Genomic DNA, 546,465 nt, shown 5'->3' on the forward strand with positions numbered 1-546,465 from the left:
GAGGAATGCAGAGAAAGCTGACCAGCGGCATGGAAAAAGAAAAATAATCTAGGGCAAAAGCCAAATAAATTGATAGCCGAAAAGATGAGACAGCCCCCAAGAGATCAAGGAATAGCATTAATGGGTGGAGTGGCCTGGAACTATTCCAAGGACAGAGGCTGGAGTTCTTTCATGGGCCTTTTATAGGATTGCTTCTAGGGCTAAAAGTGCAGGCTGGGTTCATTTAGAGAGCAGACTCTGTGTCCAGACCCGAGGGAACAATTGAGTGTTCTTCCTGGCAACCTGGAACTTAGGCCTTCGGCTTTATGTTTGCAAGCATTCTCAACCCTGACCTCTCTCTCTCTCTCTCTCTCTCTCTCTCTCTCTCTCTCTCTCTCTCTCTCTCTCTCTTTCTCTCTCTCTCCCCTCTCTCTCCTTCCTTTCTTCTCTATCTCTGTCTCTTCAATATCTCTCTTGCCTCTGTCTTCATCTCTTTTCTTCTCTTTCTTTGTGTCTGTCTCTTTGTTTCCATCCCCCGTGTGTGTGTGTGTGTGTGTGTGTGTGTGTGTGTGTGTGTGTGTGTGTGTAAAAAGGGCATACCCAGTAGTTACAGGTTGGAAAAGCTGTGTATTTGTTTTTAACATCTATGCTTACTTTGTATAAGGAACAGTAAAGAGCATCATATGCTTGCCATGTGCCCAATGCTATTCTGAATGTCTTACATGGTTTTTTATTAGATATTTTCTTTATTTACATTTCAAACATTATCCCTTTTCACGGTATCCCTGTAAGAATCTCCTATCTCACCCCCTCCCTCTGCTTCTATGAGGGTGCTCCCCCAACCACTCCCGCCACCCCGCCCTTGAATTTCCCTACACTGGGGCATTGAGCCTTCACAGGACCAAGGGCCTCTCCACCCATTGATGCCCGACAAGGCCATCCTCTACCACATATGAGGCTGGAGACATAGGTCCCTTCATGTGTACTCTGTGGTTGGTAGTTTAGGCCCTGGGAGCTCGGGGGGGGGGGGGGTCTGATTGGTTAATATTATTGTTCTTCCTATGGGATTGCAAACCCTTTCAGCTCCTTCAGTCCTTCCTCTAACTCCTCCATTGGGGACCACATGCTCAGTCCAATGGTTGGCTGTGAGCCATCTGCCTCTGTATTTGTCAGGCTCTAGCAGAGCCTCTTGGGAGACAGCTTTGTCAGGCTCCTATCAGCATGCACTTCTTGACATCCACAGTAGGTGACTGAATATGGGATCTATTACCAGGAAGGGCAGTCTCTGGATGGCCCTTCCTTCAGTCCCTGCTTCACATTTTCTCTCCATTTTTTTCCCATGAGAATTTTGTTATCTCTTCTAAGGACTAGAGCATTCACATTTAGGTCTTAGGTCTTCCTTCTTCTTGAGATTCATGTAGTCTGTGAATTGTTTCTTTGGTATGCCAAGATTTTGGGCTAATATCCACTTATCAGTGAGTACATACCATGTGTGTTCTTTTGTGATTGGATTACCTCACTCAGGATGATATTTTCTAGTTCTATCCATTTGCCTAAGAATTTCTTGAATTCATTGTTTTTAATAGCTGAGTAGAACTCCATTGCATAAATGTACCACATTTTCTGTATCCATTCCTCTGTTGAAGGACATCTGGGTTGTTTCTAGCTTCTGGCTATTATAAATAAAGCTGCTATGAACATAGTGGAGCATGTGTCCTTGTTATATATTGGAGCATCGTCTGGGTATATGCCCAGGAATGGTATAGCTGGGTCCTCAGGTAATGCTATGTTCAATTTTCTGAGAAACTGCCAGACTGATTTCCAGAGTAGTTGTATCAGCTTACAATCCCACCAACAATGAAGGAGTGTTCCTCTTTCTCCACATCCTCACCAGCATCTGCTGTTACCTGAGATTTTGATCTTAGCCATTCTGACTGGTGTGAGGTGGAATCTCAGGGTTGTTTTGATTTGCATTTCCCTGATGACTAAGGATGTTGAACATTTCTTTAAGTGCTTCTCGGATGTTGCGCGCACCTCCCGAGTCCCTTTTCGCCCGCGAATAAGGACACGTGAGGCAATAATCGGGTATCACTACAGACGAGGCTTTACTTCTTGTAACAGCAAAAGTGGAAAGACGCAGAAGGGGTGAAGACAGGAAGAGGCCTAGCTTAAATACACCCTAGAGTGACGTATTCACTTCTGATTGGCTGTTCGCTCACCACCCAATATTACGCCTCGGGATTGGCCAGTGACTTTGGCGGGCTTTCTGCCTTTGCAGATGCGCAGTTACTTGTTTACTAGTGGGAAGACACGAGGCCAGCGCCATCTTGGAATGGCGAACGTATAACCACTGACCATGGCTTCCTACACTCGGCCATTCGAGTTTCCTCAGAATTTTTTGTTTAGCTCTGTATCCTATTTTTTAATAAGGTTATTTGATTCTCTGGAGTCTAACTTCTTGAATTCTTTGTATATACTGGATATTAGCCCTCTATCAGATGTAGAATTGGGAAAGATCTTTTCCCAATCAGTTGGTTGCCATTTTGTCCTCTTGACAGTGTCCTTTGCCTTAAAGAAGCTTTGCAATTTTATGAGGTCCCATTTTTCTACGGTTGATCTTACAGCATAAGTCATTGGTGCTCTGTTCAGGAAAATTTCCCCTGTGCCCATGTGTTCAAGGCTTTTCCCAACTTTCTCCTCTATTAGTTTCAGTGTATCTGGTTTTATGTGGAGGTCCTTGCTCTACTTGGACTTCAGCTTTGTACAAGGAGATAAGTATGGATATATTTGCATTTTTCTACGTGCTGACCAACACAATTTGTTGGAAATGCTGTCTTCTTTCCACTGGATAGTTTTTAGCTCCTTTGTCAAAGATCAAGTGACGTTAGGTATGTGGGTTCATTTCTGGGTCTTTAATTCTATTCCATTGATTTTCTTGTCTATCTCAGTACCAATACCATGCAGGTTTTATCATTATTGCTCTGTAGTACAGCTTGAGGTCAGGAATGGTGATTCTTCCAGAAGTTCTTTTATTGTTGAGAATGGTTCTTGCTATCCTGGGATTTTTGTTATTCTGAATGAATTTGAGAATTTCTCTTTCTAACTCTATGAAAAATTGAGTTGGAATTTTGATGGGGATTGCATTGAATCTGTAGATTGCTTTTGGTAAGATGGTCATTTTTACTATATTAACCCTGCCAATCCATGAGCATAGGAAATCTTTTCATCTTCTGAGATCTTCAATTTCTTTCTTCAGAGACTTGAAGTTCTTGTCATACAGATCTTTCACTTGCTTGGTTAGAGTCACACCAAGGTATTTTATATTATTTGTGACTATTGTAAAGGGTGTCATTTCCCTAATTTCTTTCTCAGCCTGTTTATCCTTTGAGTAGAGGAAGGCTACTTATTTGTTTGAGTTATTTTTATATCCAGTCACTTTTCTGAAGTTTTTAAAATCAGGTTTAGGAGTTCTCCAGTGAAACTTCTGGTGTCACCTAAGTATACTATCATATCATCTGCAAATAGTGATATTTTGGCTTCTTCTTTTCCAGTTTGTATCCCTCTGACTTCTTTTTGTTGTCTACTTGCTCTGGCTAGGACTTCCAGTACTATATTGAATAGGTAGAAAGAGAGTGGGTAGCTTTGTCTACTCCCTGATTTTAGTGGGATTGCTTGAAGTTTCTTTCCATTTAGTTTGATGTTGGCTACTGGCTTGCTGTATATTGCTTTTACTATGTTCAGGTACAGGCCTTGAGTTCCTGATCTTTTCAAGACTTTTACCATGAAGGGATGTTGAGTTTTGTCAAATGCTTTCTCAACACCTAAAGAAATGATCATGTGTTTTTTTTTTTTCTTTGAGTTTGTTTATATAGTGAATTACATTAATGGATTTCCATATAGTGAACCATTCCTGCATCCCTGGGATGAAGCTTCCTTGATCATGATAAATGATTGTTTTGATGTGTTCTTGCATTTGGTTTGCAACAATTTTATTGAGTGTTTTTGCATCAATATTCATAAGGGAAATTGGTCTGAAGTTCTCTTTCTTTGTTGGGTCTTTCTGTGATTTAGGTATAAGTATTATTGTGACTTCATAGAAGGAATTGGGCAGGGTTCCTTCTATTTCTAATTTGTGGAATAGTTTGAAGAGTATTGGTATTAGATCTTCTTTGAGGGTCTGATAGAATTCTGCACTAAAACCATCTGGTCATCTGGTCCTGGGCTTTTGTTTGTTTGTTTATTTTTGTTTTTCTTTTTGTTTTGTTTTGTTTTTTTTGTTAGGAGACTTTCAGTAACTGCATTTATTTCTTTAGGGGTTATAGGACTGTTTAGATGATTTATCTGATTCGGATTTAATTTGGTATTTGGTATCTGTCAAGAAAATTGTTCATTTCATCCAGATTTTCCAGTTTTGTTGAGTATAGGCTTTTGTAATAGGATCTGATTATTTTTTTAATTTCCTCAGTTTCTGTTGTTATATCTCCCTTTTCATTTCTGATTTTGTTAATTTGGATACTCTCTCTATATCCTCTGGTTAGTCCAGCTAAGGGTTTATCTATCTTGTTGATTTTCTCAAAGAACCAGCTCCTGGTCTTGTCGATTCTTTGAATAGTTCTCTTTGTTTTTACTTGGTTGCTTTCAGCCCTGTGTTTGATTATTTCCCGCTGTCTACTCCTCTTGGGCATATTTGTTTCTTTTTTTTCTAGAGCTTTCAGGTTTGCTGTTATGCTGCTAGTATACCCTCTCTCCAGTTTCTTTTTGGAGGCACTCAGAGCTATGAGTTTTTCTCTTGGCACTGCTTTCATTGTGTCCCATAGGTTTGGGTATGTTGTGCCTTCATTTTCATTAAATTCTAAAAAGTTTTTAATTTCTTTCTTTATTTCTTCCTTGACCAAGTTATCATTGAGTAGGGCGTTGTTCAGCTTCCAAGTGCATATGGGCTTTCTGTTGTTTTTGTTATTATTGAAGATCAGCCTTAGTCTGTGGTGACCTGATAGGATGCATGGGATTATATCAATCTTCTTGTATCAGTGGATGTCTGTTTTGTAACTAATTATATGGTTAATTTCGGAGAAGGTACCATAAGGTGCTGAGAAGAAGGTATATTATTTTGTTTTAGGATGAAATATTCTATAGATATCTGTTGAATCCATTTGGTTCATAACTTCTGTTAGTTTCACTGTGTCTGTTTAATTTCTGTCTCCATGATCTGTCCATTGATGAGAGTGGGGTGTTGAAGTCTCCCACTATTATTGTGTAAGGTGCGATGTGTACTATGAGCTTTCATAAAGTTTCTTTAATGAATGTGGGTGTCCTTGCATTTGGAGTGAAGATGTTCACAATTGAGAGTTCATCTTGGTAGACTATTCCTTTGAGAATTTGAAGTGTCCTTCCTTACCTTTTCTTTGATAACTTTTGGTTGAAAGTCGATTTTATTACATATTAGGATGACTACTTCAGTTTGTTTCCTGGGACCATTTTGCTTGGAAAATCCTTTTTCAGACTTTTATTCCAAGGTAATATCTGTCTTTGTCACTGAATTGCATCTTCTATATGCAGCAAAATGCTGGGTCCTGATTATGTATCCAGTCTGTTAGTCTATGTCTTTTTATTGGGGGAATTGAGTTCATTGGTGTTAAGATATATTAAGGAATGGTGATTGATGTTTCCTGTAATTTTTGATGTTCGAGTGGCTATCTTCTTTTGGGTTTGTTGAAAAATGATGTCTTGCTTTTTCTAGGGTGTAGTTTCCCTCCTTGTATTGGAATTTTTCATCTATTATCCTTTGTAGAGCTGGATTTGTGGAACGATATTGTACAAATTTGGTTTTGTCATGGAATATCTTGGTTTCTCCATCTATTGTAATTGAGAGTTTTGCTGGGTATAGTAGCCTGTGCTGGCATTTATGTTCTCTTAGGGTCTGTATAACATCTGTTCAGGATCTTCTAGCTTTCATAGTCTCTGGTGAGAAGTCTGGTGTAATTCTGATAGGTCTGCCTTTATATGTTACTTGACCTTTTTCCCTTACTCCTTTTAATATTCTTTCTTTGTTTTGTGCATTTGGTGTTTTGACTATTATGTGACTGGAGGACTTTCTTTTCTGGTCCAATTTATTTAGAGTTCTGTAGGCCTCTTGTATGTTCTTGGGTATCTCATTTTTTAGGTTAGGGAAGTTTTCTTCTATAATTTTTGTTGAAGATATTTACATGCCCTTTAAGTTGGGAATCTTCACTGTTTTCTATACCTATTATCCTTAGGTTTGGTCTTCTCATTGTGTCTTGGATTTCCTGGATGTTTTGCATTTTGCATTTTCTTTGACAGTTGTGTCAATGTTTTCCATGATATCTTCTGCACCTGAGATTCTCTCTTCTATCTCTTGTTTTCTGTTGGTGATGCTTGACTAGGCATCTCCATCTCCTGATCTCTTTCCTAGGTTTTTCTACCTTCAGGTTTGTCTTCCTTTGTGATTTCTTCATTGTTTCAATTTCCATTTTTAGATCCTGGAAGGTTTTGTTCAATTCCTTTACCTGTTTGGTTGTGTTTTTCTGTAATTCTTTAAGGGCTTCTACCTGTTTATCTATGTTCTCATGTATTTGTTTAAGGGATTTACTCGTGTCCTTCTTTGTTGCAGCAAGAGCTGCCCCACATTTGGGGGCCAGAAATGTTGAGAACTGCACTACCCCATGTTTGGGGGCCAAAAGGGCTTCTACCTGTTTACCTATGTTCTCATGTATTTGTTTAAGGGATTTACTCATGTCCTTCTTTGTTGCAGCAAGAGCTGCCCCATATTTGGGGGCCAGAAATGTTGAGAACTGCACTACTCCATGTTTGGGGGCCAAAATGTCTCGGACCGTTCTGTCAGTGTTGAGACCCATACTGACAAAAGCCTTGGGGGCTAAGTTGTTAGAGCCTGCACTGCCCCAAGCGGCTCCAGTCTGTGGGTCGGGGTTCAGCAAGAGAGAGAGTGAGGACAGACGCAAGGAATGGAGACCAGACAGAGTGTGATTCAATCTCGTTTATTCTTCAGTCTCTCTTCTCTCCAAGTCCCAAGTCTTGAGTTCCTAGTACCTAGTTTTTAGTTCCTAGTGCCTAGTGCCTCCAAGTTCCAAGCTTCTTTCCAAGCTCCCTTCCAAGTGCCTAATTCTCTGTTGCAAGTGTCTAACCTAATTCCTACTTCCAAGTTGTACTCTCTAACCTAATTTCTACTCACTAACTCCAAGTGGTACTCTCTGAACTGTCTGATTCTCTGTTACTCCAAATTGTTCTGAACTCTCCTGTCTGCCTCTTGCCTTTTATATGTCTCACTTCTAAGCCACACCTCTAAGTCACACCTTTAATCATGCCCTTAGGTCTTGTCTCTAAATCTGATCTCTAAGTCACACCCTTAAGTCACACACCTTTAAGTCTCACACACCCAAGGGAAAATCCTGGGTATCTAAAGCAAGATGTTATCAGAATGTGCTCAGCTGTACAATCAAATCTCTGGTCAGGGTATATGGCTCAAGATGGCTGCAAGGATGATAGCTGCCTTCTTTTGGCTCCCCACACTTCTTAAAGTCCTCTATCATCATCATGAGAAGTGATTTTAAATCTGAATCTTGCTTTTCTGGTGTTATGGGGTGTCCAGGACTTGCTATGGTGGGAGAACTGGGTTCTGATGATCCCAAGCAACCTTGGTTTCTGTTGCTTATTTTCTTGCACTTGCCCCTCATCACCTGGTTATATATCCATATCTGTCTTTGTTTTTTTTTAATACAGCAACTTAGGAATTTCTTGGTTGGGGATTCTGCTTGGCCTTGTGAGACTGAGGACTAGCTCTTTCACCTCTGAGTCGTCTGCAGGTTTATGCTCCTATTGCCAAAAGCTGGGAATACATCTTGTCTCTGTTTGCTTGGGATAGTTATTTTTCCTGATGTTGATCACTCAGTCCTCATTGGCCTCAATTTCCCACCCTCAGACTTCCCTGAATCAAATGGAACACAATTCAGTTCCATTTTCTTTGTCAAAATTTACCAGATAGCATCATTTCCTCTCTTGGGTACAGCGCCGAGCTGAAGCCTTAACTATTTGGTTCCTGAATTGCTGAAGAATCTAGAAGATGCTAATTTCCTTTACATGCCTTTTGGAGATGGATAACGGAAGGGGGAAAGTGTAACTAACAGTTGGGTTGGAACCAGGGCATCTAGTACTGGACTCTTGGGCAAGGGTTGAGCTAGAGCATGCAATCATGAAGACAGGCAGAGCAATGCTGTGGGAGACAGGGAGTGCTTGAGACCCAAGCAAGGTCAAAAGATAAATGGCCATAACCTACATCATTTACCGTTCCAAGGCAGGCACCCATGCTGTGATCAGAGAGGATCAATGACAACTTAGTGGTCATTATCCAGGCTTCCCTTTTCACAGCTGAGAGCATGAAGGCACCATTGAAAGAGCCTGCTCCCTCCACTTGCAAGTGGGATTAGTCAGCATGGGCAATGGTGGGTAGTGGATGCAGTAAAGAGTGTTGATGTGTTCCTGAGAGCTAGACTTCAAACCGACTGAAACCCTACATACAATGAGAAAGTTTTGAATGAGGAAGGCTCGCTTATTGATGCCCCATGCTTAGGGAAGGAAGACACCTTTCACACTAACTCAAAGTCAACTGATTAGGGAACTAATGTTTCAAAACCTCTTCCTTTTTGCTATATAATTTAACCGAAGGAGTGATATCTCAAAATATTCCAAATCTTCCATTGTTTGGGTGGAGGTGATGACAAAAAAATATTTCTATGGGAGACAGGAGTAGGAAATGTGGAGCTAGCCTTAAATGCTGCCTATTTTACCATCTAAATGAGAGACAGCAGACATAGACAATTATTACCCAGGCCTGTGAAATGCTTTATGCACCCAGCTGCCAACTCATAGCCTTTTGAGGATGAGGATGCAAATCTCTACCCACATGTGATGGTAAAAGGGTACTGTGTCTATAGACTTGTGACCAGATAGCTAGATGTATAAAAGGTTTCCTTTTCTACTTACCCATTAGCATCTCTCTGACACCCTAGCTGCCAAATGAGTTTCTTTTCTTTCCAATATGTCAAGATAGGAAACCTGTGTTTTGATGCCTAGAATGGACATGGGTGGGCATGGTAGTTCATCTGTAACCTAAGACATCAACTTATGAGTGACACTGAGTTACTCGATACTGCTTTTGGGGAGGGAACTGAAAGAGAGAATTGAGAGAGAATTAAGTGAGAGAGAGAGAGAGAGAGAGAGAGAGAGAGAGAGAGAGAGAAGGAACCAGGGAAGCACCAGGCTGTCTCTTGCTAAGGAAAAGCTGCTTTTTGGTTCTGAATCCCCTCTACTCCCTCCATTATCCCACCGCTGAGTGTAACAATCCTGGCTCCATCTCTACCCATATATTTCCCATTGCTGTGACAGAAATAGCTTGCCATTTATTCTCAATTATCATGCAGCCCAGTAACAATTATGCACATCATTAAGTCTCTGTCACATTAACTCTGTTATATATTTTAGTTAAACGCTGATCTTTGTATGCTTATCATCTTCATATTTATAGATCACAAAGCAGGGATATTAGATAGCAGCCAAAAAATAAGTCAGAGAAAGCATTTGTATGCAAAAGGGACAGTGTCACTGGGGAGTCAGTAAGAGTTTCTATGCATGAGTGATTGCCCAAGACTAATCCAAGAAGCAAAATAAAAAACAGAGTATTTTCACAGAGGTCAGAGCAAGACTATCTAATAAATACATGTTTTAAAAATGTTCCAATTGCAGAATACATTTATTAATTATGTACAGATGAAAAATCTTGAAATTGTTCAGGTCAATTTCTTCACCTAATCACAATTATATTTTCTTTCTTTCCTATGAAAGGTTAATGTGCTGAGTAACTTGGTAGCATTGCATAATGAAATATGAACAATTACCAAGGATGTCTGTCTACTTATTTTCTCTTTACTGCTGATGGGAAATGAGAATCTTATCATCCTGCAGGGACACTTGGCAACTTCCAGTCCCACAGGTAAGAAGCTAATGACAGATTACGGGATCCAAGTTGATGAATGGGACTAAAAAGCTGTGAGGGAGAGCGACTTCCCTAGTGGAGGCTGATAGCTCTGGATGGAGTCATGGTGAGTTTCTAGCATTGGATGTGTGTGTAGATGGACATTGGGTCTCCTAACACAGGAAAGTATCTCTGGGTTGACTGTGGGCTCCTTGCACAGGATGGCATCTCTATCGACTGTGGATCCCAACATAGGATACTATCCCCTGGAATATATAGATTTTAATGCAAGTATGCTGGGGAACCTCTCCCCCCAACACCTCCACCTCCACCTCCACCTCCACCTCCACCTCCACCTCCACCTCCACCTCCACCTCCACCTCTGTCTCCATCTCTCAATCTCTTGTAATCCCAGCTACTGAGGAGGTTATGTTACCATACAGGTGATTTCCCTGCCCTGCCCTCAGGAACTTAACAATTGCTTATGTCATGATCTGCCACTGCCACCAAGTGCCACACGTGTGTCCTGCAGATAAAAAGGACCAGTTTGCCACTCCACTCTGTTTGTTCCCAGAAACCCCTCTATGTGTTCTTTGTGGGTGCCCCAACCCCTCTGCCCTCATGGCTCTGCTCATGTCTGTCTGTCTGTCTGCATGTCCACTTGTCTGCCTCTGTCCCTTCCTCAATCTCTGTCCTTTCCCTCCCTCTCTACTAGGTCTCTTTTACACGGGGTTTTTGCACAGTGTACTCAGGGGCACACCTTGGCATGGGCCCACCAAAGTCCCTCCCTCGCTTTATTATATTTTATAACAGGTTGAGGCAAGAAGACTGCACACTTAAGGCTATCCCAGGGTAGAGAATGATTTCAAGAACAGCCTGAGCAATTCAGTAGGATCCTATCTCAAAGTGAAAAGTGGGCAGAGGGTTGAGGCAATAGCTCAATGGTAGATAGCTTGCCTCATATGCACCAGATCCTAAATACAATCCTCATACCACAAAAAGAAAATCCACCAGAATAGTTCCCTTGAATGTCATGAATCATCAAATACTGAATCTGACTTAATTTATACAAGTTTCTAGTCTCAGGAGCTATGGCAGGACAAGCACATGTCAGAAAGTTGAAGGCCAGCCTGGGCTACACAGCGAGACTCTCAAAACAACCGCTTAGTAGTGGGCTAGCTGTACATATCCAGGAGCAAACCACCATACTGTGGGGGCTGCAGAGAGAAGCATTTGCAAAAAAAAAAAAAAAAAAAAAAAAAAAAAAAAAAAAAAAAAAAAAAAAGATGTAATATGACAAAAACATTCATTCCGTTCTTTTCTAGAAAAATTCAGATGTAATGGTGTGGTGTCGGAGAAGATGAGGCACTCAAGGGTGAGCAGACTGTCACCAGGAAGTCAGTCCATAAGAGGCTGCCAGGTGCCCAGTGGACCAGTCAAACCCCTGAACAGCAGTTCTCAACTTTCTGCCATCTACAAACAAAAGAATGGGACACTTTGCTTCAGAAGGGGTGGCTCTGGAATCCACTTCTGGCCAATGAAGTATATGTGGCATTGATAGAAGTTACACACCTTTTCCCTTGTGATTATTGAAGATTATTCAGCATTTTTCTCATTAATGAATTTATTTACATCCTGATCACAGACCCTTGCCCTCCTCTCCTCCCAATCCCACCCTCTCAACCCCTCCCCATCCCCTCTTCCTCAGAGAAGGGGAGTTCCCCCAACCACCAACCAAAGAGCATGCAGGAGCTGGACCTAGGTCCCCTACATAAATGTAGCAGATGTGCAAGCTTGGTCTTCATATGGGCCTCCTAACAATTAGAGCGGGGCTGTCCCTGACTTTTTTGCCTGCCTGTGGATTTCTTTCCCATAGCTGGGCTGCCTTGTCTGGTCTCATTGGGAGAGAATACACTTAGTCCTGCTGCAACTTGATGTACCAGAAGCTAGATTCTTATGAAGAGCTCTCTTACTTCATCAAGGATAAGAGTGAAGGAGAATCTGCTGCTTGTTTGCCATGCTCCCTGCCCTTCAACACGATGTCTGAGCACAGACTTCTGGGAAGGAATTCGGGCATCACAGACATAGCCACACAAGCACCTGACCCGGTGAGGGCTTGAATACGCAGAGGTAAACAACAGTTTCCAGATTTCTTGCTTTTTATCTCATGCTTACGTTTTAAGCAATAATCAGCCAGGCACTCAGGCAGAATGTCTTCTAACTGGATATCCAATTATCTGAGATGCTTTGCATCGAAGGACAGGAAAACTAATTAGATGGTAATCAGTGGTGACAACAGAGGAAAGACAGACTCTATGGTTTGTTTACGTGGCTTCATTTGTTTCCCAGGAAAGAAAATGTCAGCATATGTGGGTCTGGGTGGTGGAGCCCTGTCTTTCTAACTAGTTGACGATCTGTGTATGATATTTTATTGTATCTTGGAATGCTAAGAGGCCATCTCCTGACTCAGGGGTAATTAGCACTAATTAAGTTGCCTCTCTTTCCCCTGGTGCTTCGTATTAAATAAAGACTGTGCAGCTGCACTGGGGCTGATAGCTGTTGTGCATCTGGAGGTTAAGGGACAGCATTACTGCCTGTGGCCAGCCAGAAGCAAAGGGAAAACAAATCCCCCCAAATCCCATGGAGCAGTGTCGTGGGGATTGTGGGAGGTGATAGCTTCCTTTGCTGGAACTGGAGTGTGCTTAAGGGGTTGGAGGAAGCCTGCGTACAGGGAATATTTATGATCAAGTACATTTAGGTTTTCAATAGTATATATGCAATTCAGTGACTTCTTTACAAAACAAATAACCATTGAGTCCTTTTAAATGTTAAATCCCATTGGCCATAAAAGGAAAACTTACAGTGGTAGATCATTGTGCCAACAGAAGGTTGGTTATAAAACATAGGCAATTCTTTGAAGGAAAGGAACAGAGAAAAATTTTAAAGGATCCTAATTTAGATTTAGGGGGTCAGGTAACTTTTCCTGGAGGAAGAAACATTGAGCTTGGGCATGAAGAATGATTAGATATTAATAAATGGAAAAGCTAGCAGTTCTGGTAGGAAGAACAGAGTCTAGTCATAGTCAACTTTGTAGAAATACTTCTACTGGTATAAAAACTCATAACTGCACATTAAACATATTAAACAACACTAGATAGCACTTACATGCTACTCAGCTTTCCAACACAGTGACAATACACTTGGGATGAGTGAACTTATTATAAGGAAGAAAGGTTTACTCTGGCTCATGTTTTCAGGGATGTGTTAGCATATTACAACATGGTGGAAGAGCATGGTAAAAGCAAGCTGCTCACCTCATGGCAGTCAGGAAGCCCTGAGAGAGAGTGAAAGCAAGAGACCTGGAGTAGGGGCCGAGCAAGAGTGGGAGGGAGAAGAGAGGGAAAGAGGGAGAGAGGAAAAGAGGGGGAGAGAGGGGGAGAAGAAAAGAGAAAGAAAAAGAGAGCAGGAGGAGGAAAAGAAGGACTGATGGAGAGAGGGAGACGACGGAGGAGGGAGAGAGAGGAGAAGAGAAACAGGGAGGGAGAGAGAAGATAAGGAGAGATGGGGAGGGAGAGGAAGAGTGGAAGGGAGGGTGGGAGAGATAGCATGCATAGTGTAAGCAGGAGGAGGAGAGGAGAGGGAGAGAGGGGGAGGGGAGGGAGAAGGGAGAAGGGAGAAGAGAGGGAAGAAAAGAAAGAGGGAGAACAGAAAGAGTAGATGTTCCAAAATACCCTTCAAAGGCACTTCTTAGTTGAGGGAACTTCAGTCAACTAGATCTCACCCTCTATGAGCTCCACCACAGCTTGGGGAGCATGTAATCTTTGGAAGATGACCAACATCCAAACTTAGCATATTGAAAACATAAACCAGCACCTGCATGAATCAGAACTGTATGTGTCCCTGTCAGTTTCTTTAACTCCTTTTACATTGTATCCCTCCACTGCCAACTCCAAAGACTGAGTATTCATTGATGGAAACCCCGCGTGTGAATAGCAAGATGGCTTTCAGGTCATGCTTAGTACTGAGGCACAGCCCCACTCTTTATCCCTGAAGTCCCTTCAGAACTTCTCCTTTCTGATACATCCCACATAAAGAAAAAGGAAAGAAAATGTAAGAGAAAGATGACTTCTATGGATCTTATACAGCTTATCTACAACACTGCCACTTTTAACCTTAGTACTGCTTTGATCCTCCAGCTGGACAGAAAAGTTCTGTTATTCATGCTTAGAGAAGACTGTGTGCATGCATATGTGAGCATGTGCACACACACACACACACACACACACACAGAGAGAGAGAGAGAGAGAGAGAGAGAGAGAGAGAGAGAGAGAGAGAGAGAGACTAACATACACACACACATACACACACAAAGAGTCACAGCACACATTGAGAAAATACTTGGAATTCAGCCCTAGTCATTAAACGTTCTGTTTGAGACACCACTAGAGAGACATTATTTTACAGCCTTCCTAGAGTTTTCCTTTCATTGTGCTGTACATATTCTACAATATGCATCGTACTGGAATTTAATGCAGCTCCCACACCCACCCAGTTTGTTTCCTGCTAGTGAAATTGATTGGATTTGTCAGTTGACTTGATGTTTGAGGACAAACTATTGCCATTTTAATTTGAAAAATATAAAGCCACCATGTCCCCCTTCAAACTTTGATTAGCATATTTGTTATTATATGTACTATTTATATGAAACCATAAGAGTATGAGGTTTCTTATGGTCAATGGGGCATGAAAATAAACAAAAACAAATAAGCAAAAAGCCCTGTGCGCTGAAGGACTTATCAGCAGGCACCTTCTGATCTCCCCAAGGTATCCATTTAATGAGCCAAGTGGTTAAGATGATGAAGTACCAGAGCTCTTAATTTATTCAGTTCCATTAATATTCTTCTATAGAAGAAAATAAGAATTGAGTATGAAAAATAGCACAGCCAAGAAAGAGAATGCCAGTGCACGCATAGGGGCCGGGAAAACTCTCCATAGGAAAATTATCTTTCTAGGAGAGTTTGACATTGCAGAATAATAAAGTGCCCTGGAGTGTGCTTTCTGCTCTGGTATCAATGTGTTTTCCAGACTAGAGGAGATGGGTGAGGTGGGGGGAGGGGGGAAGCAAGCTTCTAGAGCTAGAAGATCTTACCAGCCATTTCACACCTGGTCATCTCAGTCAAGTTTCTAGATCCGGGCCCCTCAGTTTCCTCTTCCAACTCATAGTATCTGTCTTCAGGATGCCTTAGGGAAGATTGGAGATATGATTGTCATGCACTCAATGTTCATTCCTCCTTGATTTATCTGTATGTTCACGGAGATCTTTATTCTAAACACACAGAGGACAAAAGACTCTAAGAAAGAGAGTGGGTGGGATAATAGGACATGTGATGTTGATGTGGGAACGGGGAGACGAGAGCAGAGGATGAGGATGAGAGGGGGTGCTGGAACAGGTGAAAAGGATGGGTTAAAATGCCTTAAGGAAACCTGTTATTTTGTGAGCTAATTTAAAAGAAAAGGAAAAAAGGTTGATACTATCAATAATAATGCCATGTCCATAACAAATATAGAGCTCAAAAATTACGTTGTCCACAAAACAGTATTGCTGACTGCAGAACCCTTGCTATACAGTGTTTTATGTGTTTATTGACCATTTTTGTCTATTTTATGAATTATATAGAAGAGAGCACTAAGACATATACTTGCAATTATTCAAACATAACACACAGCCTATGATTTCTAGAAGACTCACATTCTCCAGTAACCACATAAACCATCCTTCTGAAGCTGTCAGGTGATAAACTGATTAAGGCACACTATTAGCTGCCTTTCCTGTTGCTATGATTAAAAAAAAAAAAAAAAAAAAAAAAAAAAAAAAATTAAAAAAGAAAAACAGGGAGAAAGGGCTTAATTGGCTCACAAGTCCAGATTGTAGTCCGTCACTTCAGGCTAGTCAAGGTAGCAGGGCATTAAATCACCCCGTCACATTCCATCGAAGATCAACAGCAATGAATTATTGTGTGCTTGCTAGCGCTCAGCCTACTTTCTCTACTAAAAAGACACACATTTTATTTAGCGCTTGCGTGTGTATGTGTGTGTGTGTGTGTGTGATGTGTGCTAGTGTTTATGTTTATGTCATAGCATTATGTGGAGTTCAAACAAAAGCTTGAGGGAATTGTTTCTTTCTTTCCACTATGTGGGTCCTGGAGATTGATCTCAGAGCATCAGGATTAGTAGCAAGTGCACTTACCTGCTGAGTCATCTAGCCAGCTCAGTATTCTTCATTTGAATATAAATATTCTTATTCTTGTATATAAATATTCAATATTCTTCATTTGTATATAAATAGGGTATCTCTGTCAAGGAATGACATTACTCATCTCAATTAACATAATAAAAAGAATCCCTAAAAACATGGCCATACTCCAACCTAATCTAGACAATCCTTCCCCAGATGATTCTAGATTATGTTGAGTTAAAATTTAAAATTAGCCAGCAAAGATACCCATGGGTTTAACTGATCATAAACAAAAGCTTTATAAGGGTGGGTCATCACATACTCCCCTTCCTCATAGACAAAGAACCCTAATAAGTAATAAAAATCAGGAGTGCTGGAGCAAACACAGGAAATGTTCCTTTAAGAAGATCTTTTGATGAAAGCATGATCGCCAACCCTTAGAGCTCTTAGGAAGATATCGGAATATGAAGGTGTCAACTTAATCACTCATGCATGGTCCAGTCTCTTTCATTCCTTTCTCTCTGCTCACCTGCCACCATGAGGGAAACAGCCTCCTTCATCATGTGTTCTCTTCTAGGATGTTCTTTCTCATTTTAGTCTCTAGGCAACAGAGCAAAAGGGTCATGAGCTAGTTCCATGAGCAAAACAAATTCTTGTTTTATGTGTGCCTCCTGGGTGTTGGTACAGTAACAAAAAACCCAAGTCACACTGTAGTCATAGGAGTATCCCAAGGCAATGAAGTGAAAACAGTCCCTTTGTCCGCCTCCCCACCCACTCCCCATCCTTCCTTCTCCTCTTCCTTTCCTCCTCCTCCTCCTCTCTCGCTTGCACATCATGTTCCTTATATCCCTTTATTATAAACCAATATAAATCTCCTGATTTTCATAACCTGATTGTTTATTCTAGTACAGTTAAAACTCAAATTAATACTCTTATTTTAAGACTAGAGGAAGGCAGCTCCAATCCTGGAAGCTCACCTGGGCACATGGCTCTCCAACTGGCTTAGGTGTAGGTGTAGGTGTAGGTGTAGGTGTAGGTCTAGGTGTAGGTGTAGGTCTAGGTGTAGGTCTAGGTGTAGGTATAGGTGTAAATCTAGGTGTAGGTGTAAGTCTAGGTGTAGGTGTAGGTGTAGGTGTAAATCTAGGTGTAGGTGTAGGTGTAGGTGTAGGTGTAGGTCTAGGTGTAGGTCTAGGTGTAGGTGTAAGTCTAGGTGTAGGTGTAGGTGTAGGTGTAAATCTAGGTGTAGGTGTAGGTCTAGGTGTAGGTCTAGGTGTAGGTGTAGGTGTAGGTCTAGGTGTAGGTGTAGGTGTAGGTCTAGGTGTAGGTGTAGGTCTAGGTGTAGGTCTAGGTGTAGGTGTAAGTCTAGGTGTAGATGTAGGTTTAGGTGTAGGTCTAGGTCTAGGTGTAGGTGTAAGTCTAGGTGTAGGTGTAGGTGTAGGTGTAAATCTAGGTGTAGGTCTAGGTGTAGGTGTAGGTCTAGGTGTAGGTGTAGGTGTAGGTCTAGGTGTAGGTCTAGGTGTAGGTGTAGGTGTAGGTCTAGGTGTAGGTGTAGGTCTAGGTGTAGGTCTAGGTGTAGGTGTAAGTCTAGGTGTAGGTGTAGGTGTAAGTCTAGGTGTAGGTGTAGGTATATTGAAGCCTATCTCCTCCAATGCTTAGTGCCCACCATTAAATGCATTAGCTTAACCATCCTTTTTATCACCCAAAGAACAAAACAAGCTACTGCATATGGACGAATGGGGAAGAAGACTTGAGAAATTTTCCCTCTTTCCACATTGTCATCAGAGGTGCGATGAGGACAGCTTGCTTCCCTGCTCCCTGGCACGGGGTTTTGTTGTGTGACTAGCTTTAGCTCATAAAATGCAGCCAACTTCGTCTAGGCCTTTTCCATTGATCCCATGAGTTTCCGCTGGACCCTTTCAACTCTGCCATTGCTACACAAAGCAAATGACCCATCTCATTTGTTGTCCCAAGAGAAAGCCAAGAAACAAACTGAACAGAGCCACTCTGCTGACCACATTCTGAAGCCAAAAAGCATCTACTGACCAGCAAGCCCATGAGGATACAACACAATTTCTATTGCATGCCGCCATTGTGGTTTTTTCTAGAGAGTACTATTGTAACAATAGCTAATTAAAACATTAATCTTGCATATAGATATTAATGTACAGTGGAAATGCATTCTATTGTATGTATTAAAGGACATATAACGAAAGTAAAGTATTTTTACCTTATTCTTAACAGAGCTAGATGTTCACATTAAAAGAGGCACTGGGATATGATGTCACAATATCCTCTGGTGATGAGCTTCCCAAGATTCATTGAAATATGTCTAATATCTACAGAAATTTGTTGGTTCCAAAATAGGAGGACTGTAGGAATTGAACACAGCTGAATTAAATATCTCTAAAACTTTATGCCAAGTAATCAGATGCCTTTGATATGGTCTGTGGGTCTACTGTGTCACATCCAACTGACAGTGTGGAGACTCAGGCACTAGCATCGATCCTTGAACTCAGAGCTTTTAAAACATCCCTGAGAGAAAAATTGAGACTAACTAAAGAGGTAGACCCAAGTCCTCTGTTTTGTGGTCATTCACTAGCAAGTAATGACAGAGGTTATTCTCTCTCTCTCTCTCTCTCTCTCTCTCTCTCTCTCTCCACACACACACACACACACACACACACACACACACACACACACACATACACACACAATTTATTAAATTTATAAGAACAGAGAATCCACTGTACATTTCAAACTGCATGTGAGTCACTGTGAGGAAGGATAATCTCTCCCAAGATTTATCATGGGAAAGTAGAGAGAGCTGGCGAAAACACAAGATGCTTTGGAGGACAGGAGACATCACCTTTTCTAAGCTACCTTCCCACGAGCCTTCTGTTGGAAACAATTTCTTTCATTTTCCTAAACAGCTTGTGTCCACCCTCATCATAAGAATTATTAAAATTATTCTTTTATATTTGTCTTCTATGAAAGATTATGGCCTCTCTGAAAGGCACAATACTTGGTATATCTTTTTTTCTTTTTTGGTTTTCTGAGGCAGGGTTTCCCTGTGTATCCCTGGCTATCCTAGAACTCACTTTGTAGACCAGACTAGCCTCTAACTCAGAGATCCTTCTACCTCAGCCTCCTGAATTCTGGGATTAAAGATGTGCACCCTTCCAGGCTCCCTTGGCATAGTTTATGTATGAATAAGTACTGTAGACTATGGACATGACTCCTCATGTCTCAAATAGGAATGTATTCAACCAAATGGAGGTAGTCAAAATGAAGATGCTGTTGTTCTGTTGAAAATCTTCTTGTAACTACGAAGTCCATTAAGGATCAAAGGTTTGGTTCATTCCTAGAACACTGTGGTACCAGGTGACACATAAATATTTGCTCTCTGAGGCCACTCCAAATATCAAATTGTTTCCTGAATGTTTTAGTATTCTTAAATGGAAGCTGACTAACACTTCTACTGTAATGAGTGTACTGTTTTGGAAATCAAAACGAAGGCTATCCACGTTTGTATGAACAATACCCACTGTCATTTTGACAACTTTAATACTAGACTTTTCTCTGTGCAGTTAAGAAACAAATCTAATTTCACTTTTCTAAGCAGAGAGAAGATATCTTACAGTAAGTATATATTGGTAATCTGTTTTATCGTTTATTCAGTCAAGTTGTGTGAGGATGGAGTTTGAAGGGCTTGAGAGATGACTCAGTAGCTAAGGGCTCATACTGCTCTTGCTGGGACCTAGGTTGGGTTCCCAGCACCAACATGGCAGCTCACAACTGCCTATAACTACAGCTCTGGGGAAACCCAGTGCCTCTTCTGGCTTCCAGGGGCTTCTGCATGTATGTGGTACATGTAAACTTATTCCGCATGTATATGGTACATGTAAACTTATGTAGGAAAACACACATCTGCCTAAGTAAAAATGAATAAATAATCTTTAATAAATTTGTACTTTTGAGAGAATAATATATCATTTCTCCCTTGCCTTTCCTCCCCCAAACCATACCTCTTCTTTGCTCTCTTTATAATAGATTTTGACAGTTCTGGAAATCTAGAATCAAGTTTCAAGTATTATATGGTGACTCATGAAAATTATCTTTCATAGGGGCACAAGGCATTAAGTAAATGTCATGTGACATTCCTCTAAATCACAGAAATTACAGATGACTTGCTCCAAACAATACTTATCAATCAATATGTTGTATATCATCTAAGGTACAACTGTTACAGATATTTATAATAATGGAATATATTGTTTAACACAATGAAGTCTGAAAAGGCTCATTGCCTCTAGATTTGGTTCGGTATCTCATTTCTTTTCATCTGTAGACTCTCGGCTTCAGAGCTCAGTGCCATCAGCTTTATTACAGGAGCAATGAACCATCTCTAAGTCTAAGTGTATGCGTGCAGTGCGCAAGACAAATATTGGTGCTAGGATTCTTGCTTCTGAAATGATGCCTTTCCTGGACAAATTCATCCGCCTCCCTTACTTTTCTTCTTAATAGCACAAGTTAGAATTGTAGAGCAGTTATTAAGGAGGCATTCAAAGTCACAGAAATTGTCTTAAGTGAATTATGGCCCCATAATTCTAATGATCTTTTTAAGGTATCAGAACTTCAACTACCTTTGTAAATGTCAAGATAAAGTGCCAAACACTCAAACAAAACAAAAGGCAGACCTAAAAAGTAAGAGTGAGCAGGAGAAAAATTAGAGTTTAAGTTAACAGCTAAGCCTCAGACCTCAGTAGATGGCTTCTAGGAAACAAATTGTCTGTCACACACGTTCCCCTCACACCAACCTTTGTGTGTCATTCCTGGGGCTGTTTCTGTTGTTAAATATATAAGCATTTATTTCTTCTTCGTGAATGAAGCATTCTGATGCTTTAACAATGGCAGATGTTAAGTATTATCTCAAATAATAGCTACTTAGTGATGAATCCATTAATTCTCATGTTTCCACGAGTGGGCTCACCTTTGCGCTGGTAAAGCTGTACAGCTATTCTTCGTAAAGACATCTCCTGCAAATGCACAAGCCAGGACTGCTAACACAGATGGTTTGGCAGACACTGACTGACCTTCCTCCTTTCCTGCAGGGGGTTCTAACTCCCCAGGTGTTGCCCTTCAACCCAAAGGAATTTCTCCTTTCCATTCTTTTTTTTAAATTTAATTCTTCTCTCATATTCACTCCGCTCTTATTTCCCTTCTCAAAACAGAAACGGGCTTGCCTCCCAAGGATACCCACCCGACAAGGCTTAACAAGATAATACTAGGTACAAACCCTTATATCAAGGCTGGATGAGGCAGTACAGTAAGAAGAAAAGGAACCCAAGCACAACCCCATTCCCACTGTGAGGAGTTATACAAGAATATCAAGCTACACAACTAGAAGGTTTATGCATAAGACCTAGCTCAGACCAATACAGGGTCTCTGCTTGCCGACTCAGTTTCTGTGAGCCCCTATGAGCCCTGTTAGTTGGTTTTGTGAGTGTTCTAGATCTCTCTGGCTGCTACAATTCTTCCTCCCCTTCTTCTGCAGGGTTCCTATGGCTATGCCTAGTATTTGGTGGTGGGTCTGTGCATCTGCTCTCATCCTGGGTAACATCCCATCCCTCTGATAGCAATTGGGCTAGGCATCTATGAGTATAGAAGATTATCATTAGGAATCATTTCGTTGATTTTATTTTTCTTTTTTAGCTAGTCATGTTTGGTTCTATTCTGAGTCTCTGGCTCTGCCTCTGGTTCCTGGTCATCCAGGTAGTGTCAGGCATTAGTTCCATCTCTTGGCAGAAACCTCAAGTAGGGCCAGTCATTGGTTGACCACTCCCACAAGTTCTGTGCCACTATTACCGCAGCACATCTCACAAACAGGATAGATTGCAGGTCAAAGGTTTTGTGGTTGGGTTGATGTCCTGTTCCCACTGCTAGAGCCTTACCAGATTATAAAAGATGGCCAGTTCCTGCTCTGTGTCCCCATTACTAGGGTTGCATTTGCTAGGTCACTATCTTAGCAGATTCCAGAGAGTTTCTACTGCACTAGGTTCTACATTGTCCTCCCAAGTGTCCCTTAATTTCATAACCTGTATGCTTTTTGTTCCCTTGTCTCAGATTTCAGTATGTCCAATTAATAACCAAGAACCAAAGAACAGTTTTTTTTTTTTTTCAGATTTCAACATAAATCAGAATACAAGGGAGGCCTTGTGAAAATAGACTACACCAAGCCCAGTGCTGGGGTGAGACCTGGCAATCCACGTGTCAAACAAAGCACCAAGCCACTCTAACACTGGTGCTCTTAGACAGGTCCTCTCCACCACAGCACAGGACACTTGTAAACAGAGCTGCTATATCATTAAGGATTGCTAGAGAATCGCCTATCTCAGTCAGGGCTTGTTAATTGTGAAGGATGCATAAAGCACTTGTGGAGCTAAAAACTATAAACACAAGGTTGCAGATATGTTAAAAGCACTTGCCATGCAAGCTGAAGAACCAGGAATTCAGAAATCCCATTCCCAGGATAAATGCCGGAAGAGCCGTTGCCTACCTATAATCAGAGCACCTGGAAGACGGGATCCCTGAAGCAAGCAGTCTAGCTGGACTAGTAGAATCAGGGATCTTCAGTGAGAGATTGAGAGATTTTGCCTCAGTAAATAGTGTGGAGAGTGAAGGAAGAAGTTGCCTGATACTAGCTGACCTCTGGCCTCCACATGCATATATACACGTACAAACATGCCACATGTGGGTCTACACACACACACAGAGAGAGAGAGAGAGAGAGAGAGAGAGAGAGAGAGAGAGAGAGAGAGAGAGACAGAGACAGAGACAGAGAGACAGAGAGACAGAGACAGAGACAGAGAGACAGAGACAGAGAGACAGATATAGAGACAGAGACAGAGAGAGGCTCAAACCCCCACAATGGCTGTTTGGCTATAACTGAAATGTCAAGTGAGCAAGTCATAACTAAGAAAGGTAAGTTGCAGAAAAAATCTGAAGACTCTATAAATCGACTCTCTAAAGCCACATCAAAGCTCTCCCGCTCCTACCGTGTGCACCAAGTTTTCAAGCCTGCATGTAGATTCTTTACTTACCTTCCAATGTCATTTTGATGTGTGCTGACCTGACATTTTTAGAGTGTCATTCTGGAATGTCACACTCTGTTAGTAGGCTTGCTTGTTTTTCTTTTTTATTCCCAATGGCTTGGGAATCGAATCCAAACAAACAAAACCCTCTGTTCCTCTGATGTTGTTGGCCCTGGGGGGTAAAGCCTTGCCGGGATAATTTGTGATCAAAACCTTCTGAGTCATTCTGCCCTCACATGAAGCCTTGCCCCTGCTTGAAGACCCTGAAATAGATTCTTTCAAAATATCAGGGTCAAGTGTAAGCGATTCCCTCTTTTCTATTCCTTCAGTGCCAATAGCACCAAACACTATTAATTACTATCTTAGCAAACAGAGAGGAGAATGCCATTCCTCCAGAAACAGAGCAGACCACAGTTTCACTGGAAGGAATAAGCTTGGTGACTTGCTGCATGGTTTTCAGTACTAAGACTGAAACAGGCGAGATATCCACCACATCCTCATGTGTGGTATCCATGATCAGATCTAAACAGGACAATAAAGACAAAGCAAACACCAGCTTTGGTCCAGGAGCTACACACATCACAACAAGTCCGACTGGCAGTGGTTGTCACATGATTCAGCTGAACTAGAAAAAGATAGGAATTGAAGCAGAGAACAGAGACAGTGAGTGAACTCTGTCTGCTGCAGTCAACAAATTACCTCAGAATCAGTATTTCTTAGGTAGGGGAAGAAAAGGCTACAGTAAGATGAGTAAAGTAGGGCTGCACACACTCATGCATGTACACACACTCACACATGCATACACATGCATGCACACACATATGGATGAACATACAAGCACACAATGCATTCACAAGCACACATGCACATGAGTGCACATGCATATACTCACAGACACACATGTACAAACATGCACATGCATGCACACTCACATGCACACACGTACATGCACACATATGCATGCACATGCATACACATGTATGCACTCACACAGGTATGCACTCATATGCACGTACACATAGTTTATGCACTTCTCATTTCGTTTCTGCATTGTGACAGATATCTTGATCTAAGCCAACTAAGGAGAGACAATGGTTCATCTCATTTCACAATTCCAGATCACAGTCCATCACTGAGAAAAGTCAAGGTAGACCTGCAGGGCGGGACCACTTGCTATTTCACAGAGCATTACCTCTGACCAAGGAGCTCACTCACAGCCAAGGACGGTCAGCAGTGACCTTGGAGGGTGCCTGGGAGGATGCTTATCTAGCTTTCTTTTCTTTTTTAAAATCTTTCTAATGGATTGTATTCTTAAGTTTTCAATAACATAGTGTTTATTAATTCCTTGAGAATGCCTCATTACCTGCTTTGATATTTTTACATCGTTTCTGTTGGGTTGTCTAAACTCTAAGGATTCAATGTGGAAAACCAGGAGCACCTAGATTTTCAAACTCAGCTTCCACCTGACTGCCTTCCTGTTAACAGAGGGCAAGAGAAACAAGAGTCATCAGGTCTCTTTGAATGTGGAGTCTAAAGGGTAAAGCCCCCTATCCCCAGCCTCCCCTCAGAAAAGAGCAGGCCTCCTGGGGACATCGACCAAACACAGAATAACAAGCTAGAGTAAGACCAGACACAGACCATCACATCAAGGCTGGACAAGGCAATCAGGTAGGAGGAAAAGGGTTCCACACGTAGGCAAGAGTCAGGGACAACCCCCTGCACCCACTGTTAGGATTTCCACAAGAACACCAAGCTACATTATCTAGCTTTCATATATAGTTTAGAACCATTTGCTGAGGGCAAGGTATTGCCCACAGAGGGCTGGGCCTTCCTGCTTCGACTGTCAATCAAAACAACCCCCTACAGGCAATTTCTCAGCCATAGCTTTCCTAGCAGAGGGCTCTAGGCAGTGTCCCGTTGACAGCTAAGGTAACTAGAATATACATGGATGGTACCTATACATATATACAATTTGACTTAATAAATAAAACATTTATATTTGTAATTAACTTCTCCCCAAGCATCAAAATATAGATGAATGAAGAAAAATAGATCAGAAACTCATAGCCAAAGAATGTGTGTCTTTCAATTCATTTTATTTTGTCTTGATATCCTATAATATATGTATATACATGTATATGTGTATATGTGTAGTTTGGGGCATAATAATTTGAGAATAATTTTATAGAAAATAAGTCATGGATGTGTTTAAAGGAAGTAAACTTTAATATGTAAAGGGTATCAGTGTGCCAGGGTCTGCATTCATTGCATGGATGCACTCTTTTATTTTGCAAAGACATCCTGTTGGGAAGGCTTACTGTCATGCAGCTACGCATTGACAAGGTACAGTAACGACATTGTGCAGAATCCCAGGGTCACATGGTTGAAAATGGCACAGCACATGAAAGACACACTTTTATTCTCCCTTAGACTGCCCCAGCCCGATGCAATGCTCAGGTCCAGAGGTTGGAGGGTGACCTACCCACAAGTGGCACGTGGGAAAGTGCAGTCTGTATGGAAAGACACTCTGAAGAGCGGTTTGTCAAAGCCTTTTTAAGTAAAGACTTAAATAACTTTCCCATCATACCATTGCATCAGAACTGACACCGAATCAATCAGCAGGCAGAGGTGTAGAGTTCCAAAGAAGTGCTGTCTGGAGCCTGTATCCTTTGGACTCCATGTCTAAAGAGACCGGATGGCTCTTGTTTCTCTTGCCATCTGTTAACAAGAAGGCAATCAGGTCAAGGCCCAGTTTGAAAACCTTGGTGCTCACTGTGTTCCACATTGGATCCTTAGAGTCCAGTCAACCCAACATCCTTAGAGTCCAGTCAACCCAACAGAAACTATGTAAAAAAAAAAAAAAAAAATCAAAGCAGGTAATGACAGAGAGCCAAGAGGCCTGCCACTATAGCCTGTTCTGACCATTTGCTGGCAGCCACGAGAGCTATACAAGACTCATGAGGCGACCAATCTTTAGACATTTTAATGGGTAAAGTTCATGTGATGGCTATTTGAAATTCTCATTTTGGAGTCTACACACAAAACTGTGTTGGGCTATACCCTCACAGCTAGCTGAGTAGCCCAAAGCTGCTGAGGCGACCCAATAGACCCAATAGGAGATTTGACTAGTTCTGACAGGAACCCAAACAGCTTAAAATATCTCCTTATCTGCCCCCTACTGTGACCACTGGCCTCTGGCCAAAGGACTCAGAAAGACTCTCTTGCTGCACTTTGCAGAATGTTTTAAACTGATTTTGCTGAGGGATTTCTTCTTCGTGGAACATCTCTTGTTATACCTGTTTTCAGGCATATCAAATTGGCAAATGTTAACAGAAAGGAAGGAAGAGCTAACTAACTGTGAGCTTTCAGTTTTCTGTGTGTGAAGGTTCAGGTAAAAAGGATGAATTCTAAACATCCTCCAAAATTCCTTCCCGAGGACGAGAGTGATGAGGCAGGCAATTCCTCGAAAAGAGCATTCATTACCTATTACTAAAATATAACCCCACCATCTCTACACTCTTTTTTGTTTTGTTTTGTTTTGTTTTTTAGAGGGGTGGGGAATAAATAAACAAAACATCAGCTAAAAGTTAGGAATTGTTTGTGTTAATGTTTTATCCACTATGGATAAGCAGTGTAAAGTTATAATTCCTAAATCTGTAAGGAATCAACACCTGTGACCCGACATCTACTGACGTCATTTCTCTTGGAATTTTAAACTGGATCAAGCATGGCTTGTTGAAAAGGCACATTCCCTTCATGTGAACAAATAGTGGCCTCCAGTGGCTCAAAAAGGGAAGTACAGCCATAATTTGATTCCCCCCTTTTAAGATTTTTTGAATTTGTTTTTCAATTATTTTATTTATTTACATCCCAAATGTTGCCCCACTTCTGGTGCCCCCCTTACAGAGTTCATCCCCATCCCTCATCCCCTTCACCTCTGAGAAGGTGCTCCCCCGGTATGTTCTTTGTTCTTTGGTTGGTGGTTAAGTCTTTGGGGTTCAGGTTAATTGACACTGTTGATCTTCTTGTGGGGTTGCCATCCCCTTCAGTTTCTTCAATCAGTCCCCAGTTCTTCCATGAAAGTCGCCAACCTCTATCCAGTGCTTGGCTGTGGGTGTTTGCATCTGTCTCAGTCAGCTGCTGAGTGGAACCTCTCAAAGGACGACCATGCCTGGCTCCTGTCTGCAAGCACAACATAGCATCAGTGATAGTGTCAGGGATTGGTGCATAGCATCAGTGATAGTGTCAGGGATTGGTGCATAGCATCAGTGATAGTGTCAGGGATTGGTGCCTACCCATGGAATAGATTTCAAGTTGGGCTAGTCACTGGTAGGCCATTCCTTCAGTCTGTTCCATTTTTGTCCCTACATTTTTTTAAAGACAGGATTCATTTTGTGTTGAAAGTTTTGTAGGTGGGTTGGTGTCCCTGTCTCTCCACTAGGGGTCCTGTCTGGCTACCAGAGATGGTCTCTGCGGGTGCCATATCCCTATTGTTAAGTATTTCGACTAAGATCACCTGCATTGAGTCCTGGAAACTGTTGCCAGCCTGGGGTAAGGGGGAGAATCACTAGGAAGTCCCTTTTCTAGATTTTAGCTGCTATTTTTATTATTTAACAAGAAACTACAGAGTGACATTGGATGGTTGGCACAGGTCTACACAGAGGTGGATCTTGGAGGTAGCATATTGTGATGAGCCAGAACCCCATACCAGATACTTTATCTCTGACTTGAGCCCCTAGCATCTCAGAGCCCTCTTGAGTAACCATGTGTAAGAGTGTACATTTGTAAACAAGAGGTGGTAACATGGTGCTATTGTGTATAGCTTCTTTCTCCATGTTAAGACATACAGATTCAGTATAGAGATGGACAATAGAACAGCTGGGCACAAAAGGGAGCGGGGAGATCGCTTCCTGAAATCTAAGCATTAAGTGGAGGTCAAGGGCACAGGGAAGCAAAATCAATGTCTTCCTAATTCTGGTGAAATCAAACCCTGTGGGCTACCACTGCTTGCCGGTTCCCCATTACTGTGGCTTACCAGTCGCCAAGTCACCAGTACTTCTTCCTCAGCAACTGAATTTGGCTGTAGTTAAAAGCTCAAACCCAGGCTGGGGGATCAGAATTTTTCTCAGTTTAAATGGCTACCCCGGGATTTCCTTTTATTGTCACTATTTATCTATCTATTTATTTATTTTTGAAGTTAAAATGATATATTATTTCTCATGCCTTTTTCCTCCCTCCAACACTTCCCATGATCCTCCTTGCTCTTTTTCAAATCCATGGCCTCTATTTCTTTGCTCTCTCTCTCTCTCTCTCTCTCTCTCTCTCTCTCTCACACACACACACACACACACACACACCACTTGTATTTCTAAATGTATAAATACACTTTGCTCAGTCCATGTAATGTTACTTGTATGTATGTGATTCCAGGTCTGGCAACTTTGCATTTGTATTGGGTAACAGATTAGGCGTCTCTCCCCCAGAGACTAATTCTGTTCCCAGAATTTCTTATAGCAGCACTGTGTGCTCTCTCTTTGAATGTGCTGTTGCCTTTGTATGTAACAAAGCTTCACTGCTGTCTATAACTACAAGAGGACACACTGACAACATACTGAGGGGGACAGAGAGAAAAATAGAAAGCACATGAATTTTTTTTTATTTTTGAGAATTTTGTACATGACACAATAAAACATTCTATCTACCCACTCCAGTATCCCCACACCTCCAAACATAACTGTTCTCAACACCATGTCTTTTTCATTGGTTTATAACCCAAAAGTTCAGTTAATGCTGTTCATATGCACATGAGTATGGAGCCATCCATTGGTGCATAGAGATCCAACCAGGGGTCACATCCTCCATAAAGAATGATCCTTCCTTCCCCAACCAAGCATCCGTTGTCATAGCTCCCCAGCAAGTGGTGTCATTGGCTAGTCTGAACTCTATGCTGCAACTCTCCTCTGGCTGTCTTCACCTTCTGTAGATCTTGCACTGGTAATAACAGCTGTGGGGAGCTCATGACTGTGACAGCCACATCCTGTGCAGAAGGCAGCATCTCACAGCACTCTTCCCAGACTCTGGCTCTTACATGCTCACCTCCTCTTCTGCAATGTTCCCTGAGCCTTGGTTGTGGGGTGTGTGGTGGGGACAGGGACCGCAGATGCCCCACTGAGAGCTGAGTACTCTGCCTCTTATCCTCTGCATTTTGATCAGTTCTGCATCTCTCCAGTGACTGGATTCACAGATCAAGGTTGAGAGCATCCCAAGTCTTTTGGTACCAAGAGGTGGACAGTCACTAAAAGGACCTAAACATTGACTTTTTGACAGTAGCATTGTGCTGTGGATTCAGCCAACCTTAGGACTGGCTCTGAACTTCTTCTTGTCTGAGAGGTTAAGTCCATTGCTTTTGAATCTAGTCTTACCAAGAATCCTGCCACTTGCTGCTGTATCTTTATCATCAGTTCAAGTCTTTCTTCTTGTTTAACTTCTTTGAGTCTGTGGACTGTAACATGGTACCTGTATTTTATGGCTAATATCTACTTGTAAGTGAGTACATACCATGCATGTCCTTTTGGACTGGGTTACCTCACTTAGGATGATATTCTCAAGTTCCATCCCTTTGCTCACAAAATTCACAATGTCTTGGTTTTTAATCATATTCCATTGTGTAAATGTACCATGTTTTCTTTATCCATTCTCCAATGGACGGACACCTAAGTGGTTTCCATTTTCTGGCTACTACGAATAAAGCTGCTATGAACATAGTTGAGCAAATGTCTTTGTGAGATGTTGGAGCATCTTTTGAGTACATATATGCCTAGGAATGACATAGCTGGGTCTTGAGGTCCCAGTTTTCTGAGAAAACACCAAATTGATTTCCAGAGTGGTTGTACAAGTGTGCACTCCCACCAGCAATGGAGGCGTGTTTCCCTTGCTCCACATCCTCACCAGCATGTGCTGTCACTTACTTGAGTTTTTGATCTTAGCCATTCCGATGGGAGTAAGATGGAACCTCAGAGTTGTTTTTATTTGCATTTCCCAGTCTTTCTTTTAGTCGTCTACAGAAAAAAAAATATAATTCACACTGTTCTAGACTAGCAGAAACTTTGAGAGCAGATAGATCTTACAAAAGGGAAGTCTTTGGTTAAATGTCTGAGTCTAGAGGCCGATATGACTCAGCAGTGGCTTCAGTGACAGGCCCACACTCTCAGCCTGACCTTAGTCTTTATTGGCTGAAGTAAATGAGCAGCCGCACTTGGAGCCTACAATGTTGACGAATGCTGGCTGCATCTATCACTCCTTTGATCACCTTTGCCTCTGTCCATGCCGCCACATTTATAACTTACTGAAAACTCACCTGGTCATGACACTCTCTCTATGTGAATCCATCTGTTGGTTTGTGTTCCCTTTGTGCTCAAGTCTGTGGCCTGAATTTTAAAGCAGATCTGCTTAATTTTAAGACGTGGTGTATGAGGGCCCGCTCTGTCTCTAAATACATACCAGGGTAGAGGCTGGGGGCTTGTGCTCCCCACCTCTGTAAGTACCAAGTTCCCTGACTCTTCTCAGCAACGTTAGCCTGAATGCCATCAATAGTCAGTGAACAATGGGAATTGTTTATCTTAACATCTGTGCTAATACATAACGTGATGCTACACAGGCAAGGTACAGAACAGAATGATCTCTCTTTTTATTTCAACCATCTTGGGAGTTCCTCTCCAGATTTATAAAAGCCACATCTTCTGCCCAGAGAAGGAGTATCTGGCCACTTATGTGGAAATAACGTAAGTTGGAATTTGGCCAAAGAACCACTAGCATTATCAGCCGGACACAGTCTTCTGCTTTCTGTCAACCGTTAAGCAGAGATGAACCGGTCACATATGCCTTCCACATTGTTAAAATGACTCATTTAGCAGCACAGACTCATGGTGTGGGGATGGGGGTGGGGCTACAGCCTTTCAGACTCGTAGCAAACAACATGGCAGGTATAACGATGATCTGTCCCATAAGAGAAATCGAGGCACAGAGAGACTAAAGCCGAGATGAGCAGCAGGTCTGAAGCTTGTGGCTCCCTGACAACAGACTCCCCTCTTTCCCCCACACATCACACAGACAGTGTGACCCTGGAGCACACTTTCCCCACTAATCACCACTGCATTAATTAACTGTGCCTGATCATTTACCACATACAAATTAGAAGTAAAAGGCAAATCACACATTGCCTCTACGGCATCTCACAAATGGGGAAATAGACGCTGAAGAGCCTTCCTTCCCCAGAACCAATCTAGAGCCGCCTGCCCCCCTGCCCTCTTCCTTGTTAGCTATTATTGCTTGATTTTAGCCAACAAGGGCTATGTCCAGTACAGCAGGCTGGTCTGCTTTAAACAACAGAGCTTCTGCTTTCTCACAAGTTCACAAATCAAGACAGCGGCTGGCTTTGCTTCTTCTGAGGCCGCTCATCTGAGCGTATGGATCGCAGCTGCCCAGGGTCTTCACACGACTATGCCCAAGCTTCTTTTTTAATGAAGCTGTTGGTCCTACTTAAGGGCATATATGATGCCCTCATTTGAATTTAAATTACTTCTTTAGTGATGATTTCTGTTATACTAACATCCTGAGGTACCAGTGAGAGCTTCGGTATATAAATGGTGGGTGGAGGGGTTACAACACAGCTCAGAATACTGCATTAATATCCCTCCACCAATATCTCCATAAAGTACTAGACTTCTGCAATGACTACGTGTCTGTCTGACCCCCTTCCCCCAACACACAGACACACAGGAAGACTTAAAAACCTTTCCCAGACTGAGACAGAGAAAGAACATAATTATCCATGGTTCAAACGAGGCATACAACTAAGATGTTGCGAAGGTTTCTTGGGGATAGACAGCCTTTTGGCTACCCAGAATCACTATCTATAGCTGTTTGCATAGGCTAATGTAGCATTTGTCTTATCAAAAATGTTACATAAGTTTAAAGGATAAGGGAAATTTACCTACCAAAACATAGAATGAACTTCCCCAGATTTACACCACCACCCACAAATAATAAGGATATGTCAAATAACTTCCAGAACAGGATAAGAATAAGTTCTAAAAATGGTGAGAAAGATGAAGGGAAGTATAGGGAGGACTTCATTATATAATTATCCAGGGCTGTGAGAGATATTTTGACTTGTTTTCATGCAAAGAAACAATACAATTAAACAAGAAAACATGTAACAAAGTGAATGCTACTTTATTGGCTGTTATGCGTCAAAATAATTAAGTATTCCAAGTTTGCCTTTTCAAGACAGTAGAATCACTTTCCTCAACACTATGTAGCTATATAAGGCTAAAAATATTAATGCTTTTGAAAAGCAAGGCTGGTGTTTCTTTTCTTTCTCTTTCTTCTTTTCTTTCTTTCCTCTTCTTTCTTTCTTTCTTTTTTTTTTTTTTTGTATACAATTAGACAGTATTCTCCACCCTCTGGCTATTAAATCTACCCTAGAGCAATAAATGTGAGTCTTTAAATAAGCATCAGTGTGTACTGCTCCTCCCACTGAAGGATCCCTGTAGAGCAGTGTATTTCCACAATAACATTAACCAGAGCAAACTTGCATGTAGTTGTAATGATTCAACATTTAACATAGGTGTTAAAGTCCACAGTTTTTGTATTTCCAAAAGACAACAGCGAGGTAATGGGGACAAAAGAGGAGGACAGACCCTGTAGCTGTCTAAAAACACCTGTTTTATCAGTTAGACTAGTTTTCCCATCAAAATGAAATGTGAAGCTAGCATATTAAAGACTATCTCTGTGGAATCTTATTTTTATTGTGAGAGCACATTTGTGTTCCCTGGAGAACTTCAAGTTTTTATAAATAGCAAATGTTAAAAATATTATAGTATTTCCTCTCTCCTGATATTAAGTAGCAAAAAATGCCTAATCAATGTGGAGTCGCCAAATGAAAACAATCATTCCCACGATATCAGAAACTACTCTACTCCTCAAGGTGAAGCGTTACACTGTAACTCACTATGTAGACCAGGCAAGCCCCAAACCACAGAGCTTTGCCTGCCCGTACCCCCTAAAGGCTGGCACCAGAAGTGTACACAGCCACCACACCCAAATTTACTTTTACTGTTATTACAATTACCTGATTCATCCAAATTACCAATAACACCTAAAATACTATGTCTCAAAAAACAACCCTGATCATTATATACTTTTTAAAAAGTACTTGTATCTGTGCAAGAGAGCAGCTCAGTACTGGGCACCTTAGCAGGGGGCAGCAAAAACCCATCAAACCACTACAGAAGTGAACACCATGCTGCAGCATCAGGTACCAAAGTGGAGCACCAGCAGCTGGTGTCCTCAGTGGCCACATTGGAATACAGCCATTGTCCTTTTATTCCCAGGGGAGCTTCTTCTGGAGAAAGAGGTAGACCAGGAAGCAGGCAGCAATAGGAGACTGAGATAGAAGGAAAAAACTCTGTGGCTTGAAATTCCCTGGAGAAAAGAAGGAACATACTGCCATCTGTGAGCTAAAACTATTTGTCCAGAAGCAGTTGCTGAGAAAAATAAAAGCACATTCTCAAGTCTCCCTGAGGCCCCCAGCACATCCCATAAACTGCTTATACCAGGAAAGCACTTCATGTCCTAAGCTCTGGCTGACAGACCATCCATCATCTGTCATGCTTCACTCTCTTCAGTCTACAAGCAACCTGTTCACTACTTATCATGTTTTGTTCCTTGAAGAACTTCAATTTCAATATAAATATGTATTTATGTGTGTGCATGTATACTATATATGTAAACATATGGCAAAGTTGCTGAAATACTAAAGTTGGCATGAGCTGACCCCTGTAACCCAGCACTTAGAAGGTAGAAGCAGAAGAACCAGAATGTTAGGGTTATCCTGGGCTACAAAAGACCCTGTCTCAAAACAAATAATGACAACAACAAAAAAGACAAACACACAAAAAATAGTATTCTTAAAACTCTATTCAAAATGCCAAAGATGGGGGCTGGAGATATGGCTTATGGTTTAAGATGACTTGCTGCTTTTGTGGAGAGAGAAGGAATTCAGTTATCAGCACCCACATGGCTGCTCAAAACTACTTGTAACTCCAGTTCTAGACGATATAAGCCTATCTTCTGGCCTCCTCTGATATCATGGTTGACATATTCGCATGCAGGCAAACATTCACGCACACAAAGTAAAAACACATAAATCATTTTTAAATCCGAACAACACTGGACACGTGGCACACACGTTTACTCCCAGCACTTGGATGGAAAAGGTGAGTGGATCTCTGTGAGTTAGAGTCTAACCTCATCTACATCACAGGTTCCAGGGGCTACATAAGATTCTGTCTTAAAAGAATACTCAAAGATGTATTAGGGCTAATTTTATTAGTAAGTTAGATAAGCTGTCTATACACCATGATCTATTACAACGTACCGCTGTCTATACACCATGATCTATTACAACGTATCCCAAAAGTAGGGGTACTCAGGAGATGGTTTTGAAGGGAAGAATACATCAAAAGATGATATGCTGTTGGCTTGAGGCAATTGCTTAGTTACTGGTCTGAGGATGAGGCACTTGCTTTGTGCTCCTCATATTTCTAAGGAGACAAAGTTCCTATAACAGCACCTCCAGAGTCTCTTTTCTTCATTCTGCTGAAGAATGAGATTGAATTAAAAAAAAAAAAAAAAAAAACAAAAAAACCATCATGTTAAACCAAGCCTTTCCTCCCCCCTCTGGAATCTGCCTTGCTAAGCACTGGGAATATCTCCTTCAGCTATGCTCTGCGCTCTGTGAGGCAGAACCTACCCTTGAAATACTCACCTGTTATTTTTCAGAGGTTAGCCAAAGTCAAAGAAGAAATCATAGTAAATTCACGTCTGTGACATCTAGTTACTTCAGTCGAAATGTCTATTTTTCCACCAAAATCTATTTTCTTTGCCTTGTGTGTATATAGACTAAATTTCTCACCTTACCTTTCATTAGGTTGGATCATAGATCAGGCTCTAAGCCAAAGAGTGTGAGTTGCATTTGCATTTATGCATGTGACCTCTACAAATTGATCTGTAGAAATCCCCCAGTGCCACCTTCCAGCCTGTGCTTTTCCCAGTTTTCAGCAGTAGACTCTGAAGCCATAGAAGATGGGGGAGGATCATTGAAGGACCACTTCAAAGGCTATTGGCTAAGTAGGGACATCATTTAAAATCCATACTAGGAGTAGAAAGAAAGAAAAAAAGAAAGGAAGGAAGGAAGAAAGGAAGGAAGGAAGGAAGGAAGGAAGGAGAGAAGAAAGAAAGAAAGATAGATAAATAGATAGATAGATTAATAGGTAAATAGGTACATAGATAGGATAGATGGATAGACAGATAACATAAGATAGATTAATAGCACAAGATGGATAGATAGTATTTGTGTGTGTGTGTGTGTGTGTGTGTGTGTGTGTGTGTGTGTGTAACAACTATTAAATAATCTATGAATTTAAAAGAGTAATGGGGGATAGGAGGGGTTGGAGGGTGGAGAGGGAAGAGGAAATGGTGTAACTATATTCAAATTAAGAAGAAATATCAAGAACAACACAAAATAAGATTTTGTTAAGTCACTAAAAATTTAAATGAAAGAAGAGTAAAGACCAGAGATGTGAAAACACTGTAGCTAGACATTTTAATTCCCCGGAGAAGAGATGTGGAACACGCTGCCATCTGCCAGCTAAAACTATTTGTCTGGGAGCAGTTACTGAGAAAAATAAAAGCACATTCTAAAATCTCCCTGATGTGGCCATCACGTCTCATAAACTTTTTATACCAGGAAAGCTTTTTATGTTCTGAGTCCCAGATGACAGGCCATCTATCTATCTCTGACATCAGACATGGAGATGCAGAGTTTGGAGTTTGCCCAGCTCGTTTTCTGTCTTGCTTTGGTCCAGTATTTCTTCACCCTGTTCCCTTTCCTCCCATTTAGAACAGTATTATATATGCTGTACCATTATACCTTGGAAATATGTGATCTGCTTTTTTCATTTTGATTTTATAGGGGATAAAAGTTAAGAGATTGCCATGAGTCTCAGAAGAGACTTTGGACTTTTAAACAGGGTTGAGACTGTGATAGATTATAGGGACTTTTGAGGTTAGATTAAATGCAGTTTTGTGTTATGATATGGGCATAAGACTATGGAGTCCAGAGAATGAAATGTGGTGTTTGAATAAAAATTATCTGTTGTGGATAGCCCTGGTGCTGTCTGTGTTTTGATGCTAATTCAGCTTCCCCAAGAGGAGCTGCCTGGGACAAGTAGTGAATCAGTACTCAGGACTTCATGTGACCCTTCTAATGAATAAAGAAACCAATCACTAGGTGAGTAGGCGGGACTTCCGGTTTGGACAAAGGGAAGGGGGAAGAGGAGAGGAGAGGAGCATGGAGGCAAAAATGTAGCCAGCCGAGACTAGCGGATCTGTTTGGACCCGCTACCGGAGAATTTAACTTAGAATGGCTTATAATTAGGATGTTAGTTTTTGCTCCCAGTGATTGAGTTACCATTGATTCTGAACTAAGTTTGTGTGGTGTTTTCCTTCACAAAGCAACTCAACTGGGTTCCAGAGAGAAAGGTATGACGGCAAAGCGTGGGTTTACGAAAAGTGCACCCCAAAAGGCCGTGGGAATTTGAAAGTGTGGGGCTGGCATTGTAGTGACACCAGTGGAAACTTAGCGAACTGGGTAGAGAAATTTCAGAGCTCTGAGTCAGAGTCTCCACAAGATGAGAACAAGGCTCGCGGGTGCCTTGCCAGTGATCGTGTGGATTGCATTTTTAAATATTTCCTAAAATTATCCCCATAGGTTGATAAGGAGTAGTACTATTAGGAGGTGTGGTCTTGTTGTAGTAGGTATGACGTGTTGCAGGAAATATGTCTTAGTCACTTCCTGCTGCCTGAGGATCCAGATGTATAACTCTCAGTTATAATGGAGAACTCTCCATTTCTGTCTGCGCGCTGCCATCCTTTCTGCCATGACAATAATGGACTGAATCTCAGAACTGTAAGCCAACCCCAATTAGATGTTTTCCTTTATAAGACCTGCCATGATCATGATGTCTATTCATAGCAACAAAACCCTTATAAAGACAGCCGTTGCCTTATGTGGTAGTTTAACTATTCTTGGCTCTTGGAGAATGGCGCTTTAGGAGGTGTGGCCTTGTTGGAAGAAATGTGTCACTAGGTAGGCTTTGAGTGCTCCTAATGCTCAAGCTCCACTCAGTATAGAAAAGAGACAGTTTCTTTCGGCTGTAGTTGGATCAAGATGCAGAATGTTCAGCTCCTTCTCCAGTACAGTGTCTGCCTGGATGCTACCGTGCTTCCTGCTATGGTGATAAGGGCTGAACCTCTGAAGCTGAAAGCCAGCCCCAATTAAATATTGACCTTATAAGAGTTGCCTTGGTCATGGTGTCTGTTCACAGCAATAAAACCCTAACTAAGACACCTTATCAGAGTTGCAAGCTTCTACTAAACTATATTCTCTATAAGTTTTTATGTGAGCCATATTGATAACTATGGAAGATAATGTATGCTTAAATATTTCCAGTGTCATATATAAGAGTTGGCCTGGTCTGGGCTGACAGAAGCCATCTAGGAAAGGTTATAGGCAAGCAACTTAGTTTCCAGGAGATGGCCCCACCGTTTTGCATAGCTACAATGGGTGCACTCTGGAGAGGCACAGCCCCAGAGACTCAGGATTGCTTCTTGCAGCTGAGATGCCTTTCCTGCCACTATTACATAGCCTAATGATTCCTGGTCATCAGCCCACCCTACTGAGAAAATTTCCTACAGATCAACACGAAGATGAACTTTCATGAATTACCGGTAGTTGGATGTATTAATAGTTTTATAAAATTCCTGATTTGATTCAAATAATTTTAGGAAGAAAGTTTAAAAGAGATGGCTTTAGTTGTTTTGTCTGATACATGTAATAAAGTTAGAATTAAGAATAGAATGTACCCTCTCCTCGTAAAATAATAAGTAAAACCCGAATAATTAGGAATATAATGGGCTTTCATAAATTGCAGGAAGAAGAGAAATAGGCTTGGAATAAATTTGTGATCAAGGAAAAACATTCATTCTAGGTCAGGGCCAAGGATGTAACCACAGGTGTGCACTATGATAAATCAAGGTCATGTGAAATTGTTACTTTGAACTTAAAATGAGCTTATAGAATGAAGCACTGCTTTGAACTTACTATAGAAATTATTCTGTAACTCCCCTTTTGTATAACATTTTATCTATGAGGTAATTTTATGAAGAACTTTTGTCTAAGAAAATATAAATTGCCAGAGAGAGGAAATAAGGTGTGACTTTTGGGGCTCTGTTCCATCTAACAAATGTGTATCGTGCTCTCTCTCTCTCTCTCTTCTCTCTCTCTCTCTCTCTCTCTCTCTCTCTCTCTCTCTCTCTTTCTCTTTTTCTCTCTCTCTTTCTCTCTGTGTGTATACATATATATGTAGATATATGTGTATGCATATAAGTATGCATGTGTACTTGTGAAGTTAGTGAAAAAGATGGTCAGGCCTGGCCAGTGTGTGTGTGTGTGTGTGTGTGTGTGTGTATACCTGACTTTCTTTCTGAAATTTCCAAAAGTCATCAGCTTCTGGCCCTCAGAACAGTGAGAGTTCTAAACTGGCAGAAGCTATCAGTTCCTGGCCCTCAGGACAGTGAGAGAGAGTTACAAGGCCAGAGGTTGCTGGCCTTTACACTGTGTCCCACCTCAGTACCTGACTGCTGGGACTGGGCTTTGAGAATAGTTCAGTGACTCCTTGAACATGTGTGCGTCATTTAGTCACACAAAGCAGTAAATCACATCTTCTATTCGTGAGTCCTATAAAGATTTCACAAGTACAATCAAGTCTCTGAATTAGTCAGCGTTCTACTGCTGTGAAGAGACACCATGACCATGGCAACTCTTATACATTAGAACATTTAACTGAGGCTTACTTATAGGTTTAGTGCTTTAATCCACCATCCTCATGGTGGGGAAGGGTGCATGGCAGCACAGAGGCAGACATGGTAGCTGGGAGTTCTACATCCATTTCCACAGGCAGCAGCAAGACAGAACCACTGGGCCTGGTTTGTCTTTTGAAAACTGAAAGCCCATTCCCCAGTCACACACTTCCTCCAACAAGGCCACACCTACTCCAACAAGCCCATCTCCTACTCTTCTCAAATAGCACCACTTCCTATGAGTATATACGGGCCACTGTCACCCAAACTTCCACAAGTTCCTCATAATGAAATGGTAAAGGTAGCCAATGGAAATGCAGGTGTCCCACAGAACATCAGGTAGAAAGAAGCAGGTGGCCACTGACTAAGTGAGAACCCCAGGTACAAATGGAGGCAGTTGCCTTTGAAACTATATATCCCTGACATGTGGATACTCAGACAAAATTTGACTCCTGGAAATCTCCCCCAAGATATAAAACTTAGGAACCTGAACCCCAGTAGAATGTGAGCACTGGATGTTCCATAAGATAGCTTATCCAAGCTGGCCTGACTTACAAGAGACTTCTAGCCTTCTAAGTGAACAGAGGAGCTGTGCAATTGATACCATGCCTGCCTTGGCGTTCTTGTCTACACACCCCAAACTGAAGTTCAAAAGAAAATAAAAACATATGCAATACCTGGACCTTAGGGTTACTCACTTTAGCATAATTATTCCAAGTAAAACAAGAGTTAGCATGAGTTAAGCCATTGTTTACACAACAAATGTTGTGTTATTATAAATGGCCAAATATGCTACTCATGTGTGTTCTCTCTCCTTTCCTTCCCCTCCTGTTCCCTCTCACCATCCTCTCACAATAGGGTATGACTTATTTTAGGTACAAAGCTTGCTGAGTTTCTTATTTTTAAAAAGCCTTATATTTCTCTATTCTTTGCTTAATATCTAGTCAAATTTTGCAAATTGTCTGTGTTTTTAGTTTTAATCATATTAAACTTAGTTGAAACTACTTCTAAAAATCATTTTTTATTTATTTGTCATAGACCAGTGAGTGCTTTCTCATCTAAATAATATTCTGAAGCTAAATAATGCCTATACTTTCACTTTCCAGTAAAACTTATATAACATCTGATTTTGGTAAAGTTAGGAAGTTATTTACCTAATTATGAGAACTGGTTAGTTTAGGCATTGCAATCTCTATCTATTGTTTCTCTTTCTCTATTTTCATGTGCATGTATATGTGTGTAAGTTTACATGTGTGTAGGTGTCAGGGGAGGTGTGTACATGCACACTGTGGATGCCCAAGGTTGGTGTTGTTCCCTCCCCATCTTATTTACCAGAGCAGGGTCTTTTAATCAAGCTCAGACTACAGCCATTGATAGTCTGAGTAGTCATCTTGATATGGGAAAGCTGTCTCAACCTTCTGAGGCTTAATTAAAGGTGGCCTACCATATTCATTAAGCATCTTATTGTGTTTTGGTCATACAAACTTACAGGGCACATGTTTTACCATCTCCCAAGAACACTTCATTAAGGTAAGACCCTATTGCTGAAGACACTACTCACTTCAGACAAAGCAGTTGGAGGAATCAATCTGGAACTGACCTGGAAGCCTCCTCCCTGAGAATTAACCATCATAGTATCTGAAAGTGTATCAGAAGATATCAAAGGAGAAAAGCAATCAAGCCCAACACAGCTGTAAAGCCAATGAAACAAAACAATGACCACACAAGCAAGATGTCCCCAACAGTACAATAGTGGTATTTATAGTTTGGGAATAACCAACAATTATCTAATTGGACTTAAGGTGCACTCAATGGGGAGGAATTCATGCATGGAACTACAAACCTAGCCAACTACCTATGTCTGAAGAGGTCACAGAACCTAGAGGAAAATCTACCAATATCATTTTTCTTAATGAATGTAACTCTTAATTATATCCTAAATACTTATTCTTATACTCATAGATCAGTGTAGTTCTCACTACTAATCAATAAAGCTTTTTTTTGCAGTAGATGGGGCTATTCCAGAGACATACAACTTATCAAAATGCAGGGAGTAAGTGATTATAGATGTCCAGTCCCTATTTTATATCCATAACACAACTCTTACATCAAAGACTCAAAGAGCTTTGCAGACGAGGAGATAGAATGGTAGTGAGCTCAGAGGACAAGGACACTTGCTATGAGATAGTGTCTTTTAGATATGAGGGATGCTGTATCCGTAAAGTCTCAATAAGTTTAGTTACCTAAACAACATCTTTACAATGACAGCACCAGTTGATATTCCAAGATATATGTGAGTAATTGTACAAGGCCTCACCCCTAGATGATGAGCTATGGGTAATCAATAACTGCTGTGAGAGGGAGAATCAGTTTTCTACAGGGATGAGACCCTGATGGGTTATCCAACTTGAAACCAAGTGATCAGCCATAAAGACATGTACATGACCATTTATTAGAAATCCTGAGTTGTTTATAGGATTGTCACTTTGAGGTTTAATAGCACATACATACATTTTACCCCATCACTTGAGAAGCAGAGGCAGGTAGATCTCTGTGAGATCAAGCCCAGTCTGGTCCAGGTTAGCCAGGGCTACATCATAAGACATTGTCATCACGTCAGGTCTCAGTCCAGCTGAATCCAAGTCTCTGCAGGTATTAAACAAGAAATCAAGACCTCCCAGAGGAATCTAGCAAGTAGCTAGGTTTGTATTGTTTGTTTTGTTCTAATCTAAAGCTTAAGATCATTATCTAATTGAAATACCTCAACTTCCTACAACCTCCAACTCCTGTAAATCTGAGGTTATAAGGTAAGAATTGACTACTAAAGAGAAATAACTAGAAAACTGCAACCTACTCAGCTGTTCATTCTAAGTCAGTCATATACCTGTATTTGGATTTATATTTTTAAATGTTCTCACAATCACTTCTATATTTAGGAAGATACACAGAAACTCACACATATGCATGTATATACATTGTTACATGTTCCTATTACCTTATTAGGAAGTCCTATAGTGTGGGTCCTTGTGAACTGTTGGCTTTGACAGCATAGGTGGAGTACCCATCAAACATCACTTCAACCTTTTAGGCCGTCATTTCACGGTGAGAAATAGACATGGCACTAACAGTAGATATGATGCTAACAGGAGACATGACACAGTAGACATGGCACTAATGGGAGATGTGACACTAATGGCAGATGTGACATTAACAGTAGATGTGGCGCTAATGGGAGATGCAGCACAAACCTGTAGCAGCCACAGCTACTATTTACTGAGTGCTTGCTGCACAGAGGCCACCATCTACTCAGCCTTGCCCACAGGCCAATCTGATGAAGGCATTTTCTCAATTGAGGTTCTCCATTCCCAGATGATTCCAGCTTACGCCAAAACGTTCTGAAGATGTGATTGCACATTTTGTAAAAGTATAGTTAGAGAAATTGTTATTTTAAGATAATAGTCACAATGAATATTGTAAAGACTTTTATGACTGTTTCTTTAATCCATTATAAGAAACTTTTCTACTTCATTATATTTCAATCCACTATAAGAAAAACCAGATATGTAGCAATAATGCAAAATAGCTTCATTTTTTTCATGACACAAAGAAAAAACTGTTTAATTCAATATATATCACTTTAAGTCTAATTAGGAAATTCAAACAAACTCAGCTCTCAAGAAGAATAAATAATTAATAAATAAATATGATGACCACATTTTCTTTCTATTTTTTAAACTAATTTCATTTTCTTTTTTATTTTTCTATTGGCCTACTTTCTATTATAACAGGGCCCTAAACCTTAGTAGGCCTAAGACCTCCTAAGACCTTAGCACAACTGACTTTGTGATGAAAGTACAACTCAGGCTGTCTTCTCTGGTTGGTACCCCACAACAGTATTGTGTTCTCTTTTAGACTCCCATCAATTGTTTCTGGCATAGGTCACACACAATATGAAGGCATTCTCTTAAATGACCAAAGCTGTATTTCAATCTAGACTGGAAATCAGACTTTGTGATTGGTCTGCTTGGTTTGTTACTGGAATACATTAATACCCTTAGGGGACACAAGCTCTCAGCAGGCAGAAAACTTAAGCCATAGACAGACTCATTAAGTGTGGCTAGGAACTGAGATTTTAAGAATCTTGTTTTAATTACTGAGTGAATACTCATGAAAGAAAAGCCCATAGTCCAGTCAGGAAAACTACTGAGGACACACATGGAATTTATTATGGAGGCTGAATGACCAATTGTTCGATTAGCTATTTGAAAGGGGGATAAGGGTCCTTGAGTATAAATGAAAATAAAATAAAATAAAATAAAAGGACCCCAAGCTTGAGAACATGAATGGCCATGGTGTCATTTACTACATGATGAAGACTGGTATGCGGGCAATTTACATATTCTTTGTAAGGAAGATGTGACAAGAGATATGAAATGGGTAAAAATATGTGGGAAGTTGAACCCACTAGAAAACCACCTTAGGGTGCTAATATGAAACCTACTTCCATTATGCCTAAAGTAAAACTCAGCCATCTATCTTTGATACTGCCACTGCTGCTACTATTAGATAAGAGAAAACTATCTGTTTCTTTTACTCTCCCAGTGTTCCCTAGGGGGACTGACTGGATGACCTTCCATCCTTGCTGGGTGTCTTAGGGTTTTCATTGCTGCGAAGAAACACCATGACCAAAGCAATTCTTATAAAGAAAACATTTAATTGGCTCTGGCTTATAGTTCAGAAGTTTAGTCCATTATCAAGCATGGCAGCGTGCAGGCAGACATGGTGCTGGAGGAGCCAAGGGTTCTACATCTTAATCCACAGGCAGAAGGAGACTGTCCCACTGGGTGTGGCATGAGTATGAGTATATATAAGAACTCAAAGCCCCACCTCCACAGTGACACACTTCCTCCAAGGCCACACCTACTCCAACAAGGCTACACCTACTCCAATAAGGTCACACCAACTCCAGTAAAGCCACCCCTACTCCAACAAGGCCACACCTACTCCAATAAGGTCACACCAACTCCAGTAAAGCCACCCCTACTCCAACAAGGCCACACCTACTCCAATAAGGTCACACCAACTCCAGTAAAGCCATCCCTACTCCAACAAGCCCACACCTACTCCAATAAGGTCACACCAACTCCAGTAAAGCCACCCCTACTCCAACAAGACAACACCTACTCCAATAAGGTCACACAACTCCAGTAAAGCCACGCCTACTCCAAGGTCACACCCACTCCAATAAGGCCACGCCTACTCTAACAAGGCCACACCTCCTAATGGTGCCTCTCCTCATGGGCCTATGGAGGCCAATTACATTCAAACTACCACACTGGGACTTTCTTTCTCATACTTTATTTCAGTCCTTGCACACCTAGTCAACAAGGAAAGCTTCTTCAGAGAGAGGAAATCTGTTCTCATATCAATGGGCTGGGTGGATGTTTTTCTCCACCACAAATTGCAAGTACCCTCTGCAGATCCATTTTGACTTGCTAGTGAGTCATCCTGAATGAAAACAGTAATGGATGGAAGGAATCTCCCCTTAACATCTGTCATCCAGACACTGGCAACAGGAGCAGAACACAGATACAGATGCTGTGACCCGATATTGGAAAGGGTTACGAACATCAATTCCTAGGATTGCAACTGCTCCATGTTTTAAAGAAACTGACCCTGTGTTGAAAGTGTGGTGGGGGATCTTCATAGCATGTGTGAGGTCTTGGGTTCAACCCCCAAGACTACAGGCAGATACAAACAAACAAACAAGCTGAATTAAGAAGAAACTGTTCTTGGTAGGGAGTAGGGGGAGTGGTGTCTAGGTTACTCTGTGAAAGCTTGAAAGGCTTCTGGGAAATAATAAACAAATGTTATTTTCTTTCTCTCAGTGGCCTTATCATGCAGAGATCAAATCAGGCGATGGCAATATATTAAGGCTGTTGACGTGAGACCAACTGAAGGCGATTACAGCTCAGCAGACATTTAGGAATTAGTACGGATAGCAAAGTGTGCCAAAAGGAGTGATTAGTCTGGCTGCAGTCTTGACCTAAATAACAAATCAGGCATAGAGCTGGGATTAAAGCTCTGACGCCCACGTTTTCAGTGGAAGGATATCTCTCCCTTGACTGTGTTCCATGCCTCTTTATCAGCCCTGTGGGATGAGAATTTACTGTAAAATGAGAATTAATTCTAAGTAACATTGTTCTAAACAGCTAAATAGAAAGGACAGGGAGAGGACCTGGAGTCTTTCCTCTCTGGCAATTCCGACAAAGAGTTTGAAGATGCTTCAACAGCTACTCTCAGCTGTCATGCTCAGTCAGTGTGTGAAGTGCTGAGTGTCTTGACTGACTGGCACGCCCTCCCCCATCCCAGCTTTCTGGTGTGAAAGGACAAGCTAGTCCTTAAAAGAATATGGGAGAAGCAGCCAGTTTTTAAATACATCCAATGAAAAGCAGTGACTTAGAACAGAGAAAAATAACAATAAACATACCCATGTGAAAAAATTTTAAAGAAAAAGAAAAAGAAAAAAAGTTGTATTGTAGTAAAGACATTTCTGTTGGTTTTGGCTCAAGTCTCAAATGAATTATCCTAGGTTTACTTTCTGTATCTAGTCTCTCAAAACATATCTGTGATGTGAAGTTGTTTGGAACAGTTTATCAAGGACTATAACAAACAGAGGTCATTTGATAAGTCAGAGCACTGAAACAGAAAAATAGCTATTTTAGCAGGTCTACTCTTCTGAAATTTGAGAAGTTAATAAAAGAACAAAGGAGGAATGTATACATAGTATTAGTATCATGTTATGCTCCGAAAGAACTCTTCTGGAGCTTTCCATTTGTATCCAGGGTGTTTATATCAGAAGTCCAAGAAATTGCTGGACTGTGAGTGTTCGTACACTCTTGTCTGTAGAATGCATGATCTCAGAGCAGCAAAGCAGCCCACCCTTGGTGGCAAGAAACCACCTAAGAAAAACATCATTTTTTAAAAATAGAAAATGAGGTAGGCATGACAGCCTAAAAACAGGAACAGAGAATTAGCCAGGGGCAAAGGAAGTGAAGTTATAAATCAGAGTAAAATTAAGAAACTGGGAAACATCATAGACAAGAACCTACAGAACAGCTGCATTGTCCTTAAAACCATAGGTCCAAGCCAGGTTTCTGGAGAGAGAGCCCCACTCCCAGATATACCAGGTTTTGACCTCAGGGAAGCTATACTCTACTTCTTTTAGTTAATGTTACCATATTTTATGTGTAACAGGGGTGATGAAAACTTTCTTAGCACTAAGCAAGACAGTCTATGTAGGTGCTTAGACCAACAGCGCCTGTCTACAGTCCAGTCCTCAGAAACCGCAGCTCCTTGTTACTATGTAACATTCAATACTTACCAAAGCCTACTCTAAGCCAGGCACTGTGGAAGATGCTTGGACCCTAAGCACTAGCTGGAAATTCAGCCTTGCTGAGTTCTATGAGCCAGTTCCACTGAGATTCTCATCACTAAATGTGTGAAGTGCAATCAACCTAACTTGAACACTCCTGTTTTTTCTATCTACACATCGAATTATTATTCTCACCATATTATTCTGATATGCATGTTTTTAGATCTGACAAACTGACATTCAACATTCATTTGGATTATTACATCTGATGGTAAGTCCTTGATAGACAGGATCATATAAAAATCCTCTGGGTGACCAGAAGAGCAGGCTGCCTGAAAGAGAGAGGTGACTGTCCCCTGAGAGGCCAACTTAGGATGGTCTGATTTTCAAAGGTTTTGCTTTATGGTTATGAACTACCAGTATTGTGTGTTATTGTACATGGTATTTAGATCCTGGTCTTTTGTAGGCTAGGGTGTGCTCCCGAAGTAAGATCACAGTAAGCTTCAGCTTAGGGTCAGCCATAAAGTCACGAGTTGAAGCACCCATATTCTGTACTGTACTCTGTTATTAAACTATGGGAGCTAGGTAATTTTTTGTTTTAACAGTGTTTTTCCTTTATAGTAAAAGTTATCAGGTAACAACCTCATTATAAGTAGGTCACATAAATGAGTAAATTGGCATTCTCTAGTTTGGGGGTGTTGATTTGTTTTAGATCTTCCCCATCCCCCACTTCTACTTCTCTCCCTGACCTCATCTTAATGCCTCCCTCTCACTTCCATGGGTCCCACTTATATTGTCGTTTAGAAATGCTCAAGTCTTAGTAGAAAGTGTTAATCCTTCCAGCTTCAATAGGGAATTTGTGGTTCAGCAGAGGTAAAACTGGCTGCATGGCACCTGAGATTCTAATTGTGATCCATCTGCATCCCTGAATCGTCCCTTTGTGGAAATATGGATGCCAGAACAAAGGGGACTATCTGTAGCTCAGGACACAACAAGTCAAAATAGCATAGTGTACTCATGCCTTGGAAGCTGGTTTATAAAACAGTCATGGCAGCCTTAATCCTTTAGGTATTCCAACACCAACAATGCTCTGTGGTATTTGGTGGATTCTTTCCCCCTTTCAGAGTCTTGTTGACTATGTTTTGAAGATTTCTTTTGTTTTCAGCCAGGGGTTATCAAGTTATCTAAGAGTTTATTATAATGAAAAGATATATGCTAATGAATGGTCAGTTTTGCTAAGTGGGACTGATCAATCAATATAAAATTTTAAAAAATGTAACGCAAAAGAAACCTGGATATTCAAACTTCTACACATAAGATGTCTATTAAACTATTAATGTATGTATGTGAAGCCATAATAAATTGTATTTCTAAAGACATGTCACTTTGTAAAATGTCTAAGGTCAGAGTCTCTTTGAGCATGTTGAGTACAGTGGTGGTGAGATCCAATATGGATGTCAAGATGGAGAGTGGCTACAGAAAGTCCATTTGGCTGCTACTCAGAGAACTAAGGCTCTTCCATTCCTCCTTGTGGCTGCTCTTTGCTTCTGATTTAGACCCAAACATCCTGCAAATCTGCTCCCTCCACCACGGAATCCTACTGGAGCTTGGACTGGTAGAGGATCCTCCCGTCTGGAGTGGACTCATCACTGGTGCTATTTTAAAGACTTAAGAGCCCTGTTTACTTTGGTGCTTTGTGAAGCCAACCTTTAAAATGCAATTAGACAATCTTACTAGTGTGACAATAACAAAAATTCTTCTCATGCTCTGACCTAACAGTCACTCTTCTGTAACCTAATACTGTGGCAAATTGCATCAAATTGCCATCTTGGTAACTCTAGGCACCTAAAACTGAATATATCTAAATCTGGTGATTCTTAACCCCAAAGCTCCTCCTGAAATCTTGCTCATCTTAGAAAATGACAACTACAGTTTGTAAATAAATAAATCTATTTTGTTTTTCCTTTCCTGGCCCGTGCTACTTGAATGACGATTCTGAGACTAATTGTTTACTAATAAATGCCTAGGTCATAAGCTGTGGCTCATTCCACAACTAGCTTATCACGTATTTAACCCATTTCCACTATCCCGTGTCTTCCATGTTGCCGTGCTATCTGTAGTTACCACTCCTTCAGTCCCAGACTGCTTCTTCCTCAGCGTCTCCCTCAAGTCTCTATTCTCTCTGCTTCCCAGAATCCTCTTCCTGCCAGTGTCCCACTTCTTATTTCCTGCCTCAGCTCATTGGCCATAAGCTTTTTTATTGACAGGTGATGCTTCTAAGAGATTCTCTCTACACTAGTTCCTTCCTGACTTCTGTATTTCCCTTCCCACCCTCATCGGATGTGTTGGAGAACAGTGCCTGGTCCACCTCCAGATCCCTCCACAGAGCAAATCACTCCTCAGCATGTTCTGTCATGTTCCCAGCATGAGTCTCTCTTGGCTTTTCCCCCAGATTATTTTTGTAGCTCCTTAAGTGTCTTCCTTGCTTCTACACATCCTCCGGTACTGTCAGAATAAAGCTTTGATGTTCTCATATAATACCATACTTTTCTGTCCAGAGATCTTCCAGGAATCCTCCTCTCACCCAGATTAAACTGCAAGATGGTGTAGAATCTTCCCGCCATTGCTCTGAACCCATTGGCTCACTGTCTTCATCCCTCATCCCTCTCCATGAACTCACTGTGACTCCTGAGCACATCAAACACCATCCTACCCGAGCTATTGTACCTACGTCTCCTCCTTCCTGTTACCAACAACTGGTCCTCAAATACCATTCAAATCCTTCAACCTTTTGGGACTATATTTAGACACGGTCTTGTAGCAGTTGACTCTGGCATAAACTGTCACCTTGTGAGAAGTAAATCACCCTCTCCTAATCTACTGCTTCTTCTCTTTGGAACATGTGTGGTTAACTCAACATGATCTGACACTTTCGAATTCTCTTTTCTCCCATTCCACTAGACATGCAAGAATCTTGCTTTGCTCCCAGCTGTCTAGCCTGAGTCTGGAAAACTGTGTGATAATAGATGAACAAACAGATTCAGGATACTGTGCGCAGGGAGAAGGATGCAGCAGAGTTGTCTTTGCTCTTTCAAAGAGTCACTGGCTCATCAGTCCAAGTCATCCCACAGGAAAAGTGAGGCATCAGGTTAAGAGAAGCCTATGGTTAACACAACTGGAAGCTCTTCAGTGCACATCAGTATCATGAACTGAAGCCCAAATACCCTACATGCCTGCCCAGAAGATATCAAAATTTTCTAGTTAATTGTTTTCTCTGAGCTATAAAATAGCAAGTTGCAGAAAGACGGCCTAGTTACTACTAAATACTTCAGACACGCAGAGACCCCTTACAAAGATATTTTTCCACAAAACTGCAATGTAAACTTCCAAGTCAGGAAACCACCTCATGAACTTATCGTACAGTCTACAGACCTCATTCAAATGTCTTCCAATTATTTATTTTCCCAGGACCCACCCCATCCAGACTCAACTGCTGGATTTAGCCATGACAACTGAGTCTCTTTAAGTTGTATCTGTTACTTCTGTCTTTGATTAGCTTAAGAGTGTTAGCATAGACCTTTAATTCCACAGGATACATCCGGAGTCTGTCCTGTGTTTCCTGGTGTGCAGGCCTGGGATGTGTATATTGTGACAATAGCTGCTGGGGCTTCTCAGTGCTTCTCTCATTGGGAGGCACAGGAAGAAAACCATGTGGAAAATAAAATGTAAATAATTAACTATCATATATGTATATAAATGTATATAAATAAACAAGTAGACATTTTATATTACTGGTTTCTGAAACTATGGAAACCATTAGTGAAGAAGTGTAACAACCAACCAGATATCTCATTGTTAAAGAATTCTGCTACTCTACACTACTCTGGGAAACTGTTCTCCACTGGCTTCTTTTAATCTCTGTCTCAACTGAAGAATGCACCTTAAAATGGTAACCAAAACAGCCGCCGCTCCCCTACTCCCTTCTCTCCCCCCCCCCCCCCACCCCCCCCCCCCCCCCCGCCTACTGATGCTGTGAGTCCTCTCTATGGCAGGTCATAGCTGTTAGAGTGAAGACGGTGGCAAAATGTCTCAGAGTCTTAAAAAGTATGAGGCAAGATCCATTTTCTAAGAAAACTAACGCCACGTGTTGACTTCCAGGAGAGAGGAAAGAACTCACTCCTACCCACACCACAGACTGGTCCTTAGACCAGCAAAGTGCGCATCACCAAGGACCCCACCCCTGACTTAGTAAATGTGAAATTCTCCTTAATTCAAGCTGGCTTAAAACTGGGATTCCGAAAGCCATTGTTCTAAATATTCAGGTCTGGGGGGAAAGGAGCCTCGTGACCAACCAGCCCTGGGATGGGTATCAGAGAACACTCTGCACATCTTCCAGCAAGTGGAGATACTGTTCCAGAGAGGTACCTACACTTTGCTGTATTTAAGATTCCCTCAATTGTTCCCAAAAGGCCTGAAGGTCTTTTTTACCTTTTCCCCCAAACTTGTCGAAGCCTGAACTTGAGGCCCAGCAGAGGTCGCTGACGCCCAGGAAGAGAGACAGAGTGAGCGTGGCAAGGGGAGCCTAGGAGCTTTGACATCATACTAAGCTCCTCCTTGCACACACACACACACACACACACACACACACACACACACACACACACAACGCTGTACCCTCTGCTCACGCTCTCCCCCATCCCATCTGCCCCGTACCTCCCCCTCCCTCTGCAAGTGAGTGTCCCGGGCGTAGCCATCTAGTCTGTCCAGAAGCGCAGCGCCCACTGCCCAAGGGAACCCACGCGAAACAGGAGCGACCGCCGTGACTGCAGCGGGACCCATAGTCCCAGCACTAGGGATCTCCAACACCCCATCTCCGCCCCGCTCGGCCGCGACAAGCAGAGCCGCCACCCCTTCCAAACCCGAAGACCCCCGCCACCTCTATGAGAGAAGGCGACGCAGGGCAAAGGAGCAGGACGCCTGGCAGCCGGACTCCCCCGCAAGTGCGCGACGCCCGCTCTGTGTCCGCGCCGCGATCACCCGGGAAGCCCGATGCCAGCGCCGCGCGTCGGCTGAGAGGGGACAGGGCGGGTTTCTCCCGCTCGCCCCGGATCCGGTCTCCGCAGCGGCTGCGCGTCCCAGCCCGGGCTTCGCTGGCCCGGGAGTGAGTCGCAGCGACAGGAGGACCAGAGCGGCGGCCCGGGGTTGGCCCGGGCTGGGAAAGGAGGGACGGAGCCGTGGGGAGGGCTCAGGGGGCGGGGAGGGGACCCCGGAGGAGAGAGATGACAATGTCTCTCATCCAAGCGTGCCGCAGCCTGGCTCTCTCAACATGGCTGCTTTCCTTTTGTTTCGTGCATCTGCTCTGCCTGGACTTCACCGTGGCGGAGAAGGAGGAATGGTACACCGCCTTCGTGAACATCACCTATACCGATCCCGAGCCCGGGGCCGCCGTGGCGGGAGGCGGTGGCGGCGCCGAGCTGCACACGGAGAAGAGCGAGTGCGGCCGATACGGCGAGCACTCGCCCAAGCAGGACGCGCGCGGCGAGGTGGTCATGGCCAGCTCGGCCCACGACCGCCTAGCTTGCGACCCCAACACCAAGTTCGCCGCGCCGGCCAACGGCAAGCACTGGATAGCCCTCATCCCCAAGGGCAACTGCACCTACAGGGATAAGATCCGGAACGCGTTCCTGCAGAACGCCTCTGCTGTGGTCATCTTCAACGTGGGCTCCAACACCAACGAGACCATCACCATGCCCCACGCAGGTGAGCAACCCCGGGGGTGCCTGGTGGACGTGGGGGAGGGGAGCCCGAGAAGCGTCTAGGGAGATCTAGCACCGCCTCCCGGGCACCTCTGCCTGGGAAGTCCGTGAAGCACCAGAGACCGGTCTCTTATGAACCTATTAAGTTTTGTTGTGCGTCGTTTGGGGACAGGGAAAGGAGGTTACAAGCAGGAGAGGTTTCAGTCTGTTGGGAGAGTATCAGAGAGTCTGGTTCAGGAGAGGATTCACATTGGTGGGGTGTCTTCTCCCAGGAGAATTTGGGAAGTGAGGTTTGGGAGACAGGGCTGGGATATTGCTCTTGTTAGTGACTGCCTCAGCACCTGTTTGGAACCGGAAGTTCTGATAACTCTTCTCTGCGCTTCGTTGTGTGTATCAGATATACATACCTGGTGCGAGTGTTTGTTGTATCAAGAGGCAGGTCAAGTTACCCGCCTGCAGCTGACTACCAGCAAACTGCTCCCAGGAAGAAGTCAGGTTTCAGCCCTTCTCAGGAGCCCTTCCCCTTGCAGAGACCCTAAGTAAATAATGTTCAATGTACCAGCTCTGCCTGGATTGTCATCTAGAGAAACGACCTGGCCAGGAGCAGTGGTGAAGCATTGCAATGCCCAACAAGCCAAGAATAGCCACGAAGTTAGAATGACTTTCTACAAAGGCGTCGGCCTTTGCCTGCCTGGTTTCAAGATGCTCTAAAGAAAGACCTTTGTCAGTGATCACAGGGGTCAGGACTAAAAATAGGCATTCTTGCCCCAATTCAACACAGCCTATGAGCAGTGTTTTGGTGAGAGAAGGTACAGAAGCAACAAGGCTATGTTATTTATATTTGTTAGCATGAGCCACTGGTTGTAGGAAACTGCCGTCTTTGAGTGCAAGCTACTACAGAGGTATTTGAGATGTGTTTTGTGTGTGTGTGTGTGTGTGTGTGTGTGTGTGTGTGTGTGTGTGTTTTTCCTTAGAGCATTTCCTGAGATGAGGCTCCTGCAGGCAGGAGGTGGGAGAAATAACTGGAGTGTTGATCTGAGCAGAGTCGTCCAATCAAAACCATTGTTGCAATTAAAGGCCAGGCTTTTAATACGCTAAGAACTGGGATGGAACACCCAGATTGGCTGTACATGCAGACTTTTTTTTTTTTTTCTGAGACAGGTCTCCCTTTCAAGAGTTCATATCTCTAATTAGTGAGATATACAATTAATTCACCCACAGTAATCAACACCAGCTGTTGTGGTCAAGGTTATTTGTTAACTTTCTGGAAAACAGGTTAGGAGGCAAAATGTCAGAGGCTTATGAAAAACAAGCCAGAAAACAGGATCATTTTCATGAAGAGAGGCCATTCATTACCTTAGAAAACTTCCGACCCTGCATGCTAGAGCCATTTGCTATATTTCCTTGAACTCAGTCACTCTTCCAGGGAGAGGCCTGTACTCTGACCTTGAGTCATAGGACCCCTGTCAATTCGATCTCCAAGGATATTTGCACTATGGAAGAGTATCAGAATCATGTAAGGTGTCTTTCAATTAACATTTAATATGGAAAATATAGATTCAGTGAGTGGGAAGTAGGGCATGCAGGAGTTATCCTGGGTTCTGTAAACATCAAGGTTGTTAGTGGAATTTACGGGTTCCATAAATGCTTTTCTGTGTGTGAGCATGGAATCTTAAACTGAGCTTCTCTGTGCACAGCATAATAGTTATCATTTGTTCCTGTCTAAGAAACTGGTTTCAGAACAGCAGACACACAGGACCAATTAATGGCTCACCAGTCTTGAAGAAAGCTATAATTTGATTTTCTACACAAAGGATGCTTAAGGCATACTGAGAAGGAAAGGCTTGGTGGCAGTCTAAAAGTTAATGTAATCTTTCTCCAAGTTGTGTCTGCTGTTAGCTTTCAACTCCCTGTTATGCCTTGGACACATTACCACATCAGTCAGAGGAGGAGACTTTTACAGGACTGTGTTATGTGTGAGCAAGGTGAGCATATGAGTTCGACTGTTAGTCAATGTCCTACACTTTCTTCTAGGACCTGAAGGCTCAACTCTCTCCTCATTAAATATGAGTCAGACTTGGGAATTCACTTAGGAAACCATATACAGGTTAGATGTTGATGGACTATGGCTATTTCGTGAGCTTGGAATGCAGGACACCAGGGGACACGATTGTGGCCTTTTTAAAATCCAGTCCTTGAGTTTAGAGGAAAATGAAAAGCTAATGTTGCCTTATGTCTCCATCAGTGCCCTGATTTGAGGATCCAATAGCTTGGGGGAGAGAAGGCTTGGGTTTGGAATTCTGGATCCTATAGTGTTCATTGTCTGCTGTTATAGAACCCTAACCTACCCGACAGACACAAATTCAACTAATAAGAACTCTCTCTCTCTCTCTCTCTCTCTCTCTCTCTCTCTCTCTCTCTCTCTCTCTCTCTCCATGGTTTTGAGTTTCTGTCATGTCTGCTTCCTCCCTCCCTCCCTTCCTTCCATTTCTATATATTTGTTTCTTGTTCATAGAGTCTGGATGAGTCTTTTAATATGTAGATTTAGTCCGGTTCCTCGCACATCACACTCTTCCCAGCGCTCACCATGGCTGTAATACAGGTCACTGATTACTATCCCATTTATTTTTACTGCCAAAAAGCATCCCATATTTTATTTATTGTAAGTTGACGGGAACTGGGTCATTCTACTTTGGAGTTTTTATGAATGGTGCTGTTACGTACATTCTTGTGCTGCCGTGTGGTGTGTGTGTGTGTGTGTGTGTGTGTGTGTGTGTGTGTGTTTCTCGTAGGTTTATATTGAGAAGCAGAATTTCTGGGTTACATGGTCACTCTATGACTTTTAAGGAATTGCCAGATCCCTTCCCTGTGCTGGTTAGTTTTTTGTTAACTTGGCACAGGCTAGGGTCATCTAGGAAGATGGGACCTCAGTTGAGAGAATGCCCCATAAGATTGGCCTGTAGGCAAGTCTGTCAGGTATATTTGTGATTAATGATTGATATGAGAAGGCCCATCCCAATGTGCCCAGTGCCATGCCTGAGCAGATGATCCTGGGACGTATATGAAACACGGCCCTGCCAAGCAAGCCACTAAACAGTCCTCTTCTATGGTCTCTGCCTCCATGTCTAAATTACCTTATCTCCCCCAGTGATGGATTGTGATCTGACAGTCATAAGATGAACATGTTACCCTCCACAGGTTGTTTTTGACTGTGGTCTTTATCACAAGAATAGAAAGCAGACGAGGGCATTTCTTAAGTGTCTAAGTCATTTCTGATCCCTTCCAGTAGTCACGAGGTGTCAGTTCCGGAACCTCCTTGTTGGTGCTTATGATTAAATCAAGGTCAGTGTGAGGTGCTGTCTTCATTACAGCTCCATTTTGATGACAGTTACTCTTTTATAGACATGGTCTTGCTATACAGCCTAGGTTGGCTGCAAACTCACAATTAGCTAGCACCAGCTGCCGAGCCCTGGGGTTATAAGCTTGTGCAGCTGGACCTGACTTCATGGTGACTTCTTTAAAACATGCTCTCAAGTTATCTTTCCCCTCTCATTTTATTCTCCTCCCCCTTAGGTCAGTCATTCATTGTTCTGCTCTAGACTTTTAATTCATGTGGTTTTTGTCCAGGAGAGGTGGGTACAATTGCATTTACAGTCTCTCAATAGAGTGGTAGGAAACACAGCATCTCTAGAGAGTATACCCATGAACCAGAGCAAAAGGCTGTCCAGGAACGCTCCCGCTCCTGTGCAAGCCTTGACATGAATATCTAGATGCATATAAAGGCAGTGAGACATCTTGGAGGTGGCCTGATGCCTGTTCAACAGCCTTCCTCCAGGGTCCTTTAAGGGAGGACATCAACGCTTTCTATAGGCCTTTGTAGAGAGCCTGTTAACTGGAGCATAGGTTTAGAGGAGATCACTTGCCTTGTAAGCCTCTGCAGTTTAAATGCTGTGTAACTTTGAGCAATGTACTCAACCTCTCAGGGCCCGAGCATCCTACATTGTGTCAGAGGATATCAGTGTCCACCTGAACTGCTTGTTGTGTGAATTTCATGGGTTCGTATGTAGATAGCTGCATCTTAGCTGCATCTGAGCTGGCACTTGGCAAGGACCTCTCACTGGACATGAAGCTTGCCATTTTGGATAGGATGGCTGGTTAGCAGTCCCAACAATCCTCCTGCCTCGACCCTCTAGTGTAACTTTTGTATGTGGCTGCAGGAAATATGAACTCAGGTTGCTATGCTTGCAAACACTTGATCCACTGGATCATCTCCCCATCCCCCGTGTTAACTCATAACTCGGTGACACAGCAACAAACAGAAGCTGTGGGATAAACCACCAAATCCCTCTAGTGACCTTAAAAAAGAACTCTTAATTCATTCTTTCATGCCTTAGAGATAGAGCAGTCACCCCATTTCCACTGGCCACCTCCACTGCTGGAAAGAGAACACTGGGCTCTCCTGATATTTGGGAAGCTTTTTATTAATCTCTGATTACACCGGTGCCTTCTCTAGGCTGAAACGTCATTGTCACCAGAATGAGGACATGCATGTTGCCTGGGATGAATCCCCACATGTGCAGTAACTCTGTATCTGAATTATTGTCTGGAAGAACTTATATTTTCCCCCTGTTTCAAAGGCTTTAGTTGTTAGCTCTCTGTTTATCAATCAGTAGTGCGTAGTTAAGAGGTAGATAAATTTCCAGTTGCCTAGGAAGGAGTTTGATGGCACCTGGGAGATGGGGGAGGGGAGGAAGGCTGCAGAAGCTGATCATCTTCAGTTCCTGGATAGAAGGCAGACAGAGAATACACACATACTCTTGACTTCTCGAAGTTTAGAAGGAGCAAGGAGCTAACGGAAGCCCTGCTTGTGCTGGCGGATGTGTTCTAAAGTCCACTGCATGGGTTCCTGCTACCTTGATGGCTCTTGCTTTAATGGCTAGTCCCCTTCTGCCCCAACCTCCATATAGGACCTAGCTGCTTTGCTGAAATCAATTTTTCTAGAGTATCCACCATGCAGTTTTATTTTTCTATTTCCCATTAAGGTCCATGCTTGTCTCTCAGCATACCATAGCTCTTTCCTAGGGTGATGCGAATGCGGTCCAAATCATCCGTACTCTGTGTCAGGGATAACCCAAGAACTCTTGTGTTTAACTTAACTTTGACAGGCTGAAACAGCTCCCCTAACTAGTCTCATTTCTACAGATGGCCTGGTCACACAGACAGTAAGCTGTAGATCTAAGCCACAGAACTAAGCCACAGACACAGGGTTGCCTGCCTGTGGAGTCTATGCTCATAGCCTAGACGTATGCTTACAGCCATTCCCTCTTGCTCCCTCTCAACTCAAAAGCAAGTGCAGAAACTGGCTGTGGAGAGTGGTCACCAACACTAAGCACAGGACAATGCTGTAGGGTTCATTCTTGTTTGCAATATGTTATTGAGTCTGTAGGCAAACCCATCACCAACTGTAGAACAGCATTCTGCAGTAGAGACAGGACCTTACATTCAGGCTCTCCTCCTCCACATCTACCTCCAGCTCATCTTTTGGCCTGGCTTGGCCACTTTCTGTCCTGGGTTGTAGTTTTCTTCTTTATGGGATGTAAATTTTGGATGAGTTAATCTCTAAGAACTATTAGAATGTATTCTTTATGTTTTAAAGCATCAGGGTTTATTTACTAAAATTCAATTTTTAAAGTTTTGTTGCCTGTCTCCCTCCATGGCAAGAAGTAGGGCTGCCTCTAGCATGTGCTCTGTACTCTCTAGCTACCTTAAATCCTCAGCACCTTTCATGGCACCCAGCCAGATCCATCCGCTCGTGCTCTCAGCCTTGGCACAAGTTGAGCGCGTTCCCGACCTCAGCTTTATCACGATCCCACTAGGGGTAAGGAGATGAAATTGCAAAAATCAGACATGGTTCAGAAAAGGCAAAACGTTTGCACTGTAAAAGTGTTTGGAAAGGAAGGGGTTTCTTTGAGATGCCGAGCTTTCTCTGGCACTGGATTGGGCCTCTAACTAGGGACCCTGGTCATTGTGGAACCACCAGTCCCTGTGTTCCGGGACCAGTAACTTCTTAAGGGCTTTCCCAGGCCTGAGATCACATGGCCTGCTGTTTAGCCATCTGCCTTCACTTCAGCTTTCTGCTAAGATTCATACATAAGCTCTGACCTTTATGCTTGGCCTTAAGTTCACACATCCGATCACCCTCCCGGCTGGTTTCTGCGTCCTTGTTTATTTTACACTAAACCCATAATTCTTCCCCATCTTTCCTGGCAGACAGCAGTCCAATAGTCAGGAATTGCAACTCTGTTATTAAAGGCCATAATTCATCAGCGGTGTTAAATAACATTCTTGGCAGTGTAACTTTATGTGGCCTTGGCATTTCCAGAAACTGAATGACTCGTTTACACATTTTCGGTCATAGAAGTCCATGTGTGGGGGATTTGGAAGGAGTCTACCCTATTCCAAATTATTAGTAAGAATTTGATCATCATTCTAGGTTTCTATCTCCTTAGAAATCCCCTGAATTCTCTAGAAACAAAATTTTATTGGCTGTGAAATCTAGAAAGATCATGAAAGAGCTTGGAGCTTTCTCTGCAGAGCTCATGCTTGTAGGTTTTGGAAAGAGGTGGTTACACCTCTGGTGTGGAGCGAATAGCTTAGAAGCCAGTTTCCTCATTTAAAAGGAAGAAGCTCAACCATTGCAGTCACAGTTTTGGTAAAGAGCTGGTATTTTGACAACACCTGAAAGTCTTTATTTTATCTCCGAAAGAGGTATTTCATTTTTTATATACTCTAAAGAGGATCTGATTGTTGCTGAGTGACTAAGAGATGCTGGGGCCCCGTGTCTTTCCTAAGTTGAGAGAAGCTAAACTTTAGTTAAGATGAAATTCAAATCTTTAGAGTATCTCAAGCCTTGAGAATTTATTATAACACAAAACTCCAAGAAACAAGTCAAAGTACAAGGAGGGATTGTCCCAAGCTCTAGTTATGAGTGTTGTGCTGAGTGGAGGTCTTTTCATGGGTTTGGGATACATGGACTGTTAATTTAAACTTGAATGGACTAGTCATTTAGTGGGTTAGTTTGTGGTAAGATAAATGTGCTACCCATAATGCAATAAAAATATTGACAATATCGTGATTAGATCTAATCTTACACATTCCTTCCTCCATTTATTTATTTATTTATTTAGTGTGTGTAGGTATGTACACATGTATGGGAGTGCACATGCCATGTCTTGTGTGTGGAGGTCAGAGGGCAACTTTCCAGGAGATGTTTCTCTTCCTGCATGTGGGCGCCTGACTGAACTCAGGCCCCAGGCTTTGCAACAAGCACTGAGCCATCTCGAAGCTCTAATTCCTAGTTTTCCTACAATAAAAGAAAATTATTTTTTCCTCGTTGTCTCAAATGATGAATTAATTTCTGTACATAAGGTTTTCTTCTCTGGTTGGCTGGTCCCATGATGCACAGTGCACAGTGCTGTGCAGAAAGCCAGTTTGTCCAGAAGCAGGAACTCGCCTTCTGGTATGCTTGGCACTTTTATATACAAGGTGTGAACATATATTTAATAACAATGATGATTTTTAAATTTCATTAGGATTTCATTAGAGACTCCTACCACAGATGTGTATTCATTCTGAAAAAAAAGTAGGTTCCTGGTTCCGTTTTCATCTAAGAGGAAAAGGGCTTGCTGGTGATAGACTGAGGGACATAAGACATCAAAAGTGTCTGTGGTTAGATGTGTGCGCTATTTATTGTCATATATATATATATGTATATATGTACATATATATATACATATATATGTATATATGTATAAATAGTACAACATATATACTAGTCTTTAAAATTATTTTAAATGAATTATATGTGCCAAATACATAGAACAATATTTTTCAAAGAACCAGAGTTTTATCATACTGTTTGTTAGAACCATCAAGCATGTTTCTAGGTGGAAGATTTAAAATTTCTCTGGCTTCTTTTGAAAAACTGAAAAGCGAGAAATTAAAAATAAGGTGAGACCAGAAGAGGTGGCCTAGTGAGACCCAATGTCCTCTTCTGGCTCCATAGTACTACGTATGGTATATACACATACACGCAGATGGAACACCAGTATTCAATTAATAAAAAGAAAGGTTAAACATTTTAAAAATCAAATTCTGGGTGGGGGTGTTATCCATCACTTGAGAGGCAGAGGCAGACAGATCTCTGATTTTAAGGCCAGCCTGATCTACAGAGAGAGTTCCAGGACAGCCAGGGATACACAGAGAAACCTTGTCTTGAAGAACCAAAAGAAAACAAAAGTTAAAAATGAAAAGTAAAATTATTCCTTTATACAGTGTGGTGATTTGAAGGTGATCTCTCTTATATTTGGGGCATCTGAATACTTGATACCCAGTTGGTGACACTGCCTGGGTATGTTAAGGAGGTGTGGCCTTACTGGAGGAAGTGTGTCACTGAGAGTGGGTTTTGAGGTTTCACAAGCCATGCACCCCTTCCAGTGTGCTGTGTTTGTTTGCTGCTTGTGGCTGGAGATGCTGTGGTCAGCGGTTCTTGCTGCAGTGCCTGCTAGCTTCGTGCATGGCTCATGGCCTAGTCCCCACTGCCTCGCTATTGTGACATTGGCTCACTCTTGTCCCTCCAGAGTGATAAACCCCAAATAAACCCTTCTTTCTATAAGTTGCCTTGGTCATGGTGTTTTGTCACAACTACACAAAAGGAAGTGATACATACATATACACATGCACTCATATGAATATAATATGTACATATAAACATGTACATGTATTATTTGCTATCTGGAGCTAAGGAATAAGATGTAGACATTATTTAACAAATTCAACAGACATATCAGTCATTTCCTTTGCTTCAGACAAAACTTAGTGTAAATCTTCCCTTCAATGTGATTTCAGTGCCAAATAGAAACATTTGAAAATGTTGAATATTTTAAAAGGCAGAGAAAGACAAAAATGATCCAGAATCCAACTATTCACTTGCTTTTGTGTGTGTGAGGGTTTTGCCTGCCCCATTGTGTGTGCCTGGTACCTGCTGAGGGCAAACGAAGGCCCTGGAATCCCTGGAACTAGAGTTAAGGACGGTTGTAAGCAACTGTGTGGGTCCAGAAAGTTAACCTTAGGTCCTCTAGAAGAGTAACACATGCTCTAACTGCTGAATTATTCCTCCAGCTCGGCTCCAGCTCTGTTTATCTACTCACTTCATTATATTGATTTTTTTAACCAAATAATCAATATGCGTGTGTGTATTATGCAGATATATATTTGCATCATTTAAAATGTTAATGGTATGTTTTGAAATTTCTCTGATAGCCCATATTTTTTTTTGTGATATTTTTGCCTCCCTCTAAAATCAAAGGAACCTCCTGATGTAGCTCAGCTCAAGTTCCAGAACAGCTCCATGAGTCAAAGGCTTTCCAATTTGGCTGCAGAGCAGGTCTCTGGGTGTTTGTTTTGTACTATAGTCTGTTAGTGAGCTCTTTGGGTGCTCTCGTCAGAGGAAAACCATGTTTCAGGCATTGGTGGTGGTGTTGATGCTGAGCAGTCTCACCCCAGCTAATGGGCATCGCATGGCTGCAAGCTGGATTAGTTTGGCAGCTGATACAAGTCACAGGAAGTGGAAAATCCAAAGCAGTAAATGATAGAACCGTCCAGCTATGACTGTCCTGTGCATTCCCTTATGTCTGGGGTTATTACATGCAAAAGAGCAGCAGGGGTCAGAAAAACCCGTTTTCACTTGTGGTTCTACCTCAAATTGGCTGTACCCTGGAAGGCCACTGCTCCCCTCCTCTGGGTTTCACTTTCTGCCATTAGATCCTCCTGAAAAGGATCTTGTTTCCATCAGTTTCCTCCCCCTGATTGCAAACTGGAATCAACTGCAAAGATGAAATTGTTGCTCCCCAGACCGGTCTACAGAGAGCCTGATAGGATGAGTGTGGCATGAGGCAAGCCCGGGGATGATGCTAAGCTTGACAGATAAGATTGACAGCCAAGACTGACAGCCACTGCTCCAGAAGAAAGTCCCCTCAAGATTGTTTGGTTGCTGCTGCTATCACTCAGTGCTATTGTTTAATTGATACAAAAATATTACAAGAAATAAGACCATGTAGTTCAAGTCTCCTCTTCCAAGGACTGTAAGATGCACAGTAAAGACTTTCCAGTCCCCACCCCACGGCATCCCTATTTTATGCTAACTTATTTTTCCTCATTTATATAACATGGATATGTTAATTAATTTTATATTTTCTAGCTGATACATAAAATATACATATATCAATGTGGTATAATGTGGTATTTCACTATATGCATATATTGTGTTGTTTGAACCAGGGTAAGTGTATCTTCAAACATCTATCATTTCCTTAGAGGAATAACATTCAGAGTTCATTCTCCTTGCTTTTTAAGATATGCAATATATTATTGTTATTTATCTGTCATCATCCTACTGTGAGTGTCCCCCAAGCTTTTTACTCTTACCCAACTGCAACATCTCTGCACCCTGCCTGACCTCTGCTCTCCCTAAGTTCTTCTATCACGTGGCTCATTATTAATGGTGTAAAGAAATTATGTGATTGTTTCGAGAGTTTCAAAGTCCCACTTGAAAACATGCAGTAGTTTTAATTTATTAATTTCTCAAAGGCTAAAGCAATAGAATTATGGGGGCCACATGTTCGGTAAGTATTTTTAAATTGTGAATTAGTGGCTCCACAGTAATCATGGGAGTTTGGCAACCAGCAATGGGCTCAGGAGATGGTGTGCACAGGGAATGCTTACGAGCATGCAGTGAGTTTGGAACAGCAGCGAGTCATGAATGGTGAAGTGAAATGACGTTTGATTTAAATTTTTGTTATGCTAAATATTTATTGTTTTTCTTGTAGTCTTTCACTCTGAAGAGGGTGAAATACCACATTGTTTTTACCACTAGGACAGAGCCTTATCTCTCTCATATGGTTGTCAGTACCTAGGATAGGGCACAAAATAGACAATGGTGATGGAAATGGTTCATGATACCAATGCCATAGGAGACTGGAGATAGAAATCTGAAGTCAGCCAGCTGGTGAGCATGCTTGCCCCGCCCACCATCTTTCCAGGAGGAGGAGAAAGGCAAAAGGAGAGCACTAAGAACCAAATGGCAGGACCAAGATGCTTGAGAACTCAAGAAGCCAAACTTTAACCTCGGCTTTGGAGTCCTTGTTTGTTAAATGAACACAGCAGATTCTCTATAAGAGCTGTTGTCTCTCATAGGATGTAATGTAGCCACAGACCAACTCTGAGAACTGAATACATGTGAATGTGAACTAGGATGATCATTTAAAAAAATGTATTCTGAAGACAATTCACCTGATCACCAACATTACTACCATATGAGTTCAAGTGATCATAGTTTTCTGGATTTCTGTCCTCCTGCATCATAGTGGACAGCTACTATTCCAGTCTACTCTCCAGAGAGCACACAACACACTTTTGAAAATACAGACGTAAGCCAAGCACTCTCCTAGTTAGATCTTACAAGGACTTTCCATTAGGCCAGTAACCAAGCAAGAGGACTCACCTCGACCTCACTGCCTCCTGACCCTCCACCAGTGCAGCCTCCTCTTCCCATGAATCCCTTTCCTTCCTAAGTGTTCTTTGCTTCTTGCCTTAGATGATTTAGGTTAGTTCCATTCCCCCCAAATTTTAAAGTAGAATTATTTAAACAACTTTTATACATCTGGAATAACTGATAATGATACCAAAACAACAACAACAGCAACAACACACACACACACACGTTAGTTTTCTGTGAAGAGTTCTGTGTACAAAGCCCTTATACACTAGTAACTAGTATAGATTTTGTGATGGGTCTCAATATTTAAGAGTATCAATCAATGTCCTGTTTAACTCTCACCCCTCTAGGTGGTTTTTATGTTGCAGGAGACACTCGGCTTTAAGAGCAAGTATTTAAAGGAAGGAATAAAAATCTACCAGGCTCACCTTGCAATGCAAGCCCTACCCCACCTCCTAAGACTCTACCCAAGGTCTGGATGAAAGGATGCTTGATCCTAAGTTGTGTTTTGCAGATTAAGAAGTCATTGCTCCTTTTCCACCCTCTTGAACTTTGTGACTTTTTTGAAATCCTCTCCACCCAATTACAACTCAATTCAATTAGATTAGAAAGTCTCACTAATGAAATAATTAAATAATTCTTGTAATTTTGCTTCCTGCTGATATCTCTACTTTCTTGTACTGAGCTAGCATATTAAGTAGTAACTTATTATTTACAAAAAGACTTTTGTATTTAAGTTTTCTAATTTAGTCATAGTGTGGAAATATTTACTATAAGCAAGAGGAAGAACGGCCATTTTCCTTAGTGATACCAATTAGAATTCATTTTGAATCTTAGTGGAGCCCTGCGCCTGCTCAATGTTTTTACACTTACGTGTTGAAAAGCTGGTGCATAATTGCTACAATGGATTTTGAGAATTTGAGAATGAGTGGGAATTTGGTGTTAAAGAAGATTCTGAGTAGGTTAACATATTCGAACATACTCCAATGCTATGTCAAAGCAATTACAACTCACTGGGTTGTAAAGACATCTTCTGTTGTCTCCTATTAGCAGGTCATTCCATTTACCACTTAAACAATTTAAATAAGAAACTATAAACACACACACAGCTTAGATTTCAGTTCTTGATTTGTTCACTTGGTGATTGCCATATACCAAAATAAATAAACAAATGGCAACAGATTGTATTGTGATGCAGGAAAACCAATTGACGACCCAGTTCTTCCAAACCCCCATGTGTTTGGATGAGTCTCAGTCTCAAACTCTATTCATCTTTTTTTTTTTTTTTAATTTAAGAATAAGAATTTCTGGTACTGCAAACAAGTCACCCTTCTAGAGATAGTGGGGGAATGAAAATAGGATATAGTCAGGTAGTCAGGGTACCTACCATGTCATCTACAAGTGTGGAAGTCCGGTTTTTTAAAGTGCTCCAAACTCAGAAGGAAAAATGCACACACACACACACACATACACACACACACACAAAACCTTAGATCATCCACAAATGAGTCTCATTAGTCAGGGTCACTGACAGTAGGGATGAAACATGGATGAGTATGACGTAATCCTCTCCACCTCCCAGTGACTTTTCTTTAAGCCAGTCCCCTGAAACCCCAATTCAGCCCTGCCTCAGTATTCACGAACTCAGCCTTACAGCAGTACACACATGAACTCCCCAGAGTGGAGTCTGCATAGCTCTCACAAAGGTTTTGAAGGGAGATAACTTAGGAGAAACCAGTCAGCAACCACCCTCTGAGGGACAGACTGGCTATTCTAATACCCAGAGCTCCGCCTCCATATATTCTGCCTGTCTTTATTCAGAAAACCACGTTGTAGAGGAAAAAGAAGTCCAGACATTCTTTCTATAAAAAATATTTCTTCGGTTCCAGGCTTATATATTTAATTAACACCTCACATGTGCAGCAAAAGCCCTGCAGTTTATAACACACAGTAGACTTCAATCCATGAGTTTTGGGCATTGTGATTGTGCAAAGTACATATGTTGTGTGTTCAGAACAGAGGCTGCAGTGACGTCTCCAGATGCGGCACAGGTGAGTGCAGCCAAATGCACTTTGGATTCATTATGCATTTCATTTTGAATTAATTTGTGATTATTATAAACTTATAATTTTTGGCATTACTATTTCTGTGTGATCCCCCACATTTAATTACGCAGCCATGCGTGTGGCCCGCAGTTGCCACAGCCAAGCTGCCTCCCCGCCTTTCACAGGAAAACTTGTCCAAAATCACAGTAAACCCGTGATCTTAATCTAGAGCATGCAGTTTCAGATATGTCACACGATGTATGTTTTCATTCACCATGGAGTTTATGTTTCCAGCGTGTTATAGGGGCAGATTTTCTTAAAGCTAGTAAGCTGTCTGGACATACTGTTTCCAGCAAATACCAGGTAACAACAATTTTCCATTGTTGTTCTACTTACGGCATATCTGCAGAATTCCACATCTTTTTGTTGAACACGATGCACTACTTGTTATAGATTTAATTATTCTACAAGTAATGCTTTGCCCCTAGGGTATGTAGTAATGCCTTTGATAGATTATACTCCTTGTCTGTATATATTGTCTGAATTAATAGTTACAGTTCTCGCTGAATGATGTACTCTCGCTAGCCAAGCCTGATGGAGTACTTGAAGAAGTGAGTTCCACTCCTACCCATAGTGCTATTAATATAAAAGAAGCCTATGCAAATTCTTAGTACTGAACGCTAATTTTACTTTTACAAAAAAATCATTCCATTTATATTCTCTTCCTGTGATTTTCAAAAATGTATACATTAGCATTACGTGTGCAAACCCATATCATCCCCATATTTGAAAACGTCATTTCTAAGTCAAGATGAGTGACAGGATTGCCATCGTGTGAATTAAAGGTGTCTGCACGGGTAAAGCACACAGCAGCTTCGGTTGTGACTGTGCTTGGCTACGCCTGATCTGTGCAGTCCCAGAACAGCTTCACTTGCTCACTAAATTGCTACCATCTTGACTTTAAATACGACCTTCTGTGACTGCGTTTGTGCTTCTTCGGGCTCAGTAACTCGCTGCTTGTCCACTTTTAGTGTCTCTTCCGTTGCTTATTTCGGCATCAGTCCTGGTACACTGTATTTGTAAACTTCTTACAAAAAACATTAATGACCCTTCCTCTCCTCCTTTAAGTATACAAACGTGGCTTTGCTCTTGCACAGAGCTCTGCTGTGATAGGCCAAGAAAGGTCTAATTGTGCAAACTTATACTCTGCCTAAAGGAATTTTGATCTATATTTTTTTCTGACTATAACATCAAAATTGCCCATGTTTTAAAATAATCACAAAATAAAGTCAGATTTTCACTGATGTGAGATTTTAGTGGTCAGGTTCAGCTCTTATCTGAGTGATTAAAAGTCGTGATCTCTAATTTTATTTTGCCAGTGAGATAGACCGAGTGCCCAAGTCTTATTGCCTTCCTCAAAACCACAAGCATGAGATTTGCACAGCTGGGAGGAAGGCTTTCTTCTGTGTTTAGAGAGCATTTCCTCCAGCCTTTGTCCCTCAGCCCCTGTGTGACTGTGCTGTCAGCCTGGTGATCTGTGGCACCATCATGAAGGTTTGATGATGGCTACTCTGACTCCTAGAGCATCGTTCTCCAGTGACTTACCAAGCATACTTCTCCTCGGTGAATCCCAAGCAGCAATGTTTGCCCTCTAGTCAAATCTTAGCCTTCCCAAATCACGGAACAGCTTTTCACTTCAATGGCTTTATTGGACTCATGACACTTCACCTGATAACGAGCGAGCCATGATGTCCCCAGAGCCGATGTGGAAACTGCACACAGAGGATTCTTCTTTTTAAATTTATTTATTTATTCATTTTATATCCTAATTGCTGGTCCCTCTTGGTCCCCCCTCACAAGTCCCTCCCCTCCTCCTCTGAGAGGGTGGGGGTTCCCTGGGTATCCCCCCACCCTGGCACATCAAGTCTCTGTGGGGTTGATTCTCTCCCACAGAGCATTCTTAACCACCCTATGGTTCTTTTTGACACTAATCCTTCATCTCTCATGCTGCAACTTTGGGATCCCTTACAGTAACTCCATTTTTCTCCCTGTCTGTCCTAGTAAGACTGCACCCTAGGCTTGCTACTGTTTGGTTCGTGTGTTTGGAGACCCAGCTTAACAAAGTCCATGAGATGGAAAACAGCCCCAAATGTAGGGCTGAAAGTACATCCCAGTGCACCTGGTTCTTTCTAGGATCTTGGCTCTGCTTGTCCTTTGTATCTTCATTGTGGCCATAATCTTAATAGCCTAGCCAACTGTTATATTTTTCCTGTCTTTTAAATCTTGTGTGTACATGGATGTGCACATGTATCGTACGCATGGAGGGGCCCACAGAAGCCAGGAGAGGATGTTGGACCATTCTGGAATTGGAGTTACAGGGAATTCTAAGGCCCCTGACACAGGAGTGGGAACCAGATTTGGATGCTCTACAGGAACAGCAAATGTTCTTAATCACTGAGTTGTTTCCCGAGTCTTATCTTACTGTTGTTATGGGAAGGTTACTGGGAGATGAGCTTTTCTAACATGGATGGAAGAAAAAAAAATCAGCTTTTGCTTAGGCCACTGTCAATCAGAGGACTCCCTCTATCCCAGGACTCCCTCTGTTCTTAGGATCTACCATATAATCTTGCCTTCAAGAGACATCTGAAGTACTACCTCTATTTTAAAGATTTCCCATGTGACTTCTGGGAAAGCTTTTTAAAAACAACGTTCTCTGTTGTGCTTAGTTCACATGTATTTTAAAGCATTTATGTCGTTGTACATGAATCTCACTGCTGTGTGTGTTTATCTTTACGAATTATATTTCAGAGGTCTCAGAAGAATGTCTTCCTTACCCTTGATTGCCTTCTACCAAGTGCTACAGGGGTAGAACTTCAGACTCTCAGAACACATTTTATAGCACTGAATTGATCATAGAATTCTAGCTACTGTATATAACAGACTTCTTAACAAGTTTAGAATTATAATTTCTACCATATAAAAACACCAGTAATGAAATATAGAGGAAGAGAGATGACAATTATGATAATGTTTTATCCGGAACAAAATTGGGTCATGGCTAAGCTGATTTCTCCTTGAGTATACGTTATAAAATTGTCATCGTCACTGCCGTAGTTCACTAATATACCTTGTTCATGATACTGAGGGGTTTTGAGCAGAGAACTTCACTGTCTCAGGAATTTAGGATTACAGTTATTTCTGGGTTTTAGAGATAAGGTTGATAAGTTTAGCCAACATGCCCCAAGTGGCTTGCTAATACAGTAACATATCTGGGGTTCTGAAGACTGGGCAATAATGGTGAAGGGTAGGTATTATAGGATGAACCCCTGTCTCCCTGCTGCAGTTGAGAGTCAAGGAAATAAGTGAGTCCCCTCCAATGACACATGGGACCACTTAGTAACTCATGCAAACTCAAGCAAATTTTTCAATGCACAGAGGTTTCATTTGTGTAACATTCAAATGGAAGGAAATGTGGTGCTTAAAATTCCATCAAATCTAAAATGTCACCAACTTAAAGAACTAACAGTGTTGTATGTATGTAGAAAAAAGCCCACTCTCACAATTTAGCTGTAGCTGGTGTTGGCAGTACAATAATCCATCATTATTTCAGAGATGTTAGGGGGTTTTCCAAATCTCCTTAGGACTGATGAAATATATTAGATGCTTAGTGGGGAAATGTTACAGAATGCTGACTGTAGTAATTCAGTATAGAACCTGGCACATGGGAAGTACTAAAGAAATGATTCTTAAATATAAACTAACAATAAATGGTAGATGATCTAAGAAGGCTTCAGTAGCTACCTGACAGTTCAATCAAATAGAATGCCATGCTCTAGAATACAATTTTTGGATATTTTTTTTAAATTTACATTTCAGATGTCATCCCCTTTCTTCATTCCCCCAGAAATCCCCTATCTGATTCCCCTCCTCCTGCTTCTATGAGGGTGTGCTCCCAACCACCCACCCACTCCCACCTCCCCACCCTCACATTCCCCCACACTGGGGCATCCAGCCTTCACAGGACCAAGGGCCTCCTCTCCCACCAATGTCCATCAAGGCCATCCTCTGCTACATATACAGCTAGAGCCATGGGTCTCTCCATGTGTGTTCCCAGGCTGGCTGTTTAGACCCTGGGAGCTCTGGTTGGTTGGTACTGTCACTCTTCCTATGGGGCCACAAACCCCTTCAGCTCCTTCAGTCCTCTCTCTAACTTCTCCATTGGGGACCCCATGATCAGTTCAATGGTTGGCTACAAGCATCCAACTCTGTATATGTCAGGCTTTGGCAGACCTCTAAGGAGACAGCTATATCAGGCTTCTGTCAGCATGCACTTCCTAGCATCCACAACAGCGTCTGTGTTTGGTGACTGCATATGGGATGGATCCCCAGGTGGGGCAATCTCTGGACAGCCCCTCCTTCAGTCTCTGCTCTACACTTTGTCTCCATATTTCCTCCCATGAGTATTTTGTTACTCCTAAGAAGGACTGAAGCACCCACACTTTGATCTTCCTTCTTCTTGAGCTTCATGTGTTCTGAGAGTTGTATCTTGGGTATTGCGAGCTTTTGGGCTAATATCCACTTATCAGTGGGTGTATACCATGTGTGTTCTTTTGTGATTGGGTTACCTAACTCAAGATGATATTTTCTAGTTCCATCCATTTACCTAAGAATTTCTTGAATTCATTGTTTTTAATAGCTGAGTAGAACTCCATTGTGTAAATGTACCATGTTTTCTGTATCCATTCTTCTGTTGAAGGATACCTGGGTTGTTTCTAGCTTCTGGCTATTATAAATAAGGCTGCTATGAACATAATGGAACATGTGTCCTTGTTATATATTGGAGCATCTTCTGGGTATATGCCCAGGAGTGGTATAGCTGGATCCTCAGGTAATATTATGTCCAGTTTTCTGAGGAACTTCAAGACTGATTTCCAGAGTGGTTGTACCAGCTTACAATCTCACTAACAATGAAGGAGTGTTCCTCTTTCTCCACATCCTTGCCAGAATCTGTTATCACCTGAGTTTTTGATTCTAGCCATTCTGACTGGTGTGAGGTGGCATCTCAGGGTTGTTTTGATTTGCATTTCCCTGATGACTGAGGATGTTGAACATTTCTTTAGGTGCTTCTCGGCCATTCAAGTTTCCTCAGCTGAGAATTTGTTTAACTCTGTACCCCATTTTTAATAGGATTATTTGGTTGTCTGGAGTCTAATTTCTTCAGTTCTTTTTATAGATTGGTTATTAGCCCTCTATCAGATGTAGGATTGGTAAAGCTCTTTTCCCAATCTGTTGATTGCCATTTTGTCCTATTGACAGTGTCCTTTGCCTTACAGAACTTTGCAATTTTATGAGGTCCCTCAAGAATGCATTTTAAGAAAACAGATAAGAGCATGCTGGATGCAAGGGGATTGGGTGAAAATGAGCCCTTCTGATTGGAAGAGCTGTGAAGGCCAGTGTGGGACTTAAGCTACAAGCACATGTGCCCCTGGGTTAGAAGCAGTGGGGTCTGCAGAGGTGGGGACAGTGTGCTTTGGGGAAAGAGAGCACTTTCACTGCATCGCTTCCTGAATGCTGTGCCACACAGTGAAGTAACATCTCACTTTGGAATCATCAGCAGGGACGGGGAACAGGGCAGGCTAAGGCAGTGATCCTGGTTGGGTTGTAATAGAAGTGTAATTGGTGTCCTGGTACTTCTCAGAAGACAAAGGGAAAATCTATTAGAGAAGAATTGGAAAATCCTCTACCTTTGCCCCAGGACAGTGTGATGGAATTCTAATGAGCTACAAAAAGAATTAAGTGGTTTTTCTCATTTGAACAGCTGCATTTTAGCTTGTTAAAGCAGTTTGATCTTTTCTGAGCTTGCTAGAAGCTATTCATATGTAAAAGATGTAGTGTACTTTATAGATAAAATACCCTTTTTCACAGCCTTCAAATGGCACGTGGGTTTTGTCATCAAAGGATTAGCAGACCTCATAACCACTGCATGGGGAGTCATCATCACCCAAGCTCCATTTTGAATAAAAGCAAAAGAAACTGTCATTCGTCATTTTACAGTGGGCCATGCCATTTAGACGGAGTGCCTGCTTGAGTGAATACAACCTGACTGAGTCACAGACTGCAGCTCTGTTTCACAATGGCTTGGTGCCTGCCTCGGTTTTCTTGTATATCACATTTGAGGAGTGTAAGAGTATATGTTTCCCAGGTTCTTCTGAATGTAAATAAGCTTAATGAGTTTCTTCGTTATGTTTCTTATTGCCATGGAGCATCCCTGAAAGAGATCATATAAGAGAAGAAGGGCTGCTTGGGGCTCATAATCTCAGGGAATGTCAATTCATCACGGCACAGAAAGCATGGTAGTCCCAGAGACTGGACAGGGAGCTTTTGCCAGATAACACTTAAACAAGAGGCAGAGAGCCATACTGGAAGAAAGATGGCAGGCCCACTCCTCAACTCATGTCCTATAGACTTCAGAATCTCCCATAAACAGTGCCACAAGCTGGGGACCAATTGTTGGAGTGCATGAGGGTGTCATTTCACATTCAAACCGTATGTGCAATTCGACTGTGCAAGCACATAGTAATGCATGCATACTCTGCTTTCTCCTGGTGACACACAGATGCTTCACCTTTGTATGTATGTGCTGTAAAGCCATTTGATGGCAAAGGCTAGGAATCCCTGGTGAGGAGGGTCGTACTCCTTCTGGTGCATCCATTTCTCTGTATTACGCTTCCGCTTATTACCAAACATTTAGTGCCATGATGTTATGCACAGATCACACTAAGTCGATGGCACAATTGAGGAGTGGGAACATGCAGGGTAGTGGTTATACCAGTTTTTCTGATGCTTCTGTGTCTCTTCAGTTTGGGTATCACCATTATCCATCTTCAATAGATTTCAGGTTAAATTAATAGACATGGGAAGAACCTGTTTATATTTCCCTTACCCTATTCTGAGTCTTGTCATACTTCACAGATGGGAAAGAAAATTAGTTCATCTTACAGATAAAGAGACTCTAAGAGTCCTGGCTTTGTCTATTGGTGAGGACTCAGACATCCCCGCACTCCCAATGCAGAATTGGTCACTGAGTACATATTTACCCATAGTCCCTGAGTAAGCACCTACTGAGCTAAGAGTATGCAATCCTAGCTCAGCAGAGAGATCAAGTCAGCATCTTTCTAAGGGATAATATCATCTTGGAGGGAAGAGAGCAGCCACTGACAAGGTACTGTGGACCCATGACATTAGTATGAATAAAGTACTACTGAAAGCCCCAGACTCGATGAGATGGACCAGAGCCCAGAGAGAGGCTTCAGAGATGTGGGGGTATTTTCAAACAAAACAGCTGGGGAAACATATCGAAGCATTTGGGTAAAGGCAACCATTGGATTGTGGGAGCAAGCAAAGAGAGTGGGTAGGGGTAACGAGCCTGAAGACACAGATGGCGAGGTGAGACTGCAAAGCAGGCGGAGACGGGGAGGTACTGAAGAACTCAAACACTTGGAGGTGAAATGAAAGCAGAAAAAGCTTTTAAAACAAGTACTGTCAGAATTCTGGCTATTTTCAGAAAGCTGTTGTGCAAGGTGTATCGAAGACCATGCCTGGGCATCGGTGGGCTTATGAGAGATGCTCACTAAACTGTCTGCTAGCACTGGTGTAAAGATACCAGGGATACTTTATAGGAATCCGTATTTGAAAATTAGAGTAGAATGTAAAATATTTGGGTGAGCGATAGGTGACAACAGGGAAACGAGGAAAGAAACGAGGTTTGGGAGGAGGCTGTGGGTTCTGTGCTAGGTAGGCATCTGAAGTTGAGACGGAGGGAGGGCGCACATATTATTGCTTGCTTCTGGGTGGTTGAACCTGTTATGGTAAGTGGGAGGTGAGGCAAGCTGAGGAAAAAGACTTGGGAGGAAATGACATTTAGAGACTGGTAACAAATGAAATGTTTAACTAGAGCAGTAGTAAAATTGTGAAAACCAACGAATGAAAGACTCTCAAGACACTGTTTTATAATGCCTGGTCCTGCAGAGAGGTCAAGGGGTTATGGCTGTCATATTTGGTACGTGCCAAAGCACGCCGAGTTGCTGCTTTATTGTGAGGATAAATTTGAGAAGTAGATAACTAGGAGATTTGATCACTGAAAGCACCATGGATGGGTCACATGTGTGGACGATAGAGTCTCCGCGCCAAGGCTGGTACTGTAGGTGATGCTGAGCACGGCACTGGACTACAAGCGTGTTGTAGCACACTGCTATGTATTTGAATGTCTAATATACCTAGATAAAGAAAAGGCACAGTAAATATACAGGAGAAAGGGGGGGAATATGATGCATGTGTAAAGGGTCCCTCACAACCGAAGTTGTTGAGTGAACTGAAGCAGAAGGCCTGAAACATACCCTGCTTTCTGTCAGCCTTATGACACTCATTCACTCAGGCAATACTAAATTCATACTAATTTGATTTTCCTCTAAGATAAATTAATCTTAGCATAATGCACCATTTCTGCTTTTAATTTTAAATTTTTAGGTTTCTAAACCCTTTGTTGCTTTTGTGATGAGTATAACTTGAAGCACAATAAACACATTGCACAGCTACAGAATATTTTCTTCCCATATATTCTTATTATATATGCTTTTTCTTTGCAATTATTTTAAGTTAGTGAACATTTTTGTTAAAAACAGCCTGGAGAATCCTTTATTCACAAATACACAAATTAGATGAGCCCAAAGTCAGGATGATCAATATTACTGTCTTCTACCTCCATATTTTGTCCCCACTGGAAGATCTTGGAAAGTCTTTAGGGCAGTGACATGCATGGAGCCTCCTGTGAAGAAATCACTTTCTAGAACACTTCCTGAGGGACTTTCTCATGTGTGTGTGTGTGTGTGTGTGTGTGTGTGTGTGTCTGTGTGTGTATCTGTGTGTGTCTGTGTATGTACATATACATACATTCCTATGTATATATTTAAGCATGTATGTGTAATGAGTATACCCTAAAATAATAATAAAAGGAGACAAAGAGATGGCTTAGCAGTCACATGGTGACTAACAACTATCTGTAATTCCAAGAGGATCCAATGCCTTCTTCTGGCCTCTGCAGGCACCAGGAATGCACATAGTGATCAGAAATACATGTAGGAGAAACATCCATACACATAAAATAAAAATTTAAATAACTAAATATGAACTATATATATTAAGTATATAAAGCATAACAGTCATTTTATCATCAAATATTATGCTGCACACACTGTATCTACTATACTTCTGTATGTCCAGACATATGCCTTGTCACAGCATATTTGTTTACATCATTTTGGCTAGGTTTGTCTACACCAGCCTCCTTCTAATATGAGATGAATGTGTTGTGTTTTGAAGGCTACAGTGTCACTAGGCAATAAAAATATTTTTAGCTCTATCATAATCTTATGGGATTCCTGTTGTATGTGCAGCTTGTTGTCAACCAAAATGTTGCCATTCAGTGCATGGCTCTGTCAGACAAGTTAATCATAAGTGCTGTCCACCACCATTCTGGACCTTAGTCTGAAGGTTGTCATAACTTTCTCTTAGGGCAAATAGCAAGTGAATAGGACAGCCTGGAGAATTCTTTATTTGCAAAACTACTCCCAAAGGCTTATTTCTCCTTGCATAAAGGGATGAGGTTGGTACAGTCACTGCTAATTCTGCCAATGAATTCTTCACAAAGAATTTTCAGAATATTTTCACATGTAATATAAAGAATTTAAACGATCTAACTTTAACTTAACTTCCCTAAACAACAGCATACAGGGTTGTTATAAGAATGTGGACAGGGCTCAGTCATCAGCTGGGTGTGGTCATGCAGGTCTGTAACCCTATCACCTGACGCAGGGTTGTTGCTAGTTGGAAACCAACCTGGGCTACACAGTGACTTGAAGCACACAGTAAAGGTATTAGAAATATCTAAATCCCAATGTAAACCTTAAGAGGATGTTCTCAAAATAGTCTTTCTAAACACAGAAACTCTGCACTGGCACACTAGAATATTCACATTTTGAATGGTCCCCATTGGTAAAGCCATTGCATATACTGGGCTAATGGTATTTATTTATTTATTTATTTATTTATTTATTTATTTATTTATTTATTTTTTAAGTTTTTCGAGACAGGGTTTCTCTGTGTAGTCCTGGCTGTCCTGGAACTCACTCTGTAGACCAGGCTGGCCTCGAACTCAGAAATCCGCCTGCCTCTGCCTCCCAAGTGCTGGGATTAAAGGCGTGCGCCACCACTGCCCGGCGGTATTATTTTTTGACAAGGCAAAATTGATGCTTCTAGCTTCTTTTATGAGTGCAAGCAGTGTAGGTGTGGAACCTTGGATAGACTCCTCAGTTACGGTTGCTAGTATTTTAAATCCAATGGTTTCCAAGAGGGGAAATGTAGTGACAATTTTGGAATGTTGGTTTCTTTAAAAAAAAAAAAAACTGAAATATTATAAGAATATGTTTTTGTTTTAACCCCAGGTATGGGATATGGGGCTGCTTCATATTGTCCACAGGAGCTGACTATGATTTGCCTCATGCTCTAGCAGTTGGGTGATTTTGCCAGTTGCAGAGGGTTTCTGAAAATCTGTGATATTTGGAATTCTGGGAACTTTTCAGAGGATATATAAAAGCTAGGACCTCAGAGACATGGTGGGTTGTTGTTTGGTCATTGATCGTTGTTAGTTGTTGTTGGTATTGATTCGTTGAGTAGTTGTGTGCAAAAAGAAACAACAAGAAGAAATTAGATATCCTGGTAATGAAGAACAAACTTGACCCCAAGGAACTTGACATCCGTAATCAGCAGTAAGTACCCTTTCTGACATCTGACTTTATTCAGAGATCTCTATCCTTTTTTCTATCACTTTTTCTCTCTTATCTAGAGTTAGGGAGTTAAAAAGGTGGAATAAGGGTAGAGAAGGGCGGAAGAAAGAAGAATCCACAAAGTAGCAAAAGACCACTATAGGGTAAGCAGTTTTTTTTTTTTCATGCCCTTGAACATAGCATTCTCAACACATGAAGCTACTTGAATGGGACACCTTGTCTCTGGAATCTGGTAGTCTACTTACTAAATCCCTTCTCCCTACAGAACGCATGCCTTCCATTCCCTTTCTGATGCTGGTTGCTCAGCTCCAAACCCCACTAGTGCCATTGGTCAGTATTCAGAAGTGATATGTGCTGAGAATGCTGGGAACATGCTGGGAAGATGGCTCTCACTGTTATGCTCAGTGCCATGCAATAAGCAGAAGCCTTCCCTGGTGATGTTGTGAACCTCTCGCTCACAGTGCAAGCATTACCCACCCCTTCTTTGCTCTGAGCATCTCTTGCCCAATATTCTCACTGGGATTAGAAGTGAGCCAATTAGGTGACAGGCACAAACCAAGAGCACACAACCTCTATCAAGTCCCTTGAGGCGGCCAAGCCTCCTCACCCTCTGCTTTCCTTTATAGCCACTGATGGAAACACACCACCTTCATTAAGTGCATCCCTCCTGCAGCGTGACCTTGTTAAATGAGTGTGGCTTGACTCTGAGCTGAAGTAAAACTAACTGCTTTCCCCCCACGGCTTTATTGCTTTTCCCTTTAATAAAAAATTAAATGGTGTTTCCAGACCTGTGCATCTGGAATTGTGTATAAACAGAAGAATTCTCAGACCCCAGGAACAGACTATTACATCTCAAACATACATACTAATGAGTCTGAAATTACTTGCAAATAAGCCATTTAACTGTATCCCGCCTGTCTCACTGTGTCACGGGGACTGTTTTCTACCTGAAGGTCAGAAACTGAATAATGAGGAAGCTTACACAATACATTTGAAATGGACCAGAAAAATTATTCCAGTTAATCACATGTAAGACAGGTAGTCACTGCTTTGTGAGACCTATTTCATTGCATACCCACAATGGGTGTGTATGATATCACTATGAATTTAAAACCTGTGATCTCGGGTGACGATGTTAGTTAACTCTGGAGCACTATGGCCACAATACAATCCTGAAACAATGTAAAGGCAGAGAGGTTTATTTTGATTTAAGGTTTCTAAGCCTACAGTCCATTTTGTCAAGGAAGGTTGCCATGGTGTCATAGTGATGAAGGGCTCTGGTAAATGCTGTTCCCATCACAGCAGACAATAAACAGAGCAGGCCTGGGGCCTGGGACCCAGCTATAAGCTTCCAACTTTCATCTCTGGTGACCTAGCTCTGCCAAGTAAGCCTCTTCTCCTAAAGGTTACATAGTCTCCTCAGATAGTGCCACACACAGGAGCCTATGGAGGACATTTCAGACTAAACACTAAAACTGAGTTGACTCCAGTGATTCGGTTGTTGGTTCCTCTGTGTTGTTAAAATGCCCCCAGGGGCCACGGGTCCTCTCTCCTGTCACCCAGAAGGTAGGTAGCTGTGTGTTGTTTACTGCCATCCAAATGTCAGCTATGACCAGCTACTTGCAGCTGTTATTTTTTTATATCACTTTTTTATTGTTTATATTTTAGCCCGTAGTTGGTACTTACTGACTAAAGAAGAGAGTCCTCATATGTTGGAGGCCATTCTTTGCCAACTTAAGGACAGGAGGACCTGCAACACTTTCCTTCAATTTTACAGGAAGAGTGCCCACATACATTTTTGTCAGCAGCAGAGGGCCATGGGTTTACCAGAGAGAAAGGTCTCCAGTGATTCCCTTTTTCATATGGGCCAATAGAGTCATGTAAGTGCGATCAGTGGAGAGAACACAGTGTGGCAGCTGGGTGATGCTCATATCTCCATCCCATTATGGATGGTCATGTGAAAAAATACTGTAATCAATGCCTTAGATTCTAATGCATATGAGACCCAGAGATGGTGAGCACACAGCAGGGCAACGGGATGCAGGGTAAGACACGGTTGCCCCAGCAACTCCAGCACCATTTCAGTAAGGTCTGTGAGAGCCACAGACATAACATAGGAGCAGACTTCAATAATCCTAAGATCCTTTCCTTTTACTTTTATTTAGTTAGTTGTTTGTGTTGTTCGAGGCAACCATTTGGTAAGCTGTGTGCAGTTCATTCCAGGATGTGAGCTAAATCTGTCCGATGCTGTATCAGTGGACGTTCAGAGGTTCTTCTTGAGTTCTCTGCAGACCTCTAATCTGTACCATTTGTCTCCCATTGAAGTCACTGCCTAATGCCTGAGTGTGCCAGAAAAGCAGAAAAGGTTCAGGTAGAGCTATTCTTGTCTGAACACTCCCACTTAGGTAGAGATTTTGCAGTGACAGGGAGAAGGTGACACTATCTACCTGTCTTTCAGTGTGTGAACAGCACGTTTCCATCTGGCTGAGTGTTGTGCTAGAAGGCCAACATGTTAACTGCCTTTAAGAAAGGCAGAGGTTGGAACAGAGGCAGGCATTCATTTTAGATCATTGTGTTCTCTCCATCACCACCACCCTGGTTTCTAACATTCCATGTCTTTCAGTCGTTCTAAACTTTTAGCACAGGGAACTCTACAGAGAAGTTTTAATCAATATTTTTTTCTTGCTAATGGTGCTGGTGAGAGGAGTGGAAAAATGGCTTGAAAAGAAGCCTGCAGTGTGGTTTTATTTATTTGCTGATTGTGGACACACTGGAAAGCTGATGGTAATAAATATGCCCACTTTGCTAGCGGGCATCTTTGCATAGCGGGCTCAGAAGATGAATCCCAAGTTAGATACTGCTGAGCTGAGTAAACGTCAGGATGAGAAAGGATGCACTAAAGTCACGCTCCTCTGTTGACTCTGCGTCGTCGTGGACCAGTCCAGAGAGTGGAGGCAGGAGCGCTCCTGGTACCGCTATTTGTTTAATAGTAGTTGTACAACATTTGTGATCAGACCCATGGTTTTATTGTCACTTTGGATGTGGTAGAAGAAAGGATATTTCTAGGTTCCATTAGACCATTAGGCAAGTTTCCAGGATCCAATCCAAAATTACATCTTCAGAGAGAGAGAGAGAGAGAGAGAGAGAGAGAGAGAGAGAACCTCACCTCATTCTCCCATGAAAGAACAATTTCTTTGCTCCTCTCTGGAAATTACTGTTTTGAAAATAAAACGTTGAAGATGCTGAAAGTATTTCAAGACAAGACTGAAATATAATTGGCATGCTTCAGAGTTATGTAAACAAAACTTATATAAAGGAATGAAATCTAGTTACTGGTTGGGCCTTCTTACCCCTATGAAGTCTCCATCCTGCTGATTTTAATCTCTATGGTCTTTAGAACTGTAAACACTTCTCTAAGGTTATTTTGGCTTTCCAGGGAGCTTCTATGTTTATGGTTACCAAAGTTACTTGATATCCTCTCTCAGATGCATTACATGAAACTGAATTAGATTTCAAATACACTTTTTTTTTTTTGCCTGCACCCAGCTTTATTTTGGTTCTAGGGATCTGAACTCAGGTCCTCCTGATTGTCCTCACTTAACCAATGGACCATCTCTACAGACAGTTTTGTTTCAGTGTTTAGAATATCAATGAAAACTGAAGGAACCCATTGCACACTATCTGGCTCAATATCACATTACAAAACACTGTTCTCAAGGGTGGCAATGTGAATGACACATTCTGGCTTTTGTCATGCTGTCAGTGACAAACTCCTTGTTATAAACCCTGCATTCAAAATGAGACATCTGGCCTCTGGTTTCCCCTTCTGCTTCCACAAAGCAGACAACACCGTGTCCAAAGTTAAAATGATCTTGATCTTTCCCAGCCCTCCTGCTTCCTCAGGAGGCTTCTTAGGATATTTGTTAGGAAGCTCGTGTCCTTCATTCCACACAGGAGACACATATTTGGACTGAATTTTTCAAGACAGCTGAGCATGACTGACTACTGGTCACTGGAAGTTGTTCTCTCTCTGTACCTCATGCAGAATCTTCCTTCCTCCTTGGCCTTTCTCTCCTCCCTAGTTTTCTCTCTGCAATCAGACATTTCTCTTTTGCTTTGTCACAAAGAGGTTTCACCCTCTCCGTGAAGTTCAGATGCTGGCAGTGTCCTGCTCTTGAGTTCTCCTGCCTGTTCCATTACAAGCCATTTCCTGCTTCCCATGGCCCATTCGTTCAAAAGTAATGTGTTTCTATCCCTTTATACAAGTATGGTAGAGTCACACAAACCATATTAAAGCTATAACTAATCTTGACATCAACTTCACTGTAATTGGGTAAGAGAGGCAAAATGATAACAGTTCAACACATGGGGAATTAATCCTAAACAGACACATATGGGGGGAAATCCCATTTGAGTTAGATAACTATAGAATAGATCCCATAGGTAATGGGAAAAACCCCAGGTTTGTGATTGTTAAAGCCAACTGGAAAGATACTTAGCCATGTTTTTAACATCACATGGTCCTGGTTAAGATGAGTGAATCAAAAGGCCAATAAAGCTTTGTGATGTTTCTAACCTTGAATTTCAAGTCAGTACTCTTTGTGTAATGGCAAACAGAAACCAAACTGCTCCTGATAATCTAGGAGGAGCTGTCACAAAGTTAGGGACAGCAGCTGTGGAGAAAGACATACCTGACAGACTCTGATGCTAATTTTATTTAAGTTGTGTTTACTTTTTACGTGTGTGTGGGTGTGTGTGCACACATGCATATTAAATACAGGTGTCCACAGAGTCCAGAAGAGAGCATTGGATCTTCACGTGAGTGCAGGGAACCAAACTCTGGTTCTCTACAAGAACAGTCAGCATTACTATGCAGTGAACAATCTCTCCTCCTCCTGCTTTATTTGTGTGTGTGCACATATGTATGTACATATTTATGTGTGTAGGCTATGTGAGTATGCATGTGCAGATCTAAAGGTAGCCTGGAGTAGGGCTCCTCAAGTGCCTTACATCTCAGCCTTTGAGACAGGATTTCCCACTTAGTGCTGGTCAAGTAGACAAGCAGGCTACATCTCCAGCTCTCAGTGCTGATACCACAAACACAAGCTGCCATTCCCTGGACTTTAAAAAAATATGGGTCTTCGAAAACAGAGGAGGAATGGACCTGGGGGAGAGGGGAAGTTGGGAGCAGGGACTGGGAACAGAAGAGTGAGGGGAAGATGAAATTGGGATGTGATATAGAAGAGAAGACAGAGATAGATAGATAGATAGATAGATAGATAGATAGATAGATAGATGGATGGATGGATGGATGGATGGATGGATGGATGGATGGATGGATAGATAGATAGATAGATAGATAGATAGATAGATAGATAGATAGATAGATAGATATCCATCCTAGGGATTGAACCCAGATCCTCATGCCTGTACAGCAAGGTGCTGTTCCAGCCTGACATGGTATTGGGCATCAAAAGAGGAGAGTTGAAATGAACAGAAAGAACAGATCCAGAGACAACACTGACAGAGATGTTAGTAACACGACTGCGTCCATCTGAGAGATAAGATCAGAAAACAAACTCAGAACCTCAAATCATGTTTTTTCTCTAGACCTGCTGCCTGTTTCATGGCCAAGCCAAGGCTGACCCTGAAGTGCAGCAACACCAACTACACCAGTGGTCACTGTTCACTCTTGGTGTCACAGAGTTTTGATGGCACTGAATGCTACCCCAGCCCAGTGATGTCTGATTAACTCAGTTGGAACACTTCGAGGGCCAACTCTGGCCTGGGTACAGGCCAAATGCTGGGGACCTCAGTGCACAGGAATAACCAGAAAGGGCTGTTTCTCATTAGATCAGTTCTGTGATAGTCACCGCTGGCAAATACAAGATGACTTCTGTGCAACCTCTGAAGCAATGTGGAGTAGCTGGTCTGAAGCAACCTAGAACATTCTTCCTTCAGGTGACAATGTCTTAGAATTTTGTATATATGCTGATGGTAGATGAAGTTACATATGTATGTGTGTCCTTCTCCCTCAGTCTAGAAGAAGCCACAGGAAAGCATTTGGCAGCTATCAGGAATGAAATTGCCCAGCAACCCTTAGTAGCTGAATTTGTCTCTAAAGTGCAACTCTACCATTAGCAAATCTCAAAAGATGGATAAAACTGAGAAAAATGTTTCTGTGCATAGAGTTAACATTTGTTATTCCTTTAATTTAATGTAAAAAATTACTACAATGCAAATATTAGCAAGAAATGATAAGGACATCAGTAGAAAAAAATGCCCAAATACATAAAAACAGGTCGTGCACATAAAGAGCTGTAGTTGGTGATCCTATAGTTAAAAAGACTATTTACATATAAAATCTGGGTTGGAGAGATGGCTCCGCTCTCAAAAGCACTTGCTGTTTTTCCTGACAACCATAGTCCAGTTAAGAGCACTTGGGTTTGACAGCTCACAACTGCCTTGTTACTCCAATTCCAGGAATCTAATGTCCTCTTCTGATCCCTGCAGGAACATCAGTGGCAGGTACACACACACACACACACACACACACACACACACACACACATTCACACACACACACATGAATTTCACCAATTAAATTGAACAATGGTATTCTTTCTATTATATACAGCGCACTTGACAAGGCTTCTTGCTGTGTCTTCTCATAAGACTTTCAGAATTAAGTGATTCCTGGCCAAGAAACAAAGCAAAAACATCCTGTTCCACAATGGACTTGGATGAATGCTGGTGACAAAAGCAGGACCAACTCCAGGAGAAAATGCTGGAGGAGAATGAAGCTGGTCTCTATGAATTCACACACAATGGCATGGCTGACAGTTTCATGCTGAATCGTGGTCATCCATCAGTCTTACTAGATGGAACTGAACCTTTTTTTTAAAGGATTTATTTATTTAATGTATATGAGTACACCATTGCTCTCTTCAGACACACACTAGAAGAGTACATTGGATCCCATTACAGATGGTTGTAAGCCATCATGTGGTTGCTGGGAATTGAACTCAGAACCTCTGGACAGAAGTGCAGTTGGTGTTCTTAACCGCTGAGCCATCTCTCCAGCCCAGGAACTGAACATTGTTAACCTCTGAAGATTTGGTCATGTTTGAAGTGGGTATTTGGTATGTAGAACCTTTAAAAAAACAAGATAAACAAAGGTATTTTACTACTTAAATTTATCTAAGCTATTCTTTATGTATTACTTAAGGACTTTAATTATTGATCATAAATACAGATAAGAAATTATAAGCAAATTTAAGTGAATGAAATAATATTTTAAGAAATTTTTTATAGACCCCACCATTTCTGAATCACTTTGGTGATCATGTTTGTCCACCCTTAGGATGCCACATGTTCCCTTGAAATCCCTTAAGATGCAATGTCACTAGAGTATTGCTGAGAGTTTTCCCCAAGCCAATGATACCCATCCTGTAAGACTCAGGGGTGACACTCTCTCTATCTTGAAGATGTCTGCACAGCCTACAGCCATAGTCCTTTTGAAGTGATTGTTAGGTGTTTTTCTGACTGTGTGCTACAAGGTTCTACAGGAAGGGACAACATTGCAGCTGTCACCTGGCTGGTAGTGATTGGAAGTTGCTATAGAGCATTCGGTGTCTCATGATTTCAGGGGCATTAACACGCTAAAAAGAACATATCAGTGGGTTGTGGGATTTGATACCATAGAAACACATCCTTGAAGTTTTCTTCATATTTGACAATGGGTATCCTAAAAATTTATCCATCATGTGGACAGTTTTGGCACAGAAATAAACCCCTAGGAACTAAGCAAAGCATGGTTACTGTTAATAAGAATGTAATGAAGGATTGTGTTAACTTTTTAAAAAGTAAAGACAAAAATACCCCAGAGATGTCCGTAGACAGAGAGTTGGTTAAGCATTCTTTTAGCATGTAGCCATCATGCCAAATACAGTCATCCATCTCTGTTCCAGAATGTGGCTAACTTTAGTAAGAACCACTGGTTCTTGTCCAGATACAATTGTGATGTGGTACTGAAGAGTGAAGGACGGGCTATAAAACAAAGTGTGCAGTCATCATGAGTACTTTTCCTTCATGTGTGGGAAACTATATTTCCTTAGTGAGATAAATAAAAGAGCAATCCTGCTATCTTTTTACTGCATCCACACTAGCAAAAGAAAGGGTGCGTTGCTTCTGCACTTGGAGTAGACTCTCACCGCTGATGCATGGCATGTTATACAGAACAAAAGAATGCATTGAAGAGCCCTCAATAGCCCCAGAAGAGGCCATGTGGAGCACAGTTCAAGGGATAGAATGTTAAGTGTGAATTTGCTCAACTGTGTTTGAGTACCTCCTATAATAAGAACACTAATAGGTGGTGAGAATCACTCGGCTTGAAGAAGTGGAGATGCCTAACAAAACACTTGGAGTTCTCGGGGGAAGGAGGGTCTCACTCAACTTTGGGGCTCTGCAGATACTTTCCAGAAAAATGCTAAGAACGCTGTTGAACTACAAGAACAATAAGAAATAGCCTCGTATGTGAACTGTGTGCTTTTTAAAAACTCTGAATTGAACTTTTTATGAAGTTTACTATGCACATGTATGAAACTGCTTTATTTTCAAAGATGAGTGATCACTATAAATTAAGAAACTGAACACAATCATCACTCATTCCCTTCCTGCTACTCTCTAGTCACTGACATCTCAGGGGTTGTCACAATCCACTTCAATTCCACAGGTACGAATTGCCCACTCATGAGCCTTATAGAAACAAAACTGTACAAGAAACCCTTCTGTCAATCTGATGCACTTCACTTAGCATTTCTTTTTGTGTTCTAATTTGTACTATGTAGTTCCAAATTTCCCTTTAATACAAACTTAGCCTCATCAAGGGCATAATTGAATATCAATCATGTTTGTAATCCTGATGTTTGCCCCAAATCGGCTCAGTGGTGACGTAAATGAGTGTTTTCAAATACATTTTAAGATGGACACTTGAAAGAGATTAATTTTCTGAGTTTCAAAACAAGCAAACACACTCAACAGCAAGGTCATCTGTCACTAGAGCTCCTGGCACTGAGCTAGGCCCTGACATACTCAAAGAGTTGTTTCATGGAACTCTGATTTTACTTAAGGAGAAGTCCAAGATTAGTGTGGACTCCAGCTACTGTCCCTGGTAGGCATGTCAGGTAGGCATGACAAGTCCAGCTGCTCCATTCCAGTAGCTGACGGCATGGTTGTGTTTAGATGAAGCTCAGAAGACTTTTTAGATACACAGGAGTATCAGCGACATTAGCTACCAGAAGGACTCACACTTGTTAGCATCCATTTTTTACCAAACAAAGGGATTTTGAAGTCATTTAGGAACAGAAGAAACAACACCCATCAATCTTGAAATTTCTTGGGATTTCAATCAAGTATTCCGAGGACTTTCCTCACTTGTAGGGCTTTTACATGCACAATGAGATATCACTGTTGTGTTATCTAGAATAAAGACATGAGGAATCATTTAATCCTAATAAAGTTAAATGCCATTTTTTTTTGTAAAGTCAAACATAGGAAAGCTGTCATGGTGTCATTAACAGCAGTTTTTGTTTCTATATTTATTCACTGACTGGTAGCTTAACAACGTGGATGCCATGTGAATAGTATGCTCACATTTTAAGTCTTTTTAATAGGTGGCGGAGAAATGTCATCGTAGGATGGGCACAGTTCATTGTTATGGAAGATAAAATTATCCTAAGTGCCACTACTCTTAGTGTTACTACCATCAGAGGGGAGATGGAGACACATCTCCATGATGCCACCTTCACCAGACTGAGAAATTCCCTTAAGCTTTAATGGAAGTTAATTCAGGCTAACCTGGGGTTTGTGACTTTGGTGCAGAAAAGCATTTCAGACTTTAACTGTGTGATGATACAAAGTTGGATTTTATTAAGAATTATTTGTTACAGGTTAAGCACAAGGAATAAAAGAAAAGAAGGCTCTCAGAAGAAAGCAAGACTTAAGAATATGTGTATGGATTTCTCAAAGAAGAGAAAGTGAAGACATGCTAGTTTCAGGGTACAAGTCCCTCAGGGGAGAATCCCAATTGTCTAGCATTAGCCAATTGTACCATTTTTGGTGGCTCTTAAGTTATATCTTAAAACTACTGTGGTGGTCTGAATAGGAATGGCCCCCATAGACTTATTAAAGGATGTTATTTGAATGTTTGGCCCATAGGGAGTGGCACTATTAGGAGGTATGTTCTTGTTGGAGGAAGTGTGTCACTGTGAAAGTGGGCTTTGAGGTCTCCTATTCTCAAGCTATGCCCTGTGTGGCTCACAGTCTCCTGCTGCTGCCTGTAGATCAAGATGTAGAATTCTCAGCTACTTCTTCAGCGCCATGTCTGTCTGCGCACTGTCATGCTTCCTACCATGATGAAAATGGACTGAACCTCTGAACCTGTAACCTGACCCCAATTAAATGTTTTCCTTCATAAGAATTGTCATGGTCATGGTGTCTCTTCATGGCAATGGAAACCCTAACTAAGATAACTACTAAGATGCCTTGTTCATGGTGTCTCTTCTGATAAATCAGATGAGGCAGGTCCAGAGATGCCTTAGGCAGAATTATATTTTGATAAGATGAAACCAAGAACCACTAAGTCTACACATGGAGTTTGGTGTGCATCCTTTCTCTGTAAATGGGGTTTCTGGTGATTTCAAAAAGAAAAAAAAAATGCAGGTTTTCTGAGCTGGGCATGACAAGTGGCTATGGAGGCTGGGGCATGTTCACTCGACTATCCAGCAGATAATACTGATTCTGTGTGATACTACCTCTAGGGTATTCCTTATACCAACCTTTTGTGCAGTCTGCTCACTCAGCCTGGCACAGAATTGCTTATAACCAAGAAGGTATACACCAAGCAAGAGGAAGGTATTTTAAAGATCTAGGCCGGTAAGCTACAGATTACTTGTTTTCACTGTTATTCTTTTGAAACAAGGTTTAATGTATCCCAGACTGGTCTCCAATTTACCTTGTAGCCAACTTACCTTGAACAGAATCCTGATGCTCCTGCCTCCACATTCCAAGTACTGAGATTATGAGTCAGTGCTTCCAGGCCTGGTTTATACAGTATTGGGGATGAAAAACAGGGCTTCAAGCATGCTAAGCAAGCACTCTACCAAGTGGTTTACATGCTCACCTATAAGACACCCCTTCTACCATAATCGTTTGGCAAATGAAGCCATAAAGGTTTCCCAGCCATAGTCAAGGAGAAGGACCTGTACTGACCCCTCTGCTGGCGGAGGATCGGGGTCACACTGCAAGCGCAGATGAGATGGGTGGTACTGCAGCAAGCACATCCATGGTTATGTGCTCTCCCGTGCTCATACTCTTTATTCACATTTGTTTCACTTCTCAGCTCTCCTGAGTGTACACTCAGCTTCATGCTGCCCTTACTCTAAGATTTTTTTTGTTTGTTTATTTGTTTGGGTTTTTTTGCGTTTTTTGGTTTTTTGTTTGTTTGTTTTTTCCTTACTCTAGGATTGATTACTTGTGAGCCTCATATTTGCTGATCAGAAACTCACTCCTGCTTTAACTCCAATTTTCCCCCTCAGGCTATCAATAGTACCCTAAGTAGAAAGACCAAAATATTTTCTTGTTGGCATGAATATCTTCTTTTTTTTTTTAAATATTTTTTTCTGTTATTGCATATTTTCTTTATTTACATTTCAAATGTTATCTCCTTTCCAGGTCTCCCCCCCCCAGAAACCTGCTATCCCATCCCCCTTCCTCCTGCCTCTATGAGGGTGCTCCCTGACCCATCCACCCACTCTGGACTTCTTATCCTGGTATTTCCCTACACTGGGGCATCGAATCCCCACAGGACCAGGGGCTGCTTGTCCTACTGATGTCCAAAAAGGCCATCTTCTGCTACATATGCGGCCAGAGCCATGGGTCCTCCATGTGTACTCTTTGGTTGGTGGTCCATTCCCCAGGAGCTCCGGGGTTCTATCTGGTTGACACTGTTGCTCCCCCCATGGGGCTACAAACCCCCTCAGCTCCTTCAGCCCTCCAACTCCTCCATCTGGGACCCTGCACTCAGTCCAAAGGCTGGCTGTGAGCATCTGCCTCTGAGTTAGTCAGGCTCTGGCAAAGTCTCTCAGGACATAGCCATATCAGGTTCCTGTCAGCAAGTACTTTCCAGCATCCACAATAGAGTCCAGGTTTGGTGACTGTATATGGGATGGATCCCCAGATAGGGAAATCTCTGGATGAACTTTTGTTCAGTCACTGCTCCATACTTTGTCTCCATATTTCCTCCTGTGAGTATTTTGTTTCCCCTTCTAAGAGGCACTGAAGCATCTACACTTTGGTCTTCCTTCTTCTTGGGCATCATATGGTCTGTGAATTGAATCTTGGTTATTCCGAGCTTATGAGCTAATATCCACTTATCAGTGAGTGCATACCATGTGTGCTCTTTTGTGACTGAGTTATCTCATTCAGGATGATATTTTCAAGTTCCACACTTTTGCCTGCGAATTTCATGAAGTCATTGTTTTTAATAGCTGAATAATATTCCATTGTGTAAATGTACCACATTTTCTGTATCCACTTCATTGTTGAAGAACATCTGGGTTGTTTCCAGCTTCTGGCTATTAAAAATAAGGCTTCTATGAACACATTGGAACATGTGCCCTTATTATATGTTGGAGCATCTTCTGATTTTTTTTTCCTAATCCAATTTTCTGAGAAACTGCAAGACTAATTTCCAGAGTGGTTGTACCAGCTTGCAATCCCACCAACAATGGAAGAGTGTTCCTCTTTCTCCACATCCTCGCCAGCATCTGCTATCACCTGAGTTTTTGATCTCAGCCATTCTGACTGGTGTGAGGTGGAATCTCAGGGTTGTTTTGATTTGCATTTCCCTGATAACTAAAGATTTGAACATTTCTTTAAGTACTTCTCAGATATTTGAGTTTTCTCAGTTGGGAATTCTTTCTTTAGCTCTGTTCCCCATTTTTAATAGGGTTATTTGGTTCTCTAAAGTCTAACTTCTTGAGTTCCTTATATATACTAGATATTAGCCCTCTACTAGATGTAGGATTGGTAAAGATCTTTTCCCAATCTGTTGGTTGCCATTTTGTCCTATTGACAGTGTCCTTTGCCTTGCAGAAGCTTGGCAATTTTATAAGGCCCCATTTGTCTCTTGTTGGTCTTAGAGCATTCTATTCAGGAACTTTCCCCCTGTGCTCATGTGTTCAAGGCTCTTCCCCACTTTCTCTTCTATTAGTTTCAGTGTATCTGGTTTTATGTGGAGGTCTTTGATCCACTTGGACTTGAGCTTTGTACAGGGGATAGAACAGATCAATTTGCATTCTTTTGCATGTTGACAGCCAGTTGAACCAGCACCATTTGTTGAAGATGCTGTCTTTTTTCCACTGGTTGGTTTTAGCTTCTTTGTCAAAGGTCAAGTGACTATAACTGTGTGGGTTTATTTCTGGGTCTTCAATTCTATTCCATTGATCTACCTGCCTGTCACTGTGCCAGTACCATGCAGTTTTAATCACTATTGCTCTGTAGTATAGCTTGAGTTAAGGGATGGTGATTCCTGCAGAAGTTTATTGTTGAGAATAGTTTTCGCTATCTTGGGTTTTTTGTTATTCCAAAATTTGAGAATTGCTCTTTCTAACTCTATGAAGAATTGAGTTGGAATTTTGATGGGTATTGTATTGAAACTATAAATTGCTTTTGGCAAGATGGTCATTTTTACTATATTGATCCTGCCAATCCATGAGCATGGGAAATCTTTCCATCTTCTTCAGTTTCTTTCGTCAGAGACATGAAGTTCTTCTTGTACAGATCTTTCACTTGTTTGGTTAGAGTCACACCAAAATATTTTATATTGTTTGTGACTATTGTCATTTCTCTAATTTCTTTCTCAGCTTGTTTATCCTTTGAGTATAGGAAGGCTACTGATTTGTTTGAGTTAATTTTATATCCAGCCACTTTACTGGAGTTGTTTATCAGGTTTAGGAGTTCTCTGGTGTAATAATGTTTTGGGTCACTTAAGTATACTATCATATCATCTGAAAATAGTGATATTTTGACTTCTTTTCCAATTTGTATCCCTTTGACTTCCTTTTGTTGTGTAATTGCTCTAGCTAGAACTTCAAGTACTATATTGAATAGACAGGGAGAAAGTGCATAGTACCCTTGTCTAGTCTCTGATTTTAGTGGTATTGCTTCAAGTTTCTCTCTATTTAGTTTGATGTTGGCTATTGGTTTGCTGTATATTGCTTTTACAACATTTAGGTATGGGCTTTGAATTCCTGATCTTTCGAAGACTTTTAACGTGAAGGGATGTTGAATTTGTCAAATGCTATTTCAGCATCTAATGAAATGATCATGTGGTCTTTTTCTTTAGGTTTGTTTATGTAGTTGATTACATTGATGGATTTCCATATATTGAACCATCCCTGCATCCCTGGGATGAAGCCTACTTGATCATGATGAATGATCGTTTTGATGTGTTCTTGAATTAGGTTTGCAAGAATTTTATTATTTTTGCATCGATATTCATAAGAGAAATTGGTCTGAAGTTCTCTTTCTTTGTTGAGTCTTTTTGTGGTTTAGGTATAAGCGTAATTGTGGCTTCATAAAACAAATTGGTTAGTGTACCCACTGTTTCTATTTTGTGGAATAGTTTGAAGAGAATTGGTATTAGGTTAGGTCTTTTTTGAAGGTCTGATAGAATTCTGCACTTTTTTTTTTTTTTTTTTGGTTGGGAGACTTTTAATGACTGCTTTTATTTCTTTAGGGGTTATGGGACTGTTTAGATGGTTTATTTGCTCCTGATTTAACTTTGGTACCTGGTATCTGTCTAGAAAATTGTCCATTTCATTCAGATTTTCCAGTTCTGTTAAGTATAGGCTTTTGTAGTAGGATCTGATGATTTTTGGAATTTCCTCAGTTTCTCTTGTTATATCTCCCTTTTCATTTCTGATTTTGTTAATTTGAATTCTGTCTCTGTGCCCTCTGGTTAGTCTGGCTAAGGGCTTATCTCTCTTCTTGACTTTCTCAAAGAATCAGCCCCTGGTTTTGTTGATACTTTTTATAGTTCTTTTTGTTTCTACTTGGTTGATTTCAGCCCCGAGTTTGATTATTTCCTGCTGTCTACTCCTCTTGGGTGTGTTTGATTCTTTTTGTTCTAGAGCTTTCAGGTGTGCTGTCAAGTTGCTAGTGTATGGTCTCTCCAGTTTCTTTTTGTAGGCACTTAGAGCTATAAGTTTTCCTCTTAGCACTGCTTTCATTGTGTCCCATAAGTTTTGGTATGAAGAGCCTTCATTTTCATTAAATTCTAGAAAGTCTTTAATTTCTTTCTTTATTTCTTCCTTAACCAAGTTATCATTGAGTAGAGAGGCATTGTTCAGTTTCCACGTGTATGTGGGCTTTCCAATGTTTTTGTTATTATTGAAGACCAGCCTTAGTCCATGGTGATTTGATAGAATGCAAGGGATTTTTTCAATCTTTTTGTATCTGTTGAAACCTGCTTTGTGACCAATTATATGGTCAGTTTTGGAGAAGGTTCCATAAGGTGCTGAGATAAAGGTACATTCTTTTGTTTTAGGATGAAATGTTCTATAGATATGTTAAATACATTTGGTCCATCACTACTTTTAACTTCACTGTGTCTCTGTTTACTTTCTGTTTCCATGATCTGTCCATTGATGAGAGTGGGGTGTTGAATTCTCCCACTATTATTGTGTGAGGTGCAATGTTTGCTTTGAGCTTTAGTAAAGTTTCTTTTATGAATGTGGGTGCACTTGCATTTGGAGCATAGATCTTTAGAATTGAGGTTTTATCTTGGTAGATTTTTCCTTTGACAAGTATGAAGTGTCCTTCATTATCTTTTTTGATAACTTTTGGTTGAAAGTCGAGTTTGTTCAATATTAGAATAGCTACTCCAGCTTGTTTCTTGGGACCATTTGCTTGGAAAATTGTTTTCCAGCCCTTTACTCTGAGGTAGTGTCTGTCTTTGACACTGAGGACCTGCGTTTCCTGCATGCAGCAAAATGCTGGGTCCTGTTTATGTATGCAGTCTATTAGTTTATGTCTTTTCATTGGGAAATCGAGTCCATTGTTGTTAAGAGATAATAAGGAATCATGATTGTTGTTTCCTGTTATTTTTGTTGTTAGAGGTGAAATTGTGTTTATGTGGCTATCTTCTATTGGGGTTGTTCAAAAAAAGTTGAAAAACTCCAACTTTTGTTGGAGTTTTGCATCTATTATCCTTTGTAAGTCTAGATTTGTGGAAAGATGTTATGTAAATTTGGTTTTGTCATGGAATGTTTTGGTTTCTCCATCTATGGAAATTGAGAGTTTTGCTGGGTATCGTAGCCTGGGCTGGCATTTGTGTTCTCGTAGTGTCTCTATGACATCAGCCCAGGATCTTCTGGCTTTTATAGTCTCTGGTGAGACATCTGATGTAATTTGATAGGTCTGCCTTTATATGTTACTTGACATTTTTCCCTTACTGCTTTTAATATTCATTCTTTGTTTTGTGCATTTGCTGTTTTGATTATTATGTGACAGGAGGAATTTCTTTTCTGTTCCAATCTATTTGGAGTTCTGTAGGCTCCTTGTATGTTTATGGACATCTCTCTTTTTTTTTAGGTTAGGGAAATTTTCTTTTATAATTTTGTTGAAGATATTTACTGGCCCTTTAAGTTGGGAGTCTTCACCCTCATCTATACCTATCATTCTTAGGTTTGGTCTTCTCATTGTGTCCTACATTTCCTGGATGTTTTGGGTTAGGAGTTCTTTGCATTTTGCAATTTCTTTGACTGTTGTGTTAATGTTGTCTATGGTATCTTCTGTGCCCAAGATTCTCTCTTCTATCTCTGGTATTCTGTTGGTGATGCTTGTGGCTATGACTTCTGATTTCCTTTCTAGGTTTTTCTATCCCAGGGTTGTCTCCCTTTGTGATTTTTTTTTTATTGTTTCTATTTTCATTTTTAGATCGTAGATGAATTTCCTGTTTGGTTCCTTCACCAGTTTGGTTGTATTTTCCCACAATTCTTTAAGGGTTTTTTGTGTTTTTTCTTTAAGGGTTTCTACCTATTTACCTGTGTGCTCCTGTATTTCTTTAAGGAAATTATTTTTGTGCTTCTTACAGTCCTCTATCATCATCATGAGATGTAATTTTAAATCAGAGTCGTGCTTTTCTGGTGTGTTGGGGAATCCAGGGCTTGCTGTGGTGAGAGAACTGGGTTCTGTTGTTGCCAAGTAGCCTTGGTTTCTGTTGCTTATGTTCTTGCCTCTTGTCATCTGGTTATCTCTAGTGTTAGCTGGTCTTGCTGTCTCTGACTGTGGCTTGTATCCCCTGGAAGCCTGTGTGTCAGCACTCCTGGGAGTCCAGTTCTCTCTGGGAGGAGTTTGGGTATGAAGAGCTGTGGCACAGGGTCAGCTCCGGGACACAGATGGAAACTGGCAGGATCCTGTTCCTTGATTCCTGAGTCCCGAGGGCTCTGGGCAGGACCCTCTTGAGTCAGAAATTTGAGCAGAAGTGGTGGTTTTACCTGTGATCTCAGGTGTGTCACCACTCCTGGGAGACCAGCTCTCTCCCAGTGGTATTTGGGTATGGAGAGCTGTGGCACAGGGTCAGCTCTGAGCTCAGACAGAAACCAGAAGGCATCATCTTTTGTTTTTTTTTTTTCTTAAGGTTGAAATAATTTAATAAATAATTAGAGTGATAATCTACAATGGCATTATTTTCAAAATGCCATGACCTAATTTGGTCTGCAAACCTCCTCCTATAAAAGGTAAAGCTCTCATTCTCATTTACAGCCTGGGAATAGTTATAGCTTGCACATTCTTTTGTCTTTAAGAATAGCTAGTTGAGCAAACATTTCAGAATATATGGAACTGCTTCAAACTCCAGAAGAGCACTAATGTTTTCCCTCTTGTTGAAGAGAAAGTGATAGTACATTAGTCGTTGGAAAGAGTTGGTGCTAACCTGAAATGGTCATTAAAACTCTAAGCCCTCAGGAGTAAAGGGCTGTCATATGTCATTTCATTTGTCATTCATGCATTCAGACTGAAATGAATGTATAACCTTTGGATATATACCATCCACTTGAGTTTCAATATAATGATTTAAATAATGGGTAGTCTTGCAACCACCACACTAGTAACCTTATTAAGAAATGGAAATTAGGAACGTATATGAAGAGATAGGAATAAGGAGGGATTCCAAAATCTATTAATTAGATTTTTTTTTTAGTTTTCCAAGTGCATGATTTTAATCTGTATTCAGTGTATTAGTTACGGATCTCATTTTTTTGTTTACTATTTTTGTTAGCCATGGGACCTGGGAATATTGAGCCTAAAAACTGAGACAGACTAAAGTGTCATGCAGTAGGCAACTTTATTCAGAGTATCAGACAAATTATACTCTGGGGGTTAAGAAGAATCACATAAATAAAATGTTCAGTCCTAAGGACAAGCAGCAAGTGGAAGGCAAGTGACTAGTGACGAATAACAATAGCCATTGTAATGAATGATCTGAAGTAAATTCACCCTAATCTGCTACACATGGGAGAGGCATGAAAACACTTCCCAAGAACAATTGTGTTTTGAAGAAACTTGGGTCACACAACTCTCGTTTTCTGGTAATTTTCTCACAAGCACTCAGAATTCCCCTTGTAGGACTTCATTCTTAAACTGTGTTCCAACAATTTCTCTGACAAAATACCTGATAAATATAACTTCAAGAAAGGTTTGTTTGGGCTCAAAGGCCCAGGGTGCAGGCCATCATGGCAGGGGCAGCTGGGGACTGGAATGTGCTGTTGGCTGTCCACATCGTATCCACAGTCAGGAAGCGTCTCAGCTACCTGTGCCCTTTATAGTCAGTCTAGAACCCTAACCAATTGAGTGGCACCTCTCATACTTAGGGTGGGTCTTCCCGACTCAGTTAATCTAATCTAGATAATCCCTCACAGGCAGACAGGGCCTGCTTCTGGGACTTGAGGTCCTGTCTAGTTGATAGTATTAATCATCACACTCAGTGTTCAGTTATACATATTTTGGTGATGTCTTATTCTATCATCATTAGAGTGTCACATGATGTGAGAGACTTAAACTCTACAACTTTGTGCATGTAAATGAGAGGCGTGCGTACATATTTATGACAGTAACAGAAAAGACCCACAACCAGCCTTGTGCCTTTTCTCAGGGTCCCTCTGTCTTTGAGCAAAAAGAAGAGACAAACTGAAAGTTATATAACTTTCCTCTTGTCACATTGGTTCCTCACTGACCAAGCTCCCGACTTTGCCCTTTATGCCCTGAACATCTTTTGAAGACTTTGCCTCTTAGTTTGGTTTTACTCCTATAGCTGAGCAGCGGTTTAACCTCCAAACAATGCAGAGGTGGAATTTCTCTTTAAAGCCAACACCATCAATGAATAAATCAACCCTGTTTATAACCCAGGGTTATAAGACAAAAGGAGGATAACGGGAAAAGGGAAGGAGAACTTTGAGATAAAAATTGTAGCGGCGGGCACAAGTACTTTCATCTCAAGTCATTTGATTTCGTGTATGTCCTGTGAAACTTTCCTTGCAAGTAGAAAAAGAGTATCATTTTCTAAGGACATTAACTCAGCTTCTACTTGGACAAAACCAGATTCAATTAGCCACGCACAGGTGTTTTAAAGATCTGTCCTGTAAGTGTATGGTTTGGGAGCAATTTGTGTCCTATTATTATTTGATTCAGCATCTTCAGGCACCATTGGGACAGCTTGTTCAGAGTATGCCTTTTGTTGCAGGCATCTAAAAACAAGCAGAAAACATAGTGCAAACTTACTTGTAGACTACAGAGTGTCTATAGAGGTTAAAAAAGTTGGGAAACACAAAAAGTGTCAGGTTGCCACATATATATTGTACCCATTGCTTTAAGTAGTAGGCCCTCCACTGATTAAAGACAGCTACTCTTGTGTCGTGTCTCTGAATGTGGGTAACAGACGTAAGCACACGTTGCTTCTTGACATGGAGGACATGTTACTCCTCTCTGCCAGCTTTGCTGACTGCTGAGTCAGAAGAATGAGATAGACTGTCAGGATCCAGGGCACACCAAGGCTTCCCAGAATTTCTTGTTCCCAGGAAATGTATACAATCCATATACATTAGGGGAAGCCACAGTGGTGTGGAGGGTTATTGGTCAGGAACTGAGTCAAACACCCGAGTTACCCTTCAGTCATGAAGCTATGGTGTTCCCAGCATGCAGTTGTGGCTGATGATGCATATGTCATGTACATAAGATACCACTTAATCTGTCAGCCCTCTTCTACGTTGCCCACGGGCTTGGTTTTTAAGCCTTCAGGGAATTGGAGCTATAATATGTACGATGACATTGGGTAATTTTAGTCCCTTTTCTCTGAAGAATTTAGAACAGTGGAGGAACTCTGAGCTCAAATTATCCCATCTCAGTTGTGCCTCTCATCTCGGTTGTGCCTCTCACCCGCATGTTGTGACTAGGAATTAACACAAATGACAAAGCTGAAACCACTTTCGGGAAGCAACTGCACACACTTGCTCTGGTACGAACACATAATTATAGCTTGGAAGCAAAAACGGTATTGAATGCAGAGTGACCATAAAGTTCAGGGAACCACAGGGGGCAAATGGAATTGCTTACAGCTTTGAAATTAAACAGAATTCTCCACAGGGAGTAGCAATACGGAAGAAAACTAAAAGCCTTTCTGTTCCATTAATAGTGAATGGTATTGGGGATGTGGCTCAGTTGGTAGAGTGTTTGCTTAACATGCAAGAAGCCCTGGGTTTGATCCCCAGGACTGCACAAACTAGATATCGTCACATACACATCTGTATCCCCAGTTGTCCGGAGGTAAATTCAGGAGGTATTCAAAGTCATCTGCTCCTATATAGCAAGCTTATGGCCAGGCTGTAGTATGTGTGACCTTCTCTCAAAAACAAAAGTAAACGGTGGTGTATGCAAAATCTATTGATGGGATTGATTTAACTGGGTCTTTGAACCCGTGTGCACACAAATTTTGTATTTTTAATGTTTACTTTTGTTGCCTGTGTTTCTATGTGTGTCCTTGAATTTATGTATGTTCACCATATATGTGCAGGAACCCTTTGAAGGTCAGAAGAGGTATCAGATCCCATAAAACAGGAGTTACAGACAGTTGTGAGCCACCATGTAGGTTCTGGAAATTAAATCCTGCAAGAGCAGTGTGTGCTCTTAACCACTGAGCCATCTCTCCAGCCCCTAAAGAAATATTTTTTTAAAAATCTGCTAGTATATTCTAAATATAGGTAGATCCATGCATTAAAGAATTGTTTAATTATTATCTTCTAAAAGATCCTGGGCTAGGATTATAACTCAATGGTATAGTGTTCAATCTTGAGAGTCTAAACTACAGAAAGTAAAAATTAAACATCTTGTTACCCCTGTTTTTGTCTTTGCTTATAAATTTACATTCTTTAAAGTTGTAGTCAGGGGTTTGTTGCTGTTCAGTAGACTTTAGAAGATAAAACTGTAATTCTTTCAACATTTAAATTTATGAATCTAAAGTTTCCAACACGAATCTGTCTTGTGTTAAGATTTGCTAGGCAGTACAGTTTCTCAAGTCTGTTGGGTTCAAGCAGAATTCTGTAAGTACTTCCACTGTGGACAAAGTGTGCTTCCCCCAGCCTCCCCTCCTTTTCTCTCTGCCCTGCAACTCTTATGGCTCAGAGTGAGTTGTTTTGTGGATAAAGTTAAGATGGAGTGCTGAGGAGACCTGAGAGAAAGGTGGAACAGTATCTCAATCAAAATAACAGTTCAAGTAACATCTAAAGGTCACTCTCTGTAGTGACTGAAAGGCTGTGTACAAAATATAATTCCCCAGTGTTGACATGTCCTTAGTTAGTCCCTGCCTTTTCAAGATTGTGAACACCAAAGGAGGAGCTTAGAGGCTGCTTGCATCTCCCATTGCCTGCTTTAAGCTATTGGTACTGACTGTGCAGATGGCCTGGGAGAGCTGCACAGACCCAATTGAGGTTAGAAGGACCACAGAAATGCTCCCTTGTTAAAGTCTGGATTTCTAGCTAGTGGTTCTTCTGAGAGGTGATTGGATCACGAGAATACTAGCTGTGTCTGTGGTTTAACCCAAAGATAACTGTCATGAATGATGCATTAGGAGTTGGAGTTGGTTTGGGGGAAATAGGTTACTGGAGATGTATTTTGAAGGCATATCTTCCCCACCTCTTGTGTCTCCACCTCCTTGCTCCTCTCCTTTCTCCTTTTCCCTTCCCCCTTTCTTCACATCTTTCCTTCTCCTTTCCCCTCTTTACTCTGTCCTCTCCTCTCTCTTTGTTCTCCGTTACATGCCATGACTCTACTTCACCACAGGCCCCCAAACAATGAAGCCAACTATGAATAGAAACCTTTGAAAGCATGAGCCCAAATCCACCTTTCCTTAAGTTAGTTTCCTCTAGCATTTTGTCAAGCCATGCAACAGGAACACAGGCCCATATGTTAAGCAGTGTTGCAAGGACAGACATTTATCTAAGGACTACTCTTCAGAGCCACCCACTGCACCTCAGTGGTGACAGCTATATCAGATGATCCCCGTTAAGACCTGGACTTGTAAACCTGGTCTGACACTCAGACTTCTCACATTTGGTCCAAAGACCATTCTTTTTCGCAGGCTGCTCACTGCTTTCCCCCAGAGGGATGCTGATTCCAGATCTTCTCTGCCTCTTTGCCTTCAGCTTAGCGTCTCCTAGAAGACCCGTGCAGCTCCTTTGTATCTCCAATGACTGTCAGTCTGTCTTGAGCACTGAATCGCAAACTCTTCCCCAAGTAGATTCTAACGGTAGCTGCCAACATGGCTTTTCCTTGCTGTCCATGGGTCTAATATTCTTGGAGGCTCATTTAGAGGCAGAAAAGAAGAACAAGATGAACACAGTTCAAGCAAGCAGTTGGTCCGTAATGAACAGGCCTTCCCTAGGAGACACCCTTGAAATGATTAAGGAATATATGAAGCTGAGAAATCAGAAGACACAGCCAGAGAGAGAGAGAGAGAGAGAGAGAGAGAGAGAGAGAGAGACAGAGACAGAGACAGAGACAGAGACAGAGACAGAGAGAGAACATAAATGCCGGATAGCACCCAATACTGGATTGCCTAAGACCAAGTTGCAGACAGGTTACTTCAAATTTGATAGAGAACCAGAACCAGGGTCTTTGTTTTTTATATTTCCCTTTCCTAGCAGAAATAAACAAATAAACCAGCAATCAGTTAACCTAGAGGCAAGTGAGACAGGAAGGGTAAAAGACAGATTGGGGGGGGGAGCTTGGTAGAACAGATCATAGGAGGTTCGTTCACACTCCCTGGTCAATCTTTGTGTCACAGGTGACTGCTCTGGCTTCCCTGGGAAGAGCCTTTTGTTGTGGTGGTTTCTTTCTGTCTTCTGCTTTTAGATGACAAGGTACTTTTCATGGTGGTGGTTGTTTAAAATGTTATCTAACTCCATTTTTAAATAAGGAAAAGTTTTCCCAGTTCCAAGAATGATTTAAACTCTTTGAAGGTCTTTTACTGTCTTACAAGGTAAGCAGCATTTACAGAGTTCTGTCAGGTCTTCGCGTGCCTTACGCCTTAGAATCCTGTAGCAACACTGTTGGCCACTGTCACAGTCATTGTCAGCTACTTCTGACATAATGGAGGTGTTGGGGGGGGGGCTGGGAATCCACCTAATATCTCAGATGTGGTCCAGCTCTGAGGCCTGGAGTTTCAACCGCTCCCATAATGTGTCAGGACACCAGCTAAGAGCCTGGCAATAAGCCTGAATTTAACAAGCCTACCCCAAGTCAGTGTTGCACCTGGTTTACAGCTAAGGAGGCTGAGGCTCTGACAAGAGGATCTGCAGTCAACCGGTGGTGGAATTAAGAGACAGAGCCGTCTAACCACATACCTCATTCTCTTCTCACTACCCACAATGCTCTGCAGCTGGAGATTACCACAAGGAGGACAGCAATAGCTCACTCACGAAGAGCAAGGTGCCATGCTGAGTGCTACATGGGAATTAGACACATTTTCCCTCTGTTAGGAGGACTTTGTAGGGTAAGTTATGCAAATGAGATTCATGAATTCCACCAATCACAAATGCACACTATTTGAAAAAAGGAAACATTTTTACTGAAAGTATACATATTTTTGTTCATGATTCTCCACATAATACAGTCCATGTAACATTGAGGAATATACTTTAGAGACAATTTAAAAGTATATAGATGTTATAAAAGTTCTATGTAAATAGTAATACATCTTATAAAATAGATTATCTTCAAATCTAAGGATTCTTAAAGAAATCCCCCAAAGAGTCCTGACTGAGGAGCCTGGGGGATAGCTGCTTGTTGCTCCTGCTAATGTTTCTAAATGAGGAGACGGAGGACAAGAGCTTCAAGTGTCTGGTTCAAGGTCACAGACTGTAGACTTAGAATCTGGGCCCACGGAGTCTTAGTGTACCACATCATCAATCTATGTTTTCATCAAAGGATACATGTGAAAACTGAAAGGAGAACTTAACATCAAAACTGCTTGCTGTTTTCTTCGGAGTTTTTATTGGTTGATACTGTTGGAACTACAGCACTCCTGATTTGTTCACTGAGCCAGAGGTCACTCTCTACAAGCACGCATCACACCATGAATGCATTCCAGTAGTCAAATGCTCCCTATCGTTTTCACAGAAAATTACACACATCCGTTAACCAACTGTCCACATTTGAACCTGACAGCTGAGAAATACGAGACAAAGAGCTTTTCTATGTGGAGGCATTACTGCAGCCTTGCCACCTCTGTGAGCGTGGCTCAGCTGTCTTGTGTTTGAAATGGAAAAAGTCTTTTGAAGAACATATCTTTAATCTTAGTACTCTTTGGAAATTGTGTCTCCTCAGATTCTGAAAGCAAGCTTGAGAGTAAACTAACATGGGATTCAGGAAAAACTTCAGTACCCCAAACAGAGGAGCTCCTAAGATGTAGCTCTCCTCTGCCAGCCTCAGCCCCAGTACACCTCAAGATCCAGTGAAGCCTTCTGGTATTTTAACCAGAAGGAGGTGAGAGAAAGCTGCTTTAACTTACTGAGACCCCTTGCTAGCCAGGAGAAAATTCCTATCATATTTTGTGATTTTCTACTCATAGACCCAGAGAGGATGGTCACATACAACACATCCACTGTTTACACAAGGTCTTACTTTGGAAAAGGATAAATTCCATCTGTACCTTTTATACAGCCTTCTCACCTTCCCACCATGATAGAATTTTATAAAACACTGAGCTCAGACCATTGTGTATACCTTGGAATTCAGATTTCGGTAAAAAACATGACTCTTTTCTTCATTAAACCTAAGACTGCTGCCGGCAACAAGTGATTGGGATTTGTTTCTTTTGTTGCAAACCTGTTGCAAGAAAGCATCAAGGACTTCATAATTTTGAGAAACAACTTAACCTTGGAGGTCAGAGGAATAGAACAAGGCCTTAAGCAGAGACAGAGACACAGACCAAGGCTGCAAGCAAGTCCATCCCTGGCCTAGGTTCCCATGGCCATGGAGTGTTAATCGCTTTATTTATGGTATACGTTTAGGTGACCAAAGTCTCTGTGGAAGTCACATGCTCTTATGTGTGGTAGGGACAGTGTGTCTGGGCGTTCTGCCAAGAAGTAGACACATAGGGAAACCAAAGTCTTCCTCAAGTTAGACTAAACAGTGGAGGAGTTCTGTTTGCTTTGTTTTGGTTTCTATGGCCACAAGAACTTCCTCTAGAGACCCTACTCCTTTATAATCTGTATATCTAATCACTCAACTTTGTCTTTTTAAATTCCCATCTGAAGTTTCATTTCTTTTGGGTGTCCTCTCAGTTTAAATGGATGTCACTCCTTGGAATTCATCACTGGGCTCTGCTTCTTCTCCTCCATGTAAACAGAAGGAAGCTTAGTGAATACATCAGATTGGCCCAGTTCCAGACTGGACAACTTTTTCATGACCTGTGGCTTCTCTAGTTACCTAGAGAACCTCCTTAGGCTTCCGTCTTAGGGATGTGGAGGCAACATAGCAATTACGATAGCATTTGGTACCTGGAATATGATGAGGTCATAGCTTCCTGTATCCTAGGATCATCCTGACCACTGCTACTCACTATTTAAAAATCAGTATTTTTTAATTGATAGGTAATTTCACACCCAGTATATAAAATATTTTGTGGATATTTCTGTTTTGTGGACAGTGAGTTTTTCATTCTATCCAGAAACAACGGGTAAAATTTGTGCCTCCTTTTCTTGAGAGGCCTTAGTCTAGAATCTTCAGCCAGGATCATGACCTTAAGAGACTGAGTCACCCTAACAAAACACAGAGGACACTATATTTAAGACAAGGGAATTCTACTTTGTTATTTGACAGCCAGAAATTAGCAGCTAAGAGAAACAGAATACAGAATATGCAGGCTCATGGTTACCGCCCACTAAGCAAATGGCTAGGCGGTTGTTTGGAATGCGTAAGGTCTACAGCAAAGATTTTGTTTATAGCAGCACCAGCCAGTCTTGGATTACTACCATGTGCCAGGTCACTCTCAGATGTGCCCCTCCTTCCCTGAATCACAGGAGATTTTAGATTCCCTTTGCCTGCTGGTGTCAAGGGCAGTGGTGTAACACTGGGCAATAAGAGAGTGGGGTATTTTTCTTATGTCTTGAGCAGTATTTCTAGAGTGGTATGCATTTCCACTTTGCCCTAGATCTAATCCATCAATCTCTGGCTTCCAAACTCATCCTGGGAAGAAGAAAAACTTCCTGGGGAATGGGGACATCCAGCCTCTGTTTGACTCTTCAGCTTTTCCTTGTGAACCCATTACCTTTGTTTGACACAGTAAGAGTTTTGTTTGTTTGTTTGTTTGTTTAATGTTCAGATACGAGCCAGACCAACTCAAGCTTTAAGCTGTCAAAAAGATCCCAGGAGTCACCTTCTTATTGTCCAAATTCCCCTCATCTCATGTCTGGACTCATCTGTCCTTACATTAACAGTCTGAAGCAATGCTACCCTGTAGCAAGGCTTACTTGGGTGAGAGCCATTGTGATTGTGAGTCTGGTGGTGTGCAAACTGGATTCTCTGTTCACAGGCTATCCCCCAATGTCATCCACTTCTGAGGTAAACATATTTCATTCCCTATGTATTATTTTTAGGAATATCTCTGAACATCCGAGATTAGTCATTACGTTAAAATACATCGTGCTCCATATATTTGACTGTTTCTTCCGTCGTTGCTTGCAAACTAGCAGACTCTTCTGTTTGCCCCAGAAGTCTAGAAACAGCAGTGTCTCAGGAAGACTCCTCCACTTCAGGAGTCTTTCTTCTTCTTGATTGGTTTCCTTGCCCAGTGCCCCAGGTGAATGCATTATCAGACCCAACCAACTCTCACCAGCCCATTCCCCAGAATCCTTTTCTATTAGCCAACATAACCCTGCTCATCCTTCGTGTCTTGGCTAAGACTTTGACTTCCATCATCTCCACTCTTCTACAACCAGAGATTATTAAGATGGCCACCAAGCTTGACTAGTCAGATGTAGAAGCAAACATTATGTGGTGTTTCTGTTCAGGGATTACACTCATCTGTCACTTCCTGCCTAGTTTTCTCACAGAGCACAAGAATTTAGTTGATCTTCTGGCTGATGTACTTGGAAAACAGCAGTAAGAAGTGTTATGATGTCATTCCAGAGTCTCTCCACACATAAACTCACATTCACGTTCAATCCTTGCATTGGGGCATTCTCACAGTGGTAAAGATGTAGGAGCTGATGGATAGGGACCTACACTGACAGATCAGATCATGAATGGTTGATCTCCTGACTTTAGACAGAGACCTACATTGACAGGTAATGAATGGTTGAACTTCTAACATTTTGCCCCTAGAATACGGACTTCAAACTGGTGGCAGACACTTAGGAAGACTGCAGAGGCTGTGCTTCCTGCCAGGTCTCCAGTCTTCCTGGAGTCTTATCTCTGAGGTGGCCAATGTAGATTTCCTTGGCTAGTCTCTGGAGGCCAAGGAGGATGCTATGGCCATGAAACCTTGTCCCTTTACCTAAGCCCAGTTCTGTTTTCTTCAGGGGCTGTCCCTTCCTTTTGTCTTCTATTGTGTGTTCAGAACCAAGGCTGCTGTAGCATCATGGGGTGTAACACTAGCAGGCACTAACAGGAATACCTTGGATTCATTATATATTTGATTTTTAATTAATTTTTAATCACCGTGGTTTCAGAAACCTTTCATTTCCACTGAATTACTCATGATCTCCATGTTTAGTTGTGTACTCTCATAGAGGGCTCTAAACCACAATTTGAGACGTTTGGATGTAGGTAACTGACTTAACAGTAAGACATTCCAATACGCATAGAAAGATTAAGAAGTGTAGACTAACTGAAAAGCTACATGGGGCAGCACGATTATCATTTTCTGAGTTAAGTTTTCATGTCTGAGTTGCAGTTGGCTCATTTGTGCTCAGCTCTGTCACTTTCATTCCACTGTCTATAGGAAGAAAACATGCCGCCACTGCAAAAAGTAAGACGATCTTACAAGTGTTGGTGACTATGCCTCTGCAGTGCACGGTTGAAGAGTCAAAATTCCAGAGGCAGCCAGTAGTGGTGATCATCTGTAATCCAAGTGCTTGGAGGAGGAGGATTAGAAGTTTGAGGACCTCCTAAAATGGTAGTGACCTCAAGACCAGTGTAGGTTGCTTAAAACCTTGTCTCAAAAAATGGAAAAGCATTCCTGAGGAACAGGTTAAATATTTTTGTACATCAACTAGATAAATTGTAGCATCTAGCAATCATCATCCCACATCTAGAGGCAAAGAAGGAACTTCACAACGAGAGGGAGAAGTGTGTGTTGATTCATCCCACTTCAAATGGGATACCCTTGGACCACACAAAGGCCTCACACTGAGAGAGAAGAGTTAGAAGACACTTCGAATGGAAGGGTCAGGGAGACGAAGCTGCCTTGCACAGGGACTGCAGCAGCGTGTTGCCTCCATGTAATCAGACTCTGGAAAGATGCTTTTTTGGGGTTCCTCTGTAGAGATTTAAGAGCCCACACGTCCATCTCAGCATCAGAATACAGGTCTGTTTTGTAACTCAACATCGCCTGTACTAGGGATGGTATGCAAGATGTACAACTTTGTGTAGTGAGACAGAGATCACTCCAGTTGAAGGAGGTGCCACTTGATAGACCCAACAAGGGCAAATGTCAGTGTTCACAGTCCAGGGGTCTTGAGGACTTTCAGGTAAATTTACATAATGCTCACCTGCATAGGTAGAGATACTTACCATTGTCAAATTCCAATGTCCTTTTATCTTCTAAGAGAAAATTGGAATTATTTCTTATCTTATTCTTAAGTAAGCAATCTTACTGCCTTTTTATTTTGACTTTTCATTTAGAAAACTAGAACTATACAAACAAGGGGGGGTTCATTTTGTATTTTATTCTGGAAACTTTTTGTTCCTAAGAGTTTCATATAGTCCCCCCACCAAAAAAAAAAAAAAAACCCTCACAGATTAGAAATCTTGAGAAATGCTTCACCACCACTGACTTCCCCTCCCTGCCTCCACGCCTCACATACTGACAGGGTCTGATACCTTAGATGGCTAGTCGAGAGTGGAAAAGCTCATTGCTGATATTACAGAACCAAGCAGGTCCACACAGGAAGTTTGATGATACACACGGAACCTAAAACTTGTTAAGCTAATGAACTAACAGCATATAAAGCAATATTATGAGTCAAACCTTCTGTCTTGTTTTTTTTTAATATTTTATATTTTATTATTTTATGTGTGAGAGTTTTGCCTTTCTGTGTATCTGTGCACTACATGTGCTGGTTCTTGAGGAGGTGGTGAGCCTCCATGTGGGCACTGGGAATTGACCTCGGGTCCTTCAAAACGAGAACAAACGGTCATAACCACTGAGCCAACTCTCCAGCTCCTTTCTGCCTTGTTTTTAATTCAACAAATAATGCTTGCAGGACACCACTCTTCACCCTGCTGATATTAACCTCCACCTACTTTCCACCCATCATTACTGTTAGTGGTTTTTTTTTTTTTTAATGTTACTAGGCTTTAAACGAATATGATATAATTACTAGTAGATACTTTTATAATGAAGGAAAGCCAATCCATGTGCAAGGCATTCTGAGCCATGACAAGCTGGCATCATAATGCTCACAGCACCAAGTCAAACAGAAACAGACAGCCAATGAAGGCTAAGACTCCCTAGTTTTTTCAGCTACGGGAGGCAGAACAAAACACGTCCTGTAATTTAATATACAAAGGTACAGGTTCTGCCTCTGCTTCTGTCTGGCTATGTGGCTGTGGATTCGAAAACAATAGAATTAATAGCACTTAGCTCCCAGAGCTTGTGGTGCTTTGAATAGAAGTGTCCCCATAGACTCATATGTCTGAGCCCTGTTCCAGCTGATGGTGTGGCTTCCGAAGGTAGGGACCTTTAAATGGTACAGCCTGTCTACAGGAAGTGAGTCATGTGGGAGCTGTTTTATTGCCTGATCCCACTTCCTGTTAACTCTCTGCTCAGTGACTATGGTTGCAATGTCACCTGCCAGACTCCAATTGATTGTTACAGCCATGGCTGAAATGATGCTTTCCCGCTGTAACTCAGAATAAACTCTCCCTCCCTTACATTCCTTCATGCTAGGTAATTAGTTGATGAAATGATGAAAGTAGCTAATACAGAGCTATTGTGGCAATGACTTGGCTATAAGGAGGTGAATGCTTAGACTTAGGGTGACATGTGGCAGATGCTTAATACGTGTTTCTTAAATAGCATTTTAAAAGTAGGGAAGAATGAGCAGACATGCTCAGTCATCTCGGTCTCTCTCATGTGATGGCCAAAGATGTCTACAAGGTAAAGGGCATGACAACTGACCATTTCACTCGGTATTTAAAGCCTACACTCACCACAGATATGCACACGTATGCACACATGGAATCAAAGCAAACACACATGCACACAAAACAGCTAGAGTCTACAAATCCCTGCAAAGGGCTGTGTGAGTCCAAAGCATAGCACAACAATTCGCAGAGCGCAAGCTCTAAAAACTCAGCTGGCTCCCTAAACTGGAGACCCCATTTTTCCCTCCTTAATGAACTAAAGTAATATCTGTTTCACACCAGAATGTTCTTGTGTTCCCAAAGTGGAGCAGTTGAGTTATTTTTATCAAGAACCTTGAGAAAACTGAGCGTGACAGAATGGGGGTATAACCCAGCTACTTGGGGGCTGAGGCAGGAGGCTGGCGCATTCAAGACCTGACTAAACTAGAGTGAGTTATAACCAATTGGGCACTCAGTGAGACACTTGTCTCAGAACTTGAAAAACACAAACAACCTCCTAAAGAAAACGGTCTTGGAAAGAATTTATACAATCTTTGTACAAATTTGACTTTTTAAGAGTTTTGCATAATGGAATAACAGCTTAAGCACAAAGATGTTTATGTCTAAGTTTATTAACTTTTAAGTCAACTTTCATAAATCTAGACTGAGGAAGATGAGTGAATCAACTATGGATGCCTCAGTAGAATTTGAAATACCTATTTTCTCGAAAAGAATTCTTTGGATTTTGAAATACAGTTTATTCATGTCAATGAAGATAAAGGGCATCTGCTTAATTCAGCTTTCGTTTTTTAAGTAGGTAGAATATGCCATAAATAAATAAATTGCCTAATGACTCATGTAGCGAAATACTTACTTGTATAAGTGTGTGAATATTTGAGTCATTAAAATGTTTTAAAAAACATACTTCCAACACCAAATAGAAAGTTATCAGAAAACCTTTGTGCTATATTAGAATCTCTCCTCTATAAAGTCACCACCTCTCGTCTGTTGGTGAAGGTGAAGTGTATGTAACCTATGCTGTGTAAGCAACACACAGAAACAAGATCAGTTGTGTGAGTGTTAACTTGTTCAAAGGGTCTGCCATTAAGAATAATAAGCATGAGTGATTTTCCCACACACTACTTCATACATATAGATGCCTTGCATGTTTCACTATGATGCATGTATAGCATAATGTTTTGCCCATATGTATTTCACACATATGTGTTGATATATAAACAAATATATTTTATACATACATATATGTATATATATTTTCATTTATACAAATATATACAAATATATATATACATATATATGTAACTTTTATAATACGAAAGAACTTGTGTGTGTTAGTTTTTTCAACAAGACACAAATTAGAGACACCATGCAGGGAAGAGGGAACCTCAGCTGAGGAACTGCCTCCATCAGACTGACCAGTGGGCATTTTCTTGACTGCTAATTGAGGACAGTCCAGCCCACTGTGGACAGTGCCACTCTTGGGCAAGTGGTCCTGGGTTGTATAAGAAAGGCAGCTGAACTTGAGCCTGGAAGCAAGCCACGAAGCTGGTCACTGAGCTTCTGGACTCTCCTGTATCTCTATCCATCTTTCCATAGGTGGGGTGTCTGACAAGCTGCTGCTTACAGTGCTGCAGAGTTCTGAGTATTCAGCCTCAGGTCCACACACACCATGGCAGCTTCACAGGAAGCCATCTCTCCAGGAATGGTTTTGCATTTCAAAAGGATTGGTTTTCTGCCCTACTAGAAAAAAATAAGCCTCACAATTCTTTTAACTTTAAGAAATTAAAAATTCACTGGGCTACAGATTGTTTGGTGGGAAGCTCTTTATTCTGCCTTTCACAGTCCATCTAGTTTATTTCAAAATCTGGGTTTCTTCAGTTTTGAAATTTGGCTTCTGTACACCCTCTGAGGTAGCGCTTGCTTAATTCAGATCTTTTTGAGTGTAGGTAGCATGTGTTCTAATTTGTCACTTTGCTAATGGTCACTTAAAATATAATAAAATATTTTAAACATTGGGTTTTGTGAGAATATTATTTCTTAGATGTTTTCATGAGTAATCGCCATTAGTCTCTATGTACAGAGTTCCCAGACTGCCAGGCTTCCTTAGGAACAACTTAAGAATTAATCACACTTTTCTTTGATATACTATAATTAATTTTCTCTAATGAAAGTCAGATTTCCTCCTCCCCTCCCTCCTCCTCTTCTTCTTCTTATGAATTTGATGGAATATTTTACATTTTTGTATTGTGTGCACTTTCACTAGCTTTTGAAGGATCAGTGCATCTTGTTGATTTCGAGTCACATTGGACTTAAATAACAAATATCACTTAGAATGCTTTCAATCGTTCCTGCTGGCACTGCCTAGGGACATTGTCAAACAAGTTGCCACCATTTGTCTATGCTTACAGGTAAAGCTCATGTTTTAACCAGAGTTCTTCATGTGCAGTTGATAGTAAATAGAATTTTTTTTAAAGATGTATTTTTATTTTTAACTATGGAATGTTAGTTCCTAGATCTAAGGCTACAGTTTACTGTGAGCTGACCAGTGTAGGCGTTTGGATTGGAGCCAAATCCGGGCACCATGCAACAGTAGCAATTTCTCTTGACCACTCAGCCATCTCTCTGGTCACCTAAAATGGAAAATTTAAGTTATCGGGACTGTTTTTAAGTTGCTGTAAAAATAGTAGGCAACTGTAAATAGAAAGAATCATGAAAAGATATAGGAGAATTGGGCCCTCAATTCTAAATAAAATTCTAAGTAAAATCAATAAGCTTCTAATTAATACATACAATCTGTTACAAAAGAAGTGTGTGTGTGTGTGTGTGTGTGTGTGTGTGTGTGTGTGTGTGTGTTTGTGTGTGTCTTTATGGTTGAAAAACAAACCCAAACTATCAGGAAAAGAACCAGTTTGATGACTCATTGTCTCCAGCAACAGTTTCTTTGGGCATAGCATATTTAGACTTTGCCAAAGCCCAAGCCACTGAACTGTGTGTCTGAAATAGACGAGTGGGTGAGACTTCGAGGCCGGTGATTAGACAATGAGTGACTTGGTGATGCAGATAGCTCATTGGTGACCCGCAAACCTGAGCTGAGAAGGGGACTGCAGGGAAGGAAGGGACCTGGAGAACTTTGAAACAAGGCTTTGGGGGAAAGTTAATTTAAACTGAACAATTGAAAGAACAAGAGGATGCAGGGGAGAGCAAGATGCACTTTCCTGTCACTCTGGAAACACTGCAAAGAAGCTCAAGGTGAGCCTAGTGTCCTCTGCAGATATTGTATGCATTCCTGTTTCCTGAAACTAATAGTTCCTGGCAGGAAGGAAGGAGTTAACACAGCCAACCAGCCAGCTACCCATTCAGTCCATTATGCTTGGATTCTGACACGCACTAGAAATTCAGATTCCATAAAGACAAGCTTAAAGCTTTGAAGACACCATTTAGCAGTGTGGTGATAAACTACAGCAGCTGAGAAACCTATTAGTAACCCATGCTAAGTACAGTATGCTACAGATGACACTTAGCTAAAGATTTCATTGACAAGATCTTCTTGATCCTCATAACCATCTAGGGAAGTGGTCATCACCATTTCTTTAAGACAAAGAAAACTGAGTCATGGAGCAGTTTAGTTGCTCAGCAAGGTGACATCGTGGCTAGATTGAGACAGTGACAGTCTACAGTCTGGCTTCAGACCCATGCCCTTCATTGTATTGTTCCAGATATATTGTATTGTGCATGGAACAAAGGAGATGGTTGAGCTGGTGAAATGTTTAACAGGCAAGTCCAAGGACTGCTCTACCCACATTCCAGGCTGGGCCCTTTGGCACATTCTTACAATCCCAGTGCTGAGCAGCTAGGCACAGCATGGTCCCTGAGGCTCACTGGACAGTCAGCCAAGCCTCCAATGGGAGCTCGAGGCCAGTGTATGCCCTATCTGAAAGTTATAAGCGAACAGTGTTCCTGGGGAATGAGTGGGACTTGTCATCTGGCCTCCTTATGTGCACACATGCTCCTGCAGTTGTCACACATGAAAGAGAATGCCATACAGTCGTGTGTCATGATGTCAGAGATGATGTACTTACTAAAGTGTGCTTTCAGAATACTTGGTGGGGAAAAAGGAAGAGTCCAAGTCCAGGGTGCATTTCCGTCTTAAACGCTGCTGAGAGTTCCTATTATTGTCCCTGAAGAGTAGGCTTGCTGTTGAGATTTCCTTTCTCTTTTCCCCTCCTCCTGCTTCTCCTTACAGATTGTCTTCTCTTAATCCCTTTCCTCCCTTTGTGTGTTTTCCAAATATTTATAATAAGTATGTATTAATTTAAGGACAAGATGTGTATCGTTCCAGGTTTCCTTTAAGGATGTATTTCCTATAAATGGCTAAATAAGACTGACATTTAGTTATCTTAATCAAAATGTTTTACATTAGTAAATCAGGATTTTTTTAAAAGTGGTGTTTTCCAAACAGTAAATTTGTTTGTTTGTTTGTTTTTAAGACAGGGTTTCTCTATGTAACACTAGCTGTTCTGGAACTCACTCTGTAGACCAGGCTGGCCTCGAACTCAGAGATCTGTCTGCCTCTGCCTCCCAAGTGCTGGGATTAAAGGCGTGCGCCACCACTGCCCAGCTAAACCGTTAGGTTTTAATGACCATTTCCGAAAGCTAAGTAGCTCAGTCATATAAGGAATATGGTTTCAACATCTTTGTATTTGTGGAAGCCAGACTTAAATGGTGGTTATTGCAATCACTATGGTTTTTAATGATATTTTCTTTGATTGAGTATACTAATGATATATACCTAATTGCCAATAATCAAATAGACTCAACCGATATTAGGGTGAGGGAGAATCAGTACCATTTTCAGTATTCAGAAATAACCACAGTGAACCTTTATGGAGATAACCAATTTCTTATCTTATTTTTAAAAATAGTATATTATGTATAATTACACACATAATTTAATCATGTGAATATACTTTGTGTATAATTTTAAATCAAATAAGTATGTGTTTTGAAAATAAGAATTAATATTTGTGGAGTGCCTGCTCTGTTCTAAGTGTCAATCATTACAGAATGTGTCCCCCAAACTAAGATTGGATACAATGAGACATAACTTACATCTCACAAAAGTTTAGTGAGATAGGAGCTTCATCTTTCACCATTGCACAGGTGAGGAAACTAAAACATGAAACTGTTCATTAACTTTGTAAAAGCACATTGCTGGTACTTGGACAGGCCCAGTGTGCTCAGATCTTCATTTTCATGGAATTACAATATTATGAATCATAGATATTTTTAAAGTATAAAATTTTAGGTACACTTTTAAGTATACAGTTTATACAGATGAATTTCCTGTTTTAAAACCTGCACTGTATCGATTGCAATTGCCAAATAGGAAGGATGCAGGAGGGGGAAACCAGGCTAGGAGGTGGACAGGCCGTGAGTCCCCAATACCTTCAGGTTGGATGCTTCGAAGGGAGGGAGGTGATAACAAGGTGAAGCTTTGTTTCTTTGTTTTTGTTTTTCTCTTTCTTAAAGAATTGAAGATTCTGTATGGGAGAAGAAAAGAATTCAAAGAATGCACTTTCTCCCTTCTTTTGCACATTTAAATGTCTGAGAAAGTCTTGGGCAGAGAAGTAAAAGTGGAAAGACATAATGTGACTCCTCAGGACCCTGATGATCCAGCAGGACCCAAAGCACTGCATGACTAGTCCTCAGGGCCAGCAGCCCGCCCCATCCTCAAACACAGCCTGTTTTAAGGGTTTATCCTCATACACACCTATTTTAAGGGTCTATCCTCATAAAGCCTGTTTTAAGGGTCCTGGGCATATATTAGGAATTTTCAAATTTATGGTGATTATAAATAACTTCTTTCACAGTTTTATATTTAAACCTTGTTTTCAGAAACAAAGCACATGAAAAATATCCCACAATCTTGGTGTTTACCAAGGGCTACCTAACATAATATTTAAAGATAGAAATGTACTTCTCTGCCTCTAAAACAATTCAAAATAAAAAATAGTTCACACAGGAGGCTGGAGAGCTGGCTCAGCACTTATCAGCACTTGTTGAGCTTCCAGAGGACCCAAATTTAGTTCCTAGATCACAACTACTTGTATCCCCAAATAATAGAGAACCAACGTGCCAACACCTTCCTATGTCCTTCCTTAGCTCCTATACATTACATATGCACTTGTGTGTGTGCATGTACACACACACACACACACACACACCCCCCAAATGCACACATGTGCACACACATAATCTTGCCTTTAAAAAATAGTTCATGAAGGGTAACCCTTGGTGTGAAGAATGCACCTGTTCCATGGGCTACTCTGGCCTGCTGGTGTCATTTACACATTGACCTAGAATGGAATGTGATGCTTTCTAGACACACATCTGTGCCTTGGATATATGAAAATCCTTTCTTCAGTATAAATTTTCCAATTATTTTAGCATAAGCATGTTTTCTGTGCATCTGGGCTTTTTGAATCAGTGGAAAATCCTCAAATGCTTGTGTTTCAAATATGGCCTCTCCTCCGTTCTACCTCATCTCTCTTGTTAAGGTTTCCATTGTATATTTAGTGAACCTTCTTTTTCTCTCACCTCTATATTATTCTTTTTTTTTAATTGAAAACATTTTTCATACAATCTGATCATGATTTTGCCTCCCCTTTACCCCCAGATGAGTGGTTCTCAATTTGTGGCCCATGACCACCACAGGGTCACATATCATATTCTGTATATAAGATACATTATGATTTATAACAGTAGCAAGATTATGAAGTAGCAACAAAACAATTTTATGGTTGGAGTCATCACACCATGAGGAACTGTATTAAAGGGCTGCAGCATTAGGAAGGCTGAGAACCACTGCCCTACATGCTTCCTACCTCTCTATCCATCCACCTCCACGCCTTCTTTCTCTCTCTTTTTAGAAATCAAACGGGCAAGTGAACCCACAAACCAGCATAGAACAAAATAAACACATAAAGGGACAAAGCAAAATTATTAGAAACACTTATGGGATTCCTACTCCAAACTTCCCTATGGACCCACCTTCTAGGTTGACAGGATGCCCTTAGCTCTTTCCTGATGCCCCTCTCAGCCTTTCTCCTAGCCCACCTCTACCCTCGCTGCCACCCACTGACCTGCAGAAGCACTCTTTACCAGGCAATTCACAGTCACCTCACCTTCCTAAGATCCAGGGAGGACAAAGGAACCCAAGAAACAAACACACACCAACTAAGACAAGGTCAGATAGCAACACCTAGAATCACCTCAGTCATCCAGACCCCGGATGCCTAGACACCAGCCCAGAACCACAACCTTTAACAGCCAAGATAAAGTGCTTCCACCAGAACCCAACAACCACTACAGCAGGCCCTGAGACATGCAATATAGCCGAAGCACAAGACAAGGACTTCATAGGAGCTGTTATGAATATGTTCAAGGACCTTAAAGAGGATATGAATAAATCCATTAATAAAATCTGGAAAACACAAACAGTGGAATGAAATAACAAAAAAAAATAAAATAAAAAACAGTTCAAGACATGAAAGTAGAAACATAATGGCTAAAGAAAACCCCAACTGAGACAACATGGTTTTTATCTTTTCTTGAATATTTTCTATCTCCAGAACTGTGCTGTTGGGGATACTATTTAAAACAGCATAACCCAATCTGGCTTGTTCTTATGGGGCTTCCATGTTTCCGACTAGACAAGGCCTGAGGCCAAGAGTGGTAGTGTGCTCTCACTGCTACCCTGCTCAGACTGGCCACAAGCACCAACCGTGGCACCCACGAGACGCCAGTGTGGGAGATAGCTCTGCCAATCTACCATGCTGTCTCCACAAAGCTTGACTGAACCCCAGACAATACCCACCATCCACATGGTATCCAGTAGAAAGGAGACTCTAACGCTTAATTATTATCCAAAGGCTTTATATAATTGAAAATGCTCAATAAACACGATACCCACGCAATTAGAGTTGTAATCCAACTCTAATTAACATTTTGATAAGTTGCTACCTTAGACTGCTAGAGACACTCAGACATTCGCCGCCATCTTCCCCTCTCTCCTGCTAGCTCCTCCTCCTCCTCTTCCTCTCCTTTGCTCCTCCCACATTACTAAGTTCATTGTAAAATGTAGTAGGGGGATATTCCACTCCACTGTGCTGCATTCTGGGTCATTTCTTCTGGTCCATCATTCTATTTGCTAATTCTGTGTAAGTCTGTGGGGTCTTTAGGGCTTCTTGTACTCAGTTTGTGCATTTGAGTTTCTTTAATGTTTGGTTCTAACTACTTTCAATAACTGACAGTCTCTCACCTTTAATTTTTTTTTTTTTTGAGGACTCACTTGAAAACTTGATAAAAGATTTACCAATTTTTAATATAAGAAAATCTGTTTTCTCTTAGAGTTCTCATGATTCTATTGAATCCTTTTTCCACCCTATTTACCATTTATAAAATGACTTTCAAATGTAAGCAATGAAAGAATGTGGTGGGTCCAGATGGCAGGCTGTGTGTGTTTCCTGATTCTCACTGAATAAAATTATTGAGTGTTTCTATGTCAGTAGCCATGGCTTTTCTAAAGCTCTCATTTCCCATTCTCTTCTTTCATTGTCTCTTGCTGCTTGCTTATTTTCATGTCTCATTCTGGTTTTAAGTACTCCATAGGTATTTTTATTTCATATATGAACGCCTTGTCTAAATCTGTTTCTAATGTTTCTGCTCTTGCTCATAATTTATTTCAGATGCAGCCGACACAAAATCATAAACAAAGAGGGCTGGGATGATGGCCTAAGTTCTTTCCACATGAATGTGAGGTCCACAATTCAGATCAGCTCACCCCCAAAGCTAACAGAGACCTGCTGGCTTACCTGCAACCCCAGTACTCAGGAGGCAGAGACGGGGCATTCTGGGGCAGAGTGGTTATTTAGACCAGCTGAATCTGCTGGACTCCAAATTCAAAGAGAACTTGCCTCAATAATGGAAGGAAAGTGACAGAGGAAAATACTGGAGGCCAAACACTGACCACCATATGCATGTACACACATATGTGCATAGATATGCATATCCTACACACACACACACACACACACACACACACACACACACACACACGAATGTGGGACAGTGGAAGGGCTAAGCGAAGGATACTTTTACCTTGATTTTTATTGGATATTTTATTTATTTACATTTCAAGTATTGTCCTTCTCAGTCTCCCCTCGGCAGACCCTCCATCCTATATCCCCTTCCCTTTGCCTCTATGAGGGTATTCCTCCACCCACTCACTCCAGCCTCACCTCTCTAGCATCTCCCTCTGCTGGGGCATCAAGCCTCCACAGGATCAAGGGCTTCCCCTCCCATGGATGCCAGATAAGGCCATCCTCTGCTGCATATGTAGGTGGAACCATGGATCCCTCTATGTATACTCTTTGGTTGTAGTTTAGTCCCTGGGAGCTCTGGGGGGGGGGGGTTCTGGTTGGTTGATATTGTTGTTCTTCCTATGGGCTTGCAAACCCCTTCAACTCCTTTCATTCTGTTCCCTAACTCTTCCACTGGGCAACCTGGGCTCAGTCCGATGGTTGACTGCAAGCATCTGCATCTGTATTGGCCAGGCTCTGGCAGAGCCTCTCAGGAGACAGCTGTGTCAGGCTCCTGTCAGCAAGCATTTGGCATCAGCAATAGTGTCTGGTTTGGTGCCTGCATGTGGGATGGATCCCGAGGTGGGGCGGTCTCTGAATGGCCTTTCCTTCAGTCTCTGTTCCACTTTGTCCCTGTACTTCCTTTAGACAGGGACAATCCTGGGTTAAAACTGTTGAGATGGGTAGGTGGCCCCATCCCTCAATCGAGGACTGTGCCTATACTGGAGGTGGTCTCTACTGATTCCTTCTCTCTTTTGTTGAGTATTTCAGCTAATGTCATCCCCACTGAGTCCTGGGATCCTCTCACTTCCCTGGCGCCTGGGACGTTTTAGTGGCTACCCTGAGTTCCTCACCCTCCACTGCTACACATTTCTATTCATTTTCCTGACCCGCTGTACTTCTCTCCTGTCTCTTCCCATACCTCATCCCGTTCCCCTCTTTTCTTCACTCCTCTCCCTTCCTCCCTCCCTCTACCTCCCATGATTATTTTGTTCCCCTTCTAAGTAGGATTGAAGCATCCGCACTTTGGTCTTCCTTCTTTTTTAAGCTCTATATGGTCTGTGAGTTGTATAGTGGGTATTCTGAGCTTTTAGGCTGATATCCACTTATCAGTGTGTGGTTTTTTTGTGTCTGGGTTACCTTATTCGGTGATATTTTCTAGATCCATCCATTTGCCTGCAATTTTTATAAAGTCATTGTTTTTAATAGCTGAGTAGTACCCCACTGTGTAAATGTACCGCATTTTCTGTATCCATTCTTCTGTTGTGGGACATCTGGGTTGTTTCTCGGTTCTGGTTATTATAAATAAGGCTGCCAAGACCATAGTAGAGCATGTGTCCTTGTTATATGTTGAAGCACCTTTTGAGTATAGGTGGGCCTTCAGGTAGAAATATTTCCAACTTTCTGAGGGCAGCCAGAGTGTTTTCCAAAGTGGTTTTACCAGCTTGCACTCCAGCAATGGAGGAGTGTTCCTCTTTCTCCACACCCCCACCAGCATCTGCTTTGGGAAAAGATCTTTATCTTGATTTTTTTTAATTGTATTTACTTACTTACTATATGTGATACTCAGAGGACAATCTACAGGGCTTGGTTCTCTCCATCCACTCTGAGTCCCAAGGATTGAATTCAAGTGATCACATTTGACTGCATTTGCATCATCAAGTTTGGCTGCACTTACCCCCAACCCCTACTCCTAGGCACCCACCACCCCCATCCCCCACACAAGCCCTGGGCACCCCCCACCCCCTACCCCCACACAAGCCCCAGCCACCCTGCTGCCCCCTGTGAGGACACTCCTTTGCTCTCCAGTGGGACTTACTGGTTTGATCCATTCAGGCCATTTGCCATCGCAAGCTGAATCCAGAAATCTGAGGCTGGACCTTGCAACCTTGGCTCTGCCCCTGTCTCCATCTCCCACTACAGTGTTGCTTCCAGGGAAATGGCTCTTGTCAAGCTCGTGGCTCTGAAAACATCCATGTCCTGTTAGCTCCAGATGTTTCCCACTTCAGAAGCCCCTTCATAGCATAAATCACCACTGTGATGGATGTATGCATGTATTTATAAATGTATTATGTATCACATAAAACATGTGTAATTATGTACATAAAGTAAATTTTATGTACACAATTTAATATGCAATTACATAATTCATATGTATGTCAGAACTGTATGTTGTAACAGAACGTTAGTAGTACACTCTCCCTTAGACAAGTTTAATATAAAATCTTAAGAAACCAGATTCCTGAGCTATGGATAGTTGTGATACAGAAGCCAGATGGAGTCTGTGATTGTCACACAGCATCGGAAGAGATTGCTGTATGTCTAAGGAAGCTGCTGACCACCCAGGCCTGTGGAGGGCCAAGGTCAGGGCACATCTTGTGTTCATTCTGCCTGTGCTCACGTCCATTCTAGGAGCATCCCAGAATGCATATGGAAGCCTGGTGGCAAATTAGTACTTCCGTACCCCAGTGGTTACGTGAAATTGCCACACTCTCAAAATATAATCTGTAGTCTCAGTGAGTTGAGGTAAAAACTAACCATTCTTCATTTTACATTGCCTGCATGAAGCAAAACTTTGTAATTATCTCTGAAAGGTTTTGCCTTTATCTTAACCTAAGTATCTTAACTCAGCAAGTCTTTACCGTGTGCTGAGCGCAGCCCCCAGCCCATGGTCTCTGCTCCTCAATAGCGCTGTGAGTTTTAACTTGTTCTTGACTACCACCTTTTATTTAGCAGTTTCTTGGCAGAGAGTGTGATATATGGCTTTAATTTGATGTGTAACTCACCTCAGCCATTATTATATTACTGCCTAACAGCTCAGGGCTGTGCCTCGCTCACATTTCTCAATGCTGCATGATTCTTGTTTATTCGATTTACAGGCCTGCAGATCTTTCGCCACCTCCCTCCTGGGCCATGTATCCACTGAGCACATTAACTTTATGAGAAGAGTTGGGGGGGAAATCCATCTTGATATTCAGAGAAAGACCCAGTTTCTAGTGGGCCTAAATATTTCTGAAGTCATAGGTTATCTTAAGAACTGAAGTGTGACTTAGTAAAAATCACCCTCCAGGGCAAGTGTCTGTGGTTGCACATTTGAAGTCCTCCCCCCCCCCAGGTCTCATATATGTGATGTCTGCATTGCTCCCCTTCATAGATGGATAGGGAAGGAAGTTTACATTTCTTACAGTTTATGTGTCACTGGTTTGGACGGATCCTGAGGAAATAGTCCAATACCATCTAAAAGACAAACAAAAGTTGTGAACAAAATGATGCCCACTGAGACACTTTCTGTAATGGATAAAACATGGACACCATGACTATTGTGTCAGTAAATAGAGAGGTAGCATTGACAGACTGTTCAGACATGACAGTTAATGGTGACAGGAACCTGGGGAAAGTTCTGATCCACGCTAAAGCAAACAAAGCAGGGAAGAGACCTGAGTGTGCTCAGTCATCTTAACGTGACAGCTCTGTGGATGGATGGCCAGAGAAAAGACAGAAAATAGTCGGAAGAAAAGAAATTATGTTGGCCTTGGGGATTCAAGGTGGTTTTATCCATGTGAAGTATTTCTCTTCAGTGTTGGTTTGTAGTTTTCACAGAAAATGTGCAGTTTGGGGGTTGGTTTTTTTGTTTTTTGGTTTTTTGAGTGAGGAAAGAATGTTAGAAACAGACATGCTCCATCCCAGGAGCCTCATGGGGCTCTCAGCGTGATGTGGGAGCTTCATCCCATCTTTCACTGGAGAGGGAGCAGGGCGTTTTAAAGGACAACTCTGCAGAGGAACTGGAATGAGATCGGTCCTCTGGCTTTCTTCTGTGTTACTGTTCACAGTCTTCATCTCTGCTACCCTCAGGACTCAGGGCCAATCTTCTCTCATCCTCAAACCCTTTCCATAGGTCTGCAGCAGCTAGGGAACCTGATGCACACACTTCACTCTCTTGACTCACTAAATATTTCTTTGCCATTGTCCCCACCAATTTATACTAACTTTTTGTGTCCCCCAGGGAAGCCACTTGGTATGGCCCCAAGGTCATGCCCTGCCTTACGATCCACCATGTCATTTGATTCCCTTGTTTGAAAGATCCTAGGTTTTTTTTGTTTTTTTTTTAATATTACTACTACTACTACTTACATTTATTTAAACTTATTTGAATTTGGCATACCTGCTCAAGTTGATTCTCCAGTGTCATCTGTTGGCAGAGTGGTCGCATGTTAAATTCTGCTGTGTACAGCATGCTGATTCCTTAGTTGTTTATTGACAGGGACATTGTTATAGCTGGATGTCAGCTTTCCCCCATAGGGTGACAGTTTTACAAAGAGCTGGTTCTCAAAATGATGATGTTCAATGCCGTTGGACACTTAGGAGCTGGGCTCTACGGGAGATACTTAGGTGTCAGCAGGCTGTCGAAGGGAATTGTGGGGGCCTGGCCCTTTCTTCTCTTTCTTTTGGCTTCCTAGTCCTACGCTGAGTACTTTACCCTGCCACATGCTGTTCACTGCTGTCAACCTGCAACCCCGCCAAGATCCCTGGGTGACAAGTTCAAAGACAAACACCCTATCATAAAGCAGAAGACCCAGCCTATCTTGGACTAGAACCCCAAAACTGTGAGCTAAAGAAATTATCCTTTTTTAAAGTTTAGTATCTGAGTGTTTTGTTCGAGGAATGAAAAGATGACTAACACAGGCAGGCATCTTGTTTTCAGTTCTCCTCAGAGGACGTATCCACATTACTGTGTAGAAGGAAACATGTTAAGTGACTCCAAAACCTCAGTAGCTTTAACTGCATAGGGGACAAGTACCTACCATCTTATGGACATAGTACCATTTTGAGTATTCACAGAGTTTGATAAGTAATAGGTAAAACATTTCACTTATTCAGTTATGGTGTGTGCACGCAGTATGTATGTCTGTGTGTTCATGTGTGAATGTACATCTCTGTGTGACACTCACTCACTAAGCCAGCCTGGCTAGCCAGAGAGCTCAGGACATCCACATCTCTGCCCCACCCTCAGTATTGGGATTGCAGGTGCACAATCACTAGGTCTGGCTTTTGTGTGGATGCTAAGGATCTGAACCCAGGTCCTCATAGTGCAGAGCAAGTGTTGTATAGGCTGGACTGTCTCCTCTGACTGTCATGAAGCTCACTTTGTAGACCAGGCTGATCTTGAACTCAGAGATTCCCCCTGCCTCTGTCTCCTAAGTGCTCAGATTAAAGGTATGAACCACCACCGCCTGGCAAATTTCTTATTCTTCTCTACAACCTTGCTAGATAGCTGTGGCTATTGGCACTCTTTTCCAGTTAAGAGACCAGGGAATCTTTAAGCTATGGAAAGAAATGTTTGAGAGTTTATTCCAGGAAGCACAATGAGCTGCTAGATGTTAGAAATGGCCACAGATAGAGGATGAGGGATGGTGCAAAGATTCAGGGCACTTTAAACATCTCATAACTGGAGAGTTTGCTTAAGCAAGTGAAATGGGGCTTTCCTGAAAATATAAAAAAGTGTGTGTGTGTGTGTGTGTGTGTGTGTGTGTGTGTGTGTGTGTGTGTGGTTGTAGCTCAGCTGGTAAAGTGCGAGTCTAAGGACCTGAGTTTGAATCCCAATACCCACATAGAAAAGGCAGGCACTGTAGGATGTGCCTGTGATTACAGCGATGGAGAAGCAGATTGGAGGATCCTTGGAACTCGCTGGCCAGTCTAGCAGATTCGCTGAGCCACAGGATTAGTGAGAGGTCCTGTCTTTAAAATAAGCTCGGGGGCATTTGAGAAAAACACTAGCGTGAATCTCTGGTTTCTGCATGCTCATACAAATCCATTCATACCTGTGCATAAGCACACACACACACACACAATTGCTAGTATTTTGCCCTGTGTTAATTGTATTTTTGTGTGAATGCTTGAGCATAGATAATAGATATCTAAATTATTTGTGTATCCCTTAGTTTTCTGTTCCTCGAGGTAAGTGATTTATAATAAATATCTTCTGATGGATTATTTGATGATGAACGTTTATCCTGTGACTCACCATGTGTTTGCACATCAGGCTTTGATCAGTTCCAGGAATGTGTGCTTATAAAAGACCAGATTCTTCATCTGGACCAGCCTCTGGCTTTCTGTGCTGCATATGAAACGTATTAATGGAGGCTGGTGCAAGACAGGGCCAGAATCCGTGCAGTGAGAAAGACTGGAGGCACTTTTAACACATTCATTCAGAATACTGTCACAACATTTTAACGTACAGAAAAGCTGGCATGAAAGACAGACTGTCTTCCATGTGTTTCTAATTATTTAGATATAAGCAACCCGCAGCATATTAAATCTGAGGAGATCACATATGCACATACATGTACACACACACACACACACACACACACACACAGCGAGAGAGACGGGGAAGGGAGCTTCACATAAGCCCCAGAAAGTCTACACAGATCTTTGAAACCAAGTTTAAACACATACTTTCTTACTTTGCTTTTGATGTTAGTGGGTGTTCTTCTTTATTGGAGTCTAAGGTAGTGTTTCAGAAACATAATTTAGATACAGTGAAGCTCTTCATATCCTCTTATGTGTTTCTAATGAGTGATGACCATCAATCCTCTCTCCAAGGCCCAGGGTGGATGAAGCATTACTATCTAGCAATAACTGTGCAGCCCATGGGATAAAGATAGTGGAAACTAAATACAACAATGTAGAAGTTAGGTTCAGTTCTTTACTAGCCCCATCTCCCAGAAATAAGACTCAGGCTCAAAATATATTTACAAATACCTTGGCCATATAGTTAGGCTCTACTTTGACTATACTAACCCACATTAACCTCCATTCTGCCACACGACTGGTTACCTGTGCTCAGGGATCATGCATCTGTCTCATCACATCTTCCTGGATGCATCTCCCATCTGGCTCTATCCCAGAATTCTTTCTCCTCTTGGATGTCCCACCTCCTATTTCATGCCTAAGCCATAGGCCATAGACATTTTAAGTGGCAGGTGATGCATTCATACAGCACACAAACAGTCTCTCTACACAATGATTTGCCTTTTGGTCTGACTCACTCTTCATCTGGCAAAGGTAAAATGAAGCAAAGAGATGGTCATGGGATTCAAGCAGCACAGATGTTTGGAAGCCACGGAAGCCATCAGCAGTTTGGAACTTCTCCGTGAGTGTTGCTTCCAACGACATGGAGTCAGTGACTCATGAACCTGAGCATCCGTTTTGGCCCTGGTGGTTGTCAGTAAACAGCAGTTGTATGGAAGCAGAGCCTACCACACAGCTTCCGCCCAGACTGTGGTTGTGTGTTTCCTAGAATGCTCTAATAACAAGTTTGCATAACAGCCACGAGATTTGGCAACTGCAGAGTGGACTGTGGTCCAGTCATAGATGTGAATAAAAGAAAAGATGTTCATTTTAAACAGAAGCCTTCACGTCTATTTAGATAGGAGACAGAAATGTCACCATTTGTATAGAAACACAATTGCCTCTAGCCTTCTCCTAGGATCTGAGAGGGACAGGCTTTACCACCTGCCAATCATAAGGCTAAGCTTATGTTTCATAACTGCTGACCTGTTGCACTGATCTCATCTTTGAACCGTAATTTCAACATTTCTGTACATTTAAAAGTGTTTCCAATTTTCTATTTGTCACCTGCAATTTCCCTTTTGTAAGGAAACCCTTCTCTGTGGGTTCACAGACACAGTTTTTCTTTACTGTATTCTTTGTTTCAGCTTGAGTTCACATGGAGACTTTTTATATTTTTAATTTCACACACACACACACACACACACACACACTCCAGCTGACTCCATTTAGTGTTGCTGGTATGTGTGTGAATTTAGGGCTGACCTCTGGGGATTAGATAACCTATTAGAAAACTCACCATCTCTGCAGGCAATTGATTCTCCCTCATGCTGCACCCATTGATCGCCTATAGCTCTTCATCCGGGGCGAGGAGCCTGTGAAATTTCTCCCATCTACATTGGCATGTCACCTGCTGTTATCATTATGTCTCTCTCTCTCTCTCTCTCTCTCTCTCTTTTTTGGAGGGGGGACTTTATATTAAGATTTCATTGGTCAACTTCTATATCAAGTCTGAAGATATCTCCCAGCAGGTATCTAGGTCCTCAGGTTCTTGAAACCTTTCTACTCCATTTTTGTGTTCTCCCCCCACCCCCGAACCTTGAGTGTAGGCGTTACATAGCAGATGTATCAGTTAGAGTTGGGATCTCAGGCTCCTTTATCCTCTGCATTTTGACAAGTGTGGGTCTCTGTGATAGTCTTCGTTGATGAGAAGTGAGAGCTACAGCCATCTAAGGGTATAAGGAACAAGTATTTGAAATGATAGTAGAAGTTAAAGTGATACAAGAAAATAGACGCTATGCCTCTCAGCCATGAGTACTTGGTTAGGGTCGTAGCGCTGGACATTCATTCGCTCCTACCGAGCTGGCTTTAAGTCCAATTGCACAGCTGTTGGTTACCCCAAAAATAAAAGTGTCACTAAGGCGCCATATCTTGCCAGGCTGCTCGTTTTGTTTTACAGGTTTTACAGCCACAACTAAAGCAAAGCAATTTCCCAGGATGACTGATGGCTAAGTGGGCCACTGGCCACATTTTTTAATCTAGAAAATCCAGTGGTTTCATTGGTACTCATATCTCTTGTGTTATGGAAGAGAGACAAAGAGGTTATCTTCCAAGCGAATGTAGGTGCAAACGTCAAAAAGAATACTGGGGACTCACGGGCTACAACTCCCTTCTCAGATCCTGAAATGAATCATGTCTGCCTCCCCATGGCACACTGATAGTGATATGGGTATCTGCAAGGAACAGGAAGATCCAACACAACTAACATTTATTAAGTACTTAGGTTCTTTAGATATTGTGTCTCACTTAATATTTACAGTATCTTCCTCAGACTGTTTCATCTACTATAACACAATATCCTAGACTAAGTAATTGGTGAAGAAAATAATTTTTTTCTTAAGGAACTGGAAGTAGAGAAATCCAGAGTCAGAGAGCCTTGCAAGGTAAGGGTCTTCTTGCAGTGTCAAACTCATGATAGATGATGGGAAAGCAACAGAACACGTTCATGAAAAGGAGCAGGTGCTGAACTCCTCCTGCAGGGATGTAGTGAAGCCACCAGCTAGGGAAGACGGGTTGGTCCCACCGCTCAATATTGGGCAGAGACTAAATTTTTAACACAGAAGCTGCTGGACACATTCAAACTGTGGCAAAGAATAAAAACCTCAAGCTAAATTCAAAGCCAACAATGTATTTGTTAGAAGACTGTATCTATGTATATTTAGTCTCCATCCACATGACTTCTCTAGACCAGATGCTAGCACTCAGGCATCATGTGACTGGCAGGTCATACAGAGATCTGGGCATTCTCTTTCAATTACTTCTGAGCCTTTTAAAACAAGAGTTCTGGCTCAGCCATTTATAGCAGTCAATGTATGATTTCTTCTGTGCCATTGTCTGTAGATAGCCTAGATCTCACTTTTGTCAGGAAGATCCAAATGACAGGTCCATGTAGCCCATCCCTCTTCTCCTCCACACACACACTTATTTCTAGACTTATAAACTGTACTCTCTTCTTTGTCAGATACCTACCCATGGAAACATTTGCAGCTTTCCTTACCAAATAGGCCTATATTGGTTATTTATTGGATTACTGCCCATAAATAAATCATTCTCATTTTTTTCTTTCCATGCTGATACTCAGATTGTATTGTCCAAAGTAACATAAAGAATCTCCCACAAATGACTGGATCACTGGATATGTGAGAGAAATTGTCAAATATCTCTTTCAATTTTCCGTGAGACATGTATTCTCTCTGCCAGGTTACCTAGAAGATACGCTGAAGATGAGGGCGGGGCTTTAGAACACGTCCCTGGAGGTGACTTGTGTCTGTGTGTTTAGTGATGGCGAGAGTGGAGAAAAGAAAGCTACTACCACCATCCCCAGAACACACAGGCGGAAGGGTATAGGGAAGGGAAATGAACACACTAATATCAGAAAGGGAAATGTGGGATGCCAGGGACAGAGACTGTGGCCAATAGACTGTTTTTTTACGATGCTGTTTACGTGGTCTATTTGATTTTCCATTGGGCACAGTCGGTGCCTGCCGGTAACTTTGGTACTTGCTGGTAACTTTTGTTTTCAAAGTGCTTTTATGATTTGGTCTCTTCAGAGTATAGAGAAAACTCAGGAGTTACAGTGACAGAGTCAACTTGTGTTCTTCCAGCTGATTGCAGCTGGTTGGTTGCTTGGCTTGCAGACAACAAGCCTCAAAGGAAGAAGAAGCAACTTGAAGTGGTTGAACTTTTTAATAAAGCCAGTTTTTGAGAGAATATTGGATTTCCTCTATGACTAGGCTAAGAGAGCAGAAGGCGACAAAATAAAGAAGCATGGAAACTAGTGAGGTGACCTGGTTCACAAGCATGGGGCTTTAAGTTTAGGTCCTGTGTAAAAAGCCAGGCTCATCTGCAAGTGTCTGTAATCCCAGTCCTGGGGGAAGCAAACACAGGCTAATCCCTGGGGCTACACCCAGCCTGGGTGAAACCTGAGCTCCTGGTCTGGAGGCTCTAAAAGATGCTGCAGAAGTGACAGAGGAAAACAGCAGGTGTCCATAGTTAGCTTCCACATAAGTACATGCTCGCACGCTAGCACACTCGCACGCGCACTCGTGCACACATACACACATGTCTGGGAGTATTGATTTGCCTTTATTAAGTGTGTTGAAGGGAATTCTATTTGTCTGAAGCAATTTCATTCTTTAAGTAAACACATCTCACATTTTATGCAAGACTTAAATCAAAAGTGACCTTTTGATCAGCATACACCTAACCAAAGCAAACACAACTCACAGTGAGTGTTATTGACTGTCACTCTCACAGTAACAGTGTGAGGTGCTAATGACAACATCCAGAAAAAGGCCAATCAATGCGTCTTAACAATATTCCATTATGCAAACATGAATATGGTCTATGTCTCCATGCAACTGAGTCATCTTTAAAAATCTCTAAAATATTTTCAGTGTAGTCATGTTGGTAGATCTTCTAGTATTTTATGTTTGGAAGCACTGCTGTGAATTGAACTTAAAATGTTTACTTGTGGCTGTCATCTACAATCCATTCATTATATTGCATGTAATATGTTACTTATATAATATGTATATATAAACAATTTATAATCCGTTAATTATATTGCATGCATGTGTGTGTGTATTAGATATGTGTTACAGTTTTTCTGTTGGGCTTTGTTGCTGCTGATGGATGGATTTTATTGACCTCTGAGTGTTGAAGAAGCCAGGCATGCCTGCCATGAGTCTCACTGGAGTTAGGCCCACTTATTGGAAAGCATGTGTTTACTATTTATTGATGATGCCACAGTTTCAAATTATTACAATTTCATCTAGAAAAATATTTGTCTGTGTTGCTGGGATGCTCTGGGCTCTGTGAGCTCATCATTTTTATCTATTCCGGTAAGGCATCATGACTTAGCTGATTCTTGTGCCTCTTCCTTCTCTCTGTGCTCTCTACTTCCCCCACCTCCGCCTCTCACCTTTCTCTCCTACTCTTGGACTCCTCACTCACTGCTGTTGTCTTCAGAGTTCAAAATCTGAATTCCATTTCCATCTTCGCCCTGTTACATTATCTAACAAAAGTATTCCTGGGACGTGTACTTACAACAGTCAACATTGCAAGTTAATGCTTGGTTTAAATGACTCCCTAACTAAGCTCCAGTCTTGACCCACAAGCAACTGCATTCATATTTTTCAATGTAAGCTTTGGATAGCATAGATTAATTTTTTAAGTAAATGAATGTTTCTAATATTAACACAATTACTAACCAGGCTAATATGGTAAATATCTTGGATAACAATGCCAAAAAGTAACATTAAAATGTAAAAACCTCAACCAGATGCATGCTGTTGGTGGTATTATTAAGGGAGCACTGAGGGGCACTGAAAAAATAACTAAATGTTTGTGAATATTTATTTACTTATACTAAGGCACCTGCCATGAATGTTGTCCTATCAGTCTACTTGACTCTTTCTACAAACTATAAGTATTTCAACTTCATGAAAAAATATTGCTATCATCATATGTCAGTATACATGATTATCTGTTCACCTTTAAAGTGTAATTTCTCTTAAACTAGGCACACTATATGGAAATGGAAACATTTTTCCAACCATGTTTAAGTCTCCACATGCACATGGTGCTAATTACCCACCATCTCTTCTTAATGTCATACAAGTGACACAGATCAGCTTCTCCCAGCATTCTCAGGCAAAGATGAAATCTACTTTCACAGCTGGGAATAATTCAGTCCTTGGCATACAGTATCTTAGCTTTCTATCTTGGGAAAAATTCTTTTTTGGTCCAACAGTTTATTACAAAAATGATTCAGGCTTCTGTTTACATGATGAAAAATGCAAAATAAATGATATTATTTTATTGGGAAGCTGGGACTAGTGCCTTCAAAGCAATTTGAAAATTCCAAATTGGTTTGAACTGTTGTGTTTCCTTCAGAAGAAAGCGGACCTTTTAAAGTTCTTACCCAACTCTGTGTTTCTTGATCTCAACCATTAAATGGATTCTTCTTGTTGTCGCTAGATAATCTGCACATTGAAATAAGGGTTTTCTCAGCAGGTGCCAGGCAGTGGTTTTGTAAAAGTATAACAATGCATCAACTTAAAAAAAAAAAACCAAGATTATTTATTTTACAGTGGCCTTTGGGATCAGCGTGAAGTAAGTTTGTAGGTGCTGGATTTCAAGCTTTCGAAAAGGCTAAGGGAGACAGGGAGATGCTGAGAATAAGTGATCTTACTTAAAAAGAAAAAAGAAGGCTGGCATGTAAATGGAATGTCACATTTAAAAAAGAAATAGAAGGGGCTGCAGCATTGTCTCAGCAGTCAAGAATGCTTGCTGCTCTTGCAGAGGACACATGTCGGGATCCTAGCACCTGCATTGGGCAGCTCACAATCACCTGTAACCTCATGCCCATGGCAGCTAGCAACCACGTCTGGTAGTGCACTGCACTCACATGCATGCACATATATTGCACACACACACACACACACACACACATGTACACACATGTATACACACATACACACGGGCACACACATACATATGTACACATATACATACATGCACTCACACACATACACACACATGGGCACACACATATTCACACAGATATACATACAGACACACTCATATACACACATATGCACACATAAATACACATACATTCTCATATACATACACACACATAAAAAATTTAAATGTTTTTTGAGGGCAAATAAAATTCAGTGTTTCTTCCACAAGTCTATATCCTACCATATAGTCAACCACTGTAATATCACTTCTTATGCTCAAAGAAAGAATAGAATGAAAAATAAAGAGAAATGACAAGTGTCTAGTAAGCACTGAGTCAAAGCCAAGGAACCTGGATGTCAGATAAAGATTAAAAATAGCGGGGGTGGGAGGGGGCTGGAGATGGCTTGCTTAGCTGTTAAGAGCACTAACTGCACTTCCAGAAAACCCTGGTTCAATCCCCAACACCCACAAGACAGCTCATACCTGTCTGTAACTCTTGTTCCAGAGGATCTAACATCCTCACACAAATATATGTCTAGACAAAACACCAATGCACATGAAATAAAAATAAATAAATTTTTATGTAAAAACTATTGGAAAAACCTCAAATGAGCATTCTGTGACTTGCTGCAATTTTGAGCTAAATGTTTCTTCGGGTATGATAAGTTGATTACAGTTAAGAAATTCATTTTTTTTGTTTGTGCTGTGCTGTTGGGTTTTGGTTATTATATTGTGAATACTTTCTTTTCTTTTTGTTGACTGTTATCTGAGATAGTATTATCAAGGTTTCTCTGGTCAATTTATAAGTTAGCAGTGCCCATGAGTATGTTGCAATTAAGACTTTCCTTATCAAAAAAGGAATATACTGTTGTGACCACTTCGCAGTAGAGATTCACTAACCAACCAGTGATGTTCCCTGCATACAACCCATCATTCTCAATGAGGGGCGCATTGTCCAAAGCCTCTAAAGGGCTATATGTTGAACATATAGCCAACACCACTTCCGAAAGGGGCTTAGTGTGCAAACGTATGTTTTGTTTACCATATGAAAGAAAGATACAATCCAAATGTTGAGTCTGGTATTTTCAGATTGCTGTGACCTGTCCCTTGGCTGTCATGGTACCCTCATCCCTGGCTTAGTCATGTAACAAATTTTTCAAGCACATGGAGTATGCCAGAGACAGCGTCGAGGGCAGCAGTGGGTTAGGTCAGGCGCAGCCCTGCGTGCAAACTTTAAACTGAATCTCCCTAGGGTGGAAAGGGCAGCTATGTTTTCCTTGTTCCCCATGCCTGTACAATGGTTATTTTTAGAAGCCTCCACATGCACCTCCTGTATGTACTAGTACAGGTTTACGACTCTGTCAGCCCCAAACGCCCTGTTGCTCTGCCTCTCAGTTCCTCCTTCCTTCTGTTCCTCCTTCCACAACTGCCCCTAATCATTCTGGATGTTATTCAAACACATCTTCAAGGCTACAGGTCTTCCCTGGGACTGCCAACGGTGCCGTCTTTAACTTTCCTTGTCCTCCAGGACTGGCCCCAGTGGCTGACTTAAGGGCTTGCAGTCTAGCAGGTACTAAAGGATATTTATTAAATTGGAAAATGAAGCCATGAAAACATCTTGGAAAATTGTTTGCTGGTTTACATCAAACACATCAGTTTAATCCTAATGGTTTACAGTCTCAATTTCCTGACACTACACTTGTGTAAACATCACCAAATGTCACCATGCTACATGATGAGTGAGTGTCCAGCAGACCTGCAACCCCCGGGTGCGTAAAGGAGCTGACTGGGCAAAGGGTATCACTGTAGATAAGCAGAGTACTTCCTGAGGGTCTCTGCCTCGTGGTGCTATGTTCCTATAACTAACATGTCTCCGGAAACATTAGTAATATTTGATCACTATAATTAACACATATTAATTTACCACTTCAGTACTTTGGAACACATACATTTTTTTTCTCCACTGCTGTTAAGAGCATTGATCGCTTGCATCCTTTCCCATGTGGCTCCACTAAGTATTCCTCAGCCTTTTCTCGGGCTGCCTGAGCATGCATCTGCTCATGACACTGAAGTTTGTGAAGGTGAGCTAGTTAGCAACAGAAAGGAACTTTGACCTGGAGCCTTTCACATATCAGCTTACACCAAGAGGACCTGTAACTTCATGAATGTCACTTTCGAGACTCCTTGGAGGCAAAGAATCCTGAGTTATTTGAACTAAACCTCTCTGTCTGAGCCTTCATTCTTCACTTGGCAAAGCTGAAACACTATCCTGGTTGAACAGCTCCCCAACCTTCCTCTACCCCTAGTCCCCAATACTACCCTACTATTCTCAATTTTGTCCTTGTCACTTAATGAATTTATATACTGTGTTTATCTTGTGACTACATGACCTCACTCAGTATAATATCAAGTTTCATCTATTCTGCAATGATGTGACAGCATTTTCTTCCTTTGGAAGGCTGGGCCACTTTCACGTAACATTTCTTCCTATGTATATGACACGTTTGGCTCCCCATCACTCACAGATGAATACCTCAGTTAATTTTACATCTTGGATATTGTGAATAATAGTTCAATGAACCTTTGCTACTGCAGAGATCTCTTTGAGAATTTGCTTCAATTCTTCTGGACATTTGATGCCATAGTGTATAAAGAAATTGTGTTCATTGGGCATAACCAATGATTTCCTCTATCTGGGCGAAGTATTGTCAGGGTAAATTGTTTCATAAAGATATCCAACTTCTCTTAAATCAATAATGATAATGGTAAGGTGGGTCATTGTCAACTTTCTTTTTACACTAACACTCTAGCAAGACACAGCATAATCCTTATTACTTAGTATACCCATGCAGTAAGTGCTAACAGCTACTCTGATCTGATGATCCTAGCAGTTTATCCAGGGTTGAAGGTGGTATGCAAAGAATTTCTTTGTCCCAGTAGGCTTGAACATAAGTGTTATACAGAATGTCTAATTTACAGTATGTAGCTCTTCTTATGGTACATAACAGAAATATCAACCACCTCAGTAGAGGGGGGTCAGGAAGTTGCATGAATATCATGTAACAGAGTCTTTTTTTCTGTGAAAAAAAAAAAAAAAAAGCAAGGAACAGGCATAGTCAGTAACTAGTATACAATCCAGGGGAAATGTTGCTTTTCTTTAAAAAGTGATATGCTCTTTCTGTGGTTTCTACATAATTTTATGTCACAGAGAATATCAATGCGTTCACACGTTATATATAGTCAGCCTCTCCATTAAAATGCAGGTAGGTCATGGGTCCTTGCAAGAATAGCTGTGAAAAACATTTAGGTCATCCATTCTTAGAATCACCTGCTTCCTAAGGCCAAGTAAAGAAATGATCATGAACGAGCAGTGCACATTTGTGTGTGGAGGGTGTGCATGCGTGCACACTCACATGGCACATTTGTGTGTGGAGGGTATGCATGCATACACACTCACACGAATGCGGATGTATACGCACATGCATGTACAGACTAGAGGTTTGATAACACATGCCTTCCTCTATAATGGATTACCTTATTTTCTGAGACAGGATCTCTCCCTGAGTCTGGAACTCTGATGGGAAAGACTAGCTAAGCTGCCAGCCCTGGAATCCCCTATCTGTAGCAGGAGTGGAATTCCATGCTGCCACATCCAGCTTTGCCCATGGATGCCGAAGATCAAGTCATCTCCTTGATCAGCAAGCATTTATTGAGTCATCTTCCATCCCTGACGTAGTACATTCTAATAAATAATGCTGGTTTGGGTAAATATTACTGATATTTGTGATTGCTTATTTCTAGGTATTTCTGAAATTAAGATCACCTTAGCAAAGACAGCCCATAAGTCATCAATTGCCTCTTAGAACATGGAGTTTGCTGACAGGTTCGGGTTTTAATTGGAAATACTGATTTTACTATTGGAAAGCAAGAATGTAAACAAAACGTCACAATTAGCCTTGAGAACCGTATAAATGTGTTAAAGTTAAGAAATACTTCATTTCCACTGTACTCCTCATACTGACACTAGCATTTAAACCCCAGACAAGCAACAGTCGGTGCCTGGAAATGAACTAAACCTTACAGTCCTTATACAACCAAAGAAGCTGACAGCATAGGCCTGCACTGCCCACTTCATTTTTCTTTTTTCTCCAACATTCCCCACTGACAGTAAAATTCATTCTCCATTTGCCTAATGAACCATAAAGCTGAAATTTCCTAAGAGCAATGTCTATAACAGTTATGGCAAACTTCCAGAATTTTCCAGCAGGAAACTGGCTTTATTTTTTTTTCTCTTTCTTTTAAACTCTCAAGCTGTTGGGAAAATACAGGCCCCTATTAAATGACTAAGACTAGACCAATGGTTTGGAAACATGCCCCGTCCTTCAGCAGAAGCTTAGGAAAGAGCTGGCTGAGTGACTGGGCGGGCGTCTCTTGTGGTCACACATAATGGAGATTAATCACCAGGGATTCTAACTAATTTCAGCCATTGCCTCTTAATGAATGTCAAATGTTAAAAGCCCACCAGCCTTTGTTCCCTCCTGACATTAGTACATCTGAATGGAACTGTTGTCTAGTCTAGTGCTGCACCCAGAAATATGATTAATTCTACACGGGGCAGGAGGAAGGTTCCAGCTTGTCCTAACACCATGCATGCAACTTGCAAAGTAAGATTTTGATAGTGAGTTCAACAGTAGCAGGATTGGCTCAGCATATATAATCTTCAAGTTAGATCCAAATCACTACTTAAGGTCGTTAAGTATTTGTTTATATTTGGGATCTTTCCTCCCTTACATGAATGACTATATTCAATACTTCAAGTACTATTTGCTTGCTAGTTTTTCAGTCTCTGATTTTGTTAGTTTGTTTTGTTTTGTTTTGTTTTGCTTTGCTTTGCTTTGCTTTGCTTCTTTGTGTCCTTTGTTCTTTACAAGGGTTTGTTTATTTTTCCAACTCCTTTAATGATTTTATTTCAGGACTATATATTTTGAAGGCTCTCCTTTTCTTACCAGAGTTTCCTGAGGCAGTCTGGCCTGTTAATGTAGTCTGTCAGCTAGTTCCAACCCAGTATGCAGATTTGTCATGTGCCTTATAATTAAGGACCACAAGCATGGGGTGGGGGATGTTTTTATTGTTCTGTGTGTATACAAACACAGTCTCTATCCACGGACCCATTAGCTCTCTGAAGATGTCAAGGACTTGAAATGCAGAATACAGACTGAACTATTAAAGACAGCATAAAGTATCTCAGTAATGTCTACAGTTAATAATGTAGCAATATATTATTTTATATGTGCTAGAGTTAAGTAAGACATATGGAAGTTAATTTACCAAATTCTTGTTTTATATGTCTGCTAGAAGAATTTTTAATTCTCTCTGTGCTTCCTCTATCTCTTGGTCATCACTATCGTACACAGTAAGTGCACAATAAATGCTGGTTGAATAAATAAGTAAAGGCAGAATAATGACTAATGGTCATTATTCTAAAGCTTGGTAGATGGTGGGGGTTCTGCAGTATCTTCAAGGACTTCCCATTTGTGATCTCACACCTGTGGGAAGGTGAGGTGAGAGATGAGAATTTAGTTCACTGCACTGTAACAAAAATAGATGAGAAGGAGCTGAGGGAAAGGCTGAGCACATTCAACAGTAGAACGACAGGCGTCTTCAGCACTGGTCTTTAGGAAAGTGTTGCCCGTTATGAACAATGGAGATAGGTTTGGAGGACGATACACTTTTCTGTAGCATTTCTACCAGACTCCTTCTCTAAGACTAGGAATGAGCTACAACTGGCAAAGACAGCTCCAAACACTATGTGCTCCCAGCTCTTTGTAGCCAGGGAGCCAGTTATGTGACATTTCTAGGGAACTCAGTTTTCCCTTGTCACTCTCTACATTCCCCAGCAACCCACTAACAAAGTACATATGTTCTTTCTATAGAAATATAGAAATATAGAGGGATGTTGGGGGAGGGAGGCAAACATCAAGAAAAAAATGAACACAGGCTGGAAGAGCTGCTTCCCCAGAACTGGTACCCAACCCCCTGGCTGAGCAAAAGTCCTACTAAGGGATTGCACACCTTGGTCTGAATCTTGTGCCAGCTGAAGGTTCCCCATGGCCATTTTTGCTTGGATAAAGAAGTCCTTTCCCATCATTCTTTATTGCTGAAAGTTGTAATCAATGTCTTCTTCACACACTTTCTGGATTTTAGTAGCTGTCTTTGTGACCGTCATGGAGATGTTGCTGGCACAGCCTTCTGCTCAGCTAGGAATGGATGGAGATCACAGCTCTGAGTCTCCTGTTCAGTGGTTGCTGGGAGCAGTTAGTGAGTGAGCTGCACAGCTCAACTTCGTCCTCAGAACTTCCCCTGTGAGTCTTGCCAATTGCACAAAACTATTAGTATCACACATACCTTTCCCATGTTCAGAGTATTAATTCCAGGGACTTGGAGCAAAGAGGCACAAGGGGACAAAGGAACACCAGGAACAGGGCATGAGGAAGAGAGGGGCACTAAGAGGTTTTGGCCTTGGGCATTATGGACAACTTGATTTCCTTCTCGCTAGAGCAAGAGGACATGTCTGTGCCCCAGGGCGTGTAATGAGGAGACAGACACATATGGACCCAATAGCAGAAGCATATGGAAAGGGAAGCTGCCTCTGAAGTGAATTGTAACATTTATCAGATGTTCTTATTCAATCCTTATGCTTAGTTCCAGTTTGCAGCAGGCAAAGAATTCTCCATACTCCAACTTCATTAGTCATAGAAACAAAAGGTTCCGGCAGCCATGTGCAGATTTAATGACTGTGCCTCTTTTCCTCTGTGACCTCTGACCCATAGGTTCTGATGCTATTCAGTGGCATGTGACAGTAGACATGCTCTTTCTTTGGAGTGTACAACCATGCTGGAGAGGTCCAGGAATGATTTTTACTGTTTAATGCCCTGACCTGGTCAGGAATCTTTCCTTGACCGAAGTCTACTCAGCCTACCCTGAGCTCTGACAACCAGGTGGAGATTCTTGTATTCCATTTTATTTATTTGTTTGTTTTGTCTTTTTTACTTGTCTCTGTACTGTGAGTGTCCCAGAATATCTGCTAACTTGGTTCAACCAGATTCCACCTTTATCTTGGTACCTCCACCGGTCCTGCCTACTCCTTGACTAAACCCTGCTGCAGTTAATGGGCTTTGTTTTTTTTTTTTTGTTTTTTTTTTGTTTTGTTTTTTTGTTTTTTTTTTTTTTTAACTAAGCTGTGTTCTAGACCAAGGCTTTCTGGATTATGACAGCCCTAAGGAAAGCATGCTCCCAGCACTTTAGAGACTAGTCAGCCCCTGGAGTCTTTGACATCCTGAACCACCATGTCTGCTTCTCCTTCGGTGTAAAGGGCCTGTCTAACCCAGTTCTTATTCTCAACTTTGGTTTCTCTTCAGTGTAACCACCAAATGAAAGTGCCTCCATTTTGAGGATCTTATGAGAGGAAAAAATCATGAAAGGACATGTGTACTCGTTAGTCCAAGAGTCACTGAGTGAGCTGAGGACGTAGGAAGAGTGTGGTTATCCATAGGACCTAGATGACTGGTTTACTTTTGCCCTATGTTGCTGCTTTGTAAGATTGGGATAAAGAGTATTCATCACCTTTAGGCATTATTGACAATAGGAAGAGGCACTACAAACATGTCATACATAGGAAGTGTTCTCTAATGCTGTTCATATACTCTAAACTGTGCTTCTGAGAAGATATGACAACCTAGAGCCCTGGGTCCTAGTCTTGCCTGGCAGAGAGTCAGCTCTCCTCTCAAGCTGATGCCCTCCCTGATCATGTAACATAGATGGTGCTCTGCTTCAGGATGTAGAGTGGCATCCCACCTATCTGCAGATTATACAAATGAGGCCACATCCACTGGGGAAGGGGAAAGAGATAAAATATCTTTAAATAGTCTCAGTGACCATAGATCCATGCAACTATGCTATAGATAATAGAACAGGAAAGCCTAATACAATTTTTAAAAACTATAAAAGTTATGCATGAAGGATTTTTTTATCATGGACCAGTAAAATGAAATAAAACTATAAAAAATAAATACAGTGACCAAATGAGAGAAGAATGCTTTGTGGATTAATGAGCTAAATAATTGACACTCTGATGCAACATGACTATTAAAAAAATGGACCGAAGAAATGATCACAAGTCAGATATGATCATTTAAGGACTAGAGTTTTAGATATCTAGAATCCATATAAAAAGGATTCTGATCCAATGGGGTGGAGAGTTTGTGGGGTTCACTGGCCAGCCAGGTTAGCCAAATTCAGGCTTAACGAGAAAATTTACAACATACAGTAAAGAGTGATTGAGGAAGACACCCCACATGGACCTCTGGCATCCACATATACACACATGCACATCCATGTTACTGTTAATATTTAGTAAATGCTGCTGTGCAGGCTGACCATCTAAGTGGCAGCAACTTTGCTTAGCTCAGGCTGCCATGCTCCGTGGCCAGAGGCCACAGGCCCGCCACAGCTAGAAACAGCCAGCCAGAAACACCGGCCCAGGCACCCATGAGATGTCAGTATGGGAGATGGCTCTGCCAATCTTCTATGCTGTCTCCACAAGGTTGGGCTGAGCCCAGACCATCCCGCCATCCATGTGGAACCTGGTAGAAATGAGACTCTAATGCTTAAAGATTAATCAAAGGCTTTATATATTTGGTAATGCTCAATAACAGGATGACCACACAATCAGAGGTGTAACCCAATACCCAACCTAGATATATCAACTACCTTTGACTCCCAGAGACACATGTACATCCTCTTCCATGTTCCCTTCTCTCTGGTCTTCTCTCTCCTAGCTCCTCTTCTTCCTTCTCTTCCTCTCCTTCCTTCTTCTCTTCCTCTCCTTACTCCTCCCACCTTAGCTCCTCCCAACTTGCAGGGAAAATATGCCGCTACACATCCACTCCTACATGTGTGCATACATACAAACATGTACATGAATGCAAAAGAAGAGAAGTAAAGTGATGTTTGTGGAGCAGGTGAACTTGGAAGTGACCTGAAGGATTGGTGGGCTAATGCTGACCTACAGGCCAAACTTAGAAAGCAACCTTAAAAGGCCAAACTATCATCTCCATATTTAAACAGGCCTTCCCTATAAGCTTGCTAGGCTCTGTCAGAGACACAAAGAAACAACCCGGCTTCTGGAACCCTTGATCACTGAAATAGCTGTTATTCAGGAGCCCTCTTGAAGTGCTTAGCATTAAAGATGCATGAATGTTGTTTGCTCAAAGCAGACTTGGAAATGTGAGGAGGTTTCCATAAGCACTTCCAGACTTCAGCTATTTAAATCTCAGTGTAGTCCTTAAACATATGCCACAGGCTGGCAGTGGAGGGCAGAAGGCTCATCAGGAATGATAATGAAAGTTCGGCATACATTTCTAATCCTTTAAACAGCACTCTCAGAACATCAATCTGAACTAAAATGTGTTCTACAAATATATCAGTTGATAAAATGTCTCCCAAGCTTGTAGCAAGTCCTGGGTTTGATCCCCAACACTGCATAAACTGGACATGGCAATACACACCTGTAATCCCAGCACTCAGCAGTTCAGGGTCATCCTTGGCTACATATACAGCTCAAGGCTAGCCTGAGCTACACAAGTTCAGGAAAAAGTAGAAGAAAATGAGCAAGAGTATGTAGTTTTTCTAGAAACTTTGATTTTTTTATGTTTATCATTTCAGTCATTAAAAATAAAATCTCTGAGGAGAAAATCATTTTAAACACTACATTTTGTTTTGGAATTCTCCCATAAAAATTCTCTTAAAATAAAGATCTGATTCTTGGTATTCTCCTAAATCTAGTCTCTGAGTCAAAGACTGTTAAGCCTGATGATGATATTCAAGGAAGGAGAGGAAGGAATGTTCAAAATAAAATAACTGAGAAAAGTAATTAAGTCAAAGCCTGTAATCTAGGGTAGCTTGTTCACAGAAGAGAATTTTTGCCCTAATTCAGCTAGAAGCAAACAAAAAAATTGTCATCCCAGTCCCTAAGGTTGGAGTGGATGGTTCTGGCTATTTTATGAATTATAAATATGTTAGTATTTTAAAGGGCAACTTGCAAATGTTGTTAACTTTGGACAGAGAGGAAACAGAGGGCTTAGAATTTTTACCTTTCTTTTTCTCTTCTCTGTCACCTGTCTTAACCTATAAAATCCTGTACCTTTAGTTCCTCTAATCCCTTTTCTAAGGCTCGTACATTTTTTATTTAGGGCCCTGTCTTTGAGAAGACATGATAAACCAAGATAGTAACCAATGTAATAATGATAACTGACAACATGCCAATTTCCTTTAAATCAATCCCTGTCAAACCATTCAAAATATCATTCCATAAAACCCAGAAGTTATTTATTTTCATTTTTAAAGTAATATATATATATATTCTCAGATTTCAGGTGGTAGAGCAGTATCCTGTTTAGATATGGGGAAGGGAGCATAGGAAGGCTACCTGGGCAGAGATGCCTGGATCAGCCTGCTGTGCCTTTGAGAAGGCTATTTCACAGGTGGTTGTACCCCAGAATCCTTGATCCTTCTTTGGGCTCAGGGAACCCCAACTGTGTTTTGATGCTGCCTAAATGCCAGCATAGGTTGGAGTGCTGCCTCTCCTTGCTGTAGTTTGCCTGGGAATTGGGGAGGGAGCTTCTCAGAAGCTCTCTGTAGACTACTTAGACCCATTCGATGCTTAATTTAGGCACTTCTGCAGCTTTAGAGTACAGTCCTAGCTGTTTATATGGGGAGGTGGTGGGAGATATCATAGGTCAGTTAGGTTCTGAGCCCCATGTTGTGTGCCAAATGTTGCAGTATTTTTTTACTTCAATAATCCCATATAAAAAACATACAATCCAGATATTATATTATATTATATTATATGCCTAGATTGGGTAGATCTATCACTATACTAACTTATTCCCAGCTATGAGACCCCTTGCTATTTGCAATTTTTCCCAGCCATCTGGTTCTGCTCCTTGTTGGCTTCCGTCTCCTTTTCCTCCTTCCTCTCCACGCCTGCCCCCACTTTCCAAGACCTCCATTTCCACTGTTAGCTTTCATTGCCCAATCACAGGCTCTAGCCTTTATTTGAATAGTTAGAATGGGGAGAAGGTTCACATGAGGTCACCTGAGTACATGATCTACCCCTCCTGGGCAGCCCCTCTTAAGGAAGTGGAATTAAAATCAGAATAGGAATAGCACCAGGGCGACCCATAACAGTAGCTTTATATGGAACCTTGGAAGGACAGACTTGGGAAGAAGCCAGGTAAACATATTTTGGAATCACAGTGATGTATTCAGCTTGATCATCTATCATTTACAATCACTGTGCCATTAAATTTTCTTGATATTTTTCAAAAGAAATATTTTTTACCTACCAAGATAAGATAGTTTAAGTTTGAATCCATAGAACAGAAATGAATCAGCCACAAATGGCTGAAATTATTTCTTTATGAGTATAAAGTATTATGAATCCCAGCGTCTGACCATTCTGGAAAGAGTAACCTATGGAGACATAAAGATGTCAGAGGAGTGAGTAGAAGAATAGAGAGGGAAAAGACAGAGGCACAAGGTCTTAGAAGCTTGAAAGTACAGTGACCCCCCATTGACAGTCACATGCCATCACCCATGCATCAGAAAGATTAGGATGCACAGGACCAACAACAAATTCAAAGAAGAATGGCGGACTTTGGTTGGTGATGGCATGCCAGGATAGGTTTGTCATCTAGAAATACACTCACTGATGTTTCATGTTGATGAGGAGACAGTCGGGAAAGAACTCCGGAAGAGTTTTTTGAACGGGAGAGTGTGTGGCGACACTCTGTATTTCCCATTCACTTTTGATGTAAAGTAAAACTGTTCTAAAAATGAATTCTAGTAATTAAGAATAAATAGACCCTTGAGGACACTAAGATCTTAAGCCTGTACATAAAATGACAGTGATCAATGCCCTTGAAGAAATAGGAATGTGAGGAAAGAAACTGGCTTCAGAGAAAGAAGGTGAGTTCCATTTGAGAGCTGTAACAGGTAGAGATGTCCAGCAAGACGTCAAAGAGAATGCACTAGATCTTAGTACACAGCTGTGCTATGGTTCCTTGCAAAGCAAGTTGGTATGTGATAATATTGACTTCATAGACAGGACTCACACACAGGCAGAGATCATCTAAATGGTTCTTATTATTTCTTTAGTTGGTGAGATGCTCTGACCTCCGGGGATGCTCTGGCTTGTAGGACAGGGATGTGCAGTTCACCTCTGGGGCCACTGAGGCTCTGGTGAAGCAGATTTTCAAAAGAAAAGGAAGGACTACAGTGAAATGAATGTGTGAATAAGGCAATTTGAAGAGGAAATGGAGGTTAGTGGAAGAATCAAGAAACCCCATGGACAAGACCAATAACAACAAGGAAAGTTCCAGCAAAAGTCAATTATCTCCCAACTGCACAGCTATTGAACAGAATAGAAGCTCAAAAATGTACCAGAGGTTCAGAAGTTAGGTTGTGTTTTCACACCTGAGAGGAACCTTGAGTGATGGGGTCCGAGTCAAGCCAACAGCAGATGTTGACCTGTTATCACAGAAGCAGAAAATAGGGCCCACAGGGACACGATGGTCATAAGGTCACTTTACAGTGGGCAGACACTGAGGAGGAGGAGGAGGAAGTCAGTGAAAAGATCACATGGATGGTGTTGGAAGCAAGGAAGATGAGGTGAAGATTCAGAGTGTTTCTCTTGTGCTGGAGAATGGGGGGATTGCTCTGTCAGGCAGTACAGTTCCTCGGAAACTGGAGTAGAGGAAGGGCGGACGCTGAAAGAAATAAAGAAATATTCACAGGGAGGGAAGGGGACACTGGCAGTCAAACATGAGTCTAGCACACACAGGCCCATTTTCAGCACCTCTGTGAGCTGAGGCAAGCCACACCACACAGGACCCTCAGCCTCCTCATTAGTAAGTGAAAAACTTCTCAGCAACTTCTTATATTTTTCCAAACTAAAACAAACAAAATACCAAAGGACAAAAAACCGAAGATAGAGTAATTATCTCATTTCCAGCATTCACAGCATCAGTCCAACCTTAGCATTGGTCGCCACCCTCAGGACTCACCATAAGTTAGATACCCAGAAACTCTTGCACTTTCCACGGTTGTAGGAACCTTCCGATGGAAACATGACCTCGGGGTGCTCAAGATTTCTGCTTAGTTTTAACTCCGAGATTCCGAAACGGTGCTCAGCCAGGAGTATTCCCAGGAGTATTAGAAGATCCCGTGAGTTATTGAAAACACAGCAGGAATTTACATGTCCCTGAACAGTCTCCTTTAAATATAACACCGGCAGGTCTTGCAATGAGCAGACCTAAGTGGATTTCCTTCCTTTAGTCAAGAAGTAATAGAATCTAAGATATATAAAGGTTGTTGAAGTGCTTTGCACACGTGTGTGTGTGTGTGTGTGTGTGTGTGTGTGTATCTCTGTGTATACATGCGCACATGCACCTGTATATACCCAAATGCAAACCCCTATGGAAGTCAGAGAATGACTATTGGGTATCTGTTATCTCCTTAGATATCATGTTGATTCTAGGAATCAAACTCAGGTCATCAAGACTGGGGATAAGTGCCCTCTGAGCCTTCTAGCTGGCTCCCACCTAGATTTAATTTTTGAGACAGGGTCTCTCACTGGCCTAGAACTCACCAAGTAGGTTAACCTAGGTTGCTCAGTGAACCCAGGGAGCCCATTTGTCCCCATCCCTCTCCCACGGCACTAGATCTACAAGTTTACCACAGTGCCTAGCATTAAAAAACAGAAAACAAAAAAGTTGAGCTCGGTTTACCATTCTTAAAGTACAGAACTGTTAGTTGAATGAGCTGTGTCCTCAGCCCTCACACATGGACACACAGACACACAGACATACACATGGAAGGGAGACAGAGATCAATGAGCTGGAGATACAGACACTCAAAATGCTACAATAGTACAAAGTGTAAGAGACTGTTTATTTTCCTTTCTTAACCAGCAGACAGACTTAAGGACAGAAGTGACATCCTGCAGCAGCTCAAGCAAGCAGCTTGAGACAGTGGAGCAGTTTGTTAGCTGCCTCCAGGCACCTGCCCAGAACCTTGGAGGATCAGGGCTGGACTTAGCCTGAGGCTGCTGCAGCCCGTCTGAAAAGGAACAGCTGCCTGCCGGAGCTCTCAGAAGCCCTTTGCAGGTTCTGTGTTGGGATTTGAACTGTGATTGGCTAAAAGAAAAGATTCCTTATTTCGCAATAATGTCGATATTATTGGAAGTGATTAGTGAGGGAAATGATTTCTAAAGAGAAGCTGTACTCATCAAGAATGAGGCTAACCAGAAGTGCAGCTAAAATCTAAGAATACGATGAAGTCTTGAAGTTCAGTTTCGTATCAAAAGAGCTCTTTGTTCTTCAGAGCCACCCGGTACATCCCATGATAAGCTTCCAAAATTCCTTTCACTCTAAGGAGATGTTTGTGCACGTGAATCTGGAGCTTGGTGATCTCTGTCCTAACACAGAGTTGTGTACTCATTGGGTGAAACAAAGCCACTTTCAATCCCATTTACAAGGCTTCTATCTATGTAGTGATTGAAAAAGCTGAGGTCCATGCAGCAGGGAGACCCAGAAGAGAAAGCACATAGGTGGTTGTTGGACATCTTGGCACTGTACCCGGACCTTTTACATAAATGACTGTTTCTGTTTAATACACGTAGGACTTGATAGTCTGCCCCATGTCCGTGTCAGTCTTCGATAGCCTGGATGAGCTTAGAGTTTCAGGTTTAGACACGTGGCTGTGTTTCCTTCCCTAGAGACTATCTATGCTTTTATACCCCACAATAAGTTCTAGAAGCTATATTTATGAAGTAACAATAGAACCCTTGAGAGTAAGGCTCTAAAGAGAGGCCACCCTCGGATCTCAACAGCCATGAAAGGGACCTTCTGGGGAATCCTCATAGATGGCCCTGCCACTGTGAGCCAGTACAGCATGACTGTTTATGAAGTCCACATTTGTCTCCTTTTCTTTTGAATTAGCATGACAGATGGATGATACTAAGTCCACAGCTTTCAGAATTACAACAGGGACAAAAACCAAAGAAGGACACATGCAACCAGTCTGTCTGCCCAGACAGTAGCCTATTTTCTTACAAGAGAAAATTCTCTAAAGTATGTTTCCATTTGGTGGGCAAGAGTGGTTTTTAGACTTTAATTTAATATTATAAAACTGATAATCAGGAATGCAAATGGCACATACAAATACGAACTTTTAAATGCCCTAAATCATCTCCTGGTTGTACAAAAGAACCTCTTAGAAACATCAATGACACTCGGAGCCAAGCAAGGCTTGAGGCTCTAGAGAACCCTGCTTGGGTCTGAAAGGCATGCTGCTCTCTACAAGGTAAGACAAGAGTCTGAACAGAATCCATAATATCTCTTCCCTTTTAGTTCAAGTTAACATGTCCAGGGCCCAGGCAGTCCTCTTGGTCATGGGCTTATCTAGAAGCTGGCCTGGGCTGTCTCCGTGACTACCTCTAGATCCCAAAGGCAGCTTTTGGTGGCAGGTGCTTGATCTGACCACACAGGTTCATGAAGGTCCCTCAAAGTCTGGGTTGGGAAAAGTAGAGAAGCTCTAGGCCACCAGAAACTAGTGTTGAACACAAAGAGGCTAAGAATTTAAATTCAAGCCTCTCTTTTCTGACATTTCCATCTCAAGAGAGGTAGGAAGATGAAATCTACCTTGTTATCTTAATGTCCCACGGATAACTCTCCCTGTGTATCATACTTGTGCTTTTCCCTGGGAACATGAAACCATAACCTGAGGGATGTAAGAGTCAATAAGTAAAAACATTGGGCAGAAGAAGGTGGTCCCTGCCTGGCATCGAGGCCCCAGACTTCCTAGCCACAAACTCAAAACTCAGCCCAACATATAAAACTCCATGTCTCTGGTTAAAACAGTTAGATGTGTTAGTAGCTCGAGGCAGTTCCTGCTTTTTAAATTGAATTTGGAAAAATCATATTAGACTCAAGCTTTCATTAAAAAGGTATATGGAACCCTAATTAGTTGCTCCAGTGTGGCCCTGAATTTAGTGTTTGAGCCATGTTCCTGAATTTAGCTCAGTTGTTAGTTGCCTGGATATTGGCTTACTAAGAAAGTCTACAGTGGTTCTCTTATCCATGGTTGGCTCCAAGAACCAGAACCAGTGATCATAGCTAGTCCTTAACTCTGTGTATATTATTTTGCCCTCTAGGCAGAAATCTTTTTGGTTAAGCTTAATTGCTAAATTATGTACATTAAGAAATAAATACTAATACTAAAACAAAAGTAATTATGAGAATAAACTGGAATAAAATATTAATATTTCAAACCCATGAGCTGTTTCTAGAATTTTCCATTTCATATGTTTGGGGACTATAGTTAACTATAGGTAGCTGAAACCACAGAAAATAGTCTGGAGAAGGGAGGGCTCCTCTATTGACTGCTGGCATCTAGGGGTGATTCGGACATTATGCTTCTTACTCAGAAAGGAAACCCATCAAGCAGAATTATCCATGTACGCCTCACAGTTTCCCAGCATGCTTTGCTGCCACCTACAGAACCAACGTCATTGAATGAGTGAGAGAAGAGCATCCAGAGGGACGTGCAACAAGGAGAGATGTCCATGCAGGCGATGTCTGCAGTCTGAGTAACATGGCAAACACCTGCAGCACAGTCCACAATAGCAGCACAATATAATAGAAGATTAAAGTCGGAAATCAAGAGGGATGAAGATTCAGTATGTTCTTCTTCTCCTGGATAAAATTTTATGAAGGTGGCACAATATTTTTTTCAGATAGAAAAACAGTAATAATTAACACTTCTAAAACCCTAACTACATTTTCAGGGACCATTCTCAACTGGTCCACCTCATCAACCTTGGAAAAACATCATCTTTATAGATGAGTGTCATCTACTCTTTTCTCCCAGTCTACAGATGGAAGTGATAAATACCAAGGAGGCCCACTAAACATCTTGTCCACATGAATCACAGTAGGCTTGGGTGGATTGCTCAGTCTCTGGAGAGCAGCAGATCAGCTCCAGAACATGAATTCAGGCAGTGCAACTCTAAGGCTTGAGTTAAACCACAACAATGTGGAAGAAAAGGTCTTGCAAACCCAAGAGAAAGAGGCTATCCTGGACATAGCACAGCAGACTATTCATTTGAAGTCAGTGGTTGACGTGTGAGTTGGGCTGAGCTTTTCCGGATCTCATCACATGGCTTCCTGTAGTGTTGCAGCATATAAGAACCAAGGCAGCATTGTTGTCGAATTGACAGTGATGGTGCAGGAACAGACAGATAAGACTGCTACAGTGACGAGAGTCCAAAATAAGACCAGAATATATGGGGTCACTCTGAACTACAGTGCAGGGAGAGGGAGAGGTTAATTCTAAAGGAATGGAGTTAAGCACACTAGACAGCCGTATGAAAGAAAAGACCCTGAACCTTGACTTGTGTCCTGTAAAAACATTACCTTCAGAGATGACAAATCTGAAAATAAAAGCTATCTGAGTGAATTTTTTTTTCTAGGAAACAAAAACCTAGATAACTATCTTTGTGACCCTAGATAAAGATTTACTCAGTAGAAGGCAAACATCAACCGAGAAGTGTAATCATGTGGAGTTGATCTGACACTATTGAGAGTGAAAAGCTGCCTATGACAAGATACACTCAGTATAAAAGCTTGTGTGTTATAAAGAACTACAAGTCAATGAAGAACAAGACAGCCAATCTATCGCAAATGACCTGGGCACTATGGGTGAGGATATGTAAATACAGAAACTCTGAAATGCTGCTGGTAGGACTTTGCAATGACTTGCCGAAATGTACTTCTTATTGAGTAATGTGAGGCCTGAAGCTCCAGAGCAGACAGCCTCAGAGTATGTGTAGCTAATGACAGGGTGGCTGCCTGCCTGATGGATAAAGGAACTTCCAGTTCATTATATCTGGGATCCAGCCATGATGGCTGAGCCCCACTGCAATCTGTTCAGCTTGAACTGGGTGCGTTTCATGACTTGTGGTTGCAACTTGCCTCACTTGCAGTCTTCACTGAGACCCTTCAGTGGCTTCACTTGAGCAAATGGAAACTCAGGCTCACAAAAATTTAAAGAGCCCTTTATACAGGGATACCTACTGTTTGCAGATAAGAATGAAGGTGATGGTTCTTTATCTCTCAGTGGGACCACATGACACTAGAGAGATGTCACTCCCTGGGAAGGGAGGAAGGCATGTTAAAATGGGCAGGTTACGATGAGCAGCCACATACTTAAACCTACATGAGCACACACACACCCTGCATTCTCAGCTCTCAAGCAGTAGGAAACGAAATATCAAATAGCCTTAGTGCCAAGATGAAGATGTTATTGTGTTAGTTCACATACACAAAGACCTTTAAGAGATAAGAGCTGTCGTTCACCCAGTATGCAAGCACACCAATTGTTAGCATGGGGATCCTTTTATCAACCTATCTTCTGAAATTTAAGGAGCTTCTCAAACTACTTATTAAGAATTTCTGTTCAATAATTCAAGAAATTCTTAGCTTTGCAACTTGATCTCTTGGAGGCAGACTAGGATAGTAGAAAAAGGACCGTATCTACCATCAGCCAGAATGAATAGTGACTGTCCTAAAACGTAGGCTGTCGGCCCTCTGGCACCTTAGTGGAAAAGGCATTCTCAAGTTCCAAGCTGAGTTCTATCTTGAATTACACTTTCTCAACCCTCGAAGGAAAGAGGTGCATATGAAGCAAGTTAATTTTGAAGCTCACACAGAACACATGTATAACATCTGCCCACAGGAAGGTGGGGAGCTGTGAGGCAGACAAGTTGCTGTTAGCAACCACTTCTTTCTGTTACTCCTGCCACACCAGTGAGCAGGAAACAAACTGCCTTTCACCAAATGAAGTGTTTAAAACTTTAATTTGTTGAATTGGGAAATTTGCCTTCACTATCTCAATTTGGTTTAAGATAAGAGAAGCTGAACCTATGAAGACTACATCTGGCTGCCTTGCAAGTGCCCAACCTTATGGAGATTATTACTAAAATTGCCAAGAATCACCTACTGAGTGAGACAATATCATGCTATATCAGGAGTAAATTATCAAGAATGATTGCCATTTTAAGCATTAAAAAGCAGTTATGCAATAGTAAAAATGTTTTAACTGAAGTTCTCCTAAAAGGTGTGTGTATGTATGTGTATATGTGTATATATATACACATATGTATGTGTGTATATATACATATATGTGTATATATGTAGATATACATATGTATATGTATGTATACACATGTATGTATATGTATGTATACATATGTATATATATACATATGTATACATACATATACATACATATACACATGCACATACACATATACATCATATACATATACACATACACATATACTGTATTAGTAACAGTGTTGTTCTAAAATAGGGACATCAAAAAAACCCACAGATGTCTCAGAAAGTTAATCCCTACCAGGGAAAAGCAATCCTAGCTCCCAGAGGCACAGCAACATTCCCAGCCTTGGCTCATTTGCATTTATAACTTTTTGGTTTTTAATGTAATACACTGAGTTCCTAAGGTTATAAAGGAATTAAAACAGTAATAAATTTTCATTACTTCTTTTTATAGTCTAGCTCCAGTGATTCATACCCATACACTGGAAACATAGAAGGAGCCACAGAGCAGCCCGGTGTTGCCTTGATTTCAGCACAAGGCAGAATTATCAGATATCATCTCTGTCCTTGGACAGTTGCGCTGGACTCAGTGGCTGAAGCACTAAGGACCAGAACATGAAGTATACTACATAGGGCTAGGCACAGTGGTGCACATCTATAGTCCCAGTACCAAGGAGGCAGAGGCAGGCAGATCTCTATAAGTTCGAGGCCAGCCTGGTCTACAGAGTGAGTTCCAGGATAGTCAGGGCTATACAGAGAAACCCTGTCTCAAAAAAAAATTACATTGGAGAGCGATTAAGGAAGACATTGGTGTTGACCTGTAGCTTCTACATACAAATATACATGAACATATGCATGCATGTATGCATCCCATAAGTTCACACCAACATCTACACGCCACACACACACACACACACACACACACACGCACAAAACTAACATACAAAAAATTCTGTCTACTCAGAACATTTAAGGTTTCACTGAAGTAAGACGGAAGGAAACTTGGTTGCAGCCCTGTGGGATAACCACATTTCTAGAGGTTTTCCTGCCCTTCAGTAAACAGATTCCAAATATTTGCATGCAAATAGACATTAGGCCTGGATAAAAGTAAGCAGAGTGCAGTTTTCTGAGGCTCTCTGGAAATAAGCAGGTTAAAAATATTTTTTAAACAAATAGGAATAATGCTTGCATTACAAATGTAGTATCTCTTGAAGCCCACAAGTCTCAAGACAGCTTTTTAGAACCATATTCTATCAAGAGCGATTCTGTAGCTACAAAACACATAATGAGGTGTGATGAGATATAGCACTCGTGACCCAAGGATCCCTGATCAGAATCATGCTTCTGCCATGATGGTGCCCGCCTGTAATACCAACACACAGCAGTCTGGAGAAGAAAGATCATCAATACAAGGTCAGCCTGGGCTGCCCCATAAGAACCCATCTCAAAGAGAGAAGGGGAAAGAAAAGAGAACAGAATTCTGTCTCCATGTTCTCCTGGATCTTCAGGCTCTGACCTTACCACACTGTTCTCAGCAACAATGGTAGCTTTAGAAATTTTTCAGACGTAATTCTATTAGTGACATTTGGATAAGAGAAAGTAGAAAATTATAGACCTGACTTAAAAGTTAAAGGTGTTACAGTTGCTGCCTCTTCATTCTCCTTCTGCCTCCCACTCTTCCTCTGCTGAGACATTTCCTACTCAGTCTTCAAGCTCAGTGTTAGAAACCCTCCAGAAAGCCTTTCTTGATTTCAGGCCCTTCAAAAGGCTTGTTTCTAGAACATTCTTATGGAATATTGTTTTTTTTTTATATAATTAGTTGTCACAGTTCTCAATTATATATTTTCTAGTAGAGGCTTTTTAAATCAATATCTGTCACTTGCATTAAACGTTAAGCACCATGGAAGTTGGGACCACACACATATTTTGCTCACCGTTGTCATCCACACCAGACAGAGCACAGCACATTGTAAACGCCCAGTAGATACTTGCTGAGTAAAGGAACTGAGGAGAGCCCAGAACCTCTGTCCTGGGTGTATTTCTTGAAAAAGCTAAACTCAGAATCCAAATTAACTTATGGTCACAACTCCTTGATTTCTCCCCCCACCCCCACCCTTTCACTCATGTGAGAGCCAGCCTTTCTCTCTGGATGGTATCTGCAGGCTATTCTGAAATCTAAACAGTCAGTAGTATTCCAATGGGCCAGTTCAAGGGGCCTTCTCTTTTTTTTTTTTATTAGATCTTTCATTTACACTTCAGATACCATCCCGTTTCCCCATTCCCCCCCCCCCGCTTAGAAAACCCCTATCCCATGCCCCCTTTTCCTTTTTGCATTTATACATTTTTTTAAATAATGTTAATCATAGGCTTTATAAGTTTGGTATTGTTCAATCAGAGGTGTAACCCACTACCACTACCCAACCTAGATATATCAGCTATCTTTGACTGGTGGAGATACATGAACATCTGCTTCTCTGTCTCCCCCCTCTATCTCTCTTTCATCACCTAGCTTCTCCTCTCCTTCTTCTTCTCCTTTTCTTATTCCTTTTCTTCCTCTCAGTACTCCTCCCACCTTAGCTCCTCCTACACATCACCCTTCCTGTTAAAAGGAAACTTTTCTCTCAAAATACAATTAGAGCATAATTATGCCTATTTGTACCAGTGAGGTACAAGATAGTCCTAATACCCAGTCCATCCTTTTGTTGACTAACCAGCACCTCTGTCACTATCCTAACTAAAACACTTAGTTCTGATCCTGGCTTTTTCCTTGGCTTTAGGATGAATGTCAGCTGATGACCATACACTCAGATCTTTTCTCTCAAAGTAAATAGCTATAAGTTTTCAACCCCATCAGAAATCCAGAATGACTGAGTTGACTATAATTGTGGGAAGCACAAAGCATAGCTTCTAAAACTTAGCCAATTTATAGAGACCTCTGAACACCTGGACACTCGCTCTACTTCAAAACGTTGGAGCATCTGTTCTTCTGCCTTCTGGCCCAGGATCCTTTGACAGACCTTAGTGCTGCAGAATTATTAAGGGCTGATTACTCTGTCTAGGCAGATATAATTCAAGGGGCCTTCTCAAACCAAACAGAAGTAAGGAAGGACTGGAAAGAAGAGCATTATGGGAGTGGAGTGTTGGATTAGGAAGCAGTAAATCTTTGCCATCACCTGGGCTTCCTTAGGACCCACCTCTCTTATAAAGTAGATTAGGCAGATCTAGGACTACACTAACTTACTCCCCAGCTATAATTACCCTTGTTTAACTTGCTGGAAGTCATGGCCAAGTGGTTATTGTCCACAGCAGCTTTCTCCTTTTCTCTTTTTTCTCTCTCCAGCCTCCAGTCCTACCTTTCTCCCTCTACTGATCCAGCTTTTTATTGACCAGTTAAATTGGGAAGAAGGTTTACATGGCATCACTTGAGTATGTGAGGATCTGCTCTTCAGGGGCAACCACATCTTGAGGAACCAGTATTTAGCATTAGAATACAAGAAGCATCAGACCAACCCACTACAGGATGGATTAAATGTGACCATGGGTGGGCTCTGCTCTCCCCTCTTTCTCCTCTCCTAAGAAATTTGCACCATGTACCCATGCCTTCCTGAAGGGTGACACCATGTAAGATGATAATATTCTGTGTGTTCGCCTCTTGTAAATACTCCCATAGCTTGTCCTTGCCTTCCTTTTTAAAATCCAGTCCTTAATAGCTCTCAGAATTGGCACATTATGTGGTAAGTAATTCTGTGTAGAAACATGTTCTGCCGTCTCCCCAGTGGCTTTTAGTGTGATAATAAGAGACATAACTCTCGATTCATCCTTTCAACTCATTGATCTTTCTGGCAGTGCTCACCACTGAACTTCATCCCAGCCCTTGCATTTTGGAGAGAGACTCTCACTGTTTAGGTCAGGCTACCCAGTGCAGCAGGACACCAAATATGCTGTGACCACTGTAAGTAATGTTTCCTCTTGGTGTGGAAGCTCTCTTACTGAGCCTAACGGATACATAACACCTAAGAAGAGTCCATTGAGATCACTAAAGCTGACTTTTGCTATTGAGAAGACGGTGGATTCGTGAGGGTGGGGAACTCGTCTGGGTGACAGGGCTGAAACAGGATCCCAGCCTCCTCCTAGCCTTCCCTCAGTTTATCCCCACCACATTACAGCTGCCTCTACCTTGCTTAATAGTTGCACACTTGTTGAAATCCAGTTCCTACTCCCTGGGGCTTTGCAGCAGTCTTGCATGAAAAGTTTAGCAATTTGTCATGGTGGGGGGTAGATTAGATAGAAACATCTTCAGTGCAATCCCAGGAAGGACATACATCCTCTGATGTGAGAAGCATATTGAATAACTCACGGGAAAGTGTTTTCATAAGACAGAAATAGTGAGTGTTTATATAACCACATGGTTTTCACCCAGGCTCTTAATGGTTTAGTGTGGCACAGCTCGAGACTGAGAAGAAGAAGGAGGTAAGGGCGGCAGATGGATAAGGGTTGACATCATAGTTCTGTTCTTAGAATGAGAGAGTGTTGACGGAGCTAAGATAGGCGTCAAGTAACATGATCTGCTGAGTGCTTCTTCATGAACAAGCCGTGCACACGCTCCTCTGTTGACAGAGGCACGGGGGGTGGGGGGTGGGGGAGGGGGCACAAGGAAAATCCTGGGTGAAAACCATTTCTAAAGCTCAAAATTTTGTCTCAGTAAGTATTCTGTTTTGACTCTGGACCAAGATATTGTATTCCCCAACCTAAAATGGGAATTCAAGCCATGAACAAATTTTAGTCGCTCTGCTGATCATTATAATAAATTTAAGACAGACAGAAACATGCACACACACACACACACACACACACACACAATGTTGTATGGAATGAGTAAATTTAACAACAGAAAGGTTCACAAGGCTGCATTCTACACTACTTAAAACCCTCTTTGGCAATAGCATGCATAAATATTATTTTATAAAATCAACAGAGATTTAAGTTATTAATGTCATTCTTAGAATCTAATTCTATGCCCTTAAAAACTCCTGATTTTTTTTAACAACAACAAAATCAGTACCAAAGCCCTCTCCCCCTCCTTATACATCCATGATTTATTTCGTGTGCACTGATGAATTCCATAGGATTTATTTTCACTCCTTGACTGTTGTTTGGCTTGTTTGAAGAATTCCAGAAGCACACACTGTATGGAGATGATCCACAAAGTCCCTAGGAACTTATCTGGAGAGACAATGGCTCCTTCTGCCAGTTTATCAGAACCCTCGGCCCTTCTTTGGTTGCTGCAAGATTTGCCTTGAGAAGAGCAGAAGAGGTCAGTGGGAGCTTGACCCTCATCAAGTCGCCCCTTGTCATAAAGAAGACACACTTTAGATTTTGAACAGCTCAGGGGTAAAATGTTTTATTTTTAGGGAGCCCATCCTGATTGCGACATAGCAAACTGGGGTGCTTTGCCTCCTCTACTTCTCTATTTCCTTCACTAAACAAACCAACTCCCGTACTTAGTGCTAACACAAATAACACGTCTGTACATTCGGATTTTGTTATAAAACCAGATGGCGAAAGGCAGAAAAACAATCAATGAATAGGAAACTCTAAAAAGCCAACTAAGAAGCAAACAAACCTGTCTTAAATTAGGTTTTGTCTTTATCTTCTTGTGCAACTAAAAAGTGGGAAATGCAAATCTCAACCAATGACTGAACAGGAGATGTAGGAACTGCGAGAACCAAGGAGAGCATACCATAATCATGAGGCAGAATTCGTGACACACGAGAAGTCTGAAGTGACCTAACAAAAAGCCAGGAAGGGAGGTCTGAACTAAACAACACGCAAGGGAGCGACAAGGGCAGATGCTTGGAGAGTCAGCTCTGATGCTACAACACAGAATTCAGTTTGTTCTGCATTTCTTCCAAATAGACTTTCAAGGGTGTGCTGGCTTTGCACAAGTATTGGCATAAGCAGGAGAGACAGTTCAGCATAAACTTAATGGACACAGATATGGGAAACATATGGCTTGTATCTTAATGGGTGAGTCTGCATCTCACATATTTATTTAGCATCATTATTGCAATATAAATAAAATCAGGGTGATCTTTAGATCTTTGCCCTGGGAGCAACATTAAAGGCTAAAGAGAGACTGCCTCTGTGCAAGTCATTCCTTGGTATTTATTACACTCTGCATCCCGAGAAGCTCAACTGAAGGCCCTCTCTATCGTCATTCTAAATATGTTTTATATTATTTACAACTGATGCCATTTGTGGTTCTAGCAAATTAAAAAGAAGAAAACTTTCCAAATGAGGATGTCCACTCCGAAGGATAAACATTTATTCAAATAAAACAATGTTTACATTGAAAGATAAGATTTTAGCAGGGTGGTGGTGATGCATGCCTTTAATCCCAGCACTCAGGAGGCATAGGCAGGTGGATTTCTGTGAGTTTGGGGCCAGCCTGGTCTACAGAGGGGGCTCTAACATAGTAGGGCTGTTACACAAAGAAATCTTTTCTGGGGTGGGTAAAAAAAACAATAAGATATTAGGCAAGAACATATCTGACTTGTAAAGAGGCAGTTAAAACTAAAATCCTATTTTCGTCACCGTAAGATTAGAGTAAGGCCAGAACCAAGTCATAATTTTGGAATCAAAAGAGGCAGTGGGCACATCTGGACATTGGTGTCTATTTCGTTGTCTGTTGATTTATACATGAAAACTTTATTGCTTTTTTTTTTTTCTTTACATCTTCTGAGGGAGTCGTTAGTCCATTGCTAACATGTTAGCATCTTGTGGGTAAATCACGTCTTTCTCTTCTTTGAGAATATAATAATAATTCAAAAGGGAAAACACTTCCATTCAGAGTTCTACACATTTTTCGAGATTAAAAATAATAATTGAAACTATCGTGGCTCAACAGGTAAAGACACTTACTGCTGCCAAGCCTGACAACCTGAGTTCAGTACCCTGGACCTGTGTGCTTGACACACGGAGCCGACTCCCATAAGTTGTCCTCTGACTTCCAAATGTTTACCATGCCATGTGCACCAGCACACACACAGATGAGCAAATATCATTTAAAAACACTGTAGCCAGTGAAGGAATCCTACACACAAAAGATAAGAAAAGACGGTCGGGATCACAAGTGTTCAGGAATGAACAGGTTTCCCAAGGGAAGACTTAGGAACAAATCCACCATGTTCACTTCAGCAAAGCAGGAGGGAAAGGAAACAGATGATCAAGCTAACAGTAAACAAGGAACAAGGAAGCCTTAAGTGAAAGGACTAAGACACAAACACGAGCTGAGTAGATCCATCGACGCAGTTTTCAACACAGGTTATCAATTTGGAAGCCAAGGATGTATAAGACCTACAGTAGCTACATGTTCAGGGCGACTATAAAGCTTGATCTTTCTCACGAGTAAACTGGGTTGTGTGTTCATATTTCTCCATTCCCTTATGTTCTCATAAAGGATGTATTTTTCTCAAATGTGAAGTGATAGAAATAAAACATCCTAAGGCAAGATTCATAAAAGCACAAGGTAAACAGAACCAGAATGAGGTGGAATGCAAGCACGGTGGTTTATTCAGATGGGCTTTCTGCCTCCTCACTGCACAGCTTCATTATAACAGTGTTTAGTGCCAGAGACCCCAGCAGGTTTGGGTGGGTCTGTACCATCTGGAGTCCTGGATCTGCTCATCAGAATGGTCACATTCTTCTTTGGCAGCCGGGGTGGTGGTGGTGGCGGTGGCGGTGGCGGTGGCGGTGGCGGTGGCGGTGGCGGTGGCGGTGGCGGTGGCGGTGGCGGTGGCGGTGGCGGCGGCGGCGGCGGCGGCGGCGGCGGTGGTGGTGGTGGTGGTGGTGGTGAATGTTTGCCTAGCCCCACCTCTTTCCTGGGCCAGCTGCAAGGATCGCTATGCCCTGGTCTGTCGGTGAGACAGAATGTGTTTTTCACGGTTTTTTCCCTGAAGGGCTGAGATTTCTGAATACTCCATGGACACATGCCTTGCCTACCTTGAGGACAGTAAGTGGACTCTGTGGCAGTGGCAGCTACTGGTTTGCAAGCTGAAGTGGCTCTCTCATGGAGTGGGAACTCCTACTTACAAGTTGCTGTTTATAGCTCACAAGTATGAAGCTGTACTATTTTTGGAAGAGGCCTTGGCAGTTCTATCTGCGTGTCATGGATTCCACATCCCCTGAGCTGGGAGAAGCAGAGAGATAGTCCTGAGACAAGTCTGGTCGGAGAGGCTGATAGCAGAGCATCATGTTTGAGAGCTGCCAGATCAGCAAGTAGGACCCTGATCTCCCCTTCTACAGCCCGTCAGTCTGACTTAACAGTGTGCCCTCTGCAGGTCAGGGCAGTTAGCCCTCTCCCAGAGCTCAGCTGACCCCTGGCTAGGGGACTACCCTTCTCCATAGTCATGTCTGCTCAGGCTGCATGGCCACACACCACCAGAGATGGCTGGCTTGTTTTCTGTAACAGAACTCAACAACCTAGTAAAGCTCATAGGGACCTAGATAGGATCTTGAGCTGGGCAGTTTGCTTTTGCATTGATAACTTCCCGAATCCGTTCAACTGGGAGCTTCACAGAGAGCTTTATATGTGGGTAGTTCCTACATGGACGTCAGAGACTTTAATTTTTCTGAAGTCTCTGAAGCTACCTGGTCAGCAGAAAACATATTTAAAGTATTTTTTTAAACCTCAGTGGGAGGGGGTTGGGGGATGTTGCATAAAAGTACGGGTGCCCACTGAGGCCAGAAGAGGCCAGATCCCTGGAGCTGGAGTTACAGGCTGTTGTAGTAAATATTCAGTCTCAGTTGGGGGTTTCTACCCTACCTTAGATCATTCAGTTCCCAGATTAAAGACACACAACCTTGACATTTATAATAAGCTTTAAGAGCATTAGAGCTGAGCAGACATCTATCCTGGATGGCTATTTTGTCTACTTCCCTGCCAATAGCCCCAAAATATGACTTGTCATGTTTTACCTGGACAGTGCTTAATTCCAACTGGCCAGCCCTCATGGCCATGTTTTCATGACTCACCTACCTCGTGGCTCCTTCTCCTCTCTCCACCTTCTTTCTCTCTTCACTTATGATCTTGCCTCAGACCCCAAGCCTGGGAACCAAAACCCCACCTACTTCTCTTCTGCCCAGCTATTGGCTGTAGGCACCTTTACTCACCAATCAGAGATAACGTGGGGAGGGGGGACAAGATTACATAGCATCACTTGGGTCTTAGTGCGAATCTCCACGTCCTTGGGGCCAACCAGGGCCGGTATCAGCAATGCATGGCAACAGACTAAACCTTAACACCAGCCAGTTGTAAGCCCCAACTTGTGAGTGCTGGAAACAAAAACCTCAGTCCTCTATAAGATCAGTGTGTGCTTTTATCTGCTGAGCCCTCTCTCTGGCACCGTAAGGTAGTTTTTAATTGAGTAACATGCATATGTGATGCGGAATTCAAGGGGGCAGATGGTGAGAACAGGGACAACTGTAGTCAATATCCAGTCACACTGAGCTGGTCACGGTGTTGCCTGTTTTACAGTTTGTGAAATCCTTCCCTGTGGATGTGCTATAACTATTTGAACAATCTGCCTCCCTGGCCTCTCAAGTACAGTTCTAGAGTTCTGATTATACTCCTAACAAAAGCATGAAGCCTTGCATGAATGTTACTTCACACACATGTGTGGGTATGTGAGTCTTTGTGGTTGTCAGTTGCTAAGAGTCAGGTTGCTCTGTAGAAAGTCACATGCTCCTGTACAGGACTAGACGTTTCTGTGTTCCCAGTGTGTCTGGAAAGGGGGATTCCAAGTGGACGCCTATTGCGAGGAGATGAGATTTCCTGCAAGGGGAGACGCATGCAGCTTTCCTGCTTCTCTGTCTCACTCACATTCTCACATTCTGGAACATTCTCAATGCCTTGTTACCCCCGGTTCAAATTCTTCTCCCCAAGGTATTTCCCCTGCTGATGCCTTTATTGATGTCCCTTTTGTTCCTGGTTTGTGGCCACAGTGGACATTTGCTACCTGGCATCAAGCAGTCTGACTCTGGGATTCCCCCGTCACTTCTTAATATGGTTTTGCTCTTCAGGTATTTATGGGGTAACTTTGACATCTATGGACTCTTCCCTCATCCGACCTTCTGAAGTAGCAGAAGCAGCGACTGTCACTCTGTGGATGTCCAGGTGCAGCTGTGATGTAGAAAGATTAGGGTGTTTTAAGCATTCCTAATCATCAAGATTGCTTTCCACTGTGGTATATAATACTGCAGTTCCTCTTAACTGGGAGAAATTAAGTATTGGTAAAGAGATCGAGACTGACTGAGAAAGGGTCCCATTCTGTCGGGTCCCTGCAAAACCAGGGAGTGGCTCTGAATAATAAATGCACCTGTTTGCCACTCTGTTGAGCTTCACGAAGTGATCACCGGCCCTTTGCCAGAGAAGAGAGGTGTGTGGAGCCTTTCCTTACTTTCATTGGCCTTGATCTCTTTTAAGTGTGGTCTTGTCCTGTGTCCAGCTACCACAAAAAGGTCACCCTTTGATGTTGCCCTCTGGCTTCAGATTGTTAGGACTGGTTCAATAAGCAATGGTGTGTGTGTGTGTGTGTGTGTGTGTGACTATCAATAGGTTTTCATAAATAAGCCTCCTGATCATTGTTACCCTTGCCATGGTCCTGTGCCCTTTGCTCTCTGTCGTGCACACAGTGGCTCGGGGCTCCAGCATCCACTCCTGTCACAGCCTTGACCTTTGTCTATCGGACAACCTCATCACTCTTAGTGTGGGGAGATGTGGCCACAGATTTCAGTCTGGATCCCTTATGAATCCTGTAGGGAGCTCAGCAGAGAGCATGGCAGCCAGTGCAGGGAGTGGGTGTGGCTCAGGATTTGCATGGACTTTTGAGTTCCCTCTTGGCTTTGGCCTTTCCAGGTGTTTCTTTTAGAGGGATAGAAAGCGTGTGTGTGTGTGTGTGTGTGTGTGTGTGTGTGTGTGTGTGCCTTACTGTGGTTATGTAGGCCTTGGGGAAGCTGAGATGGAGTAGGTAATTATTTGAAAGCTCTCACTCCATCAGATGCTGGTAGCAGCTATTTTTAGGTCTAACAAGGCAGCTTGTAACTGTTAAGCCAGTAGTACCCACACCTATAACCTTGGTTTAATGGCAAAGTGGACCAGGCCCATGGTCCTTCATAGGCAGGGTTTATGAGATGTGTCTCTGCCTTTGTTAGGATTCTCTACCCCAGAGCATGCTCGTAGCTGAATGCTGGTTGGTGCACTGGAATTATCTTCTTTTAAAGGGGAAGGAAATTGTTCTCCATCTCAGCACTGAGGAATAAGGATTGCGTGTTTCTGAAATCAGTTCTTGGCTGTGGCCAGTCGAGGCCAATGCAAGTAGACCTTAGGGAAATCACAATCTTCATTTCCCATCCACACAGACAGTCCAGCTCTCGGGCTGTGGAGACACGAGGACTTCAGTGTGGTTGGGAAAATCCAGAAGGCTGTACACACTCCTGTGAGATTTTTTTCTCCAGAAATATACCCCACTCTCACACCCTTGTCTGTGGCCAGAGGTAATGACAGCTTAAATGCAGTACTTGTCATGGGCAAAGGTGTTTCGTGGATATGTTGAAGTTAGAACCTTGAAATGATCTTGTAATCATAAGGATTCCTATAAAAAGGAGACAAGAAAGTCAGAAAGAGAGAATGAAATAGGAAAAGGCGGACAGGAGTCACAGTGACGTGGCTCCAAGCTGAGGCCCGTAGGCCACGTCAGGGAGCTGGAAAGCCAGGAAAACAACCTCCGGCAGAGCTTCACAGAGAAGCATTGCCCTGCCTGCCCCTTGGTTAGCACTGCTGCTTCACACTCTGTAATTCTAATGCAGTAAAGAAAATAGCTTGTGGGTTTGCTTGATACATTCATGTATGGCCCCCCTTGGCTGTATTTTTTGTCTGTGGGCCTCTTCTCCTCACAGGAGCAAGAACAATAAAGCCCAGTAAGACCACCCTGGGTGGGGGTGGTAAGGCTGGAGAGATGGTGTCATATTCTCACAGAGGATCAGAGTCCGGTTCTCAGCACCAGGTGACTCACTATTCCCCACACCAACTCCTAGTACCCGACACTTTCACACGATGCCAGAGGGATCACGCTCATACTGGGTACACACATAATAAGTAATAAGTAATTTAGTCATTTTTATAAACCACACTTCGGCTCAACATGGTGGCACACACTTTTAGTCCCAGCACTCAGGAGGCAGAGGTGGGTGGATCTCTGTGAATTCAAGCCAACCTGGTCACATAGTGAATTCCAGGACCACCAGGGCTACATAAAGAGACCCTGTCTCAAACAAACAAACAAACATCCCCCTACAATTCTTGCGGCTCCTGGACACACCCACCCCAAAGGAAGTCTAAGCTTAATGGGGTCTCTTCATATGCCTTTCCCTAGCCAGCTTGTGAAGCATTCTGCTTCTCTGAAACAGATGCTTTAGGTTGAAAGACAGCACAGGAAAACACGCTGGAGGATTAAGTGAGGAAATTCAAGAGGGCCCATGAGTCCACATCAGTGAGAGAGAATCAGAGAACCTACAGAGATTCCCGGACAGTATCAGTCACGTGCCTTCCTTCCAGCAGGGGGTCACATGACTGCAGACTTTCCAAAGGGATTTGTATGACTTTAAGAATTTCAGTTCATGAAAGACTGAATTGGAATTTAAACTAAAGACTAGATTATTAATTTGATTCAAGTCTTTCTGAATTTTGAATAATTATTCTGTAATTATACCAGGGAAGAAAGCAAACATGTGTTTTACTGTCCTCTGTATTTATAGTTGGTATTATTTCTACATAAGTTATTCGTCTTCTAAAATTTCAGTCAGGATATATTTGTTCGGATTTGGAAAAAAAATTATCTGTTATTCAACAACCAAATAGTTAGCTATCTTTTGCTTTAGTCAGAATCATGCTAAAGATTGAGGTCCTGATAAACCACAGTGTATATTTCTAGAAAAGAAATGGACTTATATGGTTTTAATTTGTTAGCCTGGTTTTGAGGTTTTTAGAAATTAATACTTGTGAAATATTTTCTCAAAGGAAAGTTGTCAGTGAGGTAAAGAAAAAATAGAATTTTGCTGTATTTCAGGGCTTTACAAAAGGGTAAATTCTTGTAATGACAAGAACAAGCAGACAGAAACAATTATTACCAGACAATAAACACTCTGCCTCGTCCTGGAGGTTGACTTGCAGAAAGCCTTCAGTTGAAGAGAGAAAGAGTTTAGTTCCCAGGTTTGTCCAGTGCAGACGAGTGAGTGGATAGATAGGACTGCAAGCTCTAAGACCACAAGGCAGCGGATGGTTTTTCTAAGGCTGGGGTTGTAGCTCAGTGGTAGAGCCTGGGACCCCAGGTTTGCACACCATTGCAAGAAAGGAAAAGAACCACTGCTGCACTGAATCCCTAATCTAGAACATTCCGAGAAGTGAAAAAACAGATCCAGAGGAAGGAAGCAGCAGCCCCTCCCTCTGGTAACCAGCCACCATCGATTTCCATACAGATAGACAGCATATGGCTTCAGCAGAACTTCTCTCTGTTCCCTGTGGCTGGCTGAGACTTTCTAGAGTCTGCATAACTGTCAGCACCCACCCCTAGCTCACATGAAGCACTTTCAGACTATAAATAATTAGCAAACAATTTTTAAAAAGTTGTATTTCAGGTGGTTAAGATAACAAGATTGTGATTCGGTGCTCAGATTTGTTTTATTTCAGGGCTTTGAAAAAGGGAATGCAATAGTCATTGCAAGAACGAGCAGTTCATGTTCAGTTCTTATAATATTACAAAGACACATATCCGGGAATTAGAATTATTATTGATGTGACTATATAAATTACTTCTGTCCCCTCCAGGAGGTGTAGTTTGTACAAATAATAGCATCCATCTGTAAAGTGACACTTTATCTGTTAGGAATCTGAGGTTTCCATTACTCTGAAATGTTTTTAAGCTACTTGCAGGCTACAGCCCCCTGCCTTTGTCTTGGACCATTTCCCAGGTCTCAGCCTCCTCTCTTCACAAACTGAGGAGGGCAGACTCAGCAGCCATTCCCTGGTTGGCTCTAAGGGAATTACCACCTCTGGTCTACAGCAGTTCTTCCTAGCTCTGCCCACACCTGAAACCTCTTCTGAGGTCTGCTTGGCATTGGGATTTTCTTTGGCTGAGCATAAAGAAAACAATTACCATGACAACGATAACGCACTGCCGACTTCAGATCCCAGTTCAACTTGCATGGCCTTGGTGTAAAGATGTCACAGCCCAAATTTTCCTACAGTGACGAGCTAGTTATTAATTAACAACAGAATTGTCAGGAAAATGTCTCAAAACATTAACACATGTGTACTCCTGCCCCTGTACTACCTTGGAAGAATCCTGTTTTAGCTTTTTACAATAGGATTAAATCACTACAACATGTGGCCACATCTGTTGGACAGGCATCCCAAATCTTCCAAATACTTTTCAAATATAAGGACATTTTTTTTGTCTACTTCATATATTTAAAAAAAGCTTCTGTTTTGGTTTGAATAAGAACTGTCCTTCAGAGACACGTGCGTTTGAGCACCTGGTCCCCAGAATGTGGTACGGTTTTGGAAAGTTATGGAACTTTGAGGAAGTGGAGCCTTGCTGGAGGAAGAATGTCACCGGGGGCCAGGCTCTGAAAGTTAGTGGCCTTACCAAACTTGCTGCTTGTGCTCTCTGCTTCCTGTGTGTGGTTGAAATGCCACCTCTCAGCTTCGTGTCTCTAATGCTATGTCTTGCCCACCTGTAACTTTGATTTTTTTTTCAAAGCCTACTTTTAATGATGTTTCTTAAAAGTTTTAACCTCCCTTGTAGCCCACAAAAGCTAGTGAAAAAGAAAGGATATGGAGGAGAGGTTAGAAAGGTTCTTTGGAGCAACTCCCATCTGTGTTGTCTGAAAACCGGCAGTTCAGTTCATAGGTTAGCAGTGGCAGCTCAATCCATTTGCAAACACTTCACGGATACACCAGCAGCCCAGTAAAGTCAAGATAGCAAACACGAATCAGCAGTGGTGGCACTACCTAGCAGAGACAGCCAGCCCTCTGCCTCAGCGTGAGTCGGCAGGAGGGACCAAAGCCTACAGGAATGCCAGGAGAAGTTTTCGGGTCTCAAGACCCACAAGCATTGCATAGGAAGCAAGCCACACTCAGACTCTGTCACTGTCTGTTGAGTCCTATTTATACCCTCTAAGCATCATGTGTCCTCCATGGGTCTTGCCTCAGTACGTGTGTTTGTATCAGATGACATCACTCTGCCAATCAGCCTGAGTCTGATGAAGCAGCATGAAACTGCTACACACCAACAGAAGGTTTTTGGTGTGTTTCTCTCTATGGAGTCCTGACAAATGCAGGTCAGCTCTGCAATGTAAGGAGGACCAATACATGTGTGTTGTTAGCAAAGACTCCTTCATCACATGTCCTTTCACATGCTTGCTTTAGCAGAACATCCTTTTTCCTGTGTCTGCTTCAGCTAAATATCCTTTCACAAGTCTGCCTTAGCCTTTCCCACCCATATCCACTTCAGCTAACTGTTCCTTCATGTGTTTGCCCCAGCAAAACACCATCCAAACAACTTTTCAAAGCACCTTTAAGTTTCCACTTCACCCACCAGTGTGGTTATCTAGCTCTTTGCAACCGTAAACAAAACTAAATTTTTCCTTAAGATGTTTTTGTTCATGGTATTTTATCACAGCAACAGAAAAGTAACTCACACAAATAATAATTCAAACATTAAGTATCTGGAATGTTTAGATGCTTGTTGTATTACCATTACTGTTACCCTGGAATTTAATACTTTCTGTAAGGTAGTAATAAAGCATAATTTTTTATTTATTTTTTTATTATCAAATCATAATTTTTACTTTTTAACACAGGGGTTATAAACAGAAAAATGCAGGATGTGTGGAAGGGGATGACACAAGGGCATAGGTGTTCAGGGAGAGTACAGATATCTTTTAGAACAGGGTATCAGGACAGGTAACTAGACTCTGCCTATGCTTCACTTATCCTTATCTAAGTTGGTACTATCCGCCATGGCTGCCTACTTACAAGGTCTATGACTACTCAGGCTGGTAATTTCCACAAAAGCTGCCTGATACAATAGCTTATAGCCATCTGTTTCAGTGTTTTTCCACAGAGACCCAAGACTTTGTGTTAGCAGGCATGTATGTCAGGCCTATTGCTGATTTTAGGCTTATGGCTGATTTTAGGCCTTCAGTGTATAAGCAGGGCTGCTCCTGACATCTCCCTTCTCCAAGTATAGAAGGGCTGTGGCGATTCTAATCGTGTGAAGGCAGAGATAGAGGCCTGACCTCCAGTAATTAAAGGGGACCTTGTAATGGCTCCAGCCTCTTGTCATTGTCCGGTGAGGGCCATACCCATCCCGATGTAATAAAGCATAATTTAAAGGTGATTTAGGGAAGTGATAGCCATCTCCTGAAATTGGAGGGAGTAGAGCCATGCAGGAGCTAATGGCAGTGAAGAGAGGAGAAGAGATGAGAAGAGAGGGGAGAGGAAGGGAGGGAAGAAGAGGGAAGGAGAGGAGGGGAGGGGAGAAAAAAGAAGAGAGAAAAGAATGGAAAGGAAGGGAAGGGATAAAATGTGTCTGAAAAATGTAGGACAAAATTGTTTAATGAACATATGACTGAGATACAGCAGATCTGAAAGAAGAATCTATGGAAATATTGGAAGCTAGGCAAATGAAAGAAAAATGAGGAGTTATCAACTTCAGGAGAACCAAAGAACAGGCAACCATTTGTCTGTCAAACGTCACTGTGGTGAGCAGGACATTGGGTTTGCGTTGAGCTAACAGTGTTCCATCCAGGGAGGTATGAGAACTGAGTTGAGGATGGCAGAAATGAGCATCATTGAGGCTTTATCCATGCGAGCAGCATGTCCGTACAAAGTATGCAGCTTAAAAGTATGACGATCCATGTGAGACTCTGCAGCTTCCTTTCCAATGGCTACTCCATCTGCATAGGATTTCATGGAGTTGTGCAGTCTTTGCATCTGATTAATTTCCATCTGTGTTCTTTTTACAATAATTTTTAATAATAAAATTTAGCATATGTCTTCAATCCAAGTACTTCAGAGGCAGAGGAAGGCAGATCTCTGAGTTTGAGGCTAGCCCAGTCTACAGAGCAAATTCCAGGACAGCCAAGGCTATACAGAGAAACACTGTCCTCAAAAAATATATATAAATCCAATATGTTAGTTCACCAAATTATACAGAAATGCAAAAGCAGCTGTGTAGGGAGCAGTGAAGGAGAGCTGGTGGCAGAGCATGGGTGACAAGTGTAAAACTTGAGCTTTGAGGCTACAGAAAGCTGAGAGCTTTACTTACAGATGCATAAAAACTGGCCCAGACCTGGCAGTTTCTCTCTTTTGTTGAAGAAGAACAAAGCAGATTTAAGTCTTGATCTAACCACTAAACTAGTCTAGGCCCTGTTTTCTTTCTCTGTACAATGAAGAAATGATGGATATCTTAGACAATGAACCCCACCCCCCAGCACCTAAGTTCCCAATTCTGTCTTTCCATTCCCACTACAAGACGCTGGCAGGGCAAAGTATCTCCTCCACTTTCAAGCAGAATGGAGTTTGTAGACTTGGACTTTTAGAGGGTGGCTACAGCTTCTGAAATCCCTTTCTGTAACTTATACTGGTATCGGTAATTTCCTCATACAAAGGGCAGCTGCATGTCTGAGAGGTTGCATGGTCTTTAAACGTTACTGTTACCAAGCTGGTGCAGTTGCGTTAAAATGTCAACTCTTGGAGAAGACAGGTGTTAATCTCTTGTCTTGACCCTTTCCCACAGTAGCGACTGTGCCACTGGGCTAGCAAATGCACATCCTTCAGTGTATGACTGATTGATACTTTCCGAAGGCAATATGATGTAAGCTGCATGTTCAATATCAGACTTTTCCAACAGTCACAGGTTTTGTAATAGAAAATAGAGAAATGGGAAACATTAAATTGAATATGGATTATGTGATCCACTGTACCTGGAATTCATTTCAATATTTTCTCAGAAAAAGAAATTTATTTCAAATATCTAAATATCAATGGAGTCTTTGAAATACTTGCTCTTCAAATTCTCTTGCATTCCACTGAGACTTATATGCCTACCTTTTCCGTCAAAAAATAAATTATTTTGATTTAGATTTCATGAAAATTGGGGTTAATGAGAAGTGACTTCAAGTACTAAGGTTGTTTCAAATACACTTTAAAAGCTTCCTGATAACTGGCTCTAGTAAATGTTTTAACTTAAGATCAAATTATAGGAACCAAAGATGGGAAGATTCTGTAACTGCACTGCAGGTGCCAACAGCAGGTGGCTAGTAAGGAATGGCACAGCATGCCCCACTAGACTATCTAGTCAGGAACACCAATGCATAGCACCTGTTCAGTGTTCAAAACTATTCTCTCTTCAAGTCAGAAGCAGGGGAGACTGGAGTCTCCAACCACAAACTCTACATGACCTCATTTATTTTCAGAGTAAGGACACAGAAGCTAAAACATAAGACTTTTAAGGAATGAGTCTCCTTGTTTTGTTTTGTTTTGTTTTGTTTTGTTTATTTTTTTTTCTTTCAAGACAGGGTTTCTCTGTGTAGCCCTGGCTGTCCTGGAACTCACTCTGTAGACCAGGCTGGCCTCGAACTCAGAAATCCGCCTGCCTCTGCCTCCCAAGTGCTGGGATTAAAGGCGTGCACCGCCACTGCCCGGCATGAGTCTCCTTTTAAATCGAAAATACAAACAAAATTCATGTTTATGTATTTTTCGTTGTTCTCATTGTGCAAGGTGCTGTGTTACTTGTGGACACACGCACACAGGCACTGATGATGCACTGTGCATTGTAGATGGTTTTTCCTATTTATAATCCAATTAAAAATTAAAGGATCACACATAAGAAGCACAGAAGTGTTGCTGAGGCACAAGCCACTATAGCTCATATTTGTGACGTTAGAAAGCCATGAAGAAAGGAGACATGGGGACATCATTTTTAGAAAGTCTCGGTGACCACAGAGAGAGAACCAAAATGAGGATTTGGATCCCAACTGTTTGCTTGAGAAGTAGCTCCAGGAAACTCCTGTTGAGTACATAGACATGGGAAGGAGGGTGCCCATCAATGACACGATATCCAGCCACATCCTATGAAGAATGAGGCTCAATGCCACTTGGAACGTTGGCAAAATGATGTAGACAATGCACAAAGCTATTCCAGCCCTGGGAGGAGGCTGTGGGATTTGTACACCATTACCTCCGTCATTATGGATGTATCCAGGAGGCAATAACTCAGTGCCCACCCCTCACTGGTCAAGAAAAGCTATGTGGTCAATGAAATCCAGGCAATGGCAGTTGAAAATCAGAACAGCATGTACTGAAAAGCACGCATGGGGTTTATAGGAGGGTAATAGACCAGTTCTGCTAGACGCTCTGACTTACAGTGTACAATATGCCAAAAGACTGTGGAAATTGGACGTGTTGCAGTCTAGATCTCCTTCACAATGCAGGCTTGCTGCCCAACTGTCTCCCACATTAGACCTGAAGACCTAAGTGAATTACCAGTAAGTCCCCTCTCCCCTGAGAACTACTGGTGGAGGGAGTAAAGACCACGGAGATGTGGGGACCAATCATGTATATAGGAGTCAAACCTTTGCAGAGCAAGGCTTGCCACACCCAGTACCCTCTACTTACCCATCAGGTGCAAGCCTGTACAGCTTTTTCACTGTTTAGGAACGGAGGAAGCCTGTCTACTGTTCACTGAGACTTTACCGTGCTTTCTCATTCCGATCGCTAGTCTTTTATCTGGCATTAATGTCGCTGAGCTCATATGCCATGTCATCACACCACAGGGAACACTTTGGGGATTCCCACTTTCCAGAAATCAAAGTAACAAAGGGGACTTTCAAAGAGGGGTTTCCCAACGTGAATCTTAAATAAGGGAATTCTTGCTTTCATGTCTCAAAGGCAATTTGTTGAATATTAAAAAGAGACAGATGAATCAGGTGACGAGACATTTGATAATCAGGCAGTAAATAGGGAGTTCCAGATCATGGACAAATAAATGAAATATTCAAGAGGCAGCTCACCAATTTTCCCGGCTTGTGCAGCATTATAGCTGCAGCCCACTATGTCTAGAGGATCATGACAGGATAACGGGTGCTTTTAGTTGCAATGCTAGGTTCTTGCTGTGGTTTGTTAGAGGTAATCTAATGGAGGGTAGATGACGGTTTTCTAGTACTTATAAATAATGCAAAAAGTAAGCCTGTGTCTACTTTGATCATGTAATGGTTTTTGACTAAAGTGAATACCTATTTTTTTTTTCAAAAACTTAAGAGAGCAACGTGACTTGGCTGTTAATTACTGGCCCTGTTGTGTTAATCTTTGACCTTGACGATGAATTTTATATTTATCTGCCTTAGAATTTTCTTTCATTGATCAGTGTGGGTGGGAGTTAACCCTTTGATGCTCCAGAAATGGCTTGTGTTAGCTTTTCATGACTACAGTATAATATCTGAGATTATCAGCTTATACTACAGAAGTTTCCCTGGCTCACAATTTTGGAGGTCTCTGTCTATAGCCAGATAAAATTACATTGGTGGGGGAGCAGCCAATCTCATGGCAGAGGGGAAACAGAAAGAAAGCCCGGAGTGCAGTACTGTACTCATGGGTGTGTCCCTATGTGACAGAAGTCTTTCAAAGATGGCATCTTTTAAAGATGCCACAACCCCCTGACAACATCATGGACCATGGAACAAGGCATTAACACAGGAGCTTTAGGAGATCCTTTCCACAGAGTGACTTTCCTAGTCTGGGTTTCCTTATCATTTACTGACTGGAGGGTCCTTATACGATCCAGGAGTTATAAGCTGTCCATAAATCTATGCTTGCTTCCACACCAGTAGCATTTAATGTAATATGCTTCTTACTTACCCTGTGTCATTGGATCTAAATTCGGGCTTTATACTATCTGTTGTGCCTTAAACACTTATTATATTAAAATGCAAATGATGTAAAATAGCTTTTATTTACTAATCATATAGATTTGAGTTTCTTCATCTGAATGTGTCCATTGTTTTCTCCAGTCAGCTTTCTGGACCGAGCACATTGATGGTAAAGTTGTGAGTGACAGTGAACTTTAGTTTTAAGGTTACTGAAAATTTAATAAATCTTGGAGATTCACCTAGCTAGGTGTTATAGCAAATGATTCTATTTAATTTTATTTACAATTTTCAGGAAGAGAAAATATGTGTTGAAGAATTCTTGTCCCTCATAGCATCCTGTCTGATGATTTCATTCATGTGCCCCTAAGAGAGATTTACAGATACTGAGCCTTGCTCAAACCAAAACTCAAATGTAAAATGCTTTGTAGATGAGCAGAAGATTCTTAAACTTATTTGCTGTGATAACAGTGAGTGTAACTGAAACTCCACAGTATAAACCCAATCAGTACTCTGTAATCTATTACACTTGAACCTCAACCGTATTGTATCATCAGTGTTACAAGAACTAGGAAAACACGTTCTTTGTGAGTCTGATTTGCTGATCAAATCCCAAGGAAAATGCTACAGACAGAGCTCATACAGACAGACAGAGCTCATACAGACAGAGCTCATACAGACAGAACTCATACAGACAGAGCTCATACAGACATAGCTCATACAGACAGAGCTCATACAGGCAGACAGAGCTCATACAGGCAGACAGAGCTCATACAGACAAAGCTCATACAGACAGACAGAGCTCATACAGACAGACAGAGCTCATATAGACAGACAGAGCTCATACAACAGAAATATTCATGAATGTTTTGAAAAATGTAAAATAGTCTATGCGTTAGTTAAATTATGACAGCTGTTCCAAGAAAAGTAAAACAGGTCTTGATTAGCAGCCCCCTTAGAGATTCTCTGACCTCACAAAAGTTGGGTTTTATTGGTTGTGATGATAAATCCCATGGTAGGATTAAAATGTAGTTCAGTGGAGTACCACAGTTGACTGTTTCAAGTTTCTAGCAGAGACCTGGGAAGGCCTAGGTTGGCCTGTGTTTATCTAATAACCGGGAAACATCCCTGTTTTGAACTTAGAGATCTTCTGGAGAAATCCTATTAACTGTTTTGTACTAAAACCTAACCAGTTTGGTTCCTAAGGAATAAACTTTTAATCCTCAGTTAGTCCTACTTTAAATTTTCATAGCAGAAAGTATATTTACTATCCCAACTAAGAGTACGATATCCTTCCTACCCACCCCCAAAATGTGTGAAAATGTGTGGAGTGCATGGAAGATGACTGGTTCTAGACAGCAGAAACATCTCCCTGGGGTAGGAAGGCTAGAACACCCGGAAGCTGCGTGGGAGGGCCACTCGTACAGTCCAGGATGGCTTTGAATGTAAGTACCAGGAGGGTGCTCACAAGGTAGCTGGACGTAGACAGTCTTTTTCTAAATATATGAAGACACTAGAGGCAAACTCTACTGCAAATGCTGCATAATTTGATTGAAAGAAAATTGAGTTAGAGAACACTTAGAAATGTCATGAAAATATTTTGAGCTGCAGAGCCTCCATTATGGAACGCAGAAGGAAGGGCTGTACGGTTTTCAGCATTTGGGGATTTGCCACCGAGTGGTCATGTTTGATGGAAGCAACAAGAGAGAAGTCCAGGCCAGGCTGACTGCAGATTCAGGTCGATCATGGCCCCATCTGGATGTCAGCTATTTCCAGCCTCAGTTATGGCTCTCCTCCTTTGGGAGTTCTAGTTCCTTTGTTCTAGTTTCCTTTGTTCCTTGGGGTCCTAAGTACCTAAGCCTCACAGGAGTCCTCATTTAAGACCACAGGGACACTTGTACAGGTAAGCTGTGGGAACCAAGTTATACTTCACCCATAACTCAGACTTTCTGTGTGCACAGTCTGTACCTCAGCCAGATGTGGTAACAGGTGGGGCTAATCACGCTGGTAGGATTTGTCCACCTCAATACAAGGGATGTGTACTGTAACAAAAGGAAAGTAGTGGAAGTCTGACTGGTTTGTATGTTTGTACTGGCGAGGTAATGGTATCAATAAAAGTTAACATGTACTTAGTGGCTTTTCTATGCTGGGTCCTATGCCAGGCGGTTCAATGTGAATTACCTTGTTTCACAATAGGACAGAGTATTTCCTGCTGCTGCTAGCTACTTTTCTTCAAGAACTCTTGTGGTTAAGGTCAGTAATTGAGAAGGTGGGTGGGAAGGGGTGTGGGAGGTCGTCAGGGACACATGAGGTATGAAGTCATCATTTGGAAGAAAGGAGAATTATCGAGCTATACAGTGCTCATTTGAGCATGGTGATCTTGCCCTTCAGTGGAAGCCGATGACTTCCGAAGCCTTTGCTTCTGCTTCCTTCCCATGGTGATGTGGACGCCTAGAAAAGATGAAGTCGCCTGGGGGAGGGGGCTCTGTGGCTAAATAGAGGAGCAAAATAGTGAAGGTTGTTTTGCAAAGGGTTTCTAAGAGTGATGTGGATAAGGAGAGAAGCCAAGTGAGGGCTGATGGGAAACAGGACATGAGTGGACTGAGAGAGGTGGAAAGACAGGAAGTGGCATTTGGGAAGCTTCAGCACTAGCAGAGTCTCTCATGGGGACATGGGTAAAGAGGAAATTTGGAAAACAGGTCTGAAGAAGACCGGAAGTGGGTGGAGGGCAAACAAAGCTCTGAGTAGGTGAACTCTGTTAACACTGGGATTCCAGGCCAAGTTAAACTCAGAGTTAAAGCAATGATAGAAAGAATAAACAAGACCTTGGCAGAGGGAAGCAAGGAGAGGGTATGGGAATATAAATCTAGTAGAAGAATGTTAAGATAGTTTGGAAACTGACTATAATGGCGTTCAGAATACTGAGGGAAGCAAGCCTGGATGAAGCATGCCCACCAAACCATCTCCTGGCCCTGCAGTGTGAGGAGCAGGGTTTAATAAACATACATTTAACTTCCCTTTTAGTCTCCCCTTAACTACAATTCAGAGCAAGCTTTGCTCATGCAAGAAAATGCTTCCTGGAAAAGGGGTGAAAGGACCGTTCCAGGAAGAGACTGGGCCATTATTGACCAGACTTTCTAAGCGACAGAGGAAGGAATCAGGTACAAGAAGATGAGATTAGGCTGGATTAGATGATATTGGACAGTTATAACCATTTACAGATATATGGTCTGCCTGTAAAAAATGTGGGAGGGTGTCGCAAGGAGTTCAGCAGCTCTTCAAGTAAAACAAGGACCATCCGACAGAACACAACCACTAGCACATCGCGGAACCGAGTGAAGGAAGAGGCATTTCACGTTTGCACATGGATATAGCCAACTAAACTTTTCCTTCTTAAACTTCCTGCAGCCATTAAGTCACAGCCTCTGACGGGGATTTTCCCCCAGATGAAGTAGGTGGATCAACATGAACTCATAAGCAAGTTCAGGAGACAGCTGCTAACAATATCGATGGTAGGATAGGACAGGCTATGTTTGTACCCCTCAGGAGAAAAGGTTTGAAAGATGAGCCACAAACATTAAGCGATGGCCAGTGTTGAACAGAAAGCTAGACGCTGTGGAAGGGAACTGAGGAGAAATATTTAGGATGAGAGATACAATAATTTGAGGAAAGAACACAATAAATATGTGAAGATGTGAAATGGATACAGCCAAAGAAGACGTGGTGAGCTGAAATCTCAGCCTGAGAAACAATTTCAGTTTGGGTCCTAAGTGTCCCCCGAGGGTTGATCCTCTGTGTGTGACAGTATGGGGTGGGGGTGTGGTAAGATCTTTCAGAGCTGAAGACTCATTGGAGAAAACTTTGGCCACTGGAGATATGCTCTGTAGAGAACTGGAACATTGGCCCTCCATCTCTCTCTGCTTCTTGATCCCTCTTAAGTTCCTGTTCTCCTCTATCACGTGTCTCTGTCATGAATGATAAATATGAGTCAGAAAGATAAGAAGAGCCAGAAGACCGTGGACTGAAACCTATAATATGCTCCCGAGTAAGTCATTTCTCTTTAAATTGCTTTATGCAGGTATTTTGTCTCAGTGACAGAAAGGGAATCCAGAAACTCACAAATTTAGCCAAGAGGGAAAAGGATGTGTGTGAAGACTTGAAGTTCAGCTAAGCAGCCTTGAGAATGGCTAAAATAAAATTAGCAACAATACCAAAGTCTAGACAGCATGGTGAGAACATAGAAAATTAAGACACTGCTGGTGGAATGCAAAGTGTGTGAGCCAATCTGCAAAAGTTTGTAAAACTCAAGCACTGAACTATATACCCTAGGAGTGGCACTCCTTGGCTTCTATCCCAGAGAAATGAAAATTTACATTCACATAAAATATCTATACGAATGTTTATAGCAGCTTTCCTCAAAAGAGCCCAAAACTGACAGTAAACCTATGTCTATCAATCCGCTAGTGTTTGAATGTGCTGTGGTTTATCACAGTCTGTGCTATGAAATTCTACTCAAGAATGAAAGGGCATAAATTAGTGATGGATGTCTGGGTGAGTGGTAAAGGCATTATGCTAAGTGAAAGAAAGCTATTCTAAAAGAGTTAGATATATGTGGTTCCATCTACATGATATTCCAGAAATGACAAAATTAAATATATATACACATATGTGTTTTGTGTTTTTATAATATATATATGTGTGTGTGTGTGTGTGTGTGTGTGTGTGTGTGTGTGTGTGTGTGTGTGTTTCTTAGAAGTTAGGAAAGAGAAAAATGACAGGAATTCTTGGTATTCTTAGTAGTGATTGAATGTTTCAATATCTTCAGTGTGTTGTGGTTATATGAACTTATCCATATGATAACTGTCATAAAATTGTGAATGTATTTTTAAAAACCTGTACATGTAAAATCTTGTGATGTCCAAGTAATTTCGGCAATTGAGTTAACTATGACATTCAGTTCCCTATTTCCATAATGTACTATAAGTATGTAAAACAACACCAGTAAGCAGAACCCTTTTCCCCAAAAGGATGATTGACTTCAGAGACTGTGATCCCTGGCCATACCACGAAAGCAACAAAGTCATAACTACCAATGGCTAACGAAAAATCACCATGTGCTTGATCCAAACTGCACAAGACTAAGCAAGCAACGCTTGGGTTTAAAATGACATGTGTTTCAGAGAAACGTTATTGTCTGGTTCTCTTCGTTTCTTGTCGATGCTTATTTGGTTTATTCTTAGCAGTTTCGTGGGGTCCACTATTGCAACACATAGACTACTTTCCCCTTGGCTTCTCATAGACAAGAGTGTGTGTGAAACTTCATTTTTGCATGTTCACTTGAATCTTATGTTTTTCTAAATAGTATACATGGTCATAGTCGCCATTCTTCCTTTCCTTGACAGAGTAAGACCCTGAAGTGGAAGCATCATTTCCATCCACACCTCAGTAGCCCAATAGCATGTGGCAACATCTAGCTGCAATAGAGTCTTGGTATTAACATTTTTACTGTCAGCATATGCCTCGATAAAATACGACAGCAGATAACACCCTCTGCAAGATAGGCATGCTTCATTCCTGTAACTTATTAATGTTCTAAAAATTATCACAATGTTTTTTCTGACATTAAATCATTCTCATTTCTGAATAAATTCCACATGGGCACGGAAATTGTCTTAATGTACTTACTGCTGGATTCTATTTGGGAGAGCTTGATCTGGAAGATCCGTATCTGTGTATATTAAAAGGGTTTGTCTGTGCAGAAGGTAGCAATAACTTTGAGTTTATGTGGCACTTTGTTGTTCTAAAATCATTCGGACATACCCCACTTAAGAACTGACAGCAATCAGAAGCAGACTACAGTTTTTAAATGAACTATTTTAAGTGTATAAGTAGAAAATATTTACAAATGAACGCTGAGTGCTTTTGTTATAATTGCCTAAATCCTAGACAGCTAAGAATAAGACAGACTAAAGCACGGATTGGGGAAATGGGGGGGTGTGGATACAGAGATGTTCACACCACCCCAGATGCATAGGGAGGAAGGCAACAAGCTCAATGCTATGCAGTGCTTTGCACTCTGCTGGCGATGTCCTAGAGATTTCACCAACGCAATGATTAAACAGCCTGACTTGAGTGTGTAAGCAGAGGCTTTCTCATCACTAAACACTCTCAGGCTTGGTAAGCTGTGGATTCCTGATGCACACACATACATCAAATGAGACTGTGGCTGCCGAATGCTGTCATGAGACAGAGAAAGCATTAAAATACACGGTGCTTCTGCCAATTGGGTGGTGTCTGTCCTGGTCACACATTATTATCTCTAACTGAAGAGCTTGTCCAGAATAAATACACAGGGGTCACAGAATAGAGGTCACTCACCACTCCAAAGCCTGAGGTACATTTGGGAGGAACACAGTTGTTAGACTGAGGCAATTTTACTGAGGAGGCATTTTGAGAGCACCTAGATGTCCCAGTAAACATAGAATTACCCAAACAGTTTGGTCCGTGTGGATTTTATCCATGCAGCGTCTGCTCTCTGTGTATGTCACTTCCATGGCCTATGAGTCCATGTGTCTCATAGATACAAAGTGTATTGGTAGAGCAGCATTTAACCCTGGGACTGTGCCTGTGGTTGCTCAGCCAGCCCTGCCACACCCCACCAGCTTCATCTTCTCTCCTTGCCTGGCTCTCGTACATCCGAAGTTAAACTTCTGCTGCAGGTCTGCATCTGGGATGAAGGAATGATCGGGAAAGAGTGTATTTGCTCACGGCAGCGCATGTCTCCTTCAGACAAATTAGGTCCTCAAACAGCTTCTCAGTCTGGATTTTGTGCACTTATCAGACTACTTCATCCAAGTGCAGTTAACTGTCCGCCAGTTTGGGGTTTGTGCTTTGCTTTGCTTTGCTTTGCTTTGCTTTGCTTTGCTTTGCTTTGCTTTGCTTTGCTTTGCTTTGCTTTGCTTTGCTTTGCTATACTTAGACAACCAATTTACTGTTTTATTACTTATATGTATGCCTGCGTGAATTTATGTGCAATGTGTGCTTTCATTCAAAAGCTCACAAAGGTCAGAAAACCACACCAGATCCCTTGGAACTGGGATTATAAGCAACTGTGAGCCCCTTATGTGGGTGCTGGGGTTTGAACTCAGGTCCTCTGGAAAAGCAGCAAATGACTGAGCATCCTCTCAAGACCCTGGGCATCCAGTTTTCAGTAACTATTCCCACTGTAATAAATTCATATCCCCAGTATAGCTTTATAGTGCATGGCAAACCGTCTAAAGTACAAAGAGAAATACTTGGGGAATCTCATCTTTTTCTTCATTATCAGCCCTGAAAGTTATTACAAATCTCAGAAATGAGTAAGAGTCCTGTCCAGATGAACAGACCAGCCCCATTACCATGTATGCTCTTCTCCTTTTCAGAGGATGTTGTACGTCCTGAAGTCCCCACAGTTTCAGAGACAATAAGCAGCCACTATGTACTTAGGTTTAAAGCAAACAGTTTAAAATAGTTAATTATACCTTACTCTGCAGAAGGGGAAAATGTTTTCTCAGATCCCTGGAAAAAGATAATGAATAATTTAGAGCTTTGCAGCATCCAAAACTTTCAGTGCCTATCTCTAAAGTGCCGCACTGGATTAAAGCGCACTGTCTGTTTCCAGAGAGCAAGTCTTAATGACTACACCCCACAGCCTCTCAAGCATAAATTCCTAATAGGAAAATTGTGGGCTGGAAGCACAGGGCGTTCAGGCCGCCAGGTAGGAAACAGGTTAAAAGCTTTAAGTCTAAAAGCCTGGGGCAGGCTCAGCAAAAAGTAGGTCAACCTCACAGGAAACACAGGGTAGAAAATAAAGCCGAGAGTTTAGGAGGGAACTAAATCACACACTAATCTCCATCCTTTCTGTTTATCCATTACGAGAGCTGAATAAACACTGTGTTTGTTACCAAGCCACATTTGCTGGCTAAAGATATTTATAAGATAAAAGTATAACTATAGGTTTAGAAAAGCTGTTTTTAAATAAGTAGTTCTGTGATCTCGAATGGGAACAAACCTTTTAAACCCAAGTATCAAAACTGGAAGCAATTAAGGGATATATTAATTTGGCTATTAAAATATGGATTTGTTCTGCCTGGGCATGGCAAGCCTCTTAATTTACCCCCACATCCTGTCTTTCCAAAACTCTAATCTAGAGCTTTAAATAAGCATACCTAGAGAATGTAAACTAGAAAACCATGACCCCCCTCTCCAGTACTCACAGAACGCTAAAGTAACTGCAGCTCTGGGATGAGCCCCACCCCCAGGCCAGCTTAGTCCAGAGTACAAAGAAGATCATACTTCTGTAAAGTCAAAACCTGGGAGCGGCCTTAATCCCTCACAAAACCCCAGACCACGAGTAGCCATTAGCCAGAACAAACACACATGAGAAGGGGCTACCGGATTGTGGGGAAATTCCGCCAAGTTCAAATTCAAACCGTCAGCTTCCGGAATTCTTAAAAAACAGCAACAACGAAAGCTGAGCACTCGCTGGTGCTTGATAGTCTTACATCAATGCAACAATTACAGGAAGGTTGGAAATACATAACCCATGGCTAGTCTGCTTCTGTGTGTCTGTGGGTTGTTGGGGTTTTTAATGAATGCTTCATCATGAAAAGTAAATGTGTCTACAGAAGTTGACTTTTAAAGTGTTTAATCAGCCCAAGTGAAACACTGTCAAGGATGTGGGAGACTAGTGAGCAGAGTCAAAGACACTTATAACACAGCCGACTTCTAGCCCCCAACACGAGCACGTGCACGCGCACGCGCACGCACTTAATCTGGTTCAGCTTAGCTGAGTGATCCAGTCCTAGCTTGCTGCCTGGCTGCCTGGCTGCCTGGCTACAGCCTGCTAGCATCATCTACAGCAGGGTTTCAGTTTTTTTTCCTGAATCTACAACACACTAAATATAAAATGGGTTCCATTTCATTTAATCACCTCAGGTAACAAGATATTTCCACCTGGAAGTGGGGCTAGGTAGACCAATCAGCTTACAGCTTTTCCTATGGTTTGAACTGTGGGATTCTGATCCATGTGTCAGCTACAATGACAGGTTGGGTTGGCTCCTTTGAATCTGGTGTCATATGCATCTGAAAAGTCCGGGTGTGTAAGTTCTTAGAACAACTTCTTTAGACGTACCTCTCACACAGTGTCATGACATAAGGACAATGACCCATATGGCTGAGGTCCAAGGAAAGAGACTCTTCCTTTAAGTTGTGTGATAACAAGGTGGCAGTATATGAGAAAGTGGTGTCATTGTTCAAGAATTAGCTAACTTTATCTTGGCTTGGCTTGGCATGAGGTCACATAGCTGTGTCCATTAGATTGAGTAAAAACGAGCAGAAAATAGCTCTGATAGCCTTGTTTCAGCTAGGCAGTCCCGTTGGAGCTCTTTGAGTTCTTGGCTTTGCTAGCTTAGGTTTTCACACTTGTGTGTGGTATGTGTGTGTATGTGTGGGGAAATTGCTTTAAAATATGGTACTCGTCAGGCAGTGGTGGCACATGCCTTTAATCCCAGCACTTGGGAGGCAGAGGCAGGCAGATTTCTGAGACCAGCCTGGTCTACAAAGTGAGTTCCAGGACAGCCAGGGGCTACACAGAGAACCCCTGTCTCAAAAAACCAAAAAAATAAAATAAGTTACTCAGGGATCAGTAATTGAGTGTTTACAAGGTACATAACAGGGGTAGGGGTGGGGCGTAGAGAGAGCACTGTGGCATTTGTCTCCTCGCCATGGAGGGGAAACTCCTTTTGCTCTTTTCAGGGGATCTATCCACTGACCAGATTAGGGCAGCACCTTAGACAGTAGAATTTCAACTTAGGTGGTGTGTGTGTGTGAGTGTGTGTGTGTGTGTGTGTGTGTGTGTGTGTGTGCTCTGTGGTGTGTGGTGGAGTGTGTACATGTGGTATGTGTGTGAGGGGTGTGTGTATTGTGTGGTTGTGTGTGTGTGGTGTGTATGATGTGTGTGTATATGATGTATGTGTGTGTATGATGTGTGTGTGCGGTGTGTGTGTGCGTGTGTGTGGTCAATGTGTATATGTGTCTGTGTTGTGTGTGGTCATGGTGTATATGTGTCTGTGTTGTGTGTGTATGATGGTGTGTGTGTGTGTGTGTGTGTGTGTGTGTGTGTAAAACAATGGGGGCTATTAGATGTCTCAGCTTTGAATAAGATTCCTGGACATGAAAGGTTTTGCTATTTGGGATTCAAGGCGAACATTGAGTCAGGTTGCACTTTGCAGTAAGAAAATGTCATTAGCAGAGGTATTAACACCATAAAACCAACAGCTTACATGGCAGGGGCTCTGAGAAGTGCTTGGGGCTCCTTAGAGGAAAGGGGAGGTTCTGTATCCTGTGTTTGATGGCGGTCCTTAATACATGTTTGCAGTCAGTCTGTTTCTGGATCAGTGGTGGTGATGGGAAAGGCGTAAAGTGACTTTGAATCCTTAAGACCAAATTACTGTAGTTTGGGGAAATGTCAATCAAAAGGATGGCACTTTGCAAAATGGCATAGCCCTGGCTAACAGGAAGCAATGCCATCACTTAGACAGTGCTCTCCCAAACCTTTCATTCTGACTACCTCCCCTCACCCAACCCTCATTGCCCGCTTCCTCGCCCCTCTCGCCACAGGTGTGGAAGACATCGTGGCTATAATGATTCCTGAGCCCAAAGGGAAGGAGATAGCGAGCCTGCTGGAACGGAACGTCACCGTGACCATGTACATCACCATCGGCACCCGGAACTTGCAAAAATATGTGAGCCGCACGTCGGTTGTGTTTGTCTCCATCTCCTTCATTGTTCTGATGATCATTTCTCTGGCATGGCTGGTCTTTTATTATATCCAGAGGTTTCGATATGCAAATGCCAGGGACAGGAACCAGGTGAGTAGCTCATTAAGAAAAGCATGGCTCTGTAAACTCGGTGCAAACCACACATGTCATGGTATAAACTTTGTACCCCACAAGTCACAGAATGAGGTGACAAGTGCCTTCTGACTCCGCCCCGCATACGCTGCTAACTTCTGCTGTGCAGTTTTCCATAAATGTCTCATGCATTTGAATTCTAATGTTTTGCTGATGTTGTCATTTAAGATGTTGATGAATTATCCCACTCCCGCCCACTGGGCATTTTAAACAATTGTTTCTTTGAGCACAAATGGGATGATTGGAGAAGGGGAGACAGACAGGAGCCTAGATGCTACTAACGATGACAACCTGACTCCAAAAGAACCAGGATTTCCACCTTGGAAACACAAGGGGGGAGGAACGAGGTTTTTATTTAAAAAAAAAAATCTGTTTTTAAAGCAGTTAATTTTGAACACACATCATATACGATCATATATGATGTGGATGTTGCACAATGGGATGCAAAGAAAAGCAAGTTCCTTCCATGTGAGTGCTAGCAATATTTCACATATATCTACATGCATATGTTTATATGTATATAAGCACATGTTTTAAACTGATCAAGAACATATTCAACTCTGTATGTTTCCCTTTTCATCTTGGAGATTAATGATCATGGAGATTAACTCATCGCAACACAGAATCAAACAGCCTTCTCTTTTCTCATGAGTGCCTAGTCCACATTTATAATCATTAATTAAAATTATTAATGAACATGTTTTCTGTTTCAAGTAAGACATATACATGTGTTACTTAGCCCACTTTTTAATATATCTATGAAATAAATCCTGGAAGTTTAATTGCTAAGACTATATGTATTTAAACTATGATGACTGCAATTCTGTCTTCCAAAAACTATTGAACTAATTTATAATTCAAACAACCATATTTAAAAGTAGTTTGCTGGAAACATTAAGTCGGGGCAGAGGTATTTGATTCCAAACCTGACAACCTGATAATCTCCAGAATCCAAGAGCAGAAGGAAAGAACTGAGCCCACAGAGTGGCACCTCTGCATGCCCCTCCCAGGACAAGCACACTCATGTGTGCACACACACACTCGAGGGACAGAGACATAGACACACATACACAAATTAAAATTTAAAAACAGCTTTCTAGATCCTTACCAAATGAATGTTACAGCTTTTTGTTGTGATTCAGTGAATGGTATTACTCTTTTTGTTTTGTTTTATTCCTGTGATGCAGGGATTGAAATCATAGCTTTGCACACGATAGGCAGACAGCCCACCACTATAGCCTTGCACACGCTAAGCAGACAGCCCACCACTATGCTACATTCCCAGCCATGGCTTGCCACTTGTAAAATTATAAATAAAGCTAAAACATTCTCAAGTGCAGTATAAAATATGGAGTTTCTGTTAAGTACTGCTTCTGTGATCTGATTTTTTTTCAGTTGAGCTATTGGAAACTTTATTAGTGTGTAGCAGATGTTTATTGGTCGAGGAAGTTAACCAGATCTTTATAATATGGGGTTGCATTCCTCCCAGATTCCCATCACCTTTGATTTTATCTGTGGGGCTTGGATGCATGAAGATTTGTTGCTGGTGTGAAGTAACTGAGTCAATCCAATTTTGAATACCTTACCCACCGGAGCTGATATAACTAGATCTTCTCCAGGCCAAAACTTAGGAAAACATTCTGTCTTCCTCTACCCTATTTTATTTTCCTTTTCTAATTAAGTCTTAAGGAGCTTTCATTACAAAGAATGAAGCAGAGGTGCAACATTTTCTCTGATGGCCTGCCAGTCTCCTAACAGGCGTCTGTTGATAATTATGTCTCCTCGCATAGGCAGTAGCCTCCTTTAACAAAGACCCCATGACACCGATCCTGTCTCAGCGTTCTCGCCTGGTGCCTGCCTGCTCCAGCAGCGTAACATTTCAAGAACTACAGAGCTACTGCACCCCTCACATCTGTCCCTGCTGGTCTCTCTGCCACCTTATCTTGTCTGTGTTTCTGTTTGTGTGAGTTTGGAATTGGTGTGGTCGCTTTCACACTTCTTAGGACATGTAGGAGAAGCTCAAAGGTGTGACGCTGAATCTCCTCTCTAAGTACAGTTGTGGTTTTCTTTTCTCTCGACTCTTTAGACTCCAGGAGCGCTGTTAAATTATCATTGTCAGTCTGACATAGTCTTCATGTGCTGTTCACCAATGTTTAAACATTATGTGCTAGTTTAATTGTTTCTAATTTTAGGTCCTACTGGCTCCTATAAGGTTCCATATAAAGTAAATGTTTGTACATTTAGCCACCAGCTAATTAAATAGCCATAAGTAAAACCATGCCCATGGATGATCTAAGCAGCCAGTTAGTACTTAAGCCAAGAATGAAACTTTAAGCTGTGAACTAGTCAAGCCTTGAGTTGGTTGTATAATCGTTTTGCTCACTCTGGTTTCTGTAGATAGATAAAGCGCCCATTTCCACCTAGGCCCATGCATGCTCTGTGAAATATTTGTTAACTTTCTCTGAATTACAGTGTGCTATTACCAAGATCCATTGGTGATGGGACCATGTTAAAAGTTAGTCCTGTTTCCTGATCAGTGTGAATGCTACATTTTTAGCCCTTTTTAAGGATAGAATAAGAACTTAGGGGAAAAAATATCTTTTGATAGACAGTGTTCCACTCTGTTGAACAGAATATCAGAGCTGTGCAGCTGTGTCTATAAAAAGCTGCGAGTTGACTTAAATCATTTATTTTTATTAAGACATCACTGGCCTTCAGAAGAAGTGAGCCTTTGGTTCTTTATAGGGTCACAGCCTGGGATAAAACAGGAAAGAGCTCATGTCACATGGGGAAACATTCTGCCATCAGGTATTTGAAGAAAGACTGGGTTTAAATTAGCCTGTTGTAGGTGTCCCCTGGGGTTCTTGGAATTTATCATTTAAAAATCAAATCCTCAGCATTGTACACAGTAATGATGTTTTCCATGCTGTACTGTACACAGAGATGCTCATCCCAGAGCCGCTGTCCATGGAGTGAGGTTCAATGGCTATTCACAGCAAGGCCTTTTAGATGAAGATGCAGAGGATAAGGACTACAAAGGAGACTTGGCTACTGTGCTGTGCTTCCTGAAATAGGGTGGAAGCTGAAGGCGCCAGCTCGGGGAAACAGAACGGGTCAAACATTTGATGATACCCATCGGTGTGAACTTGCAGGAGCTGTTTCTCCTGCCCAGGCCCAGGTTTTCTCAAATGTAGGGGCAGTGGGATAGCATGCCAGACCTGGGGTCCTGCTGTGAGAACCAAATAAGAAATATGTGGCATTATCAGAAGGATGTCACTGCAGTCACTTTTAATGGACAGAGAAAAGAATTCTTAGAAAATAGCATTTAAGTATGGAAAGCTTGTTTCTTATACATGTAAGTCTGCGTATGAGGTTTTTAGTTCTTAAGAACTAAACAAAATGGGATTGTCTTTCCCACTTTTCTCTAGAATTACAGAGAAAAGGTTTATAAATATAAGATCCAGCTATGCACATCTGTGGCCTCAAAGTAAAACAGACACCAAGGCCCTGCCTGAAAACAAAAACAATTTTTTTTAAAAAAATGCCACTGTAGAGATAAAATCTAGTTGGTTTTTAGATTTTTGTTTGTTTGTTTGTTGTTTTGTTTTGTGTTTGAAACTAATATTCCACAAAGCACTTTAAAATTTTCAAACAATAATGTATAGGCAGAGTAATAAAATAATAACAATGAGGGCTGGAGAGATGGCTCAGCGGTTAAGAGCACTGACTGCTCTTCCAGAGGTCCTGAGTTCAATTCCCAGCAACCACATGGCGGCTCACAACCCTCTCCTGGTGTATCTGACAACAGCTATAGTATACTCATATACATAAAAAATTAAAATAATTCCTTAATAAAATAACAATAACAGTGAACTGAGAAGTGTGCATTTCAGAGTAGGTTTCCTTTCCTTCCCACACCAAATTCCCTTAGCAACTGTCCCACAGTCTTTAAGGGAAGGAAAAACTCTGACCATATCCGGCAAGAGCTTCTAGAAATACCTGCGTACGTATAAATATTTCTTAGTTGTTTTCACATTTGCTATATAAACAAAGGCTCTGCCTCCCAGCTTATATTAGCGTAGCAGCAATAAGAACACACTTTACAATAGACATGAAGCCTCCCAGGGAAGGGCTACAGTTACTGTGGACAGTGGTGGGCTTGAACTACTGTCATAAAAAGGCTAAGAGGTCAGATTATGGCACTGTTTGAAGTTCTTGTGGACACAATGCAGAACATACAATTCATTCTCCTTTACCCCTGTTGTTCCATCCTGTACGGAAGGAAAGAAGAGACCCTACTTTTTCCTCTTATACGTTCACTCGACTGAGAACACTTGTACTCTGGGTCTCTCTCACATTAACCAATTCCCCAACCCCTTGCACTCTAACTCCATTCTGACAATAAAGTCAGACCCACTAGGTAAAGGAGTCCCACAAGACTGCCCTATTCTAGATGTGCATCAAGTCTAGGTTACATACCTTTTCCTCTGGATGACAGAGTGTACATAGGCAAGCTCTTGGCTTAATGTTTATCTGTTCATTCTAAAACTTACAGCTTGGAGACAGCCCAGTGAAAGACACAAGAAGGCTCAGTATGGAAGGCAGGGTATAAAGCTTTTTTATCCTGTCTGAGAGGGACAGCTTCCACACACTCAGCAAACTGGGAGCTCTCTGAGTCCTGTCTGGGGATACAAGGAGGTTTCATTATCTATGAGGGAGCAGGAAGGAGAGAGGGGAGGAAGGGAGGAAGGGGGAGGGGGAAAAGGGGAGGGAGGGAGATAGAGAGACAGAGAGAGGGGAAGAGGGAGAAAGACAGAGTCAGAGAGAGAGAGAGAGAGAGAGACAGAGACAGAGACAGAGACAGAGACAGAGACAGAGAGCAGGTTTATTTCCAACACATCACACAGTCAAGGTCTCTGCCTGCACAGAGCTTCTGTTGTAATAGCATCAGCAGACAATGCTGCATCAGAACACACACAGTGTAGATCTACACATCCCACACCTCTAACCACAACGTTCTGAGGTGGGCAGCCTCATCCTTAGGGACTTTCCAAAAGCCACCTTATGAATGCAAAGCCAGAGGTCACTGCAAGGTGCTTGTTTTGAATAAGGAGCCTGACTCGCACTGCTACTCCCAGCACTAAATTGCAGAGATTTAGGGAGCTCTCGAGGGGAACTACGATAAAGAAAAAAATGTAAAGAACAAAAGGTGTGTTCCTTACTATATGCCACAATATCATACAGTCTAATTATTAACTCTTGGTGTGTTCTCAGGAAGGCTCCACTTTGGTTCAGAAGTCACACAGCTACAATATGTTTGAGAGAAACAGGAATCAAGGGTGTAATTGGCTCAATTTCAAACCTCTACGACAAGTGGTGAAGGCAGAAGAGGCCCAGTGGGGTTGATTGGTTTGAACATTGTATTTGGCAACATTAAATTTAGAACTGTAACAGCTACTGGAGCAGAAATGCCCTTGGGAGGTTTTTCACTATGAGCCTGCATCTTGGGAGAGAAGTCAGAGATAGATATAGGAGTGTGGGAAACATCAGTTTATGGGTACCACTTAATCATTAGAAGTGTGGGGCTCACCTGAAGAGTAGGAACTCGGGACAAGAGGTCTGAGCCTGGCCTATACAAATATGACCTAGTGTCTTCCCCAGGCTCTCCGCTATTGATGCTGTTACAGTGATGCAGAGCAATGCCTTTCACCCATCATAAAGGTCGTGACCAGCACAACACTAATGCAAGAAAAGTTAAAGAAATCAACATAGCAATTAGACCTCATCAATTTACATTGGTCTTCCTTAGAAGAAACAAAGGACCAGGGGGATAGTGCCCACCACTGTCCTTAGAGCCAATGAAGAATGGAGAGCCACATAAAAGAGTGACTGGGCAAACAGTAACCACCTGGTGGTGGGCTGGAGAAATTATGAATTCTATGACTTATTTCAGGGGAACAGAAAAAGTTCTGTGTGAAACTTTGCTTCTGAAACTGTTTCTGGGGCCTTTAAGTGTCCTTTGGGCCAAAGACCTGAGCACATCAAAACACCATGCTTTTTGTGTACGGTCTTCTGAACCCAACACCACATCTTGCCACCCTAGGTTTCACATTTGTGTGTTATGTATCTGTTCTTCCCTTCCCTGCAATTCTAATGCCAAGGAAACAAGGAGGAAAGTATCTTACTTTTCCCTAGTTTCCTAAATATTTCGAAGATCACCAATTTAGTACCTTGAGTTTGGTAGGGCATATAATCACAGAACAACCTTGTGGACATTTATAGGACTTTTTTCTTTTAATATATAGCTCCATCCTTATTTTCTATAAAGCAATTTATCTTCACTACAGTCAAAAAATCCCCAATAACCTTGATTTTTTAACCTGTATAGAGCAAGTTGATGGATAAATCTTATTACCAGCATGTCCTGCTCTTGACAGTCTTTACTAAACAGCAGAATTTGAAATTACTTGTGCTAGAAGACATTCATAAGCACACCAACCATACAGACAGTGAGAGAATGCCCTTGACACAGAAGGATGGTACACCCCTGTGGTTCTTCAGTCTATCTACAGTGGGAGATGCCCCTGACACAGAAGGATGGTACACCCCTGTGGTTCTTCAGTCTATCTACTGTAGTCCCTACATCTCCCTTCATTATTTCTTTAACTGAGAGTCACAAAAGAAAACTTGTGTTTCTTGATAGACAACAGGTCCCAACATGTGCCCTCTCTATTCTGACTCCATGAAACTCAGGAGTTGAGAACAGGTGCTTCCCACTTTGTGTTTGATTCTGTTGAAAACTCAAAGCCAAAAAAGTAGCTGGGTGGTAGAGCACATGTGGTGTCTTGGACCCAGTCTTCAGGAACACCAAGATGAAAAACCAAAGAAACAAACAAACCAAAGGCAAAAAAAAGTGAACTCTAAGGCACAAGAGGCTTGTCTCAGTCACTTTGTGTCTCTTCTTTGCTGTGACAGAATACCTAAGAAGATGATGAAGATGGAGGGAAGATGCTTTACCTCAGAGTTTCATGGGTTTCAAGCCATGGTTGGCTTGCTCCATTGCTATGGATCTGTCACAAGTAGAACATCACAGGAGCAGGAACATGTGGTAGAGAAAGCTGCTCCATCATGGCAACCATGAAGTGACAAGAGAAAGAGGCCAAGACTCTGAGTGCTGGGATTAAAGGCATGTGCCACCATGATCAGCTGGGACATGAAACTTGTTCCTCAGCTGGCTATTGATGTCTCTGTAAATCTTGGTGGCTTTGGAGGGCAGGGTACATGTATGTAGTGTGTCTTTGCATTTGCCCATAAGAACAATATAGAAGCCAGAGACTGACCTGGACTTTGAATTTCAGCCAGACTGCCTGCCAGGAATCCTGCCCCCTGAACCTTCCCCTCTCCTACCCAACTACAATTAAAGGTGTGCTCACCACACCCAGCTTTTTACCTAACGCAGGTTTTCGTGCTTGCTCAGCAAGCAATTTAATCACTGAGCCATCTTTCCAGCTCCAAATCCTAGTGGCTCTTTATCTTGGTGTCTTTGGCCTTAAAGGGGCAGGGCTTCCAGCTTCAGATAGATGCCTCTTAAATAATTAATGTACTTGTGAGCAGACTAGTCAGGAAATGACCCAAAGGTTTAAGGTAGTAATAGTGTCAGACATGCTGATGAGAACAGACAAGCTAACTTCACCTCACGTTGAGTTAACCTCTGAGTGTCTGCCAAAGTAGCCACTGAGGGCAGTTGCTGCCACACCTTTGACATGTGCTTTCTCAAGACTCCCAGGAGGGAAGGCTTCCAAGGCCTCATCTCCATGACTTCTCTGTTTCTAGCTCAGCTGTCTCTCAGGTGGTTAGTCCCAGAAATTTAGGGAGCCCACATCCTTCATGATTTTATCCTTCAGGAAGCCACTTTTGCCCTCTGGACTGAGCTCATACAACTGCCAGGAGTGGAGCCTGTCCTTCTAATTCCCTAACCACTAGCTGTCTTGTTGGTCATGATCCCAGATACCTTAGTATCAGCTTGCTTCTCATTTCCTGCATGGACTATACTTTTACTTTTTTTGAAAAGGCAGCTTGCAATGTCCTTTTAAAGGGCATAGAAAGAGCCTTTTCTCATGAAGTAAGGAACAGTTTTCAAATATTGGTCAAAAGTATTGCTCAACAGTAGCCTACCTGCCTGCCCAATACGCATAAGACTCTGGGTTCAAAGTCCAAGACCACAAACAAAGTTCTCCAATTTTTATGTAGATATAGACAAAAGTAAAACTAAACAGTCAAAATGTAAAGATTTTTTCTAATTTATCTTACATGCTCATGCTTAAAGGCATATGTGATTTGCTAAAAATTGTTTTAAGTGAAATATAGTTTTGAAAATATTTCTTTTAGCCAGATGTGGTGGTACACGAGAACATGCCTATAACCTCTGCAGTCAGGAAGATGATGGAGTAAGAGAAAATTCCTGCCAACCTGGGGTCCCTAGGGAGACCCTGACACAGCAAAACATCACAGGACGAGAAGAAAGAGGAAAGAAGATAGATTACTTCAAGTCTAGCTAAAGTTTAGAATAATCTGTAGCAATTGTTTGAAAATACTATTTTCTATTTAATTATCCACTCACTCATTGGAAATTAAAATTTTAAAATTAAGTGATTGAATTGAACTCGGTATTCTAAAATAACAATTAAACATAATTGCAAAATTTTCTGAACTTTAAAAAGAAAAATAACCAGCATTCCATGGTACTGGGGAAATGGCTCAACACTTAAAAGCATTGCTGTTTTCTTACAGGACCCAAGGTCAATTCCCACCATCAACATGTTGACTTACAAGCGTTTGTAACCTTAGTTCCAGGGAATCCCATGTCTTCTGGCCTCTGTGAACACCACATGACCCACAACCATGTATATGGGCAAAATACTCATATATATATATATATATATATATATATATATATATATATATATACACATACATATACACACACCATAAGAAAATAATTTAAGTAAATTTTAAAAATAAAGATAACCAAAATCTCTTTCTCTGGGGTTCAGATGTCTTATTTTAAATGTAAGGTCCTACAGACTTGTGGTATTTACTCCTGAGAACAAAATAATGTCAGTGCTTTTTTTTTTTTTTTTTTTTTTCCAGTACACGATAGCTACTGGTCAGGACTGGCAGCTTTACTGGGTTAGTCCCTCCACTTTGCTACCTTACAGCATGTATCATTACGATTCCTTTGTAGTTTTCCCACTTCCTAGTTAGATTTCTCAGGATATTTCCATGCTTTAAAAAAGTCTATTGTTTGAATGTTCTATTTACCCATTGTTTATGGAAATAATTCTAGATAAGCTTCACAGGATAGGAATTGGGGGAATTATTTTTCAGTACCATTTTATCTAAAAAGCCAGATCTTCATTTGACACAGAAACTAGGCGTAGATTTTGAACTCAAAACTAACCCAGGCTACATAGTAGAAAGCAAAAGGGCAAAATAAAAATTTGTGTGTACATACGTACATGTGTGTTAAGTGATCAGATGCCATTAATGAAGGCAACTTTATTCTATATGCTGGGGCAAAAAAAAATGGGATACAAAAATAAACACAAGTATTCTCTTAATGTGCTAATGTAAAAAATAATGTAACGGACATTTGTCATAAAAACAAATGCTGGGCAGCAATGGGGCTGTGTCTATGAGGCACACTGGGGTGTTCAATAGGAGATCTTGCTGAGAGATGTAAAGCAAGTTCATCATCATCATCATCATCATCATCAAAGATGAATCCCAAGTTAATTTGAATCCTTCAAATACATTTCCCTACTGCAGTTGTATCTATTGCAGGACAGAAGCACACATGCTAAGAGCAGAACAAAATCATGCAGCGGACTTGTGAGCACACACAGGAAGACCCTTTTCCCTCAACAGAGTACGAGTTTATTCCCACACCCTTCTCCCACTGTCTTACCATTGCAGGGCTCATTAGGACAGCAATTTTCTCTATGCAACATCAGGGTATGATGTATTCTTTCTTCACACGAGTGATAATGATTCCTCAGGCATGGGATTTGTAATTATTTGCTAACCTAAATTCTAAATTCTGTGTGTGTGTGTGTGTGTGTGTGTGTGTGTGTGTGTGTGTGTACATGTTCATGTGGGTGTATGCACATTTATGTATGAGTGAACACACATAATAACTCACATGCATGTGGAGGCTAGAGACAGTGAGCATTTTTTATTGATATCTATCTTCTCTGAACCTGGCACTTACTGATTGGCTAGACTGCCCATAGAGCTCCAGAGATCCACCTGTCTCCACTCTGCAGCTCTAGGGTTGCATATTCGGGATGCTACAGCAGCATTTACAGGTGTCCTAGGACACTGTACTCAGATCCCCAAGCTTACCTGGCAACAACTTTAGATACCGAGCCATTCTCTTACTCTATGTATAGCATATCAAGTGCACACATAGGGAGAAGACAATGGAGTAGTAGGCGGCAGGCTGCATCACTTGGTCTATATGAGCAGATCGAAAGGCACGAGCAAACACAAGGTCTTGATAGTGAAAAAGAAGCACTTTTCTCTCATGTCACACACTGGCCAGCTATTTCAACAAGCTGGGAAATACTTTGGCTTTTGCTAGTTGCCTATCTGTGCAGATATACCCTGAACCAAAGGTATGCTAGGAAGTTTCTATTTCATATGCTAACGCTATGTCATATGAGCCTAAAGCCTGGAACAAGGAACTCTATCCCACAGGGTTTGCATGAGCCATGCAAATGCCCAGGCTCTATGTCTTCCACCCATTTCTCATAACACTCATGCCATGTGTGCATGATTTCAGCTGCTCGGGTTTCTGACAGGCTGTAAGAAGGGAAGACAGGAGTCGCACATCTTTGTTGTTAATGGGTGGCTTTCCATTTTTCAGCGCCGACTGGGAGATGCAGCAAAGAAAGCCATCAGCAAGCTCCAGGTCAGGACCATCAGGAAGGGTGACAAGGTGAGAGCCTCTTTTTTTTGTTGGGGACATATTGAAGGAACTCTCTGCAAAGTAGAAGAGAGAGGAAAGAGAAGGGGAGACAGATGTAAATCTCTGTTGTCTATACACATCAAGCACTTAAAGTGCTTTCATTAAACGTAGTGTTTAGAAAATGCATGCAGTTTGTTGACAACAAAATATGAGAAATTATGACGTTAAGTGTTCAACAATAGCTAAATTGTACAGTCAGCATCAGCGCCCATCAACAAATGAATGGATTAAGACAACATGATATGTATACACGGTGGAGTGTTATTGAAACATTAAGAATAACAGAAATACATCATTTGTAGGATAATAGATGAAACTGTTATATCCATCATGAGAAGCAAGGTGCAGAAAGATGACTGTATCACATTTTCTCTCATATTTGGAATCTAGACTTTGCAAAAGGACTTAGAATTATAAGGGGCCCCTACTTGAGAAAAAGAAGTGGACCTGTGGAAAGGGAGGGAGGGTGGGTGGGGAGTTTGTGGGAAGTGAATAAAACTGATGTGTGTGTGATACACATGCGTGAAAATGTTGTAGTGAAACCCAGCATCATATGCAATTGATACATGCTTCCAAAGGTGCGTGAGAAGCCAACTGTGGTGGCTCACGTCTTTAATCCCAACACTCAGGAAGCAGGCAGGTGGATTTCTGGGGGTTCCAAACAGCCTGCTCTGTTTAGTGAGTTCCGGACTAGCCAGGATTGTATAGACCCTTTCTTAGAAAAGATAAAATAAACCAAATGTGGCTGAGGTGAGCACACAAAGGTGTCCCTTGAAACATGCGACAAAAAAAAATGGGTCTTAAATTTTGGTTGAAGCATCCTAGAAGTCAATACAAAATGAAAAATAGAAAACCAAAGTTCAATATTTCAATCAGTATTTGCTTACTCTATTTCAAGTGATTACTCTTAATATGACCCATGAAAGTTTTCTGAAAAGTCTTTGGAAAGAGGGTGGATTTCCATGCTGAACTCTGCTCATCACATAAGTTTAAAGTATAGATGCATAAATGGTATTTATGCTCTTCTGAACTCTAAGACTTAGAACTCCGAAGTCGCTGCACAGCCTCCCTCACTGTAGAATAACGGCATGAAGCTGAAGGCTATTGCACTCCTCCAGGAAGGATAAAAAGACCAACAGCCCACGTCTGTGGCTTCTAAGGACAACTTAGCAATGGATGGCACTGCTGCACGTGGGCTCAGCATCCCTGGTGATTAGGAATGGACTCACATTCACTATCTCTACTCTGAATAACTGACTTTTCTCACAAGTTATGTGCTATCATTTTAAATAATATGAAAATAATGTTGAGATTAATAAGAGAAACTTTATTTAAAAGGATAACCAGGACCTTGGGACAATGAATCCGTTGGGAAAATGCTTGCCCTGGCTGAGTTTGATCCCCAACACTCATGTCAAAGTAACACTTCCTTGTTAGGGTAGAGTCGGGAAGAGGCTGGCTGACCAATCAGTCTAGCCAAGCAGGGGAGCTCCAGGTTCAGTGAGAGGCTCCATCTCAAAAATAAATAAATAAATAAATAAATAAATAAATAAATAAGGTTTGTGAGCAACTCTGAGGCACACTCAGGTGCCCTCACATGAACACCTACACAAACCAAATTTAGAAGTGGCTTATATTTTCATCGGTGTCTTTCTCCACTCAATTAGAGGGCAAAATGTACCAGCATGATGGCATATGTAAGCCATGAGGTGCCACTTTTAGGTTTGCATACAGAAAAAAAAAACAATCAAAACTCTATTTTTATTTACATTTAATACACACTTCAGATTCCAGAGGACTGAATAGATTATGAATCACTCAGTTGAATATCACTCCTCAGAATGAGGAAAAAGATTTATAGCATTTTAGGAATAGTGCGTGTGAATGACATTCTCCTCACAAAAGCTCTCCGAGTAGAAACAAGTGACAGTTTGAAGGGATGAAAACTAAGCCAGTCTGTGAATTATTGATGGAGAAGACCAGTGTTAATGCTGCTGAGAGGCCGGCCCCAGGCGAGCTCTCCTTGGTTTATGTCAACGTTTGCTCAGGCCCCAGGCGAGCTCTCCTTGGATTATAATGTTTACTCAGTTTGGAAGCTAAAGTTGGCCCTTCTGCTTCTTCTGTTGCAGGAAACAGAATCCGATTTTGATAACTGTGCAGTCTGCATAGAAGGGTACAAGCCCAACGATGTGGTCAGGATCCTGCCCTGCCGGTGAGTAGTGCAGTTGCCTGCTCTGATGCAGAGGGGACGGAGGCCTCCCTCCGTGTTGACATTGCAAACAAGCAAAACACTCTTTCCCAGTAACTGTGTTCCTGAAAAACATACTACCACATGAAAATAGAAGCCTTTCTTATCCCCCTTGCATGAAAGGCAGACCTGACAAGACGGTGGGGGTCCATGCTGTGTGTGTGGAGGCAGCTTCTGGGATATCTCTCTCAGTAATGCTCAGAATCACTTCTGGCTTTTATTGGTGCTATTTCAACGAAAATAGCAAAGTCTAAAGAAGATGCTAAGAATGACCAGGACACACTCAGTGATCTAAATATGGCCAGCAGGGAACAGGGAACCAGAGGCAGATTCCAATGGAATCTTAAGTTTTACCAATGGAAAGAAAATGGGCCAAATTCCCATAGAATTCTAGAATCTGAAGGAACATTCTAGCATGTAGACTTGGGGAAACTCCCCCTGTCCTGTAAAGGAGGCTCCAATCACTTTAACTTTTCTCCCTAAGTCTAAGTTGCTGTTACAGTGCCTGACATTTACTTTGAACATCCTAATTAAATCAAGTAAGTTGAGAGTTGCGTAAGAGCCACGGCTTTCATAGAAAATTCTTTTTTAGTTGCACCTGCGCAAGTGTCCTAAAAATAAAAATGCAATTGACTCAATGAAAGTTACTGCATGTAGAGAAAATGGCTTGCAAGATGCCTGGGTTTAAAAGTATATTAGGCAGAAAAGAGTCTAACACAAAAACATGCACCATCTACTGCTTCCCACCAAACAATGCACATTTTAAAACTGTTTATTAGAAATACAAATGGAATGAAATAACATCCAGAGAATTGATTTAATAATCTCAAGAGGAAGAAGTGACCAAGACAATGAATAAAAAGACTGTATACTCAGGTGGAACTCAGCAGCTCTCAAGAGATCCATCCTTCTTGAAATGCTCACAGCAATGGGCTTTTGGGAAAATGGGAGTGGGGAGGCTCTCCACGAAGAGCCTGAAGGCGTGGGTAAATTGCCTCAGTTTACAGACATCTGACTGCCCTTAAGCCACAAATGGGGTCACATCGACACCTAGCAACTTCCTGTGCATGAACACACTCACTCTGAGTATATTCTTAATGCATTGTGTATGTATTTATTTATTTACTTATTTATCTATGCACTTGTTTGTTTGTTTGTTTGTTTGTTTGATGGCACAGAAGCCAGGGCAGAAGTGTGGAGGTCAGAGGATAGTTTCTAGGAGTCAGCTCTTTCTTTCTGCCATGTGGGTCCTGGGAATGGGGTTCAGGCCATCAGACTTGATGGCAAGCACCTTTACCCACCGAGCTGTCTGTCTCCTGACCCATAATTACATACTTTCTAGACATCACACAGTGCACAGGCAGTGATTTCCAGAATGGCTTTCAAGGCGCACCAGTTGAGGACAACAGGGACCTCTGCTCATATCTTACCTTAGGTGTTTGGAGTTTCAGTGTGAGAAGCGGGTCGGATGTTTCCCTTACTCCTCTTCCTGCAGATCCAGAGCTTCAGAAGGTCCTTACTAATGGATGCTGATGACCACATAAACGTCTGCTTTGTATCTGACACACAAGATCTGTTTTCAAGCATTATATGTACCATCTCATTTGCTCTCCCACTCATATTATATAAAGTAACTTGTTCACCTAAATTCTTATCATAACTAAATGTTGTGCATCTACCTGAAACTGCTGGAGACTTGAAACTGCCTAATCATGGTGTGGTTTTCCATAGGCTGTTTCAGTGTCTACTTATGACAAGTTACATTTCTTTAACAAGATTCATTTTTTTCTTATTAATGATGGTCTCCTTTATAGTATTTTTTTAAATTAATGAAAAAAGCTAGTATTTTATTGTTTACCATTAAAAGAACACGTTTGGAAGCTCAACTTTATTGATAATATTAGCCTTACTTAACCCTAGGCTGCTCAGATGGGCTTCGGGTTTCCATTTGATTGTTTCGTTTCTCAGCCCATTCAGTGATCTTTCCAGTATAATACTTTTGTTCATTCTTTGAGAATTTCATATCTACACACAGTGTGCTTCGATCATATTCGCATCCCCTGACTCCTCCAGGATCCATCTTGCTTCCCACCCCTCCCCCACTCCATGCCCTCCTTTTCTTTTGTCTTTTGCTTCATGACTCACCAAGTCCAACTTCTACTGTGCACACATCCACAAGTGTGGACCATCCACGGAAACATTGTTGGCCTACTAAGAACTAAAACCCTTGAAGAAAATTGGCTCTCCTTTCCCCAGGAGCCATTGTTTGTCCCTAGCTCCATTGTTAGTGGTGGGTGCTTCTGAGCCCCTCCCACTATGTGGAGGGCGAACTGGCTTGATCCCATTGGGCAATCATGGCTGGCATTCATGAGTGCAGCGGCCCTGTCATGTCCAGAAACACATCTTCCCAGTTTCACTCCTGCCTTTCCTGACCACTGTCACAATCTCTCCACCTCCTTTTTCATGATGGTCTACGAACCTTAGGGGGAGGGGCGGAGTCACACCTTGATTCTTTATTCATCACCTGCCTTACCCTCTGTTGTTATTTTCTTGTTCTAGACCCTGCCTTAAATGACAGAACACACCAAACACTACCCATCATGAGTTATGCTCCATCTTGCACTTGTCACACATAAGCACTCTCTGAAAAGCTCATGTGTGTTTTTTCATGCTGGTTTTAAAATCAAGGTACTTTTATGGCTGTCGCTGGCTTCTCACAGGCAGTGCACGCTAATGGATGCGATCAATCAGATGTAGTAGCATTTGCTTCTTTGCTCCATCATTCCCTCTATAGTGTTATTTAACCTTTGCTCCTATGGGTGTCATAGACTTCCTCTTCTAGTATTTCCAAACTTATTCATCCATGGAATTGTTTGTATGTCCTTGGAGTAAAAGCTACTTCAAAAATTATTCCACTGTATAATGTCTCTTCTTGAATATTACATTCTGTGGCCTCATAATCCCTGAATACTGTATATATCACTGCTGTTTGAGTTCCTTTCCAGTTATCCATGTGTGCACTTACATCACGATAGTTTCAAAAGTGTGCTATTGTCTTCTCTCTCTGAGAATTCTACATAAATTACAGTAAATGAGTAAAGCCTCCTTTCTCATCTGTCATCACGGTAATTATTAAAGTGAAGTCATATACATCCACGCCAGCCTTTTCTTTCCCCTCTCCCTTTCTTCATCCAGTTCTTCCCAGACACATGAACACAGGGCTCCATTGATGTGAGCCTGAGCCTGTGAATACAATGTGAGGGACAGACACGCAGTGGCTTGCTCAGCCAGTTGGCTACAGGCACTTCTAACTTTTGTGACTTGGATTTGATCCCAACTCACCACTAAGACATTTTCCAGGAAACACAGGTTTTGCTATGTCATACACATATCAAGATGTGCATGATGCTATGTTTTGGGGTGGGCTTGTGACTTGGACTAGAACTTGTGGTTATGATTCTTAGTCACAGAACATATCTTCCTGAAGCACTGTATTGATCTTTACTGTGTTCTCCTGTCCAGAGAATGAATAACGCTCTCTGTTTCTATTAACCCATAGCCACCCTACTCTTTTTCCCAGTATTATTTGTTTCAGCCCACTTACCTGTCTGAGTTCAAAGACACAAAATCTCAAGTAGAATGTGTCTTCCTTAGGTGGATCAGATGTTCACATTTGCCATATGTTTTTCTTGTCAGTGTCCCTGTAAAATTCTTGCCTATTTTAATTTATCACCATTTGGTGAGGCCATTATTGTGTTTTCCTTTCATCTGGCAGGCTCCTTCATAGCTGGGGACAACTTCAAAGCATCCCGGTAATAGGCCGGCCGTGTGATGAGCAACTCCTCTGGAATGACAAATACCATATAGTAGGAACAGTAGGAGGTACCACATATGGGATGAGAAGTGGGGTGATCTTGTTGGAAACTGGAATTCCAGTGGATTCCAGGAAACAGCATGATAGGGTGTCCGTAATGACAAATTTCTGCAAACACAATAAGGCTAATACCACACATCATGGATTTAAGAAAGGTTTTGTAATAAAATAATAATAATAAGAGGAGGAGAAGAGGAAACATCCCTTTGGGTTTATTTTTCCCTTAGTAAGATTTATTTTTAATAAAAAGGGAAAATATTTATTTACTTTTATTTTACACACACACACACACACACACACACACACACATCTTGCCTGCATGTATGTTTGTGCACCTCAATCATGTAGTTCCCATAGAAGCCAGAAGAGGGTGTCAGATTCCCCCAAAACTGGAGTCATAGACAGTTGTTAACCCCGTGTGGATGCTGGGAACTGAACTTGGGTCCTCTGCAAGAGCAGCAGTGCCTTTAACCACTGAGCCATCTCTCTAGCTTCCATATCTCTTCATATTTTTAATCCAGGTTTGATTTATCTCAGATACCCGCATTATAGAAATGTTTTATAGGGTAAAATATTTAAATATCTGCATAGCTCCTGCATGCAAGTAAGAGCCATTGTCATTTCTTCTGTTTCTTCCCTTTGCCTTCTCAATCTCATTTTTGCAAGTTGGTAATACTCTTGTCAACATCTTCAATGCCTTGTTCTGTTTCCTTATCATTGTAAGAATTTTCCAGAAAGAGTACTAAGTTATTTGTGGCTCATTTTGACCTTCCTTTGGCCTCTGAAGCAATAACCAGAAGTTAATCAAGCTCTTGCTTGCATAAATCACCCAAAAGGCCTTGGGATGCCAAGGGTTTTGTAGAAAGAGCTTTTACCTCAAAAGCCTTGTCATGGCCTGGGTGGAATTTTCCATTGAGGTAAACCATGAATGCAGCCCATTCTCTTGAACTTATTTCTTAGTAATCCATTAGGGAGGTGTTCACATTCACATTCCACCCCCCACGGAAGATGCAGAAAAACAGTTTCTCACACATGGATGGACTTGTTTCTTTCTGTAGAAACAATGTGAACCACTGAAGACTCTGGCTTAGTATCGCCAGAGTCTGATTGCTAAGTAAAATTTCATAGACCTCAAGTTGATATCTTTGGTGGATGTCCTCTGACTTTCATGTTATTCACAAATAACTTTCTGTACCTAGGGTTTGTAAACAGTGTTTCCTGGAGACTCTAAGCATCAGTCTTATGAATGGTAAAGAAATCTTTATATCAAAACAGAGGAGGGAAGATGAAGAAAATTAGCAACTAGCAAGCTGTCCTGGAATTACTATAGTCAGAAAATGTTCTGCTGATTGACATGCAATGTTGCACCTAAATCTGCAAGAGTGGGGGATATGGGTCCAGAGACCTGTGTTCTCACACTGTCTCTGCAGGAATAGAATTTTGGGGCTTCTGGCACTTCTCAGTGATACAGATGCCAGTGTTCCCCAAGCCACATTATCTGATAAATCAGGCAATCCTGGAATGTATTTCTGGGCTTGTTTGGAAAGTATACCATTTCTTGGTGTGTAGTTGAATGGTGCTAAGTTCACTTACGTCATTATTCAACCATCACCACCACCCACTGGGAAAATTGGATCCTCTACCACACTGACACTCTGGATGCCCTGAAACACAGCTACCACTCAAAGATACCATGCCCCACACCTGGAGGTTTTTGTATGATTTGGGGCTGTAGCCCAAATACTCTTAAAATTGAAGTCATAAGATTTCCTGAATTTTTGTGGGAGAAAACATAATACTTACACCAAAAATTCTCTTGGACAGTGTATGTGGCAGAGAAGCCTTCTATAACCTTTGTTCTGCATGTCTCAAAAGTTTACCTGGCCGCAGGAGCTGCTTCCAACCAAGGTTTCCTGAGCTGTGTAACCCACCCACTCGGTGTGGAGTGCTGGCTCATGATGTGAAGCACACACCACACAAGCAAGAAGTGGGAAATCAGATCCCATAACTGAGATAAAAGCCAAAGGGGAATGGCGGCCCAGCTGTAAGGCCAGCCTTTGGAAAGCAGAGACCAGACCCCTGGAGTAGGCTGGCTTGCTGCATTAGCATCAGCAAGCTCTGGGTTCAACTGAGAGACCCTGCCTCAGTCAGTAAGTGGAGAGCAATTGAGAAAGTTACCTGGTGCTAGACTTGAGCATCCATGAACACACACACAGACAGACATCTACATGCATGCACACCACATATACACACAAATAAGTGCATGACAGACTCCACCCACTATTCTCGAACACTGTTGTTCACACTGTGGATCCCAGATAACAATAAAAGATAAAATCAAGTTAGATTCTGCCATTCCAGTACAGACTCTCCTTTTAGGGCAGAAGGGTCACTCACTCATGCTACATAGAAGGCACACGAGCATAAGAAATTCTCTAATGTGAAAATGTATGCCCTGGTGTAAAGAGGAACCTCCTTTTAATATTTGATAATTGGAAGAATCACAAGTGAGTGATTCAAACATTCAAAACAGACCTGCCCTTAACATTTGAAGCTCAGAGGCCAGTCTGACCGTAAGATGAGTCTAAGGTGCTGAACGTAAGACAGGAAAAGAATGTTATCGAATGCTGTGAGTGGTGAGGTTCTGGTCAGGATCCTCGGGCTCATAAAGTAGGAGAGCATTTTCCAGCCAGGCAGAAAGAGCCTGACTTAAGTTTACCCCTCTCTCCTGCATGCATAGTCCTAGTCGGAAATAGATATCTTCTATGTCACTTTGTTTGGGAATATATCATGGCTAGGCTTATAGAAATGATTTGGTGGTTAAGAGTACATACTGGCCTTGTAGAGGACCCAAGTTCAGTCTACAGCACTCATGTCTGGCAGCTCACAACCTTCTCCAACCCCAGCTCTACGGTTACCCATAGTCTCTGGCTTCCAAGGTCACCTGCACTCGTGTGCATACATTACCCCCCACACACACATAAACATACATACATATATTTAAAATTAAATCTTTAAAATATTGATGGTTATTAATTATATCCATCAGATTTGACTTATTCTATTATATTCTTGTTATGAAAATTAGATTATTGAACATTCTGTTTATAGTTACTTAGAACTATTCAGATTGTTTCTATTCATTCAGTTATTGCTTGTGGCTAGGGCAGGGGCCATATGCATGTATTCTGGCACACAGCTTGTGATAATCCATTCTCTCTTTCTGCTACCTTACTAGCCCAGATGTGTTTTGCTTTGTTTTGTTTTTTAAAGCATAACTTTCGAGGGTCCCATGGCTCACTTGGAAAATTGTTGAAAATAGAATATATGTATATATATGTATATACATATATATACATATACATATATATACATATATTCTATTATATATTATACATTATATATTATATATACTATATATATTATATATATATATTAAAACTAACAAAGAGAATAACATCACTCTTAGAACTAACAGTGATATTTTTGGTAGAATTGATTTTATAATATGTTCACTGCATCTTTCATGCATACTTTAAATGCTATGTAGTCAACAGTTAATTCTGTTGTATTTCTAATGTCTTGGTTACTGTTAAGAAGTAAGCACTTCCTCGTACCTTTAGAAATTACTTTAAAATGAGTGATAGCATGAGAGTTCACTCTTTGGATTGATTTAAGTCAATTGCCCAGCATTTAATTTGCTTCCAATATTTCCTCACTCTGAAATCATAGAGTTCAAGGTTCTAAATTTAGTCATAGGATATACTTTTCAAAGTTGAATTACTGGGTCCAGTGTAATGTGGAAGTATCTTGAGAACTTTTCTCAAATTGCTTTCTTAGAAGATAGTAATGATTGATAACTCACTAGCAGCTTGGGGCAGGAAGTTTCATTAGTGTCCACTGGAACCACGGAGTTGTACTTTATAAAGCATCTCTCTCCTGATAGGCAAATATTAGGATAACTTTAGTTTCTGTTTTGATTTATTTCTCTGAGATATTACCTTTCACTAACATAACTTTATAGCTTATGTAAGTTGATATTGATTGGACTGTGTTCCCTAGAGATAGTAGACTAGAAAGAAACCTGTGACCTAAAATTGATAAACATGTTAACTAGATCTAACTTTTTTTAAAATGTTTAAATTTGGGGTAAATAATGCTTTTTCTCACCTGAATGCATTTCATTTTTATGATGCTTTTCGATTAGTGGGGTTTTAAAAATTATGTTGTAAAATGTGTGTGTTTCAAAGGTTGGAGAGATAGCTCAGCCCTCCAGCTCAGCCTCTCAATCAGGAAGAACTATGTTTGGATACCCAGAAGCACATTTAAAAGAAGTAAAAACTGTAACCCTGGCACTGGGAGGGGCAGAGGCAAGAGTGAATTCCAGGAGCTTATCTGGTCTAGCCAGGTTCAGTGGAAAACCCTACCTCAAATATAAATATTTAAATGTGTACCCAAGGACAAGGAGCGCATATATTCATAAGCAGACTTTCATGTGACTGGACCATGCTTATTCATACTGGTCAGAATATGAAAACAACCATACTATAAGAAAATCATCTAGCAAATTTGGATCATCTATCCAGTGGAATACTTCTTAGCAATCAAAAGACGCTGCTGTTGTCTGATGAGGCACAGATAAATTGGAGAAACATTATTCTGAGCACAAGATATCCCAGGGGAAAAATATCTGCTTTGTAATTCTGTATGCATGAAATAATAACAAGGAAAACTAGTCTCTAGGGAAGAGGTCAGAATGACAGTTGTGTGGCAGAATGTGGTTGCTGACTGTGGGCAGGAAAGGACTTTCTGGAGTTACAAAGTGATGTCCCTGTGTACCTGGGTGCTGGACACAGAACATGCTCACACCTAAAGGTCACTGAGAGTGTAAAAGGCATGACTTCTACTGCATTACAACTTCATTTAAAGTAATTCCATAGCTCTCCCATAAACTTTATAGAGAGGTTGAAATCACATTACATTCAAGTAGAAGCTTTGGTAGCGGTATTTTTAAACCATCTTTCCCTGAATACTCCAGATGTTTATGTGCACAGCTTCAGTAAAGGCCGATGACTACATATCACTTAAGGAAGGGAATAAAGGAAAGAAGCATGAAAAAAGGTAGCCAGACCGGGAGAGCTCAATGTGCTCACTTGTGTCATCTACAACAAAACAAAGGTAACTTGAGAACAGGATCCTGTGTTGTAGAAACTCATTAAATATGGCATTCAAGTGTCCTGGTCCCTGGTCACATTAATCAACTAGACACACAGGATGAATGCCAACCAGCTTTGCTGCTCTGGCCAAATGATATAATTAGACCAGGGTCAAGTTCTAAGGACAGAGTCTTCCTCTAACTTAAAGCAAGGGCCTGCAGTTACCTCCCAACTTGCATTCTCAGGATCTGCCACTGGAATTTTAGAGGTTAGCCATAAGAAGAGCCAACCTAGCATTGTTTTGCTTTTAAATTTTTTGAGTTGTCTTTGATGCTGTCTAAAGGCCACAGGGGAAAGAGAGAGAGAGCTGGGTGAAATAAACAGTTGTCACAACAGTTAGACTCTGAGAAACATTCTACACTTTACAAATCATCTGTGCAGTATTTTCTAATCCATACCTTGCAAGAGTCTATAATATACACAGGGCAAGTGCCACAATGGCCTCTGGATTTCACTAAAAGAGAACTTGAACTTTTTCTTTGGCCGCCCAGCGTCTCAGCATGTTTTCTTCTCCAAGTCTGTGCTCCCTCTACTGCACCCCTGGCTGTGCCCATGACCCATCCCTCCTGTTCTGTTTAGGAGAGGGAGTGATGAAAAGCATCTCTGCTTTAGCTGAAAAATATCTACACCCAATACCCAAGTTACTCTAAACCAAACACCCAAGACCCCAAGGAAACCAGAGCAAACCTGTCCCCCCTCAGGAATCCTGTTCTCTTTCTCCTCTCTCTTAATCTTCTCTCTTCTCTGTCTCTGTTTTCCAAATATCTCTCCCTCCTTTCCTCTCCTCTCTCCTTTCTTTATCCTTCCCTTCCTCTCTTCATTCTTCCTCTCATCTTCTCTTCCTCTTCTCTCTTCCTCCTTCCATTCATCCATCTCTTCCTCTTTTTCTCTCTCCCTTCCTCACTTCTTTTCCTCTCTCTCATTCCCCCTCCCTGTCTCTCTCCCTCCCTCCCTCCCTCTCTCTCTTTCTCTTTTTTTTCCTGTTTCAGGGTTCTACTGCTATGAAGAGACACCATGACCAAGGTAACTCTTGTAAGGACATTTAATTGGGCTTGGCTTACAGGTTCAGAGGTTCAGTCAATTATCATCAAGGTAGTAGCATGGCAGTGTCCAGGCAGGCATGGCATGGTGTGGGAGAAGCTAGGAGTTCTGCATCTTGTTCCCAAGGCAAACAGGAGAAGGCTGGCTTGCAGGGAGTTAGGAGAAGGGTCTCAAAACCCATGCTCAAAGTGATACACTTACTCCAACAAGGTCACACCTCCTAATAGTGACACTCCCTGGGCCAAGCGTATACAAACCACCACACTTTCCCTTCTTTCCTCTCCTCCATTGTCTCTCACATGCCTGATGCACCATCTCTCCATCAATGAAAACCACTCTCCAGTTGCACAGTGATGTAGAATAAGAACATTCATAATCACCAGGGAACAGTTACTACTACTTCTGGACACAAGTTCTTTTCTTCCTTTCCTTTCCCTTAAATGGCATTTGTGTGGTTTACCTAAGTTAGATAAGTTGACCTGTGTGACACAGAATGACTCGCACTCGGCCTCATCATTCCCAGTAGCGGGATTCTGCCCACCATGAGACTCTAGACCTTGAGGGGATAGAGTTTTGGGTAGAAGGACCATGACTTGGTCAATGAGAAGCATCTGCATAGTAAGTGGGTTCACCTCTCCTTCAATGGAGAAACCCAGAAAGATGAAATGGCAGGGAAAGAGACAGTGGTGGCGAGGAGCTCAGTGTGGGAAATGAGGAAACATAGTGTGTGTCTGCTTTCTCTCCTCTCTGGTCTCTTGCTTACCTGTCAGACCCATTAATTCTATTTCACAATGCTGTCCTGGCCCATCCTTTCCAACTTAACTTACCAGGTTAGTGTTTACATTATTCTACAGTTCAACTAACCTAGATTTCCCATGCACATGTAACACTGCCTCTTAGACCCCAACAATTTCCTTCTCTTTGGTGCTCTTTCTTCTTGTCTCTACCTTTCAAATCCTCCCATACTTTAGGCTATACAGGAGACTCTATGATACATGATAAGTTCATAAATTCTTCACAATGTAACAGCTCCCCTCTCTGAACAACATGGCAATTTTACCTATGTCTATTAATTTCACTAGATACACATGACTTAACAGCTCATATCACTTACTCATTGAACACACCATGTAAGCAATATGCAAAGAAGCATGCAATTAAACCACTCCTTTTGTTACTTTACTAGTCAGGATACACTAAGCTTTGCTGCACTAACAAAAAAGTCTACTCTCCATGACTCACCACAACCAAGATTTCCCACTGTCTTCCAGGGGTTCTGCTGGCACAGCAGGCAGCTGAGTTGACTCAGACCCCTGCTCTTGATTCTCTCTTCATGTCCCTCTGTCGAGTATCAGTCACATACCTGTAGCTGCCACTAAGACAGCTGTGGCTTTCCCATGCGACTTAAAAGGCCATTTGGCACCGTGGAAGGACAGTGTTGAGCTGCTAAGACTCTTGGTGGTATTATCCTAATTCTACAGGAGGGAATCCGAGGTTCACAGAGAATAAGCACTTTAAGCAAGAGCATGAAGTTATTCAGGGAAATAATAGGAATGTGAAGAACTCTATCCTCTGTGGCCAGAGAAGAGAGGAGTGGAGCTGAGTGTAGAGCCAGGCCAACCACTGATTTGAGGACAGGGTTTGCTGTGGTCCAAGTGCCAGCCCTGCATTTTCCTAGCTCATGAAGGCCTGGCTCCAGTCTGTTTCAGTTTTCTCCTCCAAAGATCACCAGCAGTTTTTACCTGAAGGAATGGCTGTGGATCCATTATGTGTGTGACTTACCTAGAATACAAGAAGTGGTAGACACTGTCAGTAGCACAAACTCACTTAAATTTCACTCTCACTCCACTGACTCCTTTGAAAATATGATTCAGACGCTCCAAAGTGACATTTCAGCTACCTGTGGAAACACTATCCTTGGAAGGAGCTGATGTTGCCCCAGAGAATGGGATTCTAAGGGACTCATAGTTTTTAATACGCATGTCACTAAAGAAGGTGAAGCAGCTTGCACCAGTACTCAAATCACAAAAATCTTTTTTTTTAATGTGCATGGTTGTTTGGCCTACATATAAGTCTGTGCACTATATGTGTACCTAATTCCCACAGAGGCCAGGAGACGGCTCTGGATCCCCTAGGACCAGAATTATAGAAAGTTGTGAGTCTCCCGCCATGTGGGCACTGAGACTAGAAGCTGGGTCCTATAGAAGAATGGACCTTACCTGCAGAGCCTTCTCTTCAACCTCCAGAACCACAAAATCTTAGTCCTAACTCCAGGGTGGTGGTGTCAAGGAGTCTCTAAAAGTACATGAGGCAGAAAAGGGAGAAAGGATCTTCTTCTCCAGTGAAGGACAGAAAGGTCGTTTGACTGGGCAGAAAATCAGACAGCGTGGGTGAACAATGGAAAGCACTGGGCGTGGGAATGAGCATGACCTGGTTTATCATGACCACTAAGCGCCGTGCAGACTGTTCGTATCTCAATAGCACCATGTGGTTCTGCAACCTCGCTGTCTTCATTACTATTCTGGTGTTGTGATAAGATGCCCCCACAGTTCAGAGGAAGGGTTTATTATGGCTTACGGTTCCAGGATAACACAGTCACCATGGTGAGACATGTGGCACCTGCAGGAAGCTGACTAGCCATGCTGCAGCCACACTCCAGAAGCAGAGGGAATTGTATTAATGGGATTGTTGATAACTTACAGTTAAGAAATGCTAGCACTTACATTTTGTTGTGTTTAGAGGTCGATTTGGGGGGGGCTGGGGGGGGATTTTATCTTAAACAGAACCTTTATATACAGCACAGGCTCACTTTGAACTAACGATTCTTCTACATTGGTTTCCTGATTGCTGAACTTATCGATGTGTGCTATAACAACTTAAGGCGCGCTCTCTCTCTCTCTCTCTCTCTCTCTCTCTCTCTCTCACACACACACACACACACACACACACGCACGCACGCACACACACACTGAGAGGGAGGAGGAACAGAGAAAGACCAATTCCTTTAAAAACCCCATTCCCGTAAGATAAAATGTTACTGATTATAACTGAGTCTTGGAACACTGAGATGATTTCCTAAGATTGAAGTGAGGAAAAAACCTCCAGTCTAGGAGTGTGAACTCTCAATGGCTTTTCCACTGTATATAAGAAGGACCTGCAAGGGAACTGTGGTCCTTCTCGTGTGTCTGTGTATCTGGTCCCAGCACAGAACAGAATAGGAGAGAGTGACATAACGAGTGCTCTGTTTTCTGAAGATAAATCTGGCAGCGGTGAGTAGGATGAAGATCTGTTCTCTGTGAAAGCCTGACATCATGGAGAGAAGTTTAGATGTTCCTGCTGTAATGAGAAAAGTCACGTGTGATCGACAGGGAATCACACTATAAAAAAAGGAGGAGGAGGAAAGGAAGAAAGAGAGGGAGGGAGGGATGGAGGGAGGGACGGACAGAGGGACGGAGGGATGGAAGGAGGAAAGAAAGGAGGGAAGGAAGCAAATGAGACAGAGGAGATGAGAAAGGGCCAGTGAATGGAGTTGATAGTCACATGCAGGTTGGGAAGAGGGTTAGGTCCTTGGATGAATAAATACATACTCACCCAGCAAATGTTTCATGATCATCAGCTGCCAGGAGCTGTTATAAATACCTGGAGTGTTGTGATGAGAAGCAAATGAGGTCTTGGTTCTCATGAAACTGTGTATTCATTGAAAGATGTGCTGGGGAGGGACTCACAAAGGAACAGACCCAATGGGAGAGACACAGCAAGACGGGGAGACCAAGGGGGACATAAAGGAAAGAGATGGAGGCAGATTTCAAGGATTTGGACTGCCTGGGTGTAGTACTTACTAGCAGGTCTGAAGTTGCTCTCCAGGGCAGCCCTTGAGCTGCACACTTTTGGGCAGGAGCTGATGCTTCAGGTTCCAAGGAAGGATATCATCTCTTGGAAGACTTAGCGTTGCTGAGACCCTTCGAGTGCTTGCATAAGATCCACCTAGATAAGAAGATTATCTACCCACATCTTCATACCAATTACTGGATTGGTGTTGATTGAACAGCCAGGTGGCATAGCATTGCTGTGGAGAGACATGTGATGGATGATACTGTGAGAAGTAACTAGTGGCTCCCCATGGAGACTAGAGACGGGCCTTCCATGCTTGAGTGACGGATCCCCCATTTCAAAGATAGTTGAGGACATAAAGCAACTTGTCGAAGTGTGGAGACAGGCTAACAGCTGTTCCTGCTGCCTTGGGTCTCCCACATATGTGCAAAAACACGTGACAGCTCTGCCACTCAGGAATAGTCAAAGGGACCAAAAGGGCTGGCTTCTCCCAGGAGCAACACAAGATAGTTAACAGGTTTAGACCCCCAGTATGGATTCTGAACCTGAGGAGGTCAGCATTGCTTTGGAAGAGGGGCAAGGAGCATCTTCATCCAACTTGGGTACCGACAGCTCCTCTACTGGCAGTGGAACCTATAGGGAGCTCTTTCTTTCTCCTGGTGCTGTGGTGAAACTGGCCAGCTTCCCAGCACAGGGTGTTCTAAGAGCCACTTGGCTTTCACTCCTCATTCTGCCAAGAATGTTTATCTTCTCTCCCCTTCATGCACAGGGTGGCTACCACTCATCTCCCAGCCCCACCATATCCTCAGATTTCCTTGTACCTAAATTCTGCTCAGTCTTGCAGTTGGAAGCCCCACCTCCAAACTCTGTGTGCTCATCTAATACTTTTCAACAAGTAATCTACTTACATTTGGTTTTATTTTAGACATTTATTTTATCAGCCTCTGTCTTAGAAGAAGAGCCAGGTCACTGACATCCTCAGAGCTCATTCTAAGTGTTGAACACAAATGTCATCATATACCCTCAGGAAAACAGTGAATGCATGAAATCAAGTTTCCAAGCAATGCATCCACAGGGTGTCCTGAGCTGGAAATAGAACTGTGTGACCCCGGTACTGCTCCTGTGTTTCTAAGCCCCAATCTGCATCTTCCAAGGTTTTGGTTTTGGTGATATGCATGTTCATGTATGTGTGAGTGACATGGAAGTCAATCACTGTTGTCATGCCTCAGGAGCTAGATATACCTTGTGTTGTAAGACAAGATTTCGCACTGAGATCTGGGCATTTTTTTTTTTTTTTTAGGTTAAGCTGGCTGGCCAGGGAACCCTAGTGATGCAGCTGTTTCTGCCCCACCAGTGAATCTCAGGGTGGCAAGCACAGGCTACCACGCCTGGCTTTTTACATATGCCCAGGGAATCCAACTTGGATCACCTGGCTTGTACAGCAAAAACATCATCAACTGAGCTCTCTCAGTCCTAGTCCTATCCCCTCAATCGTCCTTGGAATCTGAGTTCTTCTGCATGAACCTCTACACCACTTTTTTATGGAACTGAAAAGATCCAGACAGGGATAGAGTGTTCTAAACAAGCCTCCCCACAAAAAAAAAAAAAAAAAAAAAAAAAAAACCAGAAAGTTCTAGCTGTTCTTGATCCAAGGAGTAAGTGCTAACATCTTCTGCTCATAGGGAGTCTTTGGAGTGAGCAAGCTTCTGATGCACAGGCTGAAACAGGCTGGCATTCAGATCAGACACTGTCTTCATAGGAGGCTTCCCCTGCCAGGTTGACAAGGCATTACAGAAATTGGCACTTGAGACTGGCAATGCAGTTGAACACAGCCCTGTAGAGACAGTTATGTCACCCACATAAAACCACAGTCCCTATCTGTCCTCTGACTTGACAACTGAGAAGACACCAGAACAGCTTAAAATGTCCTTTGTGTTAGTAAATGTTCCCAGAAGTTCCTCTGCCATTCTGTGTTTGACTTTCAAATACAAGTGGGAATCAGCATTAGCTTTAAAGATATCTTCTGACTGTGGCAAAGAAACTTTGGGATGGGGCACAAGTCTTTACAAGTCATCCTACAGGAGACTTTCCCCCTTGCGTTCTTGCCAATGAAGAAGGAGAGGTCTCTGGTTTTACACCCTTCACCATTTTTTAAAATAAACAAACCTTGGGAGAGTCGGTTGTAAACCTTGTGGGACACTCTTGCGATCCAGGCAGATTTGAGGCCAGTTCGCACAAGAGAATACTTTGGGGCAGGAGTCCTAACTCTGCCATTTATCAGTTGTGGGACCTTGGACGAGTCAATGAGTTTTAGCCATCTAGGGATTACCTCAGTTACCACTGCTCTAAGACATATGGTTCTCATTCCAGGCATCTTTTCCACAAATCCTGCGTTGACCCCTGGCTTCTAGACCATCGCACCTGCCCCATGTGCAAGATGAACATTCTTAAGGCCCTAGGGATCCCGGTAAGCACAGTCTATAGCCTTGTCCTGTCTGTCTTTTCCCATTGCCTCCAAAACAGGAAGAAAGACTCTTACCTGGATTTTCCACATCCCCTCTTTGCTATCATCCAACGAACTCTGTGTTTGAACACCCATCCCCTCACCTTTGCTCACTCTGATCACACCATACCTGCCATTTGTCTGTGGGTCAAGGAAGGTACCACTTGCACGGCTTAGAGGCATCTCTTCAGGGCTGGGTGAGAGGTACAGGGAGTCACCCAAACACCAAGAGCCTCTTTGGTCACCATACCTGAATGTCCTCAAGGAGATCTACATGCCTCAGTTTGGGTGCTTGCTGCCTCTTGATCACCAAGCGTTCTGGAGAAGCTTTTCCTCCCCGTTTCCTCCTACCACCACCATCACCCCTATCCAATGTGAGGAGAGGACTAAGACCAAGACCACAACTCAAAGCATCTGCTAAACTCACATCTCTGGAGACTTTGAGCAAAGAGGAATTCAGAGCCACTTAGATCCAACCCTGCCATCAAGCTGCTTCTCAAAGCCATGTGTTTTCTGACATTTAGTGACTCTCCAGAGGGTCAGAATCCTGCCAGCTGGCTTGATGCTCCAGGGAAAGCCTTTCCCAGGATTATATCAAGTGAACACCAGCTGCTGGGTGTCATCCTCTCTGGGTCTATGAGGACAGGAAACAATCCAGGCCATCAAATTCAAGACGTTCACAGGGAGACGAGAAGAAACACAGGCCCTGACTAAAAAGAACCTCCTAACCACCGACCACAGAAACCAGCTTAAGCGCGCCTGCCCCTCCCCAACCTTGTTACCACCTGTCTGTTGCTACTCCTATTGACAAAGAATAAAGAGAATGGTAATAGTTCAGGAAGTCACTAAAGAATAAGGGCCAGATCAAATATCGAAGTGCTCTTGCATGCCAAATGGCTAATTAGGACTATCAGAGGGCTCTGTTGGACATTGTCCCCAACCTGCTTTGGCTGGCTTGGCTGCCCTGTGCCAGCTGCCTCAATGGCAGTTGATCCACCAACCACAAAGCCACTCAAGACACTGGAGCTTTGAGGTAGATTTTATTCACAGTGTACTACATTTTCAGAGCAGAGTTGTGCATGCACAGTGCACACATGGATGTGGACCATGAGAGGAAGTTCATGTCCACCACATACCCGTGACTGTGCCTTTCATGTTTATGGCTGTAACTGGTTATTTTAAGGAAGAAGGAAAGTGCGTACACATTTTCTTGCAAGCAGTAATGCTTGCATGAATGCATGGATACATTTGCTTGTATATGTGTATGCAACTGTGCATGTGTGTGTATTATTGCATGTGACATTGTGTGCTTTATGGGTCTTGATTGGGTTTGTCTTCTCTGCCAGTTAAAGAATCGAAAGGCTGGAAATATTTGATGCACAAAAGCTTGCAGCAGAGAAATCTCGAGCAGCACAGACAGAATCGGCTGCTGATTAAAGGCATTTATGGAGAAAAGAACACCTTGCGCAGCAGAGGGGAGACTCTGAAAAGCAAACATCTAGTCTCTTCCAGAGGGTTGGGGGTTTTAAGGCTCCTGAAGAGTCTTCCTCCCCTACTTTAGGGTTGGTCCGTTTAAAGACAGGTTGATTGGTCCACAACTGTTGTGTGATAATGTACTGAACTGGCCAGTCCATCAATAGAGCTGATGGGAAACAAAAGCCAGCAGGAAGATGCTGCAGGAAAAGCCTCTCCCAAGATTGTACCAACACCACAAGTGGTAGCTGGTGAGACATCATATTCTGGGTATTGTCCTCTCTGGGCTGATGAGGACAAGAAACAAGCCAGGCCACCAAATCCATGGAAGTACTCAGAGAAAACACAGAAGGAAGAAGCTGGCCATCTTGGAGATTTACAGTTTTTTACCTAGCCATGCCACTTCTCCTTAGCTGTCTGCCTACAGGGGAATCTATCTAACTCTAGTCTCTTACTTGCATGCATACATGCATGTGCTCTCATGAACATGTGTATGTGTGCCCTTATGTGCATGCATGTTTGGCCTGCACGTATATGAGTGTATACTGATATGCATTATGTTATCCCATGTGTGCATTGTTGACATGTATGTGCTCATACATGTGTACTTACATAAGTGTGTTGTATACTTGCATATATGCATACGTGTATCATTCCAGAATCCCTGTGACTTTGCCTCTGTGTCAGCCCTGGTCTCTTTGGTCAGGACAAGCATAAAAAAAAAAAAAAACCTTGCTCTATACTTAAAATTTATGCTGAATATTTGATTCCAGATTCCCCCCCCCCATAAAAGTATAATTTCTCCAGAAGCTACTTCTTATTGGATTCCAAATATTGATGTTAATTATTTCTAAAATAGAAATACTGAGTAGCCTTTTGGCTTACTTCCAAACTAAATAACGTTTTAATTGTTAGCAGTTGAACACTCTGGCTGAAAGTCCGATGCCTAACAACAAGTCTGTTAGATTTGACTTAACATACTCAACTCCCAGAAAAAATAAACATCGGTAGCATCTTTGGCTTTGCCAAGGATAAGCCAGCTGAAGAACATGACACATCCACACTCAGCCCACAGAACAGAATGTCCCTGTGAAGAATGAGGCACGTGCACTGTGCGGCTACTGGAGAAGCATTAAGGCTTGTGGCTGGTTCCCTGGGTTCTCTTTTGTACTGGTGAAGACAGATTCAGGATCTGGCAGGAAATCAGGGTTCCATCACACAGTTATCAGAGCCCTGCCTAAAGTGCACCAATGCAGTCGTTTGTTTCATTCTTAGACGTTGCACACGACTAAACCACCACAAAGCTATGTGGCTCAGGAAACATTTCTTACACCAACACTTCTTTAAGACAGTTTAAGGAAATGGTGTTAATTTTTCCCTATATTCTAAATTAGTTTATTTTAGCTTAGTCTAGTCTAGTCTTGTCTTCTTCAGACAGATTCTCCCTAGATAACTCAGACTGGTCTTAAAGTTGTGATCCTCCTGCCTCAGACTCTCAAGGATCCCTGGGACTACAGGTATGCACTGCCATTACTACACTAGGGATTTCTTATTTAAGGACCATGGGGAGGAACCCATCTCTGCACACTGATGCCTGTCAGTCGTTCACCTCTGTAGCCTTGACTATGCTGAGTACTTTTGAAGAACTAGAGCCCTTCAGAGTATTGATGTTATCAGTCACAAAATCATATTTATGGATTACACCCAACTCTCCTCGGAAGAGTATCAACTCCTAAATGACTTAGTTGTGGTTTTAGCTCATTTGACTGTTCAAATCCAGGTGGTTTAGGTATACTATATTTTTTTATATTTTTGTTATTTTTAGCTCAGTGCATATGTAGCTGCAGTGGTAGTCAATAAATATACAAATATACAGCTCTTGGGTCAAAACCCAAGAGCTGGAGACAACATTGTACATTGTACTTTCCCCACAATGGGCTAAACAATGAGAACACATCTCATGACAGATGAAATCCTCATAGCAATGCATATTTTTTAATAACATTTTGTCAAAAATATCATAGGGAGAAGGAAGAATTTTTTATTTTATTTTTTAATTTCTAAGAACTTCATACACTTTTAGAGTGAACTACAATGGAAGGGTTTGGTATTATCAGAAGTTTTCTATCTTTGGACTACATGGTTGTGCTTTATCTACAGATCTGGTACAGGTCTCCCTTACAGAACAGTAGTTTTCCTGAATCCTCTTCCCAGATGTTATAGGATCCAGATTTTAGAGGCCTGGAAACAACTCCTACATCATTGTTCTCCAGATGTGAATAGGATTCTAACCACCATTGAGCAGAAAGCCCTATGGCTAATATAGTCACATGCTTCTAATTGTTGGCCACTGATTTATTGGAGGAAGCTTCCCATGCTACCTTAATTTCAGTGCCTAGACAGCTGGTTAGCAGCTAGCCTTGGGTATGGTCTTTAAACAGTATGATTATGGCTTTTTTTTCAAGATGTAGAAAATGTTCTGGTTATCTATGTAGACTGAATGTAAATTGAGAGGTTCTAGAAGGTTGATTTGTTACCTGTTACTTCCAAGCCAAGGCTGTCAAACCTGCTACCGTTGATCCATCCACTATCTCTGCTCCCTCTTCTCTGAAAAACAGAGCAGAGTTTCTCCCAACCCACAAAGTAGGAACTTTGTTAAAAAAAAAAAATACACTGTACCAAAGCTGGGGCATAGAGAACCATGAATGTCACAAACAGGGTCACAGTTTCAAAGCACACACAAGCCGTTTTTGCATACTCATCGGGGCTGTTTGAGTTTGTGAGAGTGATTAGTGCTCCTAGTGAAATCTCTTCCGCCCAACGCCCTGCCCTTAAGTGTTTTGTTTAATAACCACCTCTGTATAGCATGTCTCAGTTTTGCACAGAACTTTATAGTTCTTAAAGTATTTTCTCAAACCCTTCTGTCTTTTGTCTTTGATGCTGGCAAGATTCTAATATGCCCAAGTTTTGAGAACAGAAATCTGAGAAGCACATAAAATAACCAAATCGATATTTACCGAGCATTTAATTGTGGCATGATGTGGAAGCCCGGGAAGCAAAACCAAGATGATGTGGGCGTTGCCCATCGGGATGCTTGCGAGTGTTGCTTGAGAACAACATGTTGACAAATGACCCCCAAAGCACATGAGGCACCACAGGATCAAAGACCTGGGAGGAAGCCCTCCTTAGAACCAGTGACACTGGGGGGTTAAGAGAGATTCGCAATCACCAGGGATCAGTTTGAAACCTTAGGATGGAAACAGGAAGATGGTAGGCGAATATCATCTGAGCAAAGGGACAGTATAAAATAAAACACTGAGTGACGGGAACATGTGTGTGCTTTCTTTCCAAAGGCTGATGGTGAGGCCAGAGTAAGAAGCTGGGCTGGGCTGGACTGAGCTGGGCTGGGCTGGGCTGGGCTGGGCTGGGCTGGGCTGGGCTGGGCTGGGCTGGGCTGGGCTGGGCTGGGCTGGGCTGGGCTGGGCTGGGCTGGGCTGGGCTGGGCTGTACGATGTGTTTTGTCATGCCCACTCATATACCCTGTTCCTGGCACAGAGAGAAGACTCGTGTCTCTTTTGTGGTCGTTTTGCTGTGGCTGTGATCATGGTAGAGGTGGCTGTTGATGGTGTTGTTGCTGTAGATGTTGTTGTTGATATTCCTGTTGTGGTGGTTGATGTTGTGTCTATTGATGTTATTGTTTATGTAGCTGTAGGTGTCGGGCTTGTTAAGGATGATGTGGTTCTTGCCGTCGATGTAGTGGTTGTTGAAGTTGTGGTTGATGTATTTGTTGATGTTGTAGGTGCTGTGATCATTGATGTTGTTACATGAGAGCCTCAGGTGAGAGAGCATAAAGGAGAAAAGAAACCAGCTGGAGATAGAGAGGCTGAGAGTGGGGAGAAATAGTTATAGGAATGGCTGTTACCGTTCGAAATCAAAATCAATACATTTAGTGAACAGTGAATTGGTCATTCTATAAGCTACCTTCTGACAAGCTGAGTGTTGATACATTGGCTCACTTTGACAGAGATACCAAAAGCCAAGGCACAAGAGAACACAGAAGAGACATAAGCTGGCTTTCAGAAACTGTGGGATGGTCGCAGCTCCCAAATGACAGTTGCAAGTGAAAGTGTGGTCCACAAGAGACAACCCACACACAGCACTGCAGATCTCCTCTGTGTTTAGCACATGCCCATGACTTACAAGGCTCTGCTTTTAATAATCTGTGACTATAGCGTTGTCACTGTGGTGCTCATTCAAGGCAAACCTGGGATGCTCTTCACTTGGGCATGGATGTCATTCTCTGCAGACTCTGAGGCAAGACATCATGGAATTATTCTCCTTCATGACAAAGAAGTCAGCACACAAAACAAACAAACTAACAGACAGCAAAAGCTACATAGCAAGTTACAGACAGCCAAGGCTACACGTTGAAGGCAGGAGCCTCTAACAAGAGACTGGCTTACATTTTTTAAACACAGCCTCACCGTGTGTGTGTGTGTGTGTGTGTGTGTGTGTGTGTGTGTGTGTGTGTGTGTGTGTGTGTATTTACTGTATAATTCCAGTGAGTAAGATTCTTCTCCGGCCTACTTTCATATCATGTTTGTAAACAATGCATGAGACTGACGATAATTAGCAGGCTGCCAGCTCCATCCTGTGTGGAAGAATAAACTCTATATAAGAGAAAGTCCTAGTTTTATCATTATAAACAAAGATCATGCATTCCTCCTAACTAGTTGTTTAAATATAGAGATTTCAAAACACTTAAATTTAAACCCTTATTCGTATATCTGAAAGAAACCCTTGAAAAGGAATTTAAGAAGATCTTTTCATGACAATGAAACTACGTATAAACTCTTTTAAAATAAAGTGGCTGAAAAACAAAACAATAAAACAATGGGCTTAATTTTACATTCAGACAAAGTACTTAGATAAAATGTAGGCATTACATCTCTATAATGAAGATGTGTTCTAAGATGGATCCTTCTCTGTTCCCTTCAGCCCAATGCTGACTGCATGGATGACTTGCCCATTGATTTTGAAGGCTCTCTAGGAGGTCCACCAACCAATCAGATCACAGGAGCCAGTGACACAACTGTCAATGAAAGCTCAGTCACTCTGGACCCTGCTGTGAGGACAGTGGGGGCCCTGCAGGTGGTCCAGGACCCAGACCCTGCTCCTCAGGAGGGAGAAGCCATCTTTACAACAACTAACAGTAAGTACTATGTTTCAAGGGACCATCACCAACAAAGATATTGCTGCACAAGCATTGGAGAACAAATAAAGAATATGGTTGTGTGGGGGTTGGTATTGTCAACTTGACAGAATTTACAAATTACCTAAGAGACAAGCCTGTAGGCAAGCCTTAAAGGACTGTCTAGATTAGGTTTGTCTCTGGGCATGCCTGTTAAACACTGTCTACATTAAGTTAATTGGTGTGGGAAGACCCTTTAACTTTGGGTGGCATTGTGCCATGGGTTTGGGTCTTAGACTAAATAAAAAGGAAGCAGAGAGCCGAACATTATCATTCATCGCTCTCTGCTTCCTGATTGCTGATGCAATGCAAACAGATGCCTAAACTTTCTGCCACCATACCTTCCCTGAAGCAAAAGAAGGGCAGCCAGCCTTCCGACATCAGAGGGCAGGTAAGAGAAACGAGTGGCTGGCTGAGATACAGCCTCCATCCACATTGTTTGTGGGAGGGCCCTTGAACCTTGTGAATATGGCTGTATCAACAGAAGCCGGGTCTGATCTGGGTGCAGGTTCCCATTGCTAGGGGACTCACTTGTACATGGCACATCTTTATTTTAGTGATTTTACTTTATTTCGTTAAGAGACAGGATCCTATTATGTTGCCTATGCTAGCCTCAAGTATCTGAGATCTCGAATATCAATCCATGGATCTCCAGGGTAGCTCGGACTGCAAGTGTGTGCTAATGTTTCGGACATCCCTTAAGATGGGCATTTTAGATGCGCCCTGGCTAGCCTAGTCCCCTTCTCCTACATACATGGTTACTAAGTTCTGTGCTGTTGCTGGTGGTTGTCATAGAAATATTTGAATGTCTGTATGAGCACCGGGTTCGAAGCTAAAATCTAAAGTACCTACTATTTAGTCAAATATAGTAAGAGATAAAAGCCTTAGGAGTTCTAAGAAAATCAGCATACAAATTAACTGAGTTAGGTTTAAAGTGAGAAGAGTGGGTGGATGGTGTAGTTTTAAATAAAGTGTGTTTCTTCTCCTGAGAGAAACAACATGTTCACTATGGAAAGGTAGAAAAGCAAACTGAATAATCATCTTGGGTTTTTTTTCCATTGAAGTCAAGCTTCTTTTTTACAGATTTGTAACTCTCATACTAAGATATAAAGACTGGTATTTTTTTCTGATTAACTATAAAATCTAAACTATTGGAAGACTGAAAGATGAAGGAATCTTTCAAAGAGACCTGAGGTGGGATACCACAATCCAGAAATGGTCACTTTTATTAATATGTTCTATGTTCTATTTATATTTATTTTTTTTGTGGTGGAGTGTGTTTGTGTGTCATAGTGCACATGTGGAGGTCACAAGGGAGTAGGCCAGAGTTAACTCTTTCCTTTTACCATGTGGGTTCTGGGGATCAAATGCAGGCTGTCAGGCATAGCAGCAAGCCCTCCTCTTCCAGGTGAGCCTTGACACGAGCCCATTGTGTTCATAGGACTTCCACAGAAGAACAGGGAATCGTAGTGTTGTACATCATGCCGGCAGCATCCATTTATTTTTTTGAAAAAAAGAAGAGTTATAACTTCAAAAACGTGATTTTTCTGGGTGTAAAGACCTCATACTGATGCACTGAGCACACTGGACACTTGAGATCCCTTACAGGCTGATCTGATCCCCCTATTTCACAACACCGTCACAAACTGATGTCATGGCGGCCATGTGACTTGTCTAATACCATAGTACAAAAATGTCAGTGGGTAATGCTCACTTGAATAATACATGTTATTGAACCAAATGTATCCAAAATACTTTATATTCTTTTTTTGTAATTGATCTTCAGAATGTGGGGTGTAGTCCTCGCTTCCCATGTGTTTGCATTTAGGACAGCCAGGTTAGAAGTGCTCAGTAGTCCTGTGTGAGGAGGGGCTTAGCATGCTGCAGGATGTAAACAAAACCCCCAGTAATGTGAAAGAGGGACCTCCAAGGTTTGTTGTTCGTGTTTGTGTTTATTTGTTTGCTTTGTGAGGTTGTTGGTTGGTCGGTTGGCCGGTTTTCTGTGTAGTCCTGGCTGTCATGGAACTCTGCTCTGTAGACCAGGGTGGCCTTGAACTCAGAGAGGCCTTTGCCTCCAAAGTGCTGGGATTAAATGCATGAGTCACTGCTACCAGGTGTTGTTTTTATTTTTAATCACAATAAGCTTCTAATTTTTGCTATAAGAAAACTACAGGCCAGCGGAGTGAACGTCTGACCCAGGCTACAGTAAGTTTTCCCTGCAGTATGCAAGTGGGGTCTCATGGGTTTTCTATTATTGGAAACTTGCTGTTACCATCAAACAAATGGGCACTAACAGACTTAAGGAAGAACACAGAAAGGTCTGACAGAACATCACCAGCAGTCCAAAAACATGGAAGCCACTGGCAAATTTTTAAAGCCTGTAAGAAGAACAAAAATAAAAAGTGAATCATTCTTCTTGCAATAGACAATTGTTCGATTGACCAAAGACAACATGTCAACTATTGGACTCCTTAATTTGAAAAACTGTTGCATGCTTCGCACAGACCTCAGTTAAGGCCAGGTGACAAATGAAAAAGCACTTATATTTAATATGGTTAAATATCACTCAAAATGGAATAGATATAAACACACTGTGGGCTAAAATCCATCCAAAACAAAATAGAAAGTTATAGTCTGTAGCCATGTGATCCATAACCCTCAAGCTTTTTGAGTAAAATAGAATTGGAATGGGCAGGTCAAAGTAGGCCATTGTTAGATGTCTAATGAATGCCTTGCAGGAAAAGCGTTTAATGTAGGCTTGAAGCAGGGACCTTCTGTTCACAATGGGAGGGGCAAATGCCAGGTTTCAGAAGCAAGCTTCAGGGAAAGGCGAGTTGAAGGCTGAGTGGGGAAAGGAGCAGGCCTATGTCTGAAGACTAACGGGCAGTGTGAATGTGCTAGAGAGTCATTTCTCAGCATAGAAACTGACTGCTGCCTGCAAAATATTCTCCTAGGCCATCTCCTTCTGATTTGCTTTATTTATTTGGATTTAACAGAAATGGGTAAACAAAATGACACAATAGATGCCTTAAGGGGAAAATTCTCCGTACAGATTTTCGAGTTTTCTAGTGCCTTCTTCAAACAAATCAGTAAGTGAGCAAGCACAACCCTGCTGCTAAATGCATGCTGATTGCAGTTCTCCTAACACTAGTCTCCTCAGCTCCTTGATTCTGTCTGACAATTTGGGCTCAGTGCAGAGTGCTTGCTTCATGCTTGGGGTTCAGTGTAGGGGGCCATGGGTGTGGCCCCAACTTCAATCGCTAGAACAACAAGCAAAAGAAATCGGATGGGGACATACTGCTATCAATCACAAGCAAACAGTCAAATGGAGACCTTGGTATCAAACTATACTCTCTGCCCTTACACCCGCACAAATCAGAGAATTACAGAATTTAAAGAGCTAGTAGCAGTTAACACATCCATAGCAACAGGCCCCCAGCCAGCACCCTTTGAAGCCTATTTCATACCATTGCTCTCAACAGTCTTGTGAGGTAAATGTTACTCTTATCTTTCCTTCGCTGATTCGAATGTAGAGATCCTGAGAGACGAATGGAATTGACCAATGTTCATACACTTGTATCTGGAATTCAAACCAAGCTACCGGCTCTTTGCATACACTCAGATGACATACAGGGTGGAGACGGGGAACGCACCCTGGCAGGCTCACTTCCCGTTTTTGTAGAGTTACTCACCTCTTGCCACTTCAGATATCCTAAAAGTTCCAATCTTAGCTCAGCTGCATTGGCATTGTCCTTCCTACCTCCCTTCCCATGCCCTCAGCGAGCAGAGCTGGTGGCTGTGCTGGGTTGTCAGCACCTAGCAGGAAAGTGTAAGCAGAATGCCAAAAGAGAAGGGGAAATCTGGCATTAAAACATTATCTTTGGCTCCCAGAAAAGGGGGAGAAAGTAAAACGAAGCATTTACAAAGTCATGAAGCGCCTAGCTTGTGACTGGGGGAGGGGAAGTTCTCCATTATCCATTCTCAGTGCTCCTGACCACCTATTTTTTGTCATTTTGACACAGCAGTCCATACCACTTTTTTCTTCTTGGCCTCATTTCCAGTCCTGTGTGCGGTTGTTCACATGCCCCTCACTGCATTCTACCTGCAGGCCTGATTGTACCAAAACCTTTGCCTCTGGTTCCCAAGCACTGGTTGCTGGTGATTGGGTTTGCTTGCACTGAGGGAACAGGGTGTCTTAGGAACAAAGGGAAACACAGGTAAACAATCATTCCCATGTGTTTGGAGACTCCAGAGAGGAGCTAGAGAATGAGGGCAACTGCCACAACTTTCCAAATCCCTCCACTCCACTTGTCATCTCCTCAGGAAATTCTGAAACCTTCCTTTTAGTTTCCAAAGGCTTGTTGACTCCACAATCTGCTTCCTTCCTTCCCCTTTGAACCACTCCAAAAGCCTGTGAGAATGATGTGCTTCAGAAGGCTGCCTACGGATCATGATCTACTCACTGTCCTGCCTCAGCCCACCACAGCCAGCCCAAGTGGAGAAGGACAGAGATAGACAGAAACCTGTAATCTTGGATGCCCAGCACAGTCTGAGAAGCACTTGGCATGACCAGAAGTGCTATCTTTCAGACCTTACAGAAGCAATACGTGTGAGTGGGTGTGGAGACTAACAGAACTTAGCCAACTAAAGTAAAAGGTGAAATGGGTTTCCTCTGGAAAAATGTTCTTTGCTAACTTCCTGTCAGCCTTGGTCCATTAAATACACAGGACCCGTGACAACTTCCGGATGTATTTTTATTTCTGTTTTACTGATGAATTAAGTATATGACTTGAGTAGACTGCCCCAGCCCACCCCGCCCCCGAGTGAGCATCCCAGCAGACCCACGCATGGTCTATTTGCTAACTTGACAATTAAGAGACTCAAACCCAAATCAAAAGAAAAAAAAAGTGTTTTCTTCTGTGCCCCTTCCACTCCAACTCCTGTACCCCACAAGAGACAGCTCTGTGTTGATTCCTCTCTAGGGTCTCTGCATCCTGTACACGCCAGAGTCGGTTGGTAATCAGTGTTTCTTGTGGCCTCTCGTCCTTCCAGGAGCTCCTCTGGAACAGAGTGTAAATGCAGGCACACACATGCCACTGTGTGCTTTCAGAGGCTGAAGGACATCCAATGTTTCTGGACTCCTTTTCCCTTGCTTGAGGCAGGTCTCGCTGTTAGTCGCTGCTTGTGTGACAGGCTAGCTGTCCTATGAGCTTCAGGAATTCTGTGTCTCCAACTCACAGCTTTCCATAGAAGCCTTAGGATTAATAAGGCATGCTACCATGTCCAGCTTTTTACATGAGCTCAACCTCAGGTCCTCCCTGTGCACAGCAAGTGCTTTACCCACTAAGGTATCTCCCCAGCCCTTTTCTTCTGCTTCCTTGCTGCCAACATCTTTTCAGGAGAAACTAAGACAGGGATAGTCTCACAAAAGATATGTCTGGGTGTGTCGATACTCTTTGTCTGTGAGCTGCATATTTAGCTGATGGAATCGCTCATTTAAAAAAGATGGGTGAGTCGTCTGATGGAGAATAAACATGCATACCCGTAACCCCCCGCCCTCACGTGTGTATTGTATAGACAAGCGTGTGCGCACCACTCATGCTTTTCAACCTGCACTCACAAGAGGGAAAACATTGCTCAACATAGAAACTGCAGTATTTAAAGTGACTGTGACTCATCAGCTCTAGCTACTGTCACAGGGACCAGCCTGGATCCTCCAGAGACACATGCCTCAAAATAATTATGAACAAACCTTCCAAAGAGTCTGTGCAGTGCTAAGAGGTTTTCTCTGGAATGATTTCCTATCTCTTATCCAGGGAAGAGCTCAACAGACAGCTCTCTAGGGACTTTTCACACTAAAAAAAAAAAAAAAAAAAAGTGTCTTTTTGGTATTTTTGTTGTTGTTTCTTTGTAGTAACATTCACGTCCATCTTTGACATCCCATGATTTTTTTAATGACCACCTGATGAATTACTTGTAATTATCAACACTGTAAATGTCCCAAGACCTGCTCTGACCTCAAGTTGAACATAAACACAAGAGACAGGGATATACTGTGGACTTTCCCAGGGAGGCAACCTTGAACTCTGGCATCTAGTCACTTAGAGAGTGCTGGCATGAACATCGAATTATGTTTCAGATATGCAACTATACTTCACTGCTTTTGAAAAGTAGCCGTTTTCAGGTTCTGTGTGAGTGTAAGATATGTGTGTGCTCAGAAGTAAACACATGGAAACGAAGCATTCCGTTTGCACAGGGGAGTTGCCAGTATGAGTAGCTACATCTATCTTCTTCCTGGCATTAAAACCAGAGTAGCTTCCTCCACTACAGATTAACATGCCATGAGCTGATTTCCCTCAGTGTCTATAAGATACACATTTTCCGGGCTAAGATAAGCCCTTTAATATTTGTGTATGCTCCACTGTGGCACACAAAAGAATCAATCAGCTCACCTCAGATGAGGGACCCCACGACCAGCCCCTCTCCAGGAAACCAGAAGCCACAGTGGACTACTTTTATACAAAATGATGTCTGCAGCTGGAGACTGCTCCAGACAAGTCTCCGAGTCTCTGTGTGTCAGGTTCCCTAGAGCAGCATCAGCCCTTGCTCCTCAGCTCGGTGACAGTCTCAGCAGAGGCACAGCCATGGCGTAGAGCAGAGAGCCCTGCGGCCAGCACATGCCTTAATCATCAAGTGCACCCAGATGGAGGCTGTCCAGTCCTCAATCCACGGGGTTTTCCATCACAACATTCCTCCTCAATTAAAAACACTTGCCAGCCTCAGAAAGTCCACTCAGGGCCAGACTCCCAGGGTTTTCCAGTCTTGTGTGTCTGCTGCCTCTGCCTGGGAAAATGGACAATCTGCATATTCACAAACCGTCTGAGAAAAAAATTAATCCATTTCAACCGCAGATTGCCACTTAAAGTGCTGTGCCTAGATCTGACACACGATCCACCCAGAAGAAATCTGTCCTCTGGAGAGACTGCACAGACAGATTAAACCCATCCATTGCTGGGATTTTTTTTTTTTTTTTTTTTGTCTCAGATGCTCCGAGCTGCTCATGGACAGCATCGTCTCTAATTTGATTAATTCCTCATGATGCTGCCTCACGGTTCAGCAGCTGTTACCAGCGCAAGCTGGGGACAGGGCCAAGGAGCAGAGTTGCACTTTTACAAAACTGTTACCCGAAGCAGGAAGTCAGCAGCCCTTCTGGGGCTGGCTGGAAAACATGCAGGCAGGTCCATGCTTTCTGGGTGTCCCAACAGCACGAGGTATAAACATACAAAACACAAACATACACACACACACACACACACACACACACACACACACATCACATCACATCACATCACATCACATCACATCACATTCCTGTTTGCATTTCAATTGTCAAATCATGCCAAAGTTCTGTCACTCAGAGAGTGAAGAGGCAGGGTCAGCTGAGGAGGCCTTTTGGATGAGGTAAGGATTGCCTCTAACAATTCAGAAGCTGGGGGTCCAGTAAGTCACAGAATTATAGAGGGGAAAACATCAACCGATGATGACATTCCAGGAGCTACTTACAGTAACAGATACCAAGGGAGGACTATTAGCCCCAGGCAGGAAATTGAGTCCTGGTTTGGTCTCTGGTTATTGCTGTGACCTTAGGCAAGTCATGTACCCTCTTTTCTCTTAGGCAATTACACCAACAGATGGTCCTTGAGAACATTTGCAGGCCTGTAACTCTGTTTATAGGTGGCATCTGCATCTCAGGAGGACTTTGACCCTCACTTGCCATCTCAAGAGCTTGCATCCTCACTCCCAAGATCCTCCTCCTTCTAGTACCTCTGATGCAACCCAGCAGGAGCTATGCCCTCTGTTCCCTCCAGGCCCCCCTTTTTTTTTACATCTTCAGAGGATCTCCATGGCATCCGTCATCTGTCTATCTTTGTGTAAAGTGAACAGTGGCAAAGACTGTGAGCAGAGGCAGCTGAAACTGCAGCACAGTTGCCCTTGGTACAAGCTGCAGCCTGGGCTCTTTCTAGGAGCCTCTGCTTACAGGAAAGTTTTGCTTTTATGACCCAAATACCAATAGAGTTTTTGCTATACAGTTAGATTCAATACATACTGAATGTATGCATATATGTAAAGGGGGTTGGGTGGGTAGATAAATAGGTAGATAATAAATGGATGATAGATATAGATGATTGATGGATGGATGGATGGATGATGGGTGGATGGATGGATGGATGGATGATGGGTGGATGGATGGATGGATGGATGATGGGTGGATGGATGGATGGATGGATGATGTGTGGATAGATGGATGGATGGATGATGTGTGGATGGATGATGTGTGGATGGATGGATGGATGATGTGTGGCTAGATGGATGGATAGATGAATGATGTGTGGATGGATGGATGGATGGATGGATGGATGATGTGTGGATGGATGGATGATGTGTGGATGGATGGATGATGTGTGGATAGATGTATGGATGGATGATGGATGGATGGATGATGTGTGGATGGATGATGGATGGATGATGTGTGGATGGATGGATGGATGGATGATGTGTGGATGGATGGATGGATGGATGGATGGATGATGTGTGGATGGATGGATGATGTGTGGATAGATGTATGGATGGATGATGTATGGATGGATGATGTGTGGATGGATGTATGGATGGATGATGTGTGGATGGATGGATGAATGGATGATGTGTAGATGGATGGATGGATGATGTGTGGATGGATGGATGGATGGATGGATGGATGGTGTGTGAATGGATAGATGGATGGATGATGTGTGGATGGATGGATGATGTGTGGATGAATGGATAGATGGATGGTGTGTGAATGGATAGATGGATGGATGATGTGTGGATGGATGGATGATGTGTGGATGAATGGATAGATGATGGATGGATGGATGATGGATGGATGGATGATGTGTGGATGGATGGATGAATGGATGGATGGATGGATACAGTAAATTTGTTGGGTTTTTTGTTGTTGTTTTTAAGTTAGGGTTTCTCTTTGTGTATCCCTATCTGTCCTGCAACTTGCTCACAGGCTGGCCTTGAACTCACAGAAATCTTCCTGCCTCTGTCTCTTAACTGCTGAAATTAAAGGCTTGTACCAGCACTACCTGGATATAGTGAACTTAATATAACCAACAATAGTAGTCAAAGATGAGGGAGATTGTATTATGGTACATACAATGTATTTTGCCTCTAGTCAACAATTAAATATGTCGCCTGAGGGCGCTCAAGCCAGAGCTCATATCCCTATATCTAAGTCCTGTGCAATAACACTGTGACCCTATTTGTCATGGGACAGAGGTATACAATGATAAACTAGTCCCAAGTCATAAGCAAGGAGGAGGGTGACTAATGCCTTGTGAAAATGGACTAGTGATTTATTATTTATAGTCATTGATGAGATGCATGCTGCATGGCAGAGATGGGGGTAAAAGCAGCAGTGAGAGATGAAGGAGTAGGGGAATTGCCCTGGAGAAAGGCTCCTAACTGTGCATAAATTTCTGCAAGAACCTTAGAAATGTCATGAAACCAAACACTCAGAAACCACTTCATGAAGCTCTTTGGTCTTGTTTGGAATTGTCAACATGACTTTTAATGCTTCATGTTGATCCAGAAATTTATCGAGAATGAAGATAACCCCACCAAGAAATAATTTGCCATTGCATTAACTTCATGACTTTTGTTTTTGGTGGTGGTGGTGGTGATGGTGTGTGTACATGTTTGTGCACATGTGTGCATGTATGTCCATGTACATGTGTGTGTGTGGTGCATGCACATGTGTGTGTAAATGTGTGTGTGTGTGGATGTGTGTGTGTGGATGTGTGTATGTGGATGTGTGTGTGGTGTGTGCGTGTGGTGTGTGTGGTGCATGCACACGTGTGTGTGGATGTGTGTATGTGGTGTGTGTGTGGTGTGTGTGGTGCATGCACATGTGTGTGTGGGTGTGTGTGTGGTGTGGGTGTGTGTGTGGTGCATGCACACGTGTGTGTGGATGTGTGTATGTGGTGTGTGTGTGGTGCATGCACATGTGTGTGTGGATGTGTGTATGTGGTGTGTGTGTGTGTGGTGTGTGTGTGTGTGTGTGGTGTGTGTATGTGTGGTGCATGCACATGTTTGTGTGGATGTGTGTGTGTGGTGTGTGTGGTATGTGTGTGTGTGTGGTGCATGCACATGTGTGTGGATGTGTGTGTGTGGTGTGTGTGTGTGGTACATGCACATGTGTGTGGTGTGTGTGTGTAGTGTGTGTGTGTGGTGTGTGTGTAGTGTGTGTGGTCATGCACATGTGTGTGTGGATGTGTGTGTGTGGTGTGTGTGTGTGGTACATGCACATGTATGTGTGGATGTGTGTATGTGGTGTGTGTGTGGTGTGTGGTGTGTGTGTGTGGTGCATGCACATGTGTGTGTGTGGATGTGTGTGTGAGTGTGATGTGTGTGGTGTGTGTGTGTGTGGTGCATGCACATGTGTTGTGTGGATGTGTGTGTGTGATGTGTGTGTGGTGTGTGTGTGTGTGTGTGGTGCATGCACATGTGTGTGTGGTGTGTGTGTGGTGCATGCACACGGGTATGTGGATGTGGAGGATAACTGATGTCCTACTCCATCAGTCTTTGACCTGACTTCTTCCCTTGATAAAGAATCTCTCACTGAACTTGGAGCTAGACTGGGAGTCACCAAGTCTCAATCATCCTCCTGTCCCCACCTCTCAAAGAGCTGGGATAACGGGCAGGGCCAGGGCCACACCCAGGTTTTTATGTGGGTGTTGGAGATTAAAACCCAGATCTGTATGATTGCATATCAAGCACTCTTACTCACTGAGCCATCATCTCCTCCAGCCCTGAAATCTCCTGATAGACTATTCATGTTTCCCCAAGGCCTAATAGCTGTAATCTAGATTCTAAACTGTTTGCTTGTGGGGTTTGGGAACTGACGTCACCCCGTCCTTCTCAGAATTGCATTCACTCTAGAGAGACTGGCAGCCGTGCTTGTAATGACTTATCTTTTCACTAATTGATCATGGATGACTACGGAGACATTAACTACAGTCCTTAGAGCATGAGGTCATTTAAAATACCTCCTTCCTTGAAGCATCACCTGCAGTGAAACCTCTCGGATCATCAGAGTTATCATTGCTCAGCCCACCAATCAATCAGAGGCCCATTAGAGTCGGTTTCTAGGTTTTCCAGGAGGCCCTCTCCATGCAGAGCTCTTTATATGACTTGAGTAGCCAAAATCTGAAAGGCTTGGGATCCACGTGTTCTGGATTTCAGATTTTTTTATTCAGATTTTGGAAGACTGTTTGCATATACATAAAATGGTATCTTTGGAAAAGGACCCACGTCTAACCATGAAATTACCTTTATGGTTTTTATTTGTTGCATTCCCACAGAGCCTAGCACGTTTTCAATGTGCCTGCATATGGCTTGTCAGATGTGGAAGTTTCTGCCTAAAGAATTATGCATGCACTGAGAAAACTACAGGCATCTTGCATTTCATATCTGGGGCAAAGTGGCGTTCAGACATATTTGATACATAAGTGCTCAGCCCGTAACCTCAGGTAGTTCTTTGAGCACACTGACCTAGAACAGCTAATTTATCGACTCACCAGGCAGTTCAAATCTGCCAGGTCTTGTTCTTTGCTGTAATAATCTGGATTTCAGAGAACAAACTCAAAAAAGAAAAGTTAAAAATGCCCACTGACATACATCTGCCATTTAGAGCAAACAATCTCACAGAGACATGTAGAAGAAACAATGAGACCAATAAAAATGTCTGATTCACTGGATTCCTCTGTGGTGGTCCTTACTGAAATTTCTGCCTTCCTTTGGGATGAGAAAATTGCAAGGAACACTTCTAGAGAAAAGAAATCTATCATGCTCTAACGATTTAACCAGACTCTCCTCCCCATATCTCTGCAGGGCCCATGTGTGATTTTATAAGTTGGAATACCCACTTTCTAGTCTAGACATGTCTGGGAATGTTGGGATGAATGGAGACAGACTTCCACACTCCAAAAGCTTCCCTTAGAGTGTACACCAGGATTCAAAGTGAAAGTCAAGCCCAATCCCTATGCCTACCTATGCCCTTGTACACACTCAAGCACACGTGTACATCCAAAGCCATTATGAATCCCCAGGCACTGTGCATATGAGTTGGTTTTGCTTATCCAAATCCTCTCGCTGAGCTCTGCTGAGAGCCAACATTTAAATATGGCAGCGTTTGCAAATGAACCTGAATCCCAACCTTGGAAATCTGGGACAGGTGCCTTCTTTCCTTGTGGCATCAGTTGATTCCTGCAGTCATGGCAGCTCTCATGAGACAAGCCATGTCTTCTGCAGTTACCTGTGGCTCTGCAACTCTAGATTTAGGGACAGTGTCGGGCAGCAGAACTACCTTCGCGCTCAGGGACTGATGTCTCATAAAGACTACGTTTTGAATTTTCCTGCTATAGCTCATTAAATGAAACAGTGGGTGAAATCCTGCAGGGAAACAACGTGTGCACCTAGATAGAGCCTGTAACAACAAACCAGCTTGTACCCTCCCTGGAAACTAACACGCACAGCAGCGAGTACAATTAGTAGATTTTCAACAGGCTGGAGCCCCATTGAAAAACTTAATACACAAATTATTTGTTTCTATAAATAAAGATTTATACCCCCAACCTGAGCTGTCAGCACGAAAGAGTCATGACTGTTCTCAAGCACCTGCTGTACAGAGCGAACACTGGGATGTATTTTTAGGGAATATAATCCCACAACACTGCCACTGTTATTCAAATAAGCAGTTAGTGAGAAAATTAGATTTGACAGGTCAAACTTAGTGCAGAAACAGTGAGTTAAAGAAAATATCATCCTTGTTATAAAGTTAGCACATAATGTATACAGTAAGGTGAATAGACAGAAGATGTGGACACATACCAATGTACACATGTATGAATGTATATATACAATCTATATATGCACATGTTTATGTGTGCATATTACATAGTAGGCATATATGCCTAAAGCAGTACTTATACAGATATAGGTCCGACATATAAGATATATGAATATAGATACACACACACACACACACACAACCTACCTGCCTACATATGCACACATTACCCAGGACCTTAAACTTTGTCTCACTGTTATCAGACACATCCCAACAAGGGTAACTGAAATGCCTGGTTGTGACTCATGATTACTTCTGGAAAAGAAACCGTAGCTCATCGGAGTCAGACGCCAAAATCCAAGTTGAATATCACCTTGTTTCATCCTTAGACCTAGAGACGCACTAACATCTGCAACAAGCACCAGTTTCCTTACCGCAAAAGCAGTCTCTAATTTTAGGGATCGTCCAAGCCTCATGACAAAACGATTTCATTTGACCAGGCCTCAGGAAATGGGATGAAACCGAAAGGGCACTAAGAAGGTGTAGTGTGGCTTCTGCTGGACAGCAGGGGAATGTACTGAAGTCACCTGTCCCTAATGTATCCCTCTACCAATAGCTCTTGGTCACAAGGCTTACTCAAGGCCCAGCCCAGGTCCCCACGCCTGCACAATTTTAGGCAAACAGCTCCTCCTTTCTTTTGCTTATCTGGAGGGAAAAGGGGAAGTAATAAGTTATTTTCTACATGTCATGAAAATAAGTGAAGGGACTTGGTCCATGGTAAGCACTTTTTTATAACTCTGTTCTTGTTGTATAAAGAGAAGTAGACAGATTCACAGTATTGAGAAAATACCATGTGCTCAGGAGCTTGCAGAGAACTATACTTTTTTTTTAATCTTTAAATATCCTTCTCTTTTTTTCCCAGAGTCTGAACACAGGGCCCTCCACATGCTGGGCAAGCACCCTACTGCTGAGCTGTGTCTCTAGCCCTGTGCTCAGTCTTCTGTGTCTAAGACAATATGCTTCAGGTACACCTGACACAATGGTCCATGCCCCTAACTGTAGGGTTGTGGGTCCCACTCTGCTCTGCCATTGGCACAGCCACTTGGGGAAGTGGAATGCAGGGAATTTGACTGCACACCAACACCAGGGTGGGTGCTGGGCTGTAGGGAAGCGCTGAAACACTGCTGGGGTGGGAAGGGTAGGAAAGCACAGTCTGAGATGTGGGAAAGCTGGAGCTCGTTAGGGGGTCCCCGGGCCTGTGAAGAGGCTGGGGTATGGGTTTCTCAGACTGTTGGACATCTAGGCGCCACTGAGGCCCAAAGACTAGGGACAGCTTCTGGCCTGGGGCCAGAGGAATGGGGAGGTGGGGAGGAGAGGTCCAGCTTGTCCCAGCAGAGATGATTGTCCTTAGCTTGCAGCCTTGGTGGCGGTTGTGGCTGGGAGGGCAGAGAGGCCTTCTTCGGGAGATTAGGCTGTGGCTCTGTAGGCAAAGACCTTCTTCATGCTCCACGGAGGATCTTGGTAAAAAGAGACAGTCCACAGTTTTAAAGTTTATTGTCATGGTGGAAAATAGATGTGTAAAAATATACCCCGTTTTCTCAGGGTAGATCTGAGATTAAATACCTTTTTACAGGGAGTAACGTCTGGGCAGGAAAACTTATTCGCTGAGCCCTCCGGCCCTCTAGGCACTTTATTAGCATGGAGAACTCTATTTTGAGCCTATGTGACCATAGGATACATTTCTTTTATGTGAGAAGCATAGCACCTGTTCCAAGTCAGGAGTCTGGAGGGAGCTGGGAGTCACCTAAGCCTCAGGTGTGTGCCCACCGAGTCTCTGGGTCTCCACCTGCTCTACCTTACCAAACTTCCTGGCATGATTTTATGTCCCACACCTAACAAGAGCACTCAGGTGAGACTGGAGGATTGTGAGCCCTACCCTGTCCCAAAACAAACAAGATGAAGTGTAGGATACCTTCAGGGCTGGGTTATGCATGCTTTAGTCACTATTTGCAAACCCAGGTTCACGCTAGTACCTGCATTCCTTGAGTGCTGTATGTAACCCACCCAGGCTGTAAATGGGATGAGTTTCCTGGACTACACACACCTTGCAGGGCAAATGGAGTACTGTCATTTTCATCAAGCTCCTCCTGACAGTTATTCCTTCATCCTATAATGTAATGACTGAGACTGGCTGAGCCAACCCATGCTTGGCTCAGCTAGACTCTGGGACCAGCAGCTGCCTACCTGTTCCTCCTAGCCAACACCTCTCCCACAAACATGCGGCTTTGCCTCTCCAGAGCTCCAAGATTGCTCTCTCACCAGCCAGCACAGCTCTGCCAGTGTCTGCCAGTGTCTGCCAGTGTCTTACCAGCTCTGCCAGTGTCTGCCATGCGGCTGCGCCCTCTCACTTGCTCATCTGGATCCTCACAAATGGAAAACACCAGACAGTTCTAACACTTTTAAACCTGTCAGATAACATAATTGCTGGGCGAAGAATATCCTGCCCCATCTTCCGCAGGCTGCGCAGGACACAAACTATCCATGCAAGCGCCTGGTTTGATTCCCAATCCTCTCTCCTCTTCCTGTCCAGCCTAGAAAACCCTGCCTCCATATCTTCATCCAGTGATTGGCTTCTGCTGTCTGTATTAGCCAATCAACAATTAGGGAAATAATTAGAAAAAGGGAATCAGGAAAACTCCCCCCTACAACTGGCTAACTTTATAAAGAAAGAGTTTCTTTATCCCACAGCTGGGAATGTGGAAAGTCCAAACGGCATGGCTGATGTTCTTACAAGGGACCCCACCACACTCATGGAGGATGGCAGGAACCTGAGTGAGGGAGGAGAGCATACAATCAAACAGAAAAACAGCGAGGCTTCATAGTTCCTCCTGTGAACCCAACTCTAAGTGACTAAAGGATGCCCTACTAGGCCCACATCTTTTTTATTTATGTATATGAGTACTGTAGCTGTCTTCATGCACACCAGAAGAGGGCATCTGATCCCATTACAGATGGTTGTGAGCCACCATGTGGTTGCTGGGAATTGAACCCAGGACCTTTGGAAGAGCAGTCAACACTCTCAACAGCTGAGCCATCTTTCCAGCCCTAGGCCCAAATCTTAAAGATTTTCTAATCACCTCCCAAAATCACTATCCCGGGGACCAAGCTCTGCACCTTTGGAGATAACATCTAAAACATTGCACTTTCCAAGTGATATTTTTCCTAAATGAGGATTTGGAATCAGATGCTACTTGCCCCAGAATTCCTGGCCAAAGAACCAAAAACAACCTCTTAACCCATATCTCCTAACACCCTTCATCATAACTGCTCTAACGCTAATTTCACAAAGGGGCCTTAGAATAGAGCCGTTCCAGCCATTGAGCACTGCATTTCTCCTCGATTCAGCTTTGAGAACATACAAAAAGAACATATTAGTGTGACTTTGTATATTTGTTTTCTAGACCTTTTCATTGGATTCCTGAAGCAGACACTCCAAATGCCCAAAAAATTATTGTGGAAAATACAGACAGCTTTCCAACTTGTCATCCTCCCGGGTGACGCTGATGGAGATTAATCTTGGCAGACATGGCTCTGGGAAGCGGGAAGCTATTGATTCTTTTATTATAGCCATTGCTCCTCTGCTGTGGGCCTGACGTGCAGCTCACAGGTTACATCCACTTGCTCTGTGAGCATAATTACTAATTCTTGAATTACGCTAGAAAAAAAAGGCAGTGCTTTGAACAGAGAAAATACATTAAACACCTTAGAAACCAAGATGAACTGTTGAACCAACAGAGCAAAGGATGAATCAAAGAATTGAAACCAACTCTCCAATGGGGTGGAGAGAGAGCTCGGTAGTTAAGCATACATGCTGCTCTTCCAGAGAACCCAGGTTTGATTTCCAGCACCACATGATGGTCATAACCATCTGAAACTCCAGATCCAGTCGGTCTGATGCCCTCTCTGGCCTCAGACACCAGGCATACATGCAATGTACAGATATAACATGCAGACAAAATACCCATACACATAAAATAATAAAATAAATCTAAAAGAAGTATTTTTTTTAAAAAAAAAAATGGAATCCTTACTAAGAAAATTGGAGCTTTGGGGCAATAAGTTTAACAACTAACTACCAAAAGAAAAAGAGGCAACAAGGCAGTCAAATTAAAAACATTAACCTAGTTGTTAGCATGGTCTTCCAAGTCTACCAAAGATAGGAGACAGAAAATACATACTGGATCCCAGCACGTGGGAGGTAGAGGCAGAAAGATAGCAGCCAGTCTACGACTAGCCTGGGCTGCATAGTGAGCTTTAGGCCAGCCTTGGCTACATAGTGAGATCCAGTTTCTCTCTAAACGTTATATATAGCCTGAGAATCTGATACTTAGAATGGGATCATAATGGTAGGACCTATTTCCTTGTAGTTTCTATCTTGAATAAATATTGTTAAGAGCATGTGCCCTGTGACCTATGACCCCTGTAATGTATGCAATGAATCTTCTCTGGTCAAATGCAGTTTCTTTTCCTAAGGTATATGGCTGGCACTTTCCCTCTAAGTACCTATGCTAAGGACCTGCTAAGCTCACATACCAATGCTTACTCAGTATCTGCTATGCCTTACGTACACATTCAGCTTAGGATCTGCTGTTATTACATACCCATGCTTAGAATATGCTTAATCTTGTTCTGGAGTCATCTGAGCTTCTAAATATGTATCCTTTCCTTTAAAAAAAATTACGTCTAAATCCATCTTCCACTCCATAGCTGTCAGCTAGAAACCACACTTACCTCTGATGCTGGACCCACAAAGTATTGAGGCAAAAGACCAAGAGTCCCATCAGCTCTGTGATGCTCTGGCCCTCTGACTTGCTACTGAGATATTTTCTCTTAGGGGCACTGAAAGAAAGCCAAAGGTGGCCTGATCCTTCGCGCCACTGGTTAAGAAAGTCTGATTATACTGTGAAATACACAAAGGCCCAAGCTTCTATTTGCCAGATCAGCAGCTTCCTTGGGGGTACAGGGATGAGCTCCACAAGCATCTCCTGAACTGAAGATGTTTCCTCAGTATCATGGAGCCTCACGCAGCTGGGCACCTGTTGCTTTTCAACCACTCTGTACTATACTTGCTGTCATTGGCAGAGAATCCTTCAGTTTTAGGAAACATTAGAAAGTCTCAGGCAGACATTCCTTGGTGACACAGTAAACTAGGTGCAAGCAGAAAAAAAAAAGACCCTGAAGATAGCAGGGTAACATCTGTGAGCAATCAAATGCTTCTATTGGTGATGCTGGGAATGCTTACATCTGCTGAACTGTCAGAGTATGTGTTGATTGTATGATATGAGGAAACCAAGGAGCAAGGATAAAGGTGGGGGTGGGCTCTTTCCAAAATAAACATTTAAGGGCTATTGTTGTTGTTGCTGCTGCTGCTCCATATATTTTGAAGTTAAAAAAAGAAAAAGAAACAAAAAGATACTCGTTGCCGGTGATCCCAGCAAAGAGTAGCAGCATGATGCCTTCAAAATTAAAGTTCAGAATCCATGCACATCTCAAAGCAACTTTCTGTTCCAGAAAGCTCATAAAATGTCTCAAGAGTCTGGAGGGAAAAGCAATTACGAGACACTCTTAAAATATCTAAGGCGCCTCCATGGAAGCTAATCTGGAAGTTGGTGCTGTTAATTTGTAAAAATCCATCTCACCAAGAGGTGGGTGATTTGGTCTATTATTTATGAGCTGGGCTGAGATGGGCACTCCTGTGAAGGAATGCAGATTCTGACAGATGTAACCCAGATGTGTACTGAGGAGAAGTCACTCTGCCAAGCGAGGTTACTTAAAAATCAGTCTCATTCTCCAGATCTGCTACAGGCTCTGTGTACACACGGGGTTTGGAGAGGCCTCGTTAGTTTATAAGGGAGAAAGAAGGATGATAACTCTTTGGCTAGGGGATGAATATTAAGACCATAACCCCTGTGATAAATTCCAGGGACTCCCAGAAGGCTTGTCCAGAGGGTTGGAATCCACTGGGAAAGACTGCTTCTGTCATGAGTTTTTCTTCCAGGATATTGAGAAACTGCTCATTTGTACATCTGGCATGTAGTCTTCCCTTGCTGGCAGCTCACCTGTCAATGAGACCTTGTCATCTTTTCTATGTTAAGCAGTACTCTGAGCCTAGTCACAGCCAGCACAGCTTCAAGTACAGAATTCCACACAGGTGGTCCTGCCTTAGGGAGGAATCAGAGATCATTAGAGAAATAGAAAAATGCCTGGTAAGGCAGCGGAGGTGGACAGATTAGGAAGATGTTTCCTGTCCCCATAACCCTGTAAACCAGTAAACCTCCAAGGCTTCCGACATGCCTGGGTCTCATTGTCTAGCCTATGCTTGCCATCATGCCTTGTGTTATGTGTAACACATGGTACTGAATCTAAAAGACCAAGCCCCCTTCCAGAGTTAGGCTTTAGCGAGGCTACATAATTGGTCCGGGTATTCTAACTTAATTATCCCGCCATGCAAGTGCTAATTGTTGCATTTTTCTTATTTGTACAGCGTTGGGGATGGCTGCTTGTGACTGCCAAATAGGCTGCTGCTCTCTGAGTGGTTTGGATGTTCAAGCTGAAAATGAAGCAGTACTGTTTATCCGATGTATAGAACTTGGGGGTTTCAAGGGCTCTTCAGGGAAGAGAGTCAAGGTGGGCAGAACTACCCGTTGACTTTGAAGTGTAGGACACCATTCCCTATACAGCCCTTTTCAGTGGAAAGGAATTAGAGCCAAGTAAACAAGCCGCATGAGGTTCCCATCCCAGTCAGTGGAAGACATGTATTGGCTGTGACCATTCCTGTGTAAGTGTGTACGTGTGTGTTCATGTGGCGGGGTGGGGGGCGGGAGGGGAGTCAGAAGACAACCTTGGGCACTTTTCTTCAGGAACTGTCCATCTTATCTTTTGAGTTAGAGTCTTTCAGTGGCCCGGTGCTTACCAAGTAGGCGGGGCTCTTCTACCTGCCTCTGTCTCCTAGTACTGGCATTACTCACACACCACCACGCATGGCTTTTAAGTACATTCTGAAGATCAAACCCAAGCCCTGTGCTTTCCAGGCAAGTGTTTTACCAGCTGAGCCATCACCCCATTCCCTCAGTTGACTTTTGTACGGAAAAATCAAATCCAGCATAACTAGCTCTTGTATCCCTGTGTTCTTCAGCCAAACCTGAGTGGGAAGTATTTAAGGGGAAAAGATCTATCTGTACTCCACGTGCAGAGGCACTTTCTGTTGTCGATATTCCCTCAACAGTCCAGGACAACTGTTTACATGTCATCTACACTTTGTCATTATAATCCGGAGATTATTTTAACTATGCAAGAGCATGTGTGCATGCTCTATAAAGTACTCCAAGGTTTTATATAACAGTACTCTAGGACATCAGTGTCCTTGGGGAGTCATAAAATCAATCCCCTGTGCAGAGTTGAACTACAGTGAAGAAATACGTTTTAACTCTTTGTTGCTGCTTTTAAGCTAGTGCATTTGTGAAGAGCGGCCAGCTGAGTCTGGTGAAGTGCCGGCCCCCTCCTTCCTGTTACATCATCTGAGGAAGAGGCACCCTGAATCGATTGCTTTGTTTTGTTTGACTCTCCGGGAAATAGAGATCAGATTAGCCGAGGAAATGAAGATCTGATTAGTAAAGCAAATGAAGTGGTTTGACAGATGGATCCACAAAAGATTCAGTTCTGTATTAATTAGTCCTTTGACTCTGTATATTACTGTGCTAAATACCAAGGGACAAGGGGTGGGAGCCAATGGGTCAGCAAAGAACCAGCTCAGAGAAATTTGTTCAGGCCACTGTCATCAACTCCCTGTTATCATCATCATCCATGCATGATTTGCCTCCCAGCTCCCTTACAGCAACCTTCCAAGTAACTCTGAAGACCCCTAGGTATTTATATTTTTATCAATATTACTATTATTATATATTTTTTACATTCTAACCTCAGTTTCCCCTTCCTCCTCTCCTCCCAGTCCCTCCCCTGCACCTCCTCTCTGCCTCACCCCCATCTGCTCCTCCTCCATTTCTATTCAGAAAAAGGAAGGCCTCCCATGAATATCAATCAAAGGTGGCACATCAAGTTGCAGTAAGATTTGGCACCTCGCCTCCTGTTAAGGCTAGATGAGGCAACCCAGTAGGAGCCACACAACCTTCAGCCTACAATTTGTCCTGCCTACAAGATGTACTGGGGTAAAGGTGGCAAAGAAATTGTGGGAGTGGTCAACCAGTGATTGGTCCAGCCATGAGAAGGCGCTCACCCTGCCTGCCCGCCCAACTCCACCTCCACCCCCACCCCCTGCCCAGAGAATGAGGATAGAACCAAAAAACAAAACAAAGCAATCAACAAACAAACAAATAATAATTTTGGAAAAAAAAAAAAACCCTAGGTATTAATAGACAGCCCTGAAAACATCAGGCGAGCTCAGGAGAGCTGGGTTCGAACCTTCTGCCTCTTATGAAGCTCTGCCATTTTCAATGGTTCTTACAGAGACTTGGAGACACGGAGGCTTTGCCTTTCTGAGAGACAGCCTCAAGGATGGAAGAGAATATTAGAAGCTAAAGCAAAAGTAATGAAGGAGGATGGGAGAGAGTAGAAGATGGACGGAGGAGCAGGAGGGAGGAGGGGCTGGAGGAGGACAAGGTGGAAGACAATTGTCGATGCCAATCAAAGAATGGCTTCCAACAGTCTGACCGAAACTTGCTTTTATTTTTTTTTCTTTTGGGTTAATTTTAAAAAAATTAACAGCACAGGAAGTAAGGGTTTCCTCGTGGCATTTCCCTACATTTCTGTCATTTTACTTCGTTTTCACTCATCCGGCCTTGCCCTCCCCAGTCCTCCTACCGGGATTTGCTAGTCCCCGCACCTCCCCCAAAATACCAACTTCTGCTTCTTCGTTGCATCTGTTCTGTTGTTTTCTTTTTTGCCTTCCCTCTGTCATTCTTACCTTAAAACTTCTCTCACTTCCCTCTCCTTTCTACTTCCGTAACTTACACAAGCATGGTACATCCACACACGCGGAAGTCTAAACCTGGAGGTTGCATGCGGACAGAGATCGTCCCCATCTTGTTGAGTTTGAGTCTTTTCGTCCAGCAGAATGGCTTTCTGTTGCAAATGTCACACTAGCACTTTGCTCTGTGGCTGCATGAAGTCCTGTTTGCATCTGTGTACCACATCTCTTTGTTCACTCATCTCTTGAGAGGTGTCTGGGTTGGTTCCGTTTCTTAGATGCTGTGAATGAAGCTTTAATAAGCACAGATGTCCAGCTGCCTCTGTTTGAGTATATGTGGACATACACACTGGGCTTAGCTGCACAACACGGTGGTTCAGACCGATTTCCAGGGTGACTGCAACACGTTACTTGCAGTCCTGCCAGAGATGTAAAGGGCTCCTCCCTCTGCATCCTGGCTAGCATCTTACACCTGCTTTCTTGATGGTGGCCATTACGAATAGGGTGAGATAAAATCTTACATCAGTTTTAATTTGCATTCCCCAGGGGCTAAGAAGTTGAACAGTTGATTATTTATTGGCCACCACCCCTACCATTTTGTACAGGTGCTGTAAGCTGCCTGTCCCTCCTCCCATCTCTGTCCCCAGCTATTGCACAGGCTACAACAATAGATGCTGACAAATGAGCAGCTATTATTGTAATTAGTCTCACGGGACCCAGGATATAGAATGGTACTCTATATCTTTCATTTCTTTTATTAATTTGACATTTATGCCGGGCGGTGGTGGCACACACCTTTAATCCCAGCACTTGGGAGGCAGAGGCAGGCAGATTTCTGAGTTCGAGGCCAGCCTGGTCTACAGAGTGAGTTCCAGGACAGCCAGGGCTACACAGAGAAACCCTGTCTTGAAAAACAAAACAAAAAAAAAAAACAAAAAAACAAAAAAAACAAAAAATAAAAAAAAAAAATTGACATTTATTTTCTAGAAAATAAAGCACATGGTAGCATCTGGATATTACTTTACCAGATGCCTCACAGTGTGCTTTCTGAGAAGTTCTAAAAGTAAGGGGAGGCGGAAAGCTAGCCTTCGTAGAGAACCCAAAACCCCAGCAGAAGAAAAGCATACTGTATGTGTCTACTCAGGCTAATGTCACGAAGTACCACAGGCTGGAGTGGTCAACCAGTGATTGGTCCAGTCATGAGAAGGCGCTCACCCGGCCTGCCCGCCCCCACCCCCTGCCCAGAGAATGAGGATAGAACCAAAAAACAAAACAAAACAAATGTTGACTTCTTCTAATTCTAGAAGCTGGAATCTTCAAGATCCCAGTGTCAACATGTTCTGATTCCTGGCTGGCCTTCTTGCTATGTCCTCACATGGCTGAGCGAGGGCACCTCGTCAAGCCTCTTATGTTTCTCATCAGGCACTAATTGCATCAAAGGCTAATGACCTCTTAAAGGCCCAGCCTTGCAGTGCATCACACTAGGGGATACAATTTTATCATGTACATAGCATCACAAGGAATATGATTCCAACATGTGCAGAGCACATGAAGGGACCCTAGCTAGCTCAAGCGAGGTGACCCATGGCCCTGGTAGGCCTTGCCCTTCTCCATTATTCTCTCTGCCTTGCTAAACAAAAGACCAAAAGCAAAAAACCAAGCAAACAAAAGAAATTGGTCCGAGAACTTGGTCTTGGGGGCTTGGGGGAGGGGCATACTTTTTCTTTCAGCATGTACAGAGGATACAGTTTCAATGTGTGCATAGCATGTGCATTGTCTATTAACAATACAAATTACAAATGATGACTGTTGGGAAACAAAATGTAGCGAGTTAGTCAGACATGGTGGCTCATGCCTATAATCTCAGTACTTGGAAGGCTGAGGCAGGAGAATTGTCTATGTGTTTGGTGCCATCCTGAGCTACATAGTGAGTGAGGCCCAGGCCATTCGGCAGTAAAGTAAGACTCTGCCCCCACCCAACAACAAATGAAAAAGCAGAAGAAACGTATTTTTTGATAGAGAAGTTGGTCACTGGCAGTTAATGAGGATTAGTTATTTGATATGATTCATTTTGTAAAACCAGACTTAAAAACAACACGTATTCCAGAATTGACAAAACATGATTTCATTTTTGTAGATAATACACAAAACAGTGGCTGTTCTTTGATGTGTTTATCTGCACAAACAGTAAACAGATACACACAGAGAGACACATGTGTTTGTAATATACTGTAAGGATGGATCTATGTCAAATCTTGCAAGTGTTTGGTTGGAGCGGGGATACAGCAAACGTTCAACACCCAGGGGAACTGCTCTGGGATTTCTCACGGGCTAAAGGGGAGGCTGGCATGATAGTTTGATGGAAATTTGTTTAAAGCCTGGTGAAAGGGACACTCTTCCATTTGAGGGGATTTGTGGTGATGAAGGCAGCCCATCAGCTAGTGGGAACTTCATCCTACTGACCAGGAGAGAAGCAGAGACTATATTGTCAAGCTGTGGCTACCAAAACCAAGTCAAGATAAAGGTGTGCAAGAAAGGGGTGGAAAAGTGACCAGGGCCTTTTAACTCAGGGGCATGCAGAGGGCTCACCTGAGCACATCAGCAAGACCCCACGCTTACTGATGGAAACACTGTTCATTCTTTCATGCTCTTTCCTGCACTTGGGAATGTTTTTAATGTCTTCACACCTCTCCTAAGTAAAATCGGTTACCATGAGATTTTTAAAAACATCAAATTCTGGTGAAGCATTAGGTGGGGAGAGGGTAGGCATAGAGACCAGAGAAGAACGTAGATCTTGAGGATTGAATTCAGATAGTTAGGATTGCAAAAACCTTTACCCGATGAGGCATCTCTCCCAACAATGATTCAGGAGGCAGAAAATGCCCAAGAAAACATCTCATTAAGCAATAGCTCCATTTTATATGGAAAGCCCACAAGAGAATAATCTTTGGTTTGAAATGCTAACTCTAAAGTTTGACAGTCTTCGAAACCAGTGGAGACCCATTGGGGAAGACAGTAGTGACTCCTAAGGACAGGAGAGTTGCAAATGCATGAGCCAATCCTTCTTGGGGAGGAAGAAACTCTTATGTTTTTAAAAGTCTGTGGCTGTGTTCCACAAGTGGAAACAAACCAAAAGAGCTGTTAGATAGGATGGAAGTCCAACAGTGAACCACTGAACCGTTGGCCCAGCGTGGGCGTGTGACTCCTGGGGTGCTTCTCTGCATCAGGAGAGCAACCTGTCTCATCCAAACAAGGTCAAGATAAAGAACAGCTTCTGATTCACCATCACCATGATAGCCTCCATTTTACCATTTTAAATTTGTTCTTGAATCGAGTTTGTGTTCTGTGTATTATCTAACGAGACTGAGTGAGTGAGTCACCAGAAATATCAGCGCCCTCAGCTATACCAGCCTGATCACAAAGCCGAGGAGCAGAAGACATGATAGACAAGGAAAAGGGGCCTGTACCTGTAAAGGCGGCAAAGGGAAATGGAGAAAGGTCATGTGACCTAGAGCAAAGCCCCCACCTCCAGGTCCTAGCACTGCTGTACTCCCTAGCTCCTGGCTCCTGGCTCCTGGGTATTTCTTCAGTTCTAACCTGAACTACGTGTGCAAGAACGCCTCTGCAGGGGCAAATGGCGACTACAAGGTCAAAGTCTTGTTGTTGTTCTAAACGCCAAGAGCTAGAAATGGTTGTCAGCTGAAAACTGGTCTGAGTTATGGTTTTATAGCACTCCTGACTTGCCCACTACTCTGTTATTGTATTTGGATAGTATCTACTACATTTTCCAGGAAGGAACAAAAACACACCAAACAAAGTCAATTTCAGAGTTTTTTGTTGGGACATGAACCTATACTACAAACCCACAACATCGCGCCTTTTTTCTGTAATCAAGATTTAGACAGTTGGGACTGGAGAGATGGCTCCGTGGTTAAGAGCACTGACCGTTCTTCCAAAGGTCCTGGGTTCAATTCCCAGCAACCACATGGTGGCTCACAACCATCTGTAACGGGATCCAATGCCCTCTTCTGGTGTGTTTGAAGATAGTGACAGTGTATTCATATACATTTAATTAATTAATTAATTAATTAATCTTAAAAAAAGACTTAGTCACGTTTTATGCCACACTTTGAGGCTTTCCCTTGCACCAGGTCCCCCAAATGGACCATTTGTGGACTATTCTTCAAACAGGTCAAAGGCAGACTATGGATATGTGTAAGAGGTGGTGATAAGATCAAGCTTTCTACTGTACAAAAGATCTGCTGTTTCCTTTTAAATCAGCCTCTCTGTGTTTAGCTGAAGGGAGCAGGAGGTCAGAACAGTCAGAAATTTAAGACACCTCCAATCCTAAACTGACCTTGGCAGTTGAGCAGATGGATGTAAAATGAGTCCTGCACACAGAGCCAAGCACACGCATGTCACAGCTGAGTCTCAAGTGTTGCTTTGAGCTCCGTAGCTTGTAATCTGTTTATATATTTTGCAAGGATTCTGTATTTCCTGAATCTTCTGTTTAAATACTTCCTTTGAACATGCTGAGTAAGAGGACATTTTTCCTGTTTCTGTCCCTCCCTCTCCAACCCTTCGTAGAGCAAAATAAAGGATCCTTCTTTGCTGTGTCCTAGGGCCTGGGCCTTTAAACCAGACCTTGTGTTCCTCCAGAGCCCTGCTCTCCAGTTTCTTCTGCACTATCATATAACAGGATGGCAAGGAGCGGGTATCTGACTGTCATGTGGTAAAGATCGCTTTATGAAATGTGGGCACATTGACCTACCTCCAACAACAGTGAAGAAACACAGCCTTACCGAAACAATGGGACCATGGTTGAAAGGGACGGCTTCATTGCTGTGCCAGCATGTTGCTGAGCAAAGGAGGAGCCCAGGAGGCTGCACATAAAAGATGGAAGCAGGTTCTCAATGAATATGTTACAATGATTAATATATTAATAATACAGCTTACATAGCGTGTTCTGGAGTGTGTGTGTGTGTGTGTGTGTGTGTGTGTGTGTGTGTGTGTGTGTGTGTGTCTGTGTGTGTGTGTACACTCTGGAGATTAAACCCAGGGCTTTATGCATACTAAGCAAATGTTCTACCATTATCCTTTATTCTCTGCAAGTACTTCTGGAAGTAGGAATATAATGTAGATCCTTGCCTAGTCTGAGCCCAGCCTACCTTTCTTCTCCCATTGCCCACATTAACTAAAACAAAGAAAGCAGGACATCCTTCAAAGTTTTTCAAAATAGGGAAATAATACAACTTCTAAAACTCCCTCCAAAAAGAAAAAAAAAAAAAAAACCTGGAGAGGAAAGCACACTTCCAGCTCAGTGAGACATCTTCACCCTGATGCCAAAGTCACAGACAACACAAGGAAGGGATCCTGCAGGCCAGTCTCCCTCATGTTTATTCATGCAAAAATCTTCAAAATACTATTCAATCTAATTCCCGGTAAGGGAACCCGGTAATACACACCATTCCCACGCAGAATAGGCAGCTCTGCAAAGAAGGTACAGAAGCAGCCACGCACTTGTAAAGATCATCAGCACTAATCATTATCAGAGAAACGCACATCAAACCACCACAGCACAATCACCAGACGCCTATTAAGATGGCCACCGTCCAAGTCTGTTGTTGTTTGTTGTTGTCTAGGATACACTGTTGGCTGCAATGTAAATTGGTACAACAATATGAAAATATGGAAAAGTGTATGGAGGGAGATTCCTCAAAAACTTAAATTAGAAAGTTAAAATTACAGCTATCTCACATCTGGGCCTGGGTCTGAAATAACCGAAGTCAAGATATCAAATTTTTTTTTTATGTTGGGGGTAGAGACAGCTCAGCAAGTGAAGCACTTGAGTGCAAATGGAGGGCCAGAGTGTATATCCCTAGAACCCCTGCGTGCTAAAGGGAGCATGACAGTTCACCTGTACCCCAGCACTTAGAAGGCAGACACAAGGACAGTTGGAGCAGCTGGCTACCTAGACCCCCCCCCAAATCAGAACACACCGAGTTCAAGTGAGAACCCCTGCCTCAGGAGGTAAAGTGGAGCGCTATCCCAGATAACACTCAGCATCCATCTCTACTTCCACACACACATGCACACACACTCACCCTCATGTGCACGTGTGCCCACACATGCACACACATACACAGAACTCAAGAAAACCCTCTGGGCACCACTATATTCATCCCACAGCATACTATTCACAGCAGTTAAGAGATGGGGGTAACTTACATATTCATCCATGGATGGACGAACAAAGAAAATGTGGTCTGCAGATACAGTGTAATATAATTTGGCCTTAAAAAAAAAAGGAAGGCAACTCTGTCTATGCTAAAACATATAATCTAGAAAACAGGCTGACCTAAAGTCATGATTCTCTACTGGGAACATGTAGATACTTCACCTAGAGGATACTTGGCAATGTCTGAAAACATTTTTGACTGTCCCAGCTGGCAGTAATCTCAGTCAGTGGCAGAGACCAAGAGTGCTGTAAAACACTCTACAGTTTACAGACTGTCTCTCACATAGAGACCTATGTAGCCCCAAATACCAACTATTATTAAAAGACCCTGATATTATTTTTTTTAAATCACATATTATCTGAAGTCAAGATGAAACAGAAAGGCTGTCTAGAGAGTGACATGAGAAAATGTGTGGGAAAAACAGAAATATTCAAGTTGGGTTTTGGGTTTTTAAGAATTTGGACATGAATGGAGGCTTCACACATGTGTCAGAGCCACCAAAGCTAATCATGCTCTTGAATTGGTCTAACCTGGGGTGGATGGATGGATGAATGGATGGATGAATGGATAGATGGATGGATGGATGGATTGCTCAGTGGTTAAGAGCACTGGCTGCTCTTCCAGAGGACCTGGGTTTGACTCACAATATCCACTTGGTGGCTCACAACTGTCTGCCACTCTGTTTTCAGTAGTTCTGATGGCCTCTTCTGGCCTCCCTGGGCATTGGGTATGCACACAGAGTAAAGATATACATGCAGGCACAGTACTCATTATACATGCAGGGTTTTTTAAACTAAAAACATATGTAAATTACCAGAGACAAATTGTATTCAAGAAAATTGATTAATATAGTCTGTAAACTCTTAAACTTTTAACTTTATTATTAATGATAACTAAACATCTTTGGAAGAATAAGGATACGGGTATTACCCAAAGTGGATTGGCATGAATCCACTTTCCTGTTGCTGGAGATCTTTCTCCTGCTGGGGTTGTCATCACTCTGCAGCCCGGGAGGAAGGAAGCCAGTGTCCTGCTGCCTCTGACCCTGAATCACAGAGACTAGAACCAGCCTTTCTAAACCCACCCCACCCACCCACCCACCCCCGCTGCCTTTCAATTCTGTTGGCTAAGAGAAAGTTGGTGAGTGAGGGAATCTGAAAAATGTGGTTCCTGAGTTCTTAGCACATGCGCATACACACACACACACACACACACACACACCATGAAACAGAAGAGACCCTAAAGACGACAGAAAGGGTAAAAGGATAAAGCGCCTATGCTCCATATACCGCCCATAGCTTATCATTAGTCATATTTTTCTAAATAAACCAAACAAAGCTATGCACACCCATATGCCTTGAAATTTACTGATTGCTTTGAGTGGTAGTGATTTTCTTGAAAGAACTGACATTTGCCTTTGTCCCCATATTTCCCAAAACTTCTTAGATCCTCATCACGAGTTCATATCCAGTCTACTTCGTGAGTCAATCCTCTTGGTCATCCAGTCGGAGATGAAATGTTACCCTCCAATATGTCCTACCTCTTCTACTGGGTCAAACTTAACTTAAAGGTCGGCCATCTTTCTGTCCTCCACAACATTCACCTAAAGTGTTGTATGCCTAGTGGCATCCAACGAACGAATGAGAGGGCAATCAAGTACATTAATGGCTGAACAAATGCGATCTGTAGATATTATTATATAGTTGCAAAATAAACCCACATGACTCTGCCCGTGAGTCTGCCAACTCGGACAGCTTTAACTTTCCCTTGCTCCTTTTGTTCCAGTCATATTCGCATGTCCCGAGAAACATCCATCCACCAAATGCCTGGCATTTCATGCTTAAGTTGTCCCTCGGCAGTTGAAAACTAGCTGGGGGACTATGAAGTAGTTACTGACAACAGAAATGTTCACTCTGTGCCTTGTCAGAGACTAATGAAAACCAAAGGAACTAAAATTATACCTGTCCTTCTGTCACATGGTAAAGACACCAGGATCGAGCTGCCAAAAGGAGGGACTCTTTCTCCTGCTGGTCGGTGTCACAGAGAATGACAACCAGACAAGGAGAGATCACAGCAACGCGAAGGCCTGCCTGCGTGGTCTAAATTAATGTACAAGTGTCAGGGAATCCAGCCTCACCTACTTCAGCCCAAGCAGAAACTCAGCCTTAAGCCTGCCTGTCTGAACACTAGGAAAGTCTCCCTCCCTGGGGCTCATTTTGTGTGTACTCAGAACCCTGCAGCAGGAATTCAGAAGGTGAGATTTTCAGTTACATCTAAATAAAGTTAGGAATCAATTGGCCCAATTAGTGGTTTTGCACTGTAAGCCTGAAACTTGTGGTAGTTGCAGAGCAATGTTGGGAGAACAAGTTAGCCAGATATATAGTCCACATAGAAGTTCTGCCACTTGAAATGGCACTGTTGTCAACAGCACTGGCTAGGGTGGGGGTCCCATCCCCACCTATAGGTGCCCGACTTCCAACAAGTTGGCCTCATTCATAACATACGATTCACTCATGGGGAGATCCAACTCCTCTTTCAGTGTGAAGACAATAGACAGAACAGGTATGCACCCCTCACTGCTTCCCACAGTGCCTGACACACAAGATGAAACCAGTACATACTAGGCATGACAAGTCAGACTGGCACAGCCTCTGAGCGAACTGCTCAAGTACCTGTCACACTCGACACAAAAGCTACTTGGAGAAATCCTTAAAGTGAATTTAAGCCAAAGGGTGCAAAAGCGCACACTTCTATATAAAAGACACTGCATTTAAAGTCCAATTGACTTCCCACTAAGATTATGACAGAGAGGACTGGGGAGGTGGCTGGATGGGAGCTGAGTTTGAATCCCCAGTGCCCAATAAAAAGCCTGCTGTGATGGCAAATGCCTGCAGCCTCACTGCTGGGGTCATAGAGAGGTGGATCCCAGAGGCTCCCTAGCCAGCCAGTTTGAAGCAGGAATTTCCAGGTTTCCTGAGAGATAGCCCGCTTCGAAGATAAGGTGGAGACTTGACAGAGGAAGACACCCAGTTTCAACAACTGACCTCAGCCCAAGAACATAACAACGTTGTATGTGCAAACACATAACTCAGAGAGAGAGAGAGAGAGAGAGAGAGAGAGAGAGAGAGAGAGAGAGAGAGAGAGAGAATATATGTCCTGCTGCTGCCTGAAGGAGCCTCCACATTGTGCGGCGAGGCGTCTTGAAAGGAGGGCAGCATTGTAATTCAGCTCTTGTGGATGAAGCGCCTCGTCTGTGGTACTCCTGTATAATGCAGAGTTGATTGGAAACATGTCCTAGTTTCCAGAAGATAAGCATCACTAGCAGTGGACAGAAGATGTCATTTATTCTTTGAAACCTCATTTTCCAAGTCCATGAGGGAAATAATGCACAGGGAAACAGGCCCCAGCGTGTGGGCACCCAGCTGCTGGAGAGTCAAGATGCCTGGGCTTCCAGTCACCACCACCTGATTTTCTTTCAAAACAGAGCACTAATTCCCTGGGTGGTGGTTGGTAATTCCTAACAGAGGGCATCTTCCTGCAGCCAGCTTCTCTATGCTGCTTTGCAGCAGAGTAAACACCAGTCCTCCAACAAGGCTCGAATTCTGCTGTACCTGAGTGATTACCACGGAGGAACAGCTAACTAGGGGAAAGGGTGAGAGCCTGTGAACTGCTCTGTCCAGTTAACAGAAAATTTCACCAACACAGTGTAAACTGCAGTGAGCAGGCATTTTAAAATCATGGAGCTGGGCTGGAGAGATGACTCGGCAGTTAAGAGCACTGACTCCTCTTCGAGAGGATGTGAGTTCAATTCCCAGCATCCACATGGTGGCTCACAACCATCTGTAATGGGATCTGATGCCCTCTTCTGGTGTGTCTGAAAACAACTGTAGTGTACTCATATAATAAAATAAATAAATCTAAAATCATGGAGCTGGAGAGATGGCTACTGCACACAGGAGAGTCTGCTGCTCCTCCAGAGATTTGGACTTTGGTTCTCAGCACCCACATCAGGTGGCTCACAACAGCCAGTTCTTGGGGAAGTCTTCTGGCCTCTATAGGTACTGTACACACACACACACACACACACACACACACACTGTACACTCAAGCACACTACACATACACACAGTGTATGCTGATGCACATACACATAAAGTAAGAATTCTAAAACACAAAGACAGCTGTTTGCAGTTCCATGTTCTCTGAGGTACCAGGGAAACAGAGTGCCTTGCTTGACTGATTCTTGTCTGTGGGTTCTTCAGGGACCTAGTGAAAGACACCAGAAAGAAATGCCTCTATGTGTATAATCACAAACATCTGAGGCTAATTTTTAATTCTCAGGCCTACAATTCCACTAACCCTCAAGTTAAGCACACTCTGGAGACGGAAAGTTCACATCAATTCTGGTTCCAACTAGAATTGCCAAGCATGATAGGGGATAGTTAACCTTTGTTGTTGTTGTTGTTGTTGTTGTTGTTGTTGTTGTTGTTGTTGTTCGAGACAGGGTTTCTCTGTGTAACCCTGTCTGTTCTGGAACTCACTCTATAGACCAAGCTGGCCTCAAACTCAGAAATCCGCCTGGCTCTGCCTCCCAAGTGCTGGGATTAAAGGTGTGTGCCACCACTGCCCAGCAATTTTTAACCTTTTAAGGATTTGGTTTTAGAATCAAAAACAAAAATGGTATCCAGGAGCGGTGGTATACATTTGTAATTTCAGATATCAGGAGATAAAGACAGGCAGCTCTCTGGGACTTCCAGGCCAGACAGGGCTACATAGTGAGAACTCACTTAACAATGGGGGGAAAATTAATACTTCTGTCATAGGTTAATTATGAGTACTAAATTGTAGAATCTATTTAAAGTACTCGTCGTGTTTCCTGGAATGTAATAAGTTCTCAATAACCATTAGTATTGCTATTTGTTATTTTAAAAAATAATAAAGCATTGTAAAAGCAACTTCAATTTCATTTAAATTGCAAGCATTTCCCAGGAGTCCCCCATTTCTAGAGGAGGCCATAAAGCATTGAATGTAGGCAAGGACCCTGAGTCAGGACGGATGGAAAGAAGTCAGAGATGCTGGACTCTTAGTTCACCACCTGCTACTGTAATATAGTGCCAGAGACAGAAACAATTTTAAACAACGTTTATCAGCCCCTGATTCTGGAATCCGAGAAATCTAAGACTAAAGGACCCCATCTGGTGAGAGCTGTCTTACTGTGTCTTACTAACATGGGGGTGGGGTAGCCAGTAAGTGTGCCCAAGACACAGAAAACTGAGCCCAGCATGTTTTTTTTTTTTTTTATAAGGGACACACTTTCTCAATAATGATACTAATCCATTCACAAGGGGAGTCTCATGACCTAATGACCTCAAGGGTCCTGCCTCTTAAGACCATTCCAAAGGCCATTGGATTTTCAACATGAGGTTTGGAACGGAGAACCCAGCTACTGATAGAAACAAGGCGGGTAGGAATCTCCAGATCTTTCTTCTATTTTGAGGTTGGAAGGAACTTTAGCTATCAGCATGCCACCATTAGTAGAAAATTACATCAAACCCACAGCAAAAGTCAGCCTGACATTTTCCATATCAAGCAAGGGCTAAACAAAATATATTAATCATTTGTGGCCATATGAAATTCATAAATTCCACCACTAAGAATGTCTTGTCTGACCACAGTTATGATACTGATGTACTCAGCATCAACTGTGAAAATCTACTAAGTCAGTAGCCGGAGTCAGCACATTAGGTCACAAAGCTCCATTAAAGTGGCGCTTCCGGTCTAATTGAATGATCTGTCCCATGGCAACAGAGTCAAGGCGGAGACTGAGGTTTGAGAGGTGCAGGTGCATTTACCCCCTGACCCAGTCACACAGGACCTCCTGTCAATGCTTGAGAATCTCACCTGTAAGAAGGGGAAAGGTCAATGAAGCATATTTAAGGGGAATGAATGACCTAATCTCCTCTGTAGGATACCATTGGGATTTGCCTTCTGTACTGCTGTGCATTCCCCTAAAATGTGAGATTTCAGACTCAGGGATGGATACAAACCAGGCAAGTAATGAGGGTCAGAAAATGAGACTGGTGAGTGTGGCCGAGGGCCTGTGAGCCTGAGTCTGCAGGGAGAGCAACGGCTCAGCCTCTACTGGTTTATGTCAGAAAAGCAGGCACATGTTACCAGACCATACTTGGCCAAGAAAAAAAAAAAAAAAAAAAAAAAAAAAAAAAAAAACAAGTATAAATTTGTAATTAAATGCCCTAAATTTTAGTCTTGTGTAGTGACACACACTTTTAATGCTAGCACTTGGGAGGCAAAGCTAGGCAGAGTTTAAGGCCAGCCGGGTCTACAGAGTGAGTTCCAGGACAGCTAGACCTACTTAGTGAGAACCTGTCTCAAAAAAAAAAATTACGAACAAATGAACAAATAAAAAAATACCCTAATTTTTAAATATTGGTAATCACTTCTCCCTCAATTTTTCTGATTTTATATTTTTAGTATGGAATATGTTTTATGCACTTATCTACTACAAAAAAAATGAAAATACCATGAGATTTAAAACTAGAAAAACAATCAGCTTCATATCTTTCCTGGCATCTGGTCATTAACTACCTGTTTCCTTGCCTCTAATAGTTATCTGTTCCTCTTTTCTGTCTTCATGTTATTCTGTTCCCTCAGTACATTTATTGACTTATGTATGTATTTTTGGCTAAATTCTGCACATAAGAGAGAACACATAGTTTCCTTTTTCTTTCTGAGATTGTATGATCTTACTTAATATAATACATTTTAAATCCATTCATATTCCCGAAAATTTTGTGATTTCATTTTTTCATTTTTCAAATTTATTTATTTATTATTATCATTTTTTTTTACTTATTCACTTTACATCCTGCTCACTACCAGCCTCCTGGTCACCTCCTCCCAAGATCCTTTCCCCCTCCCCCTTCCCTTTCTCCTCTGAGTGGGTGGGTCCCCCGAGGGTATCCCCACCCTGGTGCTTCAAAGTTCTGTGAGACTAGGTTCATCCTCCCCACTGAGGCCAGACAAGGCAGCCCAGAAAAAAAAAAAAAACATATTTCACAGACAGGCAACAGCTTTAGGGACAGCCTTGGCTCCAGTTGTTCAGGCCCCAAATGAAGACCAAGCTGCACATCTGCTACATTTGTGTAAGGAGGTCTAGGTTTAGCCTGTGTGTGTTCTTTGGTTGGTGGTTCAGTCTCTGAGAGCCCCAAGCGTCCAGGTTAGTTGACGCTATTGGTGTTTCTGTGGAGTTCCTATCTCCTTCAGGACCCACAATTCTTTCTATTCTCCATAAGAGTCCCCAAGCTCCATCCACTGTTTGGCTGTGGGTGTCTGCATCTGTCTGTGTCAGCTGCTGGGTGGAGCCTCTCAGAGAACAGCCATGCTTGACTCCTGTCTGCAAGCATAACAGAGTATCATTGATAGTGTCAAGGGCTGGTGCTTGCCCATGGGATGGGTCTCAAGTTGGGCATTGTACATCCAAAGAAAACATCTTGAGGAACACCAGTTTGTGTTTTTGTCTCTAGATTTTAGGGCTCCTGAGATCTTCCCAGTCCGTCTCTTTCTACATAATCTCACGTGTTGCTGTAACCTCAGTACAAGCCAGTGCTTCTGTAAGCCACCCAGTGTTTACATGGGCACCACCGCCACATCTCCCTGGAAGGCCTCTCCCACAGCATGCTCAAAGCCAAACTGTCCATCTTCCAAACATGTTCCCTTCCATGCTCTCTGGCTTAACACATGGTGCCACAGCCGCTCAAGAGATGTGATTCCATGACTTTTCCACTAACTCTTCCTGTCAAATCGATTTTCCCCTTTCCTCTACCTCATGGGCACACACCGAGTTCATTGGCTTTTCTGCGATACTCTCCTAACCAGATTCTTTCTGGCTTTAGTTTACAGCAAAGATGAGTGCTTAAAATTTTAATGGATCATCTTACTCCCTGCATAAAATCCCTTCATATCTTCAGAAGACATATATAACTCTCTGCAGTGTGGATTCTAAGTCATTTTCATCTCTAAAGTGAAAAGGACAAACACACCAGAGGTTTGTGTGAAATAGGAGACTATATTTTACATCAGCTTTTGTGGGCTTTCTGCAAAGGAAAGGGGCAAAGTCAATACATGCTTGTGTTGTGGATAGCTGTGTATGCTCAAGTGTTAAGTTCAACTGAAGACATACAAAACACTAAAGAATGATTTCCAAAGTCTTCAGCTCTTTTTTAAAGAAAATTTTAGTAGAAAATGGTGGTAAAACCATGCAATGTTACAACAGGAAATCTGAACCAACCACTTTCCACAAATCTCCTTTGTTGATTTCTGGCCACCTTTACCTTGAGCTACTAAAGACAGTATTTAATTTCCATGGATTTGGCAGCCCATAAGTGTAGCAGCCCCTGTGACCCTCCAGGCTTTTTAAAAATCTAGTTCACACATTCTAATTTAGAAAACACCCTGTGAGTTTGAAATCATGAAATCTGTGGTGCTTGTGGCTGCAGAGGCTGGAGTAAAGCTGCCTCAGTCCCTGGGTGGGTGAGCTCTGTCCCTCTGTGGGTGAGCTCTGACTCTGTAACACTGTAGTGAGTTCGCCCTTTCTTTGTAACCCCTTTTTACTTAGAGTCATAGAAAAATTATGAAACCAATCTATGATAATAAATTGGTTGATTTGCTGTGAAACTGTGGGTTGAAAAGCTAGACATGTGAGCTGAATTAGCCAATCACCATTGAGAATAAAGATCCTAAGAATGTGGTGTGTTGCCTATAATCCTTACTGTCTGAGAAGGGAATTCTGAGTCAAGACCAGCCTAGGCTAAATAGAAAAATCCTGTCAAAAATAAATAAAATTTTATTTTTAAAAAGAAGGAAGTGTGGAGTAGGATGGGGAGAGCTACTGATGATATATTACTGTAATTGTAACAAATATCTGAGATAAACCAACTTCAAAAAGAGAAAAGGCTTGTTTTGGCTCCCAATTTGGAGGTTTTGGTGACCATGACCACTTGGCCCTGTTGCTCTGGACCTGTAGCAGCACGGTGTAACACATGGAGGGAGCACGGTGTGTCACATGGAGGGAGCACGGTGTGACACATGGAGGGAGCACGGTGTGACACATGGAGGGAGCACGGTGTAACACATGGAGGGAGCACGGTGTGTCACATGGAGGGAGCACGGTGTGACACATGGAGGGAGCACGGTGTGACACATGGAGGGAGCATGGTGTGACACATGGAGGGAGCACGGTGTGACACATGGAGGGAGGGAAGAAGGAAGGGAGGGAAGGGGAGTGGTGGGGATAGGTACAATTCTCTGTATAGTTCCTCTTCTGTTGCTAATGTTCGGGTGGTTTTGGATACAGAGTAGCTCAGGCTGGCCTCAGATTCTAGACCTTTCTTAGCAGACTCCCAAGTCCTGGAATGATAACGGTGCACTGTCACTGTCATCTTCTGAATTTTCATCTCTGAGTATAAGAAGTCTTCAGCTTCACTGTACCTCTAAGAACGGATTTCTCCAGTCACGTACATTTCCTAGATACACAATAAGCTTTTATATATAGAAAGATAAAAGTGACTAGAAAGGTTAAGTATATATTTAACAGTTTAACTTGCTTCCTTCTCAGTAGTAATTCTATTACTAATGACTCATTAAGATCCACAGTGCATGAAATGCGGGGTTACATTGTATATGGATTGACTCTATATATTCAGCTCAAATTCTTATTTAATGGTCAATTAAGTATCAATCCTGGAGGATGACGGTGACTTACACAAAGTAGCACAAGCAATTGAAATAGTTAGACTAGAATATTGTCTAAAGGAAGCAAGATTTCCAATTCTCATAGATATAGACAGACAGACAGACAGACAATTTTGAGCTAGGGTCTCTTATAACCCAGGCTCAGTTCATGTTCACTATGTAGCCAATGATAGCCTTGAACTGCTGATTCTCATGTCGCCACCACTCAGCTGCTGAGATCACAGGCTGAAACCAACAAACCCAGCTCATCAGTGTCATTTTAGATGTCATCAGTGCCATTTTAGATGTCCGTGTCTAGTTGTTGTGTTTAATGAAAGCACTGGGTAAGAGGGCTGGACTAAACATGTGAAACTATTTCCAATCTCTCCTAAAATCATAACAAAGACTTTAAAATTACATACAGAACCTGACATGTATGGAGTAAAGAAAAGATAGACACAAAGTCTAAGCCAGTGGGGTTTTTTTTTGGGGGGGGGGGGGTGGGGAAGGAGCAAGACTGAGTGACCTAGTAGATCTGAGACAGAGCTGTGCCTTCTGTGGCCTCCTCACATTAGGGACAAAAGCTCTCTGACACAGTGGCCAGCAGATGCATAGGCTCACCCAGCGGGAGAGCACACTAACTGCTGAGACAACTGGGGTGGAGCAACCTCCTCCCAAAGGAAGGCTCACCCCTGTTTGTACCTGTGAGTCCCTGCCCTCCCCTGTCTCCCCCAGTCAGGAGTGCAGGGCACCTGGTTCTGGAGCAGAGGAATTAAGTGTGGAAGGAGATGTATGTCGGTGGCCAGCTGGCAAGGGAGTCTGTTGTGAAGTGAGAGGCAAATACCCAACTTCACTTCACGTTGAATGGATAGTTTGATAAAGAATTTGGTGACTGCCACCGTCCTCAAATACTAAACACTTGTATTTCCCAGAGGTGTCTTGGAAGTTGTGAGCTAGCATCGGAGACGTGTCAGAGCCTGGTCTTCCATGGGATTACCCTCGTGAAGCAGTTCATTCCTCAGGGCCCAGCTCTGTTCTTTCTCTTTGTCTCTTTTAAAGTATCTCAGAAATTCACTGCTCCTTATTAAATACATATACTTTTCTTAACTGCCCTCAACATGGTAAATAACATCAGTGACAGCCAAAGCAAAAGTCTTATAGCTATCATCAGTCTTTATTTCATAGACATCTCTATTGGTCTTTTAATTGCGTGGTCCTTCTGCAGAGTGATAGAACACATAGGACTTTCTGGATTACAGCTGCCTTTAGGCAGACCTTGCGCCTCCCCCGGCCTCCTCCCTAGTTTCCTTGTGCATTCCAGTCATGTTTGAGTATCATCTGATGTCTGCCTATCCACAACAGCCCCCATCACTTGCAGCCATCTGGGTACATTGTGACTACCACTTAAAAAATGATTCTATGTTACTCACCTGGCTAAAGTACATATTATCTTTAGGACTCAGTTTTGACATAGCACCCTATGGCACATGCCCTCTTTGACCCAATATATGTAGCCCCCACACACACACCCATACACCCACTCCTACTGTACCTGACCCATCTTCTGACAGAGCCAATATTCATTCTGCTTATCTGTCTGCCTTCTGGACAGTAAGCTCCTTGAAGCTCTGAATTGTCTTGTTCTCACATGCTTAGGAGCTAGCACAGTTGTTAACTCAATAGCAGAGACTCAATTAATGTATCTTGAAGGAATTTGGGAACTGTACTCATTCTAGAGTATTTGGAAATCGATCCAGAAAAAAAAAAAAAAGGAAAAAAACTGTACACACCTCTAATCCAGCACTCAGGAAGCAGAGGCCGGTGAATCTATTGAGTTCAAGGCCACTAGTCTGCAGAGTGAATTCCAGTACAGCCATGGCTACACAGAGAGACCCTGCTTTGAAACACAAACAAACAAAAAAATATATCTTAAAGGGAACATCAATATAAATACTAAATCTTAGTCAACTTAAGCTACAGAAGCCTTGTCTCAAAGAAAGAAAGGAAGGAGGAGGGAGGGAGAGAAGGAAGGAAGCAGGGAGAGAGAGAGGGAGTGAGGGAAGGAGGGAGAGAAAAAGAAAGTCCCCAAATCATGAATGCCTCCTCCTCCTCTTCTTGTTCCTCCTCTTCTTGTTCCTCCTCTTCTTCCTCCTCCTCCTTCTCCTCCTCCTCCTCGTGTTAACCTTTTTAGTTCCTTGCTTCCAATTATAACAACATTCTCACATCAGCCTTGAAGCAAGCAAGCTTTGAGTACTTACTTCTGAATTCATTTCTGGTATACTGTTATACTGAAATGTCATTAAGGGTCTATTTATGTAACTCTGAACTCTTGGGAAACTTCACTTAAGTGGGTATATGAACATCATCCTTTAGAAGTGACATTGTTTTTGAGATATTTTATGTTATTAGACTTTGTTACTTGCTAAGTTATGATACTACAAATAACGGTTAAGTGAATGTTTTTGCAGTTCTAATTATTGCACCTTAGAAAATTCTGGAAATAAAATTATTAGGTGAAAATTTTATAACTCTAGTGGAAGAATGAAGTGGAATAATGGTCTCTCGAGACTGGGAAGGGTAGTAGGAGAGGAGATGGAAGGAATTTTAACAAGGGTTCCGTAGTCACAGTGGAGAAATTTGTTCTGGGTTTCTTAAAATAGACAGAGCTAAGTGTTGGTTAAAACAATATGTGATATATTACAAAATGAGTAAAGACATAAAAATCTCCAGATATAAAAAGGATAATGTTGAAGACATGGAAACATTTATTACCTTTGATTATTATATACTACATATGCATATTAGATTAATATCATGTGCAATATCCAAGATGTAGAAATAGTATGTCTCAAATTAAAAAGAATTTACATTTTTAAAAGATTAAAAAGATTTACATTTCTGTTTGCAGTGCTTCTGCAAGCCCATCTCAATATACTTTCAACTGCAACATTTTCTTTTTTAAAGAGTAACGATTACATTTGCAAAAAAAAGGAAGTTACATTTGCAAAAAAGAACACTTCAATCTTACTTCTACTTATAATGTATCTGTATTATATTCTTCTGTGCCTGCTTTTCTGTTGCATCATCTTTCTTAATGACTTAAAGATTTTTGTTGTATTAAGAACACAATCCTGAGTCTAAGGAGCTGGCAATCATGGGAATCTGAGCTTCATCCTCAGCCATGTCCGCTTAGAAGCCATGTGCGGTAGGATGCACTTACAAACTCAACATAGGGGAGGGGCATAGGGGACAGAGACAGGACTCCTGGAGCCTGCTGTCCAGCCACTCCTGACTAATCAATAAGCTCTGGGGAGCCTATCTCAAATGAAGGCATTGATGCTGACCTCCTGCCTCCACACGTATACACACAGTGTGTGTGTATTCATACACCAAACAATATAACTCTCTGTGCAGTGTTTGAAAGTCCCCCCCATCTAATATATGCCATCAGCATTGATTTATAATTTTAACCTTTTCTAACACTTAAGCTCAGTTCCATAATTTACGCAATTACTTTTTCTGCCCTCTTAGATACACATTTTACAACTAAGAAATGCACTTTGTCATTGTCCCTTCTTTCTGTTTTCTTGATAAAAACATAATGATGAAAGCAGCTTGGAAATCCTGGTTACAGTCTGTCATTGCGGGGAAGTAACAGCAGCAGGAGCAGGAGGCAGCTGTGGGCATCCACTGTCAAGAGCAAAGCAGGGACTCACGTTTGTATTCATTCCACTTCCCCACTCTTACGCAGTCCAGCATTCCCAGCTGGAGAACAGTGTTACCCACAGTGGACAACTCTCCCCACCTCCACCAACAGTTAACCTGATCAAGACAATCTCCCAAAGACACTACCACGGGCCAAGATGATCTAGGCAGTCCCTCACCAAGACTCTCATCCCAGGAGGTTGTCGGCTGTGTCAAGTAGACAATTAAAACTGATTATCACAACTAAAACAATATCTTTTCTATTTGCTTTTGCTGTTGGTATTGAGCTTGTTGCGGTATTGTATTTGTTAATTTCTCATTGCTGAGATCAAATATCTGACCAAACAAACCCAAGGAAAGAAGGGCTTGCTCTGGCCACAATTTGAGGTACAGCCACCATGGCAAGAAAGGTATGCAGAAGGAATTAGAGACAACTGATCACATCGAGTTTGATGTTAGGAAGCAGAGAGGGATGAACGCTGGTGCTTAGGTAACATTCTCCCCTTCATTTGATCCCGACCCAGCCCGTGGAAAGGTTGTCACCCACATTTACCATGTCTCTTCTTACCTCTGTAACCGAGTCCAGATGCTCCCACCCACACGTGTAGAGAGGTTTGTCTCTTAGGTGATTCTGGATCCTGTTGAGCCAGCAGTCAGCATTAGCATCACGGGACTGTTGGGCTGATGGTATTTTGGTTTTCCTCTTTTGAGACGTGGCTTCACCATGCAGCTCAGGCTGACCTCAGACTCAGTCTTCCCGCCTCCACCTCCGTGATGATGACTCTTTATAAGAGTCACCACCAAAGTCAGCCTCTATGGGTTTCCTACCCCGATGGCTCACATTTAAATTTCTGACACACTTAGAATTTATCTGGGGCTCTATTTTGAGGTGAGATTTGAATTAGAGTTTTTAGAGAATAGCCAATTTTTTGTATGACTTTTAAAGACGTGCTAGTATAAGGGATGAGAGATGGCTCGGTGTTTTAAAGTGCATACTGCTCTTCCAGAGGACACAAGTTCAGTTCCCAGCACCAGAATTGGGCAGCTCAGAACGGATTATCACTCCAGGAGATCCAATGCCTTCACAGGCACCTGCACATACACACATGCAGACTCATGTGACAAGCTATATCACATGCTTAATTCAAAAGAACAAAAACTAGATCTTAAAAAGAGAAACACTACTAGGAACAATAATACTAAGAAGGAAGCATCCAAAGATGTAGCTTGATGTTGACTGTAAACTTTGTCTTGTCCCCTCTCAGGTGATCAAGAGCCAGCAGTGAGCAGTGATTCTGACATCTCATTAATTATGGCACTGGAAGTGGGCCTGTCTGATGTAGAACTTTCCACTGACCAAGACTGCGAGGAGGTGAAATCTTGAGATGGTAGAAACGGACAAAAGAAAACATAGGAACCAGGGGGACAGGAAGGAAGCATGCTCCGAGAATTGAACTGAATACACGGCCTTCAGATCACCATGGCAACCCCAGGGCACTCTGTTCAAGAGTGGTAATGAAAGCAATATCCAAAGTCTCCCAAGTCAGGACTCGGGTCCCATCTCGGCAACAGCCTGTGGCCTTGATGCGGAAGTTGAAAGCTGGATTCTTTGGTGTTCGTGCAGACGTGTGGCAGACCGGAAGTAGAGCGTCAGAGCGTCTTCACTTGATTTCAGCCTCTGCCATCTTCTTGTTCTTGTTTGGGAAAGATGGTTTCATTCCCTTGGCAATTTCTTTTTAAAGTTGATGTATAGTTTACATCGTCCCTCTGTTTTCCGGTTGATTCACTCCAGCCCGTATACAGAGGTCTGTTTAGAAGTCCCAGTTGCTGCTCCAGTGATTGGTTTATACCAGGTCTTGGGATTCACAGTCATGAGTTATCAGTATGACGTATGTATGACTTTGAGGATCACCTCAGCACACTGAAACAGTGGGAGCCAGATTTTATCAAGTGTCTAACCCCCTCCTCTAAGTGGGTCTTGTCGAGCCCAGCTGCCAGACAGCAACACTAAGTTCTGGATCTGCTGAGTTGGTCGCTCGTTATTTTCAGCTCCATCAATCACATGGGCTTCCACTGGTCATGCTCTGTCGGGGGCCATCTTGGTAGGAGAGGACTACCAGGGAGGAATGTCTAAAACTCAGAAGTCCCCAAAGGACACCATGACAAAGTTCAGAGTATATGGAACTATAAGCCTAGTTTAAAAACAAAACAAACAAACAAAAAAAACCCTGATACCCCATCTTCCCAGGGTAGGGGAGATTCCTGACTCCCTGATTTCCCTCCAAGGCCTTAGCAGTTTATCACCTTCATAAATGAATTCCATGGGTACGAGGTATAGAAAAGATGCAATCATGTTTCTTAGGTCACTGGCACCCAGGTGTAAGCTTACTTCAGGGACTGTCCTGTTAACCTTCACCAGCCTACATGGAAAGATCTAAATAAGTCCTTAAGAGTTTGTATCTCGGGTCTTCCTGAGAGCATCCAGGTATCAAGAGGAGAATGAGGTATGATCTGATAAAGTCTGAATCAAAATGTGCATCATGGGAACTTGCTAAATTGAGTTTCTTCTGATTGTGAGAATCGAATAAGATTAAAAGAAAAAAATAACAAATGACTATCAAAACCCACTGTATTATAAAGTGGTTTATGATTTTATTCTCTTTTAGTCTGAAACAATAACAAATGTGTGCTGTCTTTCAAGTGGACAGTATTGTGATATACACAGCAATTCCAGAGGCAGAGGTGGCCACCTGTGTCCCTCTGGATGATCAGGAGGATCTCCTCTTCCTTCTCTTCCCCCTCTTCTTCTTTCTCCTCCTCTTCCTCCCCCTCCTCATTGCTAGCAGTTGGCAAGGTCACACAGAGCAGGGATTGACCAGGAAAGCAAGCTCTTCCCGCTGAGCTGTATTTATGTTTGATTTGGGCTTTTCCACCTCATTACATTAATATCATTCAAACAGCGCTTGGTTGACCTGTAAATCTTTGCTGCCCACTGCAATTTTGAGTCCAGGGGAATGGAATTCTCCACTGATTGCTCGCTCTTTTTTCTTCCTTTCTTTCTTCCTTTCTTTCTACTTTTAATGTGTTCCTATTTGATGGTTCATGAGGAGAGAGCAAAGCAAGAAAAATGATAACAAGCTTCAGAAAAATCACCTCTGGCTAATAATGGCTAATGTTTAACACATCCCATAATTTAACGCCAGCCTCTAAGGACTGGGATGCTCCATGGCGAGGAAGCAGGTGAGTGCTAAATCAGATTCTGTCAGATGAAGTTTCAGAGATGAGTCTCACGGTCCCCTCTTTCTTGGATCACACATTTGCACTTCTCCAGGGGGATCTGTGTTGTGAAAACAGCTGTGTCACAGAGCAAATTTTGATATTTAGTCTAATGACATTAGGGTAATTCAACAAGAGAAATACAAAATTACATTGCATGACCAGAGAGGAAAAGATCTGATGGGGGTTTTCTGGCCAGTGGTCAAGTAAATCACTGATTACATACGCAAGCCCTTGACCTGACAGCCTACAGGATGCTAGTGAAAGCAAAAGGGGCCAAGAGATCCATCTTTGGCCTCTGGATGTGACTCCAAGGAGGCCCTGTGGCAAATTCCCTGAGCCTTTGACAGTCTCTGCTTACCAAAGAGTTTTGAAAGCTGTCCCTGTGGCTTTCATGGCAGAAGAAAGATTAGAGAGAAAGTTTCCTCTTGAGATAAACTGGGAAAGCTCTCACTATAGACTTTGCTGTCACCTTCCACAATGAGGAGACCCTGGCCTGACGACCCAGCAAGCCACACATGGCTGTGCATCCCAGGAATGCACACTGAATATGCATTTACAGTCATGCATTTTTTCTGGAGCAGGTGGTGCACCAACTCTGTCCAACAGAAATAGAGCTCAAGTCACATACTTTTAAAAAAAAAAAAAAATTCCCATTAGCCACATTTTAAGAAGCAAAAAAAGAAACAGGTGAAAATAATTTAATAGTAGTTTACTTAACCTAATGTCATTGTTTTGATATGCAAATGATATAGAAAGTGTTAGGGAAACGCTTTCCTCTCTATTTTGTTACCTTGTCTAAATCTGCTGCGTCTTTTACACACCCAGCGTATCTTGATTTTCACTATTCACAGTTCAAGCTTTCCATAGCCACGTGTGCCTAGTGGCCACCAGCTGGGCAGCACAGCCCAAGAAATGCTCCAGAATCCTTAGTGTTCCTGACTGTGACAGAAGAAAAAGGATAAGATTACCTCAGTTTCCCCCCAAAAGAAAACCAGACTTTAGCCAAGTTACCTAAGAAGACAGCCAGGGATGTTCTTGTTTCATAATTAATAGTGGCTCAAATAGCCTTTATTAACTTTCTAAACATCATGTCCTCTCTCATCAGCAACTGTTACTTCTCTGACCAGTTGCTTGTTAAAAAAAAAAAAACAAGACAACCAACCATGTTGACTTGGTGCTGAAATGAATTTACACCCTCACTTCAGTGACAGACCCTGAGACTCATGTTTGAGGTTCACACCCTCACTTCTGTGACCAATCCCAAGACTCATGTGTGATACTTAGCCAAAGAGAATTTACCTCAACCCCTCGTTCTTCCTGGCTGCCCAGTTCTAGAGCAGTAGAGCTCAGAGACAGGAAAGGCACAGGGAACCACAGGCTGAGCCACACACGATCTGTGTGGCCTTGTCAAGAAAGGCTCTCTGAGGCCTGAGACCGTCCAGCCTCTACATGGTGACCAGTGAGCAGTTTTCTGTTCAGCTTTGTCCAAGACAAAGAGGAAAAGAACCCTCGAACCCCTCAAAGTCACTTTCAGAACGACTTCCTCCTGTGTGGTCAGTCATTCTAAAAGGCCAATGCCTCCTGAGGACAGCATTTGAACAAAGCCCCTTGGGTTTGGCAGCGCCTCCAATGTCAGTTCTGGTCACATACCCAAAGAATGGATACAGTGTGGAGAAAGTAGGTGATAAAGGTATCAGAGGCATCTGGCAATGGTGGCACACACACCTTGGATCCCAGCACTCAGGCAGATAGATCTCAGTGAGTTCGAGTCCAGCCTAGTCTACGAAGCAAGTTCCAGGACAGCTACATAGAGTAATCCTGACTGGAGGCAGGGGGTACAGGTGGGGAAGAGTAACAGAGGCACCTAGCTATTTCAACATTGTATGTGATATCCTGGCCATGGGAACAAGTCTCTCTCCAGAGAGGTGTTGTTATTGTTGTTGTTGGTGGTGGTTTTGCTTTGATATCTTCATCTGTGCGTATTAAAGGGTGGTGTTGTAACCCATTAAGAAGGGCTGTGCCCAGTAGCCATTTCCTTTTCAGTCCAGACATCCCTGGGACTACCACACTTCCAGAACCAAAAAAAAGAACATCAGTCTGCCTAAGATTCTTGGTATAAGCTTAGTTGGTGCTGAAATAAATTGCAGAGCATAAGAATTTAATGGAACTTAGTTGTCCACTGGATGCATATCCTTGGCTGAACACCATGAAAATTACCAAATAAAAACTTTCAGAAGTTTTAAGAAAGAACATCATACTCTCTACAAAGAGAAGGCCCAGCCTTCTGCAGTACCAAGACCATGGAGGTGATGTCCTGTACCATTTTTTTTTTAATGTATAAGATGCTCTATCTGTTTGGTACACCTGCAAGTCAGAAGAGGGCATCAATCCCATTACAGATGGTTGTGGGCCACCATATGGTTGCTGGGAATTGAACTCAGGACCTCTAGAAGAGCAGTCAGTGCTCTTAACCAATGAGCCATCTTACCAGCTCCATAGCATTCTTAACTTCTCTTTTTTGAGTTTCTTGTGCGTATTCCTGTGTCACCCCATGTTTTTGACTACCTGTTCCTTTGTAGTGCATGGGCACGCACAAGCACACACACACACACACACACACACACACACACACACACACACACACTTTTCTTATCTTACATCCCACTTCCTTACTGGGATGCTCCTTGGTCCCCTCCTAACAGGTCACATGAACACAGGAGCAGGATTTGTGTGACCTGTATCTGCCATCTTCCCAGGGTTCTTATCACTTAGCATGACACGCTTCTTGGACAGAACATACAGGTAACTTAACCACTGTCTAAGAGGAACAGAGGCAGTGCCCTTCAAAGACCGAGCTACCTGCTTTCTTGAGCAGCACCTCTGTTCCTGTTAGGAGGGAACTGGAGAGCAGGGTTGATGGTTGCATTCACCAGGGAAATGGCCAGAACCCTTAAGGACCATCCACAGGAGGCAGGGTCTTAGATGCAGGCAGGGTGGGCTAAGTGGAAAGTCTATCTGGAAAAATGCCCCTCCCCTGGGTTCAGAACTTACCAATGAGTTCCAGGGAGAGCAGGTGTTTAACAAATTCAGTAGTCATGAGTTCAAACATTCTTGATTGTAAAGAAGATTGGAATAGCCTGAAAAAATAAGTTAATTCTGGTCCTAGTTTCTTACCACTATGTAGCTCTTCTCTCTCTTGCTTAGCTCCCAATACCAGGCCTTTCACAGGAGGGACAGTAGGAGTTAAAGTCTTGTAGATAGGGAACGATTTTGCTCCACTGTGAGCCTTTTTGTGGCATGACGTTATCATTCCATAAGTAATGAAGTTGTGGACCCCAGATGTGGACTTCAATTAGTTTAATCAGTTCCTTGTTCTGTAAGGGCCTGTCTCAGTCACCTACTCACTCCCTGTCTTGTGTCCTATAATCAAGTGGCTTTTTCATGAACCTCGGTGCCCAGATCCTCTAACCTGGTGACATTATAGATGCCCACCTTCACTGCAGAGCTGTTTTCTCTTTAACCACTTGATATGTGTTCGATGATGGTGATGATGTGGGAATATGCTTCTTGTAAGAGCTCTAAAGAGGCAGACAGAATATCTACAGAGAAAGGAGAGACAGCTGAGTAACCCAAAATCATTGCTGGGTAGAAATTCTGTGGTTTGCCGTCCTTTGGCCAGCGGTGACCTCGGGGAATCGAAGAAAATGTGAGAACCGTGTGTGCTAAGTAAACCAAAGACAGATCAACACCCAAATGGACACATGTTCTTCTGTGAACTAGCTGAATTTTCTCCTGAAGTTCTCACAAACAAAAGTCAAGATGAATCCCTTGGGCACTTAGATTTTTTTTTTTTTTTCAGGCTGCTGGTTGGCCTTGCTAAATCCACAAACCTAAAATACTGGACTGTGGCCTTAGAGACACGCCATCTTTAAACTTCCGTGTTTAACTCCCTTTTCTTCAAAACTTCCAGACAAACCTAGCACTCATATGGAACTCAGAATGGTTTTCTTTGAGAATGTGAAGATTTTTAATAGCCAAAGAATTTTCATGTAAGAGCTAGCTCACTGTAGTGTATCCTGCTCTTCGAAGTAAATACCAAATTGTCACGTGTTACGGACAGAGCAGTGGAAGGCCAGTGCATGGGTTTAGCAATCCAAATCTGTGTGGGTATCTTCCGTACTTACCGGTCTGTAGGATGTTAGTGTGGGGGCAGAGCGCCCTCTGCTGGAATGATGCTTTTAGCAAGTCAATTTGCAGTGGGTCTCCACTTCAACATGTGTGTCTTACTTTTTCATCGGTACCATTCCTTCAATAGTGGAGAACTTGGTCAGCACTTCTCAAATGAGGAGAGAATGTCATGAACTCTATAGGGCTGTAGGCTCTGTTTTAAAACGTTGCTGTGTTCCGTTGCAAAGATGCCTCCGGCTGGGATGTGTGTTATCAGCAGAGGTCTGCGTGGCTTTGGCTCAAGCTCCACTTCCTCCCATGAAATCATGAAGGGAAGATCAATACAAGGACTTCTTCTTCCGTATGAATGTAAATGGTGTGAAATAAAGCATTTTGTATGTGTACAGAATCAATTTAGTTCCTGCTTTTAGCTTACTAATAGGAAATGATTGTACCATTTTATAATTAGAAAGAGATTTAGAGGTGGGAGAGGGTGGGGAGGGAGTGTTATTTTTATAGTGGGATATCCGTTATGTTTAGAAAACTTGAAATAAATTTTGTATGTGTGAAGTTACATTCCATCCATTCTGGGGTGGGGTGGGGGTTCTTTAAAACTCTCCTTAGATGGAAGGAAGAATTCTCTCACTTGCAGAATATTCAGAATATATATGTCACCGTCTGTGGCATGCACTTCTGTAACCTGCAAACCATAACCAGCAAGTGTCTATTTAAAAGCAAGTGATAGGGCAGCATTTTTTTTTACTCTCTTTGTGTGACACATTGTCTGTGATTTTAAAAAAATCTACAAAGAATTGATGTGCAAGTCTGGAATAATCAGACATGATGTCATAAGTCAGACTCCAGCATCAGCATCCCCTCGAGCAAAAGGAAACCCAGTGGCTTTAATTTTTCTCCCTAGTGGGAGTTATGTGCTTCTGTTGTAAAAAGGATGATGCCACAGTCAGTATTTCATTGAACTTGCCCATGAGGTCACTTTGGCTGGACATGGGTAGAGTGACAGATGGGCACATCTCACCCGTAGTCTAAGACAGCACAGGACAGACCTTCCCTGACCTCACTGCCCTCTGGTCCACCAATCAAAAGAGCTGGCTCTGGTTGGTTTTTGCATGGGGGAATTTTGGACTTGAAGTTTGGTTCACTCTTCATGTGCTGAAATAGGGTGGTAGTACATTCTGCAGCAACGCTGTGAAGACATCACTGGCCCTGCAGTCCCCTGAATATTTACAAGCCTTGTCAGGACAGTGTAGTTATTTTCTGTTTGTGGCTTGTTTGCTTCTATATAGGTCTCTTTCCTTCTTCCCAACCCCAGATGCCTACCTTACTCTTTTAAGCACTTTATATCTCTTTAAATACAAAAGAAATTGGAAGGAAAAAAAACCATAAGTTCAAAGGAACCCATCTTCTGTTAGGAAATACAGACTTTATTTTGCTTCATTGTCTTCTCGGTGTACGTGGAGAACATATACAGTTTATCTGCTCCTGGGCTAGTGATGAAATGGTAAGGAGAGCTGGAGCATTCGGTCAGATGTGACTATTTTCATTATATTAAAGACTATAATGTACATAAATGCAACTGTGCTCTGACCTATGGTCAAAAGATATATCAAACTATAAAAATTTCAACACAAGGATTGTGACTTCCAGGAAATTTTTGTTTTGTTTGTTTTGTTTTTTAAATAAAATGGAAACAAATTTTGTGGTTGTGCCATCTATATCCCCTAACTCTGTCACCTCTCCTCAAGTTCCCAAGATGGCCCTGTGGGTACCAAAACATCAATGTTTACTGTTAAGTCATATTATGGTAAGAGACTGAAATAGGGTAAAAGTAGGTCACATGGCAGGAGCTAGAGCTCTGAGGAGCTCTGCACCTAAGTGAATTGATTAAAAGAGTTAACACTGGGCTGGTGAGATGGCTCAGAAATTAAAAGCATTTGCTGTCAGGCCTGAAGACCCAAGTTCAAACTAAAGCCAGAAGCCAAGGAAGGAAAGAACCAAATTCTGAAAGTTCTTCTTTCACCTGGTACACACACACACATACAGAGAGAGAGAGAGAGAGAGAGAGAGAGAGAGAGAGAGAGAGAGAGAGAGAGAGATATACAGGCATGCACGTACACTAAATAAAAGATAAATGAATGCAGAAGATTTAGCATTTTGCACAAGAACGGCCTGCAAATTCAGTGATGATGCTGTTGAAGCAGGTGGGGGCTCTGGGCACCATCCAAAGTCCCATTTCCTGCCCCGCAGACTTGTATTTTTTAATCATGGATGCTCTTTGGGGGAATTTTAGGTAGTCTGTGATAGCCCCAACATTAACATCTGCTTATTACCTATTTATATGGGGTGTGTGTGTGTGTGTGTGTGTGTGTGTGTAGGCACAGCACACCTGTAAAGCAGAGGTCAACCACAGGTCCAAAAGTAGCCAGGAGGCTGACTGTCCTTTGAGCCCCCAGAAATCCACCAGTCTTCCCCTCCCTGGGGCTAGGATTACAGTATTAGGTTATCACGGCTAACTTTTTTTTTTCTTATAGGGGACCTGACATCCAGGTCCTTGTACTCAGAGGCCACTTGCTTTAAAAACTGAGTCCTTTCTACAGTCCACCTTTCTTAAATGATTTTAAACAATGGAATCTTGGGATTAGCTAGGGGGTTGCAAAAGAAATGCAAACGAGGTGGGACAGGAAGTCAAGGAAGGTGAATAGCACTCCTAAGCATTGAATTGCCCATAGAAAGTCAGCAGAACCCCAGGGTGATGCAGACCAAGCACCTGCCCATACATGACCCACAGCTCATACATTTTAGGAACAGGTCAGCCTGATCTCCCAAGGTCCCCACCAGGAGGTGTGGACCCCAAAGATGGCACTGTCAAAAACTCAAAACATTTGGCTGTGGCCTCTGAGAGCAACTGGGTAGGTAACAGGGGAAGGGAAAGGTGGGCCTTCCTTCTTATCTCTTTCTTTGAAGCAGGAGCAGAACGGAAAGAGCGTTCACTATAGGAGCAGGGCCAGTAATTTCGGTTGGGGTAGACTCACACCAGTGGTCCTTGGTGCCTGGGGAGCCTGGGGAGCTGTGTTACTTCAGAGATGGTGGGGCTGCTCCTCAGCTCAGGTAGCTCAGGACAGAAAGGGGGGAAAAACTAAAGTAGCCATATATAGTATCGATAGAAAGATTATTGTATAGTAAATAATCTGGCCTAAACAGAATCGTCTGGTCTAGAAAATAGGGTAGTTACAACTGCATTGCATAAGCAGGGACACACACACACACACACACCCCACACAGTGAGTCCCTAGTGAGTTCTCTAGTTTTACCTCTGCAAACTAGAGAGTGGCCTCGAAATCCCAAGGTGTGTTATTACTTTCTACAGTCTGGCCTGCAAAATATAAGTAGTTGTTACAGTGTACTTTGGAAACTGGCTCACAGACCACAGCCTGCCCTCCATAGAGCAGCCCCTACTGTAATTCAGACGCTTTTAGACCAGGAAGTCAAAGAGAAAAGATCCTGGTCATGAATCACAGCAGAGAGATGTTGGAAGAAGCTCCCTTATACTGAAAAACAAGCAACCTTTTAAGCCTCCTTCTAGATAAATATCTGAGACGCTGGAAAAGTAAGAGAAATTCCTGGTCATCAAAACTGCAAGAAAGAAATGCGACTGGACAATGGGTTGGGGGGACAAAACCACAGACCTAAGCTCCGTCCTGCATGTGTGTGTTGGCCCTACCACCACCAACAACCCTGGTCTAGGATCATCATGAGCTTCTTCCCATATAGATAACTTAAAGAGTGTAAATGTTTTAGGTTTTTAAAGGCCACGTGTGAATTCTTTCACTTACTTTCATTATTGTTGTTTTTTAAGAACCACTTAAGTATTTCCAGATTATTTTTTGCTCAAAGCACATACTGAAATAAGACAGATGTGTGCCTCTGCTCGAGGGGACAGGGTCAGACTCAGAGACCCTGGCACAAAGTAATCCATACTAGGTATGCTTAGAAGAGTTGGGTTGTTCACCAGTGCTGCCCTTGGCTCTGGAGAACTCAGGGGCGGCATCACTATGGATGGGCCTCACTGTGGGCGATGTTCCCACACCCAGTGACCTTTGTGCCCTGAACACCTGAGCTGTACATTTAGCTAAGATAGTTGCATACAAGCAGTGCACCACAAATAATGCACACTGAAGGCAGATTCTCCCTGGAGCAATAGACTCTAAAAGAAGCTCTCAAAAAATGCTAGCAAGCCAGATTCTAAGGACTCTAAACTCATGATCAAATTTTCCAAAGCAGCTGGCATGCCTATAATCCCAGAATTTTGGAGGCTAAGCCAGGATGATCATGAATTTGAGGTTGGCCTGGACTATATAGCAAGTTCTTTCTCAAAATAAGGAAAATTAAAAACTCAAATACAAGAGAAGACAAGATATACTTGGGAAGAAAGTACAGAGGATTGGCAATGTGGAAAATGCCAAGGACAGGGTATACAATAAGCATTCTAAGGAGTCCTCCAGGTTTATAAGATATCCTAAAGTCTGAAAAAAAAAAACTGAGTGTTATTTCAGGTTTCAGATGCAAAGAAACCAGTTAAGAAGGGAAAACAGGGCCAGGCAGTGGTGGTGCACACCTTTAATCCCAGCACTCTGGAGGCAGAAGCAGGGGCATCTCTGTGAGTCTGGAGCCACCCTGGTCTACAGTGTGAATTCCAGGGCAGCCAAGGCTACATAGAGACCCCACCTTGAGGAAAGCAAACTAAAGAAGGGAATACAAAGGCACAGTAGCTGGTTAAGTTGCTTTGACTTTAGGATGATGGATTTAGAGGGGCCTGAATTTTGTTTGTCAAAGGTATTCTTGCTTCTATGAGTCTAGAAGCTATTTAACATTTTAACAGGAAAGGATTATCACTTCATACTTTATCTGCAGGGTCCCGTGAAACCTGACCCTAGCTGTGCCTCCCAGTTGACTCCATGGGAGCACAGGTTGAAGCCACTTGTTGCTTCAAACATAGATCTCAAGATGTAGGGAGAGCCCCATGAAGTGTCATACTGGTAAACACAGAAACCAGGAGGGCCAATAGTTTCCACAAAACCAATTCCAGGTTGCATTTTGTGCTTGTTAGCACTTAGTCAACCTGACACAAGCCAGGGTCATCTGAGAAGAGGAGATCTCAGCAGAGAAAACACCTCTACTCTGCAGACTAGCCTAGAGGCAAGTCCATGGGACATTTTCTTGATTGATGACTGATATGGAGGGACCCAGCCCACTGTGGATGGTACCACTTCTGGGCAGGTGGTTCTGAACTGTATGAGAAAGCAGACTGAGCAAGCCTTGAAGAGCAAGACTGTGAGCTGTGTTTCTCAATGCTCTCGGCTCCAGTTCTTGCTTCCAGGTTTCTGCCCTGATCGAGCTTCTGCCTGGGCTCCCTTGGTGATGGACTGTAAGCTATAAGATGAAATAAATTCTTTTTCTCCCGTGTTTCTTCTGGTTTTATCACAGCAATAGGAAAGCAAACAAGAACACCATAGTAGTGAAAAGACCTTCCTTATTGAAAATCTGCCCTACTGGCCTCAAAGACTGACCTCAATAGGGCCCTCAAAATGGTGATCACAATCAGTACTGTCTTATAGACACCAGGCTGTCCATCCAACAACACTTGAGTGCCAGTTCTAAATGCTTTTACAGCCCTGATCACACGGCCAGCAGGGGCACAACTGGTCACGTGCTTATGCTTCTTTTCTTCTTTATTGAGATTATGATCATATCACTTTCCCCTTCCCTCACCTCTAAGACCTCTATTATGGCCCCTTTGCTCTCTTTGAGATTCACTGGCCTTTCTGTTTATATGCACATGTGTATGTGCACAAACATGTACTCCTAAATGTAAGCTGCCTAGTCTATATAATGCTACTTGAATTATGTTTTTAGGGATTGGTGTACTCTTCCCTGGGGAAGACTGTTTCCCCAGTCTCAGGATTCCTTAGTCACCCATGGTTCTTTGTGAAGGGTTGGGGCCTCATGGTCTTTCCCTGTCCACTGTGGCATGTCCATTGTAGTTGTCCTTGTTCAGCTCACATTTAGGCAGTCATGTTGGTGACATCTTATGGGTGTGGCCATTACTACTACTAGAACACACAATCTGACAGAAGACTCTCTGATCCTCTGGCCCTTACAACCTTTCTGTCTCCTCTTCCACAGTGTTTCCTGAGAATTGGGTGTGGGAGTTGTTCTGTAGATGTATCCATTGGGACTGAGTTCCACAACTCTTACATGCATGTTTTAGACTCTTGGAAGTGGTTCTTATTCTTGGCTGGTAAGGTAGTGCAGTTCCAGCATGGGTGGGACCTTGGTTCCATCCCCAGCAATGATGATAGATAGATAGATAGATAGATAGATAGATAGATAGATAGATAGATAGATAGACTGATTTATCAACACTCATTCTATTACTTATCTTCTTTCTGAAAAGAAATGTAAGAAATATATCTTTTTCTGTCCATATAAAATAAGAAAAGAGATATTTAGATGAACATAAAAAGGTACTGGAGACATGGCTCAGAGGTCAAGTGCACTAGCTGTTCTTCCTGAGGACCCAGTTCCCAGCACCTATGTCTAGCAGTTTACAACTGTCTGTAACTCTAGCTCCAGGGGATCAAACACCACCTTCTGGCCTCTGCCGGCAATTTTACACACTTGGCACACACTCCCCAGACATACACATAAATAAAAAATAAAATCTTAAACCTATCACAGAAAGGAAGAAGAAGAAGAAAGTAACTGTGGTAGAATATCTAAGAATACTTCCTCAGTTGAGTGACCGAAATTAACAGAAGTGACCACCATGCTGATAGCAAGGTCCCGTAACAACGGGATAAAAATGATCCCATGAGAGCCTGATCACGTGATCGCCTCTGTGAGCTTCCTCTCCAAAAACCCATAGTATAATCACAATAGAACCATGATGGAACTATCAGGCAAGTACACATTGAAGAACATTCTACACAATGCATGACATAGTTCTCCTAAACACTGCCAGGTGACATCATCTTAATGAAGTTACAGAAATTTGCAAAGACCAGAGAAACCCAGGAGGCAGGACTGTTAAGTATAATGTGTCAGCCTTCTTGGGATCATGAGACAGAGGACAGCAGGGAAGATCTCAAAGACAGAAACCAAAATAAAAGTCCGGAGTTGTTCATAGAAACACAGCAGAGTGGACCCATTCCTTGGTTGTAACAAATGTACAGTGGAAAAATAAGATGTGTGTAAGGGGCATGCAGGTTCTCTCTGGAAGGGCTTTATAATTCTTTTGTTAGCTCCATAATTACTTTTAAATGTGCTTCTTTTAAAGGAGCTTTATCAAATACCTGTTTAATTACTAGAAAACAGAAATTTGTGTCTGGCACCATTATGGAGCATCCTTTCCTACGAATGTTAGCACTAGAACAGAGGACATGGCACTCCCAAAAGTCCAGGTGTTCTTACAGCAGGGCATTGGTGCACAGTATTTCCTGACAATCAATTCCAGTTGTTTAATATATATTGTATCATTGTATGATTGTATGTCTTGTAGCAGGTGTATGCCTGGTGTCTGCTGAGGTCAGAAGACGGTGTTGGTGCCTCAGGAATGGAGTCACTGATGGGTCTTAGCTGCCATGTGGGTGCTGAGAATTGAACCTGGTTCCTAAGAAAGAACAGCCAGTGCTCTAACTACTGAGCCACCAATCTAACCCCAATTTTAAGATTAAATTTCTATGTGTCTTCAATGCAAGGTAGTTGGGGAAAATGCCAAATGAGAAGCTGACCTTCTGCAATTATGTCATAATTACTCAAAAGTCATAGCCAGATCTTCTAGCAGATTATAACCCTTCCTGCTGGTACTTGGTGGTTGAGCTGATTCTCCCAGTAGGGGGCTCTGGTGACCACTAAATGGAAATATTGCCCTGTCATTGGAGAACATTTGGTGTGTGAATTCAACTTTGAAAAGTTTATAGGGCAAAGAGTAACTGTCCAGAAATTGCCCTCAGTTGTATGTGAATAGCACCAAAAAGAGGATAGCCAGAAGCACTTAGCATGTTCACAGATGCTCACAGGGGTCAGGGTGGGGGTTGGTTCTACAGCTTCTAAGGGTGTCCTTAGGCCTATACATTGCTGAAACTATGAGGAAACCAGATTAAAAGTGACAAAGTAACAATGGCTTCACCTGTCCCAGATGTGTCTCACAACAGTGCTGTTGAAAGCATGTTCTTGGACTATCTATCACCCCTGCACTTACTGGTCAACCACAAATGTCTTTTCCATCCAGCACTTCACAAAGTTGCTTATACTTTGACCCCCTGTATCTAAAAGCAGCAACGAAGGCCTGGGTAAGCTCATGGACACACACACACACATATATACACACATACCTCAAAAACACTGATCCAAAAAAAATTATCTAATGATCTCCAACCTCTAGTAAATCCAAATTTAAAACAGAATGGGGAACTTATTTCCTTGGTCTTGAAACATCTTGTGCCTGATGTGTCCATAACTGCCTTGTGCCCCTTCCTACTCTTCACATATATTACAACTCTACTGACTTTCTTCAGTCTCTTCAAACTCTAATGCACAGTACTCTCCTACCTGGTCTAGCCCAGGCTCTTTCTTCTATCTGAATGGCTTCTCCCTGACCCCCTTCTTCTAGTTAATATCTATCCTTTAGATTTCAGCTCGACAGTTTTCCCTTGAGGGGTGGGGTATTGTGCATCTCACTAACTAGCACTCAGCACACCAAACGTAACTACTGTTAAATTAATCACCCAGACTCCTCTCTAGACTGCAAACAACACAAGGTTTGGATCCATGTTGTTTTCTCTGTGTCTTAGTCTATAACCCAGGATCTGGCCCAGAGACTTCTAATGTGTACTCATAGAATACATAATTGGATGAGGGACTCTTAACCCAATGGTTACGAGCACTGCTGCTCTTCAGAGGACTGGGATTTGGATCTGAGGGTTAAGAAGAGTCACATCAGCCAAACACAATCCTCTAATCCCAGCATTTGGGAGGAAGAGGCAGGTGGATCTCTGAGTTTGAGGCCAGCCTGGTCTACAAAATGAGTTTCAGGGCAGCCGGAGCTACACAGAAAAAAAAAAAAAAAAACCCTGTCTTGAAAAACTGTAGTAGTAGTAGTAAATCTTCTCAGGAAAAAAAGTAATTTCCTATAGGGTCACAGGGCATTTACCCTATACATTTTCAAATCTAAGCCTAAGTCACAGGTAGATGGAAGGAAGCAGATACCATAACCTACATCCCAAACTGTAGTAGACTCAGGAACAGAACTACAAAGACTTCGCATCTTAGAATTATATAAGTTAACTGCACTATGCTCTAACATTTTGGCTAAGAAAGTAATATCTAAAAAGAAAGAGAAACTATAAATAGTTTTACCTTATAACTTAAACTAAAATGCGGAGGATTCTATTAAATATTTAAAGAAAAACCAAGCATTATACATACATAATCTTGTAAGTGTATGGCTGAAACACTAATGTTTGGGAGGCTGAGTGAGACAAGAGAATTGCTTCAAGTTCCAGGATAGCCTGGGCATGCAAGCCTCATCTACACACACACACACACAGAGAGAGAGAGAGAGAGAGAGAGAGAGAGAGAGAGAGAGAGATAGAGAGAGAGAGAGATACACATACACATAGACACACACAACACACACACACAGACACACACACACATACACACACACACCACCACCACCACCACCACACACATGCACAACCCAGAAAACTAACACGTGAGTTCAGTAAGATCAGAAGATATAAGACCTGCATAGAAAAACAAATCATGTTTCTATATGGTGACAGTAGGTTCTCAATTGTCAAGCAAAACCATTTGTAATCACATCAAAATGGATTGGGCATGATGTCACCTTGCTTTGATCTCAGCAGAGGAGAGTCAGAGGCAGGTGGCTCTCTATACTTTGAGACCAGCCTAATATGCATACTGAGTTCTAGGACAGCCAGGGCCAGTCAGGAAGAGCCTGTATCAAAAGTGACAAGGAAGATAAAGTTACGTGTGCACAAGTCATGCACAGTGCTTACATACAGTACCATACAATACAAATTATGATTGAAAAAAAACTCAAAGTAGCCTGGAGAGATGGCTCATCAGTTAACAGTGCTTAGTACAGTTTAAAACAAAATTTTCAGGTTGTTTTTTAGTTCCCTCAAAATAATAAGAATGCTTTGTTTGTTTTAAAGTTTTAATTGTTTCAAATATACCTTCTAGGCTGTTTTTTTTTCAGTTAGCAACTTATCTCCCAAAATATGACTTGATGTTAAATAAATGGAATAAACACTGAGAAGAGTGTGGTGAAGTTGTCTATGCTGCTAAAACTGGCGAGAAATATGAAGAAGCAAGAACATTAAAGGTGTTTGACCTTCACTTCAATATTATGTCAATAAATCTGGTCCTACATGAGGAAGCACAGTTTCTATCACAGAATCTGCAATAAGAATACTTAAACTAGGGGACTATAGAGATGGGATGGCTCAGTGTTTAAGAGCTCTGGCTGCTCTTCCAGAGGTCCTGAGTTCAATTCCCAGCAGCCACATTTCAATTCCCAGCAGCTCACAACCATCTGTAATGAGATCCGGTTTCCTCTTCTGGTGAGTCTAAATACAACTACAGTGTACTCGTGTACACAAAATGGATAAATCTTGAGAGAGGGAGAGAGAGAGAGAGAGAGAGAGAGAGAGAGAGAGAGAGAGAGAGAGAGAGTCCTCAGACCATACTATGTGCCAGATAGGACCTGTTGTTGTAAATAAAGTTTTATTAGAACACAAACTCATTTGATTACTCAGTTAGGAAAGAGATACATGACCACAGTCTATACTTACTACCTGGACCTTTTAAAAAGAAAAAAAAAATGTATCACACTTAGTTTAGAATTCACTATAGAATATATATACTCCTTGAATATTTTTCAGCCAATTCATCAAAAATGGGAAAATGGTCCACTCTGTAGGAATATAAGAAAACATACACCTGCAGTTGCTCTATCGCTGTCATGATAGAAAGAAATCATTAAAAAGGACAGAGGATGCGGACTGAGCTGTTGAGTGTAACTTTCACCCCGCCTTAGTTCTGGGAATGGGCCGCACTACCAGTGCCCACCCAGCTTCCCTTGAATCCACAGATAAAAGACACATACACACATGTTGTTCAGTTTCACCGTACCTTCTTGGCACAGTTGCTGGGTGCTACTATCTCCTGCCTGGAAAAGCGTGCCCTTATCAATACTCATAGCTCCACACCTCCCAGCTGCCTTAGACTTTGGTGCCCAGTTATATTTTGTCCCTGCTAAATGTGTGACCTGCCTGTGTGTGGCTACTCCGTTTCGAGACCTCAAATTGCTGCTTGGTTCTTCTCTCTCCAAAGCATGGCAAACTCTCTTCTCCTCTCTTGTGTCTCCTTTTTCTCTAGAGATCTGGAAGTCCCTCCCACCTGTACCTTACGCCCAACAATTGACCCATGGTGGTTTTCTTTACCAACAGATCAAGAATCAATTGGGGAACAAGACATTAGCATTAGAAACCACACACACACACAGAAACCTAGCTGGGTGGCACAGTGTTTGCCTTATATGTGCAATACTTGAAGTTCAGTCCTGGTTACAGTAAAGACAAGCAAATGGCCTACAGGGACACCTAACAAAATATTAGCATTAATAATCTTGGAATGATGAGATATCACACTAGTCTCTGTTTTCTGCCTTTTAGCTTATATCAGTGTATACTTTGAAAATATAAAGGAGGTATCAGTTTAAAACTTAAAATGTCACTGAGTTCCCCAGTCTTGGGTAGAGGGAGAGGATCCACAGCATACTACAGGGTCTTTGCCAAGCAATCCTGGCTGCCCAGTGAGAACTCCCACACAGTCCACTCTGAGGCTTGTGTGGCTGGAGGGCACTTTCTCCCTTTCACTCCCTTCTTGTGTAAACATAAATGACTTCTCTGTTCTCAAAAGAAAAGGGTTGCAGTGCCAGCTCAGTGGTTTAGAGCACTGGATGCTCTTCCAGAAGACCCAGGTTTGATTCCCAGAATCCACATTGTGGTTCAGAACCATCTGTAACTCCAGTTTTCAAGTGAGTTAATGCCTTTTTCTGACCTCAGAGGACACGGCAAACATATACACACTGCATATATTCAGGTTAAACATTTATATATCTAAGACTGAAAATAAAACTAAAACAGAAAAGGAAAAGAATCTTTGACAAGGCCAAGAAAAAAAGCAACATAGTGAGGCTGAAGTGCACTTCACCACTCCAGCATTAACCACAGAGTCCTTCACACACCATAGGAACAGCAACGTGCTGTCCTCGTAATGGGGCTCCATGGAGTCTATTTATTCAAGAGGAAAGAAGTTGAACAGGGTCCCGTGAAGCCAAAGTTGTCCTGGTCCTTACTACATACCCATGGCTGGCATTGAAATCCTGATCCTCCTGTCTCTACTCCCCAGAATTATGGGATTACAGGTGTGGGCATCTATCCTGAGCCAAACTACGGTTTTAAGAGGAGAATAATCAGATCTGCTATGATTATCCTCTGTGTGTGTGTGTGTATGTGTGTGTGTGTGTGTGTGTGTGTGTGTGTGTGCATGTGCACACACATGCATGCATACATAGTTCAATAATAAAGCCTGAAATTTTAAGTTTTCCACCATTCTAAGCCATCAGGGGCTTTAACTAAAGGATTCTGTTAAAAAGCCAGAAGAGCATTCAGAGCGATGAGAGGAAGACATAAGTGAGAACAAAAACTGAACCAAGAGCTGAGGTCAGGCAGAGTATCTTCACTTCCCATCACCACTTCCTGTTCTTTGCAAGGCCTGGAGAGTTTAGAGCATTGAACTTCCCTGAGGGCTTGGAGAAAGCAGTCTCTCCTTCCCAGCGTCTCCTCATTCTTCAGAGGATAAAGAGGAGCGCTGGCCACAATTAGACTCAACTCACTCAGACCGCTGGGCTGGCGACCCAGTCTTCGTTACCAGCCTGCTCACCCTGCCCCTGCAAAGACTCATCAGGACAATGAACAAAGGTACTCCATGTAAGCCACAGCAGTTACCTCCAGGAAACTCAAACTGTAGACTATCTGCATGCTATGTAGATAATAACTGTTCCTTGCTACATTACATATTAGAGACTGTCATAATAAACATGAGACCTCTGTTTTTGCTTTTGTTTTCTTTGTCCTGTTTTAAATTTTTCTGCTTCTCTTTACAACTCTTTACAAGTTCTAGAGTCCTCAAGCCTCTGAGAGCTACTCTCCATGCAGAAGGATGAATAACTATATGAGACAGGAATAGGTAACTGTGGTTTCAGATGCAGCAGAAACACAACAAGACCTCTCAGGCTACTGCAAAGTCCTGGGAAAGAAGTGACTCAAGGGTCCTGTGTTCCAACTTGTGATTCTGGCTAGTACTGTAACACGCCGTGTTTTCATATGATCCTGTAACATTGCCATGATTTTCCCTCTGCAGAATGTCTAGTTACATTCTACCCATCCCTCTGAGTCTACGTCAATGTTGAGAGGCTATCCCAAGTCCTAGACAGGGTTATCACTTCCTTTAAAAAATATTTCTTCTATTCTGTGTGCTAGCTGATGGTGGAGTATTCAGAGGATGACTCGGAAAGCAATGCCAAGGAAGCCATGTTGAGCAAGCCTGCGTCTCTGAACAACTTCCTGGAGCAGAGATCCCCCTGTCCTGCCTTGAACTGTGACATGGTAAGAAGAAATCAGTCTTTATCAAATGAACCCCGTATATTTTGGCACCATTTGTTAGAGCCTTGACTTGCCCTTACTGCCCGGGAACACATCTAGGAAGCATCCGGTGAGTGGGTTTTCAGAAAACACTGTTAGCTCCCAGAGAGCTTCTTGACCCATCATCACATCTTCAAACCTTGAAATTGGGATCGTCTTGATGCAACAAGTGAACAACACCCTTGAAGGTGCAGGTAACATCTATCCCTCAGGGACCATCTCCTTTTTCAGGGCTTCCCCTATATCTTAGTTAGGGCTTCATTGCTGTGAAGAAACACCATGACCAAGGCAATCCTTACAAAGGACAACATTTAATTAGGGCAAGCTTAGCGGTTCAGAGGTTCAGTCCATTATAATTGTGGTGGGAAGATGGCAGCATCCAGGCAGACATGGTGCTGGAGAAGCCAAGAGTTCTATATCCTGAGCCAAAGGCAGCCAGGAGGAGACTGTCTTGTACAGGTAGCCAGGTGGAGGGTCACTTCTGCACTAAGTGGAGTTTGGGCATAGGACCTTACCTACACAGTGACTCACTCCCTTCAACAAAGCCACACCTATCCCAACAAGGCCACTCCTCCTAATAGTGCCACTTTCCATGGACCAAGCATAGTCAAACCACCACCATAAGAATATTAAAGGCCCCAGTGAGTTCAATTCTTGAAAGAACAGAGACCTGTAAGCGACATCACTGGAGTACTGTAGATTCCCTCAGTGTGTTTATACCAGTGGCTCCTGGATTCTGCATCTGTACACCCTCGTGATAGTTCTCAGCTGGGGCTGCCTGACCAGCAGGAACAATCAGATCCCTTCCAGAACAGTATTTGCTTTGACGTTAGATCTCACCTTCTTCTGGCACAGAGAACCATCTAGACCTTGTAATGAAGTGGCAGAAAGATAAGGAGATTTATGCTATGGGCAGGGAAAGAAGCCCCCTTTATCCCACAGTCCAGTTGGAGCTTTCTCAATGGACAGCGAGGATTTCAGTGCAATTGTCAGCATTTGCTGTGAAACAAATGCTTCCTTCCCACAGTTTGCTCTTCCTTTCATGTATAGACACTTTATGTTGAAGTAGCAGTGAAGCAGGCTAAAGACCTACATGCTGCAACCTCGGGTAGGAACCATTCCTTCTCCCTGGACATTTGCAGGTAACCCCAAACAAGACTGTTAAGGCACCAGGTCAATGCACTTAGGTGAGTTTAAGAGCAGTATAAATACAGACATTGTCAGGGATAGCAAGAAAAGACGCTTAGAAGTTACTAACTGTAATTCGTGAGACATACTATTGACAACAGCTGTGAGATAAAATATACCCAGCAGACTGTATACTGTAAAGGCATTCTTCTTACTGAGGGGGAGGGGGGAAGTAACAGAACACCAAGGACAAAGAAAAGCAAGAAAACACAAAGGGTCTTTCTGTAGCTTTTCTATCTGTAGAAAAGTACTTGAGAAGGGAGAAAAAGAAGATGTCTTTTCAGTCTTCTGAGGAAAGGTAAATTCACAGTGATGTGTAGAAGTTTGTTGAGACTGCTCACAGGATTGTGTCAAATGAAATTAAACTGGTAGAACAGCGAGCCAGCTCCTTCCTAAAGGAGCTGTACTGTGCTTACAAGGAAGGATGTTTGGACACTGCTTTGGTGATTTGATTGACAGAACGTAATGATCTCATTCACCCCCTCACACTTGGGAGCAAGTGCCAGCTTCCTCACTTTTCCTGAGGTAGGAGGGTTACGTTCCAGACATTCACTGTCCTCACAAATGCACCTTCTTCTCTTCTCCCTTTACCATGGCTCTTTCCCATAATTCTGCTGGTAGACACTGTGGAATGCCCTCTTCTGCTCTAGGACTGGCTGCTAGGGTCCAGTTGAGCTTACACAGATCTACTTTAAAACAGTCCTGGTACAGTAGGAAACATGCCCTTCCTTGCTACCCTGTCAGCAGACTTGTCTTGATTAGGGTTTCTGTTACTGTAATGGAACACTATGACCAAAGCAACTTGAGGAGGGCAGGGTTTGTTTGGCTCACACTTCCTTTATCGATGTTCACCACCAAAGGAAGTGGGGACAGGGACTCAAGCAGGGTAGGAACCTGAAGGCTGGAGCTGCTGCAGAGAACATGGAGGAGTGCTGCTTACTGGCCTGTTCCTCGTGTCTGCTTAGCCTGCTTTCTTATAGAACCCAGGACCACCAGCCCAGGATGGCCCTACCCACAATGGGCTGGGCCTTCCCTTCAATCGCTAATTAAGAAAATGCTCTACAGGCTTGCCTCCAGTCCAGTCTTCTGGAGGACTTTCTCAGTTAAGGTTCAGATGACTATAGTCTGTGACAAGTTGACATACATCTATCCAGAACACCCTGGATTCACAACAACCATGTAAGAAAAGCACTTTTCTCTCTGCCTGTCATCCTTCCAACCCCAAAACTCAACCATGAGTTCATGGAACTGGCGAGAAGGCCCAGATCCCCAGATAGACCCAGCACCATCACAAAAACATATCAATGCATTGCTCTCCTCCTGGGTTCTGCCTCACACTTGACGCCAGGCAGAAACAACTGGCCTTGTTTCTACCATTGCTCCAGAACCAGTCTAGGCCAGTTAAATCCCCCTAGCATTAGAATAAGGCTCAGAATAATGTGAGCACATTATTTTGTGACAGCATTGATTTGGTTTAGTGATATCTTCCAATAATTAGTGACCTTCAGCAAGCCTCACGGTGTGTCTCATCTAGAGATGTGTTAGTACTGTCAGCTGAAATGCTTTCAGCTGGTGTGTCTGGGTCCAAGGGAAATGGAGCAAAATGGCAACGTTTGGGTTTGCAAGCTTCTCCTGCTATCCACCGTCATCCCCAACCTTGGGGAATCCCACATTAGGTATCCCACCTTTTCCAGAACAGGCCTTCTTTCCAAAGGGAATAGTCTACCATTGATGTTAGACACCCCTGTCTGTTTACCCTGCATTGCAGCTGTATGTCACCTTAGACTTTTTAGGTAGAGAGACCAGTGTGTTGAGGTGGGGCTGGAGGATAAAAAAGGAAGTGACAGACAGAAGGACAGAGAGAGAGACGGAGATAGAACTGTGAGGCCCTTTGGGTAAATGTCACGGAGGCAAGGGTGCAGACTGTGGGTTGCATAATAGAAAACAGAAAGAAAGGATTGCAAAGACTGGCCCAGAACAGGATCGCTGATTCTCTTGCAAAACATATATGCAGTCTCATACTGTCCTTGGAAAGCCTCAAAGTCGTCTTTAATGGGAAATAACTGGATCAGGTGCTGGGTGAGAAAGCCCCTGGATAAAATGCCCAGAGCCACTAACATGGAACTGATGGAGAGGGTAGTTTAAGGTGGCTGCAAGCCCATCCCCTGTTTAAATCACACCCTTTTCATTTTGGGTCTGAAAGTATTGCATGCTCTTAACATATTCTAAAATGATTAGATAAATGTTCTTACAGTTGAATAATCCTAGGTGGGATAGACAGAAGGGAGCAGACGTAAAATCAGAAGCATGGCTAACCAGTCAGAATCTGAGGACGGTTAGTGGGAGAGGATGAGCAAACAGGGGTCCAAACCTCTCAGCAAGGGCCTAAACTGAGAGGTTTGGACATTCTCAGGAGAGAGCACAGAACAGGGAGCCCGTCCGGAAGGCAGGGCAGGCAACCTTCACTTTAGATGTCGTATCAGAGGTGGCGATGTCTGATAGGCCCCTGGAAATTATTGACAGAAGCACCACATGAAACATGAATCTGCAGACGGGACATGTAGAAGAATGGCTGAGATAACCTGGGAAGACTTGCATAAGAAAGGGGAAGGCTGAATGTTAAAATCTTAGTGACTACTTAAAATTTTTCATGAGCAGATATACAAAGAAATAAGAGTTAAAATTGAGCAGGTGGACCGGGCTGTGGTGGCGCACACCTTTAATCCCAGCACTTGGGAGGCAGAGGCAGGCGGATTTCTGAGTTTGAGGCCAGCCTGGTCTACAGAGAGTTCCAGGACAGCCCGGGCTATACAGAGAAACCCTGTCTCGAAAAACCAGTATATATATATATTATATTGAAATATATATATATATATATATATATTATATATATTATATTGAAATATATATATATATATATATATATATATATATGAAAGGTGGAAAGGTGGAATCAGAGGCACAGATGTCATAAGGGGACACATATCTAAAAGCTCAGGTGAGAGCCTACTGTTCCAACGTAAGAAACAATTTTTAAAATAATTTTATGAGAAATATTGTTTAAATTTTTTTACTTGTTCTCAACAACAACAAAAAATGTATAGCCAAGATATCATTTCTAAAATGTTTCACTGGGCTTAACTTTTTTTTAATTAATCAGAATGGTGTATTCTTTTGAGAATGAATCAAGAATTCATAGTGGGGAAAAAACAAGAGAAAATGTAATTTAATATATAGCTGCTAATTGTAAAATGTGTTTTGGAAGTGGAAAGGACTCCTAATTTTGAAGTATAACGATGATTACCTGACACACAGAACTCAATACCAACATTATTAAAACAACTAGTAAAAAGTCATGTACGGCTCGGCTCTTTGGGCACCGGGCAGGAGCCGTAACAGAGGACATCACCCCCTTACAAGCTGCATATAACATAATTTCTAGGAGTAGTGATGTCAGAGGCCATAGCAGTTTTGTTTGTAAGCCACAGATGTCAAAGCTATGTGTGGTAGGCTGCTGTTGCTGCCCTTCACCATTGCCGTCTCCACTACAGAAGAGCATAACGCTGACACAGGGAGGCTGCTGATTGACAGCCCCCCAGTTACTCCAGAGTTAAACTGGCCATGAGTTCACACTCTGACCAAAGGTGAGAACAGCTATAGAGTAACTTGTCTGTCACTTGCGTAAAGTCACTGGTGCTCCATTTTCTCTTTACTTCCCATGGCTGGAACAAAGGCTGTCTCGGTTTCTTTTCATGGTCTATGATGAAACATTCTGGCAAAAGTAGTTTGATGGAGCAAAAATTAATCCTGGCCCACAGTTTAAAGGCACGGTCCATCAGGGTGGGGCACCACAAGCAGCTGCTCACAATGGCACACGCCAACTAAAGGCAAGAAGCACAGAAGCACATGCCAACTCTCCTTTCTGAACAGTCCAGGGCTGGTGCCACTCACAGGAGAAGGTGTTTTCAGTTCAATTAACCTAACCTCAGGCAGACATCCCCAGAGGCCATTCACCCCGACAACACAAGATTTCACCAACTAGACAACTGAGATTAGCCATTACAGGAACCTGCAACAACCCCATTCCATCCTTATGCGTAAGGACCTCAGCCTGGATCGTCAGAACATTAAAAGAAAGAACTTATGCTCATAGATCATTAGTGCCTTCTGGTATTTTTGTCGACTTTTTGCCTCATACTGCTTTGTTTAGGCTTTTTTTTTTCATCTCATTGCTCTATTATGGTTTTCAATTTAGTCTTTTTGTGTGGGTTTGTGTGGCAGATGAGAGAGAGACTCTTGTTTGCTTGGGTTTTTTGTTTGTTTTCTAAAGAGAGAGAAAATGAAGGTGAGAAGTTGGTGGGAAGAGAAAGTGATCAGAATACATTGTATGAAGAAAAAAATTTCAATTGTAAATAAGATTTTAAAAGAGAGAACCAAGGGGACCCAACACTGAGGGGTCAGTAGTGAGGACTGTCAGAGGTCTAGAAACTCAGTGACAAAGGGGCTAAGTCAGCACAGTGCTAAACACAGTTGTCACACAGGTGATGGCATGAGTTCAGTCCCCAGGTCCTGTGTAAAAGTTGAAGGAGGGAGATGATTCCATAAAGCAATCTTCTGAGCCTAAATCATGCACAGGCACACTATGAGAGCCAAATTTACCTTTTTAGTTTTAATTACCAGGCCTAAGAGAGCCATAAAACAAAACTGCCTCTCACCTGGAAGATCCTGGCCCAAGGAAATGTTGGAGGATGTTGTTTATGGAAGATAACAAGCCATATGTTTGCACTCCTCTAAACAAGTTTATTTGGCCGAACCATACCTAATGTGACTGATCACAGATAGGAGGGAGAAATGCAGGCAGAAATTATGTCAGGATGCATGCTTGTCCCTGATTGGACCTGATGGGAAATACAGATGTCTTATGGGTTTGCCTTTATAAGCCTCTGTAAAACGGGACTTGTCACCATTTTCTGGGAGCCCTGGAATGGATCTGGTCAGAGTCCATTATCCTGGCCAGTGTTTAATCAAAATTTGCTTCAAATTTGGCTCAAAATTGTGGTAGTGGTCTTATTCTGGTCCAGTGAGATTAACAAGACATACACACAGACAAAACAGAGGCAGGCAAAGCATACCTTTAAACCTAGATACAGACGGTAGAGTCAGGTGAACTGTACCAGTTGCAAACTAACCTGATCTACATAGTGAGTTCCAGGCCATCCAGGGCTAGTGAGACCCAGCCTCCAAAATAAATAAATAAAACAGACAAGCACAGTAAGCAATTTTGCCCCCAAGCAGACCTAGTCTGTATGATCCCTAAGCCTCCACATAAAATCCAGTGAGTGACCTTATTGTAAAGGTCTAGGTAAAATATTAAGGACTAGATAGAATGTTAAGGCCTAGGTTAAGTATTATGATCTAGGTAATTGTTACCTGGTGTGGTGGTTTGAATATGCTTGGCCCATAGGAAGTGGCACTATTAGGAGGTGTGGCCTTGTTGGAACAGGTGTGGCCTTGTGGGAGAAAGTGTGTCACTGTTGGGGTGGGCTTTGAGACTCTCCTCCTAGCTTCTTGAGAGATTCAGTCTTCTTCTGGTTCCCTTTGGAACAGATGTAGAACTCTCAGCTCTGTTTCCAGTGCCATGCCTGCCTGGATGCTGCCATGCTTCCTGCCTGGATAATAATGGACTGAAATTCTGGACCTGTAAGCTAACCCCAATTAATGCTGTCTTTTATAAGAGTTGCCTTTGTCATGGTATCCCTTCACAGCAATGAAAATCCTAACTACTTTTTTCTCCTACGAGGCCACACCTGTTCCAACAAGGTCACACCTCCTAATAGTGCCATTTTGTTCTATTACTAATATAAAGAAACTTTCTCCTATGTTGTTTCTGCTGTTACTAGGAAACTTTCTCCTGCCCAAGATGATTACATATTCTGTTATGTTCTGTGCTCTTGGAAACCAATAACAATAGAAGTTAGTAGAACTGCTTTGTATAGTTACCTACAATAAGCTTGGGCCCAAACCAACCACCCAGCAGCACTTCCTGACCCTGTGTATAAGCTTTTATGGTATTTTCTTTTATAAGCTGCAGCTGAGATGGACCCCAACATAAGATAGACACCTGCACCAATGCAAGAAACTATTTGGAATAAGACTTCCATTTTGAGTGGGGGGTCAAGTAAAGTTAAAGTTCCCAAGATCTCCCTGGGAACTAACGTCCTACTTAGCAGAAAGAGATATGTACATAGGTAACTGACATCTTGGTTGACAAGTTACAACATTGCTGGGTTGTAGCGTGCGCATGGGTCCTGACTTGTTGATGTGTGGATCCAGCTTCTGTCTCTCCATGTGGCTAGGGCCTCTCTTGGGGACAGAGGTGTGGGAATTCAACTGTGCTCACACCACACTGCCACTGGACAGACTTCGGGCTATGTGAAGCCCCGGAACTTTGCTCTGGGTGGAGGGAGCACAGTCTGAGGTCCCAAGGGAAGCCAGAGCTCTTGGGTTGGAGGTCCCCAAGCCAAAAGGAACTGGTTGGTTTTCAGGCCCTTGGGCTCTCAGGTGCCACTGGGGAGCTGTGAAAGGGCCAAGACTAAAAGGGGGGCATATAGGCTGGTGGCCCGCAGCCAAAGAGGAGAGGGGATGGGATAAGCTCCAGCTATGTCCTTTGGGGATGAGAGTCTTGGTCGCTTGGCTGGGTTATGGCTGGCTTGGCTTGCTTGCTTGGGTTGCTGGGCCTCCGTGGCTGGGAACATAAAGAGGTTGTCAGCAGGAGATTAGATAGTAGTTGAAAACCTTCTCTACTGTTCCCCACAGCAGGTCCCAAAGAAGAGAAAGATAGTCCATGGTCTTAAAATGTTTATTGCCATGGAGTAAAGATGAAAACTATATACCCCGGTATTTCCAGAGCGGGCCTGAGGTTAAATACCTTTTATAAGGAGGTGGGTCTAGGAAGGAATGTTTAATTGTCGACGCCCTCTGGCCTTTAGGTATCTCACTAATATGAAGATCTGTCTTGAGGATATGTGGCCTGTAGCCACGCCCTCTACCTGTGGAGGGGCTAGTAGAGGCATTATCCTACATGACCGGAGGACCCCACTCTAAGGAGGTCTTCAGCCTCGTGTCAGGAGCCTGAGGTCTGGGAGCATGGCAAAATGCATGCTATTCCTTAGGATCACCTGGGGTCTCCTGCAATTTCTAGCTCAACCAGAAACCATGCTGTCTTTTCATGGTCCTACAATTCCTCCTTTCTCTTTTTAAAAAGAGAGGCATCACTGGAGTGACTATGTCATTTGTAGTGAAAATTTGGGGTGAGGTGGAAGTATCAAAATAAAACACTACACAGGCTGTAAGAGCAGTACAACTAAGCCAGAGGGTGAGGAGGTTGAGGGTGGGGGTTGGGAAGACAAGGGATCATTGAACCTATTAATTGTTCAATGGGTTGTACAGTTTGGGGTAATAATATCAGTTTTTAAAAACATTTGATTAATCTAGATAGACATCGTGTTTTCCTTACTAATATGTAACTTTTCCCACGTTAGGAGCCATTTGACTTTGGAAAGAGAGTTTATCAGTAGCTGGAAGGTCGGTCTTTTGTAGGACTCAGTGCCTCTCTCTGGATCTCAGCAGGTGTCTTGGGAGTCTTCAGTCAGATGAAGTGTGTGGAGGAAGACTGTTGTCCCAGGCATGTTCCAGGAGATGGCATTGTCTCTGCTGAATTTGTGGGAGCAGCAAGACATGACTGTTAGACAAGTCCCATCCTGGTTGACAAGTCAATTCATGAATGTTAGATAAGGTAAATCCCCTGCCACAGTTGAATACCCCAACCAATGGGAACAAAGACATGTTTCTAAGGAAACCCCCATCCCTAAACCCTAATTGATGGAATAACTTGGCACAGATGTTTGTGGATTTTAGGCTTAAAATCCCTGTAGGATCTTAACTCAATGTCACAGTTCAGCTCCTGAGCCTGGAACATGGCTCTGATTGATCAGTCTTGATGTTAATCAATCTAGCCCATGATGAAGCTTTCTCACTTAAAAACAAAGTGGCATTACCTCTTTCCTCTCTGCTATGATAGCTGATTGCACGTGTCCATTTAGCTGAGTCAAAGGGACCTGATATTTAGCTAGACCTTTCTCTGGGCATTTCTGCAATCTGCCTGTAGCTAACATGTAAATTTGATGGCTTGGACTGAGGCTATTCACCCTCCATTACATGGGTGATTCATCCAATCTGATGAAGGCCTGAAGAGAACAAAGACTGACCTCTGAACCAGAAAGAACCTGCAGCAGATGCTCTGCAGATGTGAAAGGCCATGCCTCTGGTGCTGTGCTATGTAGGGAAACTTCAGGTCCTTGCATTCTGTATCAACAATGTGATTCAGCTTTGTGGAGTGGCCTTAATATTCAGGGACTTTAACTAGTGTTTACATATGGCCAAGAAGAGGAAGAAAACCATTGTTTATCAGCAGATAACTGGGTAATGGTGTATAAATAGTATATATAACACACTGTATAGATAGGATAGGTAAAAATGCAGCATATAAAACAGAATAAAATTTGGGCTAGGCATAGTAGCACATGTTGTGGGACAGTGAAAGGATGGCTTGGTTTCTGGTAAAGCACTGGCTGGAAATGGTCAGAGTCCCTGCAAGGGACGGAATACATTTCACCACACTCCCAGAGTCTAGGCTCCTGACACATGGCCAAAGACCTCCATTGACCCACACCTTTCAGTCACATAGGGCAATGGCCCTACCAGCCACCCATAGGTAGATGGTATGACTACAGGCCTCAGCCTCAAGAGATCTCCATATTAATGAGATACCTGAAGGCCAGAAGGCATAGCCAATTAAGTATTCCTCCCCAGACCCTTCTCCCTCCCTATTTAAGTCAGGCCTGCCCTGACAAACATGGGGGGTACATCCAGATTTATCTACAATCTGCCATGACAATAAAGCTGGTAAAACCACGGACTTCATTGTGTCTTTGGGGCCCTGCCATGAGGAACCATGGAGAAGGCCTTTAATGAGCCATTGCCGCCAGAAGACCTCTCTGTGTTCCAGCCACGGGGATCGCCAATTCAAGCAAGGTAGCAGAGCGACCAAGTCAGCCAAGCGAGTACAGTAAGCAAGAGTCTCCTTACTGGGAGGCCCGGTCAGGGCTTCTTCTCTCTCCCTTGTTCCTCTTGCGTCTCTGTTCTTCCGCAGCCCCCAGCAGCATCTGGGAGCCTGAGAACGGAGACCATTGGCCTCTGGGTCCACTCAAAAGCCCTACCCCTGTGGGACCTTCAGATTGAGACCTCTCCATCCCCAGGCAGAGGCCCAAGCAGCTTCTTAGCCCAGCATCCACCTGGCATCACGTGGAAGGAGCTCAGTCAAAATTCCCGAATGCATTTGCCTCTCTGATCCATGGCAGACACACGGGAACCACGACTCTGCCCAACAGGACCCACGCACTTGTGCCCATGAGCGAGCTAATCAGCCCCACAACACATCTTTAATATTCCATTCCTTCCCCTATCTCCTCTCAGATCCACCCCTATTCTAAACATGCCCAACTTTGTGTCCTCATTTTTCATAACACATCAGTACTGCCTGTATTCTCTTAGGTGTGTGCCCATCACTGGAATGTGTTACACCTATCAGAGGCTATGCCCTTAAAGAAAACTAATTCTCCCCTCCCAGCATCTATCAATAACAAATAGCTCTTCAGACTGGCATGAGACATGCCACTGGGACTGTCTTCATGTCTGGCACCATGATGTCTTCTGCATGTCACAACCACCATGACAGGTTCACATGTGCAACTGCCCTGTTTCATTCAGAAACATTTACTGTCTCTGTCTCTCACACTATTTCCAAGAGCATTAATTCTGACCTTCAGTTTGGTGTGACAAAGAAGCTCTGTAGATGCCTGGTAATGGTAGTCACAAAATGATGAAATTCTATTAATGCCACAGAAACTGTACCCTAAATAGGACTAAGAGGATAAATTTCTATTATATATACTTCATTACAATTATATTACATATAATTTACTACAATTCAGGGGAGGGAAGAGGGGACAAAGGATGGGAGGAAGAAAAGAGGGAAGGAGGGAAGGAGAAAGACAAGTGAAGTTAGTGAGTTTATAAAATTCAGACATAGAGGGGAAAGGACATGACACAGTCTCAAGACAAGAGTGTGTGTGTGTGTGTGTGTGTATGTGTGTGTGAGTTTGTGTGTCTATGTTTGTGTGTGTGTGTGTGTGTGCTCTTGTGTGTGCTCTTGTGTGAGCAAACATGTGGCCTTCTAAATCACATTCCTCAAAGGACTGTACTTTTCAACAAATCATAAAAATCAAGAAGTTTACACTTTCAGTAAATTTTCAAAATGATTAAACTCTATGATCTGGTGTACTTTCTTTTCTTAAAAATGTTCTTTTGTAAGGGAAATTGTAAGGCAGTTTTGTGGGGTACATCCATTAGATTGAAAGATGAGAGAGGGTACTAATATAAAACTCAGGGCTTCAAACACCAGCACAGTTTGTTTGTGGTTTTAATATTCTTGTGTTGAGGACAACTCTGGCCCATGTTTGGGGGCCAAAAATGTTGTGGACCGCTCTATCAATGTTGGAACCGGCACTGCCAAAAACCTTGGGGGCTAAATTGTTAGAGCCTGCACTGCCCCAAGCTGCTCAGATCTGTGGGTCGGGGTTCAGCAAAAGAGAGAGAGTGAGGACGGACTGAAAGAATGGAGACCAGACAGAGTGTGATTCAATCCTGTTTATTCTTCAGTCTCTCTTCCTAGTCCAAGTCCCACGTCTTGAGTTCCTAGTACCTAGTTCCTAGTCCCTAGTGCCTCCAAGTTCCAAGTTACTTCTTCCAAGTGCTAAGTGCCTAATGTCTAATTCCAAGTTCTTCCTCCAAGTGCCAAGTGCCTAATACCTAATAATAGTAATTTCTTCGAAGTTCTCTAGTCCACGTGTCTTCTTCCTCAATGCCTAATTCCTACTCCAAGTTGTACTCTCTAACCTAATTCCTAGTTCCAAGTTGTACTAATAATGATTTCTTCTGTCTGCCTCTCACCTTTTATATGTCTCACTTCTAAGCCACGCCTCTAAGTCACGCCTTTAAGTCACACCCTTAGGCCTTGTCTCTAAATCTGATCTCTAAGTCACCCCCTTAAGTCTGGGCTCTAAATCACAGCTTTAAGTCTCACACTCCCAAGGGAAGATCCTGGGTATCTAAAGCAAGATGTTATCAGAGTGTGCTCAGTGGTTGTAGGCTGTTGTAATCAAATCTCTTATCAGGGTATATGGCTCAAGATGGGTGCAAGGATAATAGCTGCCTACTGTTGGCTCCCCACATTCTTGTTTGCAGCGTCTTTCGGAAAACACACTTTATCTCTGGAGAGAATTGTGTCTTTAGCAGTGACATTGATTGTCCATCAGCAGGATAGACAAATGAGACCCCAAGGTGAAGGACTTTTTTCTCCTCTGCCATGGCCAATCTTGGTTTGTCAGCGTGATACATTTGGGAAGAAGGAAACTCAAATGAAGACTTACTTCCATCATATTGACCTGTAGGCATGCCTGTGGGCCATTTTCTTGATTCATAATGGTTGCAGGAAAGCCTATCCCAATATGGGCAGTGCCATCCTTAGGCAGAAAGCCCTGAGTTGTGCCCAAAAGGTGGCTGAACATGAACTGAGAGCAAGCCAATAAGCAGTGTTCTCTACAGTTCTGCTTTAAGCTCTAGTCTTGACTTCCTGCCTTGTTTTCCCTAAATGGCAATAAGCTGTGAGATGAAATAAATCCTTTCTTCCCCAACTTAAAAAGCAAACCTGAGAACACCTTCTCATGTTCTACTTTCCCTGTCTTTTTATTCTATATCGACTCTATACTTTCGCCTTGACCAAATTTTGTAAGTTAAACAAATTTCTCCATCTCAAAAACAGTGATAACAATGTGTGTCCCGCAATGCTGTCACACAAGCAAGGAGCACATTAGTAAGACACAGAACCTAACACTCAGCACTTAGAAAGATTAAAGAATGTTGGTGTTATAATTAGACATAAAGCCTAGACCAGGACCACACATGCTCTGAGTACCTCGATCCCAATCTGAGTTTTCACAGTTTTCTGCAGGAGTAGAAAGATCTCTATGGTCCTGTGAGATGTCACTTCCCTCTCCCTCAGAAACCATAGCCTCTAGGACTGAAGACTTCTCTCTCCCTTCAGAATCCCATCTAGCTGTCTGTGGCATGACGTGAGCATCTCTGAATAGAGTTCTAGTCTGAAGAGTAATTCCTCTCCATACTTTTCTCTGAGATCTCTCTAACAAAAATGCCCTGAGGCTGTCAGGAAAGTGACCATTTGGGTTGGGGTTTATTTCCTTGCTGGTCACTTTCTACGGAGATGCTCACTGACACTACCCATGTGCATTTAATTTCCCAGCAACCATTTACTCTTTTCTTTTCCTTCTCTCCCTCTCCCTCTTTTCCCTTTCCCTCTCTTCCCCGTCCTCCTCCCCCTCCTCCTCCCCCTCCTCCTCCCCCTCCTCCTCCCCCTCCTCCTCTTCCCCCTCCTCCTCTTCCCCCTCCTCCTCTTCCCCCTCCTCCTCCTCCCCCTCTTCCTCTTCCCCCTCTTCCTCTTCCCCCTCCTCCTCTTCCCCCTCCTCCTCTTCCCCCTCCTCCTCCTCCCCCTCTTCCTCTTCCCCCTCCTCCTCTTCCCCCTCCTTCTCCTCCCCCTCCTCCTCTTCCCCCTTCTCTTCCTCCCCTTCTCTTCCTCCTCCTCCTCCTTCCCCTCCTCTTCTTCCCCCTCCTCTTCTTCCCCCTCCTCTTCCTCCCCCTCCTCCTCTTCCCCCTCCTCTTCTTCCCCCTCCTCTTCCTCCTCCTCCTCCTCCTCCTCCTCCTCCTCCTCCTCCTCCTCCTTCTTCTTCTTCTTCTTCTTCTTCTTCTTCTTCTTCTTCTTCTTCTCTTAATGTTTGTAGGTGTTTTGTCTGCATCTATGTCTGTATGACCATGTCAGATCCCCTGGAAGAGGAGTTACAGACCATTGCATGCTGCCATGTGGGTGCTAGGGATTGAAAGGTCCCTCTGGAAAAGCAGCCAGTGTTCTTAACTACTGAGCCATCTCTCCAAAACATTTATTTATTCTTGAACAGAAGATTCTATTTTCTACTCAGCATCTTGCCTTTCAGTCTTTGCAATTCTGTGCATTTCTCTCAGTTCTGTCCTTGCCCAGAAGCCGGACCCCCACTGCCATTTCTGCTCTCTTCATCTAACCCTTGCAAACAGACATCTCTGACCCTAACTAAAACCCCAATCTTCGCTACTCAACAAACCTATGCAACTGAAACCTCCACTGCTCAAGTGTGAAGTCAGGCTGACCACATGAACTGTGTCACTTGGCAGAGGAGACGAGGCTGGCCTACAACCAGCTTTGCTCAGCTTGCTCAGCCCTGTACTGAGAGGTGTAGCTTTGTCTTTTCAGGAATGAGCAGCTCAGGGAACAAAGGGCCTGTGTTAGGGACTGATTACAAATATTTTGCCTTTCTCCTCAGGGCTGCATCCAGTTGGTTGCCAAGCCCTGTGCTTACTGCCTAGCATACAAATTCATAAAGGGTATGTATGCAAATCACCTATGGAATTTCTGAAAGTGCACAGTCACCACCCCATCAGTAGTTATCATTAATTGGTAGATCCAAGGTGGCCTTTCTGTACTTTTAGAAGTCATATAGACAATCTTGTATAAAATTCTGGTGTAACAATCTAGCTTGCAGCCCCTGGCTTCTCATCCACATCTTGCCATCACTATTGGTTGACAGTTAAACATGGCTGTCCATCTGATCCTCACCATGACAGAGACTCTAGTCTCTTTAAAGTAGATATATATTATAATATAGATATAATATGTATATGTATATATTATAAGCAGGATATCATGTATCCTAGCTGACCTAGGACTTCCATGTAGACAAGGACCATCTTGAACTTTGGATATTCTTACAGCTGCCTCCCAAGTACTGCGGATGTAGGCCACCCAGACAGTTTACACCGTGCTGGAAATCTCACCCAGAGCTTCTAACCTGCTAAGCAAGCATTCTACCAACTGAGCTATATCCCCAGCCCTAAGGCCTACTCTTCTGCCCTGTGGGACAGCTTAGAATTAAAGGATAGCACAGCATTTCCTTCTCAGAGATCACCAATGTGATTCAGCTGAAGAAGACGAGACTCCAGCACTCCCATTAGGAAATGAGAATTTGTTCCTAAAGGCCCTGTCACCACACCCTCTGTCACCAGGGCCATCACCAGAGCACCCTCTGTCACCAGGGCCATCACCAGAGCACCCTCTGTCACCAGGGCCATCACCAGAGCACATACTTTCCTTTTAAGCCCCTCCCTACAGAGAACTCTGAGCACTTTGATGCCTAAAATCATCCTGGCTGCAAATCCTTGCCAGATACCAGTTCTGTCTGAAATGCTGCAGGAGGTTCCTCCGTGCCCAGAGATAACAAAACCAGTAAGGCCCTTCTGACATAGTTCCTGCTCTGTACTCAAGCCTGATGTCTGATCACTCTCTTTCCTATCCCTTGGGCTTAATCACTTAATGAAATCCTTGAGAACATTCAAGTGCTTTGTGCTGCATCTCCCTGTGCTTCTCAACATGCTGTCTGTTTACCTAGGATACTCTCTCAAGCTTCTCTGCATGCCTTCCTTTGTCTCCTGCCTTCACAATCCGTTGTCTTTCTAAGTATATGCTTCCCCACGGCCCCTTCTGGCTTGTCTTTAGGATTATCCCATTGAATTTCAACATCCCAGAGTGTGTACCTTGTCAGGGCTGTCTTTCCCCTCTTTTATTTTGTTTATCTTAACCTATAAAAATCCTGATCCTTTAGTGCTAGTGTTTTTTCTAATCCCTTTTCAAAGGCACGTAATTTTTTTTTATCTAAGGCCCTGTCTTTTGAGAAGACATAGTAAATCAAAGTAATTAGTATTGTAATAACAGTAAGTGACAAGGTGTCCATTTCTCTTAAATCCATCCATGTCGAACCATTCAAAATACCATCCCATAAAGCCCAAAAGGTATTTATTGTGTTTCTCATCTTTAATCATCAAATACATATATGACTTTTGTGCTTCTGAGCCAGCTCTCTGTCTTTTCTTTGGGTTGCCCTGGCCAGGTGAGTGCTGATCTCAGGCAGCCTACAGCACAAGCAGTCCAGAGAGCAGGTCTGCCTGTCCCATGTCCTGTTTAGATGTGGGGTAAACAGGAGACAGAGCACGGAAAGGCACCCTCAGGCTGATGTCCAGATCAGCTCACTGTGTCTGCCAGAAAACTACCTCACAGCCAGCTGCGCTGGCTAGCTCCTGGCTAGGGTGCTGGCCCTGGCTGGAACTGTCTGCCTGATGCTTGGGGAGGGAGCCTTTCTGCAGTTCTCCATAGACCCCTCACCCAGTCAGCTTTCAATCCACACAATGCTGCAGCCTTAGATTGCCACCCCAGCCATTTATTTCGGGGTGAGAGTGGGGGCACAGTGGACTTTTATCTCATGTTCATTGGGTTCTAAGCCCCACATTGGGGGCTAAATTGTTGCACTAAATTTCCAACCCCAATAAGCCCATTCAAAAGTGTACAACTCAGGTATTATATTTATAAGCTGTATATCTAGATTGGACAGATCTACCACTAATCCACTCCCCAGCTATGAGATTCCTTGCTACTTGCAGCTTTTCCAGGCCAAGTGGTTCTGCTCTATCTTCTTTTCACCCTTTCTTCCTGTCCTTCTCCTCCATCCTTTCCCTCTGTCCCTCTCCTCCATCGTCCCCTACCCTTCCTCCACTCTCTAACCCTCCAGCCCCACCTTTCCCTTCCACTGCCCAATCACAGGCTCCAGACTTTATTTGACCAGTTAAAATGGATAGAACTCAGAACCCTTCTTTTTCAGTGCTCAGTCTCTTGGAGACAGTCGTCTTCACCCAGCAGTCCACATGGTATGACTGCCAGCAGGTCTTGCAGGTTCTCTTCACCACAGAAAAAGAGAAAAAAGATCTAGACAGAGATCCTGGCCCCACAGGGGAACCCACCAGCAACCGGGCAGCTACTGAGGCTGACTTTCCCTTAACCTGCCCAGACTGGGACTTCATCACCCCTGAAGGCAAGGTCTTACTGCCAGTGTCTGTTGGCTGAGACTCCGTAAGACAGCCCGCCAATTTGGGCAAAGATAAATAAGCTGTCCGTGCCCTTCCCTAACTCGGCTGGGATCCCACAGCATGCTCTGCTCCAATCAGTGCTCCCATGGCGCTCTCTGCATTTATTCTTGAAAGGTGGCATGGATCCTCCTCCAGATTCACAACTTCTTACTTTGCATCTTGGAGTGAGTTATCGAACGTCTTCATGATTCAGATTCATAACTCCTATCCGTGGGTGAAGAGGACTGTCTCCAAGAGACTGAGCACTAAAAAGGGAGAGTTCTGAGGAATGCACTCAATTGTTTAGAATGGTCTTCACAGTTGGCATTCAAACGTGCAACTTTTCAACCTTGTCATCATCACCAAGACTTGCTAATGGCACTAAGTCTCTAGCAATCTGTAGTGTTTGTAGTCAGATTAGAGAATGTACTGAGGAATATACTCAGAAGCCAGGTAAGAGACTAATCTGCTAGTGTAGCCCACTGCCCAAGCCTCCACATAGGCAGCTTTGGTCCTCCAGTTTCCCAGGAGCCTGTGCCCCTCACTATTGTCCTAAATTGCTGTATTTTCTCTTCTTGCTCTTTCCTTTTTTTTTTTTGGTTTTTTTTGGTTTTTTGAGACAGGGTTTTTCTGTGTAGCCCTGGCTGTCCTGAAACTCACTCTGTAGACCAGGCTGGCCTCGAACTCAGAAATCCGCCTGCCTCTGCCTCCCAAGTGCTGGAATTAAAGGCGTGTGCCACCACTGCCCAGCCTCTTTCCATTCTTTTAGCTATCAATTTCATTGCTTTATCCTGACTATTGCCCATCTAATTTATTTTGTAAATAATGGTCTGAGTGAATCACAAATTATTCAATAATTGCATCAGCAATAATCCAGGCTACAACTTCCTGATAATTGAACATAATTGTGAGGCTCCATTCAAATATCAATGACTCTGGAGACACAAATGGACAGACAGTCTTCTGCCTTCTCTTTCTCTCGCATTTGCTTTTATAATTCTTCAAAGCAGTTAATAAAGCAACAAAATACTTTCACAAGTAAAAATTAAATCACAGGGCTGCAGAGATGGCTCAGTGGTTGGGAGCTGACTGCTCTTTCTGAGGTCCTGAGTTCAATTCTCAGCAAACACATGGTGGCTCACAGCCATCTGTAATGGGATCCCTCTTCTGGGGTGACTGTAGAGAGGGACAGTGCTCATATACATAAAATAAATAAATCTTTTTTTAAAAAAATTGAATCGCAAAGATGAGACAGTATTTCTTGCACTTTTGAACCAGAAGTAAGTCAAAAATTCTCACTTGTCTACACACACACACACACACACACACACACACACACACACACACACCATACCATACTGGTTGCTTTCTAGTTACTGGAACCAGATACCCAAAAGAGCAATTTAGGTGAGAAGAGTTTGTTTTGGCTCAGAGTTTGAGAGATCTGACACTGCATGTGAGCCCTGGTGGGGTGGTCTTGACTGCAGTAGGAGAACGTGAGGCCTCCTCACTTCTTAGTGGATGTGAAAGCAGAGAGATCATATAGGAAGCAAAGTCAGATATAACTCTCAAGGCCTACCCATGGTGATCCACTTTTGCTAGCAAGCCACTGTCCAAGTGGTTCCACAGCATCCCAAGGCAGTGCTGGTCAGCTGGGGGACCCCGTACTCAAGCACACAGGCCATGTCCAGATAACTGGATTTGAATTCACCTGGAAGGCACTCCTGCAGGCATGTCTCAGGACATTTTCAAAGGGCTTTAAATAAGGAAAGAAAACCTTCTCTGAATTCAAGTAGCACCATGCCATGGGCTGCAACTGCATCAAACAGAAGAGGAGAGTGAAGATTGCCAATGTAACAAACATGCCACCTCCAACTCTCTGCTTCCTAGTCCCTTCTGCAGACCCAGCTGCTCATGCCACTGTGCCCTCTCCAAGACAGACTGCTTCCCTCTGAGCTATGAGACAAATTAAGTACTTTCTCCCTTAACTTTGCTCTTTGTCTGGTATTTATCTGACATAGCTGGAGCTCCGTAATTGATATAGTAACCATTAGCACAGAAGAGAACCTTCAAGAAAAATAAATGTCACTGACTAATGGGTCAAGCTGCTGTGAAAGAAACTAAGGACACAGCCAGGAGACAAAACTGGAGATCATATTAGGATGCATAAAGAGACCCTCTGAAGTATCAGATTTTCTTTGTTTTTGCCCTGTTTCCTCCAAATGGCACTTCTTCCTTGGACTTTTCCTCTGTGCCTTTTATAAATTAAATTTCTCTTTTTAACTTCTGCAAAATAGCAATGCACATTCACGTGGTATCATACGGTGCTTGAGGACACGTAGACATTGTGCCACCTTTGAGTCAGCTCAAATATATCTATCGTCTATTATGTTTATTGTCCCTTTGTAAAATCTCCCAAGACCCTTTTCCATGGATTTGTTGAAATGCACTTTATCATTATCTGAGGTCACCTACTGTGAAACAGCACATTAGCATTTACTCCTCACACCCCCATCTCCCTGTCTTCACCCCTGCCTGGTCCTCCACACCAGGAAACTACCTGTCTACTCTCTACTTCTGTGGCTTCCTTCTTCCTTCCTTTTTGTTTTGTTTTTCTTTTTCTTGTAGTTATTGTTTTGGTTTTTTTTTAATCTGGTAGCCCTAGATGTCCTGGAATTCACTCTGTAGACCAGGCTGGCCTTGAACTCAGAGATCCACTTGCTTCTATCTCCTGAATGCTAGATCAAGGGCATATGGCACCTCTGCCTGTCTGATTTTCTTTTCTTCCTTCCTTCTTTCCTTCCTTCCTTCCTTTTTTGTTTTGTTTTTCTTTTTCTTGTAGTTGTTGTTTTGTTTTTTATTTGGTAGCCCTGGATGTCCTGGAATTCACTCTGTAGACCAGACTGGCCTTGAACTCAGAGATCCACCTGCCTCTGTCTCCTAAATGCTAGCTAGATCAAGTGCTTATATCACTTCTGCCTGCCTGGTTTTCTCTCCTTCTTTCTTTCCTCCCTTCCTCCCTCCCTTCCTTCCTTCATTATCCATTCTGTGCCTTTTATGTGAAGAGCAGATCCATTTGGCCCATCTGACTGCCAAACAGAGGGCCTTCCATTAGATGAGAGAGCCTGAGGACATGAAAACATTCCCCTTTTTTCACTTTGACATTTTGATAATCTATGTTTTCTAAGACTATGTTTTCTAAGCACTTCCCTTGATGCCAAAAGGTCACAGAATTTCTGCAAATCCTGAGCCCTTGGTTCAGAATTCAGTTTCCTTTGGGTCCGGCAACCAGCTGGGCACAGATGGAAAGGGAATGAGAAGGAGCAGGGTATCACGAGTGAACAATATACACAGTACACATCGATCCTGGAAGGAGAAAGATGGCCTCCTGCTCCTTCTCGTCCTTTCAATTCCCCAGTCCTTTTTGTCTATGCCAAAGGGAGTCATAAGTGGTCTTATGACATTTGGATACTGGGATTCCAACCTTTCCCAGGGCTCTAGTGTCTACATACTAAAAAGAAACTAGCTTTTAGCTGCAGTGTCTAGAAGTCATCTCATTTAACTGTCTCAATCCATCTATAAGCAACTATTAAGCATGCGTATATAAAGAGAACATCTGTCTCTAATGTTCATATAAATATATACATTTCTTATCAGTAAGGAATAATCTGATCTTATTTTATAAATTGTTTTATTATTTTTTCATTTATACAAGCTTCAGGATGCTTTTTAAAAGGAAAACATCAGTAATTGTGTTGCTTGTGGTTTAATTTATTGGGTAATAGTCATTATTTAACGTTTTATGTGTTGCTTAACTGTCCTTATCAGCTCCTTTCTAATTTGGGCTCACTCAGTTTTACACTGGAAACAAAAAGAGTTGTCTTTATGAAAAAGCAGACATCAGCATATGTTCCATCCCTGAGGCTGTGCCTTCACTGCGCTACTAGACCTTAAACAGAGCCCTTTCAAACCTTCAAAACCAATTACCATAGTGATCTCAATTAAGAGCTAACTGAAGCATCAAATGCTACCTCTCAAACTGCTTAGGTCACATAGGAGATGCTCAGACCAAATATCCCTGAAGAAAATCCATGGAAACCAGCCCAGTGAGGTTATTTTGGTCCTAAAATCACTAAAACTCTTTTGAAGATTGTTTACTATGACTAAGTCAAATGAGTATTAAGTGGCAGGTCAGACACAGAGAAGAGATGAGGTGCAGGGAGAAGGAGGTGGGAAGCAATGGTGTCAAAGAGACAGGAGGCATTCATTCCCAAACTCTTTAGTGCTGCCTTGCACTTTGTTTCTGAGCTTGTGGAACTGGCAAAATCCTTTTACCATCCATTCCTTCCTGAGGGTTGGTTTGGAAAAGGTCTCTAGCATCCAGGGCCCTACAGGCATGACAATGTGTATACAGGCCTTAAAAATAAGGAGTCTTCACCAGGGAGTCTATGAGATGACTCTAGCTGAGACTCCTAGCACTAGGGCATATGACGGCTAAAGGGATCACCTCCTGTAGCCAGGCAGGACCCCCAGTGTGTGGATAAGGACATCAACACAACCACAAAACCTTCAGCCCAAAATCTGTCTTGTCTACAAGAAGTGCAGGAACAAAGATGGAGCAGAGACTGAACGAATGTTCAACCAATGCCTAGCCCAACTTGAGGCCCATGTCACGGGCAAGAACCAATCCCTGACACTATCAATGATACTCTGTTATGCTTGCAGACAGGAGTCTAGCATAACTGTCTTTCTAGTGACTCCACCCAAAGGCTAACTGAAATAGATGCAGAGACCCACAGCTAAACATTAAACAGAGCTCAGGGAGTCTTGTGGAAGAGTTAGGGGAGAGGATAGGGACTCCACGGGAAGATCAACTAACCTGGACCCTTGGAGACTCCCAAAGACCAAACTACCAACCAAAGAGTATACATGGTTTGGGCCTAGTCCCCCCCCCACATATGTAGCAGATGTGCAGCTTAGTCTTCATGCTGATCCCCCCAACAACTAGAGCAGGAGCCTACCCTCACTCTGCTGCCTACCTATGGATCCCATTCCCCTAACTGGGCTGCCTTGTCTGGCCTCAGTGGGAGAGGATGTGCCTAGTCCTGCAATGACTTGAGGTACCAGGGTGGGTTCATACCCAGGAAGACCTCCCCCTTCTCAGAGGAGAAGGGAAGGTGGGTACCAGGAAAGGGAAGTGTGAGGGGTAACTTGGAGGAGAGGAAAGCTGTGATCAGGATGTAAAGTAAATAAGTAATTAATGGAAAAAAAAAGTATCCTTTCAATGATCATAATTGAGCTGAGTGTGTAGCTCAGGTGGTAGAATTCTGGTCTAGGGTATAAGAAGTGTGGATTCAATCTCCAACATGGCACAAAGAGAGCATGGTGGTCCCCTGGAATCTCCTCATTCAGGAGATAGAAGCTAAAGGATCATAAATTCAAGGTCATCTTCAGCTACATACTAAGTTTGGAGCCAGCCTAGGATGCATGAGTGTCTGTCTCAAAAAAAAAAACAAAAAAACAAAACAAAAAAAAAAAACGAAAAACAAAACAAAAAAACAAAGCAGACAGAGCTCAGCCACCCTTCAAAACAGAAAGTGTTACAAAGGAAAGGCACAAACACATTTCTTTGTGTCTGTCGTGTGACTCTTTTCCTGTGAGGATGTGACACAATGCCCACTCACTCTGGAAAGGGCACAGTTCCAATAAGAGACGAAGAAACAATGCCACCAGAGTCCAGCGTGGAATCGACCAGCTTGCTGAGGTCCCTCCCAGGAGTGTGGGTGAGAGCTGCTAACGTGAACAGAGATGATGCTAAGGAGCTTCGTGGTGGAGAAGCCCACAGCACTGACTGGGGCTGCAAGCCTGGGGCTCTGCAGGAACTGCAAGCAGCTGGACTAGTCAGAAACGCTCTTCCGGACACCACTGTCTTCTCCCCACTGCCGAGCCCCAGCCCATCTTCACTGCTTCCTTAGCCTTGACAGGGAGTGGGGAGACCATAGGTGAACCTTGTTGGTTTCAGCTTTCCCAGGACCTGGGAGGTTTATTTACCTCTTGAGTCTCCTGAGTCTGTCTCCTTCCTTCTTCCTGGAAGGAAACTGCCAGACAGCACTGTCCAGTCCAAAAATCAGATACCAGTTTATCAACTGCTGCTTTCTATGAGTCTTCAGTAGTTGGACAATCATAGGCCATTATTGAAGCAGTATTGACAGTCAACCTAAATACCTCCACCAGTTGGTTACTTTACTGGGATTAATAAATCCTTCATTTTTCCATCACTTGCATAAATCTCATCTTCCTATCTTGGGTTTTGCTATGTTAGTAAAACTTGATTTCAAAACCCACAAAGCAGTATCACAGGACTTGGTTTAACCACTAGAATTCAGTGTTCTAGCATGCAAATAGAGTCTCCCAAACAGAGTCTAAGTAATGTATTTTACTACATGTGCCACACTCCACAGATGATACCCTCGTTGGCATGCTGGTGGACTTCTGATGTAAGCATATCTCTTCCCCTTTAGAACTTCATTGCTGGAAGCCTTAATTTACTTTCACAGAGATCAGGAAGAAGTCTCAGCCCTCTGTTTCGAATTCAGTCTTACCCTACTCCCAAGGGGAACCAAAAGAGTAACACACAACCATGGTGGGGAGGAGGTAGACCAGGGAACACACACACCTTCCTAAACATCACCTCCAGACACCACATTTTCCCACACACAGGCATACACCAGCTTCCCCTTGGTGTCCTGAGGCCCAGCCAGCTTCTACTCCTGCCCTGGTCATTTCGCATGAAGCAGTTGACTTCCTCATAGACAGCACACTTGACATTTCACTGACTGGTAGCTGCAACCTCCAATATCTTCTTTATGTGCCAGGAGCTTGAGTGCCATAAGTACCTCAAAAGAACTATAGTCATTTGCCTAAAGTACACACAGCTAGGAAGTCCAACTGGGATCGGACACAGCATTCCTCAAGAGCCCAGATGTCTTAATGTTTGCACAGTTCTTTGTATCTTGATTGTTCTTTACTTGTTTCTTTAAAACAGAAGTGACAATCCAGGACACTTCTTTTTAAAGTATAACTTCATGTCACTGGCCTCATTTCCACATCATCAGCTTGCTCCCTGTCAGGATGGAAGATGTCCCTAGTTAATCACGATGCATCAGCTACCTCGTGTCAAGCACACAGCTTCGTTACTCACACACAGCCAGACACCATTGGGCACACGGTACTTTTTGTTGTGCAAAGTCAACATTTGCTGGAAGCTGAGTTGCCCAGTTCCGGTTTTCTAGTTTCAGTTCTGAACAACGTGTCCCATCACTTGCCGTGTCTTGAGACAAACTGTTTTTAACTCTTCCTCCTTTGAAAACTCTTCCACTGTACACACCATGCAACACACTGACTTTGTCCTCAGCTCTTGGACCTATCTTTACAGTCATAAGAAGATCCCTCTTGGTTTTAGCTTGGATCCCAAATCAAACCTTAACTGTATTCACAGGAAAATCCTAATGACTCAAAGTCTCCCCAGGAGGAAAATAGCACATGATTCGCTCCCTCAATGATTTCTTCTGTTCTTTAAAAGCTTTTTTATTAACTCTATTAGTTCTTAATATGACCTGGCCAGCCCCCCAATAATCAAGACTGAGGCCTACTAAACTCATCTCTTCAGCTCTAGCACAATTACTTGTCAGATTAACCCTCATCTATTTTCTAATGCTAAACTGCCTGCTTCCCGCTAAGCTCCTGGAGTACTTACTCCATCAGGCTGTCCTGGGGTGAGGGGAGGGCATTTCACTCGGGTGCCTGTTCCTGGTCCACCACATCTAATGGGGACCTCCTGTTCTATCTTCTTTCTCCTTCTTCTTCCTTCTCCTCTCCTTCTTCCTCCTCTTTCCCCCCTTCTCATGGGCCCTACCTGAGACCCCCCCAGCCCTGTAACCAAAGCCCTGCCTACCTCATTCTCCCCAGTCATTGTTTGTAGCCACTTTTATTTAACCAATATCTTTACACTGGGGAGCAAGGTTTACACAACAAAAGCCAATGTATGTGAGAATATGCTCTTCTGAAGCAACCAGATCTTGGGGTCCAGAATTTAGCATTTGCATACACAGTAACACTAGACCAACCTCCAACACTTTTCCTTTTCCACTACTGTCTTTTCAGAAGGCCATAAAGCTTATCTGGAGCCTAAGGAACTCCCTGGTACTCCAAGCAACCATGAACATGCGTTCTGTCATATTCTAAAAGCATGGTTTACTCAATGAAAAAAAAAAAATGTCAGTCAACAGTTACTTAATGGAGACAATTTGTTGGTAGAATGGTAAAAAAAAAATAATAATAAGTTCATCAGTCAAAATAGCTTATCCACAATCAACTTCTAAAGTGTCTCAGAGTTAAGGAGACCGCTAACTGGGTAAAGTGTTATGCAAGCATTAAGACCCCAGCAGCCAAGTAAAAACCTGAGGAACAATGCCCATGCGTGTGATACCAGTGGTAGGAATATAGGATCCCTTGGGCTTTTGGCCAGGCAGTTTAGCCAAACTAGTGAGCTTCAGGTTCAATGAGAGGCTTGTCTCAAAAAAGGAGATAAGGTGGGGGATACAACTGCTGTTTGTCTCTGGCTTCTACATGTTCACACACACATGCATGCTACCTACCCCAGGAACATGTGCACGTATATACTCCCCCACACACACAGACACAAGTGTGCACAGAAAGTGTTTCAAAGAGATAAACTCATTAAAAGGAAAGTCATTAGCATATTTTGAGGGGAATATAGGCTTGCTAGCCCAGCCTTATTAAGCTTCACAAAAAACACATGCCATTGTCTTTACCTTGTTACAGAACAAGTTCTGTTTTGTGAAGTGTTAACTTGTTTAAAAAGAGCCAGACTTACCAGCTCTTCAGGCGTCCTTTTATTTGACCAACTTAACCCTTGAACTTTGTTGAGTACAACCACTGTTGATAGAGTTGCTTTGTTTTGTTCCTAAGCCCAAGGATATGATATCGTGAACTCAAGTTTGTGGGATATCTAGAACAAAACTAGCTACAACTGACTTAGTTACAGAAAATTCGTCAGAATTGCCACTGTCCTTTTTATTCTATAAGCAAGTGTGTCAGGGTACCACTTCCCACACTCTCAAAATCTTACGGGTTTTGAAAAGTTCTTATCACGTGCAAATCACATTCATCAAATGAAGGAAATCCAATTCACACAACTTGTGTAAGACTTTCCAAGTTTGCACAACTCAAATTCAATACATAATGTGCTGTTTATATATTGCAAGTACTAATTTGTACTATGCATGCACAAGCTTCCTAGTGGGAGGCTTCTAAAACCCAGTACTTTTATTAAGTTCCTCTAAAGCAGTAAATCAAACATGTGTTTTATGGAAAATGGCATCATTTTAGCTTTATTTACTTAGCCGATGACATTCTTCCAAGTTCTGCTAGAGCAAGGCATGCCACTGAGGCAGAGGCTGCCTGCTCTCAAGTTTCTTTGGAAAGTCAGTTGTGTCAGAAGGTGTTTTACTGTTGCAGATACGAGAAGGAGTGTTTTTCTGAAGCGTACACAAGTGAGAGGATGCTTCACTAAGGCAGATACATGAAGGAATGTTTTGCTGAAGCAGACACTAGTGAACGGATGTTTTGCTAAAGCAAACACGTGAAAGGACATATAATGAAGGCTTCTTTCCTAAGCATGTATTGGTTCACCTTACACTTCACTGCTCAGCTCCAATGGTCATGATTCCATAGAAAGAAACACACCAAAAAAGTGTCTAATGGTGCTTTGGCAGCTTCTTGACACTTCCTCAGACTCCGACCAATTGGCAGAGTGATGTCAGCTGATACAGACTCACTTGGGGTTTTGCTAAGACAGACTCACATGGTGAGGTGAGACCCAAGGGAGAACACGTGCTGTTTGAAGGGAATATCAGTAGGACCCAAGAGACAGTGATGGGGGCAGGGCTTGCATAGCTAACTTTGCAACACTTCTTAGTCTTTGTCTTCACTGATCTTCACTTCTTTGAGAGAGGCACAAGGAAGTTCTCCCGGTGTCCCTGCTGGTTCTAATCACTGCTGCTGACTCATGCCAGTTCAGCTGAGGCCTGGCTGTCTCTGTGGCTAGGTCGTGCTACCACTGCTAATTCATGTTTCCTATCCTTACACTACTGAACTGGACTGCTATTATATTCATGAAGTGTTTTTAGGTGGATTGAGCCACCGCTACTGAATCCTGTGAACTGAACTGATGGTTTTCTGACAGTGCAGATTAGATTTGCTTCAAAGAACAATTTCTAAACAGGCCCACTTCCTCTGCATCCTAATAACCTTTCTTTTCCACAACCTCTGGTTGGTGGTGGGCCAGAAGGGAAGTTAAAGCATTTAAGAACCCAGATTAAAAGTAAGTTTTGAAAAATTTAAGCCAACACTGCTCTGCTTTGCCATGAGGAGTCAGTCTAGACAGGAATGACCAGGAGCCTTAAGTCAAGTGTCTTCCTAGTTCCACCCTATCAGTCTGACTGCCAACTGACCCGTTTTCTTCTTGGGATGCACCAGAAGTCCAGGGACCAGATCCTGCTAGAGTAGTCAGGCTGGGTTACATTTAGCTATTCTCTAGAGTCAAGGATGTGTTTCTTGGAGAAAGAAGGCCTTAGATTTTAGCTCAAAACATACTTTTGCAGGAAGGAATCTCCTATTTGCAGCCAGCATGTGCAGTTTTAAGTCTTGTTGGGAGTTTAAACTTTTGTTTAAAACAGAAGTGAGATATATATATGGCTGTGAAGGATTGGAGAGATGGTCCAGTGGCTAAGAGCACTGATTGCTCTTCCAGGGGACTGGGGTTCAATTCCCAGCATCCATATGGCAGCTCACAGCTGTCTGTAACTCCAAGGTTTCTGACATCCTCATACAGAAGACATGCAGAAGACATGCATGTGGGCAAAACACGGATGAACATAAATTATATATCTAAAGGGGGCTTTGTTCCATTTGCAGACCCTCGCCTTCCAGTCCGTCCCTTCCTAGGAACTATTTTAAGATCTTAAAGCATTGTTCTGCCTTACTCCAACTGAGGGGGCTTTGACAGTCAGTGGCTGTTGGGGTAGAGAGTCAGTTTCTTCAGGGATGTTGCCCCTGGTAGGCTGCCCATGCTCCAGAGGGCGCTCCTATATCCATGTACATATAAGCAGTACTAACGGAACTCAATGAGTTAAAAAAAGAAAACATGAAATTGAGAACAAATTGGGGCAGTCTGGGAGGAGTTGGAGGACAGTGCAGGGTGGATAGAATCAGAGTATATTGTGTAGATGTATGAAATTTGCAACTGATAAATAACATATATTTAAACACACACACACACACCACTATAGTACCCAGTAATTACAGGGGCATGCTGCCAATCTTTCCACATGTCCAAATCTTTACAAAGTACTGTGGCATACATTTTCCTTATGAAATACAATGTGGTAGAAATTTGAATTTTCTCCTCCCACAAACACATTAGAAGTTTCAAAAATCTGCACTTTGAGAAGATTTAAGAGATTAAGCTAGTTACATTAAATGTTGGGTCATTGCTCAAGCTCACCAGCTTGGAGTCAGTTCTCACAGGCAGTCACTCTTTGTCAACTTCAACTACTCTATAAGAAGTATCATGCAGATTCCATTGCACATCCAGCTGAAAAGGCTGTAAGTCCCAGAGAAGCAGGATAAGTCTCTGTTCCCTTATCTGGGCAAGACCTGCTTCTAGACAAAGTAATGGATGAGTAAATAAGTGAATAAATGGATGATTGAGTAAATGAATGGATGAGTAACTGAATGAATGAAATGAGTGAGTGAGCAAATGGATGGATGTATAGGTGGATGAATGAATGAATGAGCAAGTAAGTAGTGAATGAATGAGATATGAAGGGAATAGTTGGAAGTATGAATGAGTGAATGAGTATGTAGCAAGTGGATGGATGGATGGATGGATGGACGGATGGATGGATGATGTGTGGATGGATGGGTGATATGTGGATGGATGGATGGATGGATGGATGGATGATGTGTTGATGGATGGGTGATATGTGGATGGATGGATGGATGGATGGATGGATGGATGGATGGATGGATAGATGGACAAACAAACAAATGTGTATACTCAGATCCTGGGGTAAGAATCTCGGTTTTCCTCCCTACCTGTTCTCTACTGCTCCCATTGAGACGTGTTCCTCTACTTTTATTTCTAGAAAGCTGCTAAGCTGGTGGGCTCCAGTGCACCTAACTCCTAGTAAACTATAATATCAGGTGTAACTAGTATACTAGTGGTTTCAGAAGGCATTATAAATGCTAAGATGAGACAGACATACTCAAAGGACCGAGGAGACAAGTCACTGCTTTTGTGAATGAGAACAATCTACATGTGTATTAACTGTGCCTCTTTATCTGTCAGCTTTCTGTAACATTCATGAAGCATGGACTTGTATTTTAAAAGTTGGGAACCTATGTCCTCCCGGGGTATATAGCACACTCTCTATAACCTGCCTTGTATTGAGAGTGTGTCTGTGTTCCAGTCTGACTGATACCACAGTGAAATGCATATACACTCATTTGGGGCACAAATGTGTAAGATAAGTTCTTAAGAGAAGACCCTTCCTTCTTAGATATTGTGTGAGCATTGTCCTACTCACCATTTGCCCAACACTCCGGTACACCAGGAAGCATTTAATGGATGAGTGACCACACCTCCCCATGATGTCATTCTCAAAGGTCTTTTCCAAACAACCTGCATGTGCCTCATGCCACACACCCTGAGAATCATGCTCACCTGACAGAGGAATGATCCTCCAGTGTCAGGTGACCAGAGACATCATCTCACACTGTGACCAAATGTTATGCCTCTATTATTACATGGGGCCTTGGGATTCTTTTCCTATGCCCTGCTGCCATGGCACAGCGCTTTCCAGATTATTCTTAGTTTCTTCCACATCAAAGAGAATAAAAGACTGTTTTACTAGCAGCCCATGGGCAAATGTGTTTATGTGTCTTTGATAAAATCTTAGAGATCACTTATTTAAGAAAAGGCCAAGTGTCTTCACCTACTCTTGAACCAGGTTGGGCCTCTTTGGAGAATGCTATTTGACTTCTTCATTATCTCAGTGTTCAGTTTTTCTTACTCCCTCAGCGGTGATGGAATACAACATAAAGTCTTTGGACTTATGAACACTAAAGAGATTAATGTGTAAGAATTGTCTGCAGTGTATATTTTTTCTAACAAAAGAAGAGTCACTGAATAAATTATGAATAACCTAGATTTGTTCTTACTGATGATACATGACAATCAAAGCTATTGGCAATTTGATTTGGAAATCCAGAGCATAGAGGTGCTAGTGGGTTGGTCTGGTGCTGCTGTGTATTCAGCTGCTAAGTTACTGGCCCCTGATAAGGAAATTATCATGTACACCAAGTGATGCTAGGTAGCCTTGCTCCCCAAGTTAATAAGTCAATAAAAGGCTAAAGCCTGTGATTGGGCAGCAGATAGAGGTAGGCAGGTTTTCAGTTACCTGGCTGACACAGAAAGAAGAGGAGAAGAAAAGACATTGGACAAGAGGAAGCAGCATGAGAAGAGATGGACCATGAGCATGTGACCAGGAGAAACGGCAAGTAACAAGGGACATACAGTTGGGAGGTAAGACAGAACAGCTCCAAACCTGCCCAATCTAGGCTTCTGGCTTGTGTCTTTTATACAGACCAGCTATAATTTATAATTCCATTTACATAGAGGCATAAATATGGGACCAAATGACATACAGTCTCGTCTTCCAAGCAATCCACAGGGGCTTCCTGGGCTTTTGGCAATGTACTGAGGCATTTCTACTCTTGTGAAAATTATCTTTTTAACTTGCTTTTTTTTTTTTTTTTTTTGGACTGGATGAACATACACTTTAGTGAGAACGGTTGGTTTCCTCAGCAAGTGTGTCTGTGAGCTGAAGCTGTGTGGCAGACTTTGCTTCCTACTCCACAGGCTTCAGATGCCTCTGCACGACCACCTCCCCAGTGCTCCTGAGGCCTGTGCTGGACATGGTCTCTTCTGTGGAAAGTCCCTGTGGCAGCTTCAGGGCCTGGGTGCCTACCACTTTCAGCTTTGTATTCCCAGGTGGGATGTTCCTGTGAATTTGAGGGCTGTGTGTCCGAACATCTTGATTGTACCTTTTCCCAGTATGGACGCCTCTTTGTACTTCTTTCACACATGCCCCCCACCGCCCCCATGAAACTCGGGCGGAGTCGCAAAGGGAAAGCAGGATTCGAACAGAGACACAGAGAGAGAAGAGGGCCTGCGCCCTCTGCAGGCGGCCGCCTTAGCCGCTGCACCACCGCTGGTTCGCTCTCTTTGTACTTCTTATTCTTGTAACAATATGCAGTTTATAAGAGTTCTGGGGGTCCCTGCCTTACCTTTCATGATCTTCAGGTCTAGGTTGAAACTCTATCAGGAATTCTTGATCTGATAAATTTGTAACAAATCCTCTCTGTATTGATGAGAAATTCTGCACCTGTTTTCATAGTCTGTAGTCTGCCTGGAGGCCTCTGAAATATGAAGTACAGAACCCCAGCCATAGGTATGGTAATTCTTCTCTTCAAAGGTGGTGACTGCTGTGTCCACTCCAAACATCCCAGCAGCCGGAAGGACTTAACTTGCTTTTGATTGGCACTTGAGATAACTATCACAGGAAATATCTTTCAGTAGATATGTTTCTGTTAGATCTCAAACCCAGGACAAACAGCTGGCTGAGGTGCCTGCTTAACATATCAAAGCGGATCTGGCCCTCCAGGTTCTCCGAATCTCTTAGTTCCTAACTTACATACCTTATCCCTACCCTAAACTTATAACCAACTGTAGGCCACCGACCCGACTCGGCTGGCCAAGATGGTGCCAGCCTCAGCCTCTGGTACTGGTTACTAGTGCACTGCACATGTGCAACTCAGTTTTGGTGCCAACCCCTCCCGAACGGGGTATGCTAATGAGGAACCACAATCCTCACCAACTACCCCCTCCCAGGAGGGGTATGCTAATGTGGTATGCTAATGAGGTACTGCAATTCTGACCAATCACACACCTCCACACTCTTTTCCCCGCCCAGGGCTGAGGGTATATAAGCATTTCGCCCTGGGCATTCGAGGTCTCTCCCTGAAAACTAAAAGAATGCTTCTACAATAAAGGTTGTTGAGAAGGATCCGGTTGTTCACGTCTTCCTTGCTGGTCAAGTGGGTGCGACAACCAACGTAAGTTTTCAAAATCCTTGGAAGCCCGCCATTGGGTCCAGGAGCAAATGAGACCTGCTGTCAGCCAGGTTTTGAATCTGTTCCTCCCCTTAACTCCCATTACTTTGGACAAAGTGACAAAGTCTAGATTAAGAGACATAACCACAAGACTCTGGAACCCCACTGGAAAGGACTTCACACCATGATCCTGACCACACCTACGGCTGTTAAGGTGGATGGGATCAGGAAATGGATACACCACTCCCATATCAAGCCTGCCTGGAGAGACCCAATCCAGCAGTTGAGATCCCAGTGGAGGAGATTTCCAGGTGAGCAGCCACAAGATCTGCTGAAGCTGCGACTCCAGCCCAGATCCTGCTTGCTTGCTGCTTGTGTTTTGCTGCACCAGCCACTAGCCCCCAGGGGGCAGTGCAGAAAGTTCACAGTGACAGGCAAGAAGGCCGATTGGATAGCTGGTTCTTAACTCCTCTCTCCCCAGACTTAACACAGAATTGGTGGTTACTGGACAGGGACTCTGCATTGGAAATAAGGTACTCCCAGCCTATTCCCACCTCTGCAACCGCACTGTAACCCCTACAGTTGCAGGATACATGCTGCCGCCAGAGGATGCTTGGTGGGCTTGTACCTCGGGGCTTACTCCATGCATTTATGGCCTGGTTGTAAATACGACTGAGGATTTTTATGTTCTAGTACAGCTTGTACCCAGAGTGACATATTACTCAGAGGAAGAGTCTTCATCCAGTCAAACAATAGGGCTAAAAGAGAGGTCATTTCTGCCATTACTAGGTTCTCTCCTTGGCATATGGCTGGCCAGAGCTGCTAGTATAGGGGCCTCAGCCAAAATACTCCAAGGCCCTATGGATAGCGATAGATGCAGATATACAGGAGATGGAAAAGTCCACACCTGCACTGCAATATTCCCTATCCTCCCTGCCAGAAGGAGTCCTACAGAACAGAACAGAAGAGGCCTAGCCTTGCTGTTCCTCCAGCAGGGAGGACTCTGTGCATGCAGCCTTAGGTGAGGAATGTTGTTTCTATGTTGACCACTCAGGGGTGGTCAAAGAATCCATGGCCTTAGTCAGAAAGAGACTACAAGACAGATCCTACTGATGTTAGCTTTGACTTGTGGTTGCTGCATAGTCAGTACTTTAGTTAGATTTGTTAAGGAACAGATTTATTCTCACACAACAATGCCTGCCCATAGAAACATCTCAAGGATTTGATATGGCCCAAAACTGAAGGGGGAAGTGAGAAGGCAAAGCTGACTCCATGACAGGCTTCAAATGGGCAGTTCAGGACTGGGTAAGTCCAGGCCTCAGAAGCTGCTCAGCCACCTGGGCTGAGGCAAGGACACTGGGTCAGCAGCAGTTTCCAGACTTCCTCAGCTACTTCCTCAGTAACAGTTTCCAGACCTCCCCAGCAAGTCTCCAGCCCCCATTTTTCAGTAATGGAATATTCCTAGAGATGGAGCAAGGGCCGGGTGGTGGTGGCACATGCCTTTAATCCCAGCACTTAGGAGGCAGAGGCAGGCGGATTTCTGAGTTCGAGGCCAGCCTGGTCTACAGAGCGAGTTCCAGGACAGCCAGGACTACACAGAGAAAGCCTGTCTCGAAAAGAGAGAGAGAGAGAGAGAGAGAGAGAGAGAGAGAGAGAGAGAGAGAGAGAGAGAGAGATAAAGGTCACCTGCCCCAGAATCCCCTAATGTGCTTTAAATCAGGCCTGAGAGCTCTCTATCTTGGTAATGGGAGACCCCAGCATGCTGGACTTCTGCAGAATAAAACACTCTTTGTGTTTACATACTATCTGAGTCCAGGGCCTCATTCTTTGGAGAATCATGGACCCTTACAGAAGCAGTCATGTCCTTCCTTTTTTTTTTTATCTCTTCTTTCATTCAGTTTCCATTCTTCAGCTTTCTGCAGGAGGCTCCGCCCCTGTTGAGTCTGCTTGGCAGCTGCAGAGGACAATTTGTACAAACTTTGAGAAGGAAAGGAAAGTCATTTGCATTGTCCCCTGGTGCCCTTTTCAGGTGCAGGGGAGGCTTCTTCACATTTTTGTTCATTATCATGAATCTTTTCGGCTTTTCTCTACACAGACATAGGAAGTGGTGCATATAAATCTGTCTCCCGTCTCCAGAAGCCTTGACTCATCCGTGTCCAGAACCACAGTCCTGGTCTTTAGTCTTAATTCTCTAGAATAAGCACCAGAAGTATCCTTGGAAAACAGATGCAAAGCTGGGCTCCCTTAGAACAGCCCTCTCCATAGAAAGGAAACATCTCTCTTCATCTATCTCCCTAAAAATGCAGTCTGTTACTCGGAAGGTCTTCAAAAGTGCACGTGTTATCTCTAAGTGGCAATATTTCGTATGGTATTTTTGGAACACTGTTTTCTCCTATGCATCTCTACCGTGCACCAATGTGAATGCATTTTTATAATCTGAAAAATAAAAGCAGTCTTAGAAAAAGCATGGTGTCCACTGAAAATGTAATCAAAATGCTGACTCTCATGAAGCTCAGCACAGAAGACAGAAACGCACGAGGCTGAGGGGATTCGGTACTGTGGGCTTGTTTCTCCAAAGGACAGCATGCAGTCTTGCTGTTTGTCAGTGTGTATGGGGCACTGAAAAGGTCTACTCTAAATGGCCTTCTGCAGTGTATACAAAAATAAAGAAGTAAGTACACAAAGATTTGCATTTTAAAATATTCATCTTAGTTTTGTTTTTAATGTTGGGTTTCAGACCCGGAATAAGGAGCTGAGGTTCATATTTTATATATGAAAGCAGACCTGGCTTGCAGGTTCTCCCAGCATCCCTTGGTCCCTACCTGGCATACCCGCCCCCAACCTTGAACCTTCCTGCCTTTCTCCCAGGGGTCTTTGGGATCTTCCCTATATTATCCAGACATTTTGGTCTGCCCATTCTTTTCTCCTCCTCCTCTTTCTCCTCCTCCTCCTTCCTCTCTCTCTCTCTCTCTCTCTCTCTCACTCGCTCTGCATGCACACGTGCTCTTTCTCTTTCTCTCCCCCTTTCTCCCTTTTTGTTCCTCCTGATGACAATAAACCTGCCTATATACACTTTGATCTAGAAGAACTGGCTCATTTTACAATCAGAGAAAGAACTTACGTGAAGTTGCAGGTAATTATGACAAAGGAAGTAAGTAAAAGAAAGTGTTACAGTGTTTCTGAAGAGAAAAACCTCACAAGAGGCCTGAATAAGTGGAATAGGGTTTTTATTAAACACAGGCAGGACTGTCCAAGCAGACGAGGGGGAGGGAAGCAGCCTCGACTTCCATTTCAGTTGGTTAAGGTTTTTAAGGGGGGGGGGGGAGGAGGCAATTGTGATGATACAAAATGCAGCTGTGACTGTTTACAACGTGGAGAGATGACAGTTAAATGGTCAGGCAGGTCAGGCAGGTAACCTTTAGCTCAGGGTCACACTGTATAGGAACAGAGAATGTTTTAGGAATTTAGGGCTGGTCCAGACATCAGTTTCATTCAAAATAGTTTTATCGCTCAAGGTATTCTCATGCGATGGTGTAGCTGTACTTCAGCAGCCCACACAGGGGTAGAGCAACGCCATATGGTTAAACAGTATGGAGTTAGCATGAGCCATGATATAAACATTCTTATAAAGGCGTGGAATATGCTCAAAGAGTATAATAAAATAAAGACAAGTTACAGGACTCTATGTGAAATACTTAGTTGTTCTGTGTTTTGGGAATAGCCTCAGCTAACCTTGAACCTGTGATAATCCTCTGCCTCAAACTCTCTTTGTTTCTGTTTGAAAGGGAAAATATCATGCACAACATCTTTAAAATTCTTTCTTTTGGCTTATCTGTGTTTTTGAACTTTGTAGAATTAACATGGTCTGCTTGTGTGAATTAAAATTAAATCTTAAATAAAAATATCAACTGGAGGTGCATATTTTATAGAATAGTTCGTATGAGATGCACATAAACTCTCTCTCTCTCTCTCTCTCTCTCTCTCTCTCTCTCTCTCTCCCTCTTTCCTTATAATGGGAATTCATTGCTCCGGGTCCGAATGAGATCTATATACGATCTGGAACAATCTTCAAGTAGTTCCAGCACAGCTTTAAAAAAAAATACTTGCATAGCTAGGCATAGTGGTGAATGCATTCAGGAGGTAGAGGCAAGCAAATCTCTGATTTCAAGACCAGCCTGGTCTACAAAGTGAGTTCTAGGTAGCCAGGGCTACACAGAGAAGCCCTGTCTAAAAAAAACAATAACATCCCCCCCCCCCAAAAAAACAATAAAAAGTTGTGTGGTTTTTATTTAATAATAATAATTAATAAATAAAGCAGTTTCTAGAAGTGTGCAGCCCTATCTGACCTGGCCATCTTCATCTTGAACTATGAGGTCTATTGAAACATTTGAGATTTTCTCATTTCCTTCAGTATGTGTCTTCAAAAAAAACTTCATGTGAAAATCCGAAGGCCACGCAGTTTGTGGAGACACTTCAGGCAGTGGGTATTTATTTTCAGGCTCCATATGTGGCTTCCTCTTCAGTTTTTTCTAGTTTGATTGAAGAAAAAATGGACACAGTAAAGAAACCACAACAGATGCTCAGTGGGTGCAAAAGGGAAAAGTTTATCCCAAACTGCCAAGGCTGTCTCCCAGGAAAGCAGAGAGCAGCGGGGGTGGGGTGGGACCTAGATTTTATGAGAATGGGTAGGAGGGAGGTAGACAGTTTGTGAACTAAGGTAGGTGGTTGTGAGTAGAGACTGGGGGCTCCTAGAAGCTGCCCCTGAGGAGCTAACAACACCACAGTCTATTGAGAGCTACAAGTCCCCTCTGCCAGAGCTAGGAGAATAGCTCCTTATAGCCATAGAAACTTTCTTCAAGCCCCTGAGGGAGTGCTGACTTTTGTCTGAATGCCCAGCTTTGGGAAAGGGAATTTCTTGAGGGACCTGCCATAGATGAGTGAGATTTAGCTCTATATAAGGGGAGAAACAGGAAAATACATTTAAGCACATTTGATCCAGAGATAGAATGTCATTCCAACTGAGTCACTCGAATTACAAGTGAACTGTAATTTTTGTTGAAAGTGAAATCTGTATGATTTAACACATTCCCTTTTTATGGAAGATTGTATTTTCAGAGCCTGTAAGGAGATTGCAAATGACAAGAAAAGTAACATCCTCGGCAGCCCAATTTTATGATGAAAATGTCTATTTAGGTCCGTATTTTACAGAAGCAAAGACATCTTCAAGGCAGGACATCCTCAAAAGCAAACTCGGGAAGAGCATAGAGCCAGTGCTGCATGTGCAGACCTCGAACAAACAAGACCTGAATGGACCACGGAACAAACAAGACCTGCCTCTTCTGTTGGCTGTGGTTTTGGCCTTGGCTTTTCCATAACCCTGAAAAAGACGGCTCAACAGTCCACTAATTCTCCTGGCCTTGTTGGTGAGTTTCTCCTCCTTCTGGACACTGGCTCTCTCTTCTTTATGTTTTATTTCTAAAGCTTCTTCGAAGACTTGAAAGCCTCCATAAATAGATTGTGCTATGATTTGTAATCTTGTTTTAACACTCTGAGAAGCTAAAAATAAAGGATTTTTGTTTCTTTATTTTATGAATCAGGTAGCTGGTAAATTAGGAGATTTTGCTAGAGGGATCATTTTGTGGTAGTATTGTTGACTAAATATTTGGTTTGGTTTGGTTTGGTTTGGTTTGGTTCAGTTTGGTTTGTTTTGCTTTTTGTTTTTAGTTTTGGTTAGATTGTTGCTGTACAGGGTGGGAGTTGTTTTGTTTTGTTTTGCTTGCTTTTTTGTTTATTTGTTGAGACAAGGTCTCACTATGTAGCCCTGGCTATCCTGAAACTCTGTATTAGATTAGACTAGCCTCCAAGTCAAAGGGCTCTGCATGCCTCTGCTTCTTAAGTGCTGGAATCAGAGATGTGTGCCACCACACCTGATTTTGTTGTTGACTGGGGGATTTTTTTAGTTAGTTAGTTAGTTAGTTAGTTAGTTAGTTAGTTTGTTGGCTTTAAAAAATTATTTTCCTATCCTAGTGGTGGTGGTATACATCCTTAATCTCAGTACTTAGGAGGCAGAGGCAGGTGGATCTGTGTGAGTTCAAGGCCAGCCTGGTCTGCAGAGTGAGTTCCAGGACAGCCAGAAACACACACAGAAACCCTGTTTTGGAAAATACAAACAACAAAAACAAACAAACAAACCTAAAAGTATTTTCCTTTTTTAGTCAAACATACCATTAAAATGTTTGGAAAAATTGAGATTCAAGAAGAATATGGGGTTTCTGTATTGAGAATGTTCTCAGTGTGATTTTCTAAAACACAGCCAAGTTATTTCATTCATTCCAGAGAGAAAACTAAACTATTTAATTTTCTCCCTGCAGACTTGATTAGGATGTAGATGCCTACATAAAACTTGGCATCGCCCAGCGGTGGTGGCGCACGCCTTTAATCCCAGCACTTGGGAGGCAGGGGCAGGCGGATTTCTGAGTTCGAGGCCAGCCTGGTCTACAGAGCGAGTTCCAGGACAGCCAGGGCTACACAGAGAAACCCTGTCTCAAAAACAAACAAACAAAAAAAAAAAAAAACTTGGCATCTTCTTTTATAAAAATATAGGTCTGTGAATAAAAGTACTTTATGTCAAAAAGATCAATAAAAATATTACATATATATATATATATATATATATATATATATATATATATATAAAACTTCTTTTTAAAACATTAGGTTGGAGGGTGGGGCGCAAGATACTTTTTTGCTCCGTGAAACAGAATCTCACTGTTTCCAGCGTGCCAAGCTGGCATTGACTCAAGAGATCTCCTGCCCCAGCCTCCCCTACTTATGTGTGACTGTAGGCGCTTGTCACCAGGCCTGGCTGTGCCTTCTCTTTCATCTTCTTCTCATAGGTATAGATAATTTAGATAATTTATACTCTCATTGTCAAAAGGAAATCCACTGCATATTAGAAGGAAATAAAACAAAATTCATTATATTTATGTAATACCAAAGTACACTCAAGAGGAGATAGGACTTTTGAGACAATTGTCAACGCAGGTTGTAAACATCTCTTCTATGCAGGTTGTAAACACTCTTTCTTACGTTACTTCTGATTTACGTTTAGGAATTGTGGTGAACCAGCCTGCCCCCAACTTAGGCTTGAAAGCCATCTTATCATAAACACAAGCTAGGCTCATTCCTGTTTGTGATTAAACCTCTGTTTCTCAAGGACTGGGCTATGCCTCACCTGTAACCGTAACTACAAATGGTTCTGTACTGCCTGTCTCAGGAAATGGCAATCATGCATTTGTTTCAAAAACTTAGTATAACCATCTTGAAAGCCTATCTTTGTTTCAAAAGCCTTTTATAACTACCTACTGTTATTATGAAATATAGTATGGTGAGGGGTACCTTGAAGGCCTGTGCAAGGTGTGTCCCTGAGTAATTACACTGTGCAACAGATCTGGTATAAAGGGGGCTCGTTGGGGGAAGGGAGAGGAGTGAGGACCTGGAGAAAGGGTAAAGGCAGACAAGTGGACATGTAGACAGACGGACAGACAGACAGACAGACACACATACAGACAGGCAGGCAGGCAGACAGGCAGACGACAGGCAGACAGGCAGACAGGCAGACAGGCAGACAGGCAGACAGGCAGACAGGCAGACAGGCAGACAGGCAGACAGGCAGACAGGAGAAGAGCCATAAGGGCAGAGAAGAGTGGGGTCGGGGGAGACAGAGGACAGAAAGGAGGGAGAGAGGGAAAGAGAGAGAGAGAGAGAGAGAAAGAGAGAGAGAGAGAGAGAAAGAGAGAGAGAGAGAGAGAGAGAGAGAGCAGCCCAAAACTCTGTGAGAACAGAGGGCATGGCAGGCAGTGTTTTTATAAGCAGCCTGTCTGGTACACCCAGAGGCAGAGGCAGATAATGACGTAAGCTGTTGCTAGGTCCCTGGAAGGAGTCTCACGGAATCACCTGTAAACAGTTGTTATGCCCACCTTGCAATCATGTCTTTGCTTCAGGAGATCACTATGACTGACATGTTACACTCATGTTCTGCTCCTGTAACCCCGCCTACTTTGCCTGTCGAATCTCTCTCACTTGGAAGCTCTCTATCCCTGGGCTATAAAAACCTTGTCTTTCTCACATCCAATGTTGATCTCTTGTACACAGGAGGATGCCTATGTAAAGATAAAAAAGATTAGTTAATTCTCCCACACCCACCATCAAGAGAGACAATCTCTTATAAACATGGCCACAGGCCAGCCCAATCTGGGCAATTCTTCAGTCGAGGTTCTCTCTCCCAAAGTATGTTTTGGTTGACAATAAAAGCTAACTGGATACTCAGAGAAACTGTAACTAGGGTGTGTTATGGTTAAAATGATGCTGAGGGTTGCTATACCCTGTTGTCTTTAAATATCAATTAGGGGTTTCTAGCCCACTTTAGACAGTAGTATTCCCCAATAAAGGACACAGGATTAGATTTATAATAAGCTGGGCAGGTATCAACCCTCTATGGTATTTTGGGTATTTTGTCTACTTCCGTGTGGTGATCCTTGAGATATCACCTGCCATGTTCTGCCTGGGCGACTCTTATTCCATCAAGCCAGCCCTCGTGACCATGCGTTCACGCTCCACCTACCCCATGGCGACTTCCTTCCTTCTTCCTCTCTCTTCCTTCTGTCCCTACCCCAGACTTCAAGCTCAGGAACTTTTGCTCTGCCCCTTCTTTTCTGCCTAACCCAGACTGTAGGCATCTTTATTAACCAGTCAGGGATGACTTGAGAGGCTAGGTTTACATAGCATCATTTGGTGTTTGTAAGAATTCACTTGTCTTAGTCTTAGGGCAACCAGGTCTCAGGATACACTATTTAGCATTTTAAGACATAGCAGCACCAGACCAGCCCCCTACTTTTTCCTCCCTAAATCCAGGAAACTAGTTGAAGCTTAAAAGACCAATAGCTATATAAATACATCTTTGTTTGACCACCTAAAAACTCATAAATGTGAAGCCTGGGGAAAACCCATTCCCTATCTGCTTTTAGAATGCCCATAGTGCTTAGTTTGAAGGAAATTATTCTCTTATTCTCCTGTGATATAAAGGCATCACCTCTCACTCTTTCCCAATCATTAATGTCTCAGTCTCTTTAATGTCAAATAATTAATCAGGTTGGTTATGTCTGATCATTTCTGTTCATTTCGCACATCTTTTCCCTAAAGAAGCTTCTTTCCTTCCTTCCATCAAGGTCTTCCCAAGTGACTCGATGGAAAGAAACAACATTTCATTCATTTTTATTTTTATTTCCAGAACATCTCAGAATTTAAAAGTAGAATGAATGAATGAATGAATGAATGAATGAATAGGAGGAAGGTACTACAGTTACATGTCAGAATCCAGTTTGAGGACTCTCCGTGTTTAAGGAAGGGTCCATGATTCACTGAAGAATGACACTCTGGACTCAAATATTATGTAAATGCAAAGAGAATTTTATTCTGCAGAAGTCCAGCATGCTGGGGTCTCTCATTACCAGAATAGAAAAACCCCCCAAGAGAGTTCACAGGCCTGATTTAAAGCACATTAGGGAATTCCAGGGTAGGTGACCTCTATCTGTTGGGTCCATCTCTAGGACATTCCATTACCAGAGTGAGGGGGCTGGAAACTTGCTGGAGAATTCTGGAGACTGTTGCTGAGGAAATAGCAGAGGAAGCCTGGAAACTGCTGCTGACCCAGTGTTATTGCCTCAGGCCAGATGACAGGGCAGCTTCTGAGGCCTGGACTTACCTGGAATTGCCCAGTTCTTGGAGACCGAGATTTAGGTCTAGTCTCCTTAACTGCCAATTTGAAGCCTATGATGGAATTAACTTAGCCTTCTCACTTTCTCCTTCAATCCTGTCTGTGAGGATGGTCCAGACCATCTTAAAACTGAAAGAAAAAGGTGGTTTTTACATTATGAGTGAGCTGTATTAACTGCAGACCTGCCATTGTGACTGGTCTATCTAGTTTTTCCAGATGTCTCCATTGTGAAGAATTCTATAACCAACATCAAAGCTACTGCAAAGCCTTAGATCCACCGCACCGGCCTTCTCTAAACCAAGTAGCCAGCTTTGGTGGTTTGAATGTGCTTGGTCCAGGGAGTGGCACTATTAGGAGGTGTGACCTTGTTGGAGTAGGTGTGGCCTTGTTGGAGAAAGTATGTCACTGGAGAGGTGGGCTTTGAAATCCTCCTCCTCCTCCTAGCTATCTGGAAGACAGTCTTCTCCTGACTCCCTTTGGATGAAGACGCACAACTCTCAGCTCCTCCTGCACCATGCCTGCCTGCATGCTGTCTTGCTCCCACCTTGATGATAATGGACTGAACCTCTGAACCTGTAAGCCAGCGTCAATTAAATATTGTCCCTTATAAGAGTTGCCTTGGTCATGGTGTCTGTTCACAGCAATGGACACCCTCAGATGTCAGCATCCTTCCATCTCTAAACAGGAGAAATCCCATGAAGCCTGCTAAAGCTACTATTCTTCCAGGTTGAGCAAGGAAGATGGGAGCATTTAAAACCCGTGTTCCTTATGAAGATGAGAGCATAGGCTTCTTCTGAGAAGTGGCTGCCCTTTAGCTGCCTGGTAAATTCCCTCTGCTGTAACTGAAACTGAATTCTCTACTGACAGAGCATACCAGGAACAGCCAGGAATGAAGGTCTCCTGGGTCAGACTCAGGATACTGAGCAGTAAACTACTTGATTATTCAGGGGCCTTTGTGTGTTGGTTCTTCTCAACCAACACAAAAAGTGGGAGAGCTCAGGGCAGCACTGACACACAGTTGAACCATTGAACCATCTTTATCTAAGCATCTGTTGCCTGCTTTTCTAAAGAAACACTTGTGGTGCCCTTCCCCTTTAAATGTCACTGTTGAAATAATGGTTCCTCCCAAATTAGAATTTCCTCCAAAATCTTATGCTGGAAGGAGCAGATTGAAGCCTGGAGCCAGCCAGAAAAAGGAAATTGTGCCCTAGGAATAGATTCCATACAGTATAATACCTTGTCAGGTCACCTTGCAGGATAGACAAGGGCCAAGACACTGATGATTGACAGGACCATAGCCTGACCAGGCTGCTTAGTTATGCACACCACCTCTCCTTTTAAACCTGTGCCTTACAGCTTCCCAGGACCCTGAAAATGGACTGAGGGGTAAGAGGACAAGCCATCAAACGTCTTTGTTCTGGTTCCCAATGAGGCCATATTGAGTAATCTCCTTTTCTCCTTTTCAGTGCCTCTTACCTGTCTAACTGGCCTGTGATAATAGGCGGATAAGCCTAGCTTGTTAGGGCCCAGGCTTTGATCCTAAAACCTGTTAGAAGCCTGGCACTAGCAGGTCACCACAAACTCCCTGTATTTTCTCCATTGTGGTCAATGCCCTTCTATAGGTTATCTGGCAGTCTGTAAAATTTGCCTTATGTTCTCCATGAAAATAACTAAAGGTTGTGTGTGTGTGTGTGTGTGTGTGTGTGTGTGTGTGTGTGTGTGTGTGTTTATTCTGCTCAAAGTCCAAGTTTGTTCTCCAAGCATTTTTTGCAAGATTTGTCCTATTATTAATTTTATGTTTTAATCTTCACAAAGGCAGAGGCTTTTTTACATTTTGTTCAATTTCTGTCCCTATGACATATTGGATGAATGAGTAGATGATTGAATGCATGCATTGCCCAAGTATTTTGGTGCCAAGACACTATTAAAAGGCTAAGCTAAATTTGCACTTTAGATCATGTGGAGGTTTTGGTGTCAAGTCACATATTTGTTTGTTTGTTTGTTTGGTTGGTTGGTTTGGTTTGGTTTTTGGAGAGAGGGTTTCTCTGTGTAGCCCTGATCAGTCATCTTGATCAGGCTGGCCTTGAACTCACAGAGATGCAAATGCCTCTGCTAGGATTAAAGGCATGTGCTACCATGCCCAGCAAGCCAGGTGTTTGATCAAGATAAGGACCCTACAAATGATGTTATTAAGAGACTTAGTAGGTTCATTGAAAAGGCTAGTTTACAAGGTGGGCAGTTGTGGCACACGCCTTTAATCCCATAATTTGAGAGACAGAGGCAGGAGATCTCTGAGTGTGAGACCAGCCTGGTCTACATTCAAGTTCCAGGACAGATACAGCTACACTGAAAAACCCTGTTTCAAAAAAGAAAAAAAAAAAAAATGCTAGTTACAGAAAGTGAAAAATGTACATATAAAAGTACCTCTGTGATTTTGGTTTGTTGATGTTAATACTGAAGGTGCCAAACTATTACCAAATTGTCAGGTCCACAACCCAACACCTTAGTCTCTATGTAGGAAACAGAGAAATTGATTAAAAAAAAAAAAAAAAAACAAAAAACAAAAAACAAAAAACAAAAAAAAAACAAAACCAAAAAAAAAAAAAAAACAAACTTGACTGTGTTTGGCCAAACACAACAGAAAGAACTAAATTTCTCTCTGCTGTGGCCATAGAAGTGCCTACATTACAGACACCCAAGACACAAAGGACAGAAAAACACTAGAATTAGCTGTGAGCCAGTTCAATGCATGCTTTTCTCAGGGTAGAGAGGCTTGAGCTCATGCTGACCCACCCGTCTACGATCTCAGAGTGGAGGGATCATTGTAGTTTTAGAAATTATACTGCCACAAAGCATCAAATCTGAATCTGTTAACTATGTTGGGCATTTTCAAAGGCCTGAAGGTCTAGTGTCTGTCTCCTAAAGAGATTAAAGATGAAAAGCCAAAATGATGGCTAGTTCAGACCAACCGGCAAGCCCATTTACACTTCATAAGCCAAGAGGCTCTTGGGTCCAAGGCCATTCTGGGTGGGACCCTGTAAATGGATGGGTATCTAAATCAAAGACCAATGGGGTGACAGGAAGAGAGCCTTGCATTTCTTTAGCACCCTCAGGGCTAGAACAAAGCCTTATTGGGATTTACTCACTCAGTTACTTGAAAGAGTACTCAACACAAAGTCAGAAACACCCAAACTGATCCTAGTCCACCTGCACTGCTGTAATGGAATACTGAGACGGGCACCTTTTAAAGGAAAGGCATTTGTTTCTCATGGCCAGTAAGACTTCAGACATGTGGACCACATCTGCTGCTGGTTCTGTCTGTTTCCTTACAGGGTTGAGCTGATGGATAAACTAACCCAACTTCTGTATGCTGCTTTCTTTGTCTTTCCTCATCTCTGACAAGGACCCCTCTCTGTCTAATTACCTCTAATGGCCCCCCAGATTAAGGCTGTCACAGTGGCTGAATTTGGGGGTGGAAGGTCACATTCAAATAGTAGATACACACATTTTTTTTTAAATGTGTTTGAATGGTTTGGTTGTTTGAAAAGAGGAAGTTCTCACGATTGGCTAACTTTTGGGTCATTGCAGAGTCTAGTAAACTCTCCTCATCTGAAAAGGGAAACATCTTTGGCTGAAAACATTTCTCTGATCTCTTGGGTGAGTGCGTTTAGTCGCATCAGATATGGAGTAGACAAGCTGAGACCACAGAAGGATTCCATGAATGCAGGGAAAGACAAATTGTTAAGGATAAAAATGCCTGCCTGGTCTGAGTGTCTCTGGTTTAATTTTCTTAAACAAACAAACAAACAATGCATCCATTAAGTTTGAATACACCTCCGAATTCTGCCACGCTAGTGCTCCTCAAAGCTCCTAATGCCCAATCTAGGAACAGCTGTGGCGAGAATTAGTTGGTTTAAGCTTTTGGGCCATTTCCAACTTCGCTATAGCTTACGCCCTGTAGGTCAAGGAAAGAAGTGATGTAATGCATTTAGCTGGGCCACTTTAATTACAAAGGAATGGAAGGGGAGGAGCCACAGGCGGTGACAAGTTTAGCGCGTGACTAGATCCAGGGATGCAGGAAACAAAAACATTACCAACCATTGGCTGCGTCCACCTTGGACTCCTGGCTCTAGAGCCAGGTCTGGAACCTGGGAGCACACGTTTCCGGGGCAGGGGTGGCGCTGTCCCGCCGAGCGTCAGCCTTGACTACACACGCCACACGCAGGCTCCGGGAGCCGGGCAGCTTCCTCCCCGCTGTGATGGGCGTGGGGCCCTGCGCTCCGCACACAGTCCCCACCGGGTTCGCGAGAAGCCACCCGCGGTCACCCGGGCTCGCGGCGACTGAGCCGCGCTGTCGTCATTCATTCGCAGCTCCCGGAGCGTCCTTCCAGCTCGCTGCCCTGACGCGGGGTGTCCACGAACGGTGATCGCGGGCTCGGCAGCTGGAGATCACTGCGCCCTGGGGGCTCGGATTCCCGCACAAGCTCGCCCTTGAACGCCGCCTTGCTCGGAGACCGAGCCCCGCCGCTTGCTCGCCTCGCTGTGGGCCGGGCCAGGCTGCGAGGCTGTGCGCCTGGCGAGCGCGGCGCGGCGGGGAGGATGCTACTTGCTCGGTCCCGATCCCCGTCCTCGTTCCCGGCCGCCCGCTGGGTCTTTGTCGCCGGCCGGGAGCCGCGGGCCGCAGCCTACTGAAGGCCATCGCGGCCCCGCACCCACGGCCGGGCGGGCGCGCGTGTGCCCGGGAGAGCGCGCCAGTGTGCGGGCCCCTTTGTGCGACTGCCGGCGGCCACCGGGACCATGTGGGTGAATCCTGAGGAGGTGCTGCTGGCCAACGCTCTGTGGATCACCGAGAGAGCCAACCCCTACTTCATTCTGCAACGAAGGAAAGGCCACGGGGGCGACGGGGGCGGCGGCGGCGGATTGGCGGGTAGGAACCGGGCACTGCGGGAGGCTCCGCCCGGGGCCCTGGCTGCAGACACCCAGGACGCCGCCCGGTCTCCGGGGCTGGGCGACTTGCTCGCCTTGATTGGGGGCCTGGAAGGCGTCTCGGTTGTGATTTTATTTTCCCCCAGACTAGGAGAGAAGAATCGCCTCTTTGCTGACTCTGTCGGGCGATGGGGTCTTCGAGTTCTGGGTGACTTATAGTGGGTTAAGAAGAGACTAGCAGTGAGTGAATGGAGAATTATTAAGAATCGAACGCCAGATTGCATACTCTCCCTCCCCCCGCCCCCAACATACTGCTGAATGTATTGAGAAGAGAGATGGAAGATGCTTAGCTGGGACTCAGCTGTCTTTATGGGCAATCAGGTGTAGAATACCCTTTTGTTACCAGGGAAGCAATCTGTTAAGAGGAAGATGTGGTCACTTCTTATATTCATATGACCTATGAGAATGAATAAGGAAAATGGAATTCTTTTGTTGCATGAGATCCGACATAAAACAAAGCAAGTTATTTGGTTCTGGTTATAAAAAGAATCAGCTGTATAACTGCATTTTAACTAGTTACCAAGTTTATTAACTAGTTTACCAAGGTTATTAGCAATCTCTTTCTCTTAAAAGCCGGATATTTCCACATTAGAAAACGCTTGTTTATTAACTAGCTGTTTTGCAAAGGGGAGGTTACAGGTAATACTGACCGATTACAGGCTAGAGATAGTGGACTTTCCTTCATGTTACTAGTATATTTAATATAGCCAAAGTTAGTGAAAGAAATAAATACATGGTTTACTAGGAAAGAGACTTCAGACATGGGATGGACTACTGACATCTTCAGAGTTGAGACTGCATTTCCCAGAGTTTGTGTGTTACATAAATTGATCCTACAATGGCCCGCTGTGAGATGCTAGTTCTTGTTGAGGTGCGAGCCTAACTGTGATGTTTATAAACTGCTTTTCTCCACATTAAAATTCAGATGTTTCCCGGTAGAGCATATGCTAGCATGCTTACATTTGAAATATTTGGCTAGCGCAAGCCATGGCTTTGCTCCTTTTTAAAAACAGGGATATAGAAAATCTGTAGAGTTGCAGACCTTGTTGTGAAAATCCTGACTAGCAGTCTCAGAATGCGCCAGCTCATTTTGCCGATGGTCTCGAACTATGCATTTTAATGTGTTACTTACAATTGTAATTTGGGGGATGTGCCTAGGAGAACAAACGTGATTAAGTGTTTGAGTTTCTGTATCATGCACTGAGTATTTATTTTTCCCAGTCACTTGCACTAGGGTGCAAAAAATTAGGCAGAGGGCTGGATATCTTCTTTTTCTTAATCTTACTGTATTCTGCTATTTAGAATTCCAGTTGGGAGCCCATCGGCATCTCATTTTGTCCACTTAGAATCTATCACTGATGACTTAGTCTATTCTATCTTTTAGATACTTTTGTAGATGCCGTTTCTGGAACAACTAAAATTATCTTGGAGAGTATGGATATTCCTGCCAACAAATGCTGGTTTCCACCTATGGTGGTAACATGCCAGGCCTGGAGAATTGGTATTCTCTCAAATATAGCAGGAGCATCTTGGAAGCAGTTAGTTGTACTATGTCTCCAATGTAATAACATGGGGTTCATTCATTAAATTGTGAAATCATTAACAAGTGTTTATTGGCAGCATCAATGTCACGATGCTTGCAGCTTAGTAGAAGACAGATGACCAAAAAAAAAAAAAAAACGTAAATCATTTAAAGTTATTAGTGTGCAGGGTACCAGCCAAAAAAAATGGAGTTCAGCGTTCATCAAATGACGAGGCTTTACTGAACACTTATGAAGACAGAGGCTGGGTTGGTTATCTGCGTCAAAAAGAAAAGCAAATCAAGAAAGGCTGTCAGTGTATTAGTGCTGAAAGACACAAAGCAGTGGATTCCCCAGAGAAAAATACACTGGAGCCAGAGAGGAGGTGGCCCATCCTGGAAGAAGCCTCCTCCTACCAGAAAGAAGGATGGACATGCCCTGTTTCCTCTGCCTCCCCCCGCCCCCCAACACACACACCCAGCTATTCTCCTTTGGAGATACTATGCTTAGGTTTGTTTGCTTGCTTTTGTTTTGTTTTGTTTTGGTTTGTTTTTTGAGACTGAGTTTCTCTGAAGCCCTGGGTGTCCTGGAGCTCACCCGGTAGATCAGGCTGGCCTTGAGCTCGGAGTTCTGCTTCCTGAGTACTAAGATTAAAGGTGTGTGCCACCATAGTTACTGATGAAGCTTTCAGTGGTACATGTATTACCTTATTTAATTATTTAAGTAGTTTTACTTGAACATTTTAAGGTATTTTTAAATAAAATTGCACAAAATAAGGTGCAGAATACAAAAATTTACCAGAAAGTGAACACGTTGCAAACCAACACCAGGATAAAAAGAGGGACTGTTCCCAACCCCCAGCCCTGCCTCGACCCTCTCACCCACCCTTAAAGAAAAGGCTGTCTCACGCTTTTGGTCAACATGTCTTGCTTTTCTTCTGTTCCCCCACCCCCACCCAACAAATAACATAGACCTAAACCATGATATTTTAGGTCTCTAATGTTTTCGTTTTTTTTTTCTTTCCTTTTTTTTTTTTTTTTTTGCTTTTTTGAGAAAAGAATGAAATGTGAAATGAAACCATAGCTTCTTCTCTGTGTTGTTTGGTGATATTCATAAAAACTGTTGCTTGTGGCTGTTTACTTTGTGTATTGTGTAAAACCCTTTATGCGTGTCCTAGACTTAATCTGTTATATTGCTGGTGAAACCTTGGTGGTTCCTCAGGGTCTATGGATGCTGAGTCCGCAGCTTGTAGCTGTTCCACGGTAGCCGTGGCCCACATTCTTTCTCTGGGTTTGTAGTAATACCGAGTGGCGCAGTTAACTTATTGTCTAACTGACGAAGTTGGTTACATTCTCACATACTCATTGGCCATTTTGAAATACTTGGTGACATGGTTGCTGTAATATTTAGCCGTTTTCAACTTTTGTCCTTTTTTTCAACTTTGTCCTTTTCTTACTGACATGTGGGTTTTTTTTTTTAAGGTTCTAGAGGTGGGTCTGTTTTTTAAGTGTGGTAGAATCTTCATTTGCCATTTTTTGCTTTTTCAGTTCCTTAATGAATTAGAACAGATTTTTCATTTTAACAGTTAAATGCCTTATAGATTCCTTTTCCCTTACATTAAGGCTTTCGTGTTGGCCAGTAACTTATTCTTTTCCTCCTAGAAAATAAAATGTAATCATCTCTAATATCTTCCACAAACTCCGCAGCTTTAACTTCCAAGTTTATGTCTAACATCCACTAGGATTTAACTTTTGCGTATCTCATGGTGTGGAAGGCAAGCTTTACTTAAGAAGTGTGTGCACACATGTTTAATCTGGCATAATTTACCAGAAACCCAATGTTCTCTCCCTACCCCGCGGGTCTGCTTTTATTACAAAGCATAACTGCAAATGTGTGTGCCTATTCAGAGTTTTGTCCTCTCTGTTAGTAAATTTTCTACAAATACCACACTGTATTTTCATTAAGAGTAGATCAGGTAGACCTGGCATCCCTCACCTCCTGTAGACCAGGTAGACCCGGCTCATTGCCCATTCTTAGACTTTCACACTGATAATATTTTAGAACTAGTTTAAATTTACCACAGGGAAAAAATAGCCCCCTCTACTGGTGGGAAATGTTCCTGCATCAGCATACTCTCCCCGAGAAGAGTATGGTCGGTCAGGTTTAGTATCTTCAGTAATCAAGTATGGCATAGCTTAACTTCTCTTAAAATTGAAATCTGGCTGGGGTGGTGGTGGTGCACACCTTTAATGCCAGCCTTGAATCCCAGCACTTGGGAGGCACAGGCAGATCTGAGTTCAAGGCCAGGCAGGGCTGTTACACGAAGAAACCATGTCTCAAAAAAAAACATAAATATTTAAGAAAGACAAATATCAAAAATAAAGTTGAATTCTGTAACTACAGAGAGCTTGTTCGAGTGACCACTGTAGGTACAGCCTTGACCAGTCCTCTCTCACCTTTACATTTTGTGCACCTTGAGGTGGTGTTAGCAGATGTCTTCGTACACTTGTAACTGCAGCAAGCAAGTTGAGTTCTTTACTCATTTTGAAAAGCTCACCTGTGTCTTCTGATTTGTCTATACTTATAATTTGAAGTTATAATTTGTTATAACTTCATTATGACAGTTATAAGGATTTATTTTGTTAGTGGTTATGTTACCTTTTGAAAATTTACTTTCTTAAAATTTATTATTTGGTTGTGTGTGTGCACACACGTGCGTATATACGTGAACATGTGCCAGTGTGTGAGCGGAGGTCAGAGCTTGTTGAGAGTTGGTTTTCTCGCTCTCTTCTTGCTGCAGGCTGACTGACCCCTGAGCTTCTGAAAGAGACTTTCCCTCCCCCAGCTGTAGGAGCCTTGCAGTTCCAAGCTCTTCTCATTTGGGCTCTGGGCATTGATTCAATGGCATTGAATTTAGGTTGTTAGGCTTGCAGAGTGAGCGCCTTTAGCCCCCTGAGCTCTTTTTCACTTAAATTTAATTTTTTGAGATTTTCCTATGTAGCTGGCTGGCTCGGTATTCACTATTCAGCCCAAGCTGGCCTTGAACTCCTGGCAATGCTTCACCTTGCGCCTTCCGACTCCTGGAATCAGAACCAACACCAAACTCTGATCGATTGCTTTGACACTTACTATCTTGTATTTGGGGCTTGTTTCTTATCAATAGCAAACGTTCCTTTTCCTATCAATTCAAAAGCCCTTTGCTTTTCCAGGCTTGTGCAGTCAGGGCACCCATGCCTTGAGCATAAGCACACGAATACTACTAGATGCTCCTGGCATCTCCCCGCCCTGTGGTGGGATGGAAGAGCTTTTGTTGTTGATGATGGTGATGTTGTTTGTTTTTTGTTTTATCAAGACACGGTTTTTCTGTGTAGCCCTGGCTGTCCTGGAACTCACTCTGTAGACCAGGCTGGCCTTGGACTGCAGAGATCTGCCTGCCTCTGCCTCCCAAGTGCTGGGACTAAAGGTGTGTACCACCACCGCCCGGCTGAGCTATTCTTTTTTAAGGTTATGTTTGCTAAAGGCTATTTAAGCTACAACTTTTTGTGTGTTCTTTTAGTGGAAAAACAAAGAGAAATTACAAAAGAACTTTTGACTTAGCAATGTATGCTGGCAGATATATATATATTTGTTTAACTTTAATATTTTTTCCAAATTTTATTTATTCTCATTGTGTGTGTGAACCCCCAGCACTCTCTCTCTCTCTGTCTTTCTCTCTCTCTCTTTCTCTCTCTCTGTCTCTTTCACTTTCTCTCTGTCTCTCTCTCTGTGTGTATGTGTGTGTGTGTCTGTCTGTCTGTCTGTCTGTCTGTCTGTGTACGGGGTGGAGTCAGGGAGAATACATGCCACAGTGCATGTGTAGAAATCACAGGACAACTGGAGATTAGACTCGGTTGTCAGGCTTGAATGACAAGTGCTTTATCCACTGAGCCATCTCAGTGGCCCTGGTTTTAACTTTTTATTGGGGTTTTTGAACTTGAGATCCACCCACTCAGCCCCGGGTGCTGAGATTATGGGTCTGGACCACTGCATATGGCTTAATAGACATAATTTTTCTTCTTTTAATCTCTCTCTCTCTTCTCTCTCTCTCTCTCTCTCTCTCTCTCTCTCTCTCTCTCTCTCTCTCTCTGTCTCTCTCTGTGTGTGTGTGTGTGTGTGTGTATCCTAGGAAATATATTATCCTAGGATTCTTTCATTTCTTTGCCCCCCATCTTCACATTTTTATAACTCATTTTAATTAGTATATTTTCATCCCAAGAGTATATAATCACTGTTATTTAAAAACACTTTTATTTTAGATTTATTTTATGTTATGAGTGTTTTGTCTGCATGCATTTATGTGTACCACATGTGTGCCCAGTGCCCACAAGGTCAGAAGAGGGCATCGGACTCCCTGGCACTGGAATTAAGCCATTTTATATATTCAGTTGAATTTACCCACATTTACCTTTTTTCTCGTTTAATGTTCTATCTTTGATCTTTATTCTAAAAATATTTTTTTTCTATTTTCTCCAAAGTACCCTTTCCTCTCTCTGGGAGCATGCTGGTGGGACTGTCTTAGTTTGCAGGCAGACTTTTTAGTGTGGTCTAGATGTTGTTCATTGTCTTCTGAATGAATTGTTTCTCTTGAAAAGCCAACTGACTGTCCCTGAGACTGTCACCTTGTTGTCCCTATGGCATGTTTTCATTTTTGACTTTGTTTTTCTGTTTGTTTTTGCTTTGCTTTGTTTTGTTTTTCCATAATCAAGATTGTGGTTTTCTTGTTTGTTTGTTGTTTGTTTGTTTGTTTTCTTAAAGCTCCTCCCTTTGGGCACAGTATAGTTTATTCTTTGTATACTGTGTTGTCTGCCTGTCCATCCAACACCCCTCCCCCACTGTCTGCGTGTATCTTCCACTTCTCCATTTCTCTTTGCCAATCAAATTGTTATATGTCTGACCTTATTGTTTATTTATACCAGAGTGATTTTTACATATTTTATCTATTTTCTCCTGATCTATGTCCCAGTTCATGGTTTTTCTTGCTGTGTTTAATCTCCTTTTAAGGACATTAACCCTGAAAAGTCCATTTGGTTTATTTTTATACTTTCCATATGCCACAGTTCCCACACTTGGTTTTTGAGCACATGTCACTCTCTGAGTCCTTTACACCTCAGCCGCCGTCGGCTGTCAGTGTACGTTCTTCTGCTGGCCTCAGTTCTCACTACTGCTTTGTCAATTATGCTTCTAGTTTTAAAGATTTTTTATTTTATGTGTATGAGTGTTTTGCCTGTCTGTCTGCATGTGCACCACATGCATGCAGTGCCTGCAGAGGGCGTCAGAGGGTGTGAGAGCCCATGAAACTAGAGCTGCAGATGGTTGTGAGACATCCCGTGGGTGTTGGATGCTGGGACCTGAGTCCTGGTCCTTCTATTGTTTAGTAGAGAATTTTGTTGTTGTTACAAATCGAAGTTGCTTTAAATTTAGATATTGATAACAATTTGAAGCCCAGCTCCCACGTGGGTGACTTTGTTGACTGCTGCTGTTGTTAGGTTGTCATTTCCAGAGTGACCAGGAATCAACTCCCTCCTTCCTTGGTAATGACACCTGTCTGTCTTCCCCTCTACCCATACTTCTATTAAAAACTGGTCATCAGCACTGCTGGATCTGGCCTGCCAAAGTAAGTAGGGTTTCTGTTGTTCTCCCCCGACCCTGCCCAAGCCACCATATATTCACCCACCAGACTTTCTTTCTTTTTTGGTGTGTGTTTTGTTGTTGTTGTTTTGTTTGTTTTAAGATTTATTTATTTCATGTATGTGAGTACACTGTACCTGTCTTCAGACACACCAGAAGAGGGCATTGGATCCCATTACAGATGGTTGTGAGTCACCATGTGGTTGCTGGGAATTGAACTCAGGACCTCTAGAAGAGCAGTCAGTGCTCTTAACCACTGAGCCATCTCTCCAGCCCTCTTTCTTTCTTTGTTATGTTTTGTGTTTTGTTTTGTTGTTCTGTTTTTCCAGACAGGTCTCTGTATAGCCCTGGCTGTCCTGGAATTTGCTCTGTAGATCAGGCTGGCCTCAAACTCAGAGCTCTGCCTGCTTCTTCCTCTCAAGTACACTGCTGGGATTAAAAGTGTGGGCCACCACTGCCCAGCCCCCATCAGCCTTTCTTTTTCTTGAGTAATGTAATTGGTCTCAGAAGTTTTTGCTATTTTAAGGTGCACTTTGTCTAGTTTGTATGGTTATTCTCAGGATTGGGTCTCGGTACAAATTACCTTATGCCACATATGCACCAGACACTATACCCTTCACTTTCTGGAAAAGGAAACTAAGGTTCAGGGAATCTGAGGGACTTGTTCTCTGTCCCACAGCTAATAGTGGAGGCCATGTGAGTTTACATTTGTTTTAAAGTATTATGCAAGACTAATGCATATGGTATATACTAATCTAATTTACATGTTACAACCACTGTTTAACCATGTTAAAACCACTGGGCTTTTCTAGAAAAAAAAATAAAGAATTCTGAACTTCACCGGTATGTTTAGGAGCTTCTTAGATTGCGGGTGAGTTAGGATAAGCAACTTCAAGCTGGTGGATATCACCAGAGAGAATGGCAGGTTTTCACTGCCCAAAATCAGAGTGTTCTTCCTGTTCCTGTAAGAAGTGTGGTTGTAGGTAAAGTTGTCATTTTAAAGAACACAGCACTTCACTGTTTTTTTATTTTCTTAAACATGCAGGCATTTATAGTGTGTACACATACTACTCACACATATATGCATATGCATACATGTGTATATCAGCTCAATTATGTGTTAACTCCTAATGGAACTTAATACTGTCATGACTTCTGTACTAACAGTTCCTGGCTATGTGACACTTGGCTCATTAAAAATTTCATGCCAAGTAAGTGCTACTAGCAAGAGGCAGTCTTTGTCCCGAGCAGTCTCCTTTGCTTAGGCTGTTATCTCCTCCCTGAGCTGTTCTCAACGAGGCCACCATGTACATCTGCCTCAAAGAGTCAGTGTGAACAAGCGTGTATAATTTGCAGAGGATTTGACAGGATTTTTGACATCACTTAGGTGCTTTCAAACGTACCTAAAAAAGTAGTTAAGAGCCAAGCAGCTGACAACTTCCTTGTAGATCTATGAGGAATTTGAGAGGTGCAGACTGCCAGTCCCAGAACACTGCAAGCTCTGTCTGTCCAGCGGGCCTGGTACTGGCAGGACCCCACTCTAAAGAGAGGTCAGGGGTTTCACGTATACACGTCAGGGATTTGGTGCTGGGAGGTTTATCTATGGCCAGACCTAAGTCTAAGTCTCCGCTGAAGTAGACAGGTGCTTGTATCCTTCAGCAAAGAACTGGATCACAGACACACGGGCAGAAAGAGAATGGTTATTAGTAAAGGAGAAGCTTTCCTGAGAAGGGATGGACTGCTGAGCTGAGGGAAACCCCAGAACGCTGTGCCGGAGGTGTCCAGTCCTCAACAGCCATTTACATAGCACCTGCTCCTGCATTCTGTTTGCAGGCTTTTCTGGTGCAAGCTCTGCAACATGAAGCCCCGGGGAAGGAAGGGCTTGCAGTCTTTCTCCGCTGGCTGGCCTGAGCATGCGCAGTTTGTTTCCTGAGGCCTTCCAGTCTCTCTCTCCGGCTGCCTTTCCTCATATGTTCATCTTGGCACAGCTTTCCCCACTCTTTTTTTTTTTTTCACCGCACTTTCTTTATGAAGCGGACAATGTGTTTTCCCTGCGGTGGCCAATGTGCTTTGCAAAGTTTCTCTTCCTGTATGAGTTTAGATTTTGCTTGTTTGTCTGCCATGCGGCTAACTAAGCTTTTAGCACTTGCTTGGAAGAGTCTGAGGGACATTATAAGGGTAAAAAGCATCCCTGGCTGTGAGACCCAGCAGCATGTGCACATTGATTTGTAATCGATGGAGTCAGGATCTAGCAGATACCCGCCCCCTAGGCTTATTGTAGACCTCAAAATATCAAGGCACTAGAATCAGCCTAAGTGCCCATCGGCAGATGAATGGATAAAGAAAACATGGCACGCAGACACAGAGGAACAGTGCTCAGTAGAGAGAAGAATGAAAGTCTTGTCATTTGCAGGGAAACGAATTGAGATATAGGTCATTGTGTTAAGCAAAATAATTCAGATACAGAAGACAACTACACCGGGTTTTCTCTCATCCAGCATGTGTGGAAATCAGAAAGATAATAACAAAAAAAGAAGGAGAAGGAGAAGGAGGAGGAGGAGGAGGAGGAGGAGGAGGAGGAGGAGGAGGAGGAGGAGGAGGAGGAGAAGGAGGAGGAGAAGGAGAAGGAGAAGGAGAAGGAGAAGGAGAAGGAGAAGGAGAAGGAGAAGGAGAAGGAGAAGGAGGAGAAGAAGAAGAAGAAGAAGAAGAAGAAGAAGAAGAAGAAGAAGAAGAAGAAGAAGAAGAAGAAGAAGAAGAAGAAGAAGAAGAAGAAGAAGAAGAAGAAGAAAGAAGAAGAATTGAAAATAGTAGCGGGATACTTGGGACACTGAGGGAACCCCAAAGGTCAGAGGTAGAGGAAACATGGGAAGGGTGGTTGGGGAAATGGGGCCAACCAAAGTACAGCATATATGTGTATGGGCAGGCTGCAGCAACCCCCACTGATATGGACAACTGATAGGAATTAAGTGTGTACATTTGTACAAAGAGCCTTCATGGTTGTCAGGCCATTGTCTTCCTCCCAGACCCGTGTTCTTAGGTAAATATGGGGGTGGGGGGTAGTTGCTGTAATTCACCAGTATGTGAGAGAAGGGAGAGCTCTGCAGCTGGGGGGAGGGGAGAGACAAATGAGAGTGGAGAGGGGAGAGACAGATGGGGGATGGAGGGGGAGAGGCAGATGGGGGAAGGGAGAAGCAGCTGGGGGAGGGGAGAAACAGATGGGGTGGAGGAGGAGAGACAGATGAGGGTGGAGGGGGAGAAACAGATGAGGGTGGAGGGGGAGAGACAGATGAGGGTGTAGGGGGAGAGAAGGATGAGGCTGGAGAGGGAGAGACAGATGGGGTAGAAGGGGAGAGACAGATGAGGATGGAGGGGGAGAGACAGATGGGGGGGTTCTTTTAAAGCATCCTGTTAAAGTAAATGTCTCTCTGCGACATTAAGGCAGCTTCAATTATGTCAGATATATCCAGGCTTTGCAGAGAAGAGAGATGATGGTTTAGACCCAGAGGCATCACTATTTCTATTTACCTCGGTCCACTTCCTCTCCCTTCTCTTCTTTCTTACCCTGCCCCCTTCTATCCCCCACCCCTCCTTTGTGCACATTTCAACAGCTCTGTCAGTAAGCAGTCCTCAGTGGCTCTCTCCTGCTCTCCAACACTTTTCCTCCCTCCCTCCTTTTCACAGGACCAATCCCCAATCCCCTAGGATACTGATGATCAGGGGGAGGACTGGGTGTGAGACTGAGGACCTCAAATCCACCAGTCTCTTCCCCCTGACTATCATTGTGGCTGAAACAGGGGATTCTGGGAGTTGTTAATCTGCTTTCCCCTTCCTGTCAGACATGTGTTCTGCGGCACACAGAGGACAGCCCAGTCACTGCCTACAATGGCCCACCATTGCCTCAACCTCTAGCTGGCATTAAATGGCATTTCAGTCTTCCCTTAGATCATCTTACACGGCTTCAGACCGCTGGGTTTCTGAGCTACGGGAGCCATTCAGCAGATCTGCTAGTGGCCCAGTGGCTACTCAGCTCCCTTGATTGATCAGTTGGGTCAGAGGCACAGACCACAGGAACAAGAACCTTTACTGTGTTAAATAGAGCACAAGGGAGAGAGAATCTCAGGCTGACTCAAATGAGAGAAAGAAGTTTCCCAGCCTGGCAGGGTTTTCCAGTGTCATTACATGTGGACATGAGCCCTGTCCCCTCTTGTCATGGTTCTTCATGCATGGCATGCCTCATTATGATGGTACATTCTTTGCCTGTAGTGTGATCCTTATGAGGTAAAGGCTAGCCCAGTGTGTAAGTGACAGTCTATGTGTGTATGTGCTTCTTATTGTGAAGGAAGGGCTAACATTGTCTTACAGCAAGCTGAGTTACTTCAAGGTAGTAAAATTGCAGAGGCCACCCAACTTCAAAGCCATTGTTAGATTAATCCTTTGCTGGGACCATGACTTCCGTTTGCTCCTTTCTCTTTGCTCTTCTCTGTGTCCTCTTTCCCAGTGGGCTTGGTGACCGAATAGCTTTGAAGACAGCCTTGAGTTGTTGTATGTTTCTTTGACTGTGTCCTGTGTGACCCCGTTTGTTTGAAGCCGAGTTAATTCTCAGAGTCGCTGGCTCTCTTAAATCTCCCTGCAGCCTGTGCTAAGAAACTTCCATTTGGGTGAAATCGACTCTCTGATTTTGATTTGGGAGCACAGGCAGGTGAATAGTCCTTGGAATGATGCCAGCCTGGGAAATGTAAACCAGAACACGATTTACTTTCTCAGACTCAGTATTCTGAGACTCGCTGGGCAGGTGTTGGCTCAACTGAAGGTCAAATGCAGCTCAAGGGTTGATCCCTATTTACATTTCAGACTGGAAAGGTGAACTCTGTTTATCTGGTTTTCCTCCACCCCGCTCACATTCTGTGCTGATTAGTGACATTAAAACTTAAGCCCAGGCTTGCTCTGAACTCTTTTGTAATATTCTTATAGCATTTGGTATAGGTGGTGTGTGTGTGTGTGTGTGTGTGTGTGTGTGTGTAAATGTGTGTGTTTGTGCGTTTGTGTGCTCATGTGCACGCACACCCCCCGTGCACATTTGGCAATCAGAGGACAATTTGAGGAAATCTGCTCTCTCCACCTTGTAGAACCTGGGGGGTGAACTTTTTGACCGGTGCCTTTACCTACTGAACCATCTCATCTGGACTCTTAATCCTCCTGCCTCAGCCCTCTGAGCACTAGAATTGTGGGAAGCATTACCACCCTTGACATTACCACTTCCTAGTAAAAGGCTGTATGAGTTTCAATAATTGGAAAGAAATCTTGAACCTCTACTCATCTAGTAGTGAAAGTAATCTTTAATAAAAAACATTTTATATTTATTACTAATTATTACATTAGTTATATAACATTTAGATGAATTTTGTTTTTATATAGTATTTATGTTATATCTCTGTATTATATGTTTTATACATTACATTATTTATTATTTCAGTATTTATTATCTCTATTATGCATAAATATATAAAATATTTTTATCATTTATATTATTCATATAAGGGAAAAATCGTGAGTTCGCTTCAGTCAGACACTCTACATTTTTTTTCATTTGCATTCTTTTTTTTAATTTTATATTTTATTTACATTTAAGATGCCATCCCCTTTCCCCATTTCCCCTCCCTAGAAAACCCCTGTCCCATGCCCCCCCTTTCCTTTTTGCTTTTATACAATTTTTTAATGTTAATCAAAGGATTTATAAGTTTGGTAATGCTCAATCAGGAGCATAACCCAATACCCAACCTAGATATAAAAACTATCTTTGACTGGTGGAGACATGTGAACATCTGCCTCCATGCCCTCTCTCTCTTTCTCTCTCTCATCACCTAGCTTCTCCTCTCCTTCATCTTCTCTCCTTGTTCCATCTCTTCCTCTCAATACTCCTTCCCACTTAGCTCCTCCTACATATCACTCTTCCTGTTAAAGTAAAACTTTTCTCTCAAAATACAATTAGAGCATACTTATTCCTAATTGTACCAGTGAGGTACAAGATAGTCCTAATACCCAGTCCATCATTCTGTTGACTAACCAGAACCTCTGTCATCTCTTCTAACTAAAACACTTTTGATCCTGGCTTTTTTTTTTTTTTTTTTTTTTTTTTTTTTTTTTGGCTTTAGAATGGAGGACACTCTACATTTTAACACATTTACTTATATGTCGATTGTACAATGAAAAATGTAGAACACATTATTTCTAGAAACATCTTTGTAATAAATCTTCATATCTAAGTTGTCTAAAGCTAAATTTCGACACACTGTTACTGTAGCTGTCTGTTTTCATTAGTACATGGTTGTATTACCATTTTTTAAGTACAGTTACAGAAGCTTAAGGGAGGGTGACATAACATTTCCATAAGCCCTGTGGTTCAGGCCTTCTGCTGAGATCTTTCTATAGATCCACTAATAACATTTGTAACAACCCAATAGGTTTGATATTCCTTCTGTGACCAGTAAGGAAGCTGAGTGCTCAGGAGAAGTACATGTTAGCGGCAAGCATCCGTTGAGTTTGTGTGCTTAGCTTTGACTGACAGTAGGAGGAAAGAGGCTAAATTGGGAGAAAAAGAAAGGAGTGGTGTTGGGAGCTGGGAAAACCAGCAAGGGGGCTAAGTCAGTTCAGGCCTCAGAAATGGAGCCTTGAATATGCAAATTAGGAGACTGGTTAAGAGAGGTTGTACCTTACCCAGTACAGTTGTCACTGCTAGTAACTATCTGAGTTACATCTCTGTGACGTGTGTGGCTCTACAGGGCAGGCAGCCCATGCTTAAGGCTCACATTCCCTACTTAAAGTTTTTGGAGGTCAGTCCTCTAGGGAAAGGACAGCAGATCACCCTTGTGAGTCCGTGCTTGCAACCAGACTACCTCCAACTTCTCAAGTAGGGCTGCGCTGTAACCTGTCATCTTAGGGAGACATGTCACTTGCCCTCTTGACCTTTACCTTTAGATGGGCCTCCTTCCCCTCCCTACTCCCTAGCTAAACCCATTTTCTCCTTTCCTCAGCCCACTTGACAGAAGAACCTGCAGCTTCTCCATAGGGTGTCATGCTGTTTTGTTTTTATAAAGTAATAAACCTACAGGCCATTCTTTCCAGAGCTCTACAGTCTGGTCATTATCATCTCAGTTGCAGAGCCGGTGTTTGTTCACATGACATCTTCACATTTCAGGACCTCGGTTTGCATGCTTCGTGGCCGTATTTGTAATGGCTGTGATCCATTCCCTTTTCTTAGTGCCAATAAAAACTTTGGTTGAAGGTTCTGGAGAGATGGCTCAGCAGTTAAGAACTCTTGCTGCACTTCAGAGCCACAAGTTCAGCTCCTAGTTCCCACATAAGGTGGCTCACAACCTGTAACTTCACCTTCAAGGGATCCAACATTCTCTTCTGACCTCCTAGAGTGCACGCGCAGGCGTACACACACACACACACACACACACAAGTTAAAGTAAGTTAAAAAAAATAAACCTTTGGTGACCAACAAAAATCACACCTTGCACATTTGTTGTCTTTTAGTTTGTCACATGGACTGTTTACAATCCCATGTTTTAGCTGTAGTACACGTGAGCACGTATGCTTGTAAAGGCCACTGGCAGGTCTTTACTGTTCTTATGCTTATGGTCAACTTTCAGTACAGTATTTTGAGCACTGACTATTATAAAGTCCTTGGGGAAGCATCTTCTCTCATTCCTTACTCTTAGGAACTAGATCTTTGTTTTAGAGGTCCTGCAGTGCTTACACAGAGTGGAAGACAGTATTTCCCTCTGGCCTCTGGGAGCATGCAGACACATGCATAAACATATACATACAGCACCCCCACCCCCAACACACACACCCTCAGGGGAGCAAAAGCTTAGGAAAATACTCTTGTAGAGGACACTCATCTTTGAAAGAACCCTGGGAATGTCTTTAGAGCAAAAGCCCCAGTCTTGTCAGAAATGGTGTCAGAACCCAAGTGTCTGTCTTATCAGAGCATCTTCAATTTCTACATCCTTTCATATTCCCTCTTCCAAATTCCACTAAGCTCTGTGACATCGCAAAGCCAGTGTGGTCAGTGTGCAAATGGAGGCCTTGCCCATCAGTGACAGATTTTCACTAGGTTCAGAAGGGACGGAAAAGGACACAGGAAAGCATTGGCTCTGATGGTCAAAGTCCTGGCCTTTGCTCTTAATCTCCAGATTAAGAGCAGAGTGACTACTGGGTCTGTCTTTGTAGAGAGTATAAAACATGGTCTTTAAGTCGTGCATAGAACTAAACAGGAGGTACAGACAGTTCCATGGGCCCGGTGGGCATTCTGTGTTCCTTGGGGTTCTAAGTGCCTTGTCAAGGCTGGACATGGAGAGAAAGCCACCAACTGTTATCTGGAGACTTTGTCTCGCCTGCATAGGTGCAGGCAGGAAGATATGGCTTTAGGAAAATGAATGTGTAAACACAGGCAGTAAGAGGCTAATATCGCCCAGATTCATTTCATAAGGTAGTTTCTGAAATGACTAGGCATCAACTTAGTTCAGTCCTCCCCCAGAAAATATCTCCCCTAGAGATTTTTTTCTAAAAACACTTGTTTTTCCTGGGCAGGTTTGGTCTTGACAGCTGATAAGCAAAGGAAGGATTAGTACCTGGGTGTTATTAACTCCTGGCATTTAAAAATCAAATCATTGTTTGAAGGAGAACAAGGGGGGGCAGATTAGGAGAGGAGAGGGGGTGCATTGCAAACATCAATTTGATAAAATGTTAAATGCTTAGGAATATTTTTTTAGTGCACAGCAAGACTTCTGTCAGCTGTTTTGAATGACCACATGAACTTTAATTATCCCACCTTAGGGAAATGTTTAGCTTCTGACTACACAAGTGTGCTTCTATTAGAACAGTGCTTTTAGTCGATAAGAATATGAGGTACTAAGTAAAAACTGCCATGTGAGGAGATAACAAGGACTGATCAGGACCAGGGTAAGTAGGGAGTCTGTGTCCAACAGACGTGGCTGTCATTGACACTAGCAATGGTACAGTGCCACCATGATACATACGATCATAATTTACAGAGTTGGTATATACCAGATTTTGACTGGTATAGTGTGACTGATGGTACCGCACTAAGTCCTGATTTTATTTTAGCTAATTAAGTAAGGACTTAATGAGAACAGAACAGGCTTTATTTAGGACTGGAGGAGCAGAAGTGAATAGGAAGTGTCCTAATTGGGAAAGGTGTCCTGATTTCTCCAAAGTCTCACAGTAGGCCGAGATACCTTAATGTCTTACTGTTCGGGGACCACATATCTTCCAATACAAGCATGTCTGCCACAGTACAAAGATAACTGTTAGTGTTCAGCTTTCTCTCCAGAGAAAGTCTGTGATGGGTCTCTGACAAGGACTGCCCGTGAAGACTTGTGTCCTGGAAGTAAACTGCAAATATTAAGGTCTAATCTATCCATCCTAACCCCATTTCCTTCTAATAACTCAAAGCCCATTACGTCACATACATTATTCATATGCTTATCAGGGTTCTGCTGAAATTATAGTTTCTGCTGGTGTTGCCTCAAGGGACAGAGGTCTGGCAATGATGTCTTTGGAGTTGCAGCCTGAGTAAGTCCAGCCCTGGCCTTACAGAAAGGGATTCTTGCTGAAAGGTGCCACCAGGCAGTGCAGACACCCAAGAGGCTCCCGAGATAGATTTCACTGCCACCTGAAGACTGTCCAGGTAGCGTTATGAATGCATACGGTGCTCAGAGGAGTGGACTGGCTAAGGGCTGGAGGAGAAAGTTCAGTGTCCCAGCTTCCTGCTCCTATTTGTCAAATGACAAGCCAAGAAGGCCTATACATTGGAGCTATTTACATTTACAAATGCAAAGTGCTTGGAACCTGCTCCTTACTGTGGGGTGGGAAGAGCAGGGAGTAGGAAGTGCTGTCCCAGCTCTCAGTCACTGTGTCCCTGGTCCTTTAGAAGTGAAAGCTGAAGCAGAGCTCCTGGATCCCCCTGGGGTGGTCCCGTGAGTCAGGTAAGGTGGGATACCATAAGGAGAAGAGGATCTGGGGAAATCTGGCTCTGAGACCAGGCTCCACCAGCTCCAGCTGTTTGCTCCGCGTAGAGGGTGAAAGGAGGAATTTTTGTGAAGATCCTCTGGTCGTCAGAGCGCTCTGAAGGACTCCAGAGGGATTTTGTGCTTTGGGGTGTGTTTATTCTTGTCACTATTCGGTTGTACAGGATTTTAGACCAAGTGTTCATTCAGCAAGAGAGACAGCAGCTTGCTATGACGGCTATCCCTGTGTGGTATGGGAGGGGCAGAGCCTGCGGTGTCTCAGCCAGGGAGTGCTATATTCTCTTCACTTTGGATTTACAGTGCCTCAAAACTAGTGCCAAGTGCTCCATAACCACAGTAACCATGTGTCTAATCAGAGAGATGGGGGAAGGAGCGAGAGCACACAGGTACACGTACTAGATCCCAGTGTAAAAGGCAGGCATCATTTAAATTGAGTTCATCAATGACAAGCCACTACTCTTAGTCTGGTTGCTTAGAATAGAGGCTCCGAGCATGTCCTAGGTAGACCTCAGTTTTTCATAGGAAGGTCTGTCGTCACTGATCCTGGATGGGGCAGGGGAGTATCTGTGACTCATCTGTTTTCTATGGTGTTCACTGTTTGTCAGGGTGCCTTTGGAAGTTTTAAATGATAGCCCATTTGTCTTTCTTGAAGGTGGACAGGCTTTTTCTTGGTCAGGTACCTTTGATCTCAAGAGTCTCTCTAAACACATCAGGTTGTTTAGAGTAGAGGCCTCAGGCCTCAGGCCTCAGTGTAGACCAATGAGACAAAGCTGCTCAGGATGGTTCCAGGGCTTAGCAATTCTATCAGACAAAAGCTCTTCAGTGTCTTGAGTGGGAGTAGACTAGAGCTCTGTGAAATTCTAGGGAGGAAAAGATGAGGGCTGCTAAGGCTTGCAGTTAGGTAAGTGTCCCCCAGTGGCTGTGTGCTAAAGGCTTCCTTGCCAGCCTATGCTGCTGGGTTTTAAGAAGTGAGACCTAGCATGCTCCCGTGGAAAAAGCTCTGTAGGTTTCGTCAGTAATTCAAATTAAAACCATCGGTCCACACACAGAGACCAACAAAGAAAACAGAGTAAAATACAAAGAGCAACAAACCAACAGACATAGAAATAGAAGGAGGTTTATTTGGGAAGAGGATCAGTGGGTAAAGGAAAGAGAACCAGGAAAGGGATAAATATGACCAAAGTGCATCACATACATGCATAATTGATGCATTAGAAAAGAAGTAGAGCCTAGCGAAGGAAGTTAGGTCATTGGAGGTTTGCCAGTGAAGGGGTGTATTGGCATCTGGTACTCTGTGCATGGGGGCTCTCCCTTCCCCACCCCACCCCCACCTCTCTGACTGGCTATCTTTCAGCCTCTAGCTCTCCCTCCCCTCCCCCCAACCTGTGCCTTCCACCCTCCACCCCTGCCCCTCCCCCCTTCCTCTCCTTCCCTGCCTCTCTGTGAAGGGAGTAGTTTTCATCTACCACACTCTTCCAAGACTGGTTATGTCAGCTCAAGTTCAAAGGCAACCAGGCCTTTGAACCAGGCAGCCAAGCAAAGAGATTGACCCATGGACAGCTGTGACCCAAAATGAACCCTCCCTCCTTCGAAGCTGACTTCCCAGGTGTCGGCTCATAATCTGATTTTCCAAGTGTTTTGTTGTAGAGATGGAAAACTAGCCCGTGGGTTAAGCTGTTTTTTTCTGCTTAGTAGCTGGAATCCATGTGGGCAAACACCTCTACCATTTCCTAATTCTTCTGGGCCCACGGAGACCGCAGTGCACACAGCGCGGTGTCAGGTGAACTGGTCATGGTATTCCTTCAAGCACACACGGTGCTTGCTCAGCCCGAGTGACAGCAGAGCCACGGAGAATCTGCAGAGGGAGACTGTACTTTTGCGTCATTAGTTTTTATTCTATTGTGAAAACCAAAAGCCTGGTGACGAGATTGGCTGTCCCCCCCCCCCATTGTTTCTGAGAGAACTTTGAATTCCGAAGCCCAGTGAGTCACCTTTATTCTGTTATTAGGTGAAATTTTAAATGTCAGCTGTGAGACAGATTAGCCAATTAATGGCAGTTATGAAGCCATGACGATGAAGTTTACACAGTAGGTAAAATCCCAAAACAGGAAAGATTAAGGATAGAAAAGGAACTGAATCCTTTCCAGAAAGGTCTCCCATATATTCTAGAACCACTAGAAATGTTTCGCAGCCCATGTAATTTTCATAACAAGAAGTGTATTTCTAGATTTTCTCAAATATCTATTGGGAATTAATTGAAGGCTTTGTTAGCACACACACACACACACACACACACACACACGCACACACACACACACACACGCCTTAATATAATTTAAGTAACTTTCTGTACAACTAGAGAACTTGTTGCTTGAACTGGAGAGAACCTGTTTCTTCATTCCGTTGACTGTGGCCAGCATTCCTGGTGATGTTGAACACAGTCTAAGGAATGTGTGTGAGGTCTGCAGCCAGTGCCCTTCCTGTGCACACCGCCTTCACTAGAACAGTGTTTACGGTAACACATTCCTGTTAGCTTCAGGCTAGTGGGAACTTCTTGCTTTAGCTTTTGCCCTGGCAATAGGCCAGATACCAGAATCACTCCTTGAGTCACACATCCAAGTGCCTTGCAATTATAAAGGAGAAAAAAAAAAAAGCTTTGAAATAACTGTGCACGGAAACCAAACTTAAAAAAAACAATGTTTCATTATTAGTTATGTAGATTATATGGGTATGTTCACAGGAGTGCAGGTACCCAAAGAGGCCAGAGGCATCAGAGTTTCCTGGAGTTGGCGTTAACACAGGGTTTTGAGCCACTTAATGTGGGTGTTGGGAACCGGGAACCCGAACTCGGGTCTTTATCATGAGCAGCAGCCACTGAACCATCTTGCCTGTCCAGAAACTATATTCTTATTTGCTTCCTGTTCTGTTATTGCTTTTATCTTTTCTGCGAGGACTAAGACCCAGAGAGAGGCTTTTGTGAACTGGACAAGAGCCTTGTTATTGAGACAAATACTGAACCCACATCCCCCCTTTTACATGGTTTGAATTCTATTTATTTATTTATTTTTTGTTGTGACAAGGTCTAGCCTTGTGTCCCAGGCTGTCCTTGATCTCTTTATCTTGGTCCTCAGGTGCTGGAACTGTTGGTGTACCACATCCTAGCTTAGACAAGAGGCTTTTTTTTCTTTCTCTCTCTCTCTCTCTCTCTCTCTCTCTCTCTCTCTCTCTCTCTCTCTCTTTTCTCTCTCTCTCTCTCTTTCTTTTCTCTCTCTCTCTCTTGCTTTTTTTTTTTTAAGATTTTCTATGGATAAAGGTTTTCATTGGAAAAAGTAATCTCATTTCAGTGCAATTAAAGAGTGATATTGGAGATAAACAGGCCAAGTCCTCAGATAGAACCTGCCACTGTGAATTACTTTAATAGGCGCTAATTTTGCATTTTGACCAATTCATCACTCAGCCATTCATGTATTCATTCACCCACAGACAGACAGATGTTGCATGCTCGTCACATGATATTCACTGAGGATCCAAAATTATATGCATCGTCTATGCTAGAGAGGCTCGATTCAACAAGACTGCAGATGTTGGATACTGGCATCAGAAATATGTGCCTCGTGGAGAGATTGTTACTTGTTTAAAATTGAGATGGTGTCACCATGGATTGTCTACAGGCCCTCCCGTCATGGGTAGCTTCGACTGCCAGGCAAGGATCTGAGAGTTGAGCAGTGGGCACAGGAATACCACCTGCCCCACCCTGCCTCCAGCTACAGGCTGCAGTGGATGCCAGGGGAAGATCAACTCAGGAGCCAGAGTCTGTGCTTTCAGGGACTAGAAAATCAGGTCCATGGGAAAAGCCTCCTTTGGGGCAGTGAATGGAGGTGCTCAGTCTCGAGTTCCCATTAATTTGTTTATTTTAGGGTGTTTGTGCTGTTGGTGTGTGTGGCGTGCACGCGTGTGTGATTATGTGGCTGTGCTTACTGAGTGTGCCCATGTGACACTCAGAGGTTGATGTCGGTGTCTTCTATTGTTCTACACTGTTCCGCGCCCCTTTTCGAGTCCCCTTCACCCGCAAAAGAGACACGTGAGGCAGTGTTCGGGTAGTTACCACAGCGAGGCTTTATTCTCGTATCAGCAGAAGCAGAAGACACCAAGCCCGGAAAAGGCACTGCTTATATACACCCTAGAGTGGTGTGTTCACTTCTGATTGGCTGTTCACTCATCACCCCCTATTACACCCCGGGATGGGCAGTGACTTTGGCGCGCTTTTGCCTTTTGCACCTTCGCAGTTAGTTGTTTACTTGTGGGAGCACAGGATGCCCGCGCCATCTTGTAATGGCGAATGTTGTCACGCTCACCGCGGCTCCTAACACTACACCTTATGTCTGTTTTTATATATTTGTATGGGACTGTGTGTGGTGACTATGCTTGTGTATGTGCAGGCATGCATGTTCACATAGCTGCACATAGAGACAAAAGGAGGGCACCATTGCTCTACTCTGTTGCTCTCTGAGGTATTCCGTTGAGATAGCGTCTCTAAGTGAACTTGGAGTTAGACTGATGACCCCAGTGATCTGGAGTCACAGACAACTGCAGTCATGCCTAGCTTTTTTTTTTCTTTTTTTCTTTTTTTTATCATTTTATTAGATATTTTCTTTATACACATTTCAAATGTTATCCCTTTCCCAGTTGCCCCCACTCCTGGAATTTCCCTACCCCACCCCATTCCTCTGCTTTTATGAGGGTGCTCCCTCACTCATCCATCCACTCCCGCCTCCTCACCCTGGCATTCCCCTACACTGGGGCATCGAGCCTTCACAGGACCAAGGGCCTCTCCTCCCATTGATGTCCGACAAGGCCATTCTCTGCTACATACGTGACTGGAGCCATGGATCCCTCTGTGTGTACTCTTTGGTTGGTGGTTTAGTCCCTGGAAGATATAGGGGGTCTGGTTGGTTGATATAATTGTTCTTCCTATGAGTTGCAAATCCCTTCAGCTCCTTCAGTCTTTTCTCTAACTCCTCCATTGGAGACCCCGTCCTTAGTCCAATGGTTGGCCTCGAGCATCCACCTCTGTATTTGCCAGGCTCTAGCAGAGCCCTCAGGAGACAGCCATATCAGGCTCCTGTCAGCATGCACTTCTTAGCATCCACAATAATGTCTGGGTTTGGTGACTGTATATGGGATGGATCCCCAGGTGGGGCAGTCTCTGGATGGCCTTTCCTTCAGTCTCTGCTCCACACTTTGTCTCCGTATTTCCTCCCATGAATATTTTGTTTTCCCTTCTAAGAAGGACCGAAGCATCCATACTTTGGTTTTCCTACCTAAAACCATGCCTAGTTTTTATGTGTGGCTGAGGATCTGAACCCAGTGAGCCTGGAGAAATGGCATGTTGGGCAGTTGCCATAGTTCTAGACACTGTCAAGCAAGATGATCTTATAAGACCATTAAAAATGTAAGCACTCCTCAGAGAATCCCTCACAAAACTGAGCCTGTCGCCACACTTCAGAATTAGAAAGAGGCAGAACAAGAGAGAGCGTCTACTATAGCTACAGCCATAGCACTCCTTATAGGCTGGGTAGCTAACCAGGGCTTGAGACGGTGTGACCAAAACACCCAGGTAGCTTAGTGTATTTTCTTTTTGCTTGACAACAGATAATTTATAAAGAATTAAGGTTCAGTGTTTGGATTAGTGTTCCTGAGAGCTCACTTAGTGAAGGTTTGGTCCCAGGGCAGACTCTTGACAGATGGTGGAATCTCCAAGAGGCAAATCTGAGTGGGAGGTCTTCGGTCAGTGGGATGTGTTCTTGCAAGGGATTCTGGGACTACTTTTCTGACAATGAAATAAGCCATTTTCTCTCTCGTGTGTCTCCTATCATTGCTACCTGGCACCCCAACAGAGACCCAAAGCAGTGGGTCTGCCCAGTTTTGGAATGTATTCTTGGTGAACCATGGTGAAGCTTTTCACTTATGAGTTACCTTCCCATGCATTTCCAGGTAGTGATGCGAAACTAACCCAGAGGTTTATTTGACCATGGTTCTGGAGCCTGGGAGGTGGAAGAACATGACTCTCCCTTTTGGTGAAGGCTTCTTACTATACCATAATAGGGCTGAGCTGGTCACATGGAGAGACAGACAAGGTCAGTCAGCTCAGTATTGACTCAGTAAATAGCCGTTATAGTAGCTGCAGTGTGCCTGTTTCTTCCATCTTCCCTCTTTATAATATCATCAGAGACAACACAGGTAGAGTTCTCCATACCCAGCAATATGTCCTCTCCACACATGCACTGTATGATGGCGACAGAATCCCATGCCTCCTGGGCAGGAACTCCTTTCCTCCATCCCTTTCCAGTGGTCTTAACCATGATGGCCATCTTCTAACACTCAGTCTTACAAGACACTGTCCTCATCACACACCCAGTCCCTATCATAGTTAGCTTCAGTTGTCAGCTTCACACACCTGGAAAGACACAACCTCAATTGAGGAATTGCCTTCATCAGATTAGCCTGTGGACATGTTCAGGGAGCATTTAATTGATTGCTCACTAAGGTAGGAGGCGACGGCACACTGTCGGTAGTGTCATCCCTGTGTAAGTGGGCGGGGTTATATGATAGGCAGCTGAATGGTGGTAGGGAGATAAGGGATGGGAGTTGGGGGACTGGAATCGGGCCAGCAAGTAGCTCTTTCATGATCTCTGCTTCAGTTACTGCTTCCAGGTTCCTGCCTTGGCTTCCCTCGATAGTAATCTAACCTGTAAGTGAAGTATGAAGTTGCTTTTGGTCATGGTGTTTATCACAGCAACAGAAAAGTAACTAGGTCTTTTCTTTCTTCTGTCTTTAAAATTAAATGCTATTTTTTTTTAAATATCCATCCTAATTTCACGACCCAAGCAAGAGCATGTACAGCATCAGATCTCAACCTGTGGGTCTGGCCTCCTTCAGAGTCACATGACTCTTTCACAGGAGTCTCGTAAGGTAAGACCATTGGAAAGCGCTGATAGTTCCGTCACTTTGTAACAGTAACAAAATTGCAGTCATGAAGTAGCAAAGAAATTTATGTAAAACGGTTGTATAGTTGGGTGGTCACCACAACATGAACTGTATTAAATCAGGACGACAGCATTAGGAAGACTGAGAACCACTGAGCTATGACTTATGAAACCAGTCTGTGTAGAATGCCATCTGATCGTCCCCACAACCTCGGGAGATCAGTAGGGAAGATGAATTTCCTCGATTTAGCAACAGAAGCTGTGTCAGGCTAAGTGACTTTTGAAAGCTCCACGGCTTGTGAACAGAACCATCAGGTTTACACCTCCCTCCTCTGTTGCTTTGCCCTCCATGGAGTTCTTCATAGTCACACTGTATATGAGTTCCCACAAGGAAGTAGACCAGTACAACTGTCTAAACATCTTTGGGTTGCTGGGTACTCTCCCAAATTTAAGATAAATAGGTTAGTTGTTTTGGAATTTCCCTAGTGATCTTCTTGGATTTATTTTAATTTGGGGTGGAGGAGTAATTTTCTAATTGTTTGGCTTGCTCATTGAGAAAGTGTTCAATCCTGGTCATTGGCACTTAAATTATGACCTACCCTGAAAGTTGCCAAGGAAGATGGAGACCCTGGTGTACACCACATATGGGACTCTGACCCAGTCTCCTCAGTGCTCATTCAAAGGAGTGAGCAAAGACAACCAGATAACAAACAGGGAACTGTCTGCCCTTCTGCAAGCATTCCAGGAACTTGCAATGTGAAAGGCAGAGACCAGGAAGATGTCCTCGAGTCATTTCTATGCCCATGCTAATGAAAGCCACATTGTAAACATACACAAGCAAAACATGTATACATATATTGGGAAATAATATACTACCAATTCCATAGGATTTGTCATATGTGCACTGAAGTTAAAGGTATAGAAATAACATCTAAAGCAGTAGTGACTAAATGGCTTTCATGTGCATTGTTGAGGCCACAACAGAGTCTTGACACCTGCTTTGCATTATAACGTACCAGGAAGGGAAAGGATTTCAGCACACCCGGAAGTTCCCTGCCACAGAGGTTGAAGCTGCCGCAGAGTTTGAGGAGTCAGTGTTTCTCAGAGCAGCAATGGGCAGCTGTGGCAAACACACATAGAGAATGAAGCTCGGAGCCGTATTTTGCTGCAGCCAGGGAAATCCCCAAAAGGACAGAACACACCCCTTTCCCAGTCATGTCTTTAGGACACCATGAGCTGGGAAGAACCTGACTTCCCTATCTCCCCTCTAAATGCCAGACTTTGTTCCTCACCGAGCTGAGGGTTAGTTTGGAAATGGGCAAGTGCTGGAGTACAGAGCCTAATGTTGCCCTTGGCCATGCTCAGATGAGGTGAACGATTATCGTGACCACTACATCCTTTAACCTGCCAGATTAGCATTCACAGCCCTCACAGGGATTACCTAAGGCCATGGGAAAACACAGAGATTTACATTATGATTCATAAGAGTAGCAAAATTAGTTATGAAGTATCCATGAAATGACTTTATTGTTGGGGGGGGGGGGAGTCACCACAACACGAGGAACTGTGTTAAAGGGTCACAGCATAGGAAGGTGTGGTCCTGGTACTGAGAAGGTGGAGCCTGGAGCCTGGAGAGTCCAAGGTGAGCTTGGACTGCACAGGAGGATCTCTCAAAAAAGCAAAGCAAGACAGAAAAGGAACCTGAGGTTTTCTTTTCCCTCCTCTCTGTCAATACAAATGACAGAAAGTTGCTGGTGCTTCTGCCTGCACTGTCTGCATCAGGGAACCTTTGCTGACCCTCAGCAGCATTCTAACCTGTATTCAGGGGGCCGTAACCACCCGAGGAAGAACAGAAACTCTTCTGTCTATTCAGTGAGGACATTGGTTGAGAAACACTGTTGTTGAAAGCATTCTTGCATACAATTCTCTTTAAGAGTGTCCCACAATATTTATCTTTATGTGAGTCTATCTTCTACTGTGTCACTGTATTTCATTAAATCCCAAAGTAGACTGACCAAGTGTTGAAAGTCCATCCTCCTCTAGACCTAAACTGTGTGGAAATCCTTAAAATGAACAAAGTAGTACAGCTGGCTCCCGCCATCCATGGGCTCCAACCAACCGTAGGACGTCACATGGAAAATGTTGAAGAAAAGATAATTTCTGTGCTAAACATGTCACACGCTTCCTCTTAGAATCGTTGCCTAGAAATTACCATAGATCAGCTACTTAGGTAGTGCTGCACCTCCTTAGGTGTTGGAAAAGCAGATGTCTTCAAGCACCCTGTGGGAGGAGCTTCACAGGACATACCATAATCTTGCTCCAGGAGCTGGGGTAGCTTTGATGTCCTTAGGGAGTTCTAGACTCTATGTGTGTACTTTTGTGTGCAGTTCCCTCCATAAGATTAATAACATTAGTGTTGAAGACACAATTTTGAGGTTTGAAAATAACTGAACAAGGTCTTCATTACTTTAAAATTCCTCACTCACCAATAAAACAATAATACAAAAAAAAATGCCCCCCCTTCATCTTTGCTCACCATTTCCTTGCTGAAGTGATGGAGGAAGATGCCAACAGCCATCTTCTAGACCCCACATCACATTCACATGCACACAAGCACACACACACACACTCGGGATCGTAGACAATCGCAGCTGTCACCACCATTGTTGCTACCTTGCTGTATGTCAATGTGACAGGTTTACAGCAAGCAGCACAGGCAGACAACACTTCAAACAGAAGTGATTTTGCAATGACTTTGAAAAGAAATACTTCTCCACCCCAGGGCACACTGCTTTCGCACACCAATGACTCGAGTTCTGGAAACCGTGGACGTATTTCTGAGTAACTTACACGGTGTTTCTGTGTAAGCCTGGACAACTTCTTAGGAAAGCTCACTTGGGTCCAGTGTGTTCCATAAGGAACCCAACTGCGTGTACAGATCACTTCAAGATACTGACGTTACCCTAGACACCTTTGAGAAGAGAAGGGTGGTGCTGCTTACAGACCCCAGCTCTGAACCTTCTTGCTGTCTGCCCCATTTGTTGGTGTCGTGGTCTTCTTCCAGCTCCCATTTTCTGTGTTGAAACTCGATGTAGGCCTTTGGTGGAGATAGCTCTCACTTATCTATTTCTCAGTGAAGTATCCCTTCACTTGAGACACCCAGAGCCGGAATTCTTCCTAGGAGAGAGCACAGTGCAGTATACTGAGGTCAAACAAGACTTCCCCATCATCAAGGCAGACTGCTACTCTGTCTCCCCTGTAAATAGCACGGCTGGTTTAATTTACACTTCCGAAGCTGTACTTCTCATCTCTTTTAGAATATTTGGCTGCAAAGCTGGAAGGTGTATTGTTAAATTGTGGTTAATGTTGGACACCTTGAGGAACTTGGCTCACTGTAGTGTAAAAAGGGGCATGCACTCCAAAAAAGGTCCATGGAACTACAGGGGCTACTTGGGGTTTATTTGGGTTCTGAGTAACACTAAACAGGGACTCATTCAAGTTATTTTGAATCCAATTACTTGGGTTTGGTTGCTAGGATACCTGGACTGGGAGCCAGATCTAGAACACCACAGAGACCATAGGAGACACATGGGCGGAAGTGGTTTTCTACTCTAGCTTTTTGGTTCTCTGGGATGCCATACAATCCCCTAAATGGCTGGCTTCTTCATTGTCCGTTTTCTGTCTTGAGCATCTGCATCTGTTACCTGGCTTGCTGTATCCTATTTTCATGCCATCCTTTCCACGTCTTCTTCCTGTACCCATGTGACTTTTTTCTTGTGGTTTCTCAGCTCACATCCCTGAGAGGGTAGCGTGATCAGTGCCTTCTCTCTTTCCTCAAGGCTACCAGCCAGTCTTTTCTGATTGTGGCCTGGTCCAAGGCAGCCTATTCTACATAATATGACATTGCCTCCCCAGGTCCATTCACAGACTTTGTTCTCGGGCTTGCCAGTTCTTAGGGAATTCATATAGAAAGTAGTAGGAGCCAATTTCAGTAACATTGTTGATAAACTCCCACAATGGGTTCTTCATTATAGTGTTTTGGTAGTCTATTTCTGTACTCTCCTGTTATAATGTACACATTTCATAACCATAAAAATGGTTATGACAATGTTGGCAGTGTAGCAATTGATCCTTAGAATACGGCAGGAGAGATAGCTTAGTCAGTAAAGTGCTTACCTCACATAAACCACGAGGACCAAGTTAACCCTCAGCACTAACTTAAAAGTGCCAGGTGTGACAGCATGTGCGTGTACCCAGCACTGGGGAGGCTGAGACAGGATCCCCGGGTCTCACTGGCCAGCCAGCCTTGTTGAATTGGTGAAGCCCAGGCCATGGAGAAACCCTGTCTCAAAGGAAGTGGACATGTCCTTGAGGATGACACCTGAAGTTATCCTCTGGCTTCCACAAACATGAGTACACCTATGCGCATGCACACTTATTTACACACGCACTCCAAACACTCACACACAGGGATGAATTAAAGCATCACTACAATTGTCAACAAAGAGTGTGGTTTGGGGGCGAGGAGATTACTCAGTTGGTAAAGTCAGGACCTGGGTTCAGATCCCCAGCAACACGTAAGAAGCTGGGGAAATAAATACATGATTGTAACCTCAGTGCTGGAAGGCAGAGACAGGAGGATCCCTGTGCTTCCCATCCCAGCGAGCAAGAATCACGGGCTCCAAATACAGTATAGAACTCTGCCTCAAGAAAAGAGGTGGACAGTGATGGAGGAAGATGCCAACAGCCATCTCCTAGACTCCACATTTGAATGCACGGGCAATCACATTCACACACACACAAGCATACACACACGCACACACACAACTGGAAGACTTGTTTCTCCCATAACAATGAAGGCAGCCATCTGTCACAGTCCAGTGTCCATCCTCCTAGAAGTTTCCTGAGCTGATGTAAGCACAGAGAACTTTTTCTTTGCTTACGTGTAGCAGCCCAAAGGCTGCACATTTAACAAACACACAGCACTGGAAATGTTGCAATTCACTGATTCACTTAATCTTCGTAGCTTTTAAGGCTTAGATGAGCAAAGCAGGAAACACCCAGCTCCCGCAGCTGGAAGCAACACAGAGCTGTGCAGATGGAGATGTGCTCTGGACGGCACACAGCAGGGGAGGTGAGCATGAGGTCAGTAACTTTTCCACTCAAGTGTGCTTCGGGGATGCTGCTCCATTACTCAGGTGTTACATATAGCCCAGGGTAGACTCAAAGTAAGTAGTGGAGGAAAACCTTGAACTTTTGACCCACTCCTGTGCAGCACTCCCCCCACCCCCACCCCCACCCTGTTTCCCTAATGCTAAGATTACAGGCATGTGGCATGTACACTGTCAGGTGCCCAGTTTTTGCAATGCTGGCATTGAATTCAGAGCACCCAGAATGCTAGGCAAACACTCTACCATCTGAGGTAACTCCCCGGCTTCCTGGTGGTAAGATGCTGATCGATGGTTACTTCAGGCAGCCACGGGCATCGTAAATGAAGCAGCCCTGTGTGTATTTGATGGTGTGATCTCCCTAAGTGACAGCGTAACCTATCTGGTTAGAAAAAAATTTGTTTTTTGAGACAGAGTTTCTTCTCTGTATAGCCCTGGCTGTCCTGGAACTCACTCTGTAGACCAGGCTAGCCTCGAACTCAGAAATCCGCCTGCCTCTGCCTCCCAAGTGCTGGGATTAAAGGCGTGCGCCACCACTGCCTGGCAGAAAAAAATTTTTAATTATTCACTTTCTCATTATAAAAGTACTAAGTGAACACTTGAGATTTATTTATTTAATGTTTGTATGTGCGTGTGTGTGTGTGTGTGTGTGTGTGTGTCCCTGTATGCACACATGCCCTGCGGAAAGCAGAAGGAATTGAATCCCTTAGAGTTTGAGTCACAGGGAGTTGTAAGCTTCTCAGTGTGTGTGTGCTAGGACAGAATTTGGGTTCTCTGGCCCTTGAAAGCTCTTTAAAAATCCAGTGTAAATTAATGGTTATTAATATTCTGTACATATTAATTAATCCTGGAAATTACAGCGGTAATTATTCCTTAACCAGCTAGTTCCCAGTAACCACACAGAGATCTCTTAGTACTTTACAGCTTAGTTAGCTAAGCAGACTCTCAACTAACTCAGCTAAGTTAACCCGACCACCTAGCCCTGTCCAGTCATGTGGCTAGCTATACCTTCCAGGCCCACAGTAATCTCCATCTCCTGTCTTGTCTCCTGGTGAAAGGTAGCTTCTCCTTTCTTCTTTCCAGAATTCCTTTTTTCTCCTGTGGTCTCTGCCTCAGACTCCAAGCCAAGGAACCAAAGCCCCACCTAGCTGCTTTCTGCCTGGCTATAGGCTGGGCATCTCTATTTGACCAGCAGTTTTAAATTAAGGAGCAAGGTTTACATAACAAAAGCTGACATATGTGCAAATTCACAGCTAGACTTGAGGTGACTAGACCTTGGGATATAGAATTTAGCATTACAGTACATAACAACAGACCAAACCTCAAGAACCCAGATTCGAGAAAACTTTAAAACTCTTATTCCATCCTCTAATGTTAATATTTAAATCTGTTTTTATAATCTTTATCTGATATGTATTTTATGCTTTTTAACACAAGTGAGATATTATTTGACAGATTAGGTCATATAAAACAAATACTAGTTTTAGATTTTGTTTTGCTTCTCCCCCCCCCCCCATATAACATAGTAGGTGCATTTACCATGCCATTAAAACAGTTGTTGGGGGTGTGATTTTTAATGTCTTAGTATTGCTATATAGATATACTGTAATTTATTTCCAGTGGTTCTCAACCTTCCTAATGCTGTGATCCTTAATACAGTTCCTCACATTGTGGTGACCCCCTAACTAACAAAATATTGCTACTTCATATAGGTAATTTTGCTACTCTCATGAATCATAATGTAAATATCCATTTTCTGATGGTCTTAGGTGGCCCCTGTGAAAGGGTCATTTGACCCCCAGTCATACATGCAGGCTGAGACCTACTGATTTAGACATCGTAAGTTACACAGAAGCTAACTTTCAACTCAGCATTAACTCTGCTTCATAACATTTCATTATGCTGGACATGGTTAGTAGTGCACACTATTAGTCTGAGCACTTGCAAGGCAGAGGCAGGTGGATTTCTGAATTTGAGGCCAGCCTGGTCTACAGAGAGAGTTATAGGACAGCCAGGGCTACATAGAGAAACCCTTTCTCAGAAATTCTGTTGACGGCGATAACAACAGCAACAATATGTCCTTATGGAGGTTGTGTTCTATAGCTGAGAGATGTTGTCAGGTTTTCTGAGACGGAAGCTCTATGGAGTTAGGGGAAAGTCTGATATAATGGCTTATATAAATGTCAACCCGTGGGAGCTGGAGGGTGGGGAGCATCAGCCAGCCCCACAGGCATACAGGAAGAGTTCCACCTCTAAAATGGAGCTTGACCCTCAGCACCAGAAGCTCCTCTCCCACTACTTCCAAGCTGACCTTGTCTGTCCCCAGGATCAGGTTCCGGTTTTCAAACCTACCTGTAAACAAGAGTAGAGTCAGCACACTGTCCTGCTGCGCAAATGGAAGCACTTAGCTGTAGTCTACCCAAACCAGCTTGTACCCGTGGTGCCTTTTATCTGACTTCAGTCCTGTCATCCCATTGGTCTGTGCTGGAGCAGAATTGGTTCTGACTGAAGGGTAGAAGACAGCAAGCTCGTTTATGGGATGATGAGGTCACCAGCTGGGGAACCATCTGGACAGAGATATCTGCATGGTGTTTTAAAGTCCTAATGGTGCCATCTTGAAAAATGTTTCTAACAGAGATCCACATTCCTGCCACCACCCTTCCCTCCTCTGCAGTGTGTGTGTGTGTGTGTGTGTGTGTGTGTGTGTGTGTGTGTGCATGTTGCCAGGAGTTGGTGTCTGGTGTATTCCTCCATGGCCCTTGGTTTTTGAGACAAGGTCTCTTACTGAATCTGAAGTAGCCAGTTGGGCTGGACTGGCTGGCCCACAAGCCCTCAGGATCTTTCTGTGTCTGCTTTCCCCAACTCTGGCATTACAGACACTTGCTGACTTTTTACACAGGTGCTTCAGATCTGAGGTCTGGATCTTATGCTTGCATCAAGTACTGTACTGACTGAGCCATCCCTCCAGCTGCAGAACCCACCCTTTTGTTTGTATGCTGGGCCCTGCCAGGGACATAGCAGTCAGGCACGTCCAACCATTTGGCAGGGTGACAACATTGTCATCTCTGAAGTTCATGAACAGCACAGTTGAGTTACAATAAAAGAGGGGGAAAACTCATAATATTTAAGTAAGCTTGTGATTTCATGTTGGGCTGGTTTCACAGCTACCCTTAGCTGTATTCAGGATGAGGGCTGGTCTGGTCTCACTGGTCCTGAGTGGGATGTAAGGCAAGGCTTTGCACTGAGCTATATTTCAGTGATTCCTTTAAGCCACTGACCCAAAGGGAAGGCAAGAAGTCCTTCCAGATTCTCTCCCTTTGTGCAATTGAACACAGCATGTGAGACTTTAAAAGGATGTCCTTCTGGGCAGACTGGAGCATCTCGTCGAAAACTTGATCTTCAAGGTTCCTGGGAGCCTGGAGCAGCACGCACTAATTGGCTGTCTCCCAGAGGCTCTGCAGATAAAGGGCTCTCAGACAGCAGCCTCCTGCTCTGTTTGTTTAGTCAGAAGCCAGCCTGTGCTTTCTTATTTAGGTAGGAAATAGAAAAGCTTCAGCTGCTTCTCTCCTACAGGCTGCTCACTTGCTGTGTTCTTCCAAAAAACACTCAAGGGTGCTCCACCCACCCTGGCTCTTACCTCTTTAAGCCTGTTTCCTTCTTTGTAAGATGAGGTAAGGGTCTCTGGGGGATCACCGGATACACTAGATCAGGTTCTCTCAACACTTTGAAAACCATGCCCCAAGGGATCAACGTTCAAAGGGGGAGAAAAAAAAAACCTCCTTTCTCCTCCATTCATGTATTCTTGCCCTAGACTGAGAAGTGATGAAGGCTTTTATTTTCATTTACATTTCGAGAACAGTATATTTTCTCCAACTGCGAGCTGAGTTATAGAACTGAAGGGGACTTCTAAAAACTGTACATGTGGGTCTGATAAGCAGACTCTCAAGAAAAGGATTGGGCTATGGCAGTGGTTCTCAACTTGTGTGTCACGGTCACTCCTGTGTTGGGGGAGGATGTTAAATGACCCTCTCACGGGGAGTTGCATATCAGATATTTACATTACAATTTGTAACAGTAGCAAAATTATAGGTACGAAGTAGCAATGAAATAATTTCACGGTTGGAGTCACCACACCATGAGGAACTGTATTAAAGGGCCGCAGCATTGGGAAGGCTGGGAACCACTGCTCTAGAGCCTTCTTTTCCTTAGTTTAGTGGTGCGTGGTTACGTTACTATTATTACTTTTGAGACAGTATCTCACTATGTGGCCCCACCTTACCTCGAACTGAGGATCCCCTTGCATCAGCCTCCTGAGTGAGACTTGTTAAAATTTGTTCTGCCGAAAACTGCTATGAAGATGAGTAAGCTTGTAAGTGACCTTTGGCTTCTGCTAATGTCTATCTGAAACCTTGAAGGTTGTTTTGTTTTGGAAACCACGCTAACAGCCAGCACCATGTTCTGAAGATGATTTGGGACTTTCAAGCTGAGTGCTTTCCCTCAAAGAACTCACAGGAGGAAAAAAAAATACTTAGGATTTTTCAATTGGCAAATGATGTGCTAATTCCTGTAGTAGTATAAAGTGAAAGGCGTTGCCAGAGCCCAGAAAAGGGAGCAGTTAGTGACCCAGGACTCTTGGGGGTGGGTCACACTGGATGTTGACCTAGGAAGACTACTGAAAAGAAGTAGTACCTGTTGTTTTGTTATATAAAAAGATAGGAGAGATATGTTTTGTAGACTGGGGTAAGGTGTGAGAGTAGGGGGTGCTTCTTCCAGCCCATGCTGAGGCATCCATTTTCCCTCTGAGGTATAGTATAGAATAGAGTTTATTCAGGGCATGGAGAAGGGAGTTGAGAGGGAGGGAAGGAGGGAGAGAGAGAGAGACAGAGACAGAGACAGAGAGACAGAGAGACAGAGACAGAGAGAGAAGAGGAGTAGAGGCTGACCGTGGAGAGGGGGTAAGGAGCAGAAGCAAGAGCAAGAAAGAGAGAGGAGGCGGCAAACAGCCCCTTTTATGGTGAGTCAGGCACACCTGGCTATTGCCAGGTAACTATGAGGTGGAGCCTAGACTAAATGCCAACACCTATAAGCTGGGTAAACCTTGTAGTGAGAGGTACAGAAGTAAACCAGGAAGGAGAAAATAAATAAAAGACGGGAAATTTCAGATAGCTTGGCACTCCTGGCAATGCCTGGAAGACATTACAAACAAATCAGCAGGCTCAGGAATCTCACTGAAAGCAATGTAAAACTGGCCTCCTGGGGAATCAATCAGGGGCCGGCTCTCCAGGTTTTCTTTAATTCTTTGCTGTATCATGTTGCCTGCATAAGTGCTAAAATGTCCTGGGAGTGATCGTTTACTTCGGGGAGGAGCAGCTAGAATAAGGTGCAGCCTGGAGACCTCCAGAAACCTTCCATTGCCCCAGATAAGAAGTCAGACATGGGCGTGATGTTTGGGGCTTCCTACATCAATCTAAAATGGAAGCCTGGGCATACTGCTTCTAGCTTCAGAATCATAAATGAACCCTGGCTGACATGAATAGGCATGGACTGTGTGTGCCAATCAAGGTCTCTGAAGGTGAATAGACTCAGAAGGTCCAACCTGATCCCCTTCAATAAATGTCAGCACAGGAGGAATGGCAGATTACACACTGTGAAGGAACAGGCCAATGTACTTGGCTGCTGAAGAACCAGAGATATGCAGATTGAAACACACAGCATGTAGATAGGTCTCCTCCCCTTTGGATTGGCTAAAAACAAATCAAGGAGTTGTCATGGGAAAACAGACACTCTCAGATTCTAAAATCAGTGTGGCCACCTTTAAGAATAGTTCTGTAATATCTAATAAGATTTAGAGATACACTTACTCTGGCATCCAGCAAATCCATTCCAAAGAAATGTGCTCAGGTGCCTTAAGACCGATTATCCAGTGTGTAATTGCATGGTTGTTGTTGTAAACAAAAGGGGGGTGAGAAACTCAAATGCCCTTCCCTGGGAAAATGAATGCCGTGGCACAGCTATGTACGGAAATATTGCATGATTAAAGTAAGCTAATCGAACTTATTAAAAGATTTAAAAATTATTGTACAAGGAAGATGAGCAGGCTCTACCTTCTTTGCCGTTGGTGGTGTTTTGGCCTAAAATCACTACATAATTTAGAATGACCTTGAACTTTCATCCTTTTACCCCTGCCTCCCAAGGCCTAGGATTACAGATGTGTGCTGTCATCCTGGGATTACAGATGTGCACCACCACGGGATTACAGATGTGTGCTGTCATTGTGGTTTATACAGTTATGGGGGAGTGAATCCATAGGCTCTGTATGGCAGGTACACTTTAACTGAGCTATGTTACAACATACATCAGTGTTAACACATGTACACACACATGGGCCAATGAAAGTTATATAAGGGTCTGGAGAAAGAGCTCGGAGTGTAGGACCACAGAAGCACCTTGCTGTGTGCACTCTGTTGTCTTCCCTTGAAGACACAAACTCACCCCAGGAACGGCCCATGTAATTTCTTACTACTCTTCTATGGCATTTGATATCCTAGTAAACTATACTTTGTCGCACCTTCAGCCTCTTTCTAGGGTAGGTGCTATTGTTCTTTCTGTCCTTGGAAGTAGTGACACAGAGACACGAAGGAAATACATGGCCAGGGTATGAGCCAAGGCTCAGCCCACTCTTCCCACTGTCACAAGAAGAGAGAGGTGGGGGAACTGTGCAAGCTTCAGATCCCTCCTAGCTTTGTGTGAAGTTGACTCTGATCGTCCACAAATAGACCAATGGATGTCACTAGCACCTTCCTATGACACGCACACCCTCCTGACACATTCCTGCCCCTCCCCTATGGAGGCACCTCCCGTAGTACCATAGACCAGCCACCACACATTAGTTCCAACAGTGCTCCAGATGTGGAGGGTGACCATGATCACAGACCCTCCAGTCACCTCGATTCCCCACCGTTTTCTGAGTCTCCTGCCGCTTGATAAGATCCCCCTGAGCTGAAGCAGAAGATGCAGACAATGGTTATTTTGAGGGCCATAATTTGGTTTCGTTATCTCAGGCGATCAAAGATTGTTTAACACCAGAAATAGCTGACTAGAGCAGCTGTTCAAACCGCGCTTTGTGTGGGAGATAATGATGGTGCAGTGTTATGACAGCTACTTCAGCTCTGAGTAAAAAGACTTCTAAGAAAATTCTGATTGTTGCTTGTGATGGTGCTTTCTCTTCTCCTTCTCCTTCTCCTTCTCCTTCTCCTTCTCCTTCTCCTTCTCCTTCTCCTTCTCCTTCTCCTTCTCCTTCTCCTTCTCCTTTTCCTCCTCCTCCTCCTTCTCCCTCTCCTTCTTCTCCTTCCTTCTCCTTCTCCTTTTCTCCTTCTTTTCTCCTTTTTTCTCTCCTTTTCTCCTTTTTTCTCCTTTTTCTCTTTTCCTCCTTTTTTCTCTCCTTTTTTCTCCTTCTCTCCTTCTCTCCATATCCTTCTTCTCCTTCTCCTCCTCCCTCCTCTTCCTTCTTTTCCTCTTCCTTCTCCTCCTTCTCCTTCTCTTCTTCCTTCTCCTTCTGTCCTCCTCCTCCTCCTCTTCCTCCTCCTTCTCCCCCTCCTTCTTCTACTCTCTCTCCTCTTCTCCTTTTTCTCCATCCCTCTCTTCCTTCCCCCCCCCCCCCCAATTCCCTGTCTCTTTTGCTTTTTTCCCTAGACCAGACTACCCATCTTCCAATATTCTAAATGAACGGAGGGTGGATACAGGAGTCATGACTTGTATCAATCAACCTTAGACAGCATTAGAATGACTTAGACTTTTAGGAAAAACCTAGCTTATTTCTCTATCAAATACATGCTGAGAACTTCCTGGCTTCCAACCGAAGTGCTGAACCTGTGGGCCCTGCAGAATCTATTAGACCTGACAGTCAGGAAACTCCCTGTGAGAAGGGGCAGAGATGTGCAAAGCATGGAGTGCAGAGATTTTCAAATAAATGCAGTCAGCACTGTGGGGACAGATCTGAGGGAGGGAGGGAGGGAGGGAGGGAGGGAGGGAGGGAGGGAGGGGAGAGAGGGAGACAGACAGACAGACAGTCAAGTTAGAAAGAGGTAACATGAGAGTTGAGAACAGACAGAATACAAATGGGATGAAATTGTGGTCAGTGTGGAGCTGGAGAATGGTTAGGATCACACACCACTGCAGAGGACCTGAATTCAATTCCCAGCACCCACGTCAGGTGACTCATAATCTCCTGTAACTCCAGCTCCAGGAGATCTGACACTTTCTTCTGGCCTGTAGACACTTGCACTCTCATGCACACACAGACATATACACAAAATAAAAATTAAATAAATATTAAAAAGTAAATCTGGTCACTGACCAAGGTATGAAAAGGCCTGAGATTTTGGTTATTACAGAAACTGTCTATTTCTTATCTCGAGTGGCCAACAGCATGGCTCAGTTTGAAGTGTTCTCTGTTTGAATATCTATTGCTTTAAATTTTCATGCAAAAAAAAAAAAAGCTCTCTTAAATTTCTAATTTAATGGGATATCCCAATATTATACTGCTTATATAAAATATTTCGGCACAGACCCTGCAATAAGTATTTGTGTGTTTTTAGGTTAAGTATTTGTTAGTTTTTATCTAGCTTTAATGGAAGCTGGTGGTGCTGGGGTGAAAGCAGACTTGGAAAAGATGAGCAGGCAGTTCCAGTCTGCCCTAGCTGGGCTTCTGCGTTGAGCACTTCCGTTTTCTGTAACTCTACCTGGCGCTGTAATTAACCTTCTGATATTAGACAGGGGCTTTAGTTAGTGACCCAACAAGGATGGAGAAGCTGAGTCCTGGAGGCAAGATCTTGGAGGTAGGGAGTAAAGAGCTTCAGGCCCAGGGCTGCCAGCCAGCATGCACTGCTCTCCCATGCTCTCCCGTGTCTCTATATAACGATGATCATTAGACAGTGTCCGATCCTTGCCTCCAGCTCTCTAACCTCGAACTGAAGTCCACATCTGAAAACAGATATGTAAGAGTTGTGGGAGATGGGGCATTATTGCTTTTTTTGGAGTAAAGAAGAAATTGATGTAGTCAACGTGACATTATTATCTAGTTATTCCTAACGTGTCTCCTGACTGTGTACGTGATTTTTGGCTAGCACAGGAGGAAAACCACTTTTCTCAGTCAGCCTTGCTTTCTGCCTCTCCTGTTGATACACCTTGCTACACTTTCCCACCCATGAGTGATAAAAATAACCAGAGATCTTGAGAAAATTTGAGTCACAGTAAAGCAAACAAAAATGCATTTGTGGGTGGCGTTGTGTATAAACCTAGCCCAAATTCCACAGGATCCTCAAATTTTATTTTTATTTTTTTAATTAAAGAGTTTTAACATATTTTATCTATCTAGTTCAGAGAAAAATAATTTTTACTTTAGTAAAAGTTGGATTATTTTTCCCCCTGATATGTTCAGGTCAGCTGACGATCAGTGTGGTCTGCACGGAGTGAAATGGATGCTTTGTCCTTGGACAGTGACAGAGGACAGGCATAGGCATGTCCTGTGGTCTCCTCACATAGGCTTCTTGAATAAGGATTCTAGTTCAGGGAGCCGTGTGCTGCAGTGGTCACGTTACAGATGAAGAAATCAGACCAATATAGTCTGCCCAGCTCCACCAAAGCGGCTAGAACCCATTCACACCCGGCACTGAGCTTCTAGCACTCAAGCTACCAAAACCAAATGGAGGTGGTCTGTGAGGTACTATGTGTGCCAAGGTACTGCGTGGCGTGGTCAGAAACAAAACCCAAGACACAGCTGGAAAGTGGCATCGGAGAGCCCAGTGGTGGTGTTTCCTGCAGAACATACAAGCTCTGCCGAAACAGAGCTTCAAGGGTTACTGTGGCCTGCCACGGGCTTGCCCGTTTTCAGGAGGGTGATTTCAGGAGGCTTGCTGATGCAGCGAGCCGTAGCTGGACCTCAGTCCCCTCCTCGCAGCCCTGACCACCGTTATGTGACCCAATGTCATTCCTAGTAAACCTACACTCTTGCATAAAAGTAGACAGCCAGCCTTGCTTCCTGCTCCGAGTCCTCAGAAACTACCTAGTGATTCCATATCACCCCACTTCCGTAACTGAGAAACCAGTTTGAAAACGTTGTCTTTTGTACACCCAAAACTGCACAACATGAGAGGCAGAGGCAAGAGGGTGGCCTCCAGAGCGAAGCCAGTCTCAGTTTGAGTTTGAGGCTGGCTGGGGCCCCACCTGGAGCCGCATCTCAAAATTCCTTTCCACACAAACAGAAAAATTAAAATCACATACAAAGTATCACATCCTAAGGTTACTTAACTGTTCCGAGTCCTAACAGCTCCTTCTGAATCCATGCCTTACTATGTGTTGGGTCCTTTGTTTCTTTGAGCTAATTAGAGACATTTAAATGGGAATTTCTTGAGTCAACTTGAGTCACTATAATTTACCTTATAAAACAAAAGGTTTATATACCCCATTGCCATGTAAGAACGCATCACAGAGGAAACTGCTTGCCTCACAGGGAGCTACAAGGAGGAAAGGCACAAGAGCCCCACTGTCCTTTAGAGTTCCTCAGCCTTACTGATGTGTTAGTTCTGAGCCAGCTCCTGGGACTTCTGCTATAGTGAGGATGTCACAGATGCCCAAGATGTGTGATCCTGCCTCACACCTGCTCACCAGAAGCAGCCTTCATGTCCTCGTCACTCCCTCTCCTCCATTGCAGGTGCCCTGCAGACTCTGTAGCCTCAGGATTTGTCTTGCACACAGTAGGAAGCTAGTAGTTAGAGCTGAGTTGAACTAAATTTTTTAGGAGAAAATAAAAGTTGGGCAGATTAAAATATAGGTGGAGCACCCGGGGAAACCAAATCAGATACTCATGTTTGGTTCCTACGGCTTTGTCCAGTTACTCCCCGAAAGGGGGATGTGGCATGTACTGGACAGAAAGATGGCTAGAGCAGAGACACCAGCATGTAAGACTGATGGCTTTTCCTGTTATTAACAGGCACCCACTGAAAGCACGAAATGCCAGGGACTGTGCTAGGACTTTAGCTTATGGACTCGGGAAGCTTTCCTTTTTTCAACTTCAGCTCTTTTTGGAGATCGCTGAAACAAGTAATACAGAGGCAACATCCTGTAAGATGAGTGCTTAGATGCCAAGATGTCAAGGCGAGAGGTGTGGCTGTCAGGAGATCCAGCTCGAGGGCCATGCTCATACTGTCTGATGATTTGGGAGTATGCCCTGGAAATCCCGACCTGTTTCCCTCTTCTCCATCTTCAGGCCTCCTCGTGGGTACCCTCGATGTGGTATTGGACTCCAGTGCCCGAGTCGCACCGTACCGAATCCTCTATCAGACTCCAGACTCTCTAGTCTACTGGACCATCGCCTGTGGTAAGTCCCAGTGTTCTGTGATGCACATGTTTGGGATTGTGCTCGTTAAATGCAGTCTTTTGTCAGGTTAGGGTAATCAACCTTGGTCACTTTAGTGCCAAAGTGTCGATGGCTTAACATGGTGAGATTTCCCACTCTGAAGTCTCATTGGGGCCGTTCTCCACCTAGAGGAGAAGGAACACACAATCTGAAGGTCAGTTTACCAGGGAGGAGTGAAAGGTGCGGCCCAGATGAGTTTACTCCCTTCCTCAGCCACAAGTAGCACACAACATGTATACTCACGGTCTGGCTAGAACCGCTTGGATGGAGCTCACTAACTGCAAGGGAAGCTGGGATAGAAGAGAAACTTGGGAGATGCAGATGTGCCTGCTTAGTGACCCCTGGTGTACGTATCAGCACAGCAGCTCATATACGTGAGATTATTCTCTTGCCATAGTCTCTGTGCTGTCCTGTGCTTACAGTACCAAGCTAGCGCTGAATCTCACAGTAGGGCTAGAACATTTACTTTCACTGTTTACTTAGGCAAGTAAAATCAGCAGGAGAGCCAGTTTGCTGGTTTGTTTTATTATTTTATTTTGCCACCTTTTAAGTTTTTACATCAGTAGCCTCTATTTTTAGAATCATTGTGCATTTATAGGAAAATTGAACAGGTAGCTCAAAGACCTTCTCCATGCACCTACCAACCTTCATTCACACTATTATTAACAACCCACTCCAGACAGTAATAATAAAGTGATTAATATAATATAGACAGCCACAGCTTGTTCAGAATTCCTTAGATCTTTCCAGTGTTGTTTTCTTCTGTTCTAGAATCACATCAGTAATCCACATTATCTTTCATAGCCTCTTAGGTTTGCCTTGGCTGTGGACAAGGACTATTTATTTATTTATCTACTGCACGCCTGGGGATTGAACCCAGTCTTTATGTGTACCAGGACTCCAACAGGAAGCTAGAAGAAGTTCCTTGTTGGCTGTGCCAGCAGTTGGACTAGAAATTAATCCCCAGAATCCACATAAAAAAGCTGGTGTGATGTGCACAGTTATAATACTAGTACTGGAGACAGTGCAGAAGGTGGGTACTTGGAGCTCACTCCTCCTTGACTGCTCAAGACCAGTGAGAGCCATGTTAGGCAGCCCCTGAGAAACAGTACCTAAGGTTGTCCCCTGGCTTTCACGGGCAGGCACACATACCTGTACATGCATCTGTGTATACATATATACCTCCATATACATGACTATGCTTATGATCATTTACACACACACACACACACACACACACACACACCAAACAAAAACCCAGAAAGGACATTAAAGATGGTGGAGAGCCATTATAGCCTTTGACTTTATGAGGATGTGATATTTCTTGCCTCCTGGATGCTTTAGGGATCCTGCAGAGGCAGGAGTCCTCGGGGCTCTTGGATCTTTTTTGCAGTCTTCAGGGCATCTGATCCCCCAAGTTAGGTTTCAGTGATGTGAGAGCTGCCTTGTGCCTCTTCTTTCTTTCTTTCTTTTTTTTGTTTTTTTTTTTTTTGTTTTTTTGTTTTGTTTTGTTTTTTTTTTGTTTGTTTGTTTTTTTTTTTGGTTTTGGTTTTTGATTTTTTGAGACAGGGTTTCTCTGTGTAGCCCTGGCTGTCCTGGAACTCACTCTGTAGACCAGGCTGGCCTTGAACTCAGAAATCCTCCTGCCTCTGCCTCCCAAGTGCTGGGATTAAAGGCGTGAGCCACCACTGCCCGGCATGCCTTCTGGTCTACTGTCGTCTCCTTTCCTGTTGGTTGCCTGACATCGGTTCTTTTCATTCAGTCAGCTTTGGGGCCTGACTGTTCCACAGAGCAGCTCTTCCACGAACACTCACATGGGGTGGAACCTAGATCTACAAAGCTGAGTTGTTCCCCAATTATCTGCTGAGCCAAGGCTAAGGAACAGTAGACTGTAATTGTCGGTGGAATAATTTACACCCCCCAAAGATGCACCTCTTCTTTTCTAGTAAGTAGTTCCTGTCGCATTTAACACACCCAGGATGGCGTCGATCTTTTATGTATATTGATTACCCATAGTGATGGCCCAGGATTACCCATAGTGATGGCCCAGGATTTCCTTACAGAACACTCCAAGGAAGTGACAGCCATCACAAAGTCCCATCCACCCTCCTAATTAGCCTTTCTTAATGATTTTCGATTTGTTCCAACTTGTGTTTGAAATCTGAGTTACTAATTTTAAAAATAGAAACTCCTACCTTACAGACATGTCCTCGGTGTGCTGGCCTTTCTACTTACAGTCTTAACATTAAAGTGCAAAGTTGGTAACTGATAGGGAAATATGCCAGAGGCTTTTACATTTATGTGTATTTCATGAATTATTATACAAGAAACTTCAAGAAAAAATTGGGTTCTATGGTGGTGTCAATAGGAATGCCCCTGCCCCAGACTCATGAGTTTGAATGCTTGGCCCAGAGGGAGTGACACTATTAGGAGGTGTACCCTTGTTAGAGTAAGTATGGCCTTGTTGGAGGAAGTATGTCACTGGGGGAGGGCTTTGAGGTCTCAGATGTTCAACCTGTGCTAAGTGTGGCTCACAGTCTCCTCCTGCCTAGGGATGGAGATGTAGAATTCCCCAATACCATGTCTGACTGCACACTGCCATGCTTCTCACCATGATGACAATAGACTAAATCTCTAAAGCTGTAAGCCAGCCCCAATTAAATGTCTTTCTTTATAAGGGTTTTCATGGGCATGGTGTCCCTTCTCAGCAATAAAACTCTAACTAAGACAGGTTTTCTTCCTTGTAAAGCCATAAAATCACAAAGCCTTATCCTACATGTCATTGTAAGTTATCTGTGAGAGTGAACTGAATTAGGAGAGCATCAGTCATCCATGTCTGCCATCCATGGACGACTCTCTGTAGATCAGCAGGACTCTGAACTGTAAACCCTCGGTATATGATTTGTCTTAAATTTGAGGCAGAAAGCTAGACAAGAGGAATTTCCTGGACCTGTGGATAAGTGTAGCTTATTGCTACCATGATAATTACCTTACCCAGATCACTGTCAACTGCACTATTTGATGGACACCCCTCCTGTTGCACAGTCCTGAACAGGGCCTTGGGTTGCCTGGCCATTGATTTGCTCTAACTTTGTTTTGCCAAACCAGAATCTCATCAGGGTCTTTCCAGCCATTTGGTTTCAGAATGGACAGGTCCACCAGCCATCACTTCATCAACCATCATCTTTCAGGAGGGCAAGGAGGGGCAGGAGGGGTAGGGAAGGGCAGGGGAGGGAGGGGCAGTGTTCACATTCCCAGTTATAACTCCTTATGTAGAGCCCAACACTCGTTGTCACATCCCTGCGCTCTGTCTGGCACCATGTCAGGGGCACCATGCTGGCTTCATGATTACACATTCATTTAGTCAGTAGCTGTAAGACCCAGAGAATAATCAAGCCGTGCTAATGGTTCTGCTCCTGGTAATTTCCGACAGTAGATCAGAAAACTGTCAGCTTATTAATTTCCCTTCCACATGAGATAGACCGTGTGGAAGCTGAAAGGCATTTTTAGAACCATTGTTTTAGTCTGTGGAGTTCAGAGACTGAATATGTGTGCACGTATGTGAATTTTCACGTGTGTGCAGGTGCATGTGTGCTAACAGTCTACATACATATCATAATGTGAGAGCCAGAATGCAATGCAAACTGTCATTGCTCAAGTGTTTTCAACCTTGCTCTCTGCGGCCTTGATTCTCACTAGCCAGTGACTCACCAGTAAACTAGGCTGGTAAGCTTGTAAGCTGGTAAACTAGGCTGACTGGCCAGTGAGTCTCACAAATGTACCTGTCTTCCTCTCCCCAGTGCAGCGATTCCGGACTTGTACCACTGTGCCTAGCTTCTGCCGTGTGGGTTCTAGGAGACTGAACCAATCCAATCCTCACACCTCAAAACAAAACAAACATAGTCACCCCAATCCTCAAGGACTATTTTTATATCTTTGGGAGCACAGTGACTTAGAGGAAATAATTTCTTGCTTTTTTTCTTTAATTCATATATATTCATTGCAAAAATAATAAAATATAGATAAGAAGAGAGAATTTAAAAAGACAAAGCTGTGGTAGCATATCAGAAGTCATTGAATCTTCTCAAACCTAAGACTATAGATACATACTTTACATACTTCATATATATTTACATTTACAGGTATATATATATATATATATATATATATATATACATTTATGTGTGTATATACTATGTACTATATAAAATATATAGTGTGTACACATAAGTACTTAAAAACAAATGAAAATAAAAGTACAGCATTTAAGACAATTTCTATATAAATAAAATGTTTTGCAACATTAATATTAATAGGTACTGATTTATTGAGCACACTATGCAATTTAACTTGCCATTATAATCTCCTTAAAGAATTTAAGGTTGAGCCGGGCGGTGGTGGCGCACGCCTTTAATCCCAGCACTTGGGAGGCAGAGGCAGGCAGATTTCTGAGTTCAAGGCCAGCCTGGTTTACAGAGTGAGTTCCAGGACAGCCAGGACTACACAGAGAAACCCTGTCTCAAAAAAAAACAAAAAACAAAAAAACAAAAAACAAAACAAAACAAGCAAACAAACAAAAAAAGAATCTAAGGTTGTTTGCTTTGCAACTGTATTCTGAATAACCTGCTATCAGTGAATAGTTGTCTTAGCTAAATCTCTGGGCAGTCCTTTACATCACCTTAGGATAAATGTATAGAAATAGATACTGGGAGTCAAAGACTACCCACGTTGGCTCGCTGAGATGGCTCAGTGGGTGAAGTCATTTTCTGCTGAGCCAGGTGACCTCAATTAGATTGCAGGGACCCATATGGTGGAAGAAAATAACCAACTGTAACCTCCTTATATATGTTTGGCACATGTGACAGGTGCCTCACCCCCAACCCCCAGCTGCCGCGCACACACTCAGAAAGAGACGGGGAGTTTAAGAAAGAGTGTATAATGACTGTAGCCCAGTTGTTTTCCAGAAAGACAAGAACCTACACTCCCACCGTTAGGTGACTTTGGCACTTAGTAAAGGACGCCAGCCACTTATCTTTACTACTGCCAGAGCCAGACAGGCTCCCTGGAGCTCTCTTGTGATTGCAGTGTGACACACATGTTGTTAGGAGCCACAGAGATTAGAAGCAGTTATGAAAGTAGCTCACGGTCTGTGCTCAAGGAGTTTACAGACATGCTTTCCTGTGGTGACCTGGGCACCGACGTCGGGCTGCTAAGGGCATCAGCAAAGTAACTCCTCAGGGCCTTCCAAGCTCTGGGTCCTTGCTAAAGATGTGCCATATGCTGTCATATTGAGTCTCTAGCAAAAACTAACATGGCAAGTGTCATTGCCTATGTAGCACAGAGGAGGAACCTGAAGCACCAGCATCCCAACTGTGAAACAGTAGAAGGCAGGAGCCAACAGAGCCTTTTATAAACATCTGCATTCTAGTCCTTCATAGGAGATATCATGTAACAATGATTTTCAATGGCCTGGGTCCTTATGACCCTGGAGAGTCTGACCTTGGAGAATTTGACCTATACTTGTGAATTAGGGGAAGGAAGGATGGCAGTGAGCAGCCAATATGAACATGGGTTTAGGAGGCAAAGTCGGGATCTGATACAGAGCGATGTGAGAGGCCCCGCTTCCTCATCTGTAAAGGATTTTTGTGGTCTTGCTTCCAGGACCAACTCTGCTCTAGCCTAGCACTGGGGAGTGCAAGAAGCAGCCTGCTGTCTTTAGCATTTGTTTTAATTGTTTGCGGTGATAGCTCTGATTAGATGCAGGTTTTGAGAAGGTAAACTTCCAAACATTTCAAGTCACAAATATATAAATATTTGTCTTTTGCCTTGTCCTCCAAATACAAGTTTGTCCCTTTTCCAGGTGCGGAGGTGTGTGTCACTTGAGGTCCCCCTTGAGTGTGTACTGATGTACTGGGTTTGAAGCCAGCTCTCTACATGACAGCATCTCTTAATAGAGACTGTAGAGAGGAGGACACGGTGATAGCAGGCCACCGACACCCCAGTGTGCAGGGTGCTGGGTGTTTCTCTTGCCTTCATTTGCTGTGTTAACTTTAAAACTTTTTTATATGGTTGCATTTCGGAGAAAACCATGAGAGACGTCTTTGTTGGTTTCCTTTTATTTGAGTAACTCTGAATGTTGAATATTTGAAGACTGAAACATGTCAGGGATCTATTAAGCCTGTTCCACATCTGAAAACCCACACTGCTATTTTTAGTCTCTAGAAGGTTGTGGGCTTTGTTTTCTGCTCTGTTGCTGTTTGTTTGTTTTAATATGCAGACTAACTTAGTCTCTCAGTCTCTTTCTGCACACCCCAACAGTGAGAAAATTTCAGGGTAGTGCTACAGTCTGTCTCAGAACCAAAGTCCAACATGCATTGTGCCAGTATTGCACAGGAACTTGTCTTTGGACATTGATCCATGAAGCCTTAAATCTTTGTTTTTAACTCTTAGAGTTCAGGCAGGATAAAGTCACTCTGTGATCTGTCTTCAGATTTCTTCTAATTTCAAGTACACACCGTGGACTTAGATACATTTTAGACTGGGTGAGACATCAGACCGCAATGACTGTGTTTTCTGTCATCATCATACTTAGCATGTGTGAGACCTCCTGATGACCGTCCATAAATCCTCTAAATGATACAGCTTCTTTCAGAAGCTAACGTCTAGTCAACCTGAAGGACATCAAGTGTGGGCCTTGGTTTTTCTTAGCAGAGCTCGTTGGGTGACCTTCACCCCGACTCTGGCTTTGTTTTTCTAGCTAAATCCAGACAGCTCAGCTTGTTTGTTTTTTGCCCTGTTTCAGTAAATGGGATCTTTCCAGAAAATTAACAGCCAAGCCTTTTCTTTCACTTCTGAGTTCAGACACATCTTGGACAATTTGCTCCATGATAGACCAGGTCTTGTCACTCACAGTGAAAAAGCTTCCTGTCAGGTCCCTCCAAACAGTACTAACTGTGATTACTGGACCTGAGAGTGTCATGGGTGTGTGTCTCACTCAGAGGACAACTTGTGGGTGTGGGTTTTCCCCTTTCGGCTTGTGGGTCCTAGAGATTGAATTTAGGTCATCAGCAAGTGACAATACCTGCTGAGCCTTCACACATGCACATCCACGCATACTTTTCAAGGTCTTACTGTGTAGTCCAGGCTGGCCTCAAACTCACAACAGTCCTCCTGCTTGAGCCTCACAAGTGTTGAGACTATAAACATGTGCAACCATGCTCGACATCTGGCTTAAGCAGGGATGGGAAAGCAACATGTTGCAATAGTAGAGGCTTGTCAAGGTAATGTGTGCACACACACACTATTCCTACTATAGGTATGGGTGTGGTAGAGTTGGCTAAAGATAGCTCTGGATGGTGGTTGCACATGCCTTTAATCTCAGCACTGGAGAGGCAGAGGCAGGCAGATCTCTGTGAGTTCGAGGCCAGCCTAGTCTACAAACTCTGTGAGTTCCAAGACAGCCAGAGTTAAAACACTCTCTTGAAAAGAAAAGAAAAGAAAAGAAGAGAAAAGAAAAGGAGAGAAAAGAAAAGGAGAAAAAAGAAAAGGAGAAGAAAGAAAGAATAGGAGAGAGAGAGAGAGAGGAGCAGTTCAAAGCAGTGCAAAGTTAAAATGCATCTGTTCTGCTCTAAACCTTAAACCTGTTAAGTGTTTTCAACCCATGACAATCAAGGATTACTGGGGTTGAGCAGAGCCAATGGGTTGGCTCGTGTAGGTGTAATAGAGAATCTAACTATTGGGCTGAGGAAATCATCCAATAGTCCAGTCAGTCAATAAAATGCTTACTGCACAAGCCTGAATTTAATCCCCAGTGTCCAAGCGATTAGAACTGCACCTGTCATCCTGGGGTGGAGAAGAGGAGAACCCCAGCCTAGCCTCATCACTTAGTTCCAATATGTAGTATTTACTGTCAACTCGACAGCTTGAGAAGTCTAGGACTGCCTGGGAGATGGGCCTCTAGGTCTACTCGTATGGGACTCCCTTGATTATTTTAAGAGATGAGAGAACCCACCCATTACGGGTGGCACAATTCTCTAGCTGAGATTCTGGACTGTAAATAGAGCAAGGGAACAGAGCCACAGCCCTGCATCCATCCCGCTCTGTTTCAGACTATTGATGGGACTCAGATCAACTTGCTTCAAGTTCCTGTGGCCTTGATTTCCCTGCCACGTGTCATTGTGTCCTTGAACTGTGGGCCAGAATAAACCTTCTCCCTCAAGTTTCAAGTTTCAAAGTTTTGTTACACCAGTAGGAAGAGAAACTAAGTTTCTTCCAGGCCAACGAGAGACCCTATCTCAAAACTAATGTAGATGGCCCAGAGGTGTATAGTTGACTTCTCGCCTACACACACACACACACACACACACACACACACACACACTTTTCGCCTGTAAAGGGAAGATTTTGGTAACATGCCATTCAAGAAGCAGACCTCCATTGGCAAGGCACAGCCAGCTCCTGGCACATGATGGTCACACGTACACAGGAGGCAGGAGGCAGAGGCTCGGAGCTGTAGAGTGTGGATATGAAGCGGCTCCGTTATCCTGTGTGTCTCTCGGTGTGCCTCTCTTCTAAGGCTCATTGTATCTGGCCATGCCAACAAGCACAGATGAAGCTGTGGGGTGGCAGGCACTTGGTTGGCACTCACCTTGCAAGGTGCCCTTGATACCATAGCATCTACAGCTCATGGGATTAGTGACCTTGACAAAGAAGGGTTCAGATTTTCAGTGAGAAATTCATGCAATTTGAAGAATAACCAGAGTATGGGAAGCTCAGGGGTCTGTTTTAAATATTTTTAAAGAAATGTTTTCATTGTTATTTAAATTTATCATTCCTAAGGGCTAAAAATTTCTCTGTCAAACTCTTCAAGTTGATTAGTTTCCTAAATATTCTAAATAATCATTGCATTTTGTGTTTTGAAAGAACTTCCTGCTTTCTAATCAAATAGACTACAGTCTAACCGATAGACTCCCTCGTAGTTTCCACAGGGTTAGTCTGAGGTAGGAAAGGAGGTGTCATTACTGTTCACATGTGTCCATTTCACAGGTAGAGAATTTGAGATGGATTTTAAAACTGTCTAAAGATAGCCAAGTAATGGTAGCCAAGTGGAGTGTCCCAGGTTAATCTGAGTGGCAGGTATTGCCATAGCATTGCATGGTCACCATGGGCTTGCCCTTGGAAAGCCATGGAGAGTGTCTATGATAACAAAGGTCTGTTCTTTAGGGTCTCACACAACTGCTCTGCTGAGAAACCTCATTCCCCTTTATGAGAGCCTACGTTTTACAATTTTATTGTTTACTGCAATTCTTGGGGTTGAACCGAGCGCCTTGAAGGTGTTAGGTGAACACCTGCATCAGCCCTATATAAGCCATTTTGGTTCTAGTCCTAAGGTAAAAGAGCATGAGCTTGGGTTCCTCTTTATTTTGCCATTCCTCCAACAGCGATCCTGGAGTGCCTCGACCATGCCCGTCACTGTCCAAGATATTTTAGTTTGGAGACCAGAGATCTGAGTACAGTTGCAGATAACACCACGTCAATCACCTTCCTTTGTTGCAAATCAGCTTTTGATATCTTGAATTACTTGTGACAAAGAATGGAGAAAATGGGCGTTCTTGAGATCTCAATTAAAAGATAACTTGGGAATCGTAGGCAACACCCAAAGAATCAATGAAATCACAGGCTCTCTCCTCAGTGTGGAGAAAGTACATGCAATCAAGATATGTAACTATGGGTAGTTAATCTTTGAAGCTTTTTCTTAATAAAGGTATTTCATTCTCGTATTGCGCAACCTCATCCCAACAGTCATCCTGTTATGCCCTGCAGGGTCGTTACATGGATTACAAGGCTAGGATGGCTTATTTAGAGGTTCCCAAGTGAGGTGACATGTGTTTCTTAGTAACTGACAGAAATGTGGTGACTCAGTTAGAAGCTACAGTATGACCTCATCTCTGTGTTTCAAGGCAGCGGTGTAGGGAGGGGTGGCTACTGTCTTCTACCAATGATCCACTTTCACGTCTCATTCATAATTGAACAAGCCTCATTATGTGAGATAGCTCCATATCATCTCCATGGGCACACCACGGCTTACCCAGGGGGGAGCTTACCCACAGAAAGCTCACATCATGACAAGATCTATGTCACCCTGTAAATTGCATACTCTAGAAGAGAGAAGAGCCTATGTCATACACTGACCTGTGTCAACCCCAAACCAGTCTGAACTGACCTAGTTAGAATAATCTAGAGCATAGGACTTGCCCTTGGGTGTCCTTATGTTTGTCGTCTTGTGTCTCTTCTCTGGACGATTAAAGTCAGAACTCCAGGAATGGAAAACAGTCTCCTTTGCTGGTGTTGAGAGCTGGTGAACTAAGCTTGGTTCTTAGTGTGTTTGGCAAGAAACTTGACATCTGTTGCTGTCCCCTCTGCACTCATGCAGGTGGCTCCAGGAAGGAGGTTACTGAGCACTGGGAATGGCTTGAACAGAATCTGCTGCAGACACTCTCCATCTTTGAGAATGAGAATGATGTCACCACGTTTGTAAGAGGAAAAATACAGGTAGCAGTGTTTTCCTTTTGTTTTGGATGAATATTATTGAAATATGTTCTATGCACGTATAAAATTCACAAAGGATTACAAAATATTCTTAAAGCCTTTTGATTAGAAAAATCTAAAATTTCCAAAGTTTTGTAAAAATTATGACTATGTATAATTCACCTATGTGCCCTTTGCTCAGACTTAATAACATTCCACCCCACTTGCTTAGGATTTTTTTTTAATTTATTTATTTTATGTATGTGAGTACACTGTTGCTGCCTTCAGAAACACCAGAAGAGGACATTGGATTCCATTACAGATGGTTGTGAACTACCATGTGGTTGCTGGGAATTGAACTCAAGACCTCTGGAAGAGTAGACAGTGCTCTTAACCACTGAGCCATCTCTTCAGCCCCATGCTTAGGATTCTTTTTTTTTCTTTTAATTTTTAAATTTAATTTTTTTTTTTTTTTTTTTTTTTTTTTTTTTTGGTTTTTCGAGACAGGGTTTCTCTGTGTAGTCCTGGCTGTCCTGGAACTCACTCTGTAGACCAGGCTGGCCTCGAACTCAGAAATCCGCCTGCCTCTGCCTCCCAAGTGCTGGGATTAAAGGCGTGCGCCACCACCGCCTGGCAAATTTAATTTTTTATTGGATATTTTATTTACAATTCAGATATTATCCTCTTACCACATTCTCCACCCCTTCCCAGGAACCCCCTATCTCACCCCTTTCCTCCTGTTTCTATGAGGATGTGCCCCCACCTACGCCCCACGCCCACCTCCCCACCCTCGAATTTCTCCACACACGCCATCCAGCCTTCATGGGACCAAGGATCTTCTCTCCCACCTATGCCCCAAAGGGTCATCCTCCCTTACATATTCGGCTGGAGCCATGGGTCCCTCCCTAAGTGCTCCCAGGCTGGTGGTTTAGACCCTGGGAACTCTGGTTGGTTGGTATTGTTGCTCTCCCCATTGGGGCCATAAACACTTTCAGCTCCTTCAGTCTGCTCTCTAACCTCTCCATTGGGAAACCCTTGATCAGATCAGTGGTTAGTTGTGAGCGTCGTCCTCTGAATGTGTCAGTCTCTGGCAGACCTCTAAGGACACAGCTATATCAGGCTCCTGTCAGCATGCACTTCCTGCCATCCACATCAGTGTCTACCTTTGGTGACTGCACATGGGATGGATACCCAGGTAGAGTGGTCTCCAGACGGCCCCTCCTTCAGTTTCTGTCCCACACTTTGTCTCCATATTTGCTCCCTTGAGTATTTTGTTACTCCTTCTAAGAAGAACTGAAGCACCCCCAATTGGTCTTCCTTCTTCATGAGCTTCATGTGGTCTGTGAGTTGAATCTTGGTTATTTCAGGCTTCTGGGCTAATATCCAATAATCAGTGAGTGCATACCATGTGTTTTCTTTTGTGATTGGGTTACCTTACTCAGGATGATATTTTTTAGTTCCATCCACTTACCTAAGAATTTTCTCAAATTCATTGTTTTTAATAGCTGAGTAGTACTCCAATGTGTAAATGTACCACATTTTTTGTATCCATTCCTCTGTTGAAGGACATCTGGGTTCTTTCCAGCTTCTGGCTATTATAAATAAAGCTGCTATGAACATAGTGGAGCATATGTCCTTGTTATATGTTAAAGCATCTTCTGGGTATATGCCCAGAAGTGGTATAGCTGGGTCCTCAGGTAATGCTATATCCAATTTTCTGAAGAATGCCCAGACTGATTTCCAAAGTGGTTGCATCATCTTGCAATCCCACCAACAATGGAGGAGTGTTCCTCTTTCTCCACATCCTCTCCAGCATCTGTTACTACCTGAGTTTTTGATCTTAGCCATTCTGACTGGTGTGAGGTAGAATCTCAGGGTTGTTTTGATTGGCATTTCCCTGATGACTAAGGATGTTGAACTTTTTTTTAAGTGCTTCTCCACCATTCAAATCTCCTCAGTTGAGAATTCTTTGTTTAGCTCTGTACCCCATTTTTAAGAGGGTTATTTGGTTGTCTGGAGTCTAATTTCTTGAGTTCTTGTATATATTGGATATGAGCCCTCTATCAGATGTGAGATTGGTAAAGATCTTTTCCCAATCTGTTGGTTGCCATTTTATCCGATTGACAGTGTCCTTTGTCTTACAGAAGCTTTGCAATTTTATGAGGTTCCATTTGTCAATTCTTGATCTAAGAGCATAAACCATTGGTGTTCTGTTCAGGAACTTTTCCCCTGTGCCCAAGTATTCAAGGTTCTTCCCCACCTTCTCTTCAATTAGTTTCAACGTATCTGGTTTTATGTGGAGGCCCTTTATCCACTTGGACTTGAGCTTTGTACAAGGAGATAAGAATGGATTGATTTGCATTTTTCTACATGCTGACTTCCAGTTGAACCAGCACCATTTGTTGAAAATGCTGTCCTTTTTCCACTGGATGGTTTTAGCTCCTTTGTCAAAGATCAAGTGACCGTAGGTGTGTGGGTTCGTTCATTTCTGGGTCTTCAATTCTATTCCATTGATCTTCCTGCCTGTCTCTGTACCAATACCATGCAGTTGAGGTCAGGGATAGTGATTCCTCCAGAAGTTCTTTTATTGTTGAGAATAGTTTTCACTATCCTAGGTTTTTTGGTATTCTAAATGAATTTGAGAATTTCTCTTTCTAACTCTGTGAGGAATTGAGTTGGGATTTTAATGGGGATTGCATTGAATCTGTAGACTGCTTTTGGCAAGATGGCCATTTTTACTATATTAATCCTGCCAATCCATGAGCATGGGAGATCTTTCCATCTTCTGAGATCTTCTTTGATTTCTTTCTTCAGAAACTTGAAGTTCTTGTCATATAGATCTTTCACTTGCTTGGTTATATTCACACCAAGGTATTTTATATTATTTGTGACTATTGTGAAGGATGTCATTTCCCTAATTTCTTTTTCAGCCTGTTTATCTTTTGAGTAGAGGAAGGCTACTGATTTGTTTGAGTTGATTTTATAACCAGCCACTTTGCTGAAGTTTTTTTTTTTTTAAATCAGGTTTAGGAGTTCTCTGGTTGAAGTTTTGGGGTCACTTAAGTATACTATCTTACCATCTGCAAAAGTGATATTTTTACTTCTTCCTTTCCTATTTGTATCCCTTTGACTCCCTTTTGTTGTCTAATTGCTCTGGCTAGGAATTCCATTATTATATTGAATAGGAAGGGAGAGAATGGACAGTCTTGTCTAGTCTAGTCCCTGATCTTATTGGGATTACTTCAAGTTTCTCTCCGTTTAGTTTGATTCTGGCTACTGGTTTGTTGTACATTGCTTTAACTGTATTTAGGTATGGGTCTTGAATTCCTGATCTTTCCAAAGAGATGTTGAATTTTGTCAAATGCTTTCTCGGCATCTAGTGAGGTGATCATGTGGTTTTTTTCTTTGAGTTTCTTTATATAGTAGATTACCTTGATGGATTTCCTTATATTGAACCATCCCTGAATTCCTGTGATAAAGCCTACTTGATCATGATGGATGATTGTTTTGATGTGTTCTTGGATTCGGTTTTCTAGAATTTTATTGAGTATTTTTGCATCGATATTCATAAGGGAGATTCATCTGAAGTTCTCTTTCTTTCTTGGATCTTTGTGAGGTTTAAGTCTGAGTGTAATTGTACCTTCATAGAACAAATTGGATAGTGTTCCTTCTATTTCTATTTTGTGAAATAGTCTGAAGAGAATTGGAATTAGGTCTTCCTTGAAGGTCTGATAGAATTCTTCACTAAAACCCTCTGGTCCTGGGCTTTTTTTGGTGGGGAGACTTTTAATGACTGCTGCTATTTCTTTAGGGGTTATGGGACTGTTTAGATGGTTTATTGCTCCTGATTTAACTTTGGTACCTGGTATCTATCTAGAAATTTGTCCATTTCATCCAGATTTTCTAGTTTTGTTGAGTATGAGCCTTTGTAGTAGGATCTGATAATTTTTTGAATTTCCTCAGTTTCTGTTGTTATGTCTCCCTTTTCAGTTCTGATTTTATTAATTTGGATACTCTCTCTGTGCCCTCTGGTTCATCTGGCTAAGGGTTTATCTTGTTGATTTTCTCAAAGAACCAGCTTCTGGTTTTGTTGATATTGTGTATAGTTCTTTCTGTTTCTATTTGGTTGATTTCAGCCCTGAGTTTGATTGTTCCTGCCATCTACTCCTCTTGGGTGTATTTGCTTCGTTTTGTTCTAGAGCTTTCAGGTGTGCTGTCAAGTTGTTAATGTATGATCTCTCCAGTTTCTTTTTGTAGGCACTTAGAGCTATGAGTTTTCCTCTTAGCACTGCTTTCATGGTTTGGTATGATGTGTCCTCATTTTCATTAAATTCTAAAAGTCTTTAATTTCTTTCTTTATTTCTTCCTTGACCAAGTCATCATTGAGTAGAGCATTGTTCACTTTCCATGTTCATGTGGGTTTTCCATTGTTTTTGTCATTATTAAAGACTAGCCTTAGTCCATGGTGATCTGATAGGATGCAAGGGATTATTTCAATCTTTTTGTATCTGTTGAGGCCTATTTTGGAGAAGGTATAATGAGGTGCTGAGAAAAAGGTATATTCTTTTGTTTTAGGATGATATGTTCTATAGATATCTGTTAAATCCATTTGGTTCATAACTTCTGTTACTTTCAATGTGTCTCTGTTTAGTTTCTTTTTCCATGATCTGTCCATTGTTGAGAGTAGGGTGTTGAAATCCCCCACTATTATTGTGTGAGGTGCAATGTGTGCTTTGAGATTTAGTAAAGTTTCTTTTATGTATGTGGGTGCCCTTTCATTTGGAGCATAGATGTTCAGAATTGAGAGTTCATCTTGGTAGATTTTTCCTTTGACAAGTATGAAGTCCTTCCTTATCTTTTTTTTATTACTTTTGGTTGAAAGTTGATTTTATTTGATATTAGAATGGCTACTCCAGCTTGTTTCTTGGGACCATTTGCTTGGAAAATTGCTTTCCAGCCTTTTACTTTGAGGTAGTGTCTGTCTTTGTCACTGAGGTGTGTTTCCTATATGCAGCAAAATTCTGGGTCCTGTTTATGTATCCAGCCTGATAGTCTATGTCTTTTTATTGGGGGATTGAGTCCATTGATATTAAGAGATATTAAGGAAAAATGACTGTTGCTTCCTGTTATTTTTTTTATTAGAGGTGGAATTACGTTTGTTTAGCTGTCTACTTTTGGGTTTTTTGGAAGATTACTTTCTTGCTTTTTCTAGGTTATAGTTTCCCTCCTTGTGTTGGAGTTTTCCATCTATTATCCTTTGTAGGGCTTGATTTGTGAAAAGATATTATGTAAACTTTGTTTTGTCATGGAATATCTTGGTTTCTCCATCTATAGTGATTGAGAGTTTTGCTGGGTATAGTAGCCTGGGCTGACATTTGTGTTCTCTTAGGGTCTGTATGATATCAGTCCAGGATCTTCTAGCTTTTCTAGTCTCTGTTGAGAAGTCTGGTGTAATTCTTATAGATCTGCCTTTATATGTTACTTGGCCTTTTTTTCTTACTGCTTTTTTCTGCTATAAATACATTTATGTTTACAAATAATGATATTTTTATAAGAAAATATTTTAAACCACAATTACCACCCCCTTTTTTTGTCAAAAGTTCATTCTAGGTATAGTATCCATTACTGACTTTTAACAATCTGAATAGTTCTTCAATGCAATACTTTGCAAATAGTGGTTTTATTAAGGAAATCGACATCAACAGACTACTATTAGCTTAACTGTAGACTTATGTATATTATCATTTTGAAAATCTACGTCGTTTCTCAAATCACAGTCTGATTCAGAATCATAGGCTTCCTTCATCTCCTCATTCTTGTTGGGTCTCTGTATGTGGAATGTGTGCTGAAACTGGTTCAGTCACTGTGCTCAGATATTTAGGTGCCATACAACATCTTGCAACTATAATTCTGCTACATTTATTACTGCATGGATTTGCATTTGCATATGACTGAGGTTGTATCTTTAGGGTGAACTGCCAAATGGAAGGAAAATGTGTGTGCTGTCTTGCTAACTATTCAGCTCTCCTCCAGGGTACAGTACCAGTTCATACTCCCATCATACATGTGCCAGCATCATCTTCCCCACAGCTCCTCCAGTAGTATAGATTCTCCAGCTTCCCAACTTCTGCTCACCTTACAGGAGAGGAAGAAGATGTCTCTCTCTCTCTCTGTGTGTGTGTGTTGGGGGGGGGTGGCAGAGGTTATTTTGGGGCCATTTCTCAAGTGTTTGTTTGGTTTTGTTTTTTAAAGACAAATTTGTCTCTGGCTTGAGACTTGGATGTGCACTGAGCTTGGAGCTCTAGGGATCCACCGTCTCTTGTTTCCACAACACTGGGATTACAGGCTTGCTGTTCCATGCTCAGCTTTGTTTCACTGGATTCTAGGTGTTGAATTTAGGCCCTTGTTCCTGCAAGGCAAGCACTTCACTAGACGAGCTATCTTTCCAGCCCCCCTTTACTTTAATGTAATAATTATTTTTATCAAAAGACCATTTGCCTTTTGTTGGTGGCACACATGTGCAGTAGCTATTTATCCTGTTTGTCATTTGTCATTTGCTCACCTTAATTTTTGCCATGCAAGGCTGTAAGATGACTTTTTTTGTGCATCAGGAGAGGCTCTCAAAATGATCTTTTTTTTTCTGTCTTAGCAACTATGTTTTTAGACATGGTTTAAAAAAAGAAAATCAAACCCTTTTAGACCCAGAGTAAAGAAGATTCTAGGAATTGGTCTGACAGAATACTGTTCATAAAATCCCTATGTCCTCTTTCTTCTATTTGACTAAATTCTTCCATCAGCACATAATAATGGAAGCAGAGTCTGAGGTGTTTGAAGTGGGCAGCTGATCGGACATGGCTATATACAACTCTAACAAGAAACTGAAGAAAAAGCTCATGCAGTCACTCCAGCCTGATCCTCACACTCAGCCTTCCTTCAGAATGGATGCACATTCTGTTTAGGATTCTCTATTAGAGACTAGAGGAGACCTAAGAAAGGGATGGGATGAGGCATTGGGAAAGGAAGGGCCAGTTAGAGGCAACGTTCGTGTGTGTGTGTGTGTGTGTGTGTGTGTGTGTGTGTGTGTGTGATAACTGAGAGTTTCACTGTGTCAATGAAACTCCGTTTCTATGTATATTTATGTATGTGAATACAGAGATCAGGAGAGTTTCTAATTATATCAACTATGAGGGGCTGGATGAAAAAGCACAGCTAGCCGAGGTGGAGAAGACATCCAGACATGGAGCAACATGGGTAACCAGGGGCCACCTCACAGCCCTGCCTGCCTGCCTGCCTCTGAGACTGTCATCTCCTCTGGTCATTGCATAAAGAGGTAGAGGAAGAAAGCAAAGCTTCTGAGGGACAGTAGTTAGATAACAAATGAAGGAAGGAAGGACAAATTATGTCAAAGAGTTTTTCTTCCCACTACATTAAATTTGTCAGGTTTATTTCCCCTGAAGCCGTTTATGAGCGGGAATTACCATTAATGCAATTATGTGTGAAAGAATGCCACTCGTGTGTAAATGAACGGCTTACTGGTTCAGATTGCCCAGTAATTAAGGGAACCAGCAGGCTTATTTGTTATGAGATCTAATTAACTTTTATAAATTATAAATGTAATAACTATACAGGGACCAGGAATTCAAGTGCATTTTGTATAGCTCTTTCTGGATGTTCAACATGTTGACCATAATAATAGGACTCCATGCTCCTGTCTTGGCCCTCTGCTTGTTTTGTTACCTTGACCAAAATCCACCATAGCTATATATTTATAGTTGTTTTACTAACAGAATATAACTCCATAATTGACTTGACTTTGCCTTTCTAGAAGTTACCTCTGCTTCTAAATTAGCAGTGGATAACCAGACACATGACTTTTTGCCACAAATTATATTTCTTCAGTCTCCTTTGTAATAAATAGACATTAATAGATGAAATAATTAAAATTTTTTAATAACTCAAAATATTTTAACAGCCCTTAAGTACATGCTGTTACACCAGAATCTTCGTGTGCTTGCTTTCATGCTTAAGATTTTATACAGGCTTATTTTATTATTTTAATCATGTATGTGTGCTTGCACATGTATATAGTATGTACTCATGTGTGTGTGTGTGTGTCTGCAGAGCTAAGTCATAGGAAGTGTGAACCACATGATGTGTATGCTGAGACCCAAACCTGAGCCATCTCTCTAGCCTACTGCTGAAATGGCCTTGAAGTTTAACATTTTAATGTTTTATTGGTTTTGTCTTTGATTATGAAGCTAATTTTTTTTGTTTTATGTGGATTCATTTTGTTTCCTTTTGATACTAGGTCTGTACTCCTGGTGTGTCTGGGACTTACTATGTAGACAAGACTTGTCTTGAACTCACAGAGATCTGTCTGTCTCTGCCTCATAAGTACTGAGATTAAAGTATACACAGTATCTAGCCTTTGGTATACCAAGTTAATTTCACTTTTTAAATATACCTTTACATATTTAAACATTAGGCATCTAACATGTTAGATATATCAAATTTCCGACATTGTAAGGAGCTGTTGCTTAGAACCACAGTGGTTTCTTTTTAGATTAAGTAGAGCCCACAGAATTTAGAGGAGAGAGATATTCCACCCCTGTGTTCACTGACCTGGTCTCCTGGCCGAACATTCACACCAAAGCCAAGGAAGGCTTCGGCAATCCAGACTCTCTTTTCCTAAAGGTGGGAAAGTTGGAAGTGGGAGCCACTGACCATCTGTTGATGGATGTACAGCAGGCTCATCAAGTCTCAAGCTGCCATTTCTTAGTTTCATACATTCATAAATCTATTCATACTTTAAAACATTTTAAAATTTAAGTGAACATTCTAGACATTGGTATTTAGCATCGTGATTTTGTACCCAGAACTACGGGTCCTTACCTGTGGTCTGGTGTACCTCCTTTAGTTTCAATGCTCTTCCTATTCTGACTTTGTTAAGAGGCCTGCCACAGTGGCCTAGAACAACAAATATAAGACCACTTGAGGTTTCAGGCCATGATGGTTGCCTAGGAAACCCTGATGCTGCTTCTCATTGCTTCTCCTTCTCTTAGTTGTAGTTTTGGGGGTGGGAGTTTGGAAACGGTTTAACTCTGTAGCACAGGCTGATCCAGAATTTACTATGTATCCCATGTTGGCCTCAAACTCATCAAGATCCTTCTGAACTCTTCTCACCCTGTGATCCAATGCCCTCAGGCTGCCTCTGGTTGTCTAATGTCCCTCACGTAACTCTCTACTGAAGCCCACTTATGTACAGAATAGCTTACGTTCACCTCCTTGGCCTGGCAGGAACTTCACATCTCTGTTCTCTCAGAGGAAATTAATCTTATCTTAGATAGTCTCCCAGTGAAAAGGTGGCTTCTTCTGATGTCAGTCATACTGCTACCCTGGGTGGTGACAGAGTCTGTAACTGAAACTTAACTTCATAAGTGTAGCTCACTACGAAACAATGCAGATTCCACAATCTACAGCAGGTATCATACAATAAAAAAGTCAAAATATGGCTCCCTAAGATATACTCAGATATAGTATAATTTGGAAACACAACGTATTTTCCACTAAGAACATTGTATTGTATCCCCTTTAGACATTAGGTATTTGTAAAATGTTCAAGACAATATATATATTTAAATATAAATATATATATTTATATCATATATACATGATATAAATATAAATAGAATCTGTCCACTGACATATTCTAAAGGAGTGTAGAACTGAGAACGTTTAGATGGAATTAACCGTTGCTTAGTTTCACAGGGAGGGAAGGACTTGGGAGGTAATGATCAGGGAACCATCCTAAGGTGTGGATTCAGCACAGGCTTAGGTAGGAATGTTATCAAGTCTCTGTTTCAGAACATGGCTGTTAAAAACAACTTGAATGGGGCGAGAATCTTGACAGGAAGCCACTGTGATAATTCTGGCTTGTGTTGAGGCTCTCAGGATGCCTCTGAAGGAAGAATAGATTGAAGATGAGGGGTGGGGTTGTGTTCACACAAGGAGTCCACTGTTTGCTGTTAGCTATGTGTCCAAGATGTCCAGTCACTTGAATGGTGATGGCGATTTTTAGAAGACTGAGGCTTTCCCTTCAACCACCATCCCTCATGGCCACCACTACAAGGTGTGGCGATGGCAATGAAATTCAGGAAACAATTTCAAGATAGGAAGCAGAGATTGATAGGAAGCAGGGAATCACCATCATCAGTTCTGTGTGTGAGGGTAGGAATCATAGCTAGGAGGTAGGAATTAATTAAGCCAGACTTGGGGAGTTGGCGTGGTGACTGAGACAGAGACAGAGGGACTCTCAGGATGATGGGACCACAGAGGAGAAGGTGAGAGTTATAAATGGCACCTGTGGGCCCAGAGGGGACCTGGGGCTGGCTGTGGCAGAATTCTCATGGGAAATTCTTTAGATACAAGGAAAGGAAAAGTTACAGTCTGTTGAATTCAAACTGAACTTGACCCAGTATTTGAGCTACTTAGGTTATGGATAATAAATGATGTAGTCAAATTGGTTTTTTAATTAGGGTTTTGCATATGCAAGTGCGTCCTGTGCACCGTATCTGTGCCTGGTGCCTGTGGAGACCAAAAGGAGAAGCTGGGTCCCCTGGAACTGCAGTTATGAATAGTTGTGATTCACCAAGAAAGTTCTGGGACTCTAACCTTAGTCCTCTGCAATACAAGTGCTCTCAACTGCTGAGTCATTGCTGCAGTTTCCAAAATCAGCTTTCTTGGTTGTGTGCATGCACCACAAGGAACACACACACACACACACACACACACACACATCTGTGAGTAGGGTGCATGTGTATGGATGTATACATGTGTGAAGATCAGAGGGTAATGTTGGCTATGTTCCTCAATTGTTCATGAGGGACAGGGACACACACACACACACACACACACACACACACACACACACACACACGTGGGCAGGGTACCTGTGTAGGGATGTATATGTGTGTGGAGGCAGAGGGTAATGTTGGCTATGCTCCCCAGTTGTTCTCCGCCTTATTCTTTGAAACAACGTCTTTCACAGCAGTCTGTGGGTCTGTGATTTCACTGGACAGGCTGACCCTAAAGCACCAGGGATCTTCCTGTCTCCACATCATTGCAGAGCAAGCATTACAGGAATGGGCCTCCACAGCTGGTTTCCATGTAGGTTCTGGGCAATCAAATTCAGGTCCTTGTAGGTCCTCATGTTTGCTCAGTAGTCACTTTACTAACTGACACACATAGCTATACAGCCCCACCACCACCAAATTTGTCTTAAGAAGATGTTTGAGGAGACTATTCAGGCTGTGTTGAAAGAATAAGAACCAAAGAATAGCTAGCCAAAAGGCCAGGAGTTGTAGATACAATGATCCTGTTAAGTTTTTATCCTAAGGATGCCGAAGGACTCAGTCCTGCCTAGGAAAATCCCAGAGTTTTCCCAAGTTCACACAGGTATAAGTGACACCCTGGGACCTGAATCCACAGCTGGGGCTTGAACTCAGGTAATCAGATTTGGCAGCAAGTACTTTTAGACACAGAGCCATCCCTGCAGCCCAACAGAGCTTCTTCTCTACAGACATGCACAAAGACAGTCTCTAGGAAATTGCAGAGAATCTGGCTAACAACAAAATGGTTTCTCAGGCTAGCAGAATGATTCAATAACAGATTTAGATTAGACCAGTGTCTTAGGGCTTTATTGCTCTGAAGAGACACCATGACCAAGGCAACTCATATATTGGGATAGCATTTAATTGGGGCTGGCTTACAGGTTCAGAGGTTCAGTCCATTATCATCAAGATGGGAGCATGGCAGCGTCCAGGCAGGCATGGTGCAGGAGGAGCTAAGAGTTCTACATCTTAACAGGAAAGCAGCTAGAAGCAGACTATCCTCAGGCAGCTAGGAGGAGGGTCTCAAAGCCCACCCCACAGTGAGACACTTGTTCCAATAAGGCCACACCTCCTAATAGTGCCACTCCTTGGGTCAAACATATTCAAACCACAACTTACACTGCAAATATTTTATCTCCTGGGCAGCTGTCAAAGAATCTCGAGTCTAATTAGGTTCCATTCTCACGTTCACTTGTCTTCAGCTCATATGACTTACTCTTCAGGTACTGGATCTCAAGACAGATGTCCATTAGTGACTTAAATTCTGCCTTGCCCCCCTTGGCCTTCTATGGTGAATTGGTTTTTTGTTTTGTTTTGTTTTGGGTTTTTTGGTTGTTTTTTGTTTTGTTTTTGAAAAAGCTAGAAGTTGGCTCTGTCTTGATGTGCTTGCTAAAAACTAAGCGGCAAGCTGCTTATATTTCCTTATTTTAAAATAAAACAGCTTTATTTCTAGTAAACATAAGAAATTAACCAATAACCAATGGGCATGTAATAAAATACTTTGACAGTCTTTTAGTACACAAATGTTACTGGTTAATTGGCTAGGCATGGAGGCACCTGGGAGGCTGACACAGGAGGAGCACAACTGAATTCCAGTCCAACCTGAAACTATGGAGAAGCCTAGAATCCGATGGGTTGGTTACCTTTGAAGAGAATTAATCATTAAAACAAATCTGGTCTCAGGACATGTTTCATTCCAACATGCTCAGCTGTAGGCATTACTCCGTCTGTTTGCTTTGTCCCCAATCAGGGCATCATTGCAGAATATAACAAAATCAACGACGTGAAGGAAGATGAGGATACAGAGAAGTTTAAAGAGGCCATCGTGAAGTTCCATAGGCTGTTTGGGATGCCTGAAGAAGAGAAACTTGTCAACTATTACTCATGTAGCTACTGGAAGGGCAAGGTCCCCCGGCAGGGCTGGATGTACCTAAGCATCAACCACCTATGTTTCTCCTCCTTCCTGATGGGGAGGGAAGGTGAGTGGTCTATCTCTTCAGTGGGAGCCTTTGGAAAGTCCACTGAAGCTTTCCCTGATCTCATAAACCAAATCAGAATATCAAAAACACGTATGTAGAGGTGAGTCAAGACTGCTTCCTGACTCCTTAATTAGTAAATTCAATTGGGTCCAATTTAGCAATTGTAAACAAATTATTCATTGAATACTACAGGCTCACTAAAAGTTATCATTGTTTCAGTAGATATGATTTCAAGTCTAATAATTCTGATCCCAGAGTTCGTGTAATACAAGTTATAACTAATGAATGAGACAATGAAAACAGGTCAGGAGCTCAAAAGAGTTGGGCAGGTCAAGGGACAGGGCTGTGAGCTTATTGTATCTGGAAAGACACTGAATTAAGTACTAACTTGCCCTTGTCGCCCATGCTCAGCCAAGCTGGTGATCCGATGGGTGGACATCACTCAGCTGGAGAAGAACGCCACGCTACTTCTGCCAGATGTGATCAAAGTGAGCACACGGTCCAGTGAGCACTTCTTCTCCGTGTTCCTCAACATCAATGAGACGTTCAAGCTGATGGAACAGCTTGCCAACATAGCCATGAGGCAGCTCTTGGACAATGAAGGATTTGAACAAGACCGGTCCCTGCCAAAACTCAAGAAGAAATCTCCCAAAAAAGTGTCTGCTCTGAAACGGTGGGTGAGAGAACTTTCAGAACTCAGGAACTGAAAACCTTTTAATTCACTTGGACACTGAGTTCTGACCAGCTTCCAGCTCATGAGCACTTGCCTGAGTGTAGATATGACAGAGAAAAGCTGCCTGAGGCATACCAGGCCGGTGAGAGAGATAGGCATGACTGCTTCCTCCACCTTGTGGTGGGGTCTCTGCTAGTCCTAAGGACAGAGTGCAGTGGGCTCACACTGACCTCAGGTGACTTCAATGGAGCTGCTCAGAGCTGGGGTCATGGGTTATAGAAGGTACCCATTTGGGGCAGAAGAATACATGGAGGAAGCCCAAGGGAGAAGCAGAAAGAGCAGCAGGTCAGCGGCCAGGGCATGGAGTGAGGAGATGCAGAGAGGGGTGGTATGGACGGTATGTGGATAGAGCCAGGATGGGGCGAGAGAAAGCCAAAGCCTCTTGATGTTGACCACTGACACAGAATTACCTTTCCCTGAGATGGGAAATGAGTCAAGGAAGAGTGTCTCCAGAGCGTATGAGTTTTGATTATGTTGAGTGGACTTGCCTACAGGACATCAGGATGCAGGTTCTTCCTCTAAGGTACATAAAGGTGAAAAGTGTTGATATGCAAGTAGGAAAAGGAGTCTGAAAAGAAGAGCTCATGTTTAGAATGTCTTTGGGGGTTTCTTTTGGGTTTTGACATCCTAGTTAACAACAGATTTATTCATTACAAAGGAACTATATACCTAGTAAAAGTCAAAAGCAATTAACAGAGGAGACATCGAAGGCAATTGACAAAGAAGGGATGCTTTTGTTTTAAGTATGGAAAATATTCGATGTTCTGTGGCTTTTTCTACAGAGACAGGGACAGATGTCTATTTATCCCAGGTTTGGCACTAATGACAAACCAAAGAAATGACTCTCCCAAATCTAGCTTAGTCAAGTAGTGAGTTTATTGGGGTTACTCACAAGAGCTTGAGTTTGTCACTGGGAAACCCACCCCAGAATAAGCATCACCTCCTGAGACTGCACCCCTGGGGGATTCTTGCATAGCCTGCAATGTGGCCCAACAGCTCAGCCTGATGGACAGCGCTCTCTCCCGGTGTTGTTACTGTTCCTATAACCCTGGAAGGGGCCTGGTGAATGTTTTGTGTCTTATAAGATTGCTGAGCCTGGAAGTCTTATTTACTTCCTGGGTCCTGTATGTTCTGTTTACTTCCTGAGTCTTAGCAATCTTCCTCCTCTGGATGTTGCAGCTCAGGGGAAAGTGGTTATACAAAAAAAAAAAAAAAAAAAAAAAAGGCTGGATAGAAGGTTCTGACAGGAAAACTTTGTTGGTGAGGGTAGGTACCATAATGAAGAAGCCTAAGGATAAAGCATAAGAAAGCAGTTTCCAAGTGAGGTCTCTGTAGGACGTGAAGTATGCTGTATGCCCATGTGTGCAGCTCCAGAGCTGATGAGACAGACAGCAGAGGCAGGCTGTGGGCTCTCCTTAGTTCACTGTCTGTGGGGAGCCAAGCCAATGGGCAAATGAGACCTTCAGTGGGAAACAGGAGACAGGTGGGATAGAGAGTTCGGAGCAAGAGAAGGGTATCATCAGGAGAAACACTGGAATGTCAGCCGAAGCCTCAGAAGAGATCCAGGACCTTGGTGTCTGGAAGTTCCCTGGTCTCTTCACCTCCTCTGTAGCTCAGAGTGGAGAGTGACACCCAGCAGATTTTTTTTTTTACTGTTCATGCTGTAGTTAGGTCTTTCAGGGCTACACAGAGAAACTCTGTCTTGAGAAAACAAAACAAATCAATCAAACAAACAAAAAAGGTAAATCTCCAAGAATGACTCTGGATAAAAGTCTAATGCCCTCTTTTGGAATCCTTGCATTATTTAGAAAGAGAATGAGCTTCCTTTTTCAGTCCTACTTGGCTCAGATTTTTTTTAAAAAACATTTACAGTTATTAATTGTAAAATGGCTAGATTTTACTGTAGTAAAATTATGTTCTCTGAGGTTGGAGTCCCACCAGTATAGAGCCAAGGATGGGAGAATGGGTCTGGAAAGACAGAGGCAAGGGCTGGGGACCCTCCGTGGCTGTAGTTATAAAGCATCGCTGTGTCTTCCTTGATGACCTGAACAGCAGTTATTGGCTTGTAGTGATCTGGACGCCAGGGCGAAGAGCGAGCGATACCGCGCCCTTTTCCGGCTGCCCAAAGATGAAAAACTAGACGGGCATACCGACTGCACTCTCTGGACTCCGTTTAACAAGATGCACATTTTGGGTCAGATGTTTGTCTCCACAAATTACATCTGCTTTACCAGCAAGGAGGAAAACCTCTGCAGCCTCATAATTCCACTCCGGGAAGTAAGTGTCAAGTGGGAATCCGTATTTTAGGATGTCCACTTATAATACATTTTTGTGTGTAAAACAGGGATTTATTTTTATTTATTGTGCATGTATGCATGTGTGCATGTGTGTGAGAGTGTTGAATGCAAATGAGTGTGCTGGTGTGTATAACATGGCACACAGGTAGTGTGTGTGTGTGTGTGTGTGTGTGTGTGTGTGTGTGTGTGTGTGTTTATGCCTGCCAGTGCATGCACCATGCCCACAGGTGGAGGCCAGTGTCAGTTGGCTTCCTCTGTCGTCTCTGCCTGACTGCTGTAAGCAAGGTCTCTCACTAAACCGGAAGCTCTCCAGTTCAGCCTCACTGGCTGCCAATCAATTCCTGAGATGCACTTGTCTCCGCCCCTGTGCTGAAGTTATAGACAGATGCGGCCACATAAAGACAAGCTTTATGTGGGTTCCTGGCATTCAAACCATGGTCCTTGTGTTTATATATACAAAGTGCTCTCACCCACACCAAGCCACCTGTCCAGGGCTTTTTCTTTAACATGTTTTTGCCATCAGCGAGCACTGGTGGTGCCCGAGTGGTCAGTGCAGGACTTGGAAGACTTGTGAGCTTCGGTCCTTTTCAGTTAAACTAAGGTGGTCAAAGCTTTTGGGCTCTCACCACCATGCCGAGAGCCTCGTGGAATATTCATGTTCCACTCTGCTGATCTTCTCTTTGATTTTAAAGCATTACTTGCATGACCAAACCCTTGCCTTTCCTTATATTTTAAGAGTAATATGTTATTGTCTTAGCAAATTTGCAAAAAATACTGACAGTAAGAAGACAAAATTCCCACTTAACTTCATAATTTGGAGACGAGCACTGCTGAGCCTGTCAGATGGGCTTTTCAGCTTTTCTAGTGCATTATCATATGTATACGTCACATAATTTAGACAGAAACATAAGAAGCTAGCTTTATTTCCTCTTGCAGTAGGTATGCCTTAAGTTATTTTTCGAATCATTAAATAGCCTTCAACGTGATTTTTAATGACTACATACTATCCCATTACGTGTATGTACAGAATGCATTCCTCTGTTTATCCATGGCTGTAGCTTTTCATTGCTGCTGAATTTCCCCAGTCACATGTATGATTTCCTCAAGTTATAGATTACCAGTTCCCTGAAGCTGAATTGGGTGATCAAAAAGAACACAAAATATTAAACAACTAACAGATTCTCTTCACTTTATCATAGGTATACCTGAGCCAGTGTAATTTATTGGGGGTGACTTTGAGAAGATCATATGTTTGCACTTAATGATAAATAGGCTTCGTAATTTTTCCTTTCAAATTCACCTTGGTTGAATTAGTGAATTTTCAAATTCACTTAGTTCTAAGCATAATTTGTTTTAAAACGTGTATGTGCGTGCGTGAGTGTGTGTGTGTGTGCGCGTGCGCGTGCGTGCGTGCGTGCGTGCGTGCGTGTGTGTGTGTGTGTGTGTCTGTGTGTGTGCGTGTGTGTGTCTGTGTCTGTGTCTGTGTCTGTGTGTGTGTGTGTGTGTGTGTCTGTGTGTGTGTGTGTGTGTGTCTGTGTCTGTGTGTGTGTGTGTGTGTGTGTGTGTGTCTGTGTGTGTGTGTGTGTGTGTGTGTGTGTCTGTGTCTGTGTCCGTGTCTGTAGTGTGGCTACGAATGCCACAGCATGAATGTCCATCCAGGTCAGAGGATAATGCTGAGGAGGTGATTCTCTCCTTCTAACTTCACATTGGTTCCATGGTGGAACTCGGGTCTCCAGGCTTGGATGGCGAGCTCTTGACTTACTTCTGAGGCATCTTGCTGGCCCCTTAGCATGATTTCCTTTACCAGATTCTGCCCGATTGTGGCACAGCAGTTATTACCTGGAACAGCAAGGGATCAAGAACCAACACATTTATGCCAGTGTGTGTTGTGTGTTGTGTGTGGTGTGCGGTGTGCGGTGTGTGGTGTGTGGTGTGTGTTGTGTGTTGTGTGGTGTGTGGTGTGTGGTGTGCGGTGTGCGGTGTGCGGTGTGCGGTGTGCGGTGTGCGGTGTGCGGTGTGCATGTGGTGTGCAGTGGTCAGAACGCAGAATGAAGAGGAGAGGAGACTTTAGATAGAAAGTTGAAGCTATGGTGGACACACCACTTAATGTTTGCCTTGAGATTTGTTTGGTTTTTTTTTTTTAATGTGCTAAAGAAATACTTTTGCTACATTAATATTTGTTTGGGGTTGATGAAAATCCTGTTAAAAACCATTGTTATTGAGCTTGGCAGATAGCTGTCTGTAAAGCACTTTATTTGCAAGCATGAGTTTGGACCCTCAGGACCTATCTTTAAGTTCAGGCATGGCAGTATGCTCCTGTTTGGGAGGCAAAGGCTGCAGGGTTCCTGGCACTCCCTGGCCAGCCAACCTAGACAAGTTGGTGAACTCCCAGTTCAGTGAGCAACCCTGCCTCAAAAAGTAAAGTAGAAAATGACAGAAGGAGACATTCCTCGGAATCCACTTCTGACCATCTCCATGCCTGTGTTCACACGTGCACACATGCCCACATGCACACACAAAAAACACATTCACAAATACAGTGTGCACACATGCATGCATGCACACATGCGCTCACGCAAACACACACACACAGAGAAAGAGAGAGAGAGAGAGAGAGAGAGAGAGAGAGAGAGAGAGAGAGAGAGAGACTGTAGTTCTACTCAGGAACAAGTCCTTGAAAACATTAGCTGCCAAGCCCTGGCGTCTATGTGATGTATCCAATGGACTGGTGGCGTTTTGAAAGCCATCATAGCCTTTACTTAATAAAAGGAGCCAGCATTGGAATTACTGTATTACTGATGATACAGCAGCTAGGAGATCTGTCTCCTTTGACTCCATGAAATTTTAATGAAAAACGGGATTTCCTTTTCAATTCTCAGTCTTGGCCCCGTTGGCGTCCTGGGCCAGTAATTGCTGCAGACCTGTGCCCAGCAAGATGTCTGGCAGCATCAGACGAGGCAGCTGTCACTTCTCCACCAGTGACAAACAAATATGCCTCTGGCTGCTGGAAAATGTCCCCTAGTTTGGAAAAACTCAGATCATTCTGTTTTCTGTTAGAGACTCTAGTTTGATTTGTGTTTTCTTGTTGGAAGGATCTCCATTTATCTGAGACATGGATGTGTTCCTCAGAGAACAGGGATTTGAGCTCCTTGCTCCTTCAGCAGGGGCTGCCTTCCCAGTCCTTCCCACTCAGTACCCCTGCTTCCTGTTTCCCCAGGTAACCATCGTGGAGAAGGCCGACAGCTGCAGTGTGCTCCCCAGCCCCCTGTCCATCAGTACCAGGAACAGGATGACCTTCCTGTTTGCCAACTTGAAGGACAGAGACTTTCTGGTGCAAAGGATCTCAGATTTCTTGCAGCAAACGACTTCGAGAATCTACTCAGACAAAGAGTTCTCAGGAAGCTGCAACAGCTCAGATGATGAGGTTGGTGGGAGACACCTGAGCGTAACAGGGCTACTCCTATGCTCACTTGAGCATGGTAGTGTCACTCCTATGCTCACCTGTGCATGGTGGTGTCACTCCTATGCTCACCTGAGCATGGTGGTGTCACTCCTGGTGTGTGTACCTCTTGGTTCAACTTGTTTGACTCTCAAATTTAACAGCTGTATGAAGCCCCCTGCCCCAGTGCCTCGTGAAATATCTCAGGAGGTTCAACTTCAGTTATGAGGAATTGGTATTTGATGGTAGCTCTAAAGCAGCAGGTCTCAACCCTGCTAATGCTATGACCCTTTAAGGAAGTTCCTCAGGTTTTGGTGACTCCCTAATTATAAAATTATTTTTCTTTTTCTTTTTTATTAATCATTTCCTTCCTCTACATCTTAAAGATATCCCACTTCCCAGTCCATAAAATTATTTCATTATTACTTCATACTGTAATTTTGCTACTGTTACGAAGCATTGTGTAAATACGTGTTTTCCGATGGTCTTAGGAAACTCCCGTGAAAGGGTCATTTGACCTCCAAAAAGGTCGCCACCCAGAACCTCACATAAACTAGGCCGGTAATCTGCTACAGAGCTATAACCCCAGCCTTCACTGAGTTCTCCAGGCTGACCTTGAACTCACGCTGTAGCCCACAAGGGCTTGTAATCCTTTAGCCTCCGGTTTATACCACCAGGCCCAGTTTAAACCTCGTTAAGTTGGAGATATCATTACGTGTCTTGTTCTGATTACATGAAAAGTGACTCTTTCCTATTTAGTGACATCAATGGGAAGGGTATGGAAATCAGAATGGTATGGAATTACGGTGATTCTTCTGTGATGGAATGCCTATCAGACCACCATCCAGAGACCCCGAAAACCTGAGAATATAGGCATCTAGCTGTGGTGGTGGAGGAAGTTTCAGTTAGCTAAAGATGGCAAGGTTACAGGGACCAATCCTGTCCCTGCTGCCTCGTCACATCTGCCGCATTTTTGAGATGCCAGAAACTAGACAGGAGGGAAAACAGTCTGTTTTCAAAGCTTTTGCTTCTGCTGTGTCATGCTTCTTCACATGGAGGCAAATCAGTGAAGTGGATAACCAAACACTTTTAATGAGATAATACAAGGGGGGGAAATGTTTTTATTGTCTTAAGTTTACTTGACAATAGTACTCTGATTTCTCTGCAGATAATAGGAATCTTTGAACAGTTTTTTTCTCATTTTTTTTCCTTTTTTGGGGGGAGGGAGGGGCAGTCTGGAACTTGGCTGTGTAGCTGAAAATGGCTCCAGTCCTGAGTGCTGGGATTATAGTCATAGGTCACCTTACCCCATTTGTGTGCTGCTGGGGACCAAGCCCAGGGCCTTGTGTGTAGTAAGCAAACACTCTCCCAGCTCTGCTACACGCCTGGCCCTGGGAAGGCCACTTGGAGCATTGGAAGGCTGCAGTTCATGACTTTGCCACAGCGTAACTTCTGAAAGATGTTGGCTTGCTGGCATTTCCGCTTCTTCACATAGTAACGAGGAAAACATAACCTAGCTGTTAATGTTGTACAGAAGACACAGTGAAGTAAGTTGTGCTGCCAGGCCCATCACATGTGTTCCTCTCTGTTGACAGGTGTATTCTCGGCCCAGCAGCCTTGTTTCCTCCAGTCCTCAGAGAAGCACAAGCTCAGATGCTGATGGAGAACGCCCCTTTAACCTCAACGGCAACAGCGTCCCCACAGCCACACAGACCCTCATGACCATGTACCGGCGGCGATCTCCTGAAGAATTCAACCCAAAATTGGTAGGGACATCTTCCTATCCCCTAAAACTTGCTGGATTAGAAAAAAATAAAACAAAAAATTTTAAGATTTTAGATATTTTTGTGCATGAGTGTGTGCGTGAGTGTATGTGTGTGCGTGAGTGTGTGTGTGTGTGTGTGTGTGTGTGTGTGTGTGTGTGTGTGTGTGTGCACATGTAGATGGAGGCCAGAGGGAGCTCAGATCCCTTGAAGGTGGAGCTACAGGCTGTTGGTTCCTTGCCAGCTGGTCCAGGAGAGAGATCCTGGTCAGCCAGGTCTCTCCAGGGCTGAGCCAGATGGTGAGTGTTGATGGCCCAAAAGAAACACACTGGGCCAGGAGACTTGTAGAAGCAGGAACTCAACTTTAATGTATCAGCCTCTCGATTATATAAACTCAGAGCATAAGGAGGAGGAGTTTTGGTGGGGTGAGATGACATAGGGGGTGGGGAAGGGTAACAGAGGGTATGTGGTGACTGACAGGGCCAATGGCAAAGCTCTACATTAGCAACAGCTGAGCAGAGGCAGGGCCAAACAGGTCCTGTTGAGTCACCCGGGTATGGAAATGACTGAAACAGGTCTCAAACTGGAACCAGGCTTAGGCTCTCTCACAAGGCTGCAGAAACTCAGGTTTGTCCACAAGGCCCAAAGCAGGGCAGAAATGGGGCCCAACAACAGGCGATTTCAAGATTCCTGGCTTGTTCTTGGAGATCCTGGAATCTGAATTCTTAGTGTATACTCTTGACCACTGAGCTATCTCTCCTGTACCCATGTAGATATTTTTAATGTAATTAAACTAATTAATATCAATAGAAATGGCCTTAAATGTTTGTAAAGGTACCTCTAATATATTTTTTCATAAACAAGTGAAACGATTTTTATCTAAGTGTGTCATTAGCTTGCGGAGTAGCTTATGGAAGCCTTGAGTCACAGTACCTGTGTGACTACTTTTCTTTTTCTTTGGTCTTATTTTTTTTACAACTGTGTAGACCAAACAACAAATAATAAAGTGCTTTCTCGGACAACATTTAAAACATTCACAGGGGGTGAACACATAAAACCACAAGTATGATCAACATTCTACTGGTTAATGGTTAATCTACCATCAAGTAGATACTGAGCAGGAGACTCTGATAGAACAGGCTATGACTGGATAAAATTAGGAAAGAACTCTAAACATCCAGAGTTGTACATTCTCAGGAGTTCTGCTCAGAGTCAACTGTCCATTCAACAGGGATCACAGCTGATCTTTCATTCTGGTCCTCAGGACCTCCTATCAGAGCCTTCTGGGGATCGGTCATGCTCCACCTATGTCTTTCAGGCCAAAGAGTTTTTGAAAGAACAAGCCTGGAAGATTCACTTCGCTGAGTATGGGCAGGGGATCTGCATGTACCGCACAGAGAAGACCCGGGAGCTGGTGCTGAAGGGTATCCCCGAGAGCATGCGCGGAGAGCTCTGGCTGCTGCTTTCAGGTAGGGAGAGAGCAAAGGGCAGTGCTCCAGACTCGGAAGTAGAAGTATAATACTTCATGAGTAGAAGTGCGTTTCCTCCTGGCAATGCTGACTTCACTGAGAATACTTCAGTGGAGCCAGTTATGTTTCCTGTGGAGATGTGAATGTACATCTCTCTTCTCACCCCAGCTAGGGCACCAGTGGCTGACCAGAATTCACTGAAGTCTAGTTAATGAGCCAGTGAACTCAAGCAGGCTTATTTTTCCAAGCATGGGTGAGAGGGTACTTACTGGAGCATGGACCACTTACGGGCATCTAAACCACTGAAGAAAGGTCTCCCAGTGAGGAATGACTGCCGTTTACATAACTCTCTGTCCTCAGGGTTTGCTTTCCAAGACTCCCTCCGCCCCTCCTCTCAGCCAGTGCCTGCAAACGCAGCAGTATTCAATCCTGTATATACTATTGATTTTCCTACACACACACACACACACACACACACACACACACACACACACCACAAACATTTATAATAGAAGCTAACTTAGTAGTTAGGCAAAGTGAGATATTAATAAACTGATAAAAAATAAAGCCATTATAACAATAAACCACAATAAAAGTCATCTAAAATGGTGAACTAACTTCTGTGATTTTTCCACTTGAGTTTTTAAAAAATATTTTAGTCGTTTCAGAGAAGCCACTACTATTTTCTGCCAGCTAAAAACATCTAGTGCAACCCCTGGAGTCTTTGTACCCCAATCATCATAGTATACCTTTGGCTATCACCAGTCCTCACTTTGATCATAAATCATTGCTTTAGCTGGATGAAGACAGGAAATGTTACCAGTCTAACTCAGTCCATGGGAATATTTTTTATTTGAACCTAGAGATGGCCCCATCCAAGTACCATTATTATATCTTTTTACTTAAAAACAAATAATATTGAAACTTAAAAATAAGTCACTGGGCTTACAGGAAAGCCTTGACACTTGTTGACCTTTCTAAAAGCAGACATAAATGGTAAAATTGCCTACTATGGGGCTTGTCTGAGAAATAAGAAGATAAAATCATAAAAGTAAACATTAAAGATAAAAATGGTTTATCTATTTTGTATAAAGTTAGTTCATTTGATTTTTTTCCCTCTATTTCATTGTGTAGACCAGACCCAGGTTAAACGTGAGCAGGGCATGGGTGTGGATATTTGTAATCTTAAAACTGGGGAAGCTGAGGCAGGACACTTTCTACAAGTTTGAGGCCAGCCTGGGCTACTTAGTGAGTCCAACCCCAACCTTGGCTGCTCAAATTTGAGCCTGATGCTCTCTAACTACACCAAAGAAGACTGTTACTGTAGAGAGTTCCCTTTCTGCTTTCTCTTACTCTTCCCTGTGTTTCATAAACTGGTCACCTTGACAACCAGATCCATTACAGGAAAAGTTTCTTTCTCTCCTTCTTCAGTTTACAACTTATTTATAGCCACATTTTTAGATTTGAATAAATTCATCAGGAAGCCAGGACACAGCAGCAGCACCCAGCCCACTGACATAGACAGACATGGGCAGAGGGTTCTATTCTACTCAGTGTTTTGTTTTACAGAGGGGGGGCTGTATGTGACCAAAGGGTCTGCACACTACCCCTTGTTGGGTGTATGCCCACATACCCATGGGTGCGTTGATGTGGGAACCAGCCTGCCCATAAAGGTGCTCCAGCATCTGGTTGAGTCTGGTTGGGAAGCCCATGTTGAGATCTATCTGCTTTGTATGACCTAAAGGCTGCTGCAGATCTGGACTCTGGACCTAGTGAGAGTAGGTCTGTCTGTCCCTATGGAGAGCACAGCAGACAATGTCAGTCTGCCTGTGATTCAGGCAAGAGGACTGGGCCAACCATTGGTTGGCTGACACTGTTTTGTAAAGTGAAATGTAAATATTTACTGTGTCATTCTGCACATATTTTACTGTTTATTTTCTTTTATCTTATTTTATTGGTTTTTGAGACAGGGTTTTTCTGTGTAGCCCTGGTTGTCCTGGAGCTTAATCTGTAGACCAGGCTGGCTTTGAACTCAAAGAATTCCATCCGCCTCTGCCTCCTGCGTGCTGAGTTTAAAGGTGTGTGCCATCACTGCCTGGCTACTGTTCATTTTAAATTAAACCTCTTTTGAGCTATGACTCAAGATTTACAGAAGTGTGCACAACATAGTGAGCCAGAATATTCACAAAGCATGTCATGGTTGGCATGGCTAGTTTTAAACAATTATCACCTTTCACAAACAAGTGCTCCATGCCATTGGTCAGTTATTCTACATTTCCCATCACGACTCCTCCCAGCTATGGGCACCTGGTGACCTACTTCCTGTCACTGTAGATTGTCTGGACATAGTGTGTGGATGAAAACAGTCTTCAGTATTTCATGACTGACTTCTACATAGGATAACATTTGCTGGTTTCAAGTGTGCTGCACCCTGAATCCACACTGCACTCCTGTATAGAGCCCAGAGCTGTACTTCATGCATTTTTCCCTTGATGGACAGTTTAAGCTTGTCTGCCCTAGGTATTATTATTATTATTATTATTATTATTATTATTATTATTATTATTATTTTGGTTTTTGAGACAGGGTTTCTCTGTGTAGAACTCACTCTGTAGACCAGGCTGGCCTCGAACTCAGAAATCCACCTGCCTCTGCCTCCCAAGTGATGGGATCAAAGGTGTGCGCCACCACCGCTCTGCTTTGCCCTAAGTATTATTGCCTGGACTGTTGACTTGTGACTTTTGGACACTTCTGTGTACACGGGAGTAGGATTCCTGGCCCTTCTAATGACCCCACGCTTTACCTTCTGAGCAACCCCTGGGAGGATTCCTGGCCAGGCAGCTGCATCTTTTCCCATCCCCACTGGTGAGCGGACGTCCAGTTTCTCCACGTCGCTGCTGGCACTTACTGCCTTCTACTCTCACTGTCCTTGTGGGTGTGAAGTGCTTTCTAAGTTGAGGAGATTGTTTTTGTTGGTCTGGCTTGGTTATTTGTTTTAATCGAGTATAGTATTTTCATTTATTCTTTGATAATTTCATACATGTTTATATTGTACTCTGATCATATCTATCCTTCCTCCCCTCCAGCCTGGGCCTGTCACTACCAGGTTATCGCTAACCCCAACTCTCAGCTTCATGTCTTGTTTTTTCTTCCTTCCTCCCTTCCTCCCTGCCTTCCTATAACTGACTGGACCCAGTTAGTGTTGTCTATAGGTTGGCATGCTATAGCCATACATTGTAGTGTGATCAGCATACCAGAGACCACACCCCTGAAGAAAACTGACTCCTCCTTCTCCAGCTGCTGTCTTATTTGTCCTGTACGAGAGCAGCAAGTGCTCTTAACCGCTGAGCCGTCTGCCAGCCCCTGTTTTTTTTATTCTTTTATTTATTATTGGTATGTGTATATGGTGTGTGTCCACAGTGCACGTGTGGTGGTCAGAGAGCAATACATTTATTGCTGATTCTCTCTTTCCACTCTGAGCTCTAGGCATCAAACTCAGGGGGCCAGGCTTGCAGGCAAGAGCTTTTACAGAGACACCCAGATCCCTTGTATAGATTTGTATTTTGGATAAGCACTCTTCATCGGTTTACTTGTGTTTTCTTCTATCCTGTCGGCTTCCTCTTGTTGCTTGTTCTCTGTTGAGTCAAGCGTTTGAACTTACATGATCTTACCTGTTTCTGCGTTTACTGCCTGTGCCCTGTGGATATGGCTGGTATCATACTCAAAGCCTAACTGCTCTGTAAAAAAAAATGTCCTCCCTGTTCTCCCCTGGTACCGTTTGACTTTATGGCTTATGTTCGAACCCTTGATACATGTTGTATACTGGGGTTGTCTGTGAGGTGAGGCTCCAGGTTTTTTCTTCTGAGTGTGGATATTCACTTTTCCCAGTGGTAATGTAAAGTCATACTGAGATTGAGTTTTACGTATTGACATAGATGGGGGTGGGGTTTCTGTCTCTGAGAACCTTAACATAAATATCTCAAATCAATAACTGTTGGCCCAGCTCTGCAACCCTATCCCTACCACCCAAGGGTGTCCCCATCAGTAGCAGGGACTCAGCATTACTGGGAGGACCCTCACCACTGCCTGCAGCTTTAGCAAGCCCTCGGCTCTCCCGTCACTATCATGTCACTATTGCAGAGGATGTTTAAGACACAGACTAAAAGTTATTTTGAGAGGCAATCCTAGCTCTCAAGCGAGACTTTAACAGATCCTCTGGTAAAAGAAAAGCGAAGAGAACAACCAAGAGTGAGAATTCAGCCTGGCTCTCTCTGTCTAGTGTTCCTCTTATGTCCCTAAGCAGCCCGCAATGCTGTCTGTGTGAGCTTGCAACAGTTTTGCGGACCTTTAGCTCACACCAAGAGGTGGCGTGGGCATGTTGCTGAGAGACTGAGAGAGGGTAGGAGGCCACAGGTAAATTACCAGTCTAGATGTCACTGAAAACACCCTATAAAGGTGATATCTCTCTCTTTTTTTTCCAGTTTCCTTTGGTCGGTGGGAAAGCAGACAGTTTCAGCCAGTCAGTGCTGTCCACAGCTAGAACAGCAGGATTTTAGCTTTTTTGATGTCCTATCTGTTGTGTGCTTCCCAGGAGCCATCAACGAAAAGGCCACACACCCCGGGTACTATGAGGACCTCGTGGAGAAGTCTATGGGAAAGTACAATCTTGCCACCGAGGAGATTGAGAGAGACTTACACCGCTCCCTCCCAGAACACCCCGCTTTCCAGAATGAAATGGGCATTGCGGCTCTGAGGAGAGTCTTGACGGCTTACGCTTTCCGCAATCCCAACATAGGGTATTGCCAGGTAATGGCCAAGAGTTTGTGTTTGGGGAGGGCTCCAAGTATCCTCCAATCTCAACCCAACCTGCAGCCTCTGTTCTTATAGTCCTGAAAAAGGAGAATTCAGTTGAGATTCAGCATCAGAACAACCAGCCAGGAGTTTAATTAGAGCAGCAAGGAAGCCCAGCCAAGCAGCGATGGGCCCAAACCCTGAGACAGCAGGTTTACAACTCTCTTCTCCCAGTTTTCCCCTCTGTTATGCCTCTCTCAGTGTGATTCATTTACAGGAAAGGGGCTGCTTTTCTCAAAACACTGTTCTACACAGAGTTTAGTCTGTTGTAAGTAGACATATAAGAAGCCAGAGTATGATAAAGGTTTACGTATCCCCAACGTTGAAAAGTTGACTTGAGGAAATGGCACCAGGACTCTACGCCTCTTCTCCTGGAGGAGTCTGACCTGGCTAGGCTTCACCACCATCAGCCATTGGCCAATACATGTGTTTGGGGGACTCTGAGCTGAGCCACCCACTGTCCATCACGTTCAGTCTTTGGGGCCTAGTTGGTCAGTCCCCTGCAGAACTAACCTCCTTCCTAACACTTTCTTTGTTTCATTTGCCAGCAGATACTGGACAGGGATGCTTTCTGGCTAATGGGGGTCACTGCAGCGGGGTATCTCAACCTCGGCGCTATCAGCATTGTGGGTTCGAGTGGTGTAGGAAAAACTCAGTGAGGAGATTGATGTTATAAATAAAGGTTTGGGAAATGGATTTGCTCAGGAGACATTAAATCACACCAAAGAGAGCTTAGCTAAGGGGGCTCTGTCGCACACGGGGAGGGTGTATTATTTCTATGGCGAGAGAAGTCTATGTCCCCGATGCTATATGTTCAGCATCTCTGTCACTTATCCACCAGGTAATAGCAGAAACCGCCACTCTGAGAACTAAAATCACCTCTAGATGTTGCAAGGTCTTCAGAGGGGCACCCTCTCCCTGACTGACTCCTGCCCTGAGAAGGGAGCCAAAGGCAACAGTGGCTTTTCTGTGCCAGTCCTTGCTTAGCTGAGTGACTAGGAAGGATCTTCTGCTCGTCACTCCACTGACCTGCCCTTCTATCCTGTGCTGGAGGCTCCAGCTTCTATTGGGATTGTTCTTCTGCTTCTTATTGCCTCTTCTCAAACACATCATGTCACTGAACACACAGCTTTCCCACACTAGGGTTATGTCTCGGCACATGTTAAAGTAAATACTTACTACAGACTAACAATGCCCATGTAAAATTAGTGTCTTATACTAGTACCTCAAGCATAAATATCTCTCTCTCTCTCTCTCTCTCTCTCTCTCTCTCTCTCTCTCTCTCACACACACACACACACACACACACACACACACTCCTGTTTCCCCTGCCACATTAATTTTTTTTCTGATGGCACCTTGTTTAAATATATCCCCAAATTGCTTCATTGACTCCACAGTTCTGTTTTGTTTTTCTCATTGGTAGCAGCAGTCGTGCTGGTGAGCTTGTCATCCCAGCGTCTCTTGCTCTCTCATCTCACCCAGAACCCATGAGAAAGTAGAACCATGGAGCCCTGTCTTGCCTGAATGGCTGAGGAGCTGACCTTTATTGAGACCATGGGCTGGACCTAGCAGGCTAACTCTCATGTGGAATTTTAATAACCGCTTGGAATACCAAGGCTTTTAAGAAAGAACCTTTTCAGCCAAACACCTTTTAGGAGATTTACATTGCACACGTTTGATGAATACTGGTTTCTAGAAGATCAAAAGGCATTCAAGAGCTGCTTGGCTTCTGACAGAATAGAATTCGTTTTTACCTTTTGATCTTCATTTTTTAATTAAGGGGACAGTTAACGTTGAGCCGCTTAGTGGTTATGAGCTTTCTGATAATATCTTTTAATAAAATAAAATTACTTTAGAATGTAAGCCACCTTTACTTATCTTGAGCACCTTTTCCTGGATGATCATAAGGGAGGAGAGCCCCAAGTCTGAAAGGCTTCCTTGTTCTCAGAGGGCAGCCCGGAGCCCTGTGTGCTCCGAGGTATTTATGAGAGGTTAAAGGGAAATGTTTTCCTCCCCTGAGTTAAGGATTAAGAGTACTGCAGGGATTTAGCAGTCTGAAAGCTTTGTCAAACAGGCTTGGGGCAGGGGCTCTGCAGTAAGGGCTTGCCTGTACACGCCTGTGTCAGGTCAACTGTAGGGCCAGTGAAGACAGACCCTTGGTGGTTGCTGAGGAAGACTTGTGGATTTCCCACTGTAAAGGGGCATAAGCAGACAGAACTCGGGAGAATATTCACCAAGCTTTTGTGGTGTAGAAATCCCAAGCTTATATATCTGGCTTTTCTCGGGAGTTGATTCGTTTGTTGATTCTTGACACCTTCAAGAATGACCCTGGTTTTGGGGTTGGGTTTGCCTGTTTGTTTGTTTGTTTGTTTTGCTTTTTGGGTTTTAAATCAGTGTTGTGAGTGAACTATGTCAGAAAAATTGACAAACACATTTATATTTTTCCATAATGCCAAAATTTAGTGGATAGCAATAAATTCATGAGGTGCTGACGGTCCAATGGCAGCAGTTTGCCGATTTGCCTCATCCACTTTCATGACAGTGTGGCCCAGTGAATACAGGTTTCTTATTCTGACGTTGGTTACAACTACCACCTCTTGTGTCAAGCTTAATACAGTCTGTCTGTCTGTCTGACTGTCTGTCTAAAAAATAAATAGATAGGGTTGAAGAGGCTGTGTGTCAGACACTGCCTGGTTTATATAAGTGTAAATAGAGCTGTATTGATAAGAGACTTCACCCGACTGCCAGGAGGAAGCTACAGTAGCATTAGGTGCTGAGGGTCACAGGGTTGACAGCTGTAGAGCTCAGTTTGGCTGCAGAGGGAAACTGGGAGGCCTGCCTGAGAGGAAGAAGCTCACAGATGGGTAGACGAGTAGAGGTCCAGACTACTCAGCCCCTGGGATAACCCTGCAACAATCAGTGTTCTCTGCCTGTGTGTTTGGCATGCACACACTAGGTATCACAAAACAAGTTGGTGGCAGTCCTTCCATTGCAGTTCTGGCTGTCCTTCTCTTTATGTGCTCTAGGTGAGGGGGTTAGACCCTTTCTTCAGTCTGGCATGTCCAGAAAGTTCTTGGCCTGAATATGCTGATAGAATTTTAAACCTTCCATGTGCCCCTACAATCTCAACGCAGCCCAGTTTATTGATAAGGCACCTACTTGCAGGAACAGCTCATTTCTTGAATCTGTGCTGCATGGGTGGTGCCAGACAAATGGTGGAGGCTGCTTTTCAAATGGCCCATCCTGAGATAGCACTGGTTTCCCATAGTTTGAAGTAACATAGAGTGGGCACAGTTCCTCGACAGTTAACAAGATTGCTACTGTGTAAGCCTGCTGTACTCACACTATGTTTGATGGCATCCTCCCTGTCTCCTTCCCTCAGGCCATGAACATCGTCACGTCAGTGCTGCTGCTTTATGCCAAAGAAGAGGAGGCCTTCTGGCTACTTGTGGCCTTGTGTGAGCGCATGCTTCCCGATTACTACAACACCAGGGTTGTAGGTATGTGGGGCTGGCCGCGTTTAAACACCTTAGCCTGTCTCAACAGGAAAAAGACGGTAGCATTGTATTAGTTCTTGTCCTCAGAGCTGTGACAAGATGCCTAGCCAAAAATCAACTTAAGAGAGGAAGGGTTTGTTGTAGCTCGGGGTTTTCCCCGCACAGGACAAGTCCCAGCATGGCTGTGGAAACGGAAGGCAACTGGTCACATTGGGCGTCAGTGAGCAGAGGAGTGAATGTTGGTGTTCAGTCTGCTCTCTTTTATTTTAAATGTAGTTCAGGACCCCAGCCCTAGGGACAGCAATACCCACATTCAGGGTGGCCCTTACCACTATAGTTAGACCTCTCCAGTAACGCCTTCCTGGGAATGCTCAAAGGTGTGTCTCCTGGGTGATTCTAAATCCAGTAAAACTGACCATTGCATGTGTGGTATCCGCTTAAAATGTTAGCAAGCCAGTGGTGAGTGTGTACAGCTAGTATCTCTTTAAATAATAATAATAATTTTTAAAAAGGCTTAAGAAGTAATCAGTGTCTTGGAACCCTGTAGCTAGAGTGTTTATATAAATAAGGGCTTAGTAAGTGTGGTGGCCAATTCTTATTGTTTGTCATAACCCTGGATCACCTAGGAAGAGATTCTCTGTGAGTCACTGTCTAGGTTCCCAGGTGAGACTGTGGGAACGCCTGTAGAGGAGTGCCTTACCTGCCGTAATTCACGTAAGAAAGCCCAGCCTGAGTGTGTAGGAGCCGCACCGTTCCCTGTGATGGGGCCCTGGGTTGTTTAAGCATAGAGAAAGCTAGCTGAGCACTAAGCATGAATGTGTTCACTTCTCTCTGCTCTTGCCTGTGGTTCACACAGGTTCACACAGCCCTGGCTTCCCTGATGGACTGTACCCCGGAACTGTGTGCCAAATTAAACCCTTTCTCCCCTGAGTCACTTTTGGTCAAGGTATTTTTGCTATGGGTACAGAAACGAAAGCAGAACAAGGCCCATCCATTTGCTTAGGTTCCCCAGTAGGTTGCAGGCTAACTAACCGTTCTGTGTCGCCCACTCAGGTGCCCTGGTGGACCAGGGAGTCTTCGAGGAGCTGGCCCGAGACTATGTCCCACAGCTGTATGACTGCATGCAGGATCTGGGGGTGATCTCTACCATCTCCCTGTCGTGGTTCCTCACGCTCTTCCTCAGCGTGATGCCGTTTGAGAGTGCCGTGGTGGTCGTGGATTGTTTCTTCTATGAAGGAATCAAAGTGATATTCCAGCTGGCCCTCGCTGTACTGGATGCCAACGTGGATAAACTCTTAAACTGCAAAGATGATGGAGAGGCCATGACTGTTTTGGGAAGGTACAGTGCTATGGCTGGCTCTGGGGCCACCTCATGAGTTTGACTTGATTGAACAAAAGGCTTATTGGTCTCTGTGGCCAAGGACATGTTATTGTATGGTTTTTCCCTTTGAACGTGTATTTATTATCTGGATATTTATGGTATTATATAACATATGCTCTATAACATATATTATATATGTGGTACATATCTGCATATATGTGCAGATAAATGCATGTGTGCACATGTGCAGAAGGCATTGAGTATCTTTGTCCATCACTCTCCACGCATTCTTTTGAGGCAGGGTGTCCCGCTGAACCTGGGACTCAGGTTTCTTTGGCTAGGTTGGAAGCCAGTGAAACCCCAAGATCCTCCAGTTTTCTGTCTTTGCCTCTCTTGGAGCTGGGGTTAGTGTGATGGATATCTGGAGTGTTGTGTGAGAGCTGGGATTCAAACTCTGGTCCACAGGATTATACAGCAAATGCCCCTAAGCCTTTAACCATTTCTCCAGCCCAAGCTTTCTTTTCTTTAAAAATTAAGGGAGTTTCTTTATGTTCTTAAGAAAAAAATCTTAATAAGGCCCGGTTTTGCACACTGTAATCCCAGCTGTTCAGAAGGCTGAGGCAGGAGAGTTATATATTCAAAGCCAGCCTGCCCAACTTAATGTGGACCAATCTCAAAATAAAAAGTCAAAAGGGGGCTGAGGCTGCAGAGCTGTTTATCCCATACAAGGACCCAGGTTCAATCCCCAGTGCTTCAAAGAGAGATAACGAACAACAAAAAGAAGCAAGACTCTTAGATTTTTATTTTAATGTGCACAATTTGAGACCTATACCTGAGGTGTCCCAGTTCATTTCCAGTGACAGCTGGTTCATATCTCATCTAAGGTACCTAGACAGCGTGACCAACAAAGACAGCACACTGCCTCCCATCCCTCATCTCCACTCCCTGCTCAGTGATGACGTGGGGCCCTACCCTGCGGTGGACATCTTCAGGCTCATAGGAACGTCCTACGAGGTAGGTTTGGCTTCCTAGCCATGAGGTAAAGGTGCCCCAGTGTTCCCACCGGCTCGGGTGGACGTGGGTCCCATACTGCCTTTCCTAACCCATCTCAATCCAGCTTCTGTCATTGTCATAGAATATAAGAATCTAGCTGCTTCATAAAGATTCAGGATGGATCCCTCATGATTCTGGAGCAGAGGTTCTCAACCTTCCTAATGCTGTGGCCCTTTAATATAGCTCCTCACATTGAGGTGAACCCCGACCATAAAATTAGTTTTGTTGCTACTTCATAACCACAGTTTTACTAGTTATGAATTGTAACATAGATATGTGATCTTTGACCCCTGTGAAAGAGTCATTCGACCCTTCTGCAGGGGTCATGACCTACAGGTTGAAAACCACTGTTCTAGATAGAGCCTTGGAACCCTAAGGCTGGCCAGGAGCTTACGGGTGAGAGCCCCATCTTTCTGTTTCTTTGGACACCATCTGTGACCTGCAGGCAGAAGGAGCAATGTCTTCATGGGACAGAAGCTCAGAAGAAAGAACCTGCTTCCACAAGCCCTTTGCATAGCATCTTGACCACAGGAGTACAACCCTTCTAACCCAAAGACCTGTAGATAAGGCCTTTCCTATCAACACTGTAATACCTTGCATTCAATTTCAACATGAGTTTGGAGACGGACCAATATCCTGTTCCCCTTTACACTGATTGTCTGAGGCAGGAGACTGCTTGTAAGCTAAAAGCTTAGGTCTCGGAGAGGGATGCTGAGTGGATCTCGGGATTTCTCGTGGGCCTTAACTTGTGTTGTAAACGGTATGGCCAACTCTGGCCCTCTGACACCTGATCTGGAAACAGGTCAGATTCAGCACTTAGTGGATTGAGGAGCAGTTACAATAAACTGTCACAAATAATTCACTGCCTGTAGTTAGAACACTCAGAGTAGACAGTTAGTGCAAATGTGACAATTATTTGTTTATTTTTAACTTATTTTTCTTTTTACTGAGAAAAAAAAAATCTTGCTTCATATCTTGGTCTATCCTTGAAGTGTTACAGTTATCCCACTATAGATGACTTCAAAGATAGTTTATAGCCAATTAAAAATCTTTAATCCAGCCATCTGGGACCACACTCAGGTATTTAGGGAGACAGATACGGCCCCAAGTGTCCAGAACATTAGAATTTTAAAGGCAGAAACCACATTCTAGTGTCTTGCTTGGCCGTTTCGGCAGAAGCAGCTAAGATAAACGGTTACTGCAGTGGGTGCTGCACAAACAGGCTAAGACAAGCTAGAAAAGTTATCTGGGGCATCTTGATTTCAGGATCCTCGAATAGAGCTGGGTAATTTTCCATAGTATTCTCCATCAAGGGGTGATGATTCTGGTCAAACCTACAATGGCCTTAGCAAGACTACAAGATGGAGGAAACTTTGCACTGCCTGTCCCTGTCCCAGAAGTAAAGTCAGTTTGTGTAAGTCAGCCCCTTGAGGCCTTAGAAGTGCCACTACATTTGGTCCTTGATGGTTACTGTGTGTGGTATGGGCTGGGGGCGGGGCTGTTAGTATGTCCTTCGAGTGCATGCGTGTTCGTGCATGTGGGAACTGTAAGGCAATCTCATGTGCCCTTCCTGGGGAGCCATCTGCCTTTGTTTTTGAGACAGGCTCTCTCACTGACCTGGAACTTGCCCAGCAGGCAGGCTGACTGGGCGGCAACCCCATGCCTGTCATAGAAACACCTTCAATGTTAGTAAAGGACACAGAGGGCATTCCTGAGACAGTTAGCTCATGAGGGCGTGGACCTAATGAATGGATTATTCCCTGGATGCTTTTACCATGTGATGGAGTGACTGGGGGTGGTAGAAGGTAAGAGACAGAACTTCGTAGGAGGAAATAGGTCAGTGGGGCATCTCCTAGGGAGCTCTGTCCCCGAGCCCCGATTTTCTCCTATACTCTCTTTTCCTGTCCTCTGATCACTATAATGTGAGCTGCCATGTTCCACTGTGTCCATCCCCCACAACGGACCCTCTGAAACCACAGGCCAAAATTAATCACTCCTCCCACAAGCCCTCTCTGATGGGTGTTGTGGTCACAGATGTAGGAAGGCCATCCGTACATGTGCAGAAAACTGTACTAGGGCCGAGGAGACCACAGTCATAGGGTTCCTGTGTGGCTGCCCCACCTGGATGAAGGGAGCTACCTCCTAGTCCCTGATACTCTCAAATCACCTCAAACTGCTGCTGCATTCCAGACTAGGAGATACTACAGCAGGAAGACCCTAAGGCACGGGCCCCTTAGCTGCCCATGTGTTGAGTCCTGAGGTTCGTTACCTGTTTGCTCAATGGCCTCTTATTTCCTAGTCTTTGGGTCTTAAAACTTAGAGAAATAATTATTAATAGAGAGAGCACAAATATTGTTCCTTCTGCACAATGGGTTTTTTTCATCAATTGCTTCTCGCCTTTTTTTAAGACAGGCTTTTCTTACAAAACATGGAGCCCCTCAATTTAGCTTCCTTTCCAGAAAGCCCCACAAGCCCCCTAGTAATGGTTTTGTTTGGTTTGGTTTGGTTTCTTGGGATTAGAACTCAGGTCCCCAACCCTGAGCAGCAAGCCCTTTGCTGGCAGTCACTGTAGAGCAGCCGATTCCTGAGCTGCTGTTCGCATCAGAAGATGTCCCTGCCCTGGGCGCTTTTCTCTCCTAGCCAGACTTAACTGATTTAGCTAGAAGGAAATGGTGGCTTAGCCTGACTTAGTGGAAGTGAACCCTCTCGTCACCAGTGGCAATTCTTACCAACTCCTGAATTGGGCTGTTTAGTGTCGACAGTTTGGGAGCCACGCAGCAGTGCTAGGCGTGTTAGAGATTAGCCGGCTCTCACAGTGCCCGTGTGGCTACGCTGTTAAAGGAGCATGCAGAAGAGCAAGCCTTCCTCCCAGCCTCCTCACTCTAAGCCTTAGAGCTTCCCATGCCCTTAAGTTTTAATCACACAGCCGCATTTCCAAACCTTCTTCTTGATGGGCTTGCACTGAAGGAAAACACACGTGGCTTTGAAATTCAGTTCTGTCACTGGATATGGGACATCTCTAAATTATTGAATTACAGTCCCTAAATAGCTTTCCAACATAAAATCCAGCCTCGTCACTGTCACTGTGACTTATTCTGTGTCCTAAGTGTCCCCTCCGGTCTGGTCACTGTCACTGTCATTTATTCTGTCCTAAGTGTCCCCACCAGTCTGTGTGTGACCCTGTGTGCTTGAGCACAATTTTCAGAAACACCAAAATTTCTCCTTTCCAGAAATTTGGAACTATCCGGGCAGATTTGATTGAGCAGATGAGATTCAAGCAGAGGCTGAAGGTGATCCAGACCCTGGAGGACACCACCAAACGCAATGTGGTAAGCCCTTTGAAGGGCAGCAGGGGAGAAGAGGTGGGGGAAGGGGGGCTCACCCTCCTGCTGGCTCCCCCCCCGCCCCCCCCACTCCATCTTGGCAGAACTTGAGACAGAACGTAGAGGCTTTCTCAGTGTGACATGTTTTGAATCTGTGGGACTCAGTGTGCTTGCTCCCTTACAGGTACGGACCATTGTGACAGAGACTTCCTTCACCATTGATGAGCTGGAAGAACTGTATGCTCTTTTCAAGGTGAGTTTCAAAGTAAATTCATGCCCATTGGAAGGGATGAAAAGAACTTATATGATAAAAAGAATCCTTAATCACTCGGTGAGTCCTTGATCTTTCTGTTAGGTGATTTACGGTTCCGTGGGTCACCAATATGCATGAGAAGAAAGACAGAGCCGGGAGAACAGAGCTGTCCTCCTAAGCAGGAAGAGTAAATCAGCTCTCAGCGTTAACTTAAGCAGATGTTTTTAGCTCTCTTCCTCACCATCTGATATGGCCAGTTTTCTTGGACAGTAGAGCATGGGCTCTTGTTTTCTAAAACTCCATAGACCGGTGGTGATAAAAGTTCAAGTTCTGCCTGAAAGTTCTATACCTTGTAATTTCACCTACTAAACTCCAAATCACCCTTAAAGAAAATAATTTATAGCTAGAAGAAGTATGGTGTATAGGAGCCTGGAGTTCACCAATTCACAAGTCGTCTGGCCGGTGGGTGGCCAGCTCTGTCAGGGCTGTGGTGATGCAGAACATCATGGTAACAGGGAGAAAATCCTCACAGCATGGCAGCCAGGGAACAGAAATACACAAGAGACGTCCAAGGCAAGATAGAGTCCTCTAGAACATGACCCACTTCCTCCATCCAGGCTCCACATCCAAAAGTTTCCATCATGTCCCAATAAAGCCAGCAAATGATTAATCCACTGATGAAGGAAGATCAGGAGATCATAATTGGGTTACGTCTCAGTGATGGGATCCATCCTCCAGGGAGCAAGTCATCAGCATGTGGCATTGTTGTGGGGATGGCTCATACCCAAACGCTAACAAATTGTCTGCACATCTAGTGAAGAGAATCATGCAGTTCTTCTACAAAAGTTTTTGTTGTCTGTGGTCAGTGTCTCGGGTTAGAATGTGGCAGTTAACCCAATACTTGGGAGCTGGAGGCAGGAACATTAGTTCAAGGTCATCATTTGAAGCCAGCCTGGGTTGCATGAAACCATGACTCAAAAACAAAAGCCGCCAACAAATCTAAATGTGGCTCTTTTGAGCAGGTGAAAAGATGATCCAGGAACAAACACAGAAGACAACATGGACAGCCTGTGGACAGCTCTTTTTTTTTTTTTTTTTTTTTTATCAAATCATAATTTTTACTTTTTAACAGAGGGGTTATAAACACAAAAATGCAGGATGTGGAGAAGGGGGTGACACAGAAGCATAGGTGTTCAGGGGGAGTACAGATATCTTTCAGAACAGTGTGTCCACTGGGTGAAGCTTCAGGGGACAGGTCACTATGACTCTGCCTATGATTCACTTGTCCTCATCTAAGTTGGTACTATCCACCAAGGCTTCCTATCTACAAGGTCTATGACTGCTCAGGCTGGTAAATTTCCACAAAACCTACCTGTTTACAATAGCTTATAGCCTTCTGTTTCAGTGTTTTTCCACAGAGACCCAAGACTTTGTGTTAGCAGGCATGTATGTCAGGCCTATTGCTGATTTTAGGCTTATGGCTATTTCAGGCCTTCAGTGTATTAGCGGGGCTGCCCCTGACATCTCCTCCCTTCTCCAAGTATAGAAGGGCAGGGGCAATTCTAATCTTGCCAAGGTGGGGATAGAGGCCTGACCTCCAGTCAGTAATTAAAGGGGACCTTGTAATGGCTCTGGTCCTCCTGTCATTGCTGTGGACAGCTCTTAACAGGGACAGAGCATAGGATTGAAGAGTCTCTGTAATGTGCCCTTCTACCTCTTCACCACTAGAGGGCACCAATGTCTTTTTCGTCTCTCCCCTGGTGGGTAGGCCAGATGTGTATTGACATAATACACAAGTCAAGCTCCAGCATTCGTCTAATGAGGCACCGATTTCTACACTCAGCATCAGGAATCTACTGCTGAGCCTGGCTCTTCATTCTCACTATGGTATCTCCTAGACTTACGGTTTCTCAAGCTAGGTGTACACTAGGAAGCCCACACACCTGCAAAATGGACACTGTGCCTAGGATAATAGCAGTGACTTGGGGCTGTATGAGTGACAGTAACCACTTTGCAACATTTTTTCAGGCGGAACATCTGACCAGCTGCTACTGGGGTGGGAGCAGCAATGCCCTGGACCGGCACGACCCCAGCCTGCCTTACCTGGAGCAGTACCGAATCGACTTTGAGCAGTTCAAGGGCATGTTCGTGCTGCTTTTCCCCTGGGCGTGTGGCACTCACTCGGATGTGCTGGCCTCCCGCCTGTTCCAGCTGCTAGATGAGAATGGCGACTCCTTGATTAACTTCCGAGAGTTCGTCTCTGGGCTGAGTAAGGATGCAATATTCTCGCATGAGTTGGGTGGGGACAATGGAGGTGTCACCTGGAGTTCCCCTCGACAGCACTCAGGGCCTCCACACTGGGTCTAGAGGAAGGAGGGAGACATATAAGGTTTGCACGCTAGTTGTAAGGTTGTGTCTGGCTAATAAGCTGTATTAATGGGTAATCTACAGCCCACTGAGACATGAGCCAGATGTCAACATGAGTTCAAAACATGTTATCAGAGCGCTTGTAAGATTCAGCTGGTGAAGGTAGCTGCTTCCAAGTCTGATTCAGTCCCTAAACCCTCATGGTAGAGAAGGAGGGCCAACTCCCAGAGAGTTCTCTTACCTCCTCCACACAGGGCTGTGGCACACACACAAACACACACAAACACACACACACACACACACCATAGACATAAATAGCTAACATGTAGGCTTTTTTTAAAAAAAAAAAATACATGAACAGAGAATGCATATGATAGTAAAATGCTAACATATCCTGTCAACCCTCACAGGTTTCCCAGAGAAAAAGGGATGGTGGATTGGATTGTTTTACAAAACAATATAATTAAAAATATATCCTATATAAAGTAATCACATATAGGTAAACCTTTCTAATATATGGTTTCTAAATAAGTAACATTAAATCTATTTTAATAAAAGACTGGAAAACCACAGCATAGTTGGAAGTCTTTCCTGTCTGTTTCCTTGCTGAAAGACTGTCCATAGCTAGGACATGTGCACACTCACACAAGAACTGCCTGTGGCTAGGACATGCACATGCATGCATACACATGCAAACATGCCATATACCTGACCAGCAGGGTACAGGTTGCTACCTATCTGTCAGCTTTGCTCACATCTCTGTGATGAGATTAGACCTTTATTCCACTTATAATTGGATGAAGAAAGTGCTGTGTGGTAAGAAAGCCTGGGCCAGCTGATGTGAAGTTGGAAGTGTAGCAACTTGTGTCTGGCTATCAGGATGAGTTTTTATGAGGGAATCGCACCGGTCTGTTATCTTGTGCATCCATTCCTTTTCTCGCCCCTGTCACAACGTTTAACAACTTAAGCAGTAGGTGCTGACGTTGGCTCACAGTTTCGGGTACAGTCCATCACAGTGGGGAAAGGGTCAGCATGAGCGTGAGGCATCCCTGGGCACGCTGGCCCTGAAGCCAGGAACAGAGGCATAAGTGCTGGAACTTAGCTCCCAGGCTCATCTCTGTTCAGTCTGGGACCCTAACCCATGTCATGGTGGCACTCATATCTAGGATGTGCCTTCCGACCCCAGTGAATGTAATCTAGAAACTCCCTCACAGATGCCTAGGTGATTCTGGGTCCGATTAAACTGACAGTCATCAGTAGTAATCAATTGTGTCCTGCATCCTATGCTTGCAGTGATAGATCCAGGCAAAGATGCAAGACTAGGCATAGAGCCAGTGATGGCTCCAGACAACACTCTCCCTCTGTAGGAATAATGTCTAGACGTTGAGAGGAAGCTTGAAGTGTATTGCTTGGGAAAAGTCTTCTTAGGTTAGGTCTGTCCTGACAATTATATGAAGCCTTGTGCACATACCTGGGGTAGGCTTATATGGGGCAGCTTAGAACACACACTAATGCAAACAGCCCTTTGAACTAGTGACGGCAGTGGCAGCTAACAGTTGTACAGTTTTATCATGTCGGGCACTGATCTGGTGGTTACTATGCATGGATTTATTTACCTTAAGGCACAAGTGACAAACTTCAGGTTTGAATTCTGACAGCCTGTAGGCAAAGTTTGTGCTGTAACTGTCACACTGGGTGAGAAAAATTATCCCCTGTTCTAGCTGCTCTGACTAAATGCTTTTTAGTCTGAGTAATTTTTACACAAAAGAAATGAATTGCCTACAGTTCTAGAGGGTGAGTGGCCCAAGATTAAGGGAGCATCACATTCCATTTCTATGGTGGATAGTTCTCTCCGTGTGTTGATGCGTGGTGGAAGAGCAAGCAGTCGCCATCAAGCCCCTTTAATAAGAACTCCAATTCCATGGCAGCTCTGTCCTGACCTACTCACCCCCTCAAAAGCCAATGGCACTGTCATACTGGAGGTTAACTTTCAAAGCAGGCCTTTTGTGAGGTGACACCAACATTTCAGGTCACAGCGTTACCTGCCTGCCCACTGATGGCCTGTCTTAGTTAGGGTTTTACTACTGTGAATAGACACCATGACCAAGGCAACTCTTATAAGGACAACATTTAATTGAGGCTGGCTTACAGGTTCAGAGGTTTAGTCCATTATCATCAAGGCGGGAGGATGGCAGCTTCTAGGCAGGCATGGTGCAGGAGGACCTGAGAGTTCTACATCTTCATCTGAAGGCTGCCAGCAGACTGGCTTTCTTGTGGTTAGGAGGAGGGTCTCATTGCCCACCCCCACAGTGACACATTTCCTCCAACAAGGCCACACCTCCTAATAGCGCCACTCCCTGAGTAAAGCATGTTCAAACCACCACACAGCCAAAGAAACAAAAGCTCAGTCACTTGCTGAAACTTCACTTTTTAGACACTCTTAAGTACCTGCTATCAAAACCATGTGAGAGGTACATGCTGTTCAAGCCAGTCAGAGCCAGGGTGTCAATGAGACTATCCAGCCCACAAGCCTGTCCTTTGTTTCCCATATGTATTTAGTTATTAATCTAGTTAATACATTTAAAATCTTTGCATATATGAATCATATAGTTCTTGTATGTGTTGTGGGGTCCCAGTGTCAATTACTAGTATATTTTTCTGTCATAATCTCACCTCACAAAGGGGAAACTGAGAGGAAATACATAAATATATATTATATTATATTATATTATATATTATATTATATTATATTATATTTAAAAAAAGAGCTCACTAAGCCTAGGGTTGTTACTAACCCAAAGGACACATTTCACATGGCCTCTTTCACGATTTCTAGGTGCTGCATGCCATGGGGATCTCACAGAGAAACTCAAACTCCTGTACAAAATGCACGTCTTGCCTGGTAAGTGGACTACAAGAAGAAGCACACACACTGGTACACACGATCTGGCTGCACGCACACTGGCACGCAGGACCTGGCTGCACACACACTGGCACGCAGGACCTGGCTGCACACACACTGGCACGCAGGACCTGGCTGCACGCACACTGGCACGCAGGACCTGGCTGCACACACACTGGCACGCAGGACCTGGCTGCACGCACACTGGCACGCAGGACCTGGCTGCACGCACACTGGCACGCAGGACCTGGCTGCACGCACACTGGCACGCAGGACCTGGCTGCACGCACACTGGCACGCAGGACCTGGCTGCACGCACACTGGCACGCAGGACCTGGCTGCACGCACACTGGCACACAGGACCTGCCTGCACACACACTGGCACACAGGACCTGCCTGCACGTCTCTTCCTTTGGTGGCATCTCTGCCTGTTTGGATGCTAGATCATTCATTCTTCCCCAAAGGCCATGCTGAGTTGCTACTTGACCTGAGTTCCTGAACGCTGTCCTTGACTGTCATTTGCCTGTCTCAGAAATGAATTGAGCTCATAGGAGGTATAACAGCCATCTTCAAGAGAAAGGGTACAGCCTTCGGTGTCATATGGTAGCAGGGGTATTTTTTGCCATTAATGTATTTATTTAGTTTACATTTTAATTGCGGCTTCCCCTCTCCTCCCCTTCCTGTCCCTCCCTCTCACCTCCCTTCATTCCTCCCTCCCCTTTCTCCTCAGAAAAGGGGAGGCCTTTCGTGGATATCAACCCGCCTTGGCCTCTCAAGTTGCAGTAAGAGACTAGGCGCATCTTCTATTGAGGCTTAGACAAGGCAGCCCAGTTAGGGGGGAAGGATCTAAGACCAGGCAACAGAGTCAGAGGCAGCCCCTGCTCCTGCTTTAGGAGTCATATACGAAGACCTAGCTGCAGAACTGTTACATCTGTGCAGAAGGCTTAGGTCCATCCCATGCATGCTCTCTGGTTGGCAGTTCAGTCTTTGTGAGCCCCTACAGCCCCAGGTTAGTTATTCTGTATGTTTTCTTGTGGTGTCCCTGACTTCTAGCTCCTTCAATCCTTTGAGTAGCGGTTTTGAGATTGGAGGGTACAACCAGGCATGTGGCTGAGGCTTGGAGTTCAGTTTTAAATAAGACTGGTCTCAGCTGGGGTAGATCTATCACATACTAAAAAATTCAAAATAAAAACAAAGGCAGATTAGTATTCACATCCCAGATGGGAGTAAATGTACTTAACTCACAGACAGTGTCCTACAACTGACCCAGAAAGTATTGTTTACAAGACTTTGGGAAATTGTCCCGATAGAGAGGAAATGTGAAGGGGCTCTGGGGGTGGGGTTAGAAAGAAGGTGGAGTTAGAACAAAGGGCCTTCAGGCCTCTGGGCCCCCCATCCCACCTTGCTGACTTCAGATCTTCATTCTTCCCTGTCCTGAGTGAGGACACTTACGGAGGAGCTGACCCCTCACGTATCTGTGTCCCCTCTCCCACAGAGCCATCCTGTGATCAAGATGAGCCCGACTCTGCCTTTGAAGCAACTCAGTACTTTTTTGAAGACATCACCCCAGAATGCACACATGGTAGGTGAAGCGCCCACCCCCTGGGGGCTGTTTTTGTCTCCTGCAGAGCCTGCTGTTACTGGGGGAAGACTGATCTCCAACGTGAGTCAAAGAAGCATGTAGGCAGGTTTGCCCGATGCGGGCCTTCACACATCAGCCACACCGGCCTTGCCTTCCTAGACGCTCAGCTTAGAGAGGGTTCTTCACTTATGCAAATGCTTCTGAAAGGGCCACAGGCCACTCTGGGGAATGTCTTTACACAGTGCTTCATCAGAGCACTCTTTCTAACCTCAGAATCCCTTTCACTTTGCTGGATGTTTCAAAATACAGACTAAAATACATAAGGTAAGCTGGAAATCTTACACAGTAACTAATTATTCACCTCCTGACATTTGCTTTTCCATACATTCCTATAGAGTATGTGATTATGTACACAGAGTACACTCATCTACGCTGGGAGTTCACTACTTAATAAATTTTGATTTTGATTCTGCTAAAATTCTGGTGACCAAATCCAGGGCCTTGCACATGGAAGGATTCTCTGCATTTCTTTATCACGTGTGCATCTACACGTGTATGTCACAGAGCATGTTTGGAGGTCAGAGGACGACTTGCTGGAGTCACTTTTCTCCTTATACCATGTGGCTCCCAGGGACTGAAGTCAGATAATCAGACTTAGCAGCAGGAATGATCTGGACTTGCCAGGCCCTATTTTTATTGTTTTTTTAAAGATGGTAGTCTCTGAAAAAAAAATTGTGTGTGTGTGTGTGTGTGTGTGTGTGTGTGTGTGCTTCGTTAATTATAATTTTCCTTAAAATGCAGTGAGAAGGTGATGCCATTAGGATTTATTTCTGAAAATATTCTCATTTCCTCTGGTGCCCACCAAGAATCCTCTTGTCATTGTTTGCCACCCCCCATGACACCCCCCACCCCCGCTACACACACACCTATGTTTTATGGTGTTACCAGAAGAAGCTGTACCTAAAGTCCTTCTGCCAAGATGTCTCCGTTACCAAAACCGGAATCTCTGACTTTGGTGTGGAAGAAGGCAAAAGTCGACAAACTCCCACTTTGTGGCCACGCAGTGTCAGATGAGTTTAAGTGACTCTCTCCCTAAGCCCTGGAAGCCACTTGTGTTTTGCCAACAAATACATGATAAAAAATGCAAAGATGGCTTTCATAGTCAAGAGAGGCTCCACTCTTTCCGTGTCATCTGCCTCAACAAGGTCTTCTGTGCTGGGGTTGACAGGCTCAGGACAGCAAGCAGTGTGCCGCCAAGAAGCCCCAGGCCCCAGTGCCCAGGGTTCACTTGGCCAGGTCACCCTGTCCCTCTGCACCAAACTGCAGCTTTGGAAGCACGAGGAAAGGCCTGTCATATAACCAAGACCAAGTTTCCTGGTTGTCCAAGATCCCAAAAGAGCATGGCTTCACCAAGTTTAATACAGATGAATTTGAAGACCTGGTGGCTGAGGTGTGGTCCGTCCCCAATAGCTATGAGGTCACAGATCACCAATTGTGGCCCTGCTAGACAACAGGAGGGCCCTGCACTCCTGAGGGCTTCCACTGTGCTGAGTCCTGTGTCCACCAAACCATGCTCAATAATAAACCTCATATGCAGCCTGGAAAACAAATCCATAGACGGGATAGTTTTTAAGTGGCTGCATAATAACCATGGCATGGGTTTACCACACATTAAATATGGGTGTCTATTTGTTTTCTATTGCTTTTCATGAAGCAGGGAAGAGATGCCCTGTCCCTCTAAAAAGTTGCTAAGGCAGGTTGGAGAACCAGCAGCCTCTGGGATAACTGAGGAAGTACAGTGCACATACACAGCCAGCCAACTCCATCAGAATCTGAGGGTGTCCTTGTCCTTCAAGGGTCTGTGTGTCCTGTAGTATCCAGTTTCAAGAGGAAAACTCAGTTGTAACTGGGTCCTTCAAAAATCATATTTTAGAGTTGCCAAATTATTTTTTTTAAATAAAACGTGTTCTTCTCTTGCTTCTACTAGCATTTCCGTTTCCCTGAAAGAATAAGTTCTTGATCCTGTTTCAAGTCACAGCAGATACTTGAGAGGTTGTAAGATCCCAGGCAGAATGGAGGGATGGAGGCTTATGGGAAAGCACCAACTCCAGTAGCTTCCAAAGACTGCATGGCATCGTCCTTTTAATTTTTCATTGTACAATAAACCCCAGCTGTGAGAAATAAATCTAGGGCCTTAAAAAATAACTTGTTTACTATAAGTATATATCATCTGATATTAGAAATACACTTTGACCCACAGATTATCTGACATGAGATGCTGTTATGTGTGTGTGTGTGTGTGTGTGTGTGTGTGTGTGTGTGTGTGTGTGTGTGTGTGTGAAGGTTTGTTTTTATTAGTGTGTGTGCAAGGGTGTAGCAGCAGAAGGTATCAGATCCCTTGGAGCTGGAGTGACAGGCAGTGTTAAGCCACCTGATGTGGGTCATGAGAGTCGAACTCTGGGTCTTTCTCTGCAAGAGCACCATAACATGAATAGTTAAGCTGTCTCTCCAGCCAGTGATAAAATGTTTGCTAACTGAGGCCAACTCTGCCTGCAAAATCTTCATTTTCTACTACACTAATCTCACAGCTATTCTCTGTAACACCCTTCTTTCTTCCAAATATCCCTGATAGTTGTTGGCTTGGACAGCAGAGGCAAGCCGAGTGCAGAAGACGGTTTCGTCACAGTGAGTCTGAAGCAGGACAGAGGTACAGATGTGCTCTTCTCTGTTTACAGATGTGCTCTTGTTTCTTGATCTGCAAATGCTTATCTATTGACTTTTGGGTTTTAGGGAAAAGGGCGAATTCTCAAGAAAACCGTAATTATCTGAAACTCTGGACTGCAGAAAATAAGTCTAAGTCAAAAAATGCCAAGGATTTGCCCAAATTGAATCAGGTAAGAGACTATTCTTTCCAGTCATATACAAACATTGATTAAAATATCTCCTAAAGATAGTGGGGACTTGGGGGTACTTAACTATTTTCTGCTTGGATTTGTTTTGTTTGTTTTTCAAGATGGGGTTTCTCTGTGTAGTCCCGGCTATCCTGGAAGTCACAGAGATCCACCTGTCTCTGCCTCCTAAATGCTGGGATTAAAGGTGTGCACCATCACCACCACCCTTTGGCTTTTTTTTTTTAAGACAGGGTGTTAGGTAGCCCAGGCTGGATCCAGACAAACTATAGCTGAGAATGACCTTGAATTTTTGATTCTCCTGCCTCCACCTCCCAAGAGCTACAAGGCATGTGCCCACCATATCCGTTTATGCAGTGCTGTGAGTTGGGCCCTGGGCTTGATGCATGCCAGGCAAGCAATCTACAACTGATGTGCATCTCTAGTCCCATTTAGATTTATTTCTTTTGTATCAAAATTCCTCTCTGTTGTGAGAAAATGTTATCCTAAAGGAGAAATTGAGCAACAAAGCGCTCAGCTTTGAGACTACATATGCTCCATCCCAATGGTCAGCATTACCTTTGGATATCAGACGTTACGTTCTGCTGTCTCCTGTCACTGCGCTCTGCAATAGAAATATCATGAAGAGCTAAAGCATACTGGGGCAGCGCTGTGAATGGTTATAGTCTTGAAATGTGAGTTCCCAGCTAAGGCGCTGGAATGCAAAGGCATTGCTCCATACGGGGAGGTGAGGCGGTGTGTCATAGGAGACTCTGCTAAAGCCAACCTTGGGAAAAGTCTTTAAAACTTCAGAGACATGAGGAGAGATGAGTTTGATGCTTCCTTAAGATTCTTCAACTAGGCCGGGCGGTGGTGGCGCACACCTAGCACTTGGGAGGCAGAGGCAGGCGGATTTCTAAGTTCGAGGCCAGCCTGGTCTACAGAGTGAGTTCCAGGACAGCCAGGGTTATACAGAGAAACCCTGTCTCAAAAAGAAAGAAAGAAAGAAAGAAAGAAAGAAAGAAAGAAAGAAAGAAAGAAAGAAAGAAAGAAAGAAAGAGAAAAAGATCCTTCAACTAGGAGAAAAAAGATAATAAACGAGAGAGAGGAGGGCAATGTAGCACCCGGCATGGTGGTCCACGCCAGTAGCCCTGCATTGGAGAGCCAGAAGCTAGCCTGGGCTACATAGTAAAACCCTGTTTCAAAACAACCAAAGTGGATGGGGGCATTTGAAGATGAGGAAGAAACTAAGCAAAATGTAGCATATCCACTGTGGGTGAGGGGTGTGTTTTCATGTGTGTGGGCACAAGTGTAGGTGTTGTGAATGAAGCCAGAAGACCTTAGCTATAGTCCCTCAGGAATCCCCCACCTTGTGTCCATCTGTCTCTGTGTGCCCCGATGCTGGGATAGCAAATGCACACCACCTCACCTTCCCTCCTCCCTCCTAAAATATGGCTTCTCTGGAGACTCCATGGCAAGTACTTTACCAACCGGATGGTCTCCCCAGCCTCTGCCATAGCCATCCTCAACTCTGGGTGATGAGTCTGTGAAGGCTTTTACCATTTCATTTCTAGCTATTTTTGTAGGTGGTTCAAGTTTTCAAATGAAAAGAGAGAGGGACTAATAAAGAGGATGTGACAGTAAGTCCATCCCTTCTTTGTAGAGCGTCTCCTGGGGTCTTTGAGAGTCATAGTTTAAATAGCTGTTTAGTCCCGGCTCTTAGCTCCTCGCCTTCCCCGCTCATCCTCCAGGGGCAGTTCATCGAGCTCTGTAAGACCATGTACAACATGTTTAGTGAAGACCCCAATGAGCAGGAGCTGTACCATGCCACAGCTGCAGTGACCAGCCTCCTGCTGGAGATCGGAGAGGTCGGCAAGTTCTTCATTACTCAGCCCTCCAAGGAAGATGCGGTTCCCGGACCACCCTGCAGCCAGGCCATCCCAGGCATGCTCTTCCCTAAGAAGGAGCCCAACCAGTCTTATGTGGTGGGATCTGCAGAACCACTCACCGCTGGCCTGGCAGTGGACAGCGAGGAGCACTCCCTGGGAGGGCAGATGGAGGACATTAAACTGGAGGACTCCTCACCCAGGGACAACGGGGCCTGCTCCTCCATGTTGATCTCCGATGACGACACCAAGGATGACAGCTCCATGTCCTCTTACTCGGTGCTGAGCGCCGGCTCCCACGAGGAGGACAAACTGCACTGCGAGGACATTGGGGAGGACACAGTTCTGGTGCGTAGCAGTCAGGGTAGAGCCACCCTGCCCAGGAGCAGCAGCCTGGACCGGGACTGGGCCATCACCTTCGAGCAGTTCCTAGCCTCCCTCTTGACGGAGCCTGCTCTGGTGAAGTACTTTGACAAGCCAGTGTGCATGATGGCCAGGGTCACCAGTGCGAAGAACACCCGTATGATGGGCAAGCCCCTCACCTCAGCCAGTGACTACGAAATCTCTGCCCTGTCAGGCTGATGCAGGAAGGGAAGCCAAGAAGTTTTTTATGTTTGTCTGTGTTGGGGTGTGGGGAGGACTCTTTCCTTTTAAATTAAATATTTATTAGTACCTGGCTTAAAAAGCCTAGTGTTTTTCATAATGTAATACAATGAAGAAATGGTGAGAAATAGATACCCCGAAGTAAGGCACTAACAGTCTGTCTACGAGGCATGGCTACCAGAACCTAGTTTATTCAGTGATTTCCCCCCAAAGACCAAACTGTCAGTGAAATGTGTATTATAACTTAGTACTCTTGCTGTATCCATAGTAAGAAAATAGCTCTGTTCGACATTAATAAAGACAGCCATGCTCTGGGATAAAAATCAGACCTAGGAGGAAAACAGAAGGTTGCGAACAAGATGTTTTCAGAAGGAAGATTATCGGCTGGGGTAAATCTTGAAGTACTTTAGTGAGACTTAAAAATATTTTTTAAGATTTGAAATATATTTCGTAAAAATCCTCTATCCAAAAATCATATTCTACACTGGTCCCCCTTCATGGGGGACACATTTGGGTTTTAGGTAGTTATGAAAATATAAATGATTTTTCGTGATGCTAGAATGACATATTTGATCAGTGTGGATATCCATGACTTGCTCTGATTATTTGTGTCAGCTGTCCAGGAGGGAAAATGTGATTCATCTGAGAACCAAATGTGAATGCAAAGAAGTCCCAGGACACAGGATCCAGCTTTGTGTTTCAGTTTTTGTGTTTGAAGGACTAGAAGTCCTGGTGCCTCTCGTACTGGGTTTTCAGATTCTCATTACCCAATGAAAATACAGCAAAATAATAATAGTAATAAAATTAAAACAATGTTCTTTACCACTTCCATACTTTCTGTAGAGTCAAGAAATTATATCATTTATCACGTATGACCAACTTCCCATTAAGTCGCTCTAGAGGTTACGTTTGCAGCAAAGGGATTCTGCAAGGTGACATAACTAGATGTTTAAAACAGAGCCTGTCACTTTATATAACAGAATGGAATGTTCTGGCTCCTGGAGGGGTGTGGACATCAAAGTTGGCACGCCTGCACTTTGAATTCTTATTTCCGTTTACTGCTGTTAGCTTTTGTTTGTTGAGGATGCTGGGAGACTTTCTGCTCCGGCTCTCGGCTTCACCGTCATGTTCACGTTCACGTTACCTCTGCTTGTCCTGATGTTGCTTTCCAACACTCTCTTCTTTATTACACACCAAGCCCTTTCTTTAGCTGTCCCTGCCGTGATTTTTTTTTTAAATTTTATTTACAGAATGATTTTTAAACTGTCAAATGAAGTAGTTATGAACCTCAACTAGGAGAAATGTGAACAAATAAAATACTTCAGATATGGCTTGATGTTTTTGTGCTTGAGTTTCTGCCTGAGGCCGTATGTTGTTTCTTTGACAATTTTGTAGGGAAATCTATCAGCAGAGAACCATTTCGAGTAAGTAAAACTTTATGAGCAAGTATTCTGAGATAAGAAAATGTAGAGAGCCGAGAAGTCCTTCTTAAAAAAGAAAATACAGTGCAGCATTCCAAGAATATTTGAAATAAAAAAGATAATTTGTGTTAGGGTTTCCATTACTATGGAAAGGTACCATGACCACAGTAACTCTTATAAGGGAAAACATTTAGTTTGGATTGGGGTACAGTTTCAGGGTTTATGCCATGTTGGGAAAGCAGGCAGGCATGCAGGCAGACGTGGTGTTGAAGAAGGAACTGCGAGTTCTACATTTTAACCTTCAGGAAGCAAGGAGAGATTGCGTACCACTCTGGGCATAGGGTAAGCATTTAAGACCTCAAAGCCCGCCTCCACAGTGACACACTTCCTCCTAACGAGGTCACACCTCCCAGTAGTGCCACTCATTCTGATAAGGCCAATCATTCAAACACAAGAGACTGGAGGCCATTCCTATTCAAACCAGCCTATAATTGTTATCAGTTATAACGTTAAAGGCTTAGAGATGCAGAGATGGTTCAGAGTGTCTATTTCACTTTCAGAGGACCAGAATTCTGTTCCCAGCACCTGTGATGGACAGCTCGAAATGGCCTGTAAGACACCTCAGGAATGCTGTGAGTGGGGACATAGTCTTCCCCAGGGTAGAGCGCACAGGTCGGTTCTCCAATGCCAAGTAGTCATCTCTGAAAACACACACACACACACACACACACATACACACACACACACACACACACACCACATAACATTATATAGACTGAACAGGTTGTACTTGTGTATTATGTATGTTGATGTGTGTGTCTGAGTGTGTAACAACTAGTGAAAATAAGAGGCCATGAATGGGGGGGGGGCAGAGTATATAGGAGCATTAGGAGGGAGGGGACAAAAGGAGGAAAGATGTCATTATAATTAATAAAAGAAATGGTAATTTAAATGCCCTGTAGCTCTGGCTCCAAGGGGACCCAAGTCCCCTGACCTCAGTGAGCACCTGCACTCATGTCACAATTTAAAAAAAAAAAGAACAATAAAAGATTTTAAAATGTTTGTTTTCTATATGTCAAAACAACAGAAATCCCCACGCCTGCCCTATCCGTGCACTGAGATGCTCCTTGATATGGGTTTAATTTTTTAACTGAGTCATTTCAAGTCAGTATTTCACTTAACTTGAAGGTTCTTGCCCCATAATCCCATGTGTTTCCACCTGTGAAGATCATTTAAATGTATCTCAAGGAAGAATCTCAGATCTGACCCCACTTGACCAACACAGCCAAGGGATGGGGGAAGGGACCCCAGATACATTTAAGTGACTCTCCAGCTGAATGAGGAAGGGAACTAAAGCAGGGTAGCCCGACACTGCAGGCCCTCATACCCTGACTGAGCGACTCTGCTGTGATGTTGAACTGTCTGTTTTCAGGCACTTCATGTGTTCCCCCTCCCAGCAACAGTGTGCTACATAACAGTGATTCGTAGTCGGTTTTCCTGTAAAAGCTGCGTGTGCAGGAGCCCCCGGCCCTGGACTTGTTTGCGTCTTATCGCTGTGTCAGGACAACAACCTGAGAGACCCCTTTCCCTGCTTGCATCTGGATGATTTGCTAATTTCAGAGAGCCGTTGCCAGGGGTCTCTGTGACCTTAACGGGAAGCAAGAAGGCAGTTCGGCTCAACATGACTCGGTAACAGGTGTCGGTTCAAACTTCAGAAGTCTGACTCGGAGCAGTTCCTCTTAGGCATATTTATTTAATCACAGCATAATTTGGTGAAAATGGTTCTGGTGATTCTTGACTCAATTCCACGTGTATAACAAGCGTACATAGATCTGCTTAAGGAACAAACTAATCTAACTGCAGATCAGACGTGACTACACTGAAACTCTTACTGACTGGGTAAAACAAGCTTACAATAAGGGTCGCAGAGAGGATCTGAACTCACAGTTCAAATGTCACCAGACTAGGAAACAAGTCCACATCAGCCTTCTGGGCACACAACAGGTATGGCGTTCCTTCTGAAGGAGCAACCCTGTGTGCTTAGCTTCCCAGGTTCCCCTGGTGCTTACCTGTGAGCACAGAAATCCCTGTGCCTCCTCCAAGCTGTGTTCCTCCACCTGCCTTACAGTGATAGTGCCATGTGATCTGCTCAGTAGCCCCTCCTGCGACTTGCCCACTTGAGCCCACTGTGATGCTTACAATTCCATCTGAATGCCACTGACTTCCAGTGTCTCTCAGCCCATGCCTCCCAAGACATCTCTCTTCTCACTGTGCAACAGAGACATTGGGTGTTCCAGTTACTGTTAGCACCTGTGATAATAACCAAGTAGACAAAGTATCTGCTCTCCTTGCCTGGATTTTATCACATGCAACCCCAAGCTACCACTGTTTTCTTTTCACATTTCTCCCAGTTACTTCTTAGCTTAATAATGTCAGCAGCCATATTGGCACCTGAAGCCAGACCATACTTATTACCTCCTGATCATGTGTGGCCCACTGTGGTGGCTAGTTTCATCAGCTTGGCACAACCTAGAATCACCTGGGAAGAGTCTCAGTGAGGGACTGTCTAGATCAGGTTAACCTGGGGGTTTGTCTTCATTATCTTAATTAATATGAGAAGACCCTGCCCACTGTGGGTGGCACCATTCCCTGGGTTGGGTTCTGGACCATGTAAGAGGGGAGAATGTGAGCTGACTAGCAAGTATACATGATTGCATTTCTCTCTACTCTTGACTGTATGGGATGTCACTAGCCATGTCATCTTCCAACCTCGACTTCCCTGCAAAGCTAAAACAAACCCCTTTCTGGATAAGTTGGTTTGGTCAGGATATTTTATGAAACCAACAGAAACAAAACTAGGATACACATGTCTAGCCACTGAGTCCAGTCACCACTTCTTCCTGTCTTCCTTAAGTCCACGGTTCCTCCAGTGCCAGCTACACCACTGAACTCGGCCTTGTAGCCGCTGATTGGCCCAAACAGATAACAGTGCACCCATATTTAACACCTCCCCTTTACTCCCACTTGTATGTCAAGCTTTATTTATAAGTCAAACTTCCAACCTTACTCTATATTTTATCATTTGTGTGTCTGTGCGTGTGTGTGCAAACATTGGTGCGCATGTGCATACGACGCGTATGTTTGAGTGTGGGTACACAGATGCCATGGAGATCATATGAAAGTTGGAGGAAAACTTTCAGGTGTGAACTCTCGCCCCACATCATGGGTTTTGGGGATCATATCTAGGTTGCCAGGCCTGTGTAGCAAATGCCTTTGTGGAATGAACCATCTGATCTACTGCAAAGGCTGGATTTATTTATTTTTAGTCAGCATATAAAGTAACAAGTTTTCTTATGTTGTTTTCATATTTGTTGACCCGCCCCTTCTTCCCTTATCTACCTGTATCCCCCTGGCTTGCAAGCTTCCACCCCAGCATTCCCCTTCATTTTATATCACGTGTGCTGTACTACGCTGTAGTGGGTTAGTCTGATGCTGCTTGTAGTTAAATGCTAGATTCTGTACTCCAAGAGCCGGTTGCTCCAAGACAAGCAGGTTGTCATGCACACCAGCTTTTGTTGTATAAACCTTGCCCTCTCAAGTTATCAGTGATTGGCTAATAAACATGCCTACAGTCTGGGCTGGGCAGGAGAGAGGGGGTGGAGCAAAGGTTCTTGGGCTTGGGGTTGGAGGCAGGGACCAGGAGGAGGGAGAAGAGAGGAGATCACATCTTTGATGTGAGAGGAGATGGACCATGAGCACATGGCCAGGAGAAACAATGGATAACAAGGGACACGTGGCTGACACATAAGTCAAAATAGCTCAAAACCTAACCCACTACATCTCTCTAAAAGCCTTTTTCCCCTCCTAGCTAGTTCCTGACCTGTATACATAGTTTCTGCCACATAAATACACGTACATACAATTAGAAGCGAAGCTCCAAATGTGTTCTGAGTTTGGGCTACCTGATTTAGCATTTTTCAGTTCTATCCACTTTACTGCAAATTAAATAATTTCATTTTTCATTACACTGAATAAAATTCCATTGTGTATATCTAACACAATTTTTTATTATCCATTCAACTATTGATGACCATCCATACCAACTCTAGTGCCTTACACTAGTGGTTCTCAGCCTATTGGTTGTGACTCCTTTGGAAATCACATAGAAGACCATCAGAAAACACAGAGATTTGCAATACAATTCATAACAGTGGCAAAATTCCAGTTATCAAAGTGGCAATGAAAATAATTTTGCTTGGGATCACCACAACATAAGGAACTGTATTAAGAAGTCAGCGTTAGGAAGGCTGAGCGGCCTTGCGGAGTCCAAAGAGGAAAGTCCAGCTGCTTTTTACTTTAAAAAATGAAACATCTCCATCAGCTGTGAATCGAGCACTTCGCACCATGGCGCCTCTTTGTGATAGCTTTGCACAATTTTGATATCCAACAAGTGTCACACACACACACACACACACACATAAAGTAACTCCGTTTTGACTGTGCAGCATGCAGCCAAGAATGACTTTGAACTTTTTATATTCCCACCTCTACCTCCCCAGTGTTATGTGTGTGCCAGGCAAGCACTCTGTCACCTGAACTAGATCCTCTTGCATTGGTCACAGGGAAGACCCAACCAGGGGCCTCCAGTTCTGATCTTTCTGCTGTGCCCCACACAGGCTCCTAACACCCACTCTACTCTCACAGTAGGGGTAACGCTGAGCTAAAGGAAGGTCTCTGGGACTGGAATTGAAGCCCGAGTTTAATACACCCTAGCTGAAGTTTTACTTCTCTGGTCAAAATTAACTGGAGTGCCACGCCCTTCATGCTACAGACAACTGGGGCACAAGAGGAGACAGAGCTTTGAATCAAGAGTAACAGAAATACTACCAGGAGGAGGCTGGGCAGTTCCTGCTCCAGGCTCCATAGGACCACAAGCCTTTCCTGTTGTTGTTTTGTTTTGTTTTTTGTTTTTGTTTTGTTTTAATTCAGGGATGTCTCTAACAACCCAGGTTACCTGCCATTAGATATTTCCACTGGATTTTATTTCTGCTTCCCATGTAGTTTTCTCTTAGGTTATGACTCTAAGCTGCCAACCTTCCTCCCAGGACCCTGCCAAAGCCACATCTCTGCCAGAATAAACCATGTAAGTCACCAAGCTTCCTCTGCAGTCAACAGCAACCCTCTCCCATCAGTGTACTGGCCAGGACTCAGTCAGACACTCCCTGGTGGCCTCCCTGACCACCGCTGGCTCACTGAGAGCCACAGTGGTAGGCTGTGGCAAATTTTCCTCTACACATTCTGCAATCGTGCGCAAAAGCATAACCCAGGAGGCCAACCTTTGACCTTTGAAAGATCTCGAAGCTCACTCAGAGCATTGCCTTTGAGGACCCGCTCAGCTTCCTCTGAAAAGGAGGGCAGCAGCTACCCTCTCAGAAACCAAGTGGAGAGCCTGGTAGACAGCGCTGCTGGCCAAGTGCTGGCTAGGCAAGTGTGGGGACCTGAGTTCGGACCCCAGATCCCAATTTAAAAAAAAAAAAAAAGAAAAGAAAAGGCTAGGTTAAGGTTTTTAATCCCAATTCTGAGCAGGAAAAGACAGACAGATCCTTCCAGATACCATGGAGACCATATGAAAGTTGGAGGACTCTCATATGGACTGGCTAGACTGGCTAGCCGATGGGCCTCAGATCCCTGGAGCCCATCGGCCAGCCAGTCTAGCCAGTTAAAGGCCAGTGAGTGACCCTGTATTTAAAAAAAAAAAAAAAAAAAAAGCTAAAATAGGTGACTGACTTCTGAGAAAAGACACCAAGGTTGTCCTTTGGCCTCCACACTCAAGCACACATGTACAAGTGTGCTCACATATCCGTGCACACACACACACACACACACACACACACACACACACACACTAAAGGAAACTGAAGGATGCCTAAAGGATCTGAATTAAATGAACAAAGCCATAGAATGATTCAAGTCCGTGACTCTGAACACAGAGCAGCCTGATTCTTCAAAGGGACCTAGAGTGGGCCTTCCGCCAAAAGCTCACAGGTGATGGCACCACCAGACAAAATGATGTCACTTTCATCCCAAAATATAGAGACAACGTAGATGACAGCAAAGGTGAGCTCGGAGCAGGACAGTGAGCTAAATGTCAGAAACATTGGGACATCAATGCTCTTCCACAGTGTGTATGCGCGTGTGCGTGTGTGTGTGTGTGTGTGTGTGTGTGTGTGTGTGTGTGTGCATACTCATGTGGATGTATGTGCATTTGTGTGCACATACATATGCAGGCCATCAGTCAACCTTAGGTGCTACTCCCTAGAAGGCCACCGTCCCTGAGTTCTGAAACAGGGTCTTTTATTAGCCTGGAGCTCCACAAGTAGGGCTGGGCTGCCTGGGCGGTGAATCCTAGGATCCCACCTGTGTCTGCCACTCTGAATTGGGATTACAAGCATGTGACACCACACTCTCTTATCAAATGGGTGTTAAGGGGTCGAAGCTGAGTCCTTATGCTGTACAGCCAGCATTTCAGCAACTGAGCTATCTCCCGAACTTCCCAAATGACACCTTTAATGGTGACATCCCAAGGCACTGAAGGGTAAGGGCACTGTGTTAGCTGAGCCACATATCCATAGGACACTTCGCTTACACATGTTCTCATGGTCCTCCCTCCCTGATTACAAAGAAAGCACACACCCGGAAGTGGGAAGAGAGTCTATGACCCCGACAGCTGGGAGGAAAGGAAATGGAATGTGCACCGAGGAAGTCATCAGTGTGCAGAGTTTTGGAACCCCTCTGATGGGCAAAACACCATCGTCCACAGAAAACCCACCCTGGGATGACTGGCTTGTCTGTCCTTCTGCTGTCCTTCTTCCCTGGTGGCAGCTGCCATTGAGATAGATGTGAGTGGCAAAGCCAGTCCCAGGTCTAAGTGAATGCTGGAGTCCTGTGAGGCAGGAGGGAAATGCCAAGAACCTTTTAGTGAAACGGAGCCACAGGCAGCTCTGTCATGACGCCTGTTTTTCATTCTGCCTGGTTTTCCAAATATTCATTTACAAAGTAACCCAAAATTCTGGCCACCAGAGAGCTAGTTGGACTCAGTGCTGTCCTCAGGTGTGGCCTATGTGTGTGCTGCGTCACTGGGCCCGTGCTGTACACCCTCATGCACATACGCACATACCTATTCCTGAGGAAAGAGGAACAGCTGATCAAAACAACTGTGATAGCTTCTATTTAGACTTCACTCTGGTACCCAGGGGACCACCATTGCCTACCCACATTGCTCCGAGTCTCTTCAGAGATATCTAGTCTTCTCTCATGCCCCTGAGAGCAGAGCCATGAATTGAAGACCTGGAGTTCTGCGTGTAGACAGAAGATTTCACAAGAGTTACGAATGCAAAGATTGCTTGTGGAGCCACTGAGTATAAACTGGATTTCTCATGGCCAGGCCAGTCAGTGTCAGTAGATACAGAAGGAAGGCAGAGTTCAGATAAAGGGGTAGTCCTGAGGCCTCCTGTGTACTATCCCCACAGCCAAAAATGCTTGACTTAACTCTACTCATGTTAATAATCTTTCTTCAATTAGAGACAACAATTATTAAAATTGAGCCGCATGGTGCTAGCCCAGGATCAGGGCCATCCTTGGCTACCTAGCAAACTCAAGGGCAGTTCAGGATAAATGCAGTTCTGTTTCAAAAGAAGCAAAAATAAGACAGAGCCAGGAAAATAACTAACTCCTTATGTGAAGGGGTTCTATAAAGCAAGCCTTCACTCAAAACAGTACACATGTCGGGATCAAGCTGAAAGAAGGCCATCTGGTGTGCACAGTCAGTGTTCTAACCCATTCAGGGATCACACCCTGAATGTCATCACTATTCAACTAGAGACAAGAGCCCCAGACACAGGTCTTCATTTCTAAATCCAGGCTTGCATATCTTGTTCATAAGGCCTGGGAGAGTCTTTGGACTCCTGAACGGAAGGTGCTATGATTGGTCAGTCAGGCCTATGACTAAAGCAGGGTACAGAGTATCTCACAGGTGTTAGGACTGTCAGCCCTGCTCAGAACTGACACCTCCTTCTCTACACAAGGACAACCCACAGAGAGTAGATGGCTTTAACGACGCCGGTGCTGGAGATGTGAGTTTGTATTTCTAGAAGGCCAGCACTGCATCCCTGCATCTGTGAAGCCTAGGTGTATTCCATACTTTCATTTTTGCTGTGGTACAACACCCAACAAGGGCCACTGCAGGAAGGAAGGGTTTACTTTGGTTCATAGTCAAGGGTACAGTCCATCATAGCAGGGCAGACACGGGGGCAGGAGCATGAGGAGGCTGGTCACATGGTATGTGCATTCAGGAAGCAGAGAGAGGTGAATACTGAGGCTCAGCTCCTGTTATCTTAATTCTCAGTCAAACCCCCATCCCACGATGGGCTTAACCTGCCAGTTAAGCCGTTACAGACGTGGCCTTGTGACATGGAGGTGAGTTTCCATGATAATTCTCATCCTGTTGGGTTGGGCGTCGAGTTTTACCCTCTCGAGCACACATCTTGGTCGTCAATTTATCTTCTCATCTCAGCTCGTTCTTGGTTCTGTGGGGCTGGCGCTCACTCTAGTCTTGGCCTTTTACTGGCGTTCCTCACTATTTTGCCTGGAAGAGCAACCTTGGGCAATTGAAAAGTGTTGATAGACAAATCAGGTTCCCCCAAATTGTAGACTATCCTACTTTGGACCAAATAGTTAAGAATGCAAGATCCTAGTATCGGGAGGATGAAATCTCAGTGATTGTCACACACGGGTGGTGGCCTTCATCCCCAAGCCTATATACTTGCACAATAATGTCTTTATGTTTCAAACCGCATTGGGCATTATTTAATCCATATTTAGTAATTTTATTTCCAGGGAATTTGAGACTCTTGTTTAAATTTACAGTTTTCTAGACTAAAGAAGAATCTGAGAATGTATCTGTACTTTGAGCTCCCCCCTGTGTCCAGTGTTTCCAAGTACTTTTCTATACAACCCTGACAGGAGACAGTCAGTCCTTCCTCTCAGATGTGTGTATGTCCTGCGTGTTTTCCTGGCACACTTGAGACAATGAATGAGAGGGGAAAATCCTGTCTGGATTACACAGTTACACGCTGCTGCTTCCCCAAGAAATGTCGGGATTCACCTGATAATGGAAATTGCAACTTCTCCATCGACTTTCACTATTGGGGAGGGGGGTGTTCCTTTTTCTTGTTACTTGGCGGGGAAAGTGGTTCGGTTTGATTAAAAGGCACCAAAACATAAGCGTATGTATGCAAAATGCAACCCTTTTGTTTTAATAAGAGATTCTGACTGGGGCTGCCACACAAATGCAGACAAAAGCACCCAGGGAAGGTGTGGGAAGCGCCCCACCTGCCCAGATGTTTATGAACTTCTAGAAGCAGCAGGAGCTTCAAGTCGAAATAATACCAGCTTAAAATGGAGACATATGAATGCAGGAAGGAGTTGGAAGATGGCCGAGTGAGAAAGAACACTTGCCGTGCAGACACAGGACCCTGAAAAAGGCCAGGCTGGGCCGCACACTCCTGTAGTGTGTACCCCCACAGTACTTCCGGGGGGTACAGGGTGGAGAGAGGAGGGTACCTGAGTCTCAATAGCTTCCAGCGAGCTAGTCTCGCAACAGCAAGACACCCTGTCTCAAGGGACACCGATGTGCACACTTGCACACTCGTGAATACACACTCATGCACCCACCATACTCACATGATTTTTTCCTAAAAGTGTGAGAAAGTCTGATAAGTAAGCACATGTCAATCTATATAATTATTGATTCTTACATCATAATATATATAACACTTAACATAACAATGCCAAACTAGCCAGCTACTCCATGAGTTTCAGAGCACTGAGAGACCCTGTCTCCAAAAACCAGGTGAATGGGGCCTGAGAAATGACCCCTTTGCCCTTTCACACACATCTGAGCATGCACTCACCCTCTCCACATACATGGTATCTATATACATAAATGCACAATATCATCATGCCAATTATTATACTCTCAGAAACATCATAAACCTCAAAATAATCCCAGCAAATCATGAGCTCAAATGTCTACACCATTAATTTTAAAACATTTTTAAAGGCAAGTAAGGAAAAGGTGAAGTAAACAAGGGAACATATTATATTTCTAAATGATGAGATCCACTATTGGAAAGATGTCTACTTTGCAATTTGATTTAATTAGATGACGTTCTAATTAAATTGATTTGACTTCAGTTAGACTTTTGGGTTGCTCTGTTTTCAGTGGGCATGCAAACTAGTTCTAAAGTCAGTGAGAAATTCAAAGGACTTTCAAAAGCCAGCACAATCTTAAATGGCAAAGCCATAGCACTCCCGAATATCAGACTTGGCTTTGAGGCTACAATGGTTCAGATATGTGACGCTTGATGGGGGAGAAGCAGAGGGCTCACAAACAGAACCAGACAGAGACATTGGATTCCAATGGAGGTCATGGTGAGGAGCGTCAGGGAAGGAAGTTCTCAAAAAAAAAAAAAAAAATAGAGCAGGTCAGTCTGCGTGGAAACAAAGATTCTTGACCCTTTCTGCAAGGTCACTGTTGGTAGTTGGTTTTTTTTAGCAAGTTTGAGAAATCCCAAAAGGATTTGTAAACTTAGCCACAGTTACCACACAGTTTGGACCCTATCATGGCCTCCCCTGCAGACCCAGAAGCAGCTAGAGGAGATGCCAGCCTTGGAGAGCCAGTACTCACGAAGGTCAGACATCCCCAGTGGCGAGAGTCCTGACCAAGCAAGAGCAAACGGAAGAGAAAATAGCAACACCTCTACCTGGACACAGAGGAGAAAACACAGGCAGAATTGAGGGGCCAATGGCCCCCTAAATTCTCTGTAATTGAGTTGTCCCAGACTTGGTTCTTCAATGGCCTGGAACCTCCTCTGGCCACTGGTCATCCTTCTCTGTCTTGGTTTCTTCTACCTCTTAGCACTTGTTTTCCATCCACGCTTCTAGTGAATTAAGTTACTCCACACCCCCCTTAGACCACCTATAGCAAAAACAATGGCTTCTATCTGCTGTGAGGCTGCTGAGGTCAAGAGCTTCACATGATGCATTCTCCTGACACCCTAAACAGCGAGTGTTAATTGTTGCCACTGATAAGAGAGTAAAAGACTTGCAGGATTCTACCAGACAAGCAAATAGTGTTGAGGAGAGTGAGGGAGGAGGAAGGGAGGAGAGAGGGAGGGAGAGAGAGGCAGGTTTGAAGGGATAGCATCTATTGTGGTGTATTAACATGGTAGAGGTGACACACCCACTCACAATGCATCAGCAGTCAGGAAGCAGAGAGAGACAATGCTGGACCTCAGCTTGCTTTCTCTTTCTGTCTCTGACCTTGCAGGGAAAGTGTGTGTCGGTTGTAGGACCCTCTGCTGCAGACTCCTGACACAGCTTATGTGATCCTGACCTATCAGGGAGGAGTCCTCACAGGAGACTAGCAGCTGGAAAGTCCCCTCCATACTCAGTTACAGATGTGGAGTCCAAGACTCTATATCACTAACTGGTCACACAAGTTCCTGCAGTTTGTTCACAGAGATGGGTTTCTGGTTCACCCCAGACTGCCAAATAGGGCTGGAAATAGGCCGACAAACACAGACACCCCAAAGAACATTCCCAGTGTCACCTTAATTCCTCTTTGCTCCTTCCTCCACTGCCTGTCACGTTCACACTCAGAGTGCCACCCTTCACCTTTTACCAAGTCCTTACCACCGGGCAGGACGCACCATTCGGCAGCTTCCAGTTGTCTGGGAGCTACAGAGAGGGAAGGAGAGCCCTGGAACAGATCTATGACCTCTAACCTGCCAAGCATGGACTCATCTGAACAGGATGCACTGAGCACAAGAAGACTGAAGGCCGACTCTTAGCTGGAGTGTCCTCAGCTCACCTCCAAGTTGCTCCTGGTCGCTCTCAATAATGCTCTCTGGGAGCTGGATTGGCTTCTCCTGCCTAAGATCTAAATCCAAAGGTGGACAGAGCCAGAACCAGAGGAGATCAGTGAGAGGGATGTTAAGTGTGTCAGTTGAAATCTCAAGTTCAATGTTGCCGTGCCCTACAGCCTACTAAGTGGTCATCAAACTTGTTAGTTAAAAATGTAATTGCGGCTGGGTAGCGGTGGCACGCACTTTTAATCTCAGCTCTCAATAGGCAGAGGCAAGCAGATCTCTTGAGTTTGAGGCCAGCCTGATCTACAGAAAAAAGTTCTAGGACAGCCAGAGCTATAGAGAAACAAAAGAAACAGAAAATGCAGTTATAATAACCATTTGGTCACCCCCTCTCCAGGTAACATCTAGTCTTTACTGTGCTAAAATCATTGCTAGTGTTCTTTATCTATTCCTCCTAATATGGCTGCAGCTATGATTACTGTCCCATTTCACTGACAAGAACAGAGAAGCTTAAAAAGATTGAAGAGATTGCCCAAGTTCTCATAGACAGACAATGCCGGCTCAAGTGTACATGCATAGAATTCTGACAATTAAGCCACGCTCTGAATTCATGTTACAGCAGGTTGCCTGAAATGTAGAATACCTATTGCTAATCTACAGCAATAGAAGAGGCGTGGCCCCAAACAGCTCTGCCCCCTCTCCGGCCACTGCCCAACACACCACGGTCACGCTTAAGGGTGATCAACCTATAGTGACATTCCACTGCCCCATCCTTTCCCTGAATCCTATGTGAACAAATCTACCCCACCCACTGGATCTGGGGACAGAAATGTCTTCTTCTAGATATTGTTTGATTGATTGATTGATTGATTGATTGATTGATTTTCCCCTCCATTGGCCTCAAACCCTGTAAGTCTCATTTTCCTAAATTGTGTGCATCACCTTCTCTGTCTTTTTCATCAAGTACCACTGAAGAAGTTTTTAGTCATATGTATGCCTCTGTATGTATGCGCTACATGTGTGAGGGTGCCCTTGAAGGCTAGAAGAAGGTGTTGGATCCCCTGGGGCTGGTATTGTAGATCGTTTTGAGCTAACCAACACGGTATGGGGAACCAAACCCAGAGCCTCTCGAAGAGCAGCGAGTGCTCCTAATCACTGCGTCATCTCTCTGGCCCCACTTACTAAAGCTTTTTTAAAGTGCGTTTTGTGTCTTTTGTAGCCTTTGTAAATTTATTAGAAATATAAAGAAATCAAACAAAAATATACATTTGATATAACTTAGTGAAAGATATATTAGGAGTCCTAATAATTATTATACATCCTCAAATTATGGGAAAGTGTGATGCCACAAACATCCCGCAAACAGTTGATGCATTGTAGTGTTGAGTCTGGTGGTCAGAGAGACCCCAGAGAAGGCACTGGGTTGTCTCTGAGCACCGAGTTTCCCACTCTGTGGTGGGGATAACAACAGCATGGAAACTGTGCGAGAGTGTGCAAAGCTCTTCAAATGGTTTTGACATTGGCACAAATGAGGGTTGGTCAAATGCATTAAAAGGAGACATGCTTCACCAGTTTGAGCAGTGTACATATTTTGTACATCAGATACTTAGCATCAAATGGCTTGTTCACAAAAACAGTCTCGCTGATGCAGGAATATGCATTGCAAAAGCAAATAATTCTTAAATCTTCATGCATCTCTGTGCTTGCGCATGTCCAATGCACGCAGCTGCCTTCGGAGTCCAGAAGAGGCCATCAGGTCCCTAGAACTGAAGTGACAGGCAGTTGTGCCCATCTGGAGTGCTGGAAACAGAACTCTGGTCCTCTGGAAGAGCAAGAAGTGCTCTCAACTGCTGAACCCTCTCTCAGCCCCCACAGTAAAGGATTTTAGCTTCAGGAAAGAAATGTAAGGCTGCTTTCAGTAGCTCAGGTAGCTTTGAGCACAGGCATCTTGTTCTGCTGAGCAGTGTCGTAGATCAGCTTAGTCAAAAGTGAAGTGGGATTTTCCCCTCACCCTGGGCTTGATGCTCTCTTTTTAGGATGGACCAAATGCAACCCAGTCCTCTCTCTGCCCTCTCTCCTCCCTAGGCGAGTCTTCTTTCCAACTTCAGTGTCAGTTTCTAATGGTATCTTATCTCTCACCAGAAAACTTGAAATACCTCAGCCAATCCTAAAGATGTATGTCTAGATCTCAAAATGAATCGAGCATGCACATTAGTCTGTCTTTTAAATGCTAAGCTGTAATGACTCTCTCATGTCTGGGATAATTACTGTAGGGTATAAGTCCAAAAGCATTTATACCCAGGACTGCATCTCAAGACATAAACATCTCCATAGCTCCGTGCACACTGCCAAATCATCTCAAAATTATCATGCCAATTTATAGTGCCATCACTGACAGAGTACTGATACTTTAACATGGTAAGTTTAAAATGTGTGTTATATTAATTGTAAGATTGGTAGAGAAAGTTGTTATTAGATGGAAGTTGCACATTTCTGTATTAGTGTGGTTAAATGTATCTTCTCCTGTGATGAATGTCTTTATTTTTTTCTTTTAAAATATTGTCATTTGGACATCTATCTGTATAACTATGCCCTGACATTTCCTACTGGAGAGAGAGAGAAGTTACGTTGGGGGAGGGGTACAGACCCCTATTTGCAGCAAAGCACTGTGACACTTGGGTTTTGAATGCACACATTTGTTCAGAGATTCTGTGAGCACTGAGAGGGTACACGATGAGCAGGTGCCCTGTCAATGGTGTTCTACATCTTAAGAGAAGAACTCGAACAGCTCGGTAAGTGAACCTTGCTGCCACTCCTTTGCAACGTCACAGAGGGTCAGTCACCCTTGATCACACTGAACTAGTCTTCACCTTTCCACTCTTCCTGCCAGAAGAACAGAAATCGGACTCTCTGGGGACATCAGCCTCACCCCTACTGCTCTCTCCGTTATGAGGCAAACCTTCTTTCACTTCCCAGAGGCTCCAGGGACAGCAAGGTCAACCCTTTCCTCAGAATCTAGAACCACTCCCTGTCTTGAGCTGACATCACAGGGCCTCCTTGAGTGAGGATTTCATTCTGCAATATGCCATGTTTTGGGGTCAGGAATTCAGGAAAGCCTTTGCTGGGTGATAATGTTTTCTGTTTACACCCGCAGAGATGACTTGGTGCATCGAGCTCAGCACCGGAAGAGTTCAGGGTGGTCGGGACCTTGGTGAGGAACAGCGGAAGTGACTACATGGTGCCTCTCAACCATGACATCCTCAAGGACATTTGATTTTTTTTCTATGCAGTGACCCAGGGCTCCAAGTGCCATTCTTCTTAGACCATAACTGTGTTTCCTTATAGTTTGTGGTTTGTTCCCAGTCTCCTTCTCAGTCCCGCTGTGCTCACTCCCACAGAAAGTCCCCACTTCCTTTACCTCCACACTGATGACTTCGGATACCCCTCAGCTCTGACTCTCTGCAAGCAGAATGACGTTTCCTATGGGAGCTTCTGATGAAAGCATCGACACCATTTTCTCCTAATAATCCTAAGATGGGAAGTTGTCGTCTTATGAAGAGTATAAAAGTCACCTGCTTTGTGACAATCGAGTGGCAACATTGAAACATCGCCAAGACTGCAACCATCTTATCAAATGCAGAGTCATCGTCTAATAATGTTTGACTCCACAATAACCCTTTCTTAGGCTGTGTTATCTGGTTAGATGTGTCATTCACGTGAGAACCGTTTATGTCCTGCCAAGCCCTGCACACCATGTAAGATGAACCCACCCACAAGCAGAGAGGAGATGCTCACAGCCTGCTATTCATTATACTGTTGCTGCTGCTGCTGCTGCTGCTGCTGCTGCTGCTGCTGCTGCTGCTGCTGCTGTTTTGGGGTTTATTTGAGACAGGGTTTCTCTGTGTAGCCCTGGCTGTCCTAGAACTAACTCTGTGGACTAGACTGGCCTCAAACTCACAAAGAAACCCCCAGCCTCCTGAGTGCTGAGATTAAAGGTGTGTGTCACCACCACCGGCCTCTTTATTACACTTTTTCCATAGTTCAGCAGCTTCCTGACTCTCTTTTCTTCCCATCACACAGGTTCCCAGCCCCCCAGGCTAACCAAAGGCATTCTGCTCCCTCCCCCCCCCCCCATCTTTGTCTTCACACAGGCCTCTGACTGTCTGCTCATCACTGCTGTCCTGGGCCAAGCTCCAGACATTGTGGAAACGCCTCAGGACTAGGTTCTTGCTTAGTGTGCACACTTTCCCTTTAAATGTGGTGTCCAGGGGTGCTGTCTCTTACATGCCCCACTCCTGGAGATGAGAGATGAGTCCGACTTCCCTTCACTCTCCTGGGGACCATGCAGAACCTGGACACTGAAGAAGGATGCAGATACCATGATACCCAGCCTGCTTTCTTTCTCACAGTTTCTTACGTAGTATTTGTAAAGCTTTTCAAATACAAATCTTTGCTCAAAAACAGAAAAAGAAAAAAAAAAAAAAGCTTCCTCCCACCAACACATCCACAATGTCTGAACTGGCGCTAGGGAGTAACAGGATTTCAAACCTGGGACTATATTTGACACAACCACAAACCAAAGCTAGAGGGCTGTCTCAGGGTCGTGGAGCTGGTTGGATGGCTTAGTTGCATCTGAAGCCGAGCCTCTCTTCCAGGGCTCCTGCTGTAAACTATCCAAAGAAGCAGAGATCCACAGGCCTGCTAGCATGGCTATGAGCTTAGCTGACATCTCCCTACTAAGTGACCACACAATGCACTCACTTTCTCGAAAAAGTTTAGAGAGTTATTAGTTTTTGCATGGATTCCCTAGTCCTCCCATACCCCTATCCCCACCCCCCTATCCACGCCCCAGAATCTGAAGGTGACATTTGGAAAGGAATATTCAGAACTGAATATTCAGTTCATTCAGAACTGAAAGGAGAAGAAAGGGTAGCCAGGCAGATGCCCGGGAAGGGCCCGGGACTGGGACGTTCATCCTACAGGATAGCTGTGGGAGTTTTCAGCAAGATCGCCTTTATTCAAAGGAGCCAGCCCCTGCTCTGCGCTCTGGTCGAGGCTCGGAGCCTCCGCTCTGCTCTACAGCTGAAGAATGACAAAAGGCACCAGGCTGCGGGAACTCGGGGTGACGCCCCCTCCGTGTGTCCTCCAGGCATTCAGAAACCAGTGCCAAATCAGAGGTGCTGGGAGAGGCTTTGGGAGTGACTCCCCGTCTGGGAGACTTGCGCACCCAGGGCACGCCCCTGCCATGTCCCACTAGCAGGTCTTGGGAGACCTTAGCAGGCTCAGCCACTTCCCCCCAGCCCCTCCTCCAGCAATCGGGCTATATAGTTCTCCCAAGTCAGCACAGAAGTGCCGGGCAATCTGGGTTTAACGGGTCCTACTGGCCCGAGGGAGAGAAAGGGACGCTCACCTTTGAGCTCCTCCACAGCGCTTCCTCCTGCACCGGCACTACCCAGCCTGGGTGGCTGCCCCAGAAGTCCGAAGTCGCGGGTTCGTACCCGCATCAGGCAACAGTGCTACTGTTGTCTTCAGGGCTAATTCCTTTTTGTCTTGCACTTGCGCCTCTCTGCCCTCCGAGCCAGGATGGTGAGCCCGACAACTTCCGAAGTGCAACCCACCATGGGGGTCAAGATCTTCTCAGCCGGCGTTTCAGCCTGCCTGGCAGATATCATCACCTTCCCGCTGGACACCGCCAAAGTCCGCCTTCAGGTAGAGTTCAGTGAAGTTGGCGAGGGTCCTCCAAGCAGAGCAACTGCTGTGGGCATGCCTGTGATGTGTGCTGTGCTCTAACCGCCCTTTCTCAGGGTGGCTCTGTCTTGGGAATGAATGCTCAGAAAGGAATGGGACCCTTTTCTCGAATTGGCTGAAGAGCCGCGGATGATGGGTTAACAGTGACCTCTGCCAAACCTTTCATAAGGCAATGGTGTCCTGAGCAGGTGGGGTCCCAATAATTAAGACAAGCCCCTCAGAGTTTACAAGCCCGACGCTGTTACCTTTCTTTGAGTCTTCAGGGGTACTGTACCATCCTGTTTTTAAGGGCTCTGGAGAGTTCCTGGGTACCTTGTTTAGGTGATCATCGCCTGCATTGTAGCAAGCTCCACCTCTGAGATGGAGATAGATAGATAGATAGATAGATAGATAGATAGATAGATAGACAGATAATAGATAAAGACAGAGGGAGAAAGATGCAATTATGGAATTATGGGATGGTGTGCAGAAGAGGTTGTTGAGAAAGGAAATATATAAAAAGAGCCCTACCTAGGGCACCAGTCTTATTCAGTCCCCACCCCACCCCCGACACACCAGGTAGGACCCCTTTACTTAATGGACAGCCACTTCCCTCTGACCTGCACCTTTCTGATTTCCAGGTCCAAGGTGAAGGCCCGGCTTCCAGCACCATTAGGTATAAAGGTGTCCTAGGGACCATCACTACCCTGGCAAAAACAGAAGGATTTCCGAAACTGTACAGCGGTCTGCCCGCGGGCATTCAGAGGCAAATCAGCTTTGCCTCGCTCAGGATTGGCCTCTACGACACGGTCCAGGAGTACTTCTCTTCAGGGAGAGAAAGTAAGGAGTGCGGTTGTCGTCGAGGGGGGAGCAGCTATGCCCCAGACCAGGTTCTATTCAAAAAACTGAAAAATTAGTAATAGTATGTTTGCCCAGCATGAACTAGGCCCTGGGTTCCATCCCAGCAGCCCCAAGTCACCCAAAGTAACAGCATGTAGTGGCCTTCATAACAATTGTTAAAAAAAAAAAAAAAAAAAAGACAATATTTACACTGTCTCTTTTCTCCTAGAAAGAAAAGGAGATATGCATATCAGTTCTTCCCATGTTTACATTTGTAAAAATCAACTGGCCAGTGAGGGAAGCTTGTGTTTCTTCGTGGGAAATGTGGGTGGGCTATAAAGCAATTTGTAAAGCTTTCCCAAACAGCAGAGCCCCGGAGAAGCCTAGAGGGCGTGTGCAAAGTTGAAAAGAGGCCATCACACTCCCCGAGTCTGCATGAATGTCTAAGTAAAACTCATGTACACAGAACAGGTCTGGATGTCAGAGGTTAGCAAGAGGAGACACCTAGAGTGGCTCATCTGGGTGATTTTCTGCAAATTCTTTAATCAATCACCAGTTATATCAGGCTCCAAAGTAATCAGATTTATTCTGTTAGAGCTCCTTGTTCTGCATTCTGCTTCTTCAGTGGATCTAGTAAGATTTGTTGAACTGTCCTGGGTGGGGAAACTGTGCTTGGTTGGCCAATGACAGTTGCCACTCTAGATAGGAGCCTCCAGCTCAGCTGGCTACACAACCATGACATCTGCTATGTTGCAAGCCACCACAGCATGGGCACAGTGAAGGGGCATGATTGTACAAGACTCTTGAAGAGTTGATATCTGCACTGACTCTTCAGAGAGCAGAGGGAGACGTCAAGGGCCAGTAGCAAAGTGGTAAGGAAAGTCCTTTCCAGCCAAGTGAAGACTGTGCACAAAATCTGAGTGAGGAACGGATATGCAGGGCAGAAAGGGTGGGCGCATTGGTGAGAAGGGACAGGTGAGTCCAGAAAAAAGCAGGAACCGGTCACAAAGGGCCTTGCAGTTCATGCTAAGGAGTTTGCATTCTGCCCATACAATGATGGGAAGTCACTGCAAACATGCTAAGCAGGCCATCAGGTGTGGTGGCATGTACCTAGAATCACAGAACTAGGGAGATAGGAACATGAAGATCAAGAGTTCAAGGCCAGCCTGAGCCACCTAGAAAGATTCTGTCTCAAGTAAATAAATAGATAGCTAGGCCTGGAACTCACTAGTAGAACACTTAGCCTTGGGCTCAATCTTCAGCATGAAAAAAAAAAAAAAGCAAGTTAAGCAAGTGTGATACAAACATTTATACTTCAAAGGATTGCGTTGGCAGCAGTAAAGAATACGTATATAAGAAATCGTAAGTCAGAAATGACTGTGGTGTGCGCTATCGCATGCAGGGAAGAAGAATCAGGATGCCGATCAGAATCCTGTAAAACACAACTGATTAAATGTGGTGGGAAAGAAAGCTGAGACCAGCTTGGTGTGTTCTCTGTGTGCTGAGAGCTTTATCTGTCTGAACTCAGGCCCCGTGAGCATGATGTTGATGTTATCCCTGTTTTGTGCACTGGAGGCAGAGGTGGAAAGACGAAGAAAGGCTTTAATGAGTGAACATTCTTGAACCTTAACTGTATTCTCTGTAGAATGAATTTCCTGAGTTTCAGGATTACTGAAGTTGTATTAAATGATGTTTGTCTTCGTCAACAGACTTTTTTTTCCAAATTTTTAAGACAAAGACTTCTCTGTCTTTTTTTTTTTTTTAACCTTTTGAACATTGTCTGATGTCTTGCATTAAGGCAGTTGCCCACTGGGTTTTCCCTAGGACCACTAATAATCAACACTGTAATTGATAGGGAAACCTAGCATCACTGGTGACCAGGTGCCTCCTCCCACTTGGGAAATACTAAAATGACAGGTAAATGCAGGAAAGGACCAAGCTGCTGTTTTTCCTTTCTCCTTGGAAGTCTTCATCTTGGAGGAGAAAAGTAAAACCTAGGCTACTGAAGTTTTCTAGTACGGTTGTCTGTTGTGAGTCGGTGCGGCTTCCAAAACCCGTCAGCATCTGATGGAGCATCAGGAAAGAAGAAAGGACACGATGTAAACATACTAGAGACAGAGAGATGGCTCAGTCAGTAAAGTGCCTGCCTCATAAGCACAGAGACCTGAATCCTAAAACTCATACCACCGCCCCAAATCCAGGAGTGCTAGCACCGGCGCATGGTGTCTGCCAGGCAAGCTGCCCAGCAGCAAGAGTTCCTATCTCAAAAAAGAAAAATAAATCCAGGAGTGCTAGCACCGGCGCATGGTGTCTGCCAGGCAAGCTGCCCAGCAGCAAGAGTTCCTATCTCAAAAAAGAAAAATAATGGTTCCTGGAGAAGCATGGGCAGAGGTTGTCCTCTAGTATACACACACACACACACACACACACACACACACACACACACACACACACGACTAGCCATAAAAATTTAAATATACATGGATGCCTTGGTGGGGGCAGGGCTCTCGATTTTTCTTTTCTTAACCATCTTTTTATTCTTCCTGGATAGCACCTGCCTCTTTGGGGAACAAGATCTCAGCTGGCTTAATGACTGGAGGTGTGGCAGTATTCATTGGGCAGCCTACAGAGGTCGTGAAGGTCAGAATGCAAGCACAGAGCCACCTGCACGGGATCAAACCCCGCTACACTGGGACCTACAATGCTTACAGAGTTATAGCCACCACAGAAAGCTTGTCAACACTTTGGAAAGGTAGCTAACTGCCAAAAGGATTGCCATAGTACTTAAGGCACAAAACCCAGTCATCAGCTCAGTTATTAAATGCTGTCTTGTTTTTTTTTACAGGGACGACCCCTAATCTAATGAGAAATGTCATCATCAATTGTACAGAGCTGGTAACATATGACCTCATGAAGGGGGCCCTTGTAAACAACAAAATAATGGCAGGTACTTCCCCTTCTATATCCCAAACACATCTGCACTTTCCAATCTTGGTTTAGAGTTTCTAAAGACACGCTGTATTGCATTGCTCAATTCTAGTAGACTTCTCTTTTGAGAGGGGTGTCTGTGTGTGTGTGTGTGTGTGTGTGAGAGAGAGAGAGAGAGAGAGAGAGAGAGAGAGAGAGAGAGAGAGAGAGAGAGAGAATATAATGGTCTGGAACTTGGTATATAGACCAGGCTAGTCACTATGTGCTGGGTTAAAAAGTGTGTCCCTACCACACCTAACAAATTTAATTAAAAGTTATATTGGAACAAAGCTTTTGTTTCAGCTTTGCTGTAAAAGTACAAAAGAATATTGCAGCAATATTCTCCATTAATAGCAAGAAGTGAGCGTCTACTGCAATTCTCCCCTCGGGCCTGCAGAATCAGGAGGCAGTCAAGAGCAGCTTACATGCAGAGTTAATCATAATTTCATCTAAATCACATCCAAACTGTTTTCACAGACACGGACATTCTCCTTTGATGATTTGAATTCAATCTAATGGTGCTAGGGGCTTGGGTATCGGGCATTATACCAGGTCCAAGGTACAAAGAAAACAGTGTTAGCCTAAAATAATAAATCTGTAAATGGATCTGCAGTCATTAGCACGTACCATCAGCCATGTTTCTCTACGAAGCACATGCTACTTCTTATATGCTAATATATTTATAAGTTCTCATATTAACTTCCGGTTACTAATACGTTTATGAGTATCTAACAGGTAAGTGCAGCCACATGCAGCTCAAAGTCTGGTGTTGGTCACTTTCAGATGACGTCCCCTGCCATTTACTGTCGGCTCTTGTCGCTGGGTTTTGCACCACACTCCTGGCCTCTCCAGTGGATGTGGTAAAAACAAGATTCATCAACTCTCTGCCAGGACAGTATCCAAGCGTACCCAGCTGTGCAATGACCATGTACACCAAGGAAGGACCGACAGCCTTTTTCAAAGGGTAGGATGTGACCTTCTGTGTTTATAAAGCTGTGTTTAAGGTGCCTGTGTGTGCTGGGGACTGCCTCAGCAAGACACCTGGCATTTAGCCCACCAGGTCCCTGCAATGGCCTCCAACTACATCTTTACCTCTTCATAAATGTTTTCAATCCACCAGTTCAATCACGCCACAAAGTAAAAGCTAAATAGTTTTTTTTGGTAGCACTTAAGGAGACTCAAACCCGGGGCCTTGCACATGCCAGGCAACGAGTCTTATGCCCTCAACCTAATTTAAAATATCTCTATTAAAGCAAAACCGCAGAAAATGTAACACCAAGAATGCTCTCTGAATAATGATTACATTCACTTTGAAAGTACTATTGAGAGATAGATAACATTTTCCCACAAAGTGCTGGTGTATTATATTGGAAACCGCTTTCCTAATAAAATACAATATGACCTGGTTTTTAAAAATATATTAAATTTAACCTTTTAACCTTTTGAATTGCAAAGCCATACCCCACAATTTATAACTAAAATGTGAATGCATATTATATAAAATTTCAAGTCTGTTCTTATGATACATTAATACAAATAATATACATTGTAAGACATTAACTTAAATGGACATAGCACTTATAAATTCTTAACCACTTAATATTTTTGATATTTTGTAAATTTAATTTTTTAAATGCTGTTTTTCAAATTTTAAAATATTTTCTAATATGGGTCAACGTTGACAAATGGTACTAAATTAAACAGGCTGAGTTTGCTGTGGTGGCACACACTTGTAATCCCAGAATGCGGGAGGCTGGGGCACAAGGATTGCCTTGAGTTCAAGACCAGCTAGAGCCACATAGCAAGACTCAGTCTCAAATACAGAAACCAGGAGAAGGCTCAGTCTGTAAAGCACTTGTCGCATGTACATGGGAGCTGGAGTTCTGTTCCAGAGCCCGTGTAAAAGCCGGGCATGATGGCATATGCTTGCAAGCCCAGCAGCGTTAGGGAGGCAGAAAAATGGGGTTCCCTGGTGCTCACTGGCCAGCCAGGCTGGTCTAATATTTAGCTCCGTATCTCAGGAGAGACCCTGTCTCAAAAAGAAGTCCGTGCGGAGGAACAACCAAGGTTAACCTCTGACAGGGGTGGGGAGCCAGTGTTTAATGAATGAAGAGTCTGAGGAAATGAATGCCAGACAGTCCCGTGCTTACTACACATTGTGCTTGCACTTACGCTGCAAAGTGATACACGGGAAAAAGGTTGAAACGTCCATTTTTATGTTATTTATATCTTCTCTCTCTCTCTCTCTCTCTCTCTCTCTCTCTCTCTCTCTCTCTCTCTCTCTCTCTCTCTCTCTCTCTCTCACACACACACACACACACACCTGGGTCAAGAGAACTATGTTGGCATATGTGTAGTCTTAGCACCGGGGAGACAGGGCCAGAAGTATTGATTGCTAGTAATCTGAAGCTAGCCTAGGCTGTGGAGGCCACCCTGAGCTATATAGCAAGACCCACTCTCAAAACTAAAGCAAAACAAACAATAAGAGCAAAGCAAATTGGAAGGTACTTTTTGCAGGGGAGGCTTCTTTTAAAGAAAAATCTACTCGGAGCTGTGGAGAAGGCTCGCGACTAAAAGCGCTGGCTGTTCTAGAGAGAGCCTGGGTCTGGCTCACGGCACTCACATTCACAGCCATCCACAAGACTCCTGTTCAGAGAATCGGATCTCCCCTGGCCTTCCTGCGCCCCAGGGGTGCACATAGTGCACAGACACAGACACGCATGCAGGGAAAACACACACACACACAATTGTATTTTTAAAAAAATCTATTCAAAGCAGCTTTAACTGTCAACACATTGTCTTCTGGAGCAACGTTTGGTATAAAAGCCATTCTGCAGAATTTAGTGGAATTCCCTAATCCCAGAGCTGACTGAGTCATATTAGACAATCCCAGCTTCCCCTCCTGGATGTGGGCATGCGGCTGAGCACTTTCCTTCCCTCTGTGTCCTCTCAAGAGTTTCCTACTTCCTGTTTAGGAAGTAAAGTGAAACGAAAGTTTCCTCTCCCCTCCAAAGGAGGGAAGTGTTGCTTAGCAACGCCATTGCTTCAGCTCCGTGGGGTAGGGAGACAGGTGGGGCTGGTCTGAGTGGGCTCTTGGTCTGAAGCAGTAGAGACACCTAGAGGAAACCTGATTGTCCGCAGAGGAAAGATGAGCGACGGCGTCATCCGGTACTTTTATCTTCCTTATATTTTATGATTCACGTAAGCTGCCCGTCGCCATGGCCTTGTGACTTTCAAACAACTAACAGGATAGTGCCTTGTTCTTCCCCAGGTTTGTGCCTTCTTTTCTGCGACTCGGGTCCTGGAACGTCATCATGTTTGTGTGCTTTGAACAGCTGAAAAAAGAGCTGACGAAGTCCAGGCAGACAGTGGACTGCACCACATAAGCAACTTGGAGGGACTGATGCTGATTGTCACTGGGCTCCTGGGAGACCACAAATAAAACCAACCAAAGCGATCAAACCAACAGCTCTCTTCACTTCATTTACATTAAAAGATAATTTCCAGTAGAGAGTTTTGAAACATCTTTTAATTTTCCTTAAAGGGAAAACTAATACATACACATAATTTTTATTCTTACTGTCTTAAGGATGGAAGAGCATGACATCCAGTAATACCCTGACAAAATAATGCCTATATAAGGTACTGTATTTAACTGGAATTGGGAAAGGGTGGGGGTGTGTGACTGAGTATAAATAATTTTAATTACAGCTCAAACTAGTGGAAAGGAAAAACTAAAAACACTTTACACTGATAAACACTTTTAAAAGGAAGCTATCAAAGAAAATATTGCCATTTTTATTTATTAACCACAGTTCACAGCTAATTTACTCAATAAAGTATTGCTAGTTCCATTTAATATTGGTCTTTTCAAGAAGTCTATACCTGGATTTAAGAGTTGAGGCTCAGCTAGAGTACAGAATTGCCCCCATAGCAAGGGAAGTTCTTCTGAATCAAAAGTACAAGCTAACTCAGTTTATACAGGTGTCTGTCCATATCTTACGGCATCTATAACAACTTATAACTGGAGACACGATATTCATTTAGTCACTAGTGTTACATTGGTGAATCTTGACTTTGTCTTTCCCATGCTTTGGAGGGAGAGAGAGCCACTGTCCATGTGAGATCTAGGGTGGAGTGGCCATTGGCTACTCCTACTGGGCCTAGAGTAGCAGGCAGGAGATTAGAAACATACCTAAGCTGAGGGCAGATTTAGGGTACTGAGCAGGGTCAAACGGTAACTGAGCAACTGAAGCTGAGGACAGATTTAGGGTGTTGAGGGAAAATAAGTGTACAATAGCCAAGGAAGGCTTGGAAGAGCCTGGCCATTGAGGTAAAGCATATCAAAATAAACTTGTGTGTGTGTGTGTGTGTGTGCGTCTGTGTGTCTGTGTGTGTATGTGTCTGTCTGTCTGTCTGTCTGTCTGTCTTTCATCCACGGATCCTTGGGAACCTGGGCAGGGCTGATACTGATGTCCGCCTAGAGCTTTAAGCAGGGTAGTAGGAACTACTTGCTACAGTACCCTGTTCCTGATTTAGTCGATTCAAGGTGTGTTGGCTTTGGCAAGTTCCCTCCTGGGCCTCATACTGCTGTGTTGGTCTGTTTTGTGTTGCTGTGGGTCCTTTTGCTCCACCCACTTAGAAATCATAGACAAACAGGAGCTATTCTCATATGCTGGTGTTTGGTGGCTTCTGTGTCCGTCTGTATATGACAACAGCTGCAGCAGAGGCGGAAGCAGGAATGGGTATCCTTAGTGCAGATGTGTGTACAGGGTACTTAATTCTACGTGTCCACTCTTCTGCAGCCCTGGGCTGTGATGCACCAAGGCATCAGAGCACCTCAGCCCTTGATGGCAGACAGTATTGCAACAATTGTATAGGTCTAGGAAGATGAGATGTCTGTATCTAACTTAACCCTGGTCAGTGTCACAGCGACTGTCCAGGCTTGGTCTGCAAGCTACGGAGATGGAAGAAGACAAGACCCTTAGAAACTTTTCATTCAAGTTAATGTTGCAATGTCAGGGGAGGCAGGATGGGTATCACTTCCTAGCTAATTCCTTCAGTGATCCCAGGCAGCCTGATCCAATAGCTAGAGAAGGGATATTTGCACCAATCGCATCAGGCATCATACGCAAATGAAAGCATGTTCACACTAACAGGCCGCCTCTTGGCACCCATCACAGCAGTTCCTTGTCCAGACCACCAGGGGGCTCCTTCCCTGGCCTGTGTGGAAATGGTTGGAGGCTTCTTTATGGGTTCTTTTTTCTTCCACGATTCTCCACCCTTTCAGCCCCCTAATCCTAGATAAGAGAGAAAAAAAGGACAAAGAGAAAAAGAAAGAGATCCCTGAATAAAGTCGAGGGTCAGAAAGGAGGCAATGTTATTGTTAGACTACTTGCTGCTGACAAGTCCCTTGAGGCAAATTTGATCTTCACCGGCAGGATATCTAATTTCTTCTCCTTGTTGTTTCTTCTTTGTACGTGAGTACTTAACAAATCACGACCAATAGCAGCCAGTAACAACCAACCAACAGCCCACTCAGCCTCCCAGGGACCTAGCATTTATTAAAATTACAAACATCACATAATGGCAGAAACTATCTGTAGCCGGCAAAATCACGCCCCTGCCAGAGCACCAGGCAAATCATACTCAGCTGCCGTGGACAACCTAAAGCAGCCTCATATCCCACGTGTGCCAGTAAAAAAAAAAAAAAAAAAAAAAAAAAAAAAACATATTCTTAAGATATTTCTGTGGTTTTTTAAAGAAACCCAAACTCCAGAATTCTCACTATAGGGTTGTCTCGGGTTCCTCCAACGCTTGTGAGAGTAATAACTATGGTACAGACAGAGGGTTTGAAACAGTCCTGAGGCTGTACCTTCAGGAACTGGGGCAACCAGTGCCTTTCTTTGTGTATTTCTGACAAGGTATTCATGGAGTTTTCAAAGCAGCTAGTGTTTACACAAGGGTAACCCGCTATGTTTGACTGATAGTCCTCTCAAAACACTTGGAAAGCAAGGAGTCCAAAGGATGCGTGCCGATCAGAGTCAAATTGTCTCATCCGTCACATCGTTGCTTACTTACGGGAAGATGAGCCCCAGAGTGCATGCTCAGGACAAAGACCTAATAGTACCACTAAAGGTGCTTTTAGCATTTAACACCTGCCCAGGACCTAGGGAGAGCTGAGTCTCCTTTATCTGTCTCAGAGGAAGGACACTTTGTTCTTTTTATAGTAGCCCATCTTCAGGGAACTGACTCCAGAGAGATACAACCCTTTCTTCCAGACCAGCACTAATATTTTCATAAGTGTGGATCCTCCAGGACCTAATTACCCACCCCAGGCCTCCCCTTTCATGTTCCATCATCTCAATGGTACACGCCAGGGGTGACTCCAGTAGTGTATGAAACTAGAGGAATAGCCACACCAAAGCTCCCACCGCCATTCCTCACTTGTTAACTGCAGGACTTTGTGGTGTGTGCTTTCACGTCTTTCCAGACACTGTTCAGCAGCTCTGACCATTCCGGTGTGCTCAAAGCTGACTTCCTATGTTATGTGAGCATCTCCCTTTTGTAGCGTCTTCTCATCTGGAGTCATCACTGTCGACCTGTGCACCCGCACCCCGAGAGACCCGTAAAGAACAGTCATGTGCACAGCCTTGAGCAGTGAGGGATTGGGATGCTATATCAGTTTCTCATTTCTGCCAACCCTCAGGTAAAATGACACTGAGCTATCAAACTCCAGCTGCATACAATGGCATTCTGCTTACTATGAAGACCCTAATTACCTTTCAGTCTCCTGTCAGTCTCCCAGGGCCTGGCCAGTGTCTCCTGGGATCACCTTCCATGGGGCTGCAAAAGGCTTTGATAGGTTGGCTTCTGGAGGAATCTCAAACCTTAGAGTGTCCTGTTTCACAAATAAGAAAGAAAGCAGGTCACTTTATTTCTTTGCTTCACCCTGTTTCCCCTGTGGCAGTAACACATGAAGGCAATTAAGATAGTAAACCCTTGTATATAAGAAAGTCAATCAGAAAATCTGCATCTGACATTGTGTACAGAGAGGGAAAACAGCTGTAGGTTCTGTACTCATATGCAAGGAGACATAAGCAAATCAATGTCCGGTTCCCCGACAGCCCACTGAACATCTGATTCATTGGGGAAGCGTCCCTACTGGAGTTTGGCAGATCCCAACCTGTGATTCTTCTTTTTCACACAAATGGCAAATGGTTGCTGTCTGATCCTTTGTTATTTAACAAGGAAAGGTCTGTAAGTCTCTTGCTTAGAAATCATATTAGCTTGTTTTTCTCTTCAAGTTTTAGTGAGGACATTTTTATCAGAGAATATAACATATACATAAAATCACATAAAACAAATGCTTGGCTTAATAAACTAAGCAAGCAAGCAACCATGGTGAAGCTCAAGAAACCAAGGACCCAGATCCACCTTCACCCCGTGACCTCACCTTGGTGGCTAATGTTGTTTAGACTTTTTAAAAATTATAGATTCATATGCATTTACACTTCAGTTGTCTTATTGGGGGGGGTATTTTAATTGAACCATTTGTTGGGTGTGTGGCATCTTTTGCTAATATTGTATACTTAGGGTTGCTCAGGCAGTCTTTCCTAGGTGCGGTTCCTGGACAATCAGTAGTGCCCAGCATTGTATTGCAAATATTATCAGACCTGATCTACTCCATTTGATGGACATCTGAGCTTTCCTTTCAGGCTCTGATGCTTATGAATTCTTATGACATAGGTACTCACTTCCTACTACTGCAATGATACACTATAACAAATTAAGTGGCTTGAAACAACACAAATTTATTAACTTACTGTTTGTTCTGAAGGTCAGAAGTCTCAAACGCATTTGTAGAGATATGCCCCCTGCAGGTCCCAGAGGAGAACGCATTTCCTTCCTCAAACCCTTGACTTCTCTGCTTCTTCCAATTCTCTTCTGTCATTTAATGTAACAAATCCGTTTGGTCATCCATGGAAGGCTGTGCCCTGGTACACATGTGCACTCATTTGTATAGGACAGCTACTTAAGTCAAGCTCTTGCCAATGTGACAGATTGGGCTGTTGTTTCTCACTTTTTGCCACACCTACTAAGTGTCTTGGGTTTGACTCTACAACTTTCTCTGTCAATACTTAAACAGAAGTGACATGAGCAAAAATGGAAATATGTTTGCATAGCTGGCTTGCCCACTAATATTCAACAACGGTCTACCAGGCGTGTGAAATGCCTTGCAAAGCTATTGATATAAAAAGACCACAGCAGTTTGAGAGAAGGTATCCCTCTGAATACAGACCATGAAGGAGACAAAAATGCTTTAATTTATAGATTCCATTCGATGTGTAAGGTCAATATGAGGAGAAAATATTTTCCAATCTATGAATACGATATGTATCTCCAGTTTTGTTTTTAATGTAGCATGGCGTGGTCTCCTTGTCAGGGTGTAATACCCACATTTGGTGTATTTATTCTTAGGTACCTGTCTTAGTTAGGATTTCTATTCCTGCAATAAAAGACCATGAGTGAAATAAACTTAAGAAAGAAAGGGTTTATTTCACCTCACACTCACTGGTAACAGGTCACCTTTGAGGAAAGTCAGGGCAGTGCCCTGGTGGCTGGATGTGGGGAAAGGGTCATTAGGGGGTGCTGCTTACAGGCCTGACCATCTGGCTGGCTCATTCTGGTTTCTTATACCCCCAGGACACCTGCCGAGTGGTAGCACCACCCACAGTGAGCTGGGTTCTCCCTCATCAATCACCAATGAAGAAAATGACCCTCAGATTTGTTTACAGGCCAATCCTATGGCGGCATTTTCTCAATTAAAAGTCTCTCTTCCCAGATGACCCTACCTGTGCCCAGCTGACATAAATCTAACCAGCAAGGTGCTTTGGGGACAGGACAGTGTGTGTTAATACTATTAGGGCATTTTTGCAGATTTTCTAGCTGCTTTGGGGTGACATTAAAATATAATTTTTGAAATCTTGACTCCATTTATTTAAAAGTCATTCTGCATTTTATTTTCCTCTTGTTCTATTTGTATGCTTGACGTGTTCTCCTAACACGTTTAACTATGCTGGACACACTGCTAAGCTTTTTTAACTTGGCACATAAATCGTGTAGACATATGGGGGTGCCATGTAATTTTTTTAAATACACATTTCACTATATAATGTTCACACCAGAGTAAGTGTGTATAAACACCTATAGCTCCTTAAATATTTGTTCTTTGTGGTGAGAATATTCAAATTTTTCTTGTATCGTCTCTGGAACATACAGTACATTGCTCTCTAATAGGCTTGAGCCGCTGGCTTCGTGGTCTAACTGTGATGGTTTTCTTTGCTGTCGTTTAGGCTCTTTGTTTGCTCTTGCTGTGAGACAGTCTTATTCTGTAGCCCCAGTTGGCCTTAAAGTCTCAGAGGCCCTACTGCCTTCTGCTTCCAAGCACTCTGGATTACACAGGTGAACCACCACGCCTCGCTTTCATATTGATCTTATTAGCAACTTTGCCAACCCATTATAGTTCATATAGAAATTCTTTTGACATTTTTTTCTTTGCATATTTCTATCTCTTCTGAACAGTAGCTTGTTGCTTTCTATGTTTGTTTTTATGCAGTAGTTATCTCTGGTGTGTTCAACAAATCTCCATGGGTCTCCCATTGACAACACAGTCCACTTTCCTGCTCCATTCACAGGAGGCTTGGCCTCCTGATTTGCAGCACCCAGTGGCACACATTGTGAGAGGCTAGAATGCCTTTGAGCAGTTTGGCTTGTTATTGTGCTCCTGAATCATTGTAAGAATATGCCTCAGGTTAGTTCCAGAAGAGTTGGAACCAAAACACTTTCAAAACCTGTGGCACTGGCATAAGGCAAGAAGAATTCTGAAAACATCCTAGCTGACTGGACAGCCTACTGGGATGAGGAGATGCTTTCACTGTGACCCATGTAGCTATGTTTGTGGTTGAGTGCGAGACAACACTTTTGGGCATTAGCTGACTTACACCGTTTGTGATAAAGGCAATTCTTTTAACTTGGTCCCTGTTAATCATACTTGTGTGTTTTATAAAATGAAGATAATCACTATTTACATGTTTGCTTTAATGGTTTAAAAAAATGACATTTTAATTCGTGCTATGTGTGCATGCGGGCACACTAATACCACAGTGTGCATGTGGACATTTGGGAACAACTTGCCAGAATCAGGTCTCTCCCATCATGTGAGTCTTGGGATCAAACATAATTCAAGCATAAGCATAAAGGCTTAGTTTATGCTTAGATACTTACCTTTACCCTCTGATCCATCTCACTGGCCCTTAAATTTTAGAAGATATTTGTGTGTGTGTGGGGGGGTGTCTTTCTACATGTTGTCTGTGCATCATGTATGTACAGTGTCACTAGAGGCCAAGGAGGTGGTGAGTTCCTTGGAACTGGAATGGTTGTGCTGGAAATCAAACCTAGATCTTCTGAAAGAACACTCAGTGCTCTTAACCACTAAGATATCTCTCCAGCACTCCCTAATGTTGTTTTTGTGGGTTTTTTGTTTTGTTTTGTCCCCCCTTTTTATTTATCATTTCTTTTTTATTGGATATTTTATTTATTTACATTTCAAATGTTTTCCCCTTCTTAGGTCTCCCCTTCTGAAACCTCCCATCCCATCCTCCCTCCCCCTGCCTCCTCAAGGGTGCTCCCTCCACCCTTAACACAAGAGAATGTTGAGCTCTTTTCAGATGGTTTTTCTGCATCTTCAACCATCATACAAATTTTCAAATACTAATAAGGAAAATTACATTGGTTTTATCCTGGGCATAAACTAAACTAAGCCATTATCACATATTTAAAATCATCTGTGTGTGTGACATTATAGTTGAAATATTTAGTATATTTTCAAATTTGGTTTGCTAGCATTTAATTTAGGATTACTTCATCTAACACGTTTTCATAAAATCTATTTTTTTCATACTGTTCTTTGGGGCAGCAAGATTAGAGCAGCCTTATAGATTGCAGACTCTACATTATTTGTAAAAATTTTGGTTTTTTTTTTTTTAAGATTTATTTATTTTATGTATATGCATTCACTGTTGCTGTCCTCAGACACACCAGAAGAGGGCATCAGATTCCATTACAGATGGTTGTGAGCCACCATGTGGTTGCTGGCAATTGAACTCAGGACCTCTGGAAGAACAGTCAGTGTTCTTAATCACTGAGCCATCTCTCCAGCCCCCAATTTTGTTGTTTAATGTAGGACCATGAAAGGACAGCATGGTTTCTGGTCAAGCACTGGCTAGAGATGGTCAGAGATCCAATAGGTTGGAGACCTCACAGGTTTCCCTGCAAGGGACAGCATACATTTCGCCACACTCCCAGACTCCAGGCTCCTGACATAAGGCAGATCTCCATTGATCAGCATCTAACCCTTTCAGTCAAGTAGGACAACGCTCCCACTACCCACTCCACAGGTAGAGGGCGTGACTATAGGCCACAGAGCCTCAAGACAGATCTCCATATTCATGAGATACCTAAAGGCTAGAGGGCGTAGCCAATTAAGCTTTCCTTCCCAGACCCTCCAACTTGCAAAAGGTATTTAACCTCAGGCCCACCCTGAGAACACAGGGTACAGCTTCATCCATTTTCTGCCATGACAATAAATGTTGTAAGATCATGGACTACCTCTTGTCTTTGGGGCCCGATGTGAGGAACCATGGAGAAGGTCTTCAACTACCGAGGTGCTGCCTAACCTCCCACCAAGACCCAGCCGTGACCCAGCCAAGCGAGTCGCCATAACCAAGAGTCTCATTACCCCTTGGGACGCAGCTGGAGCTTCCCCTACCCGCTTCGGCAGCGGTCGAACCAACCCATATGCCCACTCCCCATCTCAACCTTTCTGCAGCCTCTCAGCGGCGCCTGAGAGCCCAAGGGCTGAGACCAGTCGGTCTCCAGCTGCCTCTTGGCCCCGGGGACCTCCAACCCAAGAGCTCTGGCCCACACGGGGTCTCAGTCTGTGTTCTTTCCACCCCAGAGCAGAGTCACAGAACTTTCCACAGCCCTGCATCTGCCCAGAGCAGTATGGAGTGAACTCAGTCAGCTTCTGCCCCCTGAGCTGTGGCTCCAGCTACCTGGGGCAGCAGACACATGGGACCCACAACTCAGCCCAAAAGAACCCACGCCCACATGCACCCTACAACACAACAGTTTACTACTATTTTTAAAGTATTACATAACTCACCATCAAGCAGAGTTTCCAATAGAAAGCTTAATTATTTCATCGATAGCTAAGCTTAATGGTTCTAGGGCTATCGGTTTGCCTTTTTTTTTTTTTTTTTTTTTTTTTTTTTTTTTTTTTAGTAAGTCTGTTTTAAAGAAATGTCTGTATTTCATCTAAGTTTCAAATTTTGACAGAATTATTCTTTATATTTTTTCATTTCATTATTAGTGGGATCTGTAGTAATGCCCCATATTTCATTCTTGACATTATTTTCTTCCCTTTTATTCTTGATTAGTTTCACCGGTTTATCAGCATTTGGGCTTAAAAAGCAAACTTTGAAACATCTGTTGGTCTTGAACCCCAAGCATAGATAAGAGTCAGCAGCCTAGGGCTCTACTTGGTATGGGACACACACACACATGAGGGAGAGAGAGAGAGAGAGAGAGAGAGAGAGAGAGAGAGAGAGAGAGAGAGAGAGAGAGAGAGAGAGAGAGAGAGAGAGAGAGACAGAGAGAGAGAGAGAGACAGAGAGCGAGCGAGCGAGCACTGGGCAATCCTTTATGATCCTCTCCTGCATCATGCTGTGCACACTCTATTCCAAACAATGCAGTAAGTCCCCCCCTTCTCTTAACCACCACTTATATTCTTTTCAATTGTAGTAGTTACATATCCAGGGGTATGTAACTGTATGTGGGGGTGGAGGGCAGGTCCTGGCTTTAACTGGTTTTGTGTACATATGCAATAGGGCAAACTGTACCCTCTAAATCAGCTTTTAGGGAGACCCCCCATTGCCATTACACCTATGTACAATTGGGCACATGCTTTATGTGGTTTGAAGGAGAATTTGCAGTTCGTAGTAACTGTTTTGGGGATTGGGGTTAGATGTGTCTTGGTAGAGGGGGTGTGTCACGAGGGGTGTACTTTGATATTTCAAAGCTCTCAACATTCCCAGGTAGCTCCCTTTGCCTTGTGTTTGTGGGTCAGATATAGGCTCTCAGCTACTGCTCAACTACCGTGCCTGCCTGGTTGCAGCCGTACGCTCGGCCATTATAATGAGCTAACTCTGAAAATGTAAACACGGCCCCAAATAAATACCTTCTCTTATAAATTGCCTTGGTCATGGTGTCTCTTCACAGCAACAGAACAGTAATTAAGAAAATATGCTTAACATTAAATGTATTAAGAAAGGAGTATGCACACGGAACATAGGCACATAGGCTTCTGTAATCTAAGCCTGAAGCCTGTTCATCAAGAGAAGCACCTAAACTACACACTTGGCAACCTGGCCTTTTTAAATCTTAAAGCCTATTAAAAAAAAAAAAAAAAAAAAAAAGCCCTGAACAAAAAAAAAACTGGAGTCCCCAGGACTGTTCTGAAGAAAGTTGCCTTGCAATGTTTAAAATCTCTGTACATCTTTCCTTCACTGTTAAGCTGCCAAGAACCTGGAAACACTTGGATTACTGATATCAGTCCTATAGTATGTCTATAATCTGTCATCCTACAGTATGTCTATACTGTCATCCTACGGTATGTCTATACTGTCATCCTACGGTATGTCTATAATCTATCATCATACAGTATGTCTGTAGCCTGTCTGCTGTCCACACTCTCATCTTTAACTCTTTTTGTTTTCATTCATTCTGCTCTTCTCTATGAGAACACTTGAGGGAGCTGTGCTGTCTTCAGTCTTCACCCTTTCTTTCTTCTGCTGGAAGTGGTTATAGTTAAAGTGACATTGAGGAGTGCCGTGGCAGCTTTACCGAGACTGCTCCAGGAAGAGTTTATTATTTCAAAATAAAATATATCTACAACAGAACATAGTGTAGTGCTACCTGAGTGTAAAACCTGAGTACTGGTATAAAACTAGGGACACTGTAAGGAAAAATGAGCAGTATGAATCACTCCTACCCTTGGTGAAAGCAGGGAGACATGGGATGAGTTCGGGTGACATGGGGGCTTCTTGTAAAATGAAGCATATTTGTAGTCTCAGAGCCACTTACTCTTAGCCAATAACATCTGATATAATTACAAGGTGATTTAAGAGTCACAAGTCTATGTTATAACTTACCTGTAACTTAAGTAAGAATTGTTTCCTGAACTCAAATGACTTAAATAGGGGTGGGGATGGGGTATAAAGGCAGTCCAAGCATCCACAGAAAGGCTTACAACAGTTTCAGCTGTGATTTTATTCTCTCACTTAACATCGCAAACGAAAGGACGTCACATCTCACACTATTGCTTTTACATGAAACTCAAAATGCTTGATGCAAAATAGACAAAACTTTAAGTTACCAACTGGTACTTTCCCTCAGGTAACACTACAGCTTAAATATTTGTCAATACTTTAACAAAACATAGAGCTACCCCACCAAAGTCAATGTGGTTGTTGGGTCCTCCTACATTTAAAACTTTTATCTCATCAGAAAATGGAGACAGAAAATACAAAAACACACATCATTATTTTTCTCAGAGTGTGAATTAGTCATCTTCACTTAAAAGCCACTTGTGTGGAGAGGCTACTCCATGTGAACATGATGACAAAGCCTCCCCAGATGCACCATCCTTCATAGATTAGAATAGAGCACCTATTCTGAGGATGCAGCTGCTGGTCCCCAGTTATGAGCACAAGAATAAACTATCACCCTCCCAGGCAAAACTCCACCTTCTATGCTGTTGATACCCTTCTGCTGCAGAAATGAAGAGCTGCTTTTCACACCCAAGTAATCATTTTTCTTTGAGCAAAACTTTTAATCAAAATCCCTTTCGCTGAATATTCTCAAGGAACAGAATGATATGAACAATGGTCAACATTGAGGGAAGAATAAAAGCTGTGCACATTTTCATAGAAAAATAACACAAATCCAAGTAGCTCTAAAACAGAAAGAAAGAAAAAACAAGGTAGAAATTTTTAAGAAAAAGAGTCTGATTTTTGAACTGTAAATGGTGCCATTTTTAAGTTCATTTTTATACCTAGCTGTACTGTTACATTTATTTACAAAGAGCCCAGTCTAGGTTCAGTGATAACCAAGTGTCTCCCATTTTTAAAGATTGTCTTTCAGAGCATCTGAACTGTTAAATGTTGTGGTTATATTTTTATGCTACTCTTGTCACTGGTAAAATGTCTTTACTGCCACATATACAAGAATCCATCTCCACATTGATTCTACTTGATCTAATCTAAAAGTAATGTAACTTTCTTGTACTTCAATGCCATTACTACCAATTGCTACATTGTAATTTTACTAGTTCTAGACACAGGACTAAACATCTAAACATTGGTTTTAAAACTGCATGACATTCTGATGTCTGCAGCAGTTTTAAAACGGACTGTGATGTTCCTTTCCTGTACACACCTAGCTCATCGGCCAGAGATTCCTGGGACATTCTAGTGTATAACTAGTGACAGTCAAACTCCCAGAATATCAGAACTTTGAAGCTGGAATTGGCTTACAGATCAGTTCACTATATAATTACCTGAAATGGCTAATGATGATTTTAACAAAAAAAAAAAAAAAAAAAAAAAAAACCCAAACAATATCTGTAATGTACAAACAAAAGAGGATTTAAAGACTGTGACATTAACCAATCCATGACAATATGTTCTTAGCATCATTAAAGTTTTTTTCAGCCAGGAAATAATTACTTATTATTATTGTTAATTATTATTTCCTCTTTCATACTTCAAGTAGTCTTTTTATTACATATGCTGATAAAGAGTTAAATCAGTCCAAGATCTAGGCTGCTGAAAGATTAAAATACATGCACAAGTACTTTTAGCACAAAAGTTAAAGACTAACACAGCTGCTTTCCACGGAAGACTTCACACTATAATACAGTGAACAAGAATGGTAAACATGTGCTCCTTGTTAGGGTTTTGCTACATAATACATCATAAAACCTGTATGACAAAAGATTTTTAAAAATGAAATTATTATATTACCAGGGTCAACAAGTCCCCTATAAGAAATCAATTATTAAATTCCTGTAATACTGAAAAGCTAAATCCTTTCTAGTATTATAAAACAAATCAACTTAAAAATAAGTTTCATCTTCCTTAAGGACAAACAATGTCAACCCATGCTGTGCAATGCAGCGCTACACAACACAGCAGCTGTGGCTCTCCCATGGGACATCTGTACCGTGTGAAGACAGACGTGTCAAAAGACATATACAAATTGTGACAAAGTAGCAAACTTTCCTTTATCACACAAGCTAGTCTTTAAGTACCTGATACTAAAAGATGTGCAAACATCACCATGTTTTAGGTTACACTATGATGTTATAAACTGGTTTCCACGGGACTTAGGCAGTGCTTCCCCGTCCAATTATCTTTCCTATCTTTAGGCTCTTTTAGTTTTGCTCTGAGAAACAATCTCTAAAGCATGCCAAGAAGAAACCACCCCATTAGAATCTCCTCACACACAATCCTCGACAGTACTTGCTGCCCTCCTGAGATTTTGGAGAATAAAGCTATACAAAAATGCACAGTCATGATCTAGGCTATGGTAGCACCCCATAGCCTGCTAACCCAGGTCCCTACAACATTACCCAGAAACACCAGAGTCAAATCAAGGGCAAGCAAAAGTGAACAGCAAGTCAGACACCAATGAAAGGGAACAGATGTCTAAAAAGCTCTAAGTTTTCTTCTTGTGTAAGTTTCAAAGACAGTTTTATGAAAAAAGAAACTATGTTTCAAAAGCAAACAGGGTTTTCTCAGCAGAGGCACCTCCTTTCTAACCACACAGGCAGAGGTTCTCCCAGTGGGGCTCTGCAGAAGGTTCCCTCCACAGTTGATAACAGCAAATACCGAACTGAAGGAAATGCCTAGAATCCTTAAATAAGACCGTGGGCTACTTATAAATGAGAATTTAATCATCAGTATTGCCATCCTCTCCTTTCTGTCAGTCAGTCACCAGAGAAATCAAAAGGAAGCCATGATTGTTTGCCTTCCCTAACAGAGCCACGCTCTCTCTGCTCTAAGGACAGGACATCTTGACAAGAGCTTGAGATGCAAAGAAAGCCTCAGAGGACACCCTGTGCTGATCTGCCTAGAAATAAAAAGACAAAGAGCATTCAAAAGCCACTTCCAGGGTGAACAGTAACCCTGCAGAGTTTTAAAACTGACACCAGCTTGGGAGCACCACACATGAAATGAGAACAGATTCGTGCACATTTTGATCAATTGGCTAAATATAAATATACCTGATTTATACTTTTAAACTAACAGGCTAAGACCCAAGTTCCAAACTGTAGTTCGTGTGACTCGGGAAGGGCTCTTTGGGGAACAGTGTATAAACAACTGTAAACATACACTGATTGTCCGCTAGCTTTCTTAAATAGAGTTTCTGAAGTATTTTTTGTAGGAAATTATATGAGTGTAGTTAATCAGATAATTTCTATAATAACATATAAATTCTGTTGTGTGTGCAAAACGTGGTAGAAAGTGAAGATCCACGGATGGCTCATGTCTTCAGAGTGAGCACAGCATTGCAGTCCATCAGGAGTCCTTTGATCCTCTCGTGGAACTTCTCTCTGTACAGGTTGAAGTACATAATACTTTCTGGCTCTTCCTCAAGCCAAAACTTGTCAAACTCATAGACAAGGTAGCCTGCAGGTAAAACACACAAACACATGTCCACAGGAGTAAAATCATCTATCTAGACCATCTTCAGAAAGTATACATGCATCTTGGGCCAGGGAGACGGCTCAGTGGATAAGAATGCTTGTCATGCCAGCCAGACAACCCGAGTTCAAATACAGAAGTTAATGTATCAAGTGCACTTAGAGATCATCTTCCATTATTCTCCTGGATAGCAAAGATCTTAAACAATAAAACGAGAAGCATAAACTCTGCACTTCAGAGGCATCAGGTTAAAAGCTCTATATTCTGCCGGGTTGTGAGTGAGCACTGCTCTTGGCCAGGTCCGGTTCTGACCCCATACTCACAGTAAAACTGGTGAAAGTGCTCCATTGTTGGTACCCCGGGGACAAAGTTGTAGAGGTGAAGCTTCAGGGCCTCGCTCTTCAGTAAGCTGTAAGCCATCTCTGTAAGATTGATTCCAACTATTGCATAAGAATACCTACATCAGAAACATCACCAGTTACACAGCTAGCCGACGGCTCACAGCACAAGCTTACAGCATGTCAAGAGCTCACTGATTCACCCAAACGGTCTCTGCTGCACTCCTCACATGGACTCACTTCGAGATAAACTCTCTAAACCCACAGTCAGAAAGATCAAAGTGTTTGTTTTTTGAAGGCTGTTATTTCTGAATAGAAGCTAAGGAGAAGAAATAAAAGGTCTGACCATGCAACATTTAAAAACAATAAGGGGTGGGACAATTACACATAACAACCTTTATTGTTCTAGTTATTATATTTAAAGCAATATAAAGTTAATAACAAGGGCTCAATTTGCATTTCCTTTACTGTTTTCAAAGCTAACTCTGATTTTCCTATTTCAATGTTAGTTTCTCCTTCTACTTTGAAATAGTTCTTGAAAGAAAAATATGAGCTCCTATCTTTGTTTTATAAACTGTATCATGTGATAAAATTTATTTTGGAATACATAGAACATTTATGATCATTGTTCTTTAAAATAGTTTATATTATCCTTTCTGCATTTACAATCATTAAAATAACATCATTTTAGGATCTGTTTTTAAGTACATACTCATTCTCACTTCAAGAGTCGAGTTTTTAAATGTTTGCCCATCTTACCCTAACTTGGGGTGATTTGAGCGGGAGAGAATCTGATGCGCTTCGCTGGTGTAGTTTTCACTGAAATACCTAAACAAGTCAAGGAAGACAATGACGTGAGATGTCCCAACACAAGCAGAGTAAACACCAGAGCAGGCGCTTGTCCCTGTCACACCAACAACCCTCTCTGCCACAGCCACTCCATCCCCACCTCAAGCCACCCTGATGGCTCAAAAAGGTTTCTGAGTCCAGATTTAATCGTAAGGAATCAGGCCTATTAAATAAGGAACACAGACAGACTGGCTCTTGGAAGACCATTTCAGCAGAGAAATCACCTACAAAGGGATGTCCTGTTTGCTTATAAAAGAAGAAAAAGCCCTCAATTTTGAAATCTGCTAACTCTCATCCTGTCTAATATGAAAGTGCAGCTGCTTGGCCTCTCCCCTTCACTATCTGTCTGTCCTGTGTGCCACAGCTGGAATGTGTGCTTGTCTGTCCCCTCTGCCACAGCTGGAGTGAGTGTGCGCTTGTAACACGCAGCTGATGAGCAGACCATTACTGATGGATGTGGATCCATCTTCACATCCATGTATGCTCTAAATACAGTGAAGAAACTGCTCGCCATCACAGGCTATCAAGGCCCCTTAGCAGCACAGTCTAGAGTCAGACTCTGTTAAGTTACTTAAATGCAAGGCTTAGGAGGATTCTCTTCCCGTGAAGGCAGGGAAGTCATATAAGTTCTTTAAAGATTACTGTGTGATTTATCTTCAGGAAGCAGAATTACATAGAACTTATGAAGCTTTAGGCATTTCCAAAACATACATGCTTTTATAATTTAAAATAGCATAGATCTTGGAATCTCATTGTGGCATATCCTTCCCCCAACAGCTCTATCTACATTGACCTAAACGTTTTTTCAGTATTAACTTAGTTTAGTGCAATTCAGATTTTTTCCACATTAAGAATTATCAAAAGAAATTATTGGCTTCCCATTCTCAACATTAGTTACAGTCTGTAAGTCACAATCCACAGATAAACTCAAAACACTATAGTCTGTAACCTGCATATCTATACAGCAGAGTGGGTCTCAACCTTCCTAATGCTTTGACTCCAACCATCAAAGTGTCTCACTGCTACTCCATAACTGTGATTTTACTATTGTTATAAATCATACTATAAATATCTGATATGGCACCCCTAAAGGGGTCACTGTCTACAAATTGAAAACCACTGGTGTAAGAACTCCATCTTCCAGTTGCTTACTGGAACAGTGCCGACTCTCAGTTGTAACTTATATCACATATTTGGGATTGTGTGCATGTAGCCTAAGTGCTGAGGGAAAGCCAAGTTGTTACAACATGATACTCGGGGGTTCAGGTCAGTGGCCAGAGGTAGTTAGGAGCAGGTTAGAACCTAACCTGGTTGATTCCCCAAATGGAATTAGAGCCCACACAGTGGAAACAAGAAGGCAAAACCAGAAAGGGGTGCTCATGACTCTTAAGCAGATGTCAGCAGTGAGGCTGGAAGGACAGGAAGGGGAAGGCACTGGAAACACAGGTGAATAACTACACATATACACATGGACGTGCATACACAAGCGACAAGCCCCTGAACACACAGTCAGTGAATGTTGCCAGCACATCAGCAAACATGCACATTATACCTAAGAAAACTTAGAGTCAATATGAAGCAACTGCAGAATTTCGTTCGGCCAAGGAAAAGAAAATTTATTTTCACTTACACAAGATTGATCAGTCCAAGTATGCCCATGCCTCTGAAGTCTGTTTTGGGATCATCACCTTGGAAACCAATGTCTGCCCACTGCTTGGAGATCCGGGCCTTCAACTTTTTCGTTGGCATCAGAAGACTCCAAAGCTGCACAAACATGCTTTTGTGTTACAAATAATAATGTTCTTGGTATACTGTGACATTTTCCTTTTCTTAGTTTATCTAATTCATAATTGAATAATTGAAGTTCAACAACCTTTATATGTAGGCTCTAAGACCAACAAGTATGTATTTAAAACACAGCTTATCCATTCCAACTAGAATGACTGCTGTTAAGAACCATTGTTTAAAAGCAAACACCACGGAAATCTAGAACAATGACCTGTGTTCCCTAACCAACACCTGTACACTAACATTTAATTCTTTGGGAAGGACAATCTTGGGGTATACAGACCCATATTTGGCTTGAATAGACTATGCTGTAATGCTGGGTGGTTAATCTTTAATAAAAAGAAAGAGAGGAGGAAAAGAAATAAAGAAAAATTAATTCTGAGGGAGGGGATGAGGGAATAATATTAATATAACTCAAGAGATGGGTTTGTGTGACTATTTCATAAAATTTTAGTTTTTAAAAGAAAGAAATGACTTGGTTAAATAAATATAATCTTTACCACTGAAGTTGTTATCAAGTAACAAAAGGTGATTAACAATTTTTCCCTTTGTTAGATAGTAATAAACCAGTAGTGAAAAATAATAAAGAAAAATTGGTCATTTTCAAGATCTGAGGTAAGTTATCAGACAAAACAGACTTGTACACATTGAATAAAAAACTGAAAAGCTTTGCAAAACAGAAATGCCTGCCCCCCTCCACCCCCATTTCATTATCACATCAGACACTGTGGAGCGGTGTCTTGTCACCTAATAAGATGTCGACCCTGTGGCCTTCCAGAATTCTGGCCTCAAGCTAGATCCTGTTATTAGACTGGGCTTTATCTTGCCCACTCTCTTAGGAGAAACGCAGGAAGCTTGCTGATGAGGAACGTGACCACAGCAATAAGGTTTCAGATGTGTGGAAAGCCACTACTCAGATTGTATTCATTTGTTTGTTCGTTTCTGGAGATGAGGTCTTGTTATGCAGCCCAGGATGGTCTTGAATTCTCATCCTCCTGTCTCAATCTCCAAAATTCTAGGATTACAGGTACATGCCATCAAATTCAGTTTTTAATACTCAAAATTTAATACCCATTATGGGCTGCAGCCTGGAGACTCTGATTTCACAAGGTTTAGATAAAAGTTCAGATCCAAACATCAGACACTGAGATCTTCTGAATACATCTTTGGATTCTACTTAAACTACTTCATTGCACTGCTCTGTCCCAGCAGGACTGCTGAGCCACGTGCTAAAGTCACCGCCATTCTACCGCAAGGGCTGAACTTCATCGTGGACAGCCAGGGCAAAGGTCCCTGGACAGGGAGCTAGGACATACGTCTTACTCCTGCAGGACAGCAGGTGTAACACTGAGAGCCTTGAAGCTGAAGGTGAATGAAGCCTGTGAGTGCTTGCCCAGCATGCGTTCAGTCACTCAAACAGGAGCTCAGTCCACACAACAGCTCCTCCTCAGCCTCAAATAAAGTGATGTTTTAGTTTAATTTTGCAGTTAGGTAAAAAATTTACATTTCCCCCCCCAAAAAGGTTTTGTTGTTTGTTTAGATTTATTTTATGTTTACAAGTGTGTTTTTGTGCAGTGTGTGTGTGTGTGTGTGTGTGTGTGTGTCACGCTTTCCCAGGTCAGAAGAGGGTGTCAGGTTTCCTGGAACTAGAGCTACAAATGGTGGTGAGCCAGCCACCATGTGGGTGCTGGGAACTGAACCCGAGTCCTGTGCGATGGCAGGAAGCACTCTTCAGTTCTGAGCCATCTCTCCAGCCCTGCTTTTACTGTTTTAAGCATTTTATCTTACTCAGATGTCCCCAGTGTTACTTTCCATAGAACATTTGGTTATATCGAGTCCTAACTCCAAGCGCAATATACGCTTGTGCTTTAAGGTAACTGAGTTCATGTGAGATAAAGCCGAAGGGCAAAAGGGTGTCAGAGGAGGGACATGGAGGGAGGGTCAACCAGAATTACGGATGCATGAAATGCCATAAAGAAACCCCTACTTTATGAAAATAGTGAGAAGAGAGAAGACCAGAGAGGACTGAAGGAGAAGACAAGAGGGAGGAGGGAGAGGGGACAGAATGGAAAGAGAATAAAAGTATGAAACAATGAAAGAAAAAATTAAAACTACAAATCCTCCTAAATACAGTGTTAACTGTGGCAGAAGATGGGTTATGGGCGGGAGGCAGCGCTCTCCGGCTCTGGTGTGTTAGCACCAAAGCAAGTCCGCCCATCTCCTCTGGGCCTCGGAATCCTTTTCCTCCAATGAAGGGCCACACTGGACAGTCGACAGCACTTGCTCTAGGCCTCAGCCTTTAGATATGGGTGCTACTATCACCCTCACACACTTACACAGCAGAAGCAGGAGACAGGAAGGTGCTCTCTCCTTTCTTACTGTGGCAATATTTGCTAACTAAGGAGTCAGAAGAGACACAATGCTGTGCAAAGGGCCATGCACTTCACAGCTTCAGTGCTGCTGAAGCAAGTCAAATCTCCACAGCAAATTAGATAAACAGGGGCCCTGAGGCCTGTGTGCCCACACTGTGCTTTGAGTCCAAAGAGGTCCTCTTCTGTGAATGGATAATCATCTCAGAATTAAAAGCATGAATGTGTTTTTCAAGATGCTTATCAAGAAGAGTTGTTGACTAACAATCTTTCCCTATGAATGAAATCTCACATAAATTCTTCAAGAGGCCAGCAAACAGGAAGCAGGATGAGCCTGGAGAGCGCGCAGCTCTCTCAGCAGATGCTCGCTCCGGAGCCCTGAGCCTCGAAGCCAGCACTTACCTTGAGGAGCAGCTTCTCATGCTGTGCATTGGCAGAATCATAGGGCTTTTTCCTCACATTCTCTACATCCTGGTAGAGCTGTTTATAGCCAGTTATCTGCAGTAAGCACGTCCTCATGCAGATTTGAAAACTGAAAGGATAAAATTATCAGTTCAAATCGGACCTCTCTATCACAATAAAGCAAAGCGGGGGGGGGGGGGATAACATCTATTTAGGAAGAGGTTTTTCACTTCTGATTTAACTCAAGATGCACCAAAGAGCCTCTTTAAGCACCCAAGGCTGTACAGAGCATCACTCAGGACTGTGATAAAACAAGGCCTAGACAGCCTGCACCACATGACTGACTCCATTACACTGGGAGGAAGTCACTCAGCACATTTTCTCCAAGATATCCACATATCCCCAAATCTCTACTGCCACTTAGCAACATCTCTAATAATTTCAAGTGCATACAAAACAACCTATGACAAGTTACCTCAGTTTCCCCAAGTACAGTATCTTGCTTTCCCTGGGGCTACATGCTTTCTACAGTGACTCTGCTGTAGTGACGGCACACTAACCTTTAGTTCCCAGGCTAGAGCAATTCAAATTTCAATCCATCAACAGTGTGGAATACCTTCAAGCCTAACCCTGTCTATGAAATGCCCTTCAGACTAATCTGCAAAGCACCAACTCCCTGCTGGGGTTGTGGCCTCTTACCCCAAGGGTTAATTTCCTAACTGCTGTCCCCATCCCCAAAGCCACCCGTCAGCTCCCTTACTTATGTATCAACTAATGTGAATTATTATATAACACAGAAGACATCTAGTCTTCAGTGTACCATTACTCGTCAGTGCGTCTATCATCTGTCTAGCCAGCTACTTGGTGACTCTTGTAGAACGAGAGTCCACGACCTAAGATGGCCAATGCAGCCTGTTCATGAAGGACAGAGAACAGTGTAAGGACTCAGGAGAACATGTGACATATACAGGAGGGCTACGGGAGGGCCTGACCTGAATAGCACACAGACAGACACCAAAATCTGAAGAGCAGGAAGCCCAGCTGCCAGCTATTTAACCTCAGGGACTAAGTGGGAGGGCCTGGAACTATAGCTGCAGTCCTGTGCAGTTACCAGCATTCTGGGCCTCAATGCTCAGGGGATGACAGAGCTGGGTTGTTTCACCCATAAGCTTTCTCCACCACAGTCCAGCTGTGCAGGGCTCTGCACAGCAGGTGGCATAAGTCACAGAGGGAGCAACACACCTGGTGTCTTTCTCGGGGCAGATATTCTTTTCCTTCATGATGTTCACTATACACCTGTCCAGCTCGCTCTCAGCGACCCGTGTTGCGTTCCGTAGGACCTAGTTATGGAGACACAGCAGGATGAGAGGAGTCTCTGAGGGCTGATACAGAAGTCCGTTTTGAGACATTTTAGCAACTTTACAAAGAAGATATTAAAATGCAAAAAGAAATCACACTTCAGATCTCCCCAAGAGCTGGAATCATATAAGTATTTGTGGTTTTCTAAAAGCCTCCTACCCACAAGCAATCATAATTAAACAATATATGATGAAGTCATGACAGTGGGAGGGGCTGGGAAGGAGGCCCACATAGTCAGGAGTCAGAGCAGGCAGGAGGGAGAATATGCTTGTGAAACACTATGCATCTGTGAAATTGTCAAAAAAAAGTTACAATTTTAAAATTAATTTAGAAAGAGGAATAGCAACAGGCTCTAAGAGCTGTCTTTCTGTACACCACCTCCTCATCCCCCAACCCCCCATCCCTCTACCCCTTGCTACATCCAGTTCTCCAGCACCCACTGCTGGCAGCTTCTCTTCCCACAATGTACGTGCCAACACATTAAGGTAATCTTTCTGTGTGGTCTGCTTCTGGTCTGTCTGATAATGTCCTCTATCTGTCTGGGAACCCATTTGAATATGGCCCTCTTAGAGGATCATTTGAGCTATCTCAGGCTGCTCTTTCTATTTCTGCATAAGTTTGCAGATTGAGCTTGTCAATGTCTTCCAACATATTCAATGAGATTTTGATTAAAAATTTCACAAATTCATAGGTCAATTGTGGAATTTGTATTTAGCAATATTGAGTCTTTTAATGAATGAATATCAGGCATTTTTTTTTTTTAACAAAAATTTCTCCATAGATTTTAGGACTGGAGACTAACTGTTTCACTGAAACTCCCTGGCTGCTTTGTACTCCTGGCTGCTATGGTAGGTGGCACTGCTTTTTGATGATCCAAAAGTGCAATGCTAATACAGACAGAAGTGAGCAACCTGTTGCCAAATATCTCAGTTCACTTATTACTACACAGCAGTGGCCTCCAAGAGCCCAGCACTGTCTATGTCCTCAGACCACATCTCTGTTAATATGCATAGTTCTTTCTGGACAACTATGTCTCATGTTTTTTCTTCTTCTCAGGATTTCAGTACAATGCTGAATAGAAGCAGAGAAACTAAACATATCTGTCATGCTCCCAACTACATGTGACAAAACCTTCAGTGTTGAATATCTTCTTGATGTCAGCTACAGACTGTCCCCTGGCAGCCTTTTCATGTCTTTGGTTTTAGTGTGCACTCAAAAAGGGGGTGGGGCTTCTTCCCTCTATTTCCCAGGACTTTCTGTTAACAGTGGCGTTGTTTCTTCCATAAATGTTTGGTAAGAATTAAGCCAGGCTAGAGAGAAACTCAATGGTAAAGAGCACTGGCTTCTTCTGCAGACGACCTGGCTTTGGCTCCCGGGACCTACCTGATGGCTCACAGCCACCTGACAATCCAGCTCCAGAGGAGCTGATGCCCTCTTCTTACTGTGTATTTATTTACTTCTGTGGGCACCAGATACGTACACAGTGCACAGACATGCATACAGGTAAACACTCAAAAATACAAAGGCTCAAACATTTTTTTAAAAGAGAATTAATTAGGCCAATGCTGGAGAGTTTTGCAACTATTTTAAATTAGAGATTTTACTTTTTTTCTTGAATATATGGCAACCTTCTTTAGATAGATTAATAGGTTCTTTTATTTTCATATTAGTTGATAAACTGTTTTCCACAAACTTTTCCCGTTTCATATAAGCTACAGGATTTACCAGCATGAAGCTGCTCACAGAACTTGTGACTCAGCTCTGGTGACTTATGTTCTATCTTTCTTCAGACTGGGAATCCTGGCTTTCTCTCATAATTCATCAGTGGCTAGAGGTTATTGACATTACTAATCTCTTTAAAGTATCGGCTTCTGAGTTTGTTGACAATGTCCACATTTGTCTATTTTACTAAGCCATTGATTTTTCTGACTTACAACTTCTTCAGCTTACTTTGGGCTCAGTTTCTTTTCAAGTTTCTAAAAGTACAAAGAGATTGTACCTTCAACTGGTTTAGGCTTTTAAATTTTGCTTTGGTGAGCTAAGCAAATGTTGATATATTGTATTTCCAGTTTAATTTTCTTTGTCTATTTCCACCAAATTCTTCTTGGACCCATGGGATTACTGTAATATTTACTGTCTAGACACCACAGATTTTCACATTTTAGCAGCCATTGGACATATGTTAAAAATAGTTTCTAGTCTGTAACTGAGGAAGTAAAACTTAATTTTTGACCAACAAAGAAGGAGTTCCACCTGTCCAACAGTCTATAACCCAACACAACCATACTTTGAGATCACCACTGGGGATAAGCATTCACAGCAATCATTAGAAATGCAAAGTATTTAAGTATGTAAGAGGGTTTCATGGATGCTTTCTCTCAAATTCTTGTAGTGTTCACTGGCTTAATTACATTACCATCAATATTATCAACATGCACCGTCTTATGTATGTTGCCTTCCTAAAATCACCATATGGGTATTGATGAGGGGACAAACAACTTGCACAAAGTCAAACACACAGGAAGTAATAAAATCAAAACAATTTCCAGACTTCTTTTCATGTAATAAAATATGGAGATAGTCAATGGAAATACCAGAACATCAGAATTATATTTTTCTTTTGAAAAAATGCACAAATTGCATATTTAAACTGACAAGCCCATCTCCATGTATTGACAAAGTTGCTTCAATTCTAGGCTTCAAGACAACAAAGCATGTATGATTTAACTTAGTCTTAGGCATTTCTAATTATTCTCTTTATAGAACAATAAAACACATCCATATTTTACTTTTTTGATGGCAACATCATAAGAATTCAAGTGAGATTTTTAAATAGCTACTAAATAATTGAAAAATTAGCCTATTATTTTGTTAATTTAATCCACTCTTGTTAAGTCATAAAACACTCTAAGCCAGCAGTTACTTCTCAACTTGTGGGTCAGTACTCATTAGGGTGGTATTATCAGACATCCTGCATATCAGATATTTACACTACAATTCATAATAGCAGTGAAATTACAGTTATGAGGTAGCAATGGAATGATTTTATGGTTGAGTCAGTACACAAGGAGCTGTACACAGCAACTGGGAAAGCTGCAGTCACTGCTCTAAGCCATGTTCAGCCCTTCCTTCCTTCCTTCCCTGTATCACTCTTTGCTTGTCTCCTATTGATAACGGTCCATCATCAACTTTACTACTTCTACGAATACTGAAAACCCTGGCAGAATCTGAACATATGGCAGTCGCCCAATCCTTGCTGAAATTTTCCAAATCTGATCCCCTGTCTATTTACATTTACCTTAATTTTACCACATATAAAATCCCATTAATAAATTCTGAGATCACAGACACTGCTCCAGCCTACCCTCGTTCTGCTGATGTGTGGGTTCAGATTCTGTTCCTTGTCCACCACAATTAGCAAAGGAAGTAAGTACCACATGTTCATGTGGAAACGGGGTCACCCTTCCCACCACTGGTCTATGTTTTCCTAACACTCAGAGTATTGTTACTTGCCAGGAGTTGGTGCAGGCTCTGGGGATATGGGCATATGCGACAGACACTATGCTTTGTGTTGTTTCTTTGGGGCAGGAGAGAATGGAGAAATAAAGAAGTAAAATTCTGTAAAAGAAAGAAAGAAAAAGCACGGGGAGTGGGGCTTACAATTCCATGTAGAGAATGTTCAGAGCGCTCAGAGGTCAGAACTGAATGAAACTAGAGCTAAACTAGTTAAACTGAGGTAAACTTTCATCAGGAAGAACGAACACTCTGGCCCTAGTGGCACACAGGCCTGATGGCGGTGGTGCTCTGGTCTGGAGCAGCAGCACAGGACAACAGCAGTGGCAGGTGCAACAGCGAGCAGTGGCAGGGGCCACTGGAGCTCTAGGGGCAGCACTGACGGTGTGCAGGCAGGTCTCAATGCATTCCCAGATTTATGACACAAAGAAACACAAGTTGATTTGCATCAAGTCAGTCTGTGTGAAGAAAACAGGGCTTCTTACAGAGAGAGCAGGAATAGTCAGAACACAGGGCTGTCCCTCCAGGCAGGGCCCTGACCTGCAGGAAACAAGCATCTCGGGAAGCATAATCCTGAAATCAAAGTGTTCATTTCAAGAAAAAAAAAAAAAATACATTTAGGTTAAGTTTTCTAGAACTAGCACTTTAATGTGCCCTTACCTTATTTTTGGAATATGTCAAGGAATTTTCTGAAATTTAAAAAAAAAAAAAGTTACCATTTGAACACATTTTCTGAATTACCCAAAATCAAGTAGTAAAAATATAACAGCAATGATAAATCACTTCCACCGTTTAAGGTACAATTTCCACATGAACAACACAACAATCATCTCAAAATCTGACAAGATAGAGAAGGTAGAACCATCTTCCCCCAAATGCAGTAGCAAGCTGGTGGCAATCTAGTTTTCCCAGAACATTGTGTTTCTGTGCAGACGGCCAGAGTGGGGGTGTTTGCTGACTGCTCTGATCTCAGAAATTCGTCTGAAGGCTTTATTCTCCACTACATTCTCTTCATCGTCACCTAGAACAGGTGGCCAGCAACTCAGTGGCACAAGAACAAAGAGCAAAGACTGTCTGGCCAACTCTCCTCTACCAGGCAAAGAGCAAACCGCCTCTGCATTCCTGGTTTCTGTTCCAAGAATGACAACATTTGTATTGGTCTGCTAAAAAAAGAAAATGTTTCTGGTATATTAAGAATGCTCTCCTTTTGAGAATTGTAAGAAAAATGCATTTTGCCTCAAAGTAAAGCTTTGAACATGCTCTTTCCCCATACTGTAAACAGCCAACCAACACAGACTGCAGAGGTCTGTGTCAAGAGGCACCTGGTTCTTCTGAGCAGGTGTATGTGTGCATGTGCACGTGTGTGTCAACAACTGTGTGTTATGCTTCATCTAGCCAGTGGCCACAAAACGCTCTGCCATTCTTCCATGTCATCCTGGGTGCAGGGCCTGCTGTCCACACCTCCCTCCCTAAAGGCATCAATCCCTCACTCAAGGCATTTTTGATCAACACAAAATAGGAGCTGGTTAATCCTTGGTTTTCTACTTGACACAGCATCATGAGCTCTGGCCTGCCCAGGTCTCTCTTACCATGCCTACAGTAACTCCAAACCACATTTCTCAACAATCTGAGTTTGAAGTCAGAATAACATTTTCAATTGAAAAATTGTCATTTGGCAGAAATGTGACGCAAGCCAAACTGGGCCCATGTATACCATAAACATTTCCATAGCTATACTAAATTAAAAAGAAACACATGCAATTTTTATTGCTATAACAGATCAAAATATTATCACTTCAATGTATTACAAATAGAGTTATCATACATCTTTACACTTTCTTCATATAAAGCCTTTGAAATCCAGTGGAACAGGTACAGTACAACTCAATTAACACCATGCATACTTCAAGTGCTCAGAACCAAGTGGCTATCACTGTGAGTCTGGACCAGGTCAAGTGTTCAGAACCAAGTGGCTATCACTGTGAGTCTGGACCAGGTCAAGTGTTCAGAACCAAGTGGCTATCACTGTGAGTCTGGACCAGGTCAAGTGTTCAGAACCATGTGGCTACCACTGTGAGTCTGGACCAGGTCAAGTGCTCAGAACCAAGTGGCTATCACTGTGAGTCTGGACCAGGTCAAGTGTTCAGAACCAAGTGGCTATCACTGTGAGTCTGGACCAGGTCAAGTGTTCAGAACCATGTGGCTACCACTGTGAGTCTGGACCAGGTCAAGTGCTCAGAACCAAGTGGCTATCACTGTGAGTCTGGACCAGGTCAAGTGTTCAGAACCAAGTGGCTATCACTGTGAGTCTGGACCAGGTCAAGTGTTCAGAACCAAGTGGCTATCACTGTGAGTCTGGACCAGGTCAAGTGTTCAGAACCATGTGGCTACCACTGTGAGTCTGGACCAGGTCAAGTGCTCAGAACCAAGTGGCTATCACTGTGAGTCTGGACCAGGTCAAGTGTTCAGAACCAAGTGGCTATCACTGTGAGTCTGGACCAGGTCAAGTGTTCAGAACCAAGTGGCTATCACTGTGAGTCTGGACCAGGTCAAGTGTTCAGAACCAAGTGGCTATCACTGTGAGTCTGGACCAGGTCAAGTGTTCAGAACCATGTGGCTACCACTGTGAGTCTGGACCAGGTCAAGTGCTCAGAACCAAGTGGCTATCACTGTGAGTCTGGACCAGGTCAAGTGTTCAGAACCAAGTGGCTATCACTGTGAGTCTGGACCAGGTCAAGTGTTCAGAACCAAGTGGCTATCACTGTGAGTCTGGACCAGGTCAAGTGTTCAGAACCAAGTGGCTATCACTGTGAGTCTGGACCAGGTCAAGTGTTCAGAACCAAGTGGCTATCACTGTGAGTCTGGACCAGGTCAAGTGTTCAGAACCATGTGGTTATCACTGTGAGTCTGGACCAGGTCAAGTGTTCAGAACCAAGTGGCTATCACTGTGAGTCTGGACCAGGTCAAGTGCTCAGAACCAAGTGGCTACCACTGTGAGTCTGGACCAGGTCAAGTGTTCAGAACCATGTGGTTATCACTGTGAGTCTGGACCAGGTCAAGTGTTCAGAACCAAGTGGCTATCACTGTGAGTCTGGACCAGGTCAAGTGTTCAGAACCATGTGGTTATCACTGTGAGTCTGGACCAGGTCAAGTGCTCAGAACCATGTGGCTATCACTGTGAGTCTGGACCAGGTCAAGTGCTCAGAACCAAGTGGCTATCACTGTGAGTCTGGACCAGGTATGTTCTAACAATCTTTCCTAGGACCAGTGAGCAGTCTTTCCATTCAGAAATAAGAGTAAGAAGTGAGAAGACTGATTAATGAGGCTCCAAAGTAGGAAACCAGGTAACTGACTCTTCCAGTCTTCACATCACACATTTGTGTAAAAGTTTCAAATGGAAGAGAGAATGATTTTCTAGTAAACAACTGCAAATACAATCTGAGTAATAACTGATACATTTTAAAGAAATCCAAAAGGCTCATTCTTTGGATACCTATGGGATGTTCTAGGAAATTTCTTTTTATATACAATTATTCAGTGTTTGATTCAATAGTCAGTAATAGAATGAAAAGACCTTAAAGACCACAAAACTTAAGAAACTCAGTTGCAGTGTGACTCACTCAAATCAAACCACCACCCAGTAAGCAATAAGAATTCAGTTACATTTTAATTAATCTTGAATTTTCTTTATTTTGAAGAACATTACCTATTCTGTAGGTCCTCTGTGCCCCTCCATAGGTGTCAAAAATTCGCTGCAGTTCACACTTGCCAGTCATCTGTCGTAAGATCCATTTCATCCAAAATCGGAAAAAGTGTCCATAGAAAAACTCCCACAAAGACAAGAACATGTTTTCCTGGAAAGAGGATATAAACACACAAGCTTAATGATCTCAAACTGGAATTGTAAAACTGAAAAATAAATTAAGTTTATCCAGCTCCGAAAATTATAATGAAATCTATTATTCCATTGAGTCTATTTTGTGACAGTGTTTAATCAATCAGGCAAGGAAATAATACACAACGGTTTAAATAATGATTAGCCAAATGGTCACTTTAAAAAAACGTAAAAAAGAAAAAAAAAAGGAGTCAAAAAACTGGCCAAATTATGTAACCGCTTAAAAGAATAATAGCCACCTTACATTTTTGCCAAATAATTATATTTAATAGTTTGGATTCCTACTTCCGTTTTTCAGCCCTTGAAACTTGGAACAAAGAAGTTCAAGAATAAAAGGACCAACCGAGCAACAATTTCAAATCTACCACACATCAGATGTGGTTTCCAAAGAATGAGCTCTTCTTAGCCTTGGTTGAGAGGGCGCCCAGCTGTCCCAGTCAGCTGACTCCAACAAATGAAAACACTACAACTGGCTTCCAAACTGAAGCATACAGGTTGGAAACCGAGCAGATGGCATCCTGACGAATTCATGATTTTTTTCAGTCAGTAGGTGAAGGGTAGAGACACCAGGAGGTTAAAAACAAAAGCAAAAACCTATGCACTTGATATAACTGAATCTTAAAAGAAAAACTCTTCGGGTGCTGAACGAAGGGGAGAAGGGATGCCGGGGACCGAAATGAAAACTCTCCTGCCTGCCTTCCAGCCTTGGGATTCGCAGACACACCCTCTCTGCGCCCGCCCCGGCCCGGGGAGCTGTCAAATTCGAAATCCCCGCAGGGCAGGGCACCGGGTGTCTGTGTCAGAAACGCGGATCAGGATCTTTAAAATGAGTCATCCCGTCGGCGTTTGTCAGGACGAAGGCGGCAGAAGTGCCAGGCGCCGGCAGGCCGTCCCGCCGGGCCCCAGGGCCTCGGAAAACCCAGTGCGAGCCCCGTGGGCACCGCGCCGTCCCGCCCCTCTCGTGCGCGGGAACGCTGCACAAAGCCCCGACGGCCCCGGCACCCTGCGGATTATCCGCGGGACGCCTGCGAGGCTTGCGCAGCCGCAGGACAGCAACTCGGGGTGAGAGAAAAATAAAACAGCAGCCACCTCACAGGAGCGGAAGAACTAGGGGGAAGCTGGCACTGCCTCGGTTTCCCCCAGCTGCAAACACCGGCAACGGAAACGACGCTCTACGTGAGCGCTCCCTGCGAGCACCGCGACCCGGAAGTCCGCGAGGAGGCTGCGGGGGCGGGGTGTCTTCTGGCTCCGCGCCCCGCCTTTTCGTCTTCTTCCGATTGGCTCGCTCTCAGCCTATCGCTGGCGTGGAAGGAGGGGCCTGCGGGCCGGAGCGCCGGACGCCGGACGGTTCCCCTGGCAACGGCTGCCGGCTGCCACGCCCAGCCCAGCACCAATGTGGTCTCTGTGGACGCGGCCTGGAAACTTTGCTCAGGACTTTCTGAAACTCGTCTACCGCGGGCGTGACAACAGCACTTTCACCTACATTTTCTAATCTGCGAAGTGATTGCTTCCCATCTTTATGAGGCACAAAGGAAACTTGGCTCGAAGGGACTTTATGTATGACGCAAAAAAAAAAAAAACTTGCGTGACTAGTGTGTGCAATGATTAGTTGCGACTTATTCCTCTGGAAACATGGAGCAGTTAATTCATCAAAGGTTCATTTCTTAACTATTGTTTCTACTGGTGAAATAATTTGTGCCTTTTTTTTTTTTTTAACCTCAAAAGGTACGGTTGATTGGCTAGTTTGTGCCGGGTGGTCTTTTATAAGGGACTTACCAAAGCAACCTGTGAAAGCATAGTATCAGGTGAAGCTGCCTGACAAAGTTATTAAGGGGATTAGGGAGTGGGGAAAGGGATCATTACATACAGCGGAGTCAGCAAAGTAAGGATAAGCGTTACTGGAGGAGGTGAGGGAGAATGCTGTGACAGCTTCAGGAGGAAAACTCATCCCTGTGACAGGAAATGTAGAGGACCTGGGTTAGGAACCTATAGAAAATGCTGATGGAACAATGAGGGGGTGGTAGGTTGGAAAACAAAGAGCCAAGTGGAGAGAAGGCTAAATACAAAAGACATTAAAAATAAAATGAAACAAATGAAATTCCTCGACTGGTCATGCTAGTGCATGCCTGTAATCCCAGCCAGAGGGTTATGTGGGCAAGGAGAGCTGGAGTTCAAGGCTACTTAAGGTTCTGTCTAAAAAAGTAGATGGATAGATAGATAGATAGATAGATAGAGCCTTCTACCCACACAAGATTCCTTATTACCCATTAATTAGTTTCTTATACTTCCAGAAATATTCAAGCCAGTGTCTTGTGTATGCCCCATCCATCTCCTTGTTAGGTCACATTAAGTGAGCAGTGCGTGCTTTTCCATTTAATTTTTTCCCCACCCCAACACTTTTCCATTTTAAAGGTAGATTCTACTTGTAGAACATAAACCTATGAAGGACAGACAAACCACCACCTTTGCCACATAGTAGTGAAATATTTGCTGGAGACCATCTCCCTCCCTGTCTCCAATCAAGTTCTTGTCCCGCCCTCTTCTAAGAATGGAGTGGGCAGACAACAAAGACCCGTTATTGTCACCCTGGGATCAACAGCCTTTGCAAGATAAAAACTAGTTTAAACAGATTGCCATGTAGGATTTTACTGTTCAAACAGACATTTGAATTCTCAGTAGGGCTTTTACAGCTCCTGAAAGTATTCAGCTCTAGCAGGTCACTGGACCCGCAGAGTGAGCGCTGAAGCTCAGATCTGGAAATCTACAGCAGAGTAGGTATCAAACACTGGGACTTGGAGGCCGGCAGCAGCTGCAGAGACAATTCCTTTCTTAGCCAGATTCCATATAGCAACAGGAAAGCGGAGTGTCATCTTTGTGGATGCCGTGTGGTGGTGACAGGACAGGGTAGTGAGCAGTACCTGAGAGGAATGAATCCCTCTGCCTCCACTGCTGGTCATATCCTAGAGGAGGCTCAAGTCAGCTCCTTGCCTAGAGCAGAAGCCTCAGTGAAATCCATCCCCTGGGAGTGATGGAGGCAGTCTTCCTTCTATATGCTCCTGCAGGAAGCTATTCTATTTCTACAGCTTTTAGTGTCCAAATTTATAGGTTACCAAGCAGGCTCTGTCTGGCAAATCTTGAAAATGGGTATGTCCGGAAAGTGGAAGAATTAGAATTTATGATGAATCAAGTTAGAGTTATCAAATCTGAAGGGGAAGAGATAAACCCATAGCCCACCAAAAGTTCAAAGTCAAGTACACAGCTCTGGCAGAGTAGGGAAATGTAAAAGAAATCTCTGACTCTGGTTGCTCCCTGGATCTTCGCAGGCTGGGTGCTGCCTTAGCTTCCTTCCACCAAGGAAAACAGTCATCTTCCCTATTCCCAGGGGGAGATAATCACCACACACTCTTCAGCTTTCTTCTCCTATGGAGCCACCTGAGAAGTAGTGAAGTACGAAGATGGGATTCTGCCTCCCAGGAGAAAATGGGGCCTTCTTTCTCTGCTCACTAGGGTTCTCCATTAAACCGTGTGCCCTTTCAGACCTTATCACTTATGTAAAAGAAAACCGAAGGCTGCATTATAATGAAGTCTGGTTACAGTGTGTGTGTGTGGGGGGCGGTATCCTCCTCAGTTTCTCTTCCACCTTATTTCTTGAGATGAGGTCTCTAACCAAATATGGGGCTCCCAATTTAGATAGTCCAGCTGGCCAGCATGCTGTGGGGATCTTCATGTCTTCACCCTCACCCAAGCTGTGGGACTGTAAAGTGCATGCAGATGCACTGAGGTTTTGACATAGTTGCTGGGGGTGTAACCTCAGGTGGCACTACTGACTTGGCAAGCACGCATGAGTAATCTTCCCAGCCTTTGATGATAATTTTTAGTCACACTGCTGTATCTCCATCTTTCTTTTTCTTTTTATATTTATTTATTATGTGTGTGATGTTCTGCTTGCACACCAGAAGAGGGCATCGAATCTCATTATAGATTGTGAGCCACCATGTGGTTGCTGGGAATTGAACTCAGTACCTCTGGAAGAACAACCAGTGCTCTTAACTCCTGAGCCATCTCTCCAGCCCAATTCATTTATTTTTATTTTATGTACCTTGGTGTTTTGACTGAAGGTATGTCTGTGTAAGGTTGTTGGATCCCCCTGAAACAGGAGTTACAGACAGTTGTGAACTGCCAATTGGGCACTGGGAATTGAACCTGTGTCCTTTGGAAGATCAGCCAGTGCTCTTAACTGCTGAGCCATCTCTCCAGCCCCATATCACCATTTCTTTTTCTTTTCTTTTTCTTTTTTTTTTTTTTTTTTTTTTTTTGTGTGTGTGTGTGTGATTGAAATTTTTTTAAGATTAATTTTTATTGGATATTTTATTTACATTTCAGATGTTATCCCCTTTCCCCATTTCCCCCAAATACACACCTGTGGGAAGCCAACAGAAGGTGGCTATCATCCGTGCAGCCATCTTGAGCCATATACCCTGACAAGAGATTTGTTTACAATAGTCTACAACAGGTGAGCACACTCTGATAACATCTTGTTTTAGATACCCAGGATCTTCCCTTGCATGTGTGAGACTTAAAGGTGTGATTTAGAGCTGAGACTTAAGGGCGTGACTTAAGGTGTGATTTAGAGATAAGACCTAAGGGTGTGACTTAGAGGCGTGGCTTAGAAGTGAGACATATAAAAGGCGAGAGGCAGACAGAAGAAATTATTATTAAGTATTAGGCACTTGGAGTAAGGACTTGAGGCTTGAGACAGGTAACTAGGAATTAGACACTTGTACTTGGATGAGACTTGAGACTAGAACATGGAACTTGGAACTTGGAGGCACTAGGGACTAGGAGCTAGGGACTAGGAACTCAAGACGGGACTTGGACTAGGAAGACAGACTGAAGAATAAACGGGATTGAATCACACTCTGTCTGGTCTCCATTCTTCAAGTCCGTCCTCACTCTCTTGCTGACCCGAGGACCAAAGCAGCCTCGGGCAGTGCAGGCTCTAACAATTTAGCCCCCAAGGCTTTTGGCAATTCGGGTTCAAACATTGATAGAGCAGTCCCCGACATTTTGGCCCCCAAACGAGGGGCAGAGCGGCTCTCGACACACACCCACAACCCCCTTATCCCATCCCCTCTCCTCCTGCTTCTATGAGGATGTGGCCCCACCCCCAACCTCCTTTCTCCTCTCCACCCTCAGATTCCCCAACACTGGGGCGTCCAGCCTTCATGGGACCAAGGACTTCCTCTCTCACCTATGCCCGACAAGGCCATCCTCCCCTACATATACAGCTGAAGGCAGGGTCCCTCTGTATGTACTCCCAGGTTGGTGGTTTAGGCCCTGGGAGATCTGGTTGGTTGATATGGTTGCTCTTCCCATGGGGTCACAAACCCCTTCAGCTCCTTCAGTCTTCTCTCTAACTTCTCCATTGGGAACACCATGATCAGTTCTATGGTTAGCTGTGAGCATCTGCCTCTGAATATGTCAGGCTCTGGCAGACCTCTAAGGAGACAGCTATATTGGGCTCCTGTCAGCATGCACTTCCTGAAATCCACATCAGTGTCTGCCTTTGGAGATTGCACATGGGATGGATACCCAGGTAAAATGGTCTCCAGACAGCCCCTCCTCGAGTTTCTGTCCCACACTTTGTCTCCATATTTGCTCCCTTGAGTATTTTGTTACTCCTTCTAAGAAGGACCGAAGCACCCCCAATTGGTCTTCCTTCTTCATGAGCTTCATGTGGTCTGTGAGTTAAATCTTGATTATTTCAAGCTTCTGGGCTAATATCCAATACTCAGTGAGTACATACCATCTGTGTTCTTTTGTGAATTCAGTCTCTGGACATCCTCTCCTTCAGTTTCTGTCCCACACCTTGTCTCTATATTTGCTCACATGAGTATTTTGTTACTCCTTCTAAGAAGGACTGAAGCACCCACACGTTGGTCTTCCTTCTTCATGTGATCTGTGAGTTGTATCTTGGGAATTGCAAGATTTTAGGCTAATGTCCACTTATCAATGAGTGATATTTTCTAGTTCCATCCATTTGCCTAAGAATTTCAAGAACTCATTGTTTTTAATAGCTGAGTAATGTTCCATTGTGTAAATGTACCAAGTTTTTTTGTATCCAATCCTCTGTTGAAGGACATCCAGGTTCTTTCCAGCTTCTGGCTATTATAAATAAGGCTGCTATAAACATAGTGGAGCATGTGTCCTTGTTATATGTTAGAGCATCTTCTGGGTATATGCCCAGGAGTGGTATAGCTGGGTCCTCAGGTAATGCTATGTGCAATTTTCTGAAGAACGGCCAGACTGCTTTCCAGAGTTTCAACCCCACCAATAATGAAGGAGTGTTCCTCTTTCTCCACATCCTTGCCAGCATCTGCTGTCTCCTGAGTTTTTGATCTTAGCCATTCTGACTGGTGTGAGGTGGTATCTCAGGGTTGTTTTGATTTGCATTTCCCTGATGACTAAGGATATTAAACATTTCTTTAGGTGCTTCTCAGCCATTTGAGTTTCCTCAGTTGAGAATTCTTTGTTTACCTCTCTACCCCATTTTTAAGAGGGTTATTTGGTTGTCTGGAGTCTAATTTCTTGAGTTCTTGTATATATTGGATATTAGCCCTCTATCTGATGTAGGATTGGTAAAGATCTTTTCCCAATCTGTTGGTTGCCATTTTTGTTGGAAGCCAGGCCTCAACACATTTTGTCCTATTGACAGTGTCCTTTGTCTTACAGAAGCTTTGCAATTTTACAAGGTCCTATTTGTCAATTCTTGATCTTAGAGCATAAGCCATTGGTGTTCTGTTGAGGAACTTTCCCCCTGTGCCCAGATATTTGAGGTTCTTCTCCACCTTCTCTTCTATTAGTTTCAATGTATCTGATTTTATGTGGAGGTCCTTTATCCACTTGGACTTGAGCTTTGTACAAGGAGATAAGAATGGATTGATTTGCATTCTTCTACTTGCTGAACACCAGTTGAACCAGCACCATTTGTTGAAAATGCTGTCCTTTTTCCACTGGATGGTTTTAGCTCCTTTGTCAAAGATCAAGTGACCTTGGGTATGTGAGTTCATTTCTGGGTCTTCAATTCTATTCCATTGATCTGTCTCTGTACCAATACCACGCAGGTTTTTTTTAATCACTATTGCTCTGTAATACAGCTTGAGGTCAGGGATGGTGATTCCCTCAGAAGTTCTTGTATTGTTGAGAATAGTTCTTGCTATCCTGGAATTTTTGTTATTCCAAATGAATTTGCAAATTGCTCTTTCTATCTCTGTGAAGAATTGATTTGGAATTTTGATGGGGATTGCATTGAATCTGTAGATTGCTTTTGGTAAGATGGTCATTTTTACTATATTAATCCTGCCAATCCATGAGCATGGGAGATCTTTCCATCTTCTGAGTTCTTCGATTTCTTTCTTCAGACACTTGAAGTTCTTGTCATACAGATCTTTCACTTGCTTGGTTAGATTCACACCAAGTTATTTTATATTATTTGTGACTATTGTGAAGGGTGTCATTTCCCTAATTTCTTTCTCAGCCTGTTTATCCTTTGAATAGAGGAAGGTTACTGATTTGTTTGAGTTGATTTTATATCCAGCCATTTGCTGAAGTTGTTTATCAGGTTTAGGAGTTCTCTGGTGGAAGTTTTGGAGTCACTTAAGTATACTATCATATCATCTGCAAATAGTGATACTTTGATTTCTTCCTTTCCTATTTGTATCCTTTTGACTTTCTTTTGTTGTCTAATTGCTCTGACTAGGACTTCCACTACTATATTGAATAGGTAGGGTGAGAGTGGGCAGCCTTGTCTAGTCTCTGATCTTGGTGGGATTGCTTCAAGTTTCTCTCCATTTAGTTTGATGTTGGCTACTGGCTTGCTGTATATTGCTTTTTTTATGTTTAGGTATGGGCCTTGAATTCCTGATCTTTCCGGGACTTTTACCTTGAAGGGATGTTAAATTTTGTCAAATGCTTTCTCAGCATCTAGTGAGATGATCATGTGTTTTTTTTTCTTTGAGTTTGTTTATATAGTAGATTACATTGATGGATTTCCATATATTGAACCATCCCTGCATTCCTGGGATAAAGCCTACTTGATCATGATGGATGATTGTTTTGATGTGTTCTTGGATTCAGTTTGTGAGAATTTTATTGACTATTTTTGCATCAATATTCATAAGGAAGATTGGTCTGAAGTTCTCTTTGTTGTGTCTTTGTGTGGTTTAGGTATGACTGTAATTGTGGCTTCATAGAATGAATTGGTTAGTGTTTCTTCTGTTTCTATTTTGTGGAATAGTTTGAAGAGAATTGGTATTAGGTCTTTCTTGAAGGTCTGATAGAATTCTGCACTAAAACCATCTGGTCCTGGGCTTTTTTTTTTTTTTTTTTTTTTTTTTTTTTTTTTTTTTTTTTTTTTTTTTTTGGTGGTGGTGAGACTTTTAATGACTGTTGCTATTTCTTTAGGGGTTATGGGACTGTTTAGATGGTTTATTTGCTCCTGATTTAACTTTGGTGCCTGGTATCTGTCTAGAAAATTGTGCATTTCATCCAGATTTTCCAGTTTTGTTGAGTATGGGCTTTTGTAGTAGGATCTGATGATTTTTTTTCATTTCCTCAGGTTCTGTTATGTCTCCCTTTTCAGTTATGATTTTATTAATTTGGATACTGTCTAGGTGCCCTCTGGTTACTCTGCCTAAGGGTTTATCTATCTTGTTGATTTTCTCAAAGAACCAGCTCCTGGTGTTGTTGATACTTTGTATAGTTCTTTTTGTTTCTACTTGGTTGATTTCAGCCTTGAATTTGATTATTTCCTGTGGTCTACTCCTCTTGGGGTATTTGCTTCTTTTTGTTCTAGAGCTTTCAGGTGTGCTGTCAGGTTGCTAGTGTATGCTCTCTCGTTTGTTTTTGTAGGCACTTAGAGCTATGAGTTTTCCTCTTAGCATTGCTTTCATTGTGTTCCATAAATTTTGGTATGAAGATCCTTCATTTTCATTAAATTCTAAAAGTCTTTAATTTCTTTATTTCTTCCTTGACCAAGTCATCATGAGTAGAGCATTATTCAGTTAACACATGTATGTGGGCTTTTCGTTGTTTTTGTTATCATTGAAGACCAGCCTTAGTCCGTGGTGATTTGATAGGATGCAATGGACTATTTCAATCTTTTTGTATCTGTTGAGGCCTGTTTGGTGAACACTTATATGGTCAGTTTTGGAGAAGGTGCCATGAGGTGCTGAGAAAAAGGTATATTCTTTTGTTTTAGGATGAAATGTTCTATAGATATGTTAAATCCATTTGGTTCATAAGTTCTGTTAGTTTCATTGTGTCTCTGTTTAGTTTCGGTTTCAGTGATCTGTCCATTGCTGAGAGTGGGGTGTTGAAGTCCCCCACTATTATAGTATGGGGTGCAATGTGTGCTTTGAGCTTTAGTAAAGTTTCTTTTATGAATGTTGGTGCCCTTGCATTTGAAGGATAGATATTCATAATTGAGAGTTCATCTTGGTAGATTTTTCCTTTGACAAGTATGAAGTGTCCTTCCTTACCTTTTTTTGATAACTTTTGGTTGAAAGTAGATTTTATTTTAGTTTTCTTCTATAATTTTGTTGAAAATATTTATTGGCCCTTTAAGTTGGGAAACTTTACTTTCATCTATACCCATTATCCTTAGGTTTGGTCTTCTCATTGTGTCCTGGATTTCCTGGATGTTTTGGGTTAGGAGCTTTATGCTTTTGCATTTTCTTTGACAGTTGTGTCAATGTTTTCCATGGTATCTTCTGCACATGAGATTCACTCTTCTATCTTTTGTATTCTGTTGGTGATGCTTGCATCTATGACTCCTGATCTCTTTCCTAGGTTTTCTATCTCCAGGGCAGTCTCCCTTTTGATTTCTTTATTGTTTCTACTTCCATTTTTAGATCCTGGATGGTTTTGTTTAATTCCTTCACCTGTTTGGTTGAGTTTTCTTGCAATTCTTTAAGGGATTTTTGTGTTTCCTCTTTAAGGTCTTCTGTTTACCTGTGTTCTCCTGTACTTCTTTAAGGGAGTTATTTATGTCCTTCTTAAAGTCCTCTATCATCATAATGAGAAGTGATTTTAATTCTGAATCCTGATTTTCCTGTGTGATGGGTTGTCCAGGACTTGCTATGGTGGGAGAACTGGGTTCTGATGTTGCTAGGTAACTTTGGTTTCTGTTGCTTATGTTCTTGAGCTTGCCTTTTGCCATCTGGTTATCTCTAGTGCTACCTGCACTCACTGCCTCTGACTAAAGCTTGTCTCTCCTGTTGTCTTGCTTGTGCCAGACCTCCTCAGAGTCCACCTGTCTCTGTGATCTTGTGATACTGAGCTCCTAGGACTCAGGCTGTCTCTGGAATCCTGAGATCCTATGATTCTGGTGTGTTAGAGCTCCTGAGAATCCAGCTTCTTCAACTGCTCTGAGTGCAGGGGATTCTCCACTGCTCTAAGTACAATGGTTCCTCCACTGCTCTGAGTGCAGTGGTTTCTCTACGATGGGTCAGGATATGGTGTCTTCATGGGAGCAGACCAGCTAGGATCATATCTCTAATTCTTAAGATTAAAAAAAAAAAAAAACATAAGACTGGATTGGAGAGACTGCTGAAAGGTGAGAACTGCTTGTCCTGGCTACTTACCATCTACTTGTTGTGGCTCAAGCAGCTGGTCCTCAGGAGACCCAGATAAAAAGCACTGTGACCTCATGCATAAACTCAAGATGGTCCTGACACCAAAATATCATCTCTGGGTATTTATGAGGGATTGGCCCCAGAACCAAAGTCCACAGACACTCAAGTCTTTGATGTAAAATAATGTAGTGTGATGTACAGACATCTGCTACCTGCAGCTTATGATACTGTACCATAAGTGACCTCTACAGATATTATTCCTAGAAGAATGCAGATACTATGTGAATTTTTATACCATGTTGTTTTAGTCATACGACAAACGTCTATATTGTCCAGGTGTCATCTTCCCAAATGTTTTCTATCCACATTTGAAGCCACTGATGCCAAATTCAGAACAGAGAGGGCTTGCTATTTATCACAGGTAAGGATTTTCATTTTTTGTGTACTGGTGGTCTGTCTGCATGTCTGTCTGTGTACCACAAGCATGCCTGGTACCCATAGACACTAGAAGAATGCATCAGAACCCTTGGAGCTGGAGTTACTGTTGTGAGTCAATGTGTGGTTGTGGGGACTCAAACCCAGGTCCTCTGCTAAAGTGGTCATTGTTCTTACCTTACAAGCCATTTCTCCAGCTCCAGTAATTTTTATTCATTTCTTATAGGTGAATGCACTTGGAGGAAAGTTGTGGTATGAATGTGAAATGCCCTTCACAGGCTCATAAATTTGTATAGTTGGTCTCCTGATGATGGCCACCATACTTGGGCAGGCTGTATAACCTCTGGTGGGAGTGGAGACTGACTGGAGAAAGTACGTCCCCAGGGCAGGCCTTGAGGTTTTATATCACAACCCTACTTTCTGCTCTTGCTTCCTGACTGCCCATGTAATGTAATCTACCAGTTTCCTACTCCTTGTCTTAGTTGAGGTTTCTATTGTGAAGAGACACCATGACCAAGGCAACTCTTATAAAGGACAACATTTAAATAGGGCTGGCTTACAGTTTCAGAGGTTTAGTCCATTATCATCATGGCAGGAAACATGGCAGCATGCAGGCAGACATGGTGCTGGAGGAGCCCAGAGTTCTACATCTTGACCCAAAGACAGCCAGGGGAAGAATTTTTCCACAGGCAACCAGGAGAAGGTTCTCTTCCACTTGGAGCAGAGCCTAAGCATAGGAGGCCTCAAAGCCTGCCTACACAGTGACACACTTCCTCCAACAAGGCCACACCTCCTCCAGTAAGGCCATACCTCCTAATAGTACCACTCCCTATGGCCAAACCACTATTCTCCTGCAAACCATGCCTTCTCCACCAAGATAATTTGTCTCCCCTTGAAACTGTAAGCCAGAACAAGCCTTTCTCCCTTAATTTTTTGGTCAGGTGTTCAGGCACTGTTATGTGAACTGTGAAGTAAGACAAGAAGAAGATGTCATTTGATTTGTCTGACTAGTCCAAGGTATGTGATATGGTCAACACTGAGCCAGGGAGGATGGGAGGAAATATTTTTCAATTATTGTATGGACCATAACAATAGTAGGAAGTATACTCAAAGCCCAGAGGGACAGAAAGGGGGCAACATTAAGACATACAGATGGAAGTTTAGGATATAAAAAAAGGTACAGCATGTAGCACCAAATCACTATGATAATGCAGAGGAAGAAATAAGGAAAAAAATCCAGCTCTTGATTTTACAGAACTAAAATGGACACGGTTAAGGTCCCTGTCATCACCATACTCAAGTCCAATGTCTTTCAGATTTATGAAGCTTCTTATAGTTTCAACAAGATGGAAAAAATGAAAGGCCTAAGACTTGTTCTAGTGTTTCTTTATAGTGAATGCCCGGTTGTGAAGAACACAGGAAACCTCATGCTTCTTTGTGAATCAGTGAAGGGCCCTGCACCTTGCCTGATGTGGTGGTTTGAACAGATTTGGCCCCCATAGACTCCTGTTTGAGTGCTTTACCCAAACAGAGTGGCACTGTTGGGAGGTGTGGCCTTGTTGGAGGAAGTGTGTCACTGTGGGGGCGGGCTTTGAGGTCTCCTGCTACTCAAGCTCCACCCAATAAAGAATCAGCTGCCTGTAGAAGACTGTCCCCTTCTGCTCTCTGTAGCCAAGATGTAGAACTCTTGGCTCCTCCAGCACCATGTCTTCCTGCAGGCTGCCATGCTTCCTTCCCTCCATGAGGATAATGAACTGAACCTCTGAAACTATAAGCCAGCCTCAATTAAATGCTTTCCTTTTTAAGAGTTGCTTTGGTCATGGTGTCTCTTCATAGCAATGAAACTCTTAAGTCACCTGGGCAGCACAGTAAATCTGGCTGAGGGTGTGAGCTCAAGAAAGCTGGTCCCACCACTAATCTGCCATGAGGTAAAGTGGGTGTGGGTTGATCCCTCCCCCACCTCCCCGCTGGCCACCTGTGATGGTTGGAAGAACTGGCCCTGTCCCTTACTGGCAGGAAATTGGGCCCCGCAACTGTCCTGGGCAACTCAGTGGAACTGGCCCTGATGGCAAAGGCGTTGGTGAGCCAGCCCTGGGTGTGAGAGTTGGAGGGCTGGCCCAGCCCCTCACAGGCTGCAGCACTTGGGAGAGTGGGCCCTGTGCCTCTACTGGGCAGCACAGTGGAACTGGCTCTGGTGGCATGGGTACAGGTGAGCTGTCCCAAGGGAAGGAGAGGAGAGCTGACCCCCACCTTCTGCCAAATTGGGTGGCCTGGGTGAACAGTGCTGTAGAGTTCACCTTGGTGGTACAGATAAGGGAGAGTCAGTGTGCTGACCAGCTCAGCCACTACCCAAGCCCAGATCCAGGGCTTTAAGTTGGTGAACCCCAAGATGCACATCATCTGTGAACTGTTGGAGCCTGTGAAAGGGCCAGTCCTGCTGCTCCAAAGCTGCAGGATCTCCATGACACAGGGCAACAACAGGATAACTGGGAGGAGTCCCAGTGAGGATCCAATATTGATGGTGTCGCAGAAGCCAGAGATCTGGAACCAGACCAATGACTCATCGCTATGAACATTTGCAAGTAAAGATGTGTGGACAGAGGGATACACTGTGGGACACACTGAGACATGCTACACCTTCCATGATGAGATATTTCCTATGTTCTGTTCAGCTTCTTTGTTTTTGTATTTTGAGGGGAGAATGTGAGGGTGGAGGGTAGATACAAGGGGACCGGGGAGTGGGACGGGATGTATGAAGTGAAACAAAGAATCAATAAAAAAATTTTAAAAAGAGTCTGTTTGACAATCTATGAAAATGTATATGATCAGTGATTCAAATGTGTTATAGGACCCTAGGATTCCAGCAAATTCAAAGGATTTTGGAATTTTCTAGCCTCATTCAAATGTTTTGGCTGAAACATAATACTGCCACCTTGTGGCAATCTTTGGCATATTTGTGCTTTAAAAGTTCCTGACAGAAAACATTAGCCTGCGTGCTACTAAGCTCTCTCAGGAAAACATACCCTCTATCTTTAGAGTAGAGAAATGTATTAAGATAGGTATAGCCTGTTATGTCATTAGAAACATCAAAAGATGCTATAAATAGGAAGCTGCACCACAAGATCCCCATAATTCATTTTATAAGAGTCATCTCTGCAGAACTGTGACAGACAACCTGAAAAGGTAGACCACCTCTTTTCAAGGATGAAATCGCAGCCAGCTTCTGCTGCTCAGAAGTCATGGAACCCAGACCTAAACCTCGACTCACTTTCCACCAAGACAGAACAAGTTTCTCAGTTTATCCATAGGAATCCCTGTGTTATAGTAATACAAGCATAAGAACCTGCCACCCTTTGCCTGCTGGGTAATTAAAAGCCCAGTTGTGTATAATGGGCTTAGCAGGGAGCTGTATACATTGAGAATGGCAGGACTTCTTACTTCGTTGTCCTGGGCAACGTTTAAAAGCTTACAGAGTCATGGGCAGTAACCAGTATTCTGTGTTGGCAAGAAAAAGTCTTGATGAACGAGTGTTCTGAGTACCACCATGCTAGAGGTGTGCTCGTGGGAGACCAGGTGGGGTTTCCAAGGGACCGATACAGGAGCTCACACAGATGATCAGGGTGAAAACAAGATTCTTTTGAAAGGTAGACAAAATTCCAAATGGATTACCTAGCAACTTCTTAATACTAGCTACTTCTAGTAGATATAACTGACCCTTACCCAAGCCACTCGTTTAGTATAGTAAGAGCTGCTTAATGTGAGACCGGTGGAGATCTCCTGTGCACAGAGGTCTAAGCACGAGTCCCCATGAACATATAGGATTACCGCGTAGTCCCGGAAGACTCTAGGAAGTTTGACCCTTACTTCATCTTGGGCTAAAGCCAGGCTGTAGAGCACCGTGGAGGTCTTGGAATAATGTTTTGTGTGACTGCCTGGTTCTCTATTATGTACCTCATTGTATGCTCAGGGGCCATGCAAAGCCATTTACCTTCTCCCAAAACCAGAGAATCCCAGCAAGACGTGTACCTAGGAGATAAGCTGTCAAACTGATGACAGAACACGTAGCTGAAAACAGTGTCAGGATGTGACAGCTGCTGGTTCTGTTAGGTGAACACGTGCTGCGTCCACACCTAAGGGCTGGTAAGTGGCATTTCCCCCAAGTGTTTGGGGGCGCTAGGGGGCCAGAGTAAAGCAGGCAACGGTGCCCTGATCAAATTCTCTCTTTCCCAGCCTACAAACTTTTTCAGATTGATAGTTCACTTGGGGGATCCAGAAAATTGTTGACGGAGCCACCAGACCATTGAAAATTGTGTGTGTGGGGGTGTGGGGGGGGAACACACGTGACTTCCTAACATGTGGCCTGACTGACCAGGAGTGACTGTAACCCGCTCCTTCCTGTAGCTGTGCTCCACCTGACCTTCACACCTCCAGCACTTTCTCCTGAGCACTGAGTACCCGTGGTGAGCATGACTTGGGAGCCTGGGTTCCTGTCAGTTTGGTATTGCTCTGTGTTGTAATTTACGACGATGCTCATTTCCTAGGTGAAGACCCTGCCTGGGACTTTATCACCACAAAGACAGGAACTAGTAAACAGGAGTGATAGGCAGATAGTAGTGCACTAGTGTTGGTATCAGGCTCCGAACCCAGTGACATCACATTTAGGCGACCCCCCACATCGTTGCCAAGGCAACAGCCGCACACTCCCAGAATCCACCTGGCTACTCACCTTTACCTGGGAGATACTACATCACCGCCCATATAAAACAGGCAGTACCCCCTGACTCGCTCTCTTAGCCTTCCACCTTCTTCTCCCCACCTTTGCCCTATCTACTGAATAAAACCTCCTCCCCTTGGAACCGTGTGGTCTGGAGTGGTCTGTTGTGAACTGCGGTCGGACTTTCTAACAACTAACAACTAGGAAAATCATCTTATCGGATGAGGTGTGGACAGCCGAGGGTGCCACCAGTTTGGATGTCACCATAGCAACATAGTGGGTGTCAAGGCAGTAACAGCAGAAGTGCGGGTCTAGAAACATGGTCCTAAGGACCGTAAACATTTTATAAACAATGGGTGTAATAACAGTCAGATGGGCCTGATGCCCCTGATAAAACTGAGGGGCTCTGGCGATAAAGAGCTTGAAGGAGAGACTTAGACATACTGAGGTGAGACATGCAAGCAGAAAGGCTGGGGAAACCAATTAGTTGGTGCTCCAATTGACACAGAGCTGCTGCCATGATGTCCTTCTGACGATACTTTCCTTGATATCTTCCTTCTCTAGGCTATCGATAGTAAGGACTTTCTCCGTCGCTTCAGAGTCTAGCAAGTAGGTTTGTATATCAGTCCTAGCAGGGTCCGCTTGCCTTGCGGCTTCTAAGAATGTTCAGTCAAACTCCTGGGAAACGGGATGGGGCGGGGCTGGAGGGGCAGAAAGGTGAAGTTGCTATCCGTTTTCTTTGCCTCCCTCTTTTAAACTCTCACTACTCACAACTCCCGGCCATTAGTATTCGGGCGCGACATTCTCAAGCAGGTGGGTGTCCAAATCTTTCAAAGCTTTCAAGGGGGCCAGAAACTGGGTGCCCTTGCAGAGAAGAGATTGTGCATCACCCAAACACTCCTGGCTCCTGAGTCTCCAAGAGAGACCAGAGTGTAAAGGCCGAATGGGAAACACAGATGAAGAGATTGTGCCATGTGTTTCACACCTTTGAATCGAAATCTGATGAATCCTCGCAGGAAAATAAGCTAAGACGATAGTGTCTGGTCAGGGCCAGGCAACCCAGGGCTTACCCACAGTTTTTCACGTCCTTGCCAGAGGATTGTAAAGTATGCTCAAGAGGGGACTTCGATGTGACTGGACGAAAGTGCTGGGACTGTAGCAACGGCCCTGTGGGAGGGGGAGCAGGCACGCGGGGGCCCAGGACGCAGGCGCTGTGCCTGGTCGGCCTCAGTGTGCAGCTTGGTGTTGACAGCGACGCCTGTCTTCTCCACTGGCTCTGACGCCAGCGCAATGAAGACTAAGAACATTAACTTGCTCTTCGCCTTCGTTGCTATCCTGCTCTTTGGCTTCTCGTGTTTCTGCATCTCCAGGATGAACCAAACCAGTAAGGCGGGGGTGGAGTGGGGTGGGTGGAGTAGGGTAGGGTGGGGTGGAGTGGGGGTGACAGTGGGGGATGAGGGAGATGCTCACCATCCTGCCTCTAGGGAATCCCACCACTAGCGGGCGGGCAGGCGCGTTGTGGCTGTAAGACCAAAGGAAGGGAGACAAGGGAGACCTTGGCGGCCCCGGCCCCTACCCCCACCCCTCCGGCTGCGCACACACCCAGGCCCCTTGGCGGTTGGGCTGTAACCGGCCCTCGCAGACACAGTGAGACGGGGGGAGGGGGGGGCGGGGGGGGCGCACACTGGCCTCGTGCCCCTCTCCTCTCCTGCTCATCCTTCCTCCAGATCTCTTCCATATGTCGCAAAAGCTCCAGGACTTTCTTCCTCCTTTCTCAATAGTTTTGAGAAACTATTTGAGAGAATTTGGGAGAACTTGCAGAAAGACAGCCAGATCTAGTATCCAGTCTTTTCTCCCTTTACAAATTAACTTATGTTTGATTTTTGTGCTCAGAAGGCAAAGCAGGCAGATCTTTATGAGTTCCAGGATAGCTAAAGAGCTACATAGTAAGACACTGCCAAAACAAAAACAATCAAACAAACAAAAAAAAAACCTGACAAATTTTATGGGCAGATAGCCTTTTTGGTTTTTTGTAAGTTTGTGTGATTAATAATTGATTTGTATGATAATATTTAAACTCAGAGGAGGAGGAGTGGGGAGAGGGAGGGGAAAGGGAGGAGGAGGGAGGGGGAGAAGGACGAGGCTTCTCTGTTCTTGCCTGTTTTGTTCCCTGATGTGAACCAGAAAAAAACATTGTATGTCATAGAACAAACAGACCAATTTTGTTTTTTAAATAACTGATCAAGTAAATGAGTGAATGAATCGGTAGCTGTCCAGTTCTAAGTAACAGATCGAGGACAGCGACAGACAATCCCCCTTTCCATGGAGTTTCCACAATGCTTGTGGGGAAAAAAATTATAGCTAAAGCTTAGGGCGGCAGCATGAGCTCACGTTGGTGGCAACAGAAAAGGACAGTACTGCAGGCTCCAGCTGTATTGAACTTGTGGAGGTGGCACAGGGTACAATGCCCCGGAGTCCGAGGGGAGACGCTGAAGCCACTTGGTGTTGTATGGAGGATGAGATCACATGCCAGGCAACCTCCGATGGAGAGGCACCACTATGCCATCTTTGACAAATATCATCTGCACCTTTGTGGTGTTTTCCTGCAGATAAGCATGGGGAGAACTTGGGGTGGGATCTCCAGTGGCTTGGGTTTCTCTGAGTGTTGCTTCTGCGGCAGATATCCAATGTTGGTTCTTTGGTGGGGTTGCTTGCAGCTACTTTAGGACCTTGCTGGGGCCTCCCAGCCAGCCATTCTTTCCTTGATGTGGGCTATCAGTCTCCTATTAGAGCTGCTCTGTCACAACCCTTGTGACTAGGACAAGCTTTCAGTGACTCTTCAAATACAGACTTGGGCCACAGCTAACTGGAGATCTACACCACTAAGCTGCCTGCCTGGCAAGCAGCTTCGGAGATGTCCCATCTTGATTTAGCTGGTTCTCGCCATCACTGATTCTCTTCAATGGCAACAGGGTGTCTTGTAGGTGATTTTCAGAGAAACATGCCTCAGCCTGAATTGGGGTAGAAAAGGCACACCTTGATGTACCATATTTTTATCCTTTCTGGGCTCTCTTTGGAGGAGGGAAATCCCTGTACACACCTGCACAAGTGCAGGAGTATATTAAATCCCAGCAAGGTCTGGGATCGTGGGAGTATGCCAAACTCTTAAATCATTATTGCCATCCATGGAGTCCTATCTGGAACAAGAGTTCCCATGTCCAAGTGGGAGAGAAGTATTCAGAGCAGTCATGGAAATGCCTGCTGGAATTTGAAATATGTATTCTTAAGGCAGCAGGGTAGGCCGACCATTGGATGGGAAGGGAAATGGGGAAATGGAGATACACTAAGCTTTAGCGTTAGGATGGTAAGAATGTAAGAATTTGTACTAGACTCAGTAAGTCAAGGGTTCCCAAGAGGTCCAGTCACTGAAACACGGTAGCATAGCATGAAATTGGATCCGCAATTATAGTAAATTCTCCAAAGGCTGACTACATTCTGATTGGGTGTAAAACGTCTTTATGGTGTTTACAAGAAGCACCTTTAAAAGGCAAAAATGTCGGAACTGTAGAGGAATAAACACAAACCCAAGGCAAGGGAAACCTGGTGTAGCTGTGGTAATATTAGCAAAGAAGACACAAGGAGACTCTAGCAGAAGTGTCTAACAAACATGGCCGCTCCAGAGACCAAGCAACTGCCTCCATTGCAGAGACTTCTGACTTTTTGAATATTTATTATTTATGTAAGTGTCTGAGTACACGTGGGTCACATGTGTGGATTCCCAGGAAGGCCAGATCCTGGTCTGCACTTGTACAGGTGTGTAGGGGGATTTCCCTCCTCCAATGACAGCCCAGAAAAGCTAAAAATATGGTGCTTCAAAATGGTAGGTCCCTGGAGCTGGAGTTACAGGTGGCCATAAGCTGTGTTGACGTGGGTGTTGGGAATGGAATCTAGTCTCTGGAAGAACAGCAATGGCTCTCAAATGGTGAGTCATCTTTCCATCCCTGCCACTTTGATTTTCACTTAAGAAATTGGACATTTGGTGGAGACTGGCGCATGCCTTTAATCCCAGCACTTGGGAGGCAGAAGTAGGTGGATTTCTGAGTTCGAGGCCAGCCTGGTCTACAGAGTGAGTTCCAGGACAGTCAGAGCTACACAAAGAAACCCTGTCTCAAAAAACAAAAAACAAAAAATAAATAAATAAAAGGAATTTTTTAATTTACACAAACTTCTCTTGGAGAACTCTCCGGTCACTTCATTTCTGAAGCATGAGAGTCTTGCTCAACTTAGCAGCACAGCTGTAGTTCCACCAGGATCAGCTGGCATTCTGTGCCATTACTTTAGTGTCAATAGTTTATGATAACTCCTGCACCCCCCCCCATACCTATCTGTCTGTCTGTCTGTCTATCTACCTACCTACCTACCTATCTGTCAATCATTTATCATGTGTGTAGGGGAGAGAGAGAGAGAGAGAGAGAGAGAGAGAGAGAGAGAGAGAGCGAGCTCACATATACATATGCAGGAGTTTAAGTAAGGTGCTAGCACCTAATATACCCTAGCGGAGCACTGGAACATGTTTACTTGAAGACAGGGTAGAATGTTCTTGATACATGACTAGACCTATAGGCATCCTTCGAGAATGTGAAAGTATGTTGTGGTGTACTCCCTCAGTGAAATATTTAACAGCAGTGAACACGTATGAACTCCAGCTTGGTGCATTAATAGGGGTGAATCTCAAAAGCATAGATTGGGGCTGTCTCCGTGGGTGATTGGCTTGCCGACCTGAGTTCCATCACCAGGAACCGTAGAGTATGAGAGGACCAACTCCTATAAGCTGTTTTTTACCTGTGCACGGGCTGTAGCTCACATGCACCTACAAGCAGCACCCAGACTATAAATGTTTGAGAAGTATAGCAATCAAAAGAAGCAAGCGTAGCAGGACATCTTTTTATTTAATAATACCTAAAACTAAAAGTAAGTCAACTTTCAAAGGTGTTGGGAGGAGAGACAGGTGGTCTAGAAACACTTGCTGCATACCTAAGGCTTAGGTAATGGGTGTTCACTCTTACTATCCATTGAGCTGTCCTGTGTGCTCCTTATCCTGTCTGCATAAAGGGCCACTCATGGTTCTTGGAGAACCCTGCTATTAAGGTCATAGTCCACCGTATCTGGATAGCTCTCAGAACTTGGTACACAATGGAGGATTCCCCTTTTCAGTGGGACTTTCCTTTTCCTGTCTAACCTTACTTAGAGCGTGTCCCTGAGCACAGACGCCTGACCTCATTTGGAGTGTGACCCCACGCAGAGCTGTCTGCAAGCACCGAATGGTTCAAGTCCACCCCAGCTCCCCTTCTGTATGATAATTAAGTGTTGGTTATGACCAATCAGCTGTTTCCACCCATACCCCTAAGAGCCCACATATACCCACCCCTGCAACAGTAAGTGGAGCTGTCTCGCTGAAGCTGACTCCCAGGAGCTCTTCTGTGTCATACCTGTGGCCATCCAAACTCTACTTGAAGCTTCTGCTTCCTCTGCCTTTGTGGGCCAGTGGCCAATAACCCCCCGAGGAAAAGAGAGACCCACACATGGGGAATTTAGGAGACCTGACTGTAGTGTAATTTGACTATTTCCAGCTAGTTTGGAGGGAGCGGCATTTAGGTGCAAGTAAACAGGTAACTTGAAAGCAGACTGCTAGTTCTCCAACAGTGGCCCCTGAATCACCTCAGTGAATTACCTCTAAGTACATCAGACTATTTCACACTGTCCATTTGCAGGAGTGTTTTCTTAGTTTGAAGGCCCTTTCTTACCTGTTGCCATATGAGAAAAATTTACATGGCCTTCAAGTTTTCAAATGCCTGCTTAGTCCAAAAATCCTTCCTACCTGACTCCCAGGCTTCCTACCCTGAGACTCCATTTTAACAATTAAAATCAGTTGATTAAGATTGCCAGCTTACACAGGATGGTAAATAAATTGACTGACATTGTTTTCTTGTATCTTGTCCCGGTGAGAGGCACAAAGTATAATATAATCCAGTCCCCTTTGTCATTCCACGGATGAATGACATCAGGTGGCATCAGGTTGTGGCTATGTTGTGTTGGACCTTGTAAACCAAGGCAGACAGTTTAGACTTATTCAGTGAGCCTCCGGGAGTCTCTTCTAGTCCGAGTAGTGTTTCTGAAAGACTGACGGTGAATTGGAGAGGAGAGACCAATCAAGAAGCAGATAGTGTAACCCAAGGCATTAAAGCCTAAGTGATAAGGAGAAAATTATGGCAGGCTCTTGTGACTCTCCGGGACTTAAGTAAAATGTGCTTTCTCTCTGACACTGTAGCGCCATGGCCCTGAAGTGTGACCTGTAGCCAGTGACACTGAGACCCCATTTGTCCTTTAACCTTTTAGTAGCTCCAGTTTACACCTAAGGTCTGAAGTCCTGTAGACCATCTCTCTACAAGCAAACCTTGCCTGTCGGGGTTGCAAGTGTCTCCAGTTGTTCATCTTCAGCATGTTCAGCATGTTCAGCATGTTCAGTGACACAGTGAGGTAAAAATCAATCTCTCTCTCTCTCTCTCTCTCTCTCTCTCTCTCTCTCACAGAGAGAGAGAGAGAGAGACAGAGAGAGACAGAGAGAGACAGAGAGAGACAGAGAGAGACAGAGAGAGACAGAGAGAGACAGAGAGAGAGAGAGAGAAAAAGGAATAGATATCCCACCGATTATTCTCAGAATTGATATCTCCTCTGGGTATAGTGGATCCGTTGAACTGCCTTTCAAGTGTGGCTATGAGAAACTTTAAACAAACAGACATGGATCGCTCTCTTTTTCCTGCTTGAGACAGTCTTGCTGGACAGCCCAGCCTGGCCTGAATCTCACAGTCCTCCTGCCTCCTCCTCCCGGGTGCTGACAGTGTGTGTCCACACTTAGCCTCTGCCTCCCAGGTGCCGACAGTGTGTGACCACACTTATCTGTATCTTATTTTTTTTTTTCTTTTAATCTGAGAGCAATTTGTACTCCTCTGTTACGAAAGTGAGAATCACTGATACCTAGGACCTTATCAGGAGCCTTTCACATTCTTAAGTTTATTGTTCTAGGCAAGGAATCTACCACTGAGCTATAGTCCCAGCCCTGGGGCCTTTTATTTATATTTATTTATCTATTTACTGGGGAGGCATGGTGCAGGTGTGGAGGCCAGAGAACTTTCGTTCTCTTCTTATGCCTTGTTGGTTCCAGGGATCAAACTCAGGTCATCAGACTTGGTGGCAAGGGCCCTTCCTGTCATTCTGCCAGCCCTCAGGGGTTTTTCTTTTTTAATGTTTTTTTGTTTGTTTGTTTTTGACAGGGAGAAGTCACTAGCCAGGCATAGTGATGGTTTGCCTTTAGCTGGAGTGCTCAGAAGGAAAAGGCAGGCAGATCTCTGAGAGTTAGAGGTTCAAGGCCAGCCAGGTCTACAGAGTTCTGGGACAACCAGGGCTACATAGGCAGAGTCTGTGTCAAAACCCCACCCCCAAACTCCCCCAAAACCAAAAACAAACAAAAGGCAGTTTGGTCCGTCCTATGCATAGACAGGTTTGTTTTCACAGAGGCACAGAGATCCTCAGCAGATCAATGCTTCTAATCACATTGATTTTCTATCTCACTGTCCATACTCACTGCCTGAGTGAATGTACAAGCAACAGAAGCCTTTTAAATGCGCTAGGGAGACCTTGACACATCACACAGGCCGTGCGGGAAGCCGCGCTGAGTCTCAGTTATGTCTGTGGATAGTTCTGTGTGCCTGTCTCTGTAAATAGAGCTCTCTCGTGAGAAAACTCTCCTTTCATGTGTGCCAGATGGGTCCGTTGGGGACTGTACTGGGTGGGTTGTGTCACCAGAGATGTAGCAACTCCCACACAAGATTCATTTTTGCACAGACAGTTATCCAGGAAACCTTGATCACATACAGTGCACACAGTGGCCACACCTCAGACCATATCCATGAAATGGACACTTATTTGGGCTGTCCATTTATTTGGGCTGTCCATTTATTTGGGCTGTCTAGTTCTTTCTAATAAATCACCGTTAACCCTAATGGAAGGAGGAGGGACTCTGTGAGGGGGAGGGACTCTGTGATCAGGATGTAAAGTGAATGAATGGATGAATGAATGACTAAACAAATAAATAAATAAATGGAAAAAATAAAAATTCTGTCAAATTTCCAAAAAAAAAAAAAAAAAAAAAAAAAAAAACCTGCTAAGATCAGTTTTCAATGCTGCTTTATCCACTTGGTTCGTTCATCCATCTGTGTAAGAGCTGAGGGAAGTCACTGTTTCAAAGAAGGAATTCAGTAAACTCGAACCCCAAATGTTTTAATCTCACACTCACAGTCTAAAAAAACTCTCCCTACTTGCTGAGCCATCATGCTGATCTTAAGAAGAAAGAAAGAGAGAGAATTGTTTTCTTTATCAGTGAAATACACGTAACAATCGACTCACTGGATTATCTCCCTGGTGTTTAGTGCTAAAATGAGGAAGAGAAGTAGGCAATCATGCACTGTAATCATACAACTGGATCATAAACTGGAAGACATTACACACTCAGTGATGGTTATTGAAGACAGGGCCTCAGCAAGTAGCCCTGACTGACCCAGACTTCATTGTGAGGACCAGGCTGGCTTGGATTCACCTCACAAAAATCCCCCTGTCTCTACCTCCTGAGTGCTGGATTCAAAAGGGTGCACACCATGCTTTGCCCAGTGTAGATGAATAGTTTTTATAAGTAGAATTACAGTTACTATTTGCCCTTTCGTGTGCCTGTAGGAATTTTTTTATCTGTGTATCGCGCCCTAGTAGGACATCCAAAGATGTTGAACGGAAGCTACAGTTAGAAGCTGCCTGGTCCCTCATTCACCCCGGACCTATCCTGGATCGTTTAACTACTGAGAAGTCAAGTGTGGATGTGTTAGTGTGGAGAAGAGTAGAGAATGATGGCTTACACATGATAACGGGTTCTGGAGTCGATCCCGGCAGCTCAGTTCTTCTGCAGCTTTCTGTCTCTCATTTGCTTCCAGAAACATGGCCTCTGGTGTGACTGTCTCTGATGATGTCATCCAGATATTCAATGACATGAAAGTTCACAAGTCTTCAACACCAGAAGAAGTAAAGAAACTCAAGGCAGTGCTCCTTTGCCTGAGTGAGGACAAGAGCATCATCCTGGAGGAGGGCAAGGAGATCCTGAAAGAAAATGTGGGGCAGACTGTGGATGATCCCAACACCACTTGTCAAGAGACTACCAGACAAGGACTGCTGCTATGCTCTTCATGATGCAACCTATGAGACCAAGGAGAGCCAGAAGGGGGACCTGCTATTCATTGCCTGGGCCCCCAAGAGTGCACCCCTTACAAGCAAAATGATCTATGCCAGCTCCACTGATGCCATCAAGGAGAAGCTGACAGGAATCAAGCATGAATTACAAGCTAACTGCTATGAGGAGGTCAAGGACCACTGCACCCTGTCAGAGAAACTAGGTGGTAACAGCCAGCCATCATTTCCCTGGAGGGCAAGCCTGTGTGAGCCAACTTCAGCCCCCTGCCTGGAGCATCTAGCAGCTCCAGACCTGCTCTTGGGTAGTGCAAGCTGCCCCTTTCCAGTCAGACTGGAGGGACTGGGGGATCCCAGCATGGGGAGGACAAACCCCTCACCCCCTGGACAGTCTCCCTCCATCCTGATGGTCCTGGACAGTCTCCCTCCATCCTGACGGTCCTGGACAGTCTCCCTCCTCCCTGACGGTCCTGGACAGTCTCCCTCCATCCTGACGGTCCTGGACAGTCTCCCTCCATCCCTGATGGTCCTGGCCTTCTGAAACTGATTTTGATCTTCTGATTCCTCTCGGGTTGAAGTGGACCAAGTCCCATTCCAGGCACCCAGTTTGAGGGGAGCCTGTATCTTTTTAACTGAACCCCGACTCCTCACTCCTCCCCCTCCCATGCTGCCAACTTCTAACCACAGTGCTGACTCTGTGCTTGTCTGTTCAGTTCTGTGTGTAAATGAAATGTGGAAATGACTGTCCCTGCACCAGCTGGCTGTTCTCCTTTTTCCCTTGATCTTGGCCACTCATGGAAGCAGGACCAGTAAGCGACCTTCAATTAAACAAACAAACAAAAAAGCCAATACAAAGGCTAATTAACTGGGAAAAAAAGAAAATGGATTTCCACGAGAAGTTCTTCTCCAGCTTCACTGGGGGCTCTAAATGCCTTTCAAACTGTTCCTCTCTTACTCTACGGCGCTGTCCTCAGCTTATGACCCAGTGTGTGTCACCCATATTTACAAAAGCCCAGAGGGACAGATACAAAGATGAAGGAAAATTCTTGGTCTGACCCCTGTCTTTGAGTTCAGGGTCTAGAAAGAGCATGAAAGTTCACGTTGAATCTCCAGCCTGATGACACCCATCTGTTCCTTTTCCCGAATCTGTAACCGATGATTAGAAATGATGGGAGGAAACGAGACCGTTATACAGACACCTCAGCTTCCCGGCTCTGACCTAGTTTGACCGCTGTTGCTGTGATAAAGCACTCCAGCCAAAAGCAATGTAGAGGAGAGCGGGCTCCACTTCAGGTTCAGGTTATAGTCTATTACTGAGAAAAGTGCCATATATGTACAAGCCCACATATAGTGCCATACATGTATAACTCCATATATAATGGTGAATATGTACAATGTCATACACAGTGCCGTATATGTAAACCCACATGTAGTGCTATATACAGCACCTTCGTTGTCCAAAAACTCCATTTTACCTGCTACACGCATAAACTATATATTTCTGTTTTCTTTGCAGATAATCAACTAATTAACTGCAGAAACCATGTTTTGGAGTTTAAGGAAACTGTGTTACGTTTAAAAAACAAAAGTGAAAATAATCGCCAAAATCTAGCACAATTCTTGCATCAAATGAAGCAAAAAATTACCCAAACAACAAAATCATCAGGACACGTCCGTGCGTGCTGCTTTTCTCTTTGTGAATGGTCATCCGGGGGGACACGTCCATGCGTGCTGCTTTTGTCTTTGTCAATGGTCATGCACTTTATATGACCTTGGAGGTTTAGACTCAGTGCATCTGACTCCAGGTCGCTTTCCCCCAGGAAACAACCCAACTAACAAGGCTGTTTCACTTTGAGACATGCAGAACTCAGGGAGACACATGGATGACACGCTTTCCCCTTCTCTACCACGGCACTGAGTTCCCATCTTTTCCCCAGTTCTACCCCCATGCTCGATCAATTCAACAGAAGCAGCCAGAAACCCTGGCATCATCTCTCACCCCTCCCCATGCATACCTCCTGTCAGTCAACACTCAGTCCTTCTGCATCACGCCCCATCCACCGTCTCCATCACCGTCTCCTCTGCACTGGTACCTTTAGTATGGGTCCCCAGTTTGCTTACCTTTTGCAAAACTGTAGAGGGGATTACTTAGGGATGGTGTGAATAGAGTTGATGAGTGCTGGAATTTTTTAAAAGTTACACATTTTAATGAAGGGAGAGCCAATTAAAGAAACGGGTGCCAACCATGGCACGTTTTGTCCATCCTCCTCCTCCTGGGACTGGCAGCTCTCCTGGCTTCTGGTATAGCTCACAGTGCTGGGACTTAAAAGTAATATTCATCAACAACCATCGAGCTATACCATAAAGAATTATAATGATAATTTGCATATATTTCCTTGAACACCAGGTCTTTGGATGGATTGACTATCCCATACTTTTTTAAAAAGTTGTATCGGGCTGAAGAGATGGCTCAGTAGTTCAGAGTACCTCTTACTCTCCCAGAGAAGCAGAGTTCTGTTCCCAACACCCACCTCAGGAGCTATAACTCTAGAAGGGGTTCATGTGCCCTCTTAAGACCCTAGCAGGTCCTTACATGTGTGCATGCTAGGGTGAGCACCCCCACTGCCACCTTACAAATAACATTCTTTAAAATTACGGATTCATCTCTGCCAGAGCAATGGCATCACTGTGAACTCAGGGGTCCTCCTCTTGTCTCTTCCAGTTGAGAAGAAGGTAAACATGTTGGGTCAGGATGAAACACTTCCTAATCAATTTGAAGTCTTAAAGTTCTTCCTTCCTCATCTAAGGACAGCAGGAAAGATTTACCCAGATATAGCCACCAGCAAGGAGAGAGCCGGCGGTAAGCACAGTTAGAACTGGAAAACTGAATTCAAGGATTTTGACCTTTGGGGGAATCTATATCTTAAATTTTCAGTTAGCATACATAATGGGTTTCATTGTAAGATGTGTGTGTCATTGTGTGTGTCATTTTATGTGTGTATCATTGTGTGTGTGTCATGTGTATGTCATCATGTGTGTGTATGTGTGTCATCATGTATGTGTGTGATTGTGTGTGCCTGTGTGTCATCATGTATATGCATCACTGTGTGTGTCACTGTGTGTGTGTGTCATTGTGTGTATAATTTTATTTCTATATCATTGTGTGTGTGTCATTGTATGTATGTCATCATGCACATGTCATTGTGTGTGTATATATGTGTCATCGTGTATGTGTGTGATTGTGTGTGCCTGTGTATATGTATGTGTGTGTGTGTGTGTATGTGTGTGCATGTGTGCATGTATATGTATGTGTGTCATGTGTATGTGTCACTGTCTGTGTGTCATTATGTGTGTCATTTTATGTGTGTATCATGTCATTGTATGTTTGCCATCATGCATGTGTCGTTGTGTGTGCATGTATATGTGTGTCATCATTTATGTGTGTGATTGTGTGCCTGTGTATGTGTGTGTGCATGTGTATACATGTGTGCATGTATATGTATGTGTGTCATCGTGTGTATGTGTCATCCTGTGTGTGAGTGTCATTGTGTGTGTGTGAGTGTCATTGTGTGTGTGTGTGTGTGTGTGTGTTACTGTATGCATGCACGGGTTTATCATCTCTCTGTAGTCTTATATGTCCTCTCACTACCTTCCTCTGTTCATCCCCACCCAACCCCACTTCTCACTGGCTTCCACCTTTCACTTCCTCCAAGAAATCCCTGTAGATTTCACAGTCTAGTTTTCAGGTTTGAAGCTATAAGATGCTGCTATGCAGACTTCTAGGCATCAGGTATAAATTTTGGAGAAAATAATCCATTTAGTGACTTGAATTCAAGCTCAATTTCATTACAGATGCATGGAAAATTAATTGACATACGTCCAACACACGTGGAGCCTCTGCTAAGTGTGTGGCAAATAGTTTTCCATTGCTTGGATAAATCTGGTGTTACCTGGTGATCTTTCTGGTTTTTTCCACATTCTCATGACCGATGTCAGCAATTTTTTCTTGAGAGGAGGGATAGGGTTGTTGCTTATCTATTTATTTATAACTTTGGTCTTTTTTTAAAAAACAGGGTCTCACTATGTAACGCAGGCTGACCTTGAACTCATAATGTTTTTGCTTCTGCCCCTGAGCCCTGGGGCTATAGCCATGTATCACTACTCCATGAAGAAAAGGGGACGTTTGAGCTAAGCCTTGAAGTGTGAGCTCAGGGTTCTCATAATAGTCCAAAACACAGCACTGCAATTAGAAGCAGAGGCATTGGGCCAGACCTCAGAATGTCTGACCTTCCCCAAATCTTGTTTGTCTAGTGAGTGGACAGCCCAGGGTTAGACTCCTGGGCTGCCTGATTCTACATAGGGCTTTGCTGGAACAGATCCATCTTCATGTATACCTGTCCTTGCACTACAGTGGCAGAGTCAGGTAGCTGTGACAAAAACAGCATGGCTCAACAGCCAAAAGTCCGGACTGTCTGACAGGAGTTGTTTGCCAGTCCTTGGATGAGACAGATCCTTGGGAGCAAGCATGCGTCACATGCCTCTGACATACAGTCCAAGCCCGCAGTGTGAGATGGTGGTGCCATAGGACTCCATTTGACATCTACTGAATTTCTACTGTGTTCCCCAACCTAAACTCTTGTTCTTTCATTGCTCTGCTAAGTCTCCAGAGTCCAGGACAGTGAGGCTAAGTACTGCCTACCCTGTCTTACCCTATGCACGAAACTGGGCTGAGAGAGAACAAAGGGATCCTTTGAGTTCACATTGTAAATATCTCTATCAGAACATTTTGAATGGTGTGTGCGTGTGTGTGTGTGTGTGTGTGTGTGTGTGTGTGTGTGCGTGCGCGTGCGCAGGCACGCATTCGCACATGTGTGTAAACTATAGTTTACAGGAGAAGTTGAAATGCAACAGGAAAAAATACATAGAAACTATAAGATATAGGCTGAAGAATAAAGATAGCCTAAACTAAGTGTAAACAAATATAAACAGTGGAGAAACCAGAGCTCAGAAGGCTAGTGTGGCACTTAGACAGCCAGACATGAGAGTGACCAAGAGTGACCAAGACTGCCCACGGAGGCTTAGTTCCTGTCTAGACCACGTGGAACCTGAAGTGACTTCATTCGTGTTTCTACAGACAATATTTCATGGTATCTTTTATGCTTGGGGCCCCAGTGCCTCTTCAGAAAAAAACAAAAACAACAAAAAAAAAAACAAAAAACAAAAAAAAAAAAACAGAAGAGCCAGCCCGTGTGGGGCAATGGATTCTGAGTTAGATAGGTAAAAGCCGTAATAACACATGGAAAGTGTCTCGTTTTATTTTCTCTACAACAAAACGTAGGAACTCTTTGGAGTCTAAGTGAGTCACAATCCACTGCCAATGACAGGAAATGAAAACCAGACATAAAGCAACACTGTGCAGTATTTTTGTAGTATGGCTCAAAATGCTCTTCTTGGCAAGGATGAGGCCAACTCACAGGGGTAAGTGTGAGCCAGTGGTAGACCAGGGCTTGTTCCACATCTGTGCCCCTGTCTGCAGTTTCTTTTGCACTGGGAATCTCCACCGTTAACAGAGGGAACCACACCTACCTGAAGCAAACGCTGACCTCCGTTCTCTCCAGAATGACTCCCGGAGAAGAGGAGGACTCCGTGGTGATCCTCTCTGTTGCTGACGTATGTATGGGAAACCGCTCCCTCATCCCGGTTGTTTCTTCACTTAAAAGAGACAATCTACATATACCTTTAAGAGAGTCTAATTTAAAATATTTAGTACTTGGTTGGTTCTGAGAACTGTATATGTAAACATGAATGAATCTTATGAGAGAGCCGTAAAATTGTTAAAACTGAATTGCATTTAATATTGAATGCCTGTGTTTGATAAGATACAAAATTATTAAATTTAATTATAAAATCAATTAATTTAATTGTAACAATACATTTCAAATAGACTATTAAAACCATTCCTGGTAAAATCTGCCAAGCTCAGTGAAAGGTTGCTATGTGAATCACTAAGTACCAGTGAATACTACTAACTGAAGCCTTCTAGACCTGAGGGGCTGCAGATAATTCTTCTAGGCATTATGTATAACCTGCACAATATCTCTGTGAAGCATGTCTTACTATCCTGATTTTATGTTTTTTTAAAGCCTCCTTTCTATTTGTTATTTAAAACAATTTTTAAATTTGAATATATTTTGATCAATTCTTTCCCTCCACCAAGTCCTTCCAGATCCTCTCCCCTTAAAGAAAACAAAAACTCAATATAACAGACCCCTTAAAAAAAAACACACACATATATGTGCATACACACATATATGTGCATACATACATACATACACACACACACAAAGCCTATGTAGTCCATTATACATTGGTCAACTACTCCTCCTGAATATTTTGACTGAGTGGGTGATGTACCCAGTGTCACTCAGTTGGAGAACATTTCCCTCTGCCACCGGGTATAAATGACAGTTCAGTTGTTAACCTTTTCCCTGGTGGCTAGGTTTCCATCCATTCATATACACATGAATGAAAATAAAACACGATTGGATAAAGCAAAATGTATCACAAGATGGGCAAGACAAACCAAGAGAAGGAAAAAGCCCAATAAAAGGCACAAGAATTACAGACCCACGTTTCACACACTCAGGATCCCATAGAGACATTGTATATACACACAGAAGACCTGGAATAGACCCGGGTCAGCCCTCTCCCCCACCCATAATGCTAACCACTCTCCCCATTTGAAAATTTGAGTAAAACTATAAAGAATTGTGTCTTAGTGCCATAGACTTTTGGGGATAAAAGTTGACAACATGTATCACATTTCAAAATTCAATTTCTGGGAACTTGCCCTTAGCATCTCTTAAGTCTGAACACAGTGGCAGTGTGGGAACACACAGAGCTAGTCAAGAACACAGACCAAGGCTGTGTGGTCATCCTCCAAAGAGCTGCTGCTTCTGCTTCCTGCCATTGGCCATCTATAAAATCGGGTGATCCTGTTCTTTACACGGCAGGACTTTTGAGGCTGAGAGTAGCTAATGTGCTTCCCATGTCTGTGCTCAGAGTGTGGCTTGGTTCAGAACAAGTGCCAGGTACATAATCACTCTGAGGGCCTTCATTTTAAATGTATGTGGTTGGTAATATAATTTAAGTGGGATTAATGTAGTAATAACATTTATTCTCAGACACATGGAAACTATGTGGTATTCTCTGTACACAAGTAAGTTTTGAAAATAAATGTGTATTAAGCCAAGATGACATTTCACACATAAATTCCATGGAGCAAATGTGTTACATTAATAAAAGCATAAGGCACCCCAAGTTTCAGTGATTTCTCTTCTTCTTTTTAGACTGATGAAAGTTATTTAAGATCTGTTGTTCACATGGTTAAAACCAAGTAAGTACTTTCTGATAAATTTCAACATCGGCCACTCTTGATTCTTATCTCTTTTTTTCTTATCTTTTTTCTGTCCAATTGTATTATTATTTATTTATCATATTCTTTTTAGTGAATCTGAGGTGTGGAGATGAGCCTGGGGCCCTTTCTAATCTGTGATAAAATATAGCACAGAAAGTTTGCAGACTGCTTATCAGAATTCATATTTTCTTGCTGTATCTGACTCCATCTGCAGATAGGGAGAAGGCAGAGATGAGCTGATCTAAAGGTAAAAGTCTACCTCCTGGTGGCAGATAAGACCAGAGAGCGCAGGCCTGGCATAGAATCCACTGGGAAGGCACACAGGTCCAAAGGGCAATGTGTAAAATGTTTGGAGCTTTGAGTGTATTTGGAGCATAGATGTCTGAGGTTAAGTAAGGAGGTATGGTAGGCCATGGCAAGATTCTAAGCCAAGCTAGGGAATTTGCAGTTTCCTATTGACCAGGGCCAGAAGCTTCCGTGCTGAGCAGAGTCTAGTTAACAGGAGTGTATCCAGCAACAATGTATTACGATTTGGTTTATCCTACTTAGTAGTTGAACTGGATAAGGAAAAAAAGCATAGGAGGGAGACTTCACAAGTGAGAAAAAAGTACCCAATGTCTAAGACCACTTGAGATTTGCTATACAGTTGCAGAAGTTAAGTAACTGGGAGCTACAGAGATGGCTCAGCTGGGAAAAAAAAAAAAAAAAAAAAAAAAAAAAAAAAAAAAAAAAAAAAAAAAAAAACTTTAAGTGTCTTGCAAGCCTGAAGACCAGAGTTCAAATCCCACATTAAAAAAACAAGTGGATGTGGTTTGAGCAGCTTGTCTATAATCCAGTGCATGGAATCCCTGAGCAAGCTGGCTGGCCGGACTAGATACATATATACACATATAAAAACCAGTGGCTTCAGAAATTGCTATGTTTTAGGGCTGAAAATGAAGACTAAGGACAGTATATGAGAGCTGGAAAGATGGCTTAGCTGTTAAGCCAAGACTCATAAGCAAAGCCGTAAGAAAAGTGTGTGGATCGGTGTGAGGGGTGACTGACGATGAAGACAGTGCCGATGTTAATGCGGGGCACTCTGAATAATCATTTTAAATTGGGACAATGCGACAGCTCAGTTATTTGATTGTGGGGATGAATGTGTATGTGTATAAGTGTGATGTATTTGTACTCGGTGTAGACATGTGTGTAGGGGCGTACCACCTGGAACGTGGAGGCCAGGGGAGGTTTCAAGCGTCATGCCTTATCACTCTCTGCCTTGTTCGTTTTCCCAGCTGAGCCATCTCTATCTCCGAAACTATATAAAAAATCCGAAGTGTCGTCATACCTTGGATGTGGCTTGAGGGTTTTTTTTTTTTCCCACTTTCACATTCAGACTGGGTGTCTAACTGAACCTGGAGTTAGACTGACAGTCAGCAAGCCCCAGGAATGCTCCACCCTCCACCCTCCCTCCAGCGGTGCCAGGGTTACAAGGATGCTCACAGCTATGCCTGGCTTTTAGCATGGGTTCTGGAATCCAAGCTCGGGTCCTCATGCAGGCACGGCAGGCAGTTTCACCTCAGCTCAAGTCAGTCATGTCACATCAGCACATTATTGAATAAATGATTTCAAAAATGTAGTGATGAGACTTGGGGTGTGTTTTGTTGGCAGTCCTGGGTTCAACCTCAAACACCAAATATTTTCTAAGTGATTGTCTCTCAGCTATCATATGTCAGTTAATGTAAATGTGTAGATTGTCAATCTGTGTTAAGTTTCATACGGTTTAGCTAAAGTGTTTCGTTTACTTTTCCTAAGGTAATGAAAAAGTGTGTTAGATTTAAAGTGACCATAAATTTTGGACTGCCCAATAATTTTTAAGCACCAATGTTACATAAGTTTATTGTTATATAACAATACTATATATTTACATAATAATGTTATACTTTATTGAAATTGAATATAACTGCATTTTATATGAAACCATACTACTGCAAGGTTTCCCTATACATATGACTATGAAGAAGACTATCCACTTACAATGGTGACCATCATTTCTGGAATAATCATCTCAAGGACTTTTGATGTGATATAAACTAAAAAGTCAGAAACGTTTCCAAAAAAATCATAGAAATCTGTCACCACCCAGGATTGCGAGAGACTAAATCTGTCTCCATCAGTAAGAGGGATTATATCACCAAATGGGAAGTTATTTGGTCTTTTGTGCCTTTAGATTTGGAGTGATGTTGTCTGCAGTTTAGGCATCATAGTAGCCTCTGCAGTCCAAGCTTCTCTATGAGAGTGGACACTGAAATACCACGTGACTTTTAGTTGCCTCTACTAAATTCCTATATATGCCTTTAAGTTATATAATTTCATTTTAAAATTAGATATTCTGATACTTACTTTTACTCCTAGCTAAGCTTATCCCCCTATTTTTTTCTTCTATACAAGTAGTCTTACTTTCTGAGGAAATATTAGAATTAATTCTTTTAAGTTTTACACCAGAAGATGAGTGTAGCAGCAGACTATATAATCCTAGTACTTTAGAGACAGAGGCAGGAGGGCCAGCCATAGTCATTATTAAATATTCCAGAGGCAGGAGGACCAGCCACAGTCCAATGGGCTGTAGAGGTGAGCCAGGCCACGTCTAGCTGGCCGTTTAGTTGCCTTTAGAAACTGTGCAGCTGTGAGTGGAGCTCTTTGTAAATGGGAATGTGTCCACTCAGAAAGTGATCTGATGCAATAGTTTTCTTGTAGCTACTTTCTTACTGTAACTGTTCTTTCTCCCCTCCTGACTATCAAAGGATGCCTCTGGTTGTGACCTTAAGAAAACTCAAAGTATCTATAATCCTGTGGGGAATTTGTTGATATTTTGTATTCTGATTTTTAAATTTGTTATTTATTTTCCTGTGTTCCTGCATGCCACAGTTTGGGCATAGAGGTCAGTGGACAGCTCTGTGGCAACTGGTCCCCTCTTCTACCTTTATGTAGGTTCCAGAGATGGAGCTTGGGTCACTGGGCTTGTGGGACAAGGATCTTTACCCACTGAGCCATCTTGCTGGTCCATATACTATAATTTTCTTTTCTTTTTTTCCTGATGCAAAAGTAAAAGGTTTATTTTCTTGTGCATCAGAGTCGACCTTTAATTAGTCTCTCAAGGTGAGTGACTAGAAGGCAACTCCCGAATGGCTATTACAAGCAGTTTTTATACTTTAGGGGCACAGGTTACATCAACAAGGTTACAGTTCAAACTTATTGGCTAAGCATATTGACCTTTAAATCTATTGGCTAGCAAGTGTGGGCAAATCATCACACTCATTTGAACTCTTATCTGGGACTTTCCAGAGGGTTGGGTGACTATTTTCTAATATGTCTTTCATTAGTCTGGAAATATTTGGGTTAGGAAACAGTACTTACATGTTATTGGTACCAGATTGCAACCTGTGAGGTAATCCAAATCAATATGTTATATGACATGCATATAGAAGTTACTTTAAGTATTGACATTAGTTTGGTAAGTTAAGGAATTCAACTCTACTGGTATTCAGCCTTCTTGTACTTGTATTTACAGATTCAGAAAGCAAGTGCAGTCCGGAGTCTTGGAGGTCATTTCAATACCCACCCTTTTTTATCCTCAAACATTACTGGGCAAGAAAACAATAAAGGACTCAAAAAGGTAGGTCAAAGAACAGGACCTGAAAGAGAGAGTATCCTGAGGATGTCCTGGAACAGGCATCTGGAAGATGACCAAATTCCAGCATGGGGACCTGGGGAAGACAAATCCTGCTGGCTGCCAAGGGCTGTCTGTGAGTCCTGATGTGAGTCCCAGTTCAATGACATTTCATTGGTAGCATGAAATTAGCCATGGTATCATCACATGAAAATGAGCAAAAGATCCAAGAGGAATCCCCATCCTCCCTCCCCATTTTGAATTAGCTAGCAAGCATCTGCTAGCAGACTACTGACGATGTTTTACTCCTGTTTGTAGAGAACAACCAGCGGAGACACAGTTGAGGTGGTGGGGAAGCCTGGGATTTGAATTCATTGCTCCTAGAAGTTACTTTCAGTTTTTCTATGTATTAGGCATTTTAGACAAGTAAATTGGCCTTTCCCCTGTAATTTCCTCAACTTAGCCAGTGCAGTCTCTGAAATACTATAGATGAACATGTTTACAATAGATGCACGTGTTTGCTATATATGCATATGTCTAGTAGATAAACCAGATCATTTGGAACCTGTGAGGATAAAACCTGACAGTATTTATGAAAGAATGTTAAAAAGTTGAAACCTTTATATGCAGACAAATGCTTATATATTTTTGGTAATAAATGTGGTATTGTGGGAAATGTATTTAGTTTGTTTCTAAAATAATAATAATAAAGAGTAAGGCTTGTCTGAAATTTCTCCCCTGAGAGCCTTTTATATGCTCGTATAATATCATATATGATACATTTAAATCTCAAACTACATAAGGGTTTTGTTTTTCCTTAAGTTACTGTCTTACTCTGTGCTTTGCAAGTTTCCCTAGACCTTTACTTTTCTGCAGCTTTTCTTCCTCAGTCCTCTGCCTTGACACTCTGCACCCTAATTCCCATGCCCTTCCCACTGCATGAGTTGGCCCAGGCCTGCTCTGGCTCAGACTTCTGCTCCATCTGCCTTCTCTTAGACCCACTCTCCATGATCAGAAGACTCTGTATTTCACATGAGATCAAGTCCAAAGCTCCCGTATGTCATAGGACACCCTTCCTCCTGTTGTTGGTCTCTGGCACTCCTGGTCCGTGGCCCTGCTCTCCCTGCTCTGTAGCTGAGGCTAGCTCCTCCACACTTCAGGCCTGGACAGCTGAGGTGGCTGGCTCCCTGACACCTCAGGCCTGGGCAGCTGAGGTGGCTGGCTCCCCCCATATCTCAGGTCTGGACAGCTGAGGTGGCTGGCTCTCCCCATATCTCAAGTCTGGGCAGCTGAGGTGGCTGGCTCCCCCATACCTCAGGCCTGGGCAGCTGAGGTAGCTGGCTCCCCTACACCTCAGGCCTGGGCAGCTGAAGTGGCTGGCTCCCCCCATACCTCAGGCCTAGGCAGCTGACGTGGCTGGCTCCCCCCCATACCTCAGGCCTGGGCAGCTGAGGTGGCTGGCTCCCCCCATATCTCAGGCCTGGGCAGCTGAGGTGGCTGGCTCCCCCCATATCTCAGGTCTGGACAGCTGAGGTGGCTGGCTCTCCCCATATCTCAAGTCTGGGCAGCTGAGGTGGCTGGATCCCCCATATCTCAGGTCTGGGCAGCTGAGGTGGCTGGCTCCCCTACACCTCAGGCCTGGGCAGCTGAGGTGGCTGGCTCCCCCACACCTCAGGCCTGGGCAGCTGAGGTGGCTGGCTCCACCATACCTCAGGCCTGGGCAGCTGAAGTGGCTGGCTCCCCTTCACATGCTACCCAGACCCTTTCTGCTCTGCTCTTTTCATCTTCTTGTACAATGATCCTCATTGTTGACATCTTTACCCAACACTTGATCTAATTGCTCTAACTTTCCCAATTCTGTTTGTATTTTCCTAATAGTCTGTAAGACCCCAGGGCAAGAACTGGCTTGTGTCCTATTCTGTGTATCTCCAGGATACAGCCTATTGTCCCATTTGCTGATAAATTACAATAAGATTTCTGTATACTATCATGTGATCAAGAAAGGATATTTAGTTTGCTGCTTGTTGTTGTGATAAAACATTGAGCAAACACAGCCTAGGGGAGGAAAGGACTTACTTAGCACAAAGTTCCACACCACAGACCATCGCTGAGGGAAGCCAAGGCAGGAGCTCAACGCAGCAGTCTGAAGCAGTAACCAATGGAGAGATATGTCTTCTTGGCTTCATCTCCAAGGTTGCTCAGCTACTTTTCTTAGACAGCCTAGAACCACTGGCCTAGAGATGGCACCATCCACAGTGAACTGGGCTCTGCTGTACCAATCATTAATCAAGAAAATGCACCTACCATTGCTGACAGGCCAATCTGATGGAGACAGTCTCAGCTGAGAGTCACTCTTCCTAAGTGAGTCCCCTTTTTGTCAAGCTGACAATAAACTGACCAGCATAAATTGTTGGCACCGTTATGTCCATTAGAAATGGCAGGAAGTCTTGAGGCCAGCACAGCTGTTTGACAGAGCTGCAGAAAAGCGGAGCTGAATGCTGTGTGTGCTGTCCTCCTGCCTCTCGCTTTTAGATTTTGGTCTCTGTGTGTTGCATTCTTGAGGAGTTTCTGCATTATGATTAATTTTATGTCTTTTCCTGAGAAAATTATGTCTGAATCTTTTTAGGAATGTCACAAACTTACTATCCCTTGAGGTTTTAGGGAAATAACTTTATCTGGCCCTATCTGAAGTCTTCCTTATGTCCTGGAGATCGTGATAAGCACAGATTAGCACAAATCTCTAAATGAGGTCATGACTCCAGGGATCTTCTTCGGGCAGCCTCTGTCCTAAGCAAACTCCAGCAGTGTAACTGGAACAGGGTAACATTAGAGAGAGTTGACAACTCCAGCTGGCCAGGAGAGTTGATAACAGATCCCAAGGCCTTTTCCCAGAATGCTTAGAGCTCTTTGAAAATGTAGTTTAAAGAGAGGGGATCATACAAGGTACAGTCCTGAAGAAACAGAACTCAGTACCTAACATACATTTACTAAAATAACTTCTCCTACAAAATAGCGAAGATGATAAGAGGATAAAAATAAAAGGAGTTAGGTGTTTGCTATTCATAGAAAGACTGGTTCAGGTATTTTCTATTTGTCTGGAGCACTTTAAAACTGCAAATACTGCCAGCTTAAAAGAAGGCTGTCATATTTGCATCGGTGGAGACATTCTTTAGATTCTCTGAGCTGGAGTTATAGGGATGATAATAAAAACGAAATCTGTTGTGTTTGTATTTTCTAATTGTGACTGAACTTGTAAACTTGGACATGGAATGAAGAATCAAACACATGTCTAGAGACAAAATGATATAATCTGTACTTCTTGCATAGTCTGTCTTGGTTCTGTGAATCCTGTATAAAGAAAGAAGCAACCAGATTACTAGTCAATCAGAGCTTGTCTCTATGAGGACCCTGTGAACCAACAGGGGCTGGTCCCTGAAAGACACTAATTTTATCACTTTAAAAAAATTTAGCTAAAATGCAAACTACATAGTCTATGCTTGCCCTGCTTTAGCAGAGGTGGGTACTGCCCACTCAGTGATGATGAGAAGCTCTTTAGTTTAATATAGATATATTTACTTTTATTTACTTTTTGTACTGTTCTATCAAAAATGTAAGCTATTTAATTACTGAAATATGCCTGTAAATTGATCTGCTGTAATGAACATTAACTGATTTTATTGTTTACTTTTAGTTGGCAAATGAAACAAGTGTTGGACTATTGTGTTCTGATGCTGTATGCACAGCCCAAGGCCACCTACTATTTACAGGTGAAAGTCTGACAAGCACACGCTTAAAACAAAAGTGTCCCTCTTTCTGCCCTTCCTTTAATTTCTTGCTTTCACCTTGAGTTGCTTTGCCTTAGTCTGTAGCCAAGCAAATAGAATATATTTATAAAAATCAATATGCCCAAAGGAAGCTTAAGATGGAGTGCAGACTCATCTTCTTGCTGTGTTTACTGGAACAGAGAAAATTAAAGTTAATGGGCACAAGCTAAAAAGTAAAGTAAAGCTATTGAATTAGCCGTGTCCATGTTTGAACCCACAGGCTCATGCACAGAAGCCCTTCTTACAGGTCTTGCTGTGGAGCTACCCAGATGTCGACCACACCCCTCCTCTCACTTTGTGAGTGGCACAGTTCTGTGCTGCCTTTGTGCATTGCAGAAATGAGTCCATCCTGGGTATGCATTTCCTTCCCGTCACTTCCAATTGCCAAACAACAGTGACACAGTTCTCATAACAAGCATGTACCTCACTACAAAGAAATGTCCACACTTGTGATGTTTTCAGAATTATCAGTGGAGGGCCAGGAAAAAGCTAGAGAAAGGCCAAAAGCCAGCTCTTCCCTAAGACTGCAAGGAAAACAAATCTTTTAGCTCCATAGTCAGTGGTGAAGTAAAGGAACACCAGAGGCAGCCCGAGTCCTTCCGTTTGGAACAACAGTTCTGTTTTGTGCCCTCCTGGTGTGGGACACTGCTTAGTTTAAGGATCTCATGTCATGTATATAAAATCAAGAAAGACAGCTCTCATGCTTCCCCCTTTCCTAGGGAAGCCTCCATTTAAGGAGCCCAGTATCATCCTTCTGACCATCAAGGTGGGAGTGGGAATGGTTAGCTCCTTCCTTCGCTCTCTCAGCCAAGGACCATGGTAGCTACCGACAGAATTGCTGCAGCAGTATCTCAGGCACAGAACAAGTTTGTCTGTCATCCTCGTGATGTTTGTGCTTCTGCTCCAAGTTACCATGTTGAAGTCCTAGTTCTTAGATGTGTGCTACCAAGAACTTTGGGGTGTGTCTTAGTCCTGAGGACAGAGTCCTAGGGACTGGGATTCATGGCTCCATACAGAGGGCCTCTTCATTCTGTCAGAGAACACAGTAAACAGCTCCATGAAGACTGGGCATTATCAGACCCCAAGTCTACTAGTACATGCACCCTGGACTCCCTAGAACTGATGAGCTTCACTGTTGTGTGTAAACCAGTCTATGGAGTCTTGTTATAAAACCAGAATGGACTATGATATTCTCAAATTAGAAGCTGAAATGTTGATGAGAATTAAAATGGATTCACAAGGGTCTCAAAGAGTTAACTCTTTTTTTTTTTTGAGCATTTCTTCAGCATTTAGAAGAGAAAGAAGACACTTTTGGGGTTTCATTACTCTCACAATTAGAGAATAAAATTTGACTAACTGCAAATAGCCTTAGTGAAACGAACTAAAGGATCTCATCCAAGACATTTTCAGTGTATTCTAGTGAAAGTACTGTTTGTCTTTGAGATATAATTTAATGGTATCACTTGGAGGTATTCATGCTTTTTTTAATTTGGCTTTTTTCTCTAGCTAGAAGATGACATCATAGCAAGAAAGATGTATTTTACAAAAATGAAAGATTTTGTAAATAGTCTCACTTCAAAAGATTGGTTTTATATTGAGTTCTCAGTCCTTGGACTTATAGGTAAGTCATAGTCTATCATGGAGAACCACATTGGCTCAAGTTCTCTTTTCTCCTTTCATTATTTACTTATGTATTTATGAACTTATTTATTTTCTTACTAAAACAGGCTCTTGTTATGTAGCTCAGGTTGGCCACAAACTCTTGTCCAGGCTGGATATCAAAATGTTAATTCTTCTGCCTCATTCCTAAACACTAGGATTACAGGTGCATGCCACCATCCTCCGCTTAGAGTAAAGGCTTGCTTTCCTGTCTGTCTGTCTGTCTGTCTGTCTGTCTGGGTTAACATATTTTGATCATTTTTTTCTATTAGATACCATAAATGAGCAAATTAACATATATACACATACTATACAAGCATAAAGTTGGGTGCTATGAGTATGCACCTGCTCTGTGACAAAGGTGTACTATCCCTTTTTTGTGGACAGGAATGCTGAGGGACCAGGCACATATCCTAGTTGGACAGTGTGTGCTCAGCACACACCAGACTGCAAGCCCAATCTCAACACCGCAACCAACAAACTGACCAATTAGAAACGCCAGTTGACTCTCAGAGAAGTAGAGTTTCAAGGAAAGTACTTTGGGGCTATGGTACTTGAGTGTCTAATCTCCAATATGTCCGAGTTGCTACTCGTAATATCCTGTGACATCTGGGTTCTTAGGTGTTACACTTCGCTGTTTAACAAGGGGGTAGCCCTGCTTTCAGAATGCCGGCTCCTTTGAATGTGACAGACAATGCTTATGCCGTGTGCCTACTCATGAGTTTGCTTTCCTCTGCAGGAAAACTCTTTCGATCGAAGGACCTGATTGACTTTGTGCATTTTTTCTTGATGTTCTACGAAACAAAGCCCATAGATACACTTTTAAATGACATTTTCCTGCTTCGGGTGTGCAACAGAGGGGAGCCTTTTGTGAGTGTCTCTGGTGGGAGTGACCTGGGGGGAGCCTGTCATAGATGCTTGACTTAGTTAGGGTTTTACTGCTGTGAACCGATGCCATGACCAAGGCAACTCTTATAAGGACAACACGTAACTGGGGCTGGCTTATAGGTTCAGAGGTTCAATCCATTATCATCAAGGCAGGATCATGGCGGCATCCAGGCAGACACGGTGTAGGAAGAGCTGAGAGTTCTACATCTTGTTCCAAAGGCAAATGGGACAAGACTGATTTCCAGGCAGCTAGGATGTGGGTATTAAAACTCACCCCCACAGTGACACACCTACTCCGACAAGGCCACACCTCCTAATAGTGCCACTTCTCGGGCTAAGCTTACACAAACCACCGCAGTCTCCACATAGAAACACCAGACAGCCCGAGAAAACATCCTGTCATGTGGTCACCGCAGTATGTGACCAAAAATTAATGATCTAGTGAACACAACAGAATGTTACACTTGTGTGTCCTAAATTTTGCTAACATTTCATAATATTCAATGAAATGAGGACCGAAAATAACGCTGGGAAAGTCAGGACACAGATGAAACCAAACAAAACAAAAATCCAGCCCCTAAAACAACAAAAAGAACAGAGGTAAACAAACAGAAAAATAGTAAGACATAAATCCAAACATTTTATTATTTACATTAAGCATAAATTGCCAAAATACACTGAGACAGATTATCAGAATAGATTTTTTTTTTAAAAAAATAAATGTTACATATATTTTTTTCTATCCAAAATGTAGGGTACAGATGAAAAGTCATAGATAGGAAAAAACTGACCAGGCATAGAGTAGCCCACCCAGGAAAGTTGGGTACCAACCCACAGTTTCTATAGAAGACTCCAGAGCAACAGAAAACAGTTCTGGGATATTACTCCAGATAGTCAGGGGTCCTGGATGGTTCCACAGGGATCCCACTGGGGATTGTGAGACTTCAGTTTCACAACTAACAAATCTGATAAATTGAGAAAAAAGATCAAAGGTACCAGCCTTAGAATGAGAAAATATGGGGTCAGGAGTCTCAGACCTTAACGGGATAATGAATTCTACAATCACATGTGTGTAGTCTCATCAACTTAGAAAGGAAATGGCTTCTCATCAAGCCTCACACAGTGCCAGACCTCATCCATGATGAGGCGGACAACCCAAATAAGCCAACATGTATGACAGAAATTCAGTAACTAACTAAAAGCCCTCTGAGAAAGTAAGTCCAGGTGTTTTTATAAGTGAGTTCTATCTAAACATTTAGAGAATAAATAATACCAGTATGATGAGTTTTACATTCTTCCACTTTTTAAAAACAGATCTTGCCTCAAGTTTATTTGTGAAAGCAGCATAGGGCACCGGCCACTTGCAAGTAGCATGTAGGTGTCCCACTCCGGTCCCGCTGTCTTCACAGTGGCAGACAGAAACCTGTTCTTTGGGGCCTTCCCAGGGACCGGGGCACCTCTGGGAGCCTGAGCCAGAGCCAGAGCCAGAGCTGCAGCGTCAGCCTTGCTTTGAACCTTGGGCTTTGGTTAGCAGAGCCTGAAACCCTTGGCCACGCACCCTGAAATCTGCTTCCCAAACTTGGGGTGAGCGGTGAAAACAGGATGGTGGAGTTTGTGTTGGGGCCCTTTAGCATTCCGGGCTTAACCAGTTGCTTTAGGTTTCACCAGGGCCTTTATGTAAGTAAGACTGAGCGTGCTCTCACTGCCTCTGCAGTATCCGCCGAGCTCGTGTTTCTCATGAACGTAGCATCGATCCCCCTTAAGAGATTTCTATCTTTATGACCAGGGTTTTTTGATGCTATTTCTGTGCCATTTTTGAGACTGGTTGTATGTGGTGTGGTTTTTAGACTTGGCCGTGTCTGCACAGTTAACTCGTGTCCCCCAGAGCACCTGGGACTTTTTGAGTAACGTGCTGAGTACTAGACCCAGGGCCTCACCTGTGCCCAGCAAGACCTTGACTCAGGGACACGTCAGCCCCAGGGTTTTAGAGAACTGGATAAGAGGAGTTGCATCCAGCATGAGACAGACATGAAACCCAAAGAACATACAGAAAGAATCAGAGCATCCCAGCACTTGGAGGGTCAAAGCAGGAAGATCAGGACTTGGAGCCAAACTGGGATACAGTCAAAGCTGAACTACACAGTCAAAGACACATACACACACACATACAGAGAGAGAGAGAGAGAGAGAGAGAGAGAGAGAGAGAGAGAGAGAGAGAAGTGAACGAAGATAAAAACGGAAAATCCCACATGAACACATACAAAAATCTCCAACACAATGGTAAAAACAAAATGGTGAATTAAAATTTAATTAAAATAAATTAAAATTAGATTTGACTACAGTATACTCTATGCATTTAAAGTTTAAGGAGCTAATAAACTCAGCAACACAGCACGCACCAGGCATGTATGGTTTTCTATGTTCTCTGGTAACCCTGCCACACAACACAACAAAATCCAGAAACTCCCAACCAAACAAAAGGCAGTTTTAAGGAAGCAGATCCATGTGCTAATGCCAATCAAGATTCCAAAGTCATGTGATAATAGTCATGACTAAAAGAACTTTTAAACAAACGGGGATGAGCTGCATCTGTGCTGTCCAGAGGAGGGTACAGCAAAGACAGGACGATCTGTGGACCACATGTTCAGGGAATGCCTTGCATTGTATCACAATATGTAAAGGATTCGTAAAAGTTAACAGTTAAATAAGCAGTCTAACTTTTAAAACGGTTCAGGGCTCTGGAGAGAAGGCTCAGGATGGCTCAGGATTAAGATCACTTGTTCTTGCAGAGGACCCAGGTTTGGTCTCCAGAACCCAAGTGACTCACAAGGCCTGTCACTAACGAATAGTCCAGGGGAAGCACCCCTTTTATGTCTTCATGGAGATTATCTAAACTGTTTCCATTAACTATAGTATAGACTTTATACTTTAATCAAATTATTTTCCTATTTAAGAGGAGATTTTAGAGGTTGCAGTTTGATGCAGTTAAGGAATACGGATGCCACAGCTGTGGGGATGTGTGCTGACAGAGTCATTTAGACAGGAAATACCCCCAAAATCATGTAAGCTATTGAAATGAAAAGGGAGAAGAGCCAGTTGTGTGGATCATGCCTGCAATCCCAGCATTCAGTAGGCTGAGATAGGAAGATTGTCCAGACCTCAAAAGTCAGAATAGACTGTATGATAAGTTCTTCCTCAGCCTGGGCTATGGCATAGTGAGAACTTGTCTCAAGAAAAAAAAAAAAAAAACATCAAACCACAACTACAACTAAAACAAAACCCTCTGTTCTAAAAGAGAGAGTGAAAGGAAATGGAAACATGTAGAACGTAGCCTTGCTTTGGGTGAGTTTATGGACACATGACTTCACACCTATCCCTTCCACTGGGCATTTCTTATGTAGGAAGACCCCAGGACTGGATGTTTTATGCCAAATTTTAAATATTAGTACAGAACCCTAGAACAAAACGAATCTAGAAAGATCCTATGGACAGTAAGTGTGGTAGTAAGTGGCACTGAGGGCCTTGTGAAGATGCCCGCTTTCCTTTCCCCAGAGGAACTGTTTGCAGCAAAAGAAGGAAGCTCGAATTCAGTACAGACCATCTCTGTTCCAGCACGTGGGTACTCACTCATCATTTCAAGGACGAAAACAGCACCTCAAGGTAGGATTCTGAAATGGAACTTGGGTAACTAGCCTCAATGAACTTAGAAACCTTTAGAAGAGAGGAGGAAACATGAGGCACGCTATGACCCTGTCATCAGCGACCCTTCCGTGTTATGGAGTTTATAAATGTACCAACCATCTTCCAAGAACCTGTCATCTACCACAGTAAAAAGAATTTGGTATACATAAATATATTCTTTTTAGCTGTGTAATCCAAATAAGACTTAGAACATGTCTTTGGGGGAGAAATACAGCAGCTTTCACTATTTTAGCCTAAAAACCAAAATGATTAGGAAGACCATTTCAGAACTGGAAAGCCCTGGAAACCTAATTAGAATTTTTATTTAAGTCACTATTGGTTAGGTCAAAAAAAAAAAAAAAAAAAAAAAAAAAAAAAAAAAAAAAAAAAAAAACCTCAACATCATTTAGTTTTAGTCATTCTTATATTTTATATCAACTAAGGAAACAGTATTATTGTTGCTGCGACAGAATGTCTGAGACAGTCAACTTAACACGCAGGACAGGTGTGTTCCAGCTCCCAGTTCCAGAAAGCTCAGCCTGGGCTTGCTCAGCCCTCTTGCCTTGGGTTTGTTGTAGCGCAGTGCATCATGATGCAAACACAGGGCAGAGAATCTGAGCATACAAAGGGGTGGTGTCACAAGGGCACACCCCCAAAGAACCCAAATTCCTCCCCTGGAATCCCATTTTTTAAAGGCTTCACCACTCTAACAGTGGCAGAGCCTGGTGACCAAGCCTCCATACACATGCCTTTAGGGGATGTTTACCCAAACGACAGGGACATACATGGTGAAGAGGAAACAGCTCAGGTTTTGTCCTGGTGACTGTAAGGTGGCTATAGGACACTGGGAAGTCCCACACTCCTCTTAGCTTAGCTTACTTCTATAAAACCAGGAATTTAAATCATCCAGAAGGCTTCTTCTACACTGAAATACCATTGGCATCATCACACACTAAAAAGAAATGATTACATGGATATTTTTTTGTCAACCAAAATGGAAGTGTACACATCTGCCTGGCCATTTTTCAAGCCTTCCCTTTCTCTCTCTCTCTCTCTCTCTCTCTCTCTCTCTCTCTCTCTCTCTCTCTCTCACTGCATCCCAGTGAACTGTGCTTTACCCTCTGCAGGGATGACTCTGTCAACATTGGGTGCCAGCTGTCAGGGAAGGTACAATCTAAAAAAAAGATCTGACAAAGAATATCCTGAAACAACCAAAATTGTCTGCTGGGAATCTGTATGCATACTGTAAAGACACCATCATATACATAAAGCAATGCAGCAGATGCCCAGAAGAAACTCTGTCTCTGTGATCTCATTATTGCTGGGGTAATGGCATTTCCCCCCTTACGTTGTATATTTTGCCTGGTATGTTGGTTTGAATGTGTTTGGTCCAGAGAGTGGCACTATTTGGAGGTGGGGCCTTGTTGGAGTAGGTGTGGCCTTGATGGAGGAAGTTTTGTGGAGGTGGCTTTGAGACACTCCTCCTAGCTGCCTGGAAGCCAGTTTTCTCCTTTGGATCAAGATGAAGAGCTCTTGGCTCTTCCAGCACCATGTTTATCTAGATGCTGCCATGTTCCTACCTTGATGATAATGGATTGAACCTCTGAACCTGTAAGCCAGCCCAATTAAATGTTGTCCTTTATAAGAGTTGCCTTGGTCAAGCTGTCTGTCCACAGCAGTAAAACCCTAAATAAGAAAAAAGTTGGCCCCAGGGACTAGGGATTTGCCATGATATGCCTGACCATATTTTTGTGATTTGGGGGCTTTAGATTTGGGAAGCTATAAAATGCTTTAAATGGGCCTGGATGGGCCATCCTAGCAGGAGTGTGGAGGGCATTGGTGCTGAGAGTGATTTGAACTCTGGAGATCTTTCGTGTGTTTTGGTGAAGAATGTTGCTGCTTTCTGCCTTCGTCCTGAGACAAAGTCCTAAGAGTCTGACTGAGGCTAAGATAAAGAGATTTACATCAATTGAACTGACAAAGTCTCAAAACAAAGTCCAGCATAGACTTTGTCCTCTGGCTTACTCTCATGAAGAGCATTTTCATGGAGCATAGCAAGTTTAGACAGAAAAGATACAAAATATGTGGTTCAAAGACTGAAGAGGCACCAGGAAGAGGAATGGAGCTAAATCCTGTGTTGTCCTGAGCAAAACGAGTAGAAGCTAAAAACTGGCAGGAGGTCTTCCTGAGATGGTCCGCCTTGGATTAAAATCGATGGCTGATTTTCTCTAATAGACAAGGCCCAGAAGAAATCTATTTTAGGAAACATTCCTGCTATTTATATGCTTTTTCTCTTATTATATATAACAACCACTAGGTGCTAGCCCACCCTTTTGGACAGATCTCTGCAGAACAACGAAGATGTACAGTCTTATAGTGATGCTATATAGACAAATAGACAACTTCTTAATCCTTAATGATGATCCTGGAAGAATTTCTAAAATTATAGTAGTTATTAAGCTTTTTATAATGACACTGTTGCCAAATCCTTTTTGATGTCAAAACTGCAGTGAGAACTCTGCCAGTCTTTAGTGTCATGAGTTAATTGTGTCTGAGATAGCAAGCAAGCACCTACCACTCAGAGTACATTCCAAGAAGAATATTGACTGAGTTTATCTATACAAAACTTTATTAATGACTTAGTTATGGTTTTTAACTCTCCGTGAACCTGCAGAGCTGGTGACAGATGATGAACGTTTAACCTGATAATTACTCCTAATGGATATGCATGTAAATATTCTCTATCGTAAACTTCTTATTCAATTTATGATTTGAATTTATGTGTAAACTTGTGGTAAACTTTTTACCAAGTGATCATGTGTTCTGAAAGATGTATACGTGCTGAGGGCAAAGAGAGGAGACAGAACTAAGGATAACTTTTTAGACAGAACTGAACACAACTTAGAAGTAAAAGGCACTGGGAGCAAGAGCACTGTGACATCAGAGCAGGAGGAGAGAGTAAGGTTAGAAGGAGAATGCAGAGTGGAATATTAGAAATTATAAGGCAGCTTCAAATATTAAGAAAGCAATATGCAGAATGCAGAGGGAAAGAGGGAAAAAGAAGCTGCAGGCTTCTCCTTACCATGAAACAGAACAGGAATTTTCTTAATAGCAAGGTAGGCTCAGTCCGACTAAAGAATACAAAGCTTTCTTTTTACAATCTTGGGTTTAATTCATTTAGCAATAAAAGGGTAGAAGCTTTTTCTTTCTCTATGCAGTAAAGACTGACGCTCATTTTTCATCTAGAATGAGTGAGTTTTTTCAGTGCTGGCACTTTTCCTCCATATAAATTAAGTATGGCTGTGTGTGTGTGTGTGTGTGTGTGTGTGTGTGTGTGTGTGTGTGTGTGTGTGTGTGTGTAGTTATGAAATAACATGAAAACTGGGCCCAGATGGTTTGAATGAAGATTTAAGAATGTGTATGCATAAATATGTATATGAATTTATGTGAGTTTAATCCATATTTGCTTGTGTAAAAGTTTTTCCTTCTGTGAGTGTGATTCTCTTCTCCTGGCTCAATGGAAGATTTTTGCTCCCAACTTCCACCTAGCTTGACAAGCAAGAGGCATTTGACAAGAGGGAGAAGGCTCTAGTAATTAACCCTTTACTTAATTCCCTGGTATTTTATGATGAAGTGCTAAATGCCAGAGGCTGTAGCTTCTGGCTTCAAAGGGACTCGGGTCAGGTCAGCCACAGTAGCAAAGTGACTTAGATAGGTAAACATTTTGTTACTATACAGCAACCTTAAATATCTTGTAAGACCAAGTCTTACCTGCTCCAATGCCTCAAGAGGACAAAGAACAAGAAAGAGCAGCAGGGGCTGGCCCCCTGTACTGTGTTCAAAGATATTAAGTGGAAGTAAGGGAGTGGTGACCTCGGGGCAAGATTCCTCCCAGATTAAACTTATGCTTTTGCAGTTGTATGAGGAAGAGAGATATCATGTTAGACATTATTATTACCTGGTTGTTGTATTTGTTTGGACTTTTGATCTGGAATGAACTACAATCCAAAAATCGAGGGCACATTTGTGATACAGATCTTGAAGCTGAAAGATACAGGCTTTTATTCTGGATCTTGAGAAACAGTGGCCATGAAAAGGTAGTACATGCCTTTAATTCCAGGGGACAGTGGCAAGCAGATCTCTGAGTTCAAAATCAGTCTACAGAGCAAGTTCCAGGACAGCCAAGCTTAGGCAGTAAATGAAATCATGGAAAACAAAAAGTTTCCATTTGAACAAGAGGGCCGTATTTCAGCCCCAGCAAGCAACAGAACCCCACAGCTTCAGCAATGTGGCTCTGACTTTAGAATCAAAAATAAAAAGGACTCCTGGGACAATTGATGCTGATTAACTGGACCTAAGAAATTAATAGTGACTAAGAAGACACCAGCATCACTGAGGTAAAATCTTCTGGAAAGTTTTTGTTGTTGTTGTTTTTGGGTTTTTTTGTTTTTTGTTTTTTGTTTTTTGTTTTTTTTTTGTTGTTGTTGTTGTTTTTTTGAGAGCACAGAGAAGCTGTGTTCCAAAGATAGTCAAGGTTGTACCTTGTGCTGCAGCTGGATTGGTAATGTGTAAAAATCACCCAGGAGGAACTGGTTCTGAAGGCATTAAGGAGTCAGGGAGAGCAGCTAAGGCTTGGCACTGTGAGAGGCCATGGAAGGCCATTGGTGAAGGTGCAGCCTCAGTTACAGTTGACAGCCAGGACTGAAGGGGTCATGAAAAAAAGTTGAGGCTTGGCACCATGAAGATAACCAGCCTAAGGGAGGCTACTGGTGAAGCCTAGTTGCAGCAGAAGACCCCCAGCACATTGGAGATGCCAGCACCATGGGATGACTGCTAAGAACAGCAGCAGCAGTGGAGTGGATCAACCTGAGCTTAGAGTGCTACAGAGGGCAGAGCTGGAGAAGTGACCCAAGCCCATTAGAGGCCAGAAGATTATGTGTGGATCCCAGACATTGAAACAAGAAGCTGTAACATTGAAGTTGCTTTGGAGACCCCAAGATGTTAGAGATGCCATAGCAGCGGGCTATCTGCTGAGGAAAGCTGCTAACGGGGAGTGGAACCAGCCAGAGAGAAAGATGTTTGTTGCAGTTAACAAAGATGAAAACAGTTAGAGAGAGCTTTGACATCAGACATGAAGATGCAGAGTCTGGAGATGGTTTCTGGTCTTGGTTTGGTCCAGTATTTCCTCATCATGACATTTTGAAATGGTAATGTATATCCTATGATGTTGGAAGCATGCGATGTGCTTTTTGATTTTGATTTTATAGGGAATTACAGTGATTAGATGAATCTGAGAAGAGACTTTGAACTTCTGACTGTTAACATTATTGAGACTGCTATAGACTATGGGGACCTTTAAATGTGTACTAAATGTATTTTGCATTATGCTATGTTTAGGTATGGCCCCCCATAGAGTCATGTGTTTGAACAAGCCTAGGGAGGCCAGGGAGTGGAGTGTGGTGTTTTGAATATGTTTGATCCAAGGAGTGGCATTGTTAGGAGGTGTGGCCTTGTTGGAAGAAGTGTGTCACTCTGAGAGTGGTTTTTGAGACCCTCTTCCTAGCTGCCTGGAAGACAGTCTGCTCCTGGCTGCCTTTGGATCAAGATGTAGAACTCTTAGCTCCTCCAGCATCACGCCTGACTGGATGCTGCCATGCTTCCTGCCATGATGATAATGGACTAAACTTCTGAACCTGTCAGCCAAACACAATTAAATGTTGTCCTTTACGAGAGTTGCCTTGGTCATGGTTGGTGTCTCTTCACAGCCGTGAAGCCCTAACTAAGACCTGGTAAGAGATTTAATCTAATCTTGTTTAGTTCATGACTGATTAAAATGAATGGATATGTAATATCTCATATTTAGATATCATAATTTTGGCATTTTTATCTGATGCTTCATAGCACATAAAATAGACGTGAGTAGCCATTTAGCCTCCTACCAAGCATGGTTATATTAACTTTAGCCTCCTGCCAAGCATGGTTATGGTTATATTAACTTTAGCCTCCTGCCGAGCATGGTTATGGTTATATTAACTTTAGCCTCCTGCCGAGCATGGTTATGGTTATATTAACTTTTATTTTACATTTCCAACAGGATCATTATTACTAGGATTTTCATACATCTTACAGCTTCTTTAAAAATTACCAGACTCATTTTTGGGAAAAAGGCACAGCAAATATCAAATTTTCTCGATGTTATACTAAAGAAGAGACTACATTATTTATTTTTTTTAAATTCAGCCTTCAGTAATAAAGTGAGTATACAAATTTGATCTGTCTGCACGACTATCGGAGGGTGTTCCTCTCACATTGTAGAAAGATCTTGTGTCTTATGTGGATTCAAATTTGTTATTAGAGTTCCTTTAATGTGTATTGTTTCAAAACTTTTATATGACGTAAGTCCCCAAATCTCACTGGGCGTGACATTTAGCATACGGCTTTAAAATGTACCACAGAGCTCCACTACAGCTTTAATAAGAAAATAATTTCATCTCTGGCCACCTAGCTCATAGCACACAGACACACGCGCACACACAGACACACGCGCACACACAGACACACGCGCACACACACCCACACACACGTCCTTTTAATGACCAACCTTAGTTTTTAAATTGTTTGAAATTTTAAATTGTTTGACTATACCTTCAAATTTAATAAATGCTCTATAGTGTATTTACGACAAAAACTTTTTGTGTGGATGGAATCGTAATTTCTTAGAACTGCTACAAAATACTCAAAAGGTAATTGCCTTTCAGTTGGTGGGCAGGCAGAGCGCTTTTGTATAATTTGCTAATGTGATGTTTGTGTGAAAGGTGTTCTTGTTCCTGTGCAGTGTACTTGTACATGCACGCAGCCAGACTGCTCCGTTGACTTTGAATTTTAGTGAAGCGATGATTTTATTGTTGTTTGAGACAAGGACTCACCATATAGTCCAGGTTGGCCTCAAACGCCAATCCCTCTGTCTCGGTGTGCAGCGTGCTGGGATTTCGGGTGAGCATCGTCTCGTGCTGCTGACAAGCAGTATGATTTTTACTTTTTATTAACTTTTGTTATTTTTCCTCTGTGAATGGGTGGGGTGGGGTGGGCGTGGCTACGTGCACAAGTGTAGATGCCCGAGGACCCTCCAGAGCTGGACACACCCATGGCTGTGGCTTCCAGTCGTCTGATGTGGGTGCTAGGACTTGAACTCGGGTCCCCTGGAACAGCACTCTTCACTCTTAGCTGCTGAGTCATGTCTGCAGCCCAACACAACTTTTGAATGTATGTGCTGTGTGCCTTACAATGGCGGCGGCTGCGTCCGACAAGCAGCACGTGATAGAAGGGAAGGCTCTGTCCTTGACCGTTAGCAAAGAACCGAGTACATTTTTTGTCTTTTCTTCAAAACTATCAGTTAAGCTTTCCCTTTTATATGTAAAAATGTGTATAAATCCAAGGAAAATGATATGTAACTTTCTCTTAGAATTTAAGGGTGGAAAAAACTATTTCCCTCCCCCTCCAAACTGGTCATAATTCTTTGCCCACTGTGGCCGGCAATTACACAAAATTCAAAATTATCTTCATGTGAAATGAAATAACTAAATTATTTTATACTGATAGCTAAAATTTTGCATTTCATTAAATTTTATATTTAACCTGACTTTCATAATTTATTAAAAAAGGATTATCATGCATGTTTTCACTCTTTGTTACCCCCCGACACTTCTACAGATTATTTATGTTTTAATGTAAATAAATAAATAAATAAATAAATAAATAAATAAATAAATAAAAATGTGGTTTTCCTATCTTCTTTTTCTTTTGAGGGGCTTTAGTTAGCATACTAAGTGATGGGTTTGTTACATTTCATGGGAGTTTCTTGGCCTCCTTCCTTCTCCACACCTCCCCCAGCCCTGCCCTGACCCCGCTATTCCTTCCCCCTCTTCTCCCTTTCCTAGATCTTCCTGTCTCCTGCTCTTTCTGCTCAGAACAGCCCCTGGCCTCCTCATGGTCCCTCTTCTAGTTTAGTGACACACATGGAAGTTGCTCTCAGGCAATCCACAGCCTTTTTTCAGCTGCAATGATTATTTACATACAGTTTCCCAAGAGCCGTACAGATGAAGTCTGCACTCAATAATTTAATGCTACAATCACATTAAAATTGGTATTACTTGCGAATGCCTGTGATGAATTATAGGTTTGGTTGGTACCCAGTCATCTTTTCTGCTTCGAGGAGGTGGTGTGGTCATTTAGAACACAACTATTGAGTAATATCAGGACATCACTGCAGAAATGATTGCACCCTTACTAATCAAAAGGGTCTTTCTAGATTTTACAGGCCTCTTTTTTTTTTTTTTTGCAGGAATATTGAAGATAATAAACATACAAGAAGAAACTTTGTCATGCCTGACCTTCTGATGTGTCAGTTTCTAATGGTGTCTTTCAGAAATCGGAAGAGTGGAAATAGATTAACTAGATGAGGAAACATTTGAATACATCAAATGACTTCGAAGGGCAAGGCAAAAGTAGAGGTTTTTGTCAGAACTAGTTTTAGACTAAAGTGTTAACTTTTAAAACAGCAAAATTAGAGAAGTTCTAACAATGAAGAAATAGCTCTTACTGACTTAGACAGCAAGGCCATCACACAGAAAGACCTGAAGCTCAGAAGCGTGCTACTGTCGTGGGCAGGCTCTGCGGTAACTGCTCTGTATGTTAGAATTCCTTTTGGAAAGACAGCCAAGGAAGCAGGAAGCACGGATTGGATTCAGCGCGGTGCTGGTTGTATCATCCGTCTTCTTGTCTTTTAATGAACACATTTCAGCTCAAAAGCCAGCACTGAGCTCTGTGTGAATCCATCATCAGACACCTTGGTGAGTGGTGGATTTTTGATAGTCATTCCTTCCCATCTTCTCCTTACTGATTTATTTCCAACTGCATTGCTGTTGGGATGAGGTTCTCTGTGTAATGGTATCTGAGGACTCCTGGAGATCCGTGAGGGATGCATGGTCCCTGGACACACCTTTTTAACTGTTGCATTTGCTTGTTTTTATAGATGTTGACTTTGTAAATTAAAAACGCCTCTTAAAGGGGGCCGAAGAGATGGCTCACCAGTTAAGAGCATTGGTGTTCTTCCAGAGGACGACCTGGGTTCAATTCCTACCACTTATTTGGCAGCTCATAATTGTAACTCCAGTTCCAGGGGATCGACACCCTCACACAGTCATACATGCAAGCAAAATGCCAATGCACATAAGTTTTTAAATGCTTTTTAAAGTATTTGTACTTGTTGGCTGCAGTTATTGGTGTTGAAGTCTTTTTAGCTCTCAATGCCTCGGCCATCAGTTTCTTAAGGTAGTCAGTAGTCAAATGTTCCAATTACTTTATATATTTTAAACAATAAGAGATAATTCTTATCTTATACTTTAACCAAATATTATGACGTGTGTGTGTGTGTGTGTGTGTGTGTGTGTGTGTGTGCGCGTGTGCACACACATGCATGTTCATGTATGTGCATTTGTGTGGATGCTGGAGGTCACTGTGTGTCACATTCCTTAGTAGCCATCCACCCTGTTCTTTTGAAACAAGTCTTTCACTGGGATCTGGGGCTCACGGATTTGGCCAGGTGACTGAGCAATCTTTTGGGGGGGGTATTATATTTACATTTCAGATTTTATCCCCTTACCCCACTTCCCCCCACCACCCAGAAACCTCCTATCCCATCCCCCCTCCTCATGCTTCTATGAGGCTGTGCCCCCACCTACCCCCCCCACTCCTACCTCCCCACCCTCACATTCCCTCCCCCGACTCAGTGTTCTCGTCCTTCATGGGACCAAGAATCTTCTCTCCCACCTATGCCCGACAAGGTCATCCTCCCCTATATATATAGCTGGAGTCATAGGTCCCTCCCTATGTGCTCCCAGGCTGGTGGTTTAAACCCTGGGGTGCTCTGGTTGGTTTTGTTGCTCTCCTCATGGGGTCGCAAACCCTTTCTGCTCCTTCAGTCTTCTCTCTAACCTCTCCATTGGAAAACCCTTAATTAGATCAGTGGTTAGCTGTGAGCGTCGTCCTCTGAATGTGTCAGTCTCTGGCAGACCTCTAAGGAGACAGCTATATCAGGTTCTTGTCAGCATGCACTTCCAGCCGTCCACATCAATGTCTAGCTTAGGTGACTGTACATGGGATGGGTACCTAGGTGGAATGGTCTCCAGATGGCCCCTCCTTCAGTTTCTGTCCCATGTTTTGTTTCCATATTTGCTCCCTTGAGTATTTTTGTTACTCCTTCTAAGTAGGACTGAGGCATCCCCACTTGGTCTTCCTTCTTCATGAGCTTCATGTGGTCTGTGAGTTGAGTCTTCGCGATTCCAAGCTTTTGGGCTAACATCTGTTTATCAGTGAGTAAATACCATTGTGTTCTTTTGTGATTGGGTTAACTCACTCAGGATGATAATTTCTAGTTCCATCCATTTACCTAAGAATTTCTCAAATTCATTATTTTTAATAGCTGAGTAATACTCCATTGTGTAGGTACCACATTTTTTGTATCCATTCCTCTGTTAAGGGACATCTGGGTTCTTTCCAGCTTCTGGCTATTATAAATAAGGCTGCTATGAACATAGTGGAGCATATGTCCTTGTTATATGTTAGAGCATCTTCTGGGTATATGCCCAGGAGTGGCATATACTATTATGCCACTGGATTATTAGCTGGATCCTCAGGCAATGCTATGTGACTGAGCAATCTTGCCAATCTGTGCACTTCTGCCTCAGCATAGCCTGTAACACATGACGATTTTAACTCTACAGAAGGTAAACTCCTGCAGCCACTCCATCCTCTCCTTTGATAAGAACAGAAGGCGCAGGTATCTTCCAAAGATTTTGAATTTAAGGTTTGACCTTTCGGAGTGTTTTAATTAAATATTTTACTTATTATTCATAAATGCACATTATATATTTGATCCAAATTGTCTTCCCATGCCTCTGCCAAGCAAATAAAAGAAGCCAAAGGTCAGTCCAGGTACAGTTCTTCTTGGGATGCAACATGTCTCTAACAGTGTTTACCTGGACTTATAAACTGGCCATCCAAGACCGGAACAGAATAGCTGGAAGATGAGGATCTTACTCTGTGATAGGCACTGAAAGACTGATGACCCAACGTAAGGCTGGAGCCTAAGTGGCTCGGAAAGAGCCATTTGAACCATGGCTGAGTCCTGGGAACATGCCAGAGCTGGAAGGAAACAGGAAGGAAATAGAAAACAGACCAAAACAAACAAATAAACAAAAACTTATCCCTGTTAAAAAGATGATTTACAAAGTTTGGTGTGTTAGCACACAGAACTTCTAGAAACTTTTTTCTGATCTAGTAAGGCGGGTTGCCCTCAGTGTCCATTCTTACCCATCTCTGCTGGTTACAAATGGAGTGGGGGTTGTCAGGGACCTGGCTCACCACTCAGGATCAGACTCAAGGTGTGTCAGGAGGAGAGACACCTTAAAGAATTCGGTGCCTATTTGGCCCATAAGAGAACATAAAAGATGGTTTCATTGTTGGCTTGGACTCTTGCCTTACAGCAATAACATTGAGTCCACGTTCTTAAAATCACTTTTCTGCAAGGTGCATTTGTAGGAGGTGCATATTGCAGAAGGTCTGCTTAGTAGAAACCAGATTGGCTGTGTTTTTCTTTTAAAAACATTCTTAAGCTCTGCAGACTCTGGAAGTATGAGCCCAATCTCCATTGTCCGGACCTCTCTCAAGAACAGATGTTACAAAGCCACCAACTGCTCTTATTGCCACAAACCATGTTAGTCAGCTTTCCATCCCTGCCACAAATACCTGAGACAATCAACTTACAGTCTGCTTATTGTGGCACATAGCTGTGGAGCTTCTAATTCATGGTTGTCTGACACTATGGTTTTGGGGGGCCAGGGGGATCTCTGTGGCAGGGCAGTGCATCACTGTGTAAATGTATGGCAGAGAAAAGTTGGTCAGACTAGGTCCAGGAAGAAAGAAAGGAAAGGAGCCCCACTTTCTCTTCTACAGGCAGGTCCCCAGTGATCTGAAGATTTCCCACTGGGTCCCACCTTCTAACATTTCCACCACCTTCCATACACCACACTTGGGTCCACACCTGTAGTGGCCACAAGGGCCTTGTACTCTTAGAGAAACACTAAGGGAACTGGGAATGTTCATTCTGCAGGGTGTCTCCTCATGGAGACATAAAACCAAACACCTGCATTCCATCCAGAAGGCCGAGGCTGAAAGTTGTTTGGGACCGGGTGACCTCTTTGCTCTCTGTAGGGACAGATCTCACTCCAATTCTCCAGAATGATTATTCCAGACTCTTCCCTCTTAGTGCTTCTCTGTGAGTACAGGGCCCTCATGACCTCTCCATCTCCCCATTTCTAGGTTTTTAAAGAAAAATTAGTGCTCGTGATAAGAGGCCATGGCAAAAGGCATTGGCTTCTTGGCTGGCCCAGTTAACACAGGCGAGCATAAGAGAGCTTCACGTAAGACAAATCTGTCGCCAGAAGAGAGATCCTAGGAGGGAGAGTGAACTATAACTTGAGGAGACTTTAGGAAAACAAGGATTAACCCCAAAATCATACTGTTTGTCTAATGGCTTTACTGCATGCTAAAGCTTGTCAATGCAGAATCCAAATGTCTTTCGTCGGGAGCTGTAAAAGACAGAACTGTGACAGGAGACAGTGTGGTGGTTTGCCTTGCTAAGGATTGTCTATAAAGTTATATGTGGGATGGGCCATGTCACATCCATTTTGCTCACAGCAAAACTATTAGCAGAGATTTAAGGGATGGACTTAGGATGACTTTCCCCTTTCCTTGGCCTACCACTAGCTATTCTTATCATTCTCTTACGCTTGCCTATGGTATTGTACACCTGGAATCGGAATGATTATGGGAATTATTTTTGCCTGAAGATTCTTATCCAAATTCTATTATGTTCAAATACGCCTAAAATAAGGTTGCCTGCTATTAGACCCCTCCCAAAGTCTGAGCCAGGTTGACGAAGTCAGTCTTTACCGAGTTTTTCTTCTCATCTCCATACAGTTTTCATGAAACAAAAAAACAAAATAAGGAAGAGAAAGTTGATGGGAAATAAAAAGCACAAAGTGCCCGCCAACCCCAGGTGATCTCACAATTCCGTAAGAGAATTCAACTCAACATATATTCCTTGGCACTGAGTATTGAACCCAGGGATCTCATTAAGGAAGGAAAAGCTTTAGAACCCCAAACGGTTATACTCCACTATTTCTAAATTGTTTCAGGTCATAGCAAATTTCCAAATTCTTTTATGACATAAGAATAACAATGATCTGGATAATAAACACACACGCAATGTATAGCAGCAAATGCTAACTGATCCAAAATTCCTCAGTGCAATATTAACTGTCCAAGCTTCATCAAGACCACAGCAAATCATGTTTTGGTGTTTACATCCAGGGTGTATGAACCCCAGGGGCCTCTTATTGTTATTACATTGAATAAACTGGTTTCAGAAAGAGCATTTTGTTCTTTTTATAGAAGCTGGAAAGATATTTGAAAAATTCAATATGTCTTCCATGCAAACATGAAAGAGGCTGGAGACAGAGCTCAGGGGTAGAGCCTCATAGAAATCCATGATCCTGAAAAAAAAAAAAAAAAAAAAAAAAAAAAAAAAAAAAAAAAAAAAAAAAAAAAAAAAAAAGATGATATTGCAATGCAAGTGTACTTCTTTGACATCAACTTCCTCTTCTATAATGCTTGTGAAAATACAAGATGTAGAAATCTTTAATTCCAATCTGGGGTTTCTACCCTGCCTTTGATCATTTAGTTTCTGGATAAAAAAGACACAGACTTTTATTATTTACAATAGGCCTTAATCAAATCAGCACTAGTGCTGGGAAGATATCTAGGAAATCTATTTCTTAGAGATAACCCCAAGTTATTACTATGTTTCTACTAGACTGCTCTTCACTCCGATTGGCCAGCCCCCAGGGCCACACTTTCTTCACTCCTAACCCATGGTGTCTCCTTTTTCCATTCACCTTTTCCCTCCTATGGTTTGTCAATCCTAAACCCCACCTATGTCTGTTCTGCCCAGCTATTATTGGCTGTCAGCATCTTTATTCACCAATCAGAAATAACTTGGGGGTAAGGTCACGTAGCTTCACCTGGGTCTACATGCAGCGGATTCTCTCATCTCTGGGGCAACCAGGTCTTGGGAGCCAGCACTTAGTATTACAATACACAGCAAAAGACCAAAGCTCATCAACAAGACAATTCAGCTGGCAGAGTACATTTAGTAATGCATGAGACAGCTACACAGTGCTTAAACAACTGAGACACTATTACCAGCCACCCAAAAGGCTCACCAATGGGAGAGCAACATTCTTGCATATTGCTGATGGGATCTTAAAAATCACACATCTACATTGTAACACATAGCCTAGTATCTTTCTTCACAGATACCCCAGGCATCTCACCCATTCGGCTTAGTTACTAAAGAGGAAGGAGAAGCTCTGTCCTAGACAGGCCACAGACTTGTCTAGGAACGCCCACAGTATCTTTATTTGCAATAGTCCTGGTCTGGAAACTATCCAAAATGTCCATTTAAAAAGTATATTTGTAAGCAGCTGTATATCAGTACAATGCGAAGCCACAAGGCAATAAGGAAATAAGCTTTAGATTTAGGCATGTGGGTGAACCTCAGGCCAAAAGAAGCATGGGAGTGTTTATACTCCATTTTTATCAAGTTCCATGAGTCTATAGTTGCTAGGGATGAAGTCAAGAAAGCTTCTGGAAGTTTTTTATTGTGTTCCTTGGGTATTTGCAAATCCCCAACATAAGCAAATTGCATATAAAACATTTTAAAGGACCAATTAAGAGACAATAGGATTAGCCAGGCAGTAGTGGCACAGGCCTTTAATCCCAGCACTTGGGAGGCAGAGGCAGGCAGATTTCTGAGTTCCAGGCCAGCCTGGTTTACAGAGTGAGTTCCAGGACAGCCAGGGCTACACAGAGAAACCCTGTCTCAAAAAAACCAAAGAGAGAGAGAGAGAGAGAGAGAGAGAGAGAGAGAGAGAGAGAGAGAGACAATAGGATCATGTCCAAAGGCCACTGGAGATAACTTGAAGACACCTCGGTAACTTTAATTTTTTAATGCTTATTTTTAATAATGGTTCTTAAGCCCTTTAACCTCCCTTGTAGCCCATCACCCATTAGAGGTTAAAAAAAAAGATATGGGAGAAATAAACCTATTTAGAAAGGTTCTTTGGAGCAACTTCTGTTTGTGTTGTCAAGAAATGGACAGTTCGATTTACAGGTCAGCAGCGGCACCTTGATCCACTCACAAACACTTCACGGATACACCAGAAGTCCAGTTTAGTAGAGTCCGGCTAGCAACAGCAGTAACATGACCTAGCAGAAACAGCCAGGCCTCAGCCTTGGCTCAAGTCCTCAGGAGGGACCAAGAGGAATGCCAAGAAAAGTTCTGACTATGCCTCTCTCAACCAATCAAAGATCAGCAAAGACTTGAGACCAGCAAATATTGCACAGCTAGCTCTATAAGCAAGCCTAGCTCAGGCCCTGCCACTGTTCGTCGGGTCCTTTTTTATTCTCCCTCTAAGCATCACGTGTCCTCCAGGGGTCTTGCCTCAGCGTGTGCATCCATCTCAGCTGACATCACTCTGCCCATCAGCCCAAGTCCGAAAAAGCAACAAAAAAACTACAACACACTACCAACAATCCTTTGGTGTGTTTCTCTCTACGGAGTTCTGACAGATACAGCTCAGCTACACAATGTAAGGAGGACCAATACAAACATGGAGGAGGGGGAAATCCTGCAGCCTTCGTCCTTTCACCTGCTTGCTTTGGCAGAACATTCTCTCTCTCCTGTGTCTGCTTCAGTGTAACACTCCGCCATGAGTCTGTGCCTTAGCTGTTCACACCAACGTCCACTTTAATGAAACATTCTTTCACGTGTTTGTCCCAGAAAAACACCATCCAACTGACTTTCCAAAAAGAACCCTTAAGTTTCCACTTCACACCTCCTCAGTTAAACCTAAGACAATTTGGGTACCACAGTAACTGAGCATAGTGATTGGATAAAACACAGAATCTGTGCTTAGATAGGATGGATTCTTGGATGGAGATGTGCAAGTTTTTAAAAATATGTTGCTTGTACCCAATAAGGAATGAAGGTTAAAGTTACTGTATTGAAACCACAGTAAAATTGGGTCAAGCAAAAAAATGACTAACAGATCCTAAATCAAGGTGCATACTGTGAACCATTATGGACAGAAAACAGAACGTTTACACAAACTCAAAGGTTGGTCACACAAATACCTGATTAAAAAAAAAAACAATGCACAGAATTGTAAGCACACAGAAAGAAAGCAGTTAACACCTTCAAGATGTGTTCAAGATTAGTAAAAACCAATTATGTGTCTGTGGCAAAGTATTAATATCAATGCTGCCAAAATGAAAATGTATCGTTTCATTTATAGTGTAATAGCATGCCATGAGCATACGTGAAATAGAAAGCTTCCCGATTGATAACCATAAGCAATCAGCTGCTAAAATACAGAAATATAGGAGGAAATTTTAGCGTATGGAATTTGGCACGCCTATCCTGGCACTCTTTTTAAAACGTTGAGATAAAATTCAAGGAACAAGAGATGTGGAGCTTGCCTAAACCCACCAAGCGGGCTTCAGTCACTACTGCGGAAGTGTGGTGGTGCAAGTCTGT

At 43.1% G+C, this 546,465-nt stretch overlaps 5 protein-coding genes, 2 long non-coding RNA genes and 2 pseudogenes across 9 annotated transcripts; 5 read left to right on the forward strand and 4 right to left on the reverse strand.

Moving 5' to 3' along the window:
- Positions 1-14,934: 14,934 nt before the first annotated feature.
- LOC143435038 (uncharacterized) lies at positions 14,935-16,879 on the reverse strand. Its single transcript, XR_013105010.1, has 3 exons — positions 16,750-16,879; positions 16,233-16,338; positions 14,935-15,226 (listed from the first exon to the last, which is right to left on the reverse strand). It is a non-coding gene; the product is annotated as an uncharacterized LOC143435038 (long non-coding RNA).
- Positions 16,880-18,453: 1,574 nt separating this feature from the next.
- LOC143434921 (uncharacterized) lies at positions 18,454-52,468 on the reverse strand. 2 transcript variants are annotated; one of them, XR_013104785.1, is made up of 4 exons: positions 52,331-52,468; positions 27,247-27,493; positions 25,899-26,029; positions 18,454-18,589 (listed from the first exon to the last, which is right to left on the reverse strand). It is a non-coding gene; the product is annotated as an uncharacterized LOC143434921 (long non-coding RNA). The 2 variants fall into 2 exon arrangements; XR_013104784.1 differs by lacking the exon at positions 18,454-18,589 and having other exon boundaries at positions 25,421-26,029.
- Positions 51,299-268,409, forward strand: Rnf150 (ring finger protein 150). The gene is made up of 7 exons (XM_034522697.2): positions 51,299-52,430; positions 180,914-181,164; positions 192,134-192,205; positions 194,365-194,447; positions 210,816-210,912; positions 217,420-217,633; positions 260,513-268,409. Exons 1-7 carry the CDS (start codon positions 51,950-51,952, stop codon positions 260,629-260,631), a joined length of 1,317 nt encoding a protein of 438 aa, XP_034378588.1. The 5' UTR covers positions 51,299-51,949; the 3' UTR covers positions 260,632-268,409.
- Positions 268,410-311,757: 43,348 nt separating this feature from the next.
- On the reverse strand, positions 311,758-312,632 carry LOC117723452 (large ribosomal subunit protein uL30m-like; annotated as a pseudogene).
- A 14,380-nt stretch (positions 312,633-327,012) lies between these two features.
- Tbc1d9 (TBC1 domain family member 9) lies at positions 327,013-429,661 on the forward strand. Its single transcript, XM_034522473.2, has 21 exons — positions 327,013-327,831; positions 368,556-368,666; positions 379,138-379,256; positions 391,872-392,100; positions 392,512-392,773; positions 394,903-395,110; positions 398,348-398,554; positions 400,165-400,335; positions 401,651-401,801; positions 406,393-406,607; positions 410,038-410,155; positions 411,206-411,491; positions 412,358-412,487; positions 415,757-415,855; positions 416,034-416,102; positions 418,131-418,371; positions 421,306-421,371; positions 422,867-422,953; positions 425,586-425,660; positions 425,744-425,847; positions 427,593-429,661. The coding sequence occupies exons 1-21, from the start codon at positions 327,702-327,704 to the stop codon at positions 428,307-428,309; spliced, it is 3,795 nt and encodes a 1,264-aa protein (XP_034378364.1). The 5' UTR covers positions 327,013-327,701; the 3' UTR covers positions 428,310-429,661.
- A 17,360-nt stretch (positions 429,662-447,021) lies between these two features.
- Ucp1 (uncoupling protein 1) lies at positions 447,022-454,728 on the forward strand. The gene is made up of 6 exons (XM_034522636.2): positions 447,022-447,390; positions 448,050-448,248; positions 450,800-451,000; positions 451,094-451,195; positions 451,999-452,179; positions 454,487-454,728. The coding sequence occupies exons 1-6, from the start codon at positions 447,265-447,267 to the stop codon at positions 454,599-454,601; spliced, it is 924 nt and encodes a 307-aa protein (XP_034378527.1). The 5' UTR covers positions 447,022-447,264; the 3' UTR covers positions 454,602-454,728.
- A 10,859-nt stretch (positions 454,729-465,587) lies between these two features.
- On the reverse strand, positions 465,588-484,781 carry Elmod2 (ELMO domain containing 2). Of its 2 annotated transcripts, none has more exons than XM_034522511.2 (9): positions 484,646-484,781; positions 483,368-483,515; positions 480,322-480,350; positions 476,032-476,129; positions 474,790-474,919; positions 471,861-471,994; positions 470,141-470,209; positions 469,367-469,500; positions 465,588-469,028 (listed from the first exon to the last, which is right to left on the reverse strand). In XM_034522511.2, exons 2-9 carry the CDS (start codon positions 483,507-483,509, stop codon positions 468,883-468,885), a joined length of 882 nt encoding a protein of 293 aa, XP_034378402.1. In that variant the 5' UTR covers positions 483,510-483,515; positions 484,646-484,781; the 3' UTR covers positions 465,588-468,882. The 2 variants fall into 2 exon arrangements, with proteins under 2 accessions (XP_034378402.1, XP_034378403.1); XM_034522512.2 differs by lacking the exon at positions 484,646-484,781 and adding an exon at positions 483,900-484,035 and having other exon boundaries at positions 468,745-469,028.
- Positions 484,782-500,479: 15,698 nt separating this feature from the next.
- Positions 500,480-536,431, forward strand: Mgat4d (MGAT4 family member D). Its single transcript, XM_034522510.2, has 11 exons — positions 500,480-500,723; positions 510,144-510,302; positions 511,350-511,487; positions 514,164-514,297; positions 515,977-516,023; positions 519,598-519,702; positions 523,388-523,463; positions 525,027-525,141; positions 525,919-526,049; positions 529,620-529,727; positions 535,843-536,431. The coding sequence occupies exons 1-11, from the start codon at positions 500,630-500,632 to the stop codon at positions 535,855-535,857; spliced, it is 1,122 nt and encodes a 373-aa protein (XP_034378401.1). The 5' UTR covers positions 500,480-500,629; the 3' UTR covers positions 535,858-536,431.
- LOC117723103 (cofilin-1 pseudogene) lies at positions 508,288-508,993 on the forward strand (annotated as a pseudogene).
- Positions 536,432-546,465: the final 10,034 nt, after the last annotated feature.

The sequence above is a fragment of the Arvicanthis niloticus genome, chromosome 18 (genome assembly GCF_011762505.2).
Source record: "Arvicanthis niloticus isolate mArvNil1 chromosome 18, mArvNil1.pat.X, whole genome shotgun sequence".
In the NCBI taxonomy this organism is placed as follows: domain Eukaryota; kingdom Metazoa; phylum Chordata; class Mammalia; order Rodentia; family Muridae; genus Arvicanthis; species Arvicanthis niloticus.

What these genes read in the sequence shown, in the direction of transcription:
- Rnf150 (XM_034522697.2), top strand. Translation starts at nt 51,950, where the DNA reads ATGACAATGTCTCTCATCCAAGCGTGCCGCAGCCTGGCTCTCTCAACA. An exon ending in ATGCCAGGGACAGGAACCAG is followed by an intron (nt 181,165 to 192,133) that starts GTGAGTAGCTCA and finishes TCCATTTTTCAG; the next exon opens with CGCCGACTGGGAGATGCAGC. An exon ending in CATCTTTACAACAACTAACA is followed by an intron (nt 217,634 to 260,512) that starts GTAAGTACTATG and finishes GTCCCCTCTCAG; the next exon opens with GTGATCAAGAGCCAGCAGTG.
- Ucp1 (XM_034522636.2), top strand. Translation starts at nt 447,265, where the DNA reads ATGGTGAGCCCGACAACTTCCGAAGTGCAACCCACCATGGGGGTCAAG. An exon ending in CCGCCAAAGTCCGCCTTCAG is followed by an intron (nt 447,391 to 448,049) that starts GTAGAGTTCAGT and finishes TCTGATTTCCAG; the next exon opens with GTCCAAGGTGAAGGCCCGGC. An exon ending in CCGACAGCCTTTTTCAAAGG is followed by an intron (nt 452,180 to 454,486) that starts GTAGGATGTGAC and finishes GTTCTTCCCCAG; the next exon opens with GTTTGTGCCTTCTTTTCTGC.
- Elmod2 (XM_034522511.2), bottom strand. Translation starts at nt 483,509, where the DNA reads ATGTTCTTGTCTTTGTGGGAGTTTTTCTATGGACACTTTTTCCGATTT. An exon ending in ATGAGAAGCTGCTCCTCAAG is followed by an intron (nt 471,995 to 474,789) that starts GTAAGTGCTGGC and finishes ATGTTTGTGCAG; the next exon opens with CTTTGGAGTCTTCTGATGCC. An exon ending in CTTGGACTGATCAATCTTGT is followed by an intron (nt 470,210 to 471,860) that starts GTAAGTGAAAAT and finishes TGACTTGTTTAG; the next exon opens with GTATTTCAGTGAAAACTACA.
- Tbc1d9 (XM_034522473.2), top strand. Translation starts at nt 327,702, where the DNA reads ATGTGGGTGAATCCTGAGGAGGTGCTGCTGGCCAACGCTCTGTGGATC. An exon ending in AAAGTGTCTGCTCTGAAACG is followed by an intron (nt 392,774 to 394,902) that starts GTGGGTGAGAGA and finishes ATTGGCTTGTAG; the next exon opens with TGATCTGGACGCCAGGGCGA. An exon ending in AACTGTATGCTCTTTTCAAG is followed by an intron (nt 416,103 to 418,130) that starts GTGAGTTTCAAA and finishes ACATTTTTTCAG; the next exon opens with GCGGAACATCTGACCAGCTG.
- Mgat4d (XM_034522510.2), top strand. Translation starts at nt 500,630, where the DNA reads ATGAAGACTAAGAACATTAACTTGCTCTTCGCCTTCGTTGCTATCCTG. An exon ending in TGATCCTCTCTGTTGCTGAC is followed by an intron (nt 514,298 to 515,976) that starts GTATGTATGGGA and finishes TCTTCTTTTTAG; the next exon opens with ACTGATGAAAGTTATTTAAG. An exon ending in GTTCACATGGTTAAAACCAA is followed by an intron (nt 516,024 to 519,597) that starts GTAAGTACTTTC and finishes TTGTATTTACAG; the next exon opens with ATTCAGAAAGCAAGTGCAGT.